A 465,466-nucleotide genomic window follows, 5' to 3' on the forward strand; every position below is an offset into this window, starting at 1 on the left:
ACCGGTATCCACGATCTAGTATTCAAATCCGTGTAAAAATAACTGGCTTTACTAGGACTTGAACGCTGTAACTCTCGACTTCCAAATCAGCTGATTTGGGAAGACGCGTTAACCACTAGACCAACTCGGTGGGTTTCCTTTGGCTCCCTTTCCCCTTTTGAATGTTCACCTATATATATTTTCAGCTACCATGAAAACAGCAGCACAGTTTTATCAGGATTTAAATCCTGATAAAACACCATGTTTAAATATGGTGTTTTTAAAACTAATCACCTAGTAATATTTCCTTAACTAGAATAGGTAACTGAATCATAAACCACTAATTTTGAAGTACTTATTAATGGAACAATTTTTTTTTGGGGGGCGCCAGACATTTTTCAGTATTGTATTAGTTCTTTGGCTCTTTCCATGAACATACATTCTCAAGGAATCAGATCAAATAAGTATTTAAAAATTACTTTTTTCACATCCATTTTTGAGCCAGTTATGTAAGAAGTGCTTTTCTTGTTTCCCAAGAATTACTAGAATTATTATAACTTAAAATGTTGGTGATTTACCCAAGGCCAAGATATATGAAATATGACAGAAAGAATAATAATAGTATTATAACACATTGGTTGCAGAATTTTGATATAGAGGTAAATACTAAGAATGATCAAAGTAAAATATGACATCAAAAGTAGAATATCTCAAACAAGGACAGCTTTCATACAGAAAAGAATTCTGCAAGTGTCAAGTTTAGATTGGAGATTTAAAAAAAATTCTAAAATGTATATGTGTAAATGTTAGCAAATGACGGTCTAAAAAGGAATAGAAGCATTGTAATGTAGTAATAATGGAAAATGTTGAAATTAGTAGGTATGTAATGAAGTATAAATTGAAGAGATCTTTAAAATAAATAGAAGATAAGCAAAATCTATTGCAAAATAAGAATTCAAAACCTATTTATTGCTTTTCTACACAGTCTTCCTGAAGTTATACAGATTTTTCCCAACATGTGGATAACTCGTGGAACCTTCTTCATAAGAGTTTGAGGACATTTCATCCTAGCCATCCGAACACTGTAGGTGGAGACACCTGCCTCGTGATGCTTCCAGTCGCCACACCACCACCCCCGTTCCTAGCCCTGATGGACTTTAATGGGAGTCGTCTTTCGCCCTTTAACTTTTTACATCTCATAGTAATATGCCAGGCCTCGTCGGGATGCTACTGATGTAAATAGCTTGGTAGACATTTGGATTGGTGATTTTTAAACTCGGACTTTTGCCTTTGCTACAGGCCTCAACCAAACATCTTGAATGTCTAACATCATTTCCCTCTGAAATAGCTAAGTTCGCGAAAGCACGAACCCCGTGCCTAGTTCTACATTTTACAGAGCCATATCATTCTAACCAATGAGGACCCTGACCGATTGCATATGAACTCTTCTACGTCATTGGTGCTCTGGAATTGATGTTCTTCCAGTGTCTCCTTCAATAGCCGAAACAAAAAAAAAATTACTGGAGAATAAATCACTTCAATAAATCACGACAGGAGAAATTTTTTGCATTTTAACTAGAGAGTTAAAGACTGATGAAACTTGGTGTTGTCGAATCATATATCTCTGATTGGGTAACAACACAGCTGATTTTTGAAGTCCAAGATTCTGAGGTTCAAATCCTAGCAAAAGTTAGTTGTTTTTATATGAACTTTTAATGTTAGACAGTGAATACCGTTGTATTTTGGTGATTGAGTTTCCGCTAACTACATGTCTCAGTAATGGTCAGCCTAAGTCTATGCAAGACTACACCTCATTTATATGTCATACATATCATCCTCATTTCATTGTGCTTTGACAGGGATTGTTGCTCTTTAAGACTTTGAGTTCTCACGGCTTTAGCCTATGCAGCTTTACTCCTACTACACATGAGCTGCTGAACATTTTACTTAATACAATACACCTCACTACATACACTACACAAATTACAACATATACCCCTACATATCAACACAACATTTTACACTGTCCCTTCTTACACTTACACTTTGTGGTGCTGCGACACCTTATGAAACGCAACCATAACCTAAGATGGATACAATCGTGCCGACGGGTGGATAGCTGTACGTAGTGAGTCTCAAACAATATCTTCTCAGCACCTAGGTGAATCCAGTTGTATTTAGCTCTAGCCTCTGTATGCATGGGCTCAGCAGAGGTGGTCCTTTATTTCCCCGGTATTAGTGTTCCACAGAAAAACTCTGATGATGGTAGGTGGTTCATCTGAAAAAAGCGTTTTGTAAGGTGTCGCAACACTTTACAAAATGCAACTGTAACCCAAGGTGGAAACTATTGTGTCAATAATGGAGCCCGTTAAATCAGAGGGTGAGCATTTTGGCCGCCCCACACGGTCTACCGGGGACAGTGCATCGAGTCTTGATTTTGATGCGCTGCTGACCACACTATTGGAGTCTGTATCATCTGATGATGGCAGCAGAAGATCCTCTGTGATTTACTGGAGAGAATCAGAAAAATAAATCTCCTATTTAAGGAAAAGTTGTTTCATGTGTGTTAATTAATTAATTTGTGCGTGATATATATTATGTGTATTTTTTTATATTTCGATAAATAGAAATAGTTAACTGTTTTAAGTATTTTAGTGTGTTAGTTTTAAGTATTTTTAACAAATTTTGATGCGTTAGTTTTAAGTATTTTTAACACATTTTGGGGTGTTAGTTTAAAGTGTTTTTAAGTGGAAGGGTCCTTACACCCTTGTAGTATAGTGTTTCTTGGGGTTTCCTTTGACAAGTCTGTATATTAGATGATGTGTTTTGACTAGTCGTCTTCTGGTGTTTTTTAAAAGGGAAGGGAAGAAATATTTTCTTTGTTTTCGTTGTGGAAAGGGGCTAATGACCATAGTAGTCAATACTCCTAAAATAAAAGAAAAAAAAGGAAGTAATAGGGTACAGCCTTATGAAGAAGGATGTCGGACACAAGGTCCATCTCCCACCACCTTGTATCTGATTAATATACAAGGTGATGGAAAGTTGCATATGAGCTCTGAAAATGGGCATGGATGTTATAATATTCTGTCAGTATAATGTTCATTGTCTAACATAGAACCATCGAAGCAAAAATCCCCTCTTTACAATCTTTTCAAGTTTTCATGCTAGTAATCGCATTGGGACAGACTACTAGGTAGGTAGGTAGGTAGGTAATTTAATGATGCGACATTTGATATGGTTTATCAGTGCAGTAACCAGAAATAGAGCAACCTTTCTTCTCAACATCCCTTACCTTCACCTGATAGAAATTGGTCGGAGGGTTATACTGGTTGCTTATTATTACATAAAACATCTATATTAACAGATAATATAAGAAAAAAATAAAATTGATCCCGAAAAACATACATAAATGTTAAAACAGATGATTTTTTAAAAAGTTAACAAAGCAGACAATTAGCCAGCTTAAATTATTTTTGATTTAAAAAAATTTTATCCATTTTTCAAAGTTAAAAAAAATCATTCATTCGGCTTAAAGTAAATCACTCATTTATTTAAAAGCAGACTATATTGAGGATAGATCCAAAGAAAAGTTTACTATATTATCGTAACATAAATGTCTATGCGTACACAACAAAGTCCTTGCAGTCCACTAGTTTAGTCAACTACTTGCACACAGTATATTTGTAGTAAATTGTTACACCACATTGCTCCAAGATGGCCCAATTTTCCAACGAACTGATAATCAGAGCTGTAATCCTTAATAAAGAACAGAAAGAAAGCAGTAGGAAAATAGAATGGTTATGACGTGTAGTTAAAAAAAGAAACTGAAGTTAACAGTAAGCTACACTTTTTAAAGAATTTACTCTTTATATATATTTAATTTATTGTAAAATAAATTATATAAATATTTATAAATAACTAAAATAAATCCTTATCTAAAATATACAACGTACCCGATGGAGATGAGCGATACCACTGAAGGAGTGGGTAGCTGATAGTTTTGTATAAGCTCACGAGTATCATATACGTAAATAGTAATTTAGGAACTCATGTTTCTGTTGAACCACCCTGTTTCCACAATAATCAAGCACTTCAAATATTATTCTTATTTAAATTATTATGCTATTTTTAATAAATAGAACAGAATAAATGAGATGTGATTTTATTCGTAGAAAATATAATACAAGGTTAGTATTGTAAAACTATAATTCTTAGTGCAAATAAAAAATCAATTAACTTATAAAATCAGAACATTGTGTTATGTTAAAATTAAGTCATATTGTATTGTTCAAAATAACGCTGATGTAAAATAGCCTGAATCGCAACTGACGCTTGGACTAGCCGTAAAATTATTATAGGACTGTTGCATACAGTTCTCCGGTTCCAACAGATCGGGCAACATTTGTTGAGAAATCTTATCCTTTATGACTTTTATCATGTATTATTTATAATAAATCATAAATTACAGAATGTTTCAATCGGTTGTTCAAGATTCATATTTATTAGTAGTATTTTGAATGCAGTAAATAAATAATAAATATAGACATGTAATAATAATACTAGAAAAATGCAAATTTTATTTAGAGAAAAAAAATAACTAAAGGTAGTGAAAACCAAAAAATTATGGTAGGTTACTAATTCTATTTTCACTGTCCTCCATCACACTCTCTGCGTACTGAGTAAACATACCATACCCTGTATGATACTGTTGTGGACCAGTTTGAACATGTAGATTACAAAACGATTAACAATATTTTTTATAACAGGTAATGGTGGAATTTTACTGTACTATAAAGGACGCGTTTCTACTTTGTCTGTGTAGACCGTTACTCAGTGTACTAAAACAAAGTTTAAGTCGCATCGACAACGATCAGTCATTCCCGGATGACCGTCCAGATTCCACTGCTAACATCCATTAACACATCAACAAAACATTTTTTTTTCAGATTGAAGTAGTTCCTACTAAGCAAAAGAAAAAATTACTGATCCTAGAAAAAATAATTTATGTATATTCATACTGCTAAAATCTACTTAAAAGTGGTACGATAAAGATCAAAATAGTATGAATTGTTTTCCAGACATTATTTTTTTGTAATTTCTCTGAGTAATAGCCATACATCCCTACCGAGTGGTAACAGTAGCTGTATGCATACAGTTTAAACTAGTTATTTTCTGCTAAAAAAGTAATCTTATAAAAATTTGAACGTATATTTTAGAGCGTTTCAGTATTGAAATGTCTTTGTTAAGCGGTTTTAGAAAACCGCTTAATATTCGTGTAACAAATATTTTCAATTTTACATGTATTTCCGCCTAGTCGTATCGCCATAAATAAATCACATTGTCTGAGTATATATGTATTTAATGGTATAACCATCACTCCACTGACCATCCTATTGAAAGACATAGTGTCTCTGCCTCTGACTTGAAAATTCTGGGGTTCGAAACCCAGTAATCCTTGGCACTAAGGTGTGTAATCGGGTGCATACCTAAAGTTATTGGACTGTATCCACCGATGTTCCCTTAACAGCGCTGTTAAACCTGCATCATGCAATCCCACTGGAGATGAGATGATCAGAGAAGAAATTGAAGGCCACAGGCATAGAGCGACATAGTTAATTCACGCCGCAGATCGAAACACTGTAGAAACCCAACAGGTCTTGTGCAATGCACAAGGTGCCAGCAATACAGGCTCACCAAAAACAATTGCATGAGGCCCTTTCACTGTGCCGACATAGTGGACCAAATGAAGATGTCAGATGCACTTGAATAGTTTATCACCTACATCGTACGGTGTTAAAGAAAAAAAGTAGGCCTGTATACAAATCATCGATACTGCTTATTCTTGTGTCCACCTTTACAAAACCAGACAAAGGAAGGACCTTATTAATCTTCCATTACGATTTTTAACAAATTATCGAAGTATATTAAAAAATTTATTAAATGCAATTTTAAATAAATTTTCCTTTGAAACAATTACGCTGTTGATGTATATTTAAGTATTTTAATTAAGTGTTGTCGATGTATTTTTATAAATTCTAATAAACCCCGACTCTTCTGTATCCATTTCAACATATACAAAAGTATGTACTCAAATAATTTTCATTAAAACCTTCTTAATTGTCAGTCATTTCGTAATAATTTTTTTTATTTTAATTAATAGTATATTTTTATGTTGCTCCGATCAAAGTTTTGCAACGGTTTCTCTTGCCGGTGAATCGTGCCCTCTCTCGATATTCATTACTAATAAACCTATTTCATAATCTTACAGCGTTAAATATCATGGACATATTAACTTAAAACTATACCGGCATATTAATTTAAAACCGCGTCAAAGTAACATTTCTCGTCGGAAAACTTTCAATTCAGAGAAGTTGACTAGTAAAAGGCGCGACTCGAACCTACGAAATGAAATCGTATGTTAACTCCAGTATTCAGAACCGTTGTTAATATTTTTTTAGTTTCAAAAAACGCTACGATATAATTTTATTGATCGTTTTATTTATTTTACAGCGATAGAATAGGTAAGAGCCGATGATGTTGTCCTGAGGTCGCCAAATTAGTTCCGACTCGAAACGAGAGACCAAAGGAATTCGTACTTATAAAGATTATCCGACTCCTAAACGTGTTTCGTGTGTCGTGTTTTAAATAAAGACGCATCGGAACTCGCCCGGCTCGAACCGGTCTCCCTGAAAATCGTCGGAAGTAGTATCCCCGAAACCGAAAAGCCCCCGCCAATAGCAAAGTCTCAAGCGCATTTTTCGCCTCATTCTGACGTTTTAATAACCTTTGTTTTATTAATTCTTTAATCGATTCCGGCCGTGACTATTCCAATCGGTTAATTTTCATAAATTAAATCTGTCTTATTAAACAACTATTCTCTTTCTGATTTCATTTTTTCTCTGTCCATTTACCTCCGAACCCACATTTAAGATACATTAAGCCTATTTTCTTGCTTTTCTTTTTTTAATTTTGTATTTAAAACCGTACAAAAGTATAGCGTAAACGTATACTTCACAAGACGCCTTAAAAGCTGTAATTCCATATTACTACATATAATAGCTTTTTATATTAAATGTTTCCTTAAACTTTACGTTTTTGTTTATTTACGTCTATTTCGTTTTCGCTTAAAAAAGTTTTGCCTGTTTTAGGCTTTGGTTTTGGATTTTGAACTGTTGTAACATCTAGTTGTGCACCTCCCCTTTTGATCGCAATCGACTGAACCAAAAGTGTACAAAAAAGCCCGAAATCCAAAATATTTGGATTTTGGATTTTTTCTTAACTGTAATAAATAAAAACGATCAATATTTAATCGAATTGAACGTAAAGCGGGCGTGAAAACAGACATAAAATTAATCAACTTTCCACCGTAACTCGGCTATTTGTTAAAAGATTTTAAAAAATAAAATGTCATTTTGTTCAACATAAAAGGCTTAATATTTTAGCAATAACGTATATTTTGATAAAACTTAAATTTATAGAGATAAAACTGATCGAAAAATAAACACGGCCGATGTTTTGTAATTTGCGAAGGTATTTAAATTCTGATTTTTTGCTAATTTCAAAACTTTATTACCAAGACGCTTACAAAATATTAATGCGATTCGTATATCCGAACTTAAGATATAAATTTTTATATAAAAATAACAAAATGGCGGACTGGGAGAGAACGAAGAAGAAATTGCCATTTTTCCTAAGGATATTTTTTGTTTAGTTTTACAAGTAAAATCCGAAAAAGTACTGCCAGCCCACCATTTTAGAAGCGCTCTGTATATATGCAAAAAACTCACATTAACAATTTTCTGAAGCAAAATAACTAAAATAAGAAAACCGTAGTCATTTTTTGTGGAGGCGGTGATTATTACATAAAACGTTTTCGTAAAATTTGTGATCTTGATAAAATACTTCAACTTTTGCACCCTTTTTCCAATTTTTGCAAAAGTTTAATACAGTGTTTCCTCCTAAAGGCGGTAGCTGTCTATCGAGTTTGAAGAAAATCACTCAACAGGGTCCAGTGTTATAAGACCAAATACAGGCCAGTAAACATATTTACACACACGTAAATGTTTGTCTTGCAAAAATATATATTTTGTACTTGATAGCATTAGAATAAAGAGATTTTTTCACAGATTATTTATAATTTACTTAATTTTTTTTGTTAAAAAAATTTTGTTTCTTAATTTTTTACCGATATGTATACTTTCCTGTTATTACTTTAGCCGGGAAAACATCAATAGACAACTTAAAAGTTGGTGCCGAGTTAAATGTTAGTAAGATTTAAGTTGTTTAAAGAAATCTTGATTGACTATTATTATGGTAGGTTTTTAATGTTTTTTTTTTTTAATCTTTTTATTTTTTGTTAACAGTTATAAATATTTTATATTATATAAGCATTAGTTATGTAAGTATTATATAAATTTGATAGTTATTAAAATAAATCGGAACGTAAAAATTTATTTTCAGATTAAATATAAAACGTAATTTAAATTTATATTTACGCGACCATTTCTAGCAGTAGATAAAAAAGAAACAGTAATTTAAAAATAAATAATAATAATAATAAAAAAATTTTAAAATGAATATTTCTACCGGTAAATAACATTTTAAACAACTATTAATCAAAAAATAAGAACTACAAGCGATCCAAATCGACAATACCAAGTTAGCTTAATATGTCTTCAACAACTGAAATTAGGATTTCCCATCTCGACTTAAAGCAAAACTTTTAATTCGGTGTAACACGGATATTACGGTTTGACCTTTACAAGGGTGATAAAACTAATTGTAGAAAATCAATTTGCTCTGTACCAGTAATTTTTTCCTTAATTGAAGATGATTAGTTAGGTGTGATTAGAAATAACACCGGTTAAGTTAATATTTGTGGGAATATATGTACAGAGTGTTTATAAGAAACCCTTAATATTTCTTTTGTAATATAACATTTAAATAAACCAGTGGTTGCAAAGATATTAATAATTAAAAGGTTTACATGGACACCATCTTGAAATAAATTGAGAGGTAAGGTTCATTATTTTTATACGGGTAAACTTCTAGGTACCCTAGCGGTATACAAGATTTTAGCTCGATACAATTAAACGTAGATTTTTATGTTAAAAATAAAAATGGCACACAGTCAGCAACTAAGCGTTTATGGACATATGTTGATAAATTTTTTGTTTATTCCAATGTAGAGAACCATCCCCTGAACAACGGAAACTGTTTTTATAATCATTCTGTATATATGTTGAAGTACTTTAAGCCTTGACAGAATAGATTTGCAAAGGACAGATACCTCACGTAATACTTTACTTAAAATAATAGAGTGAAACGTAAAAAAGATCGATATAATATCAAGAGAATATCGCCGAAAGAACATGAAATTATAAAAGCAACTGTTCTTAACGGTAGAAATATTTATATTTTAGTAAGTCATACATCGCTTTAGAAGCGTTAATGGCACCGGTCATTAAATGAAGTCTTTAGTTTTCCTGATTCATAACTCCAAAAGTTTACAAGTACTGACGTTCTTAGCACGAAGGACATCAAACCGCATCCAAAAAAATAGACAACAGGGAAGCAGGATGAAGGATGAGAAAATGGAAAGTCGATAGTAAAGCGTGAAAGAACCACAGTACAAGGCGAAATGAAAGACTCTCAAAGCAACATCTTTGTAACAGGAATCTATCCCGCTTAAAATCCCACAGGAATTTTTTTTTACTTTACCGGTAATTTTAATGCGATAATACTGAAAATATAACGTATTCGTGGGTAGTAGAAACTTAGCCCGCCGGGCTGGTCTAGTTGTTAACTCGTCATCGGAAATCAGCTGATTTTGAAGTCGAGAGTTCTAAAGTTCAAATTTTAGTAAAGGCATTTACGTTTGTACGGATTTGAATACTGGATTGTGGATACCGGTGTTCGTTGATGGTTGAATTACAATTAAATACACATCTCAGGAACGGTTGACCTGAGATTATACACAAGACTACGCTTCATTTACATTCATACATATCGTACTTATTCAAACTCTGAAGTAATAGCTTACGGTGATACCGGAGGTTAAACAGAAAAAAAAAGTTTTAATACAAACTTGCAGTTCCGAGAACGGTTTCATGTGTGACTCCTTATGACTGATAAAATAGAAGGGTTTCTGATCAGATAGGATGTAGTTATACAGTGTTAAGATAAGCGATTTGTCAAGAAATTATTTTCTGCCATCAGCCAAAATGTGGGGGATTCCGATTTGTCAGTTCCTTTCCTCGCTGCGATTGGTTAAAATTTGGGGAATTTCGATCGGTTGTTAATTTAGTGCGTTTCGATTGGTCAGTTCTTTTCCGTATTGTGTCAGTGATGTAAATTTGCTGTTTTCAGATTGCTCAAAAGTTTTCATACTTGTGTTGGTGTACCTTGTCATGTCTGATTTTTATCATTGACAAAAAAAAATATTTTTTTAAGACAATTAACTCATTTTGCACAAAAATAGAAGTAAAATATCATGAATATTTTGAAAAATACATGCATGTAAACTGGAGTTTACATTGAAAGTTATAATAAATTAATGAATACTTTTGTTATGATATTAATTTTCATCTTTTATTGTTACAATTTCAACATTACACACAATCTAATATTAAATTTCATTCTAAAGCCTATATAATATCAATGTTATATATAGGTAATAAAATAAATTTCTTACATTATTTCAGTCTACCTACATTGTATCATCAAACAAAATGCTATTCTTTATACTAGGCTTATAAATATAAAACACAAAATTTTTTTTTATAATAAACTTATAGCGAATAATAATTATTTTAATTTTTAGATTTGATTATAAAAAATTTAGTAATATATCTTAACAAAATTACAAATTTACTGCACAGAATATATTAAATGTAATGCTAATTAATATAACAATTCACTGAAAAACATCTAACAAAAAGTAATAAAATATGGCTTTCTTTTTTCTGTTTAGCCTAAATTACAGTTTAGCTGTTACTTCAGAGGATGAATGAGTATGATATGTATGAGTGTAAATGAAAAGTAGTCTTGTACAGTCTCAGTTCCACCATTACTGAGATGTGTGGTTAATTGATACCCAACCGCCAAAGAACATCGGTATCCACAATCTAGTATTCAAATAATAAATATGGCTGTATCGACTTAAAAAAAAAGCTTTTACTTATTATAGTACACAATATTTAGTATATAGATATTATAAAATTAATTTTACTTACTATGATATAAAAAGAAACAGTTTTTGCTAGGTGTGGAACAAAAGTGTATATTGCATTTCTTACAAATAACTGTTGTTATTCTCTTGATGTTTATATCTCTTCCGTGACTTGACGTATTACGGCAACCTGACTTCTATATTTGGTTGATTTTCAGTGGATCTTTTTTTTCTTTTTCAATGGATTTATTTTTTCCAAATTTGGGCAACCCCTTTTCCTTAACTTAATTTTTTCATAAACAATTCAACTTGATGTAATTTTTTATTACAATTTGTAATAAAGCCTAAATTTCATTCTTCTTTGCGCCTCTTTGCGTTTGATGCTTCAGGTAGAGTAACCAACCATTCACAACTCAACATTGAGACACCAATATGCAATTCTTGACTACCATTTAGCGAAACACAGATTGATATTGTGTTGATCATGTCAGCAAGATTAACTCCCACAGTAAATTTATTTTATTCTTTTACAATATAGGGATGTTCTATTTCAACATGCTACTTTTCTTTTTGGATGTATCTTTTGCATTTGTCAACAGCACAGTATGGAGAAACCAGCTGAATAGAGTTATTATCTAATCAATGTACAACAGCTATACTTGAATCTATTTCCACCTTCCAGTCATAAGATCCATGTAGGTTACAAAATTTTACAAAATATTTTGATTTTTGAGTTCTGCTTTTTGTTCAGAGTTTGTGGTCTAATATTGCATTGACTTTCTGATCAGACTTAACACTATGTACTGTTATTGTTCTTTGAGGAATGCCAGGTTCCTTTAATCTTCCATCCTTTTTATTAATACCGCTTCTATTCATATTTATCTTGCTTCCTGACTCCACGTGATTTGTTTTCTGATTATATCGTCTGAAAAAAATGCAAAAATTGAGTGTGAATAAATTTTTAACACACTAAAGCATCTTTAAATGACATCTGATACAAAATTATTTTGCCAAAGAGCTTAAAATTATTCAAAATGGTAATTTTGCTCTTGAACTGAAATGAGAAAAAATAAAAATAGAGAAAAAATTATCCAACCAGAGTAGATGAGTAAAGGAGAAGGGGCACAAGTTGTTTATTTATGGGCTTAACTGCTTTTCTTAAAAGTGAATTTTTAAAGCGTATAGTTAATAAAAGAAAAAATCTGATGTGGATGCCACATGACTTTCTTGTGCGCCTATTAAATTTCATATACACATTTTTTGCTAATCTTCATTTAAACTTACTTCATTTGAAAGTGAGATGCAATCCTCCAATTCTGTAATAAAGTGGACAGTTATACAATTAGTGAAATATTAGTTTTTATTAACATCAAATATTTATACGATTATTAATTCAACAATCTTACATTCGTATCTTCATGAGTTACTGATTAATAAAAGTTTCAAATTTCTGGTAAAAATATTTATTTGTATAAATAAAAGTTAATAATAATTAAACTATTTCATTTAGTGAACTCCTGTATACTGGTTACAAATGTTAATTTTTACCTTACGGTGTAAAATGTTCAGTTTTTATTATTGTATTATTTGGTGAATAATCACAAATGAAAAATAAAGATCATACAGGAAAAATAAAGATAACGTGCAGAAATATATTTAAAAGAAAACAAGAATATGAAGAGGAAGAAAACATTAAGAACAAAATATTAAGATGATAAATTTAAAGAGGAAGAAAATGTTAAAACCAAAGAAAGATTAAAAAGAATAAGAGAGGATGATGAACATAGAGAAAATTTTAAAATTAGAGAACATGTACACAAATTAAAATCAGAAGAATTATATCAAACCAAAGAGCGATTAAATGATTGGCAGTAAAAAACAAATAAATGAAGTTATGATCAACTCCAACTTAGGGAGAAATTGTCCAACAATATCAGTGGAGTAATGAACTAAAAGATAAGAATTTTTTGCAATTTATTAAAGATCGGGCACGTATGTCTCAGTGTATATGTCGTTCTTCTAAGGGGGTCTATTTTTCAGTCACTATGTAGTTAATTTTAATGTAGATAGAATTAAACAGAAATTCCAGAATAGTTAAATAAAATTAAACTAGAAAATCCAAAAATAATACAATTCGAAATTATAATTTTCAATTAATGTTTTCGAAAAAGAAATAATAAATAAATAAAAGACAGAACCAAAAAATAACTTTTTTTTGGTCTGTAATCCAAAAAATAATTTCTTTATTTTACTATTACATTCATAGAATTTTTCTTATGTTCTTTACAGGTAATTCCTCTGCATGTTTTTTATCAACGTTATTTCTTCTTTGTTAGCACTGTAATCATGCATAAAAAATATTATTATTGTCTGTAAGCTATTTTTTTTAAATCATTAAGTACTTTTTTAAATTGTTAAACTAAATCTTAGTTCGTATAAAGAAAAACATTTTTATTGTGCAGTAAGATAAAATTAATGTGATACTGTACCGTCAGTTTTATGAACGGAGAATTTAGGATTGCTACTTGGAATTTTTATGTACAGTACTGCTTAAAAATAACCGATCATTAACTTGAAAATATAAATGAGTTTAATGTGCATAATCTACCTATGATTCCTTAGATCAGATCTCCACTGTCTAGTTTTGCAACTGGTTTTACCTTTAAACGATACCAAACAGACAAGTTTAATTCTTCTCTGTTTTAGCCATATCCACTACTTTTTGTTCATGAGCAATAGAATTTCCTGCTTCAAGAAACTGTTTATTTTTTATAAACTATTTCCTTTAGGATAAAAGTAACAATAAGCTGTGAATACGCATCTTAAAAAAAATTATTTTTGATGTTTGACAGTCTTTAAACATCTTATGCTTAAGATATAAAGTGCATTCTGTAGTAGAAGACAGGACTCACAATGATTCAAAGTGGCAGATATATGTTAGTCCGTCTCATTCATGCACTGAACTAATATGTTTATACCATTTTGAAAACATTGCATTTTCCCCATGCATGAAGGTTATCAAGATTCACTTTTATTTGTTATAATGTATTATATACTTTATGAAAATAATTAAATTTTGCTTAAATATCTTTATAAAGTATTTGGTTTTCACAAAATGTTAATTTGCAATATAACAACACTACTTACCTTTAAGTTAATTGAAACATAAATAGTAATTAATAATAATTTATTTTAGTATTACTATTTAAAATGGGCTCATTATAGAAGGTAAGCCTTTTTCACATACTTTATTTTATTCAAAATTAGATTTCTTTTCATTTTGTGTTTGTCACCCTCGGTTTTGAAAACTTATCTGTGAGAGTACAGGATGCAATCTTGTATTCGTTAAAAGTTAAGGTCTCGAGTTGGCATTAGCCCCTTTGGGCTTATTTCTATTCTCATAGACACTGGTTACAACCACTCGCATTCAATACGTATTCTGTATACACATTACAAAGTATTCAACTTAGCACAGACGGTTTGAAATAAATTTATCTTATTACGTTTAGATTATAATTTTTGTATTTTATTACATGAAAGTTAAAAGTTTTAAAGTTTTTTTTAAACTTTTTAACATAATTCAATATGGACAACATTTACAGCTCTGCAGACAGCAAACTCTGATAATCCATACTCTGATCCAAACTGAAATTCAATACTCTGGAGAGCATTTCAGCAGGAATTTTTTCCACAACTCCTGTTATTCTCTGACGCAAGTGGTTAAGTGACTGGGTGTTTTTTTGGTACATGGCATCTTTTATGTAGCCCCAAAAGAAGAAATGCATGGGTGTCAAATCAGGACTTCGAGGTAGCCAAGCGTTGGAAGCTTCTCTGCCTACCTAACCTTCTGGGAATTTGTTGTTAAGCACATTCTGAATAATTTTTGCAGCTCCATATTGTTGGAAAATTAGGCCCTCCACATTATAAATTAGGGTAAACACAAAGTTCTGTAACACGCTCGAGTATGCTATGCCTGTAATAATTTGCTCGTGAAAAAAAAATGGTTCAAAAATTTGCATGATTCCAGACATTCACTTTTGGACACTTGCAGATGAATTCCATAAATTTGTGTAGATTTACTGATCCCCATACTCAAGAATTTTGGAGATTCACGACTAAATGAATATGAAATGTTGCTTTATCACAAAATAAAATCCTCTGCAGGAAGTTTTAATCAGCTGAAATGAAGTGTAACATGGTCGTTACAAATTGAACTCTTTCTGACTTATTGTTAGGTCTAATTTCATGAAGTAGCTGCAGTTTAAAGTAAGAATTTTCAATTGCTTGTAAATAACGTCATGGACAGTGTTTTTTTTAAAATGTTTAGTTAACACCACAATGAACTGAACATTTTGGACTTTGTTGGAAAGAATGGAATTCTTTCTGTGTTTTTGGTTCTTGTTTTAGGTCTACCAGGTGAATGTCCTTTCAGAATACTTCTGGTTTCCAGAAACTGTTTGCACCACTTACTTTTCTCACTCGGAGAGATTCTACGGTAAATTCGCCTACAATTTCATTGTATAACAGTTTGTTTTTGCAAACCATTACATGCATTGCCTTCTATTGCGGCAACACTGTAGTACCGAAGTCCAGGCTCATAACAGCTTGGCCTATGCAACAATCTGATGTAGCTTCTATCCGATGGAGAATATGCAAACTAAAACTTCATCGCTGTTGCTACAAGATTATGTTTAAAACATTACTGAACGGGGTAAATAAAAAACAACATTCTATCTTTAAAATCCGGGAGTTATTTTACGAACACTGGGTATAACAGTTATTTATTTTTCTTCTAATACAAACATACCATGGCTGTAAACATATCTGTGACTGCAACCATAGCCCAAAGGATGAGTTTTTATGGATGCATAGAGAGTTGTGAATGTGTCCTTTGGGAACCACGGTGAACGCAGTCATTTTGTAATAATAGTGCTTGCTGATCCAAATCCTAAGCCCAGTAGTTGTACGCTCTGCTGAAGAAGTCATTTATTTCATCGGTATTCACGGGATTAAAATTTCAGCTGAAAGTAATGTAACTCTTACTTATCTGGTTCAGTAAGATATTCTGTAATTTCCTGACGTTGTGGAAATAGTATGAAAAATTAGACTGCGTCATTTCCAAGTTCACGGTTTTTGTGTATAATAAGTCACACTGAAGAAGAGAAAAATGGAAAATTTATTATTAATGAAGGAGACTGCAGAGTCCTATGGAACATAAAATTAAAAGTTCAGGGTTATCCGAGTATAAATTAACGACGATAAGCAATGCATCAGCCTCTGAATATCTTAGATTTGCAACCAAAGTTAAGCATAAGTCGCTGAACTCCTTCGAAATTTAATTTTCCGCCATGAGCTGCAAATTGCTGAAGAAATCTGTTTAGAACTTACGCCACATGATTAACTGATAAGTAGAGCCTGCCGGTGAGAAAATAGCGAACAAAGTCGTCACCGATGCTTATTCTGACCTTTGCATCGCCATTCCCTCCGTAGACTATTTCACCATATCTATTTCCATACGTACCGAATCCAGTCCTAAGGCATTTTGACTACTGTGAGTTTTGACTAAAAGCAATATGCCAACAACCACAGAAATTTTCCGTGTGCAATGACAGACGGCATTGCAAACATGTTGAATGCGCAGAAACAAATCGTCGCACGAATTGTCAGACCTACTGCACAGCTAGGTCTAAAGAAAATTGGTTTTTAAAAAGAAGACGTGATTCAGATAGAACAAAAAGTGTCTTTCATTGCAGCTCGTCGGAGATATAGAAGGAATTTTAATTTCTGAAATTTAATTCAACTCAATGTTACCTTTGTAACAGTGATGAATAGCACCGAGAAGATGTAGCCGTCTAAATTTAGGTTATATGTAAAAGCTAAGTAAATACATTCTTACCGTATTCCTTACGATAGCATTTAGTTTCCGTACCTTTTCTTGTATAATTTATATTTCCTCCAAATTGTTATAGTAATAATTCTAGACTTGGACCTTCTTGATTTATTAATCGACGACGTCAAAATAACTACTATGTAATCCTAAAGGTCCACTGACAATTGCCAGATTATTGTTAATAGAAATCGTGCAGAGAAATTTTTATTTTTGCTATTAAGAGCGAAAAACAAATAAAAATTTCACTTAAAACCAACCGTATAGCGTCATCATCAGTTACTTACTAACAAAAAGTAAACTTTTAAACTAATACTATTTGAATATACGATACAAAATTCGTACAGTCAAATTACCTTTCTTCCTTTTTCGTTTAGCCTACGGAACCACCGTAAGGTATTACTACTTCAGAGGATGATATGTATGAATGTAAATGAAGTATAGTCTTGCGTATAGTCTCAAGTCGACCGCTCCTGAGATGTGCGGTTAATTGAAACACCGGTATCCACGATCTAGTATTCAAATCCGTAAAAAAGTAACTGCCTTTATTAGGATTTGAACCGCAGAACTGTCGACTTCGAAATCGGCTAATTTCGGATGATGAGTTAACCACTAGCAGCCCGGCGGGCTAAGTTTCTACTAATCACGAATACGTTATTGTATTCACTATTATCGCGTTAAAATTACCGATAAAATAAATAAAAAATTTAGTTACGTTATAATTCAATTTTTTCCCCGTTATAATTTCTTACATGTACTGTATATAAATACGACTTTAATTCAATACATGAAAGTTTTAAGCCGTGTGATTTCAGTACTTTTAGGTGGTTACCGGCTAGAAAATATTTTCGTTATAAATTATAATGTATTAGCAGCAGTTTGATTTCCACTTACGGTCTTCTAGTTGTACAAGTAAAAGCGATTTAGTTTAATTAAGTCAGTTTGTAATACCAGTTGCTACTTAGATCTGGGGAGTGTGTAAATTAGTTTTTAGGAAAAATGAATTATACTATATGAGTTTATTGCTTAGGAAATGAATAAAAGTTTTATTCATTTTTATGTTAAAAATACAAAATGGCGTATAGCCGGAAAACTAAGCGTTTCCGTACATACGCTGGTAAATATTTTTGTTTAGTTCGATGTGGGGAATTTATAAACTATTCTGTATATAAATAAGGAAATTACATTTTAACTGAACGGTACTTTCGCACTCCTCGTACCTCAAAACGTAAAGAAAATTATATTTCACCCTCCAATGCTACCCGTGGGACCGAAAACAATACCGCAATTTTCTTCTAAAAAAATTTACAATCCTTATAGTAATTATTTGTTGTGCTCCTTAATTTTATTGCGATTAGTCAGAATGAGGTCCTACAGTGATCGATCTGAACGTGATAATTCCCGATCGGTCAAGACTTTCTTGTAATTGTTGAAATTTAATACTTTATGTTTTGACAGAACGGTTAAGTTTCGCGGTTCACGAAAAACCGCGAAACTTTAATATATTGTTATTCGTTAGAATAAATGAGTGTTAGGTCCGGTTAAAATAAATGTATATATTTTTTTTAACGTTTCAGATTAGGAAAAGCAGAAATTTTAAAAACAGTAAGCGCTATACTTGGAAGATCTGCAATTCGACAAGCCAGATATAAAAGTACGATGTTTTAAAGTATATTTAACACATTGCTGTTTGTAATAGCAAGTCGATTTGGTATTTTATCGCAAAGTAATTTATATCGTGTCATTATTGTGCGCGCAAAAATATTTTAACGATTCTCAGTAACTATTTTAATTCTCAGTTAACTATCCTAATAATAATATTATATTGAATGTATGTACCTCTTAAATAGGATTTTCATGTTTGTATTATTTTGTAGGTATGTATAAATCAGATTTTCTCGCGTGTGTTTATTATTTTTATGTGCGTATGTCCCGATAACCGGTTAAAAATCAAGAACAGATTCGCCGATAGATGTTTTTATTGCGTACAATGATTTATTGCTCGCGATTAATATTTTTTTTATTAACGGTTTTTGTATACCGTGTTTTTATTGTAATTTTAGGAATCGTTTGATCAGGAATTTTTTATTATTTCTAGGCTCGGTATAACGTATAGCTTAAAGCAAGAGCAAGTCTTACTTTATAGTGTACTTTTTTTATTCGCTTAATTTGAATCGGTTTCTGTATCGGCTATATAAATATTGTCGTCGAATGGCTTCGACGGCACGTGGCACTTACTAACCTTACGGTAGCCCTGAGAAGGTCTGTTGCCGTCGAATGGCTTCGACGGTTCGTATTTCATAACCTTGCGGTGACCCTGAAGAGGGCCGTTTTTTTTGGCGTTAGTACTGAGAAGAGCTGTCGGGTCCGGAAGATGGACTCCGGCGAAGTCGGGGAGTTGCGGCTCGTCCATTGAAGTCCGGCCGGGCTTTCCCTCAGCGGCAGTCGGGACCCCGCTACAGCCTGGCAGTGGTGGCCCTCAGAGCCCTGCAGTGCCGGCTCTCCCCGAACGATCTCACGCTCGGCCGGCTCCTGCTGCTGAGTCCGCCGGCCAGGGCGATTGAAGCCCGGCGAGCCGGAACTGCGGCGGGAAGGTAGCGTCCGCGTCCAGCGACTCCCTCGGCGGGCCGGCCAGGTCTGCTGCTTCGGCGGGGATGTTGGCATCGCCAGGGAACTTCTTCTGTCTTCTTTCGTCCTTCTTCTTCTTGGTCTTTTCCAGGTGGCGGTCGACGATGAATTGAAAATTCGGGGAATGCAAAGTTGGCAGGAGTCTATTACTCCCTACTTTATCGCAGAACCTGGACAGAGTCCCTTGCTGCTGGATCATTCTAATCGGGCTTGTTTTTAAAAGGGTTATTTTTTTTTAATCTCGGATCTAATTTTTCAAGTTTTGTCTATTATTATTTTAGTGAATTTAAGACGGATTTAATTGCATTCCAATCCGTTGTTAAACCAGCGTTATCGAACCCATTTCATGGGCCGACCGCGGAAGGCTAGGCTTATAAAGCCTGTCCTCCCGACGTAATTACCCTTCAGACCGTCCACTGAAGTCCTTTCGGTGCTAACTCTTTAATAGGCTAGCAGGAATACGCCACAACGGGGCACTAGCTATAAGGAGGGAGCAATGCGTCCGCTTTTCCGGAGGAGTCGCAATTGCTAGGTTATTTTATCTTACTGTAAGTTTTGAAATAGGAGAGGTTGTGTAGAAGCTCTTCATCCGCTTCTGGTATGGCTGCCCTTCAGGACGCATCTCTGCTGGGCTCTGTTCCGGACTCCAGTCCGTGATGTTGAGGCGAGTGGTTGGTCTTCCTTCTTCTTCTCCCTCTTCTTCTTCCGAAGACCTCTTCGTTCTTCTTTGGCCTGCACTTTCCAAGAATTGGTAGTAAGCGAAGTCACATACCATTAACCTTGGAAATCCCGAAGCCCCGAAGGGCTGAACGGGGGAAAGTGCAGGTTTCTTCGTTCTTCTGTGCTGTCAGTGGCTGCTGGGCAGGTGTCTGCTGGGCAGGTGGCTGCTGGGCTTGCGACTGCTGGGCTGATGGCTGCTGGGCTCGTTCCCTCTTTCTTCTTTCTTGAAAGGAAAGGAAGGTAATAGGGAACTTACAAATGGTGATACCTATTCGCGATCGCGGTTTTGGGGCGGCGATTTTCTGGAAAGAAGTAAACAGTAATTATTCTCTCCAAGTAATTATTAACCTTCAGACACGCGTGTGTCTGAGAAGGGGTTGGGGGGACCGCGTGGCCGCAGTGAAGAAACCATTTGTTTTTGTGGTGGCTGTTGGCATCTGCAACAAAAGAAGCAGAACACACACACGAGAAAAAAAAAATAAAATAAAAAAAAATTGTAATTTTTACTTTCCTTTCGACTGGCAGGATGAGACGGCACGACGAGTCGTTCCACATCCACGTTTCTCCCGTTTCTGAAACAAGAGAAACAGAACAAAACACACGCGAAAAAAAAAAACAATTTTAATTTAGGCCGCGTTTTTGTTTTATGCGCGACTTACCGTATTTGAAGTCTTCAAACTATATAACTCGCGAAAAACTATTCACTCGCGACCCCGGAAATATTCCGTTTATGGGTCATGCGATATGGAGGCCCCTAAGCCTGGTTTGTCGATTTTCGGCTACCGCACCGCACCATCACGGTGGCTCGTCCAGTACGGCGTGAGGCCGCTTCCTTACAACTGTCGGAGTTGGGTCCTCTCGGCAGATGTCCCGAAGATGACTGTGTTCGGACACAGCCGCTCTCCCGAACAGTCTGCGCTCCTGCGCCACCCCCACCTCGGACACGGATTGAAATCTCGCATCAGATCGGAGAGTGGCGTTCCTGACGAACCACGGAGCTCCAAAGATCGTCCGCAACGCGATGTTTTGGACGGCCTCGATCTTCTTTTGAAGCGAGGAGCTCAACACTGCCCCCCATGCCGGGTAAGCATATGTTAGAATCGGCAGTACGTACAGCCGAAAAATGAGGAGCTTAGTTGCCAGTGGGTACGGGCTGGCACTGTTCAGCACTGGGTATAGCGAGGCTCTGGCGGCCTTAGCCCTCCGGGTCGCATAATTTACATGTTCGCCGAAGGTAAGCCGCCTGTCCAACACCACCCCCAGGTACTTAACTGTTTTCTCAAAAGGGATTTTCTCCCCTGAGATTTCCAGCTCTCTGGTCGGTTTTCGTGTCTTGCATGTGAACATCACGGCCACCGATTTTTCACCGTTGACCCTGATTCTCCACATGTCGAGCCACGGTTCCACTAAGTCCAGCTGCCTTTGGAGCCTCCGGACCGCGTAATCCACATTTGCGGATTCGTAGAAATATGCCGTGTCGTCTGCGTAAAGGGCCGTTTTGACCCCTTCCGACAGCGGCATATCGTTCACGTACAAAGTGTACAAGAACGGGGAAAGTACTGCTCCTTGGGGAACCCCAGCGGCTATTTCTCTGGTGGAGGAAATCGTTTCCCCTACGCGCACGACAAAATGTCGGTCTAGCAGATATGACCGCATCAGTCTGACATAGCGGTAGGGGATCGCCGATCGCGCTAGCTTATAAAGCAGCCCGCTATGCCAAACTTTGTCAAAGGCCTTGGCCACATCCAGAAAAACGGCTGCAGTCACCCGTTTCCTGTTCAGGCCTCCGACAAGGTCGTCTATTATTTTTACCAGTTGGAGGGTAGTTGAGTGACCCTCCCTGAACCCAAATTGCTCGGGCCGCACTTCTCCCTCCATGTATCGCCTCAGTTTTTCGAGAAAAATCCTCTCGAACAACTTAGACAATACCGGTAACAGGGAGATTGGCCTATAATTCCGTGGGAAAAGTAAACTTTTCCCCGGTTTGGGTAAACATACGACTTTGGCCGTTTTCCAACAATTCGGGAAGTATCCAACGTACAAAATGGACGTGAATATCACCGAAATTGCTGTAATCACGGAGGCCGGTATGTTCCGGAATGCACGGGCGCTGATCCCGTCGACACCCGGGGCCTTGTCGGGTGAAAATTCACTCTCGTGCACGCTCTTTTATTGGAGCCTTAGAGTAGCGGGACTGCGCGCCGCTACGGTGGTAGAACTGCGCGGTGCGAGCGCTTGTATCAGCGCGTCCCTATCTGTGCTTCCGTTCGCATCTGAGTTGCTATACCGTGTTCGGCCGCCGATATTAAATTAGGCATGTATGTGGTAACAATATACGCATCGGTTATTTACTAGAATTGTTTATTTTATCGTGGGACTAATTATATAATGAATCTAAAATTAAAGCTACGTTCTAGCGAGGTTAATTTTATTTTATTTTACGTACAGATTTCATACAAAATTACTGTCTTATTTCTATTTTTAATTATTATCTCGTTCTGTCCGTTTTAATGTTTGTAAGGGATAATACGCAAACGATATATCCTGTTTCAACGAAATATTAGTAATGAATTATTTTTTAAACGCAAATTACGCTATAGCTAAAATACCGATGTCTATTATTTTAAATTTGAAATATTTACTAGTGATCTTCTATGTTTGGTGATAATGTTTGCTCCTCTACATTTTTACTCGCTCAGGGTGAGATATAAAAAGGATGCGATTTCATATTAATAAAAAATAGTTTGCACTTCCTTTGATAATATGCAAAACCCTATTAATATATATATATATATATATATATATTAATATTATTAATAAATAATATATATATATTTAAAATCAAGATTTAAATGAAATAAATAAATGGTTAGCATCATGGAATCGTTTCGAGACCTAATAATCAGAATGTCATGTAAACATATTTTGCGGTAACTTTTACGGTTTTTTTTTTTTTTTTACTAATTCAGAGGTTTAATGTATTTTAAATGAAAATTAATTTTTCAACACAGGATTACGACATTTGTTTAGTTCAATAATACAGATGATTCAACCGCAGCTCCATCGAACATAATAAGTTTTTTTATTCAGATTTTAAAAGGCGAATCAAATTTTTTTAGGGTCTCTTTGATCGGTATCATTTGGGAAAGCTTTATGATGAATAAAATGATATTCGCCGATTATAGTACAGTTCCAAAAAACCGAGTTATATAGCGTTTAAAGAAGCCCGAATGCCGAAACAGGATAAGGTTTGATTAAATTTTGACCTAGCTTTCGGTTTATCCACCATGAAACAAACGTACCGTTTAATTACTAATGACCAAAAAATACTTTGTTCATAACAATTTTTTTTTATTGATGGCCTTAATACAAAAGTATTTTCCAGTAAGTCCGTATAATTATTTATCCGTAAACCGCATTATACTATGAAACAGCTCTTTTCATATTTTCTGTTATGAAATATTATTTAAAGTAGATTAGTTTTATAAACCGCAGATTTATTTATACTTTGACAACGCCACATAGATTATGTCATCATAATGAGAATTTAAATTACGATGGTATCCGTATGAAAAAATCCAGAAGTTCAGTCTTTTATCCTTGACCTCCTAAGAGGACTTATGAAACCTTCAGTTTCATAAAAACGAATCAAGATGGAGGAAAAGAACAGAGTCTGTTCTTTCTTTATTAAACTAAGTTTTAACTAAAACAAATATATTAATGTCTCTTTTTCTAAAAATTAACCTGACGTTTAGGTAGGAGAAAATGTAAATGAAATTCAGCAAGCGTGCGTACGATTAATTAATAAAACTATTAAAAAAATGTTTTAACCGTTAAATAATAACGTTAATAAAGTTTTTAAATATTTAATTTAAAATCTACGATGAAGTATCATCTTCTGTTTGTAATTAATGACATTAATAAAATGTGAATCGTTCGATTATTATCTTCATCGATGAGCCGCATATAAAATATCATTACAGATTACAAAATCATTCTTACACATTTAAATCTATTTTAATTATTTTTTAAGAATGCATATCGTTTATTTTTATAAGTATTTTATCCTTTATACTCGTAGAATTAGATATTTGTAATTATTTTTTATTCTTTCTAGAACTGAAATTTACTCCTGTAATTAACGAAATTCTTTCATAGATATTCGTAATATAAAGTTTAACGCATAATGTTCATCTAAAATCTACCCTATCATGTTTAAAAATTATTTAACGTTTATACAATTTAGCAAATTTTTAAAATCTCATTTTATTCTTTTTTTATTCGAGATGGATGCCACCACCCCCACCTCACTTTACCCTAATCCGCTCCGATTGAATCCCTAATCCTTTTTTGAAACTGGAGATGAAAAATGGATCGTCTTCAATAAGATCAATCGAAAAGGATTCCGGTCCAAGCAAGATGAATCAGCATAACCCGCATCGAAAGCTGAATCGGATCAAAAAAAGATCATACTGACAATTTGGTAGGATTTCAAAGGTGTTGTGTATTTTGAGTTGCTTCCAAGAAACCAAATTAACAGTTCAGATGTTTACTATCAACAGCCAATGAAAGGAGGAAGCGATCAAAGAAAAACAGCAGGAATTGGCAAATCGTAAAGTAGTTGGGTTCTATCAGGGCGATGCAAGGTTTCACGGAAGATTATTGGAGCTCGGTTGGGAAGTGATGTCTTATCCTCCCATATGGCCCCGATCTTGCACCATCGGATTACCATTTATTTCAAAGTTTACAGAATTCATCGAATGCTACAACCTTTACTAACTATGATGATGACCTGAAATCGCACTTGGATCGGTGTTTTGCCGATAAGAATCATGATTTCTACAAGTACTGAATTATAAAGTCGCCAGAAATATGGAAAAAGCTATCGAATATACACCATCGATTTAAGTTCATTCGTATGAAAAATTGAGTTTTATTTCACGCTAAAAAACCGAAATTACTTACTTGGCAATCCGATAAAAATTTCATTTTCACAATAAATAAGTAAATTTTTGAAGTACAGAAAAAGCAGACACAAGTTTTATTTTATTAGATAGTTTAAAAGAATTTCGGAGCGGGGGATAATTGATGAAAAGACTGCAAATTTTTCACTTGTTGCTTTTTTCTACGTAAACGTAGTCATAGTAAGTGTGCAAAAAAATCAAGAATTGTTTTTAAATGTAAATGTTTTTTTTTTTTAAATTATTTACTAGTTTCTATAAATTTTAGCGATTTAAAAAATGTATTATTTTATGGCGTCTGAGAATCCAATGAAAAAGTTATCATCACAAAACTGAAAGGAACACTTTTTTGGCGTTATCTATTAGTAAATTCGTTTTACTAAAAATGATTATAGTTTATTTTTTGTAAATACTTGCCTACTTGAATAATATGAATTCAATCATTTGACTGGTTTAATGCAGCTTTACAAGATTCTCTTTCTAGTGCCAGTTCTTTCATTTAATTAACCCATTTATATCTTTACCCTGTAACATTTTGTTTTAAATATTCTAAAACTTGCCTACTTGAATAATATGAATTCTATCATTTGACTGGTTTCATGCAGCTTTACAAGATTCTCTTTCTAGTACCAGTTCTCTCATTTAATTAACCCGTTTATATCTTTACCCTGTAACAATTTGTTTTAAATATTCTAAAACTTGCCTACTTGAATAATATGAATTCAATCATTTGACTGGTTTCATGCAGCTTTACAAGATTCTCTTTCTAGTGCCAGTTCTTTCATTTAGTTAACCTATTTATATCTTTACCCTGTAACAATTTGTTTTAAATATTCTAAAACTTGCCTACTTGAATAATATGAATTCAATCATTTGACTGGTTTCATACAGCTTTACAAGATTCTCTTTCTAGTGCCAGTTCTTTTTTTTAATTATTCCATTTATATCTTTACCCTGTAACAATTTGTTTTAAATATTCTAAAACTTGCCTACTTGAATAATATGAATTCAATCATTTGACTGGTTTAATGCAGCACTACAAGTTTCTTCTTCGACTAAATAACGAGTCAATACAATGCTAAACTCATACCGTTCAAAATGTGTTATACATAACAACAAAATTCAGGCCTACATCCATCAACCCACTATAAACATCAAACCTAAAAGACCGCACTCAGCAAGACAGTGCCACACCTCATGGCTCTCCAAACCATGCCCTTAATAGCGCATTCACCCCTCACCCTGTTGACAGCGGCTCCGGCACTCGATTTCAACAATCACTGCTTTTGAATTAACTGAGGCTTGTTGCCAAAACACCTATCCCTGGCCAATGTCTCGGTCAAAATCTTAGGCACCAGGGATCCTACTCCATTTAAACACCTTCAACTGATCTATGTAATGAGAGGAAACCAGCCACTATCAACCATTTTCCATGGATCTTCCAATTAACTCGGGAGATCCAAAAGGGAGTTCATTCTCTCAAGTTCTCACATTCAGCCTCATACTGGGGACAGACATGGAGGATATGGTCCACTGTGTCATTATCCCCACAATCTGGGCATAACGTTTTTTCTGTTTAGCCTCCAGGAATCAGTGTCAGGTATTACTTCAGAGGATGAATGAGGATGATATGTATGAGTGTAAATGAATTGTAGTCTTGTACATTTTCAGTTCGACCATTCCTGAGATTAACCATTCCTGTGGTTAATTGAAACCCAACCACCAAAGAACACCGGTATCCACGATCTAGTATTAAAATTCGTGTACAAATAACTGACTTTACTAGGACTTGAACGCTGGAACTCTCGACTTCCAAATCAGCTGATTTGGGAAGACGCGTTAACCACTAGACCAACCCGGTGGGTTTTGGGCATAAACCTAAATCTACTAAATGTAACCTAGCCAATCTCTCACGAAAAGCACCTGTAATAGAAGAGTAATAATACTAATAATAGTAATACTACTAGTAATAGTAGTAGTAATAGTAATACTGTAATGGAATAGTCTGCATTTTCCCTACTACATATATACATACATTTGCTGCAGTCCAATTTAATCTGTTGTCAAATTTTTTATTTAATATTTCTATAGACCTAAAATTGCAATTTTCTTTTTACTATGATTTTTTTCTTAATGTTGTAATTTATTGTTTTTCAACAATAAATTGTTGAAAAGGCTCCTGAACTCCTACATTTATAACTCAGTTCAGTCACTTTTATTGTATAGTTAAAAATTTAAGATAAAATTATTGTGTCTGTCAAGATATTTACATAGTAATTCCTGAATGATTCATATGATCATCTGCTGATACCACTTTAATGCAAATGTCTCAATCAAATTTGAAGATGTAGCAAACTATCCAAAATTTACTTGTTTTACATAACATAAATACAAATACTTTTCTCCTCAATAAGATAGTACTTCGCTTACATCTTGGTTATACATAACTGATTCTTTTTTAAGAGGTAGCATATTTACCTTCAATAAAATATAAAAAAAATTCTCTACCTTTTATTTGAATATATATATATATATATATATATATATATATATACCTTTTGGTTAAAAATGGAACATTAGATGTGTATTTCAAATGTACATGAATTTTTGTCATCAGTTTTAACATTTTTATATGTCTAAATAATCAGACAGAATTATCTTTATATTTCAGTCAACATGAATGGAAAAAGTAACTTCAATAGATAAACAGAATTATAATAAATAACCATTACACAATTATAAAACATAAAAAGTGATGCTAAGAAAAGAACTTAATTCAGAATTTTTTTTTATTCCACATCAATAAACTGATACTTCAAAATATTTATTTTTTTGTCAAAGAATTAGATAATTTGATGATTTTTCTACAAGTGTGATTGAACAGTTTATAGTACAACTGGATTCTTATGCATACTACATACAATTCCAGGATGGATGAAATTGTCCCTTTAGAAACTGCGGGCCAGTTATCTGAGACCTTTTTAATTTCTAGGGGAAAACAATTCTTGTTGCAGTATGTATTATTTAAATTGATCAATGCAAAATTATGGATTAGTAATATACAGCTTTTACCTTGGTAAAAATCCTCTGATTTCTCACTGGGGATTGTGGTAGGGATGGCTGGTAATCTGCTGCTGGAAAGTTTCTAACTATTGTCTGGTAGGGTTACTAGACTTTTCTGCAGATCTTCCTGTGACCATCCTATCTCTTCACCCATCCCTTCCTCAACTCTGTGTACTTTTTCAAATTTCTATAGGTGTAGGATAAACCCTGCTAGGTACATTCTTAGGAAGTCAGGATCGGTATAATGATACATCCCTGGTGAAATCTGGTGACAGTATGCCTGTAGACTGACCCAAATTTCTTTTTCCCATTTATTGAATACACAATAACCCTAGTGGCTGAAGTGCCTCTGGATAAGACTAAATTTCTTAATTATGTTTTAGCAGAATATATTTACCTCTCTATCCGTGCTTTCCATACCATCATCATTCTCTTGATTACTCCTAGATACTGTAGGAGGAGGTGGTGAAACATTACCTCTTTCTCCAACTACAGGTGGTGGAGGTGTAGCAGCCAAATCTTGCCTTCCAATTAGACGAAACACTGCTTCAGACCAATCAACAGGAGGATTTTCACGTACTCTATGAATTGCATCGTATAACATAAGTGTAACACCTGCAGGAAATGTACTTAATTCTCTTCTTGAATAACCTAAAATCATTCAAACTTATGTAAATAATCAAAACCAAGCATTAAAATGCAATGATAAACCAATAAAAAATCAATAGCAGTCATACATTTTTTTTTCAACTAACCGATAGGAAATTTTGACAGTAACCATTTACCTAACTTTTAGTGTCCTTTCTGAATGATATCAGCATTAATATTAAAAGTAAAAACATAAAAAATTGAACACATTAATGACTTCAAGGACTGCATCAGCTCACGGTAAAAAAAATATGCTAAAATTTGGGTGTATAGATATGGAGCCAATTTGTTTTACAAAAATAAAAACATCAAAGGAAAATGCTATTCTCTTTTACAAACAGATATGAAAAGGTTTCTGTTAATACTATTTTTTTTTTTAAATACTGATAGTTTATAAACTATAATTCAGCTCATTTTTAGTAATTAAAAAAAAAAAAACAATTTTTTTGATAGCTATAAAAACAAACTGCTTTTACTCAAACTCAGATGTAGACTTCCCATTAGTCTTAATACATGCCCTTCATACACAGTTATATAGAAAAGAAATTTATCTCAAGTAAAAGAAAGAGAGAGAAACAGTATGAAATTTCAACCAATCCTATGATTGGTTGAAATTTAGATTTAATTTTTAAATAAATATAGATTTAATTTTTTTTTTTTTAAGGTTATTTGATATTTGTCCTCTATCGTTACTTAATGGAATTTCCACCATTAACAAAACAAAACAAATAAATGGTAGTTCAACAATTAAAATGCCCATCTAGTTTTAAATTTTTTTACCAAATTATTTTATAAACAGATTTTTCACTTTTTTAAAATCTATTTAAATAACTACTCAGCAAATAAGTTGAACAATCTTCAATCTTTTACCCCTTCCAGAATAATTTTTCTAAAGATGTAACATGTTCTAAGCATAATTTACTCAACTGTATTATATATGAGGTCTGTTCAGAAAATAACCGAACTTGATTTTTTTAATCTTTATTATTAATTTTTCAGATTACTGGTCCTATTCCCCTTCAAAATACCCCCTTCCCTATTCATACACTTTTCCAAGCAGTCCTGGATAGCTTCATTTCAAATGGTCTTTAAGTTCGTGACAAATTTGTTTTAATGTCATCAATACTCTCAAAACAGCATCCTAACATCATCATTAATTTAATTTTGGAAATAAGAAAAAAATCGCAAGGAGCTAGGTCTGGGAAGTAAGGAGGCTGATGGAGGACAGTCATCTGATTTTTGGCACAAATATGACGAATTGACAAAGCTGAGTGTGCGGGTGGATTGTCATGGTAAAGGAACCATTGTCTTGTCACAACTCTGATCTCTTTTTGCAGATTTTTTCACGTAACTTTGGTAAAACACCTTAATAGTGTGTGGGGTTCACTGTTTCACCTTGAATTCAAAATGCACAATTCCATTAAAAGCGAAAAACAGAGAGAATCACTTTGACATTTGATCGAGACTACATGCTTTGTCGGGGCATGGAGATACTTTGCCAATCCATTGTAATGACTGAACTTTTATCTCAATGTCATAGCCATAAACCCAGCTTTAGTCTCACATTATAATCCTTTGCATGGCTTTTTCATTGTCACTGGCCTGTTCAATAAGTTGCCAACAAATGTCCACTCGATGTTCTTTCTGCTGTTCAGTCTATCAAACAAGAAACAAACTTTACTGCAACTCCATGCATGTTCAATTTTTTAGTCAAAATGTCATGGCATGACCCAACAGAGCTACTAACCTCTTCTCCAAGTACTCTGACATTCAATCAGTGATTTGCATGCACCAGATTGATTTTCTGAACACGGGTGACATCAATTAAAGTCTAAGGCCTTCCTGGTCGAGGGTCATCTGCAATTAACTGACAACCACTTTTAAATCATGAAAATTATTTGTAACATTGTGTACGACCCAGAGCATCATCAACATAAGCTTGTTTCAAAGTTGAAACATTACTATGAAAGTTTTCCCCAGTTTTCACACAAAATTTTACACTGTATCGTTGCTCCTAAAAATTGCACATTACAAAAGTCACTACTAACACTTAAAACATGTTGCACTCAAATAACAATAACACGAAAACTAAACAAGATATAAACAATCCAACAACAAGTAGTTACAAAGGAGGTTATGTAGAACACAATCCTGCCAACCATATGGCACTAAATATCTCTGTTGGTACGTAATTAATAATGTTTGGTTATTTTCTTAACAGACAGCTCCAAAGTGGCAATACTACATTTTTTAAACATTGTTAAAAAATACTGAAAAAATAAAACAATTTTTTTTATTAAGACTATTTATTTTTATTTTTTTCAAGTTTCTTTTTATCAAAGTCATTATTATTATTATCATCAAGTCAATTTTTATTTATTATTCAAGTCTCTTCGAAGAGACTGTTCAGGCCTTCGGTCCTCCCAGTACTTTTTCAAATGTTCCAATGTCCTTGCACTTTCTGTTATTGAAAAAGTTTTGTTGTGAGGTTTTTCTTGTGATTGTTAAGTGTTTTTGTTCTTGATTTTCTTGTTTAATTTTATCTTATCTGTGGTGTCTTCCAGTGTAAGGCTAATTTCCTTCAGACCTCTCCTATTTCTCTGATCCATCTGCATCCTGTTTTGATGTTTTTCAACTCAAGATTGTACTGTACTGACTGTTTCAGAAGTTTTGAATCTTGCATGTTCATGATGTGTCTAAAGAATCCTACTCTCCTCATATGCATGGTATCAGCAATGAGTCTAACTCTTTGTACACAACTTTGCTGAACATGATCAATCTTTGGATCAAGATGGACATGCCCATATTTCCAGTACTTTTTGTTGATGCAGGTCAATTCTTATTTTCTGGACTCTGTCAGTCTTTGAGTGTTTGTTCAGGTGGAAGAGTTTTAATACTGTATATGAGGCTTCCGGTTTCATAACTGTGTTGTAGTCTTATTTTTGCGTTTATGGATAAACATTTTTTATTGTAAGTGTATCAGGTTAATTTTTGTGCTTTAACTACTTTGTTTGTTCTTGTCTAGATTGAGTTTTTTTTTCATTTAGGTTGTTTGTTATTATTTCTCTAAGGTATTTAAACCTCTAAGGTATTTAAAAGGTTACTTTTTTGACTTTATTATTTATGCATTATAATATATAATTAAAAAATTGACAAGTTCAGGGATATGAATGAAATGAAGTAATGTATTCGATTTAGAACCTACCAACTTTGGATGACAATTTTTTAACATTGCTTTGATTTTGGGGGCGCTAGGAAATGTTTGATTCTCAATGTAAAGCAGTAAGCGAAAAAGTTTGACTATCAATGCTTTGGGGCGACCGAATGAGGTGGTGGCAGGAGAAATGCCAATATACCAACTTTTATTTACCTCGGAGACCACCATTGTATGGCTTCAGAGGTGAGATGAATGATGACAAGCAATATGTGAAAATGCCATGCCCAACCAGGATTCAAACCCAGGACCTCCGGATGAATACCAACTTAAGTTTATATAAGATCACTGTAAAATAACATATACTTAGTAAAAATGAATTTCAAACTGCTGAAGTAAAATTTTCAGCATTCTGGCTTTTGGATTAGCCTGTCTCGGTTCGATCCCCTTTATAATCTAACATTTTACATTTTTAATTTTCCTCGTAATATACATGTCATCACGTATGAAGTCTTAATTTAAAAAGAATTACGGCGTGTTTAGTATAATCAACTTATGAAGCATGGCCAAGTTACTCAATGCAACTAACAAATGCTGTGCGAGGCTTTATAAAAATTTTCTCTTTAACCACAAAATTCTCACAACACTCATGATAATTTAATCAGCTATTCGTGCACATCTATATAAGTGCAGTGCAACATTAAACTTCATCCACTCATACATTTGATGAGACCATACCCTGCGCAACAGTTTAATGACAATGACACATTTAATTACTGTCAAAAGAGTTTTTGAAAATGTTTTTTCAATACTGACCCAAAAATCCAGAATATAAAACTGCTTGGATTTCAATCACAGAATGTGAACAATATAGTTTTGGCAATTTATGTTATATATAATTTTATACAAAGTACATCGAAATTATGGTCTAATTATAAGTAATAAAATAAATAACCTCAACATAAACCATGAATATAAAAACAAATTATAAAATAAAAAATTGATATGTTTACATAGTTAATTTTAATAATTTAAATACGAATACATGAAATGATGTTAACAGAAATACATTAAATAACAGATAAAATCTATAAGAATTCTGTATACAAAAGGCTGACATCAAAGTTGTTATACTTTTCTGGCATTGGTTATTTATTTCTATACATCATAGTGGAAAAATTGTAAAATTTTTTTTTAAATTCATAAGAAACTGTTTTTAAACTTAATTTGCACCCAAAATATAATGTATTATTTTTTTGGATCCATTCCAGTACTACTAATCTTAGAAAGACACAAAAAATTTGATTAAAAGAATGTCATTTTTCCAAATTTTGGGAAAGGTGAGAATTTTGGGAAAAATTAAAAAAAAAAACATTTTATATATGCATGTACTGAGCTTAATATAAATTAGTTACGTTGGCAAAATTTTGAGAAAATTAAACCCCAACAACCCTACTCCTGCCGATTTGACCCCGAAATGTTAAAAACAAATATGCCCAGTATACATATGTCTCTATGCCAAATTTCATCAAAATCAATTTATCTATTTAAAAGTTATTAAGCTTCAAACACGCCAATGTACGTACATAGATACGTCATTGATACCTAGTTTTTTGGTTTTTTTTAAGGTCTGTAGTGATGAATCGTCGAGAAATGCAACTTTTAATGCTGACCTCTTAAAAACCCATACCCCCTTTTTTGAGCGATTACCATATTTTCATTCTTGCAGCATAGCTCTTCTGGAGCTCTGATGCAAGGAAAACAAAAATTGATGTATTATATTAATATTATTTAATTAAAAACAATATTATTTATTTAAATACAAATACAATAATATTTTGGTGTTGCATTAAATGTAGAACAAAGATACAACAAAATAATTCACAATTCAGCAGAAACCTACAGAGTGTTACTTGATTCAGTTGCCTTACTACAGTTTACAACACTTACGTTTAAATTGCCAACTAAATATTTCTTCCTATAATTTTAATAATTATTAAAATATCAATGAATAAATTTTGAGAAAAAAAATTAGCCAAGATACACTATAAGTTCATGAAAACTATATTCATTTAACATGACGATTTTTGTAACTGAAGTATACTTGTTAATTTTGTGAAATTACACCACAAAATGTACTTATATAGAACTTAATAATTAAACATCTTTATAATTACTATTCAGTGGTAGTAATTCATAAAGATGAAAAAAATATAGTCAGTTAACAAGTAACCCAGGAAAGATATAATGATTACAGAATTTTTATTTATTTATTTACTACAGAAAATTTCATGTCTACCAATAAAAAATTAGCAGAAATGAAATTGTAATAAACACATGTTGGAACTATTAAATACGTTGAACCATTACAATTAATGAAAGTAATCAAAGAAAATGAGAAGATATATAACAAATAATTTAATAATACTGCAGAAATTTAGACAGACAAAACAAACCTTTAATTATATGAGCCTCAACCTAAACACAGCTACATCAAGAAAGCAGTTTCTTCATCACCCAGTCCTCAGAAATCAAAACCAATAAAATAAATCTACAATACAGGCTTCACTCGTAACATAATAGAATAATTATATAATATCAATACAATAATGAAGCAAGCAATAAATTAACAATATTGTCTTTCGTACAAATATTTAGAAATACAATAAATATGTCATAATTAAGAAAAGTATGTTCACATATATGATCAGAATGTTCAACACTACGACAATTATTCTTATCAGCTTCATATTTCTTAGGATCATATGATTTAATAATCCTATTTGTTATAAGTAATCTCTACAAAGCTATTAACTTACTTAAATGTATTTTACTTAAATCTATCTTATAGTTATTTATTTTCATAATAATTATATCATAATAAATTGGAAATAGTTGTTCAATTTGTTCATCATTGTAAATACAAAAATTATCAGATTCTGATATTAGATTCATCTCATATTCAGATAATTTACAACAAAATTTAAAAAAACAATAAATTATCTACAATGTGTATAGATTGCATCTTATGTAATTAAACATTACAATCATTAATAAATTCAGTATAGTTTAATTTTACTTGAGTGTATCTATCTAACTCTTCAGAAAGAACTAAAATAAAAGTAAATGTTTTATAAATGGTCTTACTGCAGCTTGAAAAAAGCCGTAACTGTATTGCAATTGATTACACGTTAATATTCCATACTTATTTCTTGCAGTAACATCAACATTAGCATATATAATTAAAATATTAACTTTGTCTTGTGAAGAACCGAAATGAAATGGTGTATTCAGATGAGAATCTGCCAATTCAGCATAACAATGTTTTTCTAAAAACTGCATTGTACAATTTAACAATTCTTTTGTAATTTACATGTTACATAAATTTTATTCTATCGACATCATCTAAATCACTATAAAATAATTTTTCAACGTAAATCTCCGGAGCTTTATTAAAAATATTGAAAATCAGTGGTTTATCTTTCTTTACCAAATCCTTATGATAAGAAAAAAAGGCAAGTTCAACATTAAAAGTATATAATTTACATAAAAACTACGTATGATCATCATCATCATTCTCATTAATATCTTCTTTACAGTATAAAAGTTCAATTACAATTACACACAATTATCACAATTACACCTGTAATATAATTTTGAGCGTAAATTAAACGGGTCTCACTTTCACCAAGATTTGCCAAATATTTACAAACACTTGCTCCAAGTGCTAATAGTAAAATAAGAATTTCCTCATTTTCATAATTTTTATGAAAAAATGCATGGTATAACGCTGTACAACCACCTTTATCAGTAGCATCTATATGCGCGCCACTTTCAATTAACATAGATATGTCTGTTTTAATACTTTTTTCACCGTATAATATAGCATACATTATTGGCGTTAAAACTTTATTATCATAAATATTTACATCAGCACCTTTCTGAATCACAAAGCTTGCATGTAATTTATTATAAATATCAAATTTCCATAGCAGTTTCTGTGCTAGGAGTTGAAAGCGATATAAAGTAAATAAAATAAACAAAATTTTACCTATACTATTACGTAAAGAGGAAGAAGGTTTTTGTTTGTTCAGGATAAACAAAAAAACTAGTAACTTAATCCTTCCAACTCACCAAGTACTGTTTTTATCATGTGGGTTAGTAAGGACTTTACATGGATCTAAATCACTCAAAGGTAAATAACCTAAGCTTCTGACTCGACGTAAAACAATATAAACTTGTCCTTCTGCAAATTTGTGTACCATTACAGCTAAACTTAAAATTAGGTATCATATGTGAATCTACATCTCCCTATCTTTTGGTTGATTGTAACGTTGTACTTCCTGGTATAATAGGTACACAACCACCTTCATGTTTCATTTTTGCAACTAGTTCTGTCATTGAATTTTATTAACACAGCTTTCGGTAACTCAAAAATTGGTCCCTTCATACGGCAGGACATTTGAATTTCTTCACAATTCCCATATTGTTGTTAACTAAACCATCAGAACTCAATGTATTATGCTGTAACATAACTCTTAAACCCTCTGCCGATTGCACATTAAGCAACAGGCCACCACAATAACATTCCCAGGGGAGCTTTCCCGATGTTGCAGGTTATAAAAAGTGCTTTAATTAGGCACAAAAAATTATAAAATTATTTTTAAAAAACTCAACCGACATCAAAATGGACTAAAATTAATAAATAATATTGTTCAAATACTTAATTCCTTAGACACTTTTTTGAATCTGCGCCAAAATACATATCATACTTAAGTGATTCTTGAATGGACTTGGAGATTGCATAACGGCTTATAAAAAGATTTAATAATCACAACAAAGAGCCGCTATAAATGAATTAAAGAGAGCCCAGAAACGTATGATAAACCCACCGGGTTGGTCTAGTGGTGAACGCATCTTCCCAAATCAGCTGATTTGGAAGTCGAGAGTTCCACTGTTCAAGTCCTAGTAAAGCCAGCTATTTTTACACGGATTTGAATACTAGATCGTGGATACCGGTGTTCTTTGTTGGTTGGGTTTTAATTAACCACACATCTCAGGTATGGTCGAACTGAGAATGTACAAGACTACACTTCATTCATACATATCATGGTATCACCAAAAAAGATGATGAAGATGTTGTTGATACAATTAAAAAAGTGGGAGACGTAATTGGTTTCCAAATTACGGATGAGATGATTGATGCTTGCCACAGATTGCCAGAGAAAAATAATATGTCCGACGGAATAATTGTCAAGTTCGTCAGAAGGCGGGATAAAGAAAATTTCATGAATAAGAAACGAGATAAAAAATTTATCACTACATTAAACATGAGATTTACAACTGATACTCCTGTGTACATAAATGAGTCGCTCTGTCCACCAAGGAGACGGCTATATGCGCTCGCTCGGCAGGCAAAAAAGTTTAAAGGTTACAAGTACATCTGGCTACGAGATGGGAAAATACTTATACGGAAGAATGAAAAAGACAAAGTTGTGCAGATTCGGAATGAAGAGGACTTAAACAAATTACCGTAAGCACACTTATTTATGTTAAAATAAATTTTTATTTCTAATGATCTCTACCAATTTTAATAAATTAATGAACTGTGAATTTAAAATTATGCACCAAAACATTAGTAGTCTAAGAAAGAACTTTGATGTATTATTAGTTAATTTATCTAAATTTAAAAACATGCCGGATTTAATTGTTTTATCGGAAATTTGAATAATGTCAAATTTTCTTTATCTCTGTCTGCATCTGATGCAATTCTTATTGACCTAGTGCACAATGGTATTGAATATACAATACTTGCGCTATATAGGTTACATAGTAAGGATAAGAAGCACTTCATAAATGAATTTAATGATGTGCTGTCTAAAATTAATTCTAATAACTGCATAATAATCTGTGACTTTAACTTAAAGTTACTTTCCGAATCCCACTTAATAGATGAATAAAAAACTGTTTATAACTGCCATGGATTTGAATCATTAGTCAATGAACCCACACGACTTACAAGTGGAACATGCATTGATCACTTATTGTCAAGAATAGAAAATAAAAATAATTATGAAATAGTTTCAACTGTGAGTCATTTGCAGATAACAGATCATAGTATTATAGGCGTCGGGATATCGCATATTTGTAATGTGACGCATTCCAATATTATTAAAAATGATATGAATGCTATTAAAACTGATTATCATAAATTCATTTCCCTTATCGCTAAAGTAGACTGGCGTGATGTTTATATACATAACGATGCGTCAGCAGCTTTTGATATTTTCATAAGAAAATTTACTGAAATTATAAACGAATCTCAAACTTAGTCATACAGGGTAAGCAATTCAAAAAATTAAAACCATGGATAACAGATAAACTGTGTGAAATGATATCAATACGCAATTCATTATACAAAAAAACAATAGCGCACCCTAATTAAAGTACATTTAATTAAACATTATAAAACATATAGGAATAAACTTAAAATTAAGATTACATCGGCTAAACAAAATTACTATGATAACATGTTTGACAGATGTAAAGGAAATTCTAAGAACGAGTGGGAAGTAATTAATTCCTTAACCGGTCAAAAAAGAAATGATAAAAGTTATTGAACTAAATAATGGAAATAATAAAAATATCTTTGAACCACTTCAAGTAGCTAACATATTTAACGATTATTTCATAAATGTTGTAAGTGACTTACGCAAACAATTAAATGAAAGTCGTAATGATCTGGCAAATATAAAATGTGAAGTGTCATCAATGTTTGTTGAGCCTGTCCTTAATGCTGAGATTGAAAATATTATCAAAATCTCAAAAACAATAAATCCCCTGGTATCGATAGAATAAGCTCAAAAATTGTTAAATTAGCGGTAGATCATATATCACATGTGTTAACCTTTCTTCAAAATATAAGCCTCCAATCTGGAAAATTCCCGGACGCTTTAAAAAAAGCAGTAGTAATACCTGTCTTTAAAAAAGGAGATAAAAACTCTGTTACTCAATATAGACCAATATCTCTACTCTCTATCTTCTCTAAAATCTATGAGAAATGTATGAAGAACAGATTAATATCGTACCTCAATAAAACTTCTTTTTTTAATAAAAACCAATATGGATTTATGGCTGAGAGCAATACTGAAAAGGCGCTCTTAAATTTTACTACCCAAGTATTTCAGGGCATAAACGATAAGAAATGTGTGAGCGGTCTATTTTTAGACATAACAAAAGCTTTTGATTGTGCAGACCACAATGTCCTTTTACGCATTCTGTGGATGAGTGGTATTAGAGGTGTTTCATTTGATTGGTTTGAGAGCTATCTGATCAACAGGAAACAATGCGTGAGAATAAAAGGGTGTTTAAGTAATTTTGCTAGGGTACAATATGGAGTCCCACAAGGATCCGTATGGGAGCCATACTATTCATAATATATGTAAATAGTGTCTGTTCGGCACCGCTTAAAGGTAATGTATATGCGTTTGCAGATGATACTGCCTTGTGTTATGTCCGCAACACCTGGATTGAAGTGGCTGAGGAGATGCAATCAGATTTAGACGCACTGCGGTTATGCTTATCAAATCATTATATGATCTTGAGCGTTGAAAAAACTTTGTATATCAACTTTTGCTTAAAGGGGAAAATAAAATTGCCGCTTACAGTAAAATATAAATGTAAAAAACGTGTGATAAATAAATCCGACTGTTTAGAATGTAGAGATCGAACTATGTTATATTTGTAAATACTTGGGCATTGTGTTAGATAGCGGTCTAACCTGGAAGAATCATATTTTGCGCTATTAAAGCAAAAACTTTTAAGCTATCTTAGGATATTTTATTTTTTAAACAAACTATTCCCAAAAATAACCACGAGAAAACTTTATTTTGCTATTGCACATAGTCGACTAGACTATGACATCAGCTGTTGGGGAGGAACTTATGTTACAAATTTAAATTCCATAATCAAAATCCAAAAAAGATTCGTTAGAATGATAAATAAAAAAAGAAATACGGATCATTCTTTGCCAATATTTAGGGAATTGTCTATATTACCGCTACGTTATTTATATGTTTATAAAGTAATGAAAATTATCTTTATCAGAAGCGATCATAGAAATAGTATGATAACCGAATACGAAATTAGAAGTAAAAGGAATGTATATGTCCCCAGAGCAAATAAAATGAGTTATATGAAGTTCTTTTCAAGTACTGCTCCTAGATTGTATAACATACTTCCTAATCATATAAAGACCAGTAGGAACCTAAACACTTTCTTAAAGCTACTAAGACGATGGCTTATTAATATTGAAGATGATGAAAGTATGTTCCATGTAATTACATGATTTATGATTACATATATAATTAATTATAATGGTTTATACTATTGGTCTTAACACAGTAATAGATTTTTTACATATGTAACGTAACGAGTAGCACTGGATGAAAGGTTTATTAGTAAACATAAATATTTGGCGACGATTGATCTTCTCTATACTTAACTGCAGAAAAGATGATAAGTTTCCACCAGAGTAAATCATGAATTGAACCAAAACTAATCCTCCTGTATAAGATAAACTGTTTACTTTTCCCCTTACTCAAACTAAAAAGATTTTTTTGAGTAATAATTTTCTTACCTGGCAACAGGTAAAAACACCCACTTCTGTCACTTTTTCAATGAGCTGTAGCATTCTTTATTTACATCATACAGAGGGTCAAGAAAGGCTTTTTGGAAAGAGTAAGGATCGAACTTCATCTTAGTGTACTCAAAATTTATTTTGTTTCGTAACTAAATTTGTAATGTTTACTTAATTTACATTTACAACATTTTACTTTTTCAACCAACCATCATTTTCAAATAGATTACAAATCTTTTTAAAAAAAAATTTGTTACACTTCATGTAATATGGTAGTATAATTACTACTGTAAACCACACACAGATTCTAGGTCAAAACTGTTATTTATTTAAAAGTTCTTTACGGTATCAAATGGGTTTAAGGAAAGACTTGCTGTTACGATTACATTTAATAACTGATGACATAATTTGGTATGACTTCATAACATTTGGTGCTACATTTACAATTTGTTTTTTTGATGTCTGAAGGTAAAACATTAAATATCATTTCTTATTAAGTTTCATTAATTGAAAGCAGCTAGAGCTCATGTTTTCTTCTGGTCTATTATTAATCGTAAGTATCTAAGTATAAAGAAAGGATGTAAAATATTAATCGAAAATGGATTTGCAGGTTTGTTTTTGTTACGCTACAGATCTTAGAAATCCTACTGATGCTCTTATTGGACCTTGTCCTCTTTAGAGGAAGTTCATACCTTGTTCTCTTTAGAGAAAAAGATCCACTAAAGTCAAGGTATGAATTTCCCCTACATCAAATATAACAGTATACTCCTTAGTAAAAAGTTTTACACCTTATATTACTAGCGTCTATCGGTTCACATTTACTTTGTTGTACAAAGTAATGGAATCGTGATAAGGGGTGGTGATACACCAAGTTAGGTAATTTGTTTTGATTTTCATTTTTTTGGAATTTTTCGTAATTCAAGTATAAATTTTCAGCTACAGACTAAATTATTGTTTTGGGATCATTTTAGTAATTTTTGTCCTCCGAAAGATTATCTCACCTGAGAATTTCCATGCCAATGTATTTTAATAAGCATTATCACTGAATAATTAACAACACTTCTATAATTTTTTTATATTGGCGCTCAGAGCGATATTTTGTTTTTAAGGTTAATTACAAAAAAGGGCTCTGAAAATCCATATATATATTTTAAAAACAACATTTAGGTGGCCCCGGAAGAAACCCACTGAGTTGGTCATGTGGTGAACTCATCGTAAATCAGCTGATTTTGAAGTTGAAGGTTCCAAGGTTCAAATTCTAGTAAAGGCAGTTACTTTTACACGGATTTGCATACTAGATTGTGGATACCAGTGTTCTTTGGTGGTTGGGTTTCAATTAACCACACATCTCAGGAACCAACCAAAGACTGTACAAAATTACACTTCATTTACAATCATACATATCATCCATAATCATTCTCTGAAGTAATAGGTTACGGTGGTTTCAGAGGCTAAACTGAAAAAGAGAGAGTGGTCCAGGAAGAGATAAAGAAAAAATAATTAATAATAACAAAGTGCTAGTTTAGATTTAAATTTAGAAGATGACATTTCTCGGTTATGTCAAATTTAAAGAGTGTAGGTATAATTTCCGTAAGTGATACTAATATTAGTACCTTGTCTAAAAATTATTTGCCAACACTGAAGCATTTCAAATACAAAATATTACTATTAACAAATTAATTAATTTATTTTCAACTATAACATGAATACATACACACAAAAGACAAGTAATAAAAATACAATGAATTATATAAAATATAAAGCACTTAGGTAATTAATTTAGCACGCACTGATATTTAATCATATTAATATGTAAATAAATTAATATCTTGATAAAGATATTAAGATATTGCATATGAAAATATATTACCTACAAAGAAACGAAATAATTATAATTAGAAACACATTAAAAAAAAATAATAACCTCTTACACACACCCAGTTTTCTTCAGTTATTTTTTTCTCTCACATGCACACCTAAGCACACACTATTGTCACCAACCAGGTATGAATATAAATATATTAAGATCATATTAAAATTAGCAAATCTTACATTTAGATTAAATCACCACTGAATACACAGTGCTTCCACCTCATCGATTGTCAAGCACAAAATCCATTCCTTTAAGTTAAATTTAAACTGATTCATGTTACAGGTACTTCTTACATTACCAGGAAGGCAATTAAAAACTTAGAATAATAATTTATAGGATTTAAGTGAAGTGGGAGAATTAAACTAATTATGATAATTCTGCATCATTCTTTCATTCACGTATCAGTGCTACTGATAACCTCATTAGATATTCCACTAAAGATTCATTAAAAATGTTAATAGTGTCACCTTCTAACACAAATCAACATTACTTTTTACACTAGTTTAATAGTAGAAATACCCATACAATGATTCTCTACTGATTCTTGATAAGTAATTTCCTCAAATTTTTAAAATAAAGTTTATTATCCTCTATAATCCACACAAGGTAGGAAACTATATCTCAGCTCTTTAGAAATATAATTAATAAAATTAAAATATCAGCAAAGAAAAATTTGTTGATGGTAGGGATGTAGTAACATAGAGAATCTATGATTATTATGAAAGTAGATTTACCTTGTAGGAAAATAAAAAAAAACTGCAGGAAATTTTTTGAAATATTGAGTATTCCTGGCTTACAAAACTACAGAGAAAGAGAAAATAATATAACAAAGAATATAGAATCAAAGTCGAGCACACCATCCTTAGATAAAAGGGGAGATGGTAACAGATATAACTACATTTCAAGTGAAGCCATTAACAGTTCATAGTCACACTTATAATCTTCCCAAAGCATCTCCCTCACTACAGTAGGCTTTACACCACAACTGAGTGTGTTTAGAAAGTGATATAAAAAGATTATAGTTTTTTTTATATGTACTGTAGTTTGCTACAGGAAAATTTCCAATTTTTTCAGAAGATAAAATACAGAGAAACGTTAAAAAATGGTATAATAATATCGTTTGAAGTTTTTTTTTTTTTTTATGTATAACATTTGTGATTCTAAATGAAAATAGAAAATGGCACAAACAAATCTTCAAAAAAAAGACAAAAAATTTCAGCTTTGGATATAGTTTCAACTAATTCAAAACTTCTGAGTACTGAGAGTTAGTAAACGATGCTTCAGTACAAGTAATTTATTTGAATTTACAGCAGACTTTGCCAAAATTTATATACCCATTAGCTTTTGATTTATACAAATTATTGAGCTGCAATAATCGTAGAAGGCATAAATATGGTTTCTTACCTTCATAAACAGTTTGACTTTAAAATTATTATATGAATTACATTAACCAAACAATCTGAACATTTTCTTCCTAAGTGTTTTTTGGAATTAATGCAAAAATTAAAAGAGCACCTGAGTTTTGGTCTGAAAGGAAGTACTGTTTCTAGGAGATGTGGTACACAAAGTTTGGAAATTTTTATTTTAATTTTTTTGCATTTTCCACTTATCTGAAGTATAAATTTTTTAGAAAAAACCTACTTATATATTTGGGATCATATTTGGTGATACTTTTGTCCTCCAAAAGATTTTCATTATTTTCTGGCATAATTACAAGAATTATTATTGCAGCTTCAAGTAAGCAGTGACATTGAATATCAATTTCTTTTGAGTTGATAATTCGTGTTATTTTGTTTTTATGGTTAACAAAAAAAATTTTGTGACAATCCAAATACATATTTTAAAAACATGTAGGTGATCCAGGAAGAGGTAAAAAAAAACCAAGTAAGTGTTCATATTTAACTAAGTGCTAGTTTAGACGAAGTTCAAACGGTGACATTTCTAGGTTATATCAAACTTCAAGCAATGTAACAACTACAGTAATTAGTTTCTTGAAAAAAAAATTATTTGCAGAAACTGAAGTGTATAAAGTAAATGTTTGTTTTGTTTATAGAATGCGATGCATCAGAAAATGTCATGATGCTGGATAGGTTTTCTGTAAAAAATGATCTTTCAAAACCTCCCACCAAATTTAATAACCTTACTTGTGATAAAACAAAATTCTGTGCTGAAATGTGAAGGAAGAAATCATTTCAGGAGGCTGTAAAGGGAAATGGTAACTGTACAGATATATATAGCTGTGGCATTAGATAGAACTTGGCAAAAAAGGAGCCACAAGAATTTGAATTGTGTCGTTTCATCTACTAATGTTGACAATTGGAAAGGTTATAGATGTTGAAATACTGCCAGCAGTGTGAAAATTTAAAAAATTATAATGAAAAACTGGAAAAACATAAAGAAAGCAGTACTTCTAGGATGAAACTATCTGGAGTTAGCAGAGTCTATGTTTCAGAGCTATCTGGAAGTGGCCACATTTGATAATAAACTGTGAATAATAATGTTAGATATACAAAATACCTGGGTAATGGTGATAACAAAGCCTTTACTTAGGTAATCAAAAGAAAGCTGTATGTGATGATGTTCCCAATGAAAAAATGGAGTACTTTAGGTGCATACAAAAGCAAATGGGATCACGTTTGGGACGGTTGCATAAAGATAAACAAAAGGGAAATAAAAGATAAAGTTGATGATAGAAACTTCTGGTGCTGGAAGGTTGACTGTTAAGGAAAAAACTAGCTTACAGAATGATTATGGTTTTGGTATTTGATGAAAATCAGAAAATTTAGAAAATATGAGAAGACAAGGTTGCACAATATTTTTACATAAATAATTTTTACAAAAATCAAAAGACCGCAGAGTTCTTTTATGGAAATGTTTACATGGCAACACCCAAAATCCCAATGTGTCATTCAACAGTGTTATCTGAAACAGACTTCCCAAAACCATTTTCATTGGACTCGACCCATTCAAAGTAGTAGTATATGATGCTGTCATTTTAATGATGGCTGCTTAGGAAGAATAGTTGTATTAACCAGCTAGGAATTCAACCCAATCATAAAGTAAATATTTTCAAATTTAACACAAGAATAAGAAAAGGTGATATTTCATGCAGTAAAATAAAAATGTAGTATCATGAAAATAAAAAAAAGATGATGAAGATGACCCCAATGACTCAGTATATGGGCCTGGCTTATTTTAAAGTACATAATTTTTATTAAGTGTTTTCCAGAGATTTTTATTTTTTTTAATACTTAGGTACGCTTTTCTCAAAAACTACTTAGAGGAAGATGATAAAATTTCTGTCACAACTTTATTAGAACATTTTAAATGTGCTGACTACTTTCTAGTTGTTCTAACAACAAAAGGTTTTTCAGTATTTTTTATGGCAAAAACAAAAAATTGGGTAAATAAAAAAATTTTTTTTTTTGTCTTCAGTCATTTGACTGGTTTGATGCAGCTCTCCAAGATTCCCTATCTAGTGCTAGTCGTTTCATTTCAGTATACCTTCTACATCCTACATCCCTAACAATTTGTTTTACATATTCCAAACGTGGCCTGCCTACATAATATTTTCCTTCTACCTGTCCTTCCAATATTAAAGCGACTATTCCAGGATGCCTTAGTATTGGCCTAAAGTCTGTCTCTTCTTTTAACTATATTTTTCCAAATGCTTCTTTCTTCATCTATTTGCCGCAATACCTCTTTATTTGTCACTTTATCCACCCATCTGATTTTTAACATTCTCCTATAGCACCGCATTTCAAAAGCTTCTAATCTTTTCTTCTCAGGTACTCTGATCATCCAAGTTTCACTTCCATGTAAAGCGATGCTCCAAAGATGTACTTTTAAAAATCTTTTCCTGACATTTAAATTAATTTTTGATGTAAACAAATTATATTTCTTACTGAAGGCTCGTTTAGCTTGTGCTATTCGGCATTTTATATCGCTCCTGCTTCGTCTATCTTTAGTAATTCTACTTCCCAAATAACAAAATTCTTCTACCTCCATAATCTTTTCTCCTCCTATTTTCACATTCAGCGGTCCATCTTTGTTATTTCTACTACATTTCATTACTTTTGTTTTGTTCTTGTTTATTTTCATGCGATAGTTCTTGCGTAGGACTTCATCTATGCCGTTCATTGTTTCTTCTAAATCCTTTTTACTCTCGGCTAAAATTACTATATCATCAGCAAATCGTAGCATCTTTATCTTTTCACCTTGTACTGTTACTCCGAATCTAAATTGTTCTTTAACATCATTAACTGCTAGTTCCATGTAAAGATTAAAAAGTAACGGAGATAGGGAACATCCTTGTCGGACTCCCTTTCTTATGTTCTTCAATTGTTACTGTTGCTGTTTGGTTCCTGTACATGTTAGCAATCGTTCTTCTATCTCTGTATTTGAACCCTAATTTTTTTAAAATGCTGCACATTTTATTCCAGTCTACGTTATCGAATGCCTTTTCTAGGTCTATAAATGCCAAGTATGTTGGTTTGTTTTTCTTTACTATTCCTTCTACTATTAATCTGAGGCCTAAAATTGCTTCCCTTGTCCCTATACTTTTCCTGAAACCAAATTGGTCTTCTCCTAACACTTCCTCCACTCTCCTCTCAATTCTTCTGTATAGAATTCTCGTTAAGATTTTTGATGCATGACTAGTTAAACTAATTGTTCTGTATTCTTCACATTTATCTGCTTTCTTTGGTATCATTACTATAACACTTTTTTTGAAGTCTGACGGAAATTCCCCTTTTTCATAAATATTACACACCAGTTTGTATAATCTATCAATCGCTTCCTCACCTGCACTGCACAGTAATTCTACAGGTATTCCGTCTATTCCAGGTAAAATGTATTCTGTCCGCGGTTTGTCCGGTTTTCTACGTTACCCGCAAACACCACTACGAGGTGACCGTCCCTCATTTCTGATATATATTTTTTTAGTCAAGTAAGTGGAGCCAGGTGTAGCCAATCGTGTCGAACAGTAATACGTATTTGTAAGCCCAAGTCTACTAAATATGTTGTTTAGTATGGTCGGAAATAGGAAATATTTTCAATCATTGTTAACAGCAAAAGAGGAACCACACACGATGTTGGGTATAAAATGTAAATGGGAAAAATAGGTTAGCACAAGAACTGTCAGGAGGAGGAAGACTGCTGTAAACCAATTTTAGGATTGATTACTATAAGAAAAAGAAGACATTTTATATATGTACTACTATTTTACAGCGTCTCTATTATTTTTTTTAATTTTATTCATAGGATGTTATCCTGTTGCTTGAGCACAAGACTGAAAGAGTGAGATAAGATTTTGGATTAACTTTTAGACAAGTGGCCATCCAAAGGCTAAAAGATATTTTTGTTGTTATATAAATTGCTTTAGTCATTGAAAAAGTCAGCCATCATAATGAATAATAAAACTTCAACAGCAATAAAACTGAATTCAATGTAATTTAACTTTGGTAATCTATAGGAGGAACTGGTTTATTAAACGTGGTTTCAGCCAGTGGCATTTTACCTTACTTCTTTGTTTATAACCTTAAGTTTATAGGCCGCTACTATTTTCTGTACATAGTTATCACTCACATGTAGTCATCTACTATGAAACCAGTTTTTGCAGACTTGTTAAAGAACTCAATCGTGGTATCTAGGCAGCTAATCAGTATATGAGCTTCACTGGTTTTAAAGAAACGGGTAGTCAGTCAACCAATAGAACTCTACTGGAATCAAATATAGACAAAGTATTAGAAAGAAATTCTTTAAAATATTTATGGGGAGTGTAGCAGTTCATGATAGTGAAAGGTAAAAGATAAAATAAAGGAAAAACAGGTAATTTTCAAATAAGGGATTACAGGAAAATGTTAATAAGATGAGTCTAATGTTAGAAAAATCCTAACTATATTAAAAAAATAAAAAATAAAAGTAAAAATCGCATATAAATTTCTAAAATCAATTGTTTTGGTTTAAGTAATGATATTATAATGAACAGACACGCGAGTCAGACAATTATGGGTTAAAAGTTTAAAATAGGCATGTAGTTTATAAGCATTACATAATTTGTAGACATATTAAAAAAATGAAATAAAAAAAGCATTATATGGATTATCAACACCTCTTGTGAAACCAATGGAACATGCTTGTAGAATGCTAAACTTAAGCTGGTCTACAGTTTTGGTGGTTCTCAAATTCAAACGCCAAAGAAAAAAGTAAATATACTTTCATAATAAATATGAAATAGATAATTTTGACAAGTGTGTTTTTAGAAGAGTATTTCTTAAATATTTTAAATTCTATAAGAAAATACAAACTATATGAAAACTGCACAATTTGTTATGAGGAACTGAATTTTACCACTAATAGGGAAACTCAAAAGAATGGGAAATCTACAAAACTATGGGTTTTCAATTCAGAAGTGTAAAAACAAACTGATTTTGTGTGACTGAAATGATGTAATTGTGAAACGAGCATTTTGCCTTACATATCTGAGAAAAAATGCGACTTCTGAGCAAAAGAGACCAGTCATATATTTATTTGAAACTTGGGCGCACACACAATATATGGCAAAAAAGTACTGGCAAAGTGATGATACCAGGTTTTTTGTTATTGGTGCCGGGGACTGGTTAATTGTGGCTCATGCGGGTGGGGACATGGGATTCATAGATGATAGTTTATAATGTTAAAAATTCCAAGAGTAAAACAGAAGATTATCATCATAAACAGACGAACAATGAAAATTTTTCAAGTATATTGAAAAGCGAGTAATCCCAGGACTACAGACAACTTGTATTTTAATCATAGATAATGCACCTTACCATAATAAACAAAAAAATATTCAAGAATGACAAAAAAAATAGAACCTAACTACGACCCAGATATAACAAAAAAAGAACTTTTGGAAACTGTCAAAACTACACCTTTCAGAACCACAATATGAATTAAGACAAAATACTAATAACAAAGGAATTACAGTGCTTAGATTGTCACCTTGCCACCCATATTTTAACCCAATTAAATTTATTTGGAATCTAATTTAAAAAAAATTGAGACCACAATATGTCCCACATGTCATTAACAAAACCAAGAGCAGTTACATTAGATGCAGTTTCATCAATTACTACAGAAGACTAGAAAAGATCTCAATAGAAAACATATGTGTTAGTGGAAGATGCCATTGAAAGCATACTTATACAGGGATGGACAATGATGAGATATCAGGTGGTAAAGGTTAATCCAGTGAAAGTGAAACTGAGTCAAGCTCAGAGAAATCAAGGATTGTTGGTCTATCACAGAAGACACTTCTATGAAAACTGCAGACGAAACTGGTTAAGGACTGACTATATTAAGGTAGTATTGATCATTTAATAAATTAATACAAAAATATTTTGTTTACTCTGAGGCTATATCCAACTTTTTTCGATTCCATTGGCCTTTATGTCCAAATTATTATTATCACCTTTTAACTATGATACACTTTTAGTGAAAACAATCACTTAATTAAAATATTGTAATTAATTACAGGTTAAATCTACTTCATTTATGAATACAGTAATGTAAATTAATATTTTTCATTGTATTATTACCATAACCATAAAAAAATTACAGGTTCTAAAAAATACAGTAACCTATTTTAAATACATAACATTTCTTGTTTACAATGGTTTGACAAGCATGTCACTTTGTTCAGTAGGAATACACACATACTGTACTGTTGTGATATAATTCCTCTCTGTCTATAGCCAAACAAAACAACAGTGCTGCTGTCTACCATAAATGTGAACTTCTCCTTGTTGAGTTGTAATTTCTCTTATGTTTATAGTACTTGCATAACACAGTAATTATGTTACGATGTAACCAACTGTAAGTTGGAATAACATCAGGTTATAATATAATACCATTTGCAGATACAATATTGTAACAAGACTTGTATAGCGGGCCTGAGTAACAGATTTCTACTAATTATTATGAAAGTAGTAGCAAATATAATTGGTGGAATCCAGAAAGGGACAAAAAGGAGAACCCTTTTTATAAAGAATAGGTCTGTTTTATGATCGTCTTTTGTTATACTGCCCACTAACACACACTGAATACGTATTATATGATGAGAAGAGATCAGGTTTGGAATTCATGGAAACAAAAGCCTCGGTCAACTGTTCTCGCGCTTCGACTTGGGTCCGGTCTGACAGGTAAAGAGCCTAGCAGTATAAATAGTCCAGCAACACCAGCTAAAGAGGAGTTCTATTAGAACTAGTCTGCAAGATATTATGGCATCAGTCCCACAAGGGCAGTTCTGCAAAAAAAGGCTGCGAGTTGTGTGGGTTCAGCAGAGTTCTGTGAACCAATCCAGTGAGACATTACAACAACGGTCCAGCAAGGAAAGTGACAGGTGGGAGTCTCCAAGACAAGTGTGCGAGACATCAGTCCAGCGAGGAGAGTCTTGAATCCAGTTCGATACGAGTAAGATGACGCCATGAGTAATTCCAGTAAACAAGAAATACTATCGGTGAGTTACAGTAAAACTATAGGAGTACAAATGAAAGAAATAATGCAATAAACTTCATTCATAAATTGTTAGGGTAGATAGCAAAGGTATTTGCAAGTGAACGCTATACGATTTTTTGTTAATACAAGACTAGTGGTTAAAAAGGGTTAAGACTAGCAGTTACTTTTGTTAATGGGTCTGAATTCTAGTTTTCTATTTATCTACTTACAATAAATTCTGAATGATATTTATTTTGAACTCTGTCTTGTGTGTAATCTGTATTTATTATTTACTATCACTATTTGATGTGTAATAATTTGATTGTTACTCTTTGTTGATTAAGTTATGTATTATGCTCTGTTTTTACATCATGTTTACCGTTTTGATTATATGTTATGGTATGGATTATGTTCTGTATTATGTCATGTACTATGTTTTATGTATTAATTGTTTGATTTGTTGTTATTGACATGTAATATTATTATGATTTGCTACTATTATCCTGATTATTATTGTGGCTGTAACTGCTATATTAATATTTGTTTTCATTAATTGTTTTATTATTGTCACTTATTATTATCATTATTTTATTTATCCACCATTGTTATTATTATTAATTTGTCTGGTTGTAATTATGAACATTTTAAACCAATAAACTGTAATTATATAAACATTCTAAATTTTCAACCTCTCAATATCCTGATCAAGCCACAAACCACGCCACAATATCAAATTATGAAAAACATAAAAAATGAGTAATTTCAGTTTACTACTACACACTAACCAAAATCATTATACAATGACAAAAATGGGGAAACAAACAACCAGAGTACATTTTTGTATACTTTATGTAAATTATACAAAAATAATAGCCGGCATATCACTTTCAGAATTTTAGAATATGTCTACTAGTATCAAAACGTAACATGATTTCAATTCTTAATAATGATTTAATATTAAGAGTGCAATATCTGCTAAATTTGATACAAATATTGAAATTTTAAGTAAATTTCAATATTTACAATTTAAGTTTACGCACAATCTATATTCTCTCAATCAATTTCAAATTCCTTGGAAGAGTGGAAGACAAAATCAAAACGAGAGAAATTAACTTTAAATTAAATATTTTTATCCAATCACAGCCTGATACAGAAAAATCTATACTTGTAAAAACACAATAAAATAATAGCATTTAATTTACTAAGCATTTGGCACCGTTACTAAGAATTTAAAAGTGAAAATCCTAGTACTTTCAGAGCTGTTACTCCATCTTCAGGGATTTTCTAAAATATGTTAATTGAAATTAAAATCAATAATATCATTTTTAAATTAAACTCTTATGTTCATAATAGTTGGTCATCAAGAATAAAATTAATTCGTATGTCAACAAGACAATAACGTCATCTTTGTTACTATTATAGATAATAGTAATATATTACATAATAGACTATTATGAACATAATAGTTTAATTTAAAAATGATTATTGGTTTGAATTAAATCAACATCTTTTAGAAAATCCCTTAAGATGGAATAACAGTTCTGAAAGTACTAGGATTTACAGTTTAAATTGTTGGTAAGTGGAAACTTAATTTCAGAAATAATAGAAACTTATTTTTTTAATGACGTTAACTATTAATAACATAACTCAATATTTTTTAAGCAAAAAGTACAGTTTGGTTGATCTAAACATGTAACTGACTACAGTAAACACCAGCTATTTTATTTTTCTTACAATTTAATTCACTAAACACTATACAAAGGATTAAAGTAACTTCCCTTTAAAATAAGTGCTTGAAAAAATCTTTCACTGAACTAAAAATATATAGAATTTTATAAACTATCAACATGATGTTATGTACACATTTTAAAATAAAATTTCAACTACAACAAATTGCAGTTTAAAATGCATCATACCTACTATGATTGCTAACACACAAAGTGAAGAACATCCTTACTGCAATCATTCACTTCACACACATACACACACACACACGTGTGTAACTACTATAGCAGCAAATTGTGAATTATTAATATCAATGATACAAAATTTGCTGCTATTTAATAAGCGTTACTATTAGTTCACAAGCTCGCAATGAAAAGTGCCATTGACTGCTAGGTGCTTATAAGCCATTTGAAAATGTAAACCAGCAAGCAGTGAACTCCAACCAGTGTTCTTAACTTTAGTGATCTAAATGAGAAATGGTTCATTGAATGTGGCTTTTTCAGGATAACACTATCATTCCAGCTAGTACAGAACCATCAGGTACAACAATTTTAAAGTGATTGTAAGGAAAAAAATTAATATTTTGATCCAACTTTAATTAAAAATTAAAAAATACAGTACATCTCTGCTATAACACAGCTTGATATACTGTAGATACGGATATAACACGGATAACCTGTCCCCCAAACAATACTTGAATATCTGAAAAAATAATATAGGATGAAGAAATGCTTATCACCCTACTACTGTAATCAATATTGTGCAACGCCCACCATAAATCTTTTGAAATTGTCAACAATAAACTTCTAATAACACATCTACCAATTAGTCACGACCAATTTTAAAGCCTTGGAATTCCCAAAAACTTGATTCAATAAAACTAAACTACGGTTCTAATACAGTAATAGGAGAAATTCTTAAGATATACTGCACATGATTCATTTCCTGTAACAGTGAAAAGACCATCAAAATACTGTCTGTACAAGACACAGTATAAGATAGTTGAATGTTATTACATATTGTGACCTATTCCAAGCTGCTTTTACTGTGTTTTCAGTATCATTAAGTTTTATTAGGTTGGTTAATTTAATCGATTTTGTAGTGTTTGTTTTCATTCATATTTACCTAACATGTTGTCTAAACAAAATACGTATTCTATAAAAGAAATATTAGAAATTATTGAAAAGGTTACAACAGGTTGTTCGAAAACCAGTTTATCCCGACAATTCAGTATGCCTGAAGGTACTATATGTGGTTGGGAAAAAGAAGAAAATGAACTGCATTCTTTTATTGATTCAGTAGATGAAACAGCGTTGTAGATGATTGTATGCAATCTTTGGTTTTTGCAAAAACTGAGAGAAGGAGGCCAATACTTCAAAAGCTCAGGCACTAAATTTTCATGAATAAATTAACAATGGAGAAGAATTGAGTGCTTCTAGCAGTTGGTTATACCAATAGAAAATCTATCACGGCATAGGTCAAGTAAGTAAATAAATATAAAAGGAAAATCTCATTCAGCTCATGCAACGGCAGCCAAACATTTTTCACAAACAATATTACAATCAGTTATAGAAGAGAATAACTTTAGTGACGAACAGTTGTAGAACTGTGATAAAACTGCTTTGTATTATAAACTATTGCAAATAAAAAAACATTAGATGCAAAACAGACACCAAATAAGTCTGGTATGAAAACAAAGAAAGGGGTAACTTTTCTTTTGTGTGCCAGTAAGTCAGGAAATCATAAATTAAAGCTGTTTGTCATTGGCAAATATGCCATCCCATGTTGCTTCAAACACGTTAATATGAATTCATTACCGGTTATTTTTAATAATAGTAAAAATGCTTGGATGACGTGTAATGTTTCTTAACGTGGTTTAACGACGAATTTGTGCCTTGTATTAAAAATTATTTACGAGTTCAAAAATTGTAAGAAAAAGCTTTTACTTGACAATTGCCCTGCTCATCCACCTATTGTCTTGCTGAAATCTAAAGTTGGGAAAATAATTGCAATGATTTTACCCAAGGCCATCATATCTTTAATCCAACCATTAGACTGAGGAGTTATTCAGGCATTTAAAGCTTATTACCGATGAGAGCTACTGACTGCTATCGTTAACTCAGAATTACAAGTAACAGAATTTATTAAAACTGTGTCATTAAAAAGTGTTGTAAACAGCGCTGGAACAGCATGGAGTAATGTAAATTCTATTACAATTAACAATTGCTGATCAGTATTGGCACAGGGTAATACAGAAGACATTGAAACAGGAAATGTTCATATTTTTACTGATGAACGTGCACTGGAATTGTCAAATTCAACTGGGCATGAATTATCTGCAAGTGATCTCAACGAGAAAGTTCAAGAAGACAATCAAACACCCGTTGCCCATGACATGACCAACAAAGAAATAGTAAACTCTGTTCTACAACCTAACGATAATTTTTTGGAGGAACAAGGGGAAGGTATTGCAGAGGTTTATACCCTCAACAAAAGCCGTTCTGGAAAATATACATAGTGTAATAACATGGATGGAACAACAAAGTGATAGTGATGATCGTCATTTATTTCATAAAATAATTTACATTCACAGAAAAAATATCATAACTTGTTTCTATGTAAGTAGACATTATACTGTATTGGCTTTTTCTATTAAACTATTATTGTTTTATTTTTAGCTTATTTTTTTAGTCGATACCCTTTGTGATTTAAAATTTTCTTCTCAAAATATGGGCAAACACATAAGTTCCCTGATAACAGTGTTATAGTGGGGTTACATTTTACCTGACAAACGTTTTAGAGTCCATTATTCATAAAATGAGTTTTCTAGTTCTTGTACTTGAAACAACTATTATTTTGCAAAGTAAAACAATTATATTTATTTTCTAACACTTCCGTAGTGTTAGCTAATCATAATATAACTATGTAATAAGATATATTTACAAATTAAAAAATCTAGTATTCAGATTATAAAATTCCCTTCCTCAAATTTATTTATCCTTTATTCCTTCTTCATTAGAAGAAACCACTGAAACAGGGTCAAGGTACTATACTGTCATCTAATAGTCTGAAAATGGAAGTAGCCAGTATAACTCATTGGATTAGGAGCTTGGCCTGTTCAGGGGATTGCTTCCTACCAAAACCTGCACAATGGACCCAACTCACATATGTGTAAATTTGGGTTTGTTCCTCTCCTACAATATGCACCAGCACCTATATTTTTATTATAAATTAAATCATACGTATAAATAAGAATTAAAAAAGCCTCAAGTTTAAATAAGTTAGTTACTACTTCATCTCAATTAATTTAAATATAGATAATTTAAGATTACTATTGTTTACAAGTAATAACATAAATTTAAATATACCATTAGGGATTCAGGCAAAATCTAACCTAGTTTGTTTCATATCAATTCATTTCAAAACTTTTTCAACTGTACAGCATTCAACAAGAATTGCACCGTAACAATGAAAAAAGTATAAATCAGTATAAAAACAAGTATAATCCAAAAAGAAAGATCTAGAATTTGGAAAAAGCAAAGTTATATGTTTACTTGTACATTAACTGCACATGTTTTGATCTTGCATCAAAATGAGTATAATATATTACAAAACTGCAGAATTACACTTAACATTTTTATTTTAATCGATTTTATAACAAATAATCTTCAACATTTGTTTCTCCTCATCAGATACAATCTATTCTCTTTACCTTTTAACAATTAATTGCACGATACATGAGTTGTGGCAAGGATCAAAATTTAATCACCAAATTTTTTTTTTTTAATAGTTGTATCAACAATTAAAGTCATTAGCGACTAATCAGTGTAATGTAACTGTACTAGTAAAAGTGTAGTCTTTATCAAAATCAGGCCAACCATTTCCGAGAGGAATGGTTAATTGAAACTCAACCACCAAAGAACACCAGTATATATATGATCTTCTTTCTTTTTCCTGTTTAGCCTCTGAAAATTACCATTCAGATAATGCTTTAGAGGATGATATGTATGGGTGTAAATGAAGTGTAGTCTTGTACAGTCTCAGTTCAACCATTCCAGAGATGTGTGGTTAATTGAAACCTAACAACCAAAGAACACCGGTATCCACAATCTAGTATTTAAATTTGTGTAAAAATAACTGACTTCACTAAGATTTGAACGCTGGAACTCTCGACTACCAAATCAGTCGATTTGAGGAGACACTTTCAGCACTAGACCAACCCAATGTGTTCAGTATCCACGATCTAATATTCAAATTCAAATAAAAGCAACTAACTACCTTTATTAGGATTTTAACCTGAGAACTCTCAACTTCAAAATCAGCTGATTTACAGTCATTTTACCACTAGAACATCCCAGTGGGTTAAAAAATTCTTAATTTAACAAATTAAAAAAACAAACAAATAAGTCATCTTGTCAGTTCTAGAACGAACTATTCACGCCACTAAAACTTACTTATAATGTCTGAGATCACGGTTCAAAGAACTGTGATCTCAAACCTCTAAGTGAAGTCTAAGGGTGATTGAAAAATTGTATTTGCAGATCTGTAAACTACGCAGAAAATCAATTCAAGAAATAGTATCACACTTAGAGAAACATTAAAAAAAAAGTTTTTTTTTTAGATCAGTGTTATTAGAGATAATAAAAAGAATTAATACTTTTTAATGATAATACAATTACTGATCATTACCCATTATTAATATGCATTTTAAAACGCAAAAACATCCAACAAACTCATGCAAAGTAGCCAAATCAAGGAAGATACCTACGTTAAAAACATGTATGAATATGGTCAAGTCATCAATATAGAAATAATGAAATCAAAAACATGTACTCACATTTCTATTTATAATATAAGTACTTTTTCAACAACCTGTGAAACATTAACATTTCCCTGGCTTATTCAACAACAATAAGCTACTGTTGCCTTGCATTCTTTTGAATAAAATTTGTGCTTGAAAAAAAATTGCACACTATATTTGGTTGTTGTAGTTGGCCATTCTTATTATTAGCAAAAGTAAATGTTTTGCTGGTTGGATATTCACTCATATGAGAACACTGAACATCACCCAACCTGCCTAAACATTTTTTGCTCATTTACCTGTAAGGTTGTAAATGGCAAAAATCAGTTATTTAAATTACATATGCTGATTAATAAAACTAATAATCAGTTAAAATTAAATATCATATTTATCAACCAAAGTTAATGTAAGCAGTGATTTTGCAGTATAAAATTTAGTATTCACTGATTGTTAAACTCACTCACAGTTTTTAACTGTGGTTAATACAATTATAATCTGATCTGTTATATGGGTACAAAATGAGCCTATCTAATTGAATATCAGCATGTTTATAATGCATGCAACTTATTTTAAAAGGCAATTTAAGCATTAAATGTAAATGCATAATTTAATAACTAACTAAGCTTCTATTTCTTAATTTTAAGTTGGATCAATTATTAAGTTCATTACTAACTAGTTACGAATGAGTTGTACATTTTCCAGACCCTGGCAGAGAAAGACTTAGAAAAGCAAACATGCTATACCAGCACTTAATTAAAATTTTTATTAATTTCAATTTTTAAATTAAAAACTATAGTTACATTTAAATCTTAACAACAAAATACTACTATATATTCATAAGTGACACTTCCAACATAAAATATTACCTCAAAACCCATTCCATTTTCTGGAAAAATTTGTGTAAATGAACGTTTGAAATGAACAACATATTTACATCACAACACATTTCATGCATCACAACCTATTTACATAACTGGTCATTAGATAAGTTCAGTATTTTTATTCTGTCTGTATAATTCCTGCGACCATAATTTGGTGATAATGAAATGTAGATTGGGGTTTAAAAACCTGAATAAAAGGTGTCAGATGAATCGGTGGAATTTAGAGAAGCTTGAGGAAGAGGAGGTAAAGAAGATTTTTGAGGACATCCCAAGAGGTCTGAGTAAAAAAGATAAGGTAGAAAATGTAGAAGAATGGGAGAATGTTAAAAAGGAAATTCTTAAATCAGCAGAAGCAAACTTAGGCGGAATAAAGAGAACTGGTAGAAAACCTTGGGTTTCAGACGATATATTGCAGCTGATGGATGAACGTAGAAAATATAAGAATGCTAGTGATGAAGAAAGTAAAAGGAACTATCGGCAATTAAGAAATGCTATAAACAGGAAGTGCAAACTGGTGAAAGAAGAGTGGATTAAAGAAAAGTGTTCAGAATTTGAAAGAGAAATGAACATTGGTAAAATAGACGGAGCATACAGGAAAGTTAAGAAAAATTTTGGGGTACATAAAGTAAAATCTAATAATGTGTTAAACAAAGATCGTACACCAATATATAATACGAAAGGTAAAGTCGATAGATGGGTGGAATATATTGAAGAGTTATACGGAGGAAATGAATTAGAAAATGGTGTTATAGAGTAAGTTTAGGAGGATGAAATGGGAGAAACAATACTGAGATCTGAATTCAAGAGAGCATTAAAAGATTTAAATGGCAGAAAGGCTCCTGGGATAGACGGTATATCTGTAGAATTACTGCGCAGTGCAGGTGAGGAAGCGATTGATAGATTATACAAACTGGTGTGCAATATTTATGAAAAAGGGGAATTTCCATCAGACTTCAAAAATAGTGTTATAGTCATGATACCAAAGAAAGCAGGGGCAGATAAATGTGAAGAATACAGAACGATTAGTTTAACTAGTCATGTATCAAAAATCTTAACTAGAATTCTGTACAAAAAACCCATACCCCATTTTTTGAGCGATTACCATATTTTCATTCTTGCAGCATAGCTCTTCTGGAGCTCTGATGCAAGGAAAACAAAAATTGATGTATTATATTAATATTATTTAATTAAAAACAATATTATTTATTTAAATACAAATACAATAATATTTTGGTGTTGCATTAAATGTAGAACAAAGATACAACAAAATAATTCACAATTCAGCAGAAACCTACAGAGTGTTACTTGATTCAGTTGCCTTACTACAGTTTACAACACTTACGTTTAAATTGCCAACTAAATATTTCTTCCTATAATTTTAATAATTATTAAAATATCAATGAATAAATTTTGAGAAAAAAAATTAGCCAAGATACACTATAAGTTCATGAAAACTATATTCATTTAACATGACGATTTTTGTAACTGAAGTATACTTGTTAATTTTGTGAAATTACACCACAAAATGTACTTATATAGAACTTAATAATTAAACATCTTTATAATTACTATTCAGTGGTAGTAATTCATAAAGATGAAAAAAATATAGTCAGTTAACAAGTAACCCAGGAAAGATATAATGATTACAGAATTTTTATTTATTTATTTACTACAGAAAAATTTCATGTCTACCAATAAAAAATTAGCAGAAATGAAATTGTAATAAACACATGTTGGAACTATTAAATACGTTGAACCATTACAATTAATGAAAGTAATCAAAGAAAATGAGAAGATATATAACAAATAACTTAATAATACTGCAGAAATTTAGACAGACAAAACAAACCTTTAATTATATGAGCCTCAACCTAAACACAGCTACATCAAGAAAGCAGTTTCTTCATCACCCAGTCCTCAGAAATCAAAACCAATAAAATAAATCTACAATACAGGCTTCACTCGTAACATAATAGAATAATTATATAATATCAATACAATAATGAAGCAAGCAATAAATTAACAATATTGTCTTTCGTACAAATATTTAGAAATACAATAAATATGTCATAATTAAGAAAAATATGTTCACATATATGATCAGAATGTTCAACACTACGACAATTATTCTTATCAGCTTCATATTTCTTAGGATCATATGATTTAATAATCCTATTTGTTATAAGTAATCTCTACAAAGCTATTAACTTACTTAAATGTATTTTACTTAAATCTATCTTATAGTTATTTATTTTCATAATAATTATATCATAATAAATTGGAAATAGTTGTTCAATTTGTTCATCATTGTAAATACAAAAATTATCAGATTCTGATATTAGATTCATCTCATATTCAGATAATTTACAACAAAATTTAAAAAAACAATAAATTATCTACAATGTGTATAGATTGCATCTTATGTAATTAAACATTACAATCATTAATAAATTCAGTATAGTTTAATTTTACTTGAGTGTATCTATCTAACTCTTCAGAAAGAACTACAATAAAAGTAAATGTTTTATAAATGGTCTTACTGCAGCTTGAAAAAAGCCGTAACTGTATTGCAATTGATTACATGTTAATATTCCATACTTATTTCTTGCAGTAACATCAACATTAGCATATATAATTAAAATATTAACTTTGTCTTGTGAAGAACCGAAATGAAATGGTGTATTCAGATGAGAATCTGCCAATTCAGCATAACAATGTTTTTCTAAAAACTGCATTGTACAATTTAACAATTCTTTTGTAATTTACATGTTACATAAATTTTATTCTATCGACATCATCTAAATCACTATAAAATAATTTTTCAACGTAAATCTCCGGAGCTTTATTAAAAATATTGAAAATCAGTGGTTTATCTTTCTTTACCAAATCCTTATGATAAGAAAAAAAGGCAAGTTCAACATTAAAAGTATATAATTTACATAAAAACTACGTATGATCATCATCATCATTCTCATTAATATCTTCTTTACAGTATAAAAGTTCAATTACAATTACACACAATTATCACAATTACACCTGTAATATAATTTTGAGTGTAAATTAAACGGGTCTCACTTTCACCAAGATTTGCCAAATATTTACAAACACTTGCTCCAAGTGCTAATAGTAAAATAAGAATTTCCTCATTTTCATAATTTTTATGAAAAAATGCATGGTATAACGCTGTACAACCACCTTTATCAGTAGCATCTATATGCGCGCCACTTTCAATTAACATAGATATGTCTGTTTTAATACTTTTTTCACCGTATAATATAGCATACATTATTGGCGTTAAAACTTTATTATAATAAATATTTACATCAGCACCTTTCTGAATCACAAAGCTTGCATGTAATTTATTATAAATATCAAATTTCCATAGCAGTTTCTGTGCTAGGAGTTGAAAGCGATATAAAGTAAATAAAATAAACAAAATTTTACCTATACTATTACGTAAAGAGGAAGAAGGTTTTTGTTTGTTCAGGATAAACAAAAAAACTAGTAACTTAATCCTTCCAACTCACCAAGTACTGTTTTTATCATGTGGGTTAGTAAGGACTTTACATGGATCTAAATCACTCAAAGGTAAATAACCTAAGCTTCTGACTCGACGTAAAACAATATAAACTTGTCCTTCTGCAAATTTGTGTACCATTACAGCTAAACTTAAAATTAGGTATCATATGTGAATCTACATCTCCCTATCTTTTGGTTGATTGTAACGTTGTACTTCCTGGTATAATAGGTACACAACCACCTTCATGTTTCATTTTTGCAACTAGTTCTGTCATTGAATTTTATTAACACAGCTTTCGGTAACTCAAAAATTGGTCCCTTCATACGGCAGGACATTTGAATTTCTTCACAATTCCCATATTGTTGTTAACTAAACCATCAGAACTCAATGTATTATGCTGTAACATAACTCTTAAACCCTCTGCCGATTGCACATTAAGCAACAGGCCACCACAATAACATTCCCAGGGGAGCTTTCCCGATGTTGCAGGTTATAAAAAGTGCTTTAATTAGGCACAAAAAATTATAAAATTATTTTTAAAAAAACTCAACCGACATCAAAATGGACTAAAATGAATAAATAATATTGTTCAAATACTTAATTCCTTAGACACTTTTTTGAATCTGCGCCAAAATACATATCATACTTAAGTGATTCTTGAATGGACTTGGAGATTGCATAACGGCTTATAAAAAGATTTAATAATCACAACAAAGAGCCGCTATAAATGAATTAAAGAGAGCCCAGAAACGTATGATAAACCCATTGGGTTGGTCTAGTGGTGAACGCATCTTCCCAAATCAGCTGATTTGGAAGTCGAGAGTTCCACTGTTCAAGTCCTAGTAAAGCCAGCTATTTTTACACGGATTTGAATACTAGATCGTGGATACCGGTGTTCTTTGTTGGTTGGGTTTTAATTAACCACACATCTCAGGTATGGTCGAACTGAGAATGTACAAGACTACACTTCATTCATACATATCATGGTATCACCAAAAAAGATGATGAAGATGTTGTTGATACAATTAAAAAAGTGGGAGACGTAATTGGTTTCCAAATTACGGATGAGATGATTGATGCTTGCCACAGATTGCCAGAGAAAAATAATATGTCCGACGGAATAATTGTCAAGTTCGTCAGAAGGCGGGATAAAGAAAATTTCATGAATAACAAACGAGATAAAAAATTTATCACTACATTAAACATGAGATTTACAACTGATACTCCTGTGTACATAAATGAGTCGCTCTGTCCACCAAGGAGACGGCTATATGCGCTCGCTCGGCAGGCAAAAAAGTTTAAAGGTTACAAGTACATCTGGCTACGAGATGGGAAAATACTTATACGGAAGAATGAAAAAGACAAAGTTGTGCAGATTCGGAATGAAGAGGACTTAAACAAATTACCGTAAGCACACTTATTTATGTTAAAATAAATTTTTATTTCTAATGATCTCTACCAATTTTAATAAATTAATGAACTGTGAATTTAAAATTATGCACCAAAACATTAGTAGTCTAAGAAAGAACTTTGATGTATTATTAGTTAATTTATCTAAATTTAAAAACATGCCGGATTTAATTGTTTTATCGGAAATTTGAATAATGTCAAATTTTCTTTATCTCTGTCTGCATCTGATGCAATTCTTATTGACCTAGTGCACAATGGTATTGAATATACAATACTTGCGCTATATAGGTTACATAGTAAGGATAAGAAGCACTTCATAAATGAATTTAATGATGTGCTGTCTAAAATTAATTCTAATAACTGCATAATAATCTGTGACTTTAACTTAAAGTTACTTTCCGAATCCCACTTAATAGATGAATAAAAAACTGTTTATAACTGCCATGGATTTGAATCATTAGTCAATGAACCCACACGACTTACAAGTGGAACATGCATTGATCACTTATTGTCAAGAATAGAAAATAAAAATAATTATGAAATAGTTTCAACTGTGAGTCATTTGCAGATAACAGATCATAGTATTATAGGCGTCGGGATATCGCATATTTGTAATGTGACGCATTCCAATATTATTAAAAATGATATGAATGCTATTAAAACTGATTATCATAAATTCATTTCCCTTATCGCTAAAGTAGACTGGCGTGATGTTTATATACATAACGATGCGTCAGCAGCTTTTGATATTTTCATAAGAAAATTTACTGAAATTATAAACGAATCTCAAACTTAGTCATACAGGGTAAGCAATTCAAAAAATTAAAACCATGGATAACAGATAAACTGTGTGAAATGATATCAATACGCAATTCATTATACAAAAAAACAATAGCGCACCCTAATTAAAGTACATTTAATTAAACATTATAAAACATATAGGAATAAACTTAAAATTAAGATTACATCGGCTAAACAAAATTACTATGATAACATGTTTGACAGATGTAAAGGAAATTCTAAGAACGAGTGGGAAGTAATTAATTCCTTAACCGGTCAAAAAAGAAATGATAAAAGTTATTGAACTAAATAATGGAAATAATAAAAATATCTTTGAACCACTTCAAGTAGCTAACATATTTAACGATTATTTCATAAATGTTGTAAGTGACTTACGCAAACAATTAAATGAAAGTCGTAATGATCTGGCAAATATAAAATGTGAAGTGTCATCAATGTTTGTTGAGCCTGTCCTTAATGCTGAGATTGAAAATATTATCAAAATCTCAAAAACAATAAATCCCCTGGTATCGATAGAATAAGCTCAAAAATTGTTAAATTAGCGGTAGATCATATATCACATGTGTTAACCTTTCTTCAAAATATAAGCCTCCAATCTGGAAAATTCCCGGACGCTTTAAAAAAAGCAGTAGTAATACCTGTCTTTAAAAAATGAGATAAAAACTCTGTTACTCAATATAGACCAATATCTCTACTCTCTATCTTCTCTAAAATCTATGAGAAATGTATGAAGAACAGATTAATATCGTACCTCAATAAAACTTCTTTTTTTAATAAAAACCAATATGGATTTATGGCTGAGAGCAATACTGAAAAGGCGCTCTTAAATTTTACTACCCAAGTATTTCAGGGCATAAACGATAAGAAATGTGTGAGCGGTCTATTTTTAGACATAACAAAAGCTTTTGATTGTGCAGACCACAATGTCCTTTTACGCATTCTGTGGATGAGTGGTATTAGAGGTGTTTCATTTGATTGGTTTGAGAGCTATCTGATCAACAGGAAACAATGCGTGAGAATAAAAGGGTGTTTAAGTAATTTTGCTAGGGTACAATATGGAGTCCCACAAGGATCCGTATGGGAGCCATACTATTCATAATATATGTAAATAGTGTCTGTTCGGCACCGCTTAAAGGTAATGTATATGCGTTTGCAGATGATACTGCCTTGTGTTATGTCCGCAACACCTGGATTGAAGTGGCTGAGGAGATGCAATCAGATTTAGACGCACTGCGGTTATGCTTATCAAATCATTATATGATCTTGAGCGTTGAAAAAACTTTGTATATCAACTTTTGCTTAAAGGGGAAAATAAAATTGCCGCTTACAGTAAAATATAAATGTAAAAAACGTGTGATAAATTAATCCGACTGTTTAGAATGTAGAGATCGAACTATGTTATATTTGTAAATACTTGGGCATTGTGTTAGATAGCGGTCTAACCTGGAAGAATCATATTTTGCGCTATTAAAGCAAAAACTTTTAAGCTATCTTAGGATATTTTATTTTTTAAACAAACTATTCCCAAAAATAACCACGAGAAAACTTTATTTTGCTATTGCACATAGTCGACTAGACTATGACATCAGCTGTTGGGGAGGAACTTATGTTACAAATTTAAATTCCATAATCAAAATCCAAAAAAGATTCGTTAGAATGATAAATAAAAAAAGAAATACGAATCATGCTTTGCCAATATTTAGGGAAATGTCTATATTACCGCTACGTTATTTATATGTTTATAAAGTAATGAAAATTATCTTTATCAGAAGCGGTCATAGAAATAGTATGATAACCGAATACGAAATTAGAAGTAAAAGGAATGTATATGTCCCCAGAGCAAATAAAACGAGTTATATGAAGTTCTTTTCAAGTACTGCTCCTAGATTGTATAACATACTTCCTAATCATATAAAGACCAGTAGGAACCTAAACACTTTCTTAAAGCTACTAAGACGATGGCTTATTAATATTGAAGATGATGAAAGTATGTTCCATGTAATTACATGATTTATGATTACATATATAATTAATTATAATGGTTTATACTATTGGTCTTAACACAGTAATAGATTTTTTACATATGTAACGTAACGAGTAGCACTGGATGAAAGGTTTATTAGTAAACATAAATATTTGGCGACGATTGATCTTCTCTATACTTAACTGCAGAAAAGATAAGTTTCCACCAGAGTAAATCATGAATTGAACCAAAACTAATCCTCCTGTATAAGATAAACTGTTTACTTTTCCCCTTACTCAAACTAAAAAGATTTTTTTGAGTAATAATTTTCTTACCTGGCAACAGGTAAAAACACCCACTTCTGTCACTTTTTCAATGAGCTGTAGCATTCTTTATTTACATCATACAGAGGGTCAAGAAAGGCTTTTTGGAAAGAGTAAGGATCGAACTTCATCTTAGTGTACTCAAAATTTATTTTGTTTCGTAACTAAATTTGTAATGTTTACTTAATTTACATTTACAACATTTTACTTTTTCAACCAACCATCATTTTCAAATAGATTACAAATCTTTTTAAAAAAAAATTTGTTACACTTCATGTAATATGGTAGTATAATTACTACTGTAAACCACACACAGATTCTAGGTCAAAACTGTTATTTATTTAAAAGTTCTTTACGGTATCAAATGGGTTTAAGGAAAGACTTGCTGTTACGATTACATTTAATAACTGATGACATAATTTGGTATGACTTCATAACATTTGGTGCTACATTTACAATTTGTTTTTTTGATGTCTGAAGGTAAAACATTAAATATCATTTCTTATTAAGTTTCATTAATTGAAAGCAGCTAGAGCTCATGTTTTCTTCTGGTCTATTATTAATCGTAAGTATCTAAGTATAAAGAAAGGATGTAAAATATTAATCGAAAATGGATTTGCAGGTTTGTTTTTGTTACGCTACAGATCTTAGAAATCCTACTGATGCTCTTATTGGACCTTGTCCTCTTTAGAGGAAGTTCATACCTTGTTCTCTTTAGAGAAAAAGATCCACTAAAGTCAAGGTATGAATTTCCCCTACATCAAATATAACAGTATACTCCTTAGTAAAAAGTTTTACACCTTATATTACTAGCGTCTATCGGTTCACATTTACTTTGTTGTACAAAGTAATGGAATCGTGATAAGGGGTGGTGATACACCAAGTTAGGTAATTTGTTTTGATTTTCATTTTTTTGGAATTTTTCGTAATTCAAGTATAAATTTTCAGCTACAGACTAAATTATTGTTTTGGGATCATTTTAGTAATTTTTGTCCTCCGAAAGATTATCTCACCTGAGAATTTCCATGCCAATGTATTTTAATAAGCATTATCACTGAATAATTAACAACACTTCTATAATTTTTTTATATTGGCGCTCAGAGCGATATTTTGTTTTTAAGGTTAATTACAAAAAAGGGCTCTGAAAATCCATATATATATTTTAAAAACAACATTTAGGTGGCCCCGGAAGAAACCCACTGAGTTGGTCATGTGGTGAACTCATCGTAAATCAGCTGATTTTGAAGTTGAAGGTTCCAAGGTTCAAATTCTAGTAAAGGCAGTTACTTTTACACGGATTTGCATACTAGATTGTGGATACCAGTGTTCTTTGGTGGTTGGGTTTCAATTAACCACACATCTCAGGAACCAACCAAAGACTGTACAAAATTACACTTCATTTACAATCATACATATCATCCATAATCATTCTCTGAAGTAATAGGTTACGGTGGTTTCAGAGGCTAAACTGAAAAAGAGAGAGTGGTCCAGGAAGAGATAAAGAAAAAATAATTAATAATAACAAAGTGCTAGTTTAGATTTAAATTTAGAAGATGACATTTCTCGGTTATGTCAAATTTAAAGAGTGCAGGTATAATTTCCGTAAGTGATACTAATATTAGTACCTTGTCTAAAAATTATTTGCCAACACTGAAGCATTTCAAATACAAAATATTACTATTAACAAATTAATTAATTTATTTTCAACTATAACATGAATACATACACACAAAAGACAAGTAATAAAAATACAATGAATTATATAAAATATAAAGCACTTAGGTAATTAATTTAGCACGCACTGATATTTAATCATATTAATATGTAAATAAATTAATATCTTGATAAAGATATTAAGATATTGCATATGAAAATATATTACCTACAAAGAAACGAAATAATTATAATTAGAAACACATTAAAAAAAAATAATAACCTCTTACACACACCCAGTTTTCTTCAGTTATTTTTTTCTCTCACATGCACACCTAAGCACACACTATTGTCACCAACCAGGTATGAATATAAATATATTAAGATCATATTAAAATTAGCAAATCTTACATTTAGATTAAATCACCACTGAATACACAGTGCTTCCACCTCATCGATTGTCAAGCACAAAATCCATTCCTTTAAGTTAAATTTAAACTGATTCATGTTACAGGTACTTCTTACATTACCAGGAAGGCAATTAAAAACTTAGAATAATAATTTATAGGATTTAAGTGAAGTGGGAGAATTAAACTAATTATGATAATTCTGCATCATTCTTTCATTCACGTATCAGTGCTACTGATAACCTCATTAGATATTCCACTAAAGATTCATTAAAAATGTTAATAGTGTCACCTTCTAACACAAATCAACATTACTTTTTACACTAGTTTAATAGTAGAAATACCCATACAATGATTCTCTACTGATTCTTGATAAGTAATTTCCTCAAATTTTTAAAATAAAGTTTATTATCCTCTATAATCCACACAAGGTAGGAAACTATATCTCAGTTCTTTAGAAATATAATTAATAAAATTAAAATATCAGCAAAGAAAAATTTGTTGATGGTAGGGATGTAGTAACATAGAGAATCTATGATTATTATGAAAGTAGATTTACCTTGTAGGAAAATAAAAAAAAACTGCAGGAAATTTTTTGAAATATTGAGTATTCCTGGCTTACAAAACTACAGAGAAAGAGAAAATAATATAACAAAGAATATAGAATCAAAGTCGAGCACACCATCCTTAGATAAAAGGGGAGATGGTAACAGATATAACTACATTTCAAGTGAAGCCATTAACAGTTCATAGTCACACTTATAATCTTCCCAAAGCATCTCCCTCACTACAGTAGGCTTTACACCACAACTGAGTGTGTTTAGAAAGTGATATAAAAAGATTATAGTTTTTTTTTATATGTACTGTAGTTTGCTACAGGAAAATTTCCAATTTTTTCAGAAGATAAAATACAGAGAAACGTTAAAAAATGGTATAATAATATCGTTTGAAGTTTTTTTTTTTTTTATGTATAACATTTGTGATTCTAAATGAAAATAGAAAATGGCACAAACAAATCTTCAAAAAAAAGACAAAAAATTTCAGCTTTGGATATAGTTTCAACTAATTCAAAACTTCTGAGTACTGAGAGTTAGTAAACGATGCTTCAGTACAAGTAATTTATTTGAATTTACAGCAGACTTTGCCAAAATTTATATACCCATTAGCTTTTGATTTATACAAATTATTGAGCTGCAATAATCGTAGAAGGCATAAATATGGTTTCTTACCTTCATAAACAGTTTGACTTTAAAATTATTATATGAATTACATTAACCAAACAATCTGAACATTTTCTTCCTAAGTGTTTTTTGGAATTAATGCAAAAATTAAAAGAGCACCTGAGTTTTGGTCTGAAAGGAAGTACTGTTTCTAGGAGATGTGGTACACAAAGTTTGGAAATTTTTATTTTCATTTCTTTGCATTTTCCACTTATCTGAAGTATAAATTTTTTAGAAAAAACCTACTTATATATTTGGGATCATATTTGGTGATACTTTTGTCCTCCAAAAGATTTTCATTATTTTCTGGCATAATTACAAGAATTATTATTGCAGCTTCAAGTAAGCAGTGACATTGAATATCAATTTCTTTTGAGTTGATAATTCGTGTTATTTTGTTTTTATGGTTAACAAAAAAAATTTTGTGACAATCCAAATACATATTTTAAAAACATGTAGGTGATCCAGGAAGAGGTAAAAAAAAAACCAAGTAAGTGTTCATATTTAACTAAGTGCTAGTTTAGACTAAGTTCAAACGGTGACATTTCTAGGTTATATCAAACTTCAAGCAATGTAACAACTACAGTAATTAGTTTCTTGAAAAAAAAATTATTTGCAGAAACTGAAGTGTATAAAGTAAATGTTTGTTTTGTTTATAGAATGCGATGCATCAGAAAATGTCATGATGCTGGATAGGTTTTCTGTAAAAAATGATCTTTCAAAACCTCCCACCAAATTTAATAACCTTACTTGTGATAAAACAAAATTCTGTGCTGAAATGTGAAGGAAGAAATCATTTCAGGAGGCTGTAAAGGGAAATGGTAACTATACAGATAGATATAGCTGTGGCATTAGATAGAACTTGGCAAAAAAGGAGCCACAAGAATTTGAATTGTGTCGTTTCATCTACTAATGTTGACAATTGGAAAGGTTATAGATGTTGAAATACTGCCAGCAGTGTGAAAATTTAAAAAATTATAATGAAAAACTGGAAAAACATAAAGAAAGCAGTACTTCTAGGATGAAACTATCTGGAGTTAGCAGAGTCTATGTTTCAGAGCTATCTGGAAGTTGCCAGTGCAGTGGCCACATTTGATAATAAACTGTGAATAATAATGTTAGATATACAAAATACCTGGGTAATGGTGATAACAAAGCCTTTACTTAGGTAATCAAAAGAAAGCTGTATGTGATGATGTTCCCAATGAAAAAATGGAGTACTTTAGGTGCATACAAAAGCAAATGGGATCACGTTTGGGACGGTTGCATAAAGATAAACAAAAGGGAAATAAAAGATAAAGTTGATGATAGAAACTTCTGGTGCTGGAAGGTTGACTGTTAAGGAAAAAACTAGCTTACAGAATGATTATGGTTTTGGTATTTGATGAAAATCAGAAAATTTAGAAAATATGAGAAGACAAGGTTGCACAATATTTTTACATAAATAATTTTTACAAAAATCAAAAGACCGCAGAGTTCTTTTATGGAAATGTTTACATGGCAACACCCAAAATCCCAATGTGTCATTCAACAGTGTTATCTGAAACAGACTTCCCAAAACCATTTTCATTGGACTCGACCCATTCAAAGTAGTAGTATATGATGCTGTCATTTTAATGATGGCTGCTTAGGAAGAATAGTTGTATTAACCAGCTAGGAATTCAACCCAATCATAAAGTAAATATTTTCAAATTTAACACAAGAATAAGAAAAGGTGATATTTCATGCAGTAAAATAAAAATGTAGTATCATGAAAATAAAAAAAAGATGATGAAGATGACCCCAATGACTCAGTATATGGGCCTGGCTTATTTTAAAGTACATAATTTTTATTAAGTGTTTTCCAGAGATTTTTATTTTTTTTAATACTTAGGTACGCTTTTCTCAAAAACTACTTAGAGGAAGATGATAAAATTTCTGTCACAACTTTATTAGAACATTTTAAATGTGCTGACTACTTTCTAGTTGTTCTAACAACAAAAGGTTTTTCAGTATTTTTTATGGCAAAAACAAAAAATTGGGTAAATAAAAAAATTTTTTTTTTTGTCTTCAGTCATTTGACTGGTTTGATGCAGCTCTCCAAGATTCCCTATCTAGTGCTAGTCGTTTCATTTCAGTATACCTTCTACATCCTACATCCCTAACAATTTGTTTTACATATTCCAAACGTGGCCTGCCTACATAATATTTTCCTTCTACCTGTCCTTCCAATATTAAAGCGACTATTCCAGGATGCCTTAGTATTGGCCTAAAGTCTGTCTCTTCTTTTAACTATATTTTTCCAAATGCTTCTTTCTTCATCTATTTGCCGCAATACCTCTTTATTTGTCACTTTATCCACCCATCTGATTTTTAACATTCTCCTATAGCACCGCATTTCAAAAGCTTCTAATCTTTTCTTCTCAGGTACTCTGATCATCCAAGTTTCACTTCCATGTAAAGCGATGCTCCAAAGATGTACTTTTAAAAATCTTTTCCTGACATTTAAATTAATTTTTGATGTAAACAAATTATATTTCTTACTGAAGGCTCGTTTAGCTTGTGCTATTCGTCATTTTATATCGCTCCTGCTTCGTCTATCTTTAGTAATTCTACTTCCCAAATAACAAAATTCTTCTACCTCCATAATCTTTTCTCCTCCTATTTTCACATTCAGCGGTCCATCTTTGTTATTTCTACTACATTTCATTACTTTTGTTTTGTTCTTGTTTATTTTCATGCGATAGTTCTTGCGTAGGACTTCATCTATGCCGTTCATTGTTTCTTCTAAATCCTTTTTACTCTCGGCTAAAATTACTATATCATCAGCAAATCGTAGCATCTTTATCTTTTCACCTTGTACTGTTACTCCGAATCTAAATTGTTCTTTAACATCATTAACTGCTCCATGTAAAGATTAAAAAGTAACGGAGATAGGGAACATCCTTGTCGGACTCCCTTTCTTATGTTCTTCAATTGTTACTGTTGCTGTTTGGTTCCTGTACATGTTAGCAATCGTTCTTCTATCTCTGTATTTGAACCCTAATTTTTTTAAAATGCTGCACATTTTATTCCAGTCTACGTTATCGAATGCCTTTTCTAGGTCTATAAATGCCAAGTATGTTGGTTTGTTTTTCTTTACTATTCCTTCTACTATTAATCTGAGGCCTAAAATTGCTTCCCTTGTCCCTATACTTTTCCTGAAACCAAATTGGTCTTCTCCTAACACTTCCTCCACTCTCCTCTCAATTCTTCTGTATAGAATTCTCGTTAAGATTTTTGATGCATGACTAGTTAAACTAATTGTTCTGTATTCTTCACATTTATCTGCTTTCTTTGGTATCATTACTATAACACTTTTTTTGAAGTCTGACGGAAATTCCCCTTTTTCATAAATATTACACACCAGTTTGTATAATCTATCAATCGCTTCCTCACCTGCACTGCACAGTAATTCTACAGGTATTCCGTCTATTCCAGGAGCCTTTCTGCCATTTAAAAAATTAACAAATTTTTGCTTAAAGTATCCAAATATAATAGCCAGTGAATAGAGAGAGTTATGCTAAATAACTTGGTTTATGAATCAAAAAAACTATCTTAAATACTTTTTGAGAAAAGTGTACTTAAAAGTTTGCAAGATTACATTAGCGATATAGCCTGTACCACCTCCTCTTAAATGAATTAAAAAGGTTTCAACTCTATTGTTGGTTTGATCTCAGATCAAAAATAATCGCATTTGTTGTCATTTTATGAAATTGTAAATATTGCAATAAAATCAATAAATATTTTAAGTTTACGCAAATTATTAACATGATGGAAATTAATAAGTTAGACTTTTTTTTTGAGAAAATTATTTTTTTTTGTGAATGTAAGTAGTAGTAGTAGTATAAAGTGTCTTAGTAGCCTGTTTAAAACTGGAAACTGCATCTAAAGCCTGATGATTCTGTAAAACTTCTCCAGGTAAAATGTTTTCTGTCCGCGGTTTGTCCGGTTTTCTACGTTACCCGCAAACACCACTACGAGGTGACCGTCCCTCATTTCTGATATATATTTTTTTAGTCAAGTAAGTGGAGCCAGGTGTAGCCAATCGTGTCGAACAGTAATACGTATTTGTAAGCCCAAGTCTACTAAATATGTTGTTTAGTATGGTCGGAAATAGGAAATATTTTCAATCATTGTTAACAGCAAAAGAGGAACCACACACGATGTTGGGTATAAAATGTAAATGGGAAAAATAGGTTAGCACAAGAACTGTCAGGAGGAGGAAGACTGCTGTAAACCAATTTTAGGATTGATTACTATAAGAAAAAGAAGACATTTTATATATGTACTACTATTTTACAGCGTCTCTATTATTTTTTTTAATTTTATTCATAGGATGTTATCCTGTTGCTTGAGCACAAGACTGAAAGAGTGAGATAAGATTTTGGATTAACTTTTAGACAAGTGGCCATCCAAAGGCTAAAAGATATTTTTGTTGTTATATAAATTGCTTTAGTCATTGAAAAAGTCAGCCATCATAATGAATAATAAAACTTCAACAGCAATAAAACTGAATTCAATGTAATTTAACTTTGGTAATCTATAGGAGGAACTGGTTTATTAAACGTGGTTTCAGCCAGTGGCATTTTACCTTACTTCTTTGTTTATAACCTTAAGTTTATAGGCCGCTACTATTTTCTGTACATAGTTATCACTCACATGTAGTCATCTACTATGAAACCAGTTTTTGCAGACTTGTTAAAGAACTCAATCGTGGTATCTAGGCAGCTAATCAGTATATGAGCTTCACTGGTTTTAAAGAAACGGGTAGTCAGTCAACCAATAGAACTCTACTGGAATCAAATATAGACAAAGTATTAGAAAGAAATTCTTTAAAATATTTATGGGGAGTGTAGCAGTTCATGATAGTGAAAGGTAAAAGATAAAATAAAGGAAAAACAGGTAATTTTCAAATAAGGGATTACAGGAAAATGTTAATAAGATGAGTCTAATGTTAGAAAAATCCTAACTGAAAAGATCTTAAGATGAATAAGAGCTGATCAAGATTTGTGACAATTTTTAAAAAAAACATTAGCTAGAGTCACATATTAAGTAAACTATGTTTACCTAATTTTATGATTAAACTTTGTAACATGCAGATGGCAAAAAACTGGATAAATGAAACATATAATTCAGTATGTAGGTTGTAGTAAATATTTTGAGGTTAAAATTTAACACAATAGCAAAGTGGAATGGGGAATAGCATCAAACCAGTCACGTGACTGATGAGTCAAATCAAAAGGTATATTTGAGATATGGTATGCGTGAAACATTTTTCTGCAAGTAAACCCAAAGAAAAATATTCAGGGGAAGTAACTCTGGTGATCTAGATCACCAGAAAAAAATCATGAAAATAATATTTTCCTCCAATAAAAAAATGAAACATTTTAATGTTTCTTGCTGCAACTAGCAGTCAAACTCATTTTCTATCATTGCTTTGGACCAAATTACAATCTACTGACTACATTTACCTTTGAGGGGAGGTTCGAAACCCACATCCCATCCTTCCCCATGTTAATATTTGACCCATTTTCTCAGTCATCTTTAAACTTATAAACTTTACATTTTTTTTACGCATAATTTGTAACTTTTTACAACGTTTAACACAGTCATTTTCTGATTCATTATTTTTTACGTTAGAAAAATATTTTTATACAGGATGATTCAAAGAGACGGGAAATTTTGAAAGTTGTGTTGGTAGCCGTGGGCGATTGGTACCACTTGATAAGTAGCGCCAGCCTCTCTAACCTAACCTGCCATTTAGTTGTCATGGATCCTTGGAGTGGTGCGCAACGTGCATTTGCTATCAAAGCGTTTTACAAAAACAATGACAGTATGGAGGGAGCGCGTAGAGAATTTCATCATCATTTTAACACAGTTGTGCCGTCCCAGATGCAATTAAAACACTGATATCTAATTTTGAGGAAACCAATTTGGCAATGAAAAAGAAACCTCCAGGCCGTGAGCAAACCGTCCATACACTACAGAACGTTCAAGCTTTACAAGATGCTGTCACACAAAGTCCACATCGGTCAATCTGTCGTCTCTCAGCATCTTTACAATTGCATAGTTCAAGTGTTCGAAGAATGTTAGCGAAGAACTTGCAATACCATCCGTACAAGTTGCAGATCATCCAGGAACTGAAACCGAACAATGCAGTTGTGCGAGCAGGATTCTGTAATGTAACGCTTCAGAAGATAAACGATAAAGAAGATTTTGTTCATGAACTGTGGATGTCAGACAAAGCACATTTCCACCTCAGTGGATTTGTTAACAAGCAAAATTTCAGATACCGGGCACAAGAAAATCCTATGCAGCTACACCAGCATCCGTTGCACAGCTAGAAAGCGACCGTGTGGTGTGCTATGTCATCTTACGGTGTTATAGGCCCTTATTTTTTTGAGGATGACAACAGTCTTGTGATTACAGTGACGTCGGCTCGTTACGTAGCCCTGCTTGAAACCTTTGTTGTGGAACAACAAAAGAGATTTCCACAGATTCTTAACACAGCCTGGTTTCAACAAGACGGAACGTCACATACTGCACGAATATCGATGGCAGCTGCACGCTGATTGTTTGGACAACATGTCATTTCACGAAACTGTGACATTAGATGGCCTTCCAGATCGCCTGATCTCTCAGCTTGCGATTACTTTTTGTGGGGTCGCCTTAAAAGCAAAGCATTCCACAGTAGACCTGCTACAACGGAAGAACTGAAGGCAAAGACCCGAGAAGCAATTGCGGAAATTCCAGTCGAGATGTTACGTCAAACAATTTAACGAAGAGACTTCGTGGGTGTTTACGTAGAAGAGGAGGTCACTTGGAAGATGTCATCTTTAAAAAATAAACTAAAATGTATGTATTCTAAAATGGCAACATTTGTACAATTGCATGAAATAACATTCATTTTCTAAAAAAATTTTCATTAATGTTATTTAATTTTTTAAATTTCCCGTTTCTTTGAATCACCCTGTATTACACAATGTTTTTCAGTCATTGAAAAAAATTATTATTTTTTTTTAAAATTAACTTCTTTTAAAACAAACTAACAATCCTGTGTGTCTATCTGTGTACTTTACAGCCAAAAACACCTGGTAAAAATTTCAACTCAATAACCTTACTGGTTACTTATATCATTTATGTGTAAAAATATGGTTTTGAGAAATCTGCGATTAAAAAATACATTAACATAACGCAAGTTAAATTCACCTTATACATGGATGCTAACCAAACTTTTACATTCAAATGTTATATTATTTATAAAGACAGAGTTTATACTTGAAAAATTAAAGTTTACTTTCAATTAAAGAAAAATGTCCCGACTTAACAAAGAAATATTTTTGAACTAAAAAACTGTGAAAAAATTTGACAATGTGCTACCAGTAAGAGGTTTAAAAAACCACATTTGATGTAGATGAAAATGGAAAAAATGTCAAAAAACAGATAGCTGATGAGGTTACAAATTTAATTAATTCGAGGCGAATAGACATTGATACTCTTCCATTAGATGAAAATCTTAGAGCCTCAGACACAACAAATCCTAACAACTGTCAAGAAAAATTATGTAAAGTGCAAACAAAAATGACCCCTGGAACAACTGGAATATTTTTAAATATTCCGGTGACAATAATTGGAAATGTCACACCTAAATAGACTGAAGATTCTTTGGAATTTTGGGAATTGCAAAAAATTTATTATTACCTGAATTATATGAGATAAATTTAAAATACTCCTGTATACCTGCAATATCAGTGCCCTCAGAAAGGGTGTTTTTTTCTAAGGCTGGACAGTTAACCAATTTATGTAGGAATAGAATATCTCCAAAAAAAACCTGGACACAATATTATTTTTCATGGGATTTTAAACTGATTTATAACCTTTTTTTTTCCTGTTATTCAGTTAATAACTTTTAAATTTACAAAGAAAAATTAAGACCTCAATTTAAGTGTATTTTTGTGAATAAAAGTAATTAAAATATTAAATAGATCACAAGCTATTTAAAACATTGTTATGAATGACAATTGAAAGTGATGAAGAACATTCTTATTTTGTTTAATTTTTACTTGATTTAATCATCTTTATTTATCAGATTTTCTGAATAAACCTTAATTAATAATTATTTTTGTAGTTAAGAATACAGCAGTGCAATATATAGTTCTGGTATTTTATTTAATCTATTTTGTGTAATTAATAAAAGTGATAAGTGGAATGATTATAGTGTGTGGATCTGTTAATTCCTAAGACCTGGAATTGATAAAATAAGAGTTCACGGTGAGTATGAATTAAAATATGGATAAATTTTTTTCTTAATTAATAGTAGGAGTGGTGATATAGCATAGTGGACGATGTAGTGATGACATCAGAAAATAAATATATGTCTTGTTGCTAGAATTAGTAATTGTGTATTAAAATATTTACTTCAGCGAAGGTAAAAAGTAATAGTTGAGATTCTCTCATCATTCATATTAGTGGTTACTATTCAGCCTATTCATCTACCAAATCCATGCAAGAGACAAATTAAAAGGTGTGAAATTCACTCATCATTCATAACATTAGTAGTATTCACCTACATTAGTAGTAGTATTCCAAGCGAGAACATCATTGGAATGATGCAGTTGGTAATTTGAGATATTTCAATAATTGAACTGTTACTACTTTTTCATTTAAGAGATCCCATCACTAGCCACTATGTGCATTGCAGCAGGCACACAGAAGTTGATTTCAACTGCTTGTTGATGGGGTAAGGTTTGACTTTAACTAACTGTAACCAGCTCCACTGATGTGATAGCAATTAAGTATTTTTCAGTAAAAGTATATTTGTTATAAACAGAATTTAAAATATTTTTCCAAAAAATTGGGAAATTACTGCATTGGTAAACAAATTTTCCCTAAAACCATCCTGAAAGTTTGTTAATAGTTGCTTTTCAAAGATTTTTTTTAAAAATCTTTTAAATACTTTAAAAAATACAGACAATAACAAAATAACCTGTTTTATTTTCAAATCCACTTTAAAATTTGATAACTGCCCACATACATTATCATAATATAACCTTTTTTAGCAGTACGAATAACATTAGCATTTTGCATAGTAGAAGTTTCTTAGTGTAAAAATAAATTTTACAATCCCTTTACTAATCTATACATTGTTCTTTTGGAGATTTTGTGAAAAAAAAATCACATGTCACAATTACAATTATTCAGAAGAGGAAGTATAACAAAATATATGTATTTAGCCATCATAAAAAAAAAATCCTTTTTTTGTGTATATGGACTAACACACAAACACCCATTTTGTTGTTATACCATTGTCTAGAATCAGGACTATACTAAGTCCAAAAATTATCTCCTATTTTTAAACTTATATTTCTTAAATGTTTTTAACATTACATTCATGTTTTTGATATCAAACTTTTTCATATGATTTCTCAATTATTTCTTTTAACTTTTGAGTAGACTTAGGCTACTTCTGCACTTAAACATTTGTTGAACTATCCCAAGAAAACTTAGGTTAGTTCTACACCATAATCTGAATTATTACACTTCCTTTTGCTTCTTGGTATACTTTATGTATTACTTTCTTCCTGCTACTATAACATTTGGTGTATTTACATTACTGCAATCTTCTATTATTTAAAAATTATAAAATATTTCTTTAAAAAACACTATAGAATTATTAATAATAAAATTATAATACTATACAACAAACTACCTGACTTTTTTAATTCTTTGACCCAAATTGGGTGGAAGAAAAAAAAACACAAAAATTATAAGAAACAATTTTTATTACTAACAATACCAATACATTGCACATAATTTTTTACTGTATTAATATGTGTTTACTAACATAACAAAAATAAAATGGAAACTTGCTTCGTAAAAACTGAAACTAAAAATACAAAAAAATTTAAATATAACATTTGGTGTATTTACATTACTGCAATCTTCTATTATTTAAAAATTATAAAATATTTCTTTAAAAAACACTATAGAATTATTAATAATAAAATTATAATACTATACAACAAACTACCTGACTTTTTTAATTCTTTGACCCAAATTGGGTGGAAGAAAAAAAAACACATAAGAAACAATTTTTATTACTAACAATACCAATACATTGCACATAATTTTTTACTGTATTAATATGTGTTTACTAACATAACAAAAATAAAATGGAAACTTGCTTCGTAAAAACTGAAACTAAAAATACAAAAAAATTTAAAAGTTTAAAAAAAATACTGAACACAAAATATAACATAAAGAATTACAAAAATACATTGCACTAAATGATCAGAAGAATTTTTTAATTTCTACAGTTAGTTTTGTAATTTCTTACCAATAATTCTAATCACATAATATGTGAAACATTCACATTACAACATTAAAAAAACTTGAGGATTACAATGATATTCAATAAAAAACATTGGAAAATAAAAGCAAACATACATAGGGAAATAAAATTATAGAAACATTATTGTAAGAAGCTTTACTTCACCTTGGTTTTTAGACATCTTCCACATTGTTACAATGTTTCAAATTTTGATAGTAATGATTGTTGCCATTGGTATTATCATGATTTTGCAAACAGCTTTTAGATCCTTACATTTTTTGGTACTAATTGGTTAACAGGTTTGATGGAGAAGAACCTGCAATTTTCAATGAGCTAACCCCTCCAATTTTTTTCTTGTTTGAGACTCAATATTAATTTCCTTGAAATTGCTTTCATTATATTTTTATTTAAAAAACACAGTAATACAGTCTTTGGGTTTTGTGACTGAATCATAAGTACTTTTATTTTCTGCCACTTTACTGTATCTCCAATCTGTTGGATATCTCAGTTCTCAGTATCCAAAAGTCATAGAACTATTCCATTTCAGTTACATGATATAGAGATTTTCTACACGCCATTCTTGCTTACCATTGATCTACAACATAAATGGATACATTTTTTGATACACGCTCAATATGCTACTGTGACACTGTCCCCCTCATTTTGAGTATGCCCCTTTTCAAGAAAACTATGTGCTATTTTGATGCCATGATTAACAGCCAAATACAGGAACATAATTGACCTCATTGCAATGTTTCTGTTCAAATTTTGCGTTCAGATCTCTGGGTGGGGACAACTAAGGAAGGGGTCACCAGAAAATTACAATATAACATCCTACGAGTTGGAATGTTAGAAGTCTAAAAAAGGTTGGTAGGTTAGAAAATTTAAATAGGGAAATGGATACGATAAATGTAGATGTAGTAGGAATTAGTGAGGTGAGGTGGGAAGAGGAAAACGACTTCAGGTCATGTGATTTTACAATAATTAACTCAGCTCAAATAATGGGCAGGCAGGAGTAAGTTTTGTAATGAACAAGAAGACAGGGAAGAGAGTAGAGTATTTCAAAATGTAAAGCGATAGAATCACTGTAATAAGGATAAACTCGAAACCTTAACCGACAAGGATTGTCTATATGCCTACACGTGCCCATGATGATGATGAGGAAGAGTGTGTATACAAAGTAATTGACGAAACAATTAAAAACATAAAAGGGGATGAAAATTTAATAATAGTTGGAGATTGGAATGCAAGCATTGGAAAAGGCAAGGAAGGAAAGATAGTGGGTGAATACGGGCTGGGTAAAAGGAATGAAAGAGGGGACCAACTTATAGAGTTTTGCACGAACTATACTTTAGTAATTGCCACCACCCAGTTTAAAAATCATAATAGAAGAATATACAGATGAAAAAAGCCAGGCGATACTGCAAGGTATAAGATATATTATATCTTGGTTAAACAAAGATTTAGAATTCAACTTGTTGACTGCAAAACTTACCCTGGAGCAGATATTGTTAGCAACCATAACTTAGTGATAATGAAATGTAGATTTAAAAACCTGTCAGATGAATCGGTGGAATTTAGAGACGCTTGAGGAAGAGGAGGTAAAGAAGATTTTCAAGGAGGACATCGCAAGAGGTCTGAGTAAAAAAGATAAAGTAGAAAATATAGAAGAATGGAAGAATGTTGAAAAGGAAATTTTTAAATCAGCAGAAGCGAACTTAGGCGGAACAAAGAGAACTGGTAGAAAAACCTGAATTTCAGACAATATATTGCAGCTGATGGATGAACGTATAAAATACAAGAATGCTAGTGATGAAGAAAGTAAAAGGAACTATAGACAATTAAGAAATATTATAAACAGGAAGTGAAAACTAACGAAAGAAGACAGGATTAAAGAAAAGTGTTCAGAAGTGGAAAGAGAAATGAACATTGGTAAAATAGTTGGAGCATACAAGAAAGTTAAGGAAAATTTTGGGGTACATAAATTAAAATTTAATAATGTGTTAAACAAAGATGGTACACCAATTTATAAAACGAAAGGCAAAGTCGATAGGTAGGTGGAATATATTTAAGAGTTATATAGAGAAAATGAATTAGAAAATGCTGTTATAGAGGAAGAGGATGAAGTCAAAGAGGATGAAAGCGGAGAAACAATACTGAGATCTGAATTTAAGAGAGCACTAAAAGATTTGAATGGCGGAAAGGCTCCTGGAATAGACAGAATACCTGTAGAATTACTGCACAGTACACGTGAGGAAGCGATTGATAGATTATACAAACTGGTGTGTAATATTTATGAAAAAGGATAAGTTCCATCGAACTTCAAAAAGTGTGTTATAGTCATGATACCAAAGAAAGCAGGAGTAGATAAATGTGAAGAATACAAAACAATTAGCTTAACTAACTATGCATCAAAAATCTTAACTAGAATTCTGTATAGTAGATTAATAGTAGAAGGAAGATTAAAGAAAACCAAACCAACATACTTGGCATTTATAGACCTAGAAAAGGCATTCGATAACATAGACTGGAATAAAATATTCAACATATTAAAAAAATTAGGTTCAAATACAGAGATAGAAGAACGATTGCTAAAATTTACAGGAACCAAACAGCAACAGTAATAATTGAAGAAGATAAGAAAGAAGCCATAATAAGAAAGGGAGTCTGACAAGGATGTTCCCTATCCCCCGTTACTTTTTAATCTTTATATAGAACTAGCAGTTAGTGATGTTAAAGAACAATTTAGATTCGGAGTAACAGTACAAGCTGAAAAGATAAAGATGCTACGGTTTGCTAATGATATAGTAATTCTAGTCGAGAGTAAAAGCGATTTAGAAGAAACAATGAACGGGATGGATGAAGTCCTACGCAAGAACTACTGCATTAAAATAAACAAGAACAAGACGAAAGTAATGAAATGTAGTAGACATAATAGAGATGGACCTCTGAATGTGAAAATAGGAAGAGAAAAGATTATAAAGGTAGAAGAATTTTGTTAATTGGGAAGTAGAATTACTAAAGATGGACGAAGCAGGAGCTATATAAAATGCTGACTAGCACAGGTGAAACAAGCCTTCAGTCAGAAATATAATTTGTTTACATCAAAAATTAATTTAAATGTCAGGAAAAGATTTTTTAAAGTACATCTTTGGAGCATCGCTTTATATGGAAGTGAAACTTGGATGATTAGAGTACCTGAGAAGAAAAGATTAGAAGCTTTTGAATATGCTGCTATAGGAGAATGTTAAAAAATCAGATGGGTGGATAAAGTGACAAATGAAGAGGTGAAATTATTAATTTCATTGGGGTATTTATATCCACATTTGTTTCATCCCTGCTTGGTGTCATTTCCAAAGATGAGATATTGAAAGTTGTATCACCACAGCACAGGGGTTGCTCATCATCATCAACGTTATTACAGACAATTTTATTTGAAACAAAATGAACAATGAATTAGAAAAGACAATGTAACTGGAACTCTCCATTCTCATGTCTCCAACACTTTTCATGAATACTCAACATTTTTTTCTGTGTTTATTCTCTACAATATCAACAATATGAGCTAGTGCTCACACAAGCATACCTATGTAATGACATGTTCCGTTATGTAAAGATATTATATCAATATCTTACTTCTATTAAAGCTCACATGACAACTCAATTGATGGTTATTCAAACTGTACAAATACAGAAATGCTGGAGAAGTAAAGGCAGCCCATGCATTTTCTTTTATGCAAAGAAAATGCATATTGATATTTTTGAAAAGAGAAAAATATCATTACTGCTGAGTAGACAGCAACAAAGCTCTAAATGTAGAGGCAGATGGCAGTAGTTGGTAGTGCCCAATCAGAATGCTGAAAGAGCTAGAAATTAGACTGGATATTACCCCACTGGTTGGCTGTTATATCATAAAAGTAGTAGGCAATGATCAGTTAGTCACTTTCATGCCGTGGATAATTTACAAACTTAACTAAAAGGTGTAAATCTTTTCAAATTAATTCTATTTTGTATTATAGTTATTTATATAAATACTCTATTTAAAATTTTTTAAATGTATTCAGTTTGGAGCCAAAGGTGCTGAAAAGAGCAGGACTCACCATCAACAGAAAAATTTTGAAATTATCATTGGAACTGAGATAATGATTGAAATAAGTGAAAGAAAGTAATGTCATGGTGACTGAATTAGTTTTTACCTGAATTTGCAGTTCCATTGACGTCTACAACTTGGCATTCTGTTGCTACGTTATTTGAAGCCAAACATTGTTCAATAAGTCTTTCATCATCCATATCATAAAAAGTTACACTTTATACACCATCCCCAAAATGTTTTTTTGTAGTATAATCTGTAATAAAATCAACCATGTTAGTAACTTCTTAGAAAGCCGGTAAAATTTTATAATAATGAAGATGTTAAATGTGTTTTTCATAAGAAAGAATTTTTTTGTATGTAAGCTAAGGCCAACAACCAAAAGACGCTACTAAACACAAAAAAAAATAATAAAAACAAAACTAAATGTACATAAATATTTAAGAGCAGTGGAAGCTTTAGATAATTTAAAAATATAAAATTTAGTCACAGGCCAATTATTACAATAAAGGTAAATAACACAGTCATGACATATACAAAGAGCAGTAAATACTAACTCACTCACATCAAGCCATGCGGACCGTCTAGAAATATCATTAAAAAAATCCTTTAATATTTTAAAACAGTTAAAGTAGGCTTACCCAAATATGAATTACAAGAGATTGGTGGTACTTACTTGGGGAAGTAAATTTCCAGATGGTTGAATTTTATTTTCTTTATTGAAATCATCATGCTTTTCCAATCAAAAATGTCATTATCAGTTGTTTTCTACTAATTTGCATTACCTTCTTTATCTGCTTTTAGAGCACCTGAAAATTTTATTAAACAGATCTGAAATAAAGGTACTCTAAAACTAAACTGCTATTAAAGGTTATTAACTAATATAGAAGTTATATAGTCCACCTAATTAGCTGAAATTACCAGGCAGAAAAAAATATAACACCAATAATTTAAAAAAAAGTACAATGAACAATTCAATACAACAAAAAGAATAGAACTGGACAGTGTTGATTCAAAGTCACATATTCAAAACTGTTACCATAAAAACAAATAAATTAGGTTATGCAACAAAAAATGATTTTTAAACTTAAATCGAAATTAAAAGGCCCCCGTAGCATACGTTAAGATTAATTCAAATAATTAAAATGAAGTTTGAACCATTAAAAAACTCAATTCAGTTAAAATAGTTATAGTTACAAACCAGAAAAATTTTATCTGTATACGAATTAAAGAAAAGTATACAGATTCATGAATGAATTAACTAACTATTCAACAAAATTAATAAACATTTTATGAAATAAAACTTCATTAAAGAATCATAAATATTAATGCAAAACATTATAAAAAAAGTTAACCTACAACTTAAGCAAATAATGCGAAAAACGTAATTTGAAATAAATATGAATACTTTTATAGTTTTTCAGCATGCTCTACCATTATTCTTCATCTATTCATTTTGAATTAATTGTTGAAAACTACCAAAACAATAAAATGAAAACAAGTATTTCACTAATAAAATACGAGTGAAGATACCACTACTGAATTTTTACTTTTTCAATGATGCCAACTGGTGAGCAAATACATGTAGTTACATTATGTACTTCTGCACTGACAATATTTATAAATAAATTAAATATTCTTGGTGGAGCCTATGGTACAATAGGCTACTTCTGCATGAAGAAATTAGTTTTTTTATACAATATTTAACAGCTTCTCTGTTGAATATTGGACTTGAATTGATATGAACCCAAAGAATATTTACACGGAATATCTCAAAATTGAAAACTGTGTTGCATGGTTCCTGATCTGCGTCAACGATATAATGCAATCTGCAATGGTTTATACAAGGTATTTTTATGTGCTTTACAATTAGATTTCAGCTGTTTGCAACTTTATCCTTTGTATTTATTTTACTTATTTGAAAGACGTAATTTACTAATAAACTTGTTGGCAATCTCGTACGCTAGTAACGTTCCATCGAGTCTTTTGTATTAACGATGCATGTGGTTCGCAACTATGAAGTACATAACAACTTGTAAACGAATTAGAGAAGTTTTCTTTTTTAGTTGTGTAAGTATTTTCATTTAATGTTACCACTGTTATTTTATTCAATGTAGGATGGCAATTAAGATTTAGCATACAGTTTATTATATTATGTTTATTATAACCTATAATTTGATATGAAGCACTACAAAAAAAATGTAGTTTAGTGAATTGTAATTAACACTGATAGACGAAAAAACATTTTTTTAAATGTTTCTCACCATCTCGAATTGAATTTTTGCGTACATTACAGATCTGTAAATAAAATTTTTCTATCATCCTTAGTTTTAAATAAAATACGGTTCAACAAAAATTAGGTAAAATATAGTTAAAATCTCAACAATTTATAATTTTGTTTAGCCATACCTACGTTAGAATGATTACGCCGATGTTTTTTTTTTTTATAAATAGCCTCAAGCACATCCCGAATTAATGTCCAACAGTAAACGATAACCGTGTTCGTCACCTACGTCGTCCGGGAAAGAATCCAGATGCGAGTAAAAGACATATTACATACTATAGCTCTGTATGAAGTAAGATGTTTGTAAGAATATCGTGGTAATAGTCGAATTTTGATTGCCGAGAAAAGTTTTGCAAACGTCTTTAAGTGAAGCCCAAGCTGCGCTTTCTACATTATTTAACATTGAGTTAAATATATCATCCAACTATGTATATATACCAACTCTCCTATTTATGGACCAACAAATATTCCTTTAATTTTTCCTTCATTTACATCCGAGAATTTCTGCATAATGTACAAAAATCTGGGACTATCCTTCTTCATTGCTTTTCATTAGACCTAGCTTGATATGGAGTGAGGGTAAAAATATTTTTTTTGGGTTCAACTAAGGGCTCATGAATAATATTTTTCCCATTTGGAGTTAAGTTGGCTCATTTCTTCCACTCTTTGGTAAAGACTCTATTGATAAAGATTGTCATACAGCTTTATGCCATGCATTTTTTTAAAAGACTTATGATGAGGAAATTGAGTTTTTACTATTTGGTGATGGTGCAAGTATTCATAAATATTTAAGAATTCTTGTGGGAACACCTTTAATTTATGCTATAAATCATAGTACAAGTGTTGAAATTGTATTAACCTTTTATGTTATAACAAAGATATTGAGAAGAGTGAATACCATGTTTTATTTTTTCTAGAGTATTTCATTTTCATGTCATACTTAACTTTTTGCTTATCTTTGATCATAAGAATGTAGTAAAGATAGAGAAGTCACTGATTTCCAATATTTTTACTTGTATTCTGGAGATGTATATTGAAAAAAATTATTTTGTAGCAGCTCAGATATAAACGATTTGGATGATGTCCATCAAAAAATATTGATGTACATTTCAGATGGGAAGAAAACAGTTAAATTGATAAAAGCAGTTTTAGAAAATTGTTATGTAAAATTGGAAGATTCTGAGTGGAATACACTTAATCATTTCGCTGTTTATTCAGAACTTATCAATGTGTTAATTATATATGTAGGTAATGCTGATGTTACTGCAAGAAATAATAGTTGAGAACTAACATGTGAAAAAGTGTTAAAAAATAGTGCCCCTTTTTTAGTGCATATATTCCATTTATGAAACATTTACGTTTAGTTCTTCCTGAAGAGTTAGATAGATACACTCGAGTAAAATTGGGTTATACTGATTTTATTAATGATAGTAATGTTGAATTAAATGAGATTCAATCTATAAATGTGGTAGATAATTTTTTTTTTTTTTTTAAATTTTGTTGTAAATTATTTGAATATGAGATGAAACTAAAATCAGAATCAGATAATATTTTGTATTTACAGTAATGAGCGAATTAAACAATTATTTCCAAGTTATTATGATATCATAATGAAAATAAAGAAATGTAAGATCTATTTAAGTAAAAATCATTTAATAAACGCTTTATAGAGATTAATTAATTATTTATAGAGATTAATTTCCAATATTTTTATTTGTATTCTGGAGATGTATAATTTCAAATAGAATTATTAATTCACATGATCCTAAGAAATATTGAAACCGGTTTAAATAATTGTTGCAACGTTCTGAAAAGTTATATGAATGTAATTTTCTTAATTGTGACATATCAGTATTTCTAAATATTTGTATGAAAAACAAATTGTTAATTTATTGCTTGTATCATTATAATTTTGATACAAAACAATTATTCCATTATGAATACAATTTGAGTAATGCCTTATATTATAGAATTATTTTTTTGGTTTTGATTCATGATTTGGTTTTGAATACTACTGTATTGATGTAAAGTCTCATACAACTAATAGTTTATCTAACTTTATGCAATATTAATAAATTATTTGTTAAATATCTTCTCGTTTTCTTTGGAATTATTAATTGTAATGGATTCAACAGTTTCAATGTATTTATATTACATTTTAATATTATAATTACATTTCTGGTAATTATTTATCAGTAGACATTAAACAGTCTGTAGTAAGTAAATAAAAAAATAATTCTTTAATCATTATATCTTTCCTCTATTACCTTTTAACGTTCCTGTGTTACTCTTTTTAACTTTTTCCTGCATTACTTTTTTTATGTTAACTCTCAACAACTACATTTTGTGATGTAATTTCTTATAATAAGTAAATTACTCTTCATTTCTTTAATTTTTTCACTTTCTTCAGTAATGTTTATTAATTAGTAATAAATAGGACAGAAATTTGGAGATGTTGGGTATATACATATAAATTTTATCTTTTCTCAAGACATTAATTCTTATTGCCAAAATTCAAATGTCATTAAAAGAAGGAAAATGGAGAGCGATAGTTGTTTTCATGAATATTTTTATATATTTGGATGTCCTGAATCAGTCCCTTAAGTTGGGCCTACATCTCCTTGTACATCTGGGGAACCCTTCTGGATAGTGATTTCATGTAGCTAGAGGGATATTTCAATTTACATACAACAGTTAAAATATTTTATTAAAATATGATTATTAATTATTATTTTTCTTTTATAACATTTTTTTAAAATGTACTCTTTTTGTTGCTGGGTGTAACCCTTGCAACCTTCAGTTCAGAAGATACATTTAAAAATTTCATAAATTATTAGTTTAAAATTTTTTTTAAAATTAGAAAGATATTTTGTATATATATATAAAATATCGGATTTCGGTGGAAAATGGGCCGATATAGAGTTTAACATAGATTCAAAACAGTCTCTTTATTAATTTTAACAAATGGTTATTGATATTTATTTATTTTATAAATATAATTTAACCAAACTTAACCTACGCTCGCTTCGCTTGCTAACCTTGACTAATTAGGAGTGTTTTGATTATTTAAATAATAAATAATTGCAATAATTACTGAATTTATTAAATAAATATTCAAAAAGTTACGGTGTTAATTAGTCAAGGTTAGCGAGCATAGGTTAAGTTTGGTTATATTTGTAAAATGGTATATTTATAAAATAAATAAACATAAATAACCATTTATTAAAATTAATAAAGAGACTGTTCATTTTCCACCGAAATCCGATTGACTACTTAGTTTTTAAATAAAGCTATAGCTGCGGTGGCATTAATACGTAAATACCTTTGTACCTTTGATTTTAATTCAAAAAAGAATTTAAATTTGTGATTAGGCTCATGATCATTGAAGAAGGATCTGTAATAAGACTGTCTGTCATCAACATGAAAAAAACCACAATTTGTTTTACTGTGGTACAAAGATCTGTCTTGCCTTCTAGACCACACTGCTATAAAGAAATGTGTTAGGCATTTATACAAACACTTAGAAAGTTGTTTAAGGCTATACATATTTTTTTTATTAATTTGTACCCTTTTTGTGCTTTATCTCATTTCTTGGAAGTTATCGCATGAACACATTCTTGTTTAGTTGTCCATTGAGGAAAGCAGTCTTCACATCATGAGTAAGCTAAAATTGCCCTGAATGTCTTCAATGGGAAACAGGGCTGAAATTGTTAAAATAATCAATCCCTGTATGTTGTCTATAGATTTTGGCAACTATTCTTACTTTATACTTTGTCATCCTAATCAGTCTTGAAAGCACATACCCGTTGATTATCTACCACTCCACAATCTGGAGGCTTCTTCTCTAGCTGCCGCATTTGATTCTGATGAAGAGAATTTATTTTTCATCACTTTCTTTCATTCAGAAGCTGTGTCAATCTGCATAGCCTCTTGATAATTTGAAGGTGTTAGATTGAGAAGAAAAAATATTCCTCCTCTTGATACCTGGAAGGTTTATTTGTCCCTGGTTAATTAAATGGTATCTGTACTCATTGTTATCTATTGCTTATGCAAGGGGAATCAAATTTTCATCTGTTGATTTTTCCAAAGGAATCAACTCATATTATAGCTTCTTAGGTATATCAGTAAGGTCTTTACTTGGTATGTAAGAAAAATTATGAATTTTAGATTCTTGTAATGTTTCCCATCTGAATTTAGGCTCCCTGAATTTAGGTTATGTCCCTGCAGACAAACTTTTACTTGTCTGGAAAATAAACTATAACCACAGTCTGCATATCCAACCTTTAATGATTTTGCATCAGATTTCCTTTTTGTTTGCCCAGAATTCAAGTAGCCTTTCCTTTCACTTTTGTTGGTGCTGTTCTATTTCATGTATATGTAGAAGAAAGGACTGCTTCACACTTCACTCCTAAGAGATTTGGGTAAGTGGAGTGCAGAATACAAACAGGATCTTGCCACCTCACAAACTATTATGTTTTCTCTCTCAGCTGCTCCGGATTGTTAATTTTTCCAAGCCTGATTCATTTATAGCACAGTGTTTCTTATTAGGTGAACATTCATTGACTTACAGCCCTTTAACTTGCATTTACAACAAATAAGTCCCAGTGAATGGTTTTTAGAAATTGCCTAATTTTCTACAAGAAAATTTTTCATATCATTGTGATTAGCCGTAGCACGACTCCCCTTTGTAGAATTAGATCTAGAAGCACGCTTCTTGGGTTGAGAATTGACCTTGAGTTAAAGATGTCCAAGATATTAAAGAGGTCCATTTAACCTCAATTCATAACTTAAAAAAGTCGTTCTGCAATTTAGATCATGTCTTATCTTCTTTTGGCAAGTCATACCACCTGATGTAAATGGGTAAAATTCTTGTGGCAATACTTGTAAAAGCCCTGCACACATCATCCTCATATATTGTTTTGCCTAAGAGTGTTATTTGATTTGAAGTTCATTGTACCAGTCAATAGGAATATCAGATTTCATTCAATTTCAACCATACTTCGTGGGCACTGATGGAATAGTTACCATAAAAAAATTTCTGTCTAGAGAAAGAATAATTCTTTTCTTGGCCTTAGAAAATTGTTCGATTAACAACTTGAAAAAGATGATCACACACTAAACATATCAGTACAATACTTTCAAAGTGACTTTAAGTTTTTAATTTTCTTTTCTTCAGACTTCAGTAAATATTCAATAGGCTGCCAACTAAAGGTAGAAAAAAAAACACCACATCGCTTGATAACCTTATACCCATTATCAAAAAATATAAAGGAAAAACTCACGTGTCTATTTTCCATCTAATGTGTTGTTAATAACTGAAAGCTGCCCACTCACTTATTGTGGCTTGTAAAACTCTCTAAAATAAACTGGAATTGGTTACAAAAAAAAACCATTTGTTTTGACACTTAACAAAGGAACAAAAAACATTGTAATATTGCAAACTAATTGATTCTATTAAAAAGCCTCAGAAATTAAATAGCATCTCATAAAAATTACAATTATAAATAATATTTGAAACACATTAAACATATGAACATTGTACATAAATAATAATTCCTTCCTTCCTTTATAATTAGTTCTTGTTTATTAACATTTAGTATGCTACATTAAATTTATAGTAAGAAATAATTTTTTTTCTTTGTCTTCAGTCATTTGACTGGTTTGATGCAGCTCTCCAAGATTCCCTTTTTGATGCTAGTTGTTTCATTTCAGTATACCCCCTAATAAATCCTACATCCCTAACAACTTGTTTTACATATTCCAAATGTTGCCTGCCTGCACAGTTTTTTCCTTCTACCTACCCGACCCTCTAATATTAAAGCGACTATTCCAGGATGCCTTAATATGTGGCCTATAAGTCTGTTGCTTCTTTTAACTATATTTTTCCAAATGCTTCTTTCATCATCAATTTGCCGCAACACCTCTTCATTTGTCACTTGATCCATCCGTCTGATTTTTAACATTCTCCTATAGCACCGCATTTCAAAAGCTTCTAATCTTTTATTCTCAGATACTCCCATCGTCCAAGTTTTACTTCCATATAAAGCGACGCTCCAAACATATACTTTCAAAAATCTTTCGTGACAATTAAATTAATTTTTTATGTAAACAAATTATATTTCTGACTGAAAGCTCATTTCACCTGTGCTATTCGGCATTTTATATCGCTCCTGCTTTGTCCATCTTTAGTAATTAAATCTGGCCGTCTGTTACGTTATTTATTAGAAACATAAATAATCGATTTAATTATAAGTTTTAATGATTATTTTTTTTTATCCTTAAATGCTTTATTTCAAAGTAAGTTTATAACAATCATATTAAAAACTGGCCGATCAGTGGATATAGTTGTTAACTTCTAAAAAAAGCTGGGCTCGGGTTTGATTCTATTATTCCTCGCTCGTTAAACTACACGTGTAGGATATTACGAGGTCGTATTGTAAATAAAACAGGAGAAATTTGGTCTGTTATAATTTATTGTTAAATTTTTTTTTACTTTACAAAACGAATATACTTTATCGTAATATTTTTAATGTATTTATTAAAATTAAAGGAAATTATTAATATTATTTTAAATAAAATGTAATCGATATAAAATAATGGACTAATCTTGATTTAATTTAATTATATCGAACGTCTATATAAGAAATAGTGATGCTATTAACTTTGTTACTCGTTTAGAAGTGATGACCGTTACGTTAGCGGTTGTATTTGAATTGTACCATGGCGTGATCAGTACTGTCCGACGGTAGCCAATCAGACGCGAAGGAAGACAGCTGGCCGTTCTGTTGTTCGTGTTTAACAGAGGGACAGCGCGACAGAGGCGCAGCGGGTCAGTGAGGGGGGTGATTCCCCTCACTGTATCACTCCACCCTGGCATTAGTAACCGACTGACAATTCTTTTCTTTTGGCGCGTCATCAAAAAATCAAACAAAAAAATAATTATCTCTAAAATTCGTCTTTGTAAAATAGTCCTCTATCAGCTATGACCGATAGAATTTTATAAATTATATTTGTCATCGGCTATTGAACTATTTTGTTTTTTTATTTATTAGTATAAAAAAATATTTTATTACATTTATTTATAAACATTTTGTTTTAATCGCAATCTGGATTTTTTTAAATGTATTTTAATAATATATCGCAAGCGATGTATTTACAATAAATTAAATAAAACTTAGATAACGATGATGAAAGATTAGCTTTTAATAAAATATTTCAAAGCAACACAGTGTGATTTGACCCACTGTAAATGAAATCGGGTAATAACCCGATTTCATTTACAGTGATCAAATTTACCCACTGTAAATGATAATTTACCCACTGTAAATGAAATCGGGTAATAACCCGATTTCATTTACAGTGGGTCAAATTTTCATTAGAATAATAATTCTAATGAAAATTTATTATCTAATTGGACGGTCCAAACATTTTACATTATGTATAACAGAAATTTTACTATTTTTGACAATTATATTTATATATTTCTTACTGAGAAGTGGATCACGCAAACTTTATCCGTATTTAAAAAAGTTAGGATTTGCACGGCGTGTCTGTAACTTTATGTAAGAATTCAGTTTCCACGAGATGGTTTACAAAGGTTTATTCTGTTTTGTGTTGATTTTGTTTGTCGAACATGTCCAACTTGCTTGATACACTGAAATGTAGAACAGACTACAATTTAATTGTATACTCAAATTTGTGACGGCATATATTTAAGTAGGTTTTCAAACAGTGAGAGTTATTTTCTATAGTAATATCTGTAATATCACTAAGCAAACTTTCAAAGTTCTGAAAAAAAAGTTGTTTTTTCTAAGTATACTTCTGTAAACTACGTTTGGAAAAATTCATTCTGTTCTTCGATAAACGGTAAAATTAATATTTTTTCACGTTTCAGGGCCGGCCCTTGGCGGTAGGCAAGGTAAGCGATTTATTACTTCAATTTTAAGTCGCTCACCCGGTATTACAATAATGAAAAAGCTGCTTCAGAAGACTTTGTATGTTTCTCAAAACTCTGTATAGTGTATATTTATTTATACATCTATTCAAATATTAATCCTTTTAGGCCGATTTTTGAAAAAGCGTCCTTAAATTAAAATATGAATTTATATAGTAATATGTGAATTTTTGTTTTTTACCGGTAAATGTGATTCGTGTGAAAAAAATTCTGATGTTTCATGCATTTAAATTTACGAACGGTAACATTTGTTAAGACGTAAACGTATTTTAATTTTAATAAAATTTAAAAAGCAAAAGTTGTAATATGTAATAACGGATTTCTTCATTTGCGCGCGTGTGTGTGTGCGTGCGAACTCTTGCATTACTTATAAAGACATATATACATGTAGTTTTATCAAGCTGGAACATTCGATTTTATTAAATAATAGAAAGCAGATTATGATAAAAGCCAAGTGTTTAATAAGAATAAAAAATTAAATGAAAATGTAAATATAAATAAAATAAAATTAAATAAATTTAATAAATAAATTCTTTATAGTAATAAATGCTTTAATAAAAAAACGGTAGTTCAATAGTAGCCAATGATAAAATAAAACGATTATTTATAAAATTGTCATACGCTGACAGACGACTTTTGTTAAGAGGAATTTAGAGGTAATTCTTTTTATGTTTAATTTTTTTGGGATGACGCAACAACTAAAACAATCTGTCAGACTGTGTCTAGACGACGATGGTGGACGGAGAGAGGGGGGATGAACAAAACGCAGGTGGCTTCAACGCACCGATTTATCCGATGCCGCACTTGGCGGCAACGAAGGCAAGGAGGAAGAAGAAGTCAGGTTAAATGGCAACACAGCATCTGTCTATCACAATTAGTACAGTTTCATATACAAACTCCCTATTAGAAAAATATTCTATATTAACCGAAGCGAACGGGTGTCAAATAATTTTGAAGTAATTTTCAGTTTCGGTAAACTTTATTATCTCTTAATAAATCAATAATTTAATATTTATTATTAATAAATTTATTTATTTGTTTAGTCACACACGCGCGCACAATTTTAATTATATATAAATACTGAAATATACTTTTCTATATTAACATAATTTTTTTCTCACTCAAAATCTGTTTTAGCTAAACCTTTGTAATTACAAAAATATAAATTGATAAAATTTTCTATTTTTTTTTTTTTTTTTATAAACTTCTTTAAAATTCTATTGGTAGCTCCGCTCCTTTCCTACTGAAAAATTATAATTCTCCACAATTAAAAAAAATATATATATATTAATGAAAAATTATAAGTTAAAATTAAAATTTTTCCTTGAACTAAAGGCTTTACCGTAAAGAAGAAAAACAATAAAATACATATACCTAAAAATTTCGAAGCCAACGGTACGCATGTGTGATGAATCCATAACTACGCCCGACAGCCTTTATCATAATCAAGAAAAATAGCCTTATTCTCCCTCAAAAGTCGTATGAAAATACCTTTCATTCATTTACACGAGGTGAATTGACATATGCGAATTTCGCTTGCGGTGGTATCTCGAGAACGGTTGGACCTAGACGCATGAAACTACTGGCTATCGTTCCAGGAACTTGGAAAGTACCCTTTCGAACAAGCCTTTCAAAATTGCGTTAAAAATCGTCTAGACGCGCCGTTTTTTGAGATACGCTCTTTTTTAGAAATCATTTAATATAAGATATTACCCGTTTCTTATGTATAATATATATAAGATAAAGTTCATTAGCTATCTCAACAATAAAAAAAAAATTAAAACCTTTTATCACATATCTTCCCGATTTCGCTGAAAGTAATGATGCCCGATTTATTTTCAAAAATCGTTATAAATTTAAAAGCGATCAGAACTGTTAACTGAACGGTTACTAGATAATAATACTTATCTGTATTTTATTTCATCATCAAATACAAAAAATATTTGAGAAAAGGACGTATCTCGAGTACGGTTGGACCTAGACGCATGAAACTACCGGCCATCGTTCCAGGAAGTTAGAATGTTTGTCCAGGAAGACACAATTAGTTTGTCCTGAATAATCTCAAGATCTAACGGGCCGATCTCACAGAATCCTTCACAATTTAAAAATGTCTTCCTGAGTGAAAGACCTATGATAATTTCGTGACACTGCCTATTCCCCTTAAATTACTATTATTCTGATAGTTTTACTACAAAATCTAACAGTACGCTAGGAATGTCTCAAAATGAAAAACAGTTTACCATATACATTTGTGATGCATAATTCCTTCTTAAACACATAATTAATTAGATAAATCACTGCTGATAAGAATCGCTGAACCCGTTCCTGGAATCAAACCAGAACCTTCGACATGTTAGCAGGTTGTTTGATCCAGTCAACCCACTGAAGCGATTTTTTTGTGCCTTATAATACACTTTAAAAGGAAAATCAATTAAAAAAATTACCGGTAAATATTTTTTTAAATGTTACGAATAAAATTTAAAATATTTTAACGCTCGTTCTGAATATTTTCAAGGAAAAATTAATTTTCGTATAATTTACGAGTAATTTCTGTTTAAATTTTTAATTATGAGTAGTTAACGAGATGTTTTGTGACCGATAAGATATGCCGAATGATGCCGGGATTCGAACCCAGGATTATCGGTGTATCAGTCTGTTAATTTACCAACCGATCGATCTAAAGGTCATTAAATCTTCCTAAAAATCATTTTCCTCTTTAAAAAAAATGATCGACTATATATTTTCAACAATTTTATGATTTTTTTTAATTAACTAAAAAATAGATAAATTAAATTTGGAAAATGTATGTGATGATACCGAGCCCTTACCGGGAGTCGAACTCTGAACCTTACGTGAATTATAAAGTATTGGTTGCTCTTTTACAAACTCACTACCGATCATATTTTAATAAAAAAATAATTGTAAGAGAGGAAAGAGATGTTACATAAAAATATGTACATATTTATGTTTCATAAAAAGTACAGCCAGTAAATTTATAAAAATATTTTTACAAATTTATTAAGATGTTTATTTGTTACTTTCATTCCTAGTAAAAATAAGGGTTTTTCAAATGTTTATTGTATTATTCCTGAGTGTACATTCATTCATTTATGAATATTTTTACGACACGAATGAGATCGGTGAACAAATAGTATACTATTTGGGAGTCAAACCCAGGAGCTCCAGCAAATCAGAATATTTTTGATAATGTTACCGATGCGAATTCTTGCTTATCACGCTTCATTCTCGTTACCAGACTTACAACTTGTTGATATATATAAAATTAAATGTTAAATTCCATATTTCAAACTGTTTCTTTTTACTTATGAAATACACTGATTACATCAGTACAGTTAAATTCGATATACCATATATTTTATTTCCTTTGTTAATTAAGGGTCAGATAACCAAACATATAACTTGTTTCGTTTTATTTATTTTTTCGATAATGTTTCTCTGCTATTTGATACAGTATTAAGATAAATAATTTATTTATTTTGTAAAAATAAACAAGTGTAAACTGGGTTCTAACATTTTTAATCTAATAAATATTAAAAAATGGAGTATTTGAGTAAACTAATTTAGTAAATACAATGACTGGTAGTTTATAGTGTGTAAATAAAGACAGTTTTCTGTGTAATATCGCACTTAATAAAATCTTGTGTGTGTGAAATTTTATTTAAGGTAACTTGAAGTAAGTTTACATTATACTGAAGTATGTTCTCTTTAGTAATTCTAATCTTTCTATGAAAGAATTTCTATTAAAAAGATTGCTTAATTTACTCGTATTTTATTTGAATAATACAAACAATGAATAAAACAATTGCAAATTATTGTTTAAAATATTGTAATAATATTAAAAAAAAATAAATAAAACTCACTGTAATCAGTAATATCTCAATAAATAGAAAAGTTGGATGACGGTTACTAGTGGATTAGGTTAGGTTAAACACACTGTTCCCTCGAAGCATTAACTGACTGTGTTTGAATAATCTACCGATTATTATCCGATAGTAAATACAAGACAGACGGCTGGCTGCGTTTCATGTTTTTTACTTACACTCATAATGTTTCTCTGCCTTCGCGCAACTACGGCAACGACCTTGATAGACATTCAACAACCACTGTTTCATTCACTATCATTTTTTTTTTTAACAATAGACCATTATGCGTTGTCTAATATTAAATTATTTTTGTTATTTTTAAAACTTATTGTCAATCTTGCGGAAATTATAATTACATAAAATATTAAAGAGAATAACTTTTCACTTAAACTTTGATTTTCACTTATTTAATTACGTTTAATAATCCGTTTTCCTCAGAAAATCACTGAAATTAATTTAAGATAATACAATTCTAATTGAAAATAAAAATTTGAAGCATTTTTTAGTGAAAAAAATTATTAATTACATTTAAAAAATAAATTTATAATAAATTATATTGAAAGTAACACCGTATTGAATGCAGGTATTGAATATGACTGATAAAAGTTTCACATGTTAAGCATACGACGAGCCCCATCTTACAATTCCAGCAATATTTTGGTCATCCCTTGCCGTAAGGGTTGGTCATATCAAAACTTGTTTCAGACAAAAGTTTTAGGTAATTTTTAGAGGACTAACGACCACTTTAAACCGATTCGATACTATGCCTATTAAGGGGGGTATAAATTGTTGTCTCGAAAAGTATTATAACAAAAAAAAAACCCTTCGCACGCCGGAAGGCGGAGTTAGATCTCACCGGTGCTAAGTAGGAGATAAAAAATATTTCTACCTTAAATTAAAGAAAAAACTTCAAATTTACTCAATACGACAATGGTTGCAAGTGAAAAAAGTTTCACATGTTTAGCATACGACAAGCCCATCTTCCTACAATTTCCTTGCCGTAAGGGTTGGTCATATCAAAAATTGTTTAAGACAAAAGTTTTAGGTAATTTTTAGAGGACTAATGACCACTTTAAACCGATTCGATACTGTGCCTATTAAGGGAGGTATGATTTTTTTTTGTCTTCAAAACCCCATTTTTCCACCCTCTGGGCTAATAGTTGGTGATATCAAAAAAATTTACTTATAAGTTTTAGGCCCTTATCCAAAGAATAATAAGAACTTTAAACAAATTCGATATTTTACTTAATAAGAAAGTTATAACGATATATTGTTTATTTCGAAAAAAACACCCCATTTCCAACCCCATGGTCCGTTTTTGCCCATTAATGTATTCGACCGAGAGTTTGGATTTTTGGTTATAGTTCATTATTTTGTGAAGAAAAACAATGACCCAAATAAATAAACAATATGAAAAAAAAATTTAAAACATCGCTCTTAAATTAAACTCACTAAAAGTAAAAAATAATTTTAGGACGGTATCTCAGAATGGATTTGACAACAAACTTTTATTGTGATATTTAAGATTATGTGAAAGTCGTAGCTTCAAATTAAAAATTTGATGTTTTTGCCAATTTTTTCTTATGCGTGTGTGCCCCCCACTCTCATTCATCACGCATAAGAAAAAAATTGGCAGACATCAAATTTTTAATTTGAAGCTATGACTTTCACGTAATCTTACATATCACCACCAAAGCTTGTTGTCAAATCCATTCTGAGATACCGTCGTAAAATTATTTTTTACTTTTAGTGCGTTTAATTTAAGAGCGATGTTTTAATTTTTTTTTCTTTCAACGTTTTATGGCATTTAATATAAGAGTGGTTTTTAAAAACTTCTTTTATATATTTTTTATTTTCTGTTTTTTACTCTTCATAAGTTTATAATTTACAGCTGCGCTAGCGCACAGGTTTGAGCGTATTTATCGAAAGATCGGATCGGTACGTTTTACGGTGGGTGAGTGCAATCAAAACATAGGACTAAACGATTTAATTTCCGGATAACCAACATCCGGTCGATCAAGAGTGTATGCGATGCGTTAAACACTTAGCACTCGACCTGCCGATACATACGCCGTTTGAATCGTGAAAATCGGACGAGCGGTTGCCGAGATGTTACGGCAACCGCTTATTGAAGATTTGAGTTGATTCTCGTTTTGGACAGAAATTTGTCACTTAAAAAAAAAAAAAAAAATTTCTGTAACAAAGGGATCAATTTTCAGTTACATTGTACATAATCATGGTCAACGACTATAAACATTATAATCACAATCTCTACTGGTTTCTTATACAAATAAATATTTTTTACATCGACATCTTTATATAAATTCATAATAAAAGATTTTAAAAATTTAACAACATTTTTAAAACTGATTATTTTTATAAACACAAGAGTCAACATTGTATTAATCTTTTATATTATACGTATTTTAAAGTTTATGTAATTTAACATTACATATTGTGTAGGGTGCTGATGAGATCATAAAATAATAATAATAATAATAATAATGAAAATTATTTTATATTGAAACGGTTTTTTATACTTTCTTGCACTTGAGAAACGCGAAACATATGCTTAGATTTAATACATAATTTACTACGCAAATAAGAATCATAATGTTATTATATAATTTTTTTCATAATTCACATTATATACTACACACTCGCACATTTACACTCCAATAAAAATTATGAATTATTATAAAGCTAATCGCCGATTTGTATTTCTCGCCATAATATCTAAAACTTCATTAGGATTAACAGTAATATCTCTATGTACTGAGAAATAAACTAATGAACATAATCGCCCGACCACTTCGTTCGGGACTATAGCCCTCTAGAGAGAGAGAGAGAGAGAGAGAAAGTTTGGTGAAGATAGCTCAGTAGTAGAACATTTATTGTCCAATCCGAAAGTACCTGGTTAGAATCCGTAAATATATTTTACCCTCCTTAATGATACTCGCAACAATTCAATTGTAATTAGTGTCTCTTCTTCAGTAACGGAGTCCGAGAAGAATGATTAGGTGCGGTGCTAGTGTCAAAACTCGTTATCTACCATTCGGTTCAGCAGATTATTTAGTATCTTTAATTATATATTTTCAAATTACTTACTGGTAAGCTTTTGAGAATGGAGGTACGGATAATCGAGATTTTGATAGATGTTAATTAATGAATATGTTTATTTTGAATATATTTACTTTTCTATTTTCCAACAAAGGAAGTTTTTTTTTGATACTATTAATAATTCATAAAAGTAAATTTTACAATAAAAAATATGTGCATATTTTACGGATAAATGAATGCGGAAGTCCGGATAATTGATAGTCGGATTAATAAAATTACTGAGTATAATTGTATCATTTAAGTTTTTTTGTATCGCGGTGATCGGAGCGGAATTGTAATTATAGTAATTTTTTTAGGAGCATAGCGTGGTCGTTGTTCGTATAAATATAAATTCTTAAGTACAGCCTACAATTAAATTTTTACTTAAATTATTATCTAATAGTTTCTTTTTTATTATCTGCTTCTACAAATCGTGCTTGTCTATGTGAAAGAGAGATATATAGAGGGAGAGGAAGAGAGAGTATGAGTATGGACGTGTTTTTTTGACCTCAATATCTATTCACTAGAAAAAATTACAAAAATGTATATTTCTATGAATATAAAATATTAACAGTCCGATTATATTTCATTCATTATTTCTCTCTTTCTTTCCGATTCGTACCGCAATAAAAATAGGCGATAGGTTTACCTAACTAGAAATTATTGAACCCTGCATTTTAAAACTGCACGGGAAGATTTTGATAAAAATGTAACATCAATTTTAACTAATTCAAACCCAACTGCAGGAATTTTATAGCTACATAAATATATAAATAAATTTCTCATCTCAAGAACACAAAATCCTCTCTCTTAGTGGAAATAAAGGAGGTTAATTTATCCAAGATTATTCAAAATAATGCAAACTAGACTTTGCATTCCTGCAACCGCTGCTTCCAGTGAACGACTTTTTTCAAAAGCGGGACAGTTAATAACTAAAAGTCGTAGTAGACATACTTCAAAGAATTTCGAAAAAAAAAAATTTATACATGTAAATATGTAAAATACTATACAGTTTATTTGAAAAGTATTAACTATTTATTTTACTATTATTTTTCTTTTTTTTGTGATAACAGAACCAAACATTTTTAAAAACAAAATGTTTGTGTTTGTCTATGTAAGTAACTCTGCGGTTAGTAAAAACATAAAAGTAAATTTAAATGATAACTATCGATGTGATAAAAAAAGCAAAAACGGAATGAATGGCTCGCTCAAAGTACAGTACATGCTATATTATTTTTAATTATTGATTTTGCATGTATAATTTGTTATTGATGTCAACTTAATTTATGTCATGATTAATAATAATTCATTTTGTCATGTATAAATTTATTGAAATTAGTTACGATAAAGATTTTTTTTTTTTTTTTTTTTTTTTTTTTAGATATAAATAATATTAACCCACCGAGTTGGTCTAGTGGTTAACGCGTCTTTCCAAATCAGCTGATTTGGAAGTCGAGAGTTCCAGCGTTCAAGTCCTAGTAAAGCCGGTTATTTTTACACGGATTTGAATACTACATCGTGGATACCGGTGTTCTTTGGTGGTTGGGTTTCAATTAACCACACATCTTAGGAACGGTCGAACTGAGACTGTACAAGATTACACTTCATTTACACTCATACATATCATCTTCATTCATCCTCTGAAGAATTATCTAAACGGTAGTTACCAAGAGGCTAAACAGGAAAAAGAAAGAAAGATATAAATAATATTAACGAGTAAAAAAAAGTTATTTGGCTCTCGTTTCGCTGTAGTTTGTGATTAAACATAAAAAATGTGTTTTGGAGCTTACAGATAAAATTTAATTGTGTAAGATTTACTCACTTAAATAGCACAGTTATTGAAAAATTATACCGGATTACATGCAACGTAAAAAGCATGAAATATGCTTAAAATAAGCATGAAATATTTCAAAATATGCAACTTTAAATAATAAAAACATTTTAATTTTATTTTATTTCAAAATCAGCGTACAATTATTAAGTAGTAGAATAAGATGTCGATAAATTCGATGATTAACAATTATTTAACATTTTGTTACTTATTGTAAACGTAAACAATCAGGTACTATTCCAAATGATCGCAAGGTTTAGATTTATCTATTAGTTTAGATTTTTTAGAAATTCCACACTTGTTAAACAAAAGTAATAGTTTGTTACATGATCCTTTGGTTCACACCAAACCATAGGTATAAATGTTGTAATGTGTGACTATGATATGATTTAATTCTTTGTCTAGTATTGTTGATTTATGCTTACAACTATTTGTTGAAAAATGAAAAAGAATCCTTTAATTAAAATTAAAAAAAAAAAAAAAAATGGTGGGTGATAGATTCTGAGTTAATATATTAGTTTTCAGCATCAAAAAACAGATTAAAATCATGTATCAAACATTAGGAAACAAAAATTATGTTTATCAGTGTAATAGTAATCTAAACTGTGATTGTGGATAAAAAAAAGAAAAGATAATGAATTCGTGTGAATAAATAATGTAAGTATAGTAATTTAATTTAATCTATCTTCTTTATTACGTTTTGATAAGTTCCAGAACAATATTGTTATTACATTTATAACTTTCACCTGATCTGTTTCCCGCGTAGATTTTAAATGCCCATCAAAAATGTCGGCAGATTAAGGTTTTTTACACCTCATAAGCGACGTGAGAACGCGTTAATACATCACCCGACGTTGTTGGGTACTGTTCGCGTCCTTTCTAGTGGTACTTTTAACGGCTGTTATTCAATTTAACGATGTAGATTAATTTTTTAGTCCAGATAATCTTACGTGAATACTTATTAAGAGAATTATTTTGATAGTTCTACCGATTGGATTCCGCGAATAATGAAATGATGCTATTGTCCTCTACTAAAAAAGTAAGTAATTACATATAGTTAATTTTCTTAATTGTACATAATATATGAGTGTGGGTTTTTGAATCCGTTTTACATGAATTATTTACCGTTGTATTTATGTAAATGAACAGAGAATATTCTAAGATGATAATAATAATCTAAACTGAGATTGTGGATAAAAAAATTACAAGTGTGTGTGTATAAAAGATTATGAATTCGTGTGAATAAATAATAAGTATAGTATTTTAAGTTAATCTATCTTCTTTATTAGGTATTGATAAGTTCCAGAATAATATTGTTTTTAATCAATTTATAACTTTCACTTGACTTGTTTCCCGCGTAGATTTTAAAAAACGCATCAAAGATGTCGGAAGATTAAGTTTGTTTTCTACATCTCGTAAACGACGCGAGAACCTGTTAAGTACGTCACATGGCGTGGTTGTGTATTATTAGGGTCCTTTCCAACCGTACCGTTAACGGCCGTTTACTCAGTTTAATGATGTAGATTAATTTGTTATTCCAATTCTAACATGAATGCGTACTAAGAGAAATAATTTGATAGTTATACTGATTGGTTTTTGCGAATAATGAAATACTATTTTGCGCCGTTGTCCTTTACTAAAAGTAAGTAATGATCATATGGTTAATTTTCTTAGTTGTACATAATATGAATGTGAGTGAAAATAGGAATGAAATAATAATTAGCTGCATAAGGCATTTTGGAAGGAAGAGTTTCTTTCATTAATATGATACTGGTAGTCAAACTTTAAACCTAATATGGACTCAATTAAAAGTAAATGTAAAACAAATGTATTTAGAGAATTAAAACTAGAATTCAGATTTTTAAGGAAAATGGAAGAAGTTAATGAATCAGTTTTTCTGCAAGGGAAGTAATTTTGTTAAATTGATTTAAAACAAATTTTAATTTTCCTCTTTTACAAAACAATTCAAAATGTATTTTTATTTGTTCCAAGTTATGTTTAAAAACTTCTCCAAAATTCTACTTATCTTTTGATCTCAGTGTGTTTAATTAGTATTACATGTTAATTAATTCTTAACATTATATCTTCTCATATCTTTTATAGTAGATCATTCTTTTTGTTACTAAATTATAACCAACTCAGCAGTGGGAGGGAGGTTTGGGTAAGATGATACCCTACTACAACTGCTTACCATTGGATTATTCCACAACATTGTGCAGAGTAAGATCCTGGAAATTGAAGATTATAAAGTAAAATGCTAGTGGCCAAATGATGAAGGTAGCCTACAAACCCCTGGCTAGCCTAGTTGTACAGTGAAAATATTCATGATGCTTCTTTTATATGTTATAGTAATCTTGTAGTAATGTTCTTTTAAACCATTGATTCTCAAAATTTTCACCCACTGGCCCATATTGAAAATCAAAACTTTTCTAGTGCCCCCAATATTTTTAAACTTACCATCTGTTAAAAATAATAATTGCAATTGGTGTTTTTAAGATACGCTCTTAAAAACAAATTGCAATTAGTTTTTAAATGTGGCATAGCCTATTTCTGAGTTGAAACTTAACATTTTAAATGAGCAATGAAAACACATATTTAATCATATTTAGAAGTATTTTTATTAAAATTGCTTTCAGAAAAATGTTAATTGTGTATAGTTATATAGCAATAGTGATAGCATATTAACAATTTTTCTACTAGTGTAGTAGGTATTTAGTTTGAAATATCAGGAAAACATAATTTTTGCCTTTTTTTTTTTTTTTAATCAGTTAGCCTTTTTAGACTGCCTGAACACCCCCAATTTTCTGTGAGCCCCCCAGATTGCCTCCAGTGCTTACAAGGGAGCATTATCACCCACTTTGAGAACGGATATTTTAAACTCATATTTTTAGGGTACAAAATCATCAACTTTAATTTGTAACATTGTAATTCAATTTCTAAACTTTCTGGTGTTTTTCTTTCTGGATTTCTTATCTTATTTTACTGCCTAAAAGTGTTAGTTATTTGCTCTATTTACATATTTGTATATTTACAACTTTTATTATTTTTTCCTAAGAAATTCTATAGGCCTTTCGAACAGTATAAGACTTAAGGCAAAAATACTGTTTTTTATTGTGGTAATTTCACTTTTTGATTGAATATAATATTTATAAATAATACTTCATGATGTTTTTATCATAAACTATCATAGAATTAAATAATCCAGCAGAAGTAAATGGGTGAGGTCATAGGTGGTTCTGTTACTTAATGGGCTTCAGTTAATGTGAACCATTAAGTGTCTTCAAAATAACTGTTTTAAACTATATTAAAAATGACTATGTGCAATCATTATTTAAAAAAAAAACTTTTCAATGTTTTATCATTGTTATGAAATGTTTTTAAATGAAATTCTTTTCATGAAGACGCTTGTACAGATAAGACGTTGTCACAGTAAGACCCAACTCTGAATTAGTTATTAAATGTACTATATTTTTTGTTCTGAAGAAGCCACTTCTGTTATAGTTTAAAAAAAAGTTTTGGTTTAAGTTAAATGATAGAAAATAGTTATAGTTTAAAAAAAATATAAGTCTTAATAATTCTTGAGTTTTTGATCAAGTTATTTTAATTTGACATCTTAATAGGGATGAAATTATAAATTGAATCTGCATAAGATAAGAATTTTGATGTTCCTGATAAATTTGGTAATTACAGTCATTCAATTGGGTGGTTCAATGTATAAACGTGTGAATCCTGTTGTCAGTGCAAAAAAGAAGTGGACTAATAAATAAAATAATGTGTTGGATCAATAGCCAAGAGTGTCATAACAGATTGATTCTGTTTTGTTTCTGATAAGCTAGACTACATTTCAAATGTTTATAAACATATCTTGTTATTTAATTTTTTTGTTTGCGATCAGACCTTCAAAGGATCACCCATGCATAGTCCTCGGTTCTTTCTTTTCCAAATTGTTTCATTTTTTCCCTAAACTTTTCTCTCCTTTCTTTGATCCATTCACTGTGTTTTCTTTTCTGTTTTTGTGGAAATGTAGATTCATCCACTAGTTTTCTGAAAGATTTCATCAAAAATTATTTTTTTGGAAACATTTAATAATTTGAGATGTTCAATTTTTTTTAACTAGCTTATTTGGTTTATCTTTTTTCAAAAAAAGTTAAATATTTATTTTATTAATTTAGTTTCTGACATTCGATTTAAGTGACCATAAAATTTGAGTTCTTTTTCTAATTGTATGTTGGTAAATTTCTTAAGATTTGCTTAATTTATAAATATTATCTTTGAGTTTTGGCCGTAGAGTTTTTTAAAATAATTTTTTTTGACAATTACTAGATTTAACTAAGCAGCTCTGTAGGCCTTCCATACTATATAACACCCAACACGTCTGGTAAAACTATGGTTTTATAGTGTCTTAATTATGTGCTTTTTAATAAGAATCTTTTATTCTATGTTTCTGTAAGATGAAAGCCACTTTCATTTTTGTGTTCTGGCTTTTATTTCTTTTTCTTTCTAAAAAATTCAGGGTAATTATTTTACTAAATATTTAAACTTTTCTACCCTTTTGATTGTAATTCTGAAATTTGCATGGTTTGGATTCTACTTTTATTATTGGAATCTATTATATGAAATTTGTAACTGGATTTTGTTTGCATATTTTTCTAATTAGGTATAATAATCTAAACTCTTTATTAGGTTTTGATAAGTTCCAGAATAATATTGTTTTTTAATACATTTATAACACTTTCATTTGACTTGCTTCCCGCGTAGATTTTAAAAAACGCGTTAAATATGGCAGCCGTTTAAGATTATTTTCTACATCTCCCACAAGCAGCGAGAAAACGCGTTAAATACATCGTGTGACGTTCTTGTTTATAGTTAGCGTCCTTTTTGGCGGCAGTGTTAACGGCTAATAATATTGAATTTAACGATGCAGATTAATTTGTTAGTCTAAATAATCTTACTTGAATGCTTACTAAGATAAATAATTTAATAGATCTACTGACTGATTTTGCAAAATACCAAAACAAATAATATAAAGTAAATAAAATGAATAATGAAATACTATTTTCCGCCGTGGTCCTTTACTACAAGTAAGTAATGACATATAATTTTCTTAATTGTTTTTAATATGAATGTGAGTTTTTGAACCCCATTACTTATTTACTGTTTTAATTCATACCAATTATGTTATCTAAATAATATAAAACTATAAGTGACAATACGTTACGTTTGTAGTTAATTTTGACCGATCTTTTATTTGTAACTTTTATAATGTTTTAATATTTTTTGGCTCGTGAACAGTGTTACATTTTACTATTCATGCTTGTTCTAACTTCCATGTTAATAATTATTTTTAATTAGTAAGGCATATTGATTATTGCTGAATAATAAGTATCAGATTTACCCAGCCTAGCTATCTATTTACTTACACAAATGATTTAAATGTAAACCTCAAACATTTTTGTTTATACACTCAAATTTGTAATAATGCTATTGTGAAATGCATAGTGATTACTAGATTTAACTAAGAAGTTCTGTAGGCCTTGTGCACTATACAACACATTTGGTAAAACTATGGTTTAATAGTGTTTTAATTATGAATTTTTAATAAGAATTTAGCTTTAATACTAAGCTAAATTTAATAAATTTTAGCTTTTTAATAAGAATTTTTTATTTTATGTTTCTTTAAGATGAAAGCCACTTTTATTTTTGTGTTCTGGCTTTTATTTCTTTTTCTTTTTCAAAAAAATTCAGGGTAATTATTTTACCTAAATATTTAAACTTTTTGACCCTTTTCATTGATTGTAATTCTGACATTTTTATGGTTTGGATTCTACTTTTATTACTGGAATCTATTATATGAAATTTGTAACTGGATTTTGTTTGCATATTTTTCTATGAAAATTCTTGAATTTTCATTATTTCTACGTAGTCTTTTACCAAAGTCACCAGATCATTAGCTAATGGTAAAACATTTACATTTAAACATTTAAATGTTGTGCCCTCATTTTTATTAAGTATCTGTATTTTCATATTCGATTCAATAATTTTTCCAATTGAACAATATTGTGAGAGACCATCCATCCCCTTGGTTTAATGTAGTTTTTATTTGAAAGGGTTTGGGAATGCCACCTTAAATTTTATTAACTTGAGTATATTTATTTTATAATGTTTTACTGTTATTGACATAAATTCTTGCAATACTTTAACCAGAGATTCTCTATTGAATCTTATGCCTTTAGAAATTTTAGAAAAATAAATGTTAATTTCAGATCTCTTAATATTTTGGTATGATTATTATTATGTTATAATTAATTTTTTTGCAAATACAAAAAAAAAGTGTTTTAGGTTTTTGTTATTTATTTACAAACTATCTATGGTGGAAATATGTGAATATTTTAAAGATCAGCTCTATCAAACCAGCTGATATTTTTAATTTATTTGCGTTTTCAGTTTTTTATCTTTAGTAAAGAACTGTTTTTAATTGGCTTTTAAAATTAACTCAAATTGAATAGGAAGCGATACTACTTTTTATCCAAAGAAAAAGTCAAAATCTTTAATTTTGTACAACTGGTCGTATAGCACCAATCACTTCTGAAAACATTGTAACAATTTAACACTTCTCAAAAATATTAACTATATTGCTGCAACTAGTATTTCAGTTACAATAAATAGACATAAATTTAGAAGTATTTATATTAATTTAAGTGAAACTTATGAAAAATCTGTCTTCCTTTTGAAAAACTTAACATATTTTTTTTATTTTTGTTACCATTAGGGTCAGTGGAAATGTAAATATCAATTTTAATATTCTACCAAATTGGGTGCCTATAAAGAAAGGATGGAGGATATACCAATAGGCAACAATTATACTTGTATATAAGTTATATTTTTTCATAAATCTTAATTTTATTGAAAAAATTAAAATATAATTACACATGATAATTTTATCTCAAGCTTTATTCTGTTTATTTTTCTTAAATTCAGATCTCAGTATTGTTTTTCCCATTTGATCCTCATCAACTTCCTCTATAACACCAATTGCTAATTCATTTCCTCCATATAACTCTTCAATATATTCCACCCACCTATCGACTTATGTATCGTATTATAATTCAGTGTACCATTTATGTTTAACACATTATTAGATTTTAATTTATGTACCCCAAAATTTTCCTTTAATCCAAAATTTTCCTGTATGCTCTGTCTATTTTACCAATGTTCATTTCTCTTTCCACTTCTGAACACTTTTCGTTAATCCACTCTTCTTTCGCTAGTTTTCAGTTCCTGTTTATAGTATTTCTTAATTGTCGATAGTTCCTTTTACTTTCTTCATCACTAGCATTCTTATATTTTCTACGTTCATCCATCAGCTGCAATATATTGTCTGAAACCCAAGGTTTTCTACCAGTTCTCTTTGTTCTACCTAAGTTCACTTCTGCTGATTTAAGAATTTCCTTTTCAACATTTTCCCATTCTTATTCTACATTTTCTACTTTAACTTTTTTCTGTACGACCTCTTGCGATGTCATCCTTGAAAATCTTCTTTACCTCCTCTTCCTCAAGCTTCTCTACATTCCACCGATTCATCTGACACCTTTTCTTCAGGTTTTTTAACCCCAATCTACATTTCATTATCACCAAATTATGGTCCCTATCAATGTCTGCTCTAGGGTAAGTTTTGCAGTTAATGAGTTGATTTCTAAATCTTTGCCTAACCATGATATAATCTTTCTGATACCTTGCAGTATCGCCTGGCTTTTTCCAAGTGTATATTCTTCTATTATGATTTTTAAATTGGGTGTTTGCAATTACTAAATTATACTTTGGGGCAACAAAGTACAATTTTAGATAGAGTCTTTGATCGACTCTATAAGTCGATCTCCTCTTTCATAACTTTTGCCCAGCCCATATTCACCCACTATATTTCCTTCCTTGCCTTTTCCAATGCTTGCATTCCAATCTCCAACTATTATTAAATTTTCATCTCCTCTTACGTGTTTAATTGCTTCATCAATCTCTTCGTATACACAATCTACCTCATCATCATCATGGGTGTTTGGAGGCATATAGACATTAACAATCGTCAGTTTAGATTTTGATATTATCCTTATTTCAATGATTCTATTGCTATGCATTTTGAAATACTCTACTCTCTTCCCTATCTTGTTCATTACGAAACCTACTCCTGCCTGCCCATTATTTGAAGCTGAGTTAATTATTTTAAAATCACTTGACCAAAACATCATAATGTGTAAAATATTAATTGGAAGTAGATTTGCAGGTTTGTTTCTATTGCTACAGATCTAAGAGTTCCTGTTGACTGACCCCTTTTTTCTGTTTAGAGCAGAAGATTCACTAGTCAATATATGAACTTCCCTTGTATATTGTGTAGTGTTTTGAAGGCAGATAGTATTTTCAAATAACAGTTTTAACATTGCAATCCTCTGATTTTATTGATTAAGCATGCAGAAGAGAGGCTATAGACTTAATGTGACAAGAAAGGATTTGAAACTCTCTCTACTAGACAGTAGAATTGACTTAGAACTAGAACTAGAACAGTTGAATTGATTTAGATATGTGCCCCACATTGGTATCCTTACGTTTCTGGGAGTGTTATAGGCTATACATTTAAATGTTATGTTTCAAAAACCTTGAAAAAAATTATACATGTACAAACTGTCACCTGCATACCCCTTAATTATCCTATATAAAAAAGCAATGGTTTTTTTAATGTGTAATTGCAAATAATTGAGAGTAAGTTTATGAATTGGATAGATTTACATTAAAAAGTAAAATATGTATTGACTTAGTAAGAAGTCAAGCAGTTTTGCAACATATTCTACAAATGTTATATCATTACTTGTGAAGTTTTATTGATTGAAAGCAACTTGACGTGTGTTCAGGTCTATAATTAAGCGAAAGTATCAAATTAGAAAGTCGTTGGAAGTAAAACATTAGAAAACAATTTGCAGGTTGTTTCTGTTGCTACAGAACTTGGAAATCCTGTTGACCTCCTAGACCTCAATATGTGAACTTCCCTTACATAATGTAAGTTTTTTGAAGGCAGATAGTATAGCACTGTTAAAACTTTGTTTTCCCAAAATACAATCTGCCTTGTTGATTGAAATGATTTTGTTGAAAGAGGGAGGCTATAGACTTGGCAAGAAGGGATTTGAATCTCCCTCTACTAGATGGTATTTTTATTTTTCTTGCAATAAAGTTCATTTTGAGAAAGAATATTGCTGAATCTCAATATTTACACGACTGCCCAAAAAGGAGTGTAATGTTCTTAGGGTATATGTGTTCCACTGTAGCAGCTCAGTGGCTTAAGTCATTAAGTGATTTAGATGTACTAGACCTAGACCCTGAGTTGTTATCCTTATGTTACTAGGAATGTCATAAACTATATATACAAAATTATCATCCATACACTATTACCCTATGTTAAAGAGCAATGGTTTTTTTTTTATTGGCAGTAGTGATTTTAGATACTGAAAATAATTAGGTAAGTTTATCCTTTGAATAGATTTACAACATGAAATTAGTATACTGCTTAGTAAGAAATCAAGCAGTTTTATAACCAATGTATCCTTTCAAATTTACCTTATGCTTCAAAGTAATTTATAGTGGGTTAAGGGGCGGTGGTATACCACCTACCGTTAAGTTTGGTAATTTATTTTGATTTCATTTTTTCCCCTAATTACGGCTTTGGGATCACAGTTGATTTTTATCCCTGGAAAGATTATCTTGCATTTATTTTTGCATTATCTCAGAATAATTAACAATTTCCTAATTTTTAGCACCCATAAGAGTATTCTATGTTCATTTTTTGACTTCATTGCTAGAATTATAGTTTCAAGTAAGCAATGGGTGTGAATGCCTATAAATAGTTGATGATCAGTTTAAAAACTATATAGTTTAAAAACCTGCAAGCCACCCAGGAAGAGGTTCAGCAAGTACTAGTTCAGGTGACTTTAGTCCACTGTTTTTTTATATAACTGTAGTTTCATATGAAAATATTTTACCTGCAAAGCTAAAGCTTTGCCATAGGTAGGAGTACCTAATCATCAATTATAATTTATTAGAAAAAAAAACTTAACTTCTTACACACCCCCAGATTTCTTCAATTAACTTTCTCTTCCATCCTCTCTCTCTCACACACACAACACAATATTGACACCAACCATACGTATTAACAACATTTAAAGTTGTCTACTCCATGTAGACTAAATCATAACTAAATACAGTGCTTCCATCTCATCATTTGTAAAGTAGAAAATCCAATCCAAAAATTAAATTAAGATTATAGGTACTTCTTACACTACCCAGCAGACAGTTAAAGAACATAGGTTTAAAAAAATTAAGGGTTTTAAAACAATGTACAGTAAGACCTTGGAACAGTAACATTTTCTGTAAGTGTGCTTGGTTATAGCTTTCACCCTTAGTTATCTCCACCCTAATGTTACCACTTCATTTGTAAAATTAGAAGACCTTATAAACAAAGATATTAATGCAAAATACAGATATTTATTTACTGATGGTTTACTGGATGGTTCATGATGAGTAGAAAAGTGAGTGGAATGTTACCATCAGCAATAAACTTAACCTAGTTAAGAAAACAGTGTCACCATGGAGGTGTTCATGCAGGAAAAACTATCGAGAGAGGTTATTATTTGCCATTTACTATACACTAGACTCAATCATGGACATCTATGACTCAGAACGAATGCACCCTTTGTGTCTGCTGCTATTGCCAACTAACGCTACACCACATCCTTACAATGCAGCATTGCATCGGATATTTAAATTAGAGCTAACCTCAGAAATAATATGAAATTTTATAGATTGCTTTGTAATTTCTTAAGACCTTTGAATAGTTTAACCATTAGCTGACCGATGGTACACACAAGTATCAGATATATTTTTCCAAACATTAGTTTTATATATTCAGTAAAGCATGCGAGGACCCGTCGGTACTTAAAAGTACAATTTTAACTACTGAAAAACAGTAAAAAAAAAAACTAGTGTTGGCAGCTCTGAAAAATGATAAAGTGATTGTTAAAAATTTGTTGCTATTATTACTCGTGCTGTTGGTTTGGTTGACTTCAATTTTGTGTATTGTATAGTGAAATAATAAACATTAATATACGCTTAATTCTTAAAGTTTGGTTGATTAGTTGTCGTGAGAAACATAAAAAAAAAAGGATTTATTGTTTGTTGTTAGAAACTGCGTTATTGGAAGTGGACTTGTAAGTACCGACAGGCTCCTTGAGTGTTGTTTTAGGTTAGATTGCCTAACATAAAAACAGTTGTCAATATTTAGTGTGCAGATTGGTATTTATTTTTTTGTCTTATCGTTAGTTATTTACTTATCCAATATGGATACAATTGTGACTGATAACAGATATTGAAGATGATTATGATAATGCTGTACGTGTAAGTGTTAAGTAATCCAAGTGAAAACAATGAAACTATCTTTGAGACCAGACAGAATACTAATAATACGTTTCACTTAGTTTTCGATGAAGAAATTATTAGAATTAGAGAGTATATCAGATAAAAATGACAAAAAGTTGACAGTAAATGTAGTGCTAAAAAACGTAGGCGTAAAAGTAAAACTGTGAAAGAACCAACTGGAGAAGAAATACATAGAAAATGGGATATCAGATTATTCCTTGCCAACAGGTGTTGATTGCAATTTGTTTGCGCACTGCAATACGGGTACTGAGATTTTTATTGAGATCGTTCGTGAAATTCTTGTTTATCAAAGTAAACTTTGTGCCACCCAGCACCATAAAATTTTGAGCCTGTCACTAAAAAAAACACGTGTTTCTGGGTATAAATATGATCAAGGGCTACAATATTTTACCGTCGTGGAAGGATTACTGGAGTTATGACCAAGATTTACATAACCCAGAAATAGCAAATGCAATGTCAAGAAATACATTTGATGCTATTTTGTGTAACCTCTATGTTAATGATAATTCAACCATTCCCAATAAAAACAAAGACAAACTTTTCAAAATTAGACCCATGATTCAAACACTAAATAACAAATGTGCAGTTTCATACAGTAGTACAAGGCAATTAAGTGTTGATGAAACAATGATACGTTTCAAGGGTTGCACCAGTATGAAACAATACAACCCAATGAAACCAATAAAGCGTGGATTCAAAATATGGACCATTGGTGATATGAAGTGCTATGTAAAAAAAATAGAATATATCAGGGTAAAGGCAATACACTGCAAGAAGAATTTGAAAATTTACTGGTTTTCCCTCACAAAACTATGTAAATTAAACTCACCTAATAATAATTTAACTATAGCTGCACTGTTAATGTGTATGGTGATTGAATTAGAGATAAATTTATTTTTATTTTATAAATTATACAAAAAATCATTAACATATCTCTTTGTAGCATTTATATTTTGTTTTTTATTACAGCAAGCAGATTTAGTACAACTGAAAGAGGAACCGCTGGATATTATTAATGGTGATATTGAAAAAGATCCTTTAGCAATTGAAGAGACCAACTTGGTTAAATTAGAAAACTTAAAAGTTGAAAATGAAGTGGTAAGGATATTAGATTTTGCATTTAATGGAACACCAATTATCCAGATGGTCTTTGCAAGGCCAAAGCTGGATAATTGGAAAGGGTAATTTAAAAAAACGGTTATTATGCATACTGTACATATCATTCTAATATTTAATCTGTAACATGCTAAGGAAAATATTAAAGTCGCTCAGCTTTATGATTAGGCTTGGTCAAATATTAAAAATATGAATTTCATGTTTATTTCAAACGAAAAGTATCAGGAAGAAGAAAAGTATTTAGCAAAAGCATTGGCAATCTCAGGTACTCAGAAGTTGTATGCTTTTTTACCAGTCAGGAAAGGATATTTTAAATCAAAAATGAAGAATATGAACAACTTAAAGTTTTGCACGAAAGAGAAGTTGGTTTTCCTTAAATTGCTGATATAAAAGGTTTTGTCTTGTGCATTATAATGGTGCTTGGTGGTTAGCTTGTGTATTATCTACAAAATAATCAACAGAAGTGTAATTTTAACTCACTTTCAAGGTCCATCTCCTCTAATGTTTTTCTAGCACACATTGATATTCTAATATTACCTCAACAGGAAACACTAACACAAGTTAACCCGAAAACTGTTTCAGGACATAGGTAAACATTATCTGAAAAGGAAATTACTCGGGCAAATAAAAAACTGACAGATAAATGGTAAGGTATTTCAAATAACCATATAAACACTTTTAAAATTTAACTTTATACTAATGTCCTTTGTATAATTTTTAAGTAGCAATAATTGAAAGCCAATGAAAATAACAGATTACATTTATTAAAACATTAAAAATTAAGTTATTTAGAAGAATTACTTTGAAAAATTAATTAGTACGTTACCATTCTCTCTTTTTCTGATTAGCTTTTGGAATCGCTGCAAGATATTACTTCAGAGGATGATTATATATAAATGTAAATGGATTGTAATCCCAGGTCGACCATTGCTGAGATAAGCAGTTAATTGTAACCCAACCACCAAAGAACACCAATATCCTTGATCTAGTAGTATTCAAATCTGTTTAAAAGTACACTTCTTTACTTCTGTACTACCTTTACTAGGATTTGAACCTTAGAACTTTCTTTAATACAGATTTGAATTCTAGAACATTAATAACAGTGTTTTCCTTTGGTGGTTGGGTTTCAATTATAACCATATATCTCAGGATTGGTCGACCTGAGATTGTACAAGACTAAACTTCATTTACATTCATGCATATCATCCTCTGAAGTAATACGTTACATTCCAGAGACTAATCAGAAAAAAACCGTACATAAGTGCTGTTGATTTATTTTATGAGACTGTTGTTAAAATTAATATAAATTAAAATATTTATTTAAAATAACAGGTACTGGAATGAAACAGCAAATTTAAGAATTTTTAAAACTTTAATTTTAAATTATTATTGATTTGCCTTACTTTTTGTATATTGTGCAAGATTTTAAGACTGTCAAAATGTACAGATCACAATTGCTGTAACTGTAATTATTTAAAGATGTACTTTATTATATTTTAATTATTAGTCATACAGTTATTATTTATATTATTGTAGCTCTTATATTAGAAGAGATAAGTCTTGAGAATGATATTTTGCACATAATTATGTTTTATACTTGGTGTTTTTATGATCATTTAGAAATGTCTGAAATTTATTGTTTTACTTACAATTATTAACTTAATTTCACTATTAAGCATAAAGTGAAATGATTTTCAACATCATTTTGACTTAATTAATATTCATTGCAGTCTTGTTATAAAAAACTAATTACTCATTTTTAAAAAAAGTAAATTTTGCTAAAAGGTGACACATTTTGTTTATCTCCTGATCCCAAAGCAGTCCCCGTTTCAAATTTTCTCAACTGCTTCATAGTATAATGTCAAATAGCGCACATATATATATTAAAAAAATTATAGACTGGTTTTTCAGAAATTCAAGGTCAAACGTGGTGACACTTAAATCATAATTTATGAAAATATAGTTTTGTGTATTATATGAAAGAGCATCAAATAAGCTTTAAAATGAGAACAAGTTTATCGTTCTACCTTAGTAAAAGTTGTGTTGAACTAATTATTTATTTATAATTTATTTATAAATAAATTTATTTTTATTTTATAAATTATACAAAAAATCATTATCATATTTCTTTGTAGCATTTATATTTTGTTTTTTATTACAGCAAGCAGATTTAGTACAATTGAAAGAGGAACCGCTGGATATTATTAATGGTGATATTGAAAAAGATCCTTTAGCAATTGAAGAGACCACCAACTTGGTTAAATTAGAAAATTTAAAAGTTGAAAATGAAGGGGTAAGGATATTAGATTTTGCATTTAATGGAACACCAATTATTCAGATGGCCTTTGCAAGGCCAAAGCTGGATAATTGGAAATGGTAATTTAAAAAAAAAAACGGCTATTATACATACTGTACATATCATTCTAATATCTAATCTGTAACATGCTAAGGAAAATATATAGAAAAATAAACGTATTTCAATAATATTAAAATAAAACTTTGAATATATGTAGTGCAAGAAAAAAAACAGTAGTGTGATTACTAAAAAGGCAATGTTTAGAAATATTCTTTTTTAATTAGTTTAAAAAAGGCCTAAATATACATATTGGTTTTGTTAAATGCATTACAAAAGTTCAATTAAATCCAGTAAAATAAAGATTGATAAAATAAAGTCCTTTTGAAGCAAATATTTATTTCAATACTGTTTAAATTTTTCAAATAATGTGTTAGTTTTTTTTTTAATTACCTAGTCCGAATTTAAGCAGTGTAGTAGTTAGTTGCAACCCACCGGTTTGGTCTAGTGGTGAATGCGTCTTCCCAAATCATGTGATTTGGAATTCGAGAGTTACAGCGTTCAAGTCCTAGTAAAGCCAGCTATTTTTACACGGACTTGAATACTAGATCGTGGAGACCGGTGTTCTTTGGTGGTTGGGTTTCAATTAACCACACATCTCAGGAATGGTCGAACTGAGAATGTACAAGACTACACTTCATTCACACTCATACATATCATCCTCATTCATCCTCTGAAGTATTATCTAAACGGTAGTTGCCGGAAGCTAAACAGGAAAAAGAAAGAAAGAAAGTGTAGTTAGTTGGACATCTGGAAAATTGGTGCACCACTGTGTTAACTTTTCAATATTACCTAATAAATAAATTTTGGATTACATGTAGTTTATTTCTTAACTTGTGTGTGCGTGTATGTGTATATGTATATGTTTATCCCACCAAGTTTTTCTACTGGTTAACTCATAAATCAGTTTTTTAACAGCTGATTTTGAAGTCAAATGTTCTCAGGTTCAAACCTAGTAAAAGTTAGTTAAAAGTCAAGATGTTTAAAATTTTTATTTGTTTTCTGTTGACATTATTTACATCAATCTTCTTATAATTAAATTCTCTACAATTTATGTTTAAAAAATGTATGATTTATTGCTAATTTAGCAGCGTTATTGTACGTCAAACGTAAAAAATGTGTTTTTTGACCCTATTTTTGGCGTTTTACATGGGATATCTTAGAAACTAAGAGAGATACAGTTCTGGGACCTATTTTTTATTGATTTCCCAGCTCAAAAACCATAAGAAACAATTGAATTTGCCCCTTAATTGACCATCCCAGAATTTCAGAAAGCCTTAATTTACCCGGAGGAACTTAAACTCGGGCAAAATTTTTCACCTGTATAACTCTCTAATGAAGCGTTTGCAGACCTATGTTTATATGAACTTTTTTCTTATTTTTAGCCTCTAGAATGAGTTGTCAAAGTATTGCCTTATCCTCCTGAATCACCCTGTATATTAGGTAATGGTATTTCTAAAGCTAGATTATATTTATTACAATAAAGAATTTCACCGTAAGCAATATTAACAATAATGTCAGTAATTTAAAAAAACTAAATCAGGAGAATTACCACCTCAGTTTCCAAATTATTTGATTGTAAAAGATTACAATTTGTAGAATAATTTGTAAAGTGAGTAGCAGTAGCATATTTAACATTTAAATATGGATGATAATGTTTAACAAAAGAAATGTTTTCAATGTTTCCTTATACAATACCTGGCTCATTAAAAATGTTTCCCACAGGCAGGAAAAAATAATACACTCAGAATTCAGTCAGTTGAGAAGAGGTAGAGATGTTATGATTTTTTTTATATGTGTAATTATTTTGTACTGAGCAATAGGGGCTGAAAGCCTTAGACTTTGCACAATAAAGGAAAGCTGCATAATGAAATAATTAAGATAAGGAATTCTCAGCCTTCACTGAAAATTTTTTTATCCCAGTGGTGGTTCTTCAACTGAGCAGACTAAAACGTTGATCAGCAGTTGTGAGAACAGTGGTTGTGATACATCTGTGTGATCTTTGCCTGGATCTTTCTGATCAGACTTGCATTTCAGCAACAAATGATACATTTGATTTCTCAATTTCATTTATACAAAATGACCACACAATTACTTCTTTTTTTTTATATATATAAAGACAATTTTTCTAAAGCAGCGATTACGTAGGTTTCCAACATATAGCATCAAAATTTCAGCTCAGAGCTACTAAAAGCTCTTATGTCATTAATTGTCACCTTGCTCCTTACTTTGATGGCATTCTGCAAATATGTTAGAATAATTATGACAAAATATTTTTTAAATAAATGGTAACGTTGTTTTCTTTAGAAAATAAGGTGTTTTGTTCTAGTTTTCTTATCTGTACTACATTTAGACATAGTGAGTTTAGTTTTCCTTTAATTTGTAATCATATTCTTTGTTAAATTGAAGTCTGTTTCTTAGCATTTTTATGCAGTTATTAAATATTTTTTTTTTTTTTTTACTTTGCAAAATATTGTAGGCTGGTTTTTGTGAAAAATTTTTATACAATCTTAGGTGTGAGCCAATTATTTTTAAAAATTGGATTAATTAATTTTTATTTTTTATCTATGTTATTTATAGTTACCATGATTTTCATTTTATTGAAAAAACCTTGTTAATTATTGTTTTCTTTTGTACTTTGCGATAATTTACTGAAACAGTTTATCACAAAAAATAGCCTAATAGCCCAAATAACGAAGGTGATGCATTTTTGAACAGGATTTTAACCTGTAATGAAACTTTGATACATCATTTTGAGCCAGAGTCCAAGCGTCAAAGCATGCAGTGGAAACTTCCTGAATCACCTGTCCATAAGAAATTCAAAACACAAACACATCGGCTCGTAAGGTCATGTTAACTATCTTTTGGAGTGCCCATGGTCCGATTTTCTGTGATTATTTGGAGGAGCAATACACTATCAACTGCCTATATTATCGACCATGATTGAGAACAAAGTCAAGCCCAGGTTGAAGAGGAAATGTCTGTGATGGCAGAGGAAAGAAGGCATGCTTCTTCTTCAAGACAACACTCAACCCCTCATATGGCCCAACTGACGCTGGAAATTATTGGCAAATTGGGTTGGGAGTTCCTACTTCCTGACCTTGCCTCTTCAGATTTTTATGTTTTTGATCTGATGAAAGAAGCTTTGCTTGGCATCAAATTCAATGACAACGACGAGGTAAAGAAAGAAAAGTATAAAAGTGGCTTTGAGATAGGTAAAGAACTGTTTGTTGAAGAGATAAGAAGAAGACTCGTAAAAAATTGGACAAGTGCAGTAAAACTGATAGGGATTTCATTGAAAAGGAGATAAAAACATTGTATTTATATGATAAACCATTTTTGCTCTACAGCTCTGTAGCATAAGATTATGGGTGTCAGGAAAATCTAATCTTAAAATTCGGTGGGAACCCTGTTAAAGTCACATAATAATAATTTAACTGTGGCTGCACTGTTAATGTGTATGGTGAGTGTATTAGAGATACATATATTTTTATTTTATAAATTATACAAATAATCATAAACGTATTTAATTCATTTTTTGTTTTTTATTGCAGCCAGTAGATTTAGTAAAACCAAAAGAGGAACTGCTGGATATTATTAATGATGATATTGAAAAAGATCCTTTAGCAATTGAAGAGACCAACTTGGTTAAATTAGAAAATGTAAAACTTGAAAATGAAGAGGTAAGGGTATTAGATACATTGGAACACCAATTTCCCAGATGGACCGTTGCAAGACCAAAGCTGGATAATTGGAAAGGATAATTTAAAAACTGCTATTATATATGATGTACATATCATTCTAATATTTAATGGGTAACACGCTAAGGAAAAAAGTATATAGAAAGATAAATGTATTTCAGTAATACTAAAATAAAATTTTGAATATATGTACAGTGTAAGAAAAAAAAAAAACAGTAACTGGTATAAAAAATGCTATGTGTAGAAATTTTCTTTTATGATTAGTTTAACAAATGCCTAGATATACATATTGTTTTTGCTAAATGAATTACAAAGAGACAGTTAAAAAATCCTGTAAAATAAAGATTGATAAAATAGTCCTTTTGAAGAAAAAATTTATTTGAATAGTCTTTAAATTTTTCAAATAATGTATTAATTTTTTTTTTTAAATTACTTAGTCTGAATTTAAGCAGTGTAGTTAGTTGGATATCTGGAAAATTGGTGCTCCACTGTATTAACTTTTCATTATGTAAATTTTTGATTACATACAGCTTATTTCAACATTGTGTGTGTGTGTGTGTGTGTTTAGCCCACCAAGCTGATCTAATGGTTAACTCATTGGAAATCAGTTGTTTAACAGTTGAAAATTGTTTAAAACAATTTTCTTCTTTTTTTGGCCTATTTTTTCTCTGAATTCTTGGATTATTCATTCAACCTTGTTGTATGCCTTTTTCTAACTGAATTGTGTATGCTACTGTTGTCTGGGATTCTGTTATTCAAAAATTTTTCAGTAAATATTTGATATGTAACTGCTAAGGTTTCAAGAACAGTGAGTAGCTTCCAAAATAGTAGCCCATTCCAAGGAATGGGTTAAGGCATTGTCAGAAAATCACTACTCAAGGGACAAAACTTATTGCAGTAAAGTAAAGTAAAATAGTTTACAACTGACAGCAGTAGATTAGAGTAGTAACATACGTAACCAATAATGATGTTAATAGAAGCAGTGTTAAAGGTGACGTTCAAATAACTGCAGTTCAAGCTCTCTCAGTTCAGTTCTATGTTTCTTACCCTATATGTGTAAATATACTTATTAGCATTTTTGCAGTGTGCACCGCTTCATCAGATGTATTAACCTTTTAAAAGAATTTAAAACTTTATTAATAAAACACATTAAATACATTGATGAAAAGTTGTGTACCACAAAAGTGCTAATTTGCAAGAATTAAAAAAAAACCAAGCAGTATGAGGTGATTTTATTTTAGTTATAAATTTATTATCATTGTATTATTTATAATATATAATTATAAGTAATGTTTTCTTTGTTTTATTATATATACACTTAATAATCTGCAGATGTCCAGACTAAAAGTAAATCTTATATTAAGAATAATAACTAATCTTAATATAATTTAATAACTTTCTTCTTTTTTTTAATAAACTTAGCAACTCGGCATGTTTTAATGTAGGTTAGTCAACTTCAGTGTATGCACCTTTTTTAGCTGGTCAGATGCCTAGACAATAATCTAACTGTTGCCAGGTGTTTGGGAGCATCTGCGGCATTATTAGACCAACCACCTTTAACAATTTTTTATGTTAAATCATTCAAATCTCAAACTTTTCTTTGGTATAACTTTTAATAAAACCCAAAGCAAAAACGTCCAGAGAAGTGATATCTGAGAGATATCACTGCAGTTGGACCTTCTCATCTGATCCAACATCTGGCTAAGTGTTGTCCAGGAACATGCTAATTTCTCGATAAAAGTGGTGTGGAGCACCATTTTGTTGAAAACTGAATCCTTCAGGAATCTGAGGAACAGCAAACTTTTGAAACATCTAGAGGTGTGTGTGCCCTGTCACAGTGGACTCTATGAAGACAAAAAAACATAGACATAGACATAGCCGACACTTACTTTCAGTATGTTCCTTTCATTCTTGATTACTGTATGGAGTTTTCGGTACAACAAATTTGACAGTTGTCTTTAATTATCCCAAATGTATGAAAAGTAACCCTCATCACTAAATAAAATATTATTAAGATTGTTTTCAATATGGTGATTATCTCTGCAGCAAACTGATATTGCGGCAATCATTTGGTTTAATGTGAAGAAGCAGTTGTAATGTACACTTGCAAATGGAGCGCTTATGACCGATGTCATGAACAGTAGAAAAAGGAATCTTCAGTCCATAACTAGATCGCGTAATAGACTTATCTGGCAGTATATCGCTTACTTGATCCACTCTCTCGTAACTAACTGAAACCTTGTGATGATTTCCAGTTTGTGAAACCCAGCTTCTAGTCTCTTAAAGTCGTATCCTTGGAATACAATAGATTTGGATGTGGGAGAATTGACATTCAATTCAGTTCATACAAGCTGTAGAACGTGCATAACTGATTAAAAGCGAAGCATAAACTGAACATTTTTTGTGGGGATCCACATTTTGATGGACTACAATGTTGCATTCAATTCAGTTTGTCTGCACATGCATATTCTGCTGACTGTGATAGTATACTGAACAAATCTTTGAGATATATTCTGTTGTTTGAGCCTACATTTAAGAGATTACAGTAACTGGTTTCTTAAATGTAGGCCATTAATTTTGGATGCTTTCAACCCAGACATCCTGTATACAAAATTTTATATATATAAAATTTATGAGTTTGTAGGTCTGATCAACATGTGTATATAAAACATGTATAATAAATATATTTACCTGTTATAAATTTGCCAAATAGTTTTGTTTTCCTAAAACATGCATATGATAATAAAGTTTCAGCCAAATGTGTAAATATACTGCAAGATAAGTTAGGTTCCTTCTTATAACTTATAAGATAAGTTAACTCATTGATGATTAATTAATATCCAAAACCACTTTGATTATGAATATATGTTTAAAATATTCAATTTTTTTTTACATGTTTAGTGGTCTTTTTACATCTGTGGTCATCTTTTTACAAGATATAATACTTAATCTTATTGTAATTCAAATAATTTTACATTATTCATAATTACCTTTGAATTATTAGTTATTTTTAATTTATAGGTTATTACTGATAAAGGAACCTACAAGGGAAGTACCAAGAATCGCATTACTCGTAAGAGGTGCGTAAATAATTCAGTATATGATAGAATTATAAAAGAAAAATCCAGTGAATATAAGTGTGCACACAGTGATGTTACAATAAAAAATTTAGTCAAGGATATAAATAGTGAAAACAAGATACCTACGCAGAATGATTTAAAAACCCACCTTATTACGCATAACAAAAAGAAAAATTATGTATGTAAATTGTGTCAAAAGTCATTTAATTTCAGATGCAATTTAACGAGGCATCTTAAAATGCATAAAAATAAAAAATATTATGTTTGTAACTTTTGTCATAAGTCATTAAATTCTGAATACCATTTAAATATCCATCTTGCTACTCATAAGAAGGATAATAATTTACATATATAATTTACATACAGATAATATAATTAAATACAGATAATATAATTTACATACAAAATTATGTATGTAAATTTTGTCAAAAGTCATTTAATAACAAAGGCAATTTAACGAGACATCTTTATATTCATAAAAATTAGAGAAATTATGTTTGTAACTTTTGTCAAATGTCATTTAATTGTAAAAGCTATTTAAAGAGACATCTTAATATTCATACAAAAGAGAAAAAATATGTTTGTACCTTTTGTCAGAAGTCTTTTCATCAAAGTGGTAATTTAAAATCACATTTAAATATTCATACAAAATCGAAAAATTATGATTGTAATTTCTGCCAAAAACGTTTCAGTAGTATTTCTTATTTAAAGGTGCATATTAATTTACACACAAAGGAGAAAAATTATACTTGTAACTTTTGTCAAAAGTCATTTAATTATAAATCTTATTTAAAGATGCATATTTTTAATATTCATACTACTGCTGGTGTGAAAAATTATATTTGTAAATTTTGTCAAAAGTCATTTAATTGCGGAAGCAATTTAAGGAGACATGTAAATATTCATACAAAAGAGAAAAAATATGTTTGTAACTTTTGTCAGAAGTCTTTCAGTGAAAGTAATGCTTTAAAAGTACATTTAGATATTCACACAAAAGAGAAAAAATATGTTTGTAATTTTTGTCAGAAGTCTTTTAATCAAAATTCTGCTTTAAAATCACATTTAAGAATTCATACTAAGGAGAAAAAATATATTTGTAACTTTTGTCAAAAGTCGTTCAATAATAAGTCATTTAAAGAGACATCTTAATACTCATACAAAAAAGGAAGATTATATTTGTAACATTTGCCAAAAGTCGTTTAATCGCATTTGTGATTTAAAAAAACACATTTATTACCACTCTAAAGAAAAAAATTAATGTTTGTAACATTTATCAAAAATCTTTTAAGTTTTTTAAGTATGGCACTATTGTTATATAATATTATTTGTATATAAAAAATCTTTTGATAGAGTTTAGAAATGTTTTGATAGAGTTAATCTTAATCTTATTATTAGAGAATCATTATGAACTTTAAAAATCTTATATTAAGAAAATTAATAAAGGAAGAAAATTAAAATAGCATTCTTTCAAGTGTGTGTAATTTAAAATTCATATAACAAAATTTATTTAATGTTTATGATTTAACATTATATTTTTCTCATTTTTGTATGGTACAACTAAAGATGGAGAGGTTTCTATCTTATATGCTTCAAACGCAGATTTATATATTACTGTATTTTATAATGTGAGTATGTTTATGAACATTTTAAGCCCAGAACCATGGCAATCAGAAAATTTGGTGTAAAAAAGAGTGTAAAGTTCTTAAGTGTGACTTGTTATATACAAATCACAAGTTTCATGTGGTTTTCTTGAAGATTTTTTTCTCCAGTGCATTTTCACAAATAACCATGATCTTGAGAGAATTTAAAGCCTCGTTCTGATTTTATATTAAGTTAACTTTTATAACATGTTTTTTTATTTTAGTAATGTTTTCAAATAATAAAACCATACAAGAAGTGTGTAATCTCATATCTGTGCCTGTTATCAATATTGACCTAAAAATCTTTACTAGCTTTTAATTTATTACCAAAACACTTGTAAAAAAATTAGTCCTTCTTTCATGTACCAATTTCTTTGAAAATGTCTTATTGTTACCTCCTGGTTGTGAATTTTCTCTTTTTTCTTTTGTTAACCTTGAAAATAACCAAAAACTTACATTTTGAAATATGTGTCTCAAATCGTTTGAGACACAAACGATTAGTTCTATAATGTTTTCAGGTATATTCTGTTTACGATAGAAAAAGATTTTGGAAAGGATAGGAGCTGCAAACCTAAACAATAGAGGGCAGAGACTTGAGATGCCAGGTCTCTCACCTTGCTCCGAAATTCAATCTGCACCTCTACTACTTAATGTGTTATAATTTCGCAAATATTATGAATTTATACTTGAAAATATATCTAAATATTTTTGAAACTACATACTGCCAGAAAATGTAAAAAAATGTTTAATCCTTTTTTTTTACCCAACAAGATAAATACCTCCCAAAAAACTTCTAAGGAATTTTTTGTTATATATTTGAAGAGATTTATATTTAAGCTTTTTTTTTTGACTGATGAATTAATTCTATAAGATTGTTAATTTTTAGATATTTTGGTTTGTTTTTAATATCCTTTGGAAAAAGGACAAATATTAAACAGGAAAAAGTTTTGTTTGTCTTTCCATAGGAAATATTTAATTTGTTTCTCTGTAGGAAATAAATAATCCTGTTTTTTATGCAATTACTTTAACATTTCGATTTGAATTTTTGCTTCTTTAAAATTGTCTGCAATTGTTGCCCGATCTGTTGTAAAAGCAAAATAATTTCTTCCTGGTTTGTCCCATTTGTAAGCTACATTTTTTTTCTACCACAACTAGTTACAATGTTTTCTCCTTTATGCTTCTATGATTATCATCTTTTAATTGTAATTCTTTATACAATTAAAAGTGTCAACAGCCTCATTACCTTATGTTTAATTTTAATGGTTCTGAAAATTCAAAATAAATTAAACTTCAGAAAAGGCAATGGAAATTGTTTGTTCAGTTTAAAAGATTATAATTTATGCAGCTTATTAATTTTATACACTTTATTTGTTCCGCACAAGATCTTCCCTTTCTAAACCACCCTGATGTATTTTCCAAATTGTTTATTGATGTGCTTTTCTATTCTATTCTCAACAATTTTATAAGATTTTATAGTTTACTGAAAGAAGAGAAATTCCTCTGTAATTAGTAACTTCCATTTTTGTGAAGAGGATGAATTAGGACATTTTTGTGGGATTTTTTCCCTCTTTAAAATGTTTTCAAATAATTTTCCTAATAGATCATACTTTAATTAATATGATAATTTTAAAAATTGCAAAGTTTGGGTCCTCACCCAAATACTTTTATTATTTTTTAGATTATGTATTCTTTATTTGGGAATTTGTTTTTTCTAAGTTTAGTTACTGGTTCAATGCAACCTTTCTCTGCGTTTTTTGCAGTTTGAATAGTTTTTTTATATAATAATTTGCTAAAAGTTTACTATAACAACTTTATATGACTTTAAAAATATTTTTTCATCTGTAATTTCTTAGAAAATAATTTTCTTTATGAAATAGACTATTTTATTGTAATAAAAAGCTCAGTTTATATAAATTTCAGTTTTATAAATATGTTTATAATATATAAATTGTGATTTTTATCTGATCACAGAAAACCAGGATGCTTCTTATTTTAAATGGTACATCATTCCTTTTCATAAAAACAAATCAATTGTATTTTAGTGTGACTGAATGAAAGTTTATTATTTGTCTTGTACTAGTTATGATGATTAAAACTAAATTAAAGCTATCCACTTTGTCCAACCTACATGATGTGTAAGTGGTACTAATGTGTGCATCATTGGGGTTTGAAATCTTAGATTGGTTTTGAATTTGTTAACACATTAAATAGATTATTTATTTAAGTGCATACAAATATTTTCAGCCTGTCTTATTTTATAAAAGATAAAATATTATTTACAGTATCTTTTGTATTTTGAAATGTTTTTTAAAAATGACGTGTAATCTTACCCTTTCCATTTAAACTTTTTAGTGTCCCAGCCATGGCGGGGGGGGGGGGGGGGTTGAGTGTGGTGGCCTCATATCAAAATTGATTGTTATGAACTGTAGCATTTGTAAAAATTTCATTATTCCATGTGTAATGGTCGAATAGTTATTACTGTGTGCATACACTGCCTGTACTCCTTATTCTTATACGTTATTGTTGTAATCTTACTTTATTTTCTTGTTAGGCAGTTACAGACAATTTAAAGAATTTGTTCCAGCATCTTTTTTTTATGTCTCGACTCATTTTCTTTCCCATTTCTCCAGTCCATTTCTTTCCACAGCCATCTTCTTTTTCTATTTCTTAAATCATGATTGAAAATTACTTGTCTGAAGAGATCCTGTTTTAAAAATCTTTCTACAATTCCTACTTCTTGGACATCCTTTTTTTTCTTTGAATTAAGATTGCTTCAATCTAATTTATTTTGTTTTTCTTTCAGCAGAAATCTATTAATTTTTTCAGTGTTCTATTATATATAACTTGTTAAAAAGATGTGATAAAAGAAACAGTCTTTCTTCTCAATGCTTAGTAAATGTTTTCATATTTAATAGAATAATAATGGAATTGCAATTGCTGGAAAATGATTAATGTTCAGCAATGACACAAATTAATAAAATAGTGAAATATTACCAGTTTATAATCTGTACAATTGAAGAAATCAAGATTATAAATAAAAAAATTGGATACATTTTTTACAATTTTTTTAAATGAATGTTTAATAATTAATATTTTTTTTCCAGCAAAAATTGTTTTGTCATAAATCTCTTTTTCTATGTATAAACAACAGGTACACATGAGTGATGTACAAAAATACATTTGTATGCTGTTTACTTTATTTTTCTGTATTACAACAATTAATAAAATATCAGTGTGTTATTATGAGTTGTACCTAAGATTGTACAAAACTAAACTTCATTTTCATTCATACATATCATTTTCTGAAGTAATAGCTTATGGTGGTTCCAGAGGCTAAACAGAAAAATATAATATATAAATTTATATAAAAAAGGTTAAATAAAGGTATAAAGGTCTCATTAAATATATAGACAAATAAAGAGGAGTATGATGGATTAATGATGTGCTGGAAAATGATTAACGTTCAGTATTTTCACCAATTACACTACATGAGCTGAAGGTTTGCCCCCTGTCTTTGTCAACCGAACTGTTGACTGGCTTAGGCTAGATGGGTGAGCAGTGTTCAGTGTTTATTGTACTATCTAACCAGATGACATCATCTGATTACTAATAACATAACACGTTTGTATATAAAATGCAAACACAACAGTAGTACAATACTAGTACACTAGACACAGAAGTTTGCAAGGAGAAAACTTTCAGCTCGTGTATTGTCATAAAATACCAATAAGATATTTGGATTTTATAACGTGTACAATTTAATACATGAAAATAATAAATAAAAAACAGGGGTTAGATTTCTGATATTTTTTGCAAAATAGTTTTTGTAATTCATAATTTGTTTCAGCAAAAATGGCTGTTGTTAATAGATCTTAATCTGTTTGATATGACTCCAAGGAAACATGGGAAGATGCAAATCAAAAATTAAATGGATAGAACGGCAGTTGTAACACATCATTTTAAATGGCATTAAAAACAAAGCTTTTAACATAAAAAAAAACTTAAGGCTGTAACAACTATAATATTTTTCACAGCTTATTTCAAAAGTGGTCTTCAGTAGTAGTGTAGATAGTATTTTAATAAAAGAAGATAATAAAAGTGCTTTTTATACAAACTGGTAAGTTTCCATTCGGCTTCCTTCTGATTTTTTTGTTTCATAGGTAGTAATTTATTTATTGCGACATGCTGATTATTATGTATAATATTATCTGTAGGTTTACAGGTGTTTGTTTTAAATGTGCCATCACTGGGATATCATGCACTTTTGTGTTGCATTTGAAAATGTTATAGAAGGTGAAGATTTTTATTTAATAATAAAATTAAGTTGGCTAAGATAGTAGTAGATAAACAGCAGAATTTTCAACACATCATTAAGATATTTCATTGTACTCAGAAGTTGAGAATAGCTTCTTAGCTTTTCTATTGTATGAGAAACTAAAGTAGAAATATTTAAAATGGGTGTAAAATATATATAATGGGTGACACAATAAGAACTGATATTTTAATTAAGAAAAACTTACTTTTTCTGTTAAAAATATTTAATAATTTTATTGTAATGTATGAGGTTAAATATGGAAGATGTGTTTGCCAAATGCACCATGGTTCTGTAGGCAGTGCCCACTTATTACAAAATTTTCAACTGCATATTCACATGTCTATGTCAATTTTTTCAGTAAGTGGTGCATTTAATTCTTCTACTTCAGGGAGGAGTGTCTGTGGGTTATCGGTATATATGTTACTCTTCAAATAACTCCATAAAAATTAATCAGAAGATACTAGATCCGACGGCCTTGCAGGGCAATTCTAATCTTCAAAATAAGAAATGGCAGGTTTCACTGGCCTATTTGGGACAATCCAATTCTGACAAAAAAAAAATTCTGGAGCATTGCATTATAACTAACAGTATTCACCGCAACAGTAATACCAGTATTGTTCTCGAAGGAAAAGACCCAATCACTATCACAACTCAAATTTATAAATAAAAGTTTTTTTGTAAGGTTATTTTTAGTTGATATTGTCATTTTGTGGATACATGCATTCATTTCAACTACTTTTGTATTTTCACTGTCCCAAAAATTTCAGTTTCTTTATTCATGATATCAGTAAGGTGGAAATAAGCCTTGTCACTAAAGACCTTTCTGTTGAAAAGTTTTCATCCACTTGGGTGATGTATACTTCAATGGTTGATGTCATTGATCTATTTAATACGTATACAGATATGCATGAGAATTATACTATAAATAAAAACATGTTTTACGCCAAATTAATGTGCAATTTCAACAATATGATAGTTTGGAAAGTTTTATATTTGTTCGTATAACAACAATATTTTTTAATTTCTGTATAAATACCCATGACTCTGTAACTTAGTTGCTAAAAGGGATTAAGCACATATTAGGTCTTCTATAAGAAACGTAAAGTGTCAACAAGTACTGCTTTATCAAGGAGAAGTCTCATTCTAATAATATGTATTAAATAATTTCAAGTCCATCCAAAAAGATTTCTAATTTAAAAGTTTAAAAAAATTACAGATTAGCATGCAGAATAAAATGAGTGAAGAATCACATAACGAACAGATTTTTTTAAACAACTTTATGTATTCAAATAAATTTTGCTGCTTTTGTAAAATTAATGCAGATTTTCTTATTATAAACTATTAAAACACTTCCAAAATTGAATTTTAAAAACAAATACTTTTTTAAAATTCAGTTAGATAGTTTACGAATGATTCCTTATAGTTCACATACCATCTAATTCATTAACTATCTACAATATAAACTACAAACGTTGTAAACTTGTTTTGCTAGTTGTAGTTATTATTACTATACAATCTTTATCAGAAATTAATATTTTCTGGGTCTATGGAAAATAGCCAGAACCAATCAAACCAGGCAAATCACCTAATTATACAATATCATATTGACCAATTAGCATGTTACCTGTACTTTCATAAGTTTTCAAGAAATATCTTGCATACAAGTTTAAAACCTTTTTACAACAAAAACTAATATCCGACTACCAGTCTGGCTTTCAATTAGATCATAGTACCATCGAACATATTCATAGAGTTTTTGCTAATATTCAGACAGATTTAGACAAAAAAAGTCTTGCTCTACCAGTTTTCTTGATATCTGCCAAGCATTTAAGATAGTGTGACATACTGGCCTTTTTGAAATTAATCAGTATTTAAACATATGTTTTTTTTAAATAATAGTTATTTCAAGGTTAAATTCCAGACTGAATTATTTTCAATAACTGCAGGCATTACTCAAGGAAGTATATTATTCTACATACACTTCTGATATGCCTGTTTCTTCTAATACTAACAAGCATATTTTATTAGTGTACTTTTCTTTGTTTGTGTAAGTTATTCATGAGTCACCAGATACTACGTCACAGTACCTTGAAAAAAAAACACATTGAAGCATGGAAAAAGTTATGGGAAATAAACTAATGAAAATAAAAGAACATGATAGTTTCACTCCAAACAAATATTCACTTGTTATAGTCATTGACATTCAGCTACCATAATCAGATTCTGCAAAATACTTTGGGATTCACCTTTACAAAAGGCTCACATTTGAAAAAGAAGGGAGAACTCAATACAAAGTTTTGTCAATTGAATTTCTAAATTGAAACTCAAAATTGTCTTTGATCAAGTTAATTATTTACAAAGCCATCCCAAATCCAATCTGGAATTATGGCATTCAGTTACTGGTAATATTAACAAAATTCAACATAATTATATTGTTTTCAATCCAGATTTTTACGCACAATCACAGATCTAGCTTGGTACATAATAATTTACAAGACCCTCAACTCAAATGAATTACGTTATTCAGTTCTGCTTCTGTGATGAGATGAAGTTTAGAATTTGATTCTTTTGGAATGTAATTAATATCTATTGAAGTTGAGGATTCATTAGTTGAGCCTTCTGAGGGAATCAGAAATTTCTTTCTTAGAGGTTGAAGTGATTGGAATCGGTAAATCAACACCATGAAGTAGTGGTCTCACAGCTGAATGAACATTTGGGTATGCGGTACTGCTTTTATTGTTTGAATTGAAACCAGTAACATTTGTTAAACAAAAATAGCAGTCATCATAATGGTTAGTAGGCTCTCACCAAAAAATAGGTATGCAAAAAGACAAATGGTCTTTTTTTCCTTTTATATTACACGTGGAGCCCAGGATTTATCTCGGTCTCTCAAGGGACAATCAAATTAATGTTCTAAACAGTTTTCAGCAGATTTGATACTGGTTTTCATTGAATTTTCGTGGTGAATTCTCCGCAAACGTAACAAAAAAATTTTTAGAGAATTTTTTTTACAAGTCCAATTTTTATTCATTGTAAAATTCAAAATATTTAATGAATAAATTAAACTGAAATATTACAGAAATACTTAATTATAAAAATAATTTAGTTTTAATCTATAAATACTTAATAACTTAACATACTTTATAAAATTGTTTCATCATGGAGTGCAATAAAACACAGTACAAAATACACATGCTTAATAAATCTTGATGTTCAATAAAGTAATATCAAAAACCACAAACTAAAGTAAACTAAATACCACAAACTAAAGTAAACTAAATACCACAACTAAAGTACACAGCAAGTCATACCAATAGCTGAACTCATACTGAAAAAACATTCTTGACTCACTGACATGTCTATAATGTCTGGCTTGACATGAAATGACGTCATTAGACTGTTATATATCAAAATGTACATCTACAGCATACATCACAATATAAATCAGATGTGAATAAACAAACATACGTATATATTATGTATTGTTTGTTCAATGAATGATGGAACAAATAAATTTAAGGGATTGTAACTTAAGAAAGTTACATGATGGTTTGTTTCGAAATACATATTCAAATTCTGCATATAAAATATTGCATAGAAGTACGCTTACTCCCTTTTCAGTTCCAAATTTTATGTTGCCCAGTGTAATTATGATTATATTATGTATATATATTATACTATTATATTATGTATTATATTACGTTTATATTATGTATTGTTTGTTCAATGAATGATGGAACAAATAAATTTAAGGGATTGTAACTTAAGAAAGTTACATGATGGGTTGTTTCGAAATACATATTCAGATTCTGCATATAAAATACTGCATAGAAGTACGCTTACTCCCTTTTCAGTTCCAAATTTTATGTTGCCCAGTGTAATTATGATTATTGATATCTAAATGTCACCGTTTTTAAATAATGGGCACATGTAGCAAATTTTCCAAACACTAGGAAAAACACCAGCATTTAAAGAAAGATGAAGAGCTTGGTTAAAAACGGTACAAAAAGTCATTTTTTTGCTAAAAGAGGGTGAATGTTTTCTGGGTTAATCAAAGAATTATTTTTAAATCTACAAATTGCCTCTTCAACATCATTCTCAGTTAAAATAATGTTACTGCAGCGATCATTACAGTTAAAAGTAATTTCAGTCGAGGAAAAATCATTTAGTATGTTAGTATAGACACCAAAAACTTTTAACCAAAAGTTTTACAATATCAGTCCCTATATCGGCACACTCAATTTCAAAATGCATATGCGATGGATAAGATCAACCATTGTCAATTTTATTAGCAAATTTAAAAAAATCTTTGGAATTATCAGTTAGACTACTCAACTTTAGTATAATTTAATAATAAATTTTTACGACCAAGAGTATTACATACACTTTACACTTTATTTTTAAATAATTCTTCATAATAAGTAAATTTATATTGTTTTTGTAGCTTATGGTACTTTTTCTTAATAATTTCACTAGAGAACCGCTTCGAAAATTAAATCTTTTTTTTATAAGTATTTTTGATACATGATTATCAACATATTATTTTAGTGATTGCCATAAAAGATGGTGCTTATGTTTAAACTATTGCATCTCAGTTAAAAAATTGAACAAAAAATGAAGAAGTTGTCGGAAACTGCAGTTATTTTTGTGCTAACTGGATTCAGACGATTTTAGTTAACCTCATTATTTTTAAAATTAGGGGTGTGAAAAGCGGAAAAATCATGATTTTTTTGCATTGTTTTGAGAAAGTCAATTTTGAATTACTATAAAATCAAAATCGATAGATAAAACTTTTCTACTTTAGGAGCTAAGTGATCGTTTCTCAATAATTATAAATTAAGATTTAGCACAAAACTACTATTATTTAAGTGTCCAGTGCGGTTTTTACGAGACAGCTTTATCTTTAGTTTCAATCAATATTTTACAGAAAAAAAAACAATTGAGGTGGGAAAAGTATGAAACTATCATTAAAAAAGTACAGTTGCAACTGGTAGATGAGTGTGCATCCTGTTCATTGCTATATATACCAACGGCATGCGGGCATGGTTTAATATTATCTTTCACATAGTTTTGTCAGATTACTTTATATTTCATTTATATTATAAATTAAATTTTGTGTAAATAATATTACATACATAAATACTATTATTGCTACTGTTACTGTTTCATATATTTTTGTTTTTACAAATATGCATAATATCTCTTATCAAAGAATTACCCGTATAAAAAGAATAACAGATTAAAAAAAGGCATTAAAATCATATCTGTAAACATTATACAATTTATTATAAACACTGAAATCTAAAAAATCTGTAAAAGCGGTTACAAGTAACTAGTTTTTCTTGGAGCCACTGTTAGATTTCAGGTTTCCTCCAGCTGTTTGCGGTAACTTTATTCACCGCAGTAAGGTATAACTTGCATTATCTATTATTAAGCTCCCATCTTGTAAGTAATTTAAAAAGTCATTTGTAAACCAATTTTTAAAACTGTGGCTATTCATTTCTGAATAATAATCTGAACAGGCTTTTGATTTACTGTAGATAACAGCATTTTAACATTTAAAATTGGATAACATTTAGCAAAAGAAAAATTTTCAAGGTTTTCCCATGCAAAACATGTTAAATTAAAGTCGCTAATAACTTTTCTGTGGCTGCACTATTAATGTGTGTGGTAAGTGAATTATAGATACAATTTATTTTAATTTTATAAATTATGCAAATAATCATAAACATATTTACTTTGTATTGTAGCATTCATTTTTTTGTTTTTTATTACAGCAAGGAGATTTAGTACAAGTGAAAGAGGAACCGCTTGATATTGATAATGGTGATATTGAAGAAAATGCTTTTGCAATAGAAGAAACGAACTTAGTTAAATCTAAAAATCTAGAAGTTGATAATGAAGGGGTAAGGGTGTTAGATTTTGCGTACAGTGGAGACTAATTATCCAGATGCACTTTTGCAAGGCCTAGTCAAGATAATTGGAAGGATAATTTAAAAACGTTTTATCATATATACTGTACATAGCATTCTAATGTTTAATATTTACATACAATGTAAGAAGAAACTTCTTCAAGTATGGACTGTGTCACAGTTGCATCGTTTGCAGATAATTCGGCAAATTTGGCGGTTGATGATGACCCGAATTTAATGTCGGATAAACTACAATCCTCGTTGGATCTTAGCGTGTGTGAAGGACGTAAACGGAGGATAAAGTTAATCCGGCAAAGTCATGAGATGCGACTGAGAGTAAGGAGAGGAGACGAAATGCCGGGTACTCGTATATCGCCAAAATAGGTTTTTTGGCATCGAGCCTCGGTTAGCTGAGATATTCGCTGTTAGGATGAGAATGAATGCGTTGAAAACTCCGTAATGAAGCTGCAGTAGAGCTAGGTGGTCGCAGCTGGAGAAAGCTACTCGAAGGTGAATTTAGTAAGTTGTGTAAATACACTGACGTTAATGTCTGCCAAGGCGTTTGCATCGGTAGTATTTTTAGAGAGGCAAAACTTATGACTGTGGTGTGTTATCAGGTTTACAGGGACTAACAGACGACCTCCGGTGAAACTCATGAAGGCTAGGAATGGAGGATGTGGTGTGGTGGCCGGGAATCTCACAAGGTCTTCTCCTAAGAGGTTCAGAATGTATTTTCAAATTATTCTATTCTAAGTTCTTTACTGCCCCGTTCCATTAGGCTTGACCTCATGATCGGTACAACCCGATAATCGAAAAACTTGTAGTGGAATCACGATCGATTAAAATTTGTTTCAAAAATACACACATTCTTTCCTGCCAACCGTTAGGTGCACGAGAAAAAATGTACTTTTAAAGCTCGACTCTACTTCGAGTGTCTTAATTTAATCTTAATTTCTCATATATATCGTTGTTTGCCTGAAAATAAAGTTTTCTCTTTATTATGAGGTTTTGTATAACTAAGGAAAATCTTGGAAGAATTTTTTTTGTCAAGATAATGAACTGACAGAGAAATCTGCCACCTGTCACGTGTTATTATTTTATAATTTTAGATCCAATTTCAGAAAGTAATGGTTTGACTTTTAGAAATGAATAAAATCTTTAATTAAATCAGAAAATCTGTAAATAATCCTTATTCCACGCTTGTAGTGTAGACTTAATTGCAGGTAGTAATATTTAATGTGTGTGATCTATGGAATTCAAGCGATATAGCCAGCTGATACACAGACTTAATAAGAGGTATAATTATAATGAAGTTAGAATTTATAAAAAGCGTACGACATAAGTAGCAACGACTGAAAACAACAAGGAAGTTGCGTTTTTCAAAACTTTAACAAAACTGCTGCTCGTGAAAGATACCTGACTGAGTAAGCGAAATCCTTCTATCTGAACTCCACGTACACAGACCCTTCACAGCACACAAGAGTGCATCCTACGATATCACATTAGAGCGAGAATTAAAGATTATGAGCGTTAAGTTACTGATTTTACCATCTGCGTTTCCTTTTAGTAGATAATTAACTTCACAAGTCACCATATACTGATTTTTGTTTATTTGTGAAGTTCTTTAGTACTGCAAAATTCTTTTTGTTTTTTTTTTTAGTTAGATACAATTATTAGTATCGTCTCACTTTTTTATTATAATTATACAGAATTAAAGATAGAACAAAATTCTTTATAGAAAATGTATACATTGAAAGGAACAAGATTTTGGGGAAAATATTTTGAAAGTGTAGTGAGTATTGCTGTTTCGGGGGTAGTAGTCAAACTTTAAAAAATATCTGACATCATTGCTGTTGCACTTTTCTGACATTGGTTATTTGCTCTTATATAGTAGGAAAAAAATCTAAATCGATATTTTTGAACGTTGATCGGCTTTCCCAACTCCAGTCTTGCCACCAAAGTATTTTGTTTATCCATTTGCACTACTACTACTATGCTCAGGAAGATAAAAAAGACTTCGTTTAAAAATATGCAATTAATAAAAAGATAGTGTTTTGATTTTTGGGAAAGGAGAGAATTTGGAGGCGAATTTTTTTAAATAGTAAGATAAGCTTGTACGAATGTACTGAGCTTAATATAAAATGCGGTTATGTTTTCAAACTTTTGAAACAATTGACCCCAAAGAAACTCCACCGATCGACCCCAAACTTTTACCAACAAAATGCCGCATATACACCAGTCTCTGTGCCAAATTTCATCAAAATCGGTTTCTCCAGTCAAAAGTTATGAGGCTTCAAAACGCCAACACATGTACATAAGTACGTACAAAAATTTCCACCACTTTTTTGATTTTTGGGGTCCCTGGGTATGAAAGATCGAGAAATGTAAGAAACCTATACCTAGTTTTTTGACTACCATACTTACATATTACCATACTTTACTTCTTACAGCACAGCTCCAAAGCTATGATTCCAGGAAAGCAAAAAACTGAAAAAAGATTAAATCTTTATATATATATATATATATATATTTCTTCTGTCCGTGTATATGTGACTGAACTCCTCCTAAACGGCTGGACTGTTTTTGATGAAATTTTGTGTGTGTGTGATTAAGTTGTTTCGAGAATGGTTTTGATTCACAATTTCATCCGATAGAAAATGTTTTTTTAATTAATTTATTTATTTATGTGTTGTTGTTGATCTTGGGGTGGTTAGGTTCACAATTGGACCCGATAGGCAGCGCTGCTATCGAGTTTAGAATCGGGCGCTTATTGAGAATATTATATTATATAATATTATATTTATTGAAATAACGTTTTAAAGTATAATTAAAACACATAAGTTGTGCAAATTTGTAAGGTGCAGTATTGAAGTGAGTATTTTACATGATTTTTCATTCATTTTATTGATGTATACAAGTGCATTCAATAACAATAAACTTAACCTACAAATTTAAATTGACAGTTCTTATTTGATTCTATGCAACTTATGAAGTACTGAACGGCTCTTTGAAAATAAAAATGTAAGTTTGTAAAATAAATTATAACATTTATAAAATTAAAATATAAGTTATTTATAATAATTATAGTTTAATGTATATTTAAAAAATTGAATTTTTGTAGCCGATTAATTTTATAAAAAAATTTCTAAAATTGTTTTTCATTTACAATTATCTAAAATTTGGTAAAATGGATGTTAAAATAAAGAATGAGAAAAATGATAAAAATTTCTACTAAATTAAAATTTTACGTTGTTTTTTTTTACAGCGCTTTAAATTTTATATTAAGTGATTAATTAAGCTATCACGTGATTATGAAACTTCAAAATTATTAAATATAAGTAAAAAAATGTAGGAGGTACTTTTTTAGAATGATCTTAAGTGAAAATTAGCAGTAATGCGGATGAAAATTTATTAATTACCCTAATTATTAATTTTACGACGTACACGGCATGCACAAATAGTCCATAACCGTCGGTTAAATATAACGGCAGAAGATCAATTGACGGACAATGTAAATTTAAGAGACCAGGTTGCAAACACACGTGCAAATGAAAGTCGAGAATATCACAATGAATGTCTACGAGCTAATGTTTTGAGACAAAGAGAGGCACGTCAACGAGTCACCGACACACACAGAGCACATGGTCGACAGCGCGTGCAAGAACGTCGCGCATTGACACGTGCATCTCTTCACCGCCTTGCGTTCGAATATGAGCCGGAAGTAGACTATTCGTCACATGCACTAATTGTCATCGATAATATAGACAAAGAATGTCAACACTGTCACGCATTTAAATACAAAGGTGAATCTGCCGGTCTTTTCTGCGCATCAGGAAAAGTTTCACTTCAACCATTGAATTCGCCGCCAGAACCATTGAAAACACTTCGGCTGGAGCCGCATCTCGATCGAAATTGTTTTTGCGTAAAATTCGTAAATTCAATTCTCGCTTCCAAATGAAAAAGATCGTTCAGAATGAGAACGGTAGTAATTTTGAATCTACATTTAAGATTCAGGGCCAAGTGTATTATCAAATCGGTTCTTTGTTCGCAATGCCTGATGCCGATCCAAAATTTTTGCAAATCTACTTCACGGGCAATGAGGAGCAACAAATTAACAGACGCTGCCAATACAACCGCATCGAGGAGATGGAGGTGCGAGAAATAGCGGCAACTTTGGAAACGTTTTTGCGTTGGCAATTGCTTCATCAGGCCTTACAGTGGAGCCACCGGGTTGGTCTAGTGGTGAACGCGTCTTCCCAAACAGCTGATTTGGGAGTCGAGAGTTCCAGCGTTCAAGTCCTAGTAAAGCCAGTTATTTTTACACGGACTTGAATACTAGATCGCGGATACCGGTGTTCTTTGGTGGTTGGGTTTCAATTAACCACACATCTCAGAAATGGTCAAACTTAGAATGTACAAGACTGCACTTCATTTACACTCATACATATCATCCTCATTCATCTTCTGAAGTATTATCTGAACGGTAGTTACCGGAGGCTAAACAGGAAAAGAAAAGATTCAAAAAAAGAAAAAAAAGTCCTTACAGCGACCTTGCTTGATGGTGGGCGGACTGCGCATTCAGCAATCAAGCTGCCATTGAACATTCACTCAAATCCAGACGCAATGTGTAACATAAAGAAACATTCAGGCACGGCTGAAGATTTGAGAAAATGCAAAATTATTATCTGGGATGAATGCATTATGCCCCTCACAAGCATTCACTTGAAGCTCTCGATAGAACGCTGAAAGATCTCATAGGTCGAGTTGTGATATACGCGTGGTGGCGTCAGTTATTTTAAAAATAATTTTTTTTTTTTTTACATATTTTTTCATCAAAACTGTCCAAACAATTTATAGTTTATTTGAAAAATTTTTTAATTTTTGGATTTACAAGTTTGAAGAGGACAACGTCTGTCGGGTCCGCTAGTATATATATATATATATATATATATATATATATATTACAACTTTTAGGTAGATTTCATAAGAAAGCTACCTATTGTAATGGGTACCATGATTCGAATTCCGGAAAATTTCGTCATATCTTCTTCGGTTTCACCTCTACCAGACCCCAAAACCATCATCAGTTCAAAAGTTTATACACACACACACACACACATATATATATATATATTTCACTTTCTTGTGGTCACGATAACTGCCGTAATTGTGCGCCAGTCACTTTCAAATTGATACATAAAATATAACGACCCAAAATCTCGGTCGAGTTCGTTAATGGGCAAAATCGGACCATGGGGTGGAAATGGGGGGCTTTTTCGAAAAAACATAATATCGCTATAACTTTCTTATTAAGTAAATTATAGAATTCGTTTAAAGTTCCTACTATCCTTTGGATAAGGGCCTAAAGCTTATCTAGGTAAAGGTTTTTGATATCACCAACCGCTGGCCCAGTGAGTGGAAAAAATTGGGTTTCGAAGACAAAAATATCATACTTTCCTTAATAGACACAATATCGAATCTGTGGTCGTTAATCTTCTAAACATTACGTCAAACTTTCGTCTGAATCGATTTTTGATATGACCAACCCTAACGGCAAGGGATGACCAAAATATTGCTGGAATTTTAAAAAGATGGGTCTTGTCGTACGCTAAACATCTGAAACTTTTTTTCAGATGTAACCGTTATCGTATCGAGTAAATTTGAAGGTTTTCTTAACTTTTAAGGGGGAAATATTTTTTATCCCCTAGTTAGCACCGGTGAAATCTACCTCTGCATTCCGGCGTGCTGAAAGTGATATTTTAATGTCGGTAAAACCTTTTTGAAAATTAGTGTTAGTGATGATTTGCCTTTAATCTTTTACGCATTTTTTTTAGAAACAAGTTGGTTTACTGCAACCTCTTGCAATAAAACAAACGATCAGAAAAAAAAGAATTTCTCAACATTTGTTTTTGAGGGTGTTTTTTTTTACCCTTAGGTGAAGATATTAAATAAATTTTTTAAACATATAAATCTATTAAATATATTAAGTTTATTAATCGTCTCTTATGAGTCGTCATATAGATTTTTAATTACATTATTTTAATAATAGTTTCAACTGATATCCGGTAAATAAATGAATAAAAATAAAAACAGATTTTGTGTCAATTTAATGTTTTATTACTGACAGTTTTGTAAAAAACGGTGGAAACATTTTGGTACATCGAATAGTTGGCTATTTGAGAGATAGTATATCGGTGGAGTATATGTGCGGATATTAAGCGGTGGATTTTGCACCTGCCTTCCACTGCCTCTGCAAAATCCCTGTGACTTGATGAACTGGAAAATTGTAAAAGGTCAGCGGTTTACAGGGACATGTTTATTTAAAGTAACAAGTTTTAATATCTATTTATTTATTTAATTTTTTTATGTAATATTATCAATCTTTAACGACATTTAAATATTTTATATATATATATATATATATAATTTCAATTATACAGGATTAATGGCAGCGATTTACAGGAACATGTTTATTTATAATAACAAGTTTTATCTATTTATTTATTTAATTTTTGTAATATAATTAATCTTTAGTGAATTTAAATATTATTATATATTATATATTTAATTATATACAATTATACGGGATTAATTGACTCTTAAATTTTTTTTCTTTGGAAAAAATTTGCCCCATGTGAATTATTAATTAGAAATATTGTTTTATTACCATTACATTGGTACTAAAATGAGATAATGTGTATTTTCTAACTTTTTAAAACTGGAATATATTGTAATGGCGAAGGATACCGCAAAACAAATTACTTAATAAACAAAATTTTTTAAAAACTACAAAATAGTACAATATAATCCTGATCATCCGACTAAACGGGATCAGACGTAGTCCGGTTGAATGAAAATCTGAATTAATCAGAAACTTCTTTATACCGCTTTGAGGTCGCAACAACTGATTGTCGCGACAATACAGTATTCTATATAAAGAAAATATATTATAAAATTGGAAAAATCTATAACTACACAATCACTACATCTCTGACATTTCTTTAAACGAAGATCGACCAAGTTAAAATGACTGTTGTGGTTACAACAACTTACGCTAATATAAGAAAGGATGGATATAACTTACGGGTATATAATCAATAATGTTTAATTTACTAACAATAGATATGAAAAATCTCAGTTATTCGAACTAAAAAACAAAATTAACACCGCTGCATTGTGTCTATTTTATAATATTATACCCGCTGTAATTTAAAAAAAGTCGAATCTAAGTTACGAAAGAAATGAAGTTTTGAAATCACGTGATGTGATTTCTGATGTGAACACCACATGACTTCCGTGTAAGCCTATTAAATTAGATATACATTTTTTTTTTTTTTTTAAATGAAAAGTGCGTAAAATTTAATTTCGTTAATAACTTCTGATATTTTTATTAAAATTTTTTATTGTTATTATTGAATTATTTATCCTAAAATATTTTTTACAATCGGAGGTTAATAATTATTAATAAATTATTAAAAAAAAAGAGAGATGAAGTCTGATTCCAACAGATGTGTCTTCCCCTGATTTTATTTTTGTCTTCAGTCATTTGACTAGTTTGATGCAGCTCTCCAAGATTCCCTATCTAGTGCTAGTCGTTTCATTTCAGTATACCCTCTACATCCTACATCCCCAACAATTTGTTTTACATACTCCAAACGTGGCCTGCCTACACAATTTTTCCCTTCTACCTGTCCTTCCAATATTAAAGCGACTATTCCAGGATGCCTTAGTATGTGGCCTGTCTGTCTCTTCTTTTAACTATATTTTTCCAAATGCTACTTTCTTCATCTATTTGCCGCAATACCTCTTCATTTGTCACTTTATCCACCCATCTGATTTTTAACATTCTCCTATAGCACCACATTTCAAAAGCTTCTAATCTTTTCTTCTCAGATACTCCGATCGTCCAAGTTTCACTTCCATATAAAGCTACACTCCAAACATACACTTTCAAAAATCTTTTCCTGACATTTAAATTAATTTTTGATGTAAACAAATGCTAAACGAGCCTTCTTACCGAAGGCTCGTTTAGCTTGTGCTATTCGGCATTTTATATCGCTCCTGCTTCGTCCATCTTTAGTAATTTTACTTCCCAAATAACAAAATTCTTCTACCTCCATAATCTTTTCTCCTCCTATTTTCACATTCAGTGGTCCATCTTTGTTATTTCTACTACATTTCATTACTTTTGTTTTGTTCTTTATTTTCATGCGATAGTTTTTGCGTAGGAATTCATCTATGCAAAACTCTATAAGTCGGTCCCCTCTCTCATTCCTTTTGCCCAGCCCGTATTCACCCACTATATTTCCTTCCTTGCCTTCTCCAATGCTTGCATTCCAATCTCCAACTATTATTAAATTTTCATCTCCTTTTACGTGTTTAATTGCTTCATCAATCTCTTCGTATACACACACTACCTCATCATCATCATGGGCGCTTGTAGGCATATAGACGTTAACAATCGTTGTCGGTTTAGGTTTTGATTTTATCCTTATTACAATGATTCTATCGCTATGCGTTTTGAAATACTCCACTCTCCTCCCTATCTTCTTGTTCATCACGAAACCTACTCCTGCCTGCCCATTATTTGACGCTGAGTTAATTACTCTAAAATCACCTGACCAAAAGTCGCCTTCCTCTTCCCACCGAACCTCACTAATTCCTACTATATCCACATTTGTCCTACCCATTTCCCTTTTTAAATTTTCTAGCCTACCAACCTTTTTTAAGCTTCTAACATTCCACGCTCAGACTCGTAGAATGTTATTTTTTAATTTTCTGGTGACCCCTTCCTTAGTAGTCCCCACCCGGAGATCCGAACGGGGGACTATTTTACCTCCGGAATATTTTACCAAGGAAGGCGCCTCCATTATTGCTATGTGAAAATGCAGAGAGCCACATTTTCTTGGAAAAAAAGCACCTGTAGTTTTCCATTGCTTTCAGCTGCGCAGTACTCAGAGGACTGAGTGATGTTGATACGGCCGTTTAAGTCATTGTGACTCACGCCCCTAACAACTACTGAAAGAGCTGCTGCCCTCTTTCAGGAATCATTCCTTAGTCTGGCTCTCAACAGATACCAATCCGATATGGTTGCACCTTCGGTCCAGCTACTCTGTATCCCTGAGCACTCAAGCCCCCTCACCAACGGCAAGGTCTCATGATTCATAGAGGAGGCTTCCCCTGATAAGATCCAAATATTTCATTAATTAAAATTCTATTTGGCTATAACTCTGGAACCGATAAAAATAAGTACCGCTTATGATATATCGTTAAAAAGCTTTCGATGAGGATTTATTACCGTTTACAAAAAGTCCAAAGTTCAAATGTTTTTTGGATTTTGGGCGTTTTTGGACACTTTTAGTTCAGTCGATTGTAATCAAAAGGGAAGGTGCACAACTAGATGTTACAACAGTCCTAAATCCAAAATTTCAACATTCTACGGCCGATCGTTTTTGAGTTTTGCGAAATACATAGCACATACATACACATACGTATATACATTCGTACGTACATAAATATGTTCACACGTCACATCGAAACTAGTCAAAATGAATTCAGGGATGGTTAAAATGGATATTTCTGTTGAAATCTGAAAACCGAAATTTTTCGCGATCGCAATACTTCCTTTACTTCGTACAAGGAAATAAAATAATGAATTTTTTTTAAATATCCAATTCCGGAACGGTTTGAATGTGTTTCGTGTAATATAATAATACATATACTATCATTTTTACGCATTAAGGGAGATTGCGATTAACATTATACTTAACAGTAAACATTCAAAAACCGTTCACAAATACGTAATAATCTATAACCAAATGCGCATTTCGACTATTATCATGATAACTGTTTCGGCTGTCTACAGCCACCATCATATTTACAAGGATATTTTATAAATATTTTTATAAATTCATAGTAATCGGTCCATTTTGAGAAGATTAAGGTTCAAATACAGATAAAACAAAAAACACGTACGAGTGAAAATTGAGAGCTTTTTTTATTTAAATAGATTAAAAAGCAAAGTCTCTTAATTAAATTTTAAATGAAACCTCAGTTGAACGTAAAATATTTTCCGATTGAATAATTACAAATATATTGTATTTACTAGTATTCTTGATATCAAGGATTATTCCTGACTCGTTAATTCTTACACATTTATTAAAGAATTTAATTAGTATTGTGTTATAAAAAATAATTTAATGAATAATTAAAATATTTATTTATTCTAACCGATCGTGCTTGTAAAGAAATTTTATTAGTATGCATTTCTATGAAAATAATACGGCTTGCGCCCTATATTTGACACCGAGATTTCTCGAAAGTCTCCTTGGCTATTGGCTCGGGAACTGAAGATGCCTAGGTTTAATATCGAGTAGAGGATAAAAGTGCTTTTTCTAACGTAGATGATCATATAAGAAGGGTTTTTGCTTCCGTGTAGGACTTTGTTGAACATATTGATCAGCTGCAATTCAGCATTAACGAAACATTATTCACGTCAACTTCTCGTATTTTATCATTAATTAAATTTAAATTTCATTCGTTAAAATTTTTTCACAAATATTCTTTAGTTTTTTAACTTTTATACTAGAAATAATTTTTTTCAAAGTTCGCTATCGAAGTTAGATTCATTAATTAAATACATTTTCATAAAAAACAAAAAAAAAACATTGTATTAGTCGTTCGAATATAATTTTTGTATTCTTGAGTAAACGAGCTTCATAGTTTTCATGTCTAACAATTGGAGTTGTATTATTTTAACGAATATGGTAGATTTTTATAAAATAAAAAAATACTGTTATAACACTTATTATTTTAATTTTCTCACTTGAAATTAACAAGTTTTCCTAAAAAATAAAAAAATAAATATTTCACTGTATTATACAGAGCGTTTCATAATGTTCTTAGGAGTTACAAAAATTCAGTACAAAAAAAGTATTTCACTTACCTAAATGAAAGTTGTACGAGGTGATGCAGGGACTCAAACAGTTTTTGTTAAAGTCTATAAATGTTCAATATGTGCTCCTCTGGTGACACGGCACACATCAACACGAAAGTCTAACTCTTGCCAAACTCGTTTTAACATGTCATTTTCGATAGAGTTGATCGCATCGATTATGCGATCCTTTGGCTCAGCGATATCGTGCGGCATCGGCGGGATAAACACCTTATCTTTCACGTAACCCCAGAGAAAGAAATCACGTGGCGTGGGGTCTGATGATCTTGGTGCCCGCAGCATAATGTGTTGGTCTTCTTCAGACGCACGTCCTATCCGGCGCCGAGGTAATGTTGTGTTAAGGTACTGTCGAACCTCGTTATGAAAATGGGCATATATAACAGTAACCGACATATATCATGCCGATTACTGTCGTTTCCATAAAAAAGAACGGCCCGTACACCGCCTCACGAGAGATCGCACAAAAAAGTTTACTTTCGGAGATTCCCGAATGTGTTCCACATAAGCGTGTGGGTGTTCAGTTCCCCAAAATTGCACGTTATGACGGTTTACTTTGCCGCTAATATGGAAAGTAGCTTCATAGCTGAAAATTATGTTGTTTAGAAAACCTTCATCTAACAACATCTTTTCCTGTAACCGTAAACAAAAATCGAGCCTACGTGTTTTATCTCCATCAGAAAGACGCTGGATTAATTGAAGACGGTACGGTTTGCATAATAAACGTTTACGGAGAACTCTCCACACTGTTGTTTTCGGAATTCTTAATTCTCTACCTGCAGCCGCGGTCGATTTTGACGGGCTGCGAATGAAACTTGCACGTACACGTTCGACATTGACTTCTGAGGTTGATGGACGACCGGTTGATTTTCGCTGGCACAAGTAAACCGGTTTCACTGAATTGTTTATATCATGCACGAATTGAATCGTCACTTGGTGGCTCCTTACGAAATTTCAACCAAAACGTACGTTGCACCGAAATTACTGACTTTGACAAGTGAAATTCTAACACACATAACGACTACTCGTTTGCCGTGGCAGCCATTTTCTCTACTGTCGAGCCTAGCGAGCAAATGGTTTACTAACTGCCTAGTATATGTGGAAAAAACTATTTGAAGTTCTCTTTCGTACAGTACTTGTTTTATTCTTATGAGTGAAGTAGTTTTTTGTTAATGAATTTTCGAAACTCCGAAGAACATTATGAAACGCCCTGTATATATTTCACTTTCCCGTCTAGCGCTATAGCAGAACTACAATTTCAGAAGGGAAAGTATTGTAATCGTCCAATTTGTGTGTATGCGGTTTTCACCGGATCTTGACGTTTTAACACTTAAGGAACACAAAAAAACCGGATGGATATTTTTCGGATGTTCGTATATTCGATATCGCCCTCTAAATCACCAGAACTATTCGACCGATATTGACCAAACTTGGTCAGATTACTTCTTTATATGAGGCATTGAGCTGTTAAATTTTCAACTTAAAACGTCATGGAGGTGAGGCTGTAGAGCAAAGTCACCCTCAGTATCTCGAAATTTCGTCTTATTTTTGTTAAGCGCATTCGCTAACAATTAAAAAATAATATTTCCAAAAAAATGTTTGCAAAATCGCGGCCGCACCCCAAAAATCTCTACATAAACTAGCGGCTAAGCGGGTATCTGCGTCAATAGTACCCCATCTCACCGCAAGGAGTGGTAGTGTAGCACTGAAGTATAGCTGCTGTAGTAATCTCCTATGTTGTGACGTTACAGGTGTGCGGTAGAATTAAATAAGTGTAAAAAAAGTATTTAAAGTGGCCGCTATTACTTCCACACCCGCGGAAAATAGAATGAGCGCGCGCTTTAGTTGTGTAAACCGTGCATCAGAAAAAAACCGCGTGATGGAAGTCCTAGAATTCTGTTTTCAGCTTTTTTCGTATTAGTACAACATAGAAGTTCTAAAAACCCGGATATGTTTGGTTTTTTTTATTTTGAAATTTTTATTCTTAAAATGAAAACAATAAGGGATGTGTTTTTCAGTAAAACTAGCGTTCTCATGGTGACTTTTCCTGCGATTTAGAACTAAGAAATCGGTGTTTTTTTATTAATTATGAACGATTGTTGCTTCAGAGTTATTAACAACTTTCCTTCTCTTATCTCCTTTGCTCCAAATGATTTCATTTAAAACAAGGTATTTTTCTGTCTAGAATTATATAAGAAATATATAGACAAAAGATGTGTTGCAAAAATCAGATCAGAAGGATATTAAAGTCTTTCAAGAACTATTTTTCCCCCTGCACTTTAAAGTCCAGGAGTTTCATTATTCCATCTGTTTGGCGTTGTAACAGTTATGGATTTTAATCATACGTATTTGAATATCTATCGAAAGCAATTTCATGATGAAAATCAAAAGCTGATTTTAGATCTAACATGTTTCTCGATGATTCAACTCGATTGTGAGATGAGCGTACTCTTCAAGTCTTTGAAAACGCTCTGGCTCAGATTCAGATTGTCTACGGTCATTCTTTTTCCCGTCTATGATCTAATCGACGTAGGCGTTATATAAACATCAATTCCAAATTGAAAGTCGAATCTATGCCGATTATGTGCATGGCTTACCCTGATGGAACTTTTCGGTTTAGGATATAAAAATCTGCTTGTGCTTCTTAACTGGCGAGGATGAGTTCTTACAGTTTAATGAACGTTAAATTTAATACAACGCATAACATTCTAAAGAAATCAATTTCGATATCGAAATTCAATATTGCTCAAACCACGAAAACTTTTTAAATACGTTAACGGTCGTGAATTCATTTAATTTTATTTTCAGATTTGTTTTTTCGTAGATTTCGATAGTAATAGAATACAAATGATGTTTTATAGACGATGACATTAAATTTAGTAAATCAAAATTATTATTTTAAGAAGTCTGTATTAACATAGAGAATGAATTTTTAGAATGAATGGATTTAGATAATAAAATTAAATTTAGTAAAAGAATTTCTAGGTTATTTATTGATACTTTTGTTTATTTATGATTCATACAGAGGTGAGACCGGTGAGGTTTAAACAGTGGTTAACGATGCGGGGGTTATATGAAACCTACAGTTAAAATTTTCTAACGATTGGTTCAGTAGTTTTCGTGGTTGTCAGAAACAAACGAAAAAGATTTTGTGTCTATATATAGTAGTAAGATTTGTTCTTTAAAAAATTGCACTATGTGGCAATAGCGACAGAAAGCAAAAATGGAGCTATTGAAAATTCTCTAAAAGTTAATGTAAACTTCTACCTAGTTGCACACAATATATATATATATATATATATATATATAAAACATCATCATAACGTTACCAACTGATGATGCGAGCAGTTCGCGAAAGTACTTTTGTAGGTTTAATAAATCAATTCTTAAATTGTTCTTTGGTGTTTATTTAATTTATAATATTTTATATATGTATAAATGTTCGTATAAACGTTAGTATAATTTGACTTATTAAGCAGTTTTGTTTTATCGTACTGTGGAGAGCTGGTAGGAGTATATTTTTTAAACGTTTTGTAAAAAGGGCTAGAATGGACAGTGAATTTTAACTCAAGAACCGTAGTAGAATCGGATAAATCATTTTATCGACATTTATCTCAGGTAAATGTCTTTCGTAGTTCAATTTTTTCCTTTTTCGAATCGAAATTGTAAGTATTTTATACGTATTTATACAAATATATATTTTGTAGTCCAACATATTTGTATATTTATACAGAGAAATGTTAAAAAAAATTATTTCCGTGCTTATATGTTTGAAAATCGATAATCATATATCGTCACACTTAGTGATATAAATTAGGACGCCTAATTACATCCAAAAGAGTGAAATAGCAGACCGTAACTAATTAAGACAAGAAATATACAGTACGTACGCTATATAAATTTATTTACGATCGCATTAAAAGTTGTTCTGAGTCATGACTGATATAATCATAGTTTTATTACGCTACGCCTTATGATCTTTCTCATCTCTCTTGTACAGCGGTAAAGTGTTTTGCTACTAACATTAACTTTCTCTTTCACCGGTTAGAAGAGGTAGTCTGATGGCGAATGTGACCTATTTGAATAAAGGTAGTTGAACTGAAGGAAACTATCTTTATCTATGTATTTTTAGTAGTATTTCGTTTGCGCAAACATGAATATGCTATAAATATAAAAATATAAATTATTTCTTATAATGTCAACATAATCTAACTATGATAAATTAAATGTTTATTTCAATACATAATATTGTAAAATTTTAATGAAAGTGTCATTTTTGAAAAAAAAGAAACCCGATTAATTTATTTACCGACTAAATAAATTAGTCAAATAAATAAATACATTTTTTTTTATTTAATTAAGTTAAATAATTTATTAAACTAATTGTAGGTTTAATTTAGGAAAATCTAAAAAATCAAATTTTTTAAAAATTATATGAAACTTATTCAGATATTATGAGTTAACGAATCCTGTCAGAAAATAAGCAAATGAAAATACGTAGTACTGTAAAGGAAAGTTATCGATAACTTCGATTATCTTTTCACTTGACTTTGTGTTTTATGCAAGGACAAAGATTTAATTATGTAAAAAAAAAAAAAACACTTGATAAACTGGTTTGATATATGAAACAAATTTTGTGAAGGGACCTCATAATTATAGAAAAAAACGTATTAAAAATACATGTATAAAATAAATATAATAAAATATATCAAATAAATATATGTAAAAATTTTTAGCCTATATTAGTTTCTCTCTCTTTTTCCTGTTTAGCCTCCGGTAACTACCGTTTAGATAATTCTTCAGAGGATGAATGAGGATGATATGTATGAGTGTAAATGAAGTGTAGTCTTGTACATTCTCAGTTCGACCGTTCTTGAAATGTGTGGTTTAATTGAAAACCCAACCGCCCACACCGGTATCCACGATCTAGTATTCAAATCCGTGTAAAAATAACTGGCTTTACTAGGACTTGAAGGCTGTAACTCTCGACATTCCAAATCAGCTGATTTGGGAAGACGCGTTAACCACTAGACCAACCCGATGGGTTAGCGTATATTAGTTTATGTAGTAACTTCGGTTATATTTAATATTTTATTATAAAAATAATTATAAATTAAATTCGCATTACAATTATAATTTATAATTATTCAAAAAGACGAATTGCATTATAAAATTTATTGATATTACTCTGGTTTACGATAGACTATTGGAATCGATTTTTTATTTCCTGTAATTACTATATTACAATTGTTAAAAAACTAATTAAACGAGAGTATAATTTACAATTGGATGTTGTATGAGACTGATCTAAACAACAACCGCGAAAATGGTTTATTTTGGTTCAGATGTAATCCCATAATTTTTATAAAATAGGATTTTTTTCAGAAAATTTGATATTGCAATAAAAATAACTTGTTTTTAAATTATTTATCTTATATATAAAACGATATTAAAAAATATACTTAGTATCATTAAATAACACTCGTTTAGTCGTAGAAAAAAGTAGTTGTTATACAGAGTGATATTAAATTATAGAAACGGCTTCATGCTTCAAAACTGAGGGATGGATACTAGGAGGTAGAAACGCGGATCTGCATACTTACAAAATTACTACTTCATAGTGTGCTTGAAATTTTTTTGTTCGATCTTGGATCCGCCAAATATAGTAAAGACCTTTTTTTTTTTTTAATAGGAATATCAAACACGAACATAAGAGAAAAACATTGGCGAAAACCGTTTTTAGATTAACGCCTTTGAGTTATAAGTAATCGATGTCTAAATAAACGGAAAAATCACGGTAGTAGAAAAAAACGACGTAAAACGCCCCGTATTAAATTTTTTTATTTAACTACTTTTCTTTTTTTGTTTAGCCTCTGGAACCATCGTAAGGTATTACTTCAGAGGATTAATGAGGATGGTATGTAGGAATTTAAATGAAGTGTAGTCTTGTACGGTCTCAGGTCGACCGTTTCTCAGATGTGAGGTTAATTGAAACCCGACCACCAAGAACACCGGTATCCACGATCTAGTATTCAAATCCATATTAAAGTAATTGCCTTTACTAGGATTTTAGTCTTAAAACTCTCGACTTCGAAATCGGCTGAGTTACGATGACGAGTTCCAACCCGGTGAGCATATTTTTTTATTTAAAAATTTACAAGAAATCAGAAAGTTTAATTTAAACCGATATTATAAGAAAAATACGGGGGTAAAAGTATCTATTTTCTAATCGATAGAAGTTTTGAATTTTAAATGTTCTAATCAGCTTTCCTGTACGTACAAGAGGGCAAAGAGCGCTATTATTATTCGTTGTCGCCGGCGTAATACCTATCGCTCTTTTAGCAAAGGAGTGCCAGGTGACCTACAGCAGGGGACGGGCAGGCGAAGACCGGGAGACTATCGCTGAGGAGGAACGGACTCGCACGTCGCTCGCCTGGCAAGAGACTGGGACCACGAGACTAGAAGACGATGGACCGCAAGGCTTATCCGTCTGGTCAGAACGTGGAAAGAGCGGCCGAATGGAGAGACGGAGTACAACCTGACCCGGTTTTTAACGGGTGACGGGTACTTCCTCGCTTATATCCACGCCATAAGGATAGCGCCGTCCCCCGACTGCCTCCATCGCCTCGGTGAACGGGACGACGCCGAGCACGACTTTTTCAAATGCGCTTGGCGGGCGGCAGATCGAGGGACGCTAGAGACGGGTCTATAAGCGCTAAGCCTCCGTTACAGGGGAATCTCGGAGCGGTGTTTTCGTAGTAATTGCGATGATGCTTCGCGACCTTAGCGGCCGGGAGGAGCGATCCGATTCTTCGGGAGCATTCTCTGGACTGAGAAGAGCGACCTGGATAGTCCTGAGCTAGTTGAAAATTAGGTAGCGGCCTTCTCGGGCTAGGATAGTAGGACTTGGCGTGAAGTAATGTGTAAAACGGTTCCGGGTCGAGTCATAGTAGAAAGGGGGCTGGTTTTAGTCGGTCGTCTGCAGATAGCGGTTGGATAAGACCACCGGTGCCCTCGGTAAGCCCGAGTCTCAGAGCGTAAATGAATTTTCACCTACCGACAAAAAAACATATTATTATCATCAGATCAGTAACGATAAGCAATATATAAGTACGATTAAAAATAGCCTGTTAACGAAACCGGATGACCAGTGAGGTGTAGCCGGATATATTGAGTAAATAATTACAGCAGGTATCCGAATAAAAAAGCTGTTTCGGGTGAGATTGAATTTTAGTTAATTCATAATTTGAATAACAATAATACATTTTATATCAGAATGCTAAGCTAGATAAGATGGAATTTTAGGTAATCCCGGTATTTTTTACGAATTATATTTTTTATTTTATTTTTATTAAAATATACCTTTGAACTTTACCACGTTCAAATGCATCATTTTTACTGGAATTATCTTCAATTTCGTATTTCTGTTTGTGTGTATTTACGTATAAAAAACTACGAGTGAATTCGTATATAAAAAAAGTAATGAACTTAGGATTAATAAATTAACGCCGAACACACTCATAAATAGGTGCTAGTTTAGCACCAATTTTAACCGACTAGTAAAAAAATATTAGCTATAAAATTTATTATGTTGATTATAAAACGTGGTTTTGATTCTAAGAAATTAACGAAATTCGATGCAAAGAAAAAATTCCATAACAACTATACATGAATACGATCGGATTTTTTTTTTCTCTTATTAAACACAAAGCTGTACTCACGATGAACTTGAATTATGATTTTTGCGGTTGGGTTTCCCAGTCAAAGATTGCTTCTTAGAATTTTTATTTTAAATACAGCCCAAATACAATTAATATATATGCGCGACCGAGTATTTCCGTATCGGGTAGTAGTTGGTCACGTGTGTAGAGATAAATCATTCTGGAAATCGTAAGAAGCTAACTATTCTACTTTTTCGTTTACATAAAAACACCCTGGTTGGAATTTTTACAGATTAAATAATGTTTTTATGTATTTTACGGTCCCGCAGAAAAATAGGTCAGTAAAAACAGAAGATTTATTCAAAATATTACTCCTATAAAACTTGTAAATCGTGTTTTTTAGACGGATCTTCAAGCGAATGAAATACGATACGATATAAGATATAATAAAAGTAAAGTAATTATTTTTGTTAACGTTTATAAATATTTACATTTGTTACATTAATCTTACTTATTGTAATAAAATAGTTCAAAAAATCTGATGTGGACACCGCATGGCTTTCTTGTACCTCTATTAAATTACATATACACATTTTTTGCTGCATTTCATTTAGTATTGTGATCCCAAAAAGTTTCGGTTTTCAGATTTCAACGGAAATATCCATTTTGACTAGTTGCGGCGTGACGTCTGTACGTACATATTATGTATCTCGCGTAACTCAAAATCGATTAGGCCTGGAATGTAAAAAGTTTGGATTTAGGACTGCTGTAACATAGTTGTGCATCACCTCTCCTTTCGATTGGAATCGACTGGATCAAAAGTGTTCGAAAAAGCCCAAAATCCAAAAATTTGGATTTTGGAATTTTTCTTAACAGTAGTAGTAAATCCTTATCGAAAGCTTTTCAACGATATATAATAAACGTTACGTATTTTCATCGGTTCTAGAGATATAACTAAATGAAATTTTAATTCGTGAAATATTTGGATCTTACAAGGGGAAGACACAAAGGTTCGAATCCGACTTCATATACATATATTATTTTAACTTTTCCTTAATTTAAATATATCGATTTATTAATAATTATTAACTTCTGATTGTAAAAAAAGATACAATAAATAAAAATTTCAATAATAACAATTAAAAAAAAATTCTAAATTATGACTGAAATAAAATTTTATGTAAAATCGTGTAGTAATTTAGTAGGCGTACAAGGAAGTCATGTGGTGTCCGTATCAAATTTTTAGTAGTAGAAACTCAACAGCGGTCCAACGTACGATCTCTTTCATAAAAAGTAATGTTATTGATATTTCTAAAAATGTTTTCAATAATAAGCGCTTACTCTGAAAATAGCGTTTAGTTTTTAAAAGTTTTGTGAACTTTCTTCGTGTGCCAAGCGCATTTAAAAATAAATAAGATATACTGTTAGTAACCGGTGTATTACTGTATATCGTTTACGGCAATCGCATACTCTGAAGATCATACGTTCCCTAATTGCACGCTACCAAACGTCATTATTTTAAGTTTCTACTTTCCAGTCGTCATACAACTCATCGCGTAGTTCTAAATCGAAAAATGAATCGCCTTCCTTACTGTGATTTCACAAATGTAGCACGACAAACGCCCAACCAATTTAAAAGCCATTCAACTAGTACCTTTTGCAGGATATCCGGCTGTTTAATCTGTTAATATATTTTCATTCTTTTTTCTTTATCTCTACACATCTCCAACCGTTTCTTATTTCATATTCTTCTCGTATGCCCTCAACAACCGTAAATTTAAAAATTTATTGTATCGTTTTTGAAAAAAAATTTGAAATTTAAGTGATAACTAAGAAATACTTTGTTTTTGAAAAAAGTATTAATAATAGTACAGACGGTAAATGTGTTTATTTATTTATTATTTTGAGATTAGAAAAAAATCTGGCCAAGTATCGCATGATTTTTCCGGCTACGCCGGTCGTCATACAATATCTTGCGCGGTTTCATTTCACACCTTTTCAGCTTTACAAGAAAGTCTGCATTTTAGTCATTAAAAGTCCTATTTTTATTATTTTCTAAAAAAGTTTAAATATAAGTAAAAAAAAAAATTTACAATTTTCTTTATAATTCTCGGGTCCCCCGTATCATCGGGGCATTTTTCATCGATTTAAATGATAAGCAAAATAAGATTTTAGTATCAAAATTTCCAAATTTCAAATTAAGATATGTTTGATTTTTAGGGCTCCCTTACTCTGCGGGAACAGTTTAGTACAATTTTTTTTTATAAAGATGCTTAACAAAAAAAAATTAAAAAAAGATTTATATAAATCTTTTTTTCTAAAAACGTATAGTATAGTATAGTATAGTATAGTATAGTATAGTATTATACAAATCTTCAGTATTCTAAAAATACTGAAGAAATAAGGTATAACTTTTACGATATTGAAAAAAATTGCTTCTTATTTTGTTATTTTAAATCTGCGGTATAACGTAACGACCAAAACTACTTAAATTTTAGTCGCCCTTAAAATAACAAAGAAAATAAAAAAATTAAAAAAAAATGTAATAATAAAAAAGTTATAGAGTTAGAGCCAAAAAAATAAAAAATAAAGCAATAAAAACTAAATATTATATTTTTTAGGGTAGGTAATAAATTTAAAAAAACATTTTTCTAGAAATAATCGTATGTAGATTAAGCTTAACGAATTCCCTTAGCTAAATTTTTCTCTAAATCTAACTTCCCGTCCGATAAAGGCTAAAACAAGAACTTAAACGTATTCAAAAAAACTTTTCTATGTTTAAGGTCTAAGGTTTACAATTTTGAAAAATTTTAGACATTATTTGACACACTTTATATGATGTATATTAAAAATATCAAAAAAATATTAAAACTGAAGGGAGATAGAGCAAATACAAAAATAAACAATAAAAAATATTAAATTTTAAGGGATGGGTTGATTTAAAAAAGAAGCTATATATATATATATATATATATATATATATATATATATAGTATTAAGTATATATACTACTACTTAATCGTGCAATATAGCAATATAGGAAACAAATTTACCAAACTAAAGATTTTTCTAAACCGCCTCTGAAAAAATCAAGACTGGTTATTTTCGCGATACCCCTAAATGAGTTTTTGAAAAAAATTAAAGTAATCGTAAAAATATTTTAATAAAATTTGAAGAAAATCGGTTCGGTCAATTCTGAGATATAAGGCCAAAAGCAGTGCGACACACATACGTACATACGTTCGCACATATACAAATAGATATGTTTTTTTGGTGTAGATGAGCTAGGTGGACCCTAAATGTAAAAATTTGTAAAAAAACCCAGATAACTCATTTTTGATTCGGTCATCGTACTTTCCCCTTTAATATAGTTATTCAAGCTATTTTTTCTTAGAAAGTAAAAACGGAACTTTCTTTTTTTTTATTTTTTATTAAAAATATTTCTCGTAAAAACTTTGAAAAAGATTTTTTTTGAAAAATATTCTCTCGGGTTATCTACAACTTTCTTTGGATATTATGCGGAGAGCCGACTCGATGTGTACGCGAGGGAGTTTTGAATCTCGTACAATCCTCTGTGGAAAATGTTTAGACAAAGAAGTAATGTGTACTGTCACGCGGCAGAGGTTAACTGTTGAGAATGTACTTTCTTAGTAATACTGAAATCTTTTTTCTTAGATTAACGTAGAAATAAAATCGTTACTATTAACAAAAAAGTGTGTGTGTGTGTGTGTGTGTGTGTGTGTGTGTGTGTGTGTGTGTGTGTGTGTGTGTGTGTGTGTGTGTGTGTGTGTGCGCGCGCGCGTTTGTAACGGCTAATGCGAAATCTAGCAAACGAATGTTATATTCTAATAGAGAACAAAAAATGACTTGATGACACCGATCGACAGATTGCATCAAACTTGATAGTTTTCTAAACGATCGAGTCGGGTACCAGAGCATCACACGAGATGCATTCTCGTGTGATGCATCTCGTGTGATGCTCGGTGTGATCCCGAAAGCATTCGGTCGACCGAATGCTTTCAAATTTTCAGGATACGTTCGATTATCCCAGGGTGTTTTATAGCTTCTATGTCAAGAACCAGGGAAACGTTGGAGGAAAGAGAGCATTTCAGGCTTTATTTGTTATTTAACGGTATTATTCTCACAACCGTGAGAATAACGAACGCAGCGGGGGTTCTGACTAGACAATAAAAAAAACATCCCGGGCTAGTAATCATTAAAAAACAAAAACTTGACTGCTGATTGTACAAATCTACCGAGAATAATTAAGAAAAACGAACGAAAAATCGTTAAACAAGTTCTTATTTTTTTTCTTACAGGAATTTTATCACGGTAGATTAATGAATCTTCGATATGAAATTTAATATTATTTTTACAAATTTAATATTTTACATCTTAAGTTGTGTTATTCTTAGCAAAGTGGAGACCGGTAAAGTCACCGTCTCATATAGCCTAGAAAGGCACCCGACTACAACGTAAAACGTAGAAGTAATATTAAATTTCATATGACAGACTAACTTAATGTTTCTGTAAGAAAAGAAAAAAAACCTGTTCAACGATTTTTTTTTCGGTTTTCATAATTATTCTGGTGCTTTTTTTTTTAATAATTATTGTATTTAGAGCTTTTTTGTTGTTTCTATAACTTCATCACGCAATATACTTGTTATCTAGGTAGAAGTGGCATAGGTTTTTTTTTTTGTTATTGAAATGTAATAATAATAAACATAATAATGAAAATGATAATGATAATTCAATACGGTAATTGCAGAATAAATAATTACAGTATTATGAAAGACAGCTTGAATGTTCTCACATCGTCAGTACAGGAAAAACAGTTGAAAATAGTGAACGGACCTTGTAAGTACACGCTACATTATATTAATTAAATTCAATATTGGATGAGAGGTAGAGATCTCGCAAGGTTTTTACTTGTGTAATGATAATATATAGAGATATCGCGCACAGATTCTGACCTGTCGTACTCCATTACTAATAGCGATGCGATGCGACGGATATCGGAAACATACAGAACGCAGGCGGACGCTTGCCGCGATGCATTCCTGCTTCCTTTTGCTAAGCGCATTTTTCGCTTGTAACTCGAGAACGATGAATTTTACGAAAACATTACAAGAGGCGTAAGATTTATTTTTTATCGTTTACGGAATTTCAAAATATCGTCCCCCGTTGTAGCGACCCCGTTTAAATAAGACAAATTAAGATATCTTATAATGTAATCGGTTAGATCTGTGAAGCTATAGAACAAACAAATATAGATAACATTTAAAGGCATTACCACTCCTATTGACGTAATCGGGTAAAAACTTTAGTTAACTGGTAGTAGACGAATATTATATTTTCCAGTAGATATTAGGTAATGATAATGAGGTAATTTTTCTGAATAAATCTGAAAAATCATATTTAATATTACTTCGTCAAAAATAAATAAAACGTTTTTGTTCGGTAGAAGTTTTGATAGCTTTAAAATGTACAACAAAAAAGAAACCGTCGCTCCTATACATTAATTTGGTTTTAATAAAATATATTGGTTCGGTACTTTTCCATCTTCATAAAAAATTAAATTTTAATTTATTTTACCGTCTCGTACTTAATTGAATAAATGAAAGGTCTCAGCAAAGTTACGCAGAATAAATCAAGAATTTAAAAAAATAAATATAGTTTTTTCTACGTTTTTCCTAAGATTAATTGATTTCGAATAAAAACTTCTTTCGTTTATAAGAATAGTATTCTAGATTTACTACATTTAAAAGAAAAGCGACTAATTAATTTTATTCAATCGATTTCAACCGTGTTATGACTTTGATGTTATACATCGTATTTACTGTACACTTCTGTATGTTTAAATAAGTTGATTTTTTAAAAAAGTGGAATAGAGCCGGCCGTAGCGCAATAGGTAGCGTCTCCGCCTTTAATCCGGAGGTCTCGAGTTCGAATACCGGTCAGCCGTTTTCATACAAGCTACATGTATGAAATCATACGTTGCAATCAAAAGGGAACCTTCCCTTTTGCCCAAAATTTAAAATCTTTTTGGATTTTGGACTTTTTCTTAATTGCAGTAATAAGCCTTCATTCAGAGCGTTTCAACTATATATCGTAACCGGTACTTATTTTCATCGGTTTCAGAGTTATAGCCGAATAAAATTTTAATTAATGAAATATTGGATCAGAGGAAGGCATATCACATCGGTTCTAATCGGTCTTCATCTCTCTTCTTTAACTTTTTTTTAATTTAAATATATTGATTTATTAATAATTATTAATCTTTGATAGTAAAAGAAATATTACGATAAATAAAAATTCAATAATAACAATTAAAGACAAATATGAAAAAATAACAGATATTAAAGAAATAAAATATTATGTATTATTCATTAAAAAAAAATGTATATTTGTAATTTAATAGGCGTACAAGGAAGTCATGTGGTTCCTACATCAGATTTTCTTATACCTATGTAGTATTTAATATCTTTTAAAAGCGCCAAGTAATAAGAAATAAAGAGTTAATAAAGTAAAGATTAACTCGTGCAGTCTACATCATGTTTATTTTGCTCTTGTAATTTTCTAAAAACTATAAAAAAATATCTCTTTTTACATTTATTTCATTATGTTCTTTTAATAAAAATGTAGTATTAATTACCGGTAAACAAATTAAAATAAAGATTGAAATTAAAAAGAAGCCTTCGACTTATTGTAAATATAAAATAATAGAGAAATCGTCCGTAGCCCACCGTCGCCTGGAAACTAGTTTTAACATTAGCTCTTATGAAATTTAAAAAAAAAATAAACAATAGATAGATAACTTATTCTATCAACAGAGATTTAGAAACGTAATTGTTGAACAACGATGAGGATTTTATAACCCTTTCGAATTTTAAATTTATCAAAAATCTTTTATAATTATTAGTACATTAAACGGTTATTTCCTCGTTAAATTTTTTTAATGTAAGGTGATCGATCGATCGATCGATCAATGTAAGGCAACCGATCAACGGGTTATCAACCGGTCGATCGGTTTACGTTTTTGGTATCTTTGGATTTCTTGCTATCTTTTTGTGAGATTAATTTTCATCTATCCGACTAAGTAAGAGAAGCGCAATAGAGCTGAAATTTGTAGTGTTTTATACGCTTTAAAATAAATTTATGCTAATGCGATAACAGTTCGTAGTTTTTTACGTTTGAAAACACCGATAGAAATTCTTGTTTCATAGCGTATTGAAACTATTGCGTTAATTGTTAAAATTAGCATTTTCCTATTTTTTTTAATTTTTTACTTTTTTCCCTATAAATGTTTTTCCATCGGTGTAAAACGATAACGACGTTGATAGTTTTACAATAGAGATGTCCGTTTAGTTTTTAATTTTAAGTGAAATTTTATTAACGGTTTTGATCGTTTTATTTTTCCCAATTTATTTCATACATCACTTTGTTTTGTATGGAATAAACTTCTGCAGTTCTTTAATATAAAAGAGAATTTAATTTACATTTTGTATTATTAAAATTATTAATGTTCATAAGGTAAACCTTAAATTGCACCGTTTTTCTTAAATAAGTCATGAAAATTTGTTTTTCAAAGGCTTAACCCTAAGTATAATTAAGAAACCAAACTCGTTCGTTAAAAAGAAAATGAAAATTACAGCCTGAATTGTACCGTACTTACATAAGTCTCACTTTAAAAGCTTATATTTAATGGCTTGACAATCAATTTTTTTTTATTCAGCTCTGCATAATGAATTATAAAAAAATTGATACTATGAGTTTTAGATCCATAGGCAAGTCAATAGTCGAGATTTCAGTCCAAATCAGTCAGCGTAAAATGAGATATAAACGGAAATATTCGTTCCAGTAATGACTTTGTTTTCAGTTATAAAATAAGATCTTAAATTCTTTACGTTTAGAACTGCGGAAGAAAATCTGTTAATTATTAGGTGCTCGTCCTCTTTTTTCCTTTTCATCATCATTTTTTACTTATAGTTAATATTCTTAAATATATTCTGGTCTCTTAATGAGGGTTCACCGATCTAAGCTCTACCTAGTCCGATCTCCACTAGACTAGCCCTTTAGCTTAGTCTATAATATGCTATTTGGAAAGCAATAATTTAATTAGTCTAAAAATATTATATAGAGAGCGGTATTAAATTACGGAAACTTCATCGTATTTCAAATCTGAGCGATAGTATAATTCACACATTTTTTCTTTCGTTAATAATATTTCTCGGGTTAGTTTTAGTCGTATATTGTCCATTTTTTTTATGGATTTTCGTTTTTTTCTTTTATTTCACTTTTTATTTCTTTGAAGGACTGTTTCCAGTTTGCATCCGTTGTTTCTCGTAGTCCTGAACATTCGAATAATAATCACAATAAATTTAGAATAGTAAATCGTCTGATTTACTACTCCAAATTTGTAGTACATTTTTAAATTTAAATATTGCGATTAAAATAAATAATGTCGGTCGACCGAGTAAGTTAATTTATAGTAATGTTCCAAATTATTTATTATGTTATTATTATTTATTGATTTTAAGACTCTTATTAATAGTGTTTTGGTCGTTCCAATTCCAACAATAACTGTTTAATGTGTTATTGGATGTAATTCTTAAGGTAACTATAAAAAAACGTAAATGTTCGTTTGTTCAAAATTTTAAATCTCAAAAGTTCTTCACCGATCGCCTTGAAATTTTGACAACGTTGCATTCGAATACGCGCGTGTTTTTTTTATATACCTACTATTTATATATCTAAGATGTCACACCTGATAGGTAAAAACACGCTTTTTTTGAAAAACAAAGCTATCTGTTGGACGTAAAAGCAACACACGCTATACTAACTATTTTACGATTCCATTTTAATGTTTCCGATATGGGTGTCCGCTAAAGATTAAAAAACTACTGGACCGATTTACGGGCGGGGAAAAAGGGAGAAAGGGAAAAATCGAAAATGGTAAAAGGAAGAAGTAGAAAAGGGAAGATGAGGAAAATAGGAAAAACAGGAAAAGGAATGGAAAGGGGAAAGGAGGAAAATAAAAAGGGAAAGAGGAAGGGGAAAGGGGAATATAACTGGGAGAAGGAAGGGAAAAGAAAAATGGGGAAATTGGGGAACTGGAAAGGGGAAATGGGACAAGGGAATGTGGTAAAAAATAAAAATGGTGGAGGAAACGGAGAAAAATGAAAGAGGAAAGAAAAAATCGAAAGGTTAACTTTTGTGAAGTTACGTAATGTTCATTTTGTTAATGTTTTATAAAACTTTCAATTGTGCGTTCATTTAATATATATATATATATATACTCAAATATAGCAGTAGCGATGCATTGCCTGGTCTGCTAGTACGAAATAAAAACGTTACTACGGGACGTTTTACCTCGTTTTATTACTACCACGATTTTTTCGTTTTTGCAAATTTCATTGCTTATTACTCTAAAATTAAGGCATTTATCGAGAAACGGTTTTTGCCATGGTTTTTTTCGTAAACTTTTACATTAAACTCAAGTAACACATGTCCAGCTTCCTATTTAAAAAACAGGTTTGATCGATTCAGTATAGGGGATCCAAGATGGAGGCAAACATTTCAAATACTCCATAAACTAAAAATTCTGTAACTGTGTAGATCCGTTCTTTTATATACACATGTATAATTTATATATATATATATATATATGTATAATTTATATGTATCGCAAAACCATTCATTCAAAAATCTGTAAACCGAGTTATACTTCTTTATTGTTTTACTTTTCAGCCGCTTTATTTTTCCTTCTACCGAATTGAATAAGTTACAAATTATAATTTACGTCTTACCAAACTGATATTTCCCTAAAACACGCAGAAACAACCTTACCGTATTTAAAAAATTATTTTTTTGTTAAAATTTGCGATTACAAAACTTCATATTGAATTTAAATTTAAGTTGAAAAACAAGTTCTTTTTACTTTCGTTGTACGAAGTAAAGGAAGTATTGTGATCGAGAAAAATTTTGGTTTTCAGATTTTAACGGACATATCTATTTTCACCATCCCATTTTGACTAATTTCGGCGTGACGTCTGTACGTACGCATGTATCTCGCCTAACTCAAAAACGATTAGCCGTAGGATGTTGAAATTTTGGATTTAAGACTGCTGTAACATCTAGTTGTGAACCTTCCCTTTTGATTAGAACTGAACCAAAAGTGACAAAAAAAAGCCAATTTCCAAAAAAATTCGGATTTTGGAGTTTTTCATAACTGCAGTAATAAGCCCTCATCGAGAGCTTTTCAACAATATATCATAAGATGTACTTATTTTCATCGGTTTCAGATTTATAGCCAAATAAAAGTTTAATTAATGAAATATTTGGATCTTACAAGGGGAAGGCACATCGATTCGAATCAGACTTGATCTCCTTTTTTTCTAACTTTTCTTTAATCTAAACGCATTGATTTATTAATAATTATTAAACTCTAATTGTAAAAATGATTTGTACGGTAAATAATAGTTCAATAATAACAATTAAAAAATATAAAAAATATCACAAATTATTAATGAAATAAAATTTTATGTACTTTTCTTGTTTTTTAAATGCGTATATATAATTTAATAGGCGTACAAGGAAGTCGCGTGGTGCCCACATCAGATTTTTTTAACAAAACAATTTTCTTGATCGTCTTTCTAGTATAAAAGATTCACTTTTTCTTCCCTCGATCATCATCGGCCTTAATAAACTAAATTATAATTAGACGAACATAGTATTAAGATTAAAACTGAAATTATTCCGAAGAAATAAATAGTATATGTACATTTTAAATATAGTTTTGTATTCTATTTCATTAATTGTAAATTAATTTATTTTTCTTTTTTTGTTTTTAATTTTTCTAATATATTTTATTATTAAATTTTTATTGAAATGAACATTATATTACATATAATGTATATATATTTCGGTATATATAAGTTTGTTTTTTTTTTTTTAATTCTAATAATTTCTTACAAAATTCTATAAGATTTTATTTAAAAGATTTTTTTTTATTTGGATTTTTTTCTTTGTTTTTTTTAGATATCGAATGGTTATTGTTAAATATAAAAAGAACAGTAAAAAATAAGATATTAAAAATGTCTGACAATCCGGAATTCTGATTATTTAGATTCAACATATCTAAGGAAAATTCGAATAATTGTCATCATGATGCCGTTAAGAAACAAGTGATTATTCGTTTTGTATAATGTTTTGCAGTTACGTACGTCAATGTTAGAACAACATTCAATCATTAAAATTGCGCTATGCGGCAATAAAAATTAAAAAAAATCTGTAGAAGGCAGAAAATACGTTCACGTAATATTTTTTTTTGTAATTAATTTAATTAATAACAATATTCATTGGAAACATAAAAGTAACGGTTTTAGTGATTTACCTTGCCCTTTGTTTTTATACTTCATCTAGATAATTTTTATACATTCATTATTTAATAAAAATTTTAATTTTCACCTTTCATCTTTATAATTGCGATTAAGTTAAGTAATCATAATACCGGTAGGATTACCAGCACATTATTATTGATTCTTCCCTGTTTTAATCGACTGGAATGTGTTATCAAGGTCCATAATTTTTTTTTGTAAAAATTGGATAAATGTTAAAATTATAATTACTGCTGAGATAAAATATAGCGAAAAAACATTATTTCTTTATCGTATAGGCTTTTAATCGAATAAAAACTGAATAATATTAAAAAAAAACTGGATTTTAAAAATTTGTTTTTATAATATTGTAAGTTTTATTTTACGTACATCAAATCGTATAACTTGACGTAAAGCTCTATAACTGCCAAAATCATACGCGGAATAAAATGTTTTTATAATAAAAGAAAAAAGTCTGATGTGGACACAACGTAACTTCCTTGTACGTCTATTAAATTACATAAACGCGTTTTAAAAGTACTAATAATTTTATTTCACTAATAACTTCTGATTTTTTCATATTTTTTTACTTCCTTGTATGACATAAAAGAAGTACAGTGATCGCGAAAAATTTCGATTTTCAGATTTCAATGGAAATATCCATTTTGACCATCCGTGAATCCATTTTGACTAGTTTCGGTGTGACGTCTGTACGTACGTATTTATCGCGCATATCTCAAAAACGATTAGCCGTAGTATGATGAAACTTGGGATTTAGGACTGTTGTAACATGCGGTTGTGTACCTTCTCTTTTGATTGCAATCGACTGAGACAAAAGCGTCCAAGAAAGCCCAAAATCCAAAAACGTTTAGATTTTAAACTTTTTATTAACTGCAGTAATAAGCCCTTATCGAGAGCTTTTCAACAGTATATCATAAGCGGTACTTATTATCATCGGTTCCAGAGTTATAACCAAATAAAATTTTAATTAATGAAATATTTTATCTTGCAAGAGGAAGGAACATCGATTCGAATCCGACTTCATCTCATTCTTTTTCATTTAAATATATCGATTTATTAATAATTATTAATCTCTGACTGTAAAAAGATTTTTACGATGAATAATAATTCAATAATAACAATAAAATATACATGAAAATATAACACAAGTTATTAATAAAATAAAATTTTATGTAATTTTAATATTTAAAAAACCTGTGTATATATAATTTAATAAGCGTACAAGGAAGTCCTAGGTGTCCTCATTTTGTTTCTATTTTAGTGTCTTATATAATTCTCAGGGTCTTTTACCTGTGATCGTCACACCCTTACATGCGGCGATTCTGCTGGTGATTTTATTCTTTTTAAACAACGATGAGTTGTTGCGATGAGGGCTAATGATATTGGAAGTTGATGCCCATCTATAAAGAAAAAAAAAATTGCTTTTTAATGAATGATTTATAATTACTGAAATTGAAATATATAAAAATAATTAAGACAAGAAACAAGATTCTGGATTAACATTTTTATACTCATTTATAATATATATATATATATATATATATATATATATATATATATATATATATATATTGTAAGTTGTATTAATAACTTAATAAATTGCTATTTAAGTGAAAAAAATGCATATATTTAAGTATACTTTTTTTTTATTAAGAAACCGAAACAGTGCTAAGTACACTTGTTCAAACAACTTACAGGAGATATAATATTAAAGAATAAAAGAAAGAAATTTTTCTTTTTTATCTACAATAAAGACTATGACGACCACGTTTTTTATTAATTCATAAAGGTGAGCGAGTTTTTTCTTGCATGATAGCTCTGAATATATATGAGCGTGTATGTTTATGTACTAGTATTTATATAGATACATGCATTAGTGTATATATATATATATATATATATATATATATATATATATATATATATATATGTATGTATATACATATGTATGTATATATATGTATGTGTGTATATATATATATATATATATATATATATATATACACACACACACACACACACACACACACACAGAGTGATTCAGAAGGAAAGAGAAATGATTTAGTAACTGATTATTATAGGACTTGAAATTTTAATTAATGAAATATTTGGATCTTATAAGGGGAAGGCACATCGGTTCGAATCATACTTCATCTCTATTTTTTTTAACTTAATTTTTTATTTAAATATATTGATTTATTAATCATTGTTAACCTCTGTAAAAAGAATTTACAATAAATAATATTCAATAATAACAATAAAATATTTAAAAAAATATGAAAAAATATCAGAAGTTATTAATGAAATAAAATCGTATGTACTTTTCATTTTAAAAAAAGTGTATATATGTAATTTAATAGGAGTAAAAGTAAGTAGTCATGCGGTGTTCACTCAGATTTGGTTAAACATCTGATTACTCGTTTATGTTTTCATTTTGTCGATGGTTACGTCATAATAATTTAAAAAAAAAACATACTATTAGATAGATATAAGACTTTCATTTATTTAAAGAGTAATAAATGAACTCTTACTTTATCCTAATATTTCAGGTAAGATTGTAGAATTAACGATCGTATTAATATTTGATGTTAATAAAAACTAATATTTTAGCGATTATGTAACTGTCCGCTTTATTAAAGAATTGGAGGATCTAATGAAATAAGTTTAAATGAAGCGCAACAGAAGATGTGTATATGAGTAATTTAATAGGCGTACAAGGTGGTATCCTTTGCATTTCATCCATCCCTATAAACAGAAATCTAAGGGAGTAAGGTGATGTAGGTGGCCAATTTACCGGCCCTTTACGTCCAATTCATTTACCGGTAAATATTTCATTTAAGATCGTCTTACTTCATTCGTGAAATGTTTTGGATAGTAAATTTCAATTCGTTTCTCCAATGAGAAATTTCAAGCGTGAAAGTAATTAAGCGATAATAATTAATCCGCTGATAAAACTGCAGTCGTCTGATACGGTCGCAAAGCTGGAGGTATTGAACTTTCTGAAAAAGATAAGAACGCAATCCGCGAGCACGTAATGTTTTCCATACTGTAATTTGTGGGTTGTTGAGTTGTGAAGAAATTCTTCGTACGCGTGTTGTAGAACAAGCTGTACCACCGGAACAATGTTTTCCCTTTCATCACTATATGATTTTTGACGTTCGGATGAAAGATGAGCACCGAGAAATGTATTTACCGTCCCCACAAAGACGATTAAAAATTCTACAAAATACTTTACGGTTTGGCGTACATCTACGTCGGTATTCTCCCACCGCAGCTGGAGCATTTTCATCGTAAAAGCCGTACGCTAAAATCGTTATCAGCATATTCTGCACGAGCGAAGAGAAACTGCATTTTTCAAAATAAAGAATTCAAAACGGAATTTTACTTTTTTAAATTCAGATTCGATCGGAAAAATGTAGGAACGGTTTAGAATATAACAGCAATACAAGAACATTAGAATTTGATTCTCAAAATTAATTAAACGTAATCAAAATTATGTCGAAAACATCTAAACCGTCTAACGTTTATTAATAACACTCGACCACAATTTTACGACAACAATGAGAAGTATATAAATTAATTTCAAAGCATACAGTTAGTGTTTTTTTTTGTTTTTTTTTGTCTTCAGTCATTTGACTGGTTTGATGCAGCTCTCCAAGATTCCCTATCTAGTGCTAGTCGTTTCATTTCAGTATATCCTCTACATCCTACATCCCCAACAATTTGTTTTACATACTCCAAACGTGGCCTGCCTACACAATTTTTCCCTTCTACCTGTCCTTCCAATATTAAAGCGACTATTCCAGGATGCCTTAGTATGTGGCCTATAAGTCTGTCTCTTCTTTTAACTATATTTTTCCAAATGCTTCTTTCTTCATCTATTTGCCGCAATACCTCTTCATTTGTCACTTTATCCACCCGTCTGATTTTTAACATTCTCCTATAGCACCGCATTTCAAAAGCTTCTAATCTTTTCTTCTCAGATACTCCGATCGTCCAAGTTTCACTTCCATATAAAGCGACACTCCAAACATACACTTTCAAAAATCTTTTCCTGAGATTTAAATTAATTTTTGATGTAAACAAATTATATTTCTTACTGAAGGCTCGTTTAGCTTGTGCTATTCGGCATTTTATATCGCTCCTGCTTCGTCCATCTTTAGTAATTTTACTTCCCAAATAACAAAATTCTTCTACCTCCATAATCTTTTCTCCTCCTATTTTCACATTCAGTGGTCCATCTTTGTTATTTCTACTACATTTCATTACTTTTGTTTTGTTCTTGTTTATTTTCATGCGATAGTTTTTGCGTAGATGAAGATGAACGGCATAGATGAAGATCTATGCCGTTCATTGTTTCTTCTAAATCCTTTTTACTCTCGGCTAGAATTACTATATCATCAGCAAATCGTAGCATCTTTATCTTTTCACCTTGTACTGTTACTCCGAATCTAAATTGTTCTTTAACATCATTAACTGCTAGTTCCATGTAAAGATTAAAAAGTAACGGCGATAGGGAACATCCTTGTCGGACTCCCTTTCTTATTAGGGCTTCTTTCTTATGTTCTTCAATTGTTATTGTTGCTGTTTGGTTCCTGTACATGTTAGCAATTGTTCTTCTATCTCTGTATTTGAACCCTAATTTTTTTAAAATGCTGAACATTTTATTCCAATCTACGTTATCGAAAGCCTTTTCTAGGTCTATAAACGCCAAGTATGTTGGTTTTTTTTCTTTAATCTTCCTTCTACTATTAATCTGAGGCCTAAAATTGCTTCCCTTGTCCCTATACTTTTCCTGAAAAGTTTGCACAGTTAGTGTTGCAAACCTGATTTTTCAAAGGTCTAAATTTATCGTACTAAAAACAGCTGTTTTTAATTTTTACATTCTCAACGTTTCTCTATTAAGTTTTATTCTGTTTTGTTTTTAACGATAAAAGTTTGTTTTTTTGTTTATCATAGACTTTATTACATCAATTTTCTGAGAATTAAATTTTCTATAAGTTTTGATAATAAAATCTACGCATTTATTAGCCGTTTAGCCAATTATTGTACTTCAAACCTAAAAAAATGTGTTTTTTGTCACCAAGTTTTCAATTTTACATTGGATGTTACGAAAACTACAAGATATACAGTTCTGGGACCTATTGTATTATTTCTAATAATCTGGTTCCAGTTTAAGGACCCGATTTTTCAAGGCATAAAGCATATGAAACCATCAAGTTTATCTTTTATATAATGCCTTAAAAATTTCAGTATGATCTCATTTCACCGAGGGAACTGCAATCCGGGTGAAATGTTTCGGTAGCCATAACTCGATAAGAAATCATTTTCGGAAATAAATATTTATATGAATTTTTTTCCTTATTTCAAGCTTTAGGATCAATTCCCAAATTATTTCCTTCGTATATATACACGAGTATATATAGTTTCTATGTGTATACTTTTTTTTAATCTGTATCTATTTCTATTTTATAATGTAATGAATATTAATTAAAAATTGCTGTATTATGTGTGAACACTACATTAATTATGAAATCTTAAGAAAAACACATTTCTATGACCTTAGAATGCAGCATTTAAATAGTAAAAAAAATTTTTAAAGTGACAATAATTGGTCGTTAAATTTATAAAAGACTTCTAATTGATTTAAAAACTGGTCGTTGACTATATGCGTGAAAAATGAAATAAATCCAGCATAATATTGCTCGTTTTTAATAATAAAAAATTCAATGAGTCGATAGTTTAGCTTAAAAAATAAAATTACCGTATTAGTAAAAGTTTTATAATATAAATTTTCCTGTCAATTTTTTGTATTATTTAAGTCGTATTTTTAAACAATATCATTCTTATATTTCTATTTTAATAATGATAATAATGCTTGGCCGTATATTCGATCCTGTTCAAGGTTGATTTGAAATTTTTTGTAATTTATTACTTCCAGCAAAGTTATTAGCGCTGTTATTCTAATATAATACGCAGTGTTATATTCCTTGATCTCTCAACTTGACCTATTCGAGATGAGAATTCCACAAAAATTTCCAGCGTAATTCAGTCCCTATCGTAGCGATGATAAATATTACGGTGACATTATTAAATATCTGCTGAAGTAATTATCATTAACGCATTCTGATCTACGAGGCATGTTTTTTTAAGTAAGGGGCGTTGCGATGTAAAAATTGAAATAAGCGAAATAGAAAATAATTTATAATAAAAGTAAACCTTCGTATACCATATATACTATTTTTCTACATATTCGCCGTTTACTACGATACATTTTTTATATCGGCTTACCGGCTTAATATTCCGTTACCGAAGAATTCTCCCGCCTGTGATTTAAACCGGTTAATTACTCTGTTTTGTATTCCTCACCGTCTTCAAACTTCTGCGGTGCAATCCGTTTTTTAAATGGAGAAAAGATTAATAATTACTCGGTGCAAGATCTGGACTGTAAGACGAATGTTCAAAGATTTCCCAAATCGTTGCGATTGTTTAACGGCTATGTTTGCCAAGTGAGGTCACGTTTTTATCGTGGAGAAACAAAATTCCGTCTGGTAGCTTACCGCGCCTTTTGTTTTGAATCGAACGACTACGGTTTGTAAGCGTTTCACTGTACGAATTGATATTAACGGTTCTTCTACGTTCAAGAAATTCAATCGGCAATACCCTTTCGGCGTCCGAAAAAACTGTAGCCGTAAGATTTTTCATTGAACTTTTTCGCTTATACTTTTTGGGCTTCGGGGATGATGAATGCCGCCATCGCATTGATTGCTGCTTTGTCCCGACATTGGAATAAGGTATCGATATTTCATCATCGCTCACATTTCCGTAAATAATCACCTTCATTTTCGGAGCGTCTCAAAAATGTTTTAACTGCAGCAGGGTGATTTTCTTTGGGCGTTCCTGTCGACATTTTTTATACCCATCTGAAATACAACGTTTTCTGTAACCCAGTTTTTCAGTTAAAATGTCGTAAAATTATTGAAAAGGAACGTCGCGAAAGAAAATGAAATTCAGCCGATAATTGAGAAACAGTAAGCTTTCTATTTTCATGGATTCACATTTTCAGTCGATTCATCTGCGATGGTAGTCGGGCACCACTATGTTCTTCGTCGTGAACATTCGTTTTTCCTCCGCGAAATAAACGACACCATCGATGAGCTTTACCTTTGAAGCTGATGAGTTTTACCGGGTCCGTAAACATCGTCAATTTCTCTATGAATATCAGCAGCAGATTTTTTTTTTCGCCAATAGATAACGAATTACCGATCGTACTTCACAAATCGCGGAATTATTTATTGTAGCATTCATTTCAGCCAGGCGCGAAACGCAAATACCGTTAACTAACGCGAATAACGTTAAACTATTGTCGCAAACAGATGATCGTTGATATAAACAAACGTGCTACACTAGCCATCAATTTCAACCGCATCTAACGGTGGAAAATCGAGAACGCCCCTTACTTAAAAAAACACGCCCTGAATTTATTTTATATATGTAATATCTTCATATATTTACTTTAATATTAGTATTATTATATTTCACGAGCTTATATTTTAAATAATTAATATTGAAATTAATCATATCTATTTTTTATCTCATAATTAATCGTGTATTTTGAATGCTGCTCTAATAAAGGTTTTCCCAGTTTCCCTTTCTCTATCCAGGCAAATGCTGCGGCAGTCGCTTGTTTTTATCCGTACACTAACATACATATCCCGCATTCCTGACATCTATATAATGCATTATGTATCAGTCAGAATAAAAGCTTTATTTTATTTTACTTTATGAACAAATTTAACTAAATCTGGATGCCTTAAAATATTTCTACCGACCTAAGTCTTCTTTTTACAAGACTCTGCCGCATCATAAGATCTTGTTCATTTTGTATTTTGTTGACCCGCCTAATTTTTAAGGGCGACTATTGTAAAACCACATTTAAAAGGCATCTAATCTTTTCTTTTCTATTTTTCCTATATTGTCTGTGTTTTATTAAAATAAAGCGGTATACTTTGTGTTTCTTTTTTTGTGTACGTGTCTCATTTTTGTCTCATTTAATCTATTCATTTCCTTCTTTTTAATCTTACTACCAAAGTAAAAATTTCACTGTTTTTAGAACGGTATGTTCTCCATCTTAATAATTAAAATAGTATATACATTTTTTTAAAATCAAACATGTGATAATAATTGCAAGGTAATTTCTATATTTATATCTAAATCGAATGAAAATGTTCATAATTATTTTTAAGAAGAAGGACATTGCTTCAGCGTAAACTTCCTTTGTTGTTTATATTTATAATTTTAATGCATACTTTTTACTTCAATGTACAAGTTAATTCATAGTTAGACGAGTCTAGCGGTTAATTCGTACTCGCAAATCAGCTGATTCTGAAGTCGAGAGTTTTAAGGTTCAAATCCTAGTAAAGGGAGTTACTTTTATACAAATTTGAATACTAGATCGTAGATACCGGTGTTCTTTGGCGGTCGGGTTTCAATTAACCGCACATCTCAGGAACAGTCGACCTGAAACTGTACAAAATCTCACTTTATTTACATTAATACACATCATCCTCTGAAGTAATACCTCCTTACGGTGGTTCCAGAGGCTAAACAGAAAAATAGAGTTAGTTCATACGAAAACCGATTCAAAATACTGTCAAGTTTTTATTTGTAAATAATTTTCCAGTAAATGTTTTAATTATCTATTAATTAAACTGTATTTCATTGTTACAAATTTAATATCATTATTTTTGTATTTTCGAAATAAAAAATTAGATTTTAAGGTTTTTTAAAATATAAAATAGAGTTTTTCCGGAGGTATTAAAGAAATATACTTAAAATACTAAACGATATTAAACAGGAGTGAATTATTTAATTATTTTTTGGTCTTAAATTAAATAAGAATGAATTTTTCATAATAAAAATGATGAATTTTACTATTATACTGTGCTAATTTATTAGACAGGCAATAACTTATTTTTTTATTAATATTTGCGGTTATGTTTCTTTCAAAATTGTTTTTAATTCTCATACAACAGCATATCTCGTATAAATAAGATACTGTCAACATCTGTATCGTAAATCTCTTTTTTTAGATTCTAAATTAAGTTTTTTTTTTAACCGTGACATTTGCGATTATTTTGTAGAAGAAAGTTTATGTCAAAACCGATAAATAAAAAAATTATAAAAATTAAATAACGATAAAATATTTCGTTTATTTTACTAGAGAAAAAGCGTTGAAATTAATTTTCCAAATTTATTGTTTAGCTTTCTATAAACCGGATGAGGAGACGTCTACCTTAAAGAACAGTTCCTTAACTATTCCTTCCGTTTACAGATGATTATTGAAATTTAAAACAATATATTATTATAAATAGAACAATAATAAAACAATAATATATTATAAATAGATTTCTCGCCCAGAGCTAAACGCAAGTCTGATATTCATTGTTCTATGTTACAAAAAAAAGAAAAACACAGGAGTGATCCAGCTTGGACGTCACCGGGATTTCCAGTCTAGATTTTAATTCGGGTACCTAGAACCGATATGAATCGTTAGTTTCTGAAAATTATAATAACAGTGATGTATAACTCTCCTTCAAAAGAAAAGTTTTCGTAAGAAATTAATTATTAACTATGAGATGACCACAACTTCATTTTCTACCTCGTAAACAGAAAACAAATTATACTTTTCATTTTACTTACACTTATTTATTAACTATAATATATTATTATTGTAACAATAATATTATTATTTATTATACTTAATTTTACTTTTTTTATAATGTAATAAATAACAATTCGGTTTTTTCTTATTTAATGATTTTTTTTTAAATCAATAAAATTATTACTGAAGTAGCGTTACAAGTATCAAACTGTATTATTATTATTATTATTAAATTATTTATTATTTCTGATGGAGCACCATCAGACTGATATTGATGATATAGTTCCAGAAACTGGTGGAGAAGATGCTTACCGGCGAATGTAATCGACCCGAGTTTTGGAGAATCTATTCTAAGAAAAAAGAAAATGGACTTGTACCGACGAAATGTTAAACCAGACTAAATAAGCGTGAGAATGCAGCAGATGCATGAAAAGATAAATCTAGGGACACTACCCCGAAGTAAAGCGGTTAAGGTTTCTGGGTGGATTAATTTTCTACGAAAAGAGGCTAGGTTTTTTGCTGGTAGAAGTTACCCACCGGGTCTAGTGGTGAACGCGTCTTCCCAAATCAGCTGATTTGGAAGTCGAGAGTTACAACGTTCAAGTCCTAGTAAAGCCGTGTAAATTTTTACACGGATTTGAATATTAGATCGTGGATACCGGTGTTCTTTGGCGGTTGGGTTTCAATTAACCACACGTCTCAGGAACGGTCGAACTGAGAATGTACAAGACTACTTCATTTACACTCATACATATCATCCTCATTCATCATATGAAGAATTATCTAAAACGGTAGTTACCGGAGGCTAAACAGGAAAAAGAAAGAAAAGACGTCAGACTGCTGAAAAACGTCGTCAGTCCCTGATGGTCCATAACGCATTTTTCATATTGTCCATAACGCATTATATTTTAATTGTGCTTATGGCTCTTGAAAAACAACACTGTTTCCAGTCAGATATTATTTCCACTCGTAATTTATTTCTTAATTACAGATTATGAAATTATTTTCACGGTCACTTCCGGTCATATCGTTCTTGAAACTTGATCTTTCATGTTCAAAAAAATAAAAAATTGCTACTTATATAAAATATATATAACAATATGCGAGACCGATTATTTAAATGTTTGTAAATGCGTCTTAAATATTTAACCGGATTTTAATAATATTTTAATTTCAACTCTTAATCGACCGGTGCATTCATTACGGGTTGCCGTGGGTTTTAGTATTTATAATACCGCATTAAAAAAGTTCAGACTTGGAAGTGTTAGGATTTTTATTGTGTCGCTTAAATTAACAAAACGCTATTTTCTTTACAGAAAAAAATATTTAGTTTTAAACCGAGTCTCAATTTATCAATGTTGTTATAAAGGTTACTTTGAGTCACGTTACAGGCTATTCATTTTGAAATGACATCAGAAATATTGAGATTCTAGTCGGAAAAACTCGTGGAAACATTAGTATATTACATAATATATCGCGGAAATAGATCAGAATAAATCGTTAACTGCGATTGGTAGATAAAAAATTATCAGAAAAAATTAAGGGAGTCGTTTAATTATACCTAGTGTTTCAGAAGGATCAGTAATATTACCGGTTGTTTACTCTGAAAAAAGAAGCAGCGAGACTCAGTAGATGTCTTTTAAACCGCAATTCCTAAGCGTATAGAATGTAATTAATGTGAAAGACTTTAATTACGTAGAGTTACTAGTGCAACCGAATTATTTTCAAGACCCTCTAATATATAAGGGTATACGCTAATATACGCTACGGATTTGTGTCGTTAGGTATATTTATCAAAATTAGAAACGCTTAGAACTTAAGCTTGAAATATAAATTTCATCAAACGATCCGCAAAATTTCGTGGAGTTCGAGTATAATGCGTCATCTATTTTGATTCCGTTTATTTTATCATCAGGGTTGTACGTATTTATTGTAATTTCTATAAATCTATATATTTTCTAAATTAACAGCTTTTTGTTTGGCCCGATACTATTATCCCGTCCCTTTCTGTTAAGAATTAATATTTTAATGTCAACTTAATTATTAAATCTTATTATTTCGCAGGGGCAGAAAAATGTGAAGAATACAGAACAATTAGTTTAACTAGTCATGCATCAAAAATCTTAACTAGAATTTTATACAGAAGAATTGAGAGGAGAGTGGAAGAAGTGTTAGGAGAAGACAAATTTGGTTTCAGGAAAAGTATAGGGACAAGGGAAGCAATTTTAGACCTCAGATTAATAGTAGAAGGAAGATTAAAGAAAAACAAACCGACATACTTGGCGTTCATAGACCTAGAAAAGGCTTTCGATAACGTAGACTGGAATAAAATGTTCAGCATTTTAAAAAATTAGGGTTCAAATACAGAGATAGAAGAACAATTGCTAACATGTACAGGAACCAAACAGCAACAGTAACAATTGAAGAACATAAGAAAGGGAGTCCGACAAGGATGTTCCCTATCTCCGTTACTTTTTAATCTTTACATGGAACTAGCCGTTAATGATGTTAAAGAACAATTTAGATTCGGAGTAACAGTACAAGGTGAAAAGATAAAGATGCTACGATTTGCTGATGATATAGTAATTTTAGCCGAGAGTAAAAAGGATTTAGAAGAAACAATGAACGGCATAGATGAAGTCCTACGCAAGAACTATCGCATGAAAATAAACAAGAACAAAACAAAAGTAATGAAATGTAGTAGAAATAACAAAGATGGACCGCTGAATGTGAAAATAGGAGGAGAAAAGATTATGGAGGTAGAAGAATTTTGTTATTTGGGAAGTAAAATTACTAAAGATGGACGAAGCAGGAGCGATATAAAATGCCGAATAGCACAAGCTAAACGAGCCTTCAGTAAGAAATATAATTTGTTTACATCAAAAATGAATTTAAATGTCAGGAAAAGATTTTTGAAAGTGTATGTTTGGAGTGTCGCTTTATATGGAAGTGAAACTTGGACGATCGGAATATCTGAGAAGAAAAGATTAGAAGCTTTTGAAATGTGGTGCTATAGGAGAATGTTAAAAATCAGATGGGTGGATAAATTGACAAATGAAGAGGTATTGCGGCAAATAGATGAAGAAAGAAGCATTTGGAAAAATATAGTTAAAAGAAGAGACAGACTTATAGGCCACATACTAAGGCATCCTGGAATAGTCGCTTTAATATTGGAAGGACAGGTAGAAGGGAAAATTGTGTAGGCAGGCCACGTTTGGAGTATGTAAAACAAATTGTTGGGGATGTAGGATGTAGAGGGTATACTGAAATGAAACGACTAGCACTAGATAGGGAATCTTGGAGAGCTGCATCAAACCACTCAAATGACTGAAGACAAAAAAAAAAAAAAAAAAAAAAATTATTTCCGAGTTATCTCGTTCTATACTTCCAATCGGTATCTTCCTGTTCGGTTTCTACCTTCTATTCATCTCTCTATTATCAAATTAACTAAATCTGCATGTTCAAAATATAATACGGTCTTCTACCGGCCCATATCTTCGCTTTGAATGATTCTATGGCAAATTTCTTTCCTATTTCTTTTCTTTTTTTTTTGTAGTACGTCGACTCATCTAATTTTCAACGTCTTCCTGTAATATTACATTCTACTTAAATTCTATTCTGTAATATTACATCTTTGAAATTCTATTATTTTCTTGTTTTTTTTTTATCGCATGTACGCTTAAATGAAGGGCTACACTCTGCGTAAATATTTTTAAGAAAACAAAGTATGAAGTTGGGTCTTTTATTATCGCCAAACTTTAAATAATATTTATGGAGTTATTGTGATAATCTAATAGCCTTTCTTACTTAATGTACGAAAATATATTCGTAAATACAATCTTCATTGTATTGTAAAGGAAATAGTTCGCTCGCAAACCGAAAAATAGAATTAACCTAACTATTTCTTCATATATTTAAATTATACGGTAGATATAATTCTGAAGATCAAAATACTATTTATTTGAATCAAAATTTGTTCGAACAGTTGACACTTCTGATAAGAGATAGATTTGAGCGTATATGTCAGTTTCCGGTCAAAAAACTTTTGAGAATAGTTGCAAAGTAATACTGAAAACTGATTCCAAGAATTTTAACAATTTCGTTGTAAGATTTGGATAAATCCGAGATTAACGCTGTGCCGGATTTAATGAATTTTTTTAATAATACTTAGAAGCACCTCTGCAAAGCGATTTGACACGGCATATATAAAATATTGTAAGTCCTCACGCAAAAAATCACCCTCAAAAATTCATTGTTTGGTATAGATTGATAAAATTTTATCGTTTCGCTTGGAAAAAAAATACTAATTTATTTCGGACTTATTGATGCCTTCAATTTTTAAACGATTTCTTAGAAGACAATCGATGACATTGTTTAATAAAAATGTTTTCCATCCGCACAAAGTTTTTTTGTTGAGTACTCGTGAAAACATGAATTATATAACTACATATATATTATATTATATATAATATATATATATATATATATATATATATATTTTTTTTTTTTTTTTAAATACTTCCCTACTGTATTTAACCTGCTCTCCCTTTTACACCACCTAAATCTATCATATTTCTCAAAAATATCTAAGAAAATCTGATAGATATTATAAGAAAAACGCACAGGAAATGTCTTTAGAATCAGTTTCACGCATAATCTTGGTCGAAGACATGACGCTCTGGTTAGACATGACATTTTTCATACGCTACAAATTTTTATTTGGGGTATTGACCGTAGCAGTTGAGCTCGTAATCTAATAAAAAATAAAAAAAATAAAAAATGACGCTCTGTGTGGCAAAACAAGTTGTACACCAGACCGAAATATTAGCCATTTTATCGCTATATATGATTTTTTTTTGTCTTCAGTCATTTGACTGGTTTGATGCAGCTCTCCAAGATTCCCTATCTAGTGCTAGTCGTTTCGTTTCAGTATACCCTCTACATCCTACATCCCCAACAATTTGTTTTACATACTCCAAACGTGGCCTGCCTACACAATTTTTCCCTTCTACCTGTCCTTCCAATATTAAAGCGACTATTCCAGGATGCCTTAGTATGTGGCCTATAAGTCTGTCTCTTCTTTTAACTATATTCTTCCAAATGCTTCTTTCTTCATCTATTTGCCGCAATACCTCTTCATTTGTCACTTTATCCACCCATCTAATTTTTAACATTCTCCTATAGCACCGCATTTCAAAAGCTTCTAATCTTTTCTTCTCAGATACTCCGATTGTCCAAGTTTCACTTCCATATAAAGCGACACTCCAAACATACACTTTCAAAAATCTTTTCCTGACATTTAAATTCATTTTTGATGTAAACAAATTATATTTCTTACTGAAGGCTCGTTTAGCTTGTGCTATTCGGCATTTTATATCGCTCCTGCTTCGTCCATCTTTAGTAATTTTACTTCCCAAATAACAAAATTCTTCTACCTCCATAATCTTTTCTCCTCCTATTTTCACATTCAGGGGTCCATCTTTGTTATTTCTACTACATTTCATTACTTTTGTTTTGTTCTTGTTTATTTTCATGCGATAGTTCTTGCGTAGGACTTCATCTATGCCATTCATTGTTTCTTCTAAATCCTTTTTACTCTCGGCTAGAATTACTATATCATCAGCAAATCGTAGCATGTTTATCTTTTCACCTTGTACTGTTACTCCGAATCTAAATTGTTCTTTAATATCATTAACTGCTAGTTCCATGTAAAGATTAAAAAGTAACGGAGATAGGGAACATCCTTGTCGGACTCCCTTTCTTATTACGGCTTCTTTCTTATGTTCTTCAATTGTTATTGTTGCTGTTTGGTTCCTGTACATGTTAGCAATTGTTCTTCTATCTCTGTATTTGAACCCTAATTTTTTTAAAATGCTGAACATTTTATTCCAATCTACGTTATCGAAAGCCTTTTCTAGGTCTATAAACGCCAAGTATGTTGGTTTGTTTTTCTTTAATCTTCCTTCTACTATTAATCTGAGGCCTAAAATTGCTTCCCTTGTCCCTATACTTTTCCTGAAACCAAATTGGTCTTCTCCTAACACTTCTTCCACTCTCCTCTCAATTCTTCTGTATAAAATTCTAGTTAAGATTTTTGATGCATGACTAGTTAAACTAATTGTTCTGTATTCTTCCCATTTATCTGCCCCTGCTTTCTTTGGTATCATAACTATAACACTTTTTTTGAAGTCTGACGGAAATTCCCCTTTTTCATAAATATTACACACCAGTTTGTATAATCTATCAATCGCTTCCTCACCTGCACTGCGCAGTAATTCTACAGGTATTCCGTCTATTCCAGGAGCCTTTCTGCCATTTAAATCTTTTAATGCTCTCTTAAATTCAGATCTCAGTATTGTTTCTCCCATTTCATCCTCCTCAACTTCCTCTTCTTCCTCTATAACACCATTTTCTAATTCATTTCCTCCGTATAACTCTTCAATATATTCCACCCATCTATCGACTTTACCTTTCGTATTATATATTGGTGTACCATCTTTGTTTAACACATTATTAGATTTTAATTTATGTACCCCAAAATTTTCCTTAACTTTCCTGTATGCTCCGTCAATTTTACCAATGTTCATTTCTCTTTCCACTTCTGAACACTTTTCTTTAATCCACTCTTCTTTCGCCAGTTTGCATTTCCTATTTATAGCATTTCTTAATTGCCGATAGTTCCTTTTACTTTCTTCATCATTAGCATTCTTATATTTTCTACGTTCATCCATCAGCTGCAATATATCGTCTGAAACCCAAGGTTTTCTACCAGTTCTCTTTATTCCGCCTAAGTTTGCTTCAGCTGATTTAAGAATTTCCTTTTTAACATTCTCCCATTCTTCTTCTACATTTTCTACCATATCTTTTTTACTCAGACCTCTTGCGATGTCCTCCTCAAAAATCTTCTTTACCTCCTCTTCCTCAAGCTTCTCTAAATTCCACTCTATATGATAAGGTGAATCAAATATAAATTACTTAACCGTTTTTCTGCGGCAATTATTTTTTGAAAAGTGTAAAATATGCTGCTATTACCATTTCTATATCTCACTGTTACAAATTATATATTCTGTATGGAAAATATCAAAAGATTAGCAACCGTACAACAAAAAAAAATCCATTATAAGAAAATACAATTGTACTAATATTATATTTCCGATACATTATACTGTATCAATGTAATACTTATTAATACACACACACACACACACACACACATACACACACACACACACACACACACATATATATATATATAAATTTTAAATATGTATAAATCTACATTTAAAAAATAATAACAAATGCAATTATTCTACTATTTCTAAAATAGAACTTTAAAAACATTTTTTTTAATGGGATGTACAGATTCTAACAACATAAAACAAGTTGCAGATAATTCATTCCGTATCTTACACGCTGTCACAATAAATTATCCTCTATACATTACAGTTCGGTATGGAGGTACACGCAAAGCATATCTACGCGAACTGGTTTCTCGAGCGGATTAGATATAAATTTTAACAAATCACTAACAGAAGAAGTCTTTTTAATTAAAATATTTTTAACAAGTAGACAGACAGAAGTAGTTATCATAGTAATCAGCAAAGCTGGCTGATCTTCAGCCTATCATTTCTTTGTTCCTTCATCATTGTGGTTAGAAGGAAGAGGACAGTGAGAACACCGTATCTCAAACCGAATTTATTAAAAAAAATAATTAATACGAATCACAGACTGCTTCTTTCGTTTAAAAAAACTTAAGTAGTTTTACAAAGTTGTCTTTAACGTAAAAAGTTTTTACACTTTTACAAATTTATAAAAGATACTTTCGTTCTACTTAAACAATCCTCTCTAGTCAGCAGCTCTATGTTGACCCTCTTTCACACGTTCTCCATGCGCTTTCCGAATAGGGCGTGTTCATAAGATTAAATAGATCTTTCTGGAAGTCGTTTGTGGCCCGTCGACGATCGGCCGTGTTGAGTTCAATATATCCCTTCGGCTACGCAAACTATGTGAACTGCAACATTTTGAAGACTTTAAATCACCCGAAGCTTGTTTCTGATCGTCTGTTTTAAGAGAGAGAAGTAACAAATATATTTCGACCTGTACGACAGTAAAGTTTTGGATAAGGGTCTCGTACGCGGGAAAAAAGGGAAAGTCACCGTGAGTATCGTCGAGGTTTGGGGATATTCGACATTTAACTTCGAGCATTTAATCTATTGTCCATCATCCGGTATGGACATAAGTTTGACTAAATGGAATCTTTTTATTCAGGCTTCATCCACCGGATATCCTTCTACCGAAGAGGGCCGGCTAAAGGACCAGTCATACGAGTTGTTGTTGTCATCAAGGTACATGAGGTATTTGGAGGTCGATCGAGATTGTACCCGTTTGGAATGTAGGGATTTTTATCTCCTGCATGTTACCTGACAAAGACCGTAATTCTGCCCCGGATGCCATTTTTAGAAATGTTTCGATGTTGTAGTCCGTGATCGGTTCAAATTGGATAATTGTTTTTTACAGCATCGAATCAAACTAGAATCCAAGTAGTGTGAGAAAAATGCGCACAGTCTAAACCAGTGATTCTAGCGTTTCTAGTTCTACGAATCCCAAAAAGTAAAAAAAATATATATAATGAATATTTTGCGACCCCCCCGTAACTCCAACTCAATGAAACCTAGTTAAAACTGGTTCATACACGTCACTATCGACGCTTAGTGACGTGTATGAACATGCGTATATGAAGTGTACAAGCATGAACAATTTACAGGTTCCAACTTTTGATATGTACGTACTTTTTGTGATTTAGTCTGCTTACATAATATGGCAGTGAGAGCATCATGTTCGAACATGCATATAATACGTTTGAACACGTCGTGCTCTTAACAGTATTAAAGAGGCGTAAGGGATCGCAGAACGTCAGCTTAGTTTTGAATGCAAAGCGTCTGGTGCTTTTATTTAAGTTTTTAGAAGTATAGTTTCATTAAAAATAATAATAAACGAGTTTTCGGTTTTTTAGTGTGTGCGGACAAAGGGTGTAACTGTTTTTCTTTGAATTAGATTCTTATATAAAACATAAAATTCGTGAAAAAACGAAGTAAGCCATCTACATCCAGTGAACTGATCGGTAAAAAGACAAGATTGGACAACGACGATCATTTAAATCGGTTTACTTCATCGGATGGAAAGTCACAGAGCGTTGTTTTCGAAAACTAAGATCCCTCTGCCTGAACCCACCGGGTTAATCTAATGGTGAACGCGTCTTCCCAAATCAACTGATTTGGAAATCGAGAGTTACAGCGTTCAAGTCCTAATGGCAGTTACTTTTGTACGGATTTGAATACTAGATCGTGGATATCGGTGTTCTTTGGCCGTCGGGTTTAATTAACCGCACATCTCATGAACGGTCGAACTGAGTCTGAACAAGACTACACTTCATTTACATTCATACATATTATCCTCATTCATCCTCTGAAGTAACACCTGAACGGTAATTCCCGGAGGCTAAAACAGGAAAAAAAGATCCCTCTGCCTGAGCAAGTACGGTGTAGGCTATAATCGATGGATTCAATACCCATCTCTTCGAGAAATCATTTTTATCTTCCGGAAAATACTCCGCCAATTGAATTTTAGCTCACGCAAATGCATTTTCTTGCTATCCAAGCTATGGTGAATATTAGTGTCTTCTTGTATACGTTTATATATACAGAAAAAAATAAATATATATATATGTTTATTTAATTAAACACATTCTCTATCACGTACGCATACACATGCACAAGCACATCCCAAGATTATGTCATCCTACACTTTACCTTGTCTCACTGCACCCATCAGCTACCGAGACATAGGTTAGGTCAGTTCCAAAAGCCTCGTAGTCTAGCCTCGCAAGGGATTACTTTGGCCGGAATGAACATTGATCATCGGTCTAGCCTTGCACGCTGTTTACTACATAGGTCCATATAGCCTCGCACTTCGTGCTTGCCTTGTCTCATCTAGCCTCGCACGGTGGTTTACACATGAGGCATCACGCCTGGTGGTGACGGATGATCTTGAACTTGTCCTAAGTTTGGAATAATTATGCTACTGCAATAAGCAAGAACTGAAACGACAAGTTAATGAGATTAAAATCATCTCATATTCAGCAAAATGAAATTGTATGTAAATAAACGACACTTTCCTAGTGAAGAAAAGCGTAACAAAAAGCTCTACGTAATTTTTAAGTTTTTTTTTTCTTTTTTTTTAATTCACGGTAACCTACTAAAAGGTTGCTTCATAATTTTACTATTACTGCGTAGAAGAATCCAATGTGCTTTATTTAAAATGTACATCAAATGTTCAGTTATCAGAAAAAAGTGACGAACAATTATCAAACAAACATTAAATCGCATAAATTAATAAATCATTAATTCAATACTCTTTTATTTATACAGAAAGAAAGTGTGTCAATTTTATTAATGTAAGCTGAGGAGTATTCTTGTTGTTAATATTTTTATTGTCTTTAGGTCGACAAATATTGATTAATTCTTGGCTAATGTAGTGAGTTATTTATGAAACTCCTATCCTTTTTTTATATATTTGTTCACACAGCGGTACTAGTAGTATTTACTGTACAAATATTTGTGTCTAGATGTGCACACGCATACGTTTGTGATAATGAGAAATATACCTAAAAAAATTAATGAAATAATAATTCTAAAAAGATTATATTAAAAAAAACTCTAATTTCATTAATATGCTTCCATTTTTTACGTCAGTGAGTTGTAGTACATCATTATTTATAACCATAGAAAGGCTTTCGGGTGTTTGAATGTTTAATATCTTCCCGGAGAGAGCAATTTTTTAACCGTAAAAAAAATACGCTGGAATATCCTTTTTTTAGCAAAAACAATTTGTAAAGCTACATGTGTGTGTGTAAAGCTAGAAGGCGGCACTTTTTTCTAGATCAAGTGAAAAATTCTACTATCTTGGTGTGTAATACAGGTGTCGTTGCAGTAATGTTACGGTATCTTACACACCACAAAGGTATAAATTTGTATAAATTTATACAGGATATGGGGGAACGGTATGCCTCGAAATCGTTTTTAAGAGCAACAGATGCCCAGCTGTCCAACCACGTTAATTTAAACCAATATCTGTTTCGGTTCCGCCTGGTTGCGCTTGATCAGCTATGCGTCTTTGGGAAGGTCCAGTCAAATGAACACATGATGTTTGACTGCCCTGCTCTTGGGGGGGGGGGGCAGATACCGGGCCACCCTGGAACTTAGAGGTCAGGTGGAAAATTGGCCACTCACAAGCGGCGAGTCAATGTGACGAGAGCCGCATTGTCGGACTGTGTGAGAGTTCCTTGATGCGGTTGCGAAGTTCAACCGACATCAGTAGTTTACCTAACTAAGGAAAAAGACTCCTATCGCTGTAGGAAGCTAACCGACAGATATGGCTGTCTACCAGCCAGATTAAGGCTCCAAGCGCTTTAATGGTGGACTGGTACTTGCTGGCATTCAGCGGCCTAGGCGTGGCAGCAATTGCTGTCTGGACGAAGTAAATTTTAATTTATGAATGTCATATACATTTTTTAGTAGTTGAGAGGTGCGCCTACACATTTTAGTGAATATATAACAAGTGAGCGGTTGGGACACGTAAGCCGGTGGTGTATGGCACCGTGCTTAGTCCGCTCACTTAGGTAAGCTCTACGAGCTACTTAGGATGCCGGTCGCTAAACTGTTCAAGCCTCAGTAGCCGTTTGTGGCACAGACATTTGGTCGTATGCTTTAGGGCGACAGAATGGGGTGGTGGCGGGAGAAATGCCAAGCAAATCAAAACCACAAACGTAAACCCATCCGGTTGGTCTAGTGATGAAATCTTCACAAATCAGCTAATTTTGAAGTCGAGAGTTCTAAGGTTCAAATCCTAATAATCGACGTTACTTTATACGGATTTGAATTCTAGATCGTAGAAACCCGTGTTCTTTTGTGGATGGATTTCAGTTAACCACACATCTCGGCATCGGTTGACCTGAGACTGTAAAAGACTGCACTTCATTTACATTCATACATATCATCCTCTAAAGTAATACCTTACGGTGGTTCCGGAGGCTAACAGAAAAAAGAGAGAGAAACCACAAACGTAATGCAATTTGTAAATATCTTACGATATTTACAAATTACAAGAAAGTGTTTTGTGAATGTCGAGAAATTTTTATTATCTAATTAATAATTAACATTTATTCCAGTATTTTATTTCAAAATGACCGTATACTATTTCAAAAAAGTTGAAAAAAAAATTGGCTACGTAACATCTCATATCCGTTTTCTGAAGGTCTTCCCGAATTGTGAATTATATGATATGATGATTACGAAACACGTAATGTAGAAATTGAATTTCTTATCGAGCAATACAAAATGGATGGGGAAGAAAAACCCGGAAACTACACATTCTGAGACTCATTTTATCAATGAATTACAAAATTACAAAAAAATAAGGAAGAGGAAAAGTAGATTGAGGTTTAGTACTTTGTAATCACGCAAATGGGAATTATATGAATCTGTAAAATTCAATTCTTCTTCTAAATTAAATAAAAACCTAAGAAAAAAACTAATATTAAATAGCTAATAGAAAAATAAATTATAACCAAATACGAGTATGTCTTACCTGTAACCAGAAATCGTATTATTAAATAAGTTTCTCTACGAGTATATTTAAATTTCTTATTCTTCTTTTATTTTTGACATTAATTATGCAAGCTAAACAGAAGTTATTAATTAAAGTCATAAGCTGCCGGCCTCCATGGCGCGAGGAGTAGAATAGAATCTCGACCTTTCATCCGGAGGTCCCGGGTTCGAATCCCGGTCAGGCATGGCACTTTCACGCGCTAAAAATCATTCATTTCATCCTCTGAACTAATATACCTAACGGTGGTCCTGGAGGTTAAAAAAAATTGTTTTATTATTATCGATATCTTTGGAGGAAAGGATAGTAGATGGACCCCACAAAATTATCAATACAAAAGCGGCTGAAATATTTGTATTTCGAAATATATAAATACCATTCATTGTAAAGTCTGGTAAAAACATTTAAACATTCTGGCTGCTGAGTCCTTCCACGGCATTACATAACATCCGGGAGAATGTGCTGGAGAAATCTCCTTCCCCGAGCAACAGAAGAGACCTTGTCATCTTAACCCGGCTTTGGACACACCAAATTTACCCACACCCATCTATTTGGCTCTTCTCAGAAGATCTGTGAGGCTTGCAAGGTCAAATGGTCGGTACACCATTTGCTGTTTGATTGCCCGTTCTTTGGTACCACCCGACAAAACTTAGACCTGGGTTCAGATACAAAATTTCTATTAAACCAGAAAAAGGTATAAAACGTCTGTTGCAGTTCCTCTCCTACAGTGGAATGAAGAATACGATTTGGTAATTTTTGTCTGATTTATATATTTTATTTTGTATTTGTTGTTGTTACTTGTCTATGCTAATTCTTTATTGTTCCTGTTTCTTTATTGTTTATTTTTGTTGTTTTATGTAACACTACATGATAGTGTTACTTTAGTCGCTAATGACTGTAATTGTCATTCAATACAGTTTTTATAAAGTCGCATCTGTAAATAAAATCATTAAAAAAACATTTAAAAATAGTATCATAATATAGATACACACAAAAACTAAAAGACCGGAAATTGATTTGAAAAATTCCAATTTTTATAACCAATAATACAACATTTTTAATTTGCATAACATACGTACGTATAAATATAAACAAACGAAATACAATTTTGAGTGCATTATTTTGAATTAACAGTCTATAAAAAAAAATAAATTAAGGAAAATCTGTTATTTTAAATATATCTTTACTGACCTTTATTGTTAAAAGTAATTAACTGTCAATTGCTGGTTTTTTCTTGATTTATTATACAGCGTAGAATAATTATATTTATAAACTCTAATGACTTATTAAAAATAAAAATGTAATAAAACGTTAATTCTTGTTTTAAAATTAAAATAAACTTCAACTTTTTATCCTTTATTATATTTAATTGAAAAATTGATGAATTATTAATAATCATTAAAGAAAATTCATTTCATATTATCTTCACGTAATATTAGTTCGAGTAAATATTTGCTGTTGTATGGAACTGGTACGGTTCGAATCCCTTTAAAAACATTCGAGTCTTAAAAAAAAATTTCTATTTTATTTACTGAACAGGCAGTGATTTAGTCTTGTGAGTGTGATAATTTGCAAATCGATTGGTAGTAAGTCCAATTATAGGCAAAGGTGCGGTATGTTTCCAGTTCTTATCGTTTCGTTTATTTGCCTCATCTCTTTAAAATAAATGTGCAATTAAACGTATTTCCGAAGTGTTTATTTGTAAAAATGTAAAAGCATTATTCCTAATTTTATTACTTTTTATATTCACTAATTTCTTAAAAAATTCTTAAAAAATCTTTCATCTGTTGACCTTTATTGTTTTTTGTTCTTTGTAAAGAATTACATCTATTAAAATGTTTACATCTTTTTTTCATTAATATTTTCTCTTTTAGAATTTAGGGACGAATTTAAAAATAAAACTAATAACAATTTACTAACCCTAAATTTATTGTTATTTTAATCCTTAGTCCGATTAATTTTCTTTAATTTACGCGTGAAAACGTTTTTAATATCAATACATCTTTACTTTTATTACATTTTATCCCTAGTTCAAACAGCTTTGCTGTTTTCTCGTATCATTACATCTAATTGTACCCTGCACCGTTCACTAACATTTCATCGGTTGTACGTCCACGGCCAAATCATTTTAAAAAGTCAAAATCGTATCTAAAACGACTATTGGAATATCTTAATTATACGATAATTTTATTCTGCTGTTATTGGAGAATCCAGTAATGTTTTGACTTCCGGATCGCTTTGAATTTCACGATTGGCTAGCGTCAATATATTGCGGGCTCTGATTGGTTGAGAGTAATCGGATCTTCATTGTTCCCAATTCTAACTAACCTACCGGTATCGTATTAGTAGACGGGATTTCACATCGGCCGAACAGTAGAAAGTTTTATGTTTACTGCTCCTCTAACTTCTGTCTATGTTTACAATTCTGCTCTGATGCTTTGGTCATTGACCATAATGTTAAAGTATTACAAATAATGACCTCATTACTTTGCCCGTATCATATTCAAATCAGTATATCTGCGTGTATGATTTTTTTGTTAATATATATAGTGAAATCAGTATATATATACTATATTCTATACTGATTTCACTTAAAATTTAAAAACTCTAGGCCGATCTGAATTATATTTTTACGATTGTTTTATTGATATTTTAGGATGATTTTGTCTTTATAAATCTCCATTATTAAAGCAATAAACAGAAAACGTGTTGTATTTTATTGCGCCGCTTTTCGTAGAATAATATTTACATTTGCTGACTAAATCATGTACTGTAAGAGATGATTTCTAAGAGTGAAATTAAGAGAAATTCTGAATTTTGTTTTGGTATGTTATTTATCGATATCGGTGAAATTGCCTACATATCTTTCTTTTTTTTTTTTTGGTAAAATTTCGTCATTGTATTACGATTTACATTGCGATGTAAATTGATCACGTATCGTAACGCGATAGAGTAATCGCTCAGTAGTTATACGAGATGTCGGCCTCCGTGGCGCAAACGGTATCGTCTCGGCCTTTCATCCAGCGGTCCCGGGTTTGAATCCCGGTCAGGCATGTCATTTTCACACGCGCTACAAATCATTCATCTCATCCTCTGAAGCAATATCTAACAGCGGACCCGGAGATTAAACAAAAAAAAAATATAGCGAGCGTTATCTATATATAATAAATAAGTAAACGTAAGATATAAGTAGGTATATCAGTAAATAATTAAGATGCAGTTTATTCTCATATTATAATAATGCTTCATAAAAATCGAAAGCAAATGCTTTTGTTTCACTGCCTCTATTTATTTCAATAGATACCTGTTTAGATTACGCTTGAATAAAATAAACCTCTTTTATTTCTGTTTGTTTCATTCTATAGAATAAAAGTAACAAGACGAAAAAATTAAATCCATTCGCATTTTCTTAAAACTTTCTTCTATTTATTTACACACAAAGCATGTATTTTATAAAAAATCTTCAAGCGATGAAAATTAAATCAAACAACTTATGCCGATATTTTTTTCAAATTTCAAAAGGGAATTCTTTCCCCTGGTTTAAAAAACAGTTTTTTTTGTGTTGAACGAATTTTATTATTTTTTTTTCTAGTAGGGGAAAAAATTTAAATATATAAAATTTGAAAACAGTTTCTTACGAAATATTTTTTAGAGCTTTAATGATATACATATATATATATAAATAAGTTAGAAATTGCATCCCTATAATCAGTTAAATAACTGAGTAGAAATAATTTTATCATAAAACTTATTACTTTATAACAACTTTAATATAATTATGAAATTGTCTGTTTTTAAATATCAAACCATAATTATTTAATATGTTATTGTTGTGATTGTAAATACAGTATTTCTTTTTTTTAAACCTTACGCTATAATAATCATTTCATACCTCTCTCTAACGGGAGAAAGATTATTAAGACGGCTGACGAGCGTGGTGGTTTACTTTCCAAACAGACTACGTGTGACGTCATTGTTGAGCGACTCTGACAACCTACAGCAGATAGTCGACGACCTGCATCCAAGCCGGAGTTAACATATAGGTAGTGCAGTGGCGTTGTTTAGTCCGCTTGGTGTATATTTTATTTTTCTATTTACTTAATTTTTGTGTCGATGATTAGTGGACTTTAATTCATCGTCAGGTTTTATTTCAATATGAAAGACGATAATATTGAAACGATTACAGCAGATTCTTTTACGGTAAGTTTTTATTTTGTTTATATTCTCAAAAATCACAATTAATATATTAAGCACAATTAATTTTATATATTCAGTACAAATCGATTATTTTAATTAATTTTATAGCGCTCGATCGGTCATATTTATTTCTTAGAAATAAATTCTTGAATATATGATATTTAGCGTGAATTCAAAAAGTCCTCGTTTTGTGATAAGTAAATTATTTTATTTTTTAAGATTATTAAGTATTTATTTAGGCCTTAAAAATGTTACGCTTAATAAAAAAAATATAAATTAAATAAATAATTTACCTGCATGTAAACAAAAATAGTTATTGAATTTTTAACAAAATTCATCTATATTTTTTTATCGTTGTAGGAAATGAGATACAAAAAAATAACTAAATTTATTAATATTTTAGCTAAATTTATATTAAATTATTTAAATTTGAAAAAATACATAATCTATGATATCATTTAGTTTTTATACCTGAACGTAACTCCTAGAATATATTATTATTAAACACGTGTTTGTAGATTATCAGGATGGAACTAAAATACAATTATTTCATGAGTTTAATGATTTAAAATAGTAAATATTACATTGAAAATACAAAATTCTCGTCGCCCGTAACCTGTATTATCGTCAAGAATAATTTTTTTTTTATTTAGAAAAATATCGTTGTTTATTATTATCAAAATCGTTGTTTAAGAGCCATTTTTGCCTCTTAATAGAAAAAACGACGTACTATATTTATCAAAAGATTCTCAATTGATAAAACCGTTGTACTAAATATGAAAAGAGGAGAATAAATATAATTCAAACTTTAAAGAAATATATTTTTTATAAATGGAAATATTGACCGAGTGATCAATTCGACATATTTCTAAAAAAAAAAAACATTTTTTTAAATATTTTTTAAATAATATAACCTGCTTTAAACGTTAACTTAAAATAAACTTAAAAACTTAATTAAAATTAAGTCTGAATACATATTTAATGAAAAAATACATCCGATATATTTTTTTATACGTTATTCTCTTTTTATATTTTATTCTTTTCAGTAAATTATTCTAAAAGTAAATCATTCTGTTAACGCTTATATGATAATTAAAATTTACATAAATAAGTAACTATTTAGAGTAATAATTTTAAGATTAAGGCGTGAAATATAACGCGTAAAATTTACTTAATAACTATTTTTACTGTAAATATTTAAAAAATTTTTAATCCTTTTTTTATTTTTATTTTTTTTACTCCATGTTTACCCCGCCCCTCAGAGCCGAACCTGTAATTAAGCATAAATACAGCTCTGGAGGGGTGCCGTCGCCTCAATTTACCTCGGCAGAACTCAAGGTGCCACCCAGGGAGCCGGAACCCGGTCTTCCGATTAGTGGGACCCGGTCACTTCAAATGAGGGGACCCCTAAGTGATCTGCCCACCGGGACTCCGGTCTTTACGCCTCGCTTCTAGCGAGGAACCCCCTGAGGGATCCTCACCGGGACTACCATCTTATTATCTGATTGATTAGATAGAATTTTAATCGTTGATTTATTTAATTAAATAATTTAAAGTATATTAGATATCAATTTTTACAATGATGTTAGTTAAAGATTATATTTAACAAGAAGCATATAGAATTTCAGCGGTTTCTCGATTTTAAAAACAATTTTTTTTTCCACAACTAGTATATTTACAATCGGCTCCTTTAGTTGAACCGTAAGTAAATCGTTTGATATAAGCACATGATAGGCGGTTCTTAAGGGACTCCTATAAGTTAACCCGTAACAAACGTTATCGGTAAGCGATGTTTTTGAAGTTCATTAGTAAAACAATATATCTGCCTTCGCTTCCTAGTCGATAAAGACATAAAAGAAACAAATAAATAGTCGATAAAAAAGAACAAATAATCGAGCGATGTCGAATCGATAGCGATAAAAATGTAGAAATTGAGAATAACAAAACAATTTGTAGCCGAAACAAAAAAGTAAAGAAATAAATATATCACTAAATTTGGCAATAGTAACTGCAAACTTATATTCAGTACCTCTATGTCTAACATATGGAGACGTTTCATCCTTTGAACGTCTCCGCTATTATCAAGCAGATTGATCGCTAAGTGGCTGACGTGATTTTATAGACGTTTTTAATATTTAACAATGTGCTATCTCACATCACGAATCGTCGGAAGCTCGTTTTCCAGATTTCGTGAAGCAGATATTCGTGAATCTGATCGTTCCGTGTGAACCATCGCACCTCTGCGGTTTTTCTCATTATCTTGTTTTCAAAGTATTTAATGATATCTACCGGCCCACCGGACCGATCTAACGGTTAAGTCGTCGTCACAAAATCGGTTGTTTAACATCTTATTTTCGAAGTCGAAGGTTCTGAGATTCAAATCCAAGTAAATTTAGTCGCTTTATAAAAACAATAATTAACGCATTAAAAAAACAAAAAAAAAAACAAAATTTTTAACATGATGTTCAAAAATATGTACGACTAATATAAACATGATGTTTTACTCCTAAAAGTGAATTAAGATATATGTATATAGAAATTTTTTAGTAAATCGCATTCTGACTATTTAGGAACAAACAGAAAAAAGGTTTAATAAAATATAAGGTGGTTTAAGAAAAGAGTAAATAAGAAAAATTGAATTTAAAAATCATATCGGTAATTACCGATACGATTTTTCTAGTTAAATTATTTACTCTTTTCTTAAACCACCTTATATTTTATTAAAATTTTTTCTGTTTATTTCTAATAGTCAGAATGCGATTTACTAAAAAATTTCTAGCGATGAAAATTTAAACCGAATAGAATTATATAAAAAAAACCATAACGGATAAGTAAAAATATTTATTACAATTCGAATTTAAATCAAAGTATCTTTGTTCTCTTTTTTATTATATTTTTTTGTTTATTCTATCATATATTGAAAATTTTTACGGGGCTCTAATGTTTTTCTATTTACATTTCTGTTATTCGAATGCAGAACTAAATGATGTAGCTTTGGATCGATTGATAGTTGATAATGAAACTTAGTTTCTTTATTATAATAAGACAATTGTAGATAATGATAAATTTATGGAATTTCTATGTAAACCGGAAAGTATCCGACGTGTTTTTCAATACTTTATTCCGGAACTTCTCTAAAATTTCAATGTTTCTATTACTGCTAACCGTGCACAGTATGACCAGATGGATTTTTTAATAGTAACTTGTTTTTTAAAGATAATTTTGACATCATTCCTAGTAGACATTAAACTTAAAATTAAACGTTTTTCTTTGCTTGTAGTTATATGCTCCGGTTATTATTAGTAATCACAGATATTTTAAAAGCTTTGTGATGATGTTTTTCTTAATCAAAGTTATTCTTGGAGAATTTTATCTTTATCTTAATTAAAAATATGTTATTATTTGTTTTAAATTAAACGTATTTTTTTGAATATTTTTTTAATCGTCTGTTAATATTTATAAAATATATTATTGGATATTGCATTTTTTCCCCTTTAATTCACCGTAGAACCTTAGAGAGCAGCTTGCGCGTGAGACTATGGAAATGAAAAATTGTAGCGTATGAAAACTGCCGTGTAGTGTATGAATGCCGGAATTCGAATCCGGGACCCCCGGATGAAAGGCTGAGGCGCTACCACTCCGCCACGAAAATTGACCGTATTTTTATATACTTTTAATCGCTTATATGATGGAAAAGAATTAACTAGATATCGTAATTTACCTAAATGCAATATTTCCTCAAATGCTGAATTTATGGATTTCCTATAAATAAGTATGAAGTATCTAATAAAACATTTTTTGTTTGAAGATGTTGAACAAATTATTATTCAAATTTTGTTATTTATTCATTCATTGTTTGTTATTCGTTCTGCTGAAGCGTAATTTGAATATTTTTATTTACGTGGGTGTTTTTTACTTGTTATTTATAGCGTAATGAGGAGAAAAAAGAATTAAGTTTGAAACATACTTCATTAGCGGTTGTAATAAAAAAAGATAAGCAGAATCGCTTTTAAAGTGTATGCATTACACTTACAAGGTCTTTCGTTTTCCTATTTAGCCTTCGGGAATTACCTTTAAGGTATTACTTCAGAGGACGAATGAGGATGATATGTATGACGGTAAATGAAGTATAATCTTGTACAGTCTCAGTTCAATCGTTCCTGAGATGTGTGGTTAATTGAAACCCGACCGCCAATGAACACCGGTAATCACGATCTAGTATTCAAATCGGTATAAAAGTAACCGACTTTACTAGGACTTAAACGCTGAAATTCTCGACTTCCAAATTAGCTGATTTGGGAAGACGCGTTCACCACTAGATCCAACCGGTGGGTTACACTTACAAGGTCTGTTCAAAAATAACCGAACATTTTTATTTACGCGTCAACGGAGATATGTAGTGACGTAAGGTAGGCAGCATTGTGTTTCGCATAAGCTGCTCTGCAAATGTTCTTGGATTGTGGATATCTTGTTCGGTTTTCCTGTTATTATTATTATTATTATTTGAGTGTAACGTGGATAAGTATTAGTAGCGATTTTTGTAATGTGCGATTTTTTTATGATTTAACTTTTATCTCGATATCGTAGCCGTAAACCCGGCTTTCGTCTCCCGTTATGATCCTTCGCATGAACGTTTCATCGTCATCGGCTTGTTCAAAAGGTTACCGACAAATATACACTCGATGAACTTTTTGCTGTTCGGTCGTCAAACGAGGAACACACTTTGCTGCGGCTCGATGCATGTTCAATTTTTCAGACAAACCGTCACGGCATAGATCCAGTCGAGATGCTAACCTCCTGCTCTCTGACAGCCGATCGGCGATTTGCGCGCATCAGATCGTTGATTTTCTTAACATGGGTGTCATCAGTTGAAGTCGGTCTTCCTGGTCGAGAATCGTCTTCAATTGACTGACGACCACTTTGTAAATCTTGTAATTATTATTACTATTATCTTTTTTTTAGTAAAATTCGGCCCTGCTTAATTATATCTAAACGACCAGTTTAATTGAATGGATCTGGTATTCATACGAATTAATAGATTCCCATATATAATTATATATTACTCGCATTAATATATAAATATAATTAATAATATTATTAACATATAATTAATATATTCCCAGTATAATCGTAATTATAATCCATTGTTTTAGTAATTTTTCCCCCTCACCATGGGCCGCATCTTTGCAATTAAGTATAACACAACCCAGATGAGTGCACATATACTCAAACAGGCCTCCCTACCAACCGGAATAATAGGTTGGCCCGCCGATTGGATCTTTCTTCCGCGCCTGCCTCTAACTCACAGAGTAGAGTAACCAGGCCCGACCATGTCGTTCCTGGGTCCCACTCCAGAAGCCGGAACTCAGTCTTTACGCCAAAGCCTCTAACGGGGACACCCCGAAAAGCGGAAGCCCTGCCGGAATTCGGTCTTTTTCAGCAAGGGGGTGTTGGAGTCCCCTTGCCTCATCACCGCCGCCCACCCCCGCAAGCACAGATGAACGGTGGCTCCGCAAGGAGCTGTCCATCACTCTCCCCTCTCCCTCGCACCCCCCACTCACTCGTGACGACTCTCAGAGAGTCTCATCGTGACGGACACACACCCCTTAGTCCTGCGGCCCTCCATGCCACATATCGCGCACGTCGCAAGTGCTGTACAACCCGCCCGCCGGTGTCCCGGCGTCCCGCAATTGTAACAGAGCTGTGACCTGTCGATCCCAGTCTACAGGTCGCCAAAATGTACTTTTCGTTCCAGCACCGGTAACAATTCTTCTCATCCTCCCGGATGGCCGTCCTACAACGGACCCATCCGATTTTGATTCTCCCTTACGACAAACGTTTAGCCGCGCGGTACGTTGTAATAATCCTCGTCGCCGTACTCTTCCACCATTTGGTCTCCCTCTTCAGTCGGTTGTGTGCCTTCCCCGGGCGATATCGAGTAGCCGTCCGCCGCTCGCAACTTCTTCAAACCTCCTTTTCAGTAGGAAAAACACTCTGTCTCCGCTTTGTCGGAGGTTTCTCCTGCGGTTGTCCCACGCCCGCGCACACTTCAAAGTCCACCTGCAACGCCCCGGACAAGGGTGGGAACTCCTTCCGATAATCCTGTCCGTGATCACTCTCCTTCGAGCTGTCAGAACCACACTCAGCAACATCTACCCCGCGCCGGTTACTTCGCGCATGTTCTCTCTGGAAGCCTTCCTCTCATTTTTCCCGATCGGGACTGAAAGGTTACCACGAGAGTGTGGACGAACAAAACAGTACAACTAAACAACGAAACGAAAAACAAAACAAAACTGTAACAATAATAACGGAATACGCAGAATTGAATTATAATCACAGAGCGTCACAGAAAACGACCGCCTCGAGCAACAGTTGTTCCCATTCGTCGTTTTAGTAATTGTTAAAAAAATAAATAACGTTTTCGTTTTTATCCTAAATTTTGTTTGATTGTTATATTAATATTATTATTTAAATTTACGAGTATTTTTATTACATTGAGACCTTCATGAAAATAAAATTTAACAAAATATTAAACTATAATTTAACTAGTGTTATTATTATTCTATTAAATAATTCGTTGATCAGTTCCGTCAGATGATTAACACAAACCTAATTTGTTATTTTATACTTGTTTTATAATAAGTTAAATTAAAATTAAAGTAAATAGTTATTACGTATAAATTTATCTAACTTAATCTCAACGATTTATTTAATTATATTGTAGAATTATGTTTGTTTTTTATTAAACAAAATACAATAATTTCCTGGGTGTGATAATTTTTGCTTGAGTAAATATAAATAATATTCAAGAATTAATTTTTGTTACAGATATTTTCCTTGTTCATTTATAAATACGTATTTATTTGTTTTTTTCACGTTTTGATTTCTGTAATCTATTCCTGTGAACGATGAATAGATGCGTTGAATGCTCATAATGTACTTGAAGGAGAAAGGCCTAACGGCAATTAAGAGTCCTCTATATTCCATTTTATTCTGACTAGTAACCTGTAACAGCTGTAGATAGTAGGTAACGGAATACATTTTTTGGAACGTGTGAAAAAAATACCGTCTCTTTCCCGTAAGCTTTCCGTTGCAAAAGGTTTTGTTATTCTTAGTACGTTAAATTCACGAACGTTATTTAGTTATAACCGGCTAAAACATTTAACAAAATCATACGTAACGAAACATAAATCATGTAATATTTTCGCGAAGGGGGTAGACCCTCCTTTTTCCTAGTTTAAAAGAGCACAGTGACTATAACAGTTTTACATATTTATTTACATGCATTTTTGTTAGCTTATTCTGATAAAGGAATATTTGTTATCTAGAATATAACATATTAATTAAATAACAGAATAGAATTAATTTAATATTCTGTGATAATATTGTCTTTTAATTTGGATAAGAAAAAATTCTTTAACTAACACCTCTGTAATGCTCCCTAAGTTTTGTACAACAGTTGATCGTATAAGTGATTATGAAACTTTCATTTTTTTGACATTTACTGCTATTATTTCTACATAGAATGGTTCAAAAAGCATTTTATAATCTGAATATTCTAGAATTTATTCATAATACAAACAGAATCGGTTGAGGTATTCATTTTATAGAAAAACATATCAAGATTTTCATAGTCACTTTGCTTTGATGTGAGCCCTATTGTTGCGGCGAATGTCCTTGTCTGAACTGGTTTCTTGTCAAACAGCTTATCTGATGCCAACTTTTTGAATTTGCGAAGATGATTCCGTTTTTTTAATTCAACAAAATTCGAAGATAGGCGAGGCTAAAAATGATTTTTAAAATAATGAAATATAAATAAAATTTTGTCAAATCTGAGATGCGGGGGTGCAATTTGGCTCGCACGTTTAATCCACCGACGTAAAAAACTGAGAAAATCCTGGACTTCCTTGCAATAAACTTCCTGGACTTCCACCACAATAAAGTGTGGTGTTGTAGTGTTTTAGCTTAAAATGAAAGCATCCTTCTCGGTTATTTGCGTTTATCCGTGGACTTGATACCGTTTATAGTATTCTAAAGGATAAAAATAACGTATCATGTACTTTAATTTGGATTAGAATACGAAAGACCTTTCAGCTGTCAAGAAAATGCCGTTGAAGGTGGTGGTCACCATATCTCTGACATAAAATGTTGAATCGTTACTAAAGAGGAGTTTTAGATGAACGCTCATTTCCCTCCATCCGACTTAACATTTCTGCGCGCAAATTCATAACGAGCTATGTAGCCTACTTCAATGCATTCTTACACAGTGATATATCTGTTCAGTTCAAACGTTAACGTAATACCTGCATCAAATTTTCGTTTCACGAAAATCACGTCGAGTTGATCTAGAGAACTTGTTTTTTTTGTTTAACCTTCGGGTCCACAGTTAAGTATTGCTTCAGAGGATGAGATGAATGATTTGTAGCGTGTGTGAAAATGCCGTGCCTGACCGAGATTCGAACCCGGGAGCTCCGGGTGAAAGGCCGAGACGCTACCACCCGCGCCACGGAGGCCGGGTGATCTAGAGAACTGTAAACACGAACTGTGAACTGTAAGATCTTTTTAAACTATTTCTCAGAATCATCAGAAAAATACTGTAAACCTCTTGATAGTTTCCTGTATCGCGATCACGTTGAACTCGACAATAGAATTTTGGCGCTAAACAAAAATTGTAGATCCCATAAAAAAATCGTTATTATTTTAAATACAAAATTTCGGTTGAACGGTTAGTTAGCGATTTCGCGTCGTAAAACTAAAACGTAGTTAGGCACGGTTTGCATGAATGAAAGTATCAATTTTGCTAGTTAAACTGTACAGTAACCGCTAACGCTAATAGTGAATATCTTTGTAATACGACAATATGCGAATCAAAATTTATATTTTGCTGTAAAATTATATCTTAACTGATACTATGAAGGCTTGTATAATAAAATTCTAGTCGACGTCATATTTGTTAATTCCTTTTTAAATTACTCTAAATAATATATAATCTGTTAGTCTGTGAGAGAGTAATCCAAGTATGAACCTGCATCGCTTTCCTCTGTTCGTATGCGTATGAACGCATAAACACAGACGGGAGCGTATATGCACCTAGCATATATACCTTAAAATAATTTATTTTAATAACTTGTAAACGTGTATTTATAATTATCTTGTTTGCTTTTATATATATATATATATATATATATATATGTGTGCGTGTGCGCGCGCCCGCACACGCACACACTAGGAAGGAGGATAAGGAAAAAAGTGTATTTATTGTTTTAAGTTGTATCTAATAATATAGCTATTATACCTTTTACGAACTTAATTAATTCAAGTAAACAATGTGGTTAAAATAAATAAATAATTTAAGTTTGTATCTTTTTACTTACTTGTACCGAAGTAACGGAAGTATTATGATCGGGAAAAATATCGGTTTTCAGATTTCAACGGAACTATCCATCTTGACCATCTCTAAACCCATTTTGACTAGTTTCGACGTGATGTCTGTACGTACGTACGTATGTATCTCGCATAACTCAAAAACGATTAGCCGTAGAATTTTGAAATTGTGGATTTAGAATCGCTGTAACGTCTAGTTGTTCATCTCCACTTTTGACTGCAGTCAACTGGACCAAACGTGTCCAAAAAAAGCCCAAAATCCAAAAACATTTGGATTTTAGAATTTTTCTTAATTGTAGTAATAAGACTTTAATTGAGGGCTTTTCAACAATACATCACAAGCGGTACTTATTTTCATCGGTTCGAAAGTTGTAGACAACTAAAATTTTATTTAATATAATATTTGGATCTTACAAGGGGAATGCACATCGGTTCGAATCCGACTTTATTTTCTCTTTTTTTTTTAATTTAAATATATTGATTTATAAATAATTATTAACCTCTAATTGTAAAAAGAAAAATTACAATAAATAATAATTCAATAATAACAATTAAACAAAAAAGAAGTTATTAATGAAATAAAATTTTATGTACTTTTCATTTAAAAAAAAAAATGTGTATGTGTAATTTAATAAGCGTACAAGGAAGTAATGTGGTGTGGACATCTGAGTTTTTAATGTAACAAGTTGAATTACAATATTTGTTCCAGATTTGATTCATATATATATATATATATATATATATATATATATATATATTATTTACTGACTGAATCTTTTTTTGCTGCAGTGCTTATTTACAATCGTTTCCAATTTTTATTGGAACCATAACTATATTTGAATAGAAAGAAATATGACATTCAGAGAGTTCATTCAAAGAACTGTATATGTATACATATGTATGCACATATCTGACACAGTACGCATAAATATATAATAAAAATAAATAAGTACATACAAAGATGAGTCCAAGAAAATTTATAAAGTTCAGAAAATAAAAAACAAAGAAAATACCAAAAAATAGCTAATCAAACAAAGAAACAGTGAAACCATTCAAAGAACCGACAAATGTAAACGGTGAAGAAAAATGATCAGATCTTACAGATCTGATTGATAACTGAAAACTTATTTAATCTTTTTTCTTCGTTTAATTAAGTTTTAATATAATAACAGTTAATAAAAATCGATAAATATTTTTAATCGAGAATAAAGTACGACTAGAACAATAATTTTTTACGCAAAAACTTTATATATTTCTTTTTGCTATATAAATCTTTTACTCTTCACTACACTAAATAAAATATTTTTGGATCGTCTTTAAAACGGAATCGTTAGATTTTTGTACGGCCTTTTTGCTGTTAATAATTTTTTACTAAATCGAATTGAAATAGCGATCTGAACCGGTTTTTCTTTTTTCAGTAAATTTCTATCCGATCCAGAGGCGCGATTATTCCTAAGAAAATGCATTTTAATTTATTTCTTAAGAAATAATTTAAAAAATGTTAATTTTAATCGATCCTACTTTCCAAAGTGTCATTGTAGGACACGGTACGCAGTGGTGAACGCGTAGGTGGCCGAGTCTAAATTAGGTTAATTATGTCGCAACTAAACGGTTGTAGGTGATGTGACATGAAGTCAAAAAATGATTCCCGAAACGGTAAAGCCGCACTAATAAAGCTAATATTCCGTCGTAAAAAGAATTTATTGAACGTACAGTTATATGCCGAGCCCAAGGAATTACAGATTATACTCGGTTCTAAAAGCGTTCTTTTATCGCAAGAAATATTTTTAGTCTATTGTCAGAGCTTATTAAGTACGTGCGATGAGATTCTTTTATCTCGGTTAACGAACATGCGTCGCAGTTGTAAGTGTAGGCCCGGTACTTCAGAATAACAAATTATGATTTTTTTGTGTCCGTTCATTAGCAGCTAGCTTAATAATGTTCTTTATTCGTTTCTTTTTTACCTCAATCTCTCTGCTTCAACAAATCTGTTACCTCCTTAATGATGATGTATGTACAATTTATTGTAATAAATTGTTATAAGCGGATTATTAAACCTTATAATTTCAAACGTTGTATTTATTTCCCTAAATAATATGTTCTGCGTATTAATTAAAAAATAACTTTTTAAATCGCATTTGCCAGCCTCCATGACGCGAGTGATAGCTCTCGGCCTTTCATCCGGTGGTCCCGGATTCGAATCCCGGTCAGGCGCGGCACTTTTATACGCTACAAAAATTACCATTCACCTCATCCTCTGCAGCCAAAACCTAACGGCGGTCCCGGAGATTAAAAACAAAAAAAAAGGTTACGTAGAAATTACGGTTGTTATTAATTTAATTTATATCTGTTTAGAAAAACCAGATTTTCATTTAATTAAAACTAGTTACGTTGTACCGTCTTGGTTAGTTATTTAAATAACTATAAAAATCTTAATTTCGAGCGAAATATCATAAAAATAAGCAAGTTCATCAATTATTTTAAACATAACTTTTAATTTTCAGAGGGAAGTATGCGATACTTAAAATTTTATTATAGTGTTAATTTAATAATTTTATTATTTTTATAATACTGTATATATAAATAATCGTAAGTTTATTATATAAGTTTTTATTTTATTAGATTAAGTTACTATAAAAAATAATTAACCTTCTAAATCTGGAATAACATCAATATTTATAAAAAAAAAAATTAACTTACCTGGTTAAACTCGGTCAAGTTTAATATTCGAGGTTAACCGATACTTTTTATATAAACGTTTATAAATTTATTCAGACGAGTTATTCAAGATATAGCCTAAATTCTACTACTACTTAATGTTCGAAAGCCATATTTAATAATTCCGGTGTATTTAACTGTTCCGGATTTCTTTTTCTTTTTTTTAATTATATAATTTTTTGATAGGAAAATTGTACGGATAATACATTTTGTAGTTTACATTTACTTAGTTAATCTAGAAATAATTAATTAATTAACAACATAGAAGTGAAATAAATCGTAGTTATTAATTTAATATTAACGAGAAAAATTATTTTTTAAATATAATTTCCTTTATCTCTGTCCCTTTCCTTACTCTATTTATCCTTATATCAATTTGTCTACCTTTCTTCTCTAGGATATATTTATGCGTATATATACGAGCCTCGGCTAATAAATTTTGCACGCATATGCGTAGTATGAGAACGAAAAGAAATATTGGAATGAAATAAAAAATGAATAAAAGTGCAATACCTTACCTACAAAATGCAGTATTTATTTTTCAATATAATCCCCGTTTACACCGATACACCTTTCCCAACGTGTGACGAATTTTTGCATACCGTCGCTGAAAAATTCTGGCGGTCTTTCTCGGATCGAAGTGGCCACAGCTTCCTTCTCCTCGTCGACGGTGGTGTAATGATTACCTTTGAGATCCCTGTTGTGATGAGGGAAGAAGTGGAAGTCGCACGCAGTCAAATCCATAGAGTATACTGGATGCGGAATAGTCTCGGACTTCAGTTTGAGGACAGCCATCTGAGAGTTTGCGCGGTACCCATCGTGCCCAGATTTTACGGTAACCAATTTTTCGACATGGCCTACTCGTTCTTTAGATATACCTAGCTGAATAGTGATGCGTTACAGGGTGATTCGCCGGTCACTCTGAAGCAAATCGTCCACTTCCTTTCCGTGTTTCTCGTCGGTCACAGAAACTGGTCGTCCGCTGCGAGGTGCGTCCTGAATTGTCACTTTACCAGCTTCACATTCGCGAAATTTCAACGCCCGCCTATTCACAGTACTACTGTCGACATCCCAACCCCGTAGGGGAAGGTTGTGACGATTCCGGTCGCCATGCAACCCCCCTACTAGCCCTGATGGGCCGTTACTAGCCCTGATGGGCTTTAACGGGAGTCGTCTTTCGCTCTCTAACTTTTTACACCTCATAGTGATACGCCAGGCCTCGTTGGGATGCCACCGATGTAAATGCCTCGGTAACTGCTGTCAAAAGTTTCACTACCGTAAACCGCTTTTAAACGATGAAAAATATTCGTAGAATTCACATTTTCTGCTGTTAAAAATTCAATCACTGCGCTCTATTTTAACCGTGTTGACATATTTGCTGTACTCGACTTCACTTTAACCGCTACTGAAAACAAACCGGTAAACGGATTTGAACGCATTATCGCAAGTTTGTAGATGGGGATTCTAGCTATCATGTACTGCCACGCCCAACTCGACAGTACCTTTTGTCTCCGTGTAGCACACTAGTGTGCAAAATTTATGAGCCGAGTATATATATATATATATATATACACACACACACGCGAGACTCGCGAGATATATATATATATATATATATATATGTAAAACTTATACGCTGGAATAAATATATAAATTTCAAGAGGTATCATGAGCTATAACATATAAAAGTGAAATGCAATGGTAAGATACATCCGGAACCAGTATTGTTATTAGGTAGTAGTTACCTGCTTTTCTCATTTGTTGCGGTTGATTGCATTAGCCAGAAATTAAAAAAAATATTAACTTATACCAAAAATGTAAACAATAATTAGTTTTATATAACTTACTTGAGTAATTTATTTACAGATTAGGAATACAGTTATTTTTTTTTTTTTAATTTGTCAGGAAGGTAAATTTTAATAAAAATATACTCTAACCTAAAAGTTTTATTTTATCTTTATTGAAAATAATAAATTTATATAAAAATTAATAATATTAAACAATAAACATTAGAATTCATAAATTTATGAGTTAATTAATGTGCAACTTTTTATTAAACACAGTAGTTACTTATTCTTAAAAAAAAAAAAAAAAAAAAACAATGTCTAACTCCTCCACCAAACCAGATAAAAAAGAACTCTTTCCTTATAACTCAACATAATACCGGGTGATCAAAAAGGACTTCACAACTTTAAAAGCATATAAAAATTTATTGAGATAATTTACAGTTTCGGTTGAGGTCTCATTTCATAGAAAAACAAATTACGTTTTGACTCACGTAGTTCATAAGTACCGAATTCGGCCACCAGGGCTGTCACCAGTGATTTTTTTCCCGTTTAGCCTCTGGAAATCACCGTCAGATATTACTTTAGAGGATGAATGAGGATGATATGCGTGTGTGTGTGTGTAAGTGAGGTGTAGTCTTATACAGCCTCAGGTCGACTATTTCTGAGAGGTGTGGTTAATTGAAACCCAACCACCAAAGAACATCGGTATCCACGATCTAGTATTCAAATCCATATAAAGTAACTAACAGCCTATTCTAGGATTTGAACTTTGGAACTCTCGACTTTGAAATCAGCTGATTTGCGAAGACGCATTCACCACTAGACCGACCCGGTGGGTCGTCACCAGTGTTATTAAAAATGGATTCGTTTACTGTTGTGGAACTTGCTCGCTTTTTATTTTGTTTCACGATTTGCAGTCAACAACTGCAGTTCAGTGTAATTTTGGTAGAGAGTACGGTAGGGAGCCTGCTAGTAAGCGTACAATTTACTCTTGGCACCAAACCTTCCTTGATGGAGGTTGTTCTTCTTCCAAACAGAACGGCCCGTTCTTCTTCCAGGAAGCACTGTAAACGGTATTGTTTATCTGGACGTGCTTCAAAATGTTCTATTTCCTCAGTTAGACGATGATGACCTACATGGACGCAATTACTATCGGTAAAACGGGCCACCCTCTCACTACCGCCTAGAGGTCTGAGATTGTCTTATTACTCGATTCCTAGGTTGAAGGGTAGGTTGTGAAGTCCAATTGCACGGCCACTTTGCTCCTCAGATTTGACTCCGCTAGGTTTTTTTCTTGTGTGGTTTCAATAAATACCGTGTTTATGTACTACCTTTGTCTGCTGATCTTGTTGAGCTAAGACTTAACAAACGTTAGACGGCGAATTAACACCGCAGCTGCAGAGGTAATACATTTACTGGCACAATCTGGAATAAAATCGACTTCAAGTGGGATGTACGTCGCATTACAAGCGAAAGCCGTATCGAACCGTAATGAATGTCGGGTGACAAACGTATTTGATTTCCTAAGAAATGATATCTCAACCGAATCTGTATGCTATCTCAATGAATTTTTAAGTTCTTTTAAAATTGTGAAGTCTTTTTCGAATCACCTGGTATTTCGGCTTACGAAAAATGGTATTATTATGTTTCTGTTAATTTGATTAATAAATTACCTACCGTCCCGCAGTCTTCCTTTAAATTGATACAGATCTTTCAATAATTTATTTTTTGGTAAAATTTATAAATTTTCTTTTAATAAAAAAAAAAATAAATGTATATATATTACTCTCGTTAAGTTTTTTTTAAAATCATAATAATTAAAAAAAAAAAAAGTAATTTTCCGCAGTTCTTTTAACGTTTACGTAAATATTTACTCAAATCATTAACACCTTATTGTTGTCTGTTTTGCAGTTAGTTACAAAAATAGCTTTACATATCTTATTTGTGATTGTTTGTTATATTTAAACTATTGATATGTATTTAACTTCTTTTTTCTTTTAATCGCATGTTATGTGACTGTTTTGATCAAGGTTTCCGTTCTAACCGTTGTTTCCCTTCATCCATCAAGGCAAATGGGAAGTTCCATTTTTATCAGCAGAAAAACATACTTATCCGTTCCAAACGTGACTTGTTTAACAATTACTGTGTACCGCTTAGAATAAAATATTAATTTATTTAATAAAGTTGTATCTCCGTAAAAGTTTTTCCACTCGTCAACCGATCAAGTGATATATTTACGTAGATGTGCTTTAGATATTAAATAACCAGACTTATATCATCCGTTATAGTGATTTTTATTTCGTCTACATTAATAAATTATCTTGTTTTTTCAGAGGATAATAAAGTTTGAGGAGATTTTTCTCGCAAAATGTTAGTTTATAAAACTAAGTTAATATGATGAATTACGGAGACAATAAAATAGACGTTTTTGTTTAATTACAGCAGTAATACAAAGAGTTACTTTTTTCATTATTAATACGTAGACATCGATTAGGAAAATAATTAAATGCCATCGACTTGTTCGATGTATTTGGGTTTATTCAATTATTAAAATTAGGTGATTCCTGCTAGGTAGAGCGGAGCTTTTCTTCATTCCTAGGGAGAAGCGAAAGCGAACAAAGTAATTATTTTGTATAAATCCCTTATACAATTGAATTAGCAAAAATTACTTACGGTTTTTAAATCTTATGCGTTTTTTTTTAACTCCAACAACGGAAAATAATCGAATTAAAATGTTTTAAATATTTTTTACCTTTTTTCGATTTTCTTTCTACGATCGTTTATTACAATTTACGAAAAACTAATTTTCTTTATTAAATCTGCAAAATTTTAGGTTAAAAAATGTAAAAACTTGACAAATTCTTAAAATGTATCTTACTAAATAACACTGTTAAGGTGATTATAAAAGAAAAATCTGTAAAACATTTATATTTTATTTAATAAATAATAAAGTGATGTTTGTAAAAATTCAAATTTCGTAAGGAATAGACAATTTTACTGGAAAAATCACCGTCTTTTCAAATTATAAATAAAAATCATTATAGCATTATAATTATGTAATACTGTAATTATTTTTATGAGAATATTTCTAATCTCTTTGTACTCCTATTTTGTTCCTGTCATTTTCTGTGATTCTCTATAATATTAAATAAATAAAATTACGCGTCATAACAAAAAACATCGACGGTTCCTAATTATTTCCTTATTACACCATTCGTTTGCTTTATTTTTACTCTACTATATTTGGAGTTTTATTTTACGCTAACAAAGAATATTATTTATTCCTTAAAAAGTTACGTAATGAAATTTTTATTATATAAGATCTATTTTTTTTCGCAATAGAGAAAAGACCACCGGGTCGATCTACCGGTTAACTTGTCACAAAACAGTTGTTTAACAGCTGATTTTCGAAGTCAAAAGTTCTGAGGTTCGAATGATAGTAAATGTTGGTCGCTTTTATATGGATTTGAATACTAGACGGTGGATACGGATGTGCTTTAGTGGTTGGGGTTCAATTAACCCCATGTCTCAGGAACGGTCGATCTTTTCTTTCTTTCTTTCTTTTCCTGTTTAGCCTCCGGTAACTACCGTTCAGATAATACTTCAGAGGATGAATGAGGATGATATGTATGAGTGTAAATGAAGTGTAGTCTTGTACATTCTCAGTTTGACCATTCCTGAGATGTGTGGTTAATTGAAACCCAACCGCCAAAGAACACCGGTATCCACCATCTAGTATTCAAATCCGTGTAAAAATAGCTGGCTTTACTAGGACTTGAACGCTGGAACTCTCGACTTCCAAATCAGCTGATTTGGGAAGACGCGTTCACTAACTAGACCAACCCGGTGGGTGCGGAAATGGTGCGGAATAAGTTAGTTCAAGATTACACCTCATTTACATGTCACAAATATTATTTTAATTTCGTTGAGTCGTGGTGGGGGGGGGGTTGCTTATTTTTCACTACTTGAACAGATTGCAACGTACACATTAGGAAAAAAAAAAAATATATATATATACAGAACAATTCGATCTACTAGAATGAGACTTATTACGCTTCCGTTGCCTTTTTTTGAAAAATTACCGATTCATTTTAAATATATTTCCACCAATTTATTTTAAATTATTTGAATTTTTTTTTTAACAAACTATTATAACTGCCGATGTATAAATAAATAATGGTAATATACCTGTAAAAGTAATGTGTTCAAATAATTTCCATTAAACTTTTCACAATCTTATTTCTTATTTTACGGTTTTTGTTTTTTTTTTTAATAGTCACCGGTTTCTTTAGAAACGTTATAATAATTTTCAGTTATTAATATTTAACTTTGCTTGAGTGTACTCGCCTCTGCCGGGTCTATTTTGTTCTTGCTCATTTCTTCTGGAATTCTTCATACGGTGTGAGTTTTTGTTTTAACGTGTTAATATTTTTGCTTCTTTTAAATCTTTGACTTACTTGAACTATTCGGTATTCCGTCTTTCTATTGTTTCTTAGGCCAAGGATTTCTTTAATTAATCTATTTTCGTCCGTTCTCATTAAGCGTCCGTAGAAGACAAGTCTGCATTTACTAATCGCGTCTGATATATTTATATTATCAGACGTATTTTTTTTCTCTATAAATATGAAATACAACCGTATTTAGAAATTTGGTAATGTTAGGGAACTTTTTACCAAAAGATTTACATTGATCTGTTCAGATAAAGTCTTGGTCATTAATAATACCCGTTAATGACGCGATCTTATAATGTAAAATTAAATATAGATCCGACAGAATGTTTATTTAATTAGGAGTACATGAAGAAAAATCCTGAAAATTATTATCATATTATTGAAATCATTAGCTAGTAACAATTTGATGATAATCATTCAGATCCAGACGGTTGCACTCAGAAAGCACAATCAAGTCGTAACGCATAAAAAGATTCTATTATTACCGAAGCCTAAGATACCCCACCGAGTTAGATAAATATTGTGTTGTTGAATTAAATAAAATGAATAATTCAAGTTTAAATTAATTTTTCTTTAAGAAATTCTTCAACCTTGTCATTCTTAGAGAACTTTTTTTACGTTTGTATTCATTTTTGACGATGCAGTTTGACGGTTAATAAAATGATATTTGCTTTCGGTAAATAGAGTCTGTCTAAATTGTTCCTTAATAGATTTTCTTTTAATATCTTAATAATTAAATGCGATGAGTTTATTACAATAGCTTTGCCTTATGACTGGACCGTGAGATTCAAACTGATTCTGTGCAGAGAGATAAGGATTAGAGAGAATATTTATCTACTAATCTTATCCATTTGACGTTTAATTAATTACCTATAGGTTTTTAAATTATTTTTACAAATTTTTCAAAAAATTACAATTTTTTGTTAGAAATATTATTCCGTTAAAATAACTATACGTTTTCAAGATAAAGATTGGTTCCTTCTATTGCAATAATCTATATTTCGAAATTCATAAAATAGTTATTTTGATAAATAACAATAGAAACATTGAATAATGTTTAAAATTGGCACTTTAATCTAACATATTTATATACGTTTAACTCTAAAAAATTAATAAAAATTAAATTTCAAGGGAGAGTAGAGTAAGAAAACGGTTTGGAATTAAACAATTTTAACTGAGAAATATCCTTATAGAAGCTATTTTTTTACAATAATGAATACTGTATTCTAGAAGATTCTTGTACTTCACTTACGAATTTTTTTTTGTTTATACTAGATTTTTTTCCGGTTTAAGCTTGCTTCTTCGCTTTATAAAACCTGTAATAAATATTGTTTTTTTTAATTTTATTTTTCTGTATATTTCCTGTTCATCTATGCAATTTCATTTTTTCTTAAAAAAGAAATGAAAAACCAGTTAAATACCATTCTTAAATTAATTTTTACTGTAATTTGTTGTGTTTACTTCTGAAATGCCAGTCGTCAACCGAGAAAGAAGATAGGAATAAACTTTTAATGCGAAAAAGAACAAGCTTTGGTTTTGTATATTTAGCATTTTTTTACGACAGTTTGTTGAGAAATTATTATAGATTAGCATTCTTTAATCGGGTAAAGAATACTACGAGTAAATAAAAATAATCTAAATTTAGTGTTAAACTAGTCCGGTGGATAAACTCGTCGACGTCAAATCATCTGATTTTCAAAGTCGAGAATTCTAAGATTCGAGTCCTTGTAAAGGCAGTTGTTTTTATAAGGATTTGAATGCCAGACAGCGAGTACCGGCGGGTTAGGTTTCAATTAATAACATATCTCTGGAGCGGTTGATCCGAGTCTGTTCAAGATTACATGCACATTTACACTGCAGTACGTCTACAGTACGTCATATCTGGCAAACCAGTTATGGTGTTTGCAGTTGCCAGTCTACACACACACACAAACACCCGCCCACACACACACCCTGTCCGGGCAGCAGCAGGAAAACTGGTTGGAGAAAACAAACAAAAAGAATCAAAATCGACCTGACAGAAGTAAATGTACATTCATTTTATTAAATTACAACCGTCGATTATAATTTTCAGATTCATTAAACTTACGATCGTTTGCAAGTTTAATGAACGTAAGAACGGACTTTATAATCGGATAATGAAATAAAACAGGATAAATTTTATTAATTTTACTTTTTTATAAAAAGTTTTGTAGTTTTTTGAGCTAAAATCACAAAACAATACATTTTAGATAATTCGCACCCAGTCAAAGGCGTAGTTAAAATACTTTTAATGAAATTCTAATTCTCATATTGGCAGGGTTCTTTTATTCGTTGAACTAAATTAACGCCTTTGTCCCAGAGAAAATGATTGATATTCAAAGAGATCAACCGCTAATAAAGGTAAACTGTAATTGTGCCTGTGCTTATTGTGACGCAGCATAATTTTAAGATAATAAAAATACGAATTTTTACATTTTACAAGGTTATTTGTGATAGAAAAAAATTATTTATTTCCGTATTTCTGTAATTTGTTTTATTATTATTTTTTTCTTTTTGCAGTTCATATCATAGAAATACACGCAAGGTTTTGACTGTTATAATTAGCTGACCTGAAGGAATACTGCTTTAATTTAAATTATACTAAATTGGTAGTAATAAAATTGTTATCGTATGAAAATAAATAATATTAAACCTGTTACATGACTTTTTAAATCGTCTTATTTTATTTTTATTTTTACAGCGATACATTTCAATTTGAATCATAACTTCTATCGAATTATAATTAGCGAAAGGTCTATAAAACAAACTAAAAAATATATAATCGGTTATAAATATTTTTTTACGGTATGTAGGAATTCTATGACTTTCCTTTTACAGTTTTATCACGTTCTTCGTACCTGACCCTTTATCGAGGTTAATGAGGTATTGTATTTTTATAACCGTTTAATCGTGTTAAAATTATTTTAAAACTGTCTTTCCTGCATAGATTTGTAATAATTTTAGAAAACGAGTAAAATATCAACATCGTATGGAAAATAGAAAATAATCATAATACGTTTAAATAATTAGTCACCGTTTTTATTTAAACGTTTTGATTTTAAATATACTATAGAAATTAAGTTTCTTTCTACAACAGGTTAAAACCTGATTAATAATGATATAATACAAACAGATGTAAATAAATTATGATCTGAAAATTTAATTTCAGCGTTACATCAGATTTGTCTTTCGCCAATATTTTTTAAATAAAACTTAAAAGGTTATGTAATTTCTAGAAAAGCGTTTATCAATAATGATTTTATTTTTTTAATATGATTCCTAACTAAAATACATTCCCTTAGTTCAAGCTAAGAATCGATCCCAGAATCTTTAGTACACCTCAATTTGATTTTCTATTTTCTACCGATCGAGTTACCAATACGTGAACAGTTTGTAGAAAATTTTTATAAAATACGTTTGTAACATCAAGTAAGAAGTATTTCTATCGACCCCCACAGGAGAAGATAGTCAATTGTCTTGCGACAATCCCGGTCTCTATACCACCCCCTCCGATCCTAGCCCTGATGGGCTTTACCGGAGGTCGTCTTTTAGACCCTCTAAACATGATACAACACAGTCGTCGTTTTGGCCTCTATAAGGATGCCACTGACGCAAATGCTTCGGCAGGCATTTACACAACCTATTATCGGCTATTACAACCGCTACTACCTACCGTAACTTACAACCCTCAATTATCATATTAATCGATTCGCGGAAGCGCGCTCCTAACAGTGCCTTCTTCTAACATCGAAGGTTTCGCACAAAACCCTTACTATATCTAACTTCATTTAGACTACACACTCAGATCGTTACTCGATCGGGTTTTTAATACCCTCATATCGACAAAACAAGTATTGATCGCAACAACGACAATTTTGACCTACGATGATTCATTTTACTCAAATCGATTTACTCAAGCCGAGAAACAAATTCACCGATTTAATAAGTCCCTACATACCCTACATAAACATACCCCCACACCGCAGCTCCATCACAGAGTTCTCCACACATCCTTCTCATCCAAACAGTGAATACTGTTATTCACAGTATCGGGAACTCCATGCCAAAACGCATATACTGGCGAAATAATCATGCACATGGGCTCGTAGCCCCCCGGATCGCCGTTCTTTCTATACATCTATAATAGCATCAGACCCCCCTCTACTTATCCTGACTCCCGTAGGGGAAGATACCCGCCTTGTGTTGATCCCGGTCGCCGGACGAGCCCCTCGGTTCATATCCCTTACGGGCTTTACCGGAGGTCGACTTTTAGACCCCCTCTACAGTTACATGAAGGTTATAAGATATGTGAAAACAAATGGAAGTTGAAATTTTATAGCAACCGATACGGTCTTGCGCGATAAGTGCGAGCCGATCCTAAATTATTTAATCTTTTACGTTGACAAATTCTTTTTACCGACTTTTCAAAGAAAAGTACGGTATTGCTTTCGGTCGCACGGTGAGAGCGGGCAGTAAAAATGAATTTTCTTTACGTTTTGAGATGTGAGGAGTACGAAAATGCTTTTTTTTATATACGCCTACGTATAAAATTTTTTGGCTCGAAAAATCACCAAAACTATCAATTTCATTGAAATCGATAAAATTTATTTTCAATTTCGTTGAAATTTAGATACGCTTTAGAAGTGTATCTGAAATTGTGCGGGTGAAAATTTGACGAAGATCGGTTGACGAGTTGTTTTTCGATTATGCTCAATTTAAGGTCAAAAAAATTACGGTTATGCGACTGTGTAGCGGTGTATTATTCATAGGCGCTTATACAGTCAATCAGAATGGCGAATGAGTTGAAACTTGTTTGTTTTTTAATTTTTCTTATTGTAGCGCTTTTTTGACGTGTTACTACTTTTTATGAATCAAAGGTTTTTTTTGTAGAATTTTAGATAGAATGAGTTCATACTTTTTCAAAAGGAAACGAAATAACGTAAATTCGGTCTTCTTGTACAATACTGCGCAAGATTTTTTTTTTGTAACTGTAAATTAAAAAACTGGAAAAAAATCCAAAATTCTCACAAAACATTAATTAAAATCTAAAATTAGATGACCGTTTCAACCGTTAAAAGAAGTCAGTCATCTTAGATGCTGTGAATTTGGCGAATATAAAAATAGTAATAAATTAACAGGAAAAGTTATAAAACAAAAAACAATTAAGTAAATAATAATAATTATTTTTATTATTTTAATAAAGAATACTTTATGAAATACTAAATAAAGGAGTATTTTTAATGATGGAAAGGTATTACAAAAATATACAAAGTTTATCGACTAAAAAAAATTGTATTGTTTTAAGCGATCGATTTTAAAAGGTAGTAAAGTATTGTTTATTTTATTTATATACTTTTTCTTTTTTTGATCGATAATTAATTCACCGTGTAAGATTGAAGCTTACGATTAGGAAAATGGAATGAGATTTTTGTAACGTATGAAAAATATCTTCCGGATTAAAAGCTGTGAACCCGTACGAAATAAATTCGTAGAATTTTCTTTTAATGTATTTTACATATCGAAGAAAGATTCTAATATTACATATTTTAATTATGCCTTTTTAGAAATACGTATGTCGGATCCTTGTTGCATGTCCTCCTTTTAGGATAATCTAATAATACGGGAAAAATTCATTCAAACTAATTAAAAATAGGATACCGGCAATCGACTAAGTATAAAATTACATTACTGTATACGACTACACATAAAGAAATACAGGATTTAACTGTGACTTCCATACGCCGTACATATCTGTATCTGTTTATACGTATATAAAACAAGTTGTGAGCGATTCATAATCAACGCCCGGCAAAAACTACTGAAGAAAAATTGATAAAAATTTATATCACGTTCTTACGGTGTAAGTACACTCTTATAGTTTTTTTTTAAATTTCGATTTTAAAGGGTTAAAATAGACTATTAATGAAATGTACAGTTTTTTTTTAATTTCTCGGTAACAGATTAAGATATCAACTTAATTTTGGCGTGTGTGAATATCTAAAAACCGATTTCTAGATTTTTTAATTCAGAATTTAAAGGGTTTAAATGGATTTTTGAATTTTAAACCCGACTATTTTTTTGAATTTATTAACAATAAATGAAGGCATTAACTTTTTGATGCGTGTAATCTTCATATAAATATCTAAAAACCGATCTCTAGATTTTTCGGAATCCGATCTTGAAAGAGGTGAAGAAAGGTAAAAAATATGAAAAATGATTGCAAATTTTCCCGATTTCTCGGCTAGATTGGGGCTCGTAAATACTCTTCAGATAAATATCTAAAAACCAATTTCGGGTTTTTTGAATATTGATTTTTTAAGGGGAGCGACGGTGTAAGGCACAGCGGCTCAACCAACACATTTACCGCCGCTGTTTCTGTACGTGCAACGCAACTGGTTGCACGTGCCTCTGGTTACTCGACTAAAAAAAACATAAAATAAACAAATTTTTTGATTTAAAAAATAACTAGGAACGAATTACGGTGAAAACTCCAAGCGGTGTTTGTAGGATAAAGCTAAGAACCGGGAAAATACATTTTTACTCGAACGAAGTACAGTCGACTAATATTTTTCAGATGGAGGCCGATTATTTTGAAACCCGCATTCTTCAGATCGCTCAAAATTTCGGGTCCTAAATTTTCATGCTGTACTGATCAAACTGTTGCTCTGAAGAAATTACAATGCGCTGATATTTTTTTATAAATCGACCGTACTTTAATTTTTCTTTATCGTTATTATTCTCAGAAGGATGCGTTTAATGAACACAGGGGAGTACATCGGGTAGAACCCCCAGGCTGGACGGGAAGAACGAGCCGAGTGAGACTTGCTAATATCGTCTGACCGCGACGGGGTAGCTAGTATGACCTTCAAAAAAGTTCCAAGGTCATACGTACGACCGCGTATTCCGATGTAAAATTCTCCGCTCTTTTGATTGTTGGGGTCAAAAATAGATAATTCCATTTGAAAAAATGCGTTAAGCTTTTAATAACGGTCAAGGTCAAGTTCAACGTCAAATCGTAGGTCATCGTTAGGTGTCTCTCGCCGGTCCGTATAATGTCACGTTTTGTAATTTTTTATGCGCGTTTAGTTTACGAGAAAAATGCCTCAGGGGATTAAAATGAAACACCCGTATTAAAAAATAATTGCTTTTGCTATTAATAATGTGTTTTAATGGAGGACAACACCTAATTTCTAATTTACGTTATCACGATAATAAATTTTACAAGATCTTATACGACTTTACAGTCGTAAAACCAGGCTTGAATTATGACCCGATTATACTTGTTTAAAAGAAAACTTTAATTAAAACCGTTTTTAAAATATTATAAAGATGCAGAACATTTCACGCGAACTTAAGCAAAGTTATCCTCAGTGATTACAGCTATTATAGAATTTTACAATCTTAATGAATTAATTGATGGATTAGATTAACGAATTAAATTTTATTTTATTGTATTATTATAAATTGTATGTAATTTTAATATTAAGAATTGACAATTATTATAACTACGTATGGGATTCTGGAATTTGGAAGACGAAAATGCGTTTATTAAAATGTTTTATTTGAATCGATGGTAAAAATCAAATATTTTACATTATTTTATTCAACCTATGGTAGAACGTACATTATCAATAGAGTTCATGGATAATAAATTAAAAATAAAATTATTTCCTTCATTAGATTATATTTCTAGTAATGTCAAATTTGGATAGATTTGAATAATATTTATTAAAATACTTTAAGTGAATGCCATATAAAAATCGAATACGATATAAAAACACTTTTGGCTATTTGAATGAAGATTACAGTTAACTCGATTAGTCGAACAAAAGTACAACCTAATTTTAGAAATGCACATCTCCGTGGTGGAGTCGTACCATTTCTTTGTATAGCATTCGTTAATTCTAGGTTTGAATCCCATTCAGGCATGGCATTTTACCATAAACTATAACAAGAAATAAATTAAAAAACACGATTGCCAAAAACAAACGTTGCTCTTTATCATGGGATAATTAAAGAGCGTGCGGGTGACAATTTTGTATGCATAAAATTGTATCCACAAATTTTGCGTATAATATTTTTATATAGTATAATTTTGTTTTCAATTTTTTTTTATATTTATTTAAACAAATGTATAACAGAGTTTTTCTAAAATGGTGATCTGGCTATACTTTTTCGGATTCTACTTGTAAGAATAAATAAAAAATATCCTTAGAAAAAATGACATTCTCCTTCGTTCCCTCCCCCTATTTTTTTTTAAAGAGGTGGAGGAACCCCGTTTACGGGCGCCTAAGCAGTGTCGGGCTCGCTAACAGCTTCCGCCAGTTATAACCAAAGGCCTATGTATACCTGCGCACTACCGACTAAACCTCCACCCTTGGCTACCCGCTTCCTGAAACAGTTTATAAAAACATTTCATCAGAAGAAGGGGGAATCGCCCGCACACACGGTCATAACAATCCATCAATGTATCGAACAACAATACTGAAAGCGGCACGTACAGTACGTCAAATTCATACACCGACAACAACACGCAAGAACCTGCAGAAAACAGGACAAGCTACTAACATCCACGATACCCACGCGTTACACACCCGCACAGCCGTCAAGACAGAAATCTTAAATAGTCACACCGCTTACCAGTAGCCACCATCAGAGGCACGAACAGAGTGTACCCGGCCTCATCGCACCCAGGCAACCCCCACACGTACGGGGGACCCACTAGGCACTCGGCCGAGAACCTGTCCGCCCCCGCGTCCTAAAGCGGTATTCTTCTCTGCGGGACTCCTCGTGTAATCGCAACTTCCTCATGACCGTCCTGATGAATCTTTCCGCAGTCTTCCACTACGCCTCGCCTTGCAATACGACTCGTAGGTTATCTTCAGGGCGAAACGTGTGCTCACGTCTCAGGTTGCCGAGCATCTCTCTACCTTCTATGGCGAATCGCTAACACGAAAAGAAAACACGTCGGGGGGTCTCTTCCACCTCGCATTCCGGACAATTTTCAGATCCATCGAGCCCGAATCTATACAAATAAGACCTGAATCCCCCGTGATCCGCCAGGAATTGCGTTAACTCAAAACTCAGCGCGCCGTGGGTCTTCCGGCACCACCCCCTGATGTCCCCGATAAGGCGGTGGGTCCATCTACCCTTCGTGGCCCGATTCCACCGCTCCTACCGCGTTTGTGCGATCTCTTCTTCTAGTTCTTCAGCAGAACGCTTCCTTTCCTCTAACGGGAGTGTTCTCGGTTCCCGAGTTCTGCTACGCCACATTATCTTCAAATCTAAGGCGGGAATCCAGCAATCGCCGCAATCAGCTTACCTTCGTTCTCCCCCTGTCCGCCATTTTGTCATTTTTATATAAAAAATGATATCTCAAGTTCGGATGAACGAATCGCATTATTATTTGGTAAGCGTCTTGGTAATAACGTTTTAAAATAAGCAAAAAATCAGGACCTACATACCTTCGCAAATTACAAAATGGCAGCCATGCTTATTCTTCAATCCGTTATATCTCCATAAATATTAGTTTTATCAAAAATTATGTTATTTGCTAAAATATAAAGCCTTTTAGTTTGAACAAAACTAATATTTATGGAAATATAACGGGTTGAAAAATAAACACGGCCGCCATTTTGTAATTTGCGAAGGTAATTAAGTCCTGAATTTTTTCAAATTTTAAAACTTTATTACCAAGACGCTTCCAAATATTAATATAATTCGTTCATCCGAACTTGAGATGTAATTTTTTATATAAAAATAACAAAATGGCGGACATGAGGAGAACGAAGGAGAAATTGTCATTTTTTCCAACGATATCTTTTGTTTAGTTTTACAAATAGAGTCCGAAAAAGCATAGCCAGCCCACCGTTTTAGAAACACTTTGTATACGTACATATTTACGTATCTTATGACACTCACGGTAACGTAACGATTCTAATGCGGGGTCGTACATCAAAATTTGGTTCAGCTGTCGAGCTACGGTAGAACAAACACACGCACATTTTTAATATATCCTCTCTCTTTTTCTGTTTTATCTTCCAGGACCACCGTAAGTTAGAGGATGAATGAGGATGATACGTATGAATGTAAATAAAGTGTAGTCTTATACAGTGTCAGGTCGACTATTCTCGATACGTATGGATAATTGAAATCCAACCACCAAGAAACACCGGTATTCACGACCTAGTATTCAAATCCGTATAAATGTAACTACTTTTACTACGATTTGTACCTAAGAAGTCTGGACTTCGAAATCATTTGATTTGCGATGATGATTTAACCGCTAGACCAACTCGGTGGCGCATACATACATCCTAAATATATTACACTCCTTTTTGGGCACTCGTGTAAAAATCATCATTATTATCCATCAGAAGCTGTTACGAGCGCCAGACAGAATAAATGTAATAATAAGGAGTTAATTTTTGTTACGTTTTCTCTCCTTCAAGTCGATTATAAATATTTATTTCATCAAATTTTTTGTTCGAAGAGAACCGATTGTAGATAAATTTAATCGCGTTAAAACTACGAAGTTCATTAAAAACTTTCAATGAATTACTGAACCGTTTCTTATTATTACTTTTAAATTTTCAGCCTTTACTATGTACGTTTTATTTTTTATGTAGCAACGTACTGACTCCAAATAGAATTGAATCGACAAAGGTTATGTCATTGCGATTGAAAATATATTATAAGGTACTGAATTGCGATAATTAAACTATAGCAATAGATCATTTTTTTTCTTTTTATTTTGCATTGAACTTCACGTAAAAAAAACTATTATGTATATTAGTAATAATTTTTGTCTTGTTTTTCCATCTATTATATTACGAATAGTAAAAAAACTAACTAGTTTTATATAATCGATAAACTTTCAGTTCAAACAGTATTAATGTACTTCTATATAATAAAACGTTAAGAAAGTTTTTAATCTTTAAACATCCCAGACCTTTCTTTTATATATGTAGCATCTAAAAATAAATATTTAAATTTTTTTTAAGCGTTTCTTTTCAAGTAATGTTTAATATCCTATTATTAACAATAGCTGAGCTACGACAAAAAATTGTTAATATCGGTTTAATTCCAGATTTATCGATTGTCGAGACTTCAATAAATTATTATGTACAATCGGGCCTCTCGTTTAACAATAAAAAAAAAGAACGTAAGATTTCTGTGTATTTCATTCTCCTTCAAATAAATATTTATGCCTAATTAATATATAAAAGTAAATATAAATTATTTTTTGTGAACGTATAATTAATTATTTTTTTCTTAATTACTTGAAACATTAATAGCAATTTTTAAGGAAACTAGTATTAATTGAATAACTGATAATTAATGATGTTAATATTATTTATTTCTTCAATCTAAATTCAAGCTATGTGAAAAAACCTTGAATGATTAAATCACTGAACGTACTAGTGTGTAAATATATATATATATATATATATATATATATATATATATATATATATATATTTACACACGTATATATTATATTCACACAGACTTAAAAAAAACAACAAATGAAGTTCGTAATTAATCTGTTTTACTACTATTATTATTTCATTTGTTCAAGCTTTTTTTTTACTAAATACCCATATTTGAGAGTTTGTTTTTTATTTTGTAGAGGAAATTCCTTTGATAGTCTTCTTGAAATACATTTCTTCTAAATGACTTACTGGAATTTATATTAAAAAAAATTTTTGAAACGAAAAATTACGTAGTATAATTGTATTAGATGGCTGTTTATTTGATATTTATATATTTTTGTTCGTCACAATGCGATTTTTACACACGTTACGGGGCCCTAGATTGACTTTCAATTTAAAAGTGTATTTATTGAAAACGTTTCTTTGACTACAATTATTAATTCGTATGACGCATAATTTGCGAGCGATCATTTCTTATGTTTTTGAAACCTTTGATGGTTACGGTTCCGTGTCGCGGTCTATTGAGGATAACGTTTATCTAAAGATTAATAATCTCTCTTGAATTAAATTGACGTACTGACAAAGTTTCTCGCTGCCTCGTTTGATAAATGCCTATGTATCAAACTGAGGCGATATTCATTATCCAAAGTAAGATTTTTTTGTTTTATTCCTACTCCCCTGGGCTGGACATACGGTTAACTAAAACTCGGTCCGGGGAAGCGTCCTTAAACTCTAAGGGGGCCTTCCCACCCATCGGCAGTTCGCCCCCCCTGGTTGGATCTTTTCTCTTTTGCCTGCTTCCAATCCCCAGGAGGGGGTAACCAGGCTCGATTATATCGTTTCCCTCCCCAGGGACCGGGTCTCGGTCTTAAATCGTCCCAGCCTCTAACCGCCGGGGAGGGGAACCAGGCCCGACTATGTTGTTTCCAGAACCCCACCCGGCGGCCGGGTCTCGGTTTTTTATTTCCCGGTCCTAGTAATCTTCCTCGGAATCCCCACCCGTTCACCGGAACCGGCACACCTGGGCATGCCGGCTTTCGCGGATGGGGCTGTCTACTCTTCCCTATGCTTAAAGCTACAAGGTCTCCCCTCAGCGTCCTTAGCGCGTAACACTTTCATTGAAAACGTGTCAAAAGCTCTCCGGTTACCCTCTGAGGGCAACATGAAGGAAACCAGGTTCTCAGGTCTTAATCTTTCAATACCTGCTTAGATTTTTCCATTAGTGCCATTCTTCACGCTTAAATATCGTGTGCTCTGTTGTGTCCTCCCCGCTGCAAAACATGCGACGGGGAGAATCACGTCTACCAAATCTGTTGAGGTAATGTTCGAACGTCCCGTGCCCGGAAAGTATTTGTGTTGTAAAGAAGTTCATCTCCCCGAGTCTTCTCTTCGTCATAGTATCTAAATCGGTAATTAATCTCTTAGACCAACCAGCGTCATTTCCTGTCGTCCACCTTTCTCGTCGTGCTTCCCCCGCATTTGGCTCTGCCACGTTCTTCCCCGTGTCCTCATAACGAAGCTCACGCTCCCTAACCTGAAGATCGATAATTCCTAAGCGATATACGATTAAATATAAATAAATAATAATAATAAATGTAATATAATAATTCCTAAGTAACCTGGAATTTACATTCGTACATTCCAGAGAGCCTAAACTCACTCAGAAGTAATCTCTTTAAACTTTTACTCCCCGTTAATTTTTTTATTTTCAGGTTTCACATCTTTTGCCTTTTTTTAAATTGTTTTTTTTATAAATGTTACATTTTCGTTCGTTCATCTATATTTTAAATATAAGTAAAACTAAAAAATTCTAAGTAAAATAATCTTAAAAAAATAATGAAACCGTTTTTAAAAAAGTTTTATTAGAAAAAAAGGCTTTCAATTTTTCCTTTTTTATCCTTTAAATATTAATTTGCCGACTCGGCCTTAGTTAAATAACCATCAGTAACTTTGTTGTTAAATCGGTGGTAAATTAAACCTGAACCTGAAATTTAAAAACGTCTTGAAAACGTTTTTATTTTTGTCTGCTATTCACAAGGTTGACTTTATTTTATTTTAAGTTCATTTCAATTAAAGGAAAATTCTCACATTAAATTTTCAGTTTACTTATTTGAATTTGAAAGTAAAAAAGTAACTCGGTGTGCCTGAGTTTCGAACTCGATTGCCCGGTTGGCTGGGTACTAGGCTTGTTAACCTAGTACACCAGTCTGCCGACCGTGCAAGCGAAATTTGTTGTAAGTTGTGAAATTGCACAAGTTTAGTTAGTGTCGGCCGTCGCCGCTAGTACCGCCACACGCGTGCGAGTTAAATACGGTACGCGGCGCTTTAGTAAGAATCATTGAATTAAATAAACGAAGAAATATTATATTTAAATAAAATTATAAATATTTTTAATTAAGTTGTGTGTGAAAGCCGTGCATCAGAAACAAACAAGAATATTTTTTCAAACTATAATAGCGCACTTCATAAAATAAAAACATTGTAATAAATGTTTTACTATGAGCTCGTAGATTTATTTAGAAAAAGGATGAGTTCTTAGAATTTTTTTTTAATTTAAAATTTATTTTGACGTAAATATTCTTTCAATGATTTTGATTTGAAAATAGCTTTTTCAATTTCTCTGATACCGCCTACAACAAACGCGAATAAATTAACACTTTAAACCATTTTTCTTTATTTTGTTTGAAAATTTATATAAATTAATTGTTCTAAAAATATATTTGCACTATATTTCTGCACTTCATAAAATCAAAATAAGTTTTTATACAAAACAAATTTTTATTGTAAAACAACGGTTTAACTTTATCTTTTATGTAAGAAACGACTTGCGGTAAAAATCATACGGTAGAGTGTAGAGTAGATCCTCAATATTTTTTTTATGTTTTAAGGTATTTGTTGCCCGTTAAATATTGGTGGTTTTATATACTTACTATTATATAATTATTTATTTATTTTATACTAGCTGCCCTGCCACGCTTCGCTGTGGCACAGCGAAGTTTCTGCGACGTTATTCATCAATTTCTTAACTGTAAGTCGCGTGCCGTTGCAGAGTATTGGCCGGTTAATATTCCGCAACAGGATAATTGTCATTTTTTGATCGAACCGTTGCTAGAATCAATCTAATGAGGAATGTTTTCCCGGTTCCTCCTGGCGCATCCAAGAAGAAGGTCCCCCCCAACTCCGTCATTTATCATTTGCATTATGCGATCGTAAATGCCTTTCTGTTCACGCGTTAATTTGGGAATGTTTGATCGGACATATGAATGAAGATCACCGATATTGTAACTCTGTTCACGGCGTAAATCCACATCAAATGAAGCGATCGCAGCTCGAGTGGGTGCCGGCATTCCCGATCGACTAAGAACTTTATTTGCAATAGCTAAGCGCTTGTCTTCAATATTTATCGATGCTTCGTTGTAAATTCCTTCTGTAAATTCCACGGTCATATTGGTATTTTCTAGGCGTACTCTATGCAAAATATCCTCAGCCATATGCGATCGATATCTTTCCCGTAACTCTGTGGGAGATAAGCGGTCAATATAATTGCGAATAATGCGCGAATTTGGTTTGGATTTGCAGTGTTGCACGCGTCTTTAATACATATATCCCACTGTTGGTCGTTTTCTAATAAATTCAGAGCTTGGTGAAAGGCGCAGCTCGATCACGACACGATCACACAAAAGTACCTCGATTAAAGTGAATATTTAATTCAGATCGTATAATAATCTGAATCGGATGCAAGTGGATAAGTTTTTTTTTTTTTTTGTTAATAAACAATGTAATTGGGAACAGGTATTGTTTCACATGTGACTGCGGTTGTCGTTAGCTAGTATGGCGAGTGTTCCCCTCGCTTCCGGCAGATGGCGCGGTCACTGGTACACAGCTGACCGTTAAAAAAACTGTTTTCTCGCGGTCGCGGGTATGTGACTGATGCGAAAAATAGATAAAAACAATCTTTGATGCCGGTTATATATCGTGCTAAAATTTTAGCTCAATCGGTGCAGAACATTTTGAGTTTTTGACGCGTACACGAACGAACTTAACATTTTTATATATATAGATTTATAATACTGCCAGGAACTTAACGATTATTTATTTTATTTCTTCAGTTATAATTGCTCTATATTGACATATAGGGTTTTTCCACACTTTTAGATATTAATTCTTTCTTTCGCTTCGAATTGATCCCAATACTCAATATATTTTACAATTTTCCTGCAAGAGCATTATCAATATATCAATTTTTTAAAACTGTAATCAACATAGTCATAATATTTTGCCTGGAGTTGTGCTATATACTGAATGTTCCCGAAAACAGTTTACTGAAAATAAATGAAATCCAATGTTGAATGTGAAAAAAAATTTGTTTTGTAAAAATAATTTAACGAACATCTTCCAAAAGATTTTCAAAAAATATATTTTTTTTATACAATCTCACAACGACTGGCTACACCTTTAACTATAACAAAACAAGATTCTTTATAACCGTCATTAAGTTAAGTTTTTCGATTTCTTTTTCATTATTGTGTCTTAGTTATTACGTAGTTTTTCAGCAGATCTTTATTTCTTAGTACTCGATATGAAAAAATACATATCGGGAAAGATTACAAGATCGTGGTGGCTCATCGACGCTGCTTCCTTTCACTCCATTTCGAGAAGTAATTGTCAAAAAATTCCTGCATACCTACACTGTAATGGAGTAGAGCGTCATATTTTCTGAAAATGGTATTGTGATTTTCATATAAAGAATTATTTTTCAGTTCAGGTAAAACATACTTTTCTCGAGTTACAGTATTTAAAAACAAAATGACCTATTAATCCAAATTTCTAACCGTATATTAAATCAAGGAATATTCAACTCTTTTTGGATTATAAAATGTAAATAAGTCACTTAAATAAATAATTTCGACGATTTCCGTGGCGGAGTGGTAAATTGGTCTTTAACCTGTGAGTTCCAGGTTCGAATATCGGTCAGGCATGGCAATTTTCGTACGCTAAAAAATTCCACTCCTTTGTTCCAGGTACAAGCTTCACTGTTTATTTATGATTAACTCGGTAAGCTTCTGTGGTGAATTAATCCATCAAGCAAAAAAAATGTATATATATATATATACATTTTGTGTGTGTGTGTGTGTGTGTGTGTGTGTGTGTGTGTGTGCATATAGTATATTTAATATTTTGGTTATTCTGTTGCAAATTAAATGTAATTGAAATTCAGTTTATCCACAAAATTCAATTTGGAAAGTCTTATTCTGCTCGTAGCAAATTGTAAACATTTCCGTAAATTTTACTCGTCAAAAATCAATCATCCTCCGTGAGGCTTTGCAAAATGCAAAGACGTACGGTTTTATTTAAATTCTTCTAAAATTAAGTAATTATTACTATTCTGGTAGCAATAATACCTAATTGCTCTGATGTTTTTCTAATGATCTTTCCAAGGCTTTGTATTACTACGCCTTGTTATAAAATCTTCTTCTGTTAACTATTATCGAGATTTCACGAACACCGTCTGTAACCTTTAATCGTTCATTTATTAGTAGAATTTTTTTGTACAATCGTATTAGAATCTTAAGGTATTTATCTGCAAACATTACAAAAATTGCCTCGCTAACATCGTAGAAGAAGGAAATTATTGTTAATTTACAATTTATTGTTTCAATTATAACAAACACCTTGATTTGATTATATTAAGGTTAGGAATTTAGGCGTGAAAGCAAGCAAGCAAGCAATGTTACCAACGATTAAACTAATAATAATAAAAATTAAAAATTGAATTTTTTAAAATCATTTACCTCATTTTTTCATCGGTAAATTGACTTATAGTAGAATAAGCTGTATTTCAAGTTTACAGAGATACACTTTTCTAATTGCATATTTTATTTTTATTTTGCATTATTCTTACCTCTTCCTAGAGTATTTTTATTTTTATTTCCGAGATCACCGTTAGATATTGCTTCAAAGGATGAGATGAAATGGCTATTTTGTAGCGTATGAAACGCTATGCATAACCGGGACTCGAACCCCGGATCGCCGGATGAAAGACGCTAACACTTGTGACACGGGGGCCGGCTTTTGTCTTTACCTGTTTTACAGCTTCGTTTGTTTTTATTCATTATCATTTTTGTGTACTTGATTTTATATTTACTTGCCGGTATTGAATCGCGATCTGTGAATATCATATTTTAAAGAAAATTTTCTTTTTTAAAAAATTAAAAATCTGATGTGGAGACACATAACTTCCTTGTACGCCTATTAAATTACATTTACACATTTTTTTTTAAATGAAAAGTATGTAGAATTTTATTTCATTAAAAACTATGATATTTTTTCATATTTTTTTTGTTTGTTATTATTGAATTATTATTTATCGTAAAACTTTTTATTACAATCAGAGGTTAATAATTATTAATAAATCAATATATTTAAATTTAAAAAAAAGTTAAAAAAAAGAGGAGATGAAGTCGGATTCGAACCGATGTGCCCTTATAAATCTAAATATGTCATTAATTAAAATTTTATTTGGCGTAACTAGAACCGATGAAATAATTACCGCTTATGAAATAACGTTATAAAGCTCTCGGTGAGGGCTTATTACTGCCGTTAAGAAAAAGTTCAAAATCCAAATTCTTTTGGATTTTGTTATTTTTTGGACGCTTTTAGATCAGTCGATTGTAATCAAAAGGGAAGGTGCACAACTAGATGTTACAACAGTCCTAAATTCAACGTTTCAACATCTTACGGCTAATCATTTTTGAGTTACGCGAGATACATACGTACATACATACATACGTACGTACAGACGTCACGCCGAAACTACTCAAAATGGATGCAAGGATGGTCAAAATGGATATTTCTATTGAAATCTGGAAACCGAAATTTTTCGCGATCACAATACTTCATTTACTTCGTAAAAGAAAGTAAATTTTATAACGGCTTAATATTTATAGAAACTTTAAATCTTCCTTGAAATGGAAGTTGCGCCGGTCGGTGATATCATATCCAAGTCAGACTATTTTTAGTTTTAGGGTTAGATCTAATGAATCATCAAAGATAAAATATCTAACAGGAAATATAATTATAGAAATATATTGAAAATTCACAACGATTTCATATATAAAAATAATGGGCAAGTTCAAAGACGCTAGAAAATCAAAGATAATGCAAAAAAAAATAAGGTTAACGAATTTTTAATGAGAATTAGATAACCGAATGAAATCTGCAATCACGAGCAGGAAATCATTCAACTTCCTCGGAATTCAAACATTCATAATGCTCTCACAGCGATTTTAAATTATCCTACCGTCTTATACGACAAACGTTGGCAAAAGCTACTGAAAAATTACAAAATCGATTGACGAGTTATACGCTTAAAAGCTTTAAATTGAAATATAATTTACAGCTTAATTTAAATTAACTTCGTTAATGATTATTTCCATTCGTAAATATTATTAAACGTAATTTTTCAGTTCTTACAGCAATTAATTAATCATAAATAAATGATTATTAGGTTATTTACTTTGATTTATTATAAAACCGAGTTCTAAATTACAACTTAATCGTTTAAGAAATACCCGTATTCTCTTTTATAAATTATTAATTATATAACAATTCCTTGTAATGTCGATTATACTCGTGTAATTGTCGTTTTAATTTTTTTATCGTAAATAAAAGCTGTTAATACCGGAAATGTTTTATAAAATTATATCGTGATCAAAAATCTTAGCAAAAAGAATATATTAGCTTTTTATGACATTTTAATCGTAAAATAACGTAATCACCCGTTACGCTAGTTTAATAATTTCTTCCTTTAAGTTCCTTCATTATAAATTTATTATTTCTGTAAAGTATTGTTTACGTTTAAATATTAAGACGTTCATCACCGAAGTATAATTAAACTAACGTTTAAGAAATTGGACTTAATTTTATAATAATGAAACGAGGATACTTACATAATTTCAGCTGTACGACGTAAATTTTATTTTACGGTTTAGAACAAGATACGATAACTACTAACGAGTAATAACGTACCGGTAGTTTCCCCTAAGATATTTAAAACTGAAACTAGACACGAGTAAAATTGATGCGGGTGAAAGTAGTACAGAAAGGATGTTTTATATTTATTATTTCACAGTACATATTATCTATAAAAAAAGCTGACAACGCGGTTGTAGGACTTTCCCGTCACGCGGCTTTTTTCTGGTGCACGGTTTATAAATACATACACGCGCAATTTAGTTTAAAATATTTATCATTTTATTTAAATACCCTGTTTTTTTGTTTATTTAATTCGGTGATTCTAACTAAATCGCGTACCGCATTTTATTCGTGCGGGTGTGGCGGTACTAGCGGCCACTTTAAGTATTATTCATTTATTGAATTCTATCGGCCACCTGTGACGTCACAACATAGAAACGACTACAGCAGCTACACGTCAGTGCTATACTAGCGTACTAGCGTTCGTTGTAGTGATAGCGGGTATTAATGATTTAGTATACTCACTTAACTACTAGTTTATTTAGAACGTTTTTGTGGATGGGGTGCGATTTTGATAAAACCTTTTTTTAAATACTATTTTTTAACGATTAACAAATGCGCCTAAGAAAAATAAGACCTTAATTAGGCGAAACTCGAGATACTGAGGGTGATCTTGCTCTACAGTCTCGTCCCCTTGACTTTTTAAGTTGAAAATTGAACGGCATGAATGCTCCGCATATAGAAGTAATCTGACCGAGTTTGGTCAAAATCGGTCGCGTAGTTCTGTAGATATAAGGTGATTTAGGGTGCGACACCGAACACATACACGTACATACGAACATCCGGAAAATTTCCATCCGGTACTTTTGAGTTCCTTAGGTGTGAAAACCGCATATGCCCAAATCGGACCGATTACAATACCTTCTCTTCTAAAGCCATAGCTCTGCTACACCGCTAGACAGGAAAGTAAAAATAAATATATATTTTACATTTTTGTTTGATGAATTAATTCACCGCAGAAGCTTACAGAAAACATAGGAATAGAATTTTTTAACGTATGAAAAATATCATACCTGACCAGGATTCGAACCCAGGACCCCCGGATGAAAGTATTTTATTTGAAATAAAATATCTTTCAATCGTTTATTTCTTTATTATTAACGATTTTAAACCGTTTAATTACGTATAAGTAAGTTTTCTTATTATAATTGTTCCACGATTATACAATTTCAAGAATGTTGATTTGAAATGTTGTTACTATACGGATAACAAAAGGAACTGCTCTTGAATTTTTTTAAAACAAAAACATAATAAAATACGTGAAATAAAAAAATATGTGAGAAAATTTTTTCCCGTCTAACAATAATTAATTGATATTAAATAAAAGTTATTTGATAATAATGTTAATGAATTTCTTAGCGTGTGAAAAATGTTAAGGCTTAGCGGTGCTCCGACCCGGAACCTTCTCTTTTTTTTAACCTCCAGGAAGACCGTTCAGGTATTGCTTCAGAGAATGAGATAAATGATAATTTTTGTAGCGTGCGAAAAATGTCATACCTGACCGGAATTCGAACCCGGGTCCTCCAGATGAGAGGCCAAGACGCTACAACTCGCGCCATGGAGGCCGGCAACCCGGAACCTCCTGTTGGAAGACAAAGATACTACCGCTACACCAAGGACATCAGTGATAACAAATAACAATAATAGTTAAAATAAATATAATACAAATTTTATAAGTAACTGAAAAATACATAAAATGTTTATTTTATTACATATTTCACGGTATACAGAAATCATCTTTACGAAATTATCCAAAAATTATTAACCTTCTATATGATTATTAACTATACGTAAATTTTATGTGTACTATGTAATTATTATATTTTTTTTTTACTGCATTTTTTAGTCATTTTTTTTTAAATTTATATTCAGTACATTCACCCAAGTTCATCAAAGTAAATACCTACTTTATGTTCTAAGAAAAAATAAAAATTTCGAAATAAAATTATAAAAATATAATTAAAAAACATATTAATTTATCTATAAAATAACTCGAAATATAAAGTAACTGTATTATTATACGGTAGGTCATTTCCCTCACATTTTAAAACGCTATCGTTACAGAGAAGATTCTTTAGAAGAATTTTTAAACGATTCCGATACTATATAATAAGCAGAAAAGAAATTATATATTCATCGAGATGATTTTTTTTCATCTTTGTTTACCGCGCCCCCATAACCGAACCCGCGCAATTAAGCATAACTACAGCTGCGACGGGTCTCATCGCTTCAAACTACCTTGGCAGAACTCAAGGTTCCAACCAGGCAACATGGGACCCGGTCTTCTGATTATTCGCCATGCCTCAAACGAGGGGGCTCCGAACGGATCCCCCACCGGGACTAAGGTCTTACATTCCTTCCGCCTTACCGGATTGGGGAATCCCCGAAGGGATACCCGACCGGAATTACGGTCTGATTTACGCTCTACTCCACCAGTAGTCCCCGTCCACTCGTCGGTGACGAGACGCCGGTTCGTCCCACCCCTCCCGGACGAGGCTATCCCGCGTCGGAGCCACCGCAATGTTTTACATAATTTTAGGTTCTGTAAGAAATCGCATAAATATCACTTTAAAATAAACTATCCCGCATTACATATTCCCTTATTCCCTTATTTTATAATTATATAATATTATATAAAATATGATTTATAACTTATGTAATTTTATTTATAAAAAATATATTATAATTTTATATAAAATTATATATCGACTATATAATCGATGTAAGTTTAAGAAAAAGCCTCAAAGTGGACGTGTAGTTTATGTACGTATTTGTTTCTGTTTATATTTTTAAAATTAAATTTTGTTCGTAGCCTACTGGACTTTTTTTTCTGTTTAACCTCCAGAACCACCGTAAGGTTTTACTTCAGAGGATGATATGTATGAATGTAAGTGAACTGTAGTCTAGAACAGTCTCTAGTCGACTATTCCTAACACGCGTGGTTAATTGAAAACCAACCGCCAAAGAACACCGGTATCCACAACCTAGTATTCAAATCCGTAGATCGGAATACTAGATCGTAGATACCGGTATTTTTTGCGGTTGGGTTTCAATTAATCACACATCTCAGAAATGGTCGACCTGAGACTGTATAAGACTACACTTCATTTACATTTATACATATCATGCTCATTCATCCTCTGAAATACTTTACGTTGGTTTCTGAGGCTAAACGGAATAATAGAATATTACTGTAATCAAACACTTTATTCGGGATGAAATTCAAAATAAATTCATATAACTTTAAAATTCAGCAAATTTACTACATACTTTGAAATACGGTTAACAAAACAATATAGTGGATACTCTACATGTTATTGAGTAATTTGTTGCACGAGCTTAACATCATTAGGAAAATAGATTTATTTAAAGAAAATGGTGTTAAACGAAGGGTTAACGAGATCATAATGGAAACTTGATGGCTTAGATTGAGGACAATGACTATTGAAGGACACATACTACGGTACGGCTGATTCAAAAAGGACTTGCCAACTTTAAAAGCGTATAAAATTTATTTAAATAACTTACAGATTCAGTTGAGGTTTAATTTCGTAGAAATTCACATCAGATTTTTCACCTAACATTCACTTTGGTTCGATATAGCTTCCATTTATAATGCGACATTTATCCCATCTGAGGTCGATTTCATTCTAGACTGTACCAGGAAGTCGAGCGTTACCTCTGCAGCTACGGCGTTAATTCGAAGTCTTAGCTCGACAAGATCAGCGGGCAAAGGTGATACATAAACCCGATCTTTAATGAAATTCCACAAGAAAAATGTAGCGGGATCAAATATGAGGAGCGACGTGGCCGTGCAGTTGGATCTTTACGAGCAATCCATCGACCTGGCAATCGATTATCAAGAAAATCTTGATAGTCTCACTACCGACTTGTAGGCGGTGCCTCGTCTTGCTGCTAGTAATGTCAACCGTCTTGGTCAATATCGTCTAACTGAGGAATTAGAAAATTCTGAAGCTTGTCCAGATAAACAATACCGTTTACGGTTGCCTCCTGGAAGAACAGTCTGTACAGTCTTTGTTTGCTTAGAACACAAAAAAAATTAACCTTAGGGCTATCACGAATGCGCTACAATATTTCATGAGGGTTATCGTTACCCCATTTTCGGCACTTATGGGTTTTCACCTTGCCGCTGATGTGAAACGTTAACTCGTCGCTAAAAATTACATCGTGTAAAAATGCAATGCTATCCATCATTACTACACAAAACTTTGTCGTCATCTGTAACATGTTAAACCGCAGTTAGTAACGCATTCAAGTGCAATCGTTTACGTAATACGCCCCAAACAGTCGTTCCTGGAATTTCAGACTCACGTGACGCACGTTCGGTTGATTCCTTTGAACTGCGTGGAAAGATTTCTCTGAGTTGTTCCACAGCAGCTTCAGGGACGTGCGGGCATACTGGTGATTTTGTAAATTTAACAGAAACACCTGTCTCGACAAAAGTTTGGTGCTAAACGTAAATTGTATACCAAATAGGAGGCTCCCTACCTGTACGAAAATTACGTTGTAAACATACTTGTAAATATATCCATTTTTAACAACACCGGTGACAGCGCTGGTGGTCGAATTCGGTACTAATGAACTACCCGAGTCAAAACTTGATGTGTTTTAACTCAAAACCCTAATCTGTAAGCTACATAAATAAATTTTTATGCGATTTTAAAGTTCACCAAGTCCTTTTTGAATCGCCCGGTATTTTCTTCAAATCCTTTTAGTTCCTTAACAGAAGTTAATGTCCTCATCGTTAAAATTGTTTTAGAAACACTTTAGATCAGCCCGACGTAGTATCTTACTTCGGTTTTTAATTTTTTTTAAACCAAATATTATGTCGTTAACTCACGGTTAGCTGTTATACCTATTAATAGTTAATAAATCCCAGATAGCAACGATTCAAAATAGAAATCGAAAACTCCAAATTAAATTTGCCGATCAGAATCAAAATGCACATGAGGAGATGAATCGGTAGAATATCTTCTACGTATATTGAAACAAATTATTTGATCGAATATGCTTTTTATTTTTAATTAGTTTAATTATTTTAAACCTTAAAATAATATTCGTGTCTAGAAACTAAAAAATGTAACTAAATCATCCTTTTGTTTGTAATAAAATAAAAAAAAAAAAACATTGTTTCTCACAACAATAAAATTTTAATGACTGTTGTGCCGCTATTTGTATCATTTTATTTCTTCGAATTTGTAGCCGTTTATAAGTGTATCAAATATATATATATATATATATATATATATATATATATATATATATTTCTAGCACCTCAGAACTCGAACTCCGTTTCAATTACGAGCACGTAAAAAATAGATGTTGGTAATTTGAAGAATGTACATGATTTAGTATAACTAGATTGCACGGTAATTTCTTTTAAATACGTTTTTATACAGAAGCGTGATACTACATCGCAAATGTCCTAAAATTTCCCGAAAACAACTTTTAACTTTTAACATAAATTTAAAACAACTTTTTTTTCATTTATGTGTGAAGGAATTATATGAATTTAAAGGAAAGAACGCGCGTCTTTCATCAGTCGTTGTTCTTATTTTGAACCTTTTATTTCCTATTAACTCGTTTACAAATCAAAATCGTAATCTAACGAAGGATTTTGACTAATGAATTAACTTACCGTAGAACATGTACGTGGAAATATAAAAATGGAAATTTGTAACGTACGAAAAATGCCATGCTTCACCGGGATTTTAACCCGGTACCACCGGATGAAAAACCGAGAAGCTACCGCTCCGACAGGGAGATCGGCAAATTTAAGAGTGAATTTTAAGTTTTAAAAATCACAAAGAAACTAATAATAAGTAAATAATAATACTTGTAATTTGATTTTTATGCGATCTTTAAATTATATATCGTGTTTGTTACTCGTAATTCATCTATTATATTTGTATCCCTCGCAAGAAAAATCGTTATTTTATTTGTCATTTATATAAAAAAGTTAGGAAATTATTTTGACAAATCTTAGCGTTCTTTTTAACGTATAACAGTGAGCCTAGATAATCACTCAACCTTGTCTATATTCTTAGTTTAATGATCTCGTATCTTCTTAATAACATGATATCGACTACAGAACCTGATAAAAACAAAAAAAATTGTAAATAAGTACCAAATAATTTACATAACAAATTTTACTTATGCAAATTATTGTGAAATCTATGAGTAAAAATAGCTTTTCACGGTACTACTATTGCGTATATAATTAGTCCAGCTTGAATAATGTTGTGTTTTATTGTTTTCTATTTTAATACGTGAAATAAAATGCCAATTAAATTGTAATTATTTGGTATGGAAAATTACTTATGAATATGTAAATTTAAAAGTGATGAAATTGTTTATTAGATCTAAAAATAAAATAAATGTATGTAATAACTTTATTTGTTAAATCTTTAAATTCATTAAATAAATATAAAATAATTTTTCTAATATAACTTTTATATATATATATACGAGGTGCGACAATAAAGTAATGAGACTGATTTTTCTTTGCAAGATGTTGCAACCCTGCAGCTTGCGTAGGCACACCATCTTTTACCTTGGTTTATAAGCTACTTCTAGTCCGAGCGGCACATTGATGCAACTGCTCGGTCGTGAGTTGTGCTGTAATAAGTGAACACGTGTTTGTGTCTCTCGTCACAGAAATGAAACCGCAAAATATTGCGCAACGGTATCCCATTTCTTTTTGCGTTAAATCGGGTGAAAACGCGACGACAACTTACGGTAAGCTTCAGAAGGTTTTTGGAGAGGAGGTTATGTCAAGAGCTCAAGTTATTTCGGCGGCGTAAAATTTTTAGTGAAGGCAAAACGAATGTTGAAGATGAAGACCGCAGTGGACGACTATCAACCTCACGGACAGATGTCAACTTGACCAGGGTGCGTGAAATCGTACGATCTGATCGAAGATTATCCGTGAAAATGATCGCAGAAGAACTCAACATCGATCGAGAAACGGTTCGTCTAATATTAACTGAAGATCTCGGTATGAGAAAGATTAGTGCAAAAATGGTCCCCAAAAATCTCACACAACAACAGCGAGAAACACGGAAAAATGTGGCAGCCGATCTGTTAGAGCAAACGAAAATCGATCCAGATTTGTTGAGTCGTGTTATCACCGGGGATGAAGGTTGGTTTTTTCAATACGATCCAGAGACAAAACGCCAAAGTTCGCAATGGTGCTCAAAGGGATCACCCAGACCAAAAAAAGCTCGCTTGTCAAAGTCAAAAGTGAAATGCACGCTTGTGTGCTTCTTCGATTCCAAGGGAATTTTTCATAAAGAGCGGGTGCCTCCTGGACAAACAGTTAACCGTTATTTCTACAAAGAAATTTTAGACAGACTTCGTAAACGAGTTCTTCGTGTTCGTGCCATCATTGCTGATAATTGGATTCTGCATCACGATAATGCGCCATCCCATACTGCTCTGTCAGTACAGCGATTTTTAATCAAAACAAATTTCAGTACTACCGCAGCCACCTTATTCACCAGATATCGCTCCGTGCGACTTTTTTCTAATTCCAAGAGTCAAAATGGCGGTCAAGGGACACCATTGTCAAACAACACAAGGTGTCCAAAAAGCTGTGACGAGGGTCTTGAAGGATATTACAGAAGATAAGTTCCAGAAATGTTACCATCAATAACAGAAGCGCTGGAATAAGTGTGTGCAATCAGAGGGGAACTACTTTGAAGGAGACAACACTAAACATGACTAAAACGGTAAGCAACATTTTTTTTCACATCAGTCTCATTACTTTATTGTCGCACCTCGTATATACACACATACAGAGTGTATCACGAAATTCTCCGAAGACTTTCATAACGTATTTTATTCGTGGAAATAATGGGAAACGTTCGTCTTAAAACATACGTCTTAAAATGCTTCGTTTGCGAGTTTCAGCTAGTAAAACATCTGGCTCGAATTTCAGCTTCCCCGGTGAAATGAGATCGTACTGAAATTTTTAGGATGTTAATTGAGGAGCAGAATTAGTGATTTCTTAAGTTTTTTCACCTGAAAAGTAGAATAAAATAAGTTCCGGAACCATATCTGCAGTAAGTTTTTGGAAATCCCGGGTGAAAACCAAAAAATTGGGATAAAAATTCCTGTTTTTACTGTTTGACGTACTATATCTTTGTTAAATCGGTAATAAACACGTAAAATAAAGCTGTAGCATTACTATTACACAACCCAAAATGAATACCATATCAGCGTAATCCTCTGTTGCAAATAAGTACGGTATTACTTCAATAGCAAACGGCTTTCAAACTGAAATTCACAGAAAACCTCGGCAAACAACAGCGTAGTTCACAGTACCCGATATACTTTGTACCTAACAGAACGATTTAAATACTAATACTGTATTTTGCATTGTTCATCAACTGTTGTTAGTTTATTGCCGACTTTGAAATAATAATTACTTTTTTTTAAATATTTTACCGTATTACTGTCATTAATAAAAAAATTATTAAATTATTAAGTAATTTTTATTTTAAAATTGTTGTGTAATTTTTTGTTTTTTTTATAAATTTTTTAATAGGAGTTTTTAGCAGTAAATTTTGATTTTACCAATTTTTCATCGCCAAAAAGTAGTTTTGTTTGCGTTAAATAAATAATTTTCTGACAAATGTAGTTACGTATTGTTTCTAAATAAAATTCAAATTTTTCTAACCTTTCTTTGTTTTATTCAACTTATCTTACACCATTTTGTTTTATTTGATTTTAGAAACCAAATACTTAATGAATTCTATAATACCATATAGAACACCATTTTGTTTAGAATTAAATTCTCTACAAATTTTATTTTAATAATTTTTACGAGTTTAATACCAATTTAACAGGGTTTTTTTACCCAAACTTACTGGTTTTCACCTCTGACTTCTCTAAAACGATTGCAGTTACATTTCTGAAACTTATTTTATTCGATTTTTCAGGTCAAAAAGTATAAGAAATCATAATCCTGCTTCTTTATTAACGTCCTAAAAGTTTCAGTACCACCTCATTTCACCGAGGTAGCTGAAATCCGAACGAAATCTTTCACTAGCCGTAACTCGCAAACAAAGTATTTTAAGACATATGTTTATATGGAACATAATTTTAAATTATTTTCACGAGTAGAATAGGTTGTGAAAGTTCCGGAAGAACTTCGTTATGCACTCTGTTTATATATACTCGTAAATATGTTTTGGTGATAATATTCCTTTGAAAGATAAAAATAGCTTGTACGAGAAATTTTTATATTTTTAAATATTACCGTGATCTTTATTAATAATACTAATTGAAAAAAAAAGCTTAAAAACACCTTATCGAATTGCATAGTTGCAAGTTGTGAGTTGCATAGTTACAATGCAATGTAATTAACAAAAAAAGTTAGTTTTCACTCATTCGCTGCTTATCACATATATTTCCCTTCTTCTTACTTTTCTCAGTTTAACGCTTTTTCCCAGATCGCTTGTTTCATCAAAATGTATTAAAATACATTCGTAAATGCTTAAAATTAAAAAACATATCTGAAGAAATTACATTTTTATATCTGCGACTGAAATTGGTAAATGTACCTCTCCGTATTTTAATTTATCAAATATTTTTGAATGCAATATTTATTTTTAATAAACTCTGACAAAGCAGGTATCTGCAAAAGCGCTTATCAGGGAGAGGGAAGAAAATAATTAAGAAAAAATAAATTTTATAAGATTACAAGGTTTAATAATAATGAAAATCTATCGGATGTAACTACTCAAATAACAGGTATATTCTTCTTGCATATTTGCAAGTCTGAGTTTATTTTAAGATGTAATAATCGTATGATATTAGTTTAAATCAAGAATAATTCTTTTTTAAGAAAAGATTTAATATTCCAAGAATTTTTTTTTTTGTTTTTTGTCTTTAGTCATTTGACTGGTTTGATGCAGCTCTCCAAGATTCCCTATCTAGTGCTAGTCGTTTCATTTCAGTACACCCTCTACATCCTACATCCCTAACAATTTGTTTTACATATTCCAAACATTGCCTGCCTCCACAATTTTTTCCTTCTACCTGTCCCCCCCAATATTAAAGCGACATTCCAGGATGCCTTAATATGTGGCCTATAAGTCTGTCTCTTCTTTTAACTATATTTTTCCAAACGCTTCTTTCTTCATCTATTTGCCGCAATACCTCTTCATTTGTCACTTTATCCACCCGTCTGATTTTTAACATTCTCCTATAGCACCGCATTTCAAAAGCTTCTAATCTTTTCTTCTCAGATACTCCGATCGTCCAAGTTTCACTTCCATATAAAGCGACACTCCAAACATACGCTTTCAAAAATCTTTTCCTGACATTTAAATTAATTTTTGATGTAAACAAATTATATTTCTTACTGAAGGCTCGTTTAGTTTGTGCTATTCGGCATTTTATATCGCTCCTGCTTCGTCCATCTTTAGTAATTCTATTTCCCAAATAACAAAATTCTTCTACCTCCGTAATCTTTTCTCCTCCTATTTTCACATTCAGTGGTCCATCTTTGTTATTTCTACTACATTTCATTACTTTTGTTTTGTTCTTGTTTATTTTCACGCGATAGTTCTTGCGTAGGACTTCATCTATGCCGTTCATTGTTTCTTCTAAATCCTTTTTACTCTCGGCTAGAATTACTATATCCTCAGCAAATCGTAGCATCTTCATCTTTTCACCTTGTACTGTGAAAAGAATATAAATTTAATATACTTTTTTTTGAATATAATTCCAAGAATTATATTCAAAAAAGGGTAAATGATAATAAATAAATGTATATTTCATTCAGATCGTAATTTAATTAAATATATATTATATAGTGAATAGGAATAATTAGCGAGCTATTCGACTAATAAAAGAAGGATCTGTTGAAGAGGAAATATGGGTGAACCTTGTTCAGGAAATTACTAAAATTCAAAGTAAAAAAATTAGAAATAAAATTAAAGGTGGTTATAGTACAAATTATTAGATAAAAAAATTATAGTTTTACGAATAAAGAGTTTAGCAGCTGACCTCCACGGCTGAGTAGAGAGCATCTCCGCATTTCGTGCGGAGATATCGTGTTCAAATCCCGGTCAGGCACGGCATTTTTTCGTACGCTACCAATTTCCAACGGGCTAATGACCGTAGCTATTGATGCCCGCTCTTTCGTAACAAAAAAAAAGAAAAGAGTTGAGGAACTATATGAAAATAACGTATAAATAATTTCGGTAATGAGAAACAAAGTTCAAGGAGTAAATTATTATACTTTAATAGACTTTACTAAGCAGAAAATTAACTTTTATCTTAGTATTATATTTTAAAAACTAATCAACGATGGAAAATTAAAGTTTATATAATTAGTACAGTAGTATTAAATTAATTAGCAGAGTAGTATTGTTTTTTAAAAGGAAATGTTTTTCTAAAATAAACCGATGGAAAAATTTATTAGATCGTTAGGTAATTTATTAAAAATAGATACCGATATATAACTAGTTTCCTAGTATTTCCATTAGGCCGAAGTATAATACGGAAGTAATTCTATCGATTCAGTAGCAGTGACAATGGAATAATATTTACTAAAAGCAAGTTCGTGTTACTTCATTTGTTGTTTTTCAACGAAAAACATTTAATTCTGTTTTTGAGTAATTTTTCAGATAATCTATAAAATATAAAAAAATGAGAAATTTAAAATAATTTTATAGAACACTATCCAAAAGGCAAGTCTACGGACCGCCGCAAAAATGTTACGTGGTTTATGTTTCATTATACGTGATTTTGCTAATGTTTTTGTCAATCGTAAGTAAATAACGTTCATGACATTAGCGTACTAAGAACGACAAACTTTTACCACGAAAAGCGTTAAAATTTTGAACATTTTTAGCTATTTCTTGTGATATTTTAACGCGGCTCTAATCCCGGTGTTTTCCTTTTTTATTCCCAAAACACAAATATAATTTTAAATAAATCGTTCTTATAAAGAACTTTAAATCGTTCGTGCGCTAAGCACAGTTGCCCAATCGCCCGGCGCACCACATGGTACGCTCTGCGCCAATAGCAGCTAAAATAAAAATTCGAGCACATACAACAAACGAACCGACGCACTAACCTTTTTTATCGGAAATAAGTACAGAACGTTTTGTTACTGAGGGAAATACAATTCGAAATCTTAAGGTAAATCAATAATACTGGATAATTAAATATTCTTTTAAATTTATTTGTAGAAGAAACAATAATAACATTTACGACTTAGGATAGAGACAGAAATTTAATGAAAACCAACTACGAGTAAATATTTCCTTTTTAGATGTAAAACCTTTAACTTGCTGCGTATAAACCACGATCAAAATGTTGTATTGTCATTAAAATAATTCAAAGTTAATTTTCTTTGTCTGAAGTAACTCGCTCTTTATAAGATATTATCGTAAATAATTTATTACTTCGTAAGAAGCAGTTATAAATATCTCTCGATTATTTAAATCTGCCTCGATCATTCTTTACAGCAGCGGTTCCCAAACTTTTCCGAGTCGCGGCGCCCTTTTTCAGATAAAATTATTTCACGGCGCCCTACCCTAAGTAAAAGTATGACTGTTCGTAAGCAAAAGATAAAAATAAATAAAAATCGTGTATCTTTATTATTTTTTTACTTTATTAATATTAAATTAATAATTATCAATATCTTGGTTCAATTAATTATGAAGCTTTTACAATATCTCGCGACGCTCCTGTGAAGAGGCTCTCCGGGGCGCGCGGCGCACGGTTTGGAAATGTCTGGTTTAGAGGTTTATTCTTTATCCTATTATACCTTATAACGACAATACAACGTTAGCGATCAGAAATATTAAGATGGCCTACAATTATATAATTAATTCTCGTTGATTTGATAAGAGGAAGATTAAAAAAAGAGCGATAAACAATTTTTAAACTTATAAAAAATAATTTTGACGTGTAAAAAAATATTCTCAAAGATTTTATTACGTAGTTTAACATTTTAATTCATAAATTTGTGTGTGTGTGCGCGCGCGCGCGTATTTTTCGCGTACACACACTTACATACATTTTTTTCTTTTCCATTTTGTTCTTTTTTTACTGAATATAAGTCTTTTTTTTTTTCAAAAGTTATAATAATCTCAACAAAAAAAAATAAACAAGTTTTATTGGAATGTTCAACTAAAATTCATTTGATTTACTGTCCTGCGTTGAATGATCCTTAGGCAATACCTGTAACCGTATTATAATCAACGGCAGTAGTGTACCAGTAGCATATGCATTAAATTCAGTTACAAAAAAAATTATATTTTTTAACCGAAATTTGTATTATTTTTTTAGCTGAAACCAGTCGTACAACATTTTAGAACTGATCGATGATTAACCGTTCATTTAATCGATCGGATTTAATTTTAGAAAAAAAAATCATAATGCCTTTAAGATATGTTATTCTGAAACATTATTTACGAAGTGACCTTGGTAAATATATTTTTAAAAAATGTTATTTTAAATTAGTGTATTCGTTTAAATTATTAAAAAAAATAATGTATAATCTATATTTTTAAATATTTATTACCGTACGTTATGTTTTCACAAGAGTAACAAAAATAAAAAATAAATAATATTTTCGTCAAATAAAACTTCCGGATTAAAAACTTGCTTGAAACATGTATAATTTAAGATGTATTTAATTACAGGTATAAATAACGATTTGTATATTGATAAAATCAGATATTACGATAAAAAATGCAATTAATAATGCTTATTGACGCGTATTTGTATACAAGTGTATACTACATATTACTGTCTGAACCGGTACAAATTCACAACCAACGCTTACTTAAATTCAGTACATATCACAATTTATTACTTTGAAACTAATAATTAAAAAAAAAAGAAAGAATATTATAATGATTATTAATTATTAATAATCGGTTTCAAATTTTAAATAAATTTCTATGAATTCTTATTTAAAATATCACTTTTATATTAAAAAAAGTCTACGTTAAAAAAATGAGACGGCAAAATAAAAGATTGATTAGAATCTCTTGAATAGAAACAATGCGCCAGATAAACAAATATGTAGACATCCAACAATTTATTTTAATGGAAATCCAAAATTACAAGTACATTTAACTTAAAGAAAATAGTGTTCCAAATTACTCGAAAAATAAGGGATACGAGGGCTGCCTTTTAAGATTTTATAAAACCGATGAAAGATAAAAAAATGTCGTTACAAATCGTTTTATTGTCTCTCAAAATATTTTCCTTTAAGATTTATACGCTTTTGCTTTCGTTTAAACCGATTCTCGAAACATTTCTTCCACTCTGAATTTGGTACCTCAAAAACACGGTTTTCGAAGGATTGAACAACTTCTTGAAGCGATGAAAATCGCCGTTCACGCATTTTTTGTTTGACATTCAGGAACAAAAAGAAGTCGTTAGGCGATAAATCAGGTGAATACATGCGATGAGATATTAATTCGATATTTTTCTCCGTCAAATAATCAATTGTTTGACGCGCTGTGCAAGAGCCTTCATGATGAAGAATGATGCGACTTTTTCGGTAGTTTTTCCTTATTTCATTGATGATTTCCGGCAAACTTTTCTTTGAACTTCTAAAACGACGGTTTTTACTCGTCATATATAACTGAAGAAACAAGCGATCGTTTTGTTGGAAGTTGGCAAATCGGTTTTGTCGGATTCGGTACATCTTGGAACACCCAGACAGTCGACTGTTTCTTAGTTTCTGGTTCGAACGAATATATTCAAGTTACGTCTCCTGTTACGATATTGCATACGAGTTTTGCGTTTCCTCGATCGAATTTTTTGAGAAATTTCCTAACACCGTACGACACGAACCTGTTTTCAAGCTTCGGTCAAATTATTCCGAATCCATCGAGAACAGATCTTTTTCGCAACTAAATTTTCTTGCAAAATCGAAGGTACTGTAGTTTTCGATACGGCTAAGGATGCCTCTGTCCCGTGGTAAGTCGCACGCCGATCCTTCTTAATCATGTTGCGCACAGCAACGATATATTTTTAGAGCAATAACCGGCTTTGGTCAACCTTCACGAAATTCATCGCTGAGGAAGAACAACCGTGACGAAATTCTGCAAATCGATTGTAAATAGTCTTTTCTGATGGTGATTCATTATGAAAAGTTGAAAGAGGCGATTAAATGCACCGCTGTTGATTTAGGCTTTTATTAAATTCGTAAAAAAATTATCCGACGATAACCTTTACTTGTGAAAAAATTTCATTTTTTCACAAAACTGTTTTTTTTTTAAAGTTCACTCTAAACAAACTACTCGGCCGATTTCTGAACCGCCACTGTTGTTACGATAATAAAAGTCAAATTTTACTAAAATAGTAATGTCACATCTCAATAGCGTCATCCGGTGGTCGTTTGTAAAGATTTAAAAGGCGACTTCTGTATCCTTTCATCATTACAAATTATAAAAGGCAGACGTGTAATAGCATTTACTTATGTTTTACAGAATAAAAATTTATTATAAATATAATACAGTTAAAAAAAATCATATTTTAAAAAATAATGAAGAAATTGCAACGCTTTGTTATATTTAATAGATTTCTACGACAGTAATATCTGTTTAATAGTAGTTTTAACCTTTAGAAAATCGATTAAGTAATAAACATTTTTAAATTAAATTGATCATAAATCTCGATAAATAGAAATATAAGTTATGGTTTAAAATACCTGTCTATATACATATATAGACAGGTATTTTAAACAGGTATACATACACACACAGAGAGAGACAGAGAGCATAGTATACTATATATATATATATATTTCATAAATTACACTATGTTCTGCAAATAAAAAGAGGCATTTTTTACAAAATATTTTCTACGATTGAAATGAGTAGATCATAAAAAATACAAATACCAAGTGCTAAATACTACGTCGCAGTTATCCCTTAGCCTTTCATTCGGAGGTCCCGGGTTCGAGTCTCGGTCAGGCATGGCATTCTCACATGCTAAAAAATCGCCATTTAATTTCATCCTGTTAAGCAGTACCTGATGGTTGTCACGGATCTAAAAATAAAAAGAAGTTATCGCTTATTCTGGGTTACTACTTAACTTGGGACGAGTAGTTTTAAATTACTTGTCGAAGTTAAATCTTCAGTAGCGTCTAACTAAAGACGTAAATAATTCGATTGGATACGTCAAAACATACACATTAAAGGAAACGTTTCGATCGAATGAGATTTTATTAAATAAATCTGAACCGTTTCATAGGTGGCTTTGATACTTGGATGTAAAGCTTATATTTAAGCAGGCTCAAAGTAAAATTATAATATATTTGCAACGTTCTCATATCCTGAGAAAAGATGATCGTCAGAGGGATGGTGGATTGAATTGATGCCCGCTGTATGAAAACACTTCATCGGTTAGGAGTTTTTACTTTGTTTCGTGGGATTCTTTGTAGTAGATTGTTGCTTTCCTTGTATCCTAATTTTTCTCTTATATTTGATCCCTTGTTATATTTTGTAGGTTTTGACCGGATATGTACCGGGTCTGTACACAGAATGTTAAGACCTTTAGAGGTCTTGCGTCCAGTATTTGGTGGTAGTAACGCTGTGTTAGACTATCGGGGTGTTCTTTGCTTCTATCCGGCGATTAAAAAGTTCCAACTTTGAGTTAAAGAGCTTTTTTCTACGGCTATATTATAACGTTTAATTACACGGCTGGAACCAGAATCATAAAGAGGGTCGTTATGAAACAGTTTTCATTACGATATAGGTGTTCAACCGATCAAAAGGCTACTCTTTTCAATCACTTGACCGATCAGAGGCGGGTATTGTTTAACGCATCGGCTGCTTTTTACTTCCACGTAGCAAGTATTGTGATCACGAAAAATTTCGGTTTTCAGATTTCAACGGAAATATCCATTTTGACCATCCCTGAATCCATTTTGACTAGTTTCGGCGTGACGTCTGTACGTACGTATGTATCTCGCGTAACTCAAATACGATTAGCCGTAGGATGTTGAAATTTTTGAAATAAGAACTGTTGTAATAACATCTTGTTGTGCATCTCCCCTTTTGATTGCAACCGACTGAAACAAAAATGTCCAAAAAAGCTCAAATCCAAACAAATTTGAATTTTGGACTTTTTCTTAACTGCAGAAATAATCCCTCAATGAGAACTTTACAAAGATATGTAGTAAGTGGTAGTTATTTTCATCGGTTCCAGAGTTGTAGCCAAATGAAATTTTATTTAATGAAATATTTGAATCTTAGAATGGGAAGGCACATCGGTTCAAATTAGACTTCATCTCCTTTTTTTAATTTTAATTATATTGATTTACTAATAATTATTAATCTCTAATTATAAAATAATTTTTACAATATATAATAATTCAACACTAATAAAAAAAAAATCAGAAGTTGTTAATGTAATAAAATTTTATGTACGTTTCATTTAAAAACGTAATTTTTACAATATATAATAATTCAACACTAATAAAAAAAAAAATCAGAAGTTGTTAATGTAATAAAATTTTATGTACGTTTCATTTAAAAAAAATGTGTATATATAATTTAATAGGCATACAAGCAAGTCATGTTGTGCCCACATCAGATATTTTACTTTTATATTAATCCGATTTAGTAGTTAGCAACCAGAGGTTAATTTGAAAATAGACCGTAATAGGTAACTAAATTTCTATATTAACTGTTGTTAATGTTTCTAAATAACTGTTGTTCTTTCTGTTGTTAATTGTGTCTGATTCTGAGGAAGAAATGTCTTTAACACCCATCGATATTAAATAAAAGGCAGAAAGATATTCTCGCAAATCGCATAACGATATTCTCGCTTATAGATTTTTATTGACTTACGAGTAATAACTTATTGCCACAGAAATGTATTGTTTAATGTATTTTTGAAAAATTAAAAAAATATATATATTCCGTAAACAATGTATTCTGTCATCGATTTAAATCAATAATCTCAATATTATCTCAGCTATAGAAAAAATAATGTATATGACTCTCTATAATGGCCGTTAATGAACTCTTGCAAAGTTTACGACAGTCATCGAGGCTCGTATCGTAAATTAATTCGCACTAGTGCACGCGTATAAGTACAGGCTTGTCGCATAATGTACTACTATTCGATGACCCTAGATTGGTTCTTAATACGTCCCGTAAGTCTACACGGCTAAAACTGTCCCGGTAATTTTGCGGTTGAAATGCATGTAAATTACCTAAGACAAGAGACGCTAAATCCAGTTACTTTTTCTAGGAATTGTAATTTTTACTATACAGTCAGAGACTGTGAAAAATAGAATTAATTGTAGCTTGTAAAACTAAATATTATTTTATTTCATCGGGTGTAGCATACTGATGTACCAAATACACTTTGTTTTTGCCGGCCTCCGTGGCGCGAGCGGTAGCGCCTCGGCCTTTCATCCGGAGGTCCCGGGTTCGAATCCCGGTCAGGCGTGGCATTTTCACACGCTACAAAATTTTCATTCATCTCATCCTCTGAAGTAATACCTAACGGTGGCCCGAAGGTTAAAAAAAAAATACACTGTATTTGGCTCAATCAGTAACAGGAAACCACTTCACTCCTCATTTTATCAAGTGTTATTGATTATTATATAAAAATAACAAAAATGTAAAAATTATGGATATTCCTTTAAAATCAAATAATGAAATAAGGCGCTTGTTTTTTAAGGGTGTCTTCACCATTTTTTAGAAATGACTTGAGAGGTCATCAAGAATCGTGAGTTACGGTATGTAACAGACATATAAAGAAAAAAAAAATTATATTAATAACTGAAATTAAACGTTTTGCATATGTAGAAAGCGTAGTATACGCGATCAAATTTATAATGAAGAAAATTACTCTGTCGTTATTTCTTTATAATAAATATTTATAAAAAGAAAAAAATCATTTTTATTATCAAAGCACAGTACCAAAATGTTATTTAACATAGAAAAAAAATAATCGATCGATCGGAAATTAATATTCAAAGTATAATCAAATGAGAACGGTTTTGTATATTTTATCTAAAAACTAGGTACTAGGTATATTTTATACCAATCGGTCCCGATCTTAAAATATTATACCCGGTTACCGTTACGAAGGACGGGTAAAAAAGTATTTTGTACTATTCTTAGCGTTACCCGTTAAACACCACAAGGGTGATCGTATTTAGTATCTCATTTTTAATTTCTCGTCTAGATAGCGCTGTAGTTCCAGAAGGGAAAATATAGTAATCGATCTAATTTGGGCATATACCGTTTTCACCGGATCTTCATGTTTGATACCTAAAGAACCCAAAAAACCGGATGGAAATTTTCCGCACGTTAATGTTCGAATGTACGTGCGTGTTCGGTGTTGGCCTCTAAATCACTTTATATCTCCAGAACTACCGGACCGATTTTGACCAAACGCGGTCAGATTACTTCTATATACGGGGCATTGATGCCGTTAAATTTTCAACTTAAAAGGTTAAGGGGGTAAGGTGTAGAGCAAGGTCATCCTCAATATTTCGAGATTTCGCTTAATTAAGGCCGTATTTTCTTAACGTCCTTAACGTATTTTCTAATTAAGGCCTTAGTCGCATTTTCTTAACGGTTAAAAAATAGCAATATTTGAAAAAAAATTTGCAAAATCGTACCCCCACCCCAAAAAATGTTGTAGTCGTCTGCTGTGTTGAAACGTCACAGATGAGCGGTAGAATTAAAAAAAACGAATAATATTTAGAGCGTAAAAAGTACCTCGGTCCTCTCGAATTCGATCGCCCGGTCGATTCGATGCGTGGTGCGTTAAGCTTCGCGGCTACACTAGTCGGCCGATCGTTCAAGTGAAATTAGTTCTATGTAAGTTGTGAAATTGCATTAGTTTGATTAGTACTGACCGTCGCCGCTAGTACCACCACATCCGCGCGAATTAAATACGGTATAGCTAAAATCACTGAATTAAGTAAACGAAAAAATATTATATTTAAATAAAATTATAAATATTTTTAATTAAGTTGTGTCTGTAAACCGGGCAGCAGAAATAATCCTCAGTTGTAGGACTTTCCCGGAATCCGGCTTTAAAATCCTGCAACTGTGTTGTCAGCTTTTTTTTATTTGTTTTTTATTTTATTTTATGTTTTTAATTTTTTTGGGGGTTTTTGTAAAACAATTCGTGAACAAGATAATCTAAAGAATCGACTTGTAAACAATATTTGAAGGAACATAATCCGGTTGTTACCGCAAGCCATTAAACGATTACCATCTTGAAACGATAAATATTTCGTAACAGAAATAGTTGTCTTTCCACGTAAAAATTATGTTACGCAAAATTTCCTATCGGTAGGTTTAATAGTTTTTCAGAAAGAAAGTTACCGCTATATTCATATATATAATAAAACGACATATTTTATTTAAAAATATTATCTTAATTTCTCGGGTTAACAAATCGATTATACAAACTAAAAAATTAAAATCGCTATTCTTTTTTTGTTTAACCTCCAGGTCCACCGTTAGGTATTGCTTCAGAGGAGGAGATAAATGATTTGTAGCGTGTGTGAAAATGCCACGCCTGACCGGGATTCGAACCCGGGACCTTCGGATGAAAGGCTGAGACGCTACCGCTCGCGCCACGGAGGCCGGCACTACGTTTCACTTAAAATTCTCTCGGCTTTCTCAGGTGATAATACACATTCATACACGCATCATACAAAATTTTCTTACATACGAAACTATATGCGATATGAAAGAGAATTTTGTGATATGTGTGTGAATATGTATTGTCACCTGAGAAAGTTTAGAGAATTCTAAGTGAATAATGAATTTAATTTATAAGTTTGTTTAGTCGATTGGTTAACCCAAGCGATTAATAAAGATAATATTTTACAGTAAAATATGTATTTTTATTATATTTAATTCTATTCAATCAAGAGGAATATAAACTTAAATAAATTACGTTTAAATTAATATTGGCACATATATATATATATATATATATATATATATATATATACCAGATCAATAAAAAAGTAATAAAATACATTGATACATTGAGAAAAGTTCAATTCATTATACTGTAAATCAATAATTTATATATATATATATATATATATATATATATACACACGGATATAATCTTTTATATATACGTATATATATTCATTATTAATTATTTAATCTGCTATAATACTTTGGCTTCCGTTAAATAGTTTACATGTTTATTAAAGAGAATTTTGGATTAAGACTATTTATGCCTCAGAACATGTTTTTCATTTTTTAAATAATTTGAATTATAAACTTAGCCGATAGAATTTGTTATGGTGATGTAATATTCCCTACTGGTAATATCAAGTTTACGCCCGGTGAGATGATACTACAACTTTCCAGGAAAGAGTAACTTGTCTTACTGGTTTAGTGCGTTGCTAATGTTTTTTTTTTAATCTGACAAGATCAAAAATCCCTCGTAGAATAAAATTCTTTCGTTTGATTCTTAAAAACTATATATAACAGTAAACTATGCAGTCATATTAATGTATAAAATGTTTGTTTTTTGTATATATAGTTTATATATTTTTTGTATATATATATATATATATATATATAATTTTCTCAATACATTAAATAATTTCCGGAATAAACAAGTACTGTACTTCATGACAAGTATTTTTAAATAAAGTTATTTATTATGAAGTTTAATTAAAATCATAGAGATTAGTTTAAGTTATCCTTATCTAAATTTTAAAATAAATTTGTACGAACTAAATTTAATATTTTTCTTGGATGAATGTATTTGTAGTTAAAATATTGTTTTAAACCGTTTTCTAATAAAAAAAATTCCATTAAATTGGAATTTTGTGAAATTATAACGACTCCATATTGTTTTAAAAAAATACATTGGAGTAAAAAAAATTATTTTAGTTAAAAATAAAATTATTACGTTAATTTATGTTAATGTTTGGCTAAAAAAAATCGATAAATCGTGATCGTATAGTGTATACTATAAAATGTGAACAAAACATTAACACAACTTAAATTCATTAAATATAATAAAACTTTTAAGCTAATTTGTTAAAACACATTAAACGTGTTAATTAATAAGACAAAAAATATTGCTAAATTATGTTAAAAATAATTACATTTAAATACCGCGAAAAGATAATTTTTTTAGGCGTTTTCTACTTAATTCCATTTAAATTAATTAGTTGCTTATGATTTATTATCCCAGTAATTATACCGCATAGTCGTTAAGTATTTCAAGATAAGTCGGTAACTTCTGTTCTTTTCTTTCCAATAACATTAGCAGATTATATCAAATTACTAACTGACAAATCACAGATTAACGGGATTTGTTGTGCTATGTTCATTATTTATACGACTGCTCAAAAAGGAATGTAAGTATTTGTGGTGTATATATATATATATATATATATATATATGTTTGAATTATAAACTTAACAGAAATAGTTGTCTTTCCAGGTATAAAAATTATGTTACGCAAAATTTCATATCAGTAGGTTAAATAGTTAGTTGCGTGAAAGAGTAACAGACTGAAAGTTCCACTAGACTTAATTATATATATATATATATATATATATATATATATATATATATATATAAAACAATGTATTTTTTTTATTATATATATATATATATATATATACACGAGTATACATATTGTCGCGTGTTTCGTACGGCTCGATCAGGATATTGAGAAGTTGTTGACAGTTTAGAATGGTTATATAATTACTGTCTATTGGTTTAAAATGTTCATAATTACAACCGTTACATTAATAATTATAACAATGGTGATAAATACAATAATGACAATAATATTAAGCGACAATAATAAAACAATGAACGCAAATATTAATATAGTAATTACAACAACAATAATAATCAGGATAAGAATAGTGAGCGATAATAATATTACACGTCAATAACAACAAAGTACATGACATAATACATAATCGAAACAGTAAGTATGACGTAAAACCAGAGCAAAATACTCAACGTAATCGAAAAATATTACACGTCAAATAGCGATAGTAAATAGTAAATAAGTAAATACAAATTTCACACAAAATAAATAATCGTTCGGAATTTATTCCACGTAGATAAATATAAAACTAGACCCGTTAACAAAAGAAACCGCTAGTCTTAACCCTTTTTAATCGCTTTTTTTGTTTGTCTTCAGTCATTTGACTGGTTTGATGCAGCTCTCCAAGATTCCCTATCTAGTGCTAGTCGTTTCATTTCAGTATACCCTCTACATCCTACATCCCCAACAATTTGTTTTACATACTCCAAACGTGGCCTGCCTACGCAATTTTTCCCTTCTACCTGTCCTTCCAATATTAAAGCGACTATTCCAGGATGCCTTAGTATGTGGCCTATAAGTCTGTCTCTTCTTTTAACTATATTTTTCCAAATGCTACTTTCTTCATCTATTTGCCGCAATACCTCTTCATTTGTCACTTTATCCACCCATCTGATTTTTAACATTCTCCTATAGCACCGCATTTCAAAAGCTTCTAATCTTTTCTTCTCAGATACTCCGATCGTCCAAGTTTCACTTCCATATAAAGCGACACTCCAAACATACACTTTCAAAAATCTTTTCCTGACATTTAAATTCATTTTTGATGTAAACAAATTATATTTCTTACTGAAGGATCGTTTAGCTTGTGCTATTCGGCATTTTATATCGCTCCTGCTTCGTCCATCTTTAGTAATTTTACTTCCCAAATAACAAAATTCTTCTACCTCCATAATCTTTTCTCCTCCTATTTTCACATTCAGTGGTCCATCTTTGTTATTTCTACTACATTTCATTACTTTTGTTTTGTTCTTGTTTATTTTCACGCGATAGTTCTTGCGTAGGACTTCATCTATGCCGTTCATTGTTTCTTCTAAATCCTTTTTACTCTCGGCTAGAATTACTATATCATCAGCAAATCGTAGCATCTTTATCTTTTCACCTTGTACTGTTACTCCGAATCTATATTGTTCTTTAACATCATTAACTGCTAGTTCCATGTAAAGATTAAAAAGTAACGGAGATAGAGAACATCCTTGTCGGACTCCCTTTCTTATTATGGCTTCTTTCTTATGTTCTTCAATTGCTACTGTTGCTGTTTGGTTCCTGTACATGTTAGCAATTGTTCTTCTATCTCTGTATTTGAACCCTAATTTTTTTCTTTATATCTGATAAAAATAGTTATTTTTTGGGAGGACATTCTTCTACCCACGTTATTTTGAACCGCGTTATAGCTGGATTGTACTGTATTTACAAGTTTAAAGAATGTATTTTTATATTATTTTCTTATAATGTGTTTAAATGTTAAAGGTAAAACCTTATTTTATAATTAAATAATAGAGTTCAAACCTTTCTTATACCTCTGAATGCTCTAGTCGCTGATGTGAGAAATTTGACAAATATCTACAAGTCTCCTCAATTATGAATTAGACACACCCGATTATTAATGTGATTCTTGTTATAATAGATAAAATTTATTTATAAAAATATGCAAAATTTTTCTTTTATTTATTGGCAATTTTATGCAGGATTAAATTATAATTACGTTTCCTGAAGAAAAATAAGTGAACGATAATTTTTATAAGAAAAATATTATAAGAAAATAGATCTGTAATATTACAGATAATTCTATGTTAATTTATTATTCATTATGCAGATAAATTCTGCATTATATAATAAATAAATAAAAAAATGATTTCCAATCAATTAAAACACACACACACACACACACACACACACACACACACACACACACACATATATATATATATATATATATGGAGGGTGAATGGTTTTAATATTTCTTTATGGTTACAGTTATACTAAATGTCTTATTTTCTTAATTTAATTTAAAAATGTAGATTATCTAAATACGGTAAATTTCTGCTTGACTAATTTATTCAATTGAATTATTTATTCAAGGTACATAACCTTGACTAATTCATTCAAGTGTGTGAAGAATTCAAATTGAATAATTCTACGTCAGAATTGATGGTAAATTCTATTAAGTTAATTAATCTTTAATTTTAAATAATTAATTCTTATAACTTTCAACGACGTGCATTTAATTTTAGTCGTAAAACTAAAAAACAAAATCGCAGTAAAATATATTTTTAATTGAAATTTGCGATGACGATTTCTTAGTATTTCCTTTGGCTAAAATCAGTGAAATGAAAAGAATTCGTTAATGACTTTCAATTCCTTTTTAATACTTATTAAATATTTGTTATTTACTTTGGAATAGCCGCTATTTCTCCAGTTATTAATTAAAAATAGTTTATTGTTATATAAAAATGTAAATCATTAAAATATAAAAACGGTTTTGAAAAATCAAGTTTGTTGGCTGTAGAGCATTAGACTGACTTTTTATAGGTGACCTTTTTCGTCAGGTGGTGAAATGAAAAAAATTATATATATAGTAGCGTACCCCGTCGCGACTTCGTCCACAATATACAGGGTGTCCCATATATAACGCAACCCAACCTTATATTGGTAGGTATTTAAATAATAAAAAGGCATGTGTAAATGTAAATGTAATTTTTATTATTACCATCCATTACCTTACATTTAGAGTAAATGTTGGAAGTGGCCGCCATCTTCTTGAATACAAGCTTCAATTCTTTTTACAGCGGTTCTTGCAACTTTTTTCAAAGTTTGTGGCCGGATATTTAATACAGCTTGTTCAGTATTGACTTTCAATCGTTCAAGTGTTCGTGGTTTGTTGCTGTAGGCTTTTTCTTTGAGGTAACCCCGTAGAAAAAAATCCGCCGCAGTCAAATCTGGAGATCTTGGTGGCCACAAGCCTCGACCGATAACACGATTACCAAAGAATTCCTCGACGAAATCAGAAGTTGAACCAGCGTAGTGCGATGTCGCACCGTCATGTTGTAGCCGGCAGCGTCTGTCTTCCTCTTCCAAGAGTGCGATGAACCGAAATAAAATATCCTGATATCGTTCTGCATTAACGGTGTACTCGAAAAAAATAGGACCGATTATTTTCTTCCGCGATATCGCGCACCACACGCCCGACTTCTGCGGGTGTAATTGTTTTTGTGATATAAGTGGGGATTTTCAGCGCTCCAAATTCTATTGTTTTGGCTGTTTACGTAGCCGTCCAAATGAAACCGTGCTTCATATATGAAAAATAACGAATCCATAACATCCATTTATTTGGCGAGGCGAGTAATCGGTCTTTGATTTCAGCGACTGTATCTGTATTCAACACTGACGCAGATCTTTTGTGTTCCTTGTTATTAACAGAACCGTTCTCCCAAATAACAACTAACCTTAATACCGATGTTTTGTTAGGAGCCGGTTTATCCGGGTACTTATGGCGAAACGAATCTTGCACTGCAACCGCTGATTTCGTACTGAAGTACGACTCGACAATGAAATCACGTTCATCTAGCGAAAACACCATCTTGTCTCTAGCAATACACTGAACGTTATGATTGCATTGTTGTTACTATCGGTAGTGTTCTACTGCGTCGCTGCGATGTTCAGATGTTGGACGAGTCCATTTCAGTAACGAGTAGGGGAGAAAGCTTGACTTTTGAAATTTCATCGATGAGTGATTGATGGGTTGCGTTCTATATGGGACACTGTAGATTTACTTCACTCGCAATGCTTTTTTAGTAGCAAACTTATTTTTTTATAAATAAAAAATATTTAATCGACAATATTGTATTTAGATTTTCATTAATCCTCATAAAACGGTAAATAAAATGTTTATTGATAAACGATGAATTGTTGCCCAAAACTTAATAAAAAAAGAAAGATAAGAAAATCGAGCGATATTTTGTTAGACCGATCCGTTTTACGAGTGAATTATAATAGTTCAATATAAAAGTCCAATAAAGATAAACAAAAATTTATTACAATCCCAACTCTATCATCCTCTTCGTGGCTTCGCCCGTGTTCTATGGTTACTTGCGCTTCCCTTCACGATCAGAGGGTCATGGCTCGCTTCGCTCTCCCTTCCCGTTTCTCTTTCCCCTTCCTCTTCCTCTTACTCCTTTCCCCTTTACCCCTTCCTATTTTCTCTTTTCCCTTTCCATTTCCTTTTCCCATTCCTTTCTTTTTCTTTTTTCCATATACCCCTTTTACCTTTTTCGATTTTTCCCTATTTACCTTTTCCGATTTTTCCCTTTCTCCCTTCTTCCCCGCGCGTAAATCGGTCCAGTAGTTTTTTAGTCTATAGCGGACACGCATATCGGAAACATTGCAATGTAATCGTAAAATTTTTAGTATAGCGTGTGTTGCTTTTACGTCCAACAGATAGCGGTGTTAATACGAAATTTAGTTTTTTATAGATTTGAACCCCTTAAAATCAAAATTTCGCAAAATCCTTTCTTAGTGCTCGGTTAATTGAAGATACAAAGGTACCCTGAAAATTTCAAGTCTCTACTTGTAATAGTTTTGGCTGTACATTGATTATGACTCGGTGAATCGGTCAGGACATTCTCTTTTATATGAGATACGCGTAGTGTCCCGGTTGGATTCTGCTAAACTTCATAGGCGTAATTCTTTCATTAAAATAATGAAATAAGTTCATATAAATACGGGTCCAAAAACGCTTTGTTATCGAGTTACGGCTAGTAAAAGCTAGTTTCGCCCCGATTCTGCTTCTCCGCTGAAATGAAGTCCTACTAAAATTCACTAAAGGTAAATTAATGATCGAATTAACCGGTTTCTTGTTTTCAACCTGAAAAATCTTTTAAAAGCGGGTTCTAGCATCGAATCGCCATTATTTTCTACGAAATAGGGTGTAATAAACAAAAATATTAGTTGAAGAAACCGCTAAATTTGCCCCTTAATTTACCTTTCCAGAATTTCAGCAGGGCTTCATTTTAGCAGAGAAGCAGAAATCGGGACGCAATCTTTAATTAGTCGTAACTCGCTAACGAAGCGTTTTTGGACCCGTGTTTATAGAACGTTTTTCATTATTTTAATGAAAGTAATACGCCTTTGAAGTTTAACTGAATCATCTCAGGACACTCATTACATATAGAAATATACACAATTTTTTTTTTTGCTGTAGAAAAAAATTTTAAATTGCTTTCTCCTGATGAAACCATAAAATATCAGATGACAGAGGGCCATCCAATTATGATCCCCCCACCCAGGAAAACAAACCGAAAAAAATTAAAACAGAAACATTCGTGTTAATAAACACGTCCAATTTTTTGGCAAATGTCTGAAAAAACGTTCAGTATTTTACTTTTATTAAAAGCTAAGAATCGTGTAGTTGTTTATAAAAAATTTCTTGACCTTCGAGTAATCCACGAAATTTTCTCTAATCTGTAGAGACGCGACCCGTGACACTATAAAAATTTATTTTATGTAAATATATATATATACTCGTATATATATTTTACGGAAAATATTAAAAGTGAAATCATATACGATGTATAAAATCTATATAAGTTGTAGGTCAATAACTGGTATCTTCCAGAAATCTACGTCACTCCTTTTTTTTACGGGTCCAGTATTCCAATTTTATGAGAATCAATAAAATTGATGACATCAGTAGGAGGAGTTACCTTTATCTAGTGCCTCAATCGCCTTTTTCTCTTACAGTAATAAGCCACGTAGGCTGATTTAATAAGTGTGTGTTTGCGCGCCCGCGTGTGTGTAGAACCCCTTATTCCACAACCATATATATCTGAAATTGACTAACACAAAGAACTAGAATAAATATAGGGGGGGGGGTCTACGTTATTTCGAATTAGTAATTCCAACAATATAATAAAATTTAAAAAAAAGATTTTTTTTGGAAATTACAATTACGCCCAGGATTTATTTTTAATTATTTATTCTATTTATAGACATACAAAAGGAGACTCTACAATATGAAATCAGATAGTATTTTATTACATTCAGCTTGATTTCATTCTTCAATCAATAGATTTTTAATTCAGGTCAACTATGTACTCGGAAACGCCGCTCGCTATTTCAAGACTTGAATTTGAAATCACGCATCATTTTTTATGTTTCCTTACTGATGTAGTCCTTATCGTCTGTAGTCGAATGCATTTTTATTAGTTTTACTCAAATGTAGTATTCTTCAAAAAATTTACGCTCGTGTGTAAACGAGAATAGGGTGAAGGGCGTCTTACTCCGAATAATCTATATAAAGTAACGTAAAAAATTGACCTGCTTTTCTTTTTTTATTTGTAGTTGAATTTTCATAGATTATCAACATTTGTGTGAAAATATTTCGATAACTATCCACTTTTTAGATAATTTCTGAGATAGGCGATCGTAAACAGTAACCTGTCAATAAGAGCGTGGATGGTAGACGTACTTCTTGATCCGTAATTTTCTGTTCTAAAGCTTTAATATTTGTTATATGCTGTTAGTTATACCTGTTACGTCCCGCTTTTGCCGTCGGTTGCTGCTACCTAACGAGTGCTACAGCTCTCCGGCAAGCTATGGTCATACGATGTCCTACGTCATAATATCGCAAGGAGTGGTCGTTATGATGCACCTTCTTTTTTTTTCGATGCACCTTCTATTCATTCGGTGCCAGAATCTGACCCAGAGCGGTCGTGTTGTACATTCAGTCCGGATGGACGCGCATACTAATGTTCGGAATAACGCTTATTTTAGTCGTATACTTATATGTTATTAGGTTTAATTATATGTTAGAATTTCAATTATACGTTATCGAAATGTCAAGAGACAAGAAATTAAAGAACAATTCAATAAGCGACAAGGCGTTGTTTCAATTCATCACCTATGCATCTACAGTTCATACTCGCTCTAAAACGTACAGCAAAGATTTTATGGTCCTCCACATCGTAAAGGATATAACATCTTTTTATGGTCATCCGGCCAGGGGACCGTAAAAAGATGTTATATTCTTTGCGACGTGGAGGACCATAAAACCTTTGCGGTACGTTTTAGAACGATCGTGAACTGTAGATGATGATGATGAAATGAAACGATACCTTTTCTTCATAAAACTTGTCACGTGAAAAAGCAAGTAAAATCAACTTTGGAAATATGCGAACAAAATTCATTATCATGACGATGTAGCCTGCGATAGGCTACATATAAATTAGTTGTACATCATAACAAAGTCTTACTAGTAAAATTTGTTAAACTAAAATTTGATCTATCTGTCGAAATTTATTTACTGTAGAACATTTTTCAATACAAATATATAATAATTAAAAGTAATTGACCGCCCTACGTCCCTAACCAATGTATTAATTTCAGTTCATTATGTATTCCAGTTTCCGAATCGGTTACAAGATGAAATATTTCTTAGTTTTGTTGCGAAGCGAGCAACGGCCAGTAAAAAATATATTAAAGGATTGAAAATTTATATAAGTCCAACAGTACAACAATAAAAACTTAAAAATTATGCCGTATGTTGACAACAAAAATCCATCCCCGTTAACCGACAAATAAAGAAAAAATCTTAAAATAGAACACGTAGCTGGCGGATTATATTTAACGAAAAATTACCACAACTCTTTTCGTAAATTAATTGACAGCCGTTTAAGTTTCATCCGGGCAAATATTTTTTTTCATTTTTTTAAATAGATCAGCTATTACAGATTTTTTTATGTTCGATAAATACAAAATAGAATCTATACACCTTATCGACATTTTCTTCGAAATTGTATCACAGCGCATATAAAAATACATGAAAAATAGGTCATCGTACGCTTATTGTTGATATACGTATTTATTTACGGTAATAAAAGGAAAACAATAAATCGTGTAAATCAGGGGCAAAATTAACAGTACATTTAATGATACATTAAAAAGTTGAAAAAAAGGTTTTGTAGTGGTAGCTTCAGGCAAAAACCATTTTTATGAATTAAAACAATTTATATTAGATATAAATAAAACGCTCACTTTTATTGTTAATTTAAGGACGTAACTTATATTTAGAGCAGAAAAATGCCTAATTTAATGATTATTAAAGAAAGTTTTTTGCGGGTGCGTGCATGCGTGTTACTTGTTTCGTTTTTTCTATTATTTAGGTAAGATGAAAAAAGAGAGAGCTACACGTGTAATTATTAAATTTAAGTAAGAAAATGTAACTTCAACGGTATCGAATTTTTTGTATTTTACTTTTTTTGTTTCAATAATTTTTTCCAAAAACATTTTGTTTTTATTATCGTAAATCGTATTATTTAAAAATCAATCGTTCAGAAATTACCTTTAGGATTTATCCCCTTCACGCAAAGACGGTTACTCTAAATGGAAAACAGCGAAAAGCTTTCGACGACCTCCATCCTCGTTTCCTTCTTTCAAGGCTTTGAATGTGTCGTGGGATCGAAGTGACGGAGAAAAGACGGAGACAATTTGCTGCTACTTGAGAGAGATCTTTTAACCGCTTGCGATGCGGGGTCCTTGTGAAGAGGAAATCTTACAATTCTTGAGCCACCCGATTGCTTTGAGTGTACCTATTAAGCCGTTTTCTTCAAAAGAGATTCTACGAGTGATCAGAAAAGGACAAAAATTATAGAATGCCCTTGGCTTTGACTCCATCGCTAATAATATGCTGTTTCATCCTACCAAAGCCACCCCGGAACATAACGCACCTCTTTAATGATATCAGACGATGTACTTCCCTGCCGAGTAGAAAGTTTTTACAAACTGTTACGGTTCCGAAACCGGTAAACCTGCTCATGATGTATCCTCGTACAGCCTAATAAACCTGTTGCCTACTTTAACGAAGGTATTTGAGAGGTTATTTCTTCGGAGGATGAGGCCTACTCTGGAGCAGTCGCGTTATTCCAGATCACCGGTTCGGTTTCCGTAGCAGGCATTCCATTATTTAGCAAACGCACAGACTTGTTAACGTCATCAGCAGGAGTTTAGAGGAAATGAGGTACTGTTCGGCAATCTTTTAAGATGTCCGGCAAGCCATTAACGAGGTCTGGCTGCCTGGACTTTCATATAAGTTGAAAAAGAACCTTCTTCAAACTTATTATTACCTGTCCTTCATAGTTACCGGACGGGCGTTTCACGCAGGTAATTTTCCTTCGACAACTAAGTCGGAAGCTCCGCAAGGCTCAGTTTTGGGTCCTGCCTTATACTGTATCTTCACTGCCGACCTTCCGATTGAGAACGAAGTCACTGTCGCTTCTTTTGCCGATGACACGGTTAATCTGGCTGTTGATGACGACCAAACGTGGCCTCAACCGATCTAAAATCCGAATTAGATCTACTCGGCAAAATAATGACCGGATACATGAAAGATAAGGGTTGATCGATCGTAGTCGAGCGATGTGACGTTTATAATGAGGAAAGGAGATTGCCACGGGTCCATCTTGACGGTAATCCCGCTTACTGAAAGCGTAAGATAACCGGGTCTTCACCTGGATCGTCGATTGACGTAGAAGGTTCATGCGATGGAGAAGAGAAAGCGACTTAACATGAAGTTCAAGGAAACGTTCAAGTTCAAGGAATTGCTGAGCTGGAGGTCTGAGTTATCTTTTTTTCTAATAAGCTACTTTTATATTCAGCAATTTTGAAACGAATATGGACAACTACGGGAGATGGCAAGCAAGAAAGATATTGAAATCATACAGCGGTTTTAGAACAAAGTAGCGAGGTGTATAGCTGAGGTGTCGTAGTTTGATTAAAACAGTGGAATCCTTGAATATTTGAGTCTGCGGCAGGTCAAAGAAAAATGCAATGTTTCAGTTTGAAATATGAACTTCGGTTAAATGACCACCTTAACCACCGGGCTGTAAACTTTCTAGACGCGGTGGAACGTATATTACTACTGATAATTGTTGGTAAGCAGTTTTGTAACGTATAATTATAATTCTATATTATACATACCATGTTAAAAAAAATTAATTAATTATTATTACAGTTGAATAAAAATGTTCTTACAAACTAAAACTTACAATTTAAAATGCAAATTTTTCTGCGGTAACAGTTATAAATACTATAACCTGGAGAAATACATGTGTGATTCTTAATAAAAAATTCCATTTTCTTCTAAATATGTACATAAATTCTACTAATGCAGCTGCTAGTACTACTACTACTACCACTAATAATAATAATAATAATTCATACATACATATATATATATTTTTTATTAGAAAACTTGCGTTACAGGAAATCATTGATAGCTGGTTTAAAACGATTATAGTATTGAATCAAACTAGAAGACAGTTTATATTTAATAAGAGTGAAACCTCATATTCCACATTACATTTTTGTGACTTTTTTTTGGTCTTCAGTCATTTGACTGGTTTGATGCAGCTCTCCAAGATTCCCTATCTAGTGCTAGTCGTTTCATTTCAGTATACCCTCTACATCCTACATCCCTAACAATTTGTTTTACATATTCCAAACGTGGCCTGCCTACACAATTTTTTCCTTCTACCTGTCCTTCCAATATTAAAGCGACTATTCCAGAATGCCTTAGTATGTGGCCTCTCTTGTTTTAACTATATTTTTCCAAACGCTTCTTTCTTCATCTATTTGCCGCAATACCTCTTCATTTGTCACTTTATCCACCCGTCTGATTTTTAACATTCTCCTATAGCACCGCATTTCAAAAGCTTCTAATCTTTTCTTCTCAGATACTCCGATCGTCCAAGTTTCACTTCCATATAAAGCGACACTACAAACATACACTTTCAAAAATCTTTTCCTGTCATTTAAATTAATTTTTGATGTAAACAAATGCTAAACGAGCCTTCTTACTGAAGGCTCGTTTAGCTTGTGCTATTCGGCATTTTATATCGCTCCTGCTTCGTCCATCTTTAGTAATTTTACTTCCCAAATAACAAAATTCTTCTACCTCCATAATCTTTTCTTCTCCTATCTTCACATTCAGCGGTCCATCTTTGTTATTTCTACTACATTTCATTACTTTTGTTTTGTTCTTGTTTATTTTCATGCGATAGTTGTTGCGTAGGACTTCATCCATGCTGTTCATTGTTCCTTCTAAATCTTTTTTACTCTCGGCTAGAATTACTATATCATCAACAAATCGTAGCTTCTTTATCTTTTCTCCTTGTACTGTTACTCCGAATCTATATTGTTCTTTAACATCATTAACTGCTAGTTCCATGTAAAGATTAAAAAGTAACGGGGATAGGGAACATCCTTGTCGGACTCCCTTTCTTATTACGACTTCTTTCTTATGTTCTTCGATTATTACTGTTGCTGTTTGGTTCCTGTACATGTTAGCAATTGTTCTTCTATCTCTGTATTTGAACCCAAATTTTTTTTTAAATGCTGAACATTTTATTCTAGTCTACGTTATCGAATGCCTTTTCTAGGTCTATAAACGGCAAGTTTGTCGGTTTGTTTTTCTTTACTCTTCCTTCTACTATTAATCTTAGGCCTAAAATTGCTTCCCTTGTCCCTATACTTTTCCTGAAACCAAATCGGTCTTCTCCTAACACTTCTTCCACTCTCCTCTCAATTCTTCTGTATAGAATTCTAGTTATGATTTTTGATGCACGACTAGTTAAACTAATTGTTCTGTATTCTTCACATTTATCTGCCCCTGCTTTCTTTAAATGGTGACCCCTTCCTTAGTAGTCCCCACACGGAGATCCGAACGGGGGACTAGTTTACCTCCGGAATATTTTACCAAGGAAGGCGTCTCCATTATTGCTATGTGAAAATGCAGAGAGCCACATTTTCTTGGAAAAAAAGCAGCTGTAGTTTTCCATTGTTTTCAGCTGCGCAGTACTCAGAGGACTGAGTGATGTTGATATGGCCGTTTAAGTCATTGTGACTCACGCTCCTAACAACTACTGAAAGAGTTGCTGCCCTCTTTCAGGAATCATTCCTTAGTCTGGCTCTCAACAGATACCTCTCCGATATGGTTGCACCTTCGGTCCAGCTACTCTGTATCCCTGAGCACTCAAGCCCCCTCACCAACGGCAAGGTCTCATGATTCATAGAGGAGGTTTTGTGACTAGTGATTAATAATCAGAAATCGATTAAAGAAGATATTTATAAAAACAATCGTAAGCGATAGGTTATAAGTAAAGATTATTAAAATATTTGTGACAGCAAACTTATACCAAAATAATATAAAAGTAAATCGGGGTAGCATGTGTCAGCGCATTACGTTTAATCAGCAATCGGATTATGTAACTAATGTTGCAAAAGAATAATTTATAAGTTACCTTCAAAATTTATACAAATTTAATAAGGAGATGTATGTCAGATGATAAGAAATACAAAGCGATCGTTTTCCTGCATATAGCGTTAAAAAAATAGATGTAACTGTTCACAAAATTATTATTATATCTGTTTCACAAAACATACATCTATATTCACATAACGGAACATTTCGGTTATTACAGATAAAATTGTGTCCTGAAAACTTTCCAAGCCAAAACTCTAATATTACGATTATGAAATAATTTATTCTGATCAACATACGCCTATAATATATACTTGTATATACGGGTATGTTTAGAACATATATAAGGGGTCTTTCAAAACGAGCGAAAAAAATCGACAGTTTATGTTTGCAACTTGATTTCCTTTTTACCTTCCTGTAAAAAGGGAAAGTATTATAATCGGTCCAATTTGGGCATAGGCAGTCTTCACCGGATCTTTACGTTTTGATATCCGAGGAATCCAAAAAACCGGATGGAAATTTTCCGGATGTTCGTATATACGTGTTTGTATGTACGTGTCAGGTATTGCACTCCTTATATCTCCAGGACTACGTTTTTCTTTCTTTTTTTTTTAAGAAGTGAAGGAACCCCATCTTTGGGCCCCCCGAAACAGTGTCGTACTCACTAACAGGTTCCACAAGCTGTTACAGAAAAAGCGTATGTATTCCTGCGCACTACCGAATAAACCCTTGGCCACCCCACTTATTGGGAAACCGCTAATAAAGCATTACTTCAGGAGGGGGAGGGTAAGCGCCTACAAACATTCGGTCTCTACAAGCAAACATCATCCGTACCAAATCACTACACGCACACACAGCACACTACAAATACCTAACGAAGGAAAACATCTAGGAACATAGCACACCTAACATGTACTAAGACACATTTGTACATACACATTTGTACATTCATACTATCAAGCCGACACAAGACAAGCGTACAACAAGCATGAAGACAAGGCTACAAGACATAACCTGTCCACCAAAGTACACTCACCAGTTAATTAAATTTCCACAATCTCGCCCAGAGTACACAAATATACACCCATCATCTAATAAACACACACACACACACACAACTCTACTTACCAACTTATTTCATACCCACACGACCGTCAGCCATAGTCACTAAAGACGTGATCAACATCCTCAGGCACCGGGAGTGGAGTGTTCACGCACCGAAGCGGCCCCCCTCATAATCGAGGGCCCCCAAGGCACTCAGCCCAGACCTGTCCAAATTTATCCAGAACTTCTGGACCGAATTTGACCAAACTCGGTCGGTTTATTTATATGTATGAGGCATTGTTGCCGTTAAATTTTCAACTTAAAAGGTCAAGGAGGTGAGGCTGTACAGCAAGGTCATCATTTCGAGATTTCTCCTAAAGGTTTTATTTTTCTTAGGCGCATTTGTTAACAATTAAAAAATAATATTTCCCCAACAAATGTTCAAAATCGCACTTCCACCCCAAAAAAATGCTTTAAATAAACTAAACGGGTATACTGCTTCAATATCCCCCCTCTCGCGGAATTAGTGCTAGGGTAGCATTGACGTACAGCTGTTTTAGTAATCTGTTATGCTGTGACATCATATTGAGCGGTAGAATTAAATAGATGAATAATATTTAAAATGTAAAAAAGTATTTAAAGTAGCCGCTAATACCGCCACACCCGCGCAAATGAAATACGGTTTGCGCGCGCACTTTAATTAAATAAACAAAAAATATTATATTTAAATGAAAGTATAAATGTTTTAAATTAAGTTGTGCATGTAAGCCGAGCATCAGAAAAAACCGCGTGACTGGAAAGTTTTTCAAACAGTGTTGCCAACTTTTTAATTTTTCAAGCGTCATTTTTATAGTAGTTTATGAAAAATCATCATGGAAGACTACACGCCTCAACATAGTTTATAAATCATAAAAATTTATTATCGAAATATGGAACCGGTTATAGCTATATATCGTGTACATGACGACATTTTTGGTGTTCAAATCGGCCAAAAACATGCACGTTACATCATTTGATTAAAATGTTCGAAGAGAATTTTCTCTACTGGTGTTAAAACACCAGTTTACGAAAGAAACGCAAGAAGCGTCTAGAACATTGCTGCTGTAAGTGCAAGTATTCATGAAAATCGAAAGTTATCGGTTTCACATCGTTCACAAGAATTCGACATTTCTTCAACAACACCAGTAGAATTTTACGTCACGATCTTGGTGTACACCCATGATGGTGTGGGTGGTACACCTATAAAAGAATCAACTCCAGGAATTAAACCCGCAGGACCGTTCATTGCGTAGACGGTTTGCTGACTGGACTTTAGAAGGGAATCCAAATATTCACCACAAAAATCATATTTTCAGATGAGACTCATTTTTGGCTTAATAGTTTCGTAAACAAGGAAAATTGTTCTACTCGGAATGATTTCAATCCACACAAGTGATTCAACAGCGATTATTAAATCCGAAAAAAAATCACTGTTTCGAGTGGAATCAACGGACCATTTTTAAGTAGATTTCATTAGAAAGCTACCTGTTGTAATGGGTATTCCACTTCCGGAAAATTTCGACATACCTTCTCGTATCGCATCCCCCAAACCCCAAATCCATCGTCAGTTCAAAAGTTTATATATAAATTTATTTCACTCTCTTGTGGACACGATAACTGCCGTAATTTTGCGCCAATCACTTTCAAATTTATACATAAAATATAACGACCCAAAACCTCAGTCGAGTTCGTTAATGAGCAAAATCGTACCGTGAGTGTGGAAGTGGGGAGGCTTTTACGACAAAAAAAAATCGCTATAACTTTCTTATTAAGTAAAATATCGAATTCGTTTAAAGTTCCTACTAATCTTTGGATAAGGAACTAAAATTTATCTAAGTAAAGTCTTTTGATATCACCAACCATTGGCCCAGGAGGTGGAAAAAATGGGTTTTCGTACACAAAAAACATAATACCCTTAATAGGCACAGTAAGGAATCTCGATTTAAAGTGGTCGTTAGTCCTTTAAACATTACCTAAAATTTTTGGCTGAAACAATTTTTGATACGACCAATTTTTGATTACGGCAAGGGATAACCAAAATATTGCTGGAATTGTAAGAAGATGGAGCTTATCGTATTCTAAGCGCGTGAAACCTTTTTCAAATGCAACCGTTGATTGTAGTATTGAGTAAATTTGAAGTTTTTCTTAAATTTAAGGCGGAAAACCTTTTTATCCCCTACTTTAACACCGGTGAAATCTACCTTCGCCTTCCGGCGTGTCGAAAAGGATTTTTTGAAAATGAGCAAGGAGATGCTATTACGATAAAGGGGAATGCTATCGATCAGTGATTCGTTATTTTTTTTTATTTTCAAATGCGGAAGATTTTGATTTGAATGATCTGTGGTTTCAAAAATACACAGCTGCTGAAACAATTCAGCAGTTCGGTTATTGTGTCAAACGTTTTGCGATCAATAATTTCAAGAAATGTTAATTTCACCAAGGTCGTGTGATTTGACTTCCTTAGACTTTGTTCTGTGGGGTTCTGTTAAACGACAAGTCTACAGCAGCAAACCTCTAACGACTGATGACTTGAAAGCAAATATTCGACGCGTTATTAGAGGAATTCAAGTCGTGCAAAATTTTGTTGATAGACTTGGCTACGTCAAGCAAAACCGTGGAGGCCATTTGAACGATATTGTTTTTAGAACGATATTGTTTTTTTCTGCTTACAAAATAGTTGTAAGCAGAAAATAAAGCATATGTTGATATTAGACGTAATTTTTCTTTTATTGTAATTTACTTTTCGCGCTGAAATTTGAAAGTCTCTTCATATATATATATATATATATATATATATATATATAAATTTATCTGGATAATTTAATCTGTGTAATATATTTTTATCTGCGTCCTCATTGGCTGCTAATAGTACTAAATATGCATTGTGTATTTGTGAATAAAACAATTGTTTATTTTTTCATTAAAAAAAAAATTAAATAAATTGAAAAATGGTTTATATATTATTTAATAAAAAGTTTATTTTTCCTTATTATATTAGCACTTATGATTCTAATGATAGTAATAAATTATGAAAATATTTAAATTTAGCAGTTACATGTTAATGCATCACTTATACATATAGGGGTTATAAAGTTTTTAGTTTTATATTCCTATACTAATAAAAACGTTTTTTGTGTGTTCAGTTACTTCAGATAGTATTAATAACAAAAATATATATTAAAGGTCAAACTACGTAATACTACGACGCTACTGAAGTCACAAAAGTATTTTTAACATTTTTCTAAATAATATGTAATATTACTCGTTAATCTTCTCCATACTTTAGCGTAATTTTTTTTGTTGTCTTTTACGCTTATTTTTTTCAAGATTTTTTTTTAGTTTACTGGAAGGATTTGATTAGAAGCTTTAAGTATTTTTTTTTACCGTGTCTTTAAAATATACTTTATTTTAAAATAAATTTATTTCAAAAAATGTTTACAACAGGTTTTCATTTGAAATGACTACCTGTTAATCCGAAATGTTTTTCAATTTAATTTGGCCATAATATATTGATTCTTAAAAAAAACGATTGCAAGTATTATAAAATTAATATTAAATTTTCAGATGAAATAAGATTTTAAATGAATAACGTTAGTAAAAGAATTTATGGAATTATAATATATATATATATATATATATATATATATATATATGCTGTATTAATGATAACTTAAGGACTTTCTATTCAATATTACATGTAGGGACACTTGGGTGAAAGTTTAATTAATCACGTTTCTTGTAAATCACAAACAATATAGCATCATATTATAGTATTGTTATAAACATAAGTTGAAATTTAAACATAAAATACAGTTAAAGCAATAAATGTAACATAAAATAATTTATTTTTACTGTGATTATTAAGATTTTTATCTGTAAAAGAATATACTCGTACAAAAAATGTTTTCTATTAATAGCGAAATCTCTCATTTTGTCACGTTACATTTTTTATAAAAATACATTTGCTTTTTTTAGAAAAAAGAAAAGGAAACTAAATATATTTTTTGATATTGCGGAACTTTTACAGAAACTAATGAGTGTAATATAACCTTTTCTTTCTTTTTATAAATTTTTTATCTTTATCTTTTCTCTTATAGTACTTGTAACCCAGAAAGAGCACAACCAATCCTATTTGATTTATGGAACCTCACCTTGTCCATATTAATCGGTTTTGCTTAAAAGGGCGTGTATATATCTCTTCTATCATGTAATAACCAGTGCCGGCCTCCGTGGCGCAAGCGGTAGCGTCTCGGCCTTTCAGCCGGAGGTACCGGGTTCGAATCCCGGTGAGGTATGGCATTTACACGCACGCTACAAATCATTCGTCTCATCCTTTAAACCAACATCTAACGGTGGTCCTGGAAATTAAAAAAAAAGAAACATTAACCGGTACAGATCCCATTTTAATGATTATTCGGTTAATTAAATCTATTTGCAGTTTTTTTTTTGTCTTCAGTCATTTGACTGGTTTGATGCAGCTCTCCAAGATTCCCTATCTAGTGCTAGTCGTTTCATTTCAGTATACCCTCTACATCCTACATCCCCAACAATTTGTTTTACATACTCCAAACGTGGCCTGCCTACACAATTTTTTCCTTCTACCTGTCCTTCCAATATTAAAGCGACTATTCCAGGATGCCTTAGTATGTGGCCTCTCTTGTTTTAACTATATTTTTCCAAACGCTTCTTTCTTCATCTATTTGCCGCAATACCTCTTCATTTGTCACTTTATCCACCCGTCTGATTTTTAACATTCTCCTATAGCACCGCATTTCAAAAGCTTCTAATCTTTTCTTCTCAGATACTCCGATCGTCCAAGTTTCACTTCCATATAAAGCGACACTACAAACATACACGTTCAAAAATCTTTTCCTGACATTTAAATTAATTTTTGATGTAAACAAATGCTAAACGAGCCTTCTTACTGAAGGCTCGTTTAGCTTGTGTTATTCGGCATTTTATATCGCTCCTGCTTCGTCCATCTTTATTTGCAGTTAATTTAATGAATATATATACAGAGTGATTTCAAATTGCATGGAAATCTCTTGGGAGATGATTCTATAGCCAAAAATAAGAAAAATGTTCATAAAAACATAGGTCAAAAAAACGGTTCGTTAACGAGTTTCGGTCACGAAACATTTACTCAGTTTTCTACTTCCTCTGTGAAATTAAACCGCGCTAAAGAACAAACCTTAGAGTAAATTTTGCGTTTCCTTATGGTTTACGATCAAAAAAATTGAAATTAAATAAAATTGGTCCCCCATCTTTATTTTAGGTTTTAAGAAATACTTTGTAAAACACGAAAAGGTTTTGTCAGAAAATACACTTTCTTAGGTTTGGAACGGAATAACTTTGTTAATTTACCGATAAACAAATGAAAATTTCTAGTAATCGATGTAAATAACTTTATTAAAATTAAACATAAGTTTTAGAATTTCAACTTTAATAAAAAACCAAACGCAAAATGGATCAGAAAAGCGATACGATTTTAAATAGAACAATTTACATACAAATGCTAAAAATTATAAAAAATAAATTTGAAAGACATCCTTCTAAAATATATCAAAAATATTAATTTTTTCAAAGGTTGGTAATAACAGTTGATCAACAGTTATGTTTAGCGTCTTGTATTTGAATATTCATTTGAGCGATGTTTGCGCTGTTACTGTTCGGTCAGTCATTCACAATTGGTGATACCACAAATCTGTTTTCATTTAGAGATTTTTCGGACATGTTGTTAATTTATGGTAAAAAAAATAAAAATGCTGTGCTTTAATACCGGGAAAATTATCCAGATCGAAGAGTACCGGATCGTAAAACATTTGAGGTTTTTGAGAGGTTAGTTTGAGAAACAAGAACGATTCTACGCTATTCGTGAACGTTTTATGAGAAATGCCGACGCTGAAGAAGCGAAATTGAATGCGGTACAATTATCTCTCACCTTCAACACCAGAAAGTTGTCACATCGCTTTCGTATTTCGCAGTCAAGTGTGTGGCAAACGTTACGGGAGCGACAATCATACCCGTTCCATACAACACGTGTACACGAATTATCACCGCTTGATTTTGATGAACGAATGAAATTCTGTCGATAGTTAATTAGAATATGCGAATATCATTCGATTCCTAAGTAATATTCTAATTACTGATGAATCCTGTTTTACAAGAAACGGCATTGTAAATTATCGAAAAACTCGCTTTCGGTCAAAAAAAAAAACCCCGTGAGACTACTACAAGTCACTTCCAACGCACTTTTCGTTTGTCGTGTGATGCGGTCGTCTTGGTGATTTATCTCAGTCGATTTTTATTACCGCTAAAGCTCAGTAGAGAGCAGTACTTGTAATTCTTCCAAACAAATTTGATTGAACTCTTGTAAGATATGTATTCCACTTGCAGAGAGAGAGAGTAAGAGAGAGCAGATGTGGTTTTTCAATGATGGCATACCTGCTCACTACTGTTGTGATGTGATGAATCAATTAAATAACGCGTTTAGTAAGCAGTGGATTGCTTGAAACAGCCCTGTACAACAGCCACCTCGATCTCCCGATCTCACGTCAATGGACTTTTTCCTTTGAGGTTGGATCAAGTCGATAGTCTATTCCGCTCGTATCGGCAAAGAAGAAGAATCGTGACATCGTTTAATAGAAGCTGAAGCTACTATTAGAAATAATATTGCTATTAGACGTACCCAGCTAGCATGGATTCGTCGAGTTGAACTATAAATTGAACAGAACGGCGGCCACATTGAGCCACCGATTTGAAGAAATGTTTGCAGCTTCGTGGAACAACCGTTTTGATATTTAATAATTTACAGAAAAAAAACTCAAAAAGTATGTGATTTTTAATTATTTTTTATTAATTTTTTCTGTTAATAAATTTTCTATTTGTTTTAATTTACATTATGTTGTTCAAACATTGATAAAAAATTGTTCTCTTTAAAATCGTATCGCATTTCCGATCCGGTTTATGTATTATGTTTTTTTTTTTTATTAAAGTTGAACTATTCATATTTGTATTTTATTTTAATAGACGTTATTTACATAAATTTTCTCAGAATTAAATTCTCTATAAAGGTAATTAGAAATTTTTTATTTGTTTATTGTTAAATGAACGGATTTATTTTATTTCAAACCTAAAAAATATAATTTCCGAAAAAAAAGTTTCCATGTTTTACTCCGTGTTTCTTAAAACCTATCTTAGGTAGAGGTCTGAGCCCACTTTTATTCTATTTTTTAGATCAAAACCCATAAGGAAACGCCAAATTTACGTCTAGATTTGTACCCAAAGAATTTAGAACGGTTTAATTTCATAGAGGAAGCAGAAGGCTGGGCTAAATCTTTCGCGAACCGAAACTCGCTATCGAACCGTTTTTTTATTTATGTTTTCATGAACTTTTTTCTTAATTTTGGCTGTAGAATCATCTCCCGAAAGTTTGCAGTGCAATTTGGAATCGCTCTGTATATATTATAAAGTGTAAATTTTATGAGTATTCTCGTACTTAAAGTAATTAGATTTTTATAGCGCATATCAGCAATGAACGGCAAAGTTTCTATTAGTCAACATTTTTTGGAGCATTAGGATGACTAACGCTTTTTGAGCTTCTTTTGTTACCGTCAGGTTTTATTTCATCTTTGCAGGAAGAAGTCTAACGAGCTCGATTCTAATTTTAGATTTACGAACTCGCTTTATTATTTTACCTTTTTGTTTAAGTTTTATTGTTTCTTTTTTAATTGTTAATTTATTTTGCGTTTTGTTTTGTATCCGTAGTTTATACAAGAGGTGGCTCTTTACACCTCTTATTGCACTGTCATGTTTACTTGTTATGTAATTTTACATTTTCTGTTTCTTGTTTTATTTTTTTATATTTTATAATAGCTGAAGGCCTTTACAACTGCATTGTTTTGTCATTTATTTTTAGGTTTTACCCTGCGATATATATATTTTTTTTCGTTTTAGATTTTATTTACTTTTTTTTAGTTAGTTGTAAAGTTCTAATTTTTTATTAAGTATTTTTTCCTCCTCTTAATATTTATGTTTATTGTTTTTCTTTCTGAGAGCGATAATAGCATTTAAATAAAGCAAAGCGTTATTTAAATGATATAAAATTTGTTTTTTAAATATTTAATTTAATTTAATAGCATATACACCCTCCCCCCAAAAAAAAAGAAAAAAGGAGAAAAGGAAACTGCGACTGATATTCTGTGCAGTTACAGGTTTATTAGGCGTTTCTATTACGACTCGTATCGATCTCAAGATACATAAATGAAAATTTCTATTAGTTAAAAGCAGTTTCAAGTAACATAATAGTCCTCTAATCGACGTTGTTTATTATCTCTCTCTACATGTTTTTATTAAAGAACAGTTACTTTCTCCATTTCACCTACGCTTTCTGTCTTCCATTGCTTCTTTTCACATTAATATAAAAATTTGTCTACTTTTCATATGAAACTAATCTTGTTCTATTCTCTCTTATCTATCTAATTTTTTTTTTTAATTTATTTTCTGCCCTTTTACGTAATACTCTGACACTTTTCCTTTTTCTAGAACTGATTTTATTGAAATTATTTTGAACTGATTTTCCAAAGCACCTTTATGTTTCTTAGAAATCACAAATAAAATTACTTTTCTAATAAAATATTTCAGTTATCTCTAACTACTCCAATAAAGAATACCCTTAACGTTCATTATATTCGTATAATTTAAAGGAATAATAAGGATTATTCCAATTTTATATAAAAAATAAATAATGTGTTACTTTATTTTTTGCAAATATTTTATAGTTAATCGGAAGTAAATGTCAGCCAACATCATTGATCGATCGTTATTGTATCGATCTTTACGAAACACAATTCTGTTTTCAATAATAAGTGAATAATTTTCTGATGTGTAAAATATACCGAGGATAATTAGGATTCGAAATAAGGACCATCCAGACGTTATTTTAAGTCATACTTTTTATACAATGTTTGCCCATTTTATTATATATATATATATTTATTTATTTATATAATGCATTTCCAACTGTTTTACAATCTGTTTTTTTATTTTTTTTTTATTTTTACAAAGCGTTTGGGAATGTTATAATCAAAATTAAAACACTCGCAATTTTCTTTTTTGGATACATTTAATATGAAATTCACTATTGTTTAAATTCCTTTATACCGATGTAATTATTGAAGTAATTAATAGAAAAAGGCTAATAAAATATAATAAAAAATTATACTTGATCTAAAAAAATTATTCTTCCTGAAATTCGAACCGATGTCTTCAGTATTATAGCCATTTACGAATAATTAAAGAAATATTTGGTAATTAAACCTACTCTGCTGGCCTTCTTTTTACTACTTCATTATTAATTGCGAGTAATGAATAGTAAACCTCGCTTATTTTGTACTAAATTTAAATAATTGAGCTATAAAACAAAACGGAAATAGTAAAATTAAAATAAATAAGAAAATACTGTACCGTATTTGGAGAACGGTTTCACAGATATAATAGGAAACGATTGAGTTATTAATATGAGTTGCAAGGGAGATGATAATAGGACTATGAAGAAGTAGCGATGAAATATTATCAGTATCAGCGATTTCCAGTTCGCAGACAGTATGGTAAAGCTTAAAAGATCGGTACCCTCTCAACATTACAGAGATTTCTTATCTCTGCGTCCATAGAGATAACAAGTAAATAATGTGACAGAGATGTGGCGGTGTTAATGTTAAGCAGGTCACGATAAACTTTGTGACGTGTCGGTGGCGTGTCCTGAGATTAACAGAATCCTTCATGCTGTTAGTCACCGTATCATCTTCTGATGACGAAGATGTTTTAGCTCTTGTGCATTTGACAAACAAATAAATTAATTGAATATGTTTATAAGAGAAGAAGAGTTTGGACAAGTTGCTTTTGACGGCAGAAAAAAAGATTTGCGGCTCTTGGATTATTTAAAGAATTAAAATTATATGACAAAAAAAAGAAGTTTTTAGCCGAATGAAAAGAGAAGCATTTACTATTTTATTTCAAAAGTTACCTCCTTAAATTTGTAGGAATTATACAATTTAGATACTCTACGTTAGAAAAAAAGCGAAGAATTTCATACAGAAAGATTATGAACTGAATTGACAGAGGACTATTATAAATGAGACGTCGAAATTGCGAAAAATAGAACATTGTCTGGTCGAGTGTCGCTACGGGATCTCATAGACATCATGCAAACCCCACACAATTTTGTTAGCGCTGTTCTATCTATTCAATTTTGTTTAGCGATTGTCATATTCTGCCACGTCACCCTGACGCCCTGCCTTCGGGTGCAGACAATGAGGAATGCCCGTACTACACAATGAAGGATGTACAGTAGCTTAGATCGCGTCATCAATGAAGTCGATCACATATTCAGAACTCATGGCCCCCAACGATTTTCTCTTTCTCCTCTCCTTTTTGAGGAAAATGGCAGCCAATCGATTGTGAACTGGGTATTCTCTCCACAATTCAATTTTCTACAAAATTATGCATCCTTTCTAACTTCAGTAGTTATTCTGAATGTCTAAATAAAGAATGGCTAGATAAAAAGGTACAGAATTACGGGTTAAGCAGTTTTATAGAAAATTGAGTACACTGAAATGGAGGCGAACTTCAACAATTGACGAGACCATTCGTCGAGTCATTCGTTATTCTTTCTAATTATAAACGGTTGAAACTGCAACGACCGCATTTTGAAAATTAAAATTATATGACAATTTTTTAAATAATTTTTTCAACCTAACGGTGAAGAAAAGTTTTATTGCAAAATTTCCTAAAAATCTGAAAATACGTTTGGTCGTAAAAAAATTGCATCTAAACGTACAAACAAACAAAATAGCCAAAAGTTAAAAACAGGAACTCGTTTCGCTCGATTAATTATTCAAATTATGTTATTTCATACTTCCCGGAAAAACAGAAGTCTGTTTCATCTATTTTGTTTTGCCCTATTTGTATTTACAACTTATTTCCCTTAACTGTCTAACAGCAGCTAACTAAAAAAAAGCCTGGTACTACGTGGTAATTATCTAAAAGTAGATCATTTTATTTTTTTATGATTAATTTATCATATAAACTGGAAGCTTGTGCATGGGAATATGAAATGGAAATTTTGTAGCGTATGAAAAATGCCATGACTGACCGGGGTTAGAACCACTTTTAACAATTTTCTTTGTCTCAAATAAAATTTACAATCAGTTAGACTATTACAGAAACTATACGAAAATATGATAACATATCCAATCACTTGTAGAGAGGCTTCCGTCGAACCTCATCAAAAATTATATAATAATATTCCTACACAGAACATTCGATTGTAAATACACACATAAAGTTAGGTTAGAAAACAGTTCAACACAAAATAAGAATAGTTCAAGGTAAAATAAAAAAATCTTAAGTAAAAAACAAGAAAAAAACTATAATTAATAATGAAAAAATGATAACCAAAATTGAACGATGTGAAATAATGAATTGAGGGGTAACACTAAGTTGATGCAGTTCCAACTCAAACCCACCGGGATGATCTAGTGGTGAACCCGTCTTCCGAAATCAACTGATTTCGAAGTCGAGAGTTGTAAGATTTAAATCCTAGTAAAGGCAGTTAGTTACTTTTACTCGGATTTGAATACTAGATCGTGGATACCGGTGTTCTTTGGCGGTTGGATTTCAATTAACTATACATCTCAGGAATGGTCGAACTGAGACTACACTTCATTTACACTCATACATATCATCCTCACTCATCCTCTGAAGTAACACATGAACGGTAATTCCCGGACGCTAAACAGGAAAAAGAAAGAGAAAGTTCCAACTCAAATCAGATAGTCACAAAGTTCAATACGTGGAATCGTTTTAGCTTTCTATCGTCTTCACTATTGACTAGAACAGAGGTTCCCAAACTTTTTTCTCATAGACCTCTTTCAAAATTTTGCTGGTTCCGGTGGACCCCCTGCAGCTACATTTCTACGATATTAATGGGAGGGGTGTACTTGATGGATTGACAGCAAATTATCAATATTTGGCTTCAGTTTTGTTAGGAATAAGCGCAAATCTCCCCGTTCTGTGATATTGAATCTGCTCCTTTTTTTTGATAAAAGGTTTGTAACGACACTGAAACTTTTTTCGACAAGATATGACGAAGGAAACGCTATCAAAATCTTTCTCGCAATTCCCCACAGTCCAGGATATTTTTCTGGTATTTCTGCCTGCAGCCAAAATGTTTGAATTTTCGTGAACCCCCGCTTACGAATTGTGAACCCCCATTTTTTTGTCACGCCAATGTAGACCCCCGTCGAGTCTCCCGTGGACCCCTGGGGGTCCACCTGGACCACTTTGGGAATCGATTGTCTAGAAGGTTAATAGCTAAATGGTTTTCAAGTTCTTTAGCCGCAATTTATATTTTGTACCGAATCGCTGTATTACTTCTCGAACATACGGTAAACCAAAATATTCGTGGATTTCACTGTTTCTTACGAACCAAGACGCTTCTGTGATGATCCTCTCAGTAATTTGTTTAGGAATCACTGTATAATCTCGACGTTGCCGCTGCTTACTGTTTCTCAAAGCTGGATCCTATATATCCAAATCGGTTTCAGGATCGTCGCACACAAAAATTGCTTACCGGGTAGTGAAAGCTGTGACCTCTTGCTCAGCAACTAGTAAATTTCCTTAAATTTAATATCTAGTTGTTTTCTCTGTTCTCTTACACGTTAGACGACGATCAAGATGAAGAACAATTTACCGTACACTTTGAGCATACAGCATGAAAATGCCATCGAGATGGAACCGAGAGCAGTCTCCTCTTCTCATTGTGAATGTCACATGACTCGACTTGGCTTGATTAACCCTAATTTTCCATCTGTTGATTTGCCATTCGTTGATTTGGTCCGATACAGATTATAGCTAATTTTGAAGCTAGAGTAGGGTCATCGACCCGGATAGCCGTGTCATCGGCAAAAGAAGAGACATTGTCGTAGTCCTTAGTCGGATGGTTTGTTGTAAAGATAAAACACAAAACGGGTCCTAAAACCGATCCTCGAGGAACAGTCGACTTAGTGTCAAAGAACACAGACTTCAACATCCATCCAGGTAGCTAAACTTGACCGGGTCTTGGCGCTGCAGTGGAGAGCTGCAATTCGCATTGTTTCACGGTATAAGACGGTATCCAAAAACGTCGTTGAGGTTATAGCAGGTATACCTCCTGCAAACTTGCGGGCCCAGATGTTGCGGAGAGTTTACGATGGGATGTCAAGGCTCGAGGCAAGGAGATATACGATTGATGAACGGCAAGCAATGCGGGAGACGACTAGTAGTAGGACCAGAAGGCTCATTCGGCAAGTCGGTGTGTGGATTAACAAGGGTTACGGGGAGGTTGGCTTCTATCTTTCACAGTTACTAACAGGGCGAGTTTGAGGCCTACCTCCGCCGGTTTCGCAGGCGTGCGATTCCAGAGTGACGATATTGTAACGAACTGGATTCGGCTGAGCGCACGGTGTATCGGTGTTGCAGATGGGATCAGGTGAGACAAGCACTGGGATTGAGCGATCTGATACTTGAGAATACGATATGGTATAGATGAGGGGGAGGCGTGAATAGGATGCAGTAGTTACGATTGTAACTAGGACGATAAAAAATAAAGAAAGAGACGCCAGGGAATGTGACGGGATTTAATTTAATTTAATTCTGTCGGTAGGGATTTACAAGGGCAGACCTGATCACGAGAAGGCGGCTTGCTGAGGTGGTCCGTCTTTGATGACCGGTTGGAAATCCCTTACGTTCTAGAAAAAAATAAAAAACCGAGCCCCGGCTGGAGCTCACCTTCACGGGAGGGGACCGGTTAGAAGCGCGGCACAAAAAAGGACCAAATCCCAGCCGGCCGGGTTCGCGACCCCCGCAGGACACGGCATAGCCGAATCCTGCGGAGTCACCCTCACTGAGCATGCGCAATGCGTAACTGCTGATCCAGACTCTGTGGTGGCGGGTATAAAAAAAAGTAGCTATAGAGAACCAAGTAACAGGGTTGAGGCGGGCGCTTTTTCAACTTGTATAAGGCCTTGTCCAAGGCCTGTTGATTATCCAAGAAGTCGGCCGAACAGTATTTCTTCTCCTCAAGGCTATTATTAACATATAAAGTAGCTTTTTTAAGGGGTTTTTTTTATCTCTAAAAATTCTTTTGAATTTAATCGGAAAGTTATTTTACGTATTTTATTCGACACAAGAAAATTCTTGTATCGGTAAAAAATATTGGAGACCTATTGGTTAATACAAATACTTATTCACCACATTCAACTGTTATAGTGTTTACATCATACGATCAAACTAACATAAATAGGCTGTTTTCAGTTGTAGAATATTGTTATGTATATGTATTGAATTAATATCTATTCAGTGACTGCGTAGGAATTATTATTGATAAAAATGACATTTACATTCTAATTTTAGCTGTTTCATTCTATTATAAATACGTAATTTAAACCGGTAAGGATTGAATTTCTAAATAAAAGCTAAACTATAGTTTTATTTTAAACGTTAAAAAGTTCTTAATTATTTTACTTGTATTATAATTACGTTACGTATTTGTGCGGTTATTAATATTCATGAAATGACGTATATAAAGTTGTTTTATTACATAACGTTTGGGGTGACATTAGTCTATATATTAATGCCACGTTATGACTTCATACTTTAATAAAATGCGATCAAATTCTTACGTCGATAACCGCAGAAATTAAAATAATTTAAGGTTAAAATAAAATTCCGTAAGTTTTATCGTAGCAATATTAGTAAAGCGATTCATAAGATGTAAAGACAAATTCTTGTTACCGTAATTAAAAATTAAAAGATTTAAAAAGATCTTAAATTTTATTTCCTGTACTTATAGATAAGTTAGACTACACTATATATGTTGTATTCTGAAAGAGATTGAAGCTTAATAAATCGCCTCGCTTCATAACGGATATTCATTCCCTAATCGCTTTTCTGCTAACCGAAACAATCTCATTTTATTACTTTTCCTTTTTTCAAAACGGATATATCTTTAATTAGAACCGTTCCCGTCTGAAATTATAATAACTATTACTTTTACTTCATAAACAAATGGAATACCATTTATCTAAAAACATCTAAATAAGGGGGGGATATAGGGAAGTTATGTTTAATAATCAGTTAATAGGAAATATTTTTAGATTTTATCGTTGATTAATCCGATTGTAAAATCATTATAATTTAAAAAGATCTCAGAAAAACTTACATTAATTTTTTGTCGGGAGATTTATGTAATTTAATAGTAAATTTGTCGATTTATTGGTGAATAAAGTAGTAAGATTGCATTTTTTACTTTCTTGAACGAAGTGAAGGAAGTAAAAATATTTCGGTTTCGCAAAATATTTCGGTTTTCAGATTTTAACGGAAATAGCCATTTTGACCATCCCTGAATCCATTTTGACTAGTTTTGGCGTGACGTCTGTATGTACGTACGTACGTTTGTATCTCGCATAACTCAAAAACGATTAGCCGTACGTAGGATGTAAATGTTGAACATAGGACTGTTGTAACATCTAGTTGTACACCTCTCCTTTTGATTGCAATCTACAGAACCAAAAATTTCCAAAAAGCCCAAAATCCCAAAAAATTGGATTTTGAACTTTTTCTTAATTGCAATAATAAGCTCTCATTGAGAGCTTTTCAATGATGTATCATAATACATTTTATCATAATAAATTTATCATAAATTTTAATTAATGAGTAATTTGGTTCTCACAAGGGGAAGACACATCCGTTCGAATCAGACTTCATATACTTTTATTAACTTTTTTTTATTTAAATATATTGATTTATTAATATTATTAACCTCTGATTGTAATAAAAGTTTTACGATAAATAATAATTCAATAATAATAAAAAAGAAAAAAAAAGAAAAATATCAGGAATTATTAATGAAATAAAATTTTATGTACTTTTCACTTTAAAAAAATATGTATATGTAATTTAATAGGCGTACAAGGTTGTCATGTAATGTGCAGATAGATTTTTATTATATATTTTTGTAGATGTAAAATAAAAATGTTTAAACAGGAACCGTAAAGAATAGCGACAGATTATTCAAATAGAGCACGTGGAAGTCAGCTTAAAAAGCCTAAATAATTTAAAGGCCTACTTGGATTAGCTACCGCGTCTGAAGATACGCCTCTAGGATGTTGATAAAAAACGATTGTCATAGAAATATTTTCTACAATGTACAAAAATTTAGATGCATAAATTTTATATGTTTTTTGTGAGGTTTTAAATAATTAAAAAAAGACCTCCTTTATTCTAGTTAACTCTAACTCTTAACTCTTTCTTTTATTTTTAAGAATGTATCCTAAATTACAGATATTTCTCTTATAAATCTACTTTAGTTGCCAGTAATTCAACGGGTTTTGTTTTGTTTTTAGTGTTTCCGAGAGACCAATTGTCTAGACGTACCCGCGATAAATCATCTACAGATACCCGGCCTTGCAACGGATTTTGTTTTATCTCCGGCGTTCCCGAGGACTTAGATGTAGCCACAATAACGTTAAAGTTTTAATTTTTACCTTGTGACCGTGTGGAATACAGTCTGACAATTTTTAATGGTTTATCCAATGTTCTTGCCCGTTATTCAGAAATAAGGTGATCTTCGCTGTCTAATATCTTCACGGTTTTATACATACCCTCAACGGTTTGTCCAGTAAAACCGAGCTCTCCAAGTATAACTGTCACCAAATGACTTCTGATTTGCTTTAAAAACCGCCGGGATAATTAATAGCTGACATCTTACACTGCATAAGATAAAAAGAATCTAAACATTATAGTGTGTTTTATTTTCTTCACTTTTAGTTTTTAATTTCTTTGCGTGTGACAATTTTATTTTTCTATTACTGTTTGTAATCGACTTCGATAAAAGAGGTGGTCTCAATTCTACCTGCATGTATGTATTTTTAATGTAAATGTTCAAGCCTTTTTCTTTATCGAATGGACCAATATGGATAATATTTTATTTTGTAAGATAAGTTTATCTAGCAATCCCGTTTTAATTTTTTCTGCATGACTTAAGTAGAAGTGATTTAAAACAAAAAAATTTTGCGCAATTGTACGCAAGAAGACCACTTTTCGGTAATTTAGTTTGGTTTTAATATTTTTTTTATTCGGTTTAACGTTGCTAATGGCAAATAAAAGAAACGTCTACGTTCCAACTTGCAGCATCATAACAAACCTTCTAACTTATCCCGTTAAAATTTTTCTCACCTTAAATTATGCGTAAATCAAGAACAACTCAACCAACCGATCATCAAAATTTCCCGTGCCCAATTTCAGATACACTACTACAGCATATCTTTTTTTTTTTTCTTTTTCTGTTTAGCCTCCGGAATCACCGTAAGTATTACTTCAGAAGATGAATGAGGATGATATGTATGAATGTAAATAAAGTGTAGTCTTGTACAGTCTCAGGTCGACCGTTCCTGAGATGTGTGGTTGATTGAATATGATTTCGCCTTATAATCTAGAAGCTTGTTCTTAGGATAAGGAAATGGAATTTGATAGCGTATGAAAAATATCACGCCTGACCGGGATTCAAAACCGGGACCTCCGGATGAGAGATCAAAACGTTACCGTTCAGCCACGGAGAACGGCAAACAGTTGTTTGCCTGTTACTTGAAAAACAAAATATAAATAAAATACATTATCTCATTCCAGAAAACTTAAGGTTACGCTAGTTAATAGTCTCTTTAATTAATCTCTCTTCATCCCTTTCTTGTCTATATCGTAATACCTTAAAAAAATAATTCACGTTTCTAAAGTTTATAATGATTTAGCTTATGTCTGTACCAGTCCCTTTATATCGTTTCTCTCTATTCCTTTACGTATTTCTATGAAGGCGACGACCTCGCATTTGCATTTATAGTTAGCGGTTTTTCCCGTATGGCTTTTTTGTAAGCGTATCCAAATTTAAATAAAAATAAAATTAAACAAGGAAGAATAACAAATAAAACCGACTTCAAATCAATTTGCGTTGAAAAATAAAAAATATTTCTTTTATGTATTTTTTCAATTTTTTCTTTTCGAAGTTATCGCTAAGTTAAGAGTAAGTAAATTATTCGAAGTTTTTAATTTATTGCCGACTTTCAAAAATTAGAAATAAAAACAGAATTTTTTTTAGTGCAGATATTTTTAAAATCTATTTAATTATTATAAAAAGATACTTCTTTATTTCAATTTTTTTATTTAATTACCAACAGAATTCTGTAAAAAAAAAATAATTATGAAAAGTAGACTGCTTTCTGTAAACCTTGGAAAATTATTATATACTGTAAACCTTGAGTTATCGATTAATGAAAAAATTATTTCTTAAAAAAGAAGGTAATTATATTTAGTTTAGAAGAAATTTAAATGTTATGTTCTTTGGATAAAAAGTTACAAAAAATACCAAAAAAAATTAACAAAATTTAAACATCCTGTTCCAAGTCCTCTTTGAAGTTTCCTAAATAGTTCATCATGTTAAACCGTAAATTTATTGTTTCTAAATTTTTGAGGTGTTTTTCTTAAGATAAGATTTGCTGGTATAAAAATAACCGTAAAATAGAAACACCAAAAACGCTAAATAACATTTGAAAACCTTTCAAAGATTTCTTTTGTACGTATACCTTGTGTAACGTACAAAATATGAATGAAATATTCGATACCTTACCTATGATAATTCAGAAATTTTAAATATGAATATTTTTAATATTTTAATCTTTTGGCACTGTCTTTGTCTGTAAATGAGATGAGTTTCAGGATTTCAGAGCCTCGAATCGGTGACTTATCTTCTACCGGTAACGTCGTATCATCTGGTAAAGAAGCTGTCATTACTTTATATATCTATTCTAAGAAAAATAATTGACATTTATGACTGAACGTAAATGGAAGTAAAAAGACGCTAGCAATTGTAAATAAATATGAAGGTAATAGATACTCTCCAAGGTGGATATTGTCTTTAAAAGTGCTAAAAAGTACGCAAATAAAACGCTCTTTTGTTGTCAGTAAGCATGCAACATCTGTCTAAAGGCTTGTAAAAAATGTATATGAATATTATAGGCAGACCTAAAGGTTTACCCACCGGTTTGCCCTAGTGGTGAATTCGTCATCGCAAATCAGCCGATTTCGAAGTCGAGAATTCTAAGGTTCAAACCCTAGTAAAGGCAAATTACTTTTATACGGATTTGAATACTAGATCGTAGGTACAGGTGTTCTTTGGCGGTTGGGTCTCAATTAACCACAAATTTCAGGAAGGGTGGATCTGAGACTGTACAAGACTACACTTCATTTACATCCATACATATTAGCCTCGTTGATCCTTTGAGGATCAATACCTTACGGTAGTTCCGGATGCTAAACAGAAAAAAAGAGAGACCTGAAGGTTTATCGACTCATTTCCTTTCACACACTTTCTCTTCTTTCCAAGTCTATCTCGTTTTATTAGAGTGTAAGTTGTCTTATGTTTTGTAAAGTCGACCAGATCAATATTTGTAAAAAAGGACTTAATAACTCGCCTATTTATTAGATTTTACTTACAAGATGTATTCTACTTTCTTTTGCTTCAAATCTGAGGAACATCGTAGCCGGGAAATACGGCCGACTCTATCAGTTCATTGAACTTGAAAAGATTATCGAGGAAATTCCGAATTACTCTGAGGTAGTGTAACGGTGAAGCCCATCAAGTTGAAAGTAGAAGTATTGTACTTCAGGATCTAACTGTCAAATTAGAAACTTTTCTCGGAAGCTTATCTATATATGCGATACCGTTTATGATATTCTCATTGAAAAAGTACGCTCTAATTTGGTTGAGAAAAAACAAAGGAAATATGTTTTATTATCACGAATCATCTTTGGGCTATCACGAATAGAGATTCACATAGATTTTTGCCGTCCCAGATTCTACTTTTATAAATGTACACAAAAAACACGTTTCGTTGATTTATTTTGACTAAGTGCAAGGTTTGTTTAATTTGTTTCACAGTAGCACTAACAAAACAGGTGACCACCCTTTGATGTTTCATACCGAACGCAGAACGATCGAAAAATTTGGTGCCGAATAGATATTGTAGATCTGCGAGGAGATCCTTACCGTAACCAAAACGTATACGAGCACACGTTCCGTATCAGTAAAAATAATCACTTTATTAACTTAAATGAACGGACGACCTTAACGTTCACGGTAAAGGAAATTTTGCATTACGCAAGTCAAAATGTATTGTATTTTGCTACAATATGACACCTTAACCGATTCTGTTAATGCACTTACTAAACGCCTTCATACGGTAAACTATTTAATCGATTATAATTAAAGTCTACTTTTGATGATTTCATGTTTATTACAACTAATACGATATATGTCTTCATTAAGATATGTACAAATTATTTTAAAATTAGCAGCGTAAAAAACCGTCCATGATTTTGGCATGAACTAAAACATCGAGGTCACAATTCGTCAGTGTACACCGAGCATTTTTTTAAATTTTGGAAAATAATGTTTACCGTTCAAAAACAAGAAATATATTTATATAAAAAAATAATTCACGTGTAACGTCATAGTATTATACAAAAATAAATTTTTGTGGCTGTTGGTATAGCAATTTATGGTTATACAATAAATTGTGGTTTTTTTATGTTTTATGGCTTTTTATCCTTATATTTCTGTCGCCTACTTATCGGTGACTACTTTTTATATACGTTTTTTTTCCAGTATACAGTTGAATGTGTAGTTTTTATGAACTTCAGCTGACGTTAAAACATGTATATTAAAATGATTATAAAACCAGTTTAAAAAATGTCAGTTTTTTACCTATCAGTAATGTAATGACGTGAATTGTATACCGTTTCTTTTGAAGTTAAAGATTAGATTACGTCTACAAGTATACCAGAAATCAAAAAAAGATTTTTTATTTATTAAATATTTTTTTGGTTAATTAAATATATTATGATATTTGATTTCATCTATAAATATTAAATAATTTTTTATACGCCTAGTTATTATCAATAACTTTGTTTTATTAATAACTAAAATAGTATTAGTATCTATATAAATAAATGTTCGTTTGTTCATAATCTTAAATCTACGAAAGTTCTTCATGCTTTGAAATGTTGACACAACGTTTCATTCGAATAGGCGCGTATTTTTGTATACCTACTATTTATATACCTAAGATGTCACACCTATGTCAGGTAAAAACATGCTTTTTTTTTAAAAAAACAGCTCTATCTGTTGGACGTAAAAGCAACACACGCTATACTAAATATTTTACGATTCCATTTCAGTGTTTCCGATATGTGTGTCCGCTATATACTAAAAAAACTACTGGACCGATTTACGCGGCGGGGGAAAAGGGAGAAAAGGTAAATCGGAAAAGTAAAAAAGAAGAAAAGGAAAATGGAATAAAATAAAAAATGGGAAAACGGGGGAAAGGAAATCGAAAGGAGAAAGGAGAAAAAATAAAAGGGGAAAGGGGAAATTAAAGGGAAAGGGACCCAAGGGAAAGTGAATGTGGTACAAATGAACATGGAAAAGGGGGAAATGGGGAAAAGGGAAAGGTTAAATTTTGTGAAGTAAATTTTTTATAATGTTCATTTTGTTAATGTTTTAAGAAACTTTCAATTGTGTTCATTTAATATATATATATATATATATATATATACTCAAATCTAGCAAAAGCGAAGCGTTGCCGGGACTGCTAGTAGTAAATAAAGAAGTATTAACAGCAATAACTGTTGTTATTAATAACATAATAATTAAAAGTGTATGTCTCCATGAATATCTTAATATTACAGCCGTTGGTGGAAAAGTTATGCAACCCGACATCCACCTTTTAAAAAAATTTCTGAGTTTGGTAATACGTAAATAATTCATGTCGATAAGGAAATTTTTTCTATGAATATAGCGATATTGGCATAAATGAAAGCAAACTCAGTAGGGCAACTGCAATTAAATGTGTAGCAAGCAGAAATGTTTTTCATACAATATCAGCGCGTCTTTATCATTGAGGCTTGCTTATTCAACATCTAAACCGAAAACGCATAGTATCATGAAGAATTTTCTCGTGTTTATCCGGATGCTAAGAAGCAAAACAAACCTTGTTGAACAGAAAGTAATGAAAGTTAGTCGAGAATCTGAGGTTCGTCGGTTCTTTTAGAAAATTAATTCAGAGATTTTTTACGGAGCCTGGACAATGTTAGGGAAGTGTACAAAAAATAATAAATCTGTTGAAGCCGCATCCATATTTAATCGAGTAATATGCCATCGAGTATTGCCATCGCAATAAGAATATGGAGATATATGGATGTGCAAGCCTTTTAATTCATGTAAGAATATATAGTTACACACAGCATTGTGCTGTCTCTTAGGAGAATTGTTATAACTATATTTTCTCAGAGATAGTGACATCAGAGCGTTATCCAAGTTATAATCATAAGACCTTTCATAATAAAAAAGACGCACCGGGTAAAAAAAGATTGAACAACGATAAAAATGTTGTGATTGTTTCGAGACCAACATTTTGTTGCGGTTTATCTTTCTTTTTCTGTTTAGCCTCCGGAACCACCGTAAGGTATTATTTTTGAGGATGATATGTATGAATGTAAATGAAATGTAGTCTTATACAGCCTTTGGTCGATCATTACTGAGATTTGTGGTTAATTTAAATACGGTTTATCATCTCCTCGATTTCCGATTTTTTATTTTGGAATTTTTTGAAAGGAAATATTTATTTAGATAACCCTATTACATTCAGTAAATAGAAAATTAAAATTAAAAAATACTTTTCCCCCGCTTCTGTTGCAGTAATATCAACATGAATATTCATACTTTTATTTAGGTACGGCAGACGCTTTAAAATTTGTTGTAACTTTTTAGTTCCTTATACGAAGTAAAGGATGTAGTGTGATCGTGAAAAATTTCGGGTTTCAGATTTTAACGGAAATAGCCATTATTACCATCCATTTTCACCGGTTTCGGTGTGACGTCTGTACATACGTAGCACGCATAACTCAAAAACGATTAGCCGTAGGATGTTAAAATTTTGGATTCAATACTATTGTAATAGATCGTTTTGCAACTCTCATTTTAACTGCAACCGACTGAATCAAAAGTGTCCAAAAAATTTGGATTTTGGACTTTATTAACTGCAGTAATAAACCCTCTTTGAGAGGTTTTCAATGATATCTCATAAGCGGTACTTATTTTCATCGGTTTCAGCGTTATTACCAAATAAAATTTTAATTAATGAAATATTTGGATTTTACAAGGTAAAGACACATCGGTTCAAATCTGATTTGATCATCGGTTCAAATCTGATTTGAACCGATGTTCAACTCAGACTTCATCTCCTTTTTTTAATTTAAATATATTGATTTATTAATAATTATTAACCTTTGATCGTAAAAAAAACTTTTACGATAAATAATAATTAAATAATAACAATAAAAAAAGAAATATAAGAAAATATTAATAATATTTATTTTTAAAATATTAATAAATAAATTACGTATTTATGTAATTTAATAGGCGTACAAGGAAGTCATGTGGGGTCCACATCAGATTTTTTTTAAATTATGTATTTTAAAAAGTATAAAGCGCAAAAAACAACTAATTCCTTAATAGTGTTGTACGAAGGCTATTTAGGTTACAAGACATTTCGATCACATGAACATACAAACAAGAATTTATTATACAACGAACGAATATTTACGTCCACCAGATTTATCGTCCTTCATTTCATTCAAGTAGCCAATATTTTTTTGATAAAGTCAACGCGTCAATATGTCAACGAAGTTTATAATACAGTATTGCCATTAAAAATAATATGGTACAAATAGTTGTTTTTTATGTTATCTTTTACTTTCATTGTCATGTTTCACAATTTTAGGTCTGTTTACCCATTACTTTCCACTTTTTCCTTGTATTTCATTATTGTTATCGTAATATCTTATTCTTTTATAAAATTTGTTTATTTTCTTTATTATTATAAAGAGATGAAAAGATATCTTTTTACCTCTTATATAGTCTACTATACAGTTTTTTTTGTGTTTATTTAAGTAATATTTTATCTGGTACACGTCACACCAAACTTGTACATTTTTTTATTTTAAATAATCCGTTTTGTAATATTACAATGTTGATACGATACAAAGATTTATTGTGGTATCCAACTATCTTTATATTTTTAGGCATGGGTTTCCTTTTTTTCTAGGTCAACGTTATTTAATGACGATTATTAATTCTAGATATTTTATAAGTAACAATTTTTCTTTGATTTTTAAATTATTATCTTCAATATAATTAATATATTAAATTTCAGTACCGGTTGTACTTCTGTTAGTCGGGTAAATATAAGCATATAATTCCTAACGATGCTATTATCTTCTGTATATTTTTAGAGTAATTAATATTTATACATTTTCACCCGGTTTTTCCAGCTGCTGCCAGATCTGAGTGTATGTGTAAAGAGAAATGCAATTACTGCTACTGGCTTGCCAGGCGTGTAGCTGCAAATTTAAACGTGCCGGTAAACATGTATTCCCGATCAGACTCAAGTCGACCGATCCTGAGACGCGAGGTTAATTGAAACCCAACCGCCAAAGAACATCGGTATCTACTGTCTAGTATTCAAATCCGTATAAAAGCAACCGCCTTTACAAGTATTCGAACCTTAGAACTTTCGACTTTGAAAATCAGTTGATTTTGCGATGATAAGATTAATTACTAGATCAATTACTCGGCGGGTTAATAAATAATACGCTTAATAAAGGTTTAATTACGCTTTTACTGTTTAACGGACGGTTTTATTATACTACAAGCCAGGTCCCTCGCTGCGTTTGCTATCACCCTCTCGTAGTTTTGATAACATAAAATATCTTACAGATAGTCATTAAAGAAAAAAGATTAAACGTTTTACTTCATTTTATTCTATAGCCACGGTGACAGAAGTATAACGAAGTAAAAGTATTAATTTCCTTTCTTTAACGAACATCTTTAATTCATTACTTCCCCTCCAAAGGGGAACTTCGATCTATCGCTTAAAACCTTTCCTGGAGTAATACAAATATACCCTGAAAATTTAAAAGCCGTCAGTCAGTTGGTTCTCACGTGATGCTGTTACAAACAAACAAAGACAAACTTTCACGTTTATACAGAGTGTCCCATATAAAACGCAACCCAACCTTATATTGGTAGGTATTGAAATAATAAAAAGGCATGTGTAAATGTAATTTTTATTATTACCATCCATTACCTTACATTTAGAGTAAATGTTGGAAGTGGCCGCCATCTTCTTGAATACAAGCTTCAATTCTTTTTACAGCGTTTCTTGCAACTTTTTTCAAAGTTTGTGGCTGGATATTTAATACGGCTTGTTCAATATTGACTTACAATCGTTCAAGTGTTCGTGGTTTGTTGCTGTAGGCTTTTTCTTTGAGGTAACCCCGTGGAAAAACAATCCGCCGCAGTCAAATCTGGAGATCTTGGTGGCCACAATCCTCGACCGATAACACGATTACCAAAGAATTCCTCGACGAAATCAGAAGTTGAACCTGCGTAGTGCGATGTCGCACCGTCATGTTGTAGCCGGCAGTGTCTGTCTTCCTCTTCCAAGAGTGCGATGAATCGAAATAAAATATCCTGTTATCGTTCTGCATTAATGGTGTACTCGAAAAAAATAGGACCGATTATTTTCTTCCGCGATATCGCGCACCACAAGCCCGACTTCTGCGGGTGTAATTGTTTTTCGTGAAAAACGTGGGGATTTTCAGCGCTCCAAAATCTACTGTCTTGGCTGTTTACGTAGCCGTCCGAATGAAACCGTGCTTCATCTGTGAAAAATAAACGAATCCATAACGTTAATTCCCTCGCGCAGAAATCGACGGAACCGTTGACAATATTGCAGCCGTTTTTCTTTGTCGGGTTCAAGAAGTCGATGAACCGTTTGAATGCGATAAGGTCGTAATTGTAATCGTTCGGTCGCCCGATGAACAGTCGATTTAGACAAATTAATTTCAGCAGACAAACGTCTGATCCATTTATTTGGCGAGGCGAGTAATAGGTCTTTGATTTCAGTGACTGTATCTGTATTCAACACTGACGCAGATCTTTTGTGTTCCTTGTAATTAACAGAACCGGTCTCTCTAAATTGTGCAACTAACCTTAATACTGATGTTTTGTTAGGAACCGGTTTATCCGGGTACTTATGGCGAAACGAATCTTGCACTGCAACCGCTGATTTCGTACTGAAGTGCGACTCGACAATGAAAACACGTTCGTCTAGCGAAAACACCATCTTGTCTCTAGCGATACAGTGAACGTTATGATTGCATTGTTGTTACTATAGGTAGTGCTCTACTGCGCCGCCGCGATGTTAAGATGTTGGACGAGTCCATTTCAGTAACGAGTAGGAGAGTAAGCTTGACTTTTGAAATTTCATCGATGAATGATTGATGGGTTGCGTTTTATATGGGACACTCTGTATATTACGATTACTCGATAAAAATTTTAGCTTAAAGCAGTGATTCTCAACCTTTTTAGCTCCACGACCCCCAAAAAGTAAAAAAAAATTATATAATTACTATTTCGCGACCCGCCCCACAACCCCTCCCGATGAAACCTAATTAAAACTGTTTAGCTGCGTTGATAGTGACGGATATGAACATGCATTTATGAAGGTACACACACGAGCAATTTACAGGTTCCAACTTGATGTGTATATCCTCCTTGTAATTTGGTGTCCTTGCATAATATTCGCTGTGAGAGCGTCGTGTACGAACGTGCGTAAGATACGTTTGAACACGTCCTGCTCTCAAAATTGTAAAGGAGGCGGTAAAGGATTGCAGAACTTCAGTTTAGTTTCGAATGCGAAGCGTGCGTCTGGTGCCTTTATTTACGTTTTGGAAGCGTAGTTCCATTGAAAATAAAAATAATTGAGGTTTCTGTTTTTTAGTGTGCGTTGCAAACGGGCAACTGTTTTTTTTTTCTGCGATTAGATTCTTATGCAAAACGGATTAATGTGTGAAAAACGAAGTGAGCCGTATACAACCAGCGAATCGATCGGTAAAAAGACAAGATAGTACAAATTATTTAAATTATGGTTTTACCTTATCGAATGGAAATCCACAGTGCGTTGTTCGCTTTCAAGTCCTCTTCGATGAAAACATGAAGCCGTCAAATTTAATTCGACACTTGGAAACTAACATCCGGATCATATAAGCAAATATAATTTGAGAAAATCATATACTTTGAGAAATTAACAAGCTTCTTCTTGTAAATCAAGCTATACTGTTAAAATACGCTTGACGCATCTTACCTCGTAGCATTAACAGTAAAAGCTGTATTAAGAGATAAATGATGCAAAGAACGCAAATATCTCGTTTATTTATTTTCTTTACACCTGTATTTATAAACGTAAGTAAAATTTTATAATAAATGACTTTTTTCTCGTAAGATGATTTCGTTATTTTTTACGTGTAAAACTGTAGGTTAATTTCGCGATTTCCGTTTCATATGACCGCGACCATGGTGAGGTCACGGCCATCAAGTTGAGAAAACTTAAAGTGTACAAAAAGGCCTAAAATTTATCGTAAAAAGAATACACATATGCAAGTTTTCTACGAGTTAAAAACAATATTTTTTTTATTTTTAAACCTGTCCTCACGTAAAGAAATTGAATTCGGTGAAGTACAGCCTAGTCGTATTAAAAATGATTTGAAAGTTAAAATACGCATATTCTTATTCATCCCGCAATCATTTATATCATAAGTTGACAGCGCTAGCTATCCTACACTAGAAAGATATAAAAATAAAATTATATGAGTTATCTTGTTAACTGAGTTGGAGAAAATTATCCTAGGCTGAATATACATTTTAATAATTTGTCACTAATTATACACGAAAAATAGGCAAACAATACAAAAATTTTAATTAATAATAAATTTTTATTATAAATATATATAACTTTTTATAACTATACTCAAGAATTCATGAATGTGAGATGGTTGTTTGTTTTTTTTTATAGCTTTTTTTACTTTATGTTGACGTTCACAAACTTCTTTTTATAAGCTTCCTTTTGAAATTGTTTTTATAAAACATGTAAAGACTAAATTTAATTAAAAGATGTTGAAGCGTGAATGAAAAAATTCGTTTTAAGTTCAGTGTTTTCCGTCAGGACAGAATACGCACTTGGAAGGAAAAAGGAAAGTCTTCACTACTTAATCGGACTCTAGATAAACCAAGTATTCACAGCATCTTCTGCTTTATCGGTTTTAAATTTAAAAGACTTGAATTATATCAAAATATTCATTACGACTAGAAAATAATTTTGAGTATATTTTCCGAAGAAATTTTATTTTATTTTTCTAACGCGTACGTCGCATTCTGTTCAACTAGTGACCAATAAGCAACCCCTGCATGGCCCAATAAGATGAGGATGATGCGTATGACATGTAAATGAGGTTTAGTTTTGTAGAGAATCCGGCCGATCGTTCCTGAGAGGTGTGATTAATTGAACCCCAACCATCAAATTACACCGGTATCCACTGTCTATTATTCAAATCCGTATATAAGCAACTAACATTTTCTAGGATTTGTACCTAAAAACCTTCGATTTCGAAAATCAACCGTTAAACAACCGAATTGCGACGACGAATTAACCACAGACCTAGATCTACTGGTCCGACGAGAATTTAACGATTTTTTTTATTAGATTTAAAAAGTTTTTCTAAATTATAATCTTAACAAAAACATTTCTTAAAAATTATAATCTTTTAAAATTGAACGAAACATTTTATCGGAACGGAAGCTCGCATCATCAGATATTTTCCTTTGTTGTAACATTCAAGTTGATTTTTTTGAACGTCTTTTTCACGGATGTAAACCGGTTCGTTCTTAATAACGTTATTGTGATTTGTAATATAATCTTTGACATTATATTTTCAATTTGATTACCTTCATGTTACTTTGTTTGTTTTTACCTCTAATTGCAGTCGTTAATAACAACGCCACCGCTTTTCGTTCGTCAACTGCACAAGTAACATCTCGGAAGTAAGCATCATTCACCCGACTTCTATTTTTGGAAGTGAAGCATTAAGTTGCAGGATAAAAGGGAGAGCAAACAAAAGAATTTCGATCGGTGTTTTATAATAAATTTTCTTTTAACTTCGTTTATTAGTAATATTAAATACAGAAAATCTTAAATAAATATTGTAACTACTAAAAGTAGATACGATTAAGCGATTAAAATATAGTTTAAAGAGAAAAATATTTTCTGAATTATTATTATAATACAGCTGTTTCAGCCTCTTCAAGTCTAGTTCGACAGGTAAGCCTTCAACAGTTCTCGCCATCCTTGTCTGTCCTGCGCCGTCCTCTGCCAGTCGGTTCCAGCCACCCTTCTAACGCCTCTGTCCGATCGGTTTGGTGGCCTGCCTCTTGGCCTTTGTCGCTGTCTGGACTCCACTCAAGGACCGCCTTTGTCCGCCTCTCATCAAATCTTCTCGCGATGCGCCCTACCCGTTGCCGTTTCAGAGCTTTCACTGTTTCCATATGTCGTGCGCTCTCGTTACGGCTCTTACGTCTTCCGCTCTTTTCCGGTCCCTCCTTGTATAGCCTAGCGTTAACTTTTCCGTACCTCTTTGTGCTGTCCGAAGCTTTCCTTTCACGAACTCGTTTAAAGTCGAGGTCTCGCATCCGTATGGGAGTAACGGAAGAACACACCGATCAAACACGGTCTTTTTCAAGACTACCGGCACGTTAGATTTGAACACCGTTGAACGTCTTCCAAATGATTTCCAGCCCGTCCTGATTCTCCGGAAAATTTTGATTATATCCTGAAAAAAAAATATTCTGAAATTATAATATTTTCTAAAAATATTTTATTACTATATTTCTTAAACCGGAACGGTTTAAGTAATAAAATATAATTATGCAGTTTATATACTAAATTATTGACTATCAATGCACTTGGACTGCCCTGTGTGTGTGTGTGTGTATGTGTTTGTTTGTGTAGATTAGTAAATGCAGTCACCGCTACCGGCTTGCCAGACCTGACGTAGATGCAAACGTAGTGCGATGTAAAAGTACACGTACCGATAAACATGTAGTATTGGACAGCCTCAGGTCGACTGTTATTCAGATGTACGGTTAATCGATGTACGGTTGGGATTTCAACCCGGCCCACCGGTACCCGTAGACTACGATTCAAATCGGTATAGAAGCGATTGTCTTTACAAGGACTCGAACCTTAGAACTTCCGACTTCGAAAATCTAATTTTATTAATCAAAATCATTACAATAATAAAGTTTTTTATGAAAAATAAACGTAGAAAAAGATCTGAATTAAAATTACCTTTAATTATTTAATCGCTTTTAATTAAATAAATCACGTTTTCTATTTTATCTCACCACAAGTAAACAAATCGTAAAAAAAATCACTACTAGCCTTGTTTTACGTCCAGTATCTTTTTGCCGTTTAGTTTCGATAAAAACAATTTAATTATTAAACAATTTAGTTATATAATTGTAATTTATCGGTGGATTAATTCCCCGGTTTATCTTGACAACGCGCAATCAACTACGATAAAAAAGTATTGATAAAATATTTTGTAAGATTCAATATTTTTTACTGGAAATCGAGGAATATTGATAAATAAACTATTATTGAACACTTATTGAAAAGAAATATAGCGCGAGTCGACTATTTATCGTGTATTGCACTTTAATTTAATATAAAAAAAAATTCACGAATAAAAGATACCGTTACGATTTAGGGATTAAAATAATACTATTTATGGTTTCCTATGATTTGTCGGTTTAGATATACGAAATAAGGAACAAAAATCTAACATAAATATACTTCTCATTATTATTATTATTATTATTATTATTATGATTTCTCATATTTTACAACAGAATGAGTTACGTAAATTTGTCGCTTAACTTTATCTGTCCCAGTCTTTATGATAACTATGATACATATAAAGCGCTTAAGATAAAAGAGTCATCAATCGGATTTCCATTCTCTGATAGTAATTTTCTTTTTACACTTACATTGTTCTCACACATTTACACTGCACTACGTCTGCAGTTATGTCTGGCCTGGTAAGCCGGTAGCAGTTGTTGCATTTACTATTGCATTTATATTAATACAAAAAACAATTATTAATAATTATGACCGGTTAATTTTTATTTCTTTCAAAGTTTTAGCACGAGCCTAAATTTAAATTTTAGCATTGAAAATTGCAATAAAAGAAAGGAAAATGAAGAAAGAAAAACAGACAGTTTTAAATATACTTTCAAAGAGATTGAAATTCTTGATCTTATTACGTTCGACTCTCGATCGTCCGGTTCCTGAATTATCCAGAATAAGGCAGAAGAGAACTAATTTTTTTTTATAAAAAAGTATTATTAGATTCCTCCTTAAAAAAAAAATTGATAATAACGTCACCTAAAAAGAATATATTTAGTTATAGATTTGAATTCACAATATACAATTCGTAGATGACCTACTGAAAAGCGAGTTATATCTCGCTCCTGAAAAAAATTCTTTATATCAAAAGTACATTTAATTTTTCAACTACGGCACCGTTGGGTATAAGATTATTTAAATATAAATAAAATAGATTAAAATTCAACCTAACCGATACTTCGTCTGTGTTTTTCGAGTACTTTTGCTCGTTCGATCTTCATCAGGAAAAGTTTTATTTCGATTTAAAAGTATTGAAATTAACATAAGTAGATCGATAAGTTATAAAATATTAAAATCATAACAACCGGTCGTTACAGTGTAAAAATAATTACGTCCGTTATGTAGGAAAGACGCAGTTGTTACGAACTTTAACGGTTGGAACGATGAACAATATTTATAAATATTTTGATTAAATACGTAAAGCCTATAATCTAAAAATAATATACGCTACTAACAGTAAAATAATACATTTCATAAACAATAACGACAATACTAAAATAGCAAACTCCAAAAATATAAATAACCTAGACAGACAAGGGGAATCTGTAGCCTTAAATGCGAGGACTGCCGTTTAGAATATGTAGGAATGACCGACAGTTCGTTTTCAACTAGAGCCGCAGAAAAAATTAATAACGTAAAGAAAGGTCATTTGGATAAATCAAATTACGTTAAACAAATACTACAGAGTAAACGTAATTACAGTCCTGATAATTTTATTAAAATATTAGATAGTTCTAACGATTTTTATAAAACCAGCATCCTTGAAAAATTTAATATATATTATTATAACAATAGATTAATCAACGAACAATCTAAATTAGAGGATTATATTTTATTCAAACAAATAATTAATAATTATCAAGATACCTAACCCGTTTATCACTCTCTTTTTCCTGTGTAGCCTCCGGTAATTACCGTTCAGACAATACTTCAGAGGATGAATGAGGATGACATGTATGAATGTAAATGAAGTGTACTCTTGTACAGTCTCAGTTCGACCGTTCCTGAGATGTGTGGTTAATTGAAACCCGACCGCCAAAGAACGCCGGTATCCACGATCTATTATTCAAATCCGTGTAAAAATAACCTATTTTACTAGAACTTGAACGCTGGTACTCTCGACTTTCAAGTCGGCTAATTTGGGAAGATGCGTTCACCGCTAGACCAACCCGGTAGGGTTGTTTATCGTTCTAACCGTTAACGTCCATAACAAGTGCGACTTTCCTACATAACGGACGTAATTATATTTACACTGTAACGACCGGTTGTTATGATTTTAATATTTTATAACTTATCGATCTACTTATGTTAATTTTAATAGTTTTAAATCGAAATAAAACTTTTCCTGATGAAGATCGAACGACCGAAAGTACTCGAAAAACAAAGACGAAGTATCGGTAAGGTTGAATTTTAATTTATTTTATTTATATATAAATAAAAGTATATCGATGAAAAACCGTGGGATTGAGGTCTCGAAATTTACATATTTTTATCGTGATTTAAATCCCACATAAACGATATAAACTTATATGAAAAAAAATGAAAATAAACAATAGTTTATTTAAATATTGACGTAATGGAATAATAAAGCCGCAGAGCTTATCAAATTATATAATTATAGCTTCTCGCAAAAGGCGACGCAATAAAAAAAAAATGTTTATACGAATTCCAAGTAATTCAATCGAAAAAACAATAATATTATAATTATTTGAAAATAAGACGTAAAATTTATTAAAATAAAACAATAAGTAAAGAATTAAATGCACAATAAAATTTATTATTTTAAGGCTACGAAACTGAATAACAAAACTGTTTGTAATGCTTTCAAGGTAACACAACCCGCTTTGTAACTACTTGGATTCTTATCTAAATACGAGGATTATGAGTCATTTGCTCGACACTACAACGATATATTCGAAGTGCAAGAATTAACAATATCAACATATGGCTTGTATGAAGTGGGAAAATTCTATTCTGTTACGTTAACGATTGTTGACAGAAATATTATAATTGATATTAGTGATATGACAGCAAATAAAGTACAGCTTGTTGCAAACAGCCGTAAACTTGTAGGGTAAGTGATTGACAAAAGAGAAGGAAAAAAGAACAAAGGAATTGAAGTAGTGCGGGAATTACTATACTACCTACGAACATGATCTGAACTCGTCGTGGTAATCTCCTGTTTTGGTACCAGATTTAAATATTAGAACCGCGTTCTTAAGAAAACAATTTTTGGAACCGGCATGAACAATGCAAGCACGGTTGCCTTTAGAAATCGGAGTATCAAGGTTGCGGTCACACCCGTCACTCCACAATTTGTTATGACTGGCATGTAAATACCGGTCATAAGATTCGTACGTGTAAATTATAGGTTTGTTTTGGTTACAGTTTTAATAGCTCCGAAGAAACGTGGCCGATTTTCTAGTTTCTCTACTAAAATGCTCTATTATTTATATATTTTTTCCCATTTGAACCCCGTGCCTTTGCTAATGTGCCATAAAAACCAAAGACTTCCTTGAAAATTGATTTTCTCTTTTACGAACGGTAGCAGCGATCGAAGAGTAAAACATTCATCTTTATCGACGGAAAATTATAAATAGTTTCATGAATGACACTTTTATCAAAGTTATTTACGGACGTTTTACTTTTTTCATTGTTACGAATTTTTTTAGAAGCGCTAAAGACTTTAGCACTCTTTCAGTCTTTAGAAGTGCTAAAAGCTTTAGCACTAGGGATTAGTTTTTGATTCGTTTAAAATGTTTTGAACACTACTGAGTAAATTCATATAGCTTGAGCGACACGTTTCTGAACTTGTTTAAGAAGAATCGTCCAACTTGGGCCTCCTTTGTCGTATAGTTAAAAACATTAAACACTCTTTCTTTTTTTTTCCTGTTTAGCCTCCGAGAATTACCCTCAGCTATTAGAAGATGATTGTACGAGTGTAAATAAAGTTAATCTTGTACAATCTCAGGTCGACCGTTCCTGAGATGTGTGGTTAATTGAAACACAACACCAAAGAATACCGGTATCCACGATCTAGTTTTCAAATCCATATAAAAGTAACTTGCCTTTACTAGGATTTGAACGTTGGAACTCTTGACTTCGAATTCAGCTGATTTGCAAAGATGCATTCACCACTAGACCGACCCGGTGGGTGGCTTCTCTCGTCTTTTTTCTTTTTCCTGTTTAGCCTCCGGTAACTACCGTATAGATAATTCTTCAGAGGATGAATGAGGATGATATGTATAAGTTTAAATGAAGTGTAGTCTTGTACATTCTCAGTTCGACCGTTCCTGAGATGTGTGGTTAATTGAAACCCAACCGTCAAAGAACACCGGTATCCACGATCTAGTATTGAAATCCGTGTAAAAATAACTGGGTTTACTAGGACTTGAACGCTGGAACTCTCGACTTGCAAATCAGCTGATTTGGCAAGACGCGTTCACCGCTAGACCAACCCGGTGGGTAGTCTTCTCTCGTCTTTTTCTTTCTTTTTCCTGTTTAGCCTCCAGTAACTACCGTTTAGATAATTCTTCAGAGGATGAATGAGGATGATATGTATGAGTGTAAATGAAGTGTAGTCTTGTACATTCTCAGTTCGACCGTTCCTGAGATGTGTGGTTATTGAAACCCAACCGCCAAAGAACACCGGTATCCACGATCTAGTATTGAAATCCGTGTAAAAATAACTGGCTATACTAGGACTTGAACGCTGGAACTCTAGACTTCCAAATCAGCTGATTTGGCAAGACGCGTTCACCGCTAGACCAACCCGGTGGGTAGTCTTCTCTCGTCTTTTTCTTTCTTTTTCCTGTTTAGCCTCCAGTAACTACCGTTTAGATAATTCTTCAGAGGATGAATGAGGATGATATGTATGAGTGTAAATGAAGTGCAGTCTTGTACATTCTCAGTTCGACCGTACCTGAGATGTGTGGTTAATTGAAACCCAACCACCAAAGAACACCGGTATCCACGATCTAGTATTCAAATCCATGTAAAAATATCTGGCTTTACTAGGACTTGAACGCTGTAACTCTCGACTTCCAAATCAGCTGATTTGGGAAGACGCGTTAACCACTAGACCAACCCGGTGGGTTAGTCTTCTCTCGTCTGGCTACGTATAAGTAAGTAATAATTGGGGCCTTCACCCCCAATTTTTTCTTGTATACCCCACTACGTACACCTTCCATGATAAATTGGAATTATTATAGAACTCTACGTTAAATTTATCGTAACCTAAAAAAACAGAATCCGTTAACAGAAAATGTAAAAAATTAAAAAAATTGTAACGACGCCGATAATTTTCGAAAACAAGACACAACACGATATTTTCACAAAACTAATATTATGCGCTCACACAGACACACAAACTATACAGCGAAGAAGCAACTGAGCGAATGCTTACCCGTTCGGCGAAAATGTGTTGTCTCTGTGAAAAGCTTCAAGGACAAACTTATTGTGGTTTGCAACAAGCTTTTTTATGCGATTATTTAATTATTTTATCGTCTCTTAATATAGATAAAATAAAAATTATATTTCTAATTTTGTTATAGAGCAATTTTTTTAGCAAATATATATGCTAATCTTAAAAAAAAAACAGTTTTTTGAAATTCATTTAAAGATGCGTATACTTCAAAAAGCATTTTCTTTCCTAATTTAAACATACAAAATGAAACATTTAATTAAAATTTTAATTAATTTTAAAATAAAATTAAAGTACGTTTGATTTTAATTATAATTATCGTTATTAAAATATATAATCTTTAAAAGTTACGCTTTTTATTTATGACTTTAAAAAGCTCAATTCATTCGTAAATCGATTTATCTTTAATTGATTTCATTTAAATATGCGTATATAGAATTAACTATATCTTCTTCTGCCGAGTAAAAGGATATGTTTTCAGTCAAGTTGAAATGAATTGAACATAATGAAATAGAGTATCAAATATTTACACAAAAAATTCTGTTCGGTGCTGTTTTTTCAGACACGACTATATGAATTGTTCTGCACGTATAGCTGACATCTCGCACAATCTGAAAAATTAATTATACAGGCAAAATAGTTTTGGGTTTCCATCGATAACAACTTCATCTTTAAACATTTTGAGTTTGAAGGAAAGGTGTGTTGAAAGAAATCCTCCTTAACTTCAAAATAAAAATATTTTGAACGGAAACCTAAATCTTTTTAACGGAATTTACTTATTGATCGAACAAAGCGAGGTCTTGTATTAATTAGATCTTTTATTTGTTTGTGCCGCTGTTATGGCCAAATTTTATGAAATTTTATAGTAAATTTCCATCTTATTAGATGGAGTGACGTATGTAAAACAATTTTAAATAAACTTTTCCGTTTCAAGATAACAGCTGCTATCTTTCTTGGATAAGTTTGAAGAAAAGTCTGGTATCTAAGTTCCACCGCTGGTAACAACTGAACGCTTATTCACTCTGTTAATTCACATTTTCTTCTACTTTGATACCTAGCTGGTCTTCGGGTTGGATCGACTCCTAAGTTCGTACGCTGCTGCGGGTGCCAGTGGTTGTCTGCTTTCATTAAGACGCTTCCATGGCCATATTTAAAATATTTTTTCTTTATTGTTTGTCACTCTAAATTCATTTTCAATCGGATCATTTATAGCTAATGTGACGATTCAAACTGCAGAAAATCAGCTAAAATGATGTCACGAAAAAAGATTTTACATTAAAACTTCTTTTTTCTTACATACAACGCTTCCACCGAGCCGATGTACTGGTAAACTCGTCGTCGTAAATCCCTTATATAAGAGTTGATTTTTGAAGTTGAAGGTTCTGCGATTCACATCCTAATAAAAGTTAGTTACTTTTATTCGGGTTTAAATACTAGACGCTGGACACCGGTGTACTTTGATGGTCGGGATATAATTAACCGTACTTCTCAGGAATAGTCGGCCTGAGTTCTATAAAAGACTACACCTAATTAAAATGTCGTACACATCTTCTTCATCTCACTGGGTCATGATCGGGGGTTGTTTTTTCTTCACTAGTTAAATAGATTGCAACGAACAATTTATGATTTAAAAAACGTGCTTTATAACATTCAATTTTTAAACAACGTATCCAGATTATGTAATTAGATTTTACTGAACTCCTACTTTGTCTCCTTTTGAGCCGGCAGTAAAATGTCTATAAAATTAATTATTTAATATTACAATATATTTCAGTTTTTTTTTTATTTGATTAATTACGAATTAAGAATAAGACTGATATAACTGACTGAATCGAGAAAATCAAATTGAATTCTGTTAAACACCATTAATCCATACATATACTAATTTCTTATTTTTGTATCCGTGATATAGGATTTTTTTTTTGTCTTCAGCCATTTGACTGGTTTGATGCAGCTCTCAAAGATTCCCAATCTAGTGCTAGTCGGTTCATTTCGGTATACCCTCTACATCCTACATCCCTAACAATTTGTTTTACACTCCAAACGTTGCCTGTCTGTACAATATTTTCCTTCTACATGTCCTTCCAATATTAAAGCGACTATTCCAGGATGCCTTAATTCCAGGCCTACAAGTCTGTCTCTTCTTCTAACTGTATTTTTCCAAATGGTTCTTTCTTCATTTATTTGCCGCAACACCTCTTCATTTGTCACTTTATCCACCCAACTGATTTTTAACATTCTCCTATAGCACCGCATTTCAAAAGCTTCTAATCATTTCTTCTCAGAATCTCCGATCGTCCAAGTTTTCCTTCCATATAAAGCTACGCTCGAAACATATACTTTCAAAAATTTTTTCCTGACATTTAAATTAATTTTTGATGTAAACAAATTATATTTCTGACTGAAGGTTCGTTTCGCCTGTGCTATTCGGCATTTTATATCGCTCGTATTTCGTCCATCTTTAGTAATTCTACTTCCCAAATAACAAAATTCTTCTACCGCCATAATCTTTTCTCTCCTATTTTTACATTCAGTGGTCTATCTTCGTTATTTCTATTACTATTCATTACTTTAGCTATGTTCTTGTTTATTTTCACAAGGTAGTTCTTGCGTAGGACTTCATCCATGCTATTCATTGATCCTTCTAAATCTTTTTTACTCTCGGCTAGAATTACTATATCATCAAAAAGTCGTAGCTTCTTTATCTCTTCACCTTGTACTGTTACTCTGGATCTAAATTGTTCTTTAACATTATTAACTGCTAGTTCTATGTAAAGAAAAAATATAACGAGGATATGGAACATCCTTGTCGGACTCCCTTTCTTATTACGGCTTCTTTCTTATGTTCTTCAATCATTATTGTTGCTGTTTGGTTCCTGTAAAAGTTAGCAATCATTCTTCTATCTCTGTATTTGAACCAAAATTTTTTTTAAATGCTGAAAATTTTACTCCAGTTTACGTTATTGAATGCCTCTTCTAGGTCTATAAATGCCAAGTATGTTGGTTTGTTTTTCTTTAATCTTCCTTCTACTATAAATCAGCCGTAAAATTGCTTCCGTCGTCCCTATACTTTTCCTGAAACCAAATTGGTCTTCTACTAATACTTCTTTCACTCACCTTTCAATTCTTCTGTGCAGAATTCTAGTTAAGATTTTTGATGCACGGCTAGTTAAGCTAATTATTCTGTATTCTTCATATTTATATGCCCCTGCTTTCTTTGGTATCGTGATTGTAACATTCTTTTTGTAGTCTGACCGAACTTCTTCTTTTACATAAATAATTCACACCAGTTTGTATAATCTATCAATCGCTTCCTCACCTGAACTGCGCAGTATTTCTATAGGTATTCCGTCTATTCCAGGAGCCTTTCTACCATTCAAATCTTTTAATGCTCTCTTAAAATCAGATCTCAGTATTGAATCCTGCTTTTCACCCTCTTCGACTTCCTCTATAACCCCATTTTCTAATTCATTTCTTCCGTATAACTCTTCAATATATTCTACCCACCTTCGACTTTGGCTTTCGTATTATATATCGGTGTACCATCTTTGTTTAATACATTATTAAATTTTAATTTATGTACCCCAAAATTTTCCTTAACTTTCCTGTATGCTCAGTCTATTTTACCAATGTTCATTTCTCTTTCCACTTCTGAACACTTTTCTTTAATCCACTCTTCTTTTGCTAGTTTGCACTTGCTGTTTATAGTATTTCTTAATTGCCGATAGTTTCTTCTACTTTTTTCATCACTAGGATTCTTATATTTTCTACGTTCATCCATCAGCTGCAATATATCGTCTGAAATCCAAGGTTTTCTACCGGTTCTCTTTGTTCCGCCTAAGTTCGCTTCTTCTGATTTATTTATTTCCTTTTTAACATTCTCCCATTCTTCTTCTACATTTTCTACCTTATCTTTTTTACTCAGACCTCTTGCAATGTCCTCCTCAAAAATCTTCTTTACCTCCTCTTCCTCAAGCTTCTCTAAATTCCACCGATTCATCTGACACCTTTTCTTCAGGTTTTTGAACCCCAATATACATTTAACTAAATTATGGTCGCTATCAATATCTGCTACAGGGTAAGTTTTGCAGTCGACGAGTTGATTTCTAAATTTTTGCTTAACAACGATATAATCTATCTGATATCTTGCAGTATCACCTGGCTTTATATATAGGATATAGGATGTATAAGTATAGAAAATATGTTGAGGTCAAGCAGAAGGTAGTATATTATTAAAAGATAGAATAGAAAACCAGTTGAATGGTTGATTTTTAAAAAAATAATAAAAATGACAGCTGCAGTAGTTATTATAATTTACAAAATTCATACGCGATTTTTTCCCTCTCCCTCTTCATCGATACGGTCTGATAAATTGTTCATCTTATATTAAAAGTAGATTTTAAAATAATGTCCTTTTATATCTTCTTTCATATCATTTTGCCTGATTGTCTGCAATGTTTACGAAATAATACAATGTTTGGTGCATTATGTTACTAACAGTAGTTCTGTGAAAAGTAGACTCGCTCATTTTTCATTAAATTTAACAAATTCAGCTTAACAACAAAATTCAATTAATAAAGTGAAAATTAGAATACGAGATAGAATTATTGATAGCCGAATATATTGTATAAAGTTTGCCTGTGTCAAGTAAATCGATATATAAAGTTGATAGTGTGTTAGCAATATCGTGACCTCTGTTTTCAAAGCTATCTCAGATTTTACTGACGGATAACTGTCGAAAAGTATTTCCCCGTTGTTTTATATATATATATATATATATAATGTACGTATGACGCAAACACATGAAAACATTTTTTTTTATTACTTTTTATAAATAAGCTTCCATCGTAAAATAACGTGTTTAATAGTTTACTGAGAAAGGGACAGTGCTATACAGTAATAAGAGAACGACCTCAGGTACATAGGTTAGACATAAAGATGGAGAAAAGCATGAAAATTTTCAGTATCTAATGCGTGGCCGCAAGGTATTATATCAAACAAGAAACAGACCGGAAACAGTGGGTGATGTTTGGACCAGTTGCTTCAGAAACGGAGGGGAGACCACTTGTTTAGTCTCTTAGCAGTGATAGCTTGACAACGGAACCGACAACTTTCTTTTTACCATTCCCCTCAATCCACCAAATCACACATCATCGCCCCTGTGTGAAGAAAGTAGTAGCTTCTATTTTAAATTGAGAAATTTTATATACGCGTCATCTCATCAAAAGAGCAGGTACATTACTGTAATATTTCATAAAAATGCAACTTTCTGTTATCGCATCGCAAATTTATACGCAAACGACAAACTAAGCGCTAATAAATCAAATTAAAATATTACTTCGTTGAATAATTAATCGTACCTAAATCATTGTTATTTTATAAAGTCAACCGATTAAGTTATTTTTAGTATGACAGTAACCAATAACCTACAATAATTATTTATTGTAAAACTTAAGCGTTTGCAGTCAAAAGTTACGTCCAGTAGTAAATCAATAAACATTTTTATTTTTAAACATATTATTAAAAACTGTTAAAAAAAGACAGTCAAATTTATTATTAGTTATTACCAAAGACTTAAATTAACATAGGAATATTTTACTATCTAATAACTAGGCTATTTTTGTCATTATTTAAGTTTAAAGCGGTAAGTTTTTACTTCCTTGTACGAAGTAAAGGAAGTATTGTCATCGCGTTCAATTTCAGTTTTCAGATTTCAACGGAAATATCCATTTTGACCATCCCTGAATCCATTTTGACTAGTTTCGCCGTGACGTCTGTATGTACGTATGTATCTCACGTAACTCAAAAACGATTAGCCGTAGGATGCTGAAATTTTGGATTTAGGACTGTTGTAACATCTAGTTGTTATAACAGTCACCTCCCCTTTTGATTGCAATTGACTGAACCAAAACTGTCCAAAAAAGCCCAAAATTCAAATTTTTTGGATTTTGGGCGTTTTCTTAACTGTTAATAAGCTCTCATCGACAGCTTTTCAACGATATATCATGCATATGTGGTAATTATTTTCATCGGTTCCAGAGTTATAGCCCAATAAAATTTTAATTAATGAAATATTTGGATCTTACAAGGGGACGGCACATTGGCGAGAATCCGACTTCTATTCGTTTTTTTTTAACTTTTTTTTCTTAATTTAAATATATTGATTTATTAATAATAAACTCTGATTGTAAAGAAAAAAACTATAATAAATAATAATTCAATAATAACAAAAAAATGAAAAAAATGTAATAAAAATTATAAATACATAAAAAAGATATGTAGTTTAATAGGCGTACAAGGAAGTCATGTGGTATCTACATCAGAATTTTTTAGATTTACTTACTTGACAATCAACATTTATATGTACTAATAACTTATATTATTTAACGTAATTTTAAATATGAAAAAATTAAGTAATTATAATCACATGTTGCATATCATTCCCATAAAGGATGGTGTGTGGTGTGTGGTGTGTTTATTTATTCGTTGTATATGCTCACATTTTTATTTTAGCTGCTATTGGCGCAGAGCGGACGAATGGTGGTGCGCCTGGCGGCTGCGCGCAGTGCACGAACGAATCATTCGTTCAGATGATTTATATTTCTTGATACGAACGATTTATCTAAAAGTATACTGATTTTTTGGGAATAACAAAGGATAAAATCGGGGTTAGGTTGCGTTAAAAAATCAGAACTCAAGAAACAGCTAAAATGTTCAGGATTTTTAAACTTTTCGATGTAAAAGTTTTTGTTGTTAGTACGCTAAAGTTATGAATGTTATTTAGTTACAATCGACAAAAACATTTAACAAAGTCGTGTGTAATGAAACATAAATTTTATAACAATTTCCCGGCGGTCCATAGGCCCGCCTTTTTCTTAGTAATTATTACCGGTATGACAAATTCCTATTTACCTGATCTTCTGAAATTAGAACATCATTACAATATTAAATTTACGTTGATTAAACGATCGAAATTAATGAAAATTACTGAATATCTTACTCGTTAGTTATATCTCCATTATTGTTATTGTGTTTTAATTTTTATATAATCTTTATAAATTATTATTTTTCTTAAACTAAACAGGTCTAGGTTTAATCGATACTAACTGTGTTCTAAAAATAGTACTAATTATTCAGTCGATAACTGTTATGAACAGTTTAAAAATAATGTTACGTAATGTTATACGTGTGAATATACGTAACCGATAAGACCGGTTAATCAGAAGTCAATAATATAATTATTATTTTAAAAACTACTAAAATAATATTTCCCGTTTTAAAGAATAAAATTAATATTTAAAAAAAATTATACGTTTGTGTTAGTTATAATTCTTAAGATTATTATTAATAGAGTAAATAATTCGAGTTACCTTGCTTATCTTACACTTACTTTAAGAAGCATATTGCAGTGAAACAAGTATCAATTTCCGCTGGTCATTTTAAGAATGAAGTTTTACTTGAAATAATTACATAATATTATACGTTAATACATCCTTGTCGTTACTTCCTTTTTATAATTACATTTAAAAACGAATAAAACTATCAACCTATCATTTTCACTTAATAAATTTGTTTTAAGGTTAAAATTTTCTGTAACCTATTTATTTGCATTATACGTCAAAGTTTAGAAAGCTCCGTTGCGGTGCTAAGTAGGAATGGACTGCTGGAACGACGACCGGCTTCTTTTTATCTATTACACTTGCAATATACTATCCTATCCGCTGTTCTACTTGGAGTAGCGTTGGAGTTCCAACGGTAGAATAGGTAGAATAACAACTTATAAATAGCATAATTAAATATTTGAACTTTCCCCCGCAATTTTAAAACGACAAACAGTTTAAAGATTCATTTATTTCCCGATAAAGCATAATATTTAATATCGACTAATACTTTATTTAGTACGTATTATCAAATAATAATTTTCTAAAAGAAAGTTTAAATTCAATTTGGTTGAAAGTTCAGCAATAAACTAGCAGTTTGGTAAATTAAATTTGTGTACATGAAGCTAACAAAATTAGTTCATCTTTTCATGATAATTATACCGATATTCATTTTTTATAAATATATTTCATTAGCAATTTGTTAGTTCTAATTATTTATTGATATTTTCTAAAAGCATTGTTCTTATTAATTGTCTAACATATAATTTGATTTATTATTTTCTTAAGATTGATACTTTAATACTGTAGCGTTTAAAATGCGTATTATTATTTCACACTTTCACAGACTTTTGCCGGTGATATTCTCTAAACTCGGAGTATTTTATACCGACGAGATTAGGTTTACTATTTTTGACTGAGTGCTTTCCGGGCAACATGGCAGGTGTCAATTATCACTCTCCTTTGCATTAGCGCGTGGGTCTTCCGCTGGATCTTAAGTTTTTCAAGACTGTAGTGCAAAGTAGATGATATTCTCACCGCAGATATAATTATCGGGATTATATAAACTTCTTTTCGATTCCGCATTTTTGAAATTTGAGCTTTTTTTTACACTTGTGGTTCAGTCGATTGCAATCAAAAAGGGAGGTGCACAACTAGATGTTACGACAGTCCTAAATCGTAGCTAATAGTTTTTGAATTATGCGAGATAAATATGTTTGTACAGACGTCACGCCGAAACTAATCAGAATGGATTCAGGGACGGCCAAAATGGATATTTCCGTTGAAATCTGAAAACCGAGAATTTTCGCGATCGCAATACTTCCTTTACTTCGTACAAGGAAGTAAAAATAAGATACGAAATACATAACTTACATTTTTTTTGGAGATGGTATATAGAACTGTCTCGCACAAGTTAATTCTACCTTTCGAGGGAGATGCTACCAGAATATAGATATGTGAAAATTATTGTACGAGACAGAAATAAAATAGAATATTTTTTTAAATAAAATTATTATTGTTTTTTTCTTTTATGAGATCAACTGCTACGGTCATTTTTTCCTAATGGAAATTTGTAACGTATAAAAAATGAAATGTCCGACCGGGATTCGAACTCGGGGGATGAAAAGCCGAAACGCTACCGATCCGATACGGAGATCGGCTTTGTTTCTTTTATTTTTTTACAAAAGAGAGGGCATTAACAACTGTAGTCATTAGCCTGATGGAAATTGGTAGCGTATGAAAAGATGCCATGTCTGACCGTGATTCGAACTCGGTACCAAAATACCGAAACGCTAGCTACTCGGCTACAGAGATTGTCTAAAAAAAAAGATTTTTATAAGACTATGATCCTCTCTCTCTTAACTATCCAAATCCATCCACCCTACCTTTAGCCACCGAGCAACAGAAAAACCTGATTCACACACTTTGTTAACCGTATAAATAATTCATACGTTATTTTTTTAAAGCCTTTCCTAACTTTACCTAGCTAATGAACATCTCTCACCGAATTTTATTCAAAACTAAATTCTTTATCGTTATATTAACAACGTATTCGTTAATTTTCAATATATAATTAAATATATTGAAATATATAATTAAATATTATATTCAATATATAATTAAATATTATCTGTAAGAGTTTATTACAGTTTTTGACAATATATTGATCCTTCCGCTTTTTACCGTGAGATTCCGCGGTACCTGCTTTTTGTACCCTAAATGATACAGAACAATGTCATCTCAGATCGTACCGTGTGAAATGTCGAATTCCACTTCTAAATCTTTGTATCTTACGTAATGAATTTGTTTTCGTTTTGTTTTGTTTATTTAACCTCCGGGACCGCTGTTAGGTATTGCTTCAGAGAATGAGATGAATGATTTGTAGCGTGTGCGAAAATGCCGTGCCTAACCGGTATTCGAATCCGGGACCTCTGGATGAAAGGCCGAGACGCTACCACTCGCGCCACGGAGGCAGGGGAAAAATTTTCGATTGCCGGAATTTAATTGCTACATTTAGTAATGTAGCAATGCTTAAACTACGTGTCATCTTAGAACTAACTTAATATTTATAATACATCGGCAACAGCTGTAGAGAAACTTAATTTTCCTACTTCCCCAATATTTCGTATATATATATATATATATACATATACATATACGTAAGTGTAATTTAATACAATTATTTTTTTAAATAAGATGTTGCTTTATCTATTAGTAAATAGTCGTGTGAAATTATGAAATAATTTTATTTATTTCTTTTTGCTATATATTTTATACTATACTTTTACTGTTTTTTTTTATTTTTATTTTTTTGTGAATGAGCAACAAAAACAACATAACATGCAAAAATTTCATAAAATTGGTTCATATTTAGTAATTGTTTCGAAAAATCAAAATATAGATACACATTAACAGATTAATTTAATTAAAAAAAGTTAAGTAATAATAAGCATTTTATAACTTTCCGGTTGCTTCGTGTTAAAGCTATTTATTTGAAATTCGGGGTGAACGTACATTCTGAGAAATATTCTAACAAAGGTAAAACGTGGAGTTATGATAACGGTAGATATGGATTTCAATTTCATGTTCAATTACTTTAAACGAAATTAAGTATCGATTTCCTGTTGCATAAGCGAAAAATAGGCATCGCATCCAAAACTTGGCAACCTTGGTCGCATTAAAATAATTTATGTAAACTAGTTAAACAAATGGGGTATTAAAAGACTTCATAATTTTTCATTTAAATTTCTTAAACGGCAAATAATAAATTTATTATATTAATATGAGGTATACACATAACGTATTTAGAAAATATCAAATAAAAGTAAATATTAGTTGCTAACGAAACGGATCATCATTTTTAATTAAAAAACAGAGTAATAATTGTGTTTTAAATTAAAATTATTGCATTACATGTAATACGTTATTACGTTACGCTAATCATCGCATTAATTATTATAACTATTGCATCATCGCTTTATATTACTATATGTAATGATTTTTATAATGTATAAATAGCACCGTTTCAATTAATTTTTTTCCTTTTTTTTTTTTTTTTGTCTTCAGTCATTTGACTGGTTTGATGCAGCTCTCCAAGATTCCCTATCCAGTGCTAGTCGTTTCATTTCAGTATACCCTCTACATCCTACATCCCTAACAATTTGTTTTACATATTCCAAACGTGGCCTGCCTACACAATTTTTCCCTTCTACCTGTCCTTCCAAAATTAAAGCGACTATTCCAGGATGCCTTAGTATGTGGCCTATAAGTCTCTCTCTTCTTTTAACTATATTTTTCCAAATGCTTCTTTCTTCATCTATTTGCCGCAATACCTCCTCATTTGTCACTTTATCCACCCATCTGATTTTTAACATTCTCCTATAGCACCACATTTCAAAAGCTTCTAACCTTTTCTTCTCAGATACTCCGATTGTCCAAGTTTCACTTCCATATAAAGCGACACTCCAAACATACACTTTCAAAAATCTTTTCCTGACATTTAAATTAATTTTTGATGTAAACAACTTATATTTCTTACTGAAGGCTCGTTTAGCTTGTGCTATTCGGCATTTTATATCGCTCCTGCTTCGTCCATCTTTAGTAATTCTACTTCCCAAATAACAAAATTCTTCTACCTCCATAATCTTTTCTCCTCCTATTTTCACATTCAGTGGTCCATCTTTGTTATTTCTACTACATTTCATTACTTTTGTTTTGTTCTTGTTTATTTTCATGCGATAGTTCTTGCGTAGGACTTCATCTATGCCGTTCATTGTTTCTTCTAAATCCTTTTTATTCTCGGCTAGAATTACTATATCATCAGCAAATCGTAGCATCTTTATCTTTTCACCTTGTACTGTTACTCCGAATCTAAATTGTTCTTTAACATCATTAACTGCTAGTTCCATGTAAAGATTAAAAAGTAACGGAGATAGAGAACATCCTTGTCGGACTCCCTTTCTTATTATGGCTTCTTTCTTATGTTCTTCAATTGCTACTGTTGCTGTTTGGTTCCTGTACATGTTAGCAATTGTTCTTCTATCTCTGTATTTGAACCCTAATTTTTTTAAAATGCTGAACATTTTATTCCAGTCTACGTTATCGAATGCTTTTTCTAGGTCTATAAACGCCAAGTATGTTGGTTTGTTTTTCTTTAATCTTCCTTCTACTATTAATCTGAGGCCTAAAATTGCTTCCCTTGTCCCTATACTTTTCCTGAAACCAAATTGGTCTTCTCCTAACACTTCCTCCACTCTCCTCTCAATTCTTCTGTATAGAATTCTAGTTAAGATTTTTGATGCATGACTAGTTAAACTAATTGTTCTGTATTCTTCACATTTATCTGCCCCTGATTTCTTTGGTATCATTACTATAACACTTTTTTTGAAGTCTGACGGAAATTCCCCTTTTTCATAAATATTACACACCAGTTTGTATAATCTATCAATCGCCTCCTCCCCTGCACTGCGCAGTAATTCTACAGGTATTCCGTCTATTCCAGGAACCTTTCTGCCATTTAAATCTTTTAATGCTCTCTTAAATTCAGATCTCAGTATTGTTTCTCCCATTTCATCCTCCTCAACTTCCTCTTCTTCCTCTATAAAACCATTTTCTAATTCATTTCCTCCGTATAACTCTTCAATATATTCCACCCATCTATCGACTTTACCTTTCGTATTATATATAGGTGTACCATCTTTGTTTAACACATTATTAGATTTTAATTTATGTACCCCAAAATTTTCCTTAACTTTCCTGTATGCTCCGTCTATTTTACCAATGTTCATTTCTCTTACATTTACCAATGTTCATTTTTTTCCTATACATTTTAAAATTTAATTTCTATTTTTATTCTGTAAAAATACATACGATACCGTGAAAGAAGTAGAATTCACGCATTCTTCAAATAAATAAAAATTTGTATTTCTTAATATACGTACATTCTCTGAATAATGCATATATAATTCAAACGCACAACTACGTAAATAGAAAAATAATACACAGCGATTCAAAACTATACGGCAATCACGTGGGAGCTGATTCTATAGCTAAAAGTAGAAAAACAAATACATATAAACATAGGCCCAAAAACGCTTTGTTATCGAGTTACGGCTGGCAAAATATTTCGTCCGGATATCGGTTTCTCCAGGGAAATCAAGACTTCCTGAAATTCCGGGAAGGTAAATTAAGCGACGAATTTAGTTGTTCCTTACGGTTTTTGACCTGAAAATATTAAAAAAATGGGTACCAGAACTGTACATCCGTTAGTTTTAAAGATATCTGATGTAAAACACAAAAATCGGGGGTAAAAAATAACACCTTTTTGGGTTTAACGTAAGAAAACTTTGTTAAACGGTTAATTAACTTGTAGTTATTTCAATTAAAAATGTAGAAAATTTAATTCTGAAATGATTCGTGTAAATTATTTAAGAAAAAATTGAATACAGGATATTGAATTTTAACTTTATTAAAAAACAAAACAGACTGAATTGCGAAAAAAAAGTTTAACAGCATGAAATAGTAAATTTTGTCGGTAGGTTGGAAACAGCTTTTTATATTAAAATGTATTTTAACTTTGAAAACAACGGAATAATGATAATAAAAATTAGCGAGGGCAGTATTAATTAATTACCTTCAATGTTGCTCGAACTGGCCCCCCATTTTGTTCAATAAATGATTTTCGCTCGACGAATCCATTCTTTTCTAGCACGTTTCATAACGTTAGTAATATTCTTAATAGTTTCTGCAGCTTCTATTATGCGATTCCTTAGTTCCTCTTACGTGTTAATCCGTTTTAAATAAACATTGACTTTATTCAACCCCATAGAAAAAAGTCTGATGGCGTGAGGTCGGAAGATCGTGGTGGCTATTTTACCGGTCCGTTTTATTTGTATATCCGTACCTACTAATGGTTTCAAGTTTTGACCTCGGTACAATTATTCTAAGTATAAAAAAATTGGAAAATGAAGTACCGAGTACTAAAGCTGCTTTTGTATTCAGTACTTAACATCTGAAGAACGTTCTGCGTATAGAAACAGCTGTCATGTTTAAATAAATTTTTTGTCTTCAGTCATTTGGCTGGTTTGATGCAGCTCTCCAAGATTCCCTATCTAGTGCTAGTCGTTTCATTTCAGTATACCCTCTACATCCTACATCCCCAACAATTTGTTTTACATACTCCAAACGTGGCCTGCCTACACAATTTTTCCCTTCTACCTGTCCTTCCAATATTAAAGCGACTATTCCAGGATGCCTTAGTATGTGGTCTATAAGTCTGTCTCTTCTTTTAACTATATTTTTCCAAATGCTTCTTTCTTCATCTATTTGCCGCAATACCTCTTCATTTGTCACTTTATCCACCCGTCTGATTTTTAACATTCTCCTATAGCAACGCATTTCAAAAGCTTCTAATCTTTTCTTCTCAGATACTCCGATCGTCCAAGTTTCACTTCCATATAAAGCGACACTCCAAACATACACTTTCAAAAATCTTTTCCTGACATTTAAATTCATGTTTGATGTAAACAAATTATATTTCTTACTGAAGGCTCGTTTAGCTTGTGCTATTCGGCATTTTATATCGCTCTTGCTTCGTCCATCTTTAGTAATTTTACTTCCCAAATAACAAAATTCTTCTACCTCCATAATCTTTTTTCCTCCTATTTTCACATTCAGTGGTCCATCTTTGTTATTTCTACTACATTTCATTACTTTTGTTTTGTTCTTGTTTATTTTCATGCGATAGTTCTTGCGTAGGACTTCATCTATGCCGTTCATTGTTTCTTCTAAATCCTTTTTACTCTACTACTCTACTATATTCTAAGTATGTTTGAGTATCTTTCTTTTTTCTGTTTAGCCTCCGGTAATTACCGTTCAGATAATACTTCAGAGGATGAATGAGGATGATATGTACGAGTGTAAATCAAGTGTACTCTTGTACAGTCTCGGTTTGACCGTTCCTGGGATGTGTGGTTAATTGAAACTCGACCGCCAAACAACAACGGTATCTGCGATCTAGTATTCAAATCCGTGTAAAAATATCTGACTTTATTAGGATTTGAACGCTGGAACTCTCGACTTCCACATCAGCTGATTTGGGGAGACGCGTTAACCACTAGACCGACCCGGTGGGTATGTTTGAATATCTAAACGATTCCTGTAGGTACGTAATCGGGAAGACTCTTATTCCTAAACAGAGATGATCATTAATCGTGCCTGCTTTCTTCCACAAAAAAATATATATATACACAGTATGTATGAACTAAATTTCTTCTCGGTGTGCGGGGACCGACATGGATGTTCAGCGTAGCGTTTCCTTTCATATCTTTCGTTTTTCTGATACGATCTTCTCCTTCATTAACTATCTTCACCTAAGCGGTCGAAATTTCACTCCGTGTGCTAACAGTAAAGTGAAGAGTCGAGTTTATTTTTTTGTAAATCTTTGTTTTTATTTCATTATGTTTTGCTACTTTTTTGTAAGGAAAATTTATTTCTTAATCAAATTAGATTATCGTTAAATGAAATAGTCGAAATATTTCTGAATAAATTATGATATATGATTTAACCGATGTTTAAAATAGCTACTTCGGGATTCAGTTACGATAATATAAATTACTTAAATAATTATGTACGCGTCGTATATCTACAAAACCCGCGTAAAGGGAATTCAAGCCTTGGGAAAATCAAATTTGTACATTTCTTTTGGTCCAGGCTTGTAACTAGATGTTTCTTTCGTAATCGATCAGCTGAAATTTATTTTTTTATTTATAAAAAATTATTATCGTTATTAATTTTATTACTCTTTAAAAGGAAACATATTCTTAGAATTATATCCTTTTAGGTAGATTTCATAAGAAAGCTACCTATTGTAACGGGTACCATGATTCGACTTACGGAAAATTTCGACATATCTTCGCGTTTCACATCCCCCAGACGCCAAAACCATCGTCGTTTCAAAACTTTATATATATATATATATATATATATATATTACTTTCTTGTGGACCCGATAACTGCCGTAATTTTGCGCCAATCACTTTCAAATTGATACATAAAATATAACGACCCAAAATCTTGGTCGAGTTCATTAATGAGCAAAATCGGACCGTGGGGATGGAAATCGGGGAGCTTTTTCGAAAAAAACAAAGTATCGCTATAACTTTCTTATTAAGTAAAATACCGAATTGACTTAAAGTTCGTACTATTATTTGGATAAGGGACTAAAACTTATCTAAGTAAATTTTTTTGATATCGCCAACCGTTGGCTCAGGGGGTGGAAAAATGAGGTTTCGAAGACAAAAACAAATCATACCTCCCTTAATAGGCACAGTATCGAATCGATTTAAAATTATCGTTAGTCCTCTAAATATTACTTAAAACTTTTGTCTGAAAAAATTCTTTATACGACCAACCCTTACGGCAAGGGACGATCAAAATATTGCTGGAATCGTAAGAAGATGGGGTTTGTCGTATGCTAAATATGCGACACTTTTTCTCGCACGCAACCGTTATCGTATCGGGTAAATTTAGTTTTTCTTAACATTAAGGTGGAAATCCTTTTTATCCCCTACTTAGCACCGGTGAAATCTATCTCCCCCTTTTATTTTATTCTCAGTCGACACATGTTTTACAACTAAAAAATTTAAGCTATATATATATATATACAATGATGAAATAACTTTTACAATATTGATGTATCAAAATGAACCATAACTGTATGTTTAAATTTATTTTTTTTTTTTTTTACCCGTCTACGTCGATAGGAAAAGTGATAATGTATTTCGCTGTTATGTATATTTGATCTCGTAACGCCATATTTTTTCCAGAATGTAAGGAAAGAAAGACAAATATTTTAATATATATAATATAAAAATACGTTATAATATAAAATATCTATAATATCTTCATTTTGGTTTATTTTATTTTAAACTTCTATGAAACGAATTACGTTATTTAAAGATAGTTTTTTTTAGACCGTATAGTTTTAATTTACTGAGTTATCACGAAATATTTTTAAGCAAATTTATTTATAAGTTAAATGTCCCTAATAAAATAAATGTCATAATATTTTGGGAAGCCGTGTAACCATTATTTCCTTAATGCTTCTACGTACGTGGTATGATAATTTGTAAATGCTGCTATATGTAAAAACATACGTAACAAAATAATATTTTTTAAATCGCGCGCGCGCGCTCACACACACATAAAACACGCAAGAATTATATGTAATATTTACAATTTATTGTACAAATTATATATAATTTAAATACAGAATATTTGAATTTGGTTGTATTTTTTATATATTAATGATACGTAACATAAAGACTGCCACAATTTTTTCCAATATTATAATAAATCGTTTTAGTTACATGAAATATAAATTATTGTACAAAATATCACGCTATCGTATTTTTCTTTTTTTTTTTAGTTTCCCTTTTTAAATATAACAATGTCATATATATAATAATATTATTATTGTTATAGTAAAAATAAATAAATGAATTTTAAATTCAAACAAAATCAACCTACAGGAAAATAACCACTTAATTTACCCAGCCATATCATCTTATCAATCACAAAGGAAGTGCTAGTTAAAAAAAAAGAATCTTAAATAGGAAAGTATTTCTGAACTTGACCTTGATGTTTGAAGGTCTGTTTCAAGGTCTGGATGTATTATTTTACGTTATAAACGGTCAGTTTTGAAAAACAGTGTTTTAATAACGTATGTATTTATACGAACAGTAATAACGATTTTATAAAAAGTAAATAAATATTTGTAAATTGAAAAAACCAAATACTCTACATAAATTTATGTAGAATTTTATTTTTTAATATCGTTAAATAAAATATATTTTATTATCTGCCGATGATAATAATAGCAAAAGTAGTAACCAAAGTGCGATTTCATTTAATACCGACTGTTGTCGGTCGGATTTAATGATAAATAATTAACTGACATAATTAAACATCCTTTACATTTGACAATGCAGTTTACGACTTTTTAATGATTTGTTTTTATCATATTTTACAATTCAGCTTATTGTGGCTTAAAATATACATTTTCATTTATAATTCAAAATTTGTACATCTTAATGCAGTATCAGTCCTTGAAATAAAATAAAAAGCTTAAAAAATAAAAAACCCATCCGGTAAAAAATAAATCTTCGCTGCTCACAGATTGAAATTCTATAACAGGTGGGAAATATTAATTTTGTACTAGGTAATAATTAGTCGATTTAATTACTATTCGGTTTTGTATCTGTGTTAAAAGTAATAGAGCGATCAAACAAAAAATAAAAAATAATAAATTTTATGATTTAATATCGGTAGAAGAATAGTAACATTGCTGCTGGCGTCCGTGAAGATTTCCATTTGATTTTTCCTAATTCTCCACAACCAACCTGTCAATTTCCAAAAACTAAACAAAGTCTTACAATATTGGAGGCGTTTAAAATCTCCTCGTTAGAATGTAGTTCCAGACCTAAATGGAGTCCATATTCGTGTAACATCACAAAAAAATCTGACGTAGACACCGCATGATTTCCTTGTACGCCTATTAAACTACATGCAACATTTTTTTTTTTTTTTTTTTTTAATGAAAAGTACACAAAATTTTATCTCATTAATAACTTCCAATTTTTAATAAACAATAATAATTTAATCTAAATTAATTTAATTTAATACAATAAACAATAATTAAATAATAACCCCAAAAAAATTGAATAAAAAAAATGTAATAAAAGATATAACTTTACATGGAACTAGCAGTTAATGATGTTAAAGAACAATTTAGATTCGGAGTAACAGTACAAGGTGAAAAGATAAAGATGCTACGATTTGCTGATGATAGAGTAATTCTAGCCGAGAGTAAAAAGGATTTAGAAGAAACAATGAACGGCATAGATGAAATCCTACGCAAGAACTATCGCGTGAAAATAAACAAGAACAAAACAAAAGTAATGAAATGTAGTAGAAATAACAAAGATGGACCGCTGAATGTGAAAATAGGAGTAGAATAGGAGACTTATAGGCCACATACTAAGGCATCCTGGAATAGTCGCTTTAATATTGGAAGGACAGGTAGAAGGAAAAAATTGTGTAGGCAGGCCACGTTTGGAGTATGTAGAACAAATTGTTAGGGATGTAGGATGTAGAGGGTATACTGAAATGAATCGACTAGCACTAGAAAGGGAATCTTGGAGAGCTGCATCAAACCAGTCAAATGACTGAAAACAAAAAAAAAAGATATAAAATATAAAAAAAAATATATGTAATTAATAGGCGTACAAGAAAGTTATATGGTGTCCGCATCATATTATTTATTTTTATTTATTTTTTTAAACTGTAATTTACATGTATAATTAATTCCAAGAGAGGATGGTTAAACGTTATGTCATCGATCTTTACTGCAGATGACTTCCATAGTATTATTACCTACCGTGAGATAAAATTTTTTTTCTACTACATACTCATTAAAAATGAATTTATTTTAATTTATTATAAATTTAAATCTAAGACTATGAGTTGTCGTCATTAATTTTATCTTAAATAGTTATAATATTTTAAATTGAATTGTAAATGAGAAGTATTGTGAAAAGTCACTAGAATAACAAAGGGTAGATAAACAAACAAGATTAATAAATTTTTCAAGTTCATAATGCTTTAGATAATTTATGCGATATCTTTAAAAAGATAAAGTAAATAAATAAACATTTTTAAAAAACGCAGCTGGCGTTTTATCTTGGATTTATCTTAGTCGTTAGTATTAAATATGCCATGCGGCTGTTAACATTGGGAACGGAACAAGCAGTACTACAATCAGGTTTGCTAATGAAGTTATCTTATTGCGGTTAACAACGAATAAAATTTTGTTTTTCTTATGAACAATATTTATATTCGATTTATCCAGCGATCGTTTGAAAAATGACCCGAAATCACATTATATTCAATTTTTTATGAAATTATAATGTTTAAAATCTGACACAGGCTTCAATAAAACAACAAAATGTAACTGTATAAAACTTAATTTTAAAATTAGCGGAATCGATTAAATAGTTCCAATAACGAATAAAAATAACCGGTATTAATAATAGTTGGCAACAATGTTGCTCAACATTTGAATATTATTTAACTTGACGTTTAATTTTAATTTTTACGGGCTTAAAGTCTAACTTTTTCTCTTCGCTGATAAAGCAGAAAATTATTATTTCTCCTTTTACATTAGCCGATTTTATTTATTTATTATCGAAAGAAAAATAAAACAATCTCCAGAGTCGGTTTTGTTTATTTAGTATTAAGTTAAAAAAAATCTGATGTAGACAACACACGACTTCTTTCTACGCCTACAAAATAACATATACAGTATTTTAAAATGAAACCTACATAAAATTTTGTCTCGTTAGTAATTTCTTATATTTTATCTTTTTTTTTTTTAATTGCTATTGAATTAATATTTATCGTAATTTTTTTTGCAATCAGAGATTAATAAATTAATATATTGAAATTAAAAAGAAAAAAGGTTAAAAAAATAAATGAAGTCTGATTCGAACCGATGAACCTTTCCATTCTAAGATCCAAATTTCATTAATTAAAGTTTTATTTCGCTGTAACTCTTCTTCTTCTTCTTGGTGGTTCGCTGTAACTGTGGAAACAATGAAAATAACTACCGCTTATGATAATCGTTGAAAGGCTCTCATAGAGGGCTTATTACTGCAGTTAAGAACAAAATAAGTTAAGTCGAATTTATTTTTGGATTTTGGGCTTTTCTGAACCCTTTTGGTTCAGTCGATTGTAATAAAAAGAGGAGGTGTACAACCAGATGTTACAACAGTCCTAAATCCAAAATTTCAACATCCTACGGCTAATCGTTTTTGAGTTATGCGAGATTGACTACATACGTACGTACAGACGTCACACCGAAACTAGTCAAAATGGATTCCGGGTTGGTAAAGATGGATATTTCGTTTCAAATCTGAAAACCGAATTTTTTCGCGATCACAATACTTCCTTTACTTCGTACAAGAAAGTAAAAAATAGGTGAAATATAATCTTGCGCTAGAACATTCTGAAAAATTTTAAATCTGAAGAAAAATAAATTATTTTATATTTTTCTTTTAATCTATCTGTTAGCGTTTACAATCTGTACCTCATATGAGACCGTAACTAAATTTGATTCACGATAACCACGTAAAGAGAGTTCCCCGAGAGATCCCTCATCGAAGCGTACGTACGTTCAACACCTCGTATATAGGAAAAGTACTTGTATAAGGGATCCAAATAAAGTTCAGTATTTAATGTAGCGCTAAAAATAAATCGCAGGAAGAAAAAAATTAAATCAAAAACTATGCCGGCCTCCGTGGCGCGAGTGGTAGCGACTCGGCCTTTCACCCGGAGGTCCTGGGTTCGAATCCCGGTCAGGCATGGCATTTTTTACACGCGCTACAACACATTCATCTCATCCTTTGCGAAACAAATTGCTCGACTAGGGACCTAACGGGAAAATAAACCAAAAAAATAAAACAACAATGTCATCAATATCGATAAATGAAAACAACAGTACAGATAAAACAAATATTCGTCGGTAAATAAAAATATCTGTAATTCGTAAACAATGAAAGTAAAGTTTACTACACGGCGACAGAGTCATTCTGTGTTCCCGCTCCTAGGTTTCTTCTCCTTTCTTTCTTTCTTTTTTCCTGTTTAGCCTCCGGTAACTACCGTTTAGATAATTCTTCAGAGGATGAACGAAGATGATATGTAATGAGTGTAAATGAAGTGTAGTCTTGTACATTCTCAGTTCGACCATTCCTGAGATGTGTGGTTAATTGAAACCCAGCCACCAAAGAACACCGGTATCCACGATCTATTATTCAAATCCGTGTAAAAATAACTGGCTTTACTAGGACTCGAACGCTGGAACTCTCGGCTTCCAAATCAGTTGATTTGGGAAGACGCGTTCACCACTAGACCAACCCGGTGGGTTAGGTTTCTTCTCCTAGTTTATCCTCTGGTTTCATCTCCCAGGTCCAGGATACGGAAACGTTTTAGTCGCCTGAAATCATCGCTGTTATCCGATAGGTTTACCAGATAATTTACACGTTTGTCTGACCTCTGTTTACATCGCCGGCTAAGTTTTTGGAACACTTCGTTAACGGTAGGTAATTCTAGATAATCGTGAATTTATCTACCCGTAACAAACCACGGCATCTGTGTTACGGTCCAGACCGATTTATTTTGAATTATATCGGTGTTACAAGTCGTAACCCAGAGTTAGATCCCGTAAGTCCAAATAAATTTTCGGATAACTCTGTTGAACAGTAGTTTATTAGCTACTTCTACGCGGCAACCGGTTTATTTCCTACGCTTGATGTTGTTTCCCCTTTTCTACTATGTGACCTTTCCGCGTCAGGTGACGATCCAAGAGTAGGACGCTGTATCGTATCCGATCCGTGTGAAGGATGTAGACGTCAATCAGGTGGACCCTTCTCATCGAAAATTTTACGCGGTTCAAATTGTTCTGATTCGATCATACTTTCCGTTTAGTATGACTTTATTAAAAATAAATAAAATTAAGATTTTTTAACGACAAAAAATCTTTGTTACAACAATAAAAGTAATTTTTAAAAAAGGTTTTTAGATACATTTTTTTAACAACTAAATAATATATTCCCTATCTCTGAAATAAAGTTTTAAACTATTTCCGCCCCGATAACTCTATAATCCTACCCTACTAAAGGGCATTTGTATGTGTGTCTGTCTGTGTTGTGCCCCTTTTAGCTGAAAACAATGGTCGAACATACTGCCCGTCAAAAAATCATACGATTGTATTTTTTCTTATATGTTTATAAAAAATAAGTAAGAAGAACCAACATCAGTAAATAAGAACAAAAAGAAAGAACACGCTTACACGGTTAAACATCAAAAATGCCCGTCAAAAATCATAAGATATTTTTTTAAATGTTTATAAACTAGAAATAATAATTATAAAATAAATTAATAAATTTTACTACCGTAATTCATTCATTTAATATCGTAGCAATCTTAAAACAGGACTATTTTCGATAAAAATAAATCGATACTGAAAATACTATCGATTATCGACTTAGAATCCTTTGATATTTTGCCGGAAAGTTAGTTTCGTATTACGATAATTTGTTTTGTAAATCGAATATAATACGTAAACAATAAATAATTTAATGTATATTTAAGCTTCCGGTTCTTGTAATAAGTGAATTTGCATATTGATATTACGGATCTTGATGAAAATGTCGAAAGTGTGCAATCTTTAAAAGATATTGTTAAAGACGTGCTAGACGCCGCCCGCTAGGGCGACCCGTCTGAAGGGACTATCTGCGGAGGTGTGCGGTAGCCACTTCCTGCAGCTAGTGAATAAAATAAAAGGTATAAGATAATGAGATTTAATTACTACGACAACGTGATAACGTTTCACTCTGAGAAAAACAATTAAAAAATTCAAGTCGAGTAAAAAAAATCAAACGTTATTACAAAAAAGCCGGCAAAGTATCGCATGACTTTCCAACTATCCCCGTTGTCATATAATACCTTGCAGAGCTTTTTCATCAACGAACAATAAAATATAAATCGCATTTATAACAAAATTAATCAATTTTTCGGCATTCTATAAATTGAAAAGTCCAATCAGGATGTACAGAATACATTAACTGCAGGGATGAACGATAACGATACAAATAAACGGTCAGATAGTTTGTGCTTTTTTCTGTTTTTTTTTATAAAAATATTTTTACTTAACTTTCACCATCAGTGCGTATTGAATGCAATGAATTTGATTAATCGCCTCCAATATTGGAAAATAACACGTATGTGTTTATTTAAAGACGAGGTTAGCGAGCGAAGCGAGCTTAGGTTATATTCGGCTTAAATTTAAACTTCTTTTTTTACGAGGGTTTCTTGTAGTTTGTTTATCTTTATCAAATTGGTATTAGGTGATTTTTTTTTTTAATTTCTAGTTATCGTTTCTATCCCTACCAGAGCTTAACTGTGTTTGTCGGCATATAACGGCAAAGTTCCCAATCCCAAATACGTCTTCAACTGACGTATTTGGTACGCGTCGACATTCACAGGAGAATATTGGACATTCGCCAATTTCGATCCTTCACGATAACATATTGTCGCACGGGTGCACGGTTTCGCGCGGTTCGATCAGGATATTGAGAGGTTGTTGACAATTTATAATGTTAATATAATTGTAGTTTATTGATTTAAAATGTTCAAATTCCGTAATTACAAACAAATAATAGTGGTAAACGATAATTATATGACATCAAACAAACCATAATCAAAACAATAAGCATGACATAAAAACAGACAAAAATACATAACGTAATCAATAAAGATTTTTTTTTTTTTTTGTCTTCAGTCATTTGACTGGTTTGATGCAGCTCTCCAAGATTCCCTATCTAGTGCTAGTCGTTTCATTTCAGTGTACCCTCTACATCCTACATCCCTAACAATTTGTTTTACATATTCCAAACGTGGCCTGCCTACATAATTTTTTCCTTCTACCTGTCTTTCCAATATTAAAGCGACTATTCGAAGATGCCTTAGTATGTGGCCTATAAGTCTGTCTCTTCTTTTAACTATATTTTTCCAAACGCTTCTTTCTTCATCTATTTGCCGCAATACCTCTTCATTTGTCACTTTATCCACCCGTCTGATTTTTAACATTCTCCTATAGCAACGCATTTCAAAAGCTTCTAATCTATTCTTCTCAGATACTCCGATCGTCCAAGTTTAACTTCCATATAAAGCGACGCTGTAAACATACACTTTCAAAAATCTTTTCCTGACATTTAAATTAATTTTTGATGTAAACAAATGCTAAACGAGCCTTCTTACTGAAGGCTCGTTTAGCTTGTGCTATTCGGCATTTTATATCGCTCCTGCTTCGTCCATCTTTAGTAATTCTACTTCCCAAATAACAAAATTCTTCTACCTCCATAATCTTTTCTCCTCCTATTTTCACATTCAGCGGTCCATCTTTGTTATTTCTACTACATTTCATTACTTTTGTTTTGTTCTTGTTTATTTTCATGCGATAGTTCTTGCGTAGGACTTCATCTATGCCGTTCATTGTTTCTTCTAAATCCTTTTTCCTCTCGGCTAGAATTACTATATCATCAGCAAATCGTAGCATCTTTATCTTTTCACCTTGTACTGTTACTCCGAATCTAGATTGTTCTTTAACATTATTAACTGCTAGGTAAAGATTAAAAAGTAACGGAGATAGGGAACATCCTTGTCGGACTCCCTTTCTTATTACGGCTTCTTTCTTATGTTCTTCAATTGATACTGTTGCTGTTTGATTCCTGTACATGTTAGCAATTGTTCTTCTATCTCTGTATTTGAACCCTAATATTTTTAAAATGCTGAACATTTTATTCCAGTCTACGTTATCGAATGCCTTTTCTATAAACGCCAAGTATGTTGGGTTGTTTTTCTTTAATCATCCTTCTACTATTAATCTGAGGCCTAAAATTGCTTCCCTTGTCCCTATACATTTCCTGAAACCAAATTGGTCTTCTCCTAACACTTCCTCTACTCTCCTCTCAATTCTTCTGTATAGAATTCTAGTTAAGATTTTTGATGCACGACTAGTTAAACTAATTGTTCTGTATTCTTCACATTTATCTGCCCCTGCTTTCTTCGGTATCATTACTATAACACTTTTTTTGAAGTCTGACGGAAATTCCCCTTTTTCATAAATATTACACACCAGGTTGTATAATCTATCAATCGCTTCCTCACCTGCACTGCGCAGTAATTCTACAGGTATTCCGTCTATTCCAGGAGCCTTTCTGCCATTTAATGGCAGAATAATGGCAATAAAGATAACAATCAAAATTATTACACGTAAATAACAACACATCAAATAGCGATAATAATGTCCAGAGTAGTAATAAATACAGATTACACATAAGAGAGTTTAAAATCGTTCGAAATTTATTCCGGGTAAGTAAACAGAAAACTAGTATTCAGACCCGTTAACCCACCGGGTTGGTCTAGTGGTTAACGCGTCTTCCCAAATCAGCTGATTTGGAAGTCGAGAGTTACAGCGTTCAACTCCTAGTAAAGCCAATTATTTTTACGCGGATTTGAATATTAGATCGTGGATACCGGTGTTCTTTGGTGGTTGGGTTTAAATTAACCACACATCTCAGGAACGGTCGAACTGAGAATGTACAAGACTACTACACTTCATTTACACTCATATATATCATCCTCATTCGTCCTCTGAAGAATTATCTAAACGGTAGTTACCGGAGGCTAAACAGGAAAAAGAAAAAGTATTCAGACCCATTAACAAAGAAACCGCTAGTATTAACCCTTTTTATCCACTGCTCACGCATTATCAAACAATCTTATAAAATTCACTTTCAAATTCCTTTTGTCGTCTAGCTTAACAGTTTACGAATGAATTTTATTGCATTATTTATTTCGCTTATACACTTATAGTTTTACTATTAACTCACCTATAATACTTTCTCGGTTACTGAATTACTCGTGGTGTTACCTTAATCGTATCGAACCGGATACTTTCCTCGCTGGACTGACGTCTCGCAGACTGGCTCGCAAAACTCTCTGTCAAACTCGCGCAACTCGCAGCCTCTCCTCGCAGAACTGCCCTTGGGGGACCGAGACCGACGTCGTAACGCCTCGCAGACTGGTTTACGGATTTCCACCGAACTGTACTTTTAGGAACGGAACGGAACGCAAAAGTGGCGGGAGTTTCATTTCTCCCTTCGGAAACGCAGAGCCTGGACAGTGTCCCTTGCTGCTGTATCAATCTATTAATCGGGGGTGTTTAGTGGTTTATTTTAATGTCGGGTATGATTTTAACGGTTTTTTTTTTAGTTTTATGGACGGATTTTTGTATAGCGTTCCATATCCGTATGAGTCCAGCGTTCTCAAACCCGTTTCTGGGTCCGACCGCAGGAGGCTAGGCTTTTAAAACCCGTTTCCCGACGTGATTCCCCTTCAGTCCGTCCACTGAAGTCCTTTCGGTGCTAACGCTTTATTGGCTAGCAGGAATACGCCATAAGGGGGCATTAGTTATTTGGAGGGAGCAATGCGCCCCTTCTCCGGAGGAAGTCGCAATTGCTGATTGATATTTAATTTAATTGTAAGTTATGTAGGAAAAGATTAAGTAGAAGCTCTTCATACACTTCTTTGACGGCTGCCCTTCACGGTGCATTTCCGCTGGGCTCTATTACGGACTCCTGTCCGTGACGTCGGGTCGCGCAGAGGGTCTTCTTTCTTCTTCATCTTCTTCTTACAGATGACCTCTTCTTTCTTCTTTGGCGTACTTTTAGCCGGTCTTTCTGGGCTATTTATAGTGTTATCCTACCTGTAGGATCGGACCCAAGTCGAAGCGTAAGAAGAGTCGACCGGGCTTTTGTTCCCATAAATTCCAAGCCTGATCTCTTTTCACCGTAAAACAGGTGTGCGTTGTGCGTTTTGTTAAGGGGTAGTATACCAAAAGATAATCGTAAATCGGACCTATTCTTGGCAAAAAGGGTTGTCCTTTTTATTCCTTTCTGGATCCTCCCGATTAAATACATTTTCTATTACTTTTATTATCGGCAGGAATCCTTATTCAGGCCCGCTATATCGGTCTTGTTAAAATATGTAAATATATATTTTAGTAAGCTTATAGATATTTAATACCTAAATTTCAGTAACGTTTTAATATTTTCAAGATTTCGTTATATTTTCAAGTCGTAGTAAGTTATTTGACCGTTTTTAGGTTATATTACACCGACCCACCGGCTTGGTCTTCAGGTGAACGCGTCTTCCCAAACCAACCGATTTGGAAGTCGAGAGTTCCAGCATTCAAGTCCTAGTAAAGGCAGTTAGTTACTTTTACACTTATACTAGATCGTGGATACCGGTGTTCTTTGGCGGTTGAGTTTCAATTAACCGCACATCTCAGGAATACTCTAACTGAGACTGTACAAGACTACGCTTCATTTACACTCGTACATATCATCTTCATTCATCCTCTGAAGTATTATCTGAAAGGTAATTACCGGAGGCCAAACAGGAAAAAGAAAGAAAGGTTATATTACACCATTCTCCTTTCCGTTTTATGATAATTAACCTTAGCATTATTACTTCTACATACTTCCTTAATTAGCAGTTTTATATACTTCAAACTTCGTTTTCTTCTAGAGCTTTTATCCTTCAATTTCTTCTACAAGATCAAATAAACTTGGATATCTTTATACTCGTATGGTCAACCGGCCTATCTCTTAACAATTTTACTACAAATTTTTTTCTCTCCAGAAGGTCATCTTAAAACCTTTTTATTATTAAATTTGTCAGACGAAATAAATATTGAAAATTAAAAAGAAGACTGCCCAAAAAAAGACATGATGACAAACTTTCATTTCTCTTCAATAAAGGATAATTACTAATGTAAGATAATTAAAAAGCGTGCGGGTGACAATTTTGTATATAGTATAATTTTTTTTAGTTCTTTTTAAAATTTTTTAAATATATATATAGCCTATGACCCTCCCGGTAACGTAAGGTTTCCAACGCGGTGTCATGCATCTAAATCGGTTCATTCGTTGAGCTGCTATAGTGGAACAAATATACATACATACACCCTAATTACACTACACTTCTTTTTTGGGCAGTCGATTAAAAATCTAATGTTCCTATAACTCTACATTTCAAAGACCTGTGATATATTTTTTTTATTATCTATCTTTCGCACTCAAATTTATAAGAACGAATTTCTAATTACTTTATTTACATTAGGTATTATTTGTAGATTTCCTTTCATGTATGTTCTCTTATTTTCCCCGGTCTGATTTTTTATCTGTCTTACTTCGTCTATCCTTTGTAACTTTATTAACTACATAACAAAATCTTAAATCTCTGTTACGAATTTCCATCTTAATATTTAATTAATTCCTCGTTCTTCACATTTAATTATTTTTATTTTACTCTTATTTTCAAATTTAATTTCTTTTGTAGTAACGAATTCACGCTATTTACAATTTCTTCTAATATTTATACTGTAATTCTTCGAGATGTAACAGAAAAATATTTATTCCGATTTTTATTTATCGCAAAATAATATAAAGGTTACGTAGTATATTACTTTATAACAGTATTATTACATTATATAAGTTTATTAAATATGTGAATTTTTTTTACGATGACGTAATTATACTTTTAAGGTGGAACAAAAGCATCGATTTGTTTGCTACACAGTGTATACATACTTATATCGACTATTCATCATTTTTCCTATCATAATAATATAAACTGATATATTACTGCTTTACATAAAACAAGTAATTCAAAATATTACATTCCTTGTTAACACAATTTTTGTCTTATATTTTAAATAAATTTACGCTAATTAATTTTAATTAGTATAATTTATCTCGCGTTTCTATTTACGCTAACAAAGGTTAAATCCTACAATCTCATCTAATTATTTCTCTCTAATGTTCTCATCAATTATTCAATCTATTTCTTACATTTCTAACGATTTATCTATTCGGTTTTTATTTTTATTTTTCAATCGACTGTAATTATTTCGTCCCGATAATAATCACCATAGGTCTTTCTTATTATTCGTAATTAATTGTCTAGACTTGATTTGATCGCAACCGACTTCGTAACAGCAGTATTACGAAAATATAATTCAGAATTTATTTTTTAATCGTTTAAATTTGTTTGCGCGCTTTTGTACAGAGCTTTATTCTTTTATACGTTTGTTATAATTTTGTTCATTCTATTGTTGATTTACGCATTTATATACTGATTTATCCGATAAATTGAAGTAGTTTTTTTAACTTTCATTTTACCTTTTAAAATCAATTACTGTTTACTTTTTACAGTCTAATCGTCAACGCCAACATACTTGGCGTTTATAGACCTAGAAAAGGCTTTCGATATCGTAGATTGGAATAAAATGTTCAGCATTTTAAAAAAATTAGGGTTCAAATACAGAGATAGAAGAACAATTGCTAACATGTACAGGAACCAAACAGCAACAGTAATAATCGAAGAACATAAGAAAGAAGCCGTAATAAGAAAGGGAGTCCGACAAGGATGTTCCCTATCTCCGTTACTTTTTAATCTTTACATGGAACTAGCAGTTAATGATATTAAAGAACAATTTAGATTCGGAGTAACAGTACAAGGTGAAAAGATAAAGATGCTACGATTTGCCGATGATATAGTAATTCTAGCCGAGAGTAAAAAGGATTTAGAAGAAACAATGAACGGCATAGATGAAGTCCTACGCAAGAACTATCGCGTGAAAATAAACAAGAACAAAACAAAAGTAATGAAATGTAGTAGAAATAACAAAGATGGACCGCTGAATGTGAAAATAGGAGGAGAAAAGATTACGGAGGTAGAAGAATTTTGTTATTTGGGAAGTAAAATTACTAAAGATGGACGAAGCAGGAGCGATATAAAATGCCGAATAGCACAAGCTAAACGAGCCTTCAGTAAGAAATATAATTTGTTTACATCAAAAATTAATTTAAATGTCAGGAAAAGATTTTTGAAAGTGTATGTTTGGAGCGTCGCTTTATATGGAAGTGAAACTTGGACGATCGGAGTATTTTGAGAAGAATAGATTAGAAGCTTTAGAAATGCGTTGCTATAGGAGAATGTTAAAAATCAGACGGGTGGATAAAGTGACAAATGAAGAGCTATTGCGGCAAATAGATGAAGAAAGAAGCGTTTGGAAAAATATAGTTAAAAGAAGAGACAGACTTATAGGCCACATACTAAGGCATCCTGGAATAGTCGCTTTAATATTGGAAGGACAGGTAGAAGGAAAAAATTATGTAGGCAGGCCACGTTTGGAATATGTAAAACAAATTGTTAGGGATGTAGGATGTAGAGGGTATACTGAAATGAAACGACTAGCACTAGATAGGGAATCTTGGAGAGCTGCATCAAACCAGTCAAATGACTGTAGACAAAAAAAAAATTGTTATGTTTACAACACGTCCTAATCACTTAATCGCATCGAACGACCGATTGAATTAGACACTAAACACATGTGCGTGCAAACCTATCAGCTTAGGCCTGCGCAAATCTTCATGGTGTGTTACATCGGCGCGCGCAACTTCCGTAACTAGCTGAAAATACACTCATCGGTTTCTTCTAACGCGTCAAAAGAAATATAACTTCAAAAAAAAAATTAATTACTTTGAATCAAACGTAGTAAAAATAAATAAATGACAAACCCGGATTTAATTATAATTTGTTATATACGGGTTTTGGTTTTGCGTGTTTGTATGTTAATTTTGCGTGAACTATACCGAGAGATAATAATACGAGCCGGTATACGTTTACTTTGGAATATATTTTTTTGTACATGCGTTAGCGGGAAGACTATATATATCGAGAAATATTCCTACTGATTATTCTATATTGAAATTTATTCTGCGTTTTTCTTATTGACTAAAATACATTTGTTGTTTTGCTAATTAATACCAGTTGTTCTTTACTGCTGAACGATATTTAATTTTGTATAATGACGTAACACGACTACAATGACAACCGATGATCTCTTCTTTCTTTGTTTTTTTTTATTTATCGTAGTAGCTAGAAATATACAATCAAGATATTACATCTCAGAAATATTATTCGTTTAATTTTCACGTTATAATTACGCAAAAAACCTTTTCGCGTCTCTTATAATTTAAAGATGATTGTTCATCGTAATTATTTATTCTTATATTACAACGAATAATTTTCGATACTAAGTATCGTGTGAAGAATAAAATTGTACCGGTAAAAAATGCTTTTTCATCCTTTACCGGCGGTGTTTATCGTGAAAAAACGCTCATTAACCTTGGTCTAAGTTAACGTCTCACCTTGAATGTACTAACTCATTATAACATATAACTTAAATTACTATTGTATAAGACTAGAAGAAAAAATTTTCTAGCGACCGTTTATTATTTTCTTTTTTTTAATCGCATGATAATTCGTTAATAGTATTTTATTCGACATTTTTACTTTTAATTAAACTAATTTATTTAAATTAATGTATAACTAAAAGCGGGTTAACACGAAAAAATCTAAATATTTCATTATTTCAAGGCTTAATGAAAATATGATTAATTTAAAAAATTACGAACGTTAAAAGATTTTTAGTACCGCTTCCTACAGAATTTCTTTAAACATAATATTTAAGGTGTGGCCGCCTGGTGTATCTATCTGTACTTTAAAATTCTTGAAATAAAAATGTCAGTTACAAAACAAGATAAATACGACTTTCCGTGCCAAAAATGCACGTTGTAACGAATATAATGTGACGTTTATAAAATTTGAACATATTTTATTTATTTTCACATAAAAGGCAACTTAAATGGAAAATCGTCTCGATACCTTTTATCAGAAAAAAAGCAGTCGTATCAGATGGAATTTAATCTTTAAGCGGAAAGATTATTTTTCTTTGACCGGTTACAACTTCAAATTCTAAGAGACGTATTGATAAACGCTGTATACATTTAGTCTAGGGTTATTTATAAGATCAGATGAAATATTGATGTTTTTAAAAAGAATAATACCGCTTAGAAATTCGCTTAGTTATTATATCATCGCTATCTTCTGAATAAGGGTGTTATTGTTAGAGCATGTTTTTTCAGCTGCTTACAATTTGTTACGTTTTTTTTTTTTTTAATTATTTCCTTTTAAGGGGCCCGTATAGCATAATTACATAAAATTTATGCGAGTCGTTTGTAAAGTTTCAAATATTTTTTGTCGTTAAGATAATAATTCCGATTATCTTTTTTTAAGATCGCTATAGTTCTACGTTTAAGACCGCTTACCTTTCTTAGCTTCATTCTTTTGGCGCTTGTTGACGCGTTTCGGAACACTCCATCGTCAAAGCTAATTGTTTTCGATAAGTTCTGTTTTGAAGTCGTTTTGTTTTTGAAGTACGATAAGTTTTGACAACGGTGTAGTTCCGAAACGCAACGAGAAGCGATAAAAGAATGAAGCTAAAAAAAGGTAAGCGCTGGTAAACGCTTGAAATATTTTTTTATGATATCATTTGTCGACATAATTTGGGGCGAAAGATCTATTGTATTTTCAAAGGCCTCTGGCACTACTGAATATATGCCGTGCACGATGTTCTCTAAGAAGTTAGAGAACTCTTTTTCACTATCGGTCAAAAAATTAATCGCAAGGTTTTAATGTCTTTTGATGGCGATTGTTAATATAACGACTGAAAATTTAAGAACAAATAGTTAACTATTATTTAAAGAGCATTTAAAAATAAATACTATTTTTTTTTTTCTCTGTGCGAGTCGGTCCTACAATCAAGCACGGGGATACTAACTCGACCCAGAGAGAGTGTCCTGCGACTCTAATGGGCTTTCCCGCCCGCCGGCAGTATGTCCGGCACGGTAGGTCCGCCCACCGGTTCTGGATCTTTTACCGACATTAGCCTGCCTCTAACCGACGGGACAAGGGTGAACCCAGGCCCGGCTATGCCGTTCCCGGGGTCCCCGCCCCGCCAGCCAGGACTCGGTCTTCGACTGACTTTGTTTGGCCGCCTCAAACTTTCAGGCGGGAGTGGCGGGCCCGGCTATGCCGTTCCCGGATCCCGCCCCAGTCGCCGGGACTCGGCCTTGCATTCTTTTTCAGACCGTTCGCCGCTCCCGGTATTCGATTTCCTTCTGCCGTATTAGTTCCGTATACGGTGTTTCAATCGATTCCCGTTCTGCAGCGCCTTGTAACACGTATGCCGCAGCGGTTTCGGGAGCGATCCGCCCCAAGCCGTATCTTCGCTCGAGTTTTTCCCGTCTGTAGCACTCGTAAACTCCCTATATCCCTGCACCGGATCGACAGTTAAGCACGGCTCAGTGCAGGCGCATGTCCTTGAAACTCAAACGAGGGTCGCAGGCCGGTTCTTTTATTGCGATTGTTGTCCGCTCTAGCGGGGGTATACGATCCCCACTCCCGCCGGTTCGGGTCTTTTCTCTGCCCGCTCTAGAGGGGGTACACCGTGACCGGTTTCACCCCACCGGTTCGGGTCTTTTCTTTTTTCGTCCGCTCAAGCGAGGGGACACCGTTGCAGGCTTCCCCTACCGGTTTGGATCTTTTATTTCCCGGTAATCCCCACCGTTCACAGCGATCTACCGAGATCTCGGAAGGACAGGGGATCCCAGAGTCCCTCCATTTCACCACCGCCGACCATCCAAGCAAGCCCGACTAGTATTCGATCGGTTATTATTAAAAATAATGAAAATATTTTGATGAAATTATGTAGTTCATTTGATTACCGTTACACGCAGCTCTGATACTCTGCTATACACGGTACGCTGATATAAATATTTTCATTTTTTTTTTTTTTTAAATGGTTTTCAGTAACATAACTCGACATTTCTCTGTCGTTCATAGCCGAGAGGATTTTTTAAGCTCTTAATAATTGGTGTTTAGATATTTATTTAAATCGTATATCTAATAATATTAATTGATTGTGACAAAATGTTACGCCGCTTGCGAAATCGCGTCCTATAATAGTTACATATATAGTGAACGCAAGTCAAATTTAGAAAAAAAGTTTCATCTTATTTTGATTTTGTTTTTTTTTTAAAATTGACGGTTGAATCCAGAAATTTAGATTAAATATATCGCGATGTTAAGAGCGTTACTTTTTGAAAATTTTTTTATGCAGTTTCCAGTATGGAAAAGTACAACGAAATGGAATTTAAATCTAGTTGGAAGCTGGAAGAATTGGTTTTAAAAAATAATTAAAAAAAGACTTTTCTATTAGTTAATTATAATGAAAATGTATATATTTTTTTGTATCGCTTCTATTTTTGTTTGAACTAATTTAATTAATCGTCTTTCTTCGGAATACCTAATATTTTACTCAAAAGGATACCCCTTACTTAAGATTTTAAAACGAATTTTTTTCAGATATTATAGGTTAAATTCTTAAACGAAGCTGCTGCTATTTTATGTGAAGCTGCAGGATAAGAAGTTGCATATTAAAGTCGAATGTGATAAAACGCATTAAATGATTTTAACGCCTGTTAAATGAGCGATACAAATTTAAAATAAAACAATCTCAAAAATACGTAAGTAAATGTTACTTTATTCGTATTTCTTCCCAATTAAACGCGTACAAAACATATTATCGTGCGCTAATTTACACCTAACATATTTCATTTAACGAATTACAATTCGACAAGTAACGCATCCAAACGGTGATCAAACGTTATATCGTCGATCCCTACTTACGTCTTAATAAAGACTATACCTTAGAAAACTCAGCGGCTTGTGTATTATTTCCCCTTGTATATAAAACGACCTTAACTTCGTCAAAACACAATAAAATAATCGCTGTATTTTATTGTTATTTTTAACCGATTAACTATTTTTAATTTTTACCTAACTCCGACCGCATCTGAGCTATTAAAATGATGTGATATTAATTTTAAAATTAAATATGCAAATTTAAATTTAAAATAAAATTATAAACAATACGACTAACAATTTATTATTCTTCATAATCCGAACGTTTTCAGATTATTTTTATTTAATACTGGAACTCAATAAGACAATTAACTCGGCTGTACTCTTGCGCACCGTAATGCCAGGTGATAATTTTTATTAATTTAATAAGATTATTTGTTATTAATTTTGGGTCAACGTTAAACAGAATACGAACTCAGCGCGGTAGGTACGTCTATTTCCTGTATAAACGGGGTAAAGCACCGACGCCCGTTTGCGAGTGTGGTGAAAATCAAACCGTTAAACACATCACAGAAGTTTGTCCTAGGACAGCTTATGAAGGGACTCCTGAAGATTTCCTGATGGCGACTCCAGAATATTGATTCTGGAGCTTATATTAATTTATTTGTAATTTTTGACTGTAATTAGTGTTGCGTCTTGGTGCCATGCGCTAAATAAATAAATATATTTTGTAATAATTTTTATAGCATTCAGTAGGCAAAAATTATCAGCTTTCATTACGGTGTGCAAGCGTACTGCCTGGTTAATTAATTATCTGCAATAAATCGATTGTTTGTCGATAGACTTTTACAAACGATGCGGTATTTTGTTCAAAATAAATCGCTTAATAGATCTATTAGACGTAAAAATTTGATCAAACAAATAATTACAAAAATATTGAAGATTAAAAAATTAAGATGGCTGCCATTTTGAAATTTTGAAGGTGACATTTTTTAATTTTTTTTATTTTTTAGAACAAGACGCTAGTGTTTGATTTACCAAATTTAATTTAAGTATTTTTTTGTTGAAAATCACAAAATGGCGTCCAAAAGAAAAATAAAACTTATGTCGATATGAACTTTTTCACTCATTTTGGTGCCCTGAAGTTCGCCTAATACCTCCCGGAACATTCCGTATATTGTAGAGATAAATCGATCAATATGTATTAATCTTATAAAATTAGAAACAGATTTATTTCAATTCATCGAGAATTTAAAGATTTCTTTTCCTAAAAAAAAATAATAAATAATAACTTTGCGATTATAATAATTTGAATTTTATAAATAGTATAATATCATTTTACATTAAAATTATAAATTGTTTACCGATATGACGATAATGAATAGTAAGATTTTTTCTTCGGGAAATCTATTAAGATTTTAAAACGTTTATAATATCAGGAATACTTAAACTTTTTTGATTATATGTTAAGCGTAATTACTTTGTATTATGTAGTCGGATAAATTTGATATGCTCCAATAATCACAGTGTATTTTACGGTAATTACAGGCAAATCTAAAATTATTCAATAATTGTTAAGTTCTAAACTGTAGAGTAAGTGATTTTTAACATGTCAGAATCAGGCGTTTATTTATTTTTTAATATTTAATCGTCACCTGTCAAACAAGTTTCATTATGAAGTTTTTTGTTTTTCCTTATCTGTATTTTCACGGACGTAATCTTAAAGTAAGGGATCTTAGGTAAATGAAAATTTACTTAAATTTTAATAATATTTGATAAAAGATTTTATTATATTAAATTATGTTTAATCGCCTTGTTGTCTATTTTATTAATAATGATATAATCCTCGATCAACTTCTGTTATGTAACCGGCCATTTTGTTAAATAATTTGAACAGAAATTTATTTTTTAAAAATTAGACCGTGAATTATAAAAATACTCGATATGTAGATTTGATCCGTTCCAAATATTTACCCTTTATACAAACAAAATAAAAAATTGAATGATAATATTTTCTCTATATATGTGCGAGTACCAAGTTTGAAAAAAAATTCTTAATAAAACCTGAATATTTCTGAATTTGGAAGTTACTGGCGGGAAAAATGTGACGAAATAAAGCATTTTATTTTTAAAAAAGGACTAAAAAAAATAATATAAGTAAAACTTTCATTAACCCAGCCCGGCCATTACAGTCTTTTTTCTTTTTCTGTTTAGCTTCCGGAACCGCCGTAAAGTATTACTTCGGAGGATGAATGAGGATGATACGTATGAATCCTGTACGGTCTCAGGTCGACCGTTATTGAGAAGTGTGGTCGATTGAAACCCGACAACCAAAGAACACCGTTATCCGCGATGTAGTATCCAAATCCGTATAAAAGTAACTGCCTTTTCTAGAATTTGAACCTTAGAACTATCGACTTCGATACCGGCTGATTTGATTGATTTGATTTTTTGTCAATTAATTCCGATTTATTAATGCAAATAAACGCTGACACTTAACACAAACAAAAAGTAGCAAATTAATAGAAAGATAAAAAATAAACCTTTTTTTCGCATTTCACGTCGATTCAAACCCCTTGACAAAATAATTTTTTTTTAATTTTTTTTAATTAGAAACGTGATTTTTGGCATATTACAAACATTTCCTCTTACATTTTGTCTAGTGTATGCAGAGTGTCTCGCTAAGAAACGGAAAGAATTACGGTACATGTTCTGCGAGTAAATATAAAAAAAAAATGTTCCTAAAAAAAAGGATTCGAAAATGTTTCGTTTTCGAGTGATTAATTTTTGTTTTTCGAAAAATTTCTCCCTGATTTTTTACTTCAAGAGTAATATGAACGATATTAAAATCTTTGCAACTTAAATTTAATAAATTCGAATAGTTTTTACCCGAAAAACTTAGTAAAATAGACGTTAATATTTTTTTTAATTTCTAAATGTTTTCCAATACTGAAATGATTTTTGTTTCGGCTTAAAGTTATAATATAGTAATTTTCTTCCATTTTTCGCGAAAAATTTCGGTTTTCAGATTTCAACGGAAATATCCATTTTGACTAGTTTCGGCGTGACTAGGTTACGTACGTACAGACGTAACTCAAAAACGATTAGCCGTAGGAAATTTTGGATTTAGGACTGTTCTAACATCTAATTGTGCAGCTCCCTTTTTAATTGCAATTGGCTGAACCAAAAGCGTCCAAAAAACCCAAAATCAAAAATAATTTGGATTTCGGGCTTTTTCTTAACTGCGGTAATAAATCGTCATCGAGAGCTTTTCAACGATGTATAGTAAGTGGTATTTTTTTTTATCGGTTTCTGAATTATAGCCAAATAAAAGTTTAATTAATGAAATATATGGGTTTACAAGTGGAAGGCACATCGGTTCGAAGCTACTTCATTTTCTTTTCTTTTTTTTTAACATTATTTATAATTTAAATATATTGATTCATTAATATTATTAACCTCCTATTGTATGAAAGTTTTACAATAAATAATTCAATAATAACAATAAAAAAAATATTTGTTATTAGTGAAGTAAAATTAGTTATTAGTTAAATAAAATTTTATATACGTTTCATTTTAATTCAAAAATCTTTGCAAAAATTAATAATTATTTATAAATCAATATATGTATTTTAAAAAAAAAGTTAAAAAAATAATATGTGTATATGACGGATTCAAACCGGATATGTCAATAGTTACGGATCTAATATGTTCTCACTTCCACAACATACCTACTTGACTGATGTGAAACAAAATTAATGTGTAATCTAATACAAAATACTGATACGGACACCGCAATAAAATGTGATATGCACCAAAATGCAATTTTATAACTGTCCACTTTATTAAAGAATTGGAGGATCGTATTTCACTTTCGTATTTCACGAGTCGGAGCGTGGAATGTTAGAAGCTTAAAAAATTTGGTAGGGTAGAAAATTTAAAAAGGGAAATGGATAGGGTAAACGTGGATATAGTAGGAATTAGTGAGGTTCGGTGGGAAGAGGAAGGCGGCTTTTGGACAGGGGACTTTAGAGTAATTAACTCAGCGTCAAATAATGGGCAGGCAGGAGTAGGTTTCGTGATGAACAAGAAGATATGGAGGAGAGTGGAGTATTTCAAGATGCATAGCGATAGAGTCATTGTAATAAGGATAAAATCAAAACCTAAACCGACAACGATTGTTAACGTCTATATGCCTACAAGCGCCCATGATGATGATGAGGTAGAGTGTGTATACGAAGAGATTGATGAAGCAATTAAACATGTAAAAGGAGATGAAAATTTAATAATAGTTGGAGATTGGAATGCAAGCATTGGAAAAGGCAAGGAAGGAAATATAGTGGGTGAATACGTGCTGGGCAAAAGGAATGAAAGAGGGAACCGACTTATAGAGTTTTTCACAAAGTATAATTTAGTAATTGCCAACACCCAATTTAAAAATCATAATAGAAGAATATACACTTGGAAAAAGCCAGGCGATACTGCAAGGTATCAGATAGATTATATCATGGTTAAGCAAAGATTTAGAAATCAACTCGTCGACTGCAAAACTAACCCTAGAGCAGACATTGATAGCGACCATAATTTGGTGATAATGAAATGTAGATTGGGGTTTAAAAACCTGAAGAAAAGGTGTCAGATGAATCGGTGGAATTTAGAGAAGCTTGAGGAAGAGGAGGTAAAGAAGATTTTTGAGGAGGACATCGCAAGAGGTCTGAGTAAAAAAGATAAGGTAGAAAATGTAGAAGAAGAATGGGAGAATGTTAAAAAGGAAATTCTTAAATCAGCAGAAGCAAACTTAGGCGGAATAAAGAGAACCGGTAGAAAACCTTGGGTTTCAGACGATATATTGCAGCTGATGGATGAACGTAGAAAATATAAGAATGCTAGTGATGAAGAAAGTAAAAGGAACTATCGGCAATTAAGAAATGCTATAAGCAGGAAGTGCAAACTGGCGAAAGAAGAGTGGATTAAAGAAAACTGTTCAGAGGTGGAAAGAGAAATGAACATTGGTAAAATAGACGAAGCATACAGGAAAGTTAAGGAAAATTTTGGGGTACATAAATTAAAATCTAATAATGTGTTAAACAAAGATGGTACACGAATATATAATACGAAAGGTAAAGTCGATAGATGGGTGGAATATATTGAAGAGTTATACGGAGGAAATGAATTAGAAAATGGTGTTATAGAGGAAGAAGAGGAAGTTGAGGAGGATGAAATGGGAGAAACAATACTGAGATCTGAATTTAAGAGAGCATTAAAAGATTGAAATGGCAGAAAGGCTCCTGGAATAGACGGAATACCTGTAGAATTACTGCGCAGTGCAGGTGAGGAAGCCATTGATAGATTATACAAACTGGTGTGTAATATTTATGAAAAAGGGGAATTTCCGTCAGACTTCAAAAAAAGTGTTATAGTAATGATAACGAAGAAAGCAGGGGCAGATAAATGTGAAGAATACAGAACAATTAGTTTAACTAGTCGTGCATCAAAAATCTTAGCTAGAATTCTATACAGAAGAATTGAGAGGAGAGTGGAGGAAGTGTTAGGAGAAGACCAATTTGGTTTCAGGAAAAGTATAGGGACAAGGGAAGCAATTTTAGGCCTCAGATTAATAGTAGAAGGAAGATTAAAGAAAAACAAACCAACATACTTGGCGTTTATAGAAAAGGCATTCGATAACGTAGACTGGAATAAAATGTTCAGCATTTTACGTTATTAAATATTAGGGTTCAAATACAGAGATAGAAGAACAATTGCTAACATGTACAGGAACCAAACAGCAACAGTAACAATTGAAGAACATAAGAAAGAAGCCGTAATAAGAAAGGGAGTCCGACAAGGATGCTCCCTATCTCCTTTACTTTTTAATCTTTACATGGAACTAGCAGTTAATGATGTTAAAGAACAATTTAGATTCGGAGTAACAGTACAAGGTGAAAAGATAAAGATGCTACGATTTGCTGATGATATAGTAATTCTAGCCGAGAGCAAAAAGGATTTAGAAGAAACAATGAACGGCATAGATGAAGTCCTACGCAAGAATTATCGCGTGAAAATAAACAAGAACAAAACAAAAGTAATGAAATGTAGTAGAAATAACAAAGATGGACCACTGAATGTGAAAATAGGAGGAGAAAAGATTATGGAGGTAGAAGAGTTTTGTTATTTGGGAAGTAAAATTACTAAAGATGGACGAAGCAGGAGCGATATTAAATCCCGAATAGCACAAGCAAAACAAGCCTTCAGTAAGAAATATAATTTGTTTACATCAAAAATTAATTTAAATGTCAGGAAAAGATTTTTGAAAGTGTGTATGTTTGGAGTGTCGCTTTATATGGAAGTGAACTTGGACGATCGAAGTATCTCAGAAGAAAAGATTAGAAGCTTTTGAAATGCGGTGCTATAGGAGAATGTTAAAAATCAGATGGTTGGATAAAGTGACAAATGAAGAGGTATTGCGGCAAATAGATGAAGAAAGAAGCATTTGGAAAAATATAGTTAAAAGAAGAGACAGACTTATAGGCCACATACTAAGGCATCCTGGAATAGTCGCTTTAATATTGGGGGGACAGGTAGAAGGAAAAAATTGTGTAGGCAGGCCACGTTTGTAATATGTAAAACAAATTGTTAGGGATGTAGGATGTAGAGGGTATACTGAAATGAAACGACTAGCACTAGATAGGGAATCTTGGAGAGCTGCATCAAACCAGTCAAATGACTGGACAACAAAAAAAAAAATTTCACTTTCAAATGGAATAAGTTTAAATGAAGTACAATAAGAAATGTATATATGTAATTTAATATGCATACAAGGAAGCGGTGTGGTGTCCATATCAGATATTTTGTTTTTAATAAAAGTGAAATGCCTTTTTTATGTTCAGTTGACGTTACTTACATAGATTTTCTCAGAATTAAATTCTTTATAAATTTTATTTGTTTACTGGCAATTTAATTAAGTTACTGCAAGTTTAACCTAAAAAATTGTCTTTTCTGACGCCAATTTTTTGCGTTTTATAATATGTTTCTCAAAACTTATTAAAAAATAGAATTCTACAATCTTTTATTCTATTTTTCAAATCATAAACCATATGAAACTATCAAATTTACTTCTCAATCTAAATTCCAAGAATTTAAGTACGGCTTTATATTATCCTTGGAGCAGAAATCAGGGTTAAACGTTTTCTCAAGTTATAACTCGAAAAGAAAACACGTCCAGATCCAAGTTTATGTGAATTTTTAAAATTATTTTCACTTGTAGAACATGCACTAAAATTATCTCAGATTTTTTTCCGAGACGCTCTGAATACTATTAGGTACGAGAATATAGCATGATTTCTTCTTTTTATATATAATTACAAGAATACTAATTTTTTTTGAGAATGATTTTTTTTAACTTTAATATAATATAACCGGTTTATTTAAGTATAATAATATGTAATCAAAACATTTCTATTATGTAGGAAGTACAAATATTACTATACAATTTTCAAACTTTTATTTTGTATATTCAAAGTATATACTTATATACGCTTAATAGCAAACAACCAGAAAGGTTATGTCTGAACACAACAAAAAAAAATATTCCAATATATTTTAATATCAAATATTTATCCTTTACAGAAACACGTATCGCTATCGCCAAAAAATAAACAATTTCATTGTAAAATTTTTAGTGAATCTGCTTATCACAAAAACAGAATGATATAAAAAAAAATGGTGAATAATACAAACCTCCGTAAAACACTTACGAAGGTAACCCTCAAAACACAATTGTTTGCTGTTTGCCCTAAACCCAAAAAAGAAAATCGATATACAAAGAAACCGAGTACTATTTGCTACTCTCAAACTTTTCTAAAATAATTCTTTGCTTAAAACGCACAGAAAAAATATTTAATAAACTAAGTCGCGCAAAAACTTGAAAAAATTAGAAAAATTCACTCACCGTGGAGCAATTTCAATTACAAAATAATAAATAGAAAAATAATCTTACCTCTAAATAAATGCTCTTAATGATTTAGTTGATTGTTTCTTTTTATGTCTTTTCTAACCGGTTGTTTGTTAAATTTTATTTAAATCACAAAATGATAAGGCTTGATATACCCCTATCAACCCCTAATCTAAATAGGAGTTGCTTTCAACGACCGAGTAGCTTACTTCTTTTTTGTGTTTTTTCCTAACCGGTTGTTCATTATATTTTGAAATAGAGAGATTATCTATTCATGTAACTTCAGATAATTGAATACATACAATTATGCAGGGAAGAAAAGTTATCTAATAATGTTCTAGAGAAAGAAAAGCTGCTCTGATGAATTCAGAGAAGACTATAGTTTGATATGAATCTGATAGAAATCTGAACGATAAAGGAATAGGAAATGCTGGCATACCATCCGAATTACTATACAGAGACTGAGAGAAGTAGAACGAGTAAACTTTATACGTAATATGAAAAATTAAAAAGCCTAGAAAAATATCCTCAGATTTTAAAAAGAATGTGGTTGTAACTATACAAAAAAAAAGTAGAAGCAGATGATTTCGAGAACTACAGTACCGTCAGTTTAACTTGTCGTAGATAGAAAATAGTTATTAGGACTATTTACAGGGGAGTGGGAAAGGTAATAGAGGATGCATTAGATGGAGATCAGTTTGGTTTGAGAACGAGCAAAGGTACAAGAGAGACCATTCTGTCCCACAAGTCACTTTCTGAAAGCAGGTTTAGAAAAAAAATAAAGTCATCGATGATATTTGTAGAACTGCAGAATAGATTTCATAATGTTAATCGGAACAAAATGTTGTAACATTTTAAAGAAAAAAAAACTGGAATATAGGGAAAAAAGACATACAATTTGCACAAAAAGCAGACAGCAGTAATAATGGAATGGGAACGGCAGCCCAAGGAAATTGGGGGATTTTTTTTCACCCTACTGATCGCAGATCCTAGACATCGATTCTTTGCTGCTGGGTCTTTCTTATTATTGAGTTAGTATTTAAATTTTAATGGTGGTTATATATTTGTTTTATTTTAAGATGGACAAAGTCGAGGATTGAATTCTGGTTCTTTGTAGAGCAATAATAAGAGTAGAAGATGATGAAAGGGGAGCTCTGATTCAGAAAAAAATGAGACAAGGGTATTTTCTGTCCCCACTGTTTTTCAATTTTTATGTAAAATAAATAAAACAGAAATTAAAAAATTAATTTGAAAGTGGAATAACAACCAGAAAAATAAAAATCTTTGCGTTTGCGATTTTTTTTTTTTTTAGGAGAAACCAAAGATGAATAATTACAAGTGGAAGAATAGTTAGAACAGAAGGGGAGGAAGGAATTGTTAGCGTAGTAAAATTACACAGGGTAGATGAAGTAACCAAACCAAACTAATTGGCACATGAGAGGATTGTTTTCATGTATAAAGGAATTCTACTAAAATCAAATATACATATAAGAACTAAAAAAAAATTCTTAAAAATATTTTTCTGGAATGTAGTGCTTTACAGTAGTGAAACTTAGACAGTAGGAAAATCAGAAAAAAAAGAATTGGGAATGCGATAGTACAATAGGAAATTGAAAATTAGATCGGTAGATAAAATTAAAAAAAAAATTAAATGATTATAGGAGACAATTTTGCCAGAATCTAAGGAAGAATTAGATTGGTGGACTGCTTCTTATAAATGCTAAAATAATTTGATAATTAGGTAACAAGTAGAAGATAAAAACTGTAGAGAAGGAAAGAGTGTATATTAAAGCAGATAACTGAGAATGTAGGCTACCGTTAATATTTTAAGTTTCAAAGATTAGCGCAGAATAGAATGGAAGGGAAAATAGCTTTATACCAGTTACTGAAAGATGACTAAAAAAAGGTACTTATTTTCCTAAAGTAGGTTATTTTAACTCATGGTGAAAATGTAGCATCATTTTAGCTGCTGACAGAGATTAAATTGATGAATAACATGTATATCAGGTAATTTAAGCAAGCAAACAAAACTCGTTCGGCTGGAACACGTGTAGAAGTTGTGAAATGAGAACTACTAGTAAATCGGTCATGAAGTCCGCTTTAACAAACAGTGTAATAGATAGGATGTTCTCATCTTGTACGCAGTTTTTTATGTTGAATTATTATTTTGTAATGTTTATATTTACATCAAAGAGTGGGTCTGTCCTTTGCGGCTTAAAAATAAAATTAAAAAACTAGACCAAACTTTTAAAAAATTTCTTTAACTTCAAATTCTTAAAATTAATACTGTTACTTATGTTTATAGTTTATAATCCTTATTTACATATTTTTATATGTAAATTTAATTGCTGATCTCTGCAACAGAGCGATAGCTTCTCTCACTTTCATCTGAAAGTTCCAGATTTGAATCCCAGTGAGGCATGGCATTTTTCACACGGGAAAAGATTTATTATCATCTATCAGCATCTGTCATAGAGATCAGCCTGTTGTTGTTCTATAAGTAAATATATACACCGATCTCTGCAGCAGAGTGGTAGCGTCTTAGTCTTTATCTGTAGGTACTGGATTCAAACCCCAGCCAAGGATGGCATTTTTCATTCACAACAAAATTCCATATCCATATTCCCTCCATACAAGCCTCTAAGGTGAATTAATTCATCTAAGAAAAAAAAAGAAAGTAAATCTTATATATAATTTCAAAAGTTTGTCTGCCTGTTTGTTTGCAACAGCATCACATGAAAACCAACTGACTAATCCTTTTCAAATTTGCAGGATACATTTGTATTATCACAGGGAAGGTAATCAGTCTTAGATCGAGGTCCTAGCCCCCTTGGGGTTGAGGATGGGGATAAAGATATTAAATTTAAAAAAATTAAAATTAATCCTTTTACTTCATTGTTATATCTTTGTCACCATGGTAACAGGAATCTTGAGTCTTCCTCGTCAAAGGTCTGTGAACTTTAGTTACCGTAGTTACTATTATTTTGCCTTTTGTAATCTATGTTCTTTTTCAGGTTTCTATAAATCCTGAATACTTTATTTATCAATATTATTGTCACTAATATGAAGGTAACAAACACTAGAGGGTTCATGGAGCAGAGCCCTCCAGCCATATGGGAATGGCAAGCAAAGTGAGCTCTATGGCCCTGGAATTGGCCCCTCTGACACCACACAGGGAACTCCTGGGTAGGCCCTGCATATTGTCTTGGCCAACCTAGCTAGACAGTCGCGCAAGCAAAGCCAGCCCCGACAGGCTAGTAAATAAATAAAATTAACATCTTGTAGCATCAATTGTTTCTAAATTTTTTAGGTAATAAAATCAACTTCTAAAATAAACTAAAGTTATATAATTCAATTCTTAAAATTTTAACTTTTTGAAGTCAGAGCAAGTTTATTTTTAATTTAGGATCAATATTGAAATTGGTCCTAAATTAAAATAAATAAAAAAATTAAAATAAATTTTTAATTTGAAAATAAAAAAAGATATAATTTGTATTATTTGTAACGTTTAGTGAGTATTTGAAGTTTATTTTATTGTTATTATTTTTAATCAATGAACAGTTCATTATTGAATTCACTATGTTTGTATGCGGGTGAAAAGTCTTTGTCTCAGATTTGATTTCAAATTCATATTCAGATTACGTATCATTAAAGGAGTACAAAAATAGACTAAAGTCATGTTTACTAAAATGCATAAAAAATATAGATATCAATTTTGTAAATCAAGTCCAAGACCCTAAAATTGCGGGAAAACTAACTTTTTAATAACTGAAAAAAATAGAATATACCATAAAACACCAGAACAAAAGATAAATAAATTATATTAACTTACAATATGTAGCATAAGTGGAAGTTAGAGATAATAACTTGTTTTAGAGGTAAATTCATAACCGAGAGACAATCAGGAGTGAATGTCATTGTGTGAAAAGAAGTCAGAGTTCTTTTTCTAATTATTTTTAATGTTTCTTAAATATCATCTGATGAAGTAGCACTACGAAAATGTTCGACTGAATAAATGAAAATTAAAAAAATAATAAAATAAAATAAAATCAGTTGTTATGAAATAGTTTATTAAACAAATGTTGTCTTGGTAGTTGGGTTTCAGTTAACCACATGTCTCAGGAGTGGTCCACCTGAGTCTGTTCTATACTAAATGTTTACCGGTACATTACACCTACACTGCACTACATCTGCATCTACATCAGGCATATCAAGCCAGTAGCAGTAATTGCATTTGCCATACACCCAGACCCAGCAGTAGCTGGAAAACCGGTTGGAGAAAACTAAACACTAAATTTATTTAAAGCAAATTATCTACGCATATTGTAAATATCATTTAATTTCAGTTGATGATAAATACAATTATTAATTCCTTTAATTGCAATAGAACAGGATTTTGCTAGTTTATAAGATAAATACTGTAGGAAATTACAATGAATTTTAATCATTTAAAATTACACTACTATATATATATATATATATAAATATAATAACTACATAATAACAATATTCATAGTAAAATATATATAATATTAATTTTATGAACATAATTATAAATTGGACTAACCAAAAAACACAAATTGCATTTAGAAATAAATAATATAGTTTTAATAACTGCAGTGTAATACTTGTATGTAACATATAATTTAAAATAAATGAAAATAATGTAAATAGAAATTCGGCAAGACTATAAATTATAAATAATAATAAATTTAAAAAAGTCAGGTTTTTTTCAGTTAGATAAGAAAACAGTTACTATAAGTAAAAAATAAATATAAACAAAATAGGTTATTGCCAAACACAGATTATTTAATAGCTCGCAAACAATATCTTGTAACTTTTCAGGTATGATTCACCTGCTATACTTACATTAAGAAATAAAGCTTCACTTCCTTCTTTTTGTAATCGCACACCTAACATGAACTCCAGATTTATTAAGTTATGTACTCCTAATTATTCAATGATTTCATCGGATCAATAAACACAGTTACTGCAGTTTATTACACTATTCAACTTGAATTGTGCTTCTCAAACCGTAATCATTGATATAGAGAAATTGAAGATCTACTTTAAGATAAAAGATTTTTCACTCTGTCAAAATTGTGTTTATGAAGTACGAAGCATTCTTGGCCAATAATGTTTCAATTTCAGTTCCTTTAGAATCTTTTGTAAACTTGTTCCAAGTATTACAAGCCTAAGAGAATTATTTCCATCGACAATGAGTCTTTATAGTAAATTCTTCACAAGTAGTCCATTTTCTGATGCGCAGTTAGTTCCAGATCTACCTTAGGAAACCCACCGGGTTGGTCTAGTGGTAAACATGTCTTTGCAAATCAGTTGATTTCAAAGTTGAGAGTTCTAAGGTAAAAGTAAAGGCGCTTTTATATGGGTTTTAATACTAGATCGTGGATACCAGTGTTCTTTGATTTAAATTAACCACACACCTCAGAAATAGTCGACCTGAGACTGTACAAGACTACACTTCATTTACACTTATACATATCATCCTCATTCATCCTCTGAAGTAATACCTGATGGTGCTTCTGGAAGCTAAAAAAAAAACCTATCAGTATTTTAAAATTTTATGTTAAGTTTACACAATGGCAATGATTTAGTAGTGCGATAATTAATAAATTCAGATGAAATTCTTCGTGGATGATACTAGCGTCATTACTTTTTCACTAATACTGAAGCATAACTATTCATTCTTGTGTTGTGTCCTTCAATGGCAATATTCTCAAAAAAACGATACAAAAGATGACCTGAGTAAGTTCTAATCATATCTGCTGATTATTACTAACTGCTAAACTGAAATTTCCCATCTGTTATAGAATTTACATTTGCATACAAGGGAAACCAACTTTTAGCCCTCCGTGTCTAATACTACTTACAATACAACATTCTAATCAACAAAATATAGCATAACATAATATAATTTTTAGAGAAAAATAAATGCACACAAATTAAATGTAGAATATAATGTAAATTGAATTCAATAATTGCAATAATGATAATAAATGTAATATTTTCCTTTTGTTGTCTTTAGCAACATTTTTTTTAAATAATGGAAATCTTTTGGCTTAAAATAAGTTTATTTCTAAATTGTTCATTTAGTTATGTAAAAATTCAAAAGCAATATAAACTCTAAAGCAATTGTAGAGATGATTGTATAGCAATTATCTCTACAATCCCTTATCATATTTTTTTACTTTATTTTCATTAAAATATAATATTTTAGATATGAAAAAATTAAAAAGAAAGAAAAGAAAATTAAACTTTGTGATATTCATGTTATTAAAATGTTATGACTATAGCCAAATAAATGTTGCAATTATTTAAAAATATAAAACGTATTTTATAGCAAATCTTAAATAATAATCTGTTATTAATATAATAGTCATACAGCACAGACATATTATTTGCATAAAATTATTTTCTTTTCTGTACAGATTTATTTGTTATTATTATCAATACAAATACCGACACCAGAGTCAGCAATGTCTACAATGACTCTGATAGTCATAGTAGACATTATACCTACACTTATCGTAATTACATTGGAAAATATTATGAAAAGTGCATTAGGTCAACAAACTCTGAAAAAAATCCAAAAACTTCTCACATATAAGTCCAATCCATTACATCATCTATTTTGGTAAATAATTTTGTTTATCTCAGTAATTATCACTGATAAATTTTGTTATAGGTATAAAATTATCATTTATGCTGCATGTATTTTATTTTTTTATTACTTTGTGCCGTAAAAATACTTTGGACATAATACTTAAAATGATTATTATTAATATTTTTCAAAATTAAATCAGTATACCCATGTTGAAAACAAGTAGTTTGAAGGCATGCAATATATTTATTGGGAACATTAAGAAAAAATTAATTATTACAATATTATAATAGTGCTACTGGTATCTTTAATCACGAAGGAACAACTTAAATAGTTCCAAGTAAATTATTCTGGATGTAGTATTTAGACATATTTTGAAAGTAAGTTGTTAAGCTCTTAAATATTTAAGAAAGTATTATCATGTTTCATCATTAACAAATTACAAATTATAATAATCATGAGCAGATTATGGTAATCAAGAAATTAGAAATTAAAGAATAATATACTAGCTGCCTAGATGATGTTAATGAGATAGCTTTGAGGGAAATCAGGAAGGTTTTTGGGGATTAGGGTCTCTGAAGATTTAAAAGTATTTTAAGAGAACGATTAGGAGGAACATAGATTAGGAGGCTTACTTAATTAGCACTGCTACAAATTAGGCTTAATTTGCAGCCATCAGACAGGAAACAAATCTCCTCAAATATGTATCAAAACCATAAGGCTATATTCAGCAGATTCAGATACACAGAACCTAAAGAAAAAAAAAATTAAAAGCATCAAAAATGGTGGAAAGAATAATCAACTCAAGGTACAAACCGTGATATGATACTCGATTTGGAATCTCATACTACAGTTCGTAGAAACTGGCTTCATTGCACCATCACGGTGGTGATGCCTAACCTGCCCACAATCCTTCAGATTGTGGGCAGGTTAGGCTTCTTTTTAATTCTTTTTAAATTAAATTTAGTTTTTGATTGCATTAAGATCATTTGATGAGATTATTATAACTTTACAGTTAATGAATAAAAAAGTAATTAAAAAAGGGATACTTCTTTAATTTCAATAAAGAACTTCATCTGTAACAAAAGAGCTCCAAAAAAGTATTTTCCTTTTACATTTTACTGTTTTGGTATATTTATTAATGTGCACGTTTTTCGAAGTTGAATTGTAGAACTTATTTTTTCAATGTTCCTTGTCCATAATGGTCAGCAATGATTTAAATTTAAAATTTTAGCTTTTTGTAAGACTTCCAACTCTTCTCAAAACTGAAAATAGTTGCAAAGACAATTGAAAACATTTTGAAGTAAGCTTTTTAAAAACTTTTTATTACACAGTTTGATTTTTAATGTTCTGTTACAAAGGTTTTAATTTCAGACATATGTATTATTAATCGTTTAAAAATGTATTGTATTAATCATGTAATACGTATTATTAATCGTAACAATTTATATTTTCAATTTCCAAAAGCTAAAGTTACATTTGTTTCTTTCTATATTTTGCTTAGAATAAAAATAACAGTATTTGTTAACTGGCTGTTACAGTAATAAAATACATATTCATTTTGTAACTGACTTTTTATTACATTTCAATGTCATTCTAGTATTCTGAAACTGTGAAAAATTACACCATTATATCTTTATGATCACGTATAATACATAGTGTTAATATCACATGTAACTGTTTTCAACAAAAGCAGTTGGTTTCTGATTATATCATAGCAATTCTGGAATTTCTTCCTGATGTCAACATTCTCTAAAATAGAGCATATCCATGACAAAATCCTCTGTAAAATGGATGTGACTTTATTTCATGACAACGGTATTTATTTTGTCATTCTTTTTTTATTCCCAAGTATGAATACAGTATCTAATTTTAAAATAAATTGGTTTGATATGCTGTTTTTTTTTTTATGAATATTACATAACAATCTATTTATCCTTGGTGTAATAAAGTACTTTTTTGTTGTCATAAATGACATATGCAATAAAATTACATTGTTGTCTGTCCTGGCTATATTTATTTATTATTTTTTTAATATACGAGCATCATAAATGATTTTACAGAAAGTACATTATATTAGTAAAATAATTAAAAATGATTACTAATTAGAAATTGTACTAGTATCTATTAGAAAATTATAGAAATTATTGGAAGAACATCCTTCATTTTTGTAACAAAAAAATTTATAAAGAAGTAAAAATAAAAAAATCATTGTACGGGTACCTGTTTTGTAATATCAGTATTTTAGGCAATTAATAAATTTACTTGTGAAAAAATACATAAATTAATTGAAGAAGACATTTGCAAAATATTATTTTTGGGTTTTGGGATAGAAAAGTGAATTATAAAGAAAAAATGAAGGTTACTTGTTGATTTTAAAATGATCAAAAAGTACACAATGTTATAGCAAACGCTTAAACACAAAACACTAAATTTGTCACAAAGTACAAAAAATCCACTACCGAATACACCTAACTGTAAAACATTATAAAATAAAATTAAACATTAAAAGAATATATTAGATGTACAAATACAGCACAGACAAAATATACAGTGGTTTCCTTACTCCCACAAATGGACACCATCTAAAAAGCCAAATAAAAGCTCCAAAAGATTTGATGGAAAATTATTTCCGTACACTGAATAGACTAAATTGTTCCATCCGTATTTCTTTTCAGAAAAACTTAAACAGATTATTTTGAAATGTACAGAAAAGCATAGAACTTCAGTTGGAATGAAACAATGAATAAAAATTATACTTAAAAAAACCATGGAAAATTGTTTTTAAAGAAAATCATAAAGATAATGTAACATAATAAAATAATAGAAAAAGCTGAATTAAGACGCAGTTGTAGTCAGGAAAAATAATAGATAGAAGAAAGAATATATACATAAAGGAGATAGACAGAAACATTTGATTGTTTGAACAAAGGTCAAGAGTATAAAAAAAGACGGAGATGGTGAATGCATGTTTTTAGAAATACCAATTATTTCCTGCTGTTGCTGGTACCCTAGTTTTATGAGGAAATGAATTCATCAATTACACAGATTGGACTAGCAATTAAAAATATATCTGGAGACATTCAAGTATTATGTAAGAATTTTTTTATATGATTTACTCCTCCCTTGTTCTCGTAACCAAATACCAGATGCTAATTAATTAATCTTTGTTCAAACATTTAATCTGGAAGTTTGAAATAATTGTATATTACAAGAAAATGTCTGTTTTATTTGCTTTTTTTTTATTTAAAAAAAGGCAGAAACAAAAACCACAATAATTTTTTTAACTTCTCATAATAATTCTTCAACACAATGGAACAAATCTCAAAAAAAGCTAAAATAGTGGAAGTTCTAAGAAAGTCAGACTATACAGAATGTTTACATTATAGTATGTACATAAGGGCGCTTGTGTTATTTACAATTCTTGATGTTCTCAATACTGTGAAGAATATCTTAACTCTTCAGAAAAATTTATTTTTTGGTTATGAACAATAACATTTAATTTCAAACGGAATTTGCTAATACAAAAGATTTTAAATTCAACTTGTTTATAATAGTTTTCGGTTACAATGCAGCATACAGTTAGTTAATATCTATCTAATTTTCTTGAAACTCCAAAAATGAATATATTTAATCATTATTTCTGCAACTTGTAGTAAATATTCTCGTTCCATTGTTAACAATTGTCTACTAAATACACTTATGCCATTACTATCATCTAATTATCTGATTTTTTTAAATTTTCTTATGAAAAATGAAAACCAAACGACTTGCGCTTCTTATTTACATTTTATCATTTTGAGATTACAACGCTGGCATTGTAAGAGGAAATTATAACCCAGGTATTTTTCTCAGACTTTTTAATCCAAAAAAATAAGTGTAATAAGTTATATTATCATTTATTGCTAAGTAACAAATAAGTTACTGAATAATAAGGATAGGAAATGCGTTGAAGTTAAAAGATTAAAACAAAACAGAAATAATGGAAAAAACCATCAAAATAATTAAGAATGACAGCAATATATATATATATATACACACGTAAATTAACTTATGAGTAAACCAACAGTTACTAAACTCAGTTACTCAGCAGCAGATAAAAAATAATGGCTGTTAAATAAAAAAAAATAAATTAATTGTAGTCTATAACAAGAATATAAAATACTGCAGTATACTGCATGAAAAAACAATAATAAAATATTATATACATTTTTTTTTAATTCATAATGACTTTATGAATCAGCATTAATGAGCAAATAGGTAATAAACAAAAGAAAATTATTTGAGAAAATATAATTTTTTAATATTTTTACTGTTGATATACAGATAGCGATGATGATTTAAAATTATAAAAACAATAGTTATTTATCTAAATATATTTCACACTGAATGACTGAGTTTAATGGTCAGAGTTATTTCCAAATGTAAAATCTCATTCACACCGCTTTATAAATGTTCTCTCTAGCATTTAAAAGTTTTAATCGGTTAAATTTAGAACAACTTTTTTAACTAATTAAATAAAATACATAGGTTTTTCAGTTCAACCCGTACGTATTTTATACGTGTCTTTATTCATAACAAAATGGATCGATTTAAATAATTATTATTATTTTTTTTTTTTGTATAGGAAATCCTTGTATAGGTAATATGATTGAAAATTTTCTCTAGATGCAAGATTTTTTAATCTATAAAACACATTAATTGACTTTGGAGATAATTCAAATTTTTTTTGCCGACATAACTGAAAAGTACTGGATTATTAAACTGTAATGTTATATAACTAGACATCATCCTGATATTCATGAAAAAATTCAAAAAAATTAATTGGAAAACTTAAGTAAAAAATCTTCTTACATTCTAAAGCGCCTTAGCTCATACTTAGAAACTAATTGTTTATATCTTATTTTCACAATTTATTTTCAGTTTTGTTAAAATAGAGGTCTCTAGACTTTTTATTTCTTGCAAATTCAACTTTTTATACGTGTAATGGTTTTTATAGTCCTGTTCATATTTGAAAAAAAAATACAACTAAAAATTTCAAATAAAATACAACTAATATAATACGTTTTTATTTGAAAGAGAAATACTGTAAAATAAAATAAGTTTTTAAAAATTAAAATAAATTTAAAAAAAAATTGCTTAATTATTTTTCCAACAGCCTACTCCAGTTAATTAATTTACTCCTTCACTAGAGCTTTTAATATTTGTTCTATCGTACTCCAACAAGTACTACTGAACATTTCACTAAAGAAGATGCTGAAAATTACCCGTAAAAAAACTTTAAAATAATAAATTCATTATTTGGAAGGTGAATCGATCACAATTTTGAAGTATTATCTATCGCATGTTGTCATACTGTTCAACAATGAAAACATACTAACATTGAACACAACAGCTGATGTAACTGTAAACAAACAGCTGCATTCCAGACAAATGCACTCAAAATAAATGACCGTAATTCAAGTTTTCCCATTAACTGAGATCGATTCCATTAATTATAATCGAGTACACTAACGGAACGGGTTTACACAAGCATGTACATGAAGCTTTTTTTAACAATTAATTCCAAAAGATAAAATTGTTTATTATAACATATGTACCAAGGTCGTTAAGAAAGTTCTCAATCTGTTGCTGAGATAGTGCAAGTATAACTAAATGACTATTATATTTGTCAACTATGATACTTTACATGTATTGTGACAGTTTAGTTGCTTGTTTGTGGTGACCGATTAAAAAAAAAAAAACAAATTTTGGCATTTTCTGAAATTTGGTTAAAATTGAAGTTTAAGTTGTAATAAAAGATTTAACCAAGAGATATAAAAAGATGATTAGATTCCACTTTAAAGGATTCTTCCCTTTGTTTTTGATGGTAAAAAAAGTGGGTAGCTGAATTTAAACAGTCATACATTTATTCAAGATGATTAATGCTCTGTACAGCCAAAATCCACTACGACTGACAAAATCATCACAAAAATCCATAATTCTGTATGATCATCCACCTGCATGCTTTTTTAGCATCCACATGCTAAAAAAGCAAAAACAAATCCATCGGGAGGAAAAGTCACGACTATATTTTTTTGGATTCTCCTGGTTTGGTACTCATAGACCTGGAAAAAGGCAGGACCATCAATATAGTATACTTCATTACCACGCCATTTGAAAGATGCTGTTCAGGTTAAACGTCCACATCTGGTCAAAAAGTAAGTGCTCTTTCTCCATGATGTATGCCTGCACACATGCCTCTAGTTATTACTGCAAAATCATCACCTACACTTCGAAGTGCTTCCGCATATGCTGGATTTGGCTTTCAGCAATTACTTATTCTTTTCAAACCTGAAGAAATGGCTCGTTGAATGAAAATTTACTTCGATTGATAATTTCAAAACTGAGACAACTGTTTATTTCGCAGAGTGTACAAATCGCATTATACTGAGACTATTAAAAAATTGGAATGTCCTTGGTCGAAATGTATCAAATTATAAGATAACTACATTGAAAAAAAAAAATTTTTTAATTTTTTCTTTGTCAGGCTGAAAGCCTTTGAACGGCTTTCATAGAATACTGATTAGTAAAACTGTTTCACAATTAAATACAGTCTTTAGACCTACATTTCTAAAATGTTATCAGTACTTTTATAATACATGAAGTTTGAAGTTTAGGAGAAAAGAAAAAAAAAATTAGTATATCATTAATTTAAAAAAAAAAAAATTAATTGCCACAAAATTATGAAACATTTTGTATTTTTGATACAATCTGTTATGTAACCAATTGGACATTTTTTATTTCAAATTCCATTTTTATTTATAACTAATTAATGTTTTTTAACAAATTAAAAGTATAATTAGTATTGTCAACTAAACTTAATACCGTAACTTGCAATAAAATGTTAGGTAACATCAGACATTGTTATTTAATTTTCTTTTATATAAAATTATTGTTAAAACTTGAAAGAAAATTAAAACAATTAATAAGGGAAATAATTAGTAGTTTTATAACACAATAGAATGTCCTAGAGTATAAATGAATGACATCCTGCTTGTACTTTTTGTTAATTTTTTTTTAGTTAACACAAAATTATATAAATACAGTTGCTTGTGACGAGTTCTAATAATTCTATAAAAATTGACTTATTGCATACGTACTTACCGTAGAGTATTGTTAGTTCTAAATTGAAAAATACTATTTTAAAGATTATCTCCAACCAGGTAGGCAAGTAAAAATATTTTTCATTTATAAAAACCTAAAAGGTAAAGTTTATTTAATACGATATTCCAAAGGGGGTTCAAGCTATCAGAAGGAATCTTGAAATAATTCCATGCAAAAGATGTTAGTTGTGGAATGTTTTTGAAGTTTGTAATTTACATTGTATTAATTTAGTTGTTTGTTTTGAACTTGTGATCATAATTGGCTAAAATTTTTAATTTTTGGTGAATTGTTTAAGTTTTTTCATTACCTCATTTCAATAGTTTAGTTTCGTCAAGATTTATTTAATAAACGTAAAGCTTTTTTGCCAAGAAAATTTCAAACATTTATTTATATTCTACATAATGTTTAATGAAATATTTAGCGTTATGATATATCTAGCCGTTTAACATTTTTCTTTCACCAAAAAACCGTATTAGAAAAATTAATTTTCCCACATTAATTATTCAGCTAGCACCAGATACAGACCAGTGTATTTGATGATAACTACTATCCGCTAATTATTGCATCAATTCATGTAATATCTTACTGAATTTTCTTTTGTGATAGAATGCAATAATTATAAATTGGCCTTCACATACATAACCGTACCAGTTAGAGTAATTTAATTATACTAGGAAGTCATGACTTGTAAAGGATGAAATTACAAGATTTTCTAAACTTATAACTATTATTTATTTAAACGTAAACTTATATTTTGTAAATTATACCTTTTTTAACTTAAACGTAATTTAAACAGGTTTTTTTAACTAAACAGATAGGTGAAAAAAATTTGCTAGGAAATCAGACATCTGCTAGGAATTGAAACAAAGACCAAGCAAGATGGACACATTCAACAACCTAACCTTTAGATTCACTTTCTTTTAAAGAAATCTAATTATTGTTAATTAATCCATTGAAAATGTTAATGTCATGGATAAATAAATTATCAAAAGACATCGATTAAATTAACAACTTAATTCTGAACACTGGAAAACATTAATAATGTATTAATATAATAAATAATAAAATTTCCAGAACCTTATTTTTATCAAAATGTGTTAATTTAAAAATCAGTAATGAAAGTAGATTTGTGAACAAGTAAAACTCAAACATGACAATTGGCTTAAGAAAATAAAATTAAAAACACATTTAATTTGAATCATTCAAAAACTGGGGATTTAATCTAAATTATATTAAAATATTCAATATTGAGCTAGGCACTGCTTTAATTAAGGCCAAGTCCTCTGATCAGTGTCCCCCAAATGTCACATAACTGCTTACATAACAAACACAGAAAAAATAGTGAAAGTTTGAGAACAAAAATAGATGTTTGAAAAAATACACCATTACATTCATAATTTTCAAAACAAAAATCAGTTTTCTTCTTATACTTATTTATAAATAGAATTTTACTATATATTGTATTGAGTTGTAAAATTAAATCAAAATGTGTATAAAATCACATCATTCAGTAAACCTTTCTTATCCATTAATATTTACCCATACATAATCTTAATGATGCTTATCCCACAATTTCCATAAGGCAGCAGTCAGCTTTAGTCATACCATTATGAAAAGTAGATTTTTAATAATATTTTTGTTAGTTAATTTTGATAATAGAAACAGAAATAAAATATTATTTAAAAATATATACCAGAAATATCAGTTAAAGTATCTTCTTCATAATTCGTTTTTTAAAGTTTTTTTTTCTTTGAATATTATAAATTAATATAATTATAATGTTATTATTAATTTATCTATTTTAAACTGACATCACAGCTCTGTTTCTTTAATCTAAAGAAAAGAAATCTGATGTGGACACCATGACTTCCTGTAAGACTATTAAATTACATATACACATTTAAAAAAAATGAAAAGTCCATAAAATTTTATTTCATTAATAACTTATTGAATTCTAATTTATCTTAAAAATTTTTTTACAATCAGAGGTTAATAATTATTAATAAATCAAATGAACTTTATTTATACAATTAACATTATTACAGCTGGTATGAATTAACTGTAAATAATTAACTTTTAACATAATTTTGGGTATATGTTAATGATGAATTAAATAGGACGATGAAGTGCATCAAACAAGTGCTGCAATAGAATTTTACTCGATGAGAGTCCATTCAGAACAGAATAATTATTCTGTACACTTACTACAGAATGCAACTGCAATGCATTCAATCATACGGTAGATTTCTAAATATTAAGCATTACATTCCATAAGCCACGTGGCTTATGGAATGTAATGAGTCAGGATTTTACTGTAACATAACTCCCCCATCCCCAAATAGAACACCATGGGGTTGATTATAAGGCACAGGTGAGTTTTTATATAAATATTTCATTATACAATACAATAATAACATATACAATTAATATACAATATAATAAACCTTTCTTTCCAAAAATAATATGATAAATTTTAATTTTCAATTACAAATGTACAAGTGTAATAATGCCTATTAAATTACAAATACACATTTTTAAAGTATGTAAGATTTTATTTCACTAATAACTTCTGATTTTTTCATTTTTTTTGTTTGTTATTATGGAATAATTACTTATTGTAATTTTTTTACAATAATGGGTATATAATTCAATACATACATTTAATACAATAATGGGTATACAATATGGGTATATAATGGGTTTATAATTCTTATATATTTAAATTAAAAAAAAGAAATGTTAAAAAAATAAATTAAAAAAAAGGGGAAAAAAAGATGAAGTCTGATTCAAACCGATATGCCTTCCCCTTATAAATCCAAAAATTTCATTAATTAAAATTTTATTTGTCTATAACTTTGGAGCCAATGAAAATAAGTAGTACCACTTATGATGTTACTGATGATTATGCATGTTACTGCAGTTAGGAAACAGTCCAAACTTCAAACGTTTTTGGAATTTGAGTTTTTTTAGGCATTTTTGGTTCAGTCGATTGTAAAAAAAGTGGAGGTGCACAACTAGATGTTACAACAGTCCTAAATTCAAAATATCAAAATTCTACGGCTAATCGTTTTTGAACTATGCAAGATACGAACATATGTACGTACAGACGTCATGCCGAAACTAGTCAAAATGGTCTCAGAGATGGTTAAAATGTATATTTCCATTGAAATCTGAAAAGCGAAATCTTTCGCGATCACAATACTAACTTTACTTCGTACAAGGAAGTAAAAAGTTAGTATAGCTTGTAATTAATTAGTAAATTAAACAAAATTTATTAGTTTATCTGGTAATTATTTTTTCAGAATATTTCTTTTTTATATAAGTGTATAATGAGTTTCATATATTACATATAACCCTCAATTTAACAAATGTTTTTAAGAAATAAGATTCTGAATTAAAAATAAAAAAATTATGTTTATATTGAATTTTTTAAATAAGGAAACTTTACACAAGAAAAATTGTTTTGTGGTAAACTGATTTTTAAGATTAAAATAAACAGAAAAAAACATTTTTTTCTGTTCTGATTATTAAGTAAAATTAGTTACATTTTTAAAATTTTTTTTAGGTTATTTAATGAATGAACATTTTTTTAAATACAGTTATACAGCCAAATCATTAAGAAATAGAAAAGTAAATAAAAAATGAATAATTGGATATAAGTGCTTTATTAATTAGAATGCAACTAACCTTCTTTTACAAAGATTTTGATATAACTTTGATATAAATTATAATTCATAATTTTTAAAATATAGGAATTGGATGATTTATATTATGTAAAAAATAAAATAAAATATATAAAAAATATTTTGAGTATAAAAAAAACATAAAAAACATGCAAAAAGGCAAAATACATGGCAAACCTTATTAAATAATGTATCATTCAAATTGAAATAAAGTTTCAGAAGTTTAAAAAAAGAATATTAATCATTTATTTAAGTGTAAATATGAACATGTAGTAAACTCTTAATAGCCAGTAAAAGAACAAATTCACTTTTTTAAACTCTATTTTGTATATTTAAGTAAAAAAGAAAATTATACTGAAAGTAATTGAAATATACATTCTGTTATTTAAAGGGAATTTTTTAATTCAGGGATGAAAATTTTACAGCCCTCATTTATGAGGAGTACCAAGCAAGAAAGTAATTGTAATCTGTACAAAATTTCACATCTATTATTTTACAGTTATGAATGACAATAATAGTAAAATTAAAACAGTATACCTTCTAATCTGCATTACAAACAGCAAATCTATCTTTATATATGCTTTTATCAGATGATGAATAAAACTGTCTAAAACCTTAAAAATATTTTCATTATCTATAAGTCATTTTCTCCTTTAAAGGATCATTTTCTTCAGCTATTTTTTCATAACAATAATACAAATCTGAAAAAAGTGATTCATTTGTATTGAATTGTATAGTTTAGTTTATTTATTTAACAGCATAATGAAAGGTAATACATTATTTCAAATATTAAGAAAAATTATTTTTACTCTTCACTTTCAAATTATGTGGACATTTTCAGAAAATCTTAGAGGAGCTAGCTTTGTGGCTCCTTAAAGGCATTAGAATATCGAACTGTTATGGCTAACTTTGGATTGAACAAATTCATAAATACTCCATCCTGAGTATTTGGAAATAGTTCAAGCTGTTTGAATCACATGTATTTTAGACAAAAGAAATAGCTTTAGTTACAGATCATGTGTTATTTCCTCAGTAGTAGCGATCATGATACAATTACTAGAATGTGTAAAAATATGACATTCATTTCCTTTAGATCAGATGATACTAGGAATGTACTGAAGATAATTGATTATGAGTTGGTAAAATGAATTTAAATATATTTTATCTGAATTGTATTTATAGTCTAGATAAGGTAGATATTGCTTTAGAGTAATTTGTTAATATTCTTAAGAGATCATTAGAAAAGGCACCAAAAATTAATCAGTTTGTTAAAAAATAAAATATGTAAAATCTTGGATGACGGATAACTTGTATAGCAGGTAACATTATGGAAATAAATTGTACAAGATAGTTAAAAAACATTTGATGATAAAAGGTTTTAAAATCTGCTGTAGTCGTTTCTTCGTTCAAAAAGGAGAATTCTTTAGATTTAAATAATAATTATAGACCGATAATCTTGCAAAGATAGTTGAGAAAAGAGTGAAAAAAGATTTTTAAGTTTATTCAGCTTATAAAATCTTATTCACTAAATCGGTCTCGTTTTATTAAAGGCAAATCAACAGATGATACATTATTAAAATTTCTATCTGGTATATATAAAGGTCTAAATGAGAAAAATTCTGTAGGTGGTATATTCGTAAACATCACTAAAGCATCTGATGCTATAGACCATAATATTTTACTCTCTTATTTGTCGGAAGCAGGTTTTAAAGGAATAATTTTGGAATGATTTAGAAGTTACTTAATCGAAAGAGTTCAATGTGTAAAAATCAAAGCTCAGTACAGCGTGTATTGTACGTACTTAGGTATGCACATCAATAAAAATTTGGAAGTTACAAATAAACAATCTGAACGATTACATTATTTCAGTTTTAAGGAATTTTTATTATTTGAAAAGTATTTATCTACTTTATATGTTAAGAACTTTATAATTTCCAGTTGTTCATTCAAAACATCAGTATAGGATTTGTTGATGGGGAGCGATTTATTACTCCAATGTCAAATCAATCATCATAGTTAAAAAAAAAATAGTGCAGCTAATAGTTGGTGTTAAAAGATCTTAAAATGTATTCCCTTTCTTTTTACAATTTAATATTCTTCCTTTTCGGCATTTATATGTGCATAAAGTACCGAGTACCTTTTATATCAGGAATGGGCATTTGGGGTAATTTAAATGTAAATTCTAGTAGATTATGGTTACAAAACTGTGTCGCTTTCAAGCGAAATTCAAGCAAAAAATGAAGCACTCAGGCATTTCTGTATGTGTTGTGCACCCAAAATTTTAATCGATTGCCTATCCATGTTACATCATCTTCAACGGTAATCAAATTGAAGAAAGCTTTTAAAGACTGGTTGTTCTCATTAGAAAGGATTGAGTTTCTTTTGATTAATTTAAAATAGTTTCTTTTGTTAGAGTAATTTAGAATAGGTTCATTTTAAAAATATTTTAACTAAGGTCTTATAATGATGACTTAAATTGTATTAAATTGATAATATGTTATAATAAAATTTGTGTAATTTAGTTCAAATCATTAAGCCTAAGCACCAACACAATGTCTGTTCCTTATGATGGTATCTCAACGCAAATATTTAATTTTTTAATGAGATATCTAACCGCTTTTCCATTTATTGAATAAAAAATTTTATTTTGTTTGTTTTATATTTATTTAGCATATGCGTATATGCTAAATAAATGTATATTACATTTGTATTTACTATTTAACATTTGTAGTATTTTGTATTATAACGTTTCACATCAAATTTGTACTTTTCTATTGTAATTACATTGTAACTTTTGAACTTGGAATTTATACTTTACTATTGTACGCTTAAATATTTTTAACTTTTATGTGAAGTTGTGAAAATAAGTTGAACTGAATTGAATGTTCATGTGGCTATCACTATGACTGGTTCTCTTGTATGTCAGGATGAGAAGATATTACCTTCAGTTGCTCTTACTGTAACTGAAATTAGCAGATACATATTTAGAATATTGTTAAAAAGTATGTTGAATTTGAATTTTATTAGTTAATCTAGTTCATCATTGTTGTGTCTTAATGTATTTCATAACATTCCAATATCTTAAATTGGTGGTCTGCCGACCTCTGTAGTGCAAGTGGTAGCATCTCGGCTTTTCATCTGGAGGTCCCGAGTTCGAATCCCGGTCAGGCATAGCATTTTCACACATACTACAATATCACTCATCTCATCCTCTGAAGCAATACCTAATTAATGGTGGTCCCGGAAGTTAAACAAAAAAAAATTTTTATAGTATTTTTTTTTTTTTTAATGTACAGTAAAAAAGTAGTTAATGTTGGTAATTATATGATTTGGACTGTCAGTATGGACGGCAAATGCTGTATCTGTGTTAATATGATATCTTTCCTTGAACTTGCATTCAGTTTACCAAAGTAGAACATTATGTAGGTAGTATAAGTGGATAAGCTGATGTAGTACAGGTCAGTGCATCTTTTCTGTAGTTTTTCTACGTCTTTATTTTGCGTAGGAGTATATTAATGAACAAACTGTTACAACCATTTATCTGTTATTCCAATAATTCAAGAATTTTGGTAATTTTTTAATTTATATAAGTTATTAAAAATATCAGAAGTTGACTATTTTATTATTTATTGTCTTTAATGTTGTTATTCATTATAAATATTTTATCAATTATTTGATATTTCAAATATGAATATAAACCAAAATGACTTAACTAAATGATGACTTAAATAAATAAACAAACACAAGTTAGGTAGTATCCCATTAATAAAAAATGCAGTATTTTCGTTTACAATTATTTATGGGAATAATTAAAAATGTTTTAAACAGTTTCTAATTCCATATGAAAAATATTATGTTTACTCTAAGTAAATATTTACATTATTAAAACATCCGATGTTGGTATTGTTAACAACCACTTCCATAAGCTACCTCTGATCTGAGTTAATCATGTCTTCATACTACTTTTCACCAGATCCTATTTATTTCAATAATTTTATTTGGTTTTAAAATTTTTGTCTATGATAATGACTATTAATTTTTTTAAATATATTTGGCAATTTTATTACTTTTTGGCTGTGAGAATCATATAATGCTTTTAAAAAAATCACTATAAACATATTTAATTTAATATTAAGTTTAAATCTTTTACAACTGATGGCTTATCGTTAAACAAACTCAATTTAGGAATAATTATTCTTTGTATTGCAAAGTAACTGCATTTCTTCATCTTATTAATCGAGAAAGAAAAAATGTTACAAGAGATTTCCATTACAAAATATCATTTAATGCTATCATTAAAGAAAAATGAAAATGTACTGCACAAGCTTATTTTTAGTAACTCATGTTTAATTCATCATGCTACTTAATTGAGGATCACAACCTCATAACCCGAGAATCAGTATCATTATAAACCTTTCTCTGATTAAAGTTAATGCTGAAATAATTACAATGAATGTGGCAAAAAGTGCAGTAACAGTTAACCATTAATAATTAATATTAACATCTGTACCGACAGTTCAAACATTTTTCTTAACTGAAGATAGTACTTTGTACAGCTATCAGACCAGTATCAGTTTAGCAGTTTGTCTTAGCAGTTTAAGTCTTAGGCTGACTATTCATGACAGAATTATTGAACACCAATGCTTTAAATATTTTGCTTGTAATAATAACATGGCTATGATCCTGTGAACCAACATCATGCAGTATCAAATAGCACCCGGTTACTGCTGGATGTTGGTTATTATCATACAAAACCCAGCGGGTGATGTAGTGAGTGATTAAAAAAGTTCTATTTTGTTTATCTTTTTATTCCAACAGTCAGTTTTTAATTTCAGCATTATTTGTTTATGGTAGTGAAATGATTGATGAAAAATGGCCTTATCCTATCATCAACCCTGGATAAGCTCATGAGAATTGAGCATACTGATTACTACAAACTGATGGTGGTGATATAATGAAATGTGCATTATTGACCTTTACACTAATACTGTTAATAGTAATGTATTGAGTATAGTGGTAAATAAATAAATCTTTATTCTGATCAGAAGATAAAAAATGCATAATACAGATCTGTCAATATAAGATACATTTTAGAAATAAAAACAAATTATTGTTAAAAATATATTGTATATAAAAAAAATAATACAAAATAATTCATAGTTCAGAAGCAGCTACTGAAAATTATTTGGCACATATTTATGTCTGTTGAATGGGATGAAAATAAATAGTATTTTTATTTTTTTAATTATTATTATTTTAAAATTCTTTAACAGAGTAGTATAATATTCTTTCCTTCAACAAAAATTTTTTAATTGTCTTTTAAATAAATTGGTGGAAAGATTTCTCAAATGGTTCAGCAATTTAATAAAAATGGCAACAGAAGCATAATAAGGCCATTTCTCATAAGCTGAATTATTGGGTTGAGTTGGAAAACAGTTTGTTGTCTGGTTAGGGAAAAGTTGATATTGATTAAGAATAAGTGACCATTCTTTTTAGCAAAGATTGCACATTCATATACATAAATACAAGGTTAACATAAAAGTATTTTACTTACTCTACTTCACTTCAAGCAGGATTCCTGTCTGTCTAGTCAGCCTCCATCATCCTTTCTTTTCCATTGCCCTCTGCTTCCCTTCTCATTATCTCTTTCTGGGTCTAACTCTATTCCTTCTTGAGACAGCTCAATATAATCTAGCTCCCTTTTTGGCTACCTCTATCCTCACTCATCCATTGAAAATCTCCATACAAAACTAATTGTTTTTATATTTTTTTAATTACAGAAGTTTTTCTTTTAAGGACGACTAGATAACATATTTAATTTTCTAAATATAGGTCTACAAGATTCACACTTATGGGCCCATATAATGATCTGACAGCTCATTTTTATATCTTAAAAATTCATTCTGACTTTTTAAGGAAGACCCAAGAGACGACTTTATGCAAGAACATATGTATTATACATATGCAAGAATATATGTAAGCTTAATAAATAATTGATGACGACAAGCTTACTGTTTTATTAAGGGGCTTAATAATAAAGGGTTGGGTTATAAGGTTGAACAAAACTTGAGGAAAGGTGTTGATTTGTTTTTTACCAACAAAATCAATTTGATCATCTCACAAAAACTTGCCGTTTGATAAAACACCTGGAAATTTGATTTGAGGGCAACGGAAATATTATTGTTATCATTAACGGGAATGCTATTTAAGTGATCAGCAATGTTACATCTAGCCAAGAAGCAGAGTGCAACGGTTTTATACATATTTAAAGTTAGATGGTTATAATCCAACCGGTGAATAATTTTAAGTTCCTTTTGAATAATCTTTATATATAGGTAGAGTTGTGTTGTCTGGGAAAGGATTAATATGAATGATTCAAGATGTTGAAGCAAGTCAATAATAAAAGAAAACAACAGACCTAGAACACTTCTGAGGCACTCTGGGTTCTACATCTTTAAATGAGGTCCTAAATTTTACATGTGTATTCTTACCAAAAGATGAAATTTCCACTACTTGCTTGTTTGGTAAGTTATGACTAACTAATTGTAAGCAGCTCCTCTGATACCATAGCTACTAATTTTTTTCAACAAGAAATAATTTGGAACTAAATCGATTGCTTTACTGAGATTGCAAAAAGTTGTAAATGGAATCTTTTTGTTATCTACAAAATTTAAAAATATTTTCCAAAAATAGAAAAATAACTGTCAGTAGACAATTTTTTCCAAAAAACCTTGTTTAAAGTTTGTTATGGTATGCATTTTAGGAAAGGTTAAAAGTCAGTTTTTAAAAATACTGACATTAATGAAATCGACCTGTAATTTTGAAAATTAAGTGCCAAACTTTTCTTGAGGATGGAAATAACAACAGAAGTCTCTAAGCAGCTAGGAATATTCTGTTGCTGAAAGATTCATAAATTAGATTTTTAAGGGCGATAACAATGACATCTATGACATCTTTTATAATAGTAACAGGAATACATACCATCAATAACCACGGAATCTTTTTTTGTCTTAATATTAAGAACGGTAAACAGGATGGATGAAATAATATGGGGAAAAATCATAGGCACTTCCTAAAGCTGAACCCAAGATTAAAAGCGAGTACAAGTGCAAGTACAAGTGTTTACATACACTAATACGGGTTTAGTATACTAAATACTAAACCCGTATTTAGTATGTAAATACTATTACTATATTACTAACCCGTCAATAAATTACAAACTTTTGGGTTATTGTTAATATCAGCCGATATAACCATTATATTACATTTTTATAACCATTTATATTTATTTACTTTATATATATAATTTAAACAAACTTAACCTACGCTCGCTAACTTTAACTAATTAAACACAGTAATGTTTTGAGTATTTAAATAATAAATTCAATAATTATTGCAATTATTTATAATTTAAATAATCAAAACATTATTAATTAGTCTAGGTTAGCGAGCGTAGGTTAATCTATATCTGTAATTATAAGAAATAATTCTTATATTTTTAATACGTAAAATATGTTAACGAATATTCTGTTAACGAATAAATATTCTAACTTTACAATAATATGTCAGCTGTATTTGGCTCTTGAAAAGATATAAAACTTACTTGTTAAAAAAGTAGAAAAATCTGTTTTTTGTTTGAACAGGTAATTTAATGTATTTAATAAATAAGGCGGCAATTTCCTACTCACAGCGTGTGTTAGTGTTAAGTAATGAATTGATTAAAATTTTTATTATGAAAAAATTAGGTTGAACTATTTAAATTAATAAAAATAATTAAAACGTCTTTCTTAATTACCCATTTTATCCGACTGTTCGTGAAATTCTTAAGTAGTATAACAACACACAATCAACCAAGTATTGTATTCAGAAAAGATGCGTAGCGCAAGTTGCATGTAGTTCTTATCCAAACCGGTAGATAGAGTAATATAATTTGTTTTGTTTCAGAATGGCGATGTAGAAAGCGGTAACGTTGGTGGTGGAGGAAAGAATTCGTTAGCAGACGAAAACGGAAAGTCAGTCTCATTTTTAAGACGTCTGCTTAGTGTGATTGCACGAACTCTACTTTGTTTATCGGCAGTAGGTGCCTTCGTTGGTCTTGTATGGTATTTTATGGGTTGGATGTTTGTCATTCAGCTAATATTAGTAGCCTTAGTGGCTTATCTTGCAGCTGGAGGCGGTTACAGATGGCTTTATGTATTTTTCCGAACAGTACCACGAGATTTGACGTAAGTAAAAATGTTTATACACTGTATTATTGTTATGCCTCAAGTTAATGTGAAACGGTAAGCGTAGATTTTTTGTTGTCATCCGCAAACATAAACATAACCTTAAAATAAATAAACAATACTGTTATTAATTGTTAGAAATTTCATTACTATTTTGTAAATCGTATTTACCGGTAAACCACTAATATTTTCTTTACATAATAATTACATTTTCTTGGTTTCAATTGTTACTGTTCGTTTGAAAATGAAATTTAATTACCGGTGAAAGTATTGTAAAAACTTTTTAATATTTTTCAATAGTTGTAACTGTACTTTAATGAACGAGGGAAGCGGGAAATTGATTAAGTCGATAGAAAGTGCAGTTCTGAACATTTATATTTGATGTAATTGATAATTATTAATCGGTCTGACTAAAACTAAAATTAAAAAAATATTAACGCATTAGTTTATTGTAATATAAACTCCAATGTGTGGTCGGTAGATAATATTTTTCATTACTTAATTTTTCACTGAACAAAATTATTGACAGAAAATGTAAAATTAGTTTTATAATTTATTTTGAAAATAATTGTGATTTTATATTAGTAAGTATAGGCTGTTTTGTATGTATGTACGACGTACAAATATATGCTTCATTCACATAGGGGCCCAAAGCTCAGTAAATTGTTATTAGGGGTGCTCTGTTGCACCTGACCGGTAAAAGTCATTGCGTTAATAACTTATTTCAGGGATAAAAGATTAAGCTGGCATTTTAAAAAACCTGCTGAGTAATTACTAATCTCTTTTCTAGGTTATAGTAGCCCATTTACTTACTATAAATATGAACTATAATTTAGTAAATGAATCTTGTACTTTGCTTTAGAAAAATTCTGTTTAATTATCTGTACATACATACATACATACATACATAGTTAAGTTGTAGTAAACTATAACATACACCAATCAGTTGTATTTTGTAACTAAAAAAACATGAATATTAACAAAGTTTATAAGGTCATTTTGACCTGTAACATTTCTGTCCAGAAAACATATACCCAAATATGTTTGACTTTAATAAAAAATAAACAGATGTTTAATCCAAGATGCTTTTGTTTTTTGCAAAGGGCATAGAAACATAGATATTTCAATGCCAAGCTGTTACTTGCATCGAGAGATCCGTGAAACTTAAATATTCCAATTTGATATAATCATGCCATCTTTTCTACTACATTCTTTGGTAAGTTTAGCCTATAACTGCGGCTAATTGTAACTCGTACTTCAATTTCTTGTTCTTATCGTAGTTTCATAAATGCGCTGTGAATTTCTTAAGCCCGTTATGCACTGAAAGAAATATTGCTGTAGACCTAAGTAGATGCTATCTGAAGTTGTAAATGAAGATATCTAAAACTGATGTTTGGAACTAATGTAAACAAATCGTGCCGATAAAAGTTATATTAGAAAAATCATTGCTACTATGCCCAACAGACTTCTACATTTGTCTGTTTCCTGGTGCATTCAGATGTCAGCAGAAGACAAAAGATAATAAACAGTTCGTATAATACAATATTATTTATCTCAGCTTATAGATTTATCACTTATCTATAAATTTATAACTGTAAAGTTGCACATGACATTCAGACCATTTTGTTTTTGCTTCTGTGTCAACTTTATCATTTTCTTTCTTATTCAGTCTTTTAATTCTGTAATCCACATTTTGTCTTGTTCTTGTTAAAATTGATCGCTTCATTCTTTAATGAAACGATCAATTTTAACTGCGTGATCAAATGTCTAGTTAACTGCACGGTCAAAACTCTGTATATTCTTAACATTAGGGAAGAAGGAGTCGAACCGGGATAGGATTAATAATTAAAATATGGATCTATCGTTAACTTATTCTATAAAAACTCAGAAAATAGTTTTATTACTCCAGAGGAATGTGTTTTTATGATTTAAAAATTATAATGTAGATGTTATATAGATTATCTATTAAACCCTGCGACTTGTACAGGTTTTACGTAAAATCAATAACGCATGAAAGAATTTAAATTCTTAAGATAAAATGTAAACGACAAAGGTATGAAAAACATCACTTTATTTTAAATTAGTGTGTATTTTTGATAGTTTTAATCGGTAAGTGAAGGCAGAAACAAACAGTTTTATCTACAGTTCAGTCTGGTATTTTAAAACAGGTTTGATATGTACCTAGAAAGAGAGATTCTGTTTTAGTTGAAATAAAAGGTATTATTTTATTCGAGTTCAGATGCTTGAATTTAATATTGGAATTTGTTGCGATAAATATTTTTGAAAAAAATCAAAGTTTAAAGCTAACATTAAGAAAGCTAGTATTTGCTTACATTACTTAACAGTTATTAATGGAATGAAATCTAGATATGATTTTTTTATAAAAAGAAAATTTAAGCAAAAATATATATGTAAATGACATTAGTCTCCTAAATAAATTTTGCATTCTCCACACACAAATTGATTAATCGCATCGTGAAACTGTGTAAGATAAATGTATTCACTTTTAAAACAATTTTTCACCGAGTAAATGCACAATTAGTCTGTTTCATCTGTCTTGCCATGCCTCTTAAGTTATTCTTTATATGTAACTTTTATTTCAAGATATAAAATAATTTTAATAGCGAATCCAACCGTTTATTACATTTTAATTAACGTTTACGTTAAAATTACAATATTGTTAACGATCAAGTTAAAATTATTAATTTTATATCCGAGTAGTAGGAATTTCGTTCGGTATTGCAACAAAATTGTCAAAAATTTGATACTACATTTTACGGAACCTGCCCGTCTACGTTTCTAGATCTCAATAAATTTATGTTTTTCAAGAGGTAGTCTCAAAACCCATCGCTATATAAAGTCTAGAGACGTCTCATTTTATATTAGATTTTATTATTCATTTGCATATCTATTTCATAGCCGTGCCGGTAAGTAACTTAAATGAATTCTTTCCTTTTTGTTTGTATCGTTTTTCCATTACTTTAGTTATCGGTATATGTTTCTGAAAAATAAATTTATCGAATCGTTTCTTTTTTATTCGGTATACGGATGACGATTGCTATGCGTCAGGAAGACCGTCCATAGTAAAGAAAGAAATTGCGTATAGTCTTCTGCGCAATCCAGAAAAAACCGACGTTAAGGAAAGTTTGCATTATGTATTTTTCGATAAGTTTCAGCTATGCGATCTTGTCGTTTAGTTTGCGACCGTATTTTGTGCAATTTCACCGATTCCCTTTTTACTATGTTATCTAAATAACGAAAAGTAAACGCGTTGATGACCCCTTTCGTCGTGCCAAATTCAAATATTTACAGATATAAATAGCCTTAAGTACGGTTTGGAAGTATTTTTTTTTTCAATTCCGTTCTTTTTATTCAAAAATGATCGATTAAAGAAGTACGAATCGAAGGGAGAATAGTTTTTATACCTTCTGTATTATGTAACAAAAATAGTCCATAAAAAATTAGAATTCAAGGTAGAATAGTATTATCTACTGCATTTATAGAATTATATATATTACCTAAAATAAATTTTTACGTTTCATTTTTTTAATGTCGTATACTTTTGAAGAGATCTCTGCTTCATTGAAAGTTTTGCTTTGTATATTTAATTTAAAATGCAGTTTAAATTACAGAGGTTGATATTATCACCTTAGTCGCCGGTATAAAATTAATTATTCTGCTTCTATTACAAAATGTGGCAGGTAATGAAAGAATTGTTTTTAGTTACCGTTATTTGATTATATATTTCAATTATATGTTTAAAGGTATTATTTTTTTAATCCGATCGTCCGTCACGTTCAAACGTTATTTTTTCATTAATTCTATTTTCATTGCTGTTGTTTTTATTACACGGGTCTTCCCAAGAGTGATGGATTTAAATTTTGTTATCGGTTTCTAATGTTTGTACGTACTATACTTTACGCTTAAAAAATGTCCCCCCCCCCCATTTTTGTTTATATGCTTTTTAAAATGCTTTTTGCATTAACATTTTATATTTTCTTAATATATATTAAAATATCAACGTAGAGCAAAATATAATACTTAAAAAGACTAAATTGTTTTCATAAAAATGTTATACGCTTTAGAGGTAGAAATTAATAATAATGTATTTCACATTAACATCAAAAGGAACTATAAATTAAGACCGGGAGGATATCAAAAACCAGCTATATCTGTAATAATCGTTAATAATAAATCGATACACCCTTATGGCTAAAAATAATTATAATAAAGGATATTAATAAATTTATAAGTAAAGTAGAAAGTAATAAAATAAATTAGAAAAAAATAATTTTTATACAGGGTCATTCGCGGGAACCGGATGTTTTAAAAATAATCATAAAAAATTGAATATTTACTTTAAAAAAGTTTTTCTGGTACTGAAACACTTGTTAAATCAAAGCATTTGTTACTTACTCGTGAACGAAAAATTATGTCCGGCAAGCGATGTCCATTTTGGGCAATACATTGTTGTAGCCTTTCACGATAACCGGCCTCGATTCTTTGCAGCATGTCTACATCAATCTGGGTGACGCGATGACGAATTGCGATCTTTAGGTCCTCCAATTTACGCGGTTTATAGCCGTACACACGCGATTTCAGAAACACCCGCAGAAAAAAATCACAACTACTCAAGTCGGGGGACCGAGGGGGCCAAGGAATGTCGCCGAATTTGGAAACGATCCGTCCCGGAAACAAGTTACGGAGAACAGCCGTCGTTGCCCTCGCTGTGTGCGCTGTAGATCCATCCTGCTGGAATAACACATTTTGAAAACCGATTCCCCGGTTTCGTAACTCGGGAATGAAAAACGTATTCAACATCGCAATGTAACGATCAGCTGTTACAGTTACGGCAGCGTCATCTTCTTCAAAAAAATACGGTCCAATAAGACCGACCTTTCCTATTGCGCACCAGACAGTCACCTTTGGGCTATGAAGTGGTCTCTCGTGAAGCTGATGTGGGTTTCTTTCTGCCCGATACCGGCAATTCTATTTATTGACTCATTAACGATAACAAATTTTCATTATCTTCAAAAACGGTAAGCGTTTGTCGACAAAATTGTAATCGCTGCGTGAAATCTTGCTCGTTTAACTGCTGCACGACGGCTATCTTGTAAGGATGGAAATGCAGGTCTATGCAGAATTGGGTCTTACCGTACTTGTGCTCATTTGAAGCGCTGCTGAATGCCTCTGAATAGAACGGCGTGGGCTTCTGACATGGCTTCCCTTACTCGTTCGATGTTCTCCGGTTCGTCGGGGACCCGGTGGTATTTTCTTCAATATTGAACCGCTTGTTCGAAGGTTGTTTACTCTTCGCGATATTGTGTTACTAGAAGGGACGCTTGCATTACGATCGATAATTAACTGACGGCGAAAATCTCGCTGAACAGCAGTTACGGATTCGTCATTTCGCACAAAACTGTCATGCGCGTACAGGCGTTGGTCTAGCGTTCACAGCTCCATCTCGACGACTAAAATGTAAACGCTATGAACAAAGGAAACGTCAGACACCAGCCACGTGCCCCTCCCACCACGAACGCCCGAGTACAACCCGCTTCAAAAACACCCGGTTCCCGTGAATGACCCTGTATTTCTTTAAATTATGAGATCAACATGAAAAATAGGAAAATGCTTTGAATAAATTACAAGTTAAATACGGTCTGCTAGATTTATCACCTAATGCTTTATATTATTAATGTAGTATACTAATTCATAATAATCGCACAATATTTGGTATTATTTATAAATAAGTGGCACATTAAACGTTATTGTTAAAATGATGTTTTCAAATGTTATTTCTTGTAGTATGTAGTTTCTTATTACTATATAGTTTTTAAAAAGATTAGTTACTTGCTAGTAATGATACAAGTAACAGGTTTTTTTTACCCGCTTGGAAGAAGTTAATTTTTATAGCCTGTTCTTGTAATAAACTTTTTAAAATCAAAATTTCTACCTGAAATGAAATAGTATAAGTATTTAAAAGCGACTGCTTCAGATCGGCTTCGATTTTCATAGTATATTTCTTTCTGTCGTTTAATCATCGGCCCCGTTTTGTAATAATGAAATCCGGTTTATTTGTATAATGTTAGTTATGTATTAATGCGTACTTTTTTTAAAGATTTTCCTTAAATATTTTTAGGAATGGCTATTTTAAGATTAACTTGCCGTATAGATAAATTATATGAATTTATAATTTTGTATTTTCACCGGCATTTTTTGAAATAATATTAAGTACGGCAACTGTAAGGTATACGTCGTATTAAAACTGCACTTCAGTTATATAGAAATCTTATATCGTTGCCGTTTCCCTACGCTTAACGTACAGAAGTTGTGTAGGAGTCAAAAGAAAACTTTTCGAGCGGTATATCTCTAAGGAGAAAGAACGTAGGATAAGGTACACCGATGATATTGTTCTTTTGGTATAAATCAGAAACGATTTAGAAAAAATACAGAACGGCACGCATTTGATTTATCGCTAGAAGAAAAATTCAATTTGAAAATAAATTAGGGGAAAAGAAAGGTTATGAAATGCGACAGAAAAGAAGTATAATGTTAAAATTAAATACGTAGGTACAGAACTCGATGTAGCGGGAGAATATTGTTATTTAGGTAGTAAGATTACAACCCACCGGGTTGGTCTAGTGGTTAACGCGTCTTCCCAAATCAGCTGATTTGAAAGTCGAAAGTTACAGCGTTCAAGTCCTAGTAAAGCCAGATATTTTTACATGGATTTGAATACTAGATCGTGGATACCGGTGTTCTTTGGTGGTTGGGTTTCAATTAACCACACATCTCAGGAATGGTCGAACTGAGAATGTACAAGACTAACACTTCATTTACACTCATACATATCATCCTCTGAAGAATTATCTAAACGGTAGTTACCGGAGGCTAGACAGGAAAAAGAAGAAGGAGGTAGTAAGATTACAAAAGGACTGATGAAATAATAATAATTTAACCCGTCGGGTCGGTCTAGTGGTGAACGCGTCTTCCCAAATCAGGAGATTTGGAAGTCGAGAGTTCCAGCGTTCAGGTCGTAGTAAAGGCGGTTACTTTTATACGGATTTGAATACTAGATCGTGGATATCGGTGTTCTTTGGCGGTCGGGTTTCAATTATCCATACAGACTGTACAAGACTGCTCTTCATTTACACTCGTACATATCATCCTCATTCATCCCCTCGAGTAATACCTGAACGGTAATTCCCGAAGGCTAAACAGGAAAAAATAAAATAAAATAGACATCATAACCAGACGGGCACAAACAAGGAGACGTTCATGTAAAAAAGAAGTTTGCTAGTATCAAAGGTAGATTTAAGAATCAAAAAGAGATTCCTCAAAATATTTGTGTGATATGTAATGAAAGACGGACAACAGAAAAAACAAAGTAAAAGATAGACCCCTTTACAGTTTGATGTTTAAGAACGATGTTAAGGAAAATGTTTTAATCGGAAAAAAATTTCAACGTAAAATAAAAAAAACTTTTGTTTATAACTGCGATTTTATTAATAAAAGGAAAAAGTTACGTTTTTTAAACGGTTTTTTTGGAATGTAAAATAAAATTTGTGAAAGAAAAACGGATTGGGAATTTATCTATTCCTTTAACCAAACACTGTTTTGCCCTGGCCGTGTTTCAACTCGATTAAAACATTTTTAAATCTTTCTGTGCGATCGTTTTTAAGATAGGTGTAATTTAGGTAGTAATGAATTTAAGGGAAAGAGTGGCGTATTCGAATCCGATGAGAATGATTTTCTTTTAAATGTGAATTTTGATCGCTTTAGATCTTAAGTCTCAAATCTTCAAAGAAAGATACGATGCACACTAGAAAGCCCCCTTCACAATATATAGTTGATATTTGTCAACCGTCTTGTATACAGAAATCCGCCGGCATTAACAGCTACCTTGACATTCCAATTCGTAAATCTTAACGCGCTTAATCGTTATGAAATATGTAAACGGCTAAATGATAAACAAATTCAAATTAAACGCGTTTTTCAATCCGTGTCTACCTGATTAAAACAAGCCGTCAAAAATATCATCTAATCCCCCGTTGCGGACATAGCAGCAGAAGACGATGATGATGGCCTCAAACACGTCTGAAAACGTTTTAAAATTAAGTTGTAACATTTGATTCGGTTTGTTTTTGCAAAAGTTTATATTTTTTGACCGATAACATCGCCGGCCATCATTGTTGAAAAAATACGTTTATTTTTAAGTTCTAGTGCGTTTATTTCCATTCGTACGCGTTTCACACTTCATATCGATTAGATAGAACGGTAAGTAGATGTGAAATACAATCCTGGTTTGTTTTGAACTGTAATTTCTTTTGTTTTGTTCGTTTCTCTTTGGAAAAAAAAATGGCCGAAATAATAATTATTAATTATCTATAATCATTTCAGAAATATAAATAACGAGGAAAGCGCGGTTAAATTTTTCCAACAAATGAGATTTTCCCGATCGAAAAATAAATTTATGCGGATCACGAAATTAAATTACGTTACGGGAAAGTTATAATATCGTTTCTTTTAATTTATTTTCGAAGAAGTAATTCGATTCACGCTTCAAAAATTTCCATCGAAACGATCGTGAAATTTGCTTGTTGTCGGGTCACAAAAACTAACCTCCGATAAGTTTTACGATCGCCTGATTGCGTGTTTATTATTATAACGAACGAATGAAAGAGATGTGCGTTTGAAAGATCGGATGAAATGTGATTGTCATCGGAGGAGTTGGAAAATATATTAAAACCGGCAAAAGACATTTTCGCTGAAATCAAGTTTGAGAATACCCCGACAATAGATTTTCGGCGCGATTTTCTGAGAACCGATTTTTTATTTACAGATTCAGAATCGAAGCGTAGTTAGAAACCCTTGATATGTAATAAAGATAAAAAAAAATTACGATTTTTGTAGTCGATTTTTGGAAATCATATCTAACTCTGCGGCAAGAAAGATAAGACACACGGTCAACCGCAATTTTAACTGTTTGGATCCATCTCGTTCTAACATATTCAAGAAATCGAGTGATTCTGAGGTTCGGTAGAATGGGATTCCCGGGTTCGAGTCCCGGTCAGGTATGGCATTTTCACGCACGCTACAAATCGTTCATCTCATCCTCTAAAGCGATACCTAACGGTGGTCCCGAAGATTAAAAAAAAAGAAAAAACAGGAACACGAAAAAAATTTTTGGAAGAGATCCATTTATTAGTATTTAGTATATTTTACCTGGCCATCAGAAATTTCAAGTCGACAAATTAATTGCGATTTCTTGTTCGTTTAATATGTTTAATGAATAAATAAATTCAATGTTATCGATCTTATTAGTTTCTTATATCGATAACGGGGTATGGGAATACATGTACACACACACACACACACACGAGTACCTATTTTCAAAATGCTGTCGTAAGATAAATTTGTACTACTTCAATCGCTTCCCAAATAAATTAATTTTTTTATTTCAGGTACTTAATATTATTATCTACAATGGTTAGAGTAAATCTGTGCGCGTGCTCGCGCGCATGTATGCACGTGTAACTATTATGTTATATTTAGCCGTAATAAAAATCATATTAAAGTATAATTAATTTGGGAACGAAAGAACCTGTTTTTTTTATGTAATGATTCAGATAATTTGTTGAAGCTGGAAAAAAATAAGGAAACTGCAACCAACCGTTTGGAGCAGATAAACTTGTTCGTTGAACTTGTAAATAGTATTATTATACTGTAATATAAAACAAATATAATTATAAACCTGATGTTTATATAAACTCTGTGTTTCCTTTAATTATATTGTAATATCTAAAGGTTATTTCTTCCACAACAATTGCAATAAATTAGTTTTCGCATATAGTACGAGTCGAATTTCCAAGGAAAATATTTTGAATATGTACAGTCAGATTCTTCTTGCTGCGTAGCCTTCACCTTTTCAAGGATTTTTACTTGAGAAAGTAATTGCTATTAATTAACACTTTTTTTTTGTGGTTGTGAAATTTTTAAACAATAGTTTATAGAAAGAAAAAAAAACAGTTTAAAAAATGCTGTGTTTCACGTTTAAAAGAGATAATTTTTCTTCGTGTCGGCCTACAATTTCTTTATGTAATTATTATGAACCGGCTTTTAGTTTTTCTCATTATACGAGGTGCTACCCAAAAGTTCGGGGAATTTGAATTTCGCGCGCGAACCATTGCTGGTACTACCTGCTACCGCTAGATGTGGCTCACAAAGTACTCTTTGAGAATCGGCGTTCTAACAGTTGTGACGGTGAGAGACTGCGTTGTTGACTTTCGTGCCGTCGTGTAACGTCGTATTTTACTGCTTCGGCGAAGTTCTAAACGGCAGATTTTAAAGAGCAAAGAACCCGCATCAAATTTTGCTTCACGCTTAAAAAACCGGTGAAGAAACCCATCGCATGCTTGTGGAAGCATTTGGTGACAACGCTACGAGTAAAAGTAAGTCTTTTGCGGTACAAACGATTCGAAGATGGACGAACGACAGTCGATGACGATGAGCGTTCAGGAAGACCATCAACAAGCGCAACACCGGAAAACATCGCGAAAGTACGAGAGGCTATTGTTGCAGATCGTAGACAAACAATCCACGATGTTTGTGCGATCGTACAAATGTCGTACGGGTCCGTGCAACGCATCTAGTCGGACGATTTGAACATGAGACGTATCGCTGCAAAATTCGTACAGAGACTGTTGAACAGCGACCAGAAAAAAAATCGTGGAGCTGTCTGTAGCGAATTGAAGAATTCAGCGAGAGATGACCCTAACTTCATCTTCAACATCGTCACCGGTGATGAGACACAGATGTACGGGACACGGCTGAAACTAAGCAGCAGTCGTCGCAGTGGAAGTCGTCAAGTTCACCGCGGCCAAAAAAAGCACGCCAAATTCGCAGCGACGTACACTCAAACGAGTACCAAAGTTCTGCTACTACAGCGTGTCCTGAAAGTACGGTAATCGATCGTACTTGTTTCTTGTGGGACGTCTTGTTTAGAAAATGGTTTTATTTACTTTCTCGACTTTCCTTTTTTCACCCGGATGAAATAGTTTCTTATTTCGTTTTGAAATTGTTTCCTCTATTGCCGAATGGCTGTTTGAATGTGGCGAAATAACTTCTCGAGAATTATATCCTTAACGCTGCCTTCTTTACCATTATATTAATGAGCAAACGCTATTACGTCTCAAAAATATTTGCGAAACGTTACTAATGCTCGCTGCATTTGATAAAAACGTCTCTATTTTCCTAATATTCATTTGTTTCTTCAAGCTATTAAGAAAACAACTTTCGATCGATTTATCGATTTACAGTATGAAAAAACCAGAAAGTGAAACCGGCAAGATATATCAAATTAACGTGGTTATTTGTACCTATATGTCCAAAAAAAGACACCGTTTGACTTTTCGAAACGTATTCAATTTCAAAATTTTAAGAGACGGGAGCGATACTATTACGTATAAAAACAATGGCAAGAATTTTCTTATAATTTTCGTATTCACATGTTAACGTAAGATAAAACCGATTCCACTTTCAAGGCGTTGCTTATGTGCAATCTAGTTTTAATATGTTATTTTAACGAACGTGTTTTTCAAGATTAGAAGTTATTTTTGCTACTAGGATGTTATACAACGTTGATATTAATTATCACCAATTAAAACAGGAATTTCAGTCGATACATATTAAATTTGTTCCTCGTATGATAATAGTTTTGCGTTTATAAGTTATTGTAAGAAAAAATTAACTTGTGCTGAACCCAGGTTGTTGAAAAATAATATGCATTTAACATTTTAATTGTAATAAAGTGGCACTGGTCTTTACGAATATATTTATAAAATTTGTATTTTTCACGTTTTATATTTGCATAATGATATTATATTTACGTAGTTTTTATTTGAATGATAGAGCAAGGTCAACCTGTCGTCTTTGTATGCTTAAATCTTACATACCGCAGTCGTCTCATAATCGGTTAGAAGACAGTCCTCGGCCAATCTTAATGTGGGCAACTTTTTTGGGCATCCCACTGTTTTACCTATAAAAAAATTGGTTACTTTTTTAAACTTGAAAGTTAACGTAACTGTTATCATCGATTCCTATGATGTTTAATTTTTAAAGCGGCTTATCCTTTCAGTAACTTCCCCGCTACATTATTATATTACCGATATGAAATGTATCGTGCCTATATCTGCGTTTCCGTTCGTAGTTGATCGTCGCCTGATTTTTTTAACATCTTTCAATCTCTGTGGTTTTTACTTCCTTGTATGAAGTAAAGGAAATATTGCAAATGCGAAAAATTTCGGTTTTCAGATTTCAACGGAAATATCCATTTTGAATAGTTTCGGCGTGATGTCTGTACGCGCATATGTCGCATAGCTCAAAAACGATTAGCCGTAGGTTGTTGAAATTTTGAATTTAGGACTGCCGTAACATCTAGTTGTGCTCCTCTCATTTTGATTGCAATAGAGTGAACCAAAAGCGTCCAAAAAAGACCAAAATCCTAAAATAATTTGGATTTTGGAGTTTTTCCTAACCGTATAAATAAAAAAAATATGGAAAAATATCAAAAGTTATTAATGAAATAAAATAAATAATAAATAAATAATAAATTAATAAAATTCGTATGTGTAATTTAATAGGCGTACAAGGAAGTCACGTGTTGTCCACATCAGATTTTTTCAATCATATCGGAGGAGTTTCTCGATGGCATTTGCAGCATAACGAAGTGTGACGATTGTAACTAAAAACGTGTAATATCATCTAAGAACATTCGTAACATTTATAAACCGAAAAAAACATAATTTCAAGAAAACTATTGCCGATAAAATAAAAAACGCATAAAGTATAAAATCGTTCAACAAAAAAAAAGTTAAGCTGAAAAATTTGTTTCCGGATGTATAGCTTTTAATTTGTATTCAGAGCCGGTTTAACTTGCGTAAGGTAACCGTAATTCCGGCTTGTAGGAAGTCTGAGGCAAACAGTTAAGTTCAGAATTTCTTAAACTTATCTAACACCGCCAAATATTTATTTATATCGGAGCTCCCGAGTATTTATCACACTTTGGAAAGCCGACGTACTATTTTTTCAAAGATGTTAATAAATATGCAGTCAGTCAGAGAAAGGACGACTTTGACATGTGTCAGTCTTATCGTTGATTCTGCAATTTGTATAAAATTACAGCGTCGTAAATTTATCGAACGGTTTAAATAATAAATTTATCGACGAAATACTAATATCGTAATAAGAAAATCAAGTAATAAAAAATACGTTAATTCTAAACGCGTAACAAGAGTCCTTGTAAAGATAATAACAATAACGACCTTTACGCGATGTGACGACGATTCATATGAACTGCGAAAACTTTAATCAAAACTATTTCATATAATAAATAAAATTGTATAAACATATCGGCTAGTAGGGAAAACCTACATTACGATTGAATACATACAAATTCGAAGGAAGTTAAACGAATAAATCTTGTAACACTATACAGGATACGATATAGTAAATGTAAATTTAAAACGACGAAAAGAGCGGATTATTCCATCAAAACAGCCGAGTGATTGATTACAGATAAAGAATAATAAATAAAATTCTACGATGTAGTAATTTAAATACTCGTATCGATATCGGTTATTAAGTAATCATTTTTATTCTGTTTTAATAAAATCAACGTAAAAACCGGATTGTTAATTTAACTCCGAGATAAGTCGTTTAATTTTCAAGATACTAAAAAATCTGATGTGGACAACACATGACTTCGTTGTACGCCTATTAAATTACATACATACACATACAGTTTTTTACAATCGGAGGTTAATAATTATCGATATATTTAAATTAAGAAAAAAAGGAATTGAAGTCGGATTCGAACCGATGTGCCTTCCGCTTATACGATCCAAATATTTCATAAATTAAAATTTTATTTGGCTATAACTCTGGAACCGATGAAAATAAGTACTACTTATCAAAATTAAATCAAAAATCTTGAAAAGCTCTACGGAGGCTTATTACTGCAGTTAGGAAAAACTCCAAAATCCAAATTATTTTTGGATTTTGGTCTTTTTTGGACGCTTTTGGTTCATTCGATCGCAATCAAAATGGGAGGAGCACAACTAGTTATTACAGCAGTCCTAAATACAAAATTTCAACATCCTACGGCTAATCGTTTTTGAGTTAAGCGAGATATATACGTACGTACAGACGTCACGCCGAAAGTAGTCAAAATGGATATTTCCGTTGAAATTTGAAAACCGAAATTTTTCCCGATCGCACTACTTACTTTACTTCGTAGAAGGAAGTAAAAATGCTGAAGGAAAATAGCAAAGTTATTGTATATAGAATGTAATAAACTTTCCTTTTCCATATGTCTTTTTTAACTGTAATTGAATACCTGCCGTCTTATTATTATTGAACGTGCAGGTTAATTTTTTCCTTGTCACAAGTATAATCATCGTATTATGTTATCCGTATAAAAGTTATTAACTTTTATCAGAATTTGAATCTGAGAACCTTCTACTTCGAAAATCAGCTGTTAAACAACCGAATTGCGATGAGAGTTAACCACTAAATCAGCCCGATGGGCGTTGTAAATTGAGTTTAAAGTCGTTGTATGTACGCCCTTCTCTACTGAATTAATAGTAATTTGCGGTAAAACCAACTAACTAATGGATGAATTTTTTTAAACAAAATTCAGTAAATGGATGAGGTTCTGAATAACACTCGGGTGGGTATATGATATTAAAATATTTTTTTAAGAGTGAAAAAATGCCGTTCCTGACCGAGATCCTGTTCACGACAGACGCTACCACACCACTACTAAGGTTTAAGCTTTATTCTCTACCAAATGATTCGATTTCGTTGTATTTTTTTTTTTTTTTATAAAAAGTTGTTTTAGTGATACCGTTGTAAATTTAATGGGAAATTTTGTTTGCTAAAAATTACATCGCTTACCTAAACGATTTGATTTTGATTTGAAGATATTTTTAATTTTTTTTTTTTTTTAATGGATTATAATAGCATTATGAGTGTTCCTGATTCTCAAAATATATTCGCCAGAAAATTCAAGTTGTTTGAAAACTGTAAAAAATTTTTTTTTTAATTTCTTTCTTTTTCCTCGCCTCCCGAAGTCACACCCGCAAGTAAAGCATAAGCACAGCTCCGGGAGGTGCCATCGCCTCAAACTGTCTGGATAGTAACCGAGGGCCCGGCGATGCCGTTCCCAAGGCCTCCGCTCAGACAACCAGGACTCTTGTCTTCTGTGCCTCGCCTCTTATAAGGGATCCCCTCACCGGGACTATGATCATCCAATGCCCTACCTCTCAACAGGGAATTCGAGATCGATCACCCCCCAGGACTCCGGTCTTCCAGCCCCTCGTTTCAAGCGAGGAACTCTCGAGGGGATCCCTCAACGGGACTACGATCTTGACTTCCCCTTTGGTGCCACAGCAGAAGAGTCCCCGCCCGATCGTCGATGGTGGGACACCGGAGCATTCCACCCCTCCCGGACGGGGCTGTCCCACACCGCACCACACCTTCATCTTCCAGAGGAGGATTTACATCCCCGATCCCCAGATGCGTTTTAGAGCGCTTTTGCTTAACGCTCGATAACGGTCCTTTAGTTAGTTTTTCTTTTTTTTCTCATTTTTATTTTCACCCGATTTTTTTTTTCTATTGGCTTTTCTTGTGTGACGCTATGTTTTTATTCGAGCAGTTATTTTTTAGTTCCAAATTTTTGCATATCCAAAAATTATAATAAAAAAAATTATTAAACCGATTTTTAAAAAAATTCACTCGCTTTAATTCGTCTTATTTTTAAAATAAATGCCAAATTAAGGGTTAGGAAGTTATCGGTTGTCTTTGGTTTTAATTTGGCGAACGCTTTTCGAAGTCGGTATTTCAAGTAATTATAATGCGTTTCTATTAAGTTTTTTTTAAAGATCGTTTTAGTTTTATTATTTTTTTGATTTTTTTAAAAATAATTTTATAGGAAATTTGTCGTAATCGGTTTTGTTTTATCTTCTTATATTTTTCAGAAGTTTGAACCGAAGTTAGTTTTATTATATTTTTAAAATTTGGACAGTTTTAAAAGTTAGTGAGTTTTACTCATCCGGTAAACTATCTTTAAACTTTTATGACGTATTAAATACGTTAACTTATGAAACGTTCGTTTCTGTAGACAAAACTTCCTAAATACGATAGTAATGTCGGTCTATTATACGGATGTGATTGTGATAAAAGGTTATTTGAGATGTAATGGTGTATTTATCATTAATACATGTTTATTATTTTGTTTAATTGGTTTGTTAAACTTTGTTTATTAGAACTATTATTAATGGAGATGTTTCAGTTTGATTATTCAGCTGTTTGTTTTGCGTCAATTACTTTTTATTATTCTTATGTCCATTGATAAATGCTGATTCGTCATACGTATATAAATAGTAACTACGTTCAATTAATTATATAAAATTACTGTTCGGTTTCTCATGTTGAAGTCAGATTAAAAAAAAGAAGAAAAAAAAATATATATATGTCTATTCGCAGATGTAGTTATACTCGCAATTTGTAGAACATAATACGTTTCAGCCGCAGATTCTGATTCTGTACATTCCCAAATTTAAATAAGTACAGTCGCTTGGAGTGGCGACGATTACTACTCGACGTAAAAACATGTTCCTTTTTCTTAGTAATCCCCCTTACCGAATAATTGTACTGTTTTTAACTAGTGAATCCAACAATTTTGATACGAAATACAGTCGGTAATTTTGTACCGTACATTGTAAAATGTAGTAACGGATGGCAAAATATTATCTATTACTGATTACGCGGTAAATATCGCTATAGACGGTTATTACTGTAAAATTACTTACTGGAAAATGAATTACACGTTTAATTCCTCAGCTAGAACGCTCCCCTCGCTGTCATCACTATCTTCAGTGTGATTGTCATTATTATCGCTGTCATTACATAAAGAGAAAACGAAAGATTCTGTCAGAGAATCTGTTAACGATTTTGGCTCCGACATTCACCTTCGATTTTTTTTAACCTTTTCGCAGTAAGATTTTTTCATTGTTCGTCGCTCATCGAATTCATTTTATCTTCACACGGTTTCTGCATTTCTGACATCTTAAACGTCGTGTTGTGGGTTGCAACATGTCGTTTTACGTCTTACCCTACCGTCTCTGTCGATTTAAATCAGGATGGTAAGGTGGAAGTCGCAGAAATTGATGTCCGCTTATTTCCGACAATCGGTCAAATCGGTATCGTTTTCTGTTACTTTTGTTCAACTCGATCGGTTCATGCGATTACGGTATAAGCGTTTGATACGAAAATGGAATATGATGTTTCGTGTCTTGTTTCTTACTTGATGACGCTGGAAGTTTTTCAGTAAGGGTATTATGACTCAGGAGGAATGCGAGGAACTGATTTTTCTTCGGCCCGTTTTAAATAATTTGCTATCACGGTAATCGCCACTTTTTGATTTGGCTGTCCAAGTTAACACTGCTTTTGGAATAAATCCCGTTTCACTTCCGGCGTGAATTATAATTACCTTTATTTATTGGTGAATGAAGTCCTGTACCGCTGTCACCAGTCCGCGATTTTGATAAGCCATTCAGCCGATGAGACGATGATAAAACATAGGATTCATCTAAGCATACGAACGCCCGGTTACATTTTCTAAAATCACTGATTGGCCGCAAATATAAAATCCTATTTCTACCTGATATCAGGATTTTCAACTAAAATTTTCTTTTCGTTTTCTGTTTTGCGCAGCTTAAAACCTAATTCTTTACAAAGTTTTATGACTGCTGGCAGCTCTCGTATCTTTGAGTGAAATTCATTCACGGTTCGCTTAACCAGGCCGTTATCAAAATCATCTAATCCGGTAACCGGTTTGGAACGTTTTTCTAGGCGATGAACGAACATTTCTGGCCCGTCTTATCGAAGAAGCTCTATTTTTTCTTTTGTTAGGTTTTGAACCTGAGTCCTGGAAACGCCGCAGGCAGTTGCAGTTCTCTCTTCGTACTTCGGTATTTCTTACAGCTAAAGATTCGTTTTTCATGAAATCGTACACGTTGTTTACAGTTTCGCGCGCCTGTTTTCTAAGTTATTTACCTTTTACAACAGACTTAAATTCGGCCATAACTATTCGCAGGTGAACGAACTACTTGAAAGAGTTTGAACCGGAAACCGCGATAAAAACATTTTACAAAATATCGTTTCGTACATTTATCTATTATTAAAACAAAACACACGACACACGCCGAAAGATTCGTGCCGACAAGCAGAACCAAAAAACTGAACTTTATTTGCATAGCAAAGCAAAAGGAAAAGAAAAATAATTGTTTTGTATTTGAAACACGATGCCCTCGCTTTTTTAATACTGTAAACACGTAAAAATACATTGCTTCGTAAACAGCAGCGCATCATGTTTATTCTATTAAGAGATGAGTTGCCAGTGTTTCTGAGAACAATAGTATAGCACTGCTGTGGCGGCTACTGTAATCACAGTTTCTTTTGAAAACTAATTAAAGATAATTTGTTATTATTTTTATTTTTTCTGACGTATGTATGAAAATTTTTACCGGCTACAAAGTCATTCTCAAGCAATCGATAATAAAAAAACAAACTAAATAAAGAAGAAAAATTTTGACATACATTTCTTAAGAATTAGAATAAGAATTTAAAAACTTATTAAGGTGATGGCAGTAAAAAGCGTTAGTTTTCTTACCGACCACTAAGCAGTTCTGCCTCTACGGTCGCTTTGTGCAGTCGTCTTTATCCACTCATTACGCCGACATGTCACGTCAATTAATTCGTACATAGCAATTCTTTAATACGTTCAGTTATTACAATCATGTTGTGTTTCGTATTCGGATCGGTGGCGGCTTGTGGCGCTGTGGAAATGCAGCACCCTTACTTCCACTTGATATTATCGATAACATTTAATATAATGAGTCCTTTTTTCTTTATACTTGTATAATATATAATACCTAAGCTTAATGCCAGCTATATCCCCCCCAGTTTATGAAAAAGATACAAAGCTCTTTTTATGGAACTGTGTGTTTCACAGTTTCAGCGGCGTGATGTTTGGCTGTTGTACGCATGCGCACATACGAAGCTGCACGCGAAACTGCGAGATAGAGCATTGTCGCTCCCGCAATGCCGACCCTGGCGTGTTGGTGTAAGGTAGTTTTTTTGTTTTTTTTTTTACTCGTGTGTGTGTGTGTGTGTGTGTATGAAACGTTCCGTGTTCGTTCTCTTTTTTAGTTTAGTCGGTGGAAGGAATATGAAAGCGGTTTAGTTGTTTCTTCAGTAGCGATCAGAAGATGGCGGAAAGCAATGGTTCTTGCCAGATCTGTCCAAAAACAGGCTGGAAGGGCGAAAGAAAAGGCGATTAGTAAAAACGAATTATGTATTTGTTTCTGTGTACGTAGAAATTTAAATTAAGCACCGTTGGATTATAGTGTTTTTAAGCGGACATTTTATTAAGTTATTATCTAATAATCTTAAAAAAATATTATCCGTATTGACATTTTGTTATTTATTCGGTTAAACCGAATACGGTTTTTAAGCACACTGTGCTTAAAAACCGTGTACCATATATTTGAATGTGATAAAGCGTAGAATTAGTCGGATATTCTACTTCCACCTATTCTATTTGATTCATTTTTTTCGGTTCTTTTATTTTTCAGAAAACTTTAACCGTGGCCTTAAAAAGGTCCAGAAAAAATTTTCTGGAGCAGCACCTCCACTGATTTTAGCTACGAGCCGCTGCCTATTCAGATCGTATTCAATCTCGTCGATAAGTGTACATTTGTAATTTCTCTAGACGCTTTCAACCGCCATCAAACAATTCAGCTTAATAAACACGGTTACAGTTTGCTTACAATTCGGCGATTACTTACTACATCAAACACCATTAACAGTCGCAATCTCTGAACGATTCAAGGAAAGTTGTTAACCGTATTAATGTTAAGAAAGAAGTTTAAAAAACTTCAAAAGTCGAAGATAAACAGTTGATATTAAAAAATATCAGCAATCTTACAGGTCGGTCGTCGGTTCTTGTAGAAATTGGTTTGCGAGTTTGGAATTTCAAATCGAGTAATATTGGGAAAAGCGACCTATTCTATAAGTCTGTTAATTCTGTAAAGTGTAGGTGCTAAGATCTAATTTTCGTTTTATTTATAATTTATTTAAAGCGGTTATATATTTTGATGTATAATATAAATTATTATTTATGTAGTTTATACATTTATTACACGTTTTAATGTTATCAGTACTTTTTCTCTTATGATTCTTCGCTTATTTATTTTTAATCGGTAAAAATATACTGATTGTATGACAAGTACAATATTTGTAATCGTTTATTTACTTTTTTATTTTTGAAGTTTAAAAATTTATGAATGTGTATTATCTGTCATATTAATGAACAAGTTTTTTTTTCACACTTAGGCGTTTATAATTTAAACTCTACGTTCAGGACTGTATTTCCTTGTTAAAATACGTGTTTAAATGCTTATCGTAATCATAATAACAGATAAATAAATATCGATGTGATAGCCTATTAAAAAAAATCTGATGTGAACACCACATTACTTCCTTGTACGCCTGTTACATTACATTTCACATTTTTTTGCTGTACTTCATTTAAACTTATTTCATTTGAAAGTGAGATACCGTTCACCAATTCTGTAATAAAGTGGACGGTAACGTAATCGGTGAAATATTAGTTTTTATTAACCTCGGATATTTATACGATTATTAATTCGGCAATCTTACGTGAAATATTAGGATAGAGTAGAAGTCCCTTTATTACTCGTATTACTAGATCATTACTATTCTTATCTTCGTGAGTTGCTGATAAACAAAAGTTTTAGATTTCTGGTGTGTCGTATAAATAAACGTTAATAATAATTAAACTATTCCGTTTAATGAACTCCTGTATACCGGTTACGATGTTAATTTCGATAAAATATTCAGTTCTTATTATTTGACTTTTTAGCGAGTATTCAAAAATGAAACAGAAACAATGATACAGGAAAAAGAAAGATAACATGAAGAAATATATGTCAAAAAAACGACAAGAAGATGAATAATATAAAGAGGAAGAAGTTATTAAGAACAAGAGAAGAATAAAAAGTGGAAGAAAATGTTTAAACCAAAGGAAGAATAAAAAGATGAGGATAGTGAATATAAAGAGAGAGAAAATTGAAAACTAGAGAACGTGTGCCCAAATTAAGATCAGAAGAATTATATCAAACCAAAGAGCGATTAAATGATCGGCAACAAAAAACAAATAAATGAAGTTATGGTCAACTCCCCGACTAAGGGTTATTATTGTCCGACAATATCAGAGGAGTAATGAACTAAAAGATACGAATTTTTTGCAGTTTATTAAAAATCGGGCATGTATGGCTCGGTGAGTATGTTGTTCTTTGAGGGTCTATTTTTCAGTCACTCTGTAGTTAACTTTAATGAAGATAAAATTAAACAGAAATTCCAGAATGTTTAAATGAAATTAAACAGAAATTAAAGTAGAAAAACCCAAAAAATACGATTCTAAATTATAATTTTCAATTAATATTAAATAATCCGAAGTACATATAATTTTATTATTTATTGTGAACATTTCTTTACAATCAGAGGTTAATAATTGTTAATAAATCGTTATATTTAAATTGAAAAAAAATGTTTGAAAAAAAAGGAAATGAAGTCGGATTCGAACCGATGTGCCTTCCCCTTGTAAGATCCAAATATCTCGTTAATTAAAATTTTATTTGGCTATAAACTCTGGAACCGATGAAAATAACTACCGCTTATGATATATCTTTCAAAAGCTCTCGGTGAGGAATTAATTACTGCAGTTAAGAAAAAGTCAAAAGTCAAATTTATTATGGATTTTGGTCTTTTTTGGACGCTTTTGGTTCTGTAGATTGCAGGCAAAAGGGGAGGTGCACAACTAGATGTTACAACAGTCCTAAATCCAAAATTTCAACGGGCAATCGTTTTTGAGTTATGGGAGGTACATACGTACGTACGTACAGACGTCACGCCGAAACTACTCAAAATAGATTCAGGGATGGTTAAAATGGATATTTCCGTTGAAATTTGAAAACCGAAATTTTTCCCGATCACACTGCTTCCTTTACTTCGTACAAGAACTAATTATCGGTAGCGTTTTCTTTTTTACGTAATAGTATTGAATTACCTGTACTCAAATTCATTTAAACGTATTATAAAAAAAATCTTAAGATATATTTTTTACTTAAAAAAATAAATAAGCGTTTCTTAGAATTATTGCGTGATTTTGACGATAAAAAAAGTCGTAATAAATGTATTATAAAAGGTTTTTCTTGTTTTGTAATCATTCAAAAGTAATTTTATACTTATTAAGATGATTACTTTGTAAATATGCATTATTGTAGGTATTTTCTCATGTATATTATAAATCCTACGTTTATGTTTTTTTTTAATTTTAATTAAAATACAGTGATCGCTTTTTCCTGAAGTAAGAAAAATTAAAATGCCTGTCGGTTATTTTTTCTGTTACAGTAGGCTTTTTGTTTATCACTTGTTCTTAAGTAAAATTATTATATATTATTTTTGCGTTTGCCTTTTATTAAAAAAATATTAGTACTGTACAATCATGTCAGCACAGTTATTAATAAGAGAATATCGAATCTGTTTCATTAATTACTATTGTTAGCGGAGGTATAAGTCAGGTGTTTTTAAATAAATCCATTTGTCTCTCCTGCTTATTGTATATTCTATACTGTTTGCTTACACTTCGAATCTTTTTAATCGTAATTCGTCCTTCGTATTTTAAGGTCGTGTAAAATATTGTCTATTTGATTACCTTTAACTCCGCGAATGAATTAACCAATAATTTTAAGTAAGTAACCTTGGATTTTAAATATGTTTCACGTTAAGCCGTGTACGGTAAATAGAATTATTTAACATCCGTTTTAAATATATCGATGAATTATATTTTAGAACTCAAACGGTATCGGTCGTTGCTTTTTCTTAACAAAATTCTGGATTACATTTTTAATTATTTTATTGTAAACGGATCCGGAAGCGATTGGATATTTGAAGTAAGGTAAAGTATCCTATATCATTTTCCAAATATTTTCATTATAATTTGTTCCTTGGGAACCGACGGTTCCCAAATTTTTCCGAGTCGCGGAGTCTTTTTTCAATTAAAATTTTTCCACGGGGCCCTACCCTAAGTAAAAGTACGACTACTCGTAAGTAAGAGATAAAAATAAATTAAACTCCTTTATATTATTTAACGTTTTCTTTTTTTACTTTATTAACATTTAATTAATAATAATAAATGTCTTGGTTCGTTAATTCTAAAGCTTTTACAATGCTTCGCGACGCCCCTGTGAAAAGGGCTCGGCTCCCCGGAGTGCCGTGGCGCACGGTTTGGGAATCCCTGCCTTAAACTGATTTTCACTTCCGCTTAATAATTTTGTCGCTATGTTAAACATTTAACTACGCTGAATCTATATTAGGAGCCGATGTAGTACATTTTGTTTGCGGTATCAGAGTTTTTTCTAATGGATCTGGGAGAATATCGATTAACAAAAACACACCTTTGCGCGTTTCACCGACGGGAATCGGTAGTCCATTAATAGGCTGCTTTTATGTGCGCCGTTGTTTTCGGTTACTACGGCAGAAAAGGTAACAATAGGGTACTCGACAGGTTCTAACGGATCGCTGCACACAATTTGTGGCGGAAGTGCGTGGTTGTACTGTATGTTTTATCTATCAGCACCTGTCGGCGAAATTATGGAGAAGTAAACGGTATTTTATGTCCATAAATTTTACAAGATTCATCGAAATCTATTATGAAAAATTGCGGAGCTATGAGAAAAGACGTTTTGTTTATTTTAAGGTGTCGATTACATCGTTCGTTGAAGAAACAGGCAATTAATTCGAGCAAGGCCAGATTCGCACAATGTTTAGCATTTTGTAAGAGATGTTTTCTGTAACTCGGGTACTCGTATAATAAAATAATTTTTAAAAAACTAAAAAAACCTATTACTTATTGTAATCGTCTACGTAGAATAATTTCAAAAACGAACAAAAAATAAAAGAAGAAATTTTTTCAGGATACAGCTAGTTATTCAGCCATGTGAAATTTAATATTCTACATTTTACATTGTGTTCCTTCGGGTGCCTGTTGATATTAACAAAGTGGGGGCCATTAAATTCGCCATCTCATACAGCCTATACAGGCAACCGACTGCAACATAAATTGTAGAAGTAATATTACATTTAACATCGCTAACTTCTCGTATCCTGAAAAAATGCCTGCAAGAAAAGAAAGAAAAACTTGTTTAATTGTTTTTTGTTCGTTTTTCAAAACTATTCTAGGTAGATGCGTTTATTTAGTCGTCAGGTTTTTTTTAATAATTATTTTATTAAGATAAAATTCTACATTTAGTTTTAAATAAAATCATATATTTACTTATAGAAGAGAAATTAATTTTAATTATTTTTAACTCTGATATTTGGTATTGGGGATTTTAAATAACAATAATGTGAAGGTCTTATAACACATCAATAACAAATGCAACAGTTATTTATAGAATACGTAAAGCTAAATTTACATATTTTATACAATTAATAATTTTCAAATTTAAAAAAATAATATAAATATCTTCGTTTTTATTTTAAGATGATTAATTGCTGAGTAAACTCTAAGCGTGTAACTAAAGATGTGATCTTTTTATTTGTAATATGTACTTCATGCTTCTAATATAACCCAGATATTGTACAGCTGCAAAATAATATTTATCTTAATTGTCTGTCTACTTTAATAAAGAAGATTATATACAGTGTATCACGAAAAAATCCTTATAAATTTATGTGCTAAAAGTGCGCGTCATTTGGAAGTTACGGCTAGTGAAAGATTTCGCTCAGATATTAGCTAGTGAAATGAGTTCGTACTGAGATTTTTAGAACGTTAATTAAGGGGCAGAATTAGTGGTTTTTTCTTGGTTTTTGACCTGAAAATTAAATAAAAAAGGTTCCAGAACTGAATCTACTAGTTTTTTTGTTGTTGAGAAATCTTGCTTAAAACTTATAAATTGGATTAAAAACCATGTTTTTATGTTTGACGTACACTTTGTTAAATGGGTATAATAAATACATAAAAAACACTACGCTGTTATTCATAAAACTAATATCGATTCGGTTCAATGCAGTCCAGGCATCAATACATGACGTCTTTCTAAGCGAATTTCTCTTTCGATAGTTTGGAGGACATTTAAATGAAACAAGTTTTATCCTTATCGTAAACATCCGGTTCAACATCTACACCTAGGAGACGGTCTGCTTCGCTTGGACTTGTACAACTGCTAGAATACAAATCGACAACTCTATAAGCATGTTTTGTTTACCGATGAGACAAATTTCATTCTAGATGGTGTCAACAACTTACACAGTGAACATTCACGGGCAGAAGTAAATCCTCATGAAACTGTGAAAAGCAATTTTCAACACCGATTTAGAGTCAATATATGGTGCAATCTTCTTCGCAATCAGCTGTTTGGATCGTTCCTTTTACCTGGCCGCTTAAATGCCGGGATCTACTTGCACTATTTTCAAGAAGAATTGTCAAAACTGCTTGAACATGCACAACCAGCTTGATGACGTGCCTCCTCGCTTCTCTTGTGCTGTTTCCAATCATTTAAATCATAATTTCCCCGTGAAATGTATCGGTCGTAGTGGTCCACAATTGCTGACCACAAAGATCGCCTGATCTAACGCCTTTGAATTTTTGCGTCTGGGGATGGATGATAAATGTTGTGTACAAAATGAAAATACATTCTTGTGAGGAATTAATTGTCCGCATTATGGATGTGTCTGGGCAACTTACGAACAGCCCTGAAGAACTAAAAAGAGCAATAAAGGCAGTATAGAAGCGTGCCAAGAAATTTTTTGAAAATGCCGGGTAAATTTTTTAACATTTACTATAAACTGGTACATATTATGCACTCTGGTGTAGTTACTGTTTCTAAATAAAATTCTAATTTTTCTAAATTTTCTTAGTTTTATTTAACTTTCTTACACCATTTTGTTCAGAAATAAATACTCTACAAGTCTTGTTTATAAGTTTTATGTGTTATTTCCCGTTTAACAAAATTACTTTATATCAAACATAAAAAACAGGTTTTTTTACCCAAGATTTATCAAAAACTACTGCAGATATGGTTCTGGGACGTGTTTTATTTGATATTTCAATCAAAAACCATATTCTGTCTCTTAATTAACATCCTAAAAATTTCAGTTCACCACAGTAGCTGAAATCCGAGCAAAATCTTTCACTAGCTGTAACTTGCAAAAGAAGCATTTTAGAACGTATGTTTATAAGTACTTTTTCCATTATTTTCATGAGTAAATAGTTTATGAAAGTTCAGAGAACTTTGTAATGCTCTCTGCATATGGACTTACCGCCTAAAGGTCATAACTGTTCTTCGAATTTAACCCTTTTTTTTGGTGATTTACCTTACACATTTTAGTATCTATTTTACTTACTTTTTTTTCAAATATTCTTCGTGTAAACAGTATATTGTTCATCATTTGTGTTGAATTGACTTTACAAGGAGTGCTGATGGTAGCATGTAAAAAGGAATTATGTTTACTGTGGAATTTACATTTCATGTCGATACTCCTTATTTATTGAACGTTATTATTTTGTAAACTTTACACCAATTAACATTACATTAAAATGAAATGTTTTATTAACAGAAGTTTAATTTTTCTCTATTTTTGTTATTTAATCAGTTAACGTACTTATTTTTATTATCATGAAATATTTTTACATCCCAGTTAACCGACCATGTTTCGGACCTCATTTGCATTTTTTTCTTGTTATTACTTCCTTAAATTATTTGTGCAAAGAAGTTGGTAGATTTTTCACATTAATTTATCCTGCTTTTCTAATTTTATTTATTGGTAATTATTTATATTAAAATTTCTGTAAAGCTGGAGTAACATGTTTTATTTACTTATACTTTAGAATTTAAATTTATCTTCCATTATTTATAATATTGATTACTTATAATGGAAATCATTACAGATAATTTAACCATCTAATTGTAATCTATGAATTATATATTTTTTTGAAGTCATTTACTTTCCCAGAGAATATAGCTATATTCTAAAATTAAAGGGGAAAATATGGTGATTGTAGCAATTAATGGGGTTTCAGGTTTTTGAAAATCTTTACATTTTAAGGTCCAACTAATTTATCTAGACTAAAAAAGCATATGTATGTATAAACATATATGTGTCTCGCTACTTTTGACCTTATATCTTTGGAATAACAGAACAGAGTTTCTTCAAATTTGGCTCAAATATTTCTATATGCGGATGATCGATCGTGTTAATTTTTTCAAAATTCTTTCATTTTATTTAATTATTCTGGAATTTCAGTTTAATTTTATCTACATTAAGGTTAACTACAGAGTGACTGAAAAATAGACCCTCATAAGAACAACATATTCACTGAGGCATACATGCCTGATCTTTAATAAATTGCAAAAAATTCTTATCTTTTAGTTCATTACTCCTCTGATATTATCTGACAATATTCTCCCTAAGTCGGAGATGATCATAACTTCATTTATTTGTTTTTTACTGCCAATCATTTAATGGCTCTTTGGTTTGATACAATTCTTCCGATCTTAATTTGTTTACACGTTCTCTAGTTTTCAAATTTTCTCTCTCTTTATATTCATCAACCTATCATAATCTTTTTACTTTTTCCTTGGTCCTAATGTTTTTTTCCTCTTTATATTTATCATCTTCTCTTAATCTTGTTATTCTGTCTTTGGTTTAAACATTTTCTTCCTCTTTATATTCATCATCTTCTCTTAATTTTTTTTATTCTTCCCTTGTTCTTAACATTTTCTTCCCCTTTATATTATTCATTTTCTTGTCGTTTTTTTGACATATATTTCTTCATGTTTTCTTTCTTTTTCCTGTATCATTGTTTCTTTTTCATTTTTGATTATTCACTAAATAATCCAATAATAAAAATTGAATATTTTACACCTGAAGGTCGAAATTAACATTTGTAATTGGTATACAGAAGTTCACTAAACTGAATAGTTTAATTATTATTAACGTTTATTTATACGACACACCAGAAATCTAAAATCTTTGTTAATCAGCAACTCACAAAGATATGAATAATACTGATCAAGTAACACAAATAATGAAGGAGCTTTTACTTTATCCTAATATTTCATATAAGATTGTTGAAGTAATAACAGTATAAATATTTGATGTTAATAAAAACTAATATTTCAGCAATTACGTTACCCTCCACTTTATTAAAGAATTAGAGGATCGTATCTCGCTTTGAAATGAAATAAGTTTAAATGAAGTACAGCAAAAAAAGTGTATATGTAATTTAATAGGTGTACAAGTAAGTAATGTGGTGTCCACATCAGAATTTTTACATAGCATATGTAAATAATCCAAAAAAAATTTTCAAAAAATCAAACCTCAGTCTTAAAATTGAAATTATATTTTTTTGCCCTATCTCCCTTTGGTTTTAACAATTAAAAGATTTTTTATGTTTGTTTTTTTTTAAGTGTTAGAGAAAACTTTATTTAAGTAAATTTGTTTAACCTATATATGAATAGTTTTAGAAAAAAAGATTTTTTTTTCAATTCCCCACAAAAAAATATAATATTCTATTTTTTTGTGGCATTAACTTTTAATTTCTGTTATTAAAAAATGTTTTTTCTTTTACTTTAAGGACAATTAAAATTTAAATAGTTTTTGCTGTAAAATATACCCTTGACAGCAATCTCTTTCATTACTGTCATAATAGTTATACTTTATTTTTGCAATATTTTATACGATTCTTTTTTTTAATTTATTGTTATTTTTTTGTTAAGGAGCATATCTTGATAAAAAAAATTTACTAAATTGTCCCCATTGAGTAAGGGACCCCCAAAATCAAACATTTTTTTGGTTGAAATTCTGATACATTTTATTTTAGTAATTCTTAGTCGTATATCAGTGTTTTGCTATTTAGCAGGATCTTACTAATAATTGAACATTGGCTCTCTAGAAACTTGTGCAGAGTTTAATAAAAATAACAGTATTCCAGTAAATTTCTAAAGGTTATTGTTGAATTTTTTATTACATTATATTTGAAAGTGTGTAAATTTTCTTTTATCATAAAAAAACCATCTTTAATTGTTCAAGAAGGATGTGAGATTATATACCATGACGCCTTATAAAAAATGACCTTATGAGTTTAGAAGATATGTTCACCCGTGTATAATAATAATACATATGTTGAAACCTAAATACGTGTTATTATAGCAAAATGTTATGGTTTTGGAGATAATACTATGACTCACATCATTTATAATGCTGATAAAAAATTGGTCATGAAAATTTTCTAGATTATAAAATTATTTATTTAACAAAAAAATTTGAAGTAAAGATTTTTTTGACTCTTCTTTGTTTTGTAATTAAGAAGAAAAATGTTAAGATGCTTAATATCTTCTTCATCAATTGTTAAGCTAATGTCTTTGCATGAAGAATATGAACTGAAAAAAAAAACTAAATGTACTCTACATTTAATGCTCAAATCGCATTTAATAGTTTATTAAAAATAATTGTATTAATAGTATCTCTGTATTTCATGTTTATGAAAGCATCTTTTATTGCTGCTGCAGGAGAAAGTAAAATCATTTCTCTTGTATTTGAATTTAATTTTTATTTAAAAAAATATTAATAATAGTAATAAATGAAACTTTCACTTTTAACTGGTAACCAGTTTAATGGCTCGCTGGAAAGAGTTATCTAAAGTTTATAACAGTTTGAAAATTCTTTCAATACGCATAGTTATAATAATAAATAAATTCAATTATTAATATTAACAATTGTAAAAGATTTTTTTCGTATTGATTTAATAATTTGTTCATTAAGAAACTATTTTTAATGAATAACTAAATAATTTTAGCACGTTTATTATATATAGTTACATTATTGTTGCTCACTCACATTAACGCTGTATAATTTCTGTTAATTTTTTTTTTTTAATTAATATTATTTACATAACACTGTTAAATGTATTTTACTTTTAATTAAAGATGTGATGTTTATATTAGATAAATATGAGTATCTATACTAGATAATGGTTACCGGTGTTCTTTGGTGGTTGGGTTTCAATTAACCACACGCCTCAGGAACAGTCGAACTGATACTGCACAAGACTATACTTCATTTACATTCGTACATATAATCATTATTCATTCTCCGAAGTAATACCTGAACGGTAATTCCCAGAGGCTAACAGGAAAAGAAAGAAATACGAGTATCTTAGTTTGAATAAAAGAATGAAAAAAAGTTTGAATAAAATTATGTAGGAATATATGTTTGGACGAATATATATTATTAAAAAAACGACGAATAATATATTATTGGAAAAAGATGCAAATACCTTGTAATAAAAAGAAGTATTTTTTTATAAAGTACAATTTAATATTTAAAATTTAAGAAAAATAAAATTATATTGGCTTCTTATATTATTTGTAATGTGTCCATTTTATTTAAAATAATTAATTTAATTTCAAATTAATATACGTAGTCGAGCTTCTAGCTTATGAACTTCTAAGTAGTAATTTTTTTTTTAGGATTTTGAAATTACTTTGTATTTCAAAATGTACATATTTTAAGAAATCAAATTTTTATATAACAGAATATATTCTAATTATTTGATGAATATAAATAGCATTGCTCCTTGGTTATTGTCATGAATTCATATACATATATATACAGTAGGTAAATTTTGTCTCCCTGTCCTAATCATGCAACTTTATTTAACATATGGAAACATTTTTCCTGATTAGAAAATTTAATATTGTAAAATTGTGTAGAAAGATACAGAAAAAAAAGATGGCAATCAAATCTCATGCTGGGAAAAATTCATTTAATTTCTACCCTTTAAAGAGGAAATTTGGAAACAGAAGATGAAGAATCATTGATTTCTGGTGTTAGCACATATTGATAATTTGGATAGATTTAAAATTAATTAAAAGATACGCTTAAGAAATAAATAAATTTAATGCTAACTCTGTTGTAGTGCTGTGGGTAGATATTAACAGCATTGAACCGGTATGAAAGAAAAATAATCATCATTATGAAACAATAAAGGATGCAATTGTAGAAAACAAGAAAAAAGAGATCGGTAGCGACAGAGATGAAGATGAGAATGAGGTATATCCAATATTTCATCAATTCAACTTGTATTTGATGGAATAAAAACAGCAATTAAGTGGTTCTGAACGCAGAAAATTATCAGTTTAATGGAAGTGTTACAACTTAATTGAATTTTGAAGCCTTATTTTACAGAGTGAGTTGCAAATAAAACCTCAAATAGCAGACTACTTAATCAAATAGTGTACACAATATTACTTGAAATTATATTTATAATGCTGCTAAAAACCAGGTTTTTCAATAATTTCCCCTTTCCCTTCCACATTGATGCTGGAACAGTTCGTGTTTGTTATCCATAGAATAACAAACTTATTGTTCCCAAGATGATCTATATAGCATATAATTGTTATGATATGAATCAAGTATATTTTTATTTTGAGTGATTTAAAAAAAATTGAATTAGTTTAGAAGTAATTAAAAAATAATAGTTTAATTAAATTTCAAGTTTATATTGTTAATGTTCATTTATAACTATATCTATAACTATAACTATATCATTTATAACTATATTTATGTATGTAAATAAAATTACAAGCAATATTGTTGTACGTGTTGTTATTGATGATTTTTAATTAATAACATTTTATGTGTAATGAAGTTTCTGTTTAATTAGCTTTTCATAGATTCCATTGTAGTTAATTATGTGAAATTGCGAATATATACATATTTGAAGTTTATAAATACTAAGCGATTAATGATTATTAATCAGTGAAAAGTGTTTCAGATATTGCCTTCCTTAATCCATAGATTACACTTTATCCAAATATCTATCTCAGTTTGATAGATTTGCAAAATTAGTATCTGCTACTTTATATAAAGTTTAAAATTGTATCGTATTTTCTTGTACAGTCGCTGTAAAGCAATTAATATAATAATTAATAATAATAATAATAATAATAATCAAAATAATATCTATTATTTTGCTATCCAAATTACATTATAATTATATGAATACATTAGATTCCTCCCGTTCTACGTATTTTACATAAATAAGAAAAAAAATTTGAGATGAATATAAAATTAATTATAATTAGTAAATCATATTTAATATATGTATTTGAGAACAAAAGTTACCTCCTGCATCGGGTAACCACGATAATATACCCGAACAGATAAAATATAACAAGTCATATTATAACAAAAATATTATATCCTTTTTTTGCATTTACAAGCTTCAGTGCGTTTTCACATTTATAAATATATCTCAGTTTTTCAAAAATTCCTTCAAATACATTGATCGGTTGATGTATTGATTTTTTTTGTGATGGCAACTTATTCCACAATTAATAAGTACCAAATAAGTACAGTTTTTTTTTTTAAATTTTTCACAAAGGGTATGTCTAATTACATATTTTATTAGTTAAACTTTTGTTATGTTCTATTAGTATTACTTGTTGAATTTTATTTTTGAGGATAATTATTTCGTACAAATAAATTATCTTTTAAAAAGTAGTACGGGTGATTTCTTTAATTAGAAATTGTTAATGTTAATATTGTAATAGTAAAATATGATAACTGATTTTGTGTCTGACTAAATAATATTCGTTGAGCTTTGAGAAAAGTACTCTAGGTGTAATCTTATAATTATGTAGTTTATAAAATATACTGTTAAATTACAATGTTATACCGTTTAAAAACTTACATAACTTTATACATTACATACTTTACAACTTGTATATACCTTAATTTTATATCTTATATTGGATTCAACAAACTGAATATGCCTGTAGAAAAAAACTTGCTCGCATTCGTTGTAAATACGTTGTGTGCATTTGTTTTCTATATGTTAATTGATACTTTATTATAGTTAATGAATTTTTATCTGTTGTCTTTCATATGATTATTATTTATTTACTTACATCCTATTGTTAACTGGAATGACTGTTATCTTTTTTTGTTTATACTTACCTGTAAGTTTATTCTATAAAACGTTTGAAAGTATATGATGTAATAGTGTGTAATTTATATCCACCTATTAGTTCTTGTTGAAGTTCTGTTTTCTCTTAACTTTATTGTTATTATTTTCTTTTTAATATTATTTTGTTATTTTTAATTTAGTTTCCTGGATTTTTTTATAAAGTATTTATGTTTGGTAATTTTTTACTTATAAACAAGGTTAGATTTACCATTAATTGTGCTATTTTTATTTATTTATTTTTTGTTTTAGCGCTCTTCAAAGGTACTTATTTTTTTTATGGAGTGTTAGGCAGTTGTCAAAAAAAGATATAAGTATTGGAGAAATCTTTCGACAAAATGCATCAAAGCATCCAAACAAAGTTTGTTTTATTTTTGAAGATAAAGAATGGACGTTTGCACAGGTAAGTTGAATTATAAAATTGAGTATTATTATATTAAAATTATATTATATAAAATACCTTGGCGTGCAGTATTAATTGATGACTGAATATGTAATGTTTTCTTTTCTGTAAAAAAAAAATACTGCTTTAATGCACCATTGTGTTATCACATTCTGTGAATTATTTATAATCTAAAAAAAATAAATTAATATAATACATAACATTTTTTAGTCGTAATATACTTGCAGAGATACTATCATTAAATCAGGGGTTTTAGCTACGTTTTTGTGTCCTTCAAGGATTCTTATCTTAAAATCATCCTTGAACTGTACACTAGTTGTTTACTAATTATTAGTCAGAATTATTAGTACATATACTTAGTATTTTATGTGACCAACACATGCAATTTTGTCTTGAGTATAAAAATTAATTAATATGTTACATATTAACTTATATTAATACGTAAATATTTATATGTAACATATATATTAACTTATTATTAGGTATTAATTATGTTTCTGAGTGAAAAGGAATTATGATTTTAACCAACATCTTCCATGTAGTGTCATTGCTGCATATCATTTCTTTCTTGCCTATACCTCTGTTGCTGCTGCAACAGCATATTTATAAGAGGAAGTATTTTGGCGATTAGCCAAAATTTTGCGCCTTAGGTTTTTACAAATATTGATGTTTCAAAATCGCCTTAGTCCAAATTGGCTCAATACAAATTCTTTGAGAATAGCTTAAAAATTGGTATTATGGGGGTACTGATGGCATTAAAGTTTGGTCAAAGTAAAAAAAACAGGAGGGGTAGTTTTTACCATTTTTAATTTTTCACATTTTGTACATTGGTCATAGAAAATTTAGCTTTAGCACAATTAAGACACTTACTACTAACTTAAATTCTAAACTTTTAAGTCAATAAGATTTAGGGATGGGGAGATATTCACCATCATTTCTAAACAGTTTTTATTATCTTATCTTGAAAACTGTTGACCAAGAAATTTTATATGTATGTATATATATATACAAAAATTTAATCTAAATAAATGCATATTTATATATATACACATTTATTTAGATTAAATTTTTTATAGTCCATTTTTTCTTTTTCCTCTGTACTTTAAAAATAATATATATATAGCATTTTTTCGCTTCTGCTAAGTCCAGAATTAGAATTCTTAATCTAATTCTTATCTCTAATTCTGTACTTTATGAAGGCTGAAAAAATATTATATTTTGTATATAAGTTTGTGTTTTTAATAACTAACCGTTTTGGTGTAATGCCTCAGTTAGTTGTAATTACACATTGTATTAACTTTGCTGGTTTATATTTTGTATTAAATAAAAGACATTGCCCACTTGATGATTAAATATTAATTTTAATAAGTTATAATCATCATTATATGTTAACATTTAAATAGAATTTTTACATTACATTGTTGAAAAGATATATGTTAATGAATGTATATGTTAACAGTAGGAGCTCTAAATTTAGACTGAACAATGTATAAACAATAATGAATACTAATATAAATTATCAGCTGATAAAATAGGCTAGCCGAATATACAAATTTAATTACTTTTACAAAAGAGTAAGAAGAACAAGACAGTTTATGTATTTATAAACTAATAAGAAGAAAAAGTTAGTGAGTCTTAACACGTATGTATATATCCTACTTTTGATCCAATTTTAGATTCCCCCCCCCCCCCCAAAAAAAAAACAAGCAGATTGAATGGGACTCTTACTTGAAATATTAATTTAAAAAAAAAATATTTTTTCTAGTGGTTAACTTGTCATCACAAATCAGTTGCTTATCAGTTGATTTTCAAAGGTTCTGAGGTTCAAATCCTAGTAAAGGATTGCTGCTTTTATACAGATTTGAATACTAGACAGTGATACTGGTGTACTTTGGTGCATGTCATGTGTTTGGCTACATGTCTCAGGAATGGCCGGCCTGAATCTGTACAAGATTACACCTCATTTACTTGTCATACATATCATCCTAATCTCATTGGGCCAGAGGGGGGGGGGGGTTGCTAATTATTTACTAGTTGAACTTATGCAAGATACACATTGGGGGAAAAAAATTATTTTTAAAGATTGAAAATTCAGCTGTATCTACTACTAATATAGATATAACATGGAACTTCAAAAAAAGAGGACCATGGGATCCTTCTTAAGAATTAAAACGTTTTTTAAATACTTTCTAATCTCTGATATTTTATCTCTTTCACAACTTGTGGCTGTTATTAAAAATGTTTATAAGGTAACTGTCGAAAAAGGGGGTCAAATAGAATTCAAATTTTTTACTAAAAATTAAAAAGTTTTTTTTTTTTTAGCAATTATGCACTAAATGTAGCAAAATTTTGAAGTTTTTTATTAGTCATTTGCATAAGGGATTCAACTGTGACACAAAACGTTTTATTTAGAATTTTGATTTTTCTCCCAATTTTATTTTTAGTACTGTATAATTTTTAAGATAAAAATACCATTTAATAAACGGTGTTAATTCGAACCCAAATATTTTTACTAAACATTTTGATCTTGTAACTTAAATTTAATTTAATTTTAATAATTAGTAGAAAATTTATGTTAAAGTAAATGTCACTTTTAAAATCAAATTACCTATTCTCTGATAATATGTTAAGGGGCACCAAAAATCCGGCTTTTAAAAATTAAATTCAGGTCTTTTATTATTATTATTATGTGAGTAATTTTTATACCTTTAATTGATTCTTTGTTCAAATTCATTAAACATTTCACTGATATCCAAATTAATGGATTTATATTGTATTAATTCTTAGGTAGTATGAATCTCAATTTTTCTTCTTTAAAACAGTGTGTTGGGGTTTGATTTTTCTTTATTATTAAATGATCATGGTATTAGGATTCGATGTAGTATTTAGGATAAAAGTTAAATTTAAGTATTAGGCTATTCATAATGAAAACTAGCCAAAATAAAATTTATTAATATTAAAACATGAGAACGGTTAATAAAAAAATTACAAGAGATCAGAAAAAAGTAAAATTATTGATAATCTAAAAATAAGTGGCAAATATCAGGGTCACTACCTGGGAGTAAAGGAGAATAATGATTAATGTAGAGGAGACCTGCTATGGGGCTGAGATTATTAAAAATAATTCTAGTAAATGTGTGTAGTATATATAGTATTCTAAAAATAGGTTTGAAAATGAAATGATATTTTAATTTATCAAACTAACGCTGCCCTTTCATAAGATTATTGATGTTATTCGTCACGATTTTGCCTGCATAATGATGATTAAAAATTTTGTGATAGCGTGTCATACATTTTACAAGTGTACATTCACATTACAGTAAAATTACTCCTTTAATAAAAGAGCTGAGAACTATATATTAATACTTGTTTGAAAAAATAAATATATCATTTTTATCAGAATATGTATAGATGTTACTTGGTGCTGATGTGCGTAAAAGTATTAAAAATGTACAAATTGTTAAGTTACTCCGTTCTCCTCACTGATACTCCATACCAGACCATGTAAAGGATTTTTAAACTACCCTAATGAAACGGCTTCTTGGTTGACCCTTTTTTATAAATTGGAGAGTGTTAGTATATATTTTGCTGGTGAAATTTTATTCACGAGGAATTGTTGTTCTATGTGTTTCTTATAGTTCGTAATTTTGAATTTATATCCTTTTAAAGTTTTGTTTGATTTTTTTTACCAAATTTTTTTCTCTTTACTCTTTATGGTTATCTTTGATTATGATTTATTATAAAATGTAATATGTTGATTAGAAATATAATAAAATTTAATATACAGAAGTATAAATTTATTAAAATTTTTATTACTTTGAAGCGGTTAAAAAATTAGAATGGAAGCCTATATAACAAACAGATAAAGGTATCGTGTCATTGTTTAACATAAAGTCATGTAAAAAAGCCTGAAAGTTAATTATTACAACCAGAAAAAATCCCTTTCGGCACGCCAGAAGGTACAGGTAGATTTCACTGTTAAGTAGATTGTAAGGGTAGGTCATATCAAAAATTGTTTCAGACAAAGGTTTTTGGGAATGTTTAGAGGACTAACAACCACTTTAAACTGATTCGATACTGTTCCTATTAAGGAAGGTATGATTTTTTTTTGTCTTCGAAACCCCATTTTTTCCACCCCGTAGACCAATGGTTGGTGATATCAAAAAAGTTTACTTAAACAAGTTTTAGGCCCTATGCAAAGAGTAGTAGGAACTTTAAACAAATTTGTTATTTTACTTAATAAGAAAGTTATAGTGGATATTTTGTTTTTTCGAAAAAGTCCCCCCATTTCCACCCACATGTTCTGATTTTGCCCATTAATGAACCTGACCGAGATTTTGGGTTGTTATATTTTATGTTTCAATTTGAGAGTGATTGGCACAAAATTACAGCAGTTATTGTGTCCACAAAAAAAGCAAAATATATATATGTAAATATATATATGTAAAGTTTTAAACTGACTGTGGTTTTGGGGTCTGGGGGATGTGTAACATGAAGATATGTCAACATTTTTTGGAAGTTGAATCACGGTACCTATTACAATAGGTAGCTTTCTTATGAAATCTACCTAAAAAGCAGAAATTGTTTATATGCATGCTGGTTGTAAGTTCTGTTGTAGTTTATTTACAATCATGCTATTGTTTAAGCTCACATTTTGGGTTCAACATATAATAAAGATTACTGCTTGCAATTCTTTCTTTATTATAAATATGTCAATTCTGATCAGCCACATCAATTGTTTGGTGTTAAATGTGTCTTTTATGTTCAACTAACATTTACTATCCTTTTTTTAGGTGGAAGAATATAGTAACAGAATTGCAAATGTTTTTAAAAGTCATGGATTCCGTAAAGGAGACACAGTTGCACTTATGCTTGAAAATAGACCAGAATTTGTTTGCATTTGGTTAGGACTTTGTAAATTAGGAATTATTACAGCTTTAATCAATTATAATCTTCGACTGACTTCATTAACACATTCCATTACTGTTTCAAAATGTCAAGCATTTATTTATGGTGTTGAACTTATTGATGGTAAGTTAATTATAACTTTTAAGATAAGAATAATTATTTAGATATATTTCCATCTTTATTCATATTAGTCAATCAGATTTACCTATGAGATTCTGGAGATTGATAAAATGTATTTGCAAGGTTTTCATTTCTTGTACATACACTTGTTTTTCAGTATACCTTGTTAGCATTTTTGATATTGTATTTTACAGAATATTCACTGTTACAATAATCTGTAAGTTCAATTGATGCTTGAGTTTTCAAGAACATACTCATATATTTAAATTATACGAGGGTAAGCCAATTATTATCCACAATGTAGTTATAAATTTTATTGCAATGCAAATAGGAAATTTACATGTACAGAATTTTTCAACATGTTCGCCTGGCATTTTAACACACTTTGTTCATTGTTGCAAAGCTTTGCGATGCTCTCATAAAAGAAGGTTTGCAGTTGAGCTGCGAGCTAGGAATGCACCGCTTCTGTCACTGTTTTGTCCAAGGTAAATCGACAGCCCCTTAATGCCTCTTTGAGTGTACGAAACAAGTGGTAGTCAGAAGGGGCAAGATCAGGACTGTACGGAGGATGAGCCAGTACTTCAAAGTTGAGTTTCTGGAGCGTTTCAGCAGTGTGGGCAGCAGTATGTGGACGGGCATTATCGTGCAACAACACAACACCTTTCGACAGCAGTCCTCGGCGTTTGCTTCAAATTGCGGGCTTCAGCTTTGCAGTAAGCATCTCACTGTAACGCGCACTGTTTATTGTCGTGCCCCTTTCCTCATAATCTTCCAGTACTGGACCTAGTGAGTCCCAAAAAACCGTAAGCATCAGTTTTCCTGCGGATGGTTGGTTCTTGATCTTTTTTTTGCAGGGCAAATTTGGATGTTTCCATTGCATACTCTGCCGTTTACTCTCCGGCTCATAATGATGGGTCCATGTTTCATCACCAGTGATGATTCTGTCTAAGAAGATGTCCTGTTCGTTACCGTAGCGATCCAAATTTTTTTTGGCAAGTTTGTTTATGCAACTTTGTGAGTTGTTTTGAAACCCATCTTGCACAGACTTTATGAAACCCAAGTCTGTTGCAGATGATTTCGTAGGCAGAACCATGATTAATTTGCAGATGGTGTGCCATTTCATCAATGGTTACTCATCTGTCTAAGAAAACCATGTCACGTGCATGTTTTCCTCATTTGTGGTGGTAAATGGTCATGCGGCTTCTTCATCGTGTGTAACACTTATGTGACCGTTTTTTAATTTTTCAATCCATTCATCGACACTCCGTGTTGCTGCAACACACTGTTCCCGTACTGAACCAAAAGTCTTTGATGAATTTCAGCCGATACACTTTCCAACCACAAAAAACGGATCACTGAACGTTGCTCTTCTTTGGTGCAAACAGAAAGCGGAGCAGCCATGGTTAACGGCAGGGCAGTGATAATGGAACTAACCTAGTAGCATCAAACCTGCACAAACATAACAATTAAACCACGCATGTGTCGTCTATGAAACACGACAATACTACCAACATAAACAAAAATATATCTAAATTGTGGATAATAATTGACTACCCTCATATTAAGAATAATGTATGTCTCTATTTTAAAAACTGTATTTAAAATATTAATTACTCTTCATAAAAGTTCTGAGATTTTATTTATAAAAAGTAGACATTTGAAGTATAATAATGGTCTTCTGTTAAGAACGGTACATTCAAATAATAAAAACTGCAAGCAATATGAAGATATAGGCAAGGTACTTACTTTGATGTATTAATTTGTTGTATTAAAAGGTATATCTATTAATTAAAATTATTATTAAATTTTATTTAAATGTACTGTTCTATGTAAAGCTCTAAGTTGTCTGACCATAGTTACATGTTAATGATGATTCGTCTTGAGATGATTTAAGATTTTCTTTAAGATGATTCTTCTTAAATTGTCCCTTTAATAAATCTTTACATAATAAAAAATCTACACAGTTAAGAGTAATTAAATTTTACTTATTCTCTTCAATTTAAATTTCTCCTAAATAATAACATATATTATCATATTATTATTGTGGACTAACTTGTACCAAACATCCAAACCTATAGGCACTCAATTTAGTGAACTACATTTCAACAATCAATACACGGTGACTGTGTTACATCATAATCCAATCTTATATTTTACTAGACTCAATTATGTGTGTCTCCTTTGTCCTTATATACAAAAAAGCCTTCATTTCATCAAACACAATAATTCAACTTGCGTATTGGTTGCTCTATCTCCCTTAGTTTTAATATTTAAAAAAACTTATTCTGGTATTTCGTACAACATATACAGGGCTATCAAAAAACGTGTACAATTTTCAAAAATTATAAAACCCTAGACCATGAACACTGAAAAGTTTTTAAAATTTTTTTAATTTTTCCTATGCCTCTAAAAGTATAATATTCTTTCTTTTTTTCTTCTTCTTTTTTTGCTCTTTTAATTTTTGTTATCAAAAAACTAATTTTTTCTTTGTCACATAAAGGGTAATTTATGTAGCTTTGAGGACCTTGTAATAGACCCCGGATGAAAAATAAGAAGCAATTTTTTTTTTTCATTACTCTCCTAAAAGTTATAATTTATTTTTTTCAATATTTTTTTTGTTAAGGATCGCTTTATAAAAACGTTTCTATTAGTCTTTCTACAGAGTAAAAGAACCCCCAAAATCAGAAGAAGTCTTTTATTTTAAATTTGGAAATTTTGATACTAAATTCTGTTGTGGTAATCATTATAATCGGTAAAAAAAACCTCATTGTTATGGGGAGCCCAAAAATTTCTAAAATTCACAATTCTTTTTTTGTTACTGTACTTATATTTAAATATTTATTATAAAAGTAAATATAAGACTTTTATTGATTGAATTGCATAGAATTTAGGCAAAGCAGGAAAGGTTCTTCAATGAAAAGACTGCAATGTATTTTATTACTTGACTAGCATATCTGGAAAAGTCACGCAACACTTGCCAGCTTTTTTTTATCCATGGAGTATCATATCTACCAATCTTTACAAGATGTATTATTATGTACCAATCAGAATAAAAACTATTTATTTAAAAGATATTTTTATTAAATTAATGTGTTTTATTATTACGGTGATAGTAAATTGAGTTTACCGGTGTACAGTTTACTTATTATAACACACTAATGTATACTGTAAATATTGCTTATACTTGTACACTTTTTAAAATGTAAATTAGATTAATTCATATAATTACCAGTTTTAGTACCACGTTAATCTATTATTTTCTATTGTAAATAAGAAAGAATTTACTGTTACCTTAAAAATGATCTTTTAATGTTCAAATTATATTGCAAATTAACAGTTTCTTTATACGTGTGATTATATTCTGTATGTTTCTGGATCGCCTAAAATAACTCAATTCAAAAATAAATTACTCAATTCTTAGCACCTATTGATGTCATCTTAACTCTTTATTACCTATTTAAAGATTTTCCTTTATAAAGAACCAAGTTTTCTTATTTTGCTGTATTAATTACATTTCCTCACAAACTTTGTCAAATTTGTGTGAGGTAGGAACTCATTAGCTTTTATTTGCAATAGACATGGTGTGTCAGTTTATTAAGAAAACCTGCCTCGCTGTATTTGATTTTAAATTAAGTAATACCCAGTTTTTTGTCTGTACTAAATTAGTTTTACTATTATTTAGATTAAATTTATATTATTTTAATGGTTTTTCCCTCCACTGTTCTCCCTTATTTATTTTCATTTAATAAGATTGGTGAAGTTTATTGATAGTATTTACAATATTTATCATAAAAATATATATATATTATCAGTGCTGTAAAAAATAATTGTATTCTGTTAAATAAAGTCACCAGTAGTAGAATTGCTTTACTGTTTCTTGTAATATCCTTTTTTTACTAGTCTTGTTTTACTTCTAAGTATTCATTGCCTTAAACAAATTTAACTTGTTTTTGGTAGTTTGTTTCAGCATAAGAGTATAATATTTACTATTATATAATTAAACTCGTTATAGTTATTAATTTTTCTTAAAATAAATTATACTGAAATACTTGTATTTTGAAAGTGATTGATAATGATGGAATTGATTTATTATTAACACCAGAATGAAGTCCTTTATGTGACTGATTGCAGTTTCATTTTTCATGCTTTTCTAAAGACAAATATCTCTTTAATATCTGACAAAATGTATGTCTGATTAATTATAATGTCCTTTATATTACAATACAGGTTTTGTTATTGGCATATTTATATGTTTTATTTTAGATACGAATATTAATATAAATTGTGATTATGCTTTATATTATATCATTTTTATAATTTCTTAATTTTTATAGATGTATGAAAAAAATGATTGTTTTTTTAGCTTTCATTTTTATTGTCTTTATAAATTCTTTCAAATTTACACACTAATTTATGTAAAGTCTATAATTTATATTTAGCATTATGATGGATAAAAATATAACTTGAAATTAATTGTTTCAGCTGTAAAAGATATTGTTAATTCTTTGGGAGGTATTAAATTGTATTACTGGAGTCCTAGTGCCACAGGATTAACGAATAAAGAGTTGAGCGATCAATCATTGTGTTCTCTAATGACTGAAGTGTCTGGTACACCTACAGCTCCTAGTGAAAAAATTTCATTCCACGATAGACTTATGTATATCTACACATCTGGTACAACTGGTCTTCCAAAAGCTGCTGTTATTACACATGCTAGGTAATTTCACTTGTAATAAATTTGAAAAAATATCTTAATTCAGAATCGTTGAAAAATAACATCATTATTTCTTTTAATGTAATGTTTTTTTTTCATTAAGATTTCTTGATTATATTAGAGAGTTTACTTGCAAAAATAATGTTCTTTTTTGTCATTAACCTTTTCTTCCAAAGAACTTTCAAAGCTCATTAGCGGTGTTTACATTGAAGTTATAGTATAAATGTTATTCAAGGAAACTATCATACAAAGGTATAGTTTCTAGTTATAAAGGTATAATTCTGTATAGTAAGAAACCCTCTAAAGTATGTAATTGAATTATATAATCTCTGTCCTTATTGTGTTTGTTCATCTAATTAATTTTTTATCAACTTTTTTTTATAAATAAAACAGTTAAATTAATTCATAAAAACAGGATATAAATAAAAAGATTACAACAAACTAATTTTACACAATTTGCATAAAAAGAAAAACCTCACTTAGAACAGAATGACATTTTATAGACGCTGAAAGTTTTTGAAGACAATTAATTAAATGAAAATTACTGTAGATTTAATATAATTTGATTCTATATTAAAAATATAGAAAGAAAATAAAGAAATATAGATTGGAGTTTTGTGTAGTATTTCCTTATGAAAGATTGACACCATTAACAAAATTTCTACCTCTAACTCCACTGAAGAAGTACCTGTTAGCTATAAATTGTACTTTAGATTAAATAAATTCGACTCATTAAAGATTAAATCTATGAAATAATACTGTATTACTTTACAACATTATAAATCTTACTTAGAATTTTATTAATTCAAAAAACAAAAATTTTCCCCTACTTTGAGTTACTGAAGTTAGCTGTATTTCTTAAGTGCTAACATAAGAAATATATATCTGGTTTTTGTTATTTATTATGTATAATAAGATTACATTTGACTTTTAAGTGAAATAATACTCTGTATATACTTTATATCTTCTGAGTAATGACAAATTGTAAACTTTAATTTATTTTTATGGTTGCAGATTGTAAAAATAAATGAAAGTTTCTATTTTTTTTTCTTTAGTACCACTATATGAGAAGGTTTTAGTCCACTTGTAGTATTTGGTGTTCCTTATGACATTAAACGAATCGGAACGAACCGATTGCATATAATACACATTTATATCTGGTTTAAAGTTTTTGTACCTTTAACTGGATTTTAATTTGCGATCTGTTGATCAAAGATCAGTCTTAACTACTCATCCAGACGGCAGTGAGAGTGACTTGATAAATTTCTCCTACCAGTAGTTTTATTTATTGGAAATAAAAACTATTTTCTTTTATAAGCTAAATGTAATTGTTCATTCAGAGTGAACTGATTATATAAAGTATAGCCTGCATTACAGGATTTTATGTGAAAAATGGAAGCTTAAGTAAAAATGTAATGAAATTTAAATTTATTATTATTTTCATACTTTCTTTGATATCAAAAGTTAAAACTATGCCATCATGTAATTTACATCGCTGGTGGTGATCGCTCATGAATATGCATTTATTAATGCTATAAGGAAAACATAGACTGCAGCTCTACTATTGTGCAATCACGGAATGTTAATTGAGTAATCATTCTTGAATAAACTATTCTGAAATCATTATAACCACCTGGCCATCATTATATAAAAATTAAATATGGCCTTACAACTATTTTTCACTGTGTGGTGTTTATTGGTGTAAAATCCAAGAATTATTTGCAGCCGTTAGTGAAAGTTTTACTTGTTAATGTCATTATTTAGATAAAAGTTGTTTTCATTGTTTATTTTTAGAAATAATAGCTCTTCCATTAAAATCATTGTTTTAAATTTTGACCGTAAGAATTTTGAATGAAGAAAGTTTAATTCTAGGGGGTCAGTCTTCTTTTCAAAAAGTGAGAGACAAACCTAACAACAAATTACACCACCATATAGAATGCTGCAGATTCTGTAGGAACAAAGCTTTGACTGTTTCAACGATTTCTGGCAGTCGGATATCTTCTAGGCACAGATGCTTCTTAATCAACATTGAACCCATAGCTTTAAAATTTCCAATCGCATATATTTATGGCAAGAGCTGATAGAACCAAATCATGAAGATGAAATTGGGAATGATGATGAAATTCTCTTTCCATAATTTCATAATAATCGTTTTTATAAAATACCTTTATTAAAATGTATGATGCACACTCCCTTTCAGCACTCCATTATAACTAAATGGGATTGACTGGAAAGTGAAATGATGTCGTAATGGTCCTGCCAACTTCAAGTATGGCTTTGCAATGAATAATTCTGACTTACCTGTTCTTACATACTACTCATAATTTTAAAACAATGACATTGAATGTATGTAGTGAAAAATTGATCGATAAATATATACATTAATATAATTAGTTTTATTGTTTTATCTCAATTTCAGGTATGTTTTTCTTGCGGGAGCAATTGGGTACCAGGTTGGTTTTAAGAGCAGTGATAGGTACTATACTCCTCTTCCATTATATCATACTGCTGGTGGTGCTATGGCAATCGGTCAAGCACTTCTTTATGGTAGCTGTGTTGTCATTCGCAGGAAGTTCTCAGCTTCTGGATACTTTTCTGATGTTGCAAAATACAAATGCACTGTAAGTATTACTAGAAAAATTTACCAGTTTCATTATTGACAAGATTTGTTGGCTAAATTACTGTTTCAGCAAAAATAGTATTAAACTCAATAATTTTGTTTCTTCATCCATTAACAAAATGTTAATATTGTTAATGAATGAAGAAACTGTTAATGAAGCATATATGAAGAAACTGTTGCTTCTAATTGTTTAAAAATATTTTTTTTAAATTAATTGACTTGTGATTTTCTTAAAAATTGAAGGGTTTATTTTTAACTTCATTTATTTTAAGCTTGTTATTTTTTTAAGGCTACTGGTGAAATTATCAGTAGACAGTTTAATACAAGTTTCTCTTACTTTTAAATGTCAGGATTTTAAGTCTATTTCTAGAATTTTCAATATACTTTAACTTAATTTAAAAAATAATTTATGAACTTGTTTTTATTTTCAAGGACTTATTTCTAAAGAATTAATTTTTTTGGTAACTATTAAACATAACCAACTATTGCTATGTAAAATGATTAAGATTTTTATATAACCTTCAGTTGGAAAAAAAGATATAACTGTCAATTAGTAAAGAACTTGATTATTGGCGATATTAATTACCTTTTAATAAAAAAATATTTTTTTAGTGAATTTATTCATCGGCATATTATTTTTCAGTATAAAAAATAATTTTAAGAGAAATTTGATAGCCTTTAATTTGGTTTTATATTTATTTATTTAAATTACAAATACCGTTAACAAAGCAAGTTCAGTTGAGGGCACGGAAGTAAAGTTCTGGCAACACTGATGATAAGTCCAAGTTTACATGGTTTTTTGCTTGTGCTGCCATGTGAGGGATTTGAATGAAGACCCCAACCTGTTTAAGACTTTAGAAGCGCAAATTAAAATTTTAGAAATTTCTTCATCAACATTTTTGCATATACATTTCATTTCATTTCACTGTTAATATCTTCAGCAAGGTTTACTGCTTCCACGAGATCAATAGTTGAATTCTGCAGGAATTTATACAATGGGAGAGTTAAAGAAAACAGCTTCTACGCTACAAAACAGCAATATCACAAATTGACGGTTGATCTAGTGTAAATTTGCCTGTGAGGACGAATCTTGTCATTTCATTCTGATAGGCTTTGAAGGGTTGCAATAATAGGATCATACAATTCCACCACCACAGCCTCGGAATTGTACTTTTCCAACCAACTTGTGCAAAGTTAAACGAGTTTTTCACAGCGTGAAGTTGTAATTTCCATTTCACTTATCGCCAGTTTTAAAACATGTTGCCTTTTAAGGGTATTAAAAAATTTGTATAGACTCGATGTTGTACCCGTACAATTTCTAATGGCAGTTACTTAAGAAGCACTGGATACAGCTAAGTTTAGGCTGCGTGTAGAGCAGTGGACATATAAAGCTGACGGAATTATTTCCTTTACATGTGCCTGTACTGCATTTACTTTTCCTGATATGGACTTAGCTCCATCATACCTTTGACCACGAATTTTATTTATGTTTACATTTAATGAACGCAACTTGTCCAATATTGCCATTGTAATTCCTTTTCCAGTTACATTATATAATGGTACAAATTGTAGAAAGGTTTTCTTCACAGTGAAATTTTTTCTATCAACATAACGAACATACAGTGATAATTGTTCTAGGGGTGATATGTCTTGACATCTGATTGGTGAGAATAGAGAAGTAACTGGAAGGATTAAGTTCTTTCACGAGATTTCAAACAATCAGGTCATTACATGATTCAATTATTTCATTCTGTATTCTAGGACTGGTGTACTGTGCATTTCCAACACTACATGTCAGCATACATTTTAATACAGTATCATCAGTCTTACTTCAAAAGTCGAAGAAGTGCCCTGAAATTCCCATCAGTTACTTCTGGTTCTTGGTCAGCCTCGACCTCTATTCATTCATCCTGAATCCCTGTAGCGTCACAGAGCGATACATTAATTCTCATAAAATAAAGTACTCCGATTAATAGGAATAAGTTTTTTCCTGTGTTCTAATTTCTTTTGAGTTGTTGCAGTATCTATTAGCACATCTATAGACTTTTTCTTCTCACATTAAATTTCAGTCAAAATACTAGCAACCTCCAAACTTTCTTTGTGATGAAGACATTTCTCAAGTTCTGAAAATCACTCAATAGCATCTTTCCAGTTGTCAAATTTCTCACTACAAAGTTGACCTAAGGGTTGCTTGCCAGATCCAACACCATTTATTGGAGCAGAAAGCACACAAAATTTACAAAAACTCCCTCCCTTAAATTTGGAATAAGCAAGCCACTTCCAGCAGTAAAGCCATTTAAACTGAAATCACAGATTTCTCCTTCGTTTTGTAAGAAAAATAAACCCTGGATTTGGTTCCCAGATGTTATCCAAGACATTCGGTTTTTTTTTCATTAGACAAGTTTTTTCCTACATAAACACAATGTCATAAGTGTGTGGTTCACTAGAACTTGAAAATGTTGAAGCTTCTGAAACCAGAACAATACACTTATCACTTCTAAATGATACAGCAGGCCCATCAACATTATTGAATGATGTCATTATACATTCAATACCAGCTGAATTTTAACAGGAGGGTGTGAAACTAGTTTCGGGAAAAACATTTGCGACAGCATCGTCATATTGCGGCAGCAAAGAAATATTTGGCAATGTGAAATTTTCACTAATGTTACAAGAATAGGGATTCTTATGAATTTTTGCTTAAAAAATGGAAAATTGAACTTTTAGGTTGCTTAGACATATTAAAGAACACAGAATGATAGTGTGAAGTTATTTAAAAATATGTACTACAAAATGCACAAAATGTTAAACAAATGTTCCACTGCAAAATCTGAACTCAGCCTAACGAGTGAATATTGCTTGACAATTTACATTATTTTATTTATGCTCTGCTGCCGCTGCAGAGCTGTCCCAACAATATCTTTCACAACAAGTAAGTTTTTATGGTGTTGGCCGTATTTTTTTACAAGGTCAGTATTATTGTTATACCTTCTTAATAAGCAGCACGGCTTTGATGGCCTTTCCTCTATTTCAGTAGATGAGGAAAGGTATACACTCAACGCGCCAATGAGAGCACTGCCACCTTCTCAGAATGCTGAATGACGGCTACTGAGTCGCACGTTGAGTAATGTGCTGCAGCTCTGAGTACACAGATTAAATTATTGAAGCAGGAAGAGCAGCAGACTGGATCTTATGTAGATAGATTCTGTTACTCTGACATTGAAAATTAGAGCAGAGAATACGATGGATTTTTAAAAAGATGCTCAAATATATACATGTATAAATTTATAGTATGTTTATTTATATAGGCCTAATATTAAAAAGTACTTAAACCTTCAAGGGGGGGTTCAAACCTGGCAATCCCTCCTTGCATAGGTCCCTGACAGTATAATAGTTCTTGACTATGTAATTTGAAAAATGTTATGTACATTATAAAAGTTACTCGTTTTGACTTAAACAAAATGTTACATTTGGAGATGTAACAAATTATAATTAAATACAAAATGGATTTTGATCATGAAATAAATTGTTTGAATTAAAAAAAAAAAAAAAATCCACAGAAATAAAAAAAAATCTGATGTGGACACCACATGAGTTCCTTGTATACCTACTAAATTACATATACACATTTTTTTTTAATTGAAAAGTACATAAAATTTTATTTCATTAATAACTTCTGATATTTTTAATTTTTTTTATTTTATTGTTATTTATCGTAAATTTTTTTTTACAATCAAAGGTTAAAATCCAAAATTTCAACATTCTACGGCTAATCGTTTTTAAGTTTTGGGAGATGTCATGCCGAAACTAGTCAATATGGATTCACAGATGGTCAAAATAGATATTTCCGTTGATTAATAAATCAATATATTTAAATTTAAAAAAAAAGTTAAAAAAGAAAGGAGATGAATTCTTATCCAAACCGATGTGCCTTCCCTTTGTAAGATCCGAATATATCATTAATTAAAATGTTATTTGGGCTATAACTCTGAAACCAATGAAAATAAGTACCACTTATAATGTATCATTGAAAAGCTCTCTATGAGGGCTTAATACTGCAGTTAAGAAATGTCCAAAATCCAAATTTTCTCTTTATTTTGGCCTTTTTTGGACACTTTTGGTTCAGTAGATTGCAATCAAATGGGGAGGTGCACAACTAGATGTTACAACAATCCTAAATCCAAAATTTCAACAATCTACGGCTAATCGTTTTTGAGTTATGCGAGATACATATGTACTGATGCCATGCCAAAACTAGTCAGTATGGATTCAGTGATGGTCGAAATGGATATTTCTGTTGAAATTTGAAAGTCAAAATTTTTCATAATCACAATACCTCCTGTACTTCATACGAGGAAGTAAAAATGTAAGAGGAAAAGGTTTTCCTCAAATTTATGACAAATAATATTTAGATTTTTTTGTAGAGGGTTGTTGAAAGTGATTCTTTAACAATGAAAAAGTAAAAACACTTTTGTAAATTATTTTTGAAATCTAATATTTTCCAATTTATGTGAGTACAATTGCTTGTTACTATTTGAGACAGTTTCTTGGTTAGCCATCAGAAAATGTACAATTAGTTTTAGTTTACATTAACTTATTACTAGTTAACAAATGACAATTCAACTATTCTGTGCTCGCTTATTAACTTTTTTTTCTCTTTTTCAAATAAGGAATATTAATTTTTAAGGTTATAATTTCCTATCTTGAATATGACTTATGATAGTTGCATTCTATTAGTAGTTCGTTGGGTTACTAAAATTAGCACTTGATGTTACTTTAAAAGAATAACAAATTAACAACTAAGCTGCACTTTTATGTAACATACTGGTTTTCTGGAGTGCTCTTATAATATCTTTGCAAACAATCGTCCAATTTTAAAAATTCATACAGGGCATTTGTTAGTAGGTTGAAGGCTAACTTTTTCATGCATCAGGTACACTCTCAATCTAACAGATGATGGTTATTCGGAAATATTGTTATATCTTCGCAACCGATCTTCTGATTTTCAAAATTCAAACTGGATGTTTGCTAGTGTAATACAAAATCACGATGGAACCAAACCAGAAAAAAAATTAACTGATATACTCAGAAAAATCAAGTGGCCTTTGCTACACCAAGACCAGCTTGAACTTATCAAGCTCCTACAAACTGTCTTTGTAGTTTGATAACAGTACGTTTAGAAGTAATGCTGTTGGATTGAGGATCAAGCCCACTATTGTCAAATTTTATGCTTCAGGGGCACAGGGCAAATTGGAATGGTGTATGCTGCCACTAATATTGTGCATAAACTATAAGGGGCTACCCTAGATAGAGCTGTTGTAGATCTGAGCACTCGCATCTTTGCCAAGGGCCAGGCCTATGCAGCACTGAGTTGCGTGAGATAATTTGAATGTTTACCCATTAGTTGTTTGGATCTCAGAAATTTGCTGTATGATCTGCATGATAAAAAGTCTCTTGAGGAACTCAATTGCTTGAGAAATCTGTAAGCTTAGATTGGTATATGCCAATTAAATAAATAAATTGAAATGTTTACAGTTTTCTCATTTGGTTCAGTATCTTAAATACATTATATTCACAAGTTTTTGAATCAGAAATTTTTCTCTACGCTCACTACAAGTATTAAATAATAAAAACAATTATAAAAATTAAAAAACACGAGTGCCAAAAAATAAAAATATAAATAAATAAATTGAACTAAAAAAAAAGAAAACAACGTATGTAAATAAAGGGCTAAACATCCTTATTCATTATTTAATCAAATAAAATAGGGATGACCAATCAACTTTCATACTTTTTTTTTGTTTAAATATATTTTTCATGTTGTAGAAATAGCAGGCGTTTAAGATTATCTAATGATTAAGTTCTCACCACATCTTACAACAGTAAGAAAATTTGGTCCTTCAACGAAAATATTTAAATGCATTCGCGGGGGGGGGGGGTCTCCTTAATATAGAATAATTGCTATTCAGAGCTCTTTAATGAAGGACAGTTATTATTCAAAGAACAAAATTTTCTTATCAGTTTAAGACTTGGTGAGAACTTAATCATTTGACAATCTTAAATGCCTACTATTTTTATGACATGAAAAATATATTTAAACCAAAAAAATGTCTGAAAGTTGATTGGTCATCCCTTACTTTATTTGATTAAATACAGCATAACGATGTTCAGTCCTTTATTTCCATACCTTGTTTTATTTTTTTTAGTTCAATTTATTTTTACTTTTTGGCAGTTGTGTTTTTCAATTTTTATAATTGTTGTGAATTATATTTAGGAAGAATTATATGAACATATTATGTGTCTTAGATTAGTTTAACAATCACAAATAATGTGCATGAATTTGTAGTTTTTATAACCATCTTCATTCTTATTAATTAATTCTGGAAAGTTACTGAAGATGATTACACTTGCATAAATACATTTTCATATAGTACACTCTTACATAGAAAGTCACTTTTTAAGAATTTTCTTAAAAATCCTTCTTTATTAAGCCTTCTTTATTAAAATGTACACTTTTTTACCTACTTTTGTTTTATAGGAAAGTTTGTTTTCTTCTTGGTTTTCCTGTAACAGTTTAAAAGAAAACTATCTAGTATCACATCTGATAATGATATACTTAATTCCCAACCTACCTTTGTTCCAACAGTCAACAGAAGTTTCATTCGGTTGTTTATGCTAGAATATCTTCGTTGCACAACAAATCTTAGTTTATTTCATTATTGTTTTAATAAAGACATATTTTTTTTTATTGTATAAAGGTTGGACAGTACATTGGAGAGATGTGCAGGTATTTACTAGCAACACCTCCCAAACCAGAAGATAAAAAGCACAATTTGCGTATAGTATTTGGAAACGGTCTACGACCTCAAATTTGGAATGAATTTGTGACTAGATTTAATATTCCTAAAATTGCTGAATTTTATGGTGCTACTGAAGGAAATGCCAACATAGGTAATATATTTTATTTTCTCACGTGTGATAATGAATAAAAGAATAACAAAAGAAAAGAGTTTTTGTAAAAATAATTTAATAGCAAATAGCTAACAAAAAACTAATTATAAGTAAGTGAACATAATTAAGTAGTTATGCACGTTGTCACCAAAATGAATTTATTATTAATGTAGTCAGTCTAGAAAGGTTTGAAATCGTTTAAACCCATGACCTCGTTCATTGTTTTAATGTTATTTTATTCTAATGTTAGTCATCATTCATGCCATACTTATGAAAAGATTACATTATATATAAACATTTTTAAACAGTCGTCGCACAATTACAAAGTTAAATTTTTATTGTTCTTTTATAAGTGCAGAAATTATTGTCTTGAACTTATTTTTTTTTTTTTTTTTTAATTTCAAAGTTGATTTTTTTCATCATCTTCAGATATTTTTAAAATAAAAACATTGCTGTAAAACGAAGTTTGGAAATTTTATTTAATTAGTTCTGAAATTTATTACAAGTATTTAAGTTATTGTTTGATTTCTTTAGAATTCAAAATTTTCAGATTGTATTTGAGCTCTTATTTTTGCATCACTTTTATTTAACATAAATATGAATAAAATATCAAGATAAAATTAAAATTAAAAAAGTATTATTAGCCTCAACCCCATGTGTGTGTCAGTATTTATGTTATATATTATATATATATATATATACACAAGGTTTTTAAAGATCACTTATGAAAATCATTAATCTAATGAATCTATTCCTAATAAGTAAAGCTGTGAGCCCGGTAAATACAAGGGATATAGTAGGATGATGGGTCTATTGACACATGCAGAAAATGTGTTGATGACATCATTGTCTCCATCTTTAATATTTGAAAGGCTCAATTTTGTAAATTTTAAAACATGTTTTATTTATAATTTTAAGACAAAAAACATGAAATAAACACAACCATCGGTGCTTCTGAAGAGTTAAAATACATCATAAGTACACAGTTTCATTAATTTTATTTTATTTTTTAGACTCGGATTCATCATTTTTGTAAGGTATGACTCATTTATAAGAAATTATAAATTAAACTTATTGAACAATATGTTTCTCCCAATGTTTAACAGAAGTAAAAAATTTAGACAATTTTAAGGGTGATTATAAAATCAGTATTAACTATACCATGCACATGATGGTGTCCAAAATATTGTGGCTTGATGCAGTAAAAAATCTGGATTTACCAAAGCTAACTGGCTGTCATCACTCTTGAAGTGAATTTCTTGTAAAGTGATACTTTGTTCCCAACGCTTTATTTAATACACTGTCTGATACACATATTGTTTCACTATATGCTAATTGTTTTAGCAGTGGTGTTATCAGCATGTTCTTAAACTGTTAAAATGTTTTGGGTTTTGGAAAAATTTCAGTTTTCCAGTGAAACAGTTGCATCATCACCTCTTAAGATGTAAATCTTGCTGTCATTATTAGTTAAGACCATGGATGAAAAAGTTACCTACATTTCATCAGCTATCTGGAGATTGAGGATAAATTAGGTTTCAATGCAGTGTATTCTTTAGTCAAATCCTCAGATTTGCCTTAAAAACAGTTACTTCCGTACTTCTTATTCATAAAGGTGGTGAGTAATCTGACACAAATTCTCATAGACAGGCTGTCAAAGTTTTGTTGCATTTTGAGTCACTGATCACTCCTGAACTGCATTTGCCATGAAAAAATCCATGTTTAGTCTAGAGATTAGTTGCCAAATACTCGTTATTTATAAGTGTCTCTTGCATTTTTCTGATATTTTCAAATAATATTAATGTAAAATATTATTACATTCACCTCAAAAATCATTTAGGTGAATTGCACATTAGAGCAAAAATATAAGCATCATTGTTACTATTACGAGGATGGCCTGATAAGTTTCCGACCTTATGTGGAAATGGCGCCAGTAGTTCTAATATCTTACTGGCATTCTATAATACTATCCTTCACTAGCTTTTATATGTAATATCAGGTTAGTAGTTTGGTTAGTATACGTTTGATAGTGTTTGGAGCGAAATGCCATTGTTATTCTCATGAAAATGTAAAAATTGGAAAAACGTACGGTTATAAAATTCTTCCATTTGAAAGATTTAATACCATTTCAAATCAAACAAGAAATGGACCCAACATTAAAAGACTTCTCCATCATATTTAGTGATAAAACTGGGTTTCTGAATTTAAAAAAGGCCATAAGAGCACTGAGGACGAACCACGCTCCAGACGCCCCACTGAGGTGATGACTCCCGAAATGATAGAAAATATCCATAAAATTGTGCTGAAAGACTGCAGATTCAAAGTGCGTGATATCGCTGATACTGATAAAATAACAAAAGAACATGTATGTTATATTTTGCATAATTTTTCAGGCATTGAGAAGCTCTGCACGAGATGGGTGCTGTGTTTGCTAAAACCCAAACAAAATTGCAAAATTGAAAACTGCCCAACTGAGAATTTGATGCTGTATAAATGGAAACCCAGTGAATATTTGCGTTGATTTATAACTGTGGGTGAGGCATAGGCCCACCTCTACACTCCTGAAGTTAAACAACAGTCAAAACAGTGGACAAGGATAGGTCAACCAACCCCAAAGAAGCCAAAAACAATTTTGTTAACCAACAAGGTTATAGTGACTGTTTTCTGGGATGCAAAAGGAATTGTCTTTATTGATTACCTTGAAAAGGGTAAAACTATCAGTGGTGAGTACTACGCAAACTTATAGCAGCATTGGAACGGCAAAGTTAAAAAAAGTCCACATCTAACGAAAAATAAATCTTGTTTCACCATGACAATGCACCAGCACATTCATCAATTGTCACAATGGCTAAAATGAACGAACTAAAGTTTGAATTATTTGCTCATTCGCCTTGTTCGTCTTATTTAGCACCCAGCGACTAGCACCTATTTTTTAACCTCAAAAAATGGCTTGGTGGACAACGATTTAAGACCAACAAGAAAGTTACTGATGCTGTAAATGTGTATTTTGAGGAGCTCAAAGAATCGCATTAAAAATATGGTATTACAAAATTAGAGCACCAGTATGAAAAATATATTAGTCTGTGTAAAGATTATATTGAAAAATAAAAAAAAAACATTTTGTTTTCTTTATTAGGCCAGAAACTTATCAGCCCATCCTTGCCTTTTTTTAACAGAACAGGTTTGTACTTCTTGTATACTTACTCGAACCTTGTATTATTCTTTCAATGCATTGTATTATTGCTACTGATCAACGTAAAGTTGCATCAGTCCAGAATAAATTGGGTCCTGCCTTATAGGAATAGTAAACAGGATTAAATCCAGATTTCAGTAATCGGTTTACATACAAAAAGTATCTGTGAATATCTTATGAAGAATCAGGTAGTTCTTGTGTAGATGTAATGAAGGTGTGTAACAGTTATTATTTTATAGTTTTATATATTTATTGTGATCAGAAAGTTTTATTAATACTTAATAAAGGATTTATCAAGGATAGAAATCCTAATTTTACATTGATTTATAGAAATTTCCATGTTATAATAAGTTATTGTGTATTAATGATATAGAATTATCAAATCTTCATGCAAAGGTGTGTTATAAATATTTTATTGACAGTAATGAATTGATTTAAATGATAAAATAATTATATATATTTTCAAGGCATAAAAATTGGTATTCAGTAATACATTTTGTTAGGCTTTTATTATAAACTAGACTGGCTAGAAAATATTATTTTTTATAAATTCATTGGTTATTAATAGGATTTTGTTTTATTACAGCAAATATTGATAATCGCATTGGAGCTATAGGATTTGTTTCTCGGATTTTACCTATGGTGTATCCAATCTCTATCATTAGAGTGGAACCTTCATCTGGAGAACCTATTCGCAATTCTAAAGGACTTTGTATACGTTGTGAGCCAGGTTGGTTTGAAAATGTATTTGTCAAATTTAAACTGTTATCAAAATTAATAGATTTTTTTTTTTTTTTTTTTGCTTGTTGAATTAACTCACCACAGAAGATAACAGAGAAGCTTGCGCTTTTTTTTGGAATATGGAAATAGAATTTTGTAGCCTTTGAAAAATGATATGCCTGATCGAGATTTGAACCTGGGACCCCCGATAAAAGGCTGAGATACTACCACTTCACCACAGTGATTAGCAATTTTGTTGTTTACATTAACTTTTACTTTATATCATATCATATAAAGGTACAGATTGAAATAATCTACATGCAGCCCAAAAACAGAAAATCCTAACTACTCTTTTAACTTAGAAAGTTAATGTCTCTCAGTTAAGCATGTTGACACAAATAAAGTAATTTTTATCAGACGTTCAGGAATTCCTTTGATTTACGAATTAAAAACAGTTTAACTCGCATATGAAGCCTGCAGGCTTCCAAATAAATTTAATCACCAAAATCCATTTCAAAGCATGTCCTTCAGCATCATTAACTTGTACTGTAATGCACAAGTTAAGCAATATAATCCATCAGTTCAATAAGGATAATATGGTGTTGGTTGTTATCGGTTCAGAAAAGGATATTGAAAGATTACTCATATTAAAATCATTACAAATGCAATCTATCTACTCTTAAATATCATATTATTCACAAAATAAGTAAATTATATTATAGAAACAATAATTCTGATTCTACTGTGAAATTTAGAATAACTAATAAAAATTTATACAAAATTAAGAAATGAGTATTGAAGCAAGGTTAAAAATATAAAATTAATAATAAACTATGTTAGAGGAGTATTTACTTTTCCTATTTACAACAGCTTATACTTTTATTAATGAATAACGACACATCCCCTTTTCAGAGTAAACTCACTGTATAGCTTATTTTTGTCAGATTGCTGTCGCAATTTTGTCTTAAATCAGTATATATGTTATGGAAGCCCTCATCATTCATACACTCTACTGTTACCACACATACTCTTTGAATGCTATGACACATTGTCGCACTTGTTGGCCCTTGACAGTATTTATACCCCTGGGCCTAGGGCTTATCATAAGATAACAGAGCAGCTGTGTCCAAACATCTATTGTCTGACCTATTCTGACATCTATTGTCTGATCTATTGTCTATTGTCTATTGTCTGCAAGTAAAAGTATACTGTTCCAAAAATTCTTTCCATTGCTCTTCGTTGTTTCTAAATTTTTTCTTTTTAAATTTAATTGTCAGCTACATTTTTAATTTTCTCTGTTATTCTCATGCTTTCAATGAGTAGAAGGTTCAAGTGACATTAAAAAAGAGATCTATGGCTATCTAAAACATATGAACAAATATAAAAAATATGTATTGTATTTATTCCTCAAACAGTGGCCAGCACATGTAAAATAAAATAATATTGCAAAATTTATTCCTATTTTATTTTTGCTAAAATAAATAAAATATTTTTCCTAAATCAAAATTGTTTTCTTATTTGAATTATATCATAAACAACCAAGAACAAATTAAAGTTTTTTGTATGGCTTGTATTGTTGTGAGGTCTTAAATAAGATTATTTGATTCCTTTTCTTATGTGATTTTTTTTTTGAAAAATATCTTTTAAAAGCAAGTTTGAAATTTTTAAATAACATAGATGTTAACAATAAGTAATAAAGCAAGATAATAAAGTAATAAATAACAAAAGCTTTTGATGTATATGTGTATCTGGTATAATGTTTTAGTAACTTATAGTGATTCCTTGGATTTGTAAAGCTTTTTGTATAAATTAAGTTTATATTAAGCTTGCCATTTTTGTGTGGTTTTTAGGTGTTAGGTGACATATATATATATATATATATACTGTATTTTTCCTCCAACCAGTTTTCCAGCTATTGCCAGTTGCTGGGTGTGGTAAGTCGGTAGCAGTATTGCTATTGGCTTGCCAGGCATGACATAGCTGCAGATATAGTGCAGAGTAAGTGTAAGTGTATTGGTAAACATGCATTCTGGTATAGACTCAGGTCGACCACTCCTGAAACTTGTTAATTGAAACCCAACCACCAAAGAACACCAGCATCCACATTACTTGGAGTAATGAAATCAAAAAAAAAATCTTAGAATAAATTCGTTCAAGGCTACAAGAATTGATGAATAGATTTAGCTATCGGCATAGTCTACCTCTTGAGATATCAAATATCTATTCCAAAACTTCCAACATTATCTTGCTGCAACTTATTACTAAAATATTAAGAAGATAGAAAATACCTTTTCCACATGAAATATATCAATCCTGTCCAGGATTTGAATGCAAAACCTTCCACATGAAAAATAAATAAGTTACCATATAGCCATAGGCTTGGTTGAAAATAAAAATCTGTTGTAGAGGTGAAGGATGGACTCATCATCAGATGAACAAAGATACTTGGGAATTATACAAGAAAAGACATAATATTATTTGAAAATGCCCAATCTAAGACCGTTTGGTATTATTGTTGTATTAATACTATCAATAATTTCTATAGTACCAAAGTTTTGGTAATTAATTAGTAATCTATCAATTTTTCTGTTGTGCTTCAGAACACTGAAGTCTGAAAAATGTCAAATATAATTAACTACAATCTGATAGGACTATCAACATTATTGGACATACATTATTACAATAATTCAAATTGCTGGTATACTTTAATTCCAAATGCTTGTCCTTTATACTCTTACATGGGTTTAAGTTGTTTCCATTTGTTATGACTCATAGAATTTATTACTGGATCTCTTCTTAAGTGTTAATTTAATCATTATTTATCTCAGAATAAGAAAAGGTTTATGTACTGATTTCAGAAGCTGTAATATAACAAAAAAGATGAGTAAAATTAAATATACGTCGTGTATATTTCATCACTAATGATATTTTGTAATTAAATTATGTTTCATTAAATTAAACTTTTATATATATATTTCTTATTTTTATCATAATTTGCTTTCTTGTTTTAGGAGAACCTGGTGTTTTTATCGGTAAGATTGTTCCAAGTAATCCTGCTAGAGCCTTTTTGGGGTACGTTAATGAAAAGGAGTCTGAGAAAAAGATTGTTCATGATGTTTTTATCAAAGGAGATTCTGCATTTTTATCTGGTTAGTTAAAATTTAAAACATTTTTTTTTCTAGTTCATCTTCTGTCATTGATTTATATTGACATGTCGGTCATATTGGGTCGATCTGAAGCAGTCGTTGTTTTCAATTCATTAATAGTTATTTCCCTCTAATTATTTCACTTTCATCTTAATTAAATTTGTGGTAAGTAATATATAGACTTCATTTCCCTATACCACCCAATCTTCCTGCTTGTACTACAGATATTGATTCCTGAAAAATTGACCATATATTTTCATTTTTTTAGTTATATCTTGCTTCAGAAAAGGAGTTAATAGGAATTTTTTTGCACCTACATTTTCCACATCAATAGGTCTTCAAACCACTACAAAGATGTTTGCTTATCCCAGTCCAATGGTTTGTAGAAAAAAGAAAATTTTAATTAAAAAAATTGTTTAAATTATCTTAAATTTAAATCCATCTTGCAAGTTACCCGTTGCATTAAAAATATAAAATTCTTTATTTTTTTATGGCCCCTTCTATTTAGTATTTTTGGAAAAAGAAATTAGCAAAACAATTTTCACTCCTTAAAAAAATTACAATTTTGTTTATTCAAAATTATTGCTCTGTCTTTGTATTTTTTTAATTTATTATCTCCGCTTAAGAATTATTTTCTTAAAAATTAATTTTACCCGATTGTTTCCCCTCAACTACAGGATGAAAACCCTAAAATGAAAAAGAATTGTTTATCAATGCTGCATAAGGAAAGGTCGCCCTGAGGCTGAACCAAACCAACTGCCCATAGTAATTGAAGTTTTGAACTTTTATGAGGCTGTATGATCTCAAAATAAGAAAGAATTATAAAAATTCTTGTTACCAATATTATTTCATTCAATTTAATAAAATTAAAAAAAATATTTTTTTTTTTAATTTGCTATTTTAACCACAAATTAAAAAATGCTGTTATTTTTATAACTTCTTGAAATGAAAATTCTCATTTCAATAACTATATTGGTTCTAATAACAAGAATCTTTTTTACTACTGGGTCTCATTAAACTTATTTTGTGGAATGCTTCATGGTATTATAATTTACAAAGAATTTTTTAAATTCAGAAAACTACCAGAAAAATTTTGTTAAATATAAGAAAAAAAAATTGATATAGGCAGGCTTTTTTATTTAACTAGGTTTACTGACAGTTCAGGTTTATAATATTTAAACTTTTGCATGTAAAATATTAGCTTGAAAAAGAGTGAAAATATCCATGATAATACAAATTATTAGGATAATATTCATATCAAGCAATGCAATTTAAAGTTATTTAAGAAGGCTTACATCATAATTTGAAAGATTAATTAATACAAAAACTTCCAAACAGAATTGTAGAGATGAATTCTTATTCAAAAGCTTGTTACAGATATTTTTAATTAATAAAATGTATCCTCTGCTTAATTGATGAATTTCTTTCCTCAAAAATCTCAGTTTTCTTATACTTTCCCTTCATAGATATTAGAACAGTATACGCAATTGTAATATATACGTAATTGTATACGAGGTCTGTTAAAAAAATAACCAAACTTTTTTAATTACACGCCAACAGAGATATTTAGTGACATGCAGTTGGCAGTATTGTGTCTTGTGTAACTTCCTCTTTAACCGCATTTCTTATATTGTTTAGTTTTCATCTTATTGTTATTTGGGTGCAACACGTTTAAGTGTTAGTAGCGATTTTTGTAATGTGCATTTATCAGGAGCAACCATACAATGTAAAATTTTGCACAGAAATGATGCTCTGGGCCATACGCAATGCTGAATGGTTTTCACGATTTAAAAGTGGTCGTCAGTTAATTGAAGATGACCATTGACCAAGAAGGCCTTCAACTTCAACTGATGACACACGCATTCGGAAAATCAATATTCATGCAAATCGCCGATTGACTGTCAGAGAGGTGCATCTTCAATGGATCATATCATGGCATTTTGACTGAAAAACTGAACCTGCATCGAGTTACAGCAAAGTTTGTCTCTCATTTGATGACCAAACAACGGAAAGAACATTGAGTAGACAATTGTCAGCAACTCCTTTAACAAGCTGATGATGAAAAATTCATGCAAAGGATCATAACAGGAGACGAAAAGCTGGGTTTACGACTATAACATTGAGGCAAAAGTTCAATCGTAAAAAATTGCACATTACAAAAGTCTCTACTAACACTTAAACATGTTGTACTAAAACAACAATAACACAAAAACTAAATGAGATATCAACAATACAAGAACACGTGGTTACTGGAGGAGGTTATGCGGAACACAATATTGCCAACTGCTCATCACTAAGTATCTCTGTTGGCGTAATTAAAAACATTTGTTTATTTTTTGAATAACCTGTATTTAATGATTGTGATAGTAGTACTATTAATTATACAGCATGTTATATTTTATTAGGAGTAATATACATTAACAGTAAATTTTTCTTACCCTTTTTATTTTCCCATCACTTTTTTTTTTCAGAAAGACAAAACTTTACTTTTTCATTATCCTATTACTCATCTTGTATTCTTTTTCTCCTGTAAAACAGTGTTTTCAATGAGAAATTATAGTTCACTAAGGCATTCAACTTTTTGTATACTGTTAATTTATATCATCATCCCAATAGAAATTAACTGCTTTTAACCTCATCTAATCATAAAAATATTAACAACTAATATACTTTGAATTTACCTGTCAAGTAGAGGTGTATTTTTTAATGAATTTAAAGTATAATATTAGACATAATTATTAGATTTTACCAAATTAAATTACTAGTTTTGTTAGAGGCTTTTTAGTTAATTTATTGAATAATAAATTCATAGGTAATATTATTGTTGAATAAATTTCGATAAACCAAACCAAAAAAGTATGACTTAATCAGAATGCAAGATGAAATGAATTGATTTTTTTTTTCTTTTTTTTTGGCTTGATGATATCACCACATAAGCATTCTTTCTTAATTTCAAATAAGTACACGAATACATAATCTTCCATATTTTTCAATTGTCTGATACGTCTTAATTTGAATTGAGGTCAGTGAAGAAGGGAGGTAATAAGGAACAGATTTAGTGTTTTTTTAACAGTAAATGAATAAGCTTTTTTAATGTATAATTCACTCGACTTAGCCTCAGGAATTATTTAAGTAATTTATGTGATTTCATTGTTACGCAACCATCCTCTTCAGAGCTAAGTTTCAACAGGGCTAATTTTGTCATCTGTGAACTATTCAAATTCTGATTACTCAAGTATGCTGTTTAATTTATTTATTGTTTATTAAAAGTAGTAAAATTTAACATTTATATAAAATCATTGTTAGCAGTCGCTCATTTAACCAACTAAATGAAATCTAAATTTTTTGCAATTCCTTTTACCAACATTAAAACAAATATTTTGTGTTGTGATTGTATTAATTATAAAAAAAAGAATGAAATATAATTCAAGAAACTAATGATTTTTTATTAAAATAATGTTACAGGTGATATTTTAGAAATGGATGAATTAGGATACTTATATTTCAAAGATAGGACAGGTGACACTTTTAGGTAAGTTACAGTTAAAATAATCTAATAACTTTTAATGTTATTTTTTCTAATCCAGGGTGATTCAAAGAAACAGGAAATTTTGAAAGTTGTGTTGGTAGCCGTGGGCGATTGGTACCACTTGATAAGTGGCGCCAGCCTCTCTAACCTATCATTAACCCATCGGGTTTGTCTAGTGGTTAACGCGTCTTCCCAAATCAGCTGATTTGGAAGTCGAGAGTTACAGCGTTCAAGTCCTAGTAAAGCCAGTTATTTTTACACGGATTTGAGTACTAGATCGTGGATACTGGTGTTCTTTGGTGGTTGGGTTTCAATTAACCACACATCTCAGGAATGGTCGAACTGAGAATGTACAAGACTACATTTCATTTACACTCATACATATCATCCTCATTCATCCTCTGAAGAATTATCTAAACGGTAGTTACCGGAGGCTAAACAGGAAAAGAAAGAAAGCCTCTCTAACCTAACCTGCCATTTAGTTGTCATGGATCCTTGGAGTGGTACGCAACGTGCATTTGCTATCAAAGCGTTTTACAAAAACAATGACAGTGTGGAGGGAGCGCGTAGAGAATTTCGCCGTCATTTTAATCTGGGACAGCACGACCATGTTCCATCAGCACATGCAATTAAAACATGGATATCTAATTTTGAGGAAACCGGTTTGGCAATGAAAAAGAAACCTCCAGGCCGTGAGCGAACCATCTGTACACCACAGAATGTTCAAGCTTTACAAGATGCTGTCACACGAAGTCCACATCGGTCAATCCGTCGTGTCTCAGCATCTTTACAATTGCATAGTTCAAGTATTCGAAGAATGTTAGTGAAGGACTTGCAATACCATCCATACAAGTTGCAGATCGTCCAGGAACTGAACCGAATGATGCAGTTGTGCGAGCACAATTCTGTAATGTAATGCTTCAGAAGATAAATGATAACGAAGAGTTTGTTCACGAACTGTGGATGTCAGACGAAGCGCATTTCCACCTCAGTGGATTTGTTAACAAGCAAAATTTCAGATACTGGGCACAAGAAAATCCTACACAGCTACACCAGCGTCCGTTGCACAGCCCGAAAGTGACCGTGTGGTGTGCTATGTCATCTTACGGTGTTATAGGCTCTTATTTTTTTGAGGATGACAACGGTCTTGCGATTACAGTGACGTCGGCTTGTTACGTAGCCATGCTTGAAACCTTTGTTGTGGAACAACAAAAGAGATTTCCACTGATTCTTAACACAGCCTGGTTTCAACAAGACGAAGCAACGTCACATACTGCACGAATATCGATGGCAGCTGTACGCCCATTGTTTGGACAACGTGTCATTTCACGAAACGGTGACATTAGATGGCCTCCCAGATCGCCTGATCTCTCAGCTTGTGGTTACTTTGTGTGGGGTCTCCTTAAACGCAAAGTGTTCCACAGTAGACCTTTTAAAGCAAAGTGCTACAACGGATGAACTGAAGGAAAAGATCTTAGAAGCAATTGCGGAAATTCCAGTTGAGATGTTACGTCAAACCATGAACAATTTAACGAAGAGACTTCGTGAGTGTTTACATAGAAGAGGAGGTCACCTGGAAGATGTCATCTTTAAAAAATAAACTAAAATGTATGTATCCTAAAATGGCAACATTTGTACAATTACATAAGATAAAATTTATTTTCTAAAAAAAATTTTTCATTAACGTTATTTCATTTTTTAAATTTCCGTTTCTTTGAATCACCCTGTATTAAAAAATACCCATATGATTATTTAATATTGGAAAAAGTAGATTCATAAATTATTTAAAAGATGTTGCTGAAATGGTTTGAACCCAGCTCATCGTCATGTCATGTTTGTACAAGGCAAGTTCAAAACTTCCTGAAATTAGTTTATTTTTCAAAAACTGCTTACATGAAATCATTCTAAAATGCATATCTTTGACACACTTTTACTATCTATAAAGTTGCTGGAAACATTTTTCTCATTTTGAGATATTGTCTCGGTTCCTTCATTGCATTGGTCATAATGTTATCGGCATTCTTTCTCAAGCGAGGAAATAAGCAAAAAATCAGCTCATGCCAAGTCAGGAGAGTATGGTGGATGCTTCAGAGTTGTTATATTGTGTGTGCCAGCTGCCGTTTCGACAAGGATGGATCTTATACCGATGCATTATCATTCAAAAGAATTCAGTTCTTGTTTCCCATTTTTCTGGATGCTTTCTTCTTACTGCATCCTTTACACAAAGTAGGATATCCATGTACATGCTCTTGTTCACTGCCTGCCTGTCAGACAGGCAAACTCATAGTGAATCAAAAGGCAACCTGTGAATCAAAAGTACTTGCAACACAACTTTTTTTGTGCTCCTATCTAAACAAAATCTCTATGACTGCAAAGATGATATTGATTCCCACTCTAGCAACTAACATTTTATTTATGAATCATACAAAAAATGTCTCCTGTTATATTCATGCTCAGAAAATGTTGATCTTGATCTACCTTAAAATGTTGAGATCTCTTCCCAGTTGTTAAGACATGAAATCAGGTTTGTTTGTTTCTTTATTATTTTTGTAAGATTCCTGTGACCTTGTAATTTTCTTCCTTCTCACAGTATAAATTATTGTGACATGTACTGCATTTTTCAGTTCAGTTCAGATCTGGTGCATGTTCATTTATAATGTAGAATCCTAACCATCAACAGTCATTTATCTTATTTTTCAATTCTAGTATGATATACTCTTTATGAATAGTCAATCTATTTTATAATTCAAATGTGTTTATTAAATTATTTCTTAAAGGAAATCACAGGGCACATGCCTTCTAAATATTTTACTGATTTATTTGTTATGGAAATAAATATAGATCAAATTTAAAATATTTCTTTTACTTTCGTTTAAGGAAACGGCATTCAATATGATGTTTTACCCGTGCAAACGGGCATGGTAAAATTTGTTCATCTGTGTCTTAAAGGTTTCTGATTTGCTGACAACGTTTTGAAACAATTTGCTGACAAATATGAGGACTGTTCAGGTCATTGAAAATACTGATGCAACCTCCAACTGATGTCATAACTATTGGCATGTTTTCTTCAGTTTTTCTTCTCTTGATTCAATCTACTTTTCAGAATACTTTATTTTCTTAATTTGTCAATGTAGATGGGCCACCGCTATGGGCCATCTTCAACACTGACAGAACCATCAGTAAAACATTTATACCAATCTTAAACTGTAAACTGCTGTTTTCTTCTTTGCCATTTCTCCTTATGCTTGTTCAGATAGTATTAGTATCTCCGGGTACAATTTTTAAAAAAAAACACAAAATTTGATATTTGTGCAATATTTAATTGCTGATATTTTTAACTACGACTTATGTGACACAAACAAAATGAAACAGCTTTAGTATTATTGTATGTGAAAGAGGAAAAATGTGATGGAGTTATATTGTGACATCATTACTGCTGCCAACATAAAGACCAAAAATTTCTTTACTTCCATTGTTATTTTAAATTGTATGAGAAATTCTGGAAACCTTTTGAGTGTACTTTATATTACCGTATTTATCAGTTCTAAGATACATCCAATTATATTTTCAGTTTTTTTATTATCTTTTTTAATTTGATATCAAAATATATTTTATAAATGCCAAAATTAAAAATTAGAAAGTATTGAAATTAAAGATGTTACTTAAGTGAAATTATCTACAAATGCAGAAAAATTAAGACATTACACTATATATGGTAAATATAACTACCAGCAGAATTTTTTTAATGGATGTCTGCAAACTTTGTTTATTAGTTATAAAAAGTAACACTTGTAATGGCAAAACAATACAAAATTTATTGTAAGATTTTTGATATAAGTTAAAAACAAAAAATTATTATAAAATTTGGTTTGCTTTGTCATTGTAAAAGTATATTTAAAAAAATATAATAGATTATGTTCTAATTCCAGTTTGATAGTGACATTAAAACTTTTACAATTTTTTTTCTATATTATCTTTTGAGAACATATGTAATTCAAAATATAAACTTTAAAACTTGAATTTACTTAATCGTACTGTTATAGTTATATAAACAGTTCATTCAGAAAGTTGTTGTGCAATGGAATTATGGCAATGTAATGACAAAACTTTCTTAATTATTACTATGCATTTTTAATTCATTATTTTATAGAAACAGATATTACAATAACTGGAATAGTTTATAAAAGTTGTTGAAAATGACCTTCCCAACATCAATACTACACTGTACACATTCCAATTTGCTTTCAAACACTTTAACCAGCTGATGTAGTGGAGTATCTCGTATATATGCCATTATTGCATTTTTTAGTTTGTCAATCATGCACAGTCTGTTGCGATGTACTGATTTTTTTCACTGCCTCCTCCCCACAACCATAGAAAGTAATCTGGGGGAGTCAGATTGGGCAATCATACTTGCAGGTCACAAACTCCTCAAACGATTCGTTTACTAAAGTCATTTTGTAAAAACGTCATTGACCTATTAGCTGTGTGTACTGTGGCACCATTTTGTAGAGATAAACCATGATTGATTTCCAATACTGTTAACTAACTAATGAAGGTGGTTAAAACAGCACAATAGCGATCACTATTAACTGTATTTTCAACAAAAAAAATTAGACCACTAATGTACATTCTACTAATACTAACCCAGATTCTAATTTTCACTTTGTGGAAAGATGGTTGTATCAGTCATGGAGGTTAGTTGTCGACCACAGTTTGTATTTTGTGAATTAATATATCCTCCCAGATAAAACAATACTTCATATGTAAAGAACATAATATCAAAGATACCTATTGAATTTTGGTTATAAAACATTTAAATCATTGACAATAATTTAGTCTTTTGGCATGATATATGTAGGTTTTAGTTCTTGAACTCGCATTACTTTGTAGGGGAAAAATTTCAGTTCTTTTCTTACAACTTTATGTGGAATAGCAAGTCCAATATCTTGCTGCTGTGCTAACTTACACATTAATTTCGATGGACTTTTGACTATAGCATCCAAAATATCAAGCAAACTGTTCATTTAGTTCAGGCTGTCTTTCTCTTTGATCATTGTCTTCAATAAAGCCTGTTGCCTGAAATTTTTCAATAAGAGTTCAGACTTCATTGTGGTAAGGAACAGGAGTATTTGGAAAATTTTAAAGAAACTTGTGCTTCACTAAATCAGTATACTTGTCATATTTATAAAGACTTTTTCAACAAGAAAAATTTGTTCCTCTTCCGAAAGAACCATAATGTCTCTCCCAACTGTTGATTCCAATAAATGAAACAAAGCATATTTAATCACAACTCAATAATTGATGTCTTGATTTATTATTAACAACACCCGACAAACCTGTAGGGCAACCAGCCTAATGTCAAGAGAACAGAATGCACCACATAATTCTAAAGTGTACTGCACTGCAACTTTCCAAATGCATTGTATATTAATATATAGATGTCAGTTAAATAACTTAACTTACATGTAGTATGACATTTGATACCGTTAGTATACCATTTGATGATAGTTAAAAACTCAGATACAAGAACTTAAACTGGCAGTTTTTTTTGCAAATGCCTATGCTATTTCTACCCACAGAAAATTGATGTCATTGCATAAACATTTTCAAGTAATGTGCTGATATAATACATAAAAAATTAATGCAAATCATATATATTACATGTAAGTCAAAGAAAACAGGGTTCTATTTCTTGTAGCTTATTATACATACTGATTATTTACAGCAAATGTAAGATGCCATCAACCTCATTTTTGTAAGCGTTATTTTAGAATTTATGATGCATGTGGTAGGTAATAAATCACTAAATCATAATATTAAAGAAAACAGCCCTAAGGATTCTTTTTTAACTTCTATTGTGTTGGTATTAAATATTTATAAATATTTACCGTTAAATCTATGTATGTGGGTCTTTATATTTATATAATCTAAGATCAAGCCTTAAATAAATAATTTATTTTTTTGAAATATTAACTTTTATCTTGTAGTTAATCTGATTTCTGACTGGATCTAATGTTTCCTCTTTTCACACAGTACTATTTCAATGTAAAATTTACTTTGCTCAAATCATGTGTGATTCAATAACTAATGGAAAAATAGGTTGTGGTCAGTAATTGAAAAACGTAGTTGCTTTTCTATTTCATTGACTTATACTCCAAAGTTATTTTCTGTTCTCTTTTTTTCTGTCTGTGGCATTCCTATTCATCATTACTTAGTAATTTTCATTAGATTTATTTGCTTAATTTGATTTACTCATATGGCTTTTCATTCTCTTTACGGTTCTTTCTCTTTATAAATGTTTATGGTTGTTTTTGGTTTGAACTTTAATTCTATTGGAAATTTAATAATTCCTTCATTGTGTTGCTTGTAATAGGATATTTATTTATCTATTTTCTTATTAATTATTTTTCCTAATGTAATATTAAAATAATTTCTTTCTGCAATTAACACTACCACTATCTTGAGTCAACTTTTAAGTAAAGTTCCTTTTTTGTTGCCTAAGTGCATACATACCAATAGTTGCTAAATTAATCCTCTTAACCACCAAATCTAGGGAAATCAATCATTTGTCAAAGACATCATCCCAGTGCAATTTCTTTAGTTTTTGTGGTTCATAATTAACACTCCTGCTTTGGCTATACTATTACTATCAACAACTATAATGTTTAATATAATTATCCATGATTTCACAACCATATCTTTTCCTTTTGGTTTCTGACAGCTTTGTCCATCTGGAAGGTACGTAGTTCTTTCATGTATTCCTCCTTGAATATTCCAGTATTCATATGGTTTTCAAGATGTTTCCACTTCTTTTTTTTTTTTTTTGCTAAGAATCAATGTCCAAAATTACTGTTTAAATGAAGCTAGCTCAAAGCCTCAGTCTTCCAAGTTACAGTTTACATTTTGACCAAGAAACTGTTATATTACCACTCTCTTCCATACTTTTACATAATGTCAACAATATTCTGCTCTGTACTCGATGCTTGAGTCAACATCTCTTGGTGGTTGGATTTTTGGCTGACCGTAATATTAAAACAAGGGTCTGTCCTTTGATAGTACCAGTAGAAATAACTGGCATTTAATGCTGGTACCAATTTAAATCAATTTCCTGTCATAATTTTTTTTAAATGTTTAACAAGAGTTGCTAACCATATTCCAACTTACCTTACCTTAACTATTTCCTACATGTAATCTCAACTTAACTATTTTTAATTTTAAATCATTTGGTGTAGTGCTTTATTTAAACTTCTGTTATGTATACTTTAATTATTAATGCTATTTTTCTTAACTACCTACCCTTGAGTAGTCCCCAAATCCCAATTTCTAATTAGGGAATTATTTTATTCCTGGAATGTTTTACTTGAAAGGAGTCATTACCTTGCTTCATGAATTACATTATTTTAATGAATATGACTAATTTTAGCCATACACTTGAAGCCAAACATATGCTGTGATTCAGATTTTTGCTATTCATACAATTTCAACTAATGATCATTGACATCTTCCGCTACTGAAAACTATACTGTACAACTTTTCAACAGCCATCTTTTAACTTGGCCTCTCATCAAATACCTATTACTATGGAAGCTGTATGCTGCTTAACAATACAAACTTCTTTACCATTATTAGGTCTCATGGTAACTAGATAAGGAAGTTTGAGAGAAATTAAATTTCATAAAATTTGTACCAATTTTCATCTAAGTAGATGTAATTGTTGCAAAAAATTGTGTCTGATACATTTTGTGAAACTTCTAAAGTTTGCAATCCCACTTTACAACACTACAACACTGCCTTGTTCAAGATTCACAAAAAAAATTACAAAAGCAAAAATTAAAGTCATTAAAATCTTGATAGAGCTCTACAAACTCTTAAGGTAATTTTAAGAAAGTTTACTTAAATGATTCATCTTTTGATGATGATTTGTTGCAACAACATTGTTATTATTAATACATATTGCTGAATAAAAAAAAGTTTTGAGATTTCTCAATAAAAACATAATTCTGTTGATAAAACTGCAGCCAGAATCTTTGGCTGCTAAAATTTCTCTGGTGATATATCTTGGTCAGTTTTTTTTTAACTTTGTCATAAGAGTATTGTCATAAAATATTTGGTTAAATTTTTTGCTTATAAAGCGTATAAACAAGTTTGCTTATAAATGTTTGTAAGATATTGTGAAATATAATAATCTATTTCTATTAATTATAAATGAGGTGTGACTATTAAATAACGAGACTAATGCTGCTACAGAAGAACTGCGCAAGCACCAAATTCGTACGACCAACAGCTGTGTAGTGTGAAGCGTTCTCTTTTGATTGTTGCCATTCCTGTCTCTGTTGACATATTAGTGTGGCCATAGCCTTTGTTTGGATAACATGTATTTTTTTGTTTTGCCGAAAAAATGATAAGTGTTTTATTAGAGCAAAGAATTGTCGTGACATTTCATATGAAACTTGAAAAAATGTTACTGAAACTTATCTTTTATTAAATAAAAGTATATTGGAATGAATTTTTATCACGTGGGTGGGTTTTTGAATGATTAGGCATTTCCAAGATGGTCTAGTAGGTGTTGAAGATAATGTTTGCCTGTGTCGCCCTTCCACGTCAAAAACGGTTAAAAATATTGAAAAAAATTTGTAATCTGATCTGATCTGACTGTCGGTTAACTATTCATGCGATTGCTGAAACTGTAGGAATTGACAAAGAATGCATAAGGAAAATCTTTCATAATTGTAACATGCAAAAAGTGTGCACGAAAATGGTGGCTAAAATTCTCACAATTGAACAAAAACAAACTCATCATGAAAATGTTTGTTCTGACACTTTGAATGCCATTGAAAATGACACAGACTTCTTGGAAAGAGTGATAACATGTGGTGAATCTTGGTTTTTCACTTATGATCCAGAAACTAAGCGTCAATCCAAGGCTCCAATTTCACCAAGAGCGAAAACAGCTCAAACAAGCAAATAAAAAAATCAAAGCGATAATGATTGTTTTTTTTTTTTTATATTCATGGGATTGTGTACCACCTTCACTGGGTTCCTGAAAGTCAAACTATTAACCAACATTACTACCTTTAGGTCCTTGCTCAACTCCATGAAAAAATAAGAAAAAATCGACTAGAATTGTGGAACAATAAGTCATGGATTCTTTATCAGGACAATGCACCAGCTCACACTGCATTATCTGTTAAGATGTTTCTAGCTAAGTTTAACATCTCAGTATTAGATCATCCACCTTATTCACCTGACCTGGTACCATGTGACTTTTATCTGTTCTCAAGGTCAAATCTGTATTAAAAAACAAGATTTCAGATTGTTGAAGCCGGTGAAAGAAAAAACGGCAAACGTCATGAATGAGCTCACAGAAGAAGACTCCAGCACTGTTTCAGACATTGGAAAATTCACATGGAACATTGTAGGGATAGAGAAGGGATGTATATTGAAGGAGATAATAACTATGTCTAAATTTAAAATAAAATATTTTACATCTCATTATTTAATAGCCACACCTTGTATTGACTGAAACCTCTTCATTATTAACAGATGTTTGATTTCGGTGGGATTATTATGCTTTATGGATACACTTTATCACAGATCATAGCATTATCTTAATTCTTCTTCGTATTCATTTTTTGAATCATTATTTATAAATGTAATGATTTTTAGGTGGAAGGGTGAGAATGTTTCAACATCTGAAGTCGAAGGCATAGTTAGCAATTTAATTAACTACAGAGACTGTGTTGTGTATGGTGTACAGGTAAGCAAATTTATGCAGCTTTATTAAATTTCACTAATTTCTATTAATCAGTTTGTCTTATACTTTCATTTAAAATTGATCTTATCTTTACTGAAGTGGTGTTATTGATTACTTGTAAAAATGTGTTGCAAAAATTATTTAAATTAGTTTTTTTTGAATGAAGAGAACAATATTAATTAGGAAAGTGTAACTGGTGTAATTGGAAATTTTTTCAAGTCATATACATATGGTCACCCCGCAGTTTTCTAGATCTGCCTTTGATTCTTGCACTCATCTAAAGATTGAATTATAGATATTAATCCATTAAGAAGCATGGTCACTTATTTTATCTGTGGGAGCCTTTCTTTTACTCTGTCCGTCAAATGTTCTTTAAAACTGTTCAAAGATATTGTTTTGCTTTATCAAATAAAAGCATTTGTTGAACTTTGTTTTCCTTTAAAACTGTCCAAATTTTGGATATTTTTAAAAACAGAAACCAAGCACGGGTATAAAAATTGTGTAACGTTTTTTTCAATTAATGAATACATAAGCGTGCTGCAAGGTTATCTGAATCAGAAATTGCCAAAAATAAATCGGTACAGGAGGGTACACATACTAACAACAGCATAGTATCGTAGGTTCTTGAGCATTGATTTCCATTTTAAAAACAGAAAAAGGCAAACTTAATATTTTATGATTTTATTGTGAAGAACGTATAAATGAAATACTGGAATCCCTTTTTCTGCAAAAGTATATTTCTTACAGAATAAAAACACTAAATACGAGCAAATATTGAATTTTAAAATTAACGACAATGAAATATTTGGTTCACAATTAATAGGTTAACAGTCTGCTCAAATTTTACCTTGGATGAAGTGACAAAAATGGATAAATTTCCCTAATTAATATTATTATACTACGCTGTTTTTTAGTATATGTACTGATTTATTTTTTAGCAATTTGTGATTCTGACAACCCTGCTTCTGAATACACTTACATATTTATTTATTTATTGTAAAATCTACTGTATAATCTATATCCGTGCTTATCTTTGTTTTTAAAAATATCTAAAACTATTTGAACAGTTTTAAAGAAAAACAAAGTTTTACCAACGCTTTCTCTGTCAAAGTAAAACAATTGCTTTGAACGATTTTAAAGAACATTTGATGGACTGAGTAAAAGAAAGGCTTCCACAAATAAAATAGAATGACCGTGCTTCTTAGTGGATTAACATCTGTAATTCAATCTTTAGGTATGTGCAAGAATCAAAGGCAGTTCTAGAAAACTGCAATGGTGACGGACCACATGTATGCAGCTTCTGAAAAATTGAAACATCTCCAATTAGACCAGTTATGATTGATTATAAATTCTTAGAAAATATTAAGTTTGAAACAGCTGTTAAAAACTTCCAGAACTAGTATTTCAAGCAGCTTAGATCGTAGTGGAGTTTGGGCCAGTATAGGAATGTACACAATCATAAGATAGTAATGTAATACTTTTTCAGAAACAGGTGTATTGAATAGATGTTTGTATTATCAGTAAATAGTAATGAAACATGACTTAAAAACTGTTAATTGTGTAAGTTTTTGAACTTACAAATTGAAGTTTTTGTAAAAAATTTAAAGGTTAATTGCAATAATCTTGTAAATAAATAGGTTAATAACAAATATGAAGTACATTTTCATTTGTTTATTTTTGTAATAAACATTTTTTCTGTACTGAATAATTAATATGCGTATTATAAATTTTCCAATTTTTATATAAAATAGTTGGTAAAATACGGGTAAACATTTTATTCATGGAATACTGTTTTACTTTAGTTATTTAAAATTGTACTTTCTGTTAATTTAGTTATTTTGTGATTTAAGAAATAAGTCTGATTTTAACAGGTGGCAGGAAGTGAAGGTAGAGCTGGTATGGTTGCTATTGTTGATCAGAGTAATACATTAGATCTCTCCACTCTGGCTGAAGGTGTAAAAAAGTCTTTACCTCCATATGCTAGACCGTTGTTCCTTAGAGTTCTTCATCATGTTGAAATGACAGGTATGTTTATTTCAATATGTATGTATGACTTGGGGACAAAAAAGAAAAATAATTTTTACTCTGTACTATATTCTCCGAAAATTTTCCTGTGTGATAAAAATGTTGTGATTTCCGTGCCTTCCATTACATAAAATAATACTACAGTTGCTACTTCACTTACTAATATACAAATTAATTAGTCGTAAAAGTCATTAAAGTTATTAAAAATGTCTATGTATGTTGCAGGCCTTGTAACCTAAAAATTCTAAAAGCTTTCAAATTTTGTTCCAAACTAAACTTTTTAAAAATGATTTATGTTGTGGTCTCGGCATGATAAATGAGTTGTTTTTTATGTGTATTAAATAACTTTTACATCAATTCTCTTTTGTTTTGCCTTATAATGGGGTTCCTTTACAACCTCTTAATATTGTTTGTTCTCTTTGTATGATGCTGCGTGCAAGATTACTTTGTGTAGGTTGCAAATGCGTTTGTTTTCTTTCTCTCCAAAATAAATATCTAATCTAGTTAATATGCATGCGCTGTGTCATTATTTAGTACGAGTGTTTTCGCAGCTAATATTCGTTTGGTAGTTTGTAACATTTTTTTTTTAAATAAAGAAATAAATCTCATCATCATTAGGAAAAAAAGTCACTGAAATGGGCCTTTTTTAATGTGTTATAATAGAAATATAGAAATTTTTGAGATGTATTAAAACAGGTTGTGAGGTAATATAAGTAGGTTATATAATACAAGATCTGAGATTTGAACCGGTCTTTTTCATTATAATAACGTCATTATGGGTTGAAATTAAAGATTTCTGTATAACAAATAAAACGATTTATTTGTTTATAATAACCAAAATTTTGAAGACTAAAACATTAAGTGATCTCAAATTATCATACAGATAAATTTATAACCAACAGTAAACAGATTGTAATGTGTAAAGCTCTAGGTGGTTTGGCAGGACAGGTTGGTGAAGAAGAGGGGGTGACTTTCAATTGCTAATTTTATTTTAAAAGTACTGTAGATATTTAAGATCTTATTTTCTTTTTTCTTAAAGATTATCTCACCCGTTTTCACAAATGTGTAATAAAAATTATACATTTTTCTAAGTTAAGTTTCATCATTTTTTTATTTGTTACTTAGGTACTTATAAAATGAAGAAATTGGATCTACAGAAGCAAGGATTCAATCCATCAGAAATAAAAGATAAACTTTATTATTTGTCACCTAGTGGATCTTATCTTGAGCTTACTGAAGATGTGTATGCAAATATTGAGACTGGAAAAATAAGACTATAATTTAAATTCTATTATAAATGTTTGTTGAATAATTATAGTTGTTGGGTGTTCCATATTGATTGTTTAATTACTATTCTTGTATTTGTAAGTAGTACTTGTAAGTGTTTCTTATCTTATAAATGTATTATTATTTTTATTTTTACTGTCATCCATGTCTTATAAACAAAAGTATAATGTATTTTATGTTAACTTTATTTCATTTAGAATATTTTAGCATATTAAGTTTGGCATGAGCAACCTTTTTTTTATTCAATAATTAGACTTAAAGTTTTATAATTTATACAACATTCCTTCTCTCAACATTAGATGTTTTATATAATATATGAAATATCACTTATATTTCACTTTTTTTATAAATTAATCATTGAACCTATTGTAGATTGTGTTTATACTGTCCTTGAACATGTAAAAAAAATATTTCCTTAAATTACAGTTTTATGGACATTATACTTGAGGTTTTTCCTGTTTTAAATATAATTTTCAGTACACATTTTTTATTCATAAATATCAATTATATTGAAATTTATTTTAATTTTGATAATTACAAACACTGTTAACACTTTCAATGCTGCCATTATGAAATATATATGAGTACCTGGAGTCATTTAATTTTTTAATGTACCGTATATTTTACGTGCTCCTAACTACATAAAGATACTTTTCCGACCTAAATTACCCTAAATAATTACCAAGACAGCATTGTCATAGCATATTCAATGGCAGCATATAACTATTATCCTTGTGTGCCACTATCATAGCGTACTCTACAGTTCTTTTCTTTATGTTTTTCCTTCATAGCTCACTGCCTTTATTAATTTCATTATTTTAGCGCACATTGTTATACTTGTATACAAAATATAATGATTTAGGATATTTTTTTTATTTTAATTATAATGTAAAAATCATATGCCTATACAAAAAAAAAAAAGTATAATTTTATGTATATAATTCATCTAAAGTTTTTATATTAGCGTAATCTAGTTAACTATAAAAAATAAAATAAAACTGTCAACTCCTTGGAACATAGGTTGCAATTATGATGATGACAGTAATAATAATAATATTACAAAGAAATTTTATAGAATTTGTGAAATTGTTTAATGATTTTCTTAATAAGTACGGAGATGAAATTAAAGTAAAATGAAAAAAAAAACATTTTTAAAGAAATGAATGTACTCTTACGAAGAAATGATAAAAAAAATTAGTTTTGAATGAAATGAGAAAATAGATTAAAAATGCACAAAAACTAGAAACCAATACCTACACTATAAAGAACAGTCATTCTATTAAAATTAATTTATCATTAAAATTACAAACAACCTCGCTGTCATAAAATGGTAGGGATGGTATATTCAGCCATTGTTGAATTGTAATATTGATATATAGAGATACATAAATTACATTGTACATGCTATGACAATGGCATTGATAATGTTAACAAGTAATAATTACTTTAACAGATAAAGCTTTTTATAATATGTTTGAGAAGGTTGTATATTGTAAAAATGTCATAGATCTATTTGTTTTCTACTAAGCCAGATGTGCAATTCCTGTACTAGGGGTTGCCCATGCCTGTATTAAGGTTTTCTTTTATAGTTTTGATACATAGTAAAATAATTATCATAAGGGCTGTGAATATTACTGTTATAAGGTTTTTTCTTAACGATTATTATATAAAAAACATTACTAATGGCACATGTTTGAAGCATATTTTGTTTAATGCTTAACAAATGATTGTAAAATGAAAGGATTTTTTGTAAATTTATTTAGAAATCTGTTCTTTTTTTTAATTATAGATTTATTTAAGTACTTAAGATTTGAGCATTAATTATTAATATAAATACACATTTACTTTTAAAGTATTAAGTGGCTTTATTTTGTTATGTTTTATATTTAATTTATTGATTTCTGAAGTGAAGAGTGAATTATAATGCAACGAATTCTGTCAGGTTTTTAAAAAAATAATTTTTAGTTATTTTTTATGTGAATGGAATTATATGTAATTTTTCCATATATATATATTGTTTGTGTAATAATGTAAATTTTGTTATTGTTATTAGTATTACCAAAGTAATTAATATTCGTATTGATGCTATTTTATTGTTTTTAAAATAAAATATTTTTGTTGCTATTGAGAATAGTTTATTTTATTTTTAATACATAAAAAATTATTATGATAAAATATAATAAATTATTGCTTGAATTAACAAATATTAAAAAACAGATTTTATATATCTATAAAGAATTTTTTGAATTCTTTACATACAAGGGCGGTCCAGAAAGTAACTTACATTTGTGCCTAGCATGGAGATGGGTGGAGATAGAACTGCCATCTTGGTGTCAAAATATTTCTACACTTAGTAGCGCATCAAGCTGTCATAGCATGTGAACTGTGATTTTTCTACTTTGTTTGTTGTGAATTATTGAAATGTGCGCTTCAATAGAAACTCCCACGAGTTGTGAGGTGTGTTCAATGATTAGGTTTTTACTGGCAAAAAACCTCAAACCGATTGAAATTCATCGGCAACCTTGTGTGGTATACGGGGATGAAATAATGAGTGAAGATGGAGTGTGGCAGTGGTGCATTCAGTTTAAAAATGGTCGCACCAATGTTCATGATGAGGACCACAGTGGTCGGCCTAGTCTTGTGACTGATGAACTGACGATGAAAATCAACAATAGAATTTGTAAAAATAACCGCATTACAATTATGGAACTCTTGCTTCATTTACCCAAATTTCACAAAGTTTACTGCATGAAATTGTGTCAGGGAAGCTTGGTTATCACAACTTTTGTGCAAGATGGGTGCCAATAATCTAAGGCAGCAGATTTCTACAGAGAAGAAATTGAAAAGCTTATGCATCGTTATGATAAGTGCCTCAATTTAAATGGTGGCTATGTAGCAAAATAGTTTAAGATTGTCCCTTTTAATTGTATATAATAAAATTTATTTTTTTATTTGGTTAGTTTTTTATTTCTAAACGTAAGTTACTTTCTGGTCAGCCCTCATATATGTCAATAAAGTATTTATTATGTATATTGAAAGATTGTAGAGCCTCAAATTTTGAAGAATAATATGAGCAATTTAAGTCTTATGAGAAAAGATTTACTAAATAATAGTTGTAATATGGAAAGCCTTCACAGAAAATCAAACGTAAAATTTTATTTAAGTAGTGTGTGAAACATTAAAAAAGCTAAGCCTGACCAAATAGCATAGTTATTAACTAGTAGCTTCCTTTGAGCTACAAAAACTTATAGTACAAGATTTCATTCAGTTTAAATTGTAATGTATATTTGATAAAAAAGACATAATTTTAATAGTTTTTTCATAAATATGTAAAAATAAAATTTTAGTTTAAAAAACTGTAGTTTATATTTTTTTTAATTTTCTTAATGTAATATTACTAACTTATACTTAACATGGTAGTAAAGTATTCTTGTTATTATGTATACAAGTATTATATATATACTTTTGTACATATGAGGTTGTTAAAAATTTTATAAACAAAACACGATACAGTTTTTATCACCTTAAACAACACCATAACACCTTGCAACACATTACCTCTAACTGCAAATGTATCAAATGCACTATTTTATATAAATCTTTACTGATTAATTTCTACAGAAAATTGCTGAAGAAAATTGAAAATAATAAAAGAGAAAGTTTCAACTACTAAATGGCCTAGAAGCTTTTGTAAACTATATAATTGGGTTAATCTATGTTATGAGATTACATAAACTATTGGGTTAGTAAGATGACTCTCATCATACATAAAGTTGTCTTATGAATAAAGTATGATAGTTCGTCATGGTAGTACTTAATGCAGTTTATGTCAGTCACTACAGTTCTCAATAAAATATATGTTATTTATTAATGTAAATAAATATTCAAATAAAAACAATTCAGTTAAACCTCATAAATTTATAAATCTGCCCTATTATTTTTTTTTTATCTTCAGTCATTTGACTGGTTTGATGCAGCTCTGTACGATTCCCTATCTAGTATCAGTCGTTTCATTTTGGTATACCCCCCTATATTCTACATCCGTAACAATTTGTTTTACATATTCCAAACGTAGCCTGACTGCACAATTTTCCTCATCAACCTGCCCCTCCAATATCAAAGTGACTTTTCCAGGACGCCTTAAGATGTGGCCTATAAGTCTGTCTCTTTAGCTATATTTTTCAAAATGCTTCTTTCTTCACCAATTTGTCACAACACCTCTTCATTTGTCACTTTATCCTCCCATTTTAACATTTTTTAAATTCTTCTATAGCACCACTTTTCAAAAGCGTTTAATGTTTTTTTCTAAGGTACCCCAATCATCCAAATTTCACTTACTTTTAAAAATGCTTTCCAGGTGTTTAAATTAATCTTTGATGTATTATTATTATTATTATTAAATACAGAAAAAACATTAATTGTTAGTCATACTTATTATTACATTTCTCTCATATCTATTAACCAAGTTTGTTAATCTTTTCTGCTTCTAAATTTAAAAATATAGTTCTTTAACAAAAAATTGACCTCTCTGTTATTATTTTTTACATCCATTATTGTTTATTTTATACAGAAAAATAAAGAAATTTTTCCAAAAAAATTATTAAAAACTAACCACATACCATTTTTAAGTAAAACTAATTTTTTTTACGTAGCTGAACATTTGATCCAAAACAAATATAAAATAACAAATTTACAAAATAATTTGAAATTACCACTCATCGGTAGAGCATTAGTGTCTTGACTTATCATTTTGAAGGTCTTGGATTCAAATTCTAATTAGGCTGGTCATTTTTCATGTATTACAAAATTCATAGTAATAACTTTAATTGTGTTTAATATCTGTAGTTACCTAAAAGCTGAAATAAAGAAGTATATTTTTTAAAAAACAATTTTTTTAAATTTAAGTACTGTACGTTAGCAAATTGTGAGATGGTTTAAATATAAAAGTTACGAAATTAGGGGTAAGCATACAAGATTCATTCTTATTAAATTCACTTTGTATTTTATTAAGATTGAAGATTCTGTTACTGTAAAAGTACTGTCATAGAGATTCATCACCATGGTGGTAGATATATAATTTTATAAAATATATTAAAAATACAATAGCTGAAGATTTAACATGTTCATAAGCGTTTGACCTGTAAATTCCTGAACTTTATACATAAAAAGGTTTTTGCATTCTTCAGAAGCTATCAACCATATCATGTTTAAAGTTAAACTGCTCCCAACATTTCTTGCGTATTTGAAAACTAAAATGCTTTATTCAGGATTCTGAGAATTCTGCTAGAAAACTTTTCTTTATTGTTAATTGAATCAGAATGTTAATCTGTCAATGACTTTTAATCTGGGGGGGGGGGCGGAAAGGCAGATAAGGAGATTCTTGAACAACTAATGTCTTGTGTTTCACCAAAAATTTACAGATTTATAACTTCTGTTACAATCAAAAACAGCTTCTATCAGTTTTAGATATTGACAGCCAGAATGAGGTTCATCATGAGTTGGAAGTTCAGCTATCTCTGAAATATTTGCACCTTTTGTAAATTTGAATCCCAGGTATTGTTTTTAATATTTCAAACATCTTTATAAAGAATTTTCCCTATTTAACGGATGAACTTCATAGAGATTTGTTGGTCCTGAAAATAGCTCATTTTAAACGCAATAAAAATCACCAGTCATACATACAATTATTAACAAACTGGAGTACTATGATGAATGAGTAAAGAATTGCACTGAAGCTTTCGCTATGCTACTGACTGATGTAACTAGCTCACAATATGTTATTCATTCCATTAGTAGTACTGTCTGGTGAGCTCATTACAATGTTTGAGAATTTACTGAACAAGCCTTTCGGATGTCATCAGTATGGTTTTCTTCTACAATTTTTAGTAACTGCTTACATAAAGAAGTTTTGTGTAATAAGAATTAGTAAGTAAAATGAAAATATAAATTAAAAATATTTCAATTAATACACTTTATGAAAAATAAATAGTTTAATTGAGAATTTATACAATATTTTTTTATACTAAACAAAGTCCTAAATAACTTGTCTTTCCATTTTTACTTAGTGTTATATTTTTAAGATCAGAGATAAAAGCCATAGTGGCTTATCAAAAACACGTTATATAATTTTCACAAAATCAGTTATTCAGTTATTTGCAAGTTTTGTATTATAATTGAAAATATCTTTTTATTTTTTTGTATTTAAATGTTGTTCTGTTAAATTCAGTACATCATTTATACTAAAATTATTTACATAAACTAAAAAAAGAACATAAAAGTTAAAAAGTATGTTAACGCTTTTCACATAACATAAAAAATTATTATTAATAATATCTTCAGGGAGAAAAATTAATTGAAGTTTGTATGTAAGTAATTTTTACATCATCTGTTAGTTGCAGTTGAAAAGTTTTAAAATTGAATTTTTTTAAGTTTGTGACAGAACATGTTTGGAAAATTTTTTAAACCACTATACTACACTTTAAGATGAAGTTACAAACTTAAATGTTTCACTTGAGGGCTGAGTATCATGTGAATTCCATTGTGTTTGGCATAGTAATAATACAGTAATATATTCTGTTTAATAAATAACAGAACATCATTTTACTCTTGATTTACCTTAGCTAGCCTGGCAGGGGATTCCTGAAAATGGCCTTATAATTTTTCAGTGTGACGTCTGACCCGCTACTGGTTGCCTATAACCATTATAGTTATGGCACATAACCATAATTCCTACTTTATTTAAGGTAAAAATAATATGGTTAGTTATGAAATAAGATGGGAATTTTATACGATTGTTAGAATTTTTCAAACAATTTTGTTTTATCTGCTTGGGAAGAATAGCATCCCCTGCCACTCATTTAGTTTTTTAACTGGAATAACCTCTTAGTTTTCAAATTCTAAATGACTTTTTATTGACAATATATATAAAAGTCTACTTTTCTGAAGTAGATACTAAGAAATTATAGTAGGACATGGAAATTTTGTTTGCATAGTAAGGCTTGTTACACACTAGGTAATCAGTTACGAATGACCAAATTGACAACAACCATTAAAGTCAAAAGTTAATATGAGAATATATGCACTTGGTCATGTCAACCAAGCATATACTACACAGTTAAACAATATCTTTTTATGCCAATAGTATAGTTTACCAGCTTCTTAGTTTCTAAACATAAAATTAGTACTAAATTAATCAAATGCTAATAATTGTTTAGGTTTTTAATAGCTTCAAAAAATATTTGGTCAGCTTGTTTACAAAGAGTTCATACTAAACTGTGGTATGAATGTAACTGATTTTGTAACAGGTTCTACAGAAATGATTATTGAATAACAGATAATACATTTTCAATGAAAGATTATTCTTTTTTTTCACATTTATATATCACAATATGAATATAACAATAATCTCAAATACCTCAGCAGTACACATACCCATTAAAAATGGTACATTATTTCATTGCCTGCCCTTATTCATTCTTGGTATAATAGAAAAATGAGAAATAAGAAATGCTAATTAAGAGTTGCTTTCTCAAGAGAGTGAAGATATTTACTAAAAGTACTACGTGATCTTGAAGTGAATAGAAAGAAGTTTCTACTCAAGCTGTACAATAATATATTCAGCCCAATGAAGGCAACAAAACACTAAATTTCTCACTTTTCCTAGAATGGCTGGGAGGACTACTTATCATTCTATAGCTTAGTTGTGCTACTTCTTTTCTGTTTTATCATATCACCTACAAAAGTTTGGTTGCAGATCAGTTCATATAGAGAAATATAGTGCTTAGGCAAGTGCCTAAAAATAAAGTTAGAAAATATTGTAAATAAGGTTATAAATAAAGATCTAACCCAAATTAATCATGTAATTAGATAAAATGCAATAGAAATGCATTTTATTGTAAATAGATGCAATAAAATGCTATATTAAGCTATTGTATTTGCTTCTACAAAAAGAGAAATAGGTTCTATTGTAAAATGCGATGAAAAATTCAAGTGCAAGTTATTCATAGAATGGTTTATTTTATTTTATCAAAACTCCAACATATGTTTTATCACAAAAAGTAGATTTTAACTTGATCAGTAAAACATTGGGCAGATGAAATGTAATCCTTGAAATTTAAGAGTGGTCTAGTTTACTTTTTCTTCATCAAACTCCTGCAACGAGCCAGTCCAGAAAAGGCTGCAACCATAAATTTCACAGAAAATATGTTTTTCCTTTTTTGCCTGAAATTATAATGCACGTTTGCTAAACTATGTTGTCACAATTCTTTGATTTTAATTACATTTTTTTTATTGAAATACATCTTAATAAGTAATTGAGTTTAAATTATAAAAAAATATATGTATTTCATTACATTTTATTTATTTATGGAGTCATGTGTAAGCTCTTATTTTGATAAATTTATATTTATTGCATCATTGAACATGACTATCATTTTTTTTATGTATAACTATTTAAATATTATTTTTATTACCTTAAGAATTTTTTTTAAATTGCACTCAATTTGTTTAGAATTTCAATCATGAGTATTAATTATTTAGATAATTTTACACAACAGAAGGATTTTTATAGTTTAAGAATCATTTAACAATTAAATACTGTTTTTGTATGTATGTATATTGACTAAAATACCAAATGGAAATTAATTTTGATATATATTTATATTTTTTTTAATTTATTTTTTATATAATTACATATTAAATACTTTTATACTTACTATATTATTTAAAAACAGTTCTTTGAAATAAACAAATTTTTACTACATTCCTAACATTAAAATTATTTAATTATATTAATAAAATCTTCAAGAAATAAAGAAGCCAATAAAATTTACAAAATATTTTATAACTGTTATTATTTACATATTTTATTTTTGAATATGTAAATTAAAATTAATATTAATTATTAAATTTGTATAAAGTATACTTTGTTATTTGTATGCTATATTATAAAATTATTGCATGAAGTGCTTCATTAAATGTTTTTGAAAATTGTAGATTAGCTTATAAACTTGTTGTTTTTATTTTATACTTAAATATTAATTTGTTTTATTATTTATGAGAATTTAAATAATTATATAAATAGATATTTATTTTTATATATACTCTACTGCAAGAAAAATATACTTTATGTTAGGTTAAAATACATTTTTATTACTATTATATAATATAAATATGCTTGTAAAACATTCTCACAAAGAGGCTATTTCATTATTCAGTTTATAATTAGAATTTATTTTTATATTTTTGTAATGTTATTATTAAATGATTTTTATAGTTTAAAATGTGTTTATAAACCAGTTATTAAAAAAAAATTAAATGTGTGCTAAATGATTATATTTTTTATATATACTTAATACTACATTTAAATTAGACATTTGATAAAAAAAATTCCAAAAAATTGAGTTCCATAACAGAATGGATGTCATCCCCCTACCACTCCTTTTGAAATGAGCTTCTGATGCTCTTCTAAAAAGATAACACCAACTTATCATTTGGTTTTTCTTAAAAATCTTTCAGCTAGGATAATAGTAGTAGTCTTCCTTATATCCAGAACACTCTGGATGTAATACATTTTTATAAAATTTTATACTACTCATTTCTTTTTTTGAAAAACTAGCATTTTCAAAATATTGACAGCAAGCTTTCAGGATAATAGTTAATGACTCATTGCAGCATTACATTCCATTTGAAACACATAGAGGTTAATAACTGACTCATTATGGATTGAGAGTCTAGTTGCAAGCAACAGATTATGAGATTATGGTTTTTTGGTAAAGAAAAGGCTTTTAGTACAATGGTTATCTACAGTTAAGGTGCAACTGAATAAGCAGCTGTGCACATGCAGCAGTGATGTCTAAGGTGTGGTGGGTCTGTCTAAAAAAATATAAGTAAGATGGATAGTGCGCCTAAAAAATAAAACTTCTGGAATACTTTGCCGTAAACTAGTATTGGCAGCATGTAAACGAGCCAGAATATTTCACATACTGAGCTCCTCACCGTTGCTTGCACAACTTCAAGAAGCTGATAGCCCATACTTGAAGTGGTTGCCATACTTCTATATGTAGTGGATTTGTCTGGTAAGGCCAGACAAGAAAAATATTTGAGAAAGGGAGCCACAGCGCTTTCAATAACTTTTCGTACCTCCTGAGGTTCTGATAGGCTTGAGTAACAATTGTTAATTAAAACTATTGCTGTATTTTACATTCCTTTAATTTGTAATTTTTTTAATCATTAAATAATCTCTTGGAAAATTTATTCTGGTAAGGAGGAATTTTTTACTCGATTAGAAGTGCGGTTTACGATAACTAAAAAGCAGGACATTAGAATGTATAAAAATCATAGCTGAGTTTGATGTGGAATACTAGGAATTTAAGTAATTACACTGATGAAGAGATGAATTCTTTAGCATATGAGAAATTAAATTTCTGAAATTTTCTCAACACAAATTTTGGACAAAAATTCAGTATTTATTGTCCTTAATGGCCAAAACTTCGTACATTAGAGCAATTTGAAGCATATAAATGCACCCCTTCTTGCTCTAATAGTATTGTTAATTATTAGTCTCAATTCCCCCTTCAGTTTTTAATTTCTTCTTTTTTTAAAATTAACTACTTTAATGTATGACCTATCGGTCTACTTCTTTTAACATTGATTGCAGACTTCCTTTTTCTCTGATTTGTTTTATAATCTGTCATTCTGAATTTTGTCAATTATTTAATTTACATCATATTTCAAAAGCCTCTGTCTTATGTTATTGTCTTAAACTGTTATACTGTGCTGTACACAATACCATTTTTTTTTAAATTTCTTTCTAGGATTGAGATTTAAAAAAAAGAATCATTAGAAGCATTTACTTAAGAATCTAAACCAATTTAAGAGTATTTAATGTTTTTTTTTTTTTCAGTATGACTGCTATTTTATATTAAAACTGCATTTAATATCTACCTTAGATTGTCCATCCTTTATAATTGTAATCCTTAAATAACAAAATTTTGTTAACTTCTCGTATAGAATGGTTGCCTATCTTAATATTTAACACTATAATATACCATTCATAAAAATTATATTACTGTACTTAGTAAAACATGTTTCAACTACCACAAAAGAAAAAAAAATCATATCTCATAAAAGATAACAAGCAAATTATCCAAAAGTAAATTTTAAATCTTCAGAACTGATTCAAAGCAAATAAATATTTTATTTCTATAAATACATAATATACAATATATAGGTCTCATCAGGTACGAGTAGCTTAACCTAACGGGTTGGTCTAATGGTGAATGCATCTTCCCAAATCAGCTGATTTGGAAGTCGAGAGTTCCAGTGTTCAAGTCCTAGTAAAGACAGTTATTTTTTAGGGATTTGAATACTAGCTTGTGGATACCAGTGTTCTTTGGTGGTTGGTTTCAATTAACCACACATCTCAGGAAGGGTCAAACTGAGACTGTACAAGACTACACTTCATTTACACTCATACATATCATCTTCATTCATCCTCTGAATTAATGACTAAACAGTAATTCCCGTTAACTAAACAGGAAAAAGAAAAGTTATGAGTAGTTTCTGCCCGTCTTGTATGTTAATCTATTAATAGAAAAAGGAACTTGGCCACCATATTCCTGGATCGATCAAGGGAAACAGTGATAAAACCTTGATCAGATCCGTATCAAAAAATATACAATTATAAAATAAAAGAATTGTGGTTGTTTCATATTAATACTTAAAAACAAGAAATAGATGAAATAATAGCAATTTAATAACTTCTATTTATACAAAATAAAATATTTTCCCACAAAAAAAAAAACAACTTAGATTGCATTATTAAAAATTATTTAAGCACATTATTTTAAAACAAAATACAAAAAATTCACTAATAGTTCTTAATTAGTATTATTTAAAAATTCATCCAATGTTCTGATAAAAGAAATTTTTTTAAAAGTTTTCTTAAATATATTGATGGGAAGATCTTTTAGTTAGATTGGTAAATTATTAAAAATGGCAATGGAAGTTTAATAAATAAGGCCCTTATCATATGTAGAAGTACCGTTTTGAATTAAATGAAAACAGTTCTGTTGATTGGTCTGATAGAAGAGGATTATTGTCAGGAAAAATGGATTTTTTTTCAATTTTTATAATTAAAGGCATGAAAGTAAAACAGAACGTAGATAAATGTAACAAAGTAAAGTAAAACATCTTGTTTAAGAAAATCTATATTTTCAGACTGAAATGAAATAATAAAAAGTGGACTTTTTAATTTTGAAATATTTAATATCTCAGTGATTCTTAGCTCTTTAAAATTATGCTTTATTATATAGATTATTAAGAATTTTATGAAGTGAAATTGTCAGTTCATTTGTTTGAATACAAATTCAACCAAATGATGGTAGAAAATGTTAGCCTAGCTGTTTTCTATTCCTTCTTGACTTGCAAAATAACACATTTATCACTCTCTTAGTTCAAATATCTTGCCCGTTTTAATACTCCCTCTGTACTTAATTTTCCTCTTAATTCTTCAGTTGCTCTTACAATACATAACCCATAGGTTTAAATTTAACTAACTCTTTTTTTTTAAAAAAAGAATGTATAACACATGAAGAATTTTGATTTATTTAGTTTCAGTTTATATCTAGATTTTACAATAATTTAAATAGCATGAGTGACAAAAATTACTTTTTTTACTCCATCAAAGTAGTAACCATAAATCAAGCAATTTGCTTTGTTTTTTTATAACACTGTATACTACCATATACTGAAGATGTGTAGAAGCAACATGAAGTAATTATCTACACCCAGTAGAATGTGAATTTTAGTTGTTTAGAGAAGATACATTAAATATAATTCAGTTACTTATAATGTTAATCCATTTATTATAGTTTGATTTATTTAAACTAAACGTAGTTTGTTGACTGTGTTATTATTCTTTGGAGGTGGCTGTATGTTTGAAAATTGTTCATTAAACATAGATAAGTTTCGAAATGTACTAATAATTATTTTCACGCTTACAAAGTTACGTAGGAGCTTCATGCCTCAACCTTAATGACCCTGCCTAGTAGATAAAGGTCATAAAGTCATTGCCTGATTAATTTTACTTCCAGACTACTACCGCTCTGTTTGTTAAATGAATATACAGTTGTATTTAAGAAAGAATTCACTTGTAATGAGATTTTCAGAATTCTTTCAGGTTTTCTACCAAGATCTTAACTGAAATTTAAAATGGTAAATATAAATTTTTCAGTTTGTTGGTTGACTATCAGGAAAATCTGTTGTAAATATATCTTTTTAAATAACTTCAGCTTGCTCATAAGTTTCATTTTTTAATTTTATACTTAATTTTTAATAAAGCAGTATTTCTATTAAATTTATTCTTCTAATAAAGATAAATAAATACATTTTATAAATAAAGGCTAAAGGAAACTATTTTAACAAATTTCTTGTTTACATCATTGTTCATCTGCCTCCCTTTTGTGTTTGTCAATTTTAAACTTCCAAATTTCAATAAGGCATTTTCTTCTATTTCACACACTATTTTACTTTAAATACTAAAATATAATTTTCTAACTCTAACGTGTTTAAAGAAGATGGACATGATTATAGATTTAAATAAAATAATTTTATTTCATTTTTAATAAGAAAAGTTAATTATAATACACAGTTCATGAAGTTGAACTGTGGTAAATATACTGTAGTAAACATATTCGTCTGTAATAGGCAGGACCAAATAGGATATAGGATCAATATATAAGGTTGAATTAACTGGAAATATTGTGATAAGATATGATATGTACAGTTATTGTGTACAGCACGTATCACAGTAATTGCAAATTGTAAAATATAGAAACTTATTTCAAATCATTTTTAATATCCATATTGATATATAACTTCATACATTATTTATAATAATATAATTTTGAAAAAAATTAGGCTTACAGAAAAGGAATAGGGCTGCACTACAGTCACTGTGTCATTCTCATTTCTTCAAAAAGGAATAGGTGAGTTAATTGAACTGTTGCAACTGCAACAATTTATACTTGTATATAAGCAGACGCATCTAAATATTGGTTCTATAATCTACAGTTACTGATTAAAAAATTTACTGATTAAAAAATATAAAAAAATCTATTTTTTCTCAGTGTGAAAAGATTAATTAATTAAATTCATTTTACTGTGGGTATGTTTCTTAATTGTACCAACCTGAAATTAAAAAAAAAATCTGATAAAAATTATGAAAGAATCAGTGTTTTGAAGTTACATAAAAAATAGTAATGTATGCATTTAAAACATCCTGATGTCAAATTGTACTATATAAATGGGGCTATATTGTTTATTATATATAAAAGAGCGTTCTTAGCATGGGCCTTTGTGTTTCAGTAGGTTTTCATTATTGTTTAAAAGTTTCATATTAGCCATGCTCCAGTTTGATACTTTTTTTATGTTAGTACAGGGCCTGTTGTGAATGTGTCAAATAATCTTAATATAGTGATCTGCTTAAAGAGTTCTTCAAAAAATGACCTATGATGACTTGAAAAATTACTTAATTTCTCTAGTTAAACTTTCTGCTATCAAACATTTATCTAATATACTGGTCTTCATTTTCAGTTAAATTTCTATCCATTAACGACATTCATTAATAAATATTGATATTTAATTATTTTTGTCTTATCTGTATTTGTAAGGGCAGTTTTTTACTTAGGATTAGTTTGATGATTAATTCACAACATAAACTCAAAGGTTGTGTTTGGGGATGTGAAATGGAAATTTTCTAACATTTATGAATAATGCCATGCCTGACCAGAATTTAAATCCCAAGGACCTTCTGAATTAAGCTTGAAATCCTACTACTCTGCCAATCGAGGAGTTTACTTGGTAAACCTTAATTATTTATCATTAATTTCTTGCTTTGTAAAAAATATTCTGTTATCATAAATAAATAATGGTTATTAGCAGATGAAATTTATTTATTTTTCAGTGTTGTACATTTAATTTCTTTTTACCCATAATTGAAGTTCTCTATGAAATTTTTATAACAATGTAAACTGTTCTGGTTAGCATTTCTTCTTCTGTAATAATGTTTGAGGATATTTCCAAATTCTTGTTGAACATTCTTCAATAACTTTTGTTTTTTTTTTTACTGTTGATTTAATGCTCTTTAAGTAATTGTAATTTATATTTAACAAATTTTTTACAGTATTAAGATCCACATACCTTACTAACTTCTCAACATATTAGTGGTAATACTAATCTGTATGATTATGAAGACAGATAATACGATTTTGTAAAAGTTTTCTACAAGAATAAAAGTAGTAAAATACATTTGATTTAATATAAAATTTGTTCATCTATAAAGCCATGTTTTTTTTTAATATCATACATCTTCCTTTGATTAAAATAATGAAAAAAGTTAAATTCACTGTAATGAAGAGTAATTTTTTCCCAAATTAAAAAAAGTACGTTTTTTGACTGCAGTCTTTTGGGCTTTACAACAGTTTTCCTAAAAACTAGTGTAAGTGGAGTTCAGGAACAAATTTTCTTCTTTTTTTTTAGATTTTTCTAATCAAAAGTATATCAAAGCGCACCGGTTTTGTCTCATAATCTATGATCCAAAAATTTCAAAATAATTTTATTTTATCATTGGAGCAGAAGTCCAAGTGAAATCTTTCTCTAGCCATGTCATGGAGGCAATCTCTGAACTCATGTTTATATGCATTTTTAAACATTATATAATTTATGGAATAATCTGTATAATTTAAAATAATTCTTATAAACTTTAAAGGATAATTTTATATATATATATATATACATTTTATTTATAAAAAATTAAAGGTTATGAGACAATAACAATTATTTTAATTAAAAGGGTTGATTAGGAGGTGCATGTATAGTGATAAATGAGTCGATTCTGAATTCAGACGATAAACCAGATGTGTTCATCTGTTGTGCTAAAATACTAATAGCTACAGAACAAACCTCATTTTAAATTAGGGGCTTTTTAATCCAGAAAGAGGAAATGTATTCTTCTGCTCACAGAGGTGAGTACTTATGCACAGTATTTGTAAGCAAAAATCCCAAGCAGAAAAAAGGTGTGTATGTTTAAATATTCATTTACAAATAGATGATAACTAAATATGTTAAAGGGAATGACAATCTCATAGTTGATATGGGTGTCATAATAATAGATGGGAAATTAGTTGAGAATATGGACTTACTCAAAGAAATTAAAAAATAGGTTTTCTTAATTTAGAACTATATATTAACTATAACTAGTGATTCTAAACACACTTTTAAAAATTATAAAATGAGATTATTCACAAGAATGAGGCTAAGAACCTCAGAAGATATTAAATAGACTATATAATATTAAGGCAGAAATTTCTAAATCAAATTATGCAATATAAAATTTATTCAGAAGCAGACACTGATTCTGACGTCAATTAACTATAATGCAGAATACATTGAGGTTTAAGAAACTCAAGAAAAAAAATTGTAGCAAATAGATGGCATACAAATATAAACTAAGAGAGAATCATGTAAAATTAAAAATTGATCAGATTAATTAGAAATTACTACAAAGGTGAATTCAGTTGAAAACACATTGTAAATTTAAAAAAGGAAATAACTGTCAAGAGGTAAGATTTACGTAGTGAAGTAGCATTTCGTAGAAAATTATGGGTAACATATAATGGAACTGAAGTAAGAATGTA

The 465,466-nt window shown here is 31.0% G+C and overlaps 2 protein-coding genes and 1 long non-coding RNA gene across 3 annotated transcripts; 2 read left to right on the forward strand and 1 right to left on the reverse strand.

Annotated features, from left to right (window-relative positions):
• Positions 1–80,187: 80,187 nt before the first annotated feature.
• On the reverse strand, positions 80,188–85,895 carry LOC142319678 (uncharacterized). The gene is made up of 4 exons (XR_012755251.1): positions 85,704–85,895; positions 85,021–85,153; positions 84,451–84,600; positions 80,188–80,849 (listed from the first exon to the last, which is right to left on the reverse strand). It is a non-coding gene; the product is annotated as an uncharacterized LOC142319678 (long non-coding RNA).
• A 38-nt stretch (positions 85,896–85,933) lies between these two features.
• On the forward strand, positions 85,934–125,756 carry LOC142319677 (uncharacterized). The gene is made up of 5 exons (XM_075357226.1): positions 85,934–86,414; positions 115,838–115,966; positions 118,146–118,277; positions 121,892–122,020; positions 125,060–125,756. The coding sequence occupies exons 1-5, from the start codon at positions 86,346–86,348 to the stop codon at positions 125,471–125,473; spliced, it is 873 nt and encodes a 290-aa protein (XP_075213341.1). The 5' UTR covers positions 85,934–86,345; the 3' UTR covers positions 125,474–125,756.
• A 67,555-nt stretch (positions 125,757–193,311) lies between these two features.
• Positions 193,312–453,277, forward strand: LOC142319679 (long-chain fatty acid transport protein 4-like). Its single transcript, XM_075357227.1, has 13 exons — positions 193,312–193,523; positions 371,941–372,221; positions 405,652–405,802; positions 410,596–410,833; positions 415,313–415,547; positions 417,964–418,165; positions 424,923–425,115; positions 428,892–429,035; positions 432,037–432,174; positions 435,637–435,703; positions 445,370–445,460; positions 447,329–447,482; positions 448,608–453,277. The coding sequence occupies exons 1-13, from the start codon at positions 193,479–193,481 to the stop codon at positions 448,760–448,762; spliced, it is 2,094 nt and encodes a 697-aa protein (XP_075213342.1). The 5' UTR covers positions 193,312–193,478; the 3' UTR covers positions 448,763–453,277.
• The last annotated feature ends 12,189 nt before the right edge of the window (positions 453,278–465,466 follow it).

Source organism: Lycorma delicatula, chromosome 2, assembly GCF_047948215.1.
Source record: "Lycorma delicatula isolate Av1 chromosome 2, ASM4794821v1, whole genome shotgun sequence".
NCBI lineage: Eukaryota > Metazoa > Arthropoda > Insecta > Hemiptera > Fulgoridae > Lycorma > Lycorma delicatula.

What these genes read in the sequence shown, in the direction of transcription:
- LOC142319677 (XM_075357226.1), top strand. Translation starts at nt 86,346, where the DNA reads ATGTGGTTCGCAACTATGAAGTACATAACAACTTGTAAACGAATTAGA. An exon ending in TAAAAGTTGAAAATGAAGGG is followed by an intron (nt 118,278 to 121,891) that starts GTAAGGATATTA and finishes TTTTTATTGCAG; the next exon opens with CCAGTAGATTTAGTAAAACC. An exon ending in TAAAACTTGAAAATGAAGAG is followed by an intron (nt 122,021 to 125,059) that starts GTAAGGGTATTA and finishes TTTAATTTATAG; the next exon opens with GTTATTACTGATAAAGGAAC.
- LOC142319679 (XM_075357227.1), top strand. Translation starts at nt 193,479, where the DNA reads ATGAAAGACGATAATATTGAAACGATTACAGCAGATTCTTTTACG. An exon ending in TTGTATACGTTGTGAGCCAG is followed by an intron (nt 429,036 to 432,036) that starts GTTGGTTTGAAA and finishes TTCTTGTTTTAG; the next exon opens with GAGAACCTGGTGTTTTTATC. An exon ending in AGGACAGGTGACACTTTTAG is followed by an intron (nt 435,704 to 445,369) that starts GTAAGTTACAGT and finishes AATGATTTTTAG; the next exon opens with GTGGAAGGGTGAGAATGTTT.